The following is a 452,500-nucleotide window of genomic DNA, read 5'->3' on the forward strand; positions in this document are numbered from 1 at the left end:
CCTTTCCTTTCCTTTCCTTTCCTTTCCTTTCCTTTCCTTTCCTTTCCTTTCCTTTCCTTTCCTTTCCTTTCCTTTCCTTTCCTTTCCTTTCCTTTCCTTTCCTTTCCTTTTCCTTTCCTTATCCTTTCCTTTCCTTTCTTTCCTTTCCTTTCCTTTCCTTTCCTTTCCTTTCCTTTTTCCTTTCCTTTCTTTCCTTTCCTTTTCCTTTCCTTTCCTTTCCTTTTCCTTTCCTTTCCTTTCCTTTCCTTTCCTTCCTTTCCTTTCCTTTCCTTTCCTTTCCTTTCCTTTCCTTTCCTTTCCTTTCTTTCCTTTCCTTTCCTTTCCTTTCCTTTCCTTTCCTTTCCTTTCCTTTCCTTTCCTTTCCTTTCCTTTCCTTTCCTTTCCTTTCATGGTGCACCCTCACCGTGAGCACTGTGTGCAGTTCTGGGGCTCACAGTTTGAGGATGTGAAGGTCCTTTTGTGCATCCAGGAGAAGGCATGAAGAGCAGCTATTAAAAGGGCTGAAATGAACGTCAGTGAGGAGGAGCTGAAGACTTTGGCTTTGTTTAGTTTGAAGAACAGGAGGAATGACCTCATGGCTCTCTCCAGCTTCCCAAAGAGGGAAAGTGCAGAACAAGGTGTTGGTCTCTTCTTCCCGGTATGCAGTTGATAGGATTCCTGGGAATGCACTGTATTGTAATTTGGTTTGGGCTTCATGGTCTAGAAAAACAACTTGCCATTTGACTGCTTATTGCAATGACACTGCATCTGATGCTGAGTTTTGGGTTTTTTTTTTCTGTCCACTTATCCTGAACTAAAAATACTAGCTCACAGACTCTATTATTTTTTCAGAAATTCAACCTTAGCAGGCAACAAGAATAAGAAATTTCTTTATGACTAGTTAAGTATAGAAAAGTAAAAAGAAACTCAGAATCAGATCTAAAAAAAGAAAGTTTTGAATAACTCACTTAAAAGCTTTCCATCAGCTTTACACAAAATACAAAACAAGAATCAGCAATTTGGTTCTAGAGCAACTCAGCCAGAATGCATCAGCCAACAAGTAAATTGAATAATGTATTTTGCTGCTATAGGTACATGCTTTCTAATTATAAGGATGATAAATTCAAGTAGCAGTTGCTTTAAAGAAAATGAATAAAGGTGCATCTAGAGTTCCATTCACATTCCCAGAAAGGCTACTTTTGGTTTGAGCCGGTGGTAAATCCACACATTTTAAAGGAACTCCCTTCTTGTTTAGTCTGTTTCATAAATGCTTCCATTGCAGACAATATGTCCATAACATATTTACCTTTACATGTTACAGGCAACACTTCAGAAATCAGATCCAATCCTTACCTATGCAAATTTTTAGTTTTTCAAGCCATCATGCAGCTAATCAAAACTTCTCCAAGAATTTGTTCTACAATTATGCTTGAAAATGAACACAGGAATGACTAACAGCTTATTTTATTTTTCATATTATGAATTCTCTCTTAGTCAAATATACAAGGTAAACCTTCATCAAAGCAAAAGGTAAACCTCCATCAAAGCAAACTTATTCTTAAGAAATTCTTAAATACAGTCCCACAGATCTCACATTTTTGTCTTGTATTTCTCTAGACAAATAGATTCCTTATTGCTTTATATCAGACAGCACTCATGAATATGTAGTATTGTCAACTCACCTCCTTTGTTTCTTCCCAAGACTGGAATGCTTTTCCAATCAATTGTTACTTATTATTTTTTTTTTCTTAGTGAATGGTAAGTCCCACCAGAGCTTCAGAATAGGGATCAGGACTGAAACAAACTTCCCTTAGCTGCCTGCAGTTCATAGCTATTAATATTATCATACTTAGATTTTTTTCAAAATTTCTGGTAATTGCAGTTCTATATCCTCACATGTTAATAGCAGGAAACCCAATTTCACATTAACTTTTGGACCCTTATTAACTTGGATGTGAAACAGTAGTTGCAGAGACACATGGTATTTCCAACAGTTAGCAGCCATGTAGAAGACAAGAGTTTCTTATTCTGCCATACATTCCTGGACATGACTAACTGTGATGTCATTACTTCTGTTAATGACTATGGAAAAAAAAATGACACAACTGGATGTTTTAAGGCACTCAAAGTTGTATTTCATGATGCCATAGATTTAGATGTTTGCTTACAATGTTTTACAATAAAGCTTTTCCTTATCCCTTTAATTGTGAATCAGAAATTCTTAACCCAGGTCTCTTACAAACTTCATAAACAGAGATGGTATGAGTGAAAATTTGTTCTGAGAGATTACCTTTTTAGCAAAAGATAGCATCTCACAAGTTGCAATTCAAAATTTCAGCACATAATAAAATATTTTAATTTCCTTCACAAGGCTCTTATATGGATTTTTAATTCTCAGTGACTCACGACAGAAGCACTTATAATTTAAAGACTTCAGCCTTGCAGAGCTAATATTTATTGAATCTTATCAGAGGCAGCAGGTCATACATTTCTTATCAAATGACAGTCTTCATTGCATAATGTGAGACTGGTAGATTCAACTGTTGAAAAACATCCTAATTTTCTAGGCTTGGAAAACTGATAACATGGTAATCCTTCAGCTCTGTTAGGTGTAGCCTTTGGATGAGAATAAATGCACAAGAGCAAGAATCTGTGAGTACATATCACTTAGAATATCCAATTCAGACATTGTTATCTGGCTTGATTTTCAGTGGCTTGTTGCACAGCAAGTCTTGCAACTCCAACTGCTCAAAGAACTCTCACGAAGGCGAACTAAAGTAAATAACAATCTTTCAAAATCCTGTACATGATCCTTTAATGTCAGAAAAAGATTAAATATTTTCCATGTGGGACACATGAGCAGCACTTTGTGTATAGTCACTTGGTTTCTGTCAGTCTTGAATCTTTGTATTTGGATGGACAGATTGTGGTGTCATAGTGATCCAAGAAACCTCAACACTGAGAATTTACTTCATGCTTTTACCAATATTTAGGGAAATTTAGTTTCAATAATAACTCTTTTATGTAAATTCTTGCAGTTTAAGTAATCTTACAGCATTTGGGTATTTCTTTCACATCTGTAATATTTTGTCATTTATATAATTTAAACTTAAGTAAGCAAAGAAGGCTTTATGTGTTATATTAGGAAGAAATACATTATGAATTTTAAAAGGCCTTCAAAGAACATTATTATTAAGGTATTTAAAAATCTGTGTTAAATGCCTTTGCCATAAAATTTTGTTTGGCTTCTAAGAGAAAATAATAAAATTTACTGTAATTCAGATGTTCAAATTCACCCCTGATTTGGATATATTAAACATTGGAAAACACAGAGCCAAAAAGAGGGAAGTACTACAACCAGCAGATATTATGCAGACCTTGATGCATTCAAATATGTACTTTTTATAGATATGTACAGATGTATGTTCTCTTCCAGATTTTTCAGTTTATCAAGATTCAAACACAGTACACAGTTATTTTTCTGCACACTTTTTAGTTAATGAAAAATAGTTGCACTACTATTCTTAATGAATGATTATAAATAGTATTGTATAGTATTCATAATGAATTATATGATTCATAATTAATCATAATGAAGCCTTTTTTGTCAGCTTACATTGATCGTTTTTGTATCTGATGAACATACTTTTTTTTTTTCTGCTGTAATTCTCATATAATAGTAGGATTACACATGATTTTAATTTCATATCACAATTCAAGAAGATGTCCATGTAGTTAGATCAGTTATGTGTATGAATCTGGAATACATCTTATGTAATTATACATCTTTATTTGCAAACAGTAATTACAAAAGGGCTAATAGCTTAATATCTTTTAATCTTATCTTTTATCAAAGATCCTTGCTTTTGAGAATAAGAAGGATACTCATGTTTTTCAGCAGGCAGTATTTCACTGCTGCATCAACACACAACTAGGACTGTTGACTGAAGTCAGTTGTACAAACTGACTGAACCAGTTGTATAAACATGCAATACAGCACGACTGCACCTGATACCAGCTCGTACCTTTTTGCTCAATGCAATAGAGAAGGGATGTGTATCCCACCAGGTCTGCAACCAGGGTGGCTATAACTTCTGCAAGGAAGTTGAATCACTAAATAGTGATTCCAGGATCAAAAACTGTCCAAAAGGCTCAAAGCTGCCTTTAAATATTATGAATTCAAATGGTGTTAATAAGCTACAGTGCCACACACTTCTAAAAAAAAGGTATTTGAACTGAAGTTTCACACACATTAAAATCTTGTGATGAATTCCCAGATTATGATATTTATGAGACTGGAAAAGACAAGCCCAAATTTAGAGATGGAAAAATGGCAAATTTTATTCTTGTGTAAGGAAAATTAACTCCCATCGATTTTATAGGAGTATCAGTTCCCAAGTCTATCTCAATTGTTAAGAAATAACAATTAGTAGGAGTAGTGAGTCTTTTTCTTCAAGATTCAAACTTAGATTTTATTTCTAAAAGCATAGTTACGTCCATCCATCTATCCAATCATCCCCCGAAGGATCAGGAAATCAGAAATAATAATTAGTAAGAAAATTAATAGAAACAGCTTGCTAGGAAGAGACTTGTACATTGAAATATTCAATACTAAGGTTTGTAAATATACAGAGATTTCATTTTGTGGGACTGAGCCTGGTCTTATAACTTCAGTCCTATAACTGAAGAAAATTAGCTGCTGAAATAGTGCACACCTGGAACACATCTTCCAGTGTGATGTCATCAAAAGAAAACCCAGTTCATGTCCTCTGGTTTCTTTGGAGAATGTGTGAGAACAATAGACAGATTTCACACCTAAAACACAGTCCTCAACTACTGTATATCGTAAAATTAGATAATCCTTAGGTAGCATGATGAGGTTTAACAATGATAGAGTGGAAAAAAATGAGTCCATGATAAGTCAATAATAACTATAAGAATTTCCATCCTTGAGAAAAAAAAGCATAATTCTAATATTTAGGGAGAGCATGGCTACTTTTTGTTGCATCCTGGGTTTGGGTTTAGATTAGGGGTTCTAATCTATATTAGCTAGCTGAGTCCTGTGTACCCCCGTGCACCCCCTGTGTTTCCCCCCGCCGTGGTGGTTCGCTCCAGGCTGCCTGCTATTGGAGCTTCCCCCCGTCACTCCTGTAACCACTCCCTGCCCACTCCTGAGAATTCTGTGTCCATCACCCTGTTCCCATGATCCCACTTGCCTCAAAGCCCCATGTCTGCCCCTGCTGCGTTCTCGTTGGTTGCTGTGGTCCACGTCATTGCCACAGCGCCTGCCCTCCCTGTCCCATCCCCTATATCATCCTGCGCCTCCCGGGTCCCGTTGCCATTTCCCCCACGCGGGTGCTGGAAGCACGGGTCGCGGCCCCCCCCACTGCAGCTCTCTGCGGCCATTAGAACCTTCCTGCTTCCCTCATGGGTGATTTGGACAATTCCTTTGCCCTTTACCAACGTTCCTTGCGTGGGCGACAGAACCTTGCAAGTCCCGGCTGGCACGCCATGGCAGCAGCATGCAGGAGCAAGCGGCAAACCCGAGCTCCAGAGGGAGGCGGTGCCGAAAGGCACCGGAGCTGCCCAGAGACAGGAGAAACAATGGAGAGCCGCAACTTTTGGTTTGAGTTTTGTTATCACTAAAGGCTAATAGCCTGATTCATATGAAATAAAACGTTCTTTATTGCAAAGCACTGCTTTCATAACCTGGAATTTTGAGGACATCAGAAAAAAATTAGATTTATATCTTAAAACATGAGCAACAAAGACATCTTTGTGGAGAGAGCAATGTGTCCAGAAAGTTGTCAGATAGAAATGACGGGCAGCAGCAGGAAGATCTGAGTATCTTATTATCTGAGGTCAGCAGAATGGATAAATTGATTGCTGCAACCCTTATGGTCAGTGTCACAGTTAAGCAAGAAATTAATACAGTGTCAGCTGTCCTTTAATGAAAAACATGCAGTATCAGAGGAAACTCTGCTTGCTACCTAACTGAGGTCACGTCTAGTACCAACATGAAAAACCACCAGAGTGCTGAATTCGTTACATAGCATGAAATTGCTGCATATGGTTACTTTGGAAATGCTGAAGGAACCTGAAGAGGCTCCATGTAAATTAACACCTGCTCTAATGACTTCACTATGAAACCTGATTAATTATTCCATGATGAGACTATACCTGGGAATTGCATTCCAAGGTGTAGAGGGGGAATAAAATAAAGGTAAGAAGGCTCATTTGTACATTAGTTAGCTCAGACACTTGTAAATTTTTGGAGATCAATCTCATGATTCAATAATAAAATCAAGGTTGATTTTTTAAGCAAGGATAGTTTTTATATTGAAATTAAATCACTACAGAGAATCTATTAAAAATTTCCCGATGTAAATTATGTGAATCTTCATTAATTCTATTCCTAGTGCCAAATATATGATATACTGGGGATAGTCCTTCAGCACTCTGCACAGAGTATAAGCATTTTTATGGCAAAAAACAAAGGATGAAATCCCAAAAAATCTGTATAAATCAAAGTTTAGTGTGTGCTGCAATAAGTGCTGCAAGTATTCTACACTCTGTTAGGGGAAATTAAATGAAGTGATAGGGTATGTAAAGCTGCTTGATATATTGTAGATTATTGCAGCAAAATTGATATCAAAATCTGGCCAAATTCACAAAACATGCAATCTCAGATGGGAAAGCTATCCACAACCTCACACCTCTTTTTTGTCTCTTTTTCCATGAAAGATTTCCTTCTGAATCAGAAAGTGCACATTCCTCTTAAGATTTTTAAAAATAATTTTTAGCATTTTCTGGGTTTTTTTTACAATCTATTCAGCACAATCTTTTGAAAGCATTGAGATTACCTAAAGGAGTCACTCAATCAGTCACTGTAGATGAGTTATAAAAACTGTCTATGAATTACTGATTCATACATTACTGTCACATCAGCTATTCAAAACTACACAGCCTACTTAAAACCTAGGGATCTATGGTATCTCCCACCAGGTGGCAAAGATTACCCATCCATCTCCATTGATATGTAGCCACAAGTGGATTTTCTCACTAATCTCCAGGTTTTCAGAGTTAGGTAACAAGCAGAAAAGCTTTGATTTAACTACAGAGTGTCAGGATGTGGTCTGTCCCTTGCTACTGTTTTTAAAACACAGTTTGTTAATTAAAAAAAAAAAAAATTGGAACTCGGACTTTTCATTATCAAATTATTAATTAATTATTAATGTTAAAAATCAATCTATTTTCTAGCAGAATTATTTGAAAAATTACAATTTTTTTTTTGCTGTTTATTCAAAGAAAGTATCTTTTGATATATCCATATAAGATGTAATTTCAAAGACATTATGATACCAATGTGCATTAAATATGCTTTAGTTATAGAATAGCTTAACAATTTTCTATCACTCTCATCTGTATACAAACTTGTTAGGGTAATCTTCTAATCTTAAGGGAATTTCAGAAGGCACTGCAAGAATTTCCATATTACAAACTAGCTAGGCAAATCTAGCTCCAATTCTTAGCACAGAATTTTTTAGAATAAAATATTTAGAGTTACTTACAATGAAGAGTGAGAAACCTTCTTACAGCATGTAATATTTTACTTGTGTGTTTAAAATACTAATTCCAAAATTGCGAAAATAACTCTTCGCAGATCTGAATTCATAAAAAAAAAAAGAAAAGGTTTTCTTCAGGCCTATGCTGTACTTAACCATCACAGGAGCTGTGTGCACTGCCTTCTAAATCAAAACTTGTATGCTTGCCTCTGATGGATATTTATTCCAATTCCTCAAAAACTTCTCAGCTTCCAGATTTACAATCCTGAGAAATAACGAAAGCTGCAAACATTTAGGGAAGGAATAAAACATAGATCAAGTTCCAACACACTAGTCAACTCAATATAAAGCAGCCCTATCAGCTTAAAATAAAGTTGATATGGCCCTATCAGTCACAGGAACTTTAAGCATAAATTTGATCACAGGTCACAATGATTCAGATGTTTAAATCAGATTATTTTCCCCTGGTTTATAATACCTCAGCTGTGCTATGGATGTCTTCTTCATTTCAAAAGTCATGATCTGTTCCATCAGCATAGGGAGACTGCTGTCATTGCATATTATTTTGACTGTGATATATCTTACTGACAACATCACCTCCTTTTGAATTACATTGAGAGGACCTAAAATACGTAAGTGGAATATTCTCCAAGGCATATAATCAATTGCATCTGCTGCATTTCTGGTATTTCCTTTGCCCTGTTTACACCATTACCATCTCTACTGAAACTGTATTATTATTATAAATGTTTCCAGGAACATATGTTGCCATCGCCTCACAGCACTGTTTCTATAGCACTAACAATTTAAAACCTCAAAGGAATCTCAGAAGTGTTACTACTTTATTGTTCTAATACTCAAGTTATTTTGGTAAATAAGGTGATAAAACATAAACACCAAAATCCTCTGTAGTATATTGTTGGTTAGTGCGATACAAGGTAATAATGACATGCCATTTTCAAAAATATTTTAGAAACTCTTATTATCTTGGAAATATGGTAATTAGACATTTTTTACGGGAGCAAAATAAATAGTGCACAAATACTAAAATTAGCTAACTTCAGGGAAAATCCTCGTGTAAAAATCAATATCTTCAAAAACTATTTGGGATAATATGACTAACAACAAATGAAAAAAAATATTTTATTTTTGAGGAAATGTGTGCATGTGCATTAAGTTAATTGTCTATTTTCTGACATAAGTATTTACATGCTGTTAAATAGCACAGTTGAAAATGAAAGGATTATGTTAAAGATGGACGGTAGAAAATGAGCTAAAAAAATCTGATAAACTACAGGGAGCTGAACAGTGGAAACGAAAATCTATGCATAATTTAAATTAAACAGCATGGTCTGACATAGTTTTGGTAAATGTATCGGTCTGAGTATTCTAAAATACAATATTTTTTGTTAATGTGCTTATCTTAGACGCATAATGATTTATGAAGAATATCTGATATAAATACTATCAAACTGTTTAACTATGATATAGACTTGTAATTTTTCCAAATGGTTATAAACAAATAAAAACCCCTTAACATCTAATGTGTTCAGGTGAAGAAAGAGAACAGTCAGTGCAAGTATTTTCTTTTAGGCAGCTGAAGAAATACTTTGCCGAATCAAGCTAAAATATTCTTTCAAGGTGAAATTCTAAAAGAAAATTATCACATTTTATAAAGACACCTAATGAGGAGCTTGTTGAAGTTTATCATTGGAAGTGATATCATGAAGTGGTATCAGGAGCAGCGAAAACTAATGAAGAACAAAAAGAATTATTGCAGATCATTTGTGAGCTGCATACAACTCAGTCATGATAGTACCAAACATGCCATAAACTCAGCTCTAAACTCCATTTGTGTGTGGACTGCAAAGTTCGACACATTAAACCTGTTTTGCTGAACAGTGTACATAATTTGTATTTCTCACAAATCGCCTCATCTACCAAGATGACTGAGGATTACTTTAGATTAAAAATAAGTTTGTATTAAACTTAATTCAAATTAAATTCAGGAAATTATATAAATTTCCCTTAATTGACAATTTAGCTTATCTTTAAGAAAGAAAACAATAAAAAATCCTATATGTGCTGTCATTGTATTAAAAAAGCAGAAATGTCAGTATTTTCAAGTTAGAAGTACATATTTTTTTGAGTAATAAAGGACATTAAGAAAATTTTGGATTATATGTCTAAATCTGGTCCCTTTTCTTGAACTATTTTTGACATTATGTCAAATATGTAAAAATTGTAATTTTGGGCTATTTTAAAGCTCATTTCCATGTAAGAATGAAGGAATAGGGTGAACTGTCATACAGCAGTAATCATTCTGAAATATGAAATTACATCATTTCAAGGCCTGATCTACCATATGAAGGAAAATTAGCATCAAAATGCAATGGATCCATGGACAGAGGAATTTGAGTTATCTTAATCCAGTAAGGGTTTTTGTGTCATTTAATTCCCTAATGACAAAACATAACTCCCTGACCAAATCATTTAGCACTTCACAATTCTGAAGTTTAAAATGCCATTGTAGAGGATGCCATTGTATTTAATAATGCTCATAAATAACAAAGGATTGCTTTATATATTCATTTTTGGGAAAGTGATAAAATAGTCTCATTTATTAAATCACTTAAACTATACTTTTGAGTTATTAATATAAAAAATATGTTGTATTTATATACAAGTGCTTGGGTTTTTTTCCATTGCAGATTTTAATGGTGCAAAATTCCAGCTGTTAAAAATTCATATTAGTATACTCAAGGTACGTATATCAAGTAAATATTCTCTTACATGCATTTTTTTTAACTACTAGAAGAATACAATTGCTTCTAAGAGGTGTCCAAAGAGATGGTGTCTGTCACTCACTTTCTGGGGCTGTCTGAAAGCTAAGCCTTCCAGATTTCAGACAAATATTACTGACATTCAAAAACCTCCTCTAAGGAAATAAATGGAGTCAAAGATTAATCAATTATAAATATATTATAGGATCCACTAAAAAAATCCCTGTGAGTAAATCATAGATTCACAGAATCAAAGAATATCCTGAGTTGGAAGGGACCCACAAGAGTCATCAAAGTTCAACTCCTGAAAAAAACCCAACCATCCTTTGTAGAAATATGTAGTGCTAAGCCAACAACTCACCCATACTGGCAGCCAAAAAAGGATGCATGGCAGGTGAAGTATCTACTGAATCAAGCTTCTTGTATTTTTCCTGTGTTTCCTTTCCTCATTGCTCTGAGGCCATGAAAATAGATATTGACTTTAAATCATATTTCAAATAGGAAACTTTAAATTATTTATCTATAATTTTCTCTTTCACAGTATCAGTGCAGATTTCCTTTCAAATTGAGCAAACATCAAGTTAAAATTCTTACAGTGGATTTGCTAGCAGCCATGCATATTTTTGTATCTTGATTGGCAGGCCTATACTTACAGCTTCTAAAGATTATGTTTTAAAGTGGTTATTAAACCTTCCATAAAACTTGTCTGGTGTTCTGCAGGGTTTTTTAACATTATTATTATTCAGAAAATTATTTCTTGCAGTTTCTGCAAAAAGTAGAATAGAATATAAATTATATACCTCAGTTAGTAACAAAGAGAGTATTAAGACTGTTAGTCAGACATCAATTATATATTATGGCTATAGTATTTGTGATACTTGGTTGGTGCACAATTGCTCCAGGAGAATTAACTTCCAATCTAGAGCAGAGAAATGGCCAGCAGCACCTTGTTTTGATGACAAAAATGCAAAAAATGCACAGTTTCTCTGAAAGAGCAAGTGAGAGACCAGTTTCACACAGCTTTATTAGTCTCTTGAAGACAGTTATAGAGAGTCTTAAAAGAGAAATTGCAGCATTTCTTCTACGTATCAAGTCTTAAGTGGTGTCAGCTGTAAGCCTAAAAGAAATGTCCAGTGCTCTGAATTCTTCTGTGTGTGTGTGTATATATATATATATATATATATATATATATAAAATATATATATACTAGCAGATAAGCTGATAGGTAGGACTCAGCATCTTATTATAGGAGCTTTTAGGAACAAACAGCCATCACAGCATGTCTTGGATTTCTCTACCTAAGGCTGCTGTTAAGCATTGAAGTAGGTTTTTGGCCTTGCCTTATCTTCACATAGACATAAGATGTCTAGGACATCTTAGTATACGGAAAATATTTTAAACACTTGAAAAAGGATTTATACCACTCAATGTCTGATGAACATACAAACTGCTGCAATTTGTTGTGTAAAAGAGATCTCTGGAGCAATGCTAGTTCAGATGTAGATGCATTGTAATGACAAATCTGATTATAGAACTGAATTTTGTTTTCAAAATACAGTTTAACTTCACAGGTTTTCTGCCAACTTATTTCTTCTTAAATATTTAAATGTCCAAAACCAGTTCTTCCAGAAACATAGGACTTCCAGATAGACCATTAAAGTATAAGTAAATATATTTCAAATTGAAAACAAAGATGTTTAATTGAACTTGTTACAGGCTGCTGAGCCTAGAGAGAGATGTAAAAGATGAGACAGAGAGTCAGCTCACCAGGCAGGTTCTTCTAATCTTGCAGGATATTAATCATGTCCCTTGCAATGAGAAAATTCTATTAGCTATTGCATTTAAAATGATGTGTAAAAACATTGAAAAGAGGTCATTTTAACAACTATATTATGTTCAAAGTTTTTAATGGAACTATTGGATTCAATACAACATGACAAAAAACACATTTGGTATACATACACAGGTATATAGAAGCTCCATATTTGGGTCACTGGATACCCATTTGAACATGTATTTGGGCAGTCAGGTTGTGTGTTTCTTTTCATTCATAAAGTGACTGTGTCTCTCCACTACAGCTCTAATAATTGAGCAATAGTTTCACAGTAAAAAGATTTTTATACACTGGAAGCATCATATGCTGCAAAAGAACCAAGATAAATAGCCAGTCAAGATCATTTATGTCTCAGCTCGCCAAACTTATTGCAACTGAAACATTCTGAATGGTATCTAAACTGCTACATTTACCTTGAAGCCAAAAACACAATCTAAATTAGAGTCCAGACACACCATATTTTAAGTGCTTCATTAAATGTTTGGATTCTATATCCATATCAAAGCCAAACATCATCAATATTAGTCAATTTAAGGAAATTGGTCTATATTATAATCTGTGTTAACCACCTTAATGGTGTGAAGTTTCAATTTCATACAGGGGACTGCAGGAGCCTTCTGCTTATCACTTTGCACAGGATTCAGAATGATCCTGATTTTGGATATCACACAGGAAACCAGTTTTACTAGTAATTACCAACTAATAATTTTTCCCACTGAAAGGTACTGAAAACAAACGTGCAAGTATGGCAAGACAACACTAACTCTTGCAACAATTGCAGACATATACATTTGAGTTTCATGTCACTGACAGCCCATTAGATAACGCTTTATGTGGAAATTTTATGTCTCCTTTCCCTTTCCAATACTGTACACTATTCAAATATCATAAAGTTTTTGACAAAGTAATCTCATAGGAAGGGATACTGTACTCCTGATGTTTTGTTTGAGTACATTACCCAGTCATTCTCTGCAATGCTATTTCTCTCTTTTCCATAGACAGAGAAACAAATTCAATTAAGTGTCAGGCTCTGAATTGTGGCTCCTGCTCAAATGTTAAGAAATATTTTGTGCTTGTCTCACTGAGAATAATCACTAAAATAAAATGAAACTATCTCATTCAATATATGTGTTTCAGTGACTTTGGTATTTTTTACAATATACCTCTTCTATATGTTGTACTTTTATTTCTTTTTTTTTGTTCTTGCTAGGCTGTTGAGTAAGAGACTCTTTGAATGAGAAACTTACAATGACAGCTCAAATTAAGTTTTCCAGTTATGAATTTAACCAGACAGCTATTGGACACTACAACTGGTAAATACTAACTGATTATTAAAAACCAATTCAGACATGATTAGCTGTGTAATATATACATACATATTGTATTACTGTAAAAGCTCTGTTTTATTGGGTTTTACTAACCAAGTGCTATTTCAAGTGCTTATAAAATTTAACTATGCTATTAAATCTGGTTCTTTAGCCTGAATGTGATGTATTATGTATTATTCACTTACTATTTGTGACTGCTGTATGTTGACTTGGATGTTGAGATCGTTAGCATATGGCTGTGTTTTGCTGCTGGCAGAGTTGGTCAGTGTCTTCCTGACAGTGCATCAGTGTACTCACACTGCACTAAAAACCAAAAAGTGAAATATACAATGCACAACAGTCCTGTAAGTCCTCATCATACAGCAAAGGCAGTATTTGATCTTCTCTAAAGAAGAAATCAATGCCTGAAGCTGACTGGGAGCCCCACCTTCAAGGTGACAAATTTAAGTTTTGACTCTTGGATTCAGAGGTTGGAAAGGACCTCTGAAGACTGTTCAGTTCAACCACTCTGCTCAAAGAAGAGACAGCATATAATGTCTTTTAATACCATCTACAATGAGAAACTTTAACATGGAGGGCTGCTTCTTTGAATGAGACTGATTTATTAAAGAAATATGGATATTGATCTAGTACCGATATCCAACTGTGACGGACAAAAACTCTCCAACAGTTTAAAGTTAGAAAGTGTATGTTTATTGTGACACTGGGCAGCGTGTGGGATAGCTCCCAAATACACACCACACCTTTCAAATGATTACAGAGTTCTTTTATCCACACAAGAATTGAATACCCAAAACACAAATACATATTCATTATTTAGTACATCCCATTCCTCACTTCGTATGCTAATCATTTCAAAAGCTATTAAGTATGCATAGTTTGTTCCTTGAAATGGGTCAGTGGTCCCTTTCATGGGGAGGGGTCCCAAAATGAGGAAGTAAATGAAGTCTTCCTCATTCTGACCTTTCTACCTTTTCAATGCAAATATGACAAATGAACCGTGGTAGAACTCCCACTTTTTGTCTTCAATTGGTTTCAGAACAGAGGAGGCACACAATTGTCTTATGTTCCTAAAAGCTATTTGTCAGTTTCTATATTCTTCATTATAAACTCAGCTAACTAAACATTGTGTTGACAAGCAATCAATTATTAGTTAACTACTAACTCTTAACTTCAAGGCCTACTCATTTATTTTCATTAACTCTAGTAAAGCTTATCTCTAACTAAAATCTTAACTCCTCTAAAATCTCTAAATCTCTTAAAGTTTATGTTTCAAGACAACCAAAAAACTGAAAGGATACCCTGCCATTAAAAAGTCTTGCCAAAAGAGACCATTAAAAGATGCTTTTCAGATAAGATGTTTTGTGCCTGACCCAATCTGTTACATTCTGATAAAAAAAATAAAGCACTGTTGTCTTTGCATATCCTGTTCGAACTTCAAAACCTATCGATTTCTTTAAGAAGAGTACCGAATTTCTATTTAAAAGGGCTCTTGCACATGATTGTATTATTACAGCTTTGAGGTTTACTCTGCCTCAACTGAACACAACAGGCTCAGGGAAAGAGGTTTCAGCTAACACATTATAGTTCAAGCTGGAGTAACGTGCACAGTTAGCAAGAAATGCTCAGCTGATCAGTCGTGTGTTCATATGCAGTTTTGGCTTATGTCTGAACCATAACAGAGAGACAAAGGAAATCCACCACCCACTGCCATTGGAAGCAGTGTCTAATGTGAATCTGTGCTAAGTTACTACCCCATGCAAAGTATTCCCCATTGCTAAAATGAGTCCAGAGCTTCCAGATGCATTTTTTTTTTTCAGTAGAAAGTGTTCACTCTTGGTTTATAGAACTAAGTCATCACTAAAATCATGATGATTTGGGACCATCCATACCAATGCTTTTACACAGTTAAAAGTGTGCCTAGGGAAAATGCCTGCATAACTACCTGCTAGATTTAAGCTTTGAGTGTGAGGAAAATGCATGAACAATAACTGAATCTCACACATTTCCATTTTTAGTCTGGAGCTCCCCATCTCAGTCTATTCAGAGGGGTTTCAAATTTTATTGCCATGGTAGAAAAAACAATGACCCAATAGTAAGTCCCCATCCAGCCAGTGAAAATTCCGAAACCTAAAAGGCTGATCCAGTAAGATATTTAAACCCATGTGATTCCTTAGTAGAGAAGTAGCCCCATTGAAGTAAACTAGAACTATTTCTTTCCTTGAAATAATGCCTTCTCTTAGGTCCCAGTATTCTGCCAAACTGAGACCTAAGAGAAAGTGTCTCATAGAAAAGAAAACAGCTATAATTCCTATTTTCTGTTGGGGACTATCAATTTCTTTCCCTAAGTTTTTACATCTGGGCTCAGACTTGCTTGCTTAAGTAATTCAACTGGCATTAGGAACACATAGACATATTTTTTTTAAAAAAGGCTAAGTTGGAGAACAAAAAACTTACAACGAAAATAAAACAGCACAGCTGAAGACCAAAAGGAAATTTTTCCAAACAATTCTGAGGCAACTCTCCAAGTTATTTGTTGTTCCACTAATCCCCTACATGCAACAGATCATTTCAGCATAGTTAAGACTATTCAAAGAGCCAGTGTGTTGCATCCCGGGTTGGGTTCAGTTAGGAATTTTAATAATGTTAGTTAGTCAGTTTTATGTACCCCCAGTTCCCCCCCGCGATGGTTCGCTCTGGGTCATTTACCATTGGAGCTTTCCCATGCCAGTCCTGTAGCCACCCCCTGTTCATTCCTGAAACTTCTGTGCCAGTTACCCCATCCCCATATCCCGATTCGTCCCAGAGCCCTGTATCCCCCCCTGTCATGTTCCCGTTGGTTGCCGTGGTCCACGTCAGCCCCACGTTGCCTGTCCCCATTGGGCAAGGGGGTTTCCTCCCCTGTCTGCCCAGCCCCTATAAAACCCCATGCGTCCTTTGTTTCATCGCCATCTCGTCCACATGGGCGCCAGGAGCAGACACTGCTCTCCACCGCAGCGACCATGAAGCAATAAACCTTCTCCAGCAAACTGCAAGGCAGGGTGTGCCATTCCTTCGCCTCTTTACCTCCTCCCAGCGTTGGTTACAGAATGCGGCAGCCCATGTGGAGGCTTGTCGCTAGAGCCTCCGAACCAGAGGCAACCCCGGTCCGGCTGAGAAGCAGCACCTTTAGCCGGGCTTCCGAGCTGCGCTGGACCGGGGCAAGAAAAAAACAATGCCACACCAGTGAGCTCCAATTGTTCATAATAAATTAAAACCAAATTATTTACTGAATTTTCCTGGGGAGGCTTTCCCTGATGATACTGTGCATTCCCTGACTACACCTTCAGTATACATTTTCATTCCGAGAAGATGAGCTATTTTGTGTGATCAGATGGCATCCTCATTCAAACCTTGCTCTGTAATGCTAGATATCTTAGGCAAATTTAAACACTAACAACATAATATATTTCTAGTTGTTTCTGAGCTCTTTCATCAGTAAAAACAAGCCAACATATAGAGATGAAAACTTAATGTTTGCAACTTAATATACATTGGAAATTTATTTTTTCATTCTTGCCAATGTGTTATGCTGTTAGGTGACACTGGACTTGACTTTGCCTTTTTTCCTGTTTATAGCCTTCTCACAATACAATAATGAATTATTGCTGGGTGTCTAATTAATGCCACCTTTTTCAGAGGGAGTTTTATGACTCATCGAAACCATAAAATAATTGTTATTAGAAGACTCACCCTATATTGTTTTGTCAGAAAATTCTGATTTACATGTCACCTACAGAAATTTAGTGAATTCAATCTGCTTCTTGTTTTAGCACAAACAGAGAAATGCATCTTGTTTTCACATCCCGCCCCTCTAATCACACTCTTCCAAGACAATAAATATCCATTGCACCTTGTACACAACCTAACATAAATACAATAAAACCAAATAAGTGTGTTTACGATACCACAACATGTTTTTAACAAATGGATTTTTGAAGAATCCTCAGTCCTGGGAAGGTAACTATATAATTTGATGGGGTCCACAGTAGCTGTAATCTGATTAGAGAACTCCTAACGTTAGTGTTGACCATGAATTTGTAATACATTCTTTTTTACTCAAAGTGTTTGTTTTAGTACAGTTAGATTATAATTTTAAAATATTTGCTACTGTAATGTAAATTATTGCAATTTCTAAACTAAATATTACTGCAACTAATATCTTAATTTTAAAAAAGAAATTTGTTTTATTTGATCGCTTCAATTTGTTGATAACGAGAACCTGAAGGAGCCATCCATTATATTAAATATATATTCTTCTTCTTGAAGTAAATTACACAACACAGTCCTCTTAAGCTTCCCCGTAAAATAATTTAGGCATTTTTGGCTCCCAGTGTTGCAAAGTAGTAGATTGGTCCAAACCTCACTCATCTAATAGTTAAAAACCTTTATAGCAATTTCCACCCTAGACCTATACATGATCACTTTGTTTACCTATATTCACATGTACTAGTTTTCAGCTAAAATAGTAGTTTTACTCCCTAGTGTTAAACTTTATGAGCTTTTTAGAGTGAAAAAATATTTTCCAACCTTTCATTTCACTGCCATAATTAAGATAATCCATTCTAGCCTCCTCTCATAAGATTAGCTCTCCAAACTGTAATAAGCCAATAGCTTTTTCCTATACTCACAAGAATCTGATCTTCTAGACCATGGGGGAGCAGAACTGAATCCATTCCCCTCTGAGCTGGATCCAGTATCTTGCACTACTTTATTTAGTGGAAATGCCTCTCCTTGTGTTATTTGCTATCTCTATTTTCAGAGCTAAATCATGGTGATAGCTCACAGCAAAACCTCCATAAATTAAAAAACACATATATTCTTCTCATGCATGATCATGCATGGTATTTTATGGAATGTTATATTGTTTAAATTACCATTAATTAGTTTATCCAGTTCTTCTTTCTGGAATTGCATCTGATTATACATTTTATTTTTACTTTATTGTAATTTTTCTACTTTTTGTGAAACTAGTTGCTTCCTGAGACCCACCTTTGCAAAGGTTTCTGTAGCAGTATATGCATACAGGTTGCTTATTTTTCAATGCCTTCCTGCCATTGCCTTGTTCATCCTCTTCTATACATTTCTTCTGAAGTCCAGTTTAACTAAAAGGTCTTCAAGTAAAATCATTACTGGAAAATACATGACAATTCCTTTGCTTACAAATATGAATTACCAAAAAAGTACTAGTTTTATCAAATATAATCAGCTTTTGGTAAACCATCTTTTCATCTCCTCAAGTGTCTTGATTTGTCATCTTAATATTATCTGAGAATAATTTATTCAAACTAAGCAACATTTATCTAGTCTTCTGAATTACTTCTTCCTTTCAACAAAAAAAAAAAAAAAAAAAAAAAATCAATGCTAACAAAGATATGAATACTGCTGTTGAGATGAAAGAAAAAGACAGCCTGTTAATCTAATGGAACCCGTTACATACATGTTCAATTCCAACACTTCCCAAATATGTCATACCGCCCACTCTGATCTCTAGATCTGGATTTACTCCCAAAAAATAATGCAGGAAAGAGTGCAAGTTTTATCCACTGCTACAATGTCTATGCCCTCAGCTTTATCCAAAAGGAAAAAAGTAACAAAAACAAAATAGTATTATTTAATTTGAGGGTTTTTTTTTTTATCCTGAACACTAAATTCCTTAAGAGTTGATTAACAAAAATGTTTCTTGGTGCTGATTATGACCATTTGTATGCTGGTACAGAGCGAGCATTTATTAATACTGGCTCAGTATTAGTAAACAAGAATCAACTGCTAGTGATTTCTCACTGTGCTAAAGCATTATAATGGGAAAGGTTTCCTATGCAAGTGCAAATATATCAGGTAATTTTCAGATCAAATTAACTGAAAAATTAAAAAAAAAGTAAGGTGTTTTTGAAGCCAGTCAAACTCAGTTTTTGTCAAACAGTACTTTGAAGCAACTGAAAGCTGAGCCCATTTAAGCCATATTCTCAGCCTTACAGTGAATTGAAAATGTCACATTGATTTTAGTATACATTTTGTCATAAAAAAAAAAAAAGAAAAAGAAAAAAGAGAGAAAGTTAGCCAGAAACTTTGTGTATTCTTTGCCTAATACAAAAGAAGAGGGAGAAATAACAGATGAGGAAAGAAATGTTCCCTGAAAATTTTTAACTCACATAATGTTAGACATTTTGGTGAATATGGCCAAATGACTAATATATATATTTTAAATTGTTGAAAAAATATTTCAGATGAATATTTGGCAACTGTTATTTAACAGTTTACTTAAACTTCCTTCTTTCATAATGATTAATTTAACCTCTAAGCTTTTTTACAATACTGTTTATGAATGATGTGGAAAACAGACTGGTTTATAGTTTGAAAAGTATGGATGGACCAGTAGCTAGTGAGCTATAGGAAATTGAATTTTTTTTCAGTAAATGTAAATACATTAAAACTAGGAAATAGAGAGCATTTAACTTCTACTTTGTCATTAATCTTTAGAATTATTTTATTATTTTTATTTGTTTAAAGAAAATAAAATATGAATGCAATTTAATTTTTTTTTCATAACATATACCAACAATATTTTTTTAAAGTATCTGGTAAAAAAGAATATAAAAGATATACCTTATGTCAACATTTCTGTTTTGCTTAGGGTAAAAAAAATACATCTAAAACTTCCCCTCTGGTAATATCACCTGCTAATTAACCACAAAAATTCCAGCGGTATATCTGATGACGTAACATGGTTTAAATCCATGTGACTTTCAGAGGCCTGTTAAAATTTGAACATTTTAAAATAAACATCTTAAAGCCACATCCTAAGTTTAGGGATTGAATTTGCATTCCAGGGACTTTGTTTCCTTCCGTTTTATACATTTTGGGAGAGAAGGCCCATCCCTGGTCCCATAAAGTTCTCTGGACCTGGAACCCAGCTGGTTCTGGTCCCTGAAAATGATTTCTGTCTCTGTCTCACTCAACCTTTCTGCCCACCTATCCCCCACTTCGCTCCCTTTCTCCCTCTCCAGCTTTTCTGTCTCCTAATATGTATTAATTCAATCTTTGTGTTCCATATTAATGTGCAAATTGGATACATATTAATGACCAGTCCTGACTCTGAACACCCTACGAAAACAAGAAATCTAATCAAATCATACTTAAATGGGTTTTTTAAAGAGTGGTATTTTATAGTAAGGCATCAGGTAGGCAAAAAGATTCACTACCTTCTTGAGACCACAAAGCCATACTCTTAAACCAGATTGAAAGTCCAAAGTTCTTTATTCAAGGGTACCTCATATAAAATCCTGTTTAAATTCAAAATGTAACAAAACAGCTCAATCATCAAAACTTGAGTGAAAAAATATGCAGTATATAATTTACTGCTCTTGAAAATTAACACTTCTTGGGCAGAGGGGTCAGATTTTTTCTAATACTGCTTCCCAAGTCTCTTTTCCAGTGCAACATTTCCTTTAAAGCCTTACGTAGCTTTCAATCAACAAACTACATGCTTTTGAAAGATGTCAGTGGCCTGGTTGGAAAAGACAGAGTGGGAGAGGCTGACAAAGTCAATGCATTTTGTTCACAGAAATTTTGCCTCAGTGATCAATAATTATGTGGAACAGAAAGATGATTTTACTCTCCCTTTGATATGGTGCCAGCTCCATTGCCTAAGGACTTTTTTCACTGTCAAACATGTTTTGGTCTAGTATCTATAGCCAGTTTAACAGCAACATAATGTTTTATACTCAGAGGTGCCAGCTATGCTTTCACATTTGATTTGCATTTATTCCATAAAACGTCAGTATTCTAATATGCTGCAGCACCTGGCTTTAAATCACTGGCAGCAACATAAACCTGCTGAATAACAAGTTCAGACTCAAAGAGGAGATATCAGAATGTGGTTTTAATGCTGAGTTTCATCTTCTAGAACTCAATCTTCACAACAGAATCTCAGATATTGTGGCAAAAGTAATTATTATTCTCAAACTAGTAAGTAAATACAGGTACTTGTGGAAGCTTGAGGTGAAAAAGGCAATACTGCTGAAAAGCACACATACCTTCCCTTCTCCACTGAGATTCAAAGAAAAAGGTGCAAATATGGATAGGGTATGGCATACAAAAAAGCCCACAAGTATCTGGTTGTCACACTGACATTCACTAACCTTTATGTCAGGAAAATCTGGTTTGGATTTAAGATTTTTAAATTATTAAAAATTATCATTATCTGTGGTTATTTTCCTTTTGTAAAAGCAGTTTTCCTTTCAGATTTTCATAAGTTTCAGGACTCATGACTAAATGTCATCATCTTACCCTGATCAACAATTTCCATACTGACAGCTGAGCTGACACAGCTGACCTGCCCTGGCTGGGAGATAAAAGGCATTAGCTCAGTGATGAGGAGTGCTAAAAGTATAATAGTGGTCAGGGAGACCTTCCACTGAAGGAATGAATGGAACTGAATTAGAGCCATTCAGTAGCTCTAATTCAGCTCCATTTAGCTACCTTTAAAATATGTCTCTGCTGCAGACTACCAGACATAGACGTGTGGGTTTGGTGGTGTTAAGTTCATGAAGAAAAAGCTAAGTAGGTGTGACTGTTTATGAAAAGGAATAATTCTAGAGAAACAGAAGGTTGTTTCACTGAAATAGAAATATAGATAAAATGTGAATTTCATGACTTAGATTTAACAGGAAGCTCTGGGTTGTTTTTCAATTCTGGTTCATTAGGAAAAAAGTCTTCGAACCTTATCTACTGATGTTTTTGCTAAGAAAACAGAGCTTTAAAAACTCTGTCAGAAGTGGTAATGATGTCTGTACAGACATGTCTTTAACTTAATGAGTTCAAATTTTTCCTTCACGTGAGATCAGGTAACAAACAGCCCATTTATCACTGTCCAGATCCTAAAACTAAGTCCTTATTTCTTTTTATATTTTCTTCCCCATTGCAAACTAATAGCATGTTTTTCTTAAATACAGACTATGTAATATATATAAAAACTTAAAATAATAAATCATTAAAAAGCAAACATTTTGCAACATAGTTGTTTCCACTTGGAAGCCAGTAGTGTGAAACTGTGTCATTTCCAATTACTGTAACTTACTACCTGGACAAAATGGTCTTTGGAAGATAGGAACCAGGATTTATAAGAGTTTTTACCAACTTCATGGGCCAGCACTGGGTCAAGGGGCCAGAGAGGATTATTATTTATACAAATTTTAATTTAGTCCCCTGTGTTAAAACAATGTTCTAGGGATGAACTCTAGTCAAACTGTAGCTCACGAGTTAGAAGAAATAGATTAATTCCTAGTCCAGAACCAGCAAAAGACTGAACTGCTGTGAAAATGGCCTGATCCTGTGACTTTTTTGGTCGTTTTTTCAATTTCTTTATTCAGGCTCTTCCACTTTTTTGGTCAAAAAGCCCAGAAGACACACACCCCAAATTTAAATTTTAGTTACTTAAAAACATCAAGTGCCGCCGTGCCTACCCTGAAGCTTCCTGGCTTTGCCTGCCCGGCCGAGGCACGGTCAGCAGCGGGAGACACTCCCCTTTTTCTTGAGGAGATTCCAGGAGTGGCTAAGACAAAGCGCTTCGCTGTTTGCCTTGTAAGGAGGAGGTAAGGAGGGAGTCGACTCAAAGCCAGGGAAAAAGTCTCAGGTTTAATGCAAGCTCCAGGGAGCTCTGAATGCCATTGTCCCAGCAAAGCAGCCTCGAGGCTCTCACAATCATCTTAAGTACCAGGGTGGTGACAAGGGGGAAGGGACGCCCACCACCCAATGGGGGAATTCGGGGGAGTGGAAGGCAAAAGGACAGACAGACACACAAACCAATGGGGAAAGTTTAAGGGAGGGACCCCTGGCCCTCGTCCACTCACTCGATGCCCAAGGTGGAAGATTTTGGGAGAGTGGGATTAGGACCTGAATGATGGACAAGGTACCAGGGAGGGGACAGGAGAATGACTGAGCATTTTCAGGGAGACTGGTGCTGGGGGAAGGGCGGGAAAGCCCAGGGTACAACCATTAGGACACAATGGGGGGTGAAGGGGCAAACCATTACAGGACTGTTACAAAGAGATAAAAACACAATACAACAATCAAGCTTTTTTAAAAGAGAAAGGTTATCAAATCACTTAAAATTTTGATAAGATTTTAAAGTATTAATGTATGTGAAGATTTGGAGAAGGGAGAAACTATGGATGTTGCAATCTCGCCGGCTGGGAGAGATTTCTTTTAGAGAAGTACAAATCTCTTGCTAATATTTTTGCAACATCGACGCTCATAGAAGGATTTCCGCTTTGGATATGACTGAAGAAATGTTAGAAAACTTAAAGTAGAATTCCTTTTGTTTGCCAGAGCTTCACAAAAATAAGGCAGTGGGATGCATGGAAAGAAGCTGGTTTATGGCTTTGTTTTTCCCTCATGGAACACAACAGAAGGAAATGTCAGGGCTTTCAGAAGGAAACAGCTGATAGGCAGGTGCTAAAAAGATTCAATGAAATTGAATTTGACCTGGGCAATTATAGTGTTAATAGTGTGTGTATGTGTGTGCATGTATGGGTTTTCATAAAGTGTTTGGCACGCTTAATTATTAGAAAAAGGCACCCAAAGTCAATACAAGATTTAGTACAAAAGAACACAAAAACTGATAGAACTATTTATCAACAAAGCATACTTTTCTCTAAGAACTATATTGGTTCACTGGTTGAATAAAATTATATTGCAGGGTGTTACACCTGGTCTATTTTCATTTTTATTCTGTTGATCAGGCAATGTTAATTTTGTGTTTATTTCCAGGAAATAAAGTTTTTTTTGGTTTTGTTTTGTTTTTTTTTTTTGTTTTTTTTTTGTTTTTTTGTTTTTTTTTTTTTTTTTTTTTTTTTTTTTTTGTTGTTGTTGTTTTGTTTTTTTGGGTTTTTTTTTGGTTTGTTTTTTTTTTTTTTTTTGTTTGATTTTTTTTTTAATTAATTGTTACAGAAAATAATCCTTGGAAGCCATGGCAACCTAATTTCTGCTTATAATTATTTAGGGCCTAAAAATGTTCTAGATATCTTTAGGGACTTAAGAGAGTCTACTCACATTTTCTCAATACCAGTACAATCTTCAGTTTGGTTTCTCAATTATTGGAAAATCATCTTCATGCACTGAGAATTGACAAAAGAAAGTGGATTTTTTTTTTCCAAAAGTGCATACAGCCAGATATTGACATTTCTGCAGTTTTACATTGGTATTTTCTCTAGGGTCCACAGAGAAATGTGGAAGAGTCTGTGCTGAATATCCTGAATAATGGAACTTTTTGCAAAGGTGTGCTGGCAGTAGCTTTAAACCATTTTGCTATTATTTTTGAAGGAAATTATTTCATAGAAACATTCTAGCTGGTATAGGCTATCTGTTCCAAGTTTCTCATTATGCAACAGAGTTACAGAGGGATTATCAAGGTCATTGAACCTATCCATCTAATATTTTGTTCTTACTGATATAACAGTTTTAGTCATCATGATTGCTTTTTTGCTTACCTTGGAAAATTGTTGGGGTTTTTACTACAATTATAGATATGTAATATTAAATTTTACATTAAAGTAATATTAAAATTGCATAATGAAGTAGGAAAAATATGCTTTAAATATGAAGGAAGTAAGAGCTAAAGGTCCCAATCTATACATGAAGAAAGGAATTACTAGAAAATCTTGTCCAACACACCTAGATTGAAAAATGTGACCACTTGGATGAAAATAGGCCATATGATGAGAAAATGTGTACCACTTCTATTGGTGTGTGTGTGCATTTCTGAGCACTGGAAAAAGGAAACAACCTTCCCAGTATCCAATAGCCTTAACCTTGATGGAAACCTTCTTACCTTCCTGCCTTTTGATGCATTACTTCTCACTCTTCACAGCAAATGTATAAAAGAACTAAAAGCAGTTGCTTAGAGGAAAGAATGAAGTTTACAGGCATAATTTTGCTTTGGATATTTGCGGCTTTTGTTTTCGCTACAGCCTTGGGCAGCTGGGAAGCCCGGCAAGGCACTGCCTTTTGGTGAGACTGTAGCTGCCGCGTGCGCTGGTGCTTTAGGGCTGAGCACTCCGGCGTGGGTACACAGCCTCGGTAGCCTTATGCTGAGAGAAAACAAAGGGATGAGAGAAGGCACACTTTGCCTGCTTGGCTGAGAATGTTTTATTTCTCGCGTGGCCACAGCGATGGCTGGAGCGGCTGTTCCCAGGTCGGCGCGAGGCAAAATGGAGAATGCACAATGAAAGCATTGGGTTAAATAGGGGGCGGGCAGACAGGGACAGAAATCCCCCTCGCCCAATAGGGACAGACAACAGGGGAGTGACATGGACTACAGCAACCTATGGGAACATAACAGAGGTGGGTACAGTGTTCTGGAACAAATAGGACTGCAAAGGTGGGGTGATTACTACAGAACTTTCAAGAAGAATCAGGGAGTGGCTATAAGACTGACATGTAAAAGCTCCTGTGATAAGGAACTTGGTAAGAACCATTTGTGGGGGAAAATAGGGGTACAGAGGACCGACCTAACTAACATTTATTAAAATCTCTAACTGAACCAACCCAGCATACAACAGATATTGATTAACTTTTATACTTTACAATTTTTAGAACTGGTTGTGAACTTTTTTCCTTAAACTAATTCTGTCGGTTGAGAATGGATTTTGTTTTCTTTCTTCTGCTGCTGCATGTTACCTTGCATGACTGCTTGGATTTAATTTGTGCATCACAGGAATAACTCTCTCTCTCAGTAACTGTAGAAATATTCTCTTTCTCAGTAACTGTAGAAATACTCTCACAGGCGTGAAGGTGGGTGCCATTTCCTGAACAACAAAATGAGATGGACTGGGCCCAAACACATTCTTCAGCATTTAGACATCAATTTGGCAAGATATGAAAATATGGAAGATGGAACGTATCAGTTGCTAACAGCCAATCTACACATTCATTAGAATCTACAGCTGGCATAATTTAGATAAGCATAATGCAATTAGCAGAGCTGGAATTTAGATAGAACAATAGAGCTATCCCTCTTCCTCTCGAAAATATCATCAGGAAATGACAAGTAATGACAAGTAATTAATATCTTGATTAAACTCTTCCGTGAAACAATTCAACGTTGTGGATAATTATGCAGGAACATTAATTTAATTAATATTGGCAAATAGGGAAGAATATAATCTATTAAAATACTACCGTCACTTGTTTAAGACTCTCAAAATATCCTATTTTATCGAGGTATATTTTGTACAACTGATGTTCAAGGAATAGATTCTGAAGTATCCTCTTTTTTTTAATATGCCTACAGATAATAGAAGGCTTTTGTTGAAGGATAATTTATGGTTTATATCCTAACACTTATCTTTAAAGGGGAAAAAAAAAACATTTTACAAGTCCACATAAAATAAAAAGTATCTGATATACAACTCAATTCCAAATAGGAACACTATCCTGTTACTTCTTTAAGCAATAAATGACATTTTGGTTGATTCACATCATTCAAAGCAGAATAGTTTCTAAAACAATTTATAACTTTCAAAGAAAAAAAGGTCACTTTAGACCTGCCTAATCACAGGAACACATGCTGTCAACTGCTCTGCAGATAAATTGTGTGTAAAGAATACTAATCAGGTTTCTGTATAAACAAAGTGCCTCCTATGCTTCAGTTTCTAGAAGCTTATTGTCCAAATGTTTCACTAAAAAAATAACTTTTTTAAAAGTCCTTCTGCCTGGGGTAAAAGATTAACTTGCAAGTTAACTTTCATTATGTGTTTTTGCAAGTACCAACTCTGTTGCTGCTATCAAGCAATTGCTCAATTTGTGCAACTTCAGTGATATCACAATCAGGTAATTTGAGTTTCTGCCCTTCTAACATTTCAGTAGGGGAGGTAGTGTGTGCATGTGGGTGGTTGTGGGGAAGGAGAATCACTTCTGTGGCCAATGTGTTGGTATTTCAAATGTTAAGGTAGAGTGCAATAAAAATGTTAGAAGCTAGGGCTTTACATTTTCCTCTTGCTCATCTCATTTCTCTAAAGCATAGGACAAAGGATGCTGAACACATTGATAGCACAGTGCGCTCACTGAATTGGTGAACACCTAATATCAAACCAGCACCAGCAAATGCAGTAAATTCCTCTGAAGAAGCACTTCAGAGCACAGATTTAGCAGCAGGAGGTCCAATGTGTCCATTCTAAATTCTGAGCTCTCCAAGTCCAAGAAACATGAAGACTAAGGCATATAAATTACAGGTCAAAGTAGAACTGTGAATTTTCAAGGCTTCTTATTTAAATATTGACCTAGAGAAACAGACAGATCTTAAAGGGTGTTTGGTTTGTATTTCAGTTGATTATTTTTTAAGCTATAAATTACAGACTGCAAGAGGAAAAAGATTTCTGCAGAACAGATTTCTGCAGCTGTGTTTCAGGAAGCAGAGAGAGGAATGTGAAAGGACAAACAGTCCCAAATTCTCTGTCCACACAAACTAAATTCTGTATGGATTCCTGGTCAGGGAAGGATAAACCAGAAAACCTTCAAATCCCACAACCCTCCTGCAAGAGCTGTTAAACCTGAACTTTCTCCATCTCCTTAAACTTAAAATTTAATTCCAGGTTTTGATCTTCTTGCTAATTCTTTCTAGTAGTAGTCTAAAAAGATGGCTAGTAGGGAAGGAGAGAGGGTCTTCAGACAAGCTACTGTAAAAACATGGGGATATCCTCTATCTTCTGTCCCAAATATTTTTCCTATGAGCTCACTTCCAATTCTTACAAATGATCCAAGGCCCTGCCTCTTTTGTCCCTGTGGATGACTCCTTACCCCCGAGTGGTTTGGAATGACATTAGAAATCTTCTCTGACATTACCGCGTCTTCAAAGCACTACAACACTGGATTCCTGCCATAGAAAAGATCATCATATCCTCATTCCTCCAAACACCTATCCTACCACCACTAATTCCTGAGCTGAAAATGCCTCACCTTGTCACAACGTTCCTATTTTCTCTATCAGAAGTTCACCAAATAATCTTTGTCTCCTTTCCCATTTCTTCTTGAAGATTCTTACATAAGTCACCCAAAAATAAGTGACATCTTGAGCCTTCTCTTTAAAAACCATGCTCAAGCAGCCTGATGTTATTTCTTACCTGTTTCCTTCAAATTTTGTCTGTCACACTCCTGAATCTTCTACTTACAGCTGCTGAGAATGCCAAACTCATCTGTGAACACCTGAATCTCCCATTTGGTTCAAAATCGTCTAAAGCCTTCTGAATTATCCTAAGAGAGGTAACTGTTCACCAAATCTCTATTCTGACCCAGCCATTCACGTAAGATTAAATTTGCCAGCCTTATTTCTCCCAGGGAATTAAAAAATCCAGATATAAAAATCCTACAGGGTAGGACCCTATAAAAGGGAAGGGACTCTAAAGAACATACCTGGGGGGAAAAACAGAACAAAACAAAACAAAACAAAACAAACCCCAAATCAATGGTCCTACATTGTTTGCTTAGTCTCTAAGGAAGAAATTGCATACTAGAATGCAAAGCGTATATGCTCAAGATGTAGTTTTCCTTCTTTCCCAGGTTTCCCTTCTCTTTCAGTAACATAAGAAACAGGCTACAGGCAATGGCAGCTGTGAGAAGTCGTTCCCTTTGTGTCTCACCTATTTATGTGGTCTCCATCTCAAGCTGCCTGCTATACTCGCCACAGCTCACCAACTGGGCAGCTTTTCTCTCGCCAATTACTTGCACACAGCCTATGGACTCCAGCAGGGAGAGAGCCCAGGACACTGCCAGCCATGGGAAGCTTTGCCCCTGGGTATTGCCATGCACACTTAGCATGCAATCCACCTCACACACCTGCAGCCTTCTTACCTGTGACCATGGAGAGGCCTTACTCAGGGTAGATTGTCTCATGTGCTGGAAAAGAGGGAAGCTGGTAGGTATTCACAAAACTTAGAGGTTTCACACCAGAAATAATATCAGCTCTCAAATAGCCCTGGACATTTACAAGATCTATTTGCCACAGGGAAAAACATAAGTACCCACCATTTTTCCACGAATTCTCTAATTGCCGTGGCAGGGGACCCCACTATGGGACTTGAAGTCTGACACAGCACACTCCAGCCCTGTTTTCCAGCAGCCCAGCCCAGGGACCACAACCCCAGGTGCATGGCACAGAGCACTGTCTCAACACCAGGAGGTACCAGGACCATTTCTTGCTCAATTTCTCACTGTCTGCCAAGTAGCATTGGGTAGGTATTTCCTGTTGAACTGTGTAGAACAATGTTTTGTGCCAGTGAGGAGAAATAGAGAATTCAGGAGTTGAACTGATAGTGATTGCCTTGCAGGAAAGCCACCACTATCAGAAGATTGTTGGTCTTTCATCCAACACTTCTCCCTCAGGTTCCTGCATACAATTATTATGGGTTAAAGCTCCATTTTCATATATATCTCAGTAAGATTAACTGGATAAAATCTTTAATTTCAAGTCTTCATGAATAATTTCTTCAGAATAGTCCTTGTGCTCTAAATCCATGCCAGTCAATTCCACACCAGACAATTTCACAGTAACTTTCACATGGAGAAGCCCCCCACACCCCACTAAGGACTGTTTAAATCTTTTTCTTGCAGCAACAATGGAAATCTGGAAAAAAATCTGTTGAAGGATCCAGATAGCTTGCACATGTGGTGATTTGATAGTCAATATCACTGGGTCAGACTTACTTTAAATGGAAAGTAGATGCTATTGAAAATATTTTTATTTATCTACAAACTTAGCTCCAATTGATTTGATAAATAGTTTTCTGCAACGTGTTATTGGCCCAAAGGTTATGCAACCTTTTCTTGCAAGCTATGCATGGCAATACACATGCCAAGGTGGTAACATCTTGAATAAACAGAAATTTCAATGGCCCCTTTGGAAAGAGCTTTGGTTTTTTAGGTTTTATCAGAATTGTGATGCAAATAAAGCCCTATAATATAATTTACTTCATTATAGTATAACAGCTGGCAACATTTGCATTTTTCTCAAGTTTATCTCCACAGAATTGACAAGAAGTGGTTTTCCCACATCATAATGCTACTAGAAAATTGGTTTAAAATGGCTAAGATAATGTTACAGGAATATTCATTAATATGGCAAAATTTATTTTAAAGTTGCCATAAAGCCTCTTTCTTAGAAATTGAATTATAATACCTGCCAAATATGTCTTGTAGGCATTGATGAAAACTATGGAGATGGCCGCTCCCAAGCAACGATGTGTGAAGATAATACAGGGAGCCGAGGAGTTGTTCTTGCCGTTTGTTGAAAGGCTTACAGCTGCTTTGGAAAAGCAGATCGAGGATGACAAATTTAAGGCAGGTTTTGTGCAAGACTTTGGCAAAGGACAATGCAAATGAGGACTGCAGGAAAATTATAAATGCGCTGCCAGGTGACCCATCGTTGACAGACATGGTCGAGGCTTGTTCCAGGGTTGGTACGGTGGACCATAAAATGTCTGTTCTGGCAGCGACCTTGCAGGCAGGCATGCCATTCTCAGGGACTGGTCGACGCAAGAAGGGCAAAAAGAAGGGCAAGCAGGTACAGGGGGCAAAAGTGAGGAAAGGGCCAGACCCTAACTTTTTGTCTTCCAGGTGTGGGAAGCCAGGTCATTTTGCAAACAAATGCAAGTCTACTTACTATGCTAACGGTAAGCATTTGATGGGCTCAGGAAACAGGGGAAAGAGTGCACAGGGGTACTGTGCACTGACACAAGTGGTCCCCCAGGGCACGGCACCAGCACAGGGTGTCTCAGCCAACTCAGTGCAAGCACCTGTGGCTCTGCCGGGGTGGATGTACACACCGCAGCAGCAGTCATCTTAGATTCTAGTAAGGTGCATAATATTCCTCTGAACGCATTTGGGCCTTTAGGCCATGGATTGAGTGCATTGTTGGTAGGACGATCTAGTGCTACCCTTTTTGGAATCTTTGTGCACCCGGGTGTCATTGATTCTGATTTTACGGGCCAAATTTGTGCTGTGGTTTCCACACCCTCCCCCCCTGTCGTTATTCTGGCAGGGACCCGCATTGCTCAACTTGTGCCTTTCCAGTCATGTGTTCCCAGGGCAGATCAGCGGATGCGTGGGGGTGGTGGTTTCGGATCCATAGGACCACTGCAAATCTTCTGGTCTGCAGTCATTTCTGCCGATCGTCTGCAGATGACGTGCTCCGTGATTTTACCAGGTGCCAGTCTGCCTCGGATTCAGCTGCAAGGTTTGATCGACACCAGAGCTGATGTGACAGTCATCTCCTCTTTTGCGTGGCCTCCTAAGTGGCCTTTGGACTCTGTGGGAGCGGCCATTGAAGGGTTGGGGGGTGCGGCACAGACATTTCTGACCCGGCAGGCTGTGTTGATCAAAAATTCAGAAGGGCAGACTGCTAAGGTTTGGCCCTATGTTACTGCAGCTCCAATCACTCTTTGGGGGCGGGATGTGCTGGCGGCCTGGGGGGTACGGATTGGAACGGGTTTTTGGTAGGGGTCACCACGCAGAAGGGCGCAGAATATCCTATGCTGCCTTTACGGTGGCTGGTGACCAGACCTGTCTGGGAGAACCAGTGGCCCCTACCACATGAAAAGTTAGTCTCCCTTCATGATTTAGTTCAGGATCAGCTTGGCCAGGGACACATTGAACCTTCTACCAGTCCCTGGAACACTCCTGTTTTGTAATTAAGAAAAAGTCGGGGAAGTGGAGGCTGTTACAAGACCTCTGGAAAGTTAATGCAGTCATGGAGAGTATGGGGGCATTGTAGCCTGGTATGCCCTCACCTACCATGCTCCCCGCGGGATGGAAAATCTTAATCATTGATCTAAAGGATTGTTTCTTTACAATCCCCTTGCATCCTGATGACAGGCCACAGTTTGCCTTTACCGTGCCTGCCATCAACAATGCTGAGTCTGTGTGGAGATATCAATGGAAAGTCTTGCCACAGGGCTGCAAGAACAGTTCCGACTATTTGTCAATGGTATGTGGCTCAGGCCTTGTCCGGAGTCCACAAGCAATTCCCTGATGTGTATTGTTATCATTACATGGATGACATCCTAGTGGCGGCACCCACTCAGGAGGAATTGCTGAAGGTACAGCCTCAGTTGTTTGCCGTCTTGCATTCTTATGGACTGCAAGTGGCTCTGGAAAAGGTTCAAAGCCATCCTCCTTGGAAATACTTAGGAGTCAAAATTCTTGAATGAACTATTCAGCATCAAGAGGTGCAATTCCTAAAGTCTGTCACAACCCTGAATGATGCTCAAAAGTTGCTTGGGGTCATCAATTGGTTACGTCCCTATCTGGGACTGACCACAGAGCAGATGTCCCCACTGTTCAACCTTTTAAAGGGGGACCCAGATCTGAATTCACCTCAGAAATTGACTCCTGAAGCGCGACAAGTGTTGGAGGAGGTCCAACAGGCTTTGTCTGCTCGTCAAGTTTATAGAGTAGACCCTTCCATTGATATTATCACTGTTTTCATTACCTGTCCAGATGGTCATCCCACAGGTGTCATTGACCAATGGAATGACAAATGGCCAGATCCTTTGCACATCTTGGAGTGGCTCTTTTTGCCCCATCAACTGAAAAAGATGGCGTCTTTTCTACTTGATTTATTTGCCCAGTTGATAATCAAATGCCTTTATCAGTGTTTGCAATTGATGGCAGCTGATCCCGCAAGGATCGTTCTTCCAGTGGAGCGGAGCACTTTTGAATGGTGTTTCATTAACAGTGCTCCCTTGCAATGTACGCTGCAAAATTTTCCAGGGCAAATTGTTTACCATCTGCCCAGTCATAAATTACTGCAACTGGCAAAAACGACCAGTCTGTCCTTACGACCGAAAAACAGTCAACTGCTAGTGCAGGGACCCACCATCTTTACCAACGGTTCGGGAAAAATGGGAAAGGCCATTGTGACCTGGAAGGATGAGTCTGGATGGCAAGTGTTGGAAGGCCACGTGTCCGGTTCAGCTCAATTGGTTGAACTGAAAGCTGTTGCAATGGAATTTCAGAGATTTTCTCAGATGCCTTTGAATTTGGTCACTGACTCTGCTTATGTTGTAGACATAACCCAGCGGTTGGACTGCTCACTGCTGAAAGAGGTCAGCAATGCAGTTTTGTTCAATTGTTGAGAGCCTTGTGGTGTGCAATTCAAGCCCAGGTTCATCCGTACTACATCCTGCACATTCGGAGTCATACCACTTTACCAGGTTTTATAACAGAAGGTAACGCCAGGGCTGACAGGTTGGGCAACCCTGCATGGGTGGCGCCTCAACCTGATAGAACTGCGCAAGCCAAGGCGTCACGATTTCTTTCATCAAAGTGCACATACTTTGCAGAAGCAATTCGATCTGACGTCAACCGAAGCTCGTGACATTGTCAGTTCTTGTGCTGTCATGGGTTTGCTGCACCTTTACTGGCAGGGGTGAACCCCAGAGGCCTAAAGGCCTTGCAGCTTTGGCAAACAGATGTTACTCACATTGCTGAGTTCAGTTGACTCAAGTATGTACATGTGTCCATTGACACCTTCTCCTCTGCCATGTGGGCATTTGCTCACACAGGGGAGAAGGGTCGCAATGTGATTGCCCATTGGAGGATGGCTTTTGCAGTTTTGGGAATACCTTCAAGTGTGAAAACTGACAATGGCCCTGCCTATGTCTCACAGAAGACGCATCAGTTTTTACGTTTGTGGGGAATCTCTCACAAATTTGGCATTCCGCATTCGCCAACAGGTCAAGCCATTGTTGAACGCGCTCATGGCACTCTAAAGCACTTTCTGGAAAAACAAAAAGGGGGAATGCCAGGGGAGACCCCACACAATAGGTTGGAGAAAGCTCTATATACAATCAACCATTTGACAGTGCTGAAAAATTCAGAGATTCCTGTTATCTTGAATCATTTTCTCTCATTGCATCCAGCGGGTGAGACGCACCTGCCCCGAGCAAAGGTCTGGGTGCGGGACCTTGCCACAAACAAGTGGGAAGGCCCGTGCGATGTCATCACTTGGGGCCGCGGGTATGCATGTGTCTCCACAGGTACCGGGGTACGATGGATATCTGTGAGGTGTGTTCACCCTGACCTGCGACAGCAGAAACAGAAGGTGGTTGGCAGACGGCCATCAGATGGTGACCATGGTGCCGACTATCCATCCCGGTCTTCAGACGATGATCAAGACACCAACCATCAGCCAGCTGGTCCCTCCACAAATGGAGAGTGAACATTTGTTTTGTTTCTGGAAACAGACTGTTGACGAGTTAGGCTGCCTGTGTAGCACGCAGACTAACAATGTTTTGGAGTTGGTGATGGGTTTCTTTAAATTGATAGTTAAGTTGATAGAGAGTTTATAATATAAGAATAAGTTAAAATTTCTTTGAATGAACTGAGCTAATGTCCAATGGGGGTTTCGATTGTCAACTGATAAACCTCGGAGTTGTGTTTGTCCTCTTTCCTGCAAGGGGCCCCGCAGGAGGATGACAAGCACTGCCTCCTTCTTTAAACAAAAAGGGGGAAATGTGGATATTCTCAGCTCAGTCAGAGAGAAAGAGAAAAGGGTTTTCTAACCAGGCGAGAGCATGGGAAGCAGTTGGGAAAGAATGTAAATAATTCTCTAATCTATCTTGTTGTTCACATTGTTTATAGATATGTTCTGCCACTGTGCGTCATTCACTGCACACCAATGGTGTGAGATGTTTTTTTACTCTAAGACCAATGAAATTAGTCTTCTCGATGTTCTCTATATAGAGAGTGGTACATTTGAAATAAATCTGTTCATTTTCTTTGCCTTCTAATCTGGAGTTTTCTGTTCCCGTCCTGCTCAACGGCATCACCCCGGGTCTGGTACACCAGTTCAATCTGTGGCGTGACCAAGCCAGGGAAATTGTGGCCTCATGCCCCAACTGTCAGGAGAGTGCTTTGCCAACACTGGGAGCAGGTGTGAATCCCAGAGGTCTCCACAGTTGTGAGGTATGGCAAATGGATGTCACAAAAGTCCCTGAATTTGGGAAACTCAGAAATGTCCATGTATCCGTGGACACCTACTTGGGGGTGGTTTTTGCCTCAGCCCACATAGGTGAGAGGGCCACAGATGTGAGAAAGCACCTCATACACACATTTGCAACCTTGGGAGTTCCAGCCACAATTTAAACTGACAATGGTACAGCTTATACTTCCAGAGTGTTCAGCAACTTCCTGCAGGAACGGGGGGTCCAGCATAATACCGGGATTCCTCACTCCCCCACCGGCCAAGCAATAATAGAAAGGACTCATCAGACGTTAAAACAGGTCCTCCCGAAGCAGCGGGGAGATGTGCTATCACCACACAAAAGGCTCTGCAAGGCATTATTTACCATCAATTTCCTAAACTGTTCTTTTGACAGGCCAGAACCACCAGCACTGAGGCATTTCAAACAGCATCAGGAGCTTCAGCCAGAAGAACAGCCACCAGTGCTAATGAGGGATCCGGATTCTAAAGAAATCCAGGGTCCATTCCCACTTTTGACTTGGGGACGGGGATATGCCTGCGTATCCATGCCTTCAGGAGTCAAGTAGGTCCCCAGGAGACATGTTAAACCATACATCCCAGGACAGTTAGTGAGTCAAGACGACGAAGTGCCTGTGGATACAACAAATGATCCCACTAACCAGGGAGTTGCATCTACCCGGAGGCGCCGCGAGGAGGTAAAGGATTCTACATCTCTTTAAAAAACTTTTCTTTCCAGCTACCTCAGTCTGTTTATGTACAAAGTCCATTTGTTTGTAATAAAGTTGTCTTCCCAGTCCCCTATGCCCAAACACTCAGGAAGGAATCAGCTCCGGCACCATCTCCAGGCCCTCTCCATCTACAAAGGCAGTCATTGCAGTCACAGCAGCAGAAGAGGCTGGGAGAAGAGGCAACCACATGAGCAGCAAAGAAGTCTAAACAGCTATCCTTTTTATATATTAAAAAACAGGGACATGTTGCATCCCAGGCTGATTCAGTTAGGTTTTTCAATAATGTTAGATTAGTCGGTTCTATGTACCTCCAGTTCCCCCCCACGATGGTTCGCTCCGAGTCACTCACCATTGCTGCCTTCCCATGTCAGTCTTGTAGTCACCCCCTGTTCGTTCCTGAAACTTCTGTGCCAGTCACCCCATCCCTGCAATCCCATTTGTCCCGGGACCCTATACCCACCCCTGTTATGTTCTCATTGGCTGCCATGGTCCACATCACTCCCCTGTTGCCTGTCCCCATTGGGCGAGAAGGCTTCCGCCCCTGTCTGCCCTCCCCCTATATAACTCCATGCTTCCTTTGTTTCGTCGCCATCTTGGCCACGTGCACACTAGGAGATAGGCGCTACTCCAGCTACCACGGCGGCCACGCGGGAATAAACTTTCTCCAGCCATGCAGAACAAGGTGTGCCTTCCTTTGTCTCTTTACCTCCTCTCAGCGCTGGCTACAGAACACAGCTACAGCCCACACAGAGGCTCAACCCCAGAGCTTCGCACACACGTGGCAACCCCGGTCCAGCCAAGAAGCAGCGCCATTAGCCGGGCTCCCAAGCCGTCCAGACCGGGGCGAGAAGAACGCAACTCTGCAAAGCTTCATATCTCCTATAATACGCACAAAGTAGTATCACCTTTGTGCAGACAACAAATTCGAAGCAAATATCAAGGAGAAATAAAGTTGCTGACATGACTTGAATTAAGACCTCTAGACACTCTTGTATACACACACTTAGCATTAACTAAGCCACTTCTCTCCCTTATAGGTTTATAACCTATCACAGGTGTTGAAACAAGTAATAAAATTGTGTGATTAAACTTAAAATATTTTCTATCTGTAGAAAATTATCGTATGGCTAAATCAAAATAAATTTTACCAAATTTATTTATTGGTGATTCATAACTAAAATGGTTTTCTATTTTAAATAGTCATTTCTTTTAAGAAGAAAATTTGACAAAGCATTAAGATGCTCTGGTCAAAAAAAAGATGATCTGGTCAGGCAAACCCAGACATACATTTCTGAGACAGCAAACCAATAATGTCTGCTAATATATGTATTTACATATTCTTATTGCTTTAAAAAGTTATTCTGTCAATCATATTGCAGGGTTTGAAAAACTCTTCACATGTGCTTGTTCCCCTGAAACAATAGTTCATGTCTCCTTTTGGACAACTTATTGACCTACAATGTTGAGTATTCATAAATGCTTAAAAAACATTTTGCTAATACTTTCCACATAACAGGCTGCAGTAGTATTTAAATAAATAAAACCACAGTTACATGTTAGAGTTTAACTTAAGTCAATGACTATAGGAATAAACTACTTACTTTAAACAAATCATGTTATTAGAATAAAACATTATTGCATAGTAATTTCTCATTAGGATTAACAATTTAATATCCATTTTCTTCTCATAATGGAAAAAATCCTTAATCAAATCCAGTAGGTTACCACAAGTTGCTTAAGCCCCACTGCATTAAAATTGTTCTTCTGCTTTTAAGTACCATTAAATGTAGTTCTATGTGTCCTCTTTCTCCAGATGACAATTATTCAGTGTACTTGAGCAAGATCAATAATCCCATCATAATGAACATTCTAGCAGTCTGATTGGCACCATGCAGAACTCCAGCTGCTAAACCTTGAATTCTTTAAAGCAGTGAATAAGAAAGTCAATTTGCAAAATAAATTCTTTTGTGTTCATTGAGATTGCTCATATCATTATGGAATTTGATGGGTGAATAAGGAGTCAAAAATCTGGCCATGAGAAAAGAAGCCTCATTAAGGCTTATTTCTCCTTTCTGAAAAGAGAATGGATGTGAAAGTATAATGAAGTATCTCTGTAAATTGTGGAGCAGCAGCACATACACACAGAGTAAATTCCCTATCTGTACAAACTGCAAGATACTTGTACATAGTTGAGAAGGAATTCCTTGCAGTTCATTTTGCAAAGAAGATAGAAATGGTGATTATTCTTTTCTTGAAATTGTATTATTACATGAATGGTAAATATTGCTTAAAATGTGACTGGAGTCACTGATTCTTATATCTTGTTTCCTTTGGCAACTGAAGGGTTGAAGGTACTCTTTTACACCAGCTATTAGTGGTCTGACCTTTCCACTCTGGAGATATGAATTCAAGTCATGCTAAGAGGAGGTTTTGTCTCTGTGCCCAAGGACACAGTTTGGCATGCATATTTATAAAACTTGTTTAGAGCTGGACAAGGTATGCAAGCCTTGCTCTCAGGAAATCCATGACAGCCCTCCTTTTGGCTTCCACCAGTCAGGCTTTCCCCTAAGGCCAAGAATATAAAAGTGTCACAAGAGATCTGCCTAAACTTCAGCTTCCTCTTTGGCTCTTTCACTTCTTGGCAACACTTCAATTATTCTTGGCCAGCTTTCCAAAATTCTGGCAAAGAGAATACAAAAAAAAAAAAAAAAAGAAACAAAGAAAAAACCCAAAACTTTGTCTTGCCTCTTGACTATTTCAGGATCCTGTTTTTCTTTTAAGTTGCATCTGATTTGATCTATTCTTTCTTGCACCAGCCAGAGCAGTCCCTTTGGGAAATTCTCCTGACTCAAGAGCTCAGAAAATTTTGGACTTCTTTTCTTTCTGATCTGGCAAATCCTCTATACCAAAGGGCCAGCAGTAAGTGGCTTACATCCAGTAATACAATAGTTGTCATATAAACAGTCATTATTTTATTTTTAAAAAATTTCTCAAACTTCTGAAGATTTCACTTGATTTACTTATACCCATGGGGTTTGTTGCTTTTTACGACACCCCTCTTTTTAACTGAGATCTGCTTTTATAGCATGTTTTCTGCTTGTGTCACCTGCTGTCCTATAGGTGTGTTGAACTTTATCAGGGTGTTTAGTTACAGCTGTGATTTGAATGAGCTTTCTGATGAATTACTTCAGACTAAGCAAGGATAGCTTCTGGTGCCATTCTCTGCAATTATCCATTTTAAGAAGCAACCACTTAAAGTGTCAAGAAATAGATTTCACAAGCACTATACATTTATAAGTGCTACAAGTGGGCAGCAGAAGTCTTCTGTTATAAGTCTTGTTAGATTTTTGTATCCTCTCTGATCACACTTACTGCTGAGCACCAGAATTCTTCCCCCAGACTCCTTTTTTTTTACCTGGAGGCTGGTAGTAATGCCTCGCCAACACAGAGATTATTACATCTTGGTATTCTATTCACTCAATTAAACTTTTATAAGATAAGGGAAAAAAATGGAGGAAAAAGAAATCACTGAGAAAAGATTTTCCCATGACTTGGATAAATTTAGCAATGTAACTAGATCTGTACTATCAGGAACAGTAGCAGAGCATCAGGTACCAAAGAGAGAGCAGTTACAACTGACAGACATTCACTCGTGCTCACCCAGGGCTTACATGCTCTTTGGAGTGGGATGCAGCTGGAGAGAAGGAGACCAGAGCAGAGATTTGGCAACACAGGCTTGGACAGAAACATTTACTCTTATTCTTAGCCTTATTCTTATGACATTTGTATCCTAAAATAGGTCCCACAGAAAGAAAGCAAGAACTTATGCGATTTTTTTTTAAGAAGATGGTACATTGTTCTAAGTGAAGAGGCAGAAAACATTTTCAAAGAGACAGGACAAAAGAAGTGACAGACTGCCATCAACCTATGCAAATTTAAGGGCTAATTTCAAATTAGTTATGCATAAAAGCTAATTTTGTGTCAGACCATGCATGAAAAATCATGTAGGTCAATATTTTGCTTAGATTTGATCTAAAAAAAAAGAGATTAAAATAATGCAAATCGTTACTAACTGAAGACTCTAGCACACAAGGTGTGGAAAAAATATACAAAGAAGCTGTAGTTTTGTGGGAGAAATTCTTATTTATACATGGTTGGTGCAGTTTAACCAGGAAGAATTGTATTTAAGGCTTTGTGAAATAAACAGGGTTGTAAGTGGATATGTATGAGACTACTGAAGTCACTGATCTACAGATGGCAGTGAATTTTCTCTTCTTGAAGTATTTAGCATGCCAAATCAACCATCCTGAAAAATGGAGTCTGTTATTTGCTTACTTCCACAAGCATCAGTTCTATTTAATCTGTTATTAAATAGTGTCAGTGTTGTTGTTTTCTTCTTTTTTTCATAGGAAACTCAAAGTATTCCTCTTCTCTTCCTCTTAAAACCAAATTTGTATTGACAGGTACATATCACCCTCTGAACTTGTTTTCATCCCCCGAAGGATTTGGTTCTATAGTCTACAAGAAGTGCTAATGAGTGACAGAAAGCGAATTCTCTGCTGCCGTAGATTCTCTGATCTCCACACAAAGCTGATTCTGTTTCCAGTGTCAATAAAAGATGCAGTGCTGTGTGATCTCAATTCGTCTCCATCACAGTACACAGCCAGTGACAAGATAAAGATAAATGTTGCATCCCGGGTCCTGAAACGGTGCAGAATTTCAGAGGGAAGCTCCACTCTTGCAGAGCATGCGGTCAGTGTGATTTGTAATAAAGATGAGAACAGAATTCTTTGCATAAATAATTTAAATGCAGCAACTACTGTAGCAACCACACAGAATATAAATTGCTAATTTGAGAGAGTAAATTCCCCTGATTTCAATATCAAACCATTAAGAGGTTATTTTTTCAGACCACAGCCCGCACTTGCATGGCACAGCTCAGAGAAACTAATAGCACTTCTGTATTCAAATGGTAATTGCAAGAAGTAGAAAACCATCCCCACCGTAAACCTTCAGTTACAAAAGTTCACTTTTCTCATAAACTAATAAAACAGCACGCTTTTCTAAAGAGCACTTTTGAAGTTCCTGTACAGTTAAACAAACCATTTTGCATGCATGCTTCAAAATGCCCCTCCACGCTCTGCCAAATCTATTCCTTTGAGCAGATAGGTCACGGAAACTTACAAGAGTTCACTTCCCTCGGAGAGGGTATTCCTGCCGGCTCACAGGCACTGCAGACTGTGCACCATCACATGGCATCTGATGAAGTAAGGAAAGCCTTGAGATAAAAAAAAACAACCCCACAGCAAAACCATTGGATACTAGAGGCGTAATGAAAATAAACTACACATATCTGGAAGTCCAAAGTTGTGCATTATTATGATAAGTAATCCTGAAAATTGCAGGTGCCAATGAAACTACCACTCTCTTTCTTTTCTTATGTAAAATTGCTTCTGGGGTGTTTTTGAGTTTTTCAAAGCAAAACTTAAAACAAACTGGGTCTCTCAGATTTTATTCTAAAATGCCATGTGATTTTCAGCCAAATTCAACAGAATAGGCTCAATTAGCTGCATTGCTCATCATCTCATTCATTGTGGTTTGTTTGGGGGTATTTTAATGACAGTTAGGAAAACTCACAATGTCCCACTAAGACATCCTTTCAATACCAACCCTTTACATACCCAGATGATTCTCTTTGGAAAAGATTTTTCATAAGAAAGATTATTGGACTTACCTATGCTGGACATGGCCTGTATAGAGCAATAAATAAAGAAAAATTCCAGCTTTATGCAATATTACTTCCACTTGAAAACTACTCCCTATTAAGACTCTGGAAGAAATGTTTTTATCATTCATTCAGACACATGAGAATGCTAAGAAAGAGGAGATCTGGCGTGATTGCATTAACTATGATTTCCTGAGAAAACACCATAGATTGTGAAGATCACATCTGACTGTTTTCTAAACAGAAAAGAAATATGCATTCACAAGAAATGTAGACTGAGGCACAAACAAGTTACTTTGTCACACTTTTGATAACCCTAGTAAATCTAAACAAAAAGATAAAAGGCAAATTATATTTTCTATTTCACATAAAACACCCAAAACACCTCTTCTTAGAAAATAATTAAAATAGAGTTGTGTAAATTTGTGAAATAAGAGATCATCAGAGTTTCAAACAAGTTTAACAAGTAAACAACACAAAAATAATCAAAAGAATTCTGGTTACCCAACAAAATTCAGGGAAGCATAAATAAACAAAGTTCTCAGCATAATCTGGTCTCCAGTGTGGTTCATGTTACCTGAGGATGGCAGCAACCAGACCCAGCAGCTGGCACAGCAAAAATATGATTCTGTTGCCTATTTAAAGCATCCCTTTATATTTCTCTGGACCAGGAATCATCCCTTTCCAGCATGGAAACAGAAGGAAAGGAGTGATTAAAAAAATGAACATTATCTTGTACTCTGTACAAGGGCTACAACAGTGAAATTCTGATAACTGATATAAGAACTGAAAAAACAGAGTACTTCCCTGAAAAGCAGACTAGTTCCTTAATGGTCTTGGATTTGCTCACAAAGGAATTTCCTTCACTTGCCTGTTCTCCAAAATAAATTTATCTCACTTTAAGCACATACCATATACCAAAGCAAGTAAACTGAGATCCCTATATGGTAAATAGAAGGCAATAATCCCACTACTTTGAGTAATGGAGAAACCTATAGTAGACTTTTACTCTTCCAAAAATCCTGTGGAGGATGACTTCTTTGTCTTACCACCAACATTAATAGCATCAAAATTCCCCATTTTATCAATAGGAAAAGTTTTTAGATGTTGATATCTTCAGTGCAATTTGCCTTCCTGATGAGAAGAAAGGCCTAAAGCTCCTTATATTGCTTACCTTCAAAAAACTGTTAAAGGTCCTTTAACACCTAAAGATACTTACAGAAAGCAGTTTCTATATGACAAATTGTGGCAAACCAATATAATCTGCTGCATTTCACATAAGTAATAATAAAAATCCAGATGGTAATGTAAGAACTTTCTAATTGTCAGGTTCGGTAGATGAAAGTGACAGCAGATGTTTATCCCATCAATTCTTTGAATGACAGAAATGTAGGTATTTTGCAAATGAGGATATAGTGCGCCTCTTGCACCTGGTTTGGTTTCAAAACCATAGGAAATAACTGATAAATATCAGAACAGCAGAATTTGACTTGTCATGAGAATTTCTAGAAATATTCACACTTATCAAGCTTCAAATACTTTTTTTGGCACACAAACACACAAACACATTTTGCTCACTCAGATTCCTTCTATAATGTGGCCTCTGAATGTGAACAACAGAATTAAGATTTCCTCTTTTCAAATAAAATCCATACATTATTTCCCAAAGTACATTAGTTCAATTCAGTTAAGGAATAAGAAAACTGTTAAGAGAAAAACAGAGGGAGACAAGGTATGAGTGACCAGAGTATAATGGTCTCTATGTGTTTTTCTAGAGTTGCATGATAGAAGCAAAAAATTAAGGTGGTTAAGTTAAAAGTATATAGATGTGATGTGATCTGATCTGATGTAGAAGCCTTACATTAAAGGAAAATTAAGGGAACTAATGTAACTTCTGGTGTCATGGTATTGGTTATGTTAGCACTAGTTCTTGCAATACAAATACAGCAGGGCATATTAAACAAATTAAAGCAATCGGGGTTCTGAATAGAATTCATCAGGCCAATGCACAGTGATAAAATAACCAGCCAACAAGAAATTATCAACATACAGTGTACCTTGTAGGCACAGTGTAAAAAGAGCCTTTATAAGTAAAGACAAAATGTTGTCTCTGTGTCTCAAATTTTCTCCTTGGCCAAGACTACCAAGTCAAAGCAGGACAGTTTATGGCTATGTTGCCTGCACAGGCTGTTTCATGCTAGGTTGCTTTCCATTGAATCAAAATTTTCTTCTTAACTGGTAAATTCTCACGAACAATGATGTGTTTCAGTAATTTGACTTGACTCATAGCTCATTTATCACAGCAGAGAAGACTGACTGAAGAATTCCAATCAAACACCTGCCTATTTTCTATGCTGAGCAAAAACCTAAAATTGGAGTTATTTACCCAGCATTTTTGTGGTAAGCTTGTAAGATCAGCCAGGAAAGTGATCAGTGTGCAGCTGAGCATGTCCACTGTCACCTCAGTGGCACGGAAGAATGTACTTCCTTCGCTTCTCCTGGACTGTAATACACACAGGGGTTGTTTTGACCACTCCTGCTCTTTTTGCCTAACAAGGTTTGTAGTGCCACCTTTTCTATGAACATTTAATTCTCATTTAATTATTGTTTTTCAAGTTATTTCTTACAAAAATAAACCAAAAATTATTTTTCTATTATCATTTTAAACTTCATCACTACTATCCAGGGCCATAAAAGAAGGTCTTATTTGAAGGAGTTTTATAGCAACAGTTACTGTATCCAAAATTTTCTCTCCCATGATATTCCTGGGTAATTTAGCTTCTCTCCTTCTGCTATTGTTATGTCTTCAGAGATTAATCCAAAATTGTGGTGATTTCTGATATTTTTAATATGCCTTTCAGTATTTTCCCACATATTTCAATATATTAAGCTCTTGTTTCACTCTCCTTCTATCTCCCTGCCTCTCTTCACCATCAACACCACTCCCCTCCCCATGTCCCCCTTAGTATTTCTTAAGGTAGAAGAAGGTATAATAAATGCAATATATAAATTATATCTTTAGAATTCCCAAATGGGCATTCAAAGCACAAACAAATATTTTTTCTTCTCTGCTCAAATAAACCTTTCATAGTAGAAGTTGATAATTTATTTTCCCAGAGAAGTACTGATTTTTTAAAAAGTTACAAAAGTATTGGCAAAAAAAGAAGTACAATCTGGCTGCTCTAATAGAGGTACACTTTCAACAGCTGAAAGCTTGTAGAAGTGTATCTAACTCTTTGTCATCCACAATGTTTTGTGACATATGAAGCAAAGCAATTTTGAAATAAAAGACTAATGATCCTCTCTTTTCTTAAAATGTTCTTCTTTCTGCCCCACTATATCCTATTTTTTGGACACTTAAAATATTTCATTCTAGTAATACTCTGAAAGCTCTGATTTAGATGTTTAGTCCAGCATAGTTCCACTTAGACCTGGACTTCAGACAGATGAAAACTAGAGTTGGATTTGCTTCTTATAAGAGCAAGATTTCAGAAATTCCTGATCTGCACTTAATCCCTATTTTTCCCCTCCTGTAAATAGTAAAGTGCCTTGTATGACATCCAGGCTCTGGTGATTGGTCATAATTCAGTCATTCAAATTAATTTGTTTGAGCTGTCGCATTTTCCATAAATAATTAAATCTTCTTTGGACTGCAAAGAATAAGACCAAAGGAAGATTTTAATCTAGGCCTCCTACATCCTGCCTAACCACTGAGCTTTTCAGGAATTTTTCCTTAAAAAGAAACTACAGACAGATTTTTTTTCTTTCTTCAAACATACAAATACAATAAAAATATTCATTTTGACAACTTATCAATTTTTTGAGCGAAAGCAGTTGCTCCAAGATTCCTGCCTAGTTTTTCTCAGAAAGGTAGTATCATTCAACATCCAACTTTCTCAGTCCTAGGTGCTATCTCAAGCTGTACTGTGGGACCAATGGTCACTGGTGGGGTCAGAACCCTCCACTAGCAGCAGCCCCAGTCTGAGAACCCCTCAGGTTTTCCTGTGGGGAAACCTCAGGGATTTACAAACACAATGGTTTGGATTTAGCAAGAGTCTTTGTTTAACCCAAGAAGTAACTCATTTGAGTCTGGAAGTTTGCTTGCTTTTCCTTTTTGCTATTAGTTTTTAAACAAATATAGGGTCATTAACTCTCTACACACTTTTGAACTCTTGCCATTATTTTGAAGCAGCAATTGATTCTGAAGCAAACGCCAAAACAATTAATTTTTAAACTGACAAAATGAAACATTTTTCTTTATGATTTTTTCAGGGTTTTTTCTTTTTGTTTTATGAATATTGTTCATCAGATTAAGAATAAATTCTCAAGGTTTTTCCTTTGACTGGTATCTACTTAGTCACAAATCTAGCACAGTACCTGCATATGGGTAAATAAAATAGCTGTTGTATTTTATTGTTAAAGGTATTATGCAAGACTGCTGATGATATGAAAAGAGTTAAACTATTTGAAAGAAAATATGTAGCTACTTCTTTTTCCTGTTGAAAGAAAAACATCCCAAATGTGGCAAGGCTGTAGCTTTTAAATTTCCTTAAACTTAGCCCATTTTCCACTGTTCTGTGCAGGACCTGACATTGATAGTCTAGCATTATTCCACTAAACCACCTCCCAGGAACCCTGAAGTGTCTTCTGTGATGACCTTTGAGACATGCTAGGAGGTTTTTATTTTATTTCAAATAAGCAATCTTTTGCTGAACTCTCTGTTTTTGAAGAACTCTAGTTTTTTGGACACAATCCTGCACTTGCAATAATTTTAAGTACCAGTTAAATTTACTCATTTTCAATGCTCAGTTACACATACAAATGCTGATATTTGCTCTAACAATGAAGTTGTGGAGACAAAACCATAATCACAGAGCAGCACACTGGCTCACACTCCCTTCAGCAATTGACACCACAGCATCTTTAAAATGCCTTATTCCCAGCTAGAACCTCTCATTCCAACAAGCACAGGGAGGCAATTTGCCCTCCTTTTTGACTGCAAGAATTAATACTTCCTAAGTGTCTGAATTGTTTCATCACATTGTACACCTCAAACAATAACTGAACTTAGCCAACAATTTTTTTTTTCAGCCTGCATTTAAGTTACAGATGTGGAACTAAGTAAATAGGGCCCATTTGGGATTAATCTCAACTGGCCTTGCTCCTTAAAATGCTTGTTCACTGAATGATTGCTTGTTCAGTGAATATCCCTTCAAAAGCTGTAACTCCAGTTCTGCGTACCTCCATTCTCTGAACACCTCAGCCATCCAATCTGACAGTGACATTTTCAACATTCACTAATCAGTAATAAGCAACATATCTGGTAAAAGCAGAGCTGAAACTGCAAGCTTATCATATATTTATAGAGAAACTCTTTAGTCACACCTGATACAAAGTGTATTAATTCCTAAAGGTGAATCATAACTATATTAGGCACCCAATAGAATTGAATGTAGTGTAATTTAATAATTTTAAAGTTTCAGGCCAAAGATTGTCTGGAAAGGGTTGTCTAAGCCACCAATTAGATTAGCTATTTCGCTCATTTTACTTTCATTTATTATCTAAGATATCAGAGTAGAATATTTTAAAAAAAGAACAACTTTTATCTGTGTTTTTATTAATTTGTGGTTTAATTGCATTTATGACAGATAATTGCATATTTTCTAAATATTTGGCAGTTATGCTACAAGAAAAAGTAAAATGGCACCACCATTGTGTTCTCATCTTCCTTTGCCCAAAAAGTATAAATGCTACCCAATTTCTCGAAAGAATGAGCCCAAGACCAAAATTCAGTCTGTGGCTGAGGAATGAGAACAGGAGAGAATTTCGCCATAGCACCATGGAATGGACACTTATTCACAAAGCACCAGGTGCAGGTTATTCTGTGCATTCCCTCATGCCACATTTCAAGTTTCTGGCAGCCTTCCAGTGGACATGGTGAGTGCCTTGAATGACTACATGCTGAAGATTACATGTTGACTCTATCTATTGCTTTGATCAGTCATTTTTTTCTTCTAGACAGTTTGGCCTGTGCTAGACCTCTGCACACCTGCAACTATGCAAGATCGTACATAGATATAAAGAACAGAGGAAAAAGGAAAACAAAAAAAAAAAAAAAAAAAACAAAAAAAAAACCAAAAAAAAACCAAAAAAACAAACAAAAAAAGCAGGTTTATCCAGAGCAAAAAAAAATGACAAGGAAAAGCCACATCAGTGAAAAATTGCCCTGGCTTTATAATGTGATCAAATAATGCTGATGTATAAACAAATAAGTTACTGCATTACATGCTTCAGACCTCCAAACTGGTAATATTCTGGGTAACATTAATTAATTTCACTGGAAATTGAATAAAAAGAAAAAAGTAGTCTAAGGAAGAAATGGTAACTCGTGCAAAACCAAAATTCTATAAAACCAAATGTCCTAAAATAAGCAGAAAAGACATGCAAATACAAACCAATTCTGGATTGTTCAATAATTAGAATATCTTCTCGGCTCCTAAGACAAAAGAGAATCTTTAAAACGAGCAGACTAGAATGCAATTAAGAAGCATCAATATGAATTATGTGCCTCCAGTTTGTTTCACTGCCCGTTAAATCAAGCTTAGTATTGTAAGCTGATGGAAGAAACAAGAGCAGCCTGAAAAGGAGTAACTGGGAATGCATGACTCATGAATGAGAAGTAGATTCCACCACAATGTTGTCAAATACAGCATTCTGTTGATAAATGGAGATGAATTCCTGGTTTCCTTTTTGTGCCTTTTCTTCAACCTTCTATTCTGTCTGTGGGGAATGGTTTGTTTTTCCTGACAGTTTGAGATTTCTGAGCTACTGCGTTATAGTGCCAACACGCACTGTGCACAGTAAGTGAACAAGAAACAATCTGGCTGTTGTTTTGTGCTTTGCAAATAGCAATTTTCTTCCCATGACTGTATTTTAGATCCTAGTACCAGATGCCTGCTTTTAGAAAGCTAAATGTTTCTGTCCCAATTTTATGTGTCTAAGATTACAATTCCGATGAAAAATCAAAATTCTCATCCAGTTAAATTAACAAAATATGCAAATTATCAGAATGTGTACTACTTCCACAAATTAGAGTGAAAACAATTGCTGTTTCTATTTATTACTGACCTTGGCTTTCTGAGGAATGGGCTTCCAATATTGAATGGGTTCATCAAGGTGAAGTTCATTCAACTAAATTTAAATCAAGAAGAAATTCAAAAGCAATTTTCATAAATTGTACTTCATTATTATCTAGCATTAAAATAATAACAATTAAACAAATCTTTTATATTCAACACAGATTAGGTAACAAAACTAATAGATTTGCTACTTCCACTTACTCTGTTTAGACATCCACCAGCTATGGTTAACTTGAAGCCAAATTTCCAACAGCAGATTTCAGATCTTTTACCAGATAGTAATGATATCATGTAAAGAAATGCTTAGACCGAACAGTGCTATAAATGATATGCCGTGTGCAATTAATGATACATTTAATTTAGTTTTAATAGACTATTTACTGCATGATCTTTTGTTATAAATTATCACAGCTCTATTGAAGTCAATGGAGCCTGTTTATATCAGTTAAATCTCTTCTCCTTATGGTTGGATAATTAATATTGCTTTTTAATATTTAGTAGAAAAATAGGTTGTGATATTGAGGGGCATAGGAAAGAACAGAAGAAAAGAACAGGCAAATGAACATTAGAACTGCTTTGGGACTTCTGCAAGAGATGTTGAATGCCAATATTTATGCAGAAAAATAAAAGCAGAAATCTCATCATAATTGGTTTACAAGATATTCTGGCTACTTCATTTCAAGATCTTTAAATTAACTCCCAAGAAAAAAGGAGAGAAGGTAAAGAAGTAGTAATGAAAATGAGCCCTGCATAAAAGTAGCCCTTGATCACACACGTGAGGTAAAATTACTAATTACCTAGTCTAGAGATTATTGAAGATCAGCCTGATTCTGCAATAATGACCATTCTTAAACACTGGATTACATAAAATAATCTGGAATAATCCAATTTAATTACCTGTACTTTTGTCTCTTCAAGAATGTGACAACTTCATTCAAAAATACACTAATGAAGAAACATCAGCTGCTCACATACACCAGGATTCATTGCTCAGTGTTGTTACTGAAGTAATATGTTCTTTCTCTCCTATCCTAACAGACCACTCTGTTTAAATTGCTGAAAAAAACACAAGCCATAATGAACTTTACACATTAATTAAACGTGATAATTCTGGATTATCTCTTAATTAAAACAGAGCTTTGAAACACCGTTTGTGAATCTATCAACAACTGATTCCAGATAATCTGGGGATAAAGCAATTAATCTTTCCTTTTGATTGCTTTCCTTGATCCGTTTTCTGAAAGCAGGTATTAACATTGCTTTCACAATCATCTGTCTGAGCATTAGTTCTATTCTATGGGAGTATTCTCATATTTCCCATGGATTGGGCACCTTTTCAAGCTGTTTCTGTCATTCATCAAGAGTTTTCACACAAGCAGTAGCTCCACACCAGGCATGTGGGATTTTTCTTGTGTTAAACTCTCTGGTTAGTTAGTTCCTGAGAACAGTCATATTTTGATCTCGCAGTTTCAAAGATCTGCTATATAGGCTCATTAGTCTCTGTATTCAGTGTCATAATATCTGAATAGCTACTGTCAATCAGTCAAAAAGTAGTGGTAGATTTTGGAAAGGACAGAACATGTTAAGGAAATTTGAGCTGAAGTGAAATTTTACTTCACATGATTATTTTAATTGACCTTCTTAATTAATGAAAAACCACACAGAATGACTTTAAACCCCTGGAGATCAATATCTGTGGGATGTGCCCATGGGGAGGACAGTGTGGGAATGCCATGGGAAACTACAGTTGTTTAGCATAAGGCATTTCTCCAGAGTCCTCTGCCCCACAAGGTAAATGAGCACATGCCCATCACCTGTCAGTTTATGGTTGTCATCTCCCCAAGTCCTGGAAAGTTCCCCATTCTCGTTGTTTCTAATGGTTCCCTCTGTAAACCACTCCTTCCCTTTTCCCTCATTGGCCCAGTTTTTGTTACCCCATCCCTGTTCCTCCCTTACACCCTCTTCCCATTGGATCATTTGTTGCTCCTTCCCTCCCCAGTTATATACTCTGGCCCCTCCTGCCCCGGGGCTTTTTGGAGTCTGCTTCCCCTGAGTGTGGTTGTCTCCCTGCTCCTATTTCTGCTTCCCTACTCCTTCCATCAATCTTCAATAAACCTGCTCAGATTCCAGCAGCTCAAGAGTCCTTCCATCTTCCTGGTGGGGATTTTAATTATGCTATCCAGGCACCCGTTGACCAGCCAACTGAGAGTTACCCTGCGGGACTCGGTCCGGGGTAGCCTATAAATATCGTCCCTTTTACATTCTGTATTACCTCATTTTGGTAAACTGAAAGTCTGCCATAGAATTTGCCTTACTGGATGTAAAGGTTTTGCAATATTTTGGAAAACAGGATTTATTTAAAACCATTTCTGAAAAGGCTTACACATGTATTAGTGCTTTATTTCTCTTTCATCCCTATTAATCTCTATGAGGGTTGCTCATAACGGCCAACATCATCCTAACAAGGCCAATTTCTCCCTGTATATTCAATTCAAAAAGGTGGAAGGCCCTTTAGAAAAGCTATGTCAGGTCTATCTTTCCCAATTAAATTGTAGCAAGAGTGTAGGGAGTTTTATATCACCCTCTGTGAATATCCTTGTCCAAAATTTTCCCATGTAAAAATAGCTATAACAATTTCAGACTGTTTCCTGTAAACTATAAAATAATTACAACTGCCATTTTTCTTTCTTTTCATATATTTCATGTTATCCAGAAACATATTAACACTGAAACTGCAGTTGATTATTAACAGATACATTGCAGGGACAGATAAAGTTTCATAATGAGCTGGAATATACTGAGTTATAACAAACCAAGGTCAAGACTATTAAAGAGGATACATAGAAATTACTGCTCTATCAGCAGTGATAGGTAGAAAGCATTTGTATTACAACTTTTCATTAAAACAAACTTGTCAAAATGGTGCATGAATTTTCTTGATGGTAAAAGGAAATGGAAATTTTGTTTACATTAATGAAGAATTTATAAAACTTACATCTTGAAAGCTCCCATCTTTAAGGGATTCCTTGACTTTAACATAAATGTCCTCATCAAATCTTTTGTTAAGATGAGGGCAATATGTGGCCCAGTAAAAAGCTGCTAAATAAGTCTGCATTTAGGTACATTTCTGATGATTATCACCAGGGAATAAAATTGAGCAATTTGAAAAAATTGATCATATTGAGTTTCTGCACATGAAACGCTTGATGAGTTTGTGGACTGCTGAGAATAACTGAAACACATGACAGTATTGTAGATTTTTGTGCATTGGAAGTGTTACGTCACCACTGAAATCAACCTGTGATTTTAATGGTATACTTACCACATTCCTGAACTCCTGTATCTTGGACATAAAAGAAGAGAAGACATTATGTTTGTCTCTCAACAGTTACATGTTTATGTGTGGCAAGAAATAATTTAAGTTCAGTGATTACATGGTCCTTCAATGAAACACTTATTACAGAACTGCAAACACTGCCTATGTTTGTTTAATAGTGATTTTGGTATGTGTATAACTAAAACCAATTAACTCTACCTATGAAAGTGAGGTTTTCCTTTTTTCTTTACCAGAACTAGAATTTGCCACTGGTTCCACTTTTCCTTTGCAAGTTTTCTCAAACCATTGACTGGGATTTCTTCAGAATGACAAGAAGGCATTTGAACACTTCTGTCTCTTCTAATTAGTCTACAAACTCCTGAGACAAGAGGTTGTATCTTGTGTGTGTGTGAAGAATAACAAACTCTTGCTAAAATGTGAAATTATGGCATTTCCCCTTCTGTCATTTTGCACAGCAATGGCCTTTTATTGTCCCTTCCTTGGGCAGATTATCCCAAACTGGTGGCTGATGACTCTCTTTTGTCCCAAGAGGCCAGTTCATAGGTTTGTAAGAGCACAGTCCACCATTACCAAAGTCAATGAGAACACCATAATTTACTCCAAAAGGATGGAAATTGAACTCAAAGAGAGAAAAGAGTTATCATGCTGCTTAACTGTTATTTTTCCTGCTCCCAAAGAAATGTTTCTCCTTCAAGGATTAAGAATGTGGGAGGATAGTGTAAGTCTAGAGTGACTAGAAATTGTGAAGCCTTGAAAGAAAAGGAGACACAATGAGCCACAGGAGATCCACAACTCAAAGCAGATATCTGGAGATGTAATACTCTCAAAGCATTCATTCAGTGAGGCTCAGAAACTCTGCTGCAATTTTAGCTCAAAGTGTATGTATATGTATATGCACGATTAATGCTCTACTTGACATATCTCATATTGTAATCATACTGTGAAGTTCCTCTCAACAGCCACAACAAAGGAAGTTGATGTGCAGTACCCAGACTACCATTTGAAAAGAATTTGAAAAGAATGAGAGAGTGAATGCAAAAAATGGCACTTGCTTTATTTTCTGACTTCAGATGTTAAGTAAAGTATTCTGTGCCATCTGCTGAACAATTTGCCTCCACACTGTCTTGTCTGCCACTTGTTTAACATGTAATGTTATATGTCACTCTGACAGGAGTGCAATATTAACAGGCCCTAACAGGGTATATCTCTCAATGGGATGACAGCTGACACCGACTCTGCCTCTGAAATACCACCAGTTTCAGTTCTATCCACCAGACTAATTTCTCAAGATTATTAATGATCGTTTGAGACTGAATTTGCAGCACACTGAATTTAGCTCCCGACAATTACTCCCTGTCCTTTCCAGAAGGGAGGCCTGTGGGTGTTATGACAATATAATTTTATTATTTTAGCTCACATCTTTTTCCTTGCTGTTTTTTATCACACTCACTCTGTCATCCTCTCTGCCTTTTTATAGGATTTTTTTTTTAAACTTAACATTGCCTCCATGTAAAGAAACCTCAAGAGTCTATGTTCAATGTCTTCCCCCTGCCATGCCGACTTTTGACACATGGTCATGCTGAGGAATCACTGTGGCAGGGTACAGAATTTTGAACAATGGGTGGCTGCTCCAAGTTATGCCTGCTATTTTTCCAGAGCACTAAATTTGAGGCTGAAGCTATGTCATACATACGTCAAACTGGAAGTATCCCCAGATACTTCAAATAGAAAACTATGTATGATCACTAGCTGTTTACTAGAACAACTGTCACGGTTTCTAGGTTTATCTCACTTTTGTATGGTCCTGTCAGACCTGGGTCTTGTATTAAATTTTATGGATTTTTTCACAAGTAGAGCCAGAAACAAATGAAAGTTTTCAAAAAATAACTACTGATAAGTTTGCAGGTCCAGCAGCATTTAAAACATCTCATGCTTTCTCTCTTTGAAAATGTGATTTGAAGTCCTGTTAAAATAGAATATTTTATATAGTTGGTGTTATGAACAGTTTCCAGGTGTTCCCCAGAGACGCGGGCAGGGCTTTCCTAGTTCCCATGGCAACACTAAAAGAAAACTACTAACTCTAGCTAAGTACCGATATTGAAATGCTAATTAGCTAATTGCTCTGTTTGTTTTTTCTAAACTACCTGGCCTCCCACCCCTCCACGCTGCCATTCTGGGACTAACATGCAAATAACAACCCCTTAGGATCATGGGAGTATTTTTAGGAGATAAAAATGAATATAAATCAAAAACTGAACACAATAGAGGAGTCTAGATAAATGCCCTAGCTGAGGAAGAGGGAAACACATCCCCTGACTGGCTTTTAACCATTGCCATCACCTAAGAAAGAACAGACTATATTAGGCTCTGAGAAGCAGGGAGATAGAGACAGAGAGCCCTGGTGCTGCCACCATGGAAGGAGCGGGGACAGCTGCTGCTCGGAACTCCAGTGACCGGCTCTGCACGCCGCCTTCCTTCCGGCTGCCTGGGAAAGCTACAACCGCGGGGGCGAGCTCTGCGTCGAGCCCCCTGCCCAGCTGATCTTTTTAATAAAGAGCGAACATTAATAAAGGCATTAGCCCTGTTCATTTCAATTTGGGGGCTCGTCCGGGATAGCCACGCTCGAAGAGGACCCCCGGACAGCTGGACAGCTCGACCACCTGCTTCGAGGGACCCTCGGGAGTTGCTGGCTACCTTCGGACCCTAGGATCCGCGTGAGACGAGCAACACAGAGGACCATCGGATGGGTAAGAAAAAACAGGAGATGAGCGAATGAGTGAGTGAGTGAGACGGGGGCCGGCAGCTCGGACCCCCAAAGCGAGAGGGACCCGCTAGTACCCGCGTTTCTGGACTCCTGCGAAGGGGCCGGCCGGGAACAGGGGGAAGCGAATGGAATAGAGGAGCGACTGAGGCGTCTCCTTAGAAGTAAAGCAGGCCCTCCTCCAAGCGTGTGGAGGTGCCCTATGGGCAAAGTAAGTCCCTGGCAATCAGGGCAAGGGGAATATCCCCAGCAGGGCAGGTGGGATGTGGAGGTCCCAGAGGACATGTCCCCGGCGCCGGCAGGATGGGATAGGACGGCAGGTGGGATGTCCCTGGCAGGTAGGGCAGGGTGTCCTAGCAGGCAGGAGTGGCATGTACCTGGCAGGTAGAGGGCATGTACCTGGCAGACAGAGAGCATGTCCCCGACAGGCAAAAGGCATGTCCCCGCCAGGCAGGACAGGACAACAGGGCAGGTGGGATGTCCAAGCAGGCAGGAGCGTCATGTCCCCACCGGGCAGAGGGCATGTCCCTGCCAGGCAGGACAGGATAACAGGGCATGTAGGGCGGGATGTCCTAGCAAGCAGGACCAGCAAGTCCCGCCAGGCAGAGGGCATGTCCCCAGCAGGCAGGACAGGATAACAGGGCAGGTAGGATGTCCATGGCAGGCATGGATGGAGGTCCCCGTCAGAGCAGATACGGGAATGTCACTGGAAGGCAGGGCAGGATGTCCCCGTCAGAGCAGGCACTAACCCGAGTAAGCAGAAAGGCAGGAAGGCAAGCAAGCTAAGCCTAGTAGGGTCAGGCAAGGGGGCTTGGCCGGAGTTCGAGTGTAAGGCTCGGCAGGACGTTCGACCTTACCTCGGCAGGGAGACCAAGCTTCCCAAGCCTAGAAGTAGGGTCAGGCAAGGGGGCTTGGCCGGAGTTCGAGTGTAAGGCTCGGCAGGACGTTCGACCTTACCTCGGCAGGGAGACCAAGCTTCCCAAGCCTAGTAGGAGAGTCAGGCAAGGGGGCTTGGCCGGAGTTCGAGTGTAAGGCTCGGCAGGACATTTGACCTTACCTCGTCAGGGAGACCAAGCTTCCCAAGCCTAGAAGTAGGGTCAGGCAAGGGGGCTTGGCCGGAGTTCGAGTGTAAGGCTCGGCAGGACATTCGACCTTACCTCGGCAGGGAGACCAAGCTTCCCAAGCCTAGTAGGGTCAGGCAAGGGGGCTTGGCCGGAGTTCGAGTGTAAGGCTCGGCAGGACATTTGACCTTACCTTGGCAGGGAGACCAAGCTTCCCAAGCCTAGAAGTAGGGTCAGGCAAGGGGGCTTGGCCGGAGTTCGAGTGTAAGGCTCGGCAGGACATTTGACCTTACCTCGGCAGGGAGACCAAGCTTCCCAAGCCTAGTAGGAGAATCAGGCAAGGGGGCTTGGCTGGAGTTCGAGTGTAAGGCTCGGCAGGACATTCGACCTTACCTCGGCAGGGAGACCAAGCTTCCCAAGCCTAGTAGGGTCAGGCAAGGGGGCTTGGCCGGAGTTCAAGTGTAAGGCTCGGCAGGACGTTCGACCTTACCTTGGCAGGGAGACCAAGCTTCCCAAGCCTAGTAGGGTCAGGCAAGGGGGCTTGGCCGGAGTTCGAGTGTAAGGCTCGGCAGGACGTTCGACCTTACCTCGGCAGGGAGACCAAGCTTCCCAAGCCTAGAAGTAGGGTCAGGCAAGGGGGCTTGGCCGGAGTTCGAGTGTAAGGCTCGGCAGGACGTTCGACCTTACCTCGGCAGGGAGACCAAGCTTCCCAAGCCTAGTAGGAGAGTCAGGCAAGGGGGCTTGGCTGGAGTTCGAGTGTAAGGCTCGGCAGGACATTCGACCTTACCTCGGCAGGGAGACCAAGCTTCCCAAGCCTAGTAAGAAGGTTAGGCAAAAGGCCAAGTAAGAGTTTGGGCAGGACTTAGCAGGGGTACAAGCCTAGAAAGTCCATCAAGAATTTCAAAACTTAGGCCAAAGAGAAAAAGAACAGAAGACAATAGACGAGATTGTGACTAGTGATTGTCCTGGCCAAGAGACAATGTAAAATGCCAAGAGGGTAGGACCAAGAGTGGGAATTTAGTTAAAAGAGATTAAGTCTAGTCAAGTGATTCAAAATACGAAGTTGGGAGGGGCCAGATGAGCTTTAGCTGCCTGTCAGTATATTCCATTTTAGATAGAAGCATCATTTAAGGTATATATTATTTAAGGTTTTTGTTTTTGAGGCCTGAAAATGGGAAGAGGTTATAGTAAAGGAGCAAATCCTTCCAAAGCAAAGAGAATTCCCCCTAACAGCCCCTTGGGGCAACTGTTAGACTAATGGGATTCTTGGGAGATCATGAAGGATCTAGACAAGAGTAAGATGATACATTACAGTATAGGAAGTATGGCCGAAGTTAGAATTACGGGGAGAGTGGTCGTGGTATGGAACCCAAGATCAGTGGATGTGTAATCAGAAGAGAGGGCCTTGATATAGAACAACTATCTCATGCAGCTTGCTGGCTGGAGAATTCTATAAATAATGAGACTGTGAGAATATGCAAGTTACAAAGAAATAGAGAGGAAGACAAAGGGAATAGAGAGGGGGAGACTAGAAAAATAAAGGAATGGGACCCCCTCGATTGCCTGTCCCCTTCTGCTCCTGTTACTTCCCCAACAGTTTCCCCAGTTGGTCCTTCAGCCCCTCCTATTAAGTCCCTGATTCCTTTCCCCTGTTTTCCCACCTCTGTTTCATCGTCCCTTCCCTTAGTTTCCTCAACCATCTCCCCAACTCCCTCTTCCCCTTCTCCAGCTGGAGTTTCCTTGCCTCCTCCCACTTGGGAGCTGAGGCCACCTTTGCCCAGGGTTGGTTCATCACCTGGCATGCCCCCTGGCCTCCAGTGTCTCTCTCCACTACTATTTCCCTGCTTGGTGCCTTAGAAAAAGGGCCGTATTGTAGCACCCGATCCAAAGCACCAAGGGTGGAGGGGCTCTTTCCCCTTAGAGGGGTTCCTATGGGTAGAGCAGCTGGGGGAGTTAGGTTTGTGGATGCACCTTTGGCAGCTTCTGAAGTCTGGGGATTTGGGAAAGAGCTAAGAAATTTAGTGGAAGACCCCGTTGGAATATCTAGCCAGTTGGACCAGTTTCTAGGGCTGAGTATTTGTACCTGGGGAGACCTGAGCTATTCTAAGCATTCTGTTCTTTCTGAGAAAGGTCCAAATGATCTGAGCAGCAGGGGTGAAGATATGGGAAAGAGAGGGTGGATTGGGGCCCCCAGGGAACCAGGGGATGCCCTTGGTGGACCCCAACTGGAGTCCCAGCCAACAAGAAGGTAGGCAAAACATGAGAGACTATAGGTCCCTCATGATAAGAGGGATCAAAGAGTATCCCTAGGGGAAGCAACACGAAATTGGCCTTTGATGGTACTCAGGAGAAGGATGAGACCCCGGCAATTTGGCTTAACCAACTAAAACGAAATTTCCAGTTATATTCAAATATAGACCCAGATAGCCCAGAGGGTCAAGTCCTCTTAAAGGTCTAGTTTGCCACCAAATCCTGACCTGATATTAGACAAAAACCAGAAAAGATAGAGGACTGGCAAGCAAAGAACATCAATGAGTTGCTCAAAGAAGCCCTAAGAATGTATTTAAGTGGGAAAGTAATCACAGCAGCAGCAGCTATCCTGATAAAAGAAGCCCAAAAATTGATCCTGCAAGGGAAAATTAAAGTACAAACATATACTAGTGATCGTAGATCACCTCACTCACTGGGTGGAGGCTTTCCCAACCAAAAAGGAAACTGCAGGAAGTTGCAAGAATAATCTTAGAAAACATCATACCACGATATGGGCTAGTCAATAACATTGACTTGGACCAAGGTCCACATTTTGTCGCTCAAACTTTACATCAAGTAACAAAAGCCCTGGGGATAAGGTGGAGGTTGCACACCCCATGGCATCCTCAAAACTCTAGAAGGGTGGAAAGGATGAATAGAACTCTTAAAAATGTGTTAACTAAATTAATTGAAGAAACAAAGATGAATTGGCTCAGGTGTTTACCTCTCACTCTCTTGCGCATCAGAACCAGACCTTGGTCTGACATAGGGGTCTCTCCCTATGAAATAATGTTTGGACTCCCTTTTTTTTTGATCACCCCTTTCAGTACAGCAGATTATCTGGAAGGGGAGGCAGCAACTCAGAAATATTTAGAGGTCATAGGAAAATCCCTAGAAGGCCTCCGAAAGAAGGGGTATCTCTCCCAAACTTCCCCTCTGGACGCCAATGCCCACATCAGTCCTGGGAATTGGGTGTTGATAAAGTCCTGGTACACTACCACTCCATTAACCCCCAAATTCGAAGGACCTTTACAGGTACTACTCACCACACACACTGCGGTACGGACCCAAGAAAAAGGCTGGACCCACGTCACCAGAGTTAAAGGACCAGTGCCACCCCCAGACGCCAGACCAGACCCAACAGTGTCACCCGCCTCCTCTTGTGCATGGACAGTAATTAAGAAACCAGAGGACTTAAAATTAACTTTAAAGAAGACTTGCTAGAGGCTGATATACAGTAAGGTGCTAATAACTGTTTCTGAGTTAAAGTACCATAGAAAAGGTTTAAGTACTTGGTAATTGTTTAATAAGACTAAGTGTCCTTTAGCCAAAGGAGTTACCTAAAAAAAACTTGGTTTCTAAAGAACACTGGAATTACCCTCAGGCCTGAGTAAAAGCATACAAATGCCAAAAGAAGTTAGCCCTCAAAAGCCAAAGACTGTAAGTTGATGCGGGCTTAACCCCGATCAAAGAAGTAGAGGAGGGATTTGTTTTGAACAGTTTCCAGGTGTTCCCCAGAGACGCGGGCAGGGCTTTCCTAGTTCCCATGGCAACACTAAAAGAAAACTACTAACTCTAGCTAAGTACCGATATTGAAATGCTAATTAGCTAATTGCTCTGTTTGTTTTTTCTAAACTACCTGGCCTCCCACCCCTCCACGCTGCCATTCTGGGACTAACATGCAAATAACAACCCCTTAGGATCATGGGAGTATTTTTAGGAGATAAAAATGAATATAAATCAAAAACTGAACACAATAGAGGAGTCTAGATAAATGCCCTAGCTGAGGAAGAGGGAAACACATCCCCTGACTGGCTTTTAACCATTGCCATCACCTAAGAAAGAACAGACTATATTAGGCTCTGAGAAGCAGGGAGATAGAGACAGAGAGCCCTGGTGCTGCCACCATGGAAGGAGCGGGGACAGCTGCTGCTCGGAACTCCAGTGACCGGCTCTGCACGCCGCCTTCCTTCCGGCTGCCTGGGAAAGCTACAACCGCGGGGGCGAGCTCTGCGTCGAGCCCCCTGCCCAGCTGATCTTTTTAATAAAGAGCGAACATTAATAAAGGCATTAGCCCTGTTCATTTCCGTTGGAACAAACATGGGAGCAACTTCATTAAAAAAACAGTTATAGAGAGGTTATTGAAGCAAAAGTAGCCCTAGCCCTGGTAAGGCTTATGAGCTCCAGCATGGCAATGCATTAACAAGTCTTTATGGCTTCCAGGCCAGAGCTGGCTTCCATTCAGACAGCTCAGTGTTGACTGTCTGCACCCGTCTGTGCAGACAAAGCCTCGGCTGCTTTCTCTGGCTCGTCCTGCTTAGGCTGGTTTTGATGCTCCCCAAAGAAAACACACTAAAGCCATTAGAAGTATTTATGTGTGCTCTCCTAAGGCCCAAAAAGCTAAGTGCTGGTGGTCAGCAGGACTTCCATTTCTTTTCTTGTGGAAAAGACTTTGCTAAGTAATCAGATCATAAGCTGAGTGCTCATTCAATTACATAGCACACAGAAGCAAGAAATTACCAGTGACTGATAAAGGCTCAATATTAGCTTTACTAAAGAATGTGCCATCTAGCTGAATTTCACTTACAAATTGAATTGACTACACTTTTTAACTCACTGTATGCATAGCTCAGGGTTGGTCTGGAAGCAGTAGTCAGAACTGAGTGTGACACAAATCAGCCCCATGATGAGACATGCTTCCTAATAAAAGCAGCACATTTTTTCCAGTTCTAAAATTTAAGGAAAAATCAATGATATTTATTTTATCAAGAAGACTCATCACCATGTGCTGCTATCACACCATGTCTGAACAGCAACAGAATATTCCTTGGTCTTGCGTAATCACCATCCCTTATGGAAGTGTTCACTAATGCTAAACCTGCTTCTTCATCTAAGAACCATAGAGACTAGCAAAAGTTATCCTTGGCTTTCTTCAGTGGAAAGACTAGCCAATATTCATAAGTTTTCAGATATCTATGTCTAGCATGTAAAATGTTTACATAAACCCCTTGACAAAAATCACAGTATACAGTTTTGCTTTTCTGGCACAACAGAGCACTTCAAAGCAAGGATAAATCTTGCCCAACCATTAGATAACATTTTTACACAGCCTGGTCTGAAATGCTTTTATAGATTTTCATATAGTAAACGTCCAAAGCCCCCACTGGCTTTCACTCTAAGATGCTATTTTACATTTTTGTGCCAAATATGCCCAGCATAAGCACAGAAGAGGACAGCTTAAGTATTATTTTAAGAAAAGCCCCAACTATTGGAACAATAACTACAAAGCAGATTTTAATTATAAATTTAAGTCATTCACATACATTTGTACTCTCTTGTCCCCTGAGAAGAAAATAAAAATGAGCAACAGGTCTTTTTTTTCAGGTCAGTTTATGAAATTCCAGAAAATATTCAGATACTATTGTAAAAAAAGTCATAACCCCCCCCCCCCCCCCCCAGATAACACAATAGGATTGCCAATGCTTAAAGCTATATGTAATAAACATAATATTAAATTCCAGTGGTCCATGCTCCCATTGAGTCTATAATTTCACACCTCCCAAACAGCTGCATAAAATAAGGAGATCTCCTGTTACAGTGTGCTTGGGCTATACTTTCCTCCCTTTCGGGGACCCCTGTGACTGGAATCAGATAAACAGTGTCCCTTCCTTCCTGCTCCCCTGGGGTTGGCGGAGAGCCAGAAAGCCCTCCCTGTCCAGAGACTAGATAAGGCCATGACCCTTCCTGTTTGGTCTCTCTTTTCCCCTCCATCTCATGGATTAAACAAGCTTGGAGAACCACATCGGGAATTGGAGCCTCTTTTATACCTGTGCCCATCTCCTCCTGTGCCTTCCCGTATATCTGGGCTGGCCTGGTGATTCAGGGGGTTGAGAGGGTAGACTCGTAAATCTCCATTTGTTATGATGCTAAATAATTTTGGATACAGTCAGATGAAAGATACAATGTCAAGATACTCTATTTCTGTGTGGCCAGTTTCTAGTTCACTGCTTTTGATGTCAGTTTCAAATATGGTTTTGTTTATTGGAAGATTTTTGTTATAGTATTTTACACTGATCTCATGACCTCCCTTGATCTCCCGGAATCCCATATAGCAGCAGGAAGTGGGTAACTGAGCAAGCAACTACTGCACAGAACCTTGAACATAACACTTTAAAGCAGTAAACTTCACAGGGATTCTGTCTTTCCAAGAAGAATTAAGACAGAGTGTCTTCTCAGCTGTGGTTTCTAAAAACTTTGTGATCTTTGATACAAGAATAGGGGGCTAACCTCATTATCTTTCAAAATTCCTAGACACATAATTGCATCTTTCTGGCCTACATTTCTCTGGCAGATGAAATTGGATTTAGTAATGTTTCTCATTGACAAAGGCAAATGCCTTTGAGCTTCAGTTGCTCTGAAGTGTAAAATATTGCTTTGTTTTGCTTCAAAGGCATTTCTATCATGGGAAAACTATCACTTTATGACCCTTCTGTATGTTGCAGGAGTGATGGGATATTAAAAGATTCTGATAGCCAAAGGAAAAGGTATTAAGGAATATACCAGCATTAATAAAATAGTGAGTGGTGTTTTAAACCTTCCCTTATATCAAAGCTCCTAATGTGAGATTGAAATCTATAGAACACACAGTGCATGAGGAGACTGCCAATATTTCTCAGCTTACCATACAAGGAATGGAAGTTCTAAAAATTCAAATATACGACAATTACACTACATGAAATTTTCCTTCACTGCTGGAAATTGGGTCCAAAATACCTTACGGCATATACCCCAAAACTACGCATCCAGATTTCAAGTCTCAGAAGAAAAACCTGCTAGCACAATTGAACTTCAGTAGATTAGAAAAACAGGTCTATGAAGTGCAGAACTAATGAGACCTGATTTCCTTTGGGTTGTGCCTAATGGACAGATCCCCTAATGTCCAAAAAGGTGCAGACTCTTGTTTTCCAACACTGAAGTTCTCACTCTCCAGTCTGGATTTGCTTTCAACATTTCTCTCCCCAAACAGACTGAGGGAGGAGGAGAATGGGGGAAAGCACGATAACAGAATCTTTTTTTCCCATATCCAGCTGCCTATTTTCTGGCTACTAACAGTACATGTATGTCACTCTTGATAGAATTTTACCAAGAAAGATTATCAGGTGGTAGGAGCAGGATAGACAGACATCATGTAAGCCTCATTTAACTAAAAGAGAAGTCAAACTTCATCCATGTCCTTGTATTTCCAGCCAAATCTTTCCAAAGTCTTCTACTTGATGCTGGCCTACCTTAACCACTGCTTCTGTTTAGAAAGCCATTCTTTATCATACTGATCACAGCATCATGATCCAAGAGTGTGCAAGGAAACAGCCACTTCAAGACGTAAACGTGTTTGCTTATGCAAAACTACTAATGAGACAAGACAGCTAAACTGCATTCATGCCAGTTGATAAAGGGGTTTTTCTACCTGACTTTGGGTAAAAACATCTTGTTAACTTCAATTTACAGAGGGTTTTTCTGCTTTCTTTCAAATGCCTGTGCATCAGGTATTTTTCCTCCTCTCTCTTTCCCTTGCTTTATATTCCTGTCAGCATTTGATAGTCTTTGTTTAGGTAAGTTCTCTTGTTCTGGGGAAATGCAATTCCTTCATCACTTTAAAAACAAGGCAGCAACAATGGAAGATCTCATCAGACTTTTAAATGTGGAAGCTCAAAAGCAGGTTAATCACAAAGAAAGAATAAAATATATTCTGCGAAAATAATGCTTGAAATTAACTATAATGAAACGGAACAGCTTTTTGTTTCAATTACATTTTGCTAGAGCAGAAGCAAGTTTCAGTCTGGGAATCCTCCTCTTCCCTGTGATTACTTGGCTTCATCCTATCAATCATGATTATATTCCTGGTACAATAATTATAGTTTTTAATAAATTTTCAAACATTGCTCAGTGGACTGTGAAGTGCATTTGAAGCCCATCATAAGAGAAGTTTTACTGAAAGCAACTAAAAACTAATGTTTTTTGCAGAATGGGAGGAGAAGGGATTATATACAGGAATGGCAGATCAGCTTCTTATCAGGCTTTACCATTAATTCAGTACAGCATTGAAATAATTATAAATGTGCACTTGACAAACTGAAATGTAAATTAGTTCTTAGTTGATTACTTCAGTTGCCTTAACAACAGAAGCTCTCCCAGCATTTAGAGGGAATAAATTTTATTTTCCCAAACACACAAGAAAAAAAATTTCTTTTGCAAAGCATCCTTGTTATAATTTGATAATGTGACCTTGCACAGTAAAACAACAACTCAATGATTGTGTCCAGCCTTTCTCTGCTCCAGCACTGATGCTTTAAAGCAGCTTCTGTCTTGATGCTCTTAAATAACATAGCTTCACATTGCCTGAGTGAGGCAGTAAGCTCCAGCACACAAACAGTGTACCTGAGTGTTTTTTTGTGTAAAGACCACTTCATGTCTCTGTTTCTGAATAAAGTATGTGTAAGAATAATTTTTACCATGCTAGGAGATCAGAAAAATAATCAGCAGAACCAGCACAAAAATGTTAGTAAGTCCTTATCACAAACAAAGTTTTCTACAGTGAAATTTTAGCCACTTAAGTCAGTGACAAAACCATTATCATTTTCTATTGGAACAGAATTTCTTCCTTACAAGTCAAGTAAGTAGAAACAGCAGCACATTGTCTAAAAAGCAGCAGAAACTGTACAGCAACAATTTCTGTTATTTGGGAGCAGGCCCTCAGAGAAGTTTCCTGTTTGAAATAGTATGTTTATTTTTTTTTCAGGTTTGTCACATATACTGGTTATGTCTTGTTCTCTTAGGATTTTGTTAGTAATCAAAACTTCTCTCTTTAAGAGATTTATTGCCCTCTCCCAGTTTCAAAGTACCACCAAGACAGAAATGTCTGGCAGGAGAAATTACTGCCAGAACAGTGCCAACATATTAAAGCATTTATTTAAAAGATGTAGCTACCGGGACCTTTTCCATCATTTCAGTGTTTCAGACATAGGATATACTGTAACTAATATAGAAGGATTGGAGCAAATCGTTGTCATTGAACTTTGCAGTGACTGACACTCCAGTAAAAAAAAAAAACACCTTCAGCACTTCTAATTGGGTATCCAACCTTATGAATCAAGTAGGCTCCAAGGGCCTAGGCATATCCACAGAGTTATCATCCCCCTTGTACTGGGTCTGCTCCACATGTTCTTAGTAATCATCAATGTTTAATTTAACAGATGGTTGGAATCTGTCCAATTCATCTTACGACATAGAAAGTATGGCTATATAATTTCCAACGTTGAATTAAAAGTAGGAATCCAACACCAAGTGATGTTGCTTATTCAGAATAAGTTAATCTATCATTTCTACAGCTTTCTGAGTCTCTCTGATCTGAAATGTTTGAGGTAATTTTATGTTTTAGGTATTACTGTTTTTTCTTGTAATTTAAGAGGTAAAACCAGAGGTGCATATTAAAAAGTTATTAACCCTGCAATGAAGTATTTTATATAAAAGTTAGATTTGTGTACCCTGTTATTTGTACTAATAGTCCCTTGAATGAAGCAGAAAAACTAATTAGCTTTATTTATACAGTCCCACTATAGCACTTTACAGCCAGCTGGAAGGAACAAATCACTGCTCTCTACAGACGGTACTCTTTGCAATGAATATAGCAGGGCAAGTAGGGACAAGAACCAATGGTAGGAGTGGGGTTATGGGAAGATTAAGGTTAAGGAAGTTTGAAAGATGATCTCTTCATCTTGTCACTTCCTGAGATTCTAAGCAGGGAACAGTCAAGATGAGTATGTCAGTTTGGGATTTGTCAAAAAATGCAGTCATGAAGTCCCTTTCAACACAAATTTCTAGGAGCCCAAATATCAGTTGGTATTTCTACAATAAGAACTAAAATGGGGATTTCCTCTGTGCTTTTTCTTTAGATGTTAGTGAGTTGTTACAGCTACTTTATAATTTTGAAGGTAGAAAAAAACCCAAACCAACAGAAAACATGTTTTTGAACCCTCTAGCAAATGAGGACAGTAAGTTCAGCAAGGGTCTGAGCTACTGCATAGTTTTGCAAGGTAATGCTTGATTTAAAAAAAAAACCCTTTTGTATTGGTACACTTTGATTATAAATGCTTTCAGGATGGTTTGGTCCAGTTTTGCTATAGTTTTGTATTTTGTATACCTTAGGCCTAATGAGGTTGCTGGGATTCCACCTCTACAAAGAAAAAAATTCATATCATCAGTATAGGTGGTCCTTTTCATATTATACTTTTTAATAAGATGAGTGAAATCCATGCAGGATTGTCAGCTTATCTCTCCTGTCTCACTCCCTGGCCATTCTCTGGGGAACTATCAAGGTCCAGACTGCTTCTCCCAGCTCAGCTTCTCCCTATGGTCAATGAACACTTGTTGACTCTCTAGAGGTATTTACAGTAGAAATTATGAAAGTCATTTGCAGTGTGTGTATAATCTTTCTATGCATACCCTGCTTAGAGATCAACTCTTCACAAACATGCAACAAGCTATCAGCTAATGCAATCAGAGAACCCAAGCACACCCACACACACCACATCTTCCTACTTTGTGTGCCAGAGTGCTGCGACAGTTCAAAAGATGCAGGAAAAAGAAAATTTTCTGATGTAATTCTGGTACATTCCATAATGATGGCCAGTAGCCATTTTTAAGACTTAGTGTATTATATTCTAGGTGTTCCAGGGATGACCACCGTTTGGTTTATGTGTTTTTATTTCAGAAACAGACTCGATATTGAGACTCAGATGGGCTCACCTGGTTTCAGAATTAGAAAAATTATGGTAAATGTAATGTAATTTATAGCTACAAGCTGTAGCTGGCATGATCACAGAGTGAAGATCCTGCTTCATAATTTTGTGCCTCTTCCAGGGAGAAGTGAGATATGTTTCCTTACCTTCACTTGGGGTTACCTGGGCCCAGGTGCATGCATCAGTTTTATGTGGAACTCTGAGGGTTTTGTATAGCTAATTACTTATTTATATGGAACAAAGCTAGAAAAGTAACTAAATATAACCCCAAAATTTCTCTTTCCTTATTCTTATTCCTAATCTCCCCTCAGAAGAAGACAAATATTGAAAAGACGATCTGTTTGATCGTCTTACCTTTAATAAGTAATTTTTCAGTAAATTTGAAAATCCTATACCTTACATTATAAATTGGAGGTTAAAGCTGAAATTATGATGAAAACAACAAGGTAAGCAAATAGCAAAGCACAACAGAACTCCAGTAAATATTATCACAATGATCAGTATAAAAAGTATTTGAGCAACAAATCTGTTCACAAATCTTAGTAATCCTATTTGCAGGGGATTCCTTATCTTTCCAAAATCATGATCTTCGCTGAGTTAAACAAAAATCTACTTTTATATGGTCACCTCTAATTGACATTTATGTATCACTCACTACTGAGAGTCCACAAAAATCCTAAACAGTACCCATCTCATTTCATATGGCTTTTTTTTCTTCTTTCTATGTCAGAGAGGAAGTTTTCATATCAACCAGAATAAACATTACAGTAAATAACTGATTTAGAATAAATTGGATAAATATCTGCAGAACTGACAGAAGAATATCAGGCTGTGATGGTGCCAGTGGGACACACATATGTTCACATGTATACAAAGTGCATCTTTAGCATGATGAAGTGCAAAACCCATCAACCGGATATCAATTTATTCTTAGAATGCTGAGGTCAATTGTAAGTAACCAAACCAAACCAAATTTTATTTCTTTTTGGTTTTAGCTAAAAAGCATAAAACTGATGTAGAAGCTCAAGGAAAGCTCTCACTTTTGGTTCAGGGAAAGTTGTTCCTTTTCTGGTCTCTAAATAATTCATAAAACTAACATAGGGGATGAGGGAAATGATTTTCAATGCAAGAATATCTAAAGACTCTTTCAATTAATGAGAACTATCAGGAGACATATTCCATTAAAAAAAAAATCAAGAAACAGAAGTTTACAGTTATATAGCTAAAAGATTAATTGTCACTAAACTTCATAAAAAATGGCATTTTGGAGGAAGGAATAGTAATTAAAATAATAGATTTTAATGACAGAGCCACTACACTATATCTATTAATTTTAAGGCATAAGTGCCATACATTGAGCTCTATTGCTATTAATTGTATGTTTAGTTTTTTTAAAAAACATTGTTAAAGTCTTTCATTAAGGAAAAGGACATTAAGGCTATGAAATGATGATGATTAAAAAAAAAAAAAAGGAGTTCTATTCTACCATCTTACATCGTCACGTTGTCATATCAAAACGTTCTCTATCACGACAGGAAAAGCAATGCTATATTCCAGAAACTGTGGGTGTGCAGAAATGAATCGCTCTGGCAATAATTTGCTTTGCATATCAGTATAAACCAGAAGAGGGAACTGATTTAATATAAGGAGCAATATACTGAATTATACACTCAGTTACTGTGAGAAACTTATGGTTGCGATTGCAACAAACATGACCAAATAATAAAGAAATCAATTCTATGAAAAGCTAATTTCTTATTGTCATAAAAAAAACTACTGGGCATGTAGGATCATCTGTTTTTAAGAAAATTGGAGAAAAAATATTTCTCCAGAAGAGGATAAAAAATGCTTTGCTGACAGGAGAAAAAAAATCTAGAGAAGAACCAATAAAGACTCTCAAACAATCACTGCTTCCCAGGATTATCTGTTGCAGCAATCTGCACTGTTACAATACTGTTATACTGTAAACAATAACACTGCTGCACTGTATTATTGGGTTGAAAAATCTGTTCACCTGGGTTAAATACTTACTGAAATCAAAACTGAGCTCAAGTTTAGCCATCAAAGCTTAATTTCTACCTAGATCTAAACAGAACCTGTAACTTAAACTATTGAAACTCTGCATGAGAGAAAAACCAAAAATATTCATGTAGGAATAGAATGTCATCAACTAAAAGACCAGTGATGCAAGGAAAGACAGGCTCACACACAGCTCTATGAAATGAAGAAAACTCCACATCATCTCACAACATGGCTTTCACACCCGTTTCTTCAAAAGGAAATCTCAGATGTTTTTAAAACATAAATCTGTGGTTAAATGCACATAAACGGATAGAAATTTGTATGTATGAACAATTTAATTTCCAGCCTTACACATAAATACCTTTAATCTCAATAAATTTAGTAAGTAGAACTAGGCTTTGTTACCGAAACTATATACAAAATAATGAGTGTACAACAAGAGTAGATGATTTAATCTATTTCATCTTTCTAGAAGGTTTAAGGAATAGTAATTACACCACCTTTTATGTGGTGTTTTTGCCCTTCTGAAATGCTTCCTCATATGTAACCTTCAAAGCTGTCCAGCTCTAGAACTGTGATACCAAAAAGAAAGTGTGGTAAAAAACTGTGGTAAAGAGAGTGCACAACAACAGGGTAAATAAGATAAAGAATTTATTTAAGAGAAGGGAGAAACATTGACTTGAAATGTGAATAAAAGTTCAACTTTAAATGTCTTCCAATCAAGTGGCATAACTTGAGTCATGCATTCAGTCTTTCTTGGGTATCATGGTTTAACCCCTGCCAGCAAATAAGCTATCAGTGCTCAGAGCTCACTCACTCTTTCCTGGTGGGATGGAGGAGAGAATTGGAATGATACAAGTAATAAAGATCATAGGCTGATTTAGGAAAGACTTAGTAATTAAAATTTAAATAAATGTAATACCGGAAAGAAAATTAATAATAATAATAATAATAATAATAATAATAATAATAATAATAATAATAATAATAATAATAATGGAATATTACAAAACCATGAGAAAAATAAAGCCCAAGAAACAGAAGTGATACAAGTGAAAAACAATTGCTCAACACCAAACAACCGATACCCAGATGGTTCCCAAGCAACAGCTGCCCCCTGCCAAACTCCACCCCAGTTTTTTTGCTGAATATGAAACCATATGGTCTGGAATATCCCCATGGTCAGCTGTCCTGGCTGTGTCCCCTCCCAGCTCCTTGTGCACCCCCAGCCCCCTCACTGGTTTGGTGGTGTGAGAAGCACAAAAGGCCTTGACACGGCATAAGCACTGCTCAGCAATAGCTAAAACATCCCTGTGACATTTTCCAGCTCAAATCTGAAACAAAGCACCATTCTAGCTACTGTGAAGAAAATTAACGCTATCCCAGGCAAAACCAGAACAATGGGGAATATTTTTTTATGTCCTGAACTTTATAATACTATGTTCCAAGGCCAGCTTTTCCTGTTGGCAATGTTTGGTTTCAATTTATTATTATAACAGAAGAACTTACAACTTTTTACAAGTCTGTATAGATTTGGGGTTTTGTTTTGCAGCATTAAAAAAAAAATTACTGATGGATATGCTTTTCCACAATTTATCCTAGAATAACTCGATTTCAGGGCTCCTTCTTTGCTCTGTCCCTCTGATGGTTTACTAATTTCCCCCAAAATGTCTGCCTCTGGTCCCAGCCTCTCTCATAACCACCCTGCACACATCAGATGTATTCTTTTCCTCTAACCACATTCTTTCAATCACACTGCTGAATCTCAGGGAGATTAAATGGTCAGTATCTGTGTGAAACGAGGCAGGGACTTTTCAAATTGCAGGATCAGTTTACCTAAGGGAGCCTATCTGATTGTAATTCAGCTACTGGTGCCTGTTATCAGATGTGAACTGGAAGCAGTTCTCCCATGCTACCTGCATTCACCTCTGTCAGGCAGAACTGCTATGGGAATGCAGAGTGCCAAGCCAGATCCAAACGAGCTGGTATACTTACACAGAATAATTCAGTGCCTTACCTTTATCCTAGCTGAAATCCCAGAAGTGATACAGCCATCCATACCAGCTGGAGAGACCAAGTTCAGATGGGTCTGTGAAAGCAGGACTAAAAAAATCACCAGAGAGTTGTCACATGCCTTCATCAGAAATGGAGATGTAGCATGTATCTGTTGCCTGAAAGTGTGATTCTTGGAAGAACAAAAACATTGGAAGCACAGCACAAGGCAGACAGAACGGGATCTCACACAGAAGAACGCAGGGCTAAGGTGCCAGAGCAGGAGCTCAAGCCCATGCTTAGACTCTATTTCTGGAAGAAACAAGTGACACAGCTCAGATGATTCTTTGCATACTCTGCCTTCATCATCTGCTATTTATCAACACCTCCTCATGCAAGGAATGCCTGAAGGTATGACCTTCAATAAAACTAAGGCATGACAGGTGAACTTGCAAGTCAGTGACCAAAAGACTGCTCTGCTCATGCCCATGCACGTTTTTCAATCATAGAGCAAGCTCAGGACCTGAATGCAACAGAACTAGGAAGATAAAAGAATATTAGAGCTACACTGAGCCAAGAAGGCTCTCTCCATAGAAGATTAAAAGACAGCCAAAAGGCAAAAGGACCATGTTTATTCATAACATCTCTGCTCAGGAAGGCAGAAGATTTGAAACTCATCATATGACATCGCAGCATGACAAAAAGGTGACCTCATACATGCAAAAGACCTTGTACGTAGGCAGAATATTCTCTTCAGCTTTTGTAACTGATTACATTTTAGCAACATTTTTACTGACATCATGTTTGTATGGTAATATAAAAGTATTTTGTAAATATATTAATCAGCTTTTATTCCTACAGAGTTTAGGTACAATAATCAAATATGATAATTATCACATCCCTTTGGTTAGATTTAGCAAGTATAAATATTAAAAAATGCTTTCAGGGAACCTTTTGGAAATATCCACTGAAGTCTAATTGCAATAGAGTATAGAAGAAAGTCAAATGTGACAGGTTGTATTTTGCTTATATTATACAGTACTCCCATACATTAAAAAATCAAGATTACTCATTAAATTAGAACAATTTAAAAACCCAAAGTGCTGTTACAGTAACACAAAGGAATACACAGGATATTAGTTATCAATGCTTTATTATTGAAAACAAAATTGAAATTCTTTTATCTGGCACATAAACAATTATTTCTACAAAAAGGAAAGCCTACAAATCTGATAATTTATACAAATAACAGTTTTTCAAAAATAAAATTTTAATTTAGTAAACTTGTCTTGTGCTCTTTTTTTTTTTTTTTTTAGCACTGTCTGCAATAATCCACCACAAATCCCTGAGCAGAGAGACGTATTTTAAACATGTTTTAAATTTATCCCAAAAGAAGAGAGTTATCAAGCCCAGACTTATATTTAAAAAATGTATTCAGGGACATTCTTGGTAAATTTACAGAAGTCCTTCCTTTTTTTTTTTTTTTTTTTTAAAGAAACAAACAAAACCAGTCATCAATTTAAGCATGACATCGTATCACAGGAGTGCTCCCCTCTTCCCCCTTTTGTGCAATGAATAACAATTACCAAACAAGAATAAGTACGCATTGAAGGAGACAAATAATGGTTAAGGTGAATGGTTAAGACCAAGAAGCCATCGAAGTTTGATGGCTGTTGAGCAAATAAAGCTGCAGGATACCACAGTTCTATACCAAGCTCAGGTACAGTTACTATCTATTTCTATATCTTTTCCAAGAAAGTCAGCAAAGCAGGAGAATAAGTTCAAGCTACCATTGTATTCTAACACTGGTTTCAATGATCAAGTAGAAATTCAACTTTTGATCCTTCAATTTTGCTTTTCCAGCAAGAACATTATTTGAGAAAAACTTGACACACTCCATAAAACCAAACAAACTTGCCCCTCTGGCCCTTCTGGTGGGCCAGTTGTAAACTTAGCAACTGATAGTATTTTAGTGAGCAAGAGGAAAGAAAAGGAAATACACATAACTACAGTTTTTCTACTATACTGACTTTGAATCTATTTTAATACAGAATTAAAATCCAAGTGTAAGGGTAGAATGACCAAGAAGGTAGAGTATAACTCAAGTGTTCCCTTTTCCATTTGGTACATACACTAACCACAAAACAAATGCAAGTAAAACCAAATAAAGGAAATAGCAACACTTAGAGACTGTTGTGTTAATGGCAGGTAACATTGCTGCAGTCAAGTAATAAATAAATAAATACAGCAAGGTGTTCTTCTCTACATTTTTGTTGGAATGGTGCTCAATAGTTAAAAAGGAATACATAAACTAAAAACCCCAAACCCCTTTTCAGTAATAAAGAGTTTTTAACAGAAGATCCTGAAGCAGCTTCAGTTCAAGGTGCTCTACCACTTTAACATTTTATCTGTCATTATGAAAGGAATACAGAAGCAGATACCAAAGGGCCATTAAATGAAATAGTAAATTTTCTTACAAGCAATAATACTTATTCCAAAGAAAGAAAGCAGTTAACAAATGGCCTGGAAAAAACAATTACTAAAGCTTCATATACTTTGATTTAAAATAAATTATTTTTACATTTAAAATCTGAAGATTAAAACAGTAATGAGGCTAAATCATTCTGAAACAGAAATAAATTGAACCTCACCAAAAGCATATTTAGATATTTGACAGCTCTGCTGCTAGCATGTGTCAGAATACAAATAGAATGTTAATATTTGGTTAGAATCTGAATACGTTTGTTTAAAACACCAACAATATGAAAAGTAACTGGCAACCACCATTACTGATTCCTCTTAATCTACACTATTTTAAGCATGATCAAATCGAGTCCCTTCAGTTATTTGCTAGCCTCATCAATGCATAACATTCCCTTTTCTCTGAGTTGCTCATGAAGTCTCATTTTAGCCTACCCACTAATATTTTCAAATCCCATTTTAATTAGTAATTGTGAAAATATAATATGCAGAGTCCAATTTAAAGTTGGACTTATCTGATAGCAAAGTAAAGAAAGTCAAACACATTATTCTATAATACCAATTATTTTTTTCTAAGATGACAGTCTGATTACACTGATTTGCTATCAGGACCAACATCCCTCTTGCTTGTATTACTCAATCACACCTCTGGTCTTTTTTTACCAGCCTATGTACTACATCTGATGTAGAATACAGACAGCTCCTTGGTCATTCTGTCTATTTCACAGAAATTTGATTGTGCATCTCAAGAAAACTGCACTATTAGTTAACAAGCTGAAGTAACAGGCATATTCTCAGTTAACAACTTGCATTGCTGTCATCATGTGACAGGTTTGAAAAAAACTGGGCCATATAAGCTGTGAAATTGGCTAGCAAGTGGCTCAAAAGTGAGATACAGCAGCATTAAGACAAACTGCAAACACATTGGATTTAGTACACATTTTAATAAGTTAAAGTATCAGCAAAATACTTTGACCTGCTATTACCACTTTAACTCCCATATAGCTTAGTGTATACTGTGTGATTTTCCCTTAATATTTCTATGACAGTATACATTTCAAGTACCCACCCAAAAGTAAGCAATATGGGATTTACAATTATTTATCAAATACACCAAAACAACTTCTCTCACATGCCATTGTTCCAAACATATTTGTTGCGTAACAAGTATTTCATGAATCCCTCAAAGTCTCCCTTTTTCTACTTCTCTAGCAGAATAGCTTCTCCTAGCAGCAATTAGGACCTCTGATCCTTGCAGTCAAATCCAGCAAGTTCTCTGACCTGACAACTGTGTGGAAGTTCAAGTTCTTGGGTTTAATCATTTTAAGGAAAAGAAGTTCAGAGTTTTCATTATAATGTTTTGGATGTTTTCAAACCTTGTTTCTCCATGATATTCCACAATTTGCGAAGATTGGACTGGGTGATAACATCATCAGGTTTAAGTTGAAGAGCAAGGAGGTAGTTTTCTTCAGCCTCTTTCAGTTTGCCATTGAGATGGAGAATAGCTCCAAGATTCATTAGGGCAGCTGGATACTGGTACCAATAAAAAAAAAGGAGGAATATTATAAATATTTTCAATTTTTCATTTTAGACAATCTTCTTCCACTTAAATTACTCCCGTATGTTTGCTGATTTTTCATGGAAGCAATTTAGTAATTGAAGCAAATACATATAACAAGAAAAAGTTTCTGAACAGCTGCTGCATAGTTCGTGCTTTAAACAGGTCAAGCTCTAGTGCCTACAGATGTAAAACTTCTCTCTTTAATGAGAAAACACAGAATTCAAAAAGCTTTAAATGTGGTAATGTTAGCATAACACAGGTTCCAAGAGAAAATTAAAGTAATCCAACAGTGAATTACCAACAAGAATTTAATTTTAATCAAACCCCTTGTCAATAAAGAGTTTATAATCATTGGGAACAGTTAACACAATAATAATTGGAACTTATCCCTTTCTTCTCTTTGTCTTAATTGTAACTGGTAGAAAATACAGTCTGCTCTCAGATTCTAAGGATGTCCAGGAGTTCTAGGATATCCATTTAGATTCAGGTTGTGGCAATTATTTCTTAATGGATGATTGAATAAAATTAACAGTGGTGGGAAAATGCTATTTTAATTTAAAAAATGTTAAAATTTTCTAAAAAATCAATTTAAAAGCTTATGTTACTAGAATTTTTTTCATGTTTAGCTACAAAAAAATGCTTAGCTTGTTTTTATATTTTTCATCTCTGGGTTATTCCATTATGAAATAATAGGTTCTTCATGATAATAGCATGCCTGGTCACTGCACTGGAATTAACAAATATTACAAGGGCAGAAAAGCACATTTATGAAGCTGAAGAGTCTAACCTACCTTTTGGCAAGCACACTATTCACATCCTAATGAGAGCACAGTAAAGGCATTTGTCAAACCAGTACTTTGCATTCTAAAGAAAAATGGGAAAAGATACCATACAAAGTTCACTATGGTTCACACCCTCAGGTCATCCCAAGTTTCAATGAGCTTTAGGAAAACTCACTTTCAAAGTCACATAGTTTTGCCTCAGAAAGTAAGTGTTTCAAGCCACCATTCATCAGGGTTCTGCTCAAAATAATATTCAAAATGTGAATGGCATATCAAGACTACTGTGAGGGTATGTTGGTATGCTTTAGGAGCTCTCCAGTGACAATAACTTCAGGAAAGTGGTTAGACACTGGAACAGGTTGCCCAGAGAAGCTGCGGAAGTGCTCAAGGCCAGGTTTGATGGGGTTCTGAGCAGCCTGGTCTAGGTGTCCTTGCTCATGACAGGAAGGTTGGAATTGATGATCTTCAAGGTTCCTTCCAACCCAAAGCATTTGATGATTGTATAAAAATCTGTTAGGTAGTAGGCCAATAAAATATGTACTACAGTTGGTCTCCCAGACTGATGTGGCAATAGGAAATCATTATGACAAGAAAGACTTACCTTTGTTCCAAGCCTCTCCACTATGAAGTAAAGCTCATTACTCTTATCCTTTTTAATCAAGTTCCAACAAAATCCCTATAATTCTTATGTCCAAAACCTAAATTTTGTGGTGGAAATGTTGTTCAGATAATTTCAGTACTTTATATTCTCATACTATATATTCATATTTTTTCAGCTTTCTTCTTGCTTCTTTTAACCTATTAATACACACATCACAAAAACTTATAAAGAACTGTGATGCATCAAATTTTCAGAAAAAATGGCTTACAGTTTCAAAATTAAGCAAAACAAAATTAGTTCAGCTCTCCTTATTGCACACATCACAATGCTAATGAAGAAGAATCTGAAGATGTAATTTTTAGATTTACTTTTTCTTGCCTTACCCTGACAGATTTTTCCCACCTTCTCTAAGTCACTTATGTCATTCTACTGTGAATCAAACAAACAAAAATGCCAGCTGTGTTTTATATAGTTTTATCAGTTAAATACTCTTCAAAAGAAGATAAAGTAGGCCCCTATGCTATGAGTAACTCATATTGGCAGCCATACTTTCTGTATGCTCCACCTTTGAAGTGCAAGTCTTGCATAATGTTTTGTAATGAAATAATATACTCCTTAATTGCAGATGTTCTTGGTGCTAACTGATGTTATTCAAGTGAAGAACATTTGGAAATCAGCTCCCATGTACATGACTGTCTAAATACCCCCATATCTAATTCATTATTAGACTTCAGATTGTTTAAGAGAATTTTCTCAAATCATGAGTAGAAATGTCCACTCCCTCTAGTCATCCTACTTTGTTTAGTGAGAGTTCATGAATGAAAAAGCTTTCTTAAAGTTATTGACACAGAGCTGTCCTCTCACTTGAATTATAACTATGTGCGTGTTTGCACCAAGACAAAGCTTACAGTGGATAAGGACTAAAAATATCTTAAACCTAGAAAAACTCATAGAAATAAGACACATGTTTAAATGTGCTCAGGGCTAATTCTACAGCATTCACAAAACTTACTGTGCAGGAAATAACTCAGTTGTCTCATATGGCTTCCAGAATTCCTCCCCATTTCCTCCATACCCCTCTGAAAATATGGTGTGTGCATGGGACTAATAAAAAACATCATATATATAAGACTATATGCCTAGCTAAGAAACTCTTCTACCATCGTGTGTTTAATTTGATACATAATTTCAGAAGAGCAAGCAACAAAAACAAAATGAACAAACTGCATGCCTTTTAATGAAAATTTTCTAACTTCTACACACCATTTTTGATTTCCTGCAGTCCTAACAAATTCTAGGCCATTAATGTTCTACACAAAGGTATCCATGGAAAATGTGAACTGATAAATCATTTCAGGTAGTACTGAAAGTTCATTCCATCTCCTTTACATTTCAAATATGGAAGTGTACAGGATTTTGGAAAGACTGCTCCCTAACTTTCTAGGATATCAGTCACCCCAATGTCTATGGTTTATTGTAACAGTCACAAGAATTTTGCACGTCTGCAAGATTCTTCATCAGTGGCATTGCTCTCAGGCATTCAAAAAGGATGGTCAGAGGGTAAGAGAGAAAGAGACATTTGCTGTAGTTTTGCTTCACATAGATTGTCTTTTATTAAAGACAGCTGATAAAACTTTTCAGTACGTTAACAAAGGCAGTCAGCAGCTACCATTGCAATAACATGGGACTTGTAGCACTGTATAACAAATGACACCACCTACTACTTCAGAGACTTGAAAGGAGAAACAGGCCTGCCTTCATTTCCTTCTTGAGACAGATGCTTTACATCAAAAATATCTGACTGGCATTTCTATTGAGGTATTTCTATTCAAATGCTGTCTTTTATGGTCTATTTGGAATTATTCCCATTATTAGCATTTTATTATGGTGTGCTTCTTTCCTTAGTGGTTTTTTGGGGGCGGTGAGGGAAGATGCTCAAGGGGAGTAGGGAAAAGGAATAACAGATTAGTTAATGAATAACGAAATAACGCAAAGCAAGCATTTAGTTGCCTGAGGTGGTTTTGGTTTACATTGATGACAATTTTTTCAGTTTTTCCCTTAAATACCAAAATAAAAGGAGAGCACTGGGCCATGCAAAAATCTTATCAAAAAGTCCCCCCTAGAATTAGAGAATTACAGAATCTTCAAATAATTAAAAATAATTCTGAGTAGTATTTCAGGATTACTCTATTGTAACCATATACAGTAGTATTGGACCCACAAACAGAATCAATCTTAATGATACAGAAGATTAACTGCCTTCTTGTTTGTCATCTCTGGCTCCACATACAGCACATGCCATAGCAGAAGTACAGTCCCAAACATGAAAAGACAATTTTACTCCTCCATGGTCAAAGAAGTTGTCGCCCTGATTATCAAGAGTTTTCTAAAGCCTTCTGAGTTTACATTCTTGTAGAGAACTTTCCCACACAACTTTCTGTAAACAACCTATTGTTTTGCATTCTTTCATAGAGGCGGAGAAATTTGATGTACAGGTAGTTTGTCCAGTGTTGTTGGAGAGGTGGCACGTTCACCCTCCAATCCACTGGCACCTTTTGAGAACTATAAAAGATTGGAGTCAGAGAAAATAAATTAGTCTCTTCATCGTGACCAAAGCTGTGGTGCGTTGTTTTTCCCTTGTGTCATCTGGTGACAAAGTTACGGAGAGAGAAACAAATACACAAACACTTAATCTAGCACAAATATACCTTTTGCATGGCATAGAAGTATGAACAAAGAACAGTCCAAACACAAGCAAGGAAATCCACAATTGTTTTCCTCAAAGCTCTGCTTACAGATGACCTTCTTTGCTCAACACCACAGAGATCAGGGCAGTAGATTCTGAGATGAAAGAGTATTTTGTTGATGCTGGGGTACTTCTAAGGAAATTATGGCAATTTTTACCCCAGTAGAATCAGAAGTGGAAGATACTTCTCAATTAACCATTTTAAAAAGTCACTGAAAAGATGTTGCCAAAATTCATCTTGCTCTTAAGGAATTACTGCTGTGTCTGATACTATAGATATTTCAAAACAACCCCAGGACTGTTGACTGAATACTGTAATAAGTGTGGCCAACCTACCAGAAACACAGAGGCTGTGCATTGTTTTTAAAAAGTGCAATTAAGGACACATATTCTTTTAATGATTTCTTTTGATTTAAAGAAGGACACAAAACATCAATCACAAATGAATATTTCATGCCAGCACTTTGAGTTTAAAAGGGGTGAAGAATTCAGATATTTCTCTTTGATAACTGAAGACACATAGGTGGTACAATGACTGAGTAGTCAAACAGCAGATTATTAGTTCTAGAATGGCTCACTAGGCATGAGAGAAATCATGGTGGACTGCTGCATCTGATCAGTGGCCACTAAGTAATATGCTGTTGTGCCCTTTTTTATCCTTCTACAGTGATAGCAAAAATTTTCTCTTGAACTTTTATTACTGGTGGAAGGAAAAGCAGGGGAGGACCATGCTGTGAGACAATTGCTGCCAGCTGCATCTTACTCTCCAATGCAATACACCGACAACACTGTAAATTCGTCAGTGGCACATGGAAACAGACCATTTTATCAGAGTGATGTGGTGTTCTCAGATAAACCAAGCAGCAGTTATGGAGAGAGACTCATGTTTCTACTTGTTTCTCTACACTATAGGGCTTCTAAAGAACTGCAGTTTGCATATGCTGTGTCTGGTATTTTGTCCCAAACAGTACATGAACCACAGCTAAGACACTGATCTCCCGTAAGCTGGCTAAGACAACAAAAGTCAATTGTCTAGGTACTCATAATTTGGTGCAAAAAACATGCTGGATCAAGATGACAGGATGTATTGCAAAGAAGTATGGATCAGACAGAATAAAAAAGCTAAAATTCAAAGTTGAAAGGGATTTTCTGTGTCATCAAACCAGACAGCAAAACATTCAGTCCTGCTGGAAAACAAATAAACAAAAAAATCAGCATCTTTGCAAGCTCTTAAAATGGAAAAATGCTCTGCAACTTTTCCTCTACAAAAGTTAAATATATCACTTAAATTTCAAATCTGCTTATGAACAATTTTAGTAAGTATGCTTTTGTGTCAACAACAGTTTCCAGTTTAAACAGGTAAGAGGGGAAATGGAGAGGAAAACATTTACTCTGCCAGTATTAATTTGAAGCAGAGCACAGTTTAACAGAGCACAGTTTCCACTGTTGTATTAGTCCATATAAATGGACCCAAACATCTCTGCTGCAAAGGGAACCTCTGTCCCTATCTAATTACCTTAAGAATGAGTAACATAAATAGCTATATAAATTTAAAGAACAATAAACCAATGCTCTGGAGGGGAGTGGATCCTTGGATTTAGTCATCATCTTTAAGGGTAGTATGTTCTTAACACTGAATAGAGAATAACCATACCTATTATTTACTAAAATATTATTAAACAGAAAGAGATCTCATTCACTGTTTACCAAATTAACACATTATTGATTCCAGGGAAGATGAACACCCTGCAGAAAAAAAGGACCTCCAGAGAAATAATAAATAAACTAATTAAAATATTTTAAAAAGTAAATAGTAATTAAATAGTTTCTGTTGAACACTATTCATATATAGTCCCGGGTGAGGATAATATATTATGCTAATAAAGCAGAAAACCAAAATGAGTTAATACCTGGTCACCTTAACAGCTGATGATACTACAAAAACATTATGGGTTTTTTTAGTTTTTTGGTGCTTTTTTTTTTTTTTTGTTTTAGTTTTTTTTTTGTTTTGTTTTAGTTTTTTTTTTTAGTTTATTTATTCTTTTACACTTGGATACTCTCATCTGGACACCTAAAGCAGATGACACTTCAACCCACCTGGTGAAAGAAGGATATATATGAAAATTGTATGCATCTAATCTTGTGTATTTTGAAACACTGGAGACTCTTCTATTTCAAATTGCAAACTACATGATACATATATTTAAAGCCAGAAATTAAAAAGTGAAGGAAGGGTTTCTAACCATTTTTTTCCTATTTATGGGTGACAGATGTGGGAGTCTTCATCCACAAGAATACCGTGAAATTATTCCGTTTGCTTCTGGATTAAGATAGCAACATCATTAAGGAAACCCACGGCTGTGAGTCAAAGAAGAGTTCTAGACTTGGCATAGGAAGGAAGCATCAAGCAGTCTGCTTTGTTTCTCAAATTACCACATCAGTAGGGGGCATTTTACTGTCAATGTTCTCCAGCCAGTGGAGATTTTTTTCTCCCTCAACACCTTGTTCACCTCAACCCTCCAAGACTGCTCAGCATATTATAAACATAGTTATCCAAAACCAAACTACCATATACATGTTACATCTTGATACTGAAAAACTAGCTACCATTGGCCTTCATCTAAGCTCAGGGCAGGGCAGTTTAGAGATCAGCAAAAGCACATGTTACAACTGTTATAGGCTGTGGATCCTAACAACAGCTGAAAACATCCCACAAAAATGTACTTAGACTTGTAATTTATGTGTATCTAGACATTTTTTACCAATGGTCATGCATCAACTGCTTTGGTTTATGCTTAAGAAGTCTCCTGGTAATCACTCAGTTTATATGGAAACTGTGATGGACATTTTTAGATAACATACTTGTGTTACCACAATAAAAGCTAGAAAGGAACATACGTTATGAGCATTTCATATTATGGTTGTATTAAAAAAATAAAAAAAATAACATTTTCCAGACCACAAAGTGTTTCTAATTAAACTTCTTTGCTTTACAGCTTAAATATTGTCATCAGTATAGGACAGGATAATCTTATTCAGTTTTCCTCACACTTTAAGATTCCTCTTAAAACAAAGAAATCCCAAATTACTTAACTTTTGTTTATAGAAACCCAACTGCCTGCAATTTGATGATTTTAATATATAGTTATGATTATGTTATAAACACTTAACAACTTATTTACCTTATCCAATACAAATATGCTGCAGACTAAGTAGGAATTCTGTACTTCAAGCAAATGAAAAACCTGGTGAACAGAAATGTCATCTGTACTATGATAATGACAAATAGAAATTGCTCAAAATCTTTCACTAACAGAATTTTGTCCTATAAATACAAAGTAAGCTTATTAAAATGAAAATCAATTTGTGAGTAAATATATTTTACCTGCATTTTCTTTCTAAACCTTGGAAAACAGAAAAGCAAAGGGCTTTGTGTTGTTGCCTAAAGACGTTCATTTAAAAGAAATGTAAAATCTTAAAAAAAATTAACATGCTTCACCCCAGCAGCTCACATGCAGGGCTGATTAGAATAGCTGTCCATATTAACACAATCGAAACTGGCTAATCTTCAGAGAAAAGTCTAATGCAGAGATCATCAGAGTTTTTAATCACAATTATACTCACACTATTAGCATTAAAACATGTTCATTTTTCCAATCAAATAAAATGTCATTAGAAAATAAAAATGTCTGCTGAGACTGAATGCATTATCCATTTACTTCTGCCCAGATACTCATCAAATACATCAGTACACAGAGAAGTTTGTAAGCTTTTCCAAGATGCTTGTAACAGGCATATTGCATTAGAGTTTCTGGTTTTGAGTAGACTAGACAACAACTGCAGTTTCAAAAAGAAGTAATGTTGATTTCTAACCTTGAAAATTTAACTAAGTTCTTGTTAGGGGAATCTCAATATAATGAGATTTTCAATATTTCAACCCAAATGTTCAGTTAAACATTAAATTTCTAACAAGCCTTTGCACCTTTGACTGACAACTGAATTAAATGCTTGAGAACCAGATTAATATTGGTATAACTGTATGTTTTCTCAAACTATTTAGGTATTTATAGTCAAAAGGCATTGTTTTCAGGCTCGTTGTATAAACCATTATGTAACTTGACATACCTGCTCTGAGCACAAAGAATAATAATCTTGTTAATTTTTTTAAGGCTTCCATCATGCACAATCATTATTAAGACAGCCCACAGACAGAGAGTGGTCTTAGAGCATTACAGAAAAGAAAATGCTAGGAGTCTCTGAGGCATTGCATATTTTTCTTTTCTTTGTTCCTTTTCATCTGGCTCCTATCACTTCCATGCTTTTTACCTAATGCGATAAACTTATGCCCAAACTTGTCTTGATTTTGATTTTTATGCACAGAATTATGAAAGCAGCTGAGAAGAGAGGCATGTACTGGAGGTCCTTTGCAAAATGCTGAGTTACAGTGTTCTGTGTAATTGATAAAAATTCATGCCTTACTTTTTGGCAGCCAGTAACTTGCATGTGTCCCCTGTACAGTATTTAGCAATTAAATGAACAGTACATATTAAAATTATTAACTTCCACAATAAGTGCACAGATTTAATTTTTATTCTTACAGTTTAAAGATTTCAGGGGTGCAGTTTCTAAAATTTAGTCTTTTGATCATTAATAGTAAGACCATTAATTGCTCAGTAGTCTTTTATAAGGTTGCAACTTCTAAAAAAATAAAATCACTTGCAGCTAGGGTAGCTTTATTTACCACATCTGAATGGTGACACATATGTTTACAGCAATTAATATCAGTAACAGCAAGATATGTTCAGTGGTAGATAACACATTCTACTCTGAAAGATTGCACTTGATGCAGCATATGCTGACAAATGCTGTTTATCAAACAGAAGTTTTCTGTATTTGTCAAATTAAAGATTTAAGAAATGGACACATGAAGCAACAATTTGAATAATATTTTCCTTTTGTAAAAGTGTTAAATTAGTTACTTGTAAAGGTACAAGAGGACAATTAATATTTGCAAGACTAGCACCAAGAAATCAAAGTTCAATTCCTGCCTCTGAAATTCAGTGTTAGAAATTATTCAGTGAAACCAGATGCTTGCTCCAAACTGGACCAGAAAAAAGCCCTCTATGGCTGGGGCAAAGTATAGTCTGAAGCCAGTAGAATTGCTAAGCAATTTTGTAGTTGATGACTCAGATTATTTTGCCTTGATTTTTACTACACCTATCACTCATTCTATATGAACACCACAGGAACCCACAGAAATTAACTTAGGGTTCTACTAGTGAACTTTCTGTTCAAGCTCATTTTCCCACCCAAACCAAAAAGTTTGTCTCCTGTGCAATTTCCATAATCTCTGTTCAGAGAGCATTTTCTTCCTCTATTATGGGTTAAACATTCAACTTGTGAACTAGTCAGCAAAAAAACTCTAGCAATGCAGCTATCTGAATAGAATTTTCCAAACAGAATTAATGAAGGATCATGGATCTTTCAAAAAGGACAGAAAATGTCTGATCATTTTAAGTGCATTTAAATGCAGTCAGAATGTGAAAAAATGAAGCAGAACTACTGAGTTGCAATAAAACTCCACCAAATAACTCCCCCATAAATATATTAATCGTTCACATCCATAGAATCTAAGAGACATACAGTAAATCTTCCTATGGAATTTATTCTAGGGGTTTTATTGTGGATTTTATTTACTGTTGCTGTTTTATTGGAAGAAGTTTATATTTTCTTTCATGCTGTAATTGTTTGCAATGAGCTTGAGGGAACCAGATGTTGAGGCAACTGGCACTGTTACAAACCTTAATGTCAGATTAAAGTTATTTATTGTTAAGGAAGACAATCCTTACTGGAACACCTGAAGAATTAGTAAAACTTCCTTAGCCTAATAATAAAGCTGTTCATTGTATGGGAGACATTTCAGTAGAGTAGGTACAACAGATTACACATTTGCTCTCCAGTAACACTAACTGTGGTAAATAGAATCATGTGAATGCAAAATGAAGAGGTAACCAATAAACAGTGGGGTTCAGACAGTCTCAAAAAGGGACTGTTCTTGGGGGAAACAAGCAATGCTCCATCCCCTCCCCACTGCACCTTCTCATTTGCAGTCATCTGATCTCTGGACTAACTTTTTGAGGCAAAAATATGTTGAAACCAATACTAAAGTTACTTTTAAAAAAAAATTCAAAGCAAATTACTTCATACAGACACCCCCCTCAATGTGTAATAAAAAATATTTTGGAGGGCTGTGAACAAATATAATTGCAAATACAGAAAGAAACAGTTCTGTTCAAAAGAATAAACAATGTTTTTACCAAATAGCTGGATGTAAATAATGTATCTTCCTAGCGGTCTGCAAATGTACAGTTCTTTTCAGGCAGATCTCAGACCAAAACTGGCCTCAATACAGGGCATTTCTCCTCTCTACACAAAATTACAAATTACATTCAACCCAAAGGTGTGGGAGGGTGGGGGAGAAGACCACTTGCAGCAAAACCATCTTGTGAGAAAGCAACTTACTCCAGAACTTGTGGTGGGAAAAAAAATCTAGTAGGATATGTCAATACACAACTAAAAATCATTCCTCAATTGAGAAATACATCAGAACTACAGATTAGGAAGAAAATTAGAAGTTATTTATTCTGGAACATCCTATTGAGAATGTATAGTTGCTGGGTTTATTTAATGGGCATTAAACTCACATTCTTATGAGTTCTAATTGCGTGATAAATTCCTTGCATTGTTTCTAGAATCAGCACTAGAACACTCTATTAGGAAAAGCCTTGCTGGATTCTCTTTTAATTGAGTTCAAAGATATGGTTTAATTTCTGAAATACTAATCTATGGGTGCGAGTTTTCTATTTCATGACACTTTATTTCTGATTTACACCAAGGGCAAATTTACCAGGCAAAGGCAATCTTGCTCTCTCCAGGAACTGATGTAGGAAGCACAGTATCCCCTTCTAGATTACTATCAGACTGTAAATCACAATCAAGTGCATAAATCTATCCATGATACACCATTTTCAATTCCACAATTTCAGGAGACTGCATCTTCACAAACTACTACCTCTCATCATCTCAAAGCATAATGATTTGTTTTATTTAACTCAATAGTACAAATCTAGACTATTTAGTTAGGAAACAAACTAAATATTAGTTAGGAAAATATTAATTAGGAAACGAAATTAATTAATTTCAAAAACCTAGTTTTCAAATCATTCAGTAAATGAACATCACAGTTGAGTACAAACACAAACATTGTATAGTTTTTTTATTCTTTAAGAGTAAGGACAGGAAATAAAGAATATCAGCCTACTAAGATGTAGAAGAAAAACACTAAAATGCTAGATGAAACAAATCTGCACTCCAAGGGACAGGCATAGCTGACTTTACATAATTTTCTTTCTTCAAGCACTTTTGATGGTGGACAGAACATGAGATAAAGACTTCATGAGATTAAGATTGGCATAATGAAATTACATATTAAAAATAATGTGAGATTTCCATTCAAGTTAACTGAGGTGCAATTGTATGAAATTTCTGAATCAAAGTCTTGACAATGAAATAGCTCAAGCATTACTTGTTATGAGAATGCCTTCACGTTGGAGAATTTATGATCTATTTAAGGACTACATCACCTAATAATACTGGAAGAACGTGGGTAGGTGTTCAGAGAGATAACAGAATCTATAAATTAATACTTCTCTGATTAACTTCTTGAGAAACACACTAAACAAAAAATAAACATGTATGATTTTTGTGAAAATATGGTCTTTTTCTTTTTTGGAGATTTAGTCACATAACATTTTGAACCTGTGAGCAACAGAGCCTAGAATGGAAAATGGTTGCATTAACCAAAGTACCCTGGGGTACCTTTTTTTTTTTTTTCTACTGTGAAGAAAAGACTTTATTAGCAAGCTCAAAAGGTATTGCCATCAGACACACTGAAAACCTGGTATGACCTATGTGCTAAGTAAATAGCATATGAATTATCAGACAGTTTCTTTCTCCCAGACTACATGCTTAGCACAAAATTACTGTTTCAACAGTTCTTGGTAAGAGTAACTGATTATTTATGGATTCTAAAGATTAAATAAATTAGAAAAGGGGAGTTAGTATACAGATGCTTATTTGCAACATTTATTTTTCCCTTTTAATAAAAGCATGTCTATACATTTCACTGTTCATGAAGTTGAATGACTTGGAAAATACATTACATCAATAATTAGACTGTAGAAGGACTAATATTTATGGGAAATTTGTAAACATTTTTATAGCTAAAAATGAAATTAAAAACACTCTGAATTACCATAACAATTAATTTCTGGCTTACTTTGCCGACTGTTTCTGGGTATGCACCTTACTGCTGGGAAAATTTTAAGCTAAGGACAGCTCATAGGTTCTTGCATGCTTCCACATGAGATCAGAACATACAGAGTCCAATTTATCTCACATATGCAGGAGAAAGAGAAGCAACTTTAAACAAATCAGTGGTGGTATTCCAATCTGTATAAGCAGAAGAAACTTGAATGAATGTATTTTCATTTCAGTCATTTAGAACTTGCACAGACAAAATAGCTCTGTATTGATTAGAATATCAATGTACAACAAATTATTCTAGATGGGAAATAAACAGCATCTTAAACACATTTTAATTCAATTTCAAAGCTCACAAATTACACTGACCAAACCAATTGATCTTAGACATTTGTGTGTTTAACTGCTTGTATAATCAAGAGAGTACAAATCAACTCCCCATAACCTAACTCTCACAAAAGTGAAGATGAGAACTGTAATGACAGGATTTCCAGCTTGTTCCTCTGCAACTTACACAAAGATGGATCGCAATATTGAGAACTAGATTTAAGTATTCTATAATTGCCCAAAAGCACATTCAATCTTTGCTTTTACAGAGCTGCTACAATGCAGGAGAAAACACATGTATGATTTTCTGGGGTAAAACAATAAATATTCTCATGTATTTCCCAAAGGAAATTCAGTGTTTTCCACAGCTGAGTAAACTGGTTTTCAAATTATATAACTCATTCTGATATTGTATTTCAGGTACAGGTAAATATCCCCATTCTAATAGCCTGTATTCTTTCTTTCTCCCTTGATGGAGATCACAGGGATGGAAAACAGTACGTGAGGCTTCTTGTTTCTTCTGTTGTATTTTTTTTAAGGTGGGAGACACTAATCTCTGCTGAAGTAGGAATACTTTAAGATTCAGACCAACACAGAAGCCTGTCTTGAAGCTGACAATTGTGCACAACAACCCCCCTCAATGTGTAATAAAAATATTTTGGAGGGCTGTGAACAAATATAATTGCAAATACAGAAAGAAACAGTTCTGTTCAAAAGAATAAACAATGTTTTTACCAAATAGCTGGATGTAAATAATGTATCTGCCTTGGACTTAGCCCCAGACAAGAAGGAGTGAAGCAAAACCACAACAAAAGAAAATTGAGCTGGGGACTAATAAGATTTTACAAAGCTCAGGAGGAGCAGAGACTTTGTGCATGGATAAACTCTTCACACAGGGAAATACTGCTATTTCTGTGCAAATAGTGAAGAGTCTTTATACCTGAAATGAAGGGAATCTTGCATTCACTTAATTTTCTTGAATTTTTCCATTCTGTACAGCCTTTAAGCTAGGTCACCCTTGAACTTTGCAGACTGAAAAATGTCACAGGTATTCTGATATCAAATCTCAGAGTCATTTTTTCATGGTGTTTCAACAGAGACAGTCTAATCAATTTACAGTAACCAAGAAAGGGCTCTCTTAAACTTTTAAGATCAGAGAATGATGCCCTCTTTTCAATAAGGATGTTCCACTATGTCTCCCAGTGGAGCTGATCCTTACCTAAGCATCTCACCCCTGTATCTGTTTGAATTCAAACTACTAAAAACATGTTATCTGGAAATACAGTTCTCATCAGTCACGCCTATTCTTCTTATTAGGAAGCCTGTTTTAGTACCTGTTTTAGTGCCTGAAAGTCCTACATGCCCTGTAACAATTGGTTCAGTCTTTAGCAGGAAGAGAGGAAGGACTGGGTCCTGGGAAGTTTTCTTTTTCCTCACACCTTCAACAGGGACAAAGAAAGGAGGCATTTTCAGGAGGCCAAGAGCCCTGCTGGGCTGGAAGGAATCCACAGCCATTCATATTACTGAGGCAGAAAGTTTGGCACACTTGAGAGGAAGCCTTAAACAATGCGAGGCTTAGCAGCAACTGGTGCTGGGAGTAGGAAGATGTGCAGCCCTGACACAGGGCAGGAGAAGCTGGGAGCATCTCCGAGGGCACATGGGCAGTCAACAGAAGCTCCTTCTGCTCCACTTTCAGTACAGGCAGACAACTGAACAGATGGATCTGCTGGATGTTAAGTACTTAAAAATACAGCTCTATGGTCATGCCATAGCACCAGTAGATAAAGCTAAAATATTACCAGGTGTTCATTATTTTGAATAAAGAAGTAAACAGGCAGAACAACATTTTAAAACAAGGATTTGCAGCTATAAATTGTCGTGTTTTACTGACAATAATACATAGTGTTAAAACCATACATATACTGTTTCTCTAGGGAGTTATGTCAGCTTTATTTGTACTATGCTCCAGAAACCAGGAGTATGGATGGCAAGGCACTCCAGCTGCATTTGAATAACAAGGACTAGGTAGACCTGCTCAAAAGAGCTGCAGGAGCAGCAGGAGATACATTGCTGATAAGGGATCTGCTGTATCCCTGGAGCAGTGTGGCTGTGACATTGGATCCAGTGTAGCCAGTTTTTCTGTCAACTGAGGATCAGCGGCAGACAATGCAAGAATTGCTGTTAAACCATCCACTATTGCCATAATCAGTAGATTTAACATAGCATAAGCTCTTAAAAAAGTTTATGAAAATTCTCCCTGGCAATAACAGGACATCTCCTTAACAAAGCTGGCAATATACATTTAGGCTTTTCCCCTCAAAATTACTCCAAATCCGATAAAGCTACGTGAAGCAATTACTGAATGTTCATGAGAAAATCATAGGAAAATTTGGCACAGAAACATTGAAGGAAAAAATATATAATAAAGTAGATCTTGATTACAGATGTTTCAAGACAAAAATGCTACATTTACTTTATTTTTTAAAGATGTATTTACTAGTGGAAGTATTTTCTTTTAGAACTCCTGCCATGAATAAACCCCATGAATTATGAACACTTTCTTAAGAAGGCAGTGAAAGCATGTTATCTCTAAGGTGCCTATGAAATTACAGTCAATTATGTAGAAATCACTAGCATTATTTTTTCACCAGTTAGACAGCTTGAGGTAGAGCTTATTGCAAGCCTGAAGCCCTTGGCATGAAATCTGTACTCCAGCATCGGGAAAAAAGATTAAAGAAGCACTTGTAGAAACTGCTTTTTAATATGATATTGTGTTAACTGATTACATAAGCCCTTCAATTCAAAAAATAGTTTCGTCCCCCACATCATGATTAAATCATCTAGTGGAAATTGTATTTATTTTGCTTATAGGTACATTTCTCCTTTCCCCCTCACTCTGTGTGTGTGTCTTTATGTATGTTGTTACAGTAAGACATTTAATCAAGCCCTTTTGAAGTGGTAGAGTGGAAACAGCTGAATCTGACAATGTGTTGATGACATGGGGCTTAAAGCTGTCATGAGCTCCAGATTGCAGGCAGCACTAATATGTGGTTGGGATGGTAGTGACTTACAGGTCATGACACCTCCTTGAGGAATGCTCCTAAGCCAATCAGCTCAAGGTGGTGGCTCAAAGTCTTAAGGCTCTGGTGAGCTCTCTTTCATTTAATACTCTTGAGGTCACACTTCAAAGTGCCCTTTCTTCTCAAAAGCCATTGGCCATATGTGGGGGTTCTAGAGCAGCTTTTTAAAGTCTGAGCTTCAGGCTCAGACTTAAAAAATTAGAAACACAGCTCTATTACACAAATGATATCTTAAAAGTTGAACAAAGGCTGAAGCTTAAGTTGGTATCTCACACTCTTGTAAAGAATGGCAATTTAAAGTTTCCGGATGAGTGACTTTTTCCACAACAAAGCAAGCTTAAAGCTCATATTTTAAAGTGCCTAACAACTTGTTAAAACAATTTCCTGGTTTGTGAAGATTACAATATGTAGAGCACACAGAAATCATCTCTGAATACAGCTTTTCTTCAGCAATACTCACACTAATTACTGTATAAATGCCCAAGAAATTTTTGGTTTCATTTCTTCATGCAACTGAATTTATTAATATTGGACTAATGTCATTAATGTACACTCAAGCCAACACTGCTAGAACAAACACATGTGTTTCTCACTGAGAAGGCTCTAAAATGATTTTGTTTTGATCATGGTACAACACACAATGCAGTAACATATGTTTTGGAAAGCATTCATAATAATCAAGGGGCTAGGGAGGCTAATCTCTGTAGGTTACCTACAGAGTTGAAGGAAGAAAAGAGTCCTGTAAGAAATAACTGATTGCAAATAAAAGTAGGTTTGTTTTATGAACTGCTTCCTCGATTGCTTTCTACCCCTTGGCTGTCCAGCGGAAGTTGACTCTCTGAAAGCTAAAATAGACACAGCTTGAGAAGGCTTGCTTCTTCAGTAAAGACAAATTGCTCCCATCTTCAAAGCAGCAGTGTGTTCTACAGAAAATACTGTTCTTCTGAAATTTCTCTGGAAATTACTTTCATGGAGGATAAATCCCCATCTACTGTAAATAAGGCCAATTGTGAACATTATTAAGAAAACAGCTAGGTCTATGTCTCAAACACTAATACAGCCAGACTTGTTTTTAATTTGCACCCAAGCTCCTTTTCAGCTGGCGCAGCTATTGTATCAGTGTTTTAATTCTTTCACCATCTGCAGACAGAATGTGTATCCAAAAGCAAGGATGGCATTCAAGATGTGGCTATACATTTTAACACACCTTTGCTGTATTCAGTCGTTCCTTTACTATGTTTTTTTTGCAAATACTTAATTCATTGTAATAAGACTTGTAATGAAAAAAAAAATGTATTCTCAGACCTCTCACAATTAGTTCAGTGATTAATGAATCATCCCCAATATTGCAAAAATAAAATCCTTTTATGCTTGCTTTCTTAAAAACAATAGCCTGCAAGTTTCAGAGAAGTTACATTTTCTGTAACTGAATACTGTGTTTCTGGCAATGTTTTTAGCTGCCTTAGTCACAACTTTTCTAAAAATGGATTAGTTGAATGAGAATGTGACTCAGACATGCAGGCATATTGGTGCTCACTGTTGTTCTCCCATTCTGAGACACTGAAATAAAAGGGCTTGTCTAGGAGACAAATGCAAGAATGGAGACTGCTGTCTGGAAAAAGCACTAAAATAGCCAGTTAAGTATCTCTGAAAGTAGTAAATCAGGTGGCCATTTAAACTGGACATGGGTGCAGAAAAGCTCAGCAGAGCAGTTTCTGGACCCAAAGGGCTTATACATTAGGGAGAAGATGAGGAATTATTGTGCATAGAGTATTGCTTCATTCCAAAAGCAACAAGAATAGTTGAGAAACCAAAGAAAGGGATGCAAAAGGAAGATAGAATGCTGAGAAGAAAACTGTGTCATGATAGCTAAATGAGCATAAAAAATTCACTAACTATCAGTAAAAGACTATGTTTACAGTATTACTAAAATCTCTTACTGCTATTAAGGACTGTATTTTATAGTAGCGTTATTAGAGATATTATACAATATATTATATTTGTAAAGAAATAGATACAAGAGAGTGGAAATCTGTGTTCTGTTTCAGGCTGTGCTAGATGAAAATCTCTCAGGAGCCAGGCATTGGTCTAAAGTTATTCTAAATAATAAGTGATAATTTAATTGTCTTGGCACAGTGAAAGAAAGAAGTTGATTGTTGCATCCCGGGTTTGGGTTTAGATTAGGGGTTCTAATCTATGTTAGCTAGCCGAGTTCTGTGTACCCCCTTGCACCCCCCATGTTTCCCTCTGCCCGCGGTGTTTTGCTCCAGGCTGCCTGCCGTTGGACCTTCCCCCCACCACTCCTGTAACCACTCCCTGTCCTGTCCTGAGAATTCTGTGTCTGTCACCCTGACCCCGTGACCCCGTTCGCCCTGTGTCCGCCCCTGCCGCATCCCTGTTGGTTGCCGTGGTCCACGTCATCGCCACGGTGCCTGTCCCCATTGCGCAGGGGGGCCTCCTGCTCCCCTTGCCACGCCCCTGATAAAACCCTGCACCTCCCAGGTCCTGGGCGCCATTTCCTCCATGTGGGCGCTGGAAGTCCGGGTCGCGGCCCCTCCGCCACAGCTCTCCACGGCCATTAAAACCTTCCCGCTTCCCTCATGGGTGATTTGGACAATTCCTTCCCTCTTTGCTTCGTGCCCTTATGTGGGCGACAGAACCTGGCGAGCCCCGACTGGTGCGCCCGGAAGCGGCACCCGGGAGCAAACGGCAAACCAGGTCTCCAGAGGGAGGCGGTGCCAATAGGCGCTGGAGCTGCCCAGAGCCAGGGAAAACAACAGAGTGCTGCAGTTGATAACAAAGAAATGGATCTTCAACTTGGGATCTGGCCAAGTGGCTGGGGAACCAAAGAAAAAAAGTCATACTGAAAAGAAGCAGAGTGCCAGTTTACTTGGGATGCTGCTCCAAAATTCACTCATATCAAACAGTATTGTTTAAAGCACCAGAAGAAGAAAGACACTTGTTAAACAGACCCTTTGAGCACTTAATTATATTAGTAACAAGGTTGATCCATTGCACAGAATGAGACTTCAACGGTGTCACAATATTCTCACTGAGAGGCAATTTGGGGACAGACCTGTTAGCAGCTAAGCAGATGCACACAAGCATACAGATAGGTATATGTTTACATACATGGAATGGCAGGAATCTGTATATTATATTACATGAATACATCTAGTAGTTTGAATTTTCTGTCAAGAAATGTTTCTAGACCATTAGTGATGGATACAAAAAAAACCAACCAACCAAAGATCCTTCAAGCACTTATTCTGTTTAAGGATATTTCATTATCATCTTGACTCACATAATTTTGCTGATATTTGTAAGACAGTGAGAGGATACACAGGCCACATACAAAATACCAAAATCAATTGCGGGCATTTTCAGGCTGTTAGTATGGTTTCTACAAAACTCTGGCCTGGGCCACTGCAGTCTCTAGGACAATATCTGGACACACTCTTAAGCAGCTGGTTCAGTACTAGAGAATAGTTCTAGGCACATTTAATTTATTGGCACAGATGCAGCCATGAAGTACACAGTTCTTCAATCACTTTCATTCCATTTTCCTTAGAAAAGACTGGGAGCTTCTGTCTTACTATGTATGCATTAAACTGCTTACTGCCAAGTAAGCCTCCTCAAGTGGCTTTTTTACCTCCCAGTCTGAAACTAGTATGGTAAAAATGAGAGTTAATAAGAAAAATATGTATGACTACTTGTGGTTTTGTTTACATTTTGAGACATACCCCTGTGAAGTCATCAGAAAGTTGATAATGGCTGTGAAAATGGATATAAGTTTCCCACTCTGCACCAATAAAATAGTCTTAAAAAGTTGTGAACCATATGCACACCATGCTAGCTAGAAAATTAAACTATCACCTAGAACATTAAAGTATAATTATCTTTTGAAGAAAGCTGAACACCAGTACCTATTAGATTTTTACTTACACTAATCAAAGTTAGAAGAAAGTTTCTACAATAATTGTTTTGATAATCTTATTCTTCAAAAAGGATGCTTTGGTCATAACATGTAAAGCTTGTTATCAACAATCAGAAATACCTAACTTTAGAGTACTATTGCCATGAGTTTGCTGTGAGTCACTCCAAAGCTCTCTGAGAAACCTCACACATATAACCATATTTATATAGGGTTATACACAATAAACTTATTTCTTAGTTTCTGAGAAGCATTTTGAGCATACAATGAAGCACAGAAAGAAAAATTATACCAATTTGCAGACAGCTGAGGGAATACTTTCAACATTAAGGTATCCTCTTAGAAAAAAAAAGGCAAAAGTGTCTTGTGTTATGCAAGCATTATGAATCACAAAGTCTTTATTGTTATTTCACAAAGTATGAAGTAATGAAATAAGTAGTTTTTTGAGAATCCTTAAGAGACAGTATGAAAATCTGAATTTCATATGAATAAGGGTTTTATTGGTTATTATGGGTTTTTTTATTATACTTTGTTGTTGCTTTTGATTCTTAGGTCTGAAAACTCTTTTTTTCAGTCTCTTTTTTTTTTTCAAATTTGGGTTTTTCCTTTTCTTTTAAACTGCATTTGCTGACTTGTATCCTCAAATTTGGCACTACAGACTTCTGATTTTCCTAGATTTGATTTATTGTATAGAAATAGTGTTATGTATCTAAAATAAATTCTGCCCCATTTATATTCATGATTTTTTTCCTCAAAATGTGCAGGTAATTGAAAAAATTGTAATATTAAAGTAAAAAAATGGTAAGTAAAAAGTCTTTTATTTCTTTCATTCCTGATGCAATGAAAATTGGAAATGAGCTTCCCTTCTTAAAAGGCATGTCACTTACTCCTACATATATCTGCTCAAACAGTATTTCTTTGCCAATATACAACTATATCAGAGATAAACATCTTTATGTTTGCTGAACAATGTTTGCCAGAAGTTCATGACAGATGAAAATGCATAAAGGTATTATTAAAAATTCCTTAAACTGTGGCTCACAAGATATCCTTTCATTCTCTTTTACTAGTGAAGAGATGGAATTGGAAAAGCTTTCCAAACTTAACACATTTAAACATAGATAAATAAACGTAAATCTAGAAGTCTTTTCCAAGTATGTTAGCCAAGACTTATGGCTAGACCACTTCACTGAGGCATTTTGAAAGTGCAGTGATTGGTTTGACAAATGAACAGCTTTATCTGACTACCCAATAATTAACTACTAAAAGAACATATATAACACATGCTGAGAGATCAAATGCTCCAGCAAGAAGTTCTCCTCAACACAAAGGGTTCAGTTCTGTAGCACATTCATCAACTTACGTAATGGATATCATTAAGAAGGTACTTACATTAGGTCTTAATCCTGCTGCCATTTCATAATACTTCTCAGCCTCTTCATTAAGACTGGCTTGTCTATCAGGATGGAAAAGAACAATATAGTTACACCTCATTTTTCTTTTGTTAAAATGAAACCATACCTAAAGAAGCATAGCTAAAAACGAAACACTACAACTACTCCCTGGTTTTTAAAGATATTACCCTAACAAATGCACAAAATATGTAAATCTAGGAGTTTTCTTATAGTTCAAAATGTCCATTAGCACAAATCCTCTTTGCTTACTTCATTTTCTTTTTAGTTCTGCAATGATATTAGTACATAACAAAAAAAAATACAGAAGGCTGAACACTCATCTCAGGCAAAAACAGAGACATACCAGTCTTCACCAAAAGAAAATGTGGCTCATTTTTTGTTATTAGACATACTTAAATTCCAAAACTGTATATTATAACATAATGTAGTTTCTTACTTTGCTCCCTCCCAAAACCACTATAATTCCAGTAAAAAAAGGAAAAACAGTCAGGGAACATAAGTTTTCTAAAAACTAGGTTTCCATGATTGAGGGAATTAATTCAGAAAAGAGTTCTGATTTCAACATTTACTCACATAATTCTGAGCAGGCATTTAAATGTAAATCTCATATTCCAAGAGAATAAGATGAGTTTCTGGGTACCTGAAGCAGTATTAGCTCAACACTTTTTCTTCTCTTTACTACTACTGTCAGCGTCTACATGCTCCTCATAGTTTAGTTTTTATTTCTTCTCCTGAGTTTTTAGTTTAATGTCTTCAAACAAAAATGCAGTATGTTGCCAAAGAAATCCAAACATGTTTTTGTCCCAACAGGCCCTTTTTATCACTTCTCTCAAAATCCTCTCTTTTCCTTTTGTCTCCATCTTCTTAATTTCTCCTTGACTATTCATTCTGGCCACTAATCCAATGAATATCAGTTGATCACATACATGTCAAGGGAAAGATGGCAAATCTGTAAGAACAGGAATCTCTGCAGGACTCTCAGGTTGTCTTCTGCTACTTATCTTCTGCTAAAGTTATTTGCTATTTTCCTATGAATCATAGTGTTAAGTCGTTTCATAGGAGACTTAGGACAGGAGATCTTCAGCATATTTGTGTTTGTTATATGATTACAGCTGCATTTCTGTGACACAAAATGGAAATACTAGAAAACAAGGATAAGACTGTAGGGTTGGCTGTTTGATTTCTTTTTTCCTCCTTTTCCTGCTTTTGTAAACAGTTACTAGTTCAAAAAGTATCAATCAACTGAGCACTTGCTTTACCTTGTTCATTACATGAGCCTTCACACGATTTGTTATCAGACTGTGTTCTAATTTTTTTTCTATCCACCCAGATATTAAATGTTAGCCACATAATAAATGGATAGGCAATTAATCCCAAACAACATATTTTTACAGCTATTGGTCTTGGGAGGAGAAAGGGAGAAAGGATAATCCCTTTGAAGTTTCTCACGCAATTCCTTTGCAAGCTGAAACTACTTCATGACTAACAATTTGCTAAATAGAACCTGGTTTATACCTGTTAACTGTTTTAAATTACTTTGCACATGTATCATTGACTCAGTGGTTGCAGTGGTTAGAAATGATTGAATGTCTAAAAATATTTATTCAACCTGCTTCTGAATCACTCCTGCTGGGCATCAGTAGCACTTGAAACGATTGCCAAAAAAAAAAAAAGAATCTCATACTTAGGAATTTCAGGATTTACAGCAAGGCACTGTAAAATGAAACATGTTACAGAGCTTTTTTTTTTTTTTTTTCTTTTTTTCCCTGTTTGCATGGAACTGTCAGGACACAAATAACTTCTGAAGTGGTGAAATAACATACAACAAACAAGGTGCCTTTCCCAGGAGGCAAATACAAATGCTACACTTCACCTCCAAAAAGAGTTGCTGGCATGTGAGTGTGGAACACATTAAAATCCTGTCGCTCCTTTAGGCCTGTGGCAGGCTTGCTTTCCTGCCACATGTACATCTTGGAACAAGGATCATTAATTGCCAAGTTGAAATCAGTTTGAATATATAGTTCTCTGTTAAAAACAGTTTACAGAAATGAATGCACAACAGAGTAACCTGGTCAGAAAAATGCTAGTTCTATTTTTTTTGGGCATTCAGCAACAGTTCCTTTAGCTAAGATGCTACAGAATTCTGGTTCCTATTTTCACTGCAAATCTAAGCTAGAAATTAATTATGTTAAGCCCTGAAACAGCTTTCCTTTGAGAAAAATTAAAGGCACAGAAGTAGGAAATTGCAGTAACCCTGTGCCACTGAGCAGTAAGGAGCTGTGGATCAATGTCAAATAATGGAAGGACACTATTAAAAGTAACATAACTCACATTAGAGTAAAATGTTAGATAAAATGTTGATAAAAAAACAGAGAGGAAGGAAAGGGAGCAAAGAGAGGTTCAGAAGAGAGTATTTTTCATAGTTATGAATATTTCACATATATGTGAAATATATATTTCAAATATATATGAAATACATATTTCATATATATTTTAACCTCTATCCTAAACTTTTTCATGAGAACTGTTCTTGAAAACATCTGATTTTCCCCACTAACAACTAACATCCAGTCTTAAGGGAAAAAATGTTTCCACTTTTTTATTCTCTCATATCTCTTAACCTGAGCTTCCAGACTGAACATTTCCCCATATCTAGCTGACTAACAGTGACACCTAAAAATGTGCTTGACGACACATCACTCTTAGGTTCTCACCTAAGCTACACCCAGCTATAATCAGTTTACATTCATTTTGATTTTTACACTGTTCACTGTTCACTGGAAAATATACTGTTGTAAGAGAAAAACACACCAACGCTGAGTGATTTAGATACATGTGAGTGAGAAAGAGTTAGTTTCAACATGCCTGCTGCTTGGTACAAGGCTTCAGACTGTTGATTTTTACAGTAAAATCATAGATGTCAGCACACCTACAAAGAAATTTTCTTCATCAGAATGGCTTTCTTAATGCACCTCTTTGTGTAACAACAAAATTATCAGGTTTTATAATCAACTGCTCTGTTGCAATGAACAATTCATCTACCGTTGCTCTTTTTTGTTTTAAAAATCTATATAGACTATATGCTTTGCCATACATACTTATATATTTAAGTACATAGATAGTAAGTAAAGGATTATTATAATCTGTTCAGACAATAACATAGGGTTAAGTTGTGCCTATGATACTGTATCAGCAATTACACTTCATGTTTGGTCAGTGTATTCTGGACAGCCAAAATACTCTTGCAGAAAATCACTGAAAAATAAAGACCATGTGGTACTGCTCTAATCTAGACTTCTGTTTTCAACAGCCTAAAACCATCCCATAACTTCATGTCACATGAGATTTTCCCAGAACAACCCTCTCATGAAAGCCTGGAAAAATGAATTTTTCCTACAAAATGTGTTTTTAAGCAAAGAGGTCTTTTTCCTAAATCTGTTTTCATGGGAAGGCAAGGTGAAATTCTTCTCCTGTTTCTTATTACTATGGCAGTGCCACCACACTGCCACCCTTCATTCTAGAAATGATCATTCCCTTGCCCACAGGCAGCTCATCTGGTCTAGGACAGCAAAGTGAATCATAGCCCTTGTTAACACAGGGCTCAGGCACTGAAGCTACAGCCACCAAACAGCGTCGGGCACACGCCTCACTGCTCGGCTGAGAGACTTCAAAGTCCTCTAAGCAAGAGCACTGCAAATACTACAAACAAAACACATGACCAGATACTGCTTTAAGAACCACCCAAATGGCTACATGACCCTTGAAGAAAGCTGTCTGGAAAACAAATTTGTTGAGAAAATGAATTTTACAGACAAGTGTTATGCAAGTTAAAAGTTACCAGACTGTTGCAAAGAAATTAATTGCATTCATCGCACATCTCACCCCTCTTACAGATGACTTGAATCATCTTGCCTTGCATTAATGGGTTGCTACGGAAGCCATTTAGGAAAAAAAAATTAATAACTATAAAGTAGTTCTGCAAACAGAACTAAGTAATTTTTTTTTTACTTCAGATTTAGTCACAAAGAGAGGAAATCAGCAATGTTGGAATATCTGATTGGAAGAGCAGACATTCTTCTTCTGACTGCTAAACTGAGAACAGGCTATCTATAAATACAGCTACTGCATTTGGATCCAGTTAACAATTCTGTTGCAAATTTAAGAAAAAGAAATTTAATTTGCAGCATTCCAGTTCTAAATTTTCAGAAGTTGGTAATTTTTATTTAGGTCGCATTTTAATTTTTTTTTCCTCAGCAAGTAGGGGGATTTAAAAAAAAGGAAAATATTTTAGCACTAGACTAGAAAAATAAATTGCATTTTGAGAGAATAGTATGTTTATTTTCTATCCAAAACAGCTGTAAACCAAGAAATGTCTTCATATTCCTGAGTCTTGTGACACTCCTTAGGCTAATAGTGGAAACAGTAGTAGGAGAGGAGGGAAAGATGATTCCTTCCTAATTAAAAAATATATCACTGTGTAAAATATTTGGTCAAAAAAAGAAAATATCAGAATCTAAACAAAAATCTAATTTTCTGGTATTATCTGGCAGTCATTTTGGAAATCTTGCATCATCCACATTAATATCAATTTCTGTCTCCTATTCCACAACATGGCTTTAAAATTTATCCCATGTCTCTTACAAGAGTAATTTCATTTTCATGCTCTGTGAACTTCTATAATGTATTTTCTATCTCACAGCTGTGCAGTTCATTCAAAATTCTTACTCACTTACCAGTCAGTTTTTATAGCACTCTAGAGTACCTAAAGAGCAGTTGGTCACCAACTTGAAATTATGTCAGCCTTTCATTTATGACTGTCTTTAGCATTCTGCTTCTAGCAGTGTCACTCTGTGCCAGCTGGAGTACTCCCTTCTTTCCATCCTCCTTTGTGTCTTGGTATCTGTTTTCCTCTTGGAATCACCTCAGCCCTCAATTGTTCTAAAGATCATCTAAAAATCATCTGCTTCTGAAGAGCCAGACTCCTGGTGGATTTGTAGGTACTCTGTTACAATGAATGAATATGCATTACCCTTGTCCAACAAGTATCACAGAAGCCATATATTTGAATTAATTGCTAAGTAAAGCAGTAAACAAGGACAGACAACAAAATCATAACCTATAGCAAAAAATCAGTCAGATGCTAACACATTGGGTTTTGAGCAAATACTTGTCAGCACTGAATTCAGCTTTGCCACCCTGACTCTTTCTAAATCCTATAGACCACTTTAGACTCTCAGAGAGTATTAGGAAAATATTATGATCTTCCTCAAAGAGAACTGAGTATTAAGTGAAAAACTAGATCATCTGGGTATCCCAAAGGAGCACAAGGGATTCTAGCTAAACTAAAGCAGGCCTATTTTTTTTTTTTAAGTGTTTCAGTTTAGTGCATTTTCTTTGTTTTTGAAGGTTTTGGCTTTGTACTTCCAGTAAAAATTGAGAATGCAGCTTAGAATCACTGAGCTCATTGCTTGTCAAGGCCTCCCAAGAACAGTACACTCCCAAACAGATCAAGTAGGGTAACCATGGCTGATGTATAGCACAGCAGTATAGCTATTACTTTGAAAGTGAAAAAATACTCATATCCAGATGTAAATATATGTGCTTCAAAGACCTTGAACACTACACTCAGTGTTCACAGAGAAAGCAGGAGATTTATTAAACCTACTTCCAAAATAGTATTGATTTACACCACCACATTTTATAATACACACAATCATACCACTAAACCATCTTCTACAACACACTCAGTAAAATCAGGAATCTGACCCCTCTGTACCTTTCTAAATTCAGCTGTCATGCCTAACATGCTAATCTTCTGTCTGTGAATTTGTAACATTAATCTAAATGCTTCAAATTACTGAATTCTGTCTTGAGAGATATCATTCACAAAATAATCCTGGGGAAGCCACCTTAAAATAGCTCATACACCTCTGTCAGGTCAAACTGTTGTTTACCAATGAGCCATTTGTCTTGGTTTCCTTTCTAATCAACAAGCAGTAAGTTATTTTTTAAAGTTATTTTTAAAATAATTTTTGATTTGAAAATTTTTGATTCTACCTTCTCTTTTATAGTATTTTCTTTTCCTTTAATTTCTTATTTAAAATGCTAAAATATAAAGGAGCCTAGTAACATATCTTCAGCAGAGAAATTATCTCAAGAACTGCTTTGTGCTAATGAAGTGTATTTTTTTTATTTTCTTTTTCATGCATTTTCTATGCTTAGATACCATCTAAATGAAATAGAGTATCCTTATAGCTGTTAAGTGGACAATAGACAATAATTAGATAGTTATCCTAGAAATAAGCATGGAGGATACCCATTACAGTAATGTGAGTTTAATGATAATGTTAAACTCACAGACAGGAGCTTAATGTTACTGAATAACCAGGTCTGACAGCTTTAAAAGCTAAAATAGAAGTTCAAAGTTTTGTTCTATTCATACAGAAGAGAATTAAATATAAGACTACATTTTAAGTCATAGATTCTGAGAATTTCACTAAGAGCTCCTATGCATCTCAATGTAATTATCAGCCTGAGACTATTTAGATTTCTAATTATCATAATGTTCCCTACTGATATTAACAGAAATTTTCAATATGCTCTATTTACATCCAGATGAGAAATATGGTCTCCTCTTTTCAGTTGCTATGCACACTAAAATTTTAAAATCAGGTGAAAGGAAATTTTACAGAAGGTTCTTCACAAAAGAAACACTTATTCTCATATGCAAGCAAAATGCATTACCTGCTTGTGAACAACAGAAGTTTTGAAGGTAGGAAATTATGATATAATAAAGAGAATTTAAGAAATGCGAAGTGCTAAATGTTGCAACAATTTAATTCCACTTCTTTGTATCTTATTAGCAATAACATTGAATTATTCAAAAGAGTTGCTGGGCTTTAAAAAGAATCCTGCATCTCAAGCAAAGGCTATGAAGATTTTTTTCCTCCAAAATGAGAGAAAAATCAAGTGAGGCAGATGTACAAGCACTAACCTGAGCATATGGGCTGCATTGAAAACAACATCAAATTCCGTATTATCAAGTTCAGCTGCTTTTTTTGCCATTTCAGCTGCTTCTATCAGGCGGGATTCTTCTAGGAGGAACTGACCTGCAATGGAGTGCGTGAACATGAGCCCACAGAAAATAACTTACGTAATACACTTCAGACAGTATAGTCAGGAAAAGGAAGCACAAAAAAACCAACAAAAATACTCCAAACCTACACCCCAAACTAATAAACCAAGCAATAAACCAATGTCTCAGATTCAATGTCATTTGCTGATCTGCTCTGTATTTCAATATCTTTAAAATACAGTCCATGTAGAAAAATTGCAATAAATATGACAAGTAATAACAATATCTTTGGAATGCATTTAGGAAAAGTGAGAATGATAGAGTAAAACTCAGACATCAAGAAACCATACTCCCAAACCCCAGGAAGCCTGACATTTGAGAACGTACCTTTCTGCCTATACAATTACCATGATCTTTGCTTCCTCAAAACACATTGAAATAAAATAGTATCCACAAATTAAACACATTCCCAAAGAATATCCCAACATTTGTTTTAGAAGCATACCCCAAATTCACATAAATTGATAAATTTTAGTATACATACATTTTTTTACCTTTCGAATTCTATTTTGTATTTCCTTTAAAACCATTACATATATACATACATCTTAATGGACTGGTATTTTATCTTATATTTCACTAACACTAAAAGACTCACAACAGGTAGTTTTTTACAGGTTTCCTATATGATACTTACCTCTCACATTAAACAAAAATAGAAGATGGCTAAAATCAAGTGACTCACTTTTTACAAATTAAATCATCACTATCATTAAACCAAGTATAAGCAGAAAAGAATGAATAATTTAGCACAAACCAAGCTTTAATTGAAATACAGAATACAGAATTGTTTTCAAAACAAAACATGTAACATACAGGAGAACTCTAAAAATGAGTTTTCCTTTGAAGAAGGCGAAAAAAATAATTTGGAAGGTACTCAACCTTATTTTTGCTTGTTTAATGCTTTTTCACACCTAACCTGTAAAATGTGTTATTTATTGCAACAACATTTTTAAGGAATTCAACCATCTAGTGTCTGTGCATACATAACTTTATATTTGGAAAAACTATCTTAAAGCCTTAAAGTGATTATACATTCCAGCACGACGTCCTTCCCTTTTTGTCTTACTTTGTCAAGTAAGGTCTCTCAGGCAAAACTCCACCATGCCACCACTAACCACAAGCCTCATCAGGAACAATATACCATGAGCAAATGACAGTCTGTCATGGTAAGGGATTTTGTCGTTTTTCTCTTCCCCTTTCCTCATTAATTCCCAGTTGCTCACATACTTGCTGTGTGCTAAGGTGAAACATTCCCTTAACCAGAGCTAGCAAGGTCTGTACAAACATCGTGAACTCATTGATGCTTTGGTACAAGAAAGACATTTGCAGAAGGAATCATTTCAATACAAAAAATTATGAAAGGCAGCTTTCTTAGCTTTTTGTTTTCTCTGTGGATACATTTCAGCTTGGGAGAGTTGGAGATTATTTACTCAGTCTCTTATATCTTAATTATTCAGATCTGCAAAACTTGTAAAAACATTTTGGTGCCTTCCTGCATTCACAGCATAAGGTTTGCTTGCTTTAGTTACATCCACACTCATTGTACTTTGATTCAGTACAATGCTTTGTACCTATTGTGCCCAGAAACAGATAATTTACAAAAAAACCCTTCCCACACATGAAAATAATTAAACAAATAAATAAAAAGAGAAAAGAAAACATAGTTTGAGAACAATTTGGACCACAAGAAATTAATTTGTCTTCAGAATTATAAATCAGTGGTTGAACTGTTAATGGAAGTCTCTTAATGGAAGTTGCTTCTAAATAAAAAAAAATTCTGACAAAAGCTAAAAGTTTAACTTTTTTTTTTTTTTAATATTTTTATTTTTCTTTTGGGTACCGCATCAGAGTATGCCTCATATGCTGCAGGACAAATTCATATTTGAATCTGAAAATTCTACAAGTAAATCTACCAAATAAAATAGTTCATATCTATTTGGGCTGAATTCGTATTTTCTTTAAAGAGTAATCTTTGAAATAAGCTTGACCAACTAGTATTCCAATTCTCTTCTAATGAATGAAGCAAAACAGTATTCCTAATCTTTAAGCCCATATTAAAGCAAACCAGTCATACAATGTTAACAGTAAGGTACTTTTGCTAATGAAAGCCCTGGATTAGCAGAGCAAAACACTGGTAAGTGGATGTGCTACTGATACATTCAGCCAGAGGGGAGAACAAATGTTGTATCCCAGGTTTGGGTACAGACTAGGGGTTCTGATATGTGTTAGTTAGCCGGTGCTGTGTACCCCCGTGCACCTCCCAGGTTTCTCCCCCGTCCCTGCAGTAGTCGGCTCCAGGTTACTTACCATTGGAGCTCACCATGCCAGTCCTGCAACCACCCCCCTGTCCACTCCAGAGAGTTCCGCGTCTGTTTCCCCATTCCCGCAACCCCATTCGCCCTGGAGCCTGGTCTGCCCCTGTCACGTCCTCGTTGGTTACCCTGATCCATGTCACTCCCCCGTAGCCTGCCCCCATTGGGCGAGGGGGGCTTCTGCCTCTCTTGGCCCGGCCCCTATAATACCCTATGCCTTCCTTTGTTCGTGGCCATTTTTGTCCACGCGGGCGCTGGGGAGCGAGCTGCGGCTTCTCCAACGTGGCTCCCTGCGGCAAATAAAATCTCCCCAGCCTCCCACACGGGTGGAGTGGACAATTCCTTCGCCTCTTTGCCTCGACCCTTGTGTGGGTGACAGAACCCAGCAAGCCCCGACCAGCGCACCACGGAAGTGGCGCCTGGGAGCAAGCGGTGCCCCAGTCCCGAGGAGAAACCACACCTTTTAGGCGCCCCGGAGTGGTGCGGGACTGGGGAAAACAACATGACGCCGCATTTGGTGCTGGCCGTGCAGGCGGAGATTCACCACGAAGCACCTGGAAACCGCGCAGAGAGCCGCCGCCGCCGCCGACCAGCAAGTGCCGCTGCTGAGCTGAGTGAGCGTGGTCCGCATGGAGAGCCGCCGCCGTCGCAGAGCCACACCAGAATAGTGCTTCATGTTGGACTGAAAACGGGAGCGGAGACTCCCCAAAGTAGGCCAGTGAAGTCTCCGCCACCCCCGAGGAAAGCACACGGTGCTTTCCCCACACGGGAAGAGAAGCGTAACCTTTCACAGCAGTGGAAAGCCGAAGAGAGGTTGTTTCCGGGAACCAAGGACCCTGGTTGCAGTTTTTATTTGTGGAATATTCTGGTTTAGTGAGTATTTAGTGGTAGGGATGGACCCAGATAATACTCCCCTTCACGTGGGTGGGCTTTGCCACGTTCCCGAGGATGAGGGGACGCGTGGTGCACAACGCGAGCAGCAGCCACTGGGGTCTTTCGCCTTTTTTGGGTTTTTTTTCCGATTTTCCTGCACCAGGGGTGAGGTCGGGTGGGTGGAAATAGCATGGGGACCGTGCTAACCACCCCACAGAAGGAATTCTATACCCAAGGTAAGGATATCCTATCAGTGAAGGGCCCCTGCCCCAAAAGTTCTGTTAAAAATTTTGTTCCGTGGCTGTGCTTTTCCTTCCCCCGCATGTCAGCGGGGGATGCTAGCAAAAGGGAGTTTTGGGAGCGGGTGGGAGCAAAATTGGCAGAGGGAATTGAACGTAGGGATCCCTCTGTTAAAGGTTGCTTTACCACCCTCCATTTGCTAATATCGGAAGTTGTAAAAGCGGAGTCCACGCAGGAAGCGAGCTGGGAAGGAAGAGAGCCATGGGACAGAACTGTTGTTCTCCCTGAACCCGTTTCCCCGCCTTCTAATCCTTCTTTCCCTAACCCAGGTGGGCAGGGGGGAGTACTCCACCACTCAATGGTGCAGGGCAGCTCCACAAACGTGGACTGTGCTCCTGGCTCCCCCAAGCCCCCCCAGCGTCCCCGCCTTAGCGAAACTGGCCACTTCGCTGAGGAACTGACCCCAAACCCTTTTTCCAATCCCTTTTACCCAGTTAGAAATCCCAGTTCTGGCACTACCCCATGCAGTTCTGTTTCTTTGAATCCTTTCCTTTGTTTCCCTGAGGAAACTGTGGCCACGTGGTCAGTGCCTTTGTCTTCCCAAGATGGAAGACAGCCATGTGGAGGGGCTTCTTCTTCCCATAATCCCTTTCTCTCCTTTGTTCCCTGTGTCCCCGCCTTTGACCCAACCCCCTCTGGCCTCCCTGTGGGCATGGTCACCGCCCCCTCAGGAGATCAGGTTACTCCCCTGTTGCCCACACCGCACTCCCCCACCCACTGTTCCTCCTTGTGTGGGCGTTCCCCCCAGTCCTTTACATGTTCTCCCAGTTGCATCATTTACCCCGCCCTCTCCCTCCGGGGAGAGCTCTGCCGCCTCTGCCCCGCTGCCTCAGGGAATAGGAGGCAGCCCCCGTCCAGTTCCCCGCACCCTGTCCCCATCTTCCCATGGGTCCTGGAGGTCTGGGTGGGAGGGAAGAGGGGGGACGGAGGAGCGGGGTCCCCTACCTTCATCTTCCCATGGGCCTTGGAGATCTGGGGGGGGCGAGGGGAAGAGGAAGGAGAGGGGAGTGGGAATCCCCGCCCCTGCATTCCCATGGTTCCCGGAGACCCGGGAGGGAGGGAAGCAGAGGGAGGGGTGAGCAGGAGTCCCTGCCTCTGCATTCCCATGGTTCCCAGAGACCCAGGAGGGAGGGAAACAAGGGGAGGGGGGAGCAGGGGAAGGTTTCTGAGCATTTTGCAGATTCCACGGATCGGGTCAAGGTGGCAGTTGAGAGGCATGTAGAGGGATCAGAGGTCCAAGACAAGCTTGTCCCAGAAACATCATCCATGAACGCTGAAACACAGCTCGAGAGAAAAGAAATCCCAGAAAATCCCAGAAGCCATGTGGTCGCCTTGGCTGCTGTGCCTCCAAAGAACACCGTTCCAAGGCAGCCTCCATTGAAACGCCAATGCTTCCACTGTGATCGGAAGGGACATTTTGTTATCCAATGTCCATTTGTGGGGAGGGCACCTCCAGGAACAGTGGGAGGGGGAGGGGGGAAGGAGACCCCACTTTCCCAAAAAACTGAAAAAGGAACGCAAATCTGGTTCACGTGAAGATAAAAATAAGGCAGGCCACAGCACCTCAAGGGGAGGTGTGATTTATCAAGTAGTGCAGGTGGTGAGTCGCAACATCAGAGTGCCTGTGGGTGCAGCAGATGACCCCACCAATCGGGGCGTGGCATCAAACTGCAGGCGCTGCAAAGAGAAAAGATACTACATCATTTAAAAAAAAATTTCCCCAAAGCCACAGAAAAATCTCCTCAGCTACCCCAGTCCGTGTGTGTCCCCAGTCCACGTGTTTGTAATAAAGTTGTTGTCCCAGTTCTCCTATCTCAAGCACCCGGAGAAGAACCGGTCCCAGCATCATTGCAGCAAGCCCTCTCCATCTGCAAAGGGCAGCCATTGCAGCAGCAGAAGAAAACACCAGGAGCAGAAGCTGAGTGAAGAAGCAAACAGACGAGCAGTGAAAAAGACCATACAGCCGTCCTTTTTTATATTTTGAAAAACAGGGAGATGTTGTATCCCAGGTTTGGGTTCAGAATAGGGGTTCTGATATGTGTTAGTTAGCTGGTGCTGTGTACCCCTGTGCACCCCCCGGGTTTCTCCCCCGCCCCCGCAGTAGTCGGCTCCAGGTTACTTACCATTGGAGCTCACCATGCCAGTCCTGCAACCACCCCCCTGTCCACTCCAGAGAGTTCCGTGTCTGTTTCCCCATTCCCGCAACCCCATTCGCCCTGGAGCCCGGTCTGCCCCTGTCACGTCCTCGTTGGTTACCCTGATCCATGTCACTCCCCCGTAGCCTGCCCCCATTGGGCGAGGGGGGCTTCTGCCTCTCTTGGCCCGGCCCCTATAATACCCTATGCCTTCCTTTGTTCGTGGCCATTTTCGTCCACGTGGGCGCTGGGGAGCAAGCTGCGGCTTTTCCGTCATGGCTCCCCGCGGCAAATAAAATCTCCCCAGCCTCCCACACGGGCAGAGTGGACAATTCCTTCGCCTCTTTGCCTCGACCCTCATGCGGGTGACATAAGTGGCGCCCGGGAGCAAGCGGCGCCCCAGTCCCGAGGAGAAACTGCACCTTTTAGGCACCCCGGAGTGGCACGGGACCGGGGAAAACAACGCAATGTCGCAAACAAAGATATAAGTAAAACTTTCAGTTCGTCAAAAAGAAAGTTCTAGGACTGTACATCACCATACACCAGTCTCTGCCCTGTCTCTGCCCTGTACTGGGGGTGGCAATAACTCATGCTGAGTGGGTAAGGAGCAGATGATGCATATATGAAACCAAATGTATTATCCACTATATGCAAGCTCCTACAGAACTCCAGTTTACGGCCAGTTCTCTTCATAAATGACTTGGATGCAGGTCTTAAAGGCATACAAAGTAAGTTTGCCAATAATACGAAACTGAGACGAGCTATCAACTCCTCTGAGGGCAAGTGCCAGATTTGGTACCTGGGATGGGGCAACCCTGGATGTACAAACAGACTGGGGAATGAGATGCTGGAAAACAGCACCATGGAAAGGGACCTGAGGGTTCTGGTAGATGGCAAGTTCAATGTGAGTCACAGTAAAAACACTGCAACTTTTTCAATCTAGTGAAAAAGTCATTACCTGAGTGTATTGTCCCCATGGTGGATTGTCCCCTGCCAGTATCCAAGCACTCATACAGGGTGAGGGGAGAAAACAGAAGAGCAAAACCAAGAAAATCTCTGCATCAAGATATAGGCAGTTTAACATGGGGAAGAAAAAAAAACCCAAACTGAAACAGCAAACAGCAAAGTGAAGGAAATTTCTCACCACTTCTCATAGGTAGAGATGCTCAGCCAGTTTCCAAACAAAACCATCTCAGAAGCCAAAACCCTTCTTGTTTCTCTACTCCAGTTTTTATTGCTGAACACAATGTTATACGAACTGTTTTATCTATCCCTTTGGCCAGCTCAGATCAGCTGTCCAAGCTATGCTCCCTCCCAAAAAGAGAAAGCCTTGACACTGCTTAAACACTATTCAGCAGCAGCCAAAACTTTGGTGTGTGTTATCAAGGCTGCTTTAGTCACAAATTCAAAACAAGGCATCATCCAAGCTGCTATGAAGTTAACACTATCACAGCCAGACCCAGTACAAGGTGGAAACTTTCAGTTAAAAATTGATTTGCCAAGTTCTTCTGAAAGGCAGACTAATTTTATTCACACATCTCAATTTAATTTAAAGTACCTAAGTAGAAAAATACCATTTTGAAAACATTAGCTGCCATTCATTTTAATCTGATATACTAAAATCATACAAGAATGAGCCGGATTGGCAGTTTACTGCTGTGCTTTCTTCATTATAAAACAGACTTCTGAACCTTTCTTGTCAAAGCCATAAAAAGGTTTTCCCAAGAGAAGAGCACTAGCAGGGTGTAATATTGGCAAGGTGTTGAAGGTGGATCAGAAGGTATGATCCACAAGCCCCTGCATCCAGGAACCACTTGTGTGGGTCTAAATTTATATGTAGGATTTTATTCTCTGACAAGCAGCTGGCAAACCTTATGAGATACTGCCCAGCATCACATAGAGAGCTTACTTATTGCAGGTGTCACGATTCCAGCTCTTGCCAACAACATAAATTACGGTAGCCTGACTTTTTTTGGAATCACAACAGCTTTTGAGAAAACAGCTCCAAATACCACATTTTCCTATCTAGAGGAAAGAATATTTTTCATTACTCTTCTAAACTGGAAGTGGGAAATCCACAGTCCAGGAAAAGATGTGACTTTCAGAAACACTGTGGTTTGCCTGGAATGTTACTTTTTTTTTGATAATTTTTTCCACCTTTCTTGCTAGACAGCACAGGGGTGAGAGTAAATATGTAGTCAAGAGTTGTTAAAGACCTTTGATAGCAGAGAACTGATTCAATATTTCACAATCCTCTTAGTAATTTTTCCCTAAACTATCTAAGAATCAGAAATAGCATTAAAGCTGCTGAAATCTGTACTTGCAGCCTTGTTCAAACGTACTTTTCATTGCAAACCATCAACAGTGGTTTTGAGTTTATATTTGACCAAAAACTTTTGGGGCAATACATACAATTTAGTGAAAAGTGAGATATAAGTATGTATGTAACTTAAACAAGAACAAAAAAATTCCAGTTCCCAGCAATTGAAAAGAACAGTTTATTTTCATGTTTTATCGATTTTTAAAAAGTATTTATCCACATAAATGAAAGCCTACAGCTCTCTATCCTGTATAATTGTCTCCCTAAAACAATAATGAACATTTGTAAAGCATTTGTTAAGATATGCACCACCAACAATTTAAAAGCCATACATCTGAACTGTTAGTTCTGCTGCTTTATTGTAACAAGAAAGCTATTAATTGGAAAGATATTAATTGGTTGGGATATGTCTCTGTGTAAAAATCTTTTATGTTCAGAGCACAAAGGCATTAATTACTGTGTTCCTCTAGAATGGGCTTAACTATTCCTTGCAGACACTGTGAGCCTTTATTTTACTAGATAAAAGTGCAATTTGCTTAATTTACTACATAAAAGTGCAATTTGCACCAATCTTTTTGAAATGTTCCCTCTTTTACTCACTGGCAAACACACAAACGTACTCCCAGAACAGAGTAGATTTCTGAAATAGCACATCTTGCTGGTGTTGATTTTGAAAAGAGCTATCTTGAATGTTCTCAGAATGCTGCTGGTTCTGCATTTACTCAGGTTGCTATGACAGACTTGTGGTGTGGTATCTTTAGTAATGTGAGCAAAACTGAGTAAACTACCTTCTGAATAATAATGAAAAAAACTTCCAAAACCATCCTAAACAGGAATTTATTTTTTTTAATATACATTTCTCACCAAGTCTTCTGCTTCTTATCCTCTTCAAAAGAGTTTTTTAGTTCCACAACATGAAAAGTGGCTCTACCAAGATTCGACTGTAAAATCTGTTTGCAATAAACTTCACTAGAAGCTCTTTCAGCACATTCAGCATTGAGGATTGGAAGCTGAATATCTGCTGGTGCTTTCAAAGCATTTCAAATTTCAAGAGAAAGAAGAAGAGGGAGCAGATTCTGGCTGACTCAATGCATTGTATTTTGTCCGATGCAGATGATATCTTGAGAGCAGAATTATATTCTCAGTGGCAGAACCATCATTGAAGTTACTATCAACTTCAGCTCTGCTGTGGCAATGCAGAACTAAAGAGCTGATGCAACCAGAGATTTCAAAATGGAAAATTTAAATTGCACTCAGTGGAAGAAATGAGGCGAGACCTTGCCTGCAAGTTGATTTCCAAAGTATTTCAGATGATGAATCAATGTTTCAAGATGCAAAATCAACAGACATGACCTAATGTAACTGTTTTGTTTAGGAGTTTCAAAACAGATTCACTGGCTGTGAAGGAGCAGTTCTCAGAGCAAGGGAATGTTTTATTAAACATCCTGCTTTTCCAGACCTGTTAAGACAATTTCTTGCTGAACTTGGAAGATGTGATAGGAGAAACAAAGGCAACTTATATCACAATCACCCAAATGGTAGCGGCATTTCAGTTTTTACTGCTCCTTGTATCCCATTCCATCTTAATTGAAATGTGTACTCTTGGTTTCTTGATGGAAGGACTTCTGGAGACCTTCTCCCTTTAATGAGTTCCCAAAGAGAAAATTCTTCCATGCAAATAAAACATAATGAAACACTAAGCAAGTCAGTGGGTACTGCAATATCATTATATGCACTGGCTTGGAAAAGAATTTTTTTTATTAGTCCTTTTCTTTGTCTGAAAAACTTATCTGTTGCAATTTTGCTAAATGTACCACTGGTACATGCATTTCAGAGCATGATCATAGACAAGAGAGAAAAAATTAACTAGCAAACCTTTGGGACTTGATGACTAAACCTGTAACCACATCTGGATCACTGGAAGCTCTCACCAAACCAAAAGATTAATGATGAAAATATATACTACAGAGGATCTCATGATTTACAAATACTGAGGAAGATCCTGAACTCTATATCATTTTCCAGACACCTGATGATGTATAAGGTTTGGAAATGTAAAATTTGGCTGAAAAAGAACTATCCAGTTGCACTTTCGTAGCAGCTTCATGCTTTCTCTACAAAAATCCCCATGAAATAGTACTCATAGGTCAAAACATATGACCATTAGCAAAGAAGTCCTCAGCATTGTTTGTGCCACAAAACCTCCAGCACTGTTCATGTTCATTTTTCAGTCCCTACAGAAATGCCCCATTTTGGCAATATGGAAGAAGCACATAGACACATTTCTAACCCTGTCTCTGATCTGCACTATCTATATCACATCCCTTCAGCAGTCTAGTATATTGTGCTGAGGAAGCAGAGTCAACCATGTATTAGAGATGTCAGAATGATTAGATTTAAGGCTAAACCCAAGGGAAGAGCCAGAAGCATGGAAATTCCACAGCATTTCAGATTAGTGACCTAGCTTGTTTGGAAATACTCCACTGCATTCCACTTGAGTGATTGGTTCTAAAGAGAGTTTGGAAAAATAGTTATTATAGTGGTCTGTAATAATCTTCTTTTAATGTTGTGTGATAAAAGTAGCCTAGAGTGACAAAAAGGACTTAAAATTGGTTGATTGTCCTGAACAGCTCAGTTTTTGTCCTCAGTTTGGAACTAAGAAATACTGTTGGTTAGTAGTAGCTAAAGATTTTCCTAAAGTTTGTAGAGGGAGTTCTGAGAGCAAAAAGGTCAGCAGCTTAATGAAGTATTTCTGCAAGACAGTTACATCTTCCTGCTTCAAGTCTAGGAATCCTCTCTTCTTGGAATTACATTCATTGATATTGCAGGAGCAGGTATATGCCATAGTCCAAAGGCAGGATCCTGATTTGATGGCACATAGTATGTTCAAGACAGAGAGACCCTTTCTCCAAAGAGCACATATGTTCTATGAACATGTATTATTTGAATATCATAAACTAGTTTATAGTTTTCCTACAAAATCACTGTATACCAATGTTGGGATTTCCCAAAGATTTAAAATGACAAAGCCTCTGTCATCAGCAGAAAGGTTCACGAGTGCACATTGAGAAGTGACTTAGTGATGGACGTACTATATCTGGTTCACTTTGACCCTCATAAAGGGATTTAATTTCTCAATACAAAATCATCATGTAGCATCTGGGGTTCCCAATGCAGCAGACCTATGGACTTTTATTTATCATTTGGTATATACTGCATTTAGCTAACCTGTCAATCAGAAACAGGATAATCCATTCACTGGATTTATGTCTTATTAAGTTTTATCCATTTCATTGACAAAAGTGAACACTGACCTACCTGTGGATTAGCATGACATTTTTACCTTCCACATAAAGCTCTCCTAAAGAAATTAGTAAGATTTCATGAGTCAAGTCATCATTTCATGATGTTCCTCTTTTTTATAAATACAACATTGATACTCTATTTTTCATTAGTTCACTGCTTTCTTCATAGGAGCTTTTCCTTAAATATGTGGGGAAAATATATAATTTTTTTCTTAGGCTGCTCTTCAGTCAATGAAGACAAAAAGCACAAAACTCAAGCAATGAGAACAATGTGACTACACTGAAATATTATAGATGCAGCACAAAGAATCAGTTAGGTTGAAAAGACCTTAATGATCATCGAGTCCAACCTTTGACTGAACACCACCATGCTCATTACATATAGTGCTAAGTGTCATGACCAGTCCTTTCTTGAACTTCTCCAATGATGGTGACTCCACCACCTCCCTGGACATCCTGTCCATCCTGCATAACTATCCTTTCTGTGAAGAAATTCTTCCTATGTCCAACCTGAGCCTCCTCTGGCTCAGCTTGAGGCCTCTTCCTTTAATCCTGTCACTGATTGCCGGGGAGAAGAGACCAACCCCCACCTGTCTCCTTTCAGATAGGTGGAGAGAGTGACTGGGTCTCCCCTGAGCCTCCTTTTCTCCAGGCTAAACAACCCCAGCTCCCTCAGCCACTCCTTACAGGACTTGTGCTCCAGACCCTTCCCCAGCCTTGTTGCCCTTCTCTGGGCATTCTCCAGCTCCTCAATGTCTTTCTTGCAGGCCCAGAACCAGACCCAGACACAGGACTCAAGGTGTGGCCTCACCAGTGCCAAGTACAGGGACACAATCCCTGCCCAGGTCCTGCTGGCCACACTATTGCTGATCCAGGCCAGGATGCCATTAGCCTTCTTGGCCACCTGGGCACATGCTGGCCTATGTTCAGCTGCTGACAACCAACACCCCCAGCTACTTTTCCTCTGCGCAGTTTTCCAGCTGCTCTGCCCCCAGCCTGCGGTGCTGCAAGGGGTCATTGTGACTGAAATCCAGGACCTGGCACTTCACCTTACTGAACCTCAATCTAAGCAGAAATATCTAAGAAAAAAAATGAAGTCACATCTGTAAATATATAAAAATTCTCACACTCACTAATACATGTAAGCCTAAGACAAAGACTGAAAAAAATGGTGCTTGAAAACTCACTGCTATTATATTTCAATGAAATATACTTTGATCCTTAAACCATAGCAATTACAACCCATTTTCAGGCTGTGACATAGGAGTAGTAAAGCAGCCATCTTTGGAAGTAAGACAGATACAAAGTGCTAATAAGTTTAGGTGAAAATTTAGGCATCAAAAAAGGGCTAAGAGCCCTTTGCAGAAACAGTGATTAGAAAGATTATGATGAAATTGAAAAACAATTAAAAAGGCAGTTAAGAAGTTAAACTTGCTTAAAAAGAAACAGATAATGTAAGAAAATCTATAAAAATAACTCCTAAATTATCACAAATTCAAAAGTGAAAGACAATGTAAAAACAAAAGTGTATTTGGGAATATGTTAATCTGTTCTTAGTTCAATTAGGATATAGCTAATACACTTCAGTTTTATGTAATCTGAAAGTCTCTTTTTGTTTTACATCTCTAACAGGGAATGCATTTAAAAAGGCAGATGATCAGTGTGAAATGCTAAATTAAGTGAATGCATAATTAATATAATTAGAATAATCCAATTTTATAATGAAAAAAGGAATCTTTAAACAATTTAGGCTTATTAGAAACAATGTATTATTCAAAGGAAACTATTTTAAAAGGAGGTGTCAACAGCTATTAATAAAATAGAGTTAATTTGAAAATCCTCTTGGGTTCTAGACTTTTCTATTCCAATTAAGCCATTACAAATATAAGGGAGAAGGGACCTTTGCACATATTTATCTTGAAATCTTACTACTCCTTTGTCTCTTTGTTTTATTCCCCACTCCATTTTCATCACTTTGGAGAAAGGCCACTATATGCACATTAAGAGGCACAGTGTCAAAACCTATTTTTAGCAGACAAGTAAAATGAACTCTAGTGCTTTTTGAGTTTTTTTTTTTGGTTTGGGTTTTTTTTTATTTTTGGGTTGTTTTTTTGTATGGGTTTTTTGTTTGTTTGTTTTGTTGTTGTTTGCTTGGTGGGTTTTTTTATGATTATTATTTTATTTTTGTTTTTAAACAGCAAATTATAAATAAAATAAGACATTTCTGGAGATAAATGCTACACTACAAATATCACTGTAGATTTATGGTGTTTTTCATTTAAGGAAAAGCTAGTACAGAAAGCTTCAACAATTTCAAACTCCTCAATTACACTGCATCCTATTTACTGAAGAATTTGTTTTTGTTTTTTTTTTTTTTTTTTAAGATGATCACATAAATATGTCACTGTTTGAAATGCACCTCATAGTTGTGCACTGACAGAATTTATACATAATCTTTCTTCAGCTTCTCCTGAGATAGGCTCAGTTCAGACAGAAACAGAGACCTTTGCCTCCTCTGTCATATATCCAAATACTATATCCAAAACTACATAGTCTGTGAACCTTAAGGGCACTTGTCTGACCTGACTAAACATCTCCATGCTGACAAATTTGATGTACTGATCCTTTAGCTGCCATTATATTCTTAAAATATTTAGAAGACAGAAAACTTTCCCAGAGAAAAAATATAGAAATTAAAAAATAAATAAATGTTAAGTTCAACCTCTTTTAGTCAAAAGGGTTCATGTTAGGCAGTCTTTAGAAAATGTGCATTAAAAAATGTGTATAAAAAATATCCAATTAAATGCCACAAACCTTACAGAAGCATACAAATTCAGTATCAAAAAAAATTCCTCCAGTTTTCTAGTTCAAAACCGTCTATATGGTGGGAGGAAAAAAAAAAGTATCGTTGCTTCTTTACTCTTTCCTCTCTCACTTTTTCTTCTTCCTTATTCATTAGAATTTTCTCTCTTCCATCTGTGAGGTGTAGCCTACTGTGTACCTGAGCAGCTTGTAGCAGATCACTCATCAACCCTCATGTATTTGTAAGATGTAACGGTTTTGCACCAGGTTCAGATGTTCAGACAACTGGCATATGAGAGGTAGAAAGGAAAGAAGGGCAAAAGAAAGGTGGTCAGGTGAGCAGCAGCCTGCATTTCCACCTGAGAGGGGACTGCCATCCTCTCTGGTCACTAGAGTAAAAGCCACTTCCCCTTATGTCCAATGGAGTGGCATCATGTCAACAGTCTACAAGGATTTATATATCTTCATCTTTTTCACTATTTCTCCCTTCAGACATCTTCAAGCATAATGAGTCTGGGAAACACTGCTTAAAACTTAAATCCCCTTAAAACCAAAGTCAGCCAAGTACCTACAGAAAACTAATTATAATGCCAGCTTGAGCAGAGAAACATGTTGTGGTGGTATCTTTCAAGGAGCAACCATCAAACTGTTCCAATCTCTCCAAATTTTCATGAGATTAAATAAGCTGCCTCCTTGCACCAAGTAATACCTAAAAATAGCTTTGGCTTATGGCTTGAATTAAAGCACATTATAATACAAAGGTAAGCCTCTTAAAAGATACAGCATATTGACAGTTTTTCTCATAGCTCCAAGAAAAGTCCAGAAGGTTAGAAGTCAAAAAGAACATCTGCACAACCTGGAAGCACAAATGATAAGTGTATGCAATCCATGTGAACTTGGAAGAAAATCTTCTGTCCATTTATTCCTGCTACTCCATCAACACCCTGTCATGTCCCAACTGACCACTCTTTTCATTTGGCTGCTTTGTGAGGTATGTGTTTTTTTAGGACTGATACCATCTACTTTATTCTCTCATCCAACATCTTCATGCTGAGAAAAAAAAGTAACCTCTAAGATTTACATGCAAAATATGGATGTATTCCCCAGGATGTAGACTGTACCTGTGACAAGGTGCTGGAACAAATTAATGAGATGGAGAGGTAAAGCTTGAAGTGTTCTCTAGAGATTCCAATGGATTATTTGGAATGCCCCTGGTAACACACAGTACATAGCTCTGATTAATTCCAGAACGAGGTGGAAAAGAGAAGATAAATAAAACTAGGAAGAAAAGAAAGAAAGAAAGAAAATACAAGGATAATTCAGTTCAAATTTTATAAAGTTCTGTACTCAAAGTGGCAAGGATTTGAGATCAGCAGTATTACACAGACACAAGAGCCAAGCAGAAGTATACCATATCTTTCTCATAGCTGCTTTGATATAACTGTAGAATAACATCACTGAATCAGTGAGGTGATCAGAAGTTATATTATGAAAAGATTTCACACACATTCAGAAGAGCTCTCTGGGTATAATGCTGCAAGACCTAGTGACTGTTAAAGAGAACCTTCTTGTGCCTATTGCCCTTCAGCATCCCATTTTACTATGCTGTTGTTCCAAACATTGACTGAATTTTGCCCTTCACTCTTAACCTGCTGAGTAGAACCTCGCTTATGTTGATTATCACCTCTGCACAATGACAGAACCCACGTTTTGAACCTGGTACACAATAAAGGAAAAGTTTTCCAATGTTTTTAGGGAATAATCTTAATTAGGAAATAACACACCATGTTAATATTATAATCTGGTAATGAAGAAGTCAATATATCAGACATGAATGATGATTTGAATAACCATGCTTTTAGTTTATAGGATACTTGAAAATGAGACAGAGGGAATATTGCAAGAAAGGATAAGCAAGTTGATGAGTAATGAGCGAAAAAGAAAAAAAGTTCTAGACCTATAATAAAATACACTAAATCCTAACATCATTTGCTGAGATGTACTGTTGAGACCAACCATTGAATTTATATGCAAAGATTTCTTAATAACTGAGGACATATTTCTTAGTAACAAAGGCTGGGAGGGGCTTGAGTAGGATTTCAAGAAACCATCAGCTTGATGGTTTGAAATATGCACGATACTTACATCCAACTGAAATAATGGGGTTTATATGCACAAATATCCCTATCATCTTTACTTGTACATGCATAAAGAGAAGATAAGGCTATGAACTGCAATGTTTCATAACGCAAAATAATGCAACACTGGGCTACATTAAATACAATGACATGTTCTAAGTCAAAAGGCTGACTCTGGGAATCTAACATACAGAATTTCATATTTCATAGGACCAAACAGATACAACATATGAGCAATTCAGACAAAGATATCACAGAGTAAAAACATGGTTATTATGTGAGATTGATTTTCCCTCTTACCTGCTCATTTTTATTTATTTCACCAGTAAGAACCAGAAGAGAAAATGAAAATAATATATAAAGATATATATATATAGCGTGCTTTGTAGTTTCCTACCTTCTTCCTAAGCTAAGATGAAACTTATTGCTTTCTATGTTCCAATTGGCACAACATAGCTTGCATTTTAAGATTTGTCCATTATCAGCTTTAAAATACAGCAAGAATTAGTCCATAAAGATTAATAACTTTGGTTCCCTGAGACTAAACACATCTGGAAGTATTTTTTGCACATCTAGCAAAAACAATCCAAAATTACAAAGATACCTTCAAATTAACTGTGTGCTTTATGCAACATGCATGGCTTAAAAGGAAAGATACAGACAACTTGTCAAAACCTTTTGTAATACTTAGCCATTTCAAGCCAAGAAGGTGGTGGGAAGGAGGTAGATGTAAGGCCTATAAGACATTTCAATATATGGAATTCACACGCACTGAAGTAAAATTTCTGGTTGCCCACCTATCAACAATCACTGAAGTCAGGCCAAAACTGTTAACAATAATATTCCAGGCCATGAAACTCTGACATATGGCAATAGTCACCTTTGTTCTCTCCCAGAGAGGCAGCAATATCGAAATTCCTCTCATAGGAGGAAAGCTATGCAAAATATGAAAATCTTCACCTTTCCCTCTCCAGTGATGGAAAAATGGTAACAAAGTAATATATGGTAGATTAGTTTCTCCCCTTTTAAAGAAGGTATTTTGCCAGTAGAACTTCTCAAATCTTTAATCACTTGAAGAGATTAACAGCAAGCCTGGAATACATGTTGAAATCCTATCTATCTGAAACATACCATAATGCATGTAGCAGTTTCCTTTGGTAGGATCCAGCTGAATAGCCTTGATGAAGTACTTCTCTGCCTCACTCTTGCGTCCCTAAAAAAAAAAAAAAAAAAAAAAAAAAAGGGGGGGTGAAGGGTGAAATTATTTTAACCATGTGTCACCCTGGAGCAATCTGTCACTGCAGAAAAATAACCTAAATAAATAGAAATGTTTAAGTGCTACAGTAAGTTTTGTGGTCAGCTACTTTATGGTGCAGATCTCCAGACTGAGGAAGAAGTGTATCCAACACCATCAATGTCCAAGAGGAAAGAGCTTCTCACAGGACTATCTGTAGTCCTGCTACTCACAGGACTACCTAAAACCAAGTGCTTTCCAGATACTTCTTGAGCTCTGACAGGCTGGATGCTGTAACCACTTCCCAGTGACCTTTGCAGCAAAAAACCTTTGCCTAATATCCATTCTGAATGTCCCCTGATGCAGCTCCATTTATTTTCCTTGTACCTTAAATAACACTATATACACAGCCAAAGGTAAAGTTACCACAAATGAAAGTACATAAGTAGAAAATATTTTAGGGTTTAATGTGGAAAATAAAAAAAAAATGTATTTCTGATTTTAATGTGGGAAGTCAGATTTTATCAGAAATCAATTCTGAAAACCATAAAACAGCTGTAACAGAAATGGTAATTTTTAAAGACAATGGTAAAAGGTATGACAATTGATCAGGAAAAAAAAAAAACCCAAAACCAGCCAAATTAAGCCTAACAGAACTGATGGTAAAAAGAATAGACATTTTCTGAGACAGAGATTTCCTTATCACCAGAATCACCAAATCACTACAATTCCGTTATTGTATAGGAGTGCCAGAGCACATCCATTAGTGGTCATTATTCTTGAAAAAACAGTGATATTGGATTAGTCTAGTCTGATACTCAAACACAAATCACTATCACATATTCAGTAAGACACCTGTGACCTGTTTATCCCCATCACCACTAAATTGGCTGCTGTGGTTTTTGCTATAAAATAGGCAGCCTGAAGAATAAAGAACAGTTAAGCTTAACCCCTGTGGAAGAAAGGCATTGTGGTCTGTACCTCTCAAGTTGCCTTTTTTCCCCTTGGAGCATTTTTTATTTGGTTGTTCTGTTGTGATGGTTTTTTTTGTTTGGTGGTATTTTTAAATAGTGTATAGATTTTTAGTGTTTCTTTTGGGGTAACTTGAAGTCTAGAAGGAATTTACCTGATTACATCACTATTGGAACCAAGAAATATTGTGTTAAGTCTTAAGTAAACTTTTAAAGAACAGATTTCATTCTATACCTTCTGATTTATTTACTGTCTAGACCCCTATTGAAATATTCACTTCAGTCATTAAGGTTTGACCATTTTGTATTAAAAATATGTAATGAAATGTGAAGTAAATTTCCAGGTTAGTCCCTTTCTTTTCTGTTCAGTCTTAAGACACATTTTATATTTTCTGATAAAGAAATGTATTAATATCTACTCATATTTCACTGGCCAGTCAGTAGAATAAAAATTCAGTATTTTCACATGCTGTTTTCACTGAGTCCTATGAATTTCTCCTGAGCTACATTTGGCCTATTTTTCCACAATTACTGACAAAATTACTACACACTGAGTAACTATAGCAGCTTTATTCAACCATGTAATAAAAAAGATCTATCTTTTGTTGGGTTAGAACTAGATGATTTTTAAGGTTATTTCCAAACCCAAAACAGTCTGTGATTCTTTCATGAAAGCAGTTCATTCTGTGTCAGTGATGTTGTCTATAACAAGCTTTAAATTTATGTTGAGTAAAGTGAGAAGTTTAGGGCTCCCTCTTCCCTGTCTACAGGAAGTTAGAAACACAATACCGAAGATGAGATCCCTAAAGGAGATTAGTGAGGGGTTATGTGCCTAAATACGTGTTCCAGAGTAATTTATGAACTAGACAGATATGGTGTATTTAAATGAAAATATTCTGTTTTACAATTAATTCTATTAGAGCTGGCATGCAGCCAAACACATGTCCTAAGGGGACCGGAAAGTATATATATGGGTGCAATACTTCTGGCACACAGCCAGCCTCTGAAGAAATACAAGCTTAATAGATGTCAGCTATTGAAATTTCTGTAGTTCAGAAATCCTGTCATTCAGATTGGACATGTTAAAGCTCCAGATACACCAGATAACCAAAACTTTTTAAAAAGGGCTTACACTTCTGAAGTCAGTAAACCTGATTTTCTCTACTGAAGAGGGAAACCCATTCCTTTTAGCCCCTACTAGTGAATTGCTTGTAAGCTGGAAACAAAAATGAAAACAACTCACATTTTGCAAACTCAGAACTAAATACAAACTGCGCATGTATCAATTTTAACCCTCTAGAGATTTCAAGTGTCAAGAAAGCTCATAATGTCTATGCTAGGCTCCAAAGACAAATTTACTACAAGACAGAAAAGCAGTAGTGGCTGTTGCTTGGCTTAACTTGATTTCTTAGGCAAGGCATTTTCATGGACTCAATGTAATTTTTATATTGTCATTATGTGACTTTAACTGAAATATCCAATTTTCATTAAAAAAAATTCTTCCTAGAAGCAGTACTAACAGCCAAGGGACACAGTTTCCCAAAATGAAATACCTAAGAGCTTTGCTGATCTAATTAAATTGACCTGTTCAGAAAATGCCTTTTTACTAATTAAAGATTTCTCTATGTGTAGGCATTTATTGGCCCCCTAAGTATTACTGAAAATATTTTTGTTTGCTTTAAAGGATTTGATTATTGAAAGAAGAAACTGTTCAAAGATCATGACTAGATTTAACAGAGCATTTCAATTCCTATGACTTAGAGACAGTCACAATTCTTTTGACATCATGACTGTTCTCCCTCATTCCTGCTTCCTTCCCATTTGTGTAAATCTAGACAGACAGGAGAAAAAGTAGCAATGAACCAGTGACATTAAAGATGACAATATGACAGATTTTTCCAACAGAAATGCAAATATTCTTTCTGTGCTGAAACACCAGCAGCAAGTAATTACAGAAATTGTAAATGTTGAATTAGTCTATTCATCAACACCATTCTCCTTTTCCCCTGCTGTCCCATTCTTTTCTGTTTTCCTATCTTCCATTTATTTCTATGTTTTCATTTATTTATATTTATTTTGAGATGACAGTCAAGCACTACACCAATTATTGAATACAATAGGGTATTTGATAGCAACACTCTGAGTAATTTCATAACCAAAAATGGCAGGATACTTCACTGGCCTTCTGTTTGTCAGAAGCATAAGCAACAATCAGCTGCAGGAAAAATATGGTCACTCACTGAGGAGCAATTATTGCAAAACTTAAGAAAAGTACTAAACTTCAACGTTGATACTTAAATGTCACAATCCTGTTACTTTTACATTAATCCAAAACACTGACTCTATCATGTCTGTGACTGCCTTTTCCCAATCCCCATTTGAAGAAAACATTTTAAAATAAAATATTTTATATTATAGGGTATCTTCTAGGATGATTATTGCTGAATTTAATAGTTATAGCTCCAGCACCAAAATTTTACATGGAAAAGTAAATTTTTCTTACAGCACTTTGGGTGATTTTCCAAGCAGGTAAAAAATAGGAGATTAACAGCACTGTGTAGAGCCATGTAAAATTCAAGAAAACACTGTGCAATTTCTTCCAGAGAAATATAGCAAAGCCTGTAATTCCTAGATGTGACACACTAAATGTGACAATATGAGGCTAATGCTAAGAATTTTAGCAATTAGAGCCACTACTGCAAACTATGCGGGGTCATTTGTGGGCTCAACTTCATTCAAAACAGACAAAACAAAACTTAAAAACATTTTTTGTAATTGAAATAAAGCTTCTCAGACTTGCATGCTACTGTAACAACCAACCACTGACTGATGGCAGAGGCCAGACATTAGGAGGGAGGGTTTCTTAGTCTTCTCTTTAGGACTACTGAAGTGAGACAAAGAAAAAAAAATTAAAAGCCTTACTTGCAAATTATTTTTTTAGCAAGACAGCCAATGCCTTCTCTTCTAGAAGGTTTGCTCATATAATGGGAAACTAATTACAATACATGCTCAAGGCATCACCTGGCACTGTCATTTTTGACAGAGTAATTTTTATTCTAAATCTGAGAGCCTTGCAATTTTAAAGTCTTTCAAAAAATTATGCTTTTCTTTGTAATGCAGAAATAAACTACCAAAGCAAGGGATGAAGCTCAGATGCTGTGGTAGGAAGCTACCAGAAGACTGGCTATGTTAACTAACATGTCACATAGAAAAATAAATTACTCACTATTTAAGCAGCTTAACAGGTTACAGGTCTGAAAAGCACATAATGCTAAAGCACTACAGCTCTAAACACCTACATGTCATTTCAAAAATATAAAAAAGGACAAACCTAAGCCCCAGACAACTGGCTATTTTCCAATTATTCTAGTAACTGAGCTACTAATCATGATTTTCAACCACTAAATTATGCTCTCCTAACATATTTTCAAGAAAATTGTAGCTTAGTGGGCTGTAATTCTTATATATAAACATATAACATGAACTAATATAGGAGCTAGGAAATTCTTAAAACTCATGATATTACGTAACAAGACTGTAAATTCATTAGCTATTCCTCTGGAGCTCTTAAGCTGGTCTGTTTTTCCTGCATATACAGCATCATGCCCAAGTTCATTTGGGCATTATTTGTATCTTGTCCAGCCTAAATGATTCTCTGATTCTATGTGATGCTGCTTTCAGTAAGCATTAATACTGGCAACAGACTTAAGAAGGTAGAAAAGCTGAGGTTAAAATTAAGTCACTTCATTGGAATTAAAGGAAGGAAGTAAAACATAGCTGAATTTGTGAACTTTACAGGTCTGACTTTACTGCTAGGGGTTTTATATTAGAATTGCCTTTGGCTGGAATTTAGGAACTTGTCTGGAAATTACCTCCTCTCCTCCTTTACACCCCCAATTTCACTGACAGAAAAATTTCCTATCTATATTAGCACCTACATCCACCCTTCAGTTCATCAGTGATCTCACATTTCTCTCCTAGAAAAGAGACAGTGTTATTAACAGTTTTGTCTCAGTACCTATATTCAGAAACAGGTTTGTATAAAGTTCAAAGCTTTGATTCCAACAGCAAAGAAGCCTTTAACACATCTCTAACATCCAAAAACTAACTGAAGTAGGCTTTTCTCTTTCCTAAATTTACAGGCTGTGAGAAAATTATCATTAACCCAGGTAGCATAAATAACAAATAAAATATAGTAAAAAATAACAGAAGAATAAATCACAGTGGTAGCTCAAGTTGGGATTGGGCTGAAATAACTATGCCAAAGGGAGCAGCTCTAATCTGAATCTCCAGGATGTTTATGAAGACTTCCAGGAAGCATGTCAGTTCCAGCAATTATATACTTGTGATGGGAACTAATAATAGGACAGTTCAGTATGCCAGAAACTAGACAAAATTCATTTTGTGAATCACTGAGCAGACAGTAACCTGCAAAACTAATTAAATTACGAAAATGGAGACAAAACCCACATATTTTACTGCCAAATCTCTTCATCCATTTTTGTGTTGAATATTTTTTTCAGACCTGTAGCTCAAAGAACTAACTGGAATTAATGCCAATTTTCAATAGATCAAAGATAAGTGAACTTTATTTTTCATTAATGAAGTAACCATCAGAAAAATATTGTGCCATCTGTAAATACTTTGTCATCATAATGTTCCTTGCTATATGTTTATGAAATCCTGAAAGTAAACAGGACATCAGCACCATCTTTTCAGCTTATACTGCTGTCAACAGAATGGACATCAACCCTATCTGTACATATTGCTATGAATATGAGAAGTGACAATAATAAAGACAAAAGCATCAAGAAATAATAACAAACAAATATGCAGAGAATAGACTAAAATTATGGCATAGAGCAAGTACAGGAAAGCAAGCGTGTGTTGAGAAAGGAAAGGTATTTTATTTCCTATCATAGTGCAGTATTCAGTGTTCAAAGCTGTATGTAGTTCTACTCCTTGCTGAGACATGCTCTTCCACAAACACAGCTCAGATGCTCAAGGTACAATCCGCACCACATATATCTTCCATTTATATCCCCAGAGAAATGCAAACAGTTCAATTCTACTATAAGGACTCACACAGATTTTTCATTGCTTCCTTCTAAAACTTGGGATAATAACACCAAATTTTAATCCTATACCTGCACTTTTGTAATGAGGGGACAAAATAAAAAAAAATAAAGTAGTGGCTCACAATGTTTGTACCCTTTTGGGATTTGGGGATTTTGTTATTTTGAAGAAAGTGTGAGACCTTGTTTCCCAGAATCACTGTAAGACTTTCCCTAACAGACCTCGTATTTCACACACTCAGCAGTCAAAAAAATTAACCCTAGAACTACTGGGGCAGGGGAGTGTGTGTGCATAACAAACAAACGAGTGAACAAAAAGAAATTTAGATTTTATTAAGAAAACTCTTCACTTCCTCTCCTGGCCAGGACGGGGTTAATTTTTGCAGCAGCCAGGAGGGGGCATGGCCAGGACCCCGAGATTATTCTATACCACCTCCCCATCCAGAAAAGGGGAAAGGGGGTCGCTTCTGGATCAAGGAGCATGATGGCACAGTCGGGTATTGCCGGGGTTTCTAAGCATTCCCATGTGAATTGCTCGCCTCTCTCGTACACTTTGTTATTGATACTGTTGCTCTTACTATTTGTTTTCTTATTTTATTACTGTTTGCAGTAAATTGTTCTTGTTTCAGCCCATGATCTTTACCTTTTGTACCTCCAATTCTCCTCTGCAGCCTGCTGCAGTGGGATGGAAAGGGAGTAGTGAGAGAGCAGTGTGTGATTTGGAGTGTTACAGTGAGAACACTAAATTGGGAAATACTATTCCTAAACCACAACACTTCCCAACAGCAATTCCAATAAATTAGCACTTTTGCATGAAAGATCTCCTAAGAAGAAGCCTAAGAAGGATCTCCTAAGAAGAATAACACTGACTTTCTGCTATTATTCTTTGGTCCAATATACAAAGATATCTGCTAGAAAAGCAAGATAAATAAATAAATCTTCCTGTACAACCTATTTGTAGTTCTGCTCTAGAAGGTAAACAGTGGGTGCATATATTTGTCAGTATCCCAGAAATTTTAACAGTAACTGGAAATTGTTAAAAAAAAAAAAAACGCCTTTCCAGGATGTGGAGCTGACAGGCAGCGGGGATATGACAGTACCACCCTGACTTCCATTACAAGTTAAAACCTTCAATTTCAGGTAGCTTTTAATAAAACTCTACATTTAATATTACATAGTAACACATACCAATTTTTAAGTCTTTCAAACTGTGTTGTCATCTGTTACTCATACAGAAAACTTTTGTTATTCCTTCCCCTTTTCCAAATTCAGATACTTTTAACAGTAATGGATCTCCTGAAATTAATCATGTTGTTTTCCTCAATAAAAGACATTTTTTTTGCTTGAAGACTGGATAGCACAATCAAGACCATAGAAAAAGCTTATCACCAGGTGAATAGTTGAGGAACTTTCAGTGGAGGAATATTCAGACTGAGTCACAAGGACTCAAGAACCATACAGAGGTGTATCATTAGAGTACAGAAAGCAAATATGAACCTACCAAGGTAAAGAATGAAATCAAATGTAGAATAGATAAAAATGAAAGAAAAATGGGAATGATAAATGAAAAACAAAGGCAGTTTTAAAACAGAATTATTTGAATTAATAAAATAGAAATCCATTTCATCTTCAAAATGTGTGAACATCAAGGAGGAACTGGCACTTTGCTATAACTATCATAAGGGGTTAGTTTAGCTAGAGCTACAAGCACACCTGCAGTCAAAAGTTAAGTAAATTTTACAGAAATAAAGAAGTCCAACTCTTCTGATTTTATAGAACTAGCTCTTAATAGTCGAGTCGTTCCTTTCATATGCTCAAAGAGATACTCCTAATGAAGTGTAAATTCAAAGCATGAGATGTTATTCACAAAGTAGAGGTGACACTCAGCCATAGGCTGCTCCAACAGCCCTGAGTCAAACACTGAATATCTAACAGAATTAATTCCATTACTTGTCATGCAAAGAACTTATAATAAATGCTTTATCAAGAGAACTCCTTACTGTGCATTACAAAGTTTCTGTGCCATTACAACTGTTTTTTTCCAGCACAGAGTTGGTGCTACCTCAAGAATAGATGCATTGTCTCACACACATAAAAAAAAACCACAATGCTGTCGAAGTCCTTAATTAAATGGAATAACTGAAACAGTGTGACAAACAAGGCAATTAGCAATTTTCAGGACAAAGCCTTCCCATCCCTTTACCTAGCCTACTGAAAGAACCTTAGACTACTCCCCAGGAGGTTCTGATAAACTCACTGTCAGAGCCAGCAGTTTTCCATAGGTGAGGTGGGCTGGGATGTGGTCGCTCTTGGATCGCAGTGACTCCACATACCAGTGCTCCGCTTCGGACAGCCGGCTCATTCTCATATAGGCTTCTCCTGCAGGGTCAAACAAATGCTAATGAGAATGCCACAAATTTCTCAAGGTTTCCATAATTTGTTTATCTCACAATTTTCTATGTTTTAAATGTGAAGAGACCTAGAAAAAGGCCAAGTGATTTGAACACCTGCAACCACACCCACGCGCAAAAAGCCTTGGAGAAACATGAGTGAGAAGATTAAGTTAAGGCCTTATTAGAGCTGAAATAGCATAGCTGAGATGAAAACTATTGCTGGAAAAGAATTGCCAGAGAGAGCACCACCTGCTAAGCTTTAGTCAAAAGCAAAGAGCAAAGTAACAGAAATCTTACCTCATCTACTTTAGAAAAGCTACTTCTTTTCCATCGCTCTACATTGCAAATCATGGAAAAGCAGGGAGAACATGGAAAATGTTTGCATTTAATCATAATAACTCAAGAATCAACAACTAGGGAAGTTTAAGAAAACAGTCCTGAAAGTATATTGATGGGAGGGGCAAGACATTAAAAAATATAATCTCTGAATGTAGCTATATTAGGTCATCTGCCACAACTTGTTTAAATTAAAATATAGCATCCATTAATTTAAAATTGCTAATCTTATGAAATCACATTCAAAATTACTGAAACTGGACATTTTTCAAGGTGAAATCCTTTACAATGAGAGGCTGAGGCAGGGAATGTTGAAGAACGATATAAGAACGGGATGTTATATGTTTTTTTATACCTTATATATTAGTGTTAGATAATTGTAGTCATGAAGTTTTTCTCAGAAAGAGTTTAGCACACACAGCAAGAAAGTCTCTTTCTTCAAGAAGCAAACAGATTTCTCAAAGTTTGGAAACAATCAATAAGAAACAAGTATGTAGTGTTGAAGAATAACAGCTTTCAGATTAACACTCTGCACTTACACAGCTCTTTCACGAGGACTCTGGATATAAATGTGCCCTTGCCTAGATCAATGACAGCCGGAAAATGCCAGTTGAAGTTTCAGGATTTCATCATCCCAGCAGCTGGTCCATTTCTAAAAAATGACTAAGTATCTTCCAAAAATTATGAAGTCACAGGTTATCAAATGCTACTATTGGAGGATCAAGAGACTACACCTGACCAAGTAAAGATTAGCTAAGGCTGTCTCCAGGTGAGTCACAGCCTCCAGTTCTGCATTATATGGAAATTAATAACTGTGAAGGTACCAGGGAGAACCAAAGTTATTTAATCAAGATTGAAGCCTACTACCACACCCCTAAAACTTGGAGAAAAAGATTCTCCAAAGAGGAAAAATAACTAACTCATAGCATGGAAGCTACTTTTATCTCTTGATCTTGAATATTTACAGAGGCTACGGAAGATTTTCTTCATAAAAGAAAACTGGACAAGGCCAAGTCAGATTGCTTTTATTCTGTCTTTGTCACCAGAGGAGAAGAATCCCAGGCAAAATATAGCACATCAGTTTGGAGTTTCAGGAGTTAGGGCATGGTGCATGCAAAATGACCAAACTTCAGACCACAGATAAAATGAGCATGATGTAGAGACAGAAGTCCCTAAGCCAAGGCTAAGGGAAACCAATATGATTGTTAAGAACAAACAGACTTTTTTCAAACAAGCCTGCTGAATTTAGAGGCTTGCATCCCTGTTTGGAAAAAAAGTCTACTTGTTCTAAATCAAAGATCTACATATCTTCCTAAATCAAAGATCTACATAGCATTTCGTACTCGTGCACTGTTCTGGATATCTGATAACAAATACAGAAACACTTAAGTAATTCTGCTGCTGTTTAAGGCCAAAAAGACAGAACAATTCCCTTCAAAAAAGCCCAGGCTACATTAAAAAAAAATCCAAACAGGCAAGAAACCCCAAAAGAACATGAACATCAAATTCAGTGATAGTAACATCACATGTGATCTCTTCACTATGTCAGCACTCATAAATAAGTGACACAACAATATACTTTATCTGCACAAAACAAAGTCATTAAGTGTTGAAAGGATGGAAGAAGCCAGAAGTCAAGCTATATGCTCCTCTCAACTCCTCTCCCTAGCTGCATGGTTTAATTGCATGCTTTTACTTGATTGCATACTATTTTTCCCACAGGTCCTTGCTTCATTAGCATAAAGTAAATGAGGAATCCATATTATCCTTTTCTTTTCTTCAAGTGGAAAATTCCACCCCAACCTGTTACAGCTTGGCAGAGTTTCAAGCAATTAACAAGCTGCTTTAAGAGTAAAGTAAGCAGCCATAAGTGATGGAGCTATTATCTGTGGGTTGTAAAGGCTGAATGCACTGCCAAATATCAAATAGATGCAAGGTTCTCATCTATTTTTCATGATGGATTCTGATATAAGACGAGACTAAAAACTTTGAAGTACTTGGAAATTCAATTTTTAATAGATTTTAAGAGCTCAACTACTTCACAAACTAAACTAAAACTTTGAGGACATTTCTGAGTGGGGGACCTAGAAACAAAGCTACAATATGTCAATCTAAATATCAAACTGTAAAGAAAGAAACTGCATTCCTCTGAACATCGCACATGAAAACTGGGAGGAGCTATTGACTTCCCTGAAGGCAGGGAGGCTCTGCAGAGAGACCTCAACAAACCAGAGAGATGGGCAATCACCAACCATATGAAGCTGACAAAAGGCAAATGCCAGATTCTTCACCTGGGATGAGGCAACCCTGGATGTGCAGACAGATCAGGGAATGAAAGGCTGGAAAGCAGTGCTGCATAAAGGGTCCTGGGCAATGACAAGCTGAACATGAGTCAGCAATGCCCTGGCCAGGAGGGCCAGCCCTGTCCTGGGGACAGCAGGCACAACATCACCAGCCAGGCAAGGGAGAGGATTGTCCTGCTCTGCTCTGCACTGGGTGGCCTCACCTCGAGTGATGGGGACAGTTTTGGAGGCTGTGATATAGGAATGATTTTAAATTATTAGAGAGTGCCCAACAGAGGACAATGAGGATGGTGAAAGGCCTTGAAGGGAAGCCATATAAGGAGTAGCTGAGGTCACCTGGGCTGTTCAGCCAGAAGAGACTGAGAGGAGACTTCATGGCAGCAGTTATGACTTCATTTGGAGGGCAAAAGGATGGGCAGGCACTGATCTCTTCTCTGTGGTGACCAGCGACAGGACCTGAGGGAATGGCCTAAAGTTGTGTTTAGGTTGGATATCAGGAAAAGGTTCTTCACCCAGAGGGTGGTTGGGCACTGGAACAGGCTCTCCAGGGAAGCAGTCACAGCACCAACCCTGACAGAGTTCCAGAAGAGTCTAAACAATACTCTCAGGCACATGGTGTGACTTTTGGGGATAGTGCTGTGCAGGGCCAGGACTTAGACTCAATGATCCTTATGGGTGTCTTCCAACTCAGCTGATTGTGTGATTTTGTGACTCTTTGCAGGTAATTCTTTATTGTTGTAGGTTGGGTTGGTTTAGTTAGGGATTTTAATAAATGTTAGTTAGTTGGTTCTCTGCACCCCTATTTCCCCCCACAATGGTTCGCTCCAAGTTACTTACTACAGGAGCTTTCCCCTGTCAATCTTGCAGCCACTCCTGGATTCTTCTTGAAAGTTCTGTTTCAATCAGCCCACCTTTGCATTCCTATTTGTCCCAGAACACTGTACCAACCTCTATTATGTTCCCATAGGTTGCTGTGATCCACGTCACTCCCCTGTTGTCTGCTCCTATTGGGTGAAGGGGATTTCCACCCCTGTCTGCCCACCCCCTATTTAACCCCATGCCTTCATTGTCCATTCGCCATTTTGTCCTCACGCCGTGCCTGGGAACAGCCATTCCAGCCACCGCAGCGGCCACACGGGAAATAAACGTTCTCAGCCACACAGGCAAGGTGTGCTTTCTATCGTCCTTTGCTTCCTCTCAGCGTAAGGCTACGAAAGCCGTGTACCCATGCCGGAGCACTTAGCCCTAGAGCTTCCGTGCACGCGGCAGCTTCGGTTTCACCAAAAGGCAGCGCCTAGCCGGGCGCCCCAGCTGCCCGAGACCGGAGAGAAGAACAAAGGCCGCACTCTACAGCTGAACATTTTTTTCTGAGGAACCTGTATCAAGAATTCCTATACTGTAAGTAATTAGAACATAGCTTGCTACAGAAGGAAGCACTGTTAGGGGGTCTGTTATAAATGCCATCTTCTAAATGAAGAAAACAAGGAGTTGAAAATTGACAACATCTACCACCACTAGAATAGAATGGAATTCTATGGTCTACCAGAATTATGGATCATTCTTTTCTCTACCAGAATAGAGTCAAGCAACAGGTAACTGAACCATTAGTTCAATCAAGTAAATTTATGCATTAGGCTGATGCAATTTAATAATAGATATGCCACCTTGAGATAATTTTCCATCAGAATGTCAGAGAAAACATGTATGGATTGATTGCTGTAATTCAGGATGCATTTGTGTGTCTGAGATTAAAATAAGAAAAATAATGCTATTTACAATCATGCATTCTTATAAACTTGGAATACAAATTATTTAGGCATTAGAAAGATAACAAGAGTTTCCATTGGCAGAAAATATGCAAATAAACATGTAAGCAGATTTCTATATTTACTTTAACAATTACTTTAGCAAAATCTTTCAAATCTCATGCTAAAAGTCTGAAAGATCACACACAGACACTTTATTAATAAAACTTGTCAGATCTGTAAGTTCAACAGAGGTAACAATGACAGAGAAAGAAATTCATGGCATTGAAAACCTTCAGCTTTAAATGGTCAGTTATTTCCAGTCCCTAATCTGTATAAACACACAGATATGTGCAGCACTGCCCCGCACAATGAGTGGTGGTAATGAATTCAATAGATGACTGGAGTAAAATGGGACCAATCAGTATTTCAAAACTGTTTCCAGCTTCACAGGGGTTAGTTCAGTTAGTTTTATGAACCCATTTCTTGTCTTATTCTATTAGAAAGATAATATATAATTAAACTGTAATTCTCATTTACTAATGTAATGCAAGAAAAACATTAATATGCAACTAAAACACCATTTAAAGTAGTGCATACTAAGTTCATTAACATTTCTATTAATACTTCCAAAGAAATCAGAAATAGGATACCTTTTAGCTAGATTTATACCACCAAAATTAAAATCCCTATACTCAAGTGGATTTTATTTGCCACAGACTAGTTGCAAAACTACCATTCATCAACAGTATTTTCCCATATTTCCTCAGAATCTTTGGAATTTAAAAATAATCTTTCAAAATAAAATTAAACAAAATCCAACAAAAATAATAAAAACTTACCCACTAAAATCATGCCAGGATATTAATTACAATTAAATATAGTTGATTAACAAAGCCTTAACAATCATTAACATATAACTAATAACTAGAACCCCATAACAATCTTAATAAACATTAAATATTTCTATTAAATAATAATGCTAATAAAATATTAGGTTGCTAGCAGCCATTTTCCCTAAAGGCTAATATTTTACTGGATAATAAAGTGTAATGTGTTTGTAAGAAAAATAAATTTACAAAAAGGACACAAGATTTTCTAATACATACCACATATTGTTAAAAAGCAAAATTAATTAGCATTTACATGAATGTATGTTACATGGTTCTAGCTTAATATCTCATCTGTTGATTTCATGATTTTTCTGTTTCAGATGCAATTAGTCATACCAAGCAAAGGCCATATCCTGGCAGGGAGCATGCCAGACTTTCTAATCAGAAAGTACCATAGAACTGTGGATGTAAAAGCACTGTATCTCCACAGGTGTAAGGTACCCATACTTTCAGATTAAGCAGATATATCCCTCCACTGGTCGTCCTTTTAGGACCCGAAAAGAGATTGCTGAAAAGACAACTGAAAAATTATCTCCATAAAGGAAACAATGTAGGGTAAATCTGCCTTGCATCATCCTTGTATATGCTAATTATCTGCCCTTCCAATTTCAGGGTAGTAAAACTGTAATATAGAAAACATAAAGTTTGACATGGAGAAGACAACTCATGTCAAAACACAAAGGAAGATGGAGATGCCCTTTGAAAATAAAAATCTCTAATATATACATTCCATAAGGATTTAAATTTAACTTTTCCATCATTTCTTTTAATTGGGAGTATAAACAATTAGAAAATGATGGAGATGTCCCTGTGTGTCACAATACCACAAAGAGTTTGCGTCTTTGATAATACAACCGTGCAGCTTTCTTGTGCAACTCAAGGCTGTAGATGTGCTTACCATAAAAATGCACCTCTCTAGTTATACGACTTCCCTCTTTCTTCCCTTTGGTACCAGTGCATAAAATAACAAAATAAATCTGGAAGCACACTTTGATGCCATACTATACTGATGTATAAGACATACTGCAATAAATTAACAGTTTTGGTTATAAGTATGCAGTGCATGCACATCTTCCCTGAAACAGCTGAAGCATGTGAACATAGTGAGCATCAAGTTCTGCATAGACCAAGCATATTGTGGGTTAGTTTTTTTTTTTTCCTTTTACAGAATAATCTCCTTGAAAATTTCAAGGAATGTATTTTATCAGGGTTTTTGATAGATGGGAGTCAATCCACATTTACTTTGTCTGAACAAATTCTTATAGGCCTCAATTAGCTGAAGCAAAGCCTTATCTGATTTAATTAGACCATTAAGCTACTTTGAAGGAAAATACCTAACATAGAAAACAGATATAAATTAAGGACAAAATAAGATCAGTTGCAGCATGGAACAGCCTGGACATTGCACAGCTGTTTCCTGCTGTACAAAGGCTTCCAGTGAAAGAAGTATACTGACAAAAATAGAGGCATGGAGCTCACACAAGATAGGTAATTTCATTTTCATGCCAGTGTAGGTTTCTTTAAAACTCTATTAATAGAAGCACTTTCCATTAGAATCATGCCTAACTGGGATCCCTGTAGTCCATTTTCAGTATTGGACTATATTTTTGGTCTGCAAACATTATGATTATACTTACTTTCATATAAAACCCTGCCTGTTTAAAATAAAATTGCATTTCATCCTTAGAATCAGCTTTTTCAGACTATTACCTAAGAAAATTCAAGCATTTCACATTAAAATACATATCAATAGTCCAAAGAGCTAAAACTAAGAAAATCTAGGAATGGGGGGGGGGGGGGGGGGGAACAAACATGCTCTCAAACATTGAATCAATTATCATCTCCAGCAATCCATTGCTGTAACCTTCATACCCAGCTTGACTCCCTCAAAGCAAAGTCAAAAAAAACAGGAAACACTGTAATCAGATTTAAGATTCATACTTAGAATCATAGAATCACATCAACTAGATCATTGCACCAATGTGTAATGTCACAAAAGTGTCATGTCCAGTCACTTCTTGAACTCTTCCAAGGATGGTGATTCCACCACTTCCCTGGGTAGCCCATTCCAGTTCTTGACAACCTTTTCAGCGAATAAATTCTTCCTGATATCCAGGCTCCCCTGGTACAGCTTGTTCTTGTTTCCTCTTGTTGTATTGCTGGTTTCCCGGCAGTAGAGACAGACTCCCCAGCTGGCTATTTGCAGGTAGCTGAAGAAAGAAATAAGGTCTCTCCTGACTCTTCTCCAGGCTAAATATGCCCAGCTCCCTCAGCTGTTTCTTGTAGGACTTGTGCTCCAGGTCCTTCATCAGCTCCATTGCCCTTCCCTGGGTATTCTCCTCAGTGTCTTCCTTCTAGTGATGGGCCCAGAACTGGACAGAGGATTCAAGGTGTGGACTCATCAGTCCACAGTCCACAGCAGAGAACAGAGAGTCAATAATCTCCCTGGTCTGGCTGGCCACACTATTTCTGATACAAGCCAGTATGCCTGGGCACACAGTGGCTCATGTTCAGCTGTTGGTGACCAACACCCCCAGGTCCCTTTTCTCGGGGCTGCTTTCCTTTCCACTCTACCCCCGCCTGTGGTTGTTGTGACCCAAGTACAGGACCCAGCAATTCACCTTAGTGAATCTCATACAATTGGCCTTGAGCTATCATCAATCCAGTCAGTTCAGGTCCCTCTGCAGAGCCTTACTGCTCTGCAGCAGATCAATACTCCTAACCCAACTTCATGTCATCTGTGAACTTACTGAGGGTACACTCAATCCCCTCATCTGGATCATCAGTAAAGATATTAAACAGGGCTGGCCCTAATACTGAGCCCTGTGGAACATCACCAGGGACTGGCTGCCAGCTGGATGCAGCACGTAGCTACTTAGCTTTGGACACCAGATATAAACTACCACAGTCTGCAAAGTCTCAAAGGGGGAAGGGCTAAAGTATCAGAATGAGGGTGGGAAGGGGGAGAGAAGGAAGCCCAGAATTTTATTCCCATTATTATTGGAGAGGACACCATTCTTATTTCAATGGAACATGTAATAAAATGTACATATGGAAGAAAAAAAATCTAGTTTTAAAAGAAAAAAAAAAGACTTGTAATGTACACTTAGTAAGAAATTACTAGTAAAACTTCATGAGATGCATAGGAAGCACACTGACTAAAGCTTAGGTAAGTGCAGGTACCATACTCTGCATAAGTTATGATGTGAGGTATGCATTTCACAGCTTTATCATATCTGGATCTTATAAATTAAGTGTTGCACAGTAAAACTACACCAAAGGGTTTCCTGGAGTTCTAAACACTATTTCAAAATAATTCAATAAGAAAGTAACTAATGGGAGCAAGGGGTAAATGGGACAGGAGCCTTAACAATATTAACAGGTTTGTAGAAACAGCCACGTCCACCCAAAAGCATAATCAAGTAAAGTGGTAGCTATGTTATAATCATCAACACAGAAAGTCTCTCTGCATGCTAAGCCTTTGTACTTATGATACAAACCTCTGCACCAGATGTAAAATCTGGCTCCTCTTTTCTGGACTGCACATTTGTGTATAATTTGTTTTCTGTCCATGTGCAATCCAGCAAATTCACAAGGAGAAATTTAAACTTTATTTAAATTTCAATTCATGAACTGCATTTACTCCTGCAACGTTAGCTTTTTTGTGACGTGCATTTCTCATAAAAAATATTTGTAAGGCTTTGCCTGAAGTGCATTTGAAAATAGACATTCAGATGCTAGTTAGCAAGGGCAGATGAAGTGCCATCAAGATATTTGTCTTTATGACAGTATCTTGCCCATCTAAACCTAAACAATGCCACCCCACCATCTTTCTTGTTACTGTTTGGTATTAAAATAAAGCCTCCGTGGTCCACTTCACACCACTTAACTGTCAGGAGTATGAATTTCTGTAGCAGGTGGGCTAGTGTGGTTTTAAAAGCAATGTAATACAATCAACTGTACAATATCAGATTTCGAGAAATGCAAAAGACATCTAGAGCAGAGGCTGATCCTTAAGCAATCCTAATATTGGCATTAAAGTGCTCAAGATCCCACAGGGACTTTGACCTCAGGCTTTAATTGAAAGTTTAAACAAAATATATTACCTATTTAATACAGCTGAGCTGGACTCTGGCCTTTGTAGTGCAAGTTGCCATGCCAAGCAAATTAATCTGTGTAACCTTAGCATGTACTTTTTAATTTACATCAAAGCAGTATGGTATACAGAAAATAAATACCAAGCCAACCTTATATACAGCTTGTTGAAGAATTATTTTGATTCTAGTTTTAACGTTTCAATTTTTAGTTGTTTTGGGTTCTCCTAAGGAAAAAAAAATGAAAAGGTTTTGTTTCTTGATACAAAGCCAGAGAAACATATGGTTTCCTTAGCTGAGTTGTTGCACACCTGGCCAAATAAATCACAACAACAGGAGACCAAAATCTTCCCTGCAACTTTTTCATATGCACAAACTTAGAACATCTGATGCTGGTATTACAGCCCTGTCTTTTGTACCATGAAAAAAATGCAAAGTCAAATGGATGCCTGCTTCTTGAGCCCCAATACTTCTTTTTCCCATTAAGAGGCAAGTTACAGAGTGTTTTAAAAGAATGAGAGTCTGTCAGGCAGACTGACACACCAGAGGAATGAGTCACTGGGCCTGTCAGAGCAAAAGGCCAATAGAAGCAAGCACAGGAAAAGAAGAGTAACACAAACAGGGAAAGCAGGTGGTGTAAAGGCTTAGCACTGCTGGAGTGTTAATGCTACTGCACTCAGAGTGCTGGAGTTCAAACCTGATTCAGTTTAAACAGTTCATCTCCTGTTTATTCTTTTTCAAGTAGGTCATGTACATCATACAGGAGAAAAAAAACCTTCCGAAAAATCTTCAATTACATGAATGAGTACTTATTAAAAATTAGAGGAAGTACTGTTTTCTTATATGACATGCCAATATGTAGCAATATGTGTGCCACTCAACCAAGCAAAGAGATTGCCAGAGACTGGGAATAGTCATCACAGTAACAACCACAGCAGATAATCATCAAACTGTGACTATTCTTGGATTTCATGATAAACTGTGAAGACTTTTTCTACATGTAAGGAGATGGGGAAGAAAACTTCCTTCTGCTACTTCCCCAGTTTCTCCCCCTTCCTCCCCAGCAATGAGCATACAAGAAGTGGGAACAGCTCAGTCAGGTTTATGCAGTTTCAAGTGCACAAGACAGGACTGGCCTATTTCAGTTCTTCTAGTCTCCCTTTTAAAGGCAAAAAGTGGGCAGACAAGTTTATGTAATGCTGTTTATCAAAGAAAGTGTTCTAGCGAACGTGTTTATAATTTTGTCTTAAACATCGAAACAGAAATAAACACTCCAGGCAGTGCTCTGATACTCAGTGACACCATATGAGCTGCAAAGCAGATGCACTCCTGATAATGGATGTGGTTGCCTTGTTCTGTCACACACAAAGCAAAGAGATGACTGAAAAGGTATTTAGGATTTATCTCACCCAAATCAAGCTAATAAGTCTAAGTCAGTCATCTCAGCTCTTTCTAGAGGAGAATTATGCTTGCAAGGATTATGTGTATATTCTTAAATAGATGTCTAAGTCAGAAGGACTTCATTGCTCCCCAGAGGTACAGTTTTCTTTCCACACTATAAAGAAGCATAGCTACCTAGCTCTGTCTGGTCATCTCAGGTAGGAGAGACTAAATGCATCCATGTAGGCTTATGCAGACACATCCAGGACAGCTTTAAACAAATCAGTCTGAGTCCTGTTAATATAGCTATTCAAGACACTACCCAACTTTTGGATTGCCTTTGCAGCATAACCTACAAGCAACACTTCAGCAATCACTGTGAAGCAAGTTGTGTCTTCCCTGCAAAAGCTGCCATCGCAAAAGCAATCAAAATACAAATATAAGCTATGTTAATGGTAAGTTGAAATTCTCAGAGCTCCACAAGGAGCTAAGATACACTCAGTTGACCACGTCTTGTTGTGCCATCAGAACATCCATGAAGTGCTGGCAGCAGCTTAAAGAAAGCAGAAGCCAGAGTATGGGCTAGGGAGATATGGGAGGAAGTACAACAGGAGCCAAGCCTGGGCAAAGGACTGAACTAGTATTTGTGTTTTTGTGAGTTAAAAAATGCAAACCCCAGGAACAGAGTGAACGTGGACATCACTGTGCTTACAAAGGAAATTGAGAAAGGCCTCTTGAACCTAAAAAAGCAACCAAAAAAAAAAAAAGGAAAATTCTGGAGAAACTTAGAGGTCATAGTAGTTTTAAAGGTAGAATCTATTCATTGGAAAAGAAAAAGGGTAGCACAAACCTGTTTTGCAATGGGACAAGCATTCCATGCTAGAAACAGCACTGGTTTATGTTTTCCAATTTTGTATTCTGAGGAATATTTTTAGCAGAATTATGAAAAACGTATCTACACAAATTTCAGAGAATTTGCTGAAGCACTGTAGTATTTCAGCAGTCACTATAGGACCAAAAGTAATCAGAAGTTTAATTCACACAAAGGTGACTGTTGATACCAACACCAAATTGATCAGCAAACACTGATAAATAAAACTGATAAAACAATAATTTCATTAAGACTGACAATGAACAAAAGTATAAGTAATAATCAATTTGTGCCATTTATGGATTTTAGCCATTGGCACCAATTTGCCAAAGTTTAGTGCTCAGGGAGAAGTAACTCTCCACTGCACTGCACTTAGTATGAACTGCTAAGAAAGTGTTTAGGCTGACATTAGATACTTTGTCACTGTGTCAAGAGAACTAATAAATCTAACATTTACATTTTTCAAACATACAACATCAGTTACAGCTACAATTTTACTTTTTTCTGTGCCCTAGTAATTGTAAGATACTAATCAAAGATGCCTTTCCTGAATAAGTAGTCAACAACTGTGTAAAAGCATTTGGTACCAACTAATACATTCCCTTGTATGCGAGGCATTGATGGGGAGAACCACACAAAACCCCACACAACCCTTCCTGTTGATCCTAATTGTTTACACAGATACTTTTAATTGCTCCACTTTGAACTACTTTAAAGTAAAGGTTCTTACATTGTTTCCTATCCCAAACAAGAGAGTACTGGGCCAAACACTGAGGGTGCTCAGCAGAAACACATGAGCTTTGAGTAAGGATTCCACTTACAAGCATCTCTAGAACAATAAGAACCAGCCCTCCTGTTTTCAGATCTGAGTACTATAAGTAATAATGCATTTTATCGTCTTTCTTTTATCTGTTTAATGTATCCCATATAAAATGTGATGAAGAATATGAAGAACTGAAATTAAACAAGAAACACCTCACAGATAAATTGTTAGGTTTTTGCAGTACTCAAAAGACTCCTAAAATTTTGAAGGACAGATGTTGTAGTGTACAGCTATGCAAATGGAGCAAAAAGGCTTTGTGAATTTGAAATGGGAGTTTCTGTTTCCTAAACCTAAAGCTGGAGTTTCTATTCTGTATTTTTATGTGTATTCATCCTTCCCCCTGAAGCTATTCCCATTGGATTTTACCTATAATGTATTCATACTGGGCACTGTTCTATTGGTTTCACCTTATCTCTTATTTTCCCCTATAAAACCTGTGACTCGACCCCAGACCATTGTCACTTGTATGTGCGGCGTTCGAGCAAATACAACCTACTTTGAACTGCACAACAAGTGTCCAATCTCTTGAGTCTCTTTATCCTGGTCATGATCGCGCTCTCTAAATAGCTCTGCCTGTATCAAACGAACCCACAAAGGTGTTTGTTGCTTCTCTCCTGCTGCTCCTGGAAGCGCCTGGCCAGCGCCCCGGGGAAGAGGAGCCGGGCGAAAACAAGGAAGTCGGAGAGAAAAGAAGCAACAGACAGATAGCTGGTCCTGGAAGAAAAATAAGAATTCTCTCATTGTAGGTGTCTAAACTAAAGTATATATCAGCTGGTAATAAGTTTTTGGCACAACCTAAAAAAAAAGTACAACTATTGCTCTCGGTCTGTTTGAACACCTTGTTGGTTTACAAGACATTTCAAAATCTAACACCCATAAACACATGGGCACATAGGGCCCCCAAAGTAGTGTGTGAGAGATTCTGGAGACCAAGAAAAACACTAATACATGCATTCTAAATGTAGAACTGCTACACTGACACTCCTAAAGGCATCCAGTGTCTAATAGTCTCATCATTTACTGTACCTTATCCAGCATTGCAGTTGCTGGCAATTTAAGTACTGAACCTAGTTTGGCTTGTACTGAAAGTAACTATTTTTGGGTTTTATTAGGTCATTAATTTTAGCATCAGTTGCCTGGATAAGATCTTTTGTTTCACCCTAACTCCTCAAATATCATTCTGAAGCACTAACAATGCACTTACCCATCATGTTATATAGGCTCTGTGGTGCAAACTGCCTCGGCATTTTCTGTATTGCTTCTTTGTAAACCGTAAGGGCCTCCTGCAAAGAAACACACAGATGGGAAAACACCAACTTAAAAAGCATCCTTTCACATATAAAGTAAAACCAAATTATCTTCCTTCCCCAAATGAAAGGTGCAGGGATAGAGAAAACACATTGACATCAAAAATGCCACAGAAAGTACAAAATTTTTCCTTTTTTTACCTGAATTTTACCAAATTTAGTGAAGCTTATAGACAAGAAATCAAATTAGTTCAAATATTGCAACTTTTTTCCAGGCAAAAGTAACAAAGACATTTTTTTATACTTCTTAATGACTGATGAGTTTATAAACATAAAATTCAGTAGGCTGTGAAAGAATACAGAGTATTTTTGATCTGCAGAAAAAGGACATTCTGATGATTAACTATGCTAAGTGACCTAAAAATAAAGAAATAATTGTCTACTGTCAAATAATAATAAAGCATAATCCTTACAACTGAACCCTGCTCTATAGAAAGGATGAGATGCACTATGAAGTTAAGAAACCCAAAACTGGAATCCCTTTGCAAATATGCTGTGCCTTGAATTACCATTCATTCCCCACTTTGGATGCTTGCTGGTCAGTCTGTTAGCTCTGCATCAAGCAGTCACATCTTACAAAGGCTGCAGTGACAGCCAGGATGAAATCTGAAGTTTTATATTCCTAAAAGCTCTTGTATCTTGCAGGTATTGAGCTCCAAATCTACACTCTATTGGCTGTGCAGACAACATGCTGTTGTTCTCTTCTCTGTATATATGCATTAGATGTCTGTATTTTAACCAATTAGTAACTCCATCTGACAGAGCTGGATGCAGCAGACAGATGACAGGGAATCTGTCTAGCTTCTGCATGCCTGATCTTAAACAGCTGACATAACTGTCACAGTCAGGAACACTTTACATGGATCAAAACCACTCACAACTCCTGTTCTGAAGTATGCCTGACAATGCAAAGAGAGAATTAATTTCTTTCAAATACTGCTAAAAGTCAAACCTCATGTGAATGTCCAGTTTCAGTTAAGTTCATCAGGGAAAATGGAGAGGAATCACAACAGTCACAGTTGCATGTGTAAATGAGATGGGATGGCTTAAGGTGCAGTTTATTGTTACATTAAAAATATCCAACCCACTTTAGCACTGAGGTCAAGTTATCTGAAAATAACACAGAGTGGGATGTTTTTAATCACTGAAGTTTTAAATTATTTCAACAGGGTCTTATTTTTAGAGACTTAAATGCAAGCATAATTGCACTTTTCCAGCTAAAGATGGACTTACTGTGTTTTGAATTATAATGCCTCTACACTTTATGTCGACTGGCCTTTAATCAGGTTTAATCAGGCTTTATCCTTGCATACCAGCTATAGGTACAAAGCCAAAACCAATGAATTAACACATATCAGATGTGACCACTGCTAATGTTGACACGATGCTAATTAATAGCATTACACCAGTGGCTGTAGAGAACAAATACTCTCTGTAGAGAATGCTAATCTAGATCTGGCGAAATTCAATCAGTTTATGTATGTGATATATTTTGAAAGTCTGGGTGGAAGCAGTATGTATTATTTGTATTTGAAAGTTTTATAAATATATTATATACAAATCTGGAGTCTTACCTCATAGTGTCCTTGTTCATGAAAAAGTTTTCCTAAGTTATAAAGACAGCTGGTAACAGAGCTTTTGTGAGCATGAGGATCCTTCAGATTTTCATCAGGGATCTCTGAACACTTCACAAAAGTCCTCCTGGCTTCCTCTGTCTTCCCTTGGTTCATCAGGATGATACCAGTATTTAAATAGGCAGCTGTGAAGAGGGAAAAAATGCTCTATTTGAATGGAGCATTATCTACTGCTTCAATTCTAAGTAGTATCTATCGGGTAGAGAGCCTGTGGTTATCTAATTTGGTTTTTGATTAACACAAATCACTCATTGGTGTGAGTGTGAACATGTAACATAAGTGAATATATAAAAGGTAGAAGCTCAGAGACAAGGAAATAAGAAGGTGACTATAAAGTAAGGAGGGAAGGAATCACTGGTTAGACAGAGTGTTCCATTTTGTTCCTCTTTTTAGGACTGTATAAAGCATATAGCACCACTGTTTGAAGTGTTACCAGAATTACACATATACATAAGAATATATATACATACAGAGAAGATTAATACTGAAGGTACAAAAGTCTCAGCTATCTCAAATACCACCACTTAATTTTGGAACCTGTTTTGGAACCTGGCAACACCCAAATGATTATTCTCCATATTCCCCAGGCAAGAAAGAAAAAAATATTTGCATTATTCACTTACATAAATATCAGGGACTGGCTGTAAGAGACAGAAAACAGGAGCCTGAAAATTTGGGCAGTAGTATCTCTGACTCAACACCCCAGTTCAGAAGCATTTTAAGTTCTAGTTGTGCGGCTGAGTGTTAATATATCATCTGCTTCTTACTTGTACCACATTAAATATAGTCATTTACTAATAAACACTTGCTGTCTAGGGCACAATTTCACATTTTGCTTTCTGACTTAAAAGTTTCTGGAAAAAAAAGGAAGTATTATTAAAGAGTAGGAAAATTTTCTATGAAAACTATAGTCAATATTATACAAGCTTGTGGAGTCAAAATACTTACAAGCTAGTGTGGGTCTGCTACCAATTGCCAGTTTATAGTAATGCAATGCCTCTGAAAACCTGCTGTTTTCCTGAAGTAGTAATCCTCTGCATAAGGGGAAAAAAAAAGGAAAAAAAAAAAAAGAAAAGAGAGAGTGAGGTGTGAGGTTACTACAAAGAGTAACTTGAAAACAAATACTGAAAACAATACTTGGGTAACAAAGTAAAATATACTTACTGGTATTTCAGAGACACAAGCACTCACTAACAGTTCAGTGTGAGAATTATTCCATGTATAAAGGTGAATTCATAGACATCAGGTGCATCCATATGGCTTTAACAAAGCAGACGTTAAACAGAATAGTTTTGGCTTTCTTGAAAACCAGGAGATTCATTTACTCACTTGAGAAAATGTTAGTCTGCAAGACTTTTTAAAGTGGATAGAATATGATGGAGATATTTGTAAGTCATTAATTATTAGCCAGGCATTTTGTCTTGACCTGAAATAAACAGGTCTTTTTCAAATGCATGATAAAGTTAAGCACCCAGCCCATCATGTGCTATGTTAAGGATTCCCCTTGTTGAGCAATTTCACTGGATTATTCACTGTACAGCTAAGCACCTGCAACAGTTCTGGTTTTTCCTGTATTTATTATACTCTGAATAAATTTACTGAAGAAGTATTAAAAATTATACTGATTATTTCCAGTTTCATAATAGATAGGCTTTAATTTAGCTTTCAAGACAAACATCCTTGTGAATTACAATTTATATCAGCTACCCACAAATTTCTGAGAAGTGGTCTAGACACCATTGACATGAATGTATACTGTATGCTAAAATGAAGGCCCAAAGCATTACAATTTTCCAAAGTTTCAGAAGACTGAAAAAGAGCATATACAAATATATTAAAACCGGAATGATTTAAAAATCCTTAAAAATTAGTCATTTTGGAATGGAGACTCAGACCTCAGTATCCAGGGGTAAACATCTCTTATTATTTAACTCAAAATATCCAGGAAAACACAGCTCTTCCTCTAAGATGGAAGTGGTACTTTATTTATTTGTAGTTTCCCTAACCTACAGCAATTTTCTTTTCTTCTTCTATGCTTTTATCTGCTGAAAGCTTTTTGAAATGCAAAGAGCTTGGAATTCTTTTATCTCCAGTCTCAAATCAGAGATTTTATTTCCCTCTAACATCTCAGGAAAACTTTTTAAATTAAACCAGTAAACTTCACAGGATGAAAGGAGAAGGGCAATTAGCTTAAATAGTCACCATCTATATTGTTTGCTTCTTCTCACTTTACGATTTGTTAGGATTTAACAGAATTGAGAAATATATCCTCTTTTTCTTCTATACTATCCTATCAGTATCACATGACTTCACTTTGAACCTGTTTCACAATTAACTTCAGATTAGGTAGTAAATTGTCGCTTTCTCTCTCCGACTTCCTTGTTTCTGCCTGGCTCCTCTTTCCCGGGGCGCTGGCCAGGCACTTCCGGGAACAGCCGGAGAGAAGTGACAAACACCTTGGTGGTTCGTTTGATACAGGCAGAGCTATTTAGAGAGCACGATCATGACCAGGATAAAGAGACTCAAGAGATTGGACACTTGTGCAGTTCAAAGTAGGTTGTATTTGCTCGAACGCCGCACATACAAGTGACAATGGTCTGGGGTCGAGTCACAGGTTTTATAGGGGAAAATAAGAGATAAGGTGAAACCAATAGAACAATGCCCAGTATGAATACATTATAGGTACAATCAAATGGGAATAGCTTCAGGGGGAAGCTATTTAGCTATTTTAGGTTTAGGAAACAGAAACTCCCATTTCAAATTCACAAAGCTTTTTGCTCCGTCTGCGTAGCTGTGCACTACAACATCTCCCTCTTTTTTGTTTAATAAATTGAATGGAGCTTTGGGGAAGGAGAAACTGTGGCTATTAAACTGCAGTGTCGTCCTGTTTTCCATCCTCCCACCATTCTCCTCCCGTGGTGGCAGCAGCAACTACGACAGGTGCGGAGGCTGCAGACTTGGAGGAAGCAATGCTAGAAATGATTCGCTTAAGAATCCCAAATGATAGCAAAACTAAAAAGATTGCAACTACAAAATAACAAATGTCCTTTAGAAGGGACAACACCCACCCAGAAAGATCCCAGCCTTTAAACATGCCCTTGAACCAGTCCTCATTCTCCTGCTTTTCTGGAGCCAAATGAGGAGCAGGAACATTGGAATTGACATCCTGCTAGTCTGAAAGAAAAATGAAATCACACAACAGGGTAAACTAACTATAAAATTCTGCCAGTATAAAGGAAAAACAGGAATTAGGGTTTTCTTCCTCCCTTGCGGCGTTTCCTGTTTGATGCAACTGCGTCATCTGTGGGGTCTCCAACAACCCCCTGACCCAACCCATTTGTATCATCACGCAGGGTGGAGCTGCACTGCCCCATTAGTTTTTTTGCTGGTTGGAGAATTCTCCCCCCGCCTCCCTCCCCCCCTGAGGAGGTGCTGTCCCCCGAAAGGGGCACTGGCTGATGAAATGGCCTTCCTCACTGCAGTAAAAACACCTGCATTTGGGAGGAGGAGAACTCGATGTTGGAGTTTCTGGAGTTGCTGATGTTGGAGCAACCACTTTTTCCTGAGGACTTTTCACCAAGTCCTCTGCCATCAGTGTGGCTTTTCTTGTGCACTCCTCGATGAGCCGATCCAGCATAGGTGGAGGTGACGCTGGAAGAGCCATGATGACTCGCCGACAGGCATCATTTGCATTTGTGGTAACAATTTCTAACGTGATTTCGTCTCGTGCTTCTTGCCCTTCCACCTTTTTCTCGACTGTGTCACTCGATCAACAAAATCCATGAATGGCTCTGAAACAGATTGCTTGAGAGCAATATAAGGTATTATAGGTTCCTTTGAGGGCATACTAAGAAATGCCCACTCTGCTGCGTCTTTTGTGAGGTCTAACACTGGTTTTGGAATCCCTGCTGCTTGTTTTTGGGCTTGTCTCAAATCCCCCTCACCCACAAGATGTTTGAGGGTGATCTCATCATCTTCTATATCTTTGGCATAATCGGCACTCTGCAAAATTCCTGGAAGAAGGTCTCCTGCAAACCTTTTCCAAGTTCTTTCCCACATTCTATATTCTGATGGAAGGAGCAAGCAACTGAACAAGCGCTTTAATTCAGAAGGAACTAAGGTGTTAGAATTGAAAGTTGCTTTTAACATGCTCCTAAAAAATTCGCTTTTTTATCCAAATTCACATTTTGTTTTGCACAGTTCCTTTATGCATTCGTATGAAAATGGTTCCCATCTGGGGTTTTGCCCTCTTGCATTGTACAATACCAGGGCTATGAACAGAGAATTTGAATCTCTGCCTGCTTTCTGTTTCCCTGCTTTGGCTTCCCCGCCTTTCACGTCGCCATGGGAACTAGAGGCCGGAGCTTGGGAAACAGGAAAGGGGGGGCAGGGTCTGGAGGCTTGGGGGTGGAGGTTTGTGTGGGAGTGGCTGAGGTTGGTGATGCTGTGTGGAGCGGGGCGGGATCGGGTGATGGAACCTCAAGGAGTGGAGCTGAAGGAACCACCTGGAGGGGCGGTGCTGTGGGTGGAGGCCTGCAACAGCACACTTGGGAGGGGTTTCGTCTGCCGCAAGAGAGAAGGAGGAGGGATCAGGACAAAGGGAAGGAGGATCAGGGACTGGCGTGGGGGGGGGGGGGTACCTGGGAAGGAGGAGTTTCCACCGCACTTCTTTGTCCATCTTGTGATGAGACAAAGACCCCCGCCACGCGGCCGCCGCCATCTTGTGGCGATTCGTCCTGTGGGGGGTGTGGGAAGGGGTTAGAAGGGGTACAGCATTTTTGGGAACAGCCACAACTGTGAAAGGGGTCAGGAAAGGCGTTACAAACGGAGGTTTCAACAGAGCGATTAGCATTTTCAGACTGTGGGGGTCAGGGAGATGGGGGAAATAAAGCAGATGGGCTCTTTTCAGTTTCCCGCGTTTCCTGACTATCTGTGTATGACATTTAACAATGTCATAAACTAACAAAAAGATCCTCATGAAGCCTTCCTTCACTGAAGGATCCCCCTTCTTGGTGCTTTCTGTTAAAGTGGTGCCAACCCCCTTCCAAAAAACTTTCTGCCTCACATCCTGAACTGAAACATTTGGAAACTTCAAAATCAGCCATTTTATAAACTTTTTCACAAAACTTTTAGAAAAACTTTCTCCTGACTCTGTCAGGGTTACTTTTACTTGGTTATAAATCTCTCTATGCTGTGTGGACAATTTCCCAAGCATTCTGCCCGCCAGCAAGCCTCACCTGCCTGCTGTCGAAAAATACAAAGAAAAAAAAACTGAAAAGGTCTAAAAACCGACGGCGGCACCCTGCATGCTGTGCGCTCATGTGCCCTTTCCCTCCGCGGGAATGGGGGTGCTTCCACCGGGATCCACTAGCCGGGGCCATCCCGTGCTAGTATTGAATCTTACCGATCCGTCGACCCTTAGAAAACAAAAAAACAACAGCGGTTCCCAGTCTGAAGTCGTCTTCTGGGGTGTGCAGAAGCTGTGTCTTCACTCCGCTGGAAACCTGGAACCGGGTAGGAGTTGGAACAGTTTCTCAGTGGCAATAGAGCTGCCGGCCGGGCGTGAGAGGCATGAACCCCCAGGACCGGCATGGTCCAGGAACTTCTCCCCTCCGGTTTGACTGTGGCGCTGACGGCTCAGCGGTGGCGGCGTCAGCGGCTGTCTTCGGCAGTGACGGCAGTGGAAAACAGCGTCTGGAGGAGTTCCGAGCAGGGCACTACCTGTTGTGCTTTAAAAACAGCTGCCATATCAGGGCCACATGTTGCGGCGCCACTTGTCGCTTTCTCTCTCCGACTTCCTTGTTTCTGCCTGGCTCCTCTTTCCCGGGGCGCTGGCCAGGCGCTTCCGGGAGCAGCAGGAGAGAAGTGACAAACACCTTGGTGGTTTGTTTGATACAGACAGAGCTATTTAGAGAGCACGATCATGACCAGGATAAAGAGACTCAAGAGATTGGACACTTGTTGTGCAGTCTGAAGTAGGTTGTATTTGCTTGAACGTCGCACGTACAAGTGACCCCGCTCTGGGGTTGAGTTACAGTTTTTACAGGGGAAAATAAGAGATAAGGTGAAACCAATAGAACAGTGCCCAGTATGAATACATTATAGGTACAATCAAATGGGAATAGCTTCAGGGGAAGGGTGAATACACGTAAAAATACAGAATAGAAACTCCAGCTTTAGGTTTAGGAAACAGAAACTCCCATTTCAAATTCACAAAGCTTTTTGCTCCATCTGTGTAGCTATGCACTACAACAGTAAATAATTTTTAATATTAACAGAACTTACATTTAGTAGGTACTTGCAGTAAAGTAAGAAATGAGAGAATACATTCAGGATATTTTTTGGCTTGGCACCAAGGTTTGTAACTACTGTCAAGTATCTTGCAAGTGGCAAGAGGTATAATCATCAAGATAGAAATAACATTTTCTGAATTTTCTAGAAGCTGAATTTTGTTTACTGTAAAAATTTTTATACATTTACTTCAAGGAAGATTAAGTATGGTATTTTGATCCTGTTTGCTATTGATAGCGGGAGAATTAACAGAAAAAAATTAGGTGTATGGTCTGACATTTAAGCTGCTTCTTAATTTTTTAAAAAGCAAAAACATTCTCAAACATGATTTTGAAACAATTTATCTAAGAAATTCCATTCTTATTTTAATTCTGGAATAAATAATGTAACATATTGGGAGAAGTAATACAGTAATTGGTCAACTTCACCGAAACAAATTACTTTGGTAAGTGTACAACATTTGTGGTTTTGTGATTAAAAGAACTTTTATTTGCAATTATTACAAATTAATCGTTTATATTCACTACATGCTCTAATATTGACACTTTTGATTTATTACTTGAGATTTTGAGGTGGGGTTTTTTTAAACTTCTCCTCCAAAAGACGTTTTTCTTTTAAAAGCTGTTCCATTAACTGTGAGTCTGTCAGCGTATGTCTCTCTCTCTCTCTTCCTCATATATATAACCCAAGCAGCTCAGATGAAGGACTGAGTGCTGAATTCCACCTAACAATTAGTGTTTTATTTGTATTTGTTATGAGTTTGGAGAAGAAAAAGAAGAATATAATCTTACCAAGGCATGAAACTGCCTCCTCTCCTTGTGAAATTGGTCCTGATTGATCACTAGTTTTCACTGTAGCTTCTGGCAGTACAAACATTACTAGATTTATGAGTGTCCAGTTCTAGTTTGAGGTTAAACTAAGTCAGGAAAAAGCTGACTTCTCTAGATGCAGTAGAAGAACATCCCTGAGCTGGAGTTCACACCTTGCAGGCACTGCAGATGCCAGTATCTCACCTTCCCCATGGCCAGGGCACTTGGCTGTATAAGCAAGCGTCCACTATAGCCAAGAGCAGATCTGTTCTTGACATGCCTTTTGCTTCTTTGCTTGAATGCAAAATGATAGCTCCTCCTTGGAGATTTTTGGCAAAAGGGAGAAGGACCAGAAAGACCACAAAGGCATCAATACAGTGAGAAGCATTGGACATAAGCCAGAGGTGGAGCAGAGCAACTGACACATGTTGAGTATGTACCTAACTCTTGCGGTTACAAAGACATAAAGCCTTCCTTTTTCCTTACTCAAGGATGAACGAAGGAAAGGACATCCTTGAAGTAAAGGATGTTTGATAAAAAAGAGTAAGTTCCAGTGATAAACTTGGATGGAAACTTTAAAGCCTTTCTGGCCCTTTTAACTTTCTACAGTTATTAAAAATGCCAAACTAACTAAAAAAGCCTAACTACCAAAATGCCCCCACAAAAATCCACAAGGCAGGAACAATTGCTTCTTTGTTGATACTTCCAAAACTTTTTATTCTCTCCAGCTCACCTTCCCAGTTGTAAGGCAGACAAGTGAAGATGTTAAATGAAATATGCAATTTCTGTGCAAAGCCAGTTTACTGACAGAACTGGAAAAATGTGGCTTCTATTGTTTGTTGTTAGTAAGACAAGTACCATGAAAGAATAAATGAATATGGGGAAGATGACCTTCACTGTGCAGGTGACCACACACTGGAACAGATTGTCCAGAGAGGTTGTGGAGTCTCCCTCACTGGAGATATTTAGAAATCGTAAGGATACAATCCTGTGCCATGTGCTCTGGGATGAGCCTGCTTGAGCAGGGAGGTTGGGTGGTCCCTTCCAATATTACACATTCTTTGACTCTGTGAAATACAGATAGATAAATACATAAAGATAAAAGTATTTGGAAAAGAAAAAGCTACTTAAACCATAAGACACACAGTGGACAGTTATAAACTGTCCACTAATTAATTTAGGATTAATTAGGAGACAAGTTCTAACTACAGTAAGTAGGAAGATTCTGGAACTTTATAATAGGGTTTTTTTGTCTGCATTACTTCCAGTGACTTTTAAATGGGGTGTTAATCATTTATGAAATGGAAGATCTGTGCTGACTGCTTGCAGGAGTAGCAGACTTCTCCCAATGACTTAGGAAGTGGCTCAGAATCTTGTTTTTTAAATAGAAAGAAAATTTTTTAAAAAACGAGAAGCAAGTTCTGGCTATCTGGAAATGATGTGCATTATTCCTGTAGATGGAATTACCATTTAGTTCATGCAGGAAAACACCTCCCCCACAAATGAGATGTTTGCAACCTTCCTGAGTTCTTTAGCTGCCAACTTTTACCTATTTTGCTTCACCAACAATGAAAAATCTTCCTGTCTTCCTCTTCAGCTTTGGTTTTGACCAAAAGTCACTAAATATTAATGGCATAAAAATGTTTTCAGAGAACAGAAGGCAGTCACAGTATATAAATAAGCAGTAGATGGCTGCCTATGGTCCTTCTCAAGTTTCATAATAAATTCTTCCTGTTGGTAGTCCCATTCTAGTCAGCTGGTCTGCTTACAAAGCAGACTCCTCAGTGACTAAAACTGGCATAAACTGGCCAAGTACAATACACAGGAACTGCAACTGTTAAATTAAATGTGTGTTAGTGAAATATTTATAACATTTTCAACCCAGGTACAACATTGAAACAGTTTAATCAGTTTTGTTTACTGGTATATAACAACTAATACAGGGGCTGATAGCTATTACTTTGCCATGATGGCGGCTCTTCCGGGCCTCAAGCTACATTCATTGCATTGATTTCAGGTGGGACTATCTACAAAAGACTGTATCTATCTAAATGCTGCACTGGCAAACAAAGAAAGGAATGGAAGAAAATCCTGTGTTAGTCCCTGTTGCATCCTGGGATTGGGTTTTAGGGGTTCTTATTTGTGTTAGCTAGCCGAGTCCTGTGTACCCCCGCGCTTCCCCTGCGTCGTTCCCCCCCCCCACGGTTTCTGGCCCCAAGCTGCCTGCTGTTGGATTTTCCCCCTCTGCTGCTCCTGTAACTACTCCCCTGTCTGGCCCCAGGAAACCCCGTGCCTGCCACCCCAATCCACATGATCCCACTCAGCCCGAGGCTCAGCGCCCACCGCTGTGGGGTTCTCTGGTTGGTCGCTGTTGCTGGCGTCACTGCCACGGCAGCCGCCCCCTGTTGGACGGCAGGCCGTGGATCCTCTTGCCCTGCCCCTCCATAAAATCCTACCCCGCCGGAACCCAGGCGCCATTTTCTCCCAGGCGAGTGCCAGGAGCGGTTGCGTCTTTCCATCTAACCATGCCACGTGACCAATAAACCGTTCCTGCCAAGCACGGAGTAAATGGACAAATTCCTTACTTCTTTGCTGGATCCCTAGCGCACGGTAACAGTGGCTGGGCAGCCCACGCGCCCAAGACACGGAGCCATGTCCAGGAACCCATGGCAGAAAACCCCGGCAGCACGTGGAAGCTACGCCACAGCCAGGCTCCCAAGAGCTGCGTGCAGCCGGGGAGAACGAAAGCTAACGCCGCAATTGGCGCCTGAACGCGGGGCCGAGGCCAGCGCTTAGCTGATCGCATGGACAGAGGCTCACCGCGGAGCTCCAGAAACAGCGCTGGGAGCCGCCGCCGTTGGCCTGGGGCCGCACGCTGCCGCCAAGGGGGGAGCACCGCCGCCAAGCCAGAGCGGGCAGTGGTCCGTGCCGGATCACCGCTCCGTGCCAGATGGAAACTGAGAGCAGGGGCTCTCCAAAGTATGTCACTGAAGTCTTCGTCGGTCACGGGGGACCAAACAGTGTGCCCTGCGTGGGACAGGAAGTGCAAACTTTCGCAGCCAAGAGGGCAGCAGAAAGGACACTTCTCGGGACTCCCGGACCCTCGTGGCAGCTTTTCTTTGCAGAGACTTCAGTCTGGTAAGTATTAGTCATGGAAACGTGTCCAGCTAATACGTGGAGGGCCGGCCGCGTTCCCGAGATTGGGACGTGCAGCACGCAGCACGAACGGCAGCCGCTGGAGTCGCCTGCAGTTTTTTTGCCTTTTTTTTTCTTTTTTACTGCCCCAGGGTTGAGGTGGAAGAAGCACGGGGACTGTGCTATCTGCCCAAGAAAAGGAGTTTTATACCCAAGGTAAGGAAATCTTTGCGGTGAAGGGCCCCTACCCAAAAAATTTAGTTAAGAAATTTGTTCAGTGGCTGTTCTTTGCTTCCCCCCGTCTGTCTGCCGAGGACGTGCGCAAACCAGAATTTTGGGAGCAAGTGGGAAAAAGGCTAGCAGAGGGGATTGGTAGGGATCCCTCCATAGATGACTGCTTCCCTAAATTCTTATTTGTTGATCTCGGATGTGGTGAAATCAGACCCCACGCGAAATTCGACTGGGGAAAGAAAAGAACCATCCGGAAAATATGTTACTCCCCCTGAATCCGTTTGTCCATCCCCTTCTCCCACCCCTTCTTCCCCTAACCTGGGTGGGCGGGGGGGGGGGGAGGGTACTTGTCAATCTGAGATGCAGGGCAGCTCCACAAACGTGGACCCTGCTCTTGGCTCCCCCAAGCCATCCTAGCACCCCTGCCTTAGTGAGATCGGCCAATTCGCTGAGGCAACGACCCTAAACCCCTTTCCCAACCCCTTTGTCCCTGCTGAAAATCCCGTTTCTAGAGCTGCCCCATGCTGCTCTGTTTCTTTAAACCCCTTTCTTTGTTCTTCTGAGGAGGCTGAGGCCACGTGGTCGATCCCTTTGTCTTCCCAAGATGGAGGGCAGCCACATGGCAGGGTCTCTTCTTCCCACAACCCCTTTCTGTCCTTTGTTCCCGGTGTCCCCACCTTTAACCCAACCCCCACCTGCTTCCCTGTGGGTGTGGGCGCCACCCCCTTGGGAGGTCAGGTTACTCCCTCACCCATTGTTCCCCCTCGAGTGGGCGTTCCCTCGAGTCCTTTGCATGTCCTCCCTGCTGAGTCATTGACCCTGCCCTCCCACACCAGGGAAAGCTCTGCTGTCTCCGCCCCGCTGCCTGAGGGATGCAGCCCCCGTCCTGTTCCCCGCACCCTGTCCCCACCTTCCCATGGGTCCCGGAGATCCGTGCGGGAGGGAAGAGGGGGGAGGGAGGAGCGGGGACCCCTACCCCCATCTTCCCATGGGCCCCAGAGAACTGGGTGGGAGGGAAGAGGGTGGGGGGGGACGGGAACCCCTACCTCCAAGTTCCCATGGGCCCTGGACGTCTGGGCGGGAGGGAAAAGGAGCGGGGGTGGGGAATCGGAGCCCCTGCCTCCACATTCCCATGGTTCCCGGAGACCCGAGAAGAAGGGAAGAGGAGGGAGGGGGGAACAAGAGCCCCTGACTCTGCAGTCCCATGGTTCCTGGAGACCCGGGAGGGAGGGAAGCAGGAGGAGGGGGAAGCCGATGTGGGTCTCTGAGCATTTTCCAGATTCTGTGGAACGGGTCGAGCTGCCAGCTGAGAGGCATGTGGAGGGATCGGAGGTTCAGGACAAGTCTGTCCTGGAAGCGGCATCCATGAACGCTGACACACAGCTTGAGATCCCTAAAAGGCCCAGAAGCCACGTGGTTGCCTTGGATGCTGTGCCTCCAAAGAATGCTAGTCCGAAGCAGCCTCCAGCAAGATGCCAGTGCTTCCACTGCGATCAGAGAAGACATTTTGTTGTTCAATGTCCATTTTTGGGCAGGGCACCCCCAGGGACAGTGGGAGGGGGGAGAGGGGGGGAGGGAGACCCCATTCCCCCAAAAAACTGAAAAAACAACGCGCATCTGCCTCGTGTGAAGATAAAAGTAAGGCAGGCCACAGCACCTTAAGGGGAGCTGTGATTTATCAAGTAATTGTGCAGGTGGTAGTTCAAAACATCAGGGTGCCTGTGAGTGCAGCAGATGACCCCACCAATCGGGGGGTTGCATCAAACCGCAGGTGATGCAAAAAGAAAAAGGACCCTACAATCTCCTTAAAAAACGCTTTTCCCCAAAGCCCCAGAAAAACTTTCCAGCCACCCCAGTCTGCGTGTGTCCCAAATCCCCATGTTTGTAATAAAGTTGTCCCAGTTCCCCTATCCCCAAGCACCCAGGGAAGAACCACCCCAGCATCATCGCAGCAGGCCCTCTCCATCTGCAAAGGGCAGCCGTTGCAGCAGCTGGAACACCAAGAGCTGAAGCTGTGTGAAGAAGCAGTCAGATGAGCAGCGAAGAAGATCAAGCAGCCATTCTTCTTTTTTATATTTTGAAAAAGAGGGAATTGTTGCATCCTGGGATTGGGTTTTAGGGGTTCTTATTTGTGTTAGCTAGCCGAGTCCTGTGTACCCCCACGCTTCCCCTGCATCGTTATCCCCCCCCCCCCCGGTTTCTGGCCCCAAGCTGCCTGCTGTTGGATTTTCCCCCTCTGCTGCTCCTGTAACTACTCCCCCGTCCGGCCCCAGGAAACCCCATGCCTGCCACCCCAATCCACACGATCCCACTCAGCCCGAGGCTCAGAGCCCACCGCTGTGGGGTTCTCTGGTTGGTCGCTGTTGCTGGCGTCACTGCCACGGCAGCCGCCCCCTGTTGGACGGCAGGCTGTGGATTCTCTTGCCCCACCCCTCCATAAAATCCTACCCCGCCGGGACCCAGGCGCCATTTTCTCCCATGCGAGTGCCGGGAGCGGTTGTGTCTTTCCATCTACCCGCGCCACATGACCAATAAACCGTTCCTGCCAAGCATGGAGTAAATGGACAAATTCCTTACTTCTTTGCCGGATCCCTAGCGCACGGTAACAGCGGCTAGCCAGCCCACGCGCCTGAGACATGGAACTGTATCCGGGAACCCACGGCAGAAAACCCCGGCAGCACGTGGAAGCTATGCCACAGCCGGGCTCCCAAGAGCTGCGTGCAGCTGGGGAGAACGAAAGCTAATGGCGCAATTCCCTACGCAGATGTATCTCCAGTCACACAGCAAGAACAGAGCTGCTCTGCCTAAGGCAACTCTTTAATTGTCAGTTGCAAGACTAGTGGGTAGAAAGGTAGGTATGGATGCTACCACAAAACATACTTTTTTAATCGATAAGAACTCAAACATACAGAGAATAACAATTTCCTTTGCAGAACTCACTAAGTTATCTATCACTCCAGTACTAAAAAAAAAAAAAACAAAAAACAAAACTATATAATCACCCCCAAAACAACCTCTAATCTTTCAGAGAGTGTAGTAAAACTGTTATGTTCTCCCAGACCTGGGGAACAGCTTTCCCAAATTGATTAGAAAATATAGTCCCATTTTTTTTTTTCTGTTACTCGTATAGTTTGGTTGGGAATACTACCCTTTCAGGACCACATCACCTTGCACAATCCCTTTTACTGACAGAGGGAGGGCAGCTATGAGGATGAGGAATTGCACTGCTCCTGTCTTTCTCACTCCTCTGGACAATGGGCCGTGCTGTGCTGTGTTTGCAGTCCTAGAACCAGATGCCTATTCCCTCTCATGTGTCCCAGCAGTCAATATAGACAGAGAGCTGGACAGAACTTCCTACGAGAGCAGTCTTTTTCGAAACTGAATGGCAGACACAAACCATTTTTTTCCTAATTTTATAAAATGGTGGAATTCTATGTAAGGACTGTAAGTGCCCACAATTTCAAATATTGAGACATGTAATTGAATAGTTAGGTCACTGAATACCCTTCACCTCTCAATATAACTTTGTAAACTATCTGTACTTCATATAGGCCCTACAAAGTGTCCCAGAGCAGAGTTTTGCACAGCAGGAAACAACCAGTTACTTAAGCAACCATTGGGTACTACCTTAACAGCCACACTGACAACACAGAAAGATTTTATCAACACATCTTTGGTTACAGCAAGACACACATTTTAGCTGCTGTCTGTGACAGAGGAAGAACTATCTGGCAAAGCAGAGATTAATTCCGAACTGGTTTGCAACAAGTTTGCATTCATAGCTGAGAAAAACAACAATCAAGTACTTAGACACCAGATGACACATCCTCTTTGCTTTTTAATTCAACATCCTGAATGATAAAAACTTCTGGGCTATCAAGGAAGAGGAACAATAACCTTGACCTGTTTCCTACTAGGTGGTTGCTGCAGGAACTTTGTCTAGGAAAGGTTCAACTACAGCTCAGCACAGATTTGTATGTCAGCCTGCTTTTAGAGTTTTTTGTCTCTGATAAGGAGTTTTTTATGCTAGCACCCTTAAAAGGCAGAGAACACATTTTCCAATATATAAAGCCTAACAACAACAGACAAGGAATAATTTTGCTCATATTGATTTTTACTTAAGGATGCAGAATTAAACTTTGCTTGTAAAACACTGCAATCCTAGACTTTCTAGGGTAGGTAGTCTGCAATAGTGGCTGAAATTTCTAACAAAAACATTAAAAAATTCCACATTTATTGATATAATACCCTAAGTTTTCCAATGTAAAGTTTATGGAAATTATTCAAAGAAATTAAATTATTTAAATAACAAACTTATATACACAGTCCTATATCAGTACAGACAAAATGAGACACTTCAGGAGAGAAGCAAGGGGATAGCTGATTGCTAGAAATTCACCTTTTATAGGACGCTGTATACTCCAAAATTACAACATTTAAAGTAATCAGCATAATTTTAAAGGAACATTCAATATTTATGTCAGATTGAGAACATTCTTATAATCACATGAGAAACTCAAGGTAACAGATTACTAATAGGGATGACAAAAGAATACTTGAAGCACAGCCAGGCCTAAACACAAGTGAAATAACATATGTAAAGCTGTCTTTTAACTGATAAATAATTTTACTTTAGACACTAGTTATAAGAAACTTGAAACAATACAAAAAACCCCACAAGCTTTAGGTAACTACCATAAGGTAACAAAGACTGAAAAGCCAAAGCAAGCTAAAATAGTTTGTACTTAATCTACTGAACATTGCCTTGTTTGCAAGAATAACTATCATTTCTCTACAGCTCTGTCCTTGGTACTTCACAGTATTAAAATATATTATTTTCTCAGTTAAAAAAAAGCAGAGAAATATAGGTCATTTTATGCTGATTTACTACCCTATGAAATTTAGTTGAAATCAGTAGAGCTACATAGCTTTGAGAACACAGATATAAGATGTTCATAATCAGGCAAACCTTCAAATGTAGATTATGTAGTTATGCATTAATGTATTTTAATTTTTTTAATGGCAAAAGCAGCTGTAACTTAAAGCTATAAGGTATAAATCAAAAACCAAAAATACAGCACTGAATTCAGCCATTCATCTAGTCTGCTAAATGCTTTGGGTGTTAATGTGTCAGTAGTCAACTTCTAAGCTAACCTCACATTTCAATTTATTGAAAAAAGATGTAAAGAGATCAAGAGCTTCTGCTTATGTAGTTTCTCTCTTTGATTGTTATCCATTAAAACTGTGAGTTAAACCTTAATAATTTGTTCCTCAGCAGAGAGCACTTGGATTTGTTACTGCTATGAGTGAACACTGAGCAGCACATGCCAATTAATTTGCATCAAATACTGAGGCATAGGTGCTTAGAAACAATAATGAACATGTGAAATACATACAGGGCTTCTAAATAACTGTAAAGACACTTTTTTCCTGGAGTTCCGTGGAGTGATTTTTGCTGTTTCAAAGGCACATACTGAAAACCAGAAACAGCAAAACTGACTGGCCTCTTGTAAGCACATGTAAGATACATTTTCCATTACAGAGGATTTTTGTAAAAGGCTCCCACAGAACTACATGCCAAGGATGGGTTTAACTTGCAAAGGAGCTCTTGAGGGTTTGTGCTTAAAAGAATTGATTCATTTGTGTACTATCAAAGGACACTTCATTTACCATCTATTTTTCATGCTGGATATTGAAGCATCCAACACTGACAAAGCCTACAAGAAGAAAAAAATGATGTAAGCTTTTTCAACTACTGTTGAATAACTGAAGGTTTTGTAAAACTTGTGTTTAAAATAAGGGATTGTATTGTATTCAATGTAGTAGTAGAAAGGCTAAGAATTAAACTTCACTTCTTATGCCCTAGATATTCCAACCAGCATTTTAGTTAAAATACTTCCACAAAACAGTAGAATTTCAAAAACTTCTCTGTTCAAAAACAGAGATGAAGGTTTATAGACATATATTTTGTGTATCAATGGAAAACTGGAAGACTAGCAATTTATTCTGACAACAGTGAAAAGACTGATTTCTTTTATGTCCCTGTCTTTATCATCCAGCCCCCTTTCCTCTTCTTACCCTGGGATTAACTTCAGCTTCTCTCTACAACACAGTAAGAGACAAAAGTACTGTACAGGCATACAAAAACTTTAATAGTTATAATTTTCACCTTCAAAATGAATAGCATATAGGAAATATACCTCTCAATCTTGTCACTTTATTTCCTACAATCTTCTGAAGTTGTTTTTTAAATGTGAGCAGAAGATTCCTCTTAAAAATATATTTTTCATACTCCTCATTGCCTAAGAGAGAGGGAAATTCTGTGCATACATGTATTTGTGTAACTAACTGATTAGTAAAAATACACATATTATGAAATATGGATGTCATTCTGGAAAATAAATTCTATCATTAAATTATATTGAGTTTCATAAATTCATTTGCTTAACTGCAAGGCAAATTCATGAAATGGTCAACTTCTTCCTTTTTAAACAAGGAAAAAAGTAAAGAAATACTATTAAGATAAATTTCATTTTCACATATAAGTATTCATTTTAAACTGGACTTACAGGCAGAACGTTATTTTTTGAATGATTGATTTATTTGAAGAGGCTTACTATTTGAATGTCATTTTTGCACATTTTGTCTACCTTACAGACATGCTTTTCTGCTGCATGCAGGATATTATTTTCCAATGGCTACCTATGGAATGACAGTCACCTGGGTTCTGTCCTGCACACACATCACAAAACAAGAGCATATGGTTGGTGGAGGTGACCAGCCTGTTGTGCAGCAGAGCCCCGCTCCGAGGGCTTGTGCTGGCTGGGTCACAGCAGGAGGGGGAGGAGGGGCAGCAGGAGAAGCAGCACTGAGCGGGGACAGCCAGGGAATCAGTCCCTCCCCATGGGACACAAGGCACCAGCCCACCTCAGTGCGAAGCTTGGCACAGCACGGTGCTCACTTCCATCTAAATTATTTGGTACATTAATGAGATGGGAAATCTTTTCCCCGGATGAATAATTATTTTGATGCTCATGTAATTTATCCTCTTACTCACCTACAACAGGGTTCAAGTAATTAAACTTTATGTAACCTATGCTGCTCTGCAGTCAGTCAAAGGAGGAAAGGAATTTGCTGTTTTAACATTTCAGACCTCTGGAGCTAACAGAAGGGCATTGGTCTATGCTTAGAAGTGCTTACACCCACTCTGCTCATCAAGTGTTATTCAGACTTAAAAAAGAAGTCTAAATAACACCTCACAATTTAATTGAGTCTCAAACAGATGGAGGGCTACAGCTCACAAGTCATCTATTGGTACTTTGTTTAGTGTAGGAGGTTTTTTCTTCTTTTGAAGCAAACAGATTTGTAGGTTTACCTTGCCCACACCCATCACATGAATATACGATAATGTTGACCAAGAAAAAATCCTGTCCACCCCATGGTTTAAGGAGCATAATTAATGAAACGACTATTACAAAGCAACAAAAAACATCATCTCTGTTTACAGCAAGTAAATCAGCAGATGTCTTCACAACAGGTTTCAAAGACAATTCAACCCCAGGAAAGCTACACATACTTACAAATTATAAAGCATATCAGCCATGTTGCTGCGGTAGTACAAGGCATTTCTATAGGCGCTTTCAGCTTCAGAAATCTTGCTCTGGCTCTTGAGAACATTTCCAAGGTTACCCCATGCTGTCAAGAGGAGAAAACAGTATTCATAAAGAGCTACAATCCAATTACACATGACAGAGTATACAAGTATCGGGAAGTTTCTTAGGGAGACAAACCCCACAAAGGAACTATTTTTATTGGAGGTGAGGTTGGTTATTTTTTTCCCCTAGCTCTCTGGTTCTCTGCATCTTACTGTGAGACTCACATTTCATAACGGCGATTTACATGCACTCTGAATGCATATAGCTTTCAGTTGGGAAAAGGAAGTTTTTTACAAAAATATGTCTCTAGAAATTACTATAACCAAGGGAAAGGACCATTTTATTTCATACAACCTATAAATAAAAATATTCAGGGTCAAATGTGGAACTGAGGCATCTTTCTAGTTTTAACTTTTTTTGTTTTAAAGCCTATTGACTCTAAACAGCAAGAAATTTTTTCAGAGTAGACATGTGTCATGGTTTGACACTGGCGCAATGCCAGCGCCCCCATGAAAATACACCTTCCCAAATAAATGCTGTGAGATGTTATCAGGAACAGAACAGAGCAGGCTCAAGCTTAATAACAAAGGAAAAAAACTTTATTAAACTACTACTACACAAGACACACACACTAAATCCAAGATGAAGACCCTTCTAAAACACCCCTCCTCCTCCCAATTTCCAAAACACCCACTATGAAACATCAGACGAGATTCCTGATCAAATTACCACCCTTCAGATAATCAATATTTAATCTATCAAGGGAGAGAGAAGTCTCTCTTGCACCACAGACCCCCCAGTTGCCACCTCCTGTGTTTCCATGTCACACATGGCAACCGCCCGGAGAAAATCTGCCAGTGTGACACTCTCCTTTCCATGTCACAGTGCTCTCACCACCGTGCATGGACAGACTGCCCATAGGGCTCCTTTAAGGATGCTTTGCCATGGACCCAAAGATACAACAGTTCAGCTTCTCATCTTGGGACTACAGTCCCCCCCATTTTCCCCTGGGGCCAAGGATCCAGGAACAGAGATCATCTTCTTCCTGAAGACAGAGGGCATCACCATTCCCTCCTCAGCTTTTCTCTGTTCTTGCCATTCCTGTGCTGGTGGTTGCTGAAGCAGGTCTCCTTGGGTTACCACTGCATCCCCCTAAAATGCAGTCTCTATTGCAGGAGAATTTGGTTCAGTCTATGGCTAACAAGAAAAGTCCAGCCAAAAGCTACTTCATCATCTCCTCCCACCTAAATATTCCTTCTTCTAACATCTCAGGTCCCGGACTGTCTCTCTTCCACTACAAATTGAGGAGGAGTAATATTTTACAAAGCCCTCATTTCCTGGAAAGGGTTAAAAGTTCAGACTCCCTGGACGGCTGAAATCTCTGCCCAGCATTCTCGACTCCTACGCTGAGCATCATCCCCCCCCTTTCTGCTTCTCCTCTGCCAGCAAATCTCCAGGTGCCGTCAGGCTCTCTTTCTCTCTGGGGGGGGGAACAAAGGTATCTCCGCTTCTCTCCACCCTTCCGTCCACAGGAGCTGGCTTGGTTCCAGACCTTCAGCCCCCTCGGCCTACCTGGACAAGGCCGCATGGCTTCCCCTCCCCCACCCAGCTCATGGCTGGGCAGGGGAGGTCTGCACTCTCTGAAGACCAGAACCAAAGAGACAGTTTCCCTGGGAGTTCTTGCTTTTAACCCCCTGTGTTTTCAGAGGTGTGTCCATACTTTCAGTGGTCACTCCAGGTGCCAATATCCAAACCTGACCACTGATTGGTTTGACTCAACTTCCTGAAGAAAAATTCACTTCCATGTCAAACCATGACAACATGGTCCTCACTTTAGTATTAAAATTTGACATATGACACAGGAATTGAAAGAACAGTTAGGTAAGTTAACTAGGATTAAAAAAATGCCATATGGATATAAACATGCTACAAAGATCACTAAAATGCATTTTTTTCTACTAAAAAAACATTTGGTCCCTTTCCATACAATTCATTATGTTACACAATATGCTTTTATAGCCCATCTATAAAGGACTTTAGGTAAAAAAAAAATATTTAAAGCTCCACATGTGTTCCATTTGCAGTTTTGTTGAGTGGCACAAAAGCTACTTAAAAAGGAATTGGAACTAACCTTTTATGAAAACACAACCTATGCTACTCAGAATTTAGGAAGCCAATCTAACTGGCATTACAATTACTGTGTGAACATGAAAAAGAAACCACATTATGGTTACAGATGCAAAGTTGGTTCATTAAAAAGTTCTATTTCCACTTTTTTTAAATGAAAGAAACCAATGGAAAGATGATGTGCCTCCTTTCCACCAAACACAATATATCAGAATATTCTCCCCCCCAGATGCACTTAAACATCAGCTTAAGTAGCAACTAACTCCGATACTTCGGTTGAGCTCTTTTATTTTTTTAAGCATTTGCATCAGTTCTGACTAATGCAAAATTTCAAGGTAGTTTTAATGTAACATTGCTATGTAGGTTGATAATTGACTTAAGCATTTTTTTCCTCAGAAATTGCATCACTTTCAAGCTGCTGTTTGTTGCAGAATCATCCTACCACAGGGATGGAAATGGCAGCAAACACAGATTTTTCTCTGAGGAGAATAAACTAGCTATTGCTGGGAAATAAAATTAATAAATTGATTTAGAATTCATAAAAACCATGTTATTCAACTGAGCACAACATATCCTGTAAATCAAAGAAAGAAAATATATGCAATATTTCCATAAAAAAATAAACTATCACTTCTGTAAGTCAATTCATTTTAGCCTAGTATTTAATGAGAAATAATTTATCAATATTTATTTATCAAAAAATCAAGAAAAGTCACAAAATTTTCCATCATTTTGAAATACAGTTGCAAAAACTATTCTCAGGTTCACTCAATTTTACACTTGGCTAGCAAATGTGCAGAATTCTGAAATTTCCCCATTACTTCTACTCTTCCCTTTTTACACAGAGAAAACAGTTTGGAAGTACCAATGAAAGTGACTAGCCAGTCTGTAGGCATTAACCCTTGGAAGAAAAACATAGAGTTATACATTATTTTTTAAATTAATTTGTGAAGATATAACCTTATTTTGCTTCTGCAGTAAATGAGCATCCAGTTTCCCATAACTGCATGTTCCATATTATCTATAGGGACTTTTGTTTTCACTCTAATCTCCCATAACAGAGCATTACATCAAATGACCATGTGATCTATTGATAACGATTTCCTGCCACACAGTTTTTCACTCCCCACCATTCTGAAGCTCAGTAAATACAAGAATGCATACAAGGATGATTCAGTCCATCTTCTCATCTATTAGACTGGAAAGACTGTTAACACTGGTCAGAGTAATAGCTTCTCCTCCACACTTCATTTAATGCCGTAGGCTCTAATCGTTATCTGAGTTAACATACTTTTTAAGACAATATTTTAATTTACATTTTGCAATACAATCTGCATCAAGTTTTTAATATCAATAATTAATCTACATTATTTAATTTTAAATTGATTTCATTTAGACTTCTGTTTAAACTTGTAAAACTGTGAATGATTAACCTTATGTGATACACTAGAAAAAGTGACAATAGCAGAAAACAGCAAACATAAAATATGATAATCTGACAATTTATCATTAATGGAAACATGGAAACCAAGGTCTTTTCACTTACCCAAACTATATAAATTTGATAAAAATATTTGCATCTATTTAAATACAGAACTAGTTAGAAGAATGATCTAGATCTGGTTGGTGATGAAGCTGCATAGAACAGGTCTTTAAGAAATAATATTCAATCATAGCATGGGAACAAATGTAACATTCACATCTCACCTACGAAACAGTCAATCCATTCAAATTTTATTTAATTGCTTAATTTTCCATAGATCATACTCAATATTAATGGGCATATTAAAAATTAAATCCATTTCATCACCCTTATCATTAGTCAATTATAAACTGAAGAATCTCCTAATGCTTGAGAAGTCCTATGTTAGTTACATGTCCATGCAGGAAAATGAAACTTTTATAAGGGATTTGTTCTTCTGTTTGTTGTCTGGGATTTTTAAAAAAATAAACAGTAGAAGAAATTATGCAGAACTAAACAGGAAAGGAAATAGTTGTTTGAGTGTTATAATTTTGGCCATATCAAACTAGACCTCTATTGAACTTTAAAGATTGCATTTACAACACCTTACAGTGAGAGTAGGTCAAGTTCTCAGGCATTCAATTGCTTTCAAAATGAAAATGAATATAACAAATGTTAGTTTCACATTTAACATGCTTAACTTCTCAACTATCTCAGTGAAACTGACAATTAAGATTTAAGAAGACTGAAAAATACCAGGCTGGTATATTAAACCTTCTCTAAGCACTTTCATTCTGGAAGAGTGCAAGACAAACAACAAAACAAGAACAACATTGTTTAATCTAATCTGCCTGAATTTAAGAAGCACATTTTCTAAAGAAAACTAGTAAATTTTCAGCTTGCAACTGAACTAAGAAAACAAGTGAGAAATGGAAATGAATGTCTACAGACATCTTAATTTAAATAATACATTACCTTTCTACTGAATCAAAGATCATGCTATGTTATTCAGTGAAATGAAGATAATAAAGCAACAGTGTCATAGAAGAGCAGTCAGATGGGTTAAAAGCATGTATGCATGTATATTGATTTCTTAATTAAGAAGTTTACTTTAAATTTTAAAAAAATTAACATCGCAAATCATTAACAAAGATAACTCAAAGTATTAAATTCTGATTCCTACCTGACACCCTATATAAACCATGAAAAATTAGGTAATAATGAAATCTATTTGAAAACTGCAATTCTATTAATATATCTGTTGTCCAAACACTTATGCTGAAACATGAAAAGGAAATAATCCAACTAGAATTGCCTATTAAATCACTCAAGTACATCCTAGTAAACATTTAAAAATAACATAGCAAAGAAAAGGAAAATGCTGCCTTTCCTTGTATGCTATGAAAACATACTTGTATGTTATGAAAACTAATGAAAAAATGCAAGACTTAAAAAAAATTAATATGTGACATTTACTATTCACATGAAAGTGATGAGGTTTGGTAATACTATTCTCACCTTATACCATCAGATTTACTCACACAAGTTAATCCACAAATTCATGAATGCTTTAAGGAGCGTGAACTAGATTATTATTTGAGTAAAACAAACTACTTGAACACAGACTGAAGTATTTAGGGAACAGCTCAGTAATTTCTAATCAACTTGTCAGCAGTTCTAAACTAGAACCTTTAGCTCACAGAAAAATGCACATCAAGCCAAGAAAACCTCTATGCAGCTTTACAGATATTTATGTATTATTTATTATTCTTTAGCTTGTGAAATTAGAAACAGCAGTTCAAGTTTGTATTCCCTCTGTTTAAAATCCTTCCACATTTCTTCTGACTTATTTATGAAAAAGAAGCGAATGCATGACACTTAGAATCTCAATTTTTTTCTTCAATAGTGTTTAAGGATGAAGCGATGCTGATCCCAAAAGAAAAGCCTTCACTTTTTTCATCAAGGGGTAAACAGTTTCAACAACAGAGAAATGACAGGCTTCCCCAAGAAAACCTCTGAAAGTTCAAATGCACACTCATAATGAAAAGAGTTCAACATCTAAAACAGTTTTACTACAATACAGAGCCACTACCACTCACAAAGACAGCAAGAAGATCAAATAGATCATGTTTATTAAGTAGTTTGAGAATTGAAAAAATAATCTAAATGCTACAGGTTGCTACTTGCAAAGTGGGATAGTTTTTGCTTAACTGCTGTTCTGCAGTTTGTATAAGGTGTTAATATTTTTTCCTATTATTCCAAAGGAATAATGATTTTTTTTCAAAATATATAATAAATTCATGCATATAATTTGCAATAAATTTCCTCTAAAAACTTCACTTGTTAATAGAACATTTTGATCAAGTTACTTCCGTTTGCTAACTTAACCACAAAATTGCCCGATTTCTTGTTTCCTAAAGGGCTAATGGTTTCTACATAACCATAATTTATGTGTTTAATCTACTTTGCACATTGATTTTTTTTATATCAATGGGTATGTGGCAATGCTGAGACAGATTGTATTAGAGATCTATCACCTCTTAACTTTTACATATTCTTCTTCTATTTATTAAGGTTGTTATTTATAGCATTTGTTCAACAGTTCATTTGTTGATCAATTGCAGGGCTTTTGTAATGACAGCAGGTGAAAGAAAAACAGAATTGAAAACTATGCACTGCTTTGAAAGCTATCCAGCAACATGTCACCGTGGGTACTAACCAACCCACATTTGGCAGGCAGAGCTTCGGTTTTGTTTCTCATCTCTGAAACCCGGATATAAATTAATGTGAACGCATGGCCTGTTCTACTGCTGATACACCCCATTCACCCTCTATATTACAGAAAATCAACTCTTCCTCCTCAAAGGATAGCAGAGTGACTCTGGCAGCTCAATGAACCTGAGAGATGAGACTGAGCAGCTGCCAGTGTTCTTTGGCTTCACCATTACCTACCACCCTACAGCAAATCAAGTTTGTCACGGCTTCCCTCATGCTAAAATGATTCTTGTGAACAGTATGGTATCAATCAGACAACTAAACTGATCCAAGTTAGGGAAAGCAATGAGAAAAGGATGACTGCAGTACCTTTAACATCTGATCTACTCACTGTTCTCTTCACAGCAGAGCCCAGTCACACCTTTGCACAGCTTTGTTAGCTAAGTGTGCATGACAACTGTGTGAACACCATAAGACATTACTGCCATGAAGTTCCCATTCCATTTAACTTCACAATGGTCAGGAACAGAGCTGTGAACAGTGCTGATCTGAAACTCTCATTATATGAGGAACTGTATTTTATAAAGGTAATGGATATAAATCATGCAGGAACATGAAAGGAGCAGAAAAATACAAGTGGAACAAGAGGACATGTGTGTGTACCCCAGTCATCTCAGGATGAACCTTGAGGAACTCCAAAGCCTCATAGTGACTCATGCAAAGAGGTGACCGTGTACTAAATTTCTCAAACTATGTAACCTTCTTAACAGTAAGCTTTTAAAAAATTATCTAGGATACATTCAAAATTACATTCAAAATTATCACTTATGTCCCAAGTGATGAACTGCAAGCTAGCCTCTTGCAGCAATGGCAGGGTGCTCTGAAATGTCAGCCCTGGTCCTCCAAGCTAAGAGTAGATGGATCACTGTTGGCTTCTTTCCAGAAAAGAGGAACAGTGAGCACAGCACCCTGGAATCATCCCAGAGGAGCCATAGGGAAAAGAAAATCAGCATTTGGGTTTGTCAAATCAAGAGAGTCATCACATGTGCTCAAACGAACTACGTCAGACTTGGAAAATGCAAATTACTTTATACCAGGTAGGAGGCTTTTCATAACACTTCAAGTTGTCTGATTTTGCTTGTTTTGCTTTAAATCACTTAGAAAGGCAAGACAAGAACCTGTGAAGCTTTGCCAGCCAATACATGTCCCCACTGGAATGGAAATATAGGTGGCAGGAAGGAAGGTAGGTCATAAAATTATTTCCTTCATTTAGCAGTGAAACCAATTAAAGACACTACAACTATTAACTAGCATTTTTAATGGTCCATATTCAAAATACCTTCTGTATTTTAAGGCCTTGAAGAAAAGTTCAGTGTGCTAAGAGAATCTATGGAGAGAGAAGGAAATGGCAATGAGAATTCAGTCATTCTATTTAATGATCTTTTCTGCAATTTAAGACAAAACTATATGCAAGCCTCTTGAACATACTGTAATGGCATCAAAACTGAGGATTTGTTCCTTTTCGATGCAACAAATTTACTTTTTGGTTGCATGAGGATTGGCAATGATAACAGTTCAGGCTTAAGTAATAAGACCCCCTGTAACAAAGGAGGGTATTTGAAATCTTAAAATACTTGTATTTATCTATCTACATTGGGACTTTACCCTACCACAAGTAGTATAAAAAGGTATATATGTAGATTACTGCACTGTCCATTTTAAAGATTAGTTTCTCTACCAGATTTATGTAAGTGGACCTGAATATGTATCAATAAAAAATCCATTACAGATAGGAAAATGATGGCATGTAATTAATTGTAAAAGTTTTAAATAAAGAGGAATATTCCCAGGTTGTCATATTTTGAAAAAAAGACAAAATAACGGAACAACTGGATTATTATCTAATGCACTTAAACAAACATGCTCTGCTTGGGCACCAATCCAGATAATCTCATTTTCATCTAATTAGAAGTAACTCTTTCTCTCTGAAAAAAACCTCAGGCTAATTCCACATAACACACAAATATGGACCAAAGGTCTCTCTTTTTTCAAACTAAAAAACAAAATGTATTATTTTCTGGCAAAAAAACTCCAAAACTTATGCCATTTTGATTGATATGCTGCAAAAATTCATCTTACCAAAGCTGATTCCCCCTTGACTGAGCCTGTTTGGGCTTTTTTTCCCTCTACACTGTAGTTTTTAGCCCAGATGAGCTTGTTGAATGATTTTGCAGAGCGCCTCAGGGAAGACAGGGGAAGAAGTAACAGTCTGACTTGCCCATGTCTCAAGGTCTCATGTTTGTTTCTTTTAAAAAGCCTGTTAGTTAATAATAGTTTCTTTCCTATCCCCCTGCACTTTAAAATTCACAGATTAGAGATGCTGCTGTACTACACTCAAAGTGGGAAACAATAAATCCTTGTTTCCAGACCTCTACAAATATATAAAGGAAGAATATCAGGCTTTCTCGTATCCTGCTGAAGAAGAAGCACATCCCACACTGACTTGAGTTTCAGAGGAAATTACAGCACTTCTAAAGAACTAGAAGAGAGAACACTGTCACTGCAGAATAAATTCAGTTTGAATTGAACTGTAAAACACTTTCCTTCAGCTCTGCGCCATATTTGGCATAACCAGACTGTTTTCCTGAGGATGGGCTGCTTGTGGCATGCTCAAATGCCCTAAATAACTATGACTGTTTCCCAAACAACTTACAAATGGCCATTCCTTCTACATTGTTTAATTATCCAGAGCAGCACTAACATCCATTTAGAGAGCCCCTCATTGTTTTCAGGGAGTAGGCTTTTTATTTAACTTTCAAACAATTTTATGTGGTTCATTTGAGCTAACTCTTTCAATACTGTGTCCTAGTTCCAACCAGAAGAGAGTTAATTTTTTTTACAGGAGCCAGGCAAGGTGGTGCCTGTAGTCCCAGTTACCCTGGCAGGCATGGCCAGACCCAAAGGTTATTCTCCCATCCCCTGCAAGATGGAGAAAGCATTTGAGAGTCTGGGCAGGGACACTGATTTGGGGAGCAGTATTCCTAAACTAAAACAAGCTTTTAAGAGTTGCAGATATAAAAAAGTATTTCCAATTTATTTTAAGAACTTTGAAAAATCCTGTAGGACATTTATCCTTCAAATTCTAATGTTTCTGTTATGAACAGAGCTCCCAGATTTATCATGGTATATCCTGAATAAATCCTATATAACAGACTTATATAGCCATAGAACATTATTATATATTATAAATGGTACTTTTAATGTGTAATTCTAACCTATGATTTTGTTACCTAAATAAGATAATTTCATCTGTCATATAGTAGCTCTTACAAAGGTTCTTTCTGGTGGCTGGAAAAATTGTACACCACTGAAAGTTGATATAACTTAAAGTAATTTCTTCTTTAAAAAGTAGCTAAAGGTGAAAATTATTATAGAAATCAAGGAAAATATCCATTCAACATTTAGTGAAAAAAGACTTAAGTATCAGAAAGTTTTGGCAAAGGTATTGGGAAAATGGATGATTACTTGTTACTATGCTTCTCTGACAATTACAAAAAACATTAACTAAAAAGAACATGAAGAAACACCATAATGACTATATATTCTGGTATATATTGGCTTAGGAGGGATATTATACTGCTAGAAATACAGAGTGGTTTTAAAACAACCATGAATCATAAAAAAAAAAAAAATTCTAATCTTATGGTAATATGAGCTCCATTCCAGAGAGAAAACTTGAGATTAAAGTGGTTTATTCAAAGACTGAAGAAGAGTTAATTAGCAAAACTACAACTAATTCACGAATATCTAACTCCAGATGGTATGCTCATATGACTGGCATTTCTTAACAGTGATAATACACACAACTTTTAAGTGTACTTATCAGCAGGTTTTGTATGTTTAAAATCTGATGTTTTATATGGCAATCTGTGCACTGAGAAATCACTTTCCCTCTCAAGCCATTTTTCCCCAAACCCACATTTTCTATTCAGTGCAATGTTATATTAACCACACTGTTAATTTTATTATTGTTGACATAAAATGAGCCAAAGGAAAAAGAAGTAACTACTGTACAGAGCACTATTTTGGGCTTTTGAGCCAAAGATGAGTTGGAGTTTTACTGACGAGCTACACATAAAAAACCTGAATATACACACCAAAACACTAAAAGGCAAATTCCAAAGGCTCAAACTATTTTTAAATGCCCAATGTGATATTTATTAGGACACACACTGCTATACTTAGAAGGTACAAAAAAATGTGTAGTGAACAACAAGCTGTATGTCAGAGCAATAGCTACTGAAGCTCTAAAGGTATTGGAGGAGATCTTGTCAGCATAATGTTAGCTCTTAATAATAAGCATATTTGAAGAATGCTGTACCTTAAAATATTTCATTTCCTTTGGTTTGCAGTCACCAGTAGTGATCCAAAAATCATAATAATGGAAAATAATGTTTTATTGCACCTTTTTTGTTTGTGGGAAATACAGTTTCTCTACCTAACTTAGTACAAAATATAGTAACTGTTTTTCCTCACTGAACTGAGGGGAATTTTTAGTTAAGCATCCACTTTGTGTCAACTATTTCCTGGAAGGATCCTCAAAGCCTATTTGCAAATGTAGTGGCACCAGGAGACTAACATTTCATTAGTAAATATGACCAAGCAACTAATACCTCTGTGGCAGTCTAGCAGTTTAAGCCTCTCTATTTTCTACTTCTTTAATCAATGTCTGTACCAGGTATTGGAAATATATGATAATGATCTTCCATATTCAGATGTGGACTGCAAGGCCCAGAGGAAGATTATGCTTTTTGAAGCTTATTTTTGGTACCACAGGGAAAACTAGAGTTAATGAGGCATAATAAGCACAATTATTTTGTGTATCATTACAATTTTATATTAAACACAAGGTAATCATCAGCACAGAATAACCCTCAGTCTAACTGAAAAAGACATGATAGCTACCACCCACTTACAACTTTCTTTGTTCTTACATTTTGGGAGGCTTCCTTTGCTATAAAAGAACATTCAGATAATGAGAATTGTTTTATATCAGTTGGGTTGCTCATTAAGTTGAAGGCAGAAAAGAGAAACACTTGTGGCTTTCCCTCCCTATGGTCAAAACATGCATACACCCACTTCAGAATCCATAAATGAAATTAGTCAGTCTTGCATATTTCTCCCTCAAGTGCTGACAAACTGTAACGAGGTACTGCTTGGATCACTTTAAAGTTATTTGAAATACTAGTCATAACCAGAACAGCAGAATAAGACCAATAAAGATGCAGCTAAGGCATCCCAAGTCCTCACAAGGACTCCTTCAGCCAAGGGATGGCAGCTGCCTGCCACAGAGTGAGGCAGCCAAGAAAGCTGGCACACACAGGGTAGTTTGGAGGCAGCTTCACCCCCTTCTTCTCACTTGACTCTCCCATGGTGCACTTTCAGGTTTTTTTTAAGAGATAATCCATGCTCATGCTTTTTAGTATTTTTCCCACATTGTCAGTGATTGACAAAAACAGCCTGGAGAAATGTAAACTGCAGAAAGGCTGTGGCTCTCTGGAGGAGTAGAGGCTTTCTCACCCGCAGCAGAACACGACTGTCTGCATTGCCTGCAAGGTACCCCTGAAGGGGCCAGAAGAAACTACCAGTGAGGTGATTATCATCCATTTCTTCCCTGAGGATTGAAGATGGAGAAGCTGCTGAACATGTTTGCCTGAAAGTCCAACATCAGAGGATAAGATTATCATCTTACACATATCACAACACAGAGGACTTGGTAATAAATCATCACCAAATGAGACAAATCCATTTCCAAAGTGGTTCAGTCACAGTACACGAACGCACCCATGCTAAAAGCTTGCCTCAGCAAATGCCCTTATGACTACAGCACATCAGCTCAGTGTTGCACAGCATTCAGCCATCAGTGGCATTCAGCCTGCTAGACCAGAATATAGATGGATCTGAACAAAACACTCATCTTTTTGCTTTAGCTGGTCTTCACAGATTCCTATTTCTTTATCAGTTTTCACACCGTGAGTATTTCAAGGGATGACTCATTGCTTTTTAGATTATGACAGAAGCAGCTTTTGTTCAGAAGAAGCTCTTTGCAGGAGATGAGAGAAAAAAACAGAACTATCAGGGAAAATTATCTTGCTACTCCACAATCTTCAGAAGTAAGAAAATACTATTGAGGTGAAACTTACTACGAATTGAGGAAAGCAGAGAAATGAGGAGTGACAGCCTCTTCTTAGTAGCCTAAAAATAAGGAAAACACTTCTCCACTCTACTGTTTGGCTAAGCAGCCCATTGTCCCACTCTCTAAATAGCCTATTTATCACTAGAATTCATGAAACTAGAAAAAAGAGGCAAACAAAAATAAATTCATTTAATTACTGAAGAGTAGTTTGAATTGTTGATCTCCTAATGCTTTGGCAGGATTGGTAGCCAGTCTAGTCCAGTCAGGCTTGCCTGACTATATGAGAAACAGAAAATAAAATTAGCATAGTCAAAGCCAGGGATAATCTTAGAAATATTCACAATAATGAATAGAGTTGGGTGACAGGTCGCATTAGCTAGGGGTTTCTTATACCCAGCCTTGGTACAATGTACATGGGCTAGTAAATATTCAGCAGAAGTTTAACAGGATATTTTAAGCAGATTTATTTAAGTCAACTCAGTCATGTCTATATCATCGCATTGACATACTGTCTTTGCTTTTACATATCTTACAAGACACTGCATGTCAGCTTATATGGCAAGAATCCAGACGATCATGTACACACAAGTCTGTGCATACTGAGATGTGTAGATGAAAACAGCTCATCTTGTCACCTGGGAGCATAATACCCAGTAGTTTAATTTCCAGACAATGCTGCAGCCAATCCTACTATTGGGCAAAAACTAGCATGTTGTTTTTTTTTTTTTGATCACGAAATTTGGCTCATTGCAAGTAGACAACTAATAATGTCTGAGCATCTCCACCAAGGACAAAAATGGAACATGCATTAACTAACCAAGGGCATATACACTTTTCTTTCCAAGGAATTCCAGTGTTTTAATACAAGTTTTATACTGTCACTAAACTTCTAAGTCTCAGAGCTTCATATAATCATTCTAGTGTGCTGGCTCGCTGTTCAGTTACTTCATTTCTTCCTCTCCTGCGCTAGTTTTGAAAAAAAAAAGTAAAAACAAATGGGATGTGCTTGTTCACAATTAAAAAACTCACTTACTGCAGCAACAAATTCAGTCATTTTCCTAGGGTGAGAAAGTATATGAAGAAGAGTTACAAAATCAGACTGACAAACTACTAAAATGCTACTTTGCTGGGCATTTTATCTGCCAAATCTACTTTTTCACTCTCTATCAGCTCACAGTAACCACCTGCATTTGCCTCTTACTATCACAGCTTTTAGACTATAGCATGATACAACTGTCTAACCAAAATACACAACTCTATCAGCAGATGACTTCGCATCATATAAGGGGTTTCTGAGCAGAGGACTGAAAATACTCAAGTATTCAAGTGCTGTCAAATTTTTCTTTTACAGACAGGCAAAGCAATCAACTAATCCCTTCTCACTTCTGATGAACTGTGAATAAGGAAGGCTTAGTCAATGTCTACATTGCACTCATAGGTGATATTTTAACCATTCTCATATAAACCTGCATTTGTGCCAGGAGCAGTACAGCCAGGCAGCATGGAGTTCAGGATCCAAGCTGGATCTGCCATACATTGAAATCACAGAGCTACAGCTAAACATTGACACTGATACCTAAACTGGCAGGTTTACTGCCTGTTTGGATATGTTTACACTAGCTGTGGTCACATCTCATTACAGCATAGATACAACCTTTGAGACGTGGCTGGGCAATGTTACAAATAGCTGATATTTACACATGAACAGCAAGGCATAAGTATTTGAAATAACTCTTTACAGTACTTGTAGGCAGGGGGAACTACAGTCATTTCCTAGGCTGAATTATACCTGACCTCATTTCTTCATTTTTATTATGTAGTATTGACATTATTTGCATCAGATGAAATAAAGAAACAGCACTTCCCTGATGCTGTCCTTTACTATTTCTTACATTTTCTAATCAGAGAAAACAGAACATTTGGTAAACTCACAAAAAAATGTTCATTAGCATGCTATATACCAGATTCAAAATGGAAAAACACCAGGGTGGGCTCTATAATACTAATAATGCATCTTTGATTTCAAAACACATAACTAATACCACTGAAAAAGAAAGTATCCCCTTACCTTAGGGTCTCCTTTTATCCATGTTAATGCCAAACCTGTAACACCTAATCAAAACATATTCCTGCTTTTCCCCGTGTTTTACTAATGCACATACCACTGCAACTTGAAATGACATTTCTTAAAGTATTCTCTTTAGATGTTGCTAGTAAAATCAGAGAATTCAAAGGCAAAGACAGACAGGAATATGTGAAGCATTCACCATAAAGAGCAAAAATTACCTTTAGCAGGGTTTACTTTTATCCCTGACCTATACAGCATCTCCTCATTCTGCCAGTCCCCATTCCTGACAACAGTCTTGAGTCCATAGAAAACAATTAATGCAGCAGTGGAACAAAAAACCAAGTTCTTCAGAAAGCGCTTTTGGGCTTTGACATAAAGGGCCCTGACACCTACTGTAACCAGCAGGCAGAAGCCCATACTAGGAACATACAGCACACGCTCTGCTATTACAAAGCCAACATAGAAAAAAAGGTTTGTGGCAGGAACAAAGGGCACTATTAACAAAGAGAGAGACAGAATGACAATGTTCTCGGTTGAAGGAAGCTGCAGTTTCTGAATTTCATGCTTTTTTAGGCCATTCTCTTCTTTTGATGCAAAGCTTGACTTCACCTCCAGTGTCTTGTACTGCATCTCTGGGTGACAGATATGCCCATTAGCATTTTGCTTGCCATTCATTACAGTTTTCCCATTGAATTCTCTCTCATTGCTGGAGCCCTTCAAGCTAAAGTAGGCAAGGAGGAGGAGTCCTGCATAGAAGGCCACAGTGTGTAGATTCCTCCAGTCGCTGACTGCTTTTAGAAGAGGCACAGCATCCATAGACCAGTCAAAGCTGAGGGTATCTGGGCACAGCAACAGCCAGAGGTTCTTGGCTGGCAAGTAAAAGAAGGTCAGGGTACGTGTGAGAAAACTGTCTGAGTCAGCTGCTGGATTGTCAGAATTAGAAAAACTTGGGGGCTTGTTTCCCATCCAGTATAAGCGAACGCCCAGCAGTGCAGTTCCCCAGGAGGTCAATAAACCAATGCTGAAGAATAGGGTCAAATTATTTCTCTGAAAGAAAAAAAAAAATAGCATAAATCAACACCAGGTATTTAGTTGTGTAAATTATACACAAAAAAGAACCAAGAAAATATCTGATAGAACTCTTTTTCAATAATGGAAACAAGCACAATAGATCTCCAACTCTGACACTTGGATCGCACCACGTTGGGGTACATTGTTGACTACAGACTAAAGGAACTGTCTCTTTCATTTAAGCTCTACCAAGAATGTATCACAGTCAAGTCTTCAGATATTTTAGGGCTGTCAGCCCTTGCTTAAGATTTAGCTGTATAATGCTTTGGAAACTCTTATTTTAGAGGAATTCATGGAATCTTACATTAGTTCCTACATAATCTCCCAAATCCCTTTCTGTTTCTAGCTGTGACCAAAACACGAGTTTGCCTTAGCTAAATTCAAAGTCTAAAGGATGTTCCAGATCCATTTTCCTTAATCAAAGTCTCTCCCAAGGCATTTCACTAAAGTACCAAATAAAATTTCCAAGATAGCAAGAGAGGAAAACAAATGGAGATTCCATATTTAGGTCTCCTAGCTCCTACCTATTAACTTGGAGCCTTCAGTTCTATCTACTACTGAAAGTCCCACTTCTTTTTCTATAAAACACAAGAAGTTTCACCCGAGTATGAGGAAGGGCTTCTTTACACTGAGAATGGCAGAGCACTGGAACGGGCTGCGCATGGATGTTGTGGAATCTCATTCTCTGGAGACATTCAAAACCCACCTGGATTTGTTCCTGGACAGCCTGCTCTAGGTGACCCTGCCTTGGCAGGGGGATTTGATCTGGACGATCTCCAGAGGTCCCTTCCAGCCCTAATGATTCTGTGATTCTGTGATCTCAGAGCCAAACAGTACATTGGGGGTTTCTCCTCAAGTACACCATAATAAGCACTCTAAAACGTTTCTTCATATGCATCTAAATAAAATTATAGGAAGCACGCAGCTCACTGTGCCTACCAATGTCATCATGCTAGCAACCTGAACTATCTGCACTTATTTATGGAGTAACTGAACATTTTCCAGCAGGAGCTGCTTCTTGGGTAAGTTCTGCTATTGATTACACGGGCACCTTAAATGAAAGCTGGTTTACACTACTCTCTCTATATGCAGAAGTAAAAATATATGTTTTTTTTATATTTCAATTCCTCAGACACCTTTTGTAAGGAAAGAAAGAAAACCTATTTGCCAAATAGTTACAGATACAGATTAAAGTGCTTTGATTACCTTTTCCCCATTATTAAAAATAATTATTTGTCAATAATTTTTAATTTTATTAGGTTTGTTTTTTCCATCTCACACTACACATTTGTGAGATGATTATTCAATGTTTACTTAGTTATTCAGAAGCCGTACCTCACAGTAGAATGTTTTATCTTATTTCTACAAAACAACTCATTTTTCTCCTTTGTGGGTGGGATCAACCCTTGATATCATGAATTACAGATGATTGTGTTGCTCCATTTTAGGGCAATTACTAATAGTTTTCTACAGTTTACTGATGTTCTACTAAAAAGACACAGTCTAGTAATGATAATTTAGAGTTTATCTTATAATGTATCAGGAAGAAATTTATACCTTTTCGCATTTCTACACAGTTCCTCCTTGTGAAGTTTAAAATATTAAACATCAGTCAGATTCATTCATTCAGTTATGCTATATTATGGAATTTAATGGAGGCATTAGTAGGGAACAAACAAATTTATAATGGAAACATTCATGCACTTGGATTGCAAACATGTAAAACATACTTTTTATACATAAAGTAAAGCCTGGGTCCAGATGTAATTTGCCATATTAATATCAGTTTTATTTAGTAGCTTTTTTACATTCTGAATAATCCACAATGTTTTGGTAATGTATCAATCAAAACCCTCATCCACACATCATGATAACTACATTCCCTGGAAAGCCTATTAGAACAACTTTTATTTGTAAGCTGGGTAATACCTTACAACTCACTTCACATACAGTTTCATCTATGCCTGCCAAAACTATTTAAATGCTGTTAATATTATAAAGCTGTGTAAACTGGTTATCACTGAAACTCCCAACTACGTTTACATTTAGAATAAAAAGATTATTCAGATTTCATGGATTTGCGTATATGTCCTCACAGTAAAACCTCATGTCCCTGGCTTAACTTGTCCTTTCATTCTCATCACAGTTTTCCTACATGAAATTTTTTCTGCCCTTCTGGCTCAATAATTTTCAAACTCATTTCCTACAAACATACACATAAACAACTCTCAAATGTTAAGTGTGACCTATTTGCTTATATTATCCTTCTTATGAATCTCTTATGAGGAGGCTGCTAAGACAGAAAGAAGCTGGGAAATGAAAGATGGTCTTTTTTTGTTTGAGTTAGAAATAGTCTTTTCTGGAAGGCTAGATACCATTTGAAGGATTAAGATAACCCAAATATTAAAGAAGTGAAACTTCATTAACAGATGAAAAGTGAGCTTCCATGGACTGATTAGGCTGCTTTTTTATTTTGTTAATACTTAACAACTGGAAGAAAATCTCACTTTTCTGAAGTCCTAACCATTGAACTTTTCAATTAAATGCCAAGAAAGTTCACATTACAAAGTTCTGTGACAAAACCATGTAAGTGCAGATATGCTATTCCTTATGGATAATAGTGAAACCTACTAAAAATTTTCAGGTCTTCTTCATATGTTAACCAAATATTAACAAGAAGTTTGCCTCTTGCTCCTCTCCCAAAAATGTTAACAATCTGTAGCTCAGAGTTAATCAATCTTCACTGCTGGAGTAACTATTTGTAGGCCCTCTTTTAAGCTTTACATTTAAGGTCTGTAATATCTGGATCCTCATGCTTGTAGGTTTTACAAAGAACACAGATTATCCATATATAGGTTTGTGTGTCATGCTGTAACTATTTTTAAGCATTTTACATGTTTTTCAAATGAAATATCTAGGCACTCACTCATAGACTTCAGAGATAGCGGAGTAAGTTTACCATCCCAACATATCAATTTATTATGCTGTAAGGCACTCGTCAAATGGAGACTGAGCTCTGGTAGGTTCTTAAACTCAGTTAACTGACCACAGGAGTGAAGTGCAAATTTCCTGTTGCTTCCTTGGACACAAATAGTTTACATTCTTCCCCAGATTTCACACATGTATCTTTTCAATAGCCAGTAGCTTTACAACCTTTTAAAATTAACTACAAGTTAAGTACAGTTACCAATAACCTGTATAACACTGACAGGCCATTGTGAATTTTCAGATTTCAGAGGAGGCTCAGTCTAGAGGCAAGAAAAATCTGTGCCTAACACTTAAACGTCTGTCACAACAATTAAAAGTAGGATGCTTTTTTCCTTTCTCTTTTTTTTCCCTGGTTTTCAGTTTTCAAATCTCACAGACAGCATTGGCCTAGAAGGGAAAGACAAATTCATTCCCCTTTTTTTCCTCTCTCAACATTCATGATTTTAGCATAGCTTTTATCCCTCTGTGCTAATATAGTCACAGATAATGAGAAAGGTTTAGCATATATTTTGGCTTTACTTTCTTTAAGGCTTAGGAAGAAAATCATTCCAGCAATTTATTAAAATTAAATAATAAAGCCAGTCCCCCAGTAGATTCTGCCTGTAAAGGAAGTGCTTTCAAAATGAACTCTGCTCAGACAAGTACTTTCACTAGTAACTCTTCTGAGCCTCCTGACAGCCTGTGCTACACTGATCTGATTGTGTACATTCAGTGAAGTCCACGAGCAGAAGAGATCCACTGTAATGCTTGGCAGTAAGGATTTGGATTATTATACTCATGAGTCCTAATCCAGCCCATCTGCCATACGTTTTGACATCCCCATAAATCCTCTAACCTTTCAAAAGTAGCCATTTTCATCTGAGGAAAAAAATGAGCAATGATTTAGATCAGATTTAACATATCTCCTGCCTGCTAACAGGCAAGTACCACCACTGCAATTTTAGCCTTACTGACTGTAGAAACCTTTTTCATCACCCTACCAAAATCCATCTGCATGACCCACCTACACTGCACATTTCCCTTGCATTAAATCCTAATTCCTCACTTCATTATATTGCCCTTAAATAAGGCACTGCAGCAGATTTCTTAACTGGGCAGCCACTGCCAAAACTCAGTCATCACCTAAGCGGTATCCAAAGCATTTTCAAAAGACACTGTTCTTTTTACCTCACATTGTCCATTTCACAAGCAGAATTAAATATGACACATGACTGAGACAGTCCAGAAATCAAAATCATCACACACAAAATGTTATTCTTAGAACTCAGGAAATGCAGAGATGAAAGAAGATGTGTCATGAGGCATTACTCACAGGAATTTATTTCACAAATTAGAATTCCTTAAATATATGTGGGCTTGAAAACCAGGACTTCCAAAAGTAGTAAAATGCTGCCAGATCACTAGACTGACATTTTCCACAGTAGGTAGAGGTTCCTGGATAACAGATCTGCCAAGTTGGAGCCCAACTAAAATTCAAAAACATATCCCCACCAGGAATGAAGCTATTTGCTACAACCCCTGCTGGGTCACAGTACTGAGATGGAAGTGGCCTTTAACGCTGGTCACCTGCCCAGTTAGTTCCTGCTTGCATGACCACTAAATGAGGTTTACTCATTTTCACTGGTGATACAACAACTGACCTGAAGGTGTGTTTTTCCTCAGAGTTGGAACACTGTCAACAACTTGTCCAATATTAGGAACAACTGTGCATATTCAATGACATTTATTTCTAGTGTTAAGGCCCCACACAATTTTTCTCCAACAAGGAAGTCAGTGCATTCACAAAACAGCTAAAGATTATCTGTACATACTTTTATTGTAATTAGCCTGTAGCACAAGTTAAACAGTCCTTATTACTACTGACTTGCCTTACATTGATTTGAGTTATAAATACTGGCATTTAAAATTGACAAAGTCTTACTCTAAAATCCTTCATTCTTCAATATGAATTTTTAAGTACTGAAACAAAAAAAAACAAAAAAAAACAAAAAAAAAACAAAAACAAAAAAAAGAAATCCAAAACCACAAAAACTCTAACCTCTCCACTGAAAACTAGTTATAAGGAGTACAGGGAAAAAAATAGACTGCATTAAGATCAGAAACTGCACTAATGACTGGAGATAGTACAAGAACAGAAGAACTTGATACAGACAAGAGAACAAAGCCTTGGAGAAGTAGATAAAAGATGGAACTTAGGCAAACAAAAGTTATGCAAAACACAAGCAGGATGCCAGCTCAGCTCTGCAAAGCTGACAAAGCAAAACAAGGATATCACACTTACTCAAAAGTGGGGGTCAAGGAAACGCCACCTGAAAAGGACACCGGGCACTGAAGACCACTAAAGAAGACCCCAAAGAACCATAAAAGGACTTCTGATATGGGCTGTGACTATGTAAATAAAATAATACATATAGATCAAGTAAGTGGGGATAGCTAATGATTAGTGTGTATGACAATAATTCTGTTTACCTAACATTCAGGAAGTGTTGATTAGTGGAAGGATCCTCCAAATGCCCAGCACTTCAATAAAGAATGCCTGCTTTGTAATACTCAAATCTGTATTAGAAAGTTTATATTTGGCCAATTTCAGCATGCATATACAGCACCTTGATAAATCTGTTTTCATAATCAGTGCAAGGAAAGGCTTTCTCCAAGTCCACATAACTAAATGATGTATGACAATAGTGATGTTATGGATATCTACCCAGAGTTACTCCATCTATCTGTAGCAGCAAGAACTTTACACAGATTAGAAAGCCGTTGGGATCTGTGAATATTCTCAGTTCAGTCAGAAAGAAAAGGAGAAATTTCTACCAGGCTGGGCCTGGGAAAGAGTTCGAAAGGAATGTAAATAATTCATTATCTCTCTTGTTGTTCACATTGTTTATAGATATGTTCTGCCACTGTGTGTCATTCACAGCGCACCAATTAAATTGGTCTGCATGATGTTCTCTATAAAAAGAGTGGTGTATTTGAAATAAATCAGTTCTCTTCTCGGCTTCTGACTTAAGAGTCTCTTTCGTTCCCATCCCGCCTCAACAGTGACAGGGACCAAAAGACATTCCTGGACTGCCAGACTGCTCAGGGATGCTGTCCAGCACCACTGTTACCACTGCACAGGTAGGCAGCTGATTGTCGTACCTGCATTTCATTTAACAAGTACTGTCTCATCCAGAGGTTTTACAATGAAGGAAGAGTGCTGCACTTTCCATGCTAGAAAAAACACTGACAGCTCACTGAACACGCAAGGATGTTCAAAATGTTTTTGAAATAACAGAGAAATGTTCAGAAAAATAAACTTGTATAAAAGGCAGCAGCAACACTGTTTGCTTAAAGGTCCACAAGAAAGAGAAGTGGAGCAAGTAATTGGCTCATCTTCAGAGAAGCATAAAGGATTATCACAGATCACAAGTAATTCTAATAAACCACTGCTAGAAAGGTAAACACAGTACTGAGGTTACAAATGAAAGCACATCCTCCAAGATACATGAAGTAATCCATCAATTCTTCTCAATACTAATAAATCCTAAAAGGATCTGGTTCCAGCACAGATCTTTCAGAAATAAAATAAGGAACTGGACAGAGCAACGTGACAGAGTAATTTGTTTAAGTTCAAAGGAAACCAAAGGAAGATTCCAGCTGTGTAAAATGGAATCATTTTCCTTCCACCACTGTCACATGGACTACAAGGAAGCAGGTCAGTCTCATAGATGAGTGGCACAGCTGAGCTGGGGAGCACAATTCAGCACTAAACCTGAGCAACTGGATCAGGAGGCCTGAAGAGCCCCAGTCCCACTGGGAACACAAAAGCTGTACCTGCTGTATAGCTGGCCCATCCTCTTGAGTAATAAATGTACATGAAAATGAGTACCAACAGCTAAGGCTCAGGATATAATTTATATCTCCTTCATCACATTAAGTAAATCTGACCTGACAATGCAATTTACTAAAGCTCTGCTGATTGGAATAGATAGACATACAGTTTTTCTTAACAGTTTCTTTTCCTCTTCTATACAATGCACTGCCGTGCTTAAGAAAAAAGAAACAAAGTATAAAATGGCTCCAAAGAGCACAGAAAGCAATCTTACCAACCTAACACAAAAAATTCTAATGGCACATTTCATGTTTCCTACATTAATAAGAGGGCAATAAAGGAAAATTAAAACCTATGAGATGGTTTAATATGCAGTGGGAGAAAAACACACAATGTTAGAATGTAAATAGACACATACTGACCAATGGATTTTATGAGTAAAAATGTCATTAAATTCCAGATTAAGCCTCTACCAATGACTAAGCAACTTTACCAACCCAGTAGAAAAATATCATCAGTAACCAATTTCTGCACATGGGATAAATAGCAAGTTTATGTTTGACAGAACAAGCTCTCTAGGTGCAACAGCTATCAGCTGGAAGGTCATCAAGTTTACAGCAGTCAGTTTCTAGGATTCTAGAGTGGATCATGGATAACAACCAGCATCTTATGTGTGGGTTTTTTCATTTTTCACTTTGCCTACTGAAAAAAAAAATCAGGGTCTTTTGTTTTACTTGTACTTTTAAAATATGTCAAAAGAACAACCAGCAAAGTAGTCTTGAAACTATATTCCTAACAAAGAAAATACATTATAATTTTGAATGTTTAATTGTAATTCTTCTAGTAAAGCTTAAAAACCTACAGCATTTCAAAGAGAAACACAAGTAGTATTGGAAGTCCATGCAAAACACAGAACCTGCTTATTAACTCAGAAGGCTTACTATTAAGGCTCATTTAAGATCAAGTAGACACTTATTTCCTTAAAAAAAAATTTAAAGCTGATTTCAGTGCAGTTATTTTCAGATCTAGCAGTTTAACAAGATAAGGAAAAGATTGTTAAGTGACTCAGAACCTATCTGTGGGACAAATGGAATACAGGCAAGGTTGTAACTAAGAAGTTGTTTTAAAAAAACTCACCTTCCTTCTACACCCACAAAATTCATTTATTTACAAGAAGGCACCATAGGATGGCCAAAAGACACTTCCAAGTAATTAAGTATTATGTTTGAAGACAGTACCCTTTAGGAGTTGGAATAAACTTCACAGTATCAGCCACTTACTGGCCATTTCTTTCAGATGAAGCGCTTATTATAAGTAGCAGCCTGAAGAACATCTCCCGCAGTCTGTATGCAATCTCTCTTTAATTATTCATTTTTCTATGCTCCACTAGGATCACAGTTCAAAAAATGGGAAGCACAAAGAACTGAAGAAGCTAAAGGCAACACAGCAATGACTAAGTCTTGGAAAGCCTTAACAGAAGTGACTTACAGTGAAAATGACACACCTTTCAAGATTCAAAGTCCCACCAACAGCAGATGAAAGGTAATTCACAAAGAATGCTGACAAATAGTAGGTCACCACCATTGATGAAAAGCTTTGCTCCCAAGTGTACTGACAAGAACTTCTCCCAAACTCCTAGTCAAAACAAGCAGTCTGAAGCACACTTACATGCCTCTTTTCTCATCTAACCTAATCTTGCCTCCCACATAGGTAACCAAGTAGTTATGAAGCACTAGCAGTTGAATTCTGGATATATGTGCTTGAAAGTTCGAGGAGTAATACACTGGAGTAAAAAAAAACAAAGAAAAGCCTCAACCAACCAAAAAAACCCCAAAACCAAAGAAGGAAACAAACAGCACCTCAAAAAAGAAATTCAATGAATAACCTTTGTAAGACCTGACCAGTAAGTACTGCAATCTTGAGAGGTAAGACTGAGAAAACTACCATTTTAATAAGAACTTAATTTGTTCCCCTTTTTCATTAGATTGCAAGCTTTTTAATAGAATTGGTTATGGTCAAAGACTAATTTAAAGAAGAGAGAGATTCGTGTTTTCTATGTTAATTACTGGGGAAGGTTTTTGTATTCATTCCCTATGGAATACACTAAACAGAAATGAGAATGAAAATCTTTCAGAAAATGAATAGAGAAAACAAATTAAGCTTTTTGCAGCAAACAGTCTTGGCTAACTACACAAGTAATTACTGCTTAATGATAGCAAAGAGTGTCACAAAGATATCACAGGAGTAAAAATGCTCAAATATAAGAACATTTAGCCAATAATTAAAACTGCAGACACTTCAACGGAAGATTTCCTCAGAAGTAAGTTTGATAAAAGTAACAAAATACCTTTAATAGGATGTCCTCTACTTTGTTTCCTTATATGTGAAATATGAAGAAAACAATATAAAAAACATTGGTGTTAATTTCTTTCTCCCTTTATTCTGGGATCTTTTTAAGATGTATTTAAAAGGATATTTAAGCATAGCCTTTTAAAAATACAAAGTGCATTACTAGAGTCTGAATCAGAGACAGAGCAAAAAGTTAAGCATTTACTGACCTCCATATTACAAAACCTAATCTTCAATAATTCCAATAAAGAGAGATTAAAGATGGTGAAGCAGAATATGGATAACAAAACTTACTTCGTGACATGGAATGTCATTACTCTCCATTAAGGTAATGTGAAGAAATGAGGCAGTTAGTAGTAATCTCCTGTGAACCAATACAAAGATACTTCTCAACTGTTAGGGGGTGAAGTACTTAAAAGAGGTCAGTTACTGGTACTGTAAGAGGTGTGCTGAAACCTCTTAACGGATCACACTGAACTTTGTTGAAAGCCTGCACAGTTATCTTGTTTAGCTTAAAAAAAAAAATCTTTAATATTTCCTGTGAGGTAATGATCTGTGATCAAATAAATCTACCTGTAAGACAATTCAGCTTCTCTGAAGGAAATGAAAAATTATATACTCTTTTAGAAGAAAGGAAGAAAATTATTTTTTCTTAAATATATTCAGTACCATTATCAAAACCTTTGTTTTAAATATTTTTCTCATTTTTATAGACAAAATAGAAGAAGAGAAAGAAGTGCAAACAGAAATCACGTTGCCTGCACGTACTCATCCACATTTACATACACAAACACACAGAGCTAGCCTTGGTAATTCCTGGTTTGTCCAGGTCCAGTCCATTACAAACATGTTTTGGGCATCAAGAACATAAATGCAACAGTCTTTCCTTAGCACAGCTCTGGTGCAAACAGCCAGTTATTATTAAATTCATTCCAGTCTCACTAATGAGTGGAGCTTGGAAGTGCAGTATTTTTGAGCCGTAAAGAGATGATTTATAATGAGAAGTCACTCAGTAGGAAGGCTAAAGTACAGCAGTTCTCTCTGCAAGTTATCATAACAGAAAGCTATTTAATGAGTGTGGGTTTCTTCAAGAATTCAAAAAAGGCAAGATTTGGAATAGGATGTGTTACATTATGCAGACACTCACATCACTGAACATTGCTGCTAAGTAAAACCACCAAAAGAAAAATCCTCAAAGTTGTTCCTATCTTGACTTTTTGGCTCGTTTTTTAATAAGTTCTTTCAAAGGTAAAACACCAATCTGTAGAGATTAGCAGACAGATATAATTCAGTATAAAAAGATTTAGTAAAGTTTAATTAACTAAACTAGGTTGCCTAAGGTCAGCCACTCCATAGAGCAAACAAGAAAAAAATGTGGCCTGAAGCAAGACATTGTTTGGCAAAGACTCCATGAAAGAGCAGAGAGGTACCCTTCCTCAGCAAGCTCAGGAAAGGCCTGAGCTACCCGCAGTTCCCTGCTCTGTACAGCACTCTCTCCTTCAGGGGAGCACTAAGGGTGCTGACAACTCAAATTCAGTTATACACAAATCTGAAGCCTCCCCTTAATCTACCTCCAGATCAAAGCTACATCCAGCCTCCAATAATGATTTAAAAATAAATACATTTTCAGTAAACTATATGCCATAATCTTTATACATATGATGGGGACATAAGGGCTTTGCATGCTAGAAAACATCCACCTTGGCTTTCAGATTAAATTATTGAGTTTTCTAAGGAATGATGACAGTGAGAAGGTGGGAAGACAGTGGAGCACAGTATGCCAGAATTCTTAAGATCAAAATGTAAGCATAACTGACTCAGGTTGCATTTTTCTAATGAGTAAATTTAGACTGTAGTTTCTTGACAATAGAAGAATTTAAACAGTAAAAGTTTGGGAACTTTTTTGTTTCTTTTTGCCAATTGTTTCCAGAGTAATCCATTCCTTGTGCAGAGTGACATTGTGTCAGCCCAGTGGAGGGAGCAGTGTATAAAAGAGGGAAGCTGAAGAAAGTGGTTAACTCTGTTAAGCCATGACTGCTACCAAAGATGCTGCCTATCAAAATGTGACTTCTAAGAATATCACTACAACAACTGCAATCTTCCATGCATGGTAAAAAAATATACACCCATCCCTGCTTCTTCAGCAAACTGAGACTTATAACAGAAATACTTATCTGAGAACAGTTATAACTGTAATACCTCAAGAAGTAACATTTTATTTTTCTAAGTCTTGAAAAACAAAGAAGCCCCACTGAACAGAAGATACACAGTCTACATTAAAACACGAAGTCCTTGAGCTATCATGCACAAAGAAGGATTACATGGCCACAAAATTCCCTCCAATTTGACAGTCTTAAATATTCATTCTATACCAGCTGCTTGTTTTCAGGGTCACTACACAGGTTACCTAGATGTCATGACAGTAAAAACTCAAATTTCTGAATCTTTCAGAAAGCTGTGACATATTTCCTTGCCCCTTGGAAGTATGCACATCTTCAGCTTCATGATAATCCTCAGATAGTAGGATGCACTTCACTGCTGTGTTTGTCCGCACTTCAAACCATCTGCCCAACCCACAGATCCTTCATCAGCTCATCATTCTCCTGTCAAAAGCACCTTAAGTCTTCCTATGAAACCTTTGAAACTCTACCTCATAGATGGTAGTTACGCTCAAATCACTCCAGAAAGTGAAAATTCTTCAAAGTTTTGATGAAAGTACCATGACAAGATGCACCTTAACAGATCAAGATGATGCTTCTGTCACCTGCTCTGACACAGATATACTGAATGATACTAAGCAGATTGCTTAACCACCTTCTGTCTCCTTTTGCTCTAATCCTTCCATACTGCCTCTAAATTCAGATGCTGTATTCCTAACAGTAATAGGAATTTGTAATTATGCTTTCTATGGAATTTAAGAAGATTCTGCCCCTACATAAGTATTTATTATACAATAATTAAGCATTACAGACAGCAGTGAACTCTTTTACTGTGTGATCTGGAAATTGTCATCCAGCATGCCTCTGTTGCATATTTATACAGCCTAAGTAGCAGCTGCCAATGACTTTATTTTCATCTTTCATTGCCCCTCACTCCTTTCTCTGTTTGCTTCTGCCAAATATTACCCTGAAATGCAATGGTGCTTTTCAAAAGCATGCCTACCATTTTTTATACCTAGTGTGCTGTAAAATCTAACATGATTGAACACTGCATCCTAGGAAGCCCATGTAAATATTCACAGACTCATGGAATAGCTTGGGTTGGAAGGAACCTTTAAAGGCAATCTAATTCAACACTCCTGCAATGAGTAGGGCCATCTTCAACTAGATCAGGTTGCTCAGAGCAGCAAAAAATTCAGAAGTTATTAGCCATTCATGTTCTTCTCAACTTTGCCAATCAATGAACAAAATACATTTCTTGACATTGCTTAGAGAAAAAAAATTAGAATAACCTTAAAATACTAGGAATAATCACACATTATGAATTTACCTGGCTAGCAGTATTCATTTTAGTGATGAAAAATCTGACTGAAAAGACTAACATTTTAAATTATGTACCTACAATTTTCATTAAAATTCCTTCTTGCCTACAGAAGAACATAAAAATCATTAACCAAAATATATTACAGGACAGAAATAACAATTGCTATATTTTTCAGGAGTCTCTATGAAGGGACCTTGACGTTTTTCCAGTTATTAAAAACTTCATCTTCCACACTTCATATAGCTAAACAGAAACTAACCTCTAAAGATAACCCTGTAGTAGAATTTGTAGTTCTTTGAAACAAATTCTGTATTGTTGTCTGAGGTGATTTCTGAGATTCATGTTTTTAATACTAAAATTATGAAAAATATTAAAATTATAAAAATATAATAATGATGAAAATCCATTTTTAATCATCTACCAGCTTAAAAGTATCAACATTTCAAGCCTTTGGAAGTGAAATGCCTTAAAGTAGAGGCTCCACAGAAACCATCACTTTGTCAAGGCTAGTCTCCAAGTTCCTCAGAAACCTTACTTGTCTTAATTTCACAAACAGAAGAATTAGGCAGTTGGACTTTTTTAGAAGACAATGTATTTTCCTTCCTTTTGCTCAGTAACTTTCCAGAATTATGGAAAACCCTCATTTTTAAGAAGAAAACCAGAATATCCACATTTCAGTCTCTATGCATTATCTGTGACAGACTCCAGACTATACAGACATTCTCTTCCAGAGACTGCCACAAGTGCACATCATTTGAGTCCTTTGTTTTGGAGGAGACCTGCACTATGCCGTCTCACTGACTAAGTATTTTAGTATCTATTTGAGCATATTCTCATCATGCATGGTTGGACAGGCTTTACAAACACTCTGCTCATAAACTGGTTAGCGTGTGCCTAAAAGGAGGTAAGGATGGTATCCAGGGATCCAGTTCAGCTGCAAGCAACAGATGAACATGATCTTAAGACACAACTTTTGGACTTTGGTAATGCAACAGTATAGAATCAATGCTGTCCCTACCTCCTCCTTTGCATCTTGGCCAAGGTTTACATACTTTCCACATACTACAAGTACAAACAAAGAGGAGTTTGAATCAAGAGTTAAATTATGAAGAACACCTCCTACTGCCTGCAACAGGCCTCCCTTGGACTAGAGCATTAACATCTGGGACTGACCTCACTTCAGTTACAACCACAGTCAGTCTTTGAATCTTATCACAGAAATAAGTGGAAGGCTAGAAAACCCACTTCATTTCAATTTTTGTTACTTGCTTTCTGAAATCCCAGATTAAAGAGATTTACAAGTCTTAAGCACTGGCCAAAACCATGATGACTACATGTATCAGTTTGGGTTGGGGTTTTTTCCTCTGAAAGCTGAGATTCTCACTGGGACAGATGTTACAAGTGTGTAGCTCACTGCTCACTGTCCACCATATGTGTATGTTTTGTTAAAGGGCTGTGGCTTGTCAAAAGAGCTCTGGGCTCCTTGTCTTACCAGGCAATTATGCACTGGTTCAACTGGATGTTGGGAAGGAGGAGGGAGCTTGCTCTCAGAGAGCACCAAACTGGGAATGCTGCTGCAGTGCAGGGCTCAACAGGGAAAGCTGTGGGAAGCAATGATCCACAAGGATGGAAACAGGAGGCTTGAGAAAAGGAGGGAACTACATCTCAGAGACAACTGAAGACTTTTCTAGAGACCTAAAGGAGACCACAAAAATCCAACAAGGGAAAAATAAGAGGCTTTTCCCTTTCAAGGATGACAGTAGACAAGGATTAAACCTGCTTTCAAACACAATTATTTGAACATACACCACCTAGCAAATCTGCTGTCTCTTTCATGAGTTTCTGGTTTATTTAAATATTTATATTAAAAACAACAACAACAAAAAAAAAACCACTAAACCCTAAAAAAGTTTTTAAGATTCTCAGTGCATTCTCTTTAATGGAAATATCTAGACAGGACATTGCTCACAGCTCTGACATGGCATTACTGGCCTAAGATCTAAAGCAGAAAATGCTAAGAAAAGTGACACACAATTAGTAACTGCATGTAGCTCTTTCTCAAGATGCAAAGAGGTGCTTTCTTTTCTACTGTCAATAAACTATTCTTTCTACAGGGAGGTTCCTTTTTGTTCTAAAAATGCCAATGACCCTGACAGAAAGAAACCTCATTAAATAAAAGGCCAACTTATCTTTATGAGAGATTAGATTATTCAAATAGAAAAGATCAACCTGCATACAGCATTTTGAAACTAACAGCAAAAACCTTCCATTTCAAGCAAAATCAATGTAGGAGGAAATTTAACTCCACAGAGAGCAGAGATTAAAAAGCATGCCCAGAAAGCTGGACTGCCTTGCCTGGGATCTAAGGTAGGATAGTCTTGGAAAGGTTTCCACATGCCCAGGACTGCAATGTCAGTGTGCAGATGCTGAGTACGCTTTTTCATGACCTGCCACTTTCCCACCAGATTCAATTATTGCTTTTTAATCAGTTTCTTAAAGGATAGGAACTTAACAACCAATTTTGACTATTATTTTGTCCAACTTTACAAAACAAACAAACAAACAAACAAACAAAAAAACAAACTGAAATAAGTGTAACCAGAAAAATCTTTCATCAAATGCCTATTTGTTTACAAGTGGTTCAGGACATCAGCAGATTAGTTCTACAAACACAAGAGTGACAAGAGGGGCAGCTTCATGAGGGGGAAGGTGGTGAGACAGCAGAAATGTGCATTAAGACTCTTTAAGTTAATGTGGATGAGTAGAGAATAATGTGGGATGTCTAAGGATTTTGCAGGAATAAAGTTCTTTACTGGAAAGGAGCACTTAAGTAGAAAGTGATGAGGAGGAAGTGCTTGAGCTTTGTTTTTTGAATGCCTGTATTTTAGGCCAGTCTGTCTCTTGAATATTTCCCAATTATTTACAAAGCTAGACAGTAGTGGATTCACAAAAGGGTAGTATTTAACCTTTTCTGATGATGCAGCTACAATTGCTAGAACATTTGCTAACTTCTTAGAAGACACATTTTCTTTTATCCCACAATTGCAATTCATGTAGAATTTATATTTTAAAATGTTATTAACGCTAAGCATGCTGTCCCTCCTATAGCTATAGCCTAGAAAAGTGATAAAGAAAAGGTTTTCCTTCGTATGTTAAGATGCAGACTTCCGAATTCTGGAAAGAAATAAAAATCAAAAAATGCAGTATGGATAGCAAAAATTTCAGCATTGTTTATCATATGTTGTCTTTCTGTGACAACATACCTAGCAAATAGGAAAAGACTTGTGAAATTGAGAGCACGCTTTAAAGAAAAATACATTCAGATGAAGACTTATAAAAGTATGGTTAGGAAAGGAAAAGAGGCAGCTAAGAGACACGTTATTCTTGAAATTTCATTTAACGAAGACTGTGTTCCAGACAAACCACTTTGACATCCTTGCACAAGCATGTTTCAGTGCCATCTAGCTAATGCTTAAGTTAACTTGCATCACTGCACAAGGATCTTTGTTTTCCTGCAAATATCCCTCTTCCAAACAAAAAAAGAAAAAAAAAAAAAACCAGAGAACTGGCATATTGTTTTTTCTTCAGATCCATCAGTGTGTTGAAGCATAGAGAATTTGGGTTGTTCTTGAAATACTTGAGCTTTGATGTATTTATGTGAGGAATGTTAAAAATGTAACCCCTAAAACCCTTTATGCTGTGACTGAGTTCTTGATCTGGACAGATCCACATGACTGAATACTGCTCTTTCAAGTATAAACATATTAGGTGTCATTATGCAATCCCTCTGTTCAACTGTTTTGTGCCAGATATTAATGGAAGAGTTGAGACAAAGAAAAAAAAAAAAAAAAAACAAAAGAAAAACAAAGGAAGACCATTTCAGTTTGTTTTAATAAATGCATAGAGTATTGATTTCTGGAGAAAAGAAATTTTTAAAACCAAGTGAGGAACATATTTTGAAAAACGGTATGCTTTAAATCCTCTGAAACTTTAGTTGTCTCTGCCACAGAACAGGTTTCCATAAAAGAAAAGACATTTGCAGTCCTGGACATGTCATTGTGGCTGTGTTTATAGCAACTAAAAATGTGTGAGATCTTTCCAAATTTTAATCAAAATTCTTCAAATTAAATAATTTGACAGGCTGACAATTCTCCCTCCATCCCAAAACAGATAGGAGGAATAATTGTTTCCTTTGACTCAACAATGTGATTTGATACACTCTAAAAATCATAGTTAAATCATAATGACCCTGTTTTAAATCCTTCTGGCTTGAAGGTGTACCTTTCAAATATCTTTAGAACTACCAGACTAGCCAGGATATATCTGCTAAGTTATCTGCTAAGCCACTGAAAATCTCAGAAAAAAATAAATCTATAATCAAATATGCCTTTTTTCCTTTGCACAGTAACTGCATTTTGGATTGCAGACTGTGAGAGCATGCAAAATGAATATGCTCAGAAAAAAAAAAAAAAAAAACAACAACCCATCAGCAATTCCAAAACTCTGTTTATGAAATGAAAAACAAATGAACAGAAAACCCACCAAGAAGTTGCAAAAGCATCAAGTACACAGTTGGGGATCATTGTACATTGTATTAAATGTATGTACTAGATAATTCTGCAATAAAGTAATTCTTTTAACCCTATGTTCTTTTTTGATATTTAATTAATTTCCCTTCACATACCTAATAAAACTTTTTACCAGTAGTTTAACAGGTTTCTCAAAGGGCATTGCAAAACTTTTCAGGAAGGATATCCTGAAAAATAAGAAATGTCACTGAACAAAACATGGGTAGGATTAGGACAAAGTACTAAGACCTGTTGTCTTTCTTCTAGTTGAGCAAAAGCAGGATCTAAAAGCTTGCTCCAGCAAACTGCTCTTTCCCTCCTCACCCTCCCATGTCAGTCCCAGCTCTTCCGCTCGTGCCCACCTTGATTCTCAGTGCAATACAGATCCCTCTTCTCTCCTCACTCTTCCCACCAGCTGTCCCAGCTCAGATACTGAAGGCAGAGATAGCACACATACAGTGAATTGGCAGGAATTTGGCTGGATGAGCTACTAGAATAACTACTTAAGAGCTCTCCCATTCTTCTAGGCATACAATCTCCACAACACCTAAAGAGACTACAATTTTTTTTCATTGGTTTGGGGGTTTTTGGTGGTTTTATTTGGTTTTTTTACCATTGCAATTGTAAATTTATCTGGTTGAAGAAAACAATTGTTCTTTAGCTGACCACGATCATTTCCAACTGACAAAAACCATCAGCTTATACAAACTGATCCCCTTTTGTGAATTAACAACCTTCATTGTTTCATTAACATTAACTGCTTAGGGATAAGCCTGAAAGTTTCCAGCAAAGTCCAAAGAGGATTAAAACAGCTTTGAGAAATCCAAGCTTAGCTTTTGGGGTGGATAAACAAATGAAGAATGAAGGAAGCTACTTGGAGATATTTTTGGTTGGCTAACCATCTTTATGTTATCCGAAGTCAAAAGTTTCCCCTAAGCCTTCACTGGCCTGTACATCTGAATTGTAAAGAGACTGAAAAAAAAGTATTACTGGATATGTCTAATTGCTGTTTTCACAGCCATAACCACATCTTTTCAACAGTACTGCCCATAAAAAAGAAGATATTACGACCATGTGAGCAACTGAAAAATCAAAACTTTCCCAGTCATTCACCCAACATATAACTGATCTCAAAGTTACCCCACATTTCTCCACTGCATCTAGAAAATAAAACACATGGTGAAGAACATGAGGTGAGAACATTTTGTACAGTTAATATGAAAACACTGAAAGTTACTGAATGTCCACAAGAGTTGTCTACTTTGCAAAGCAGCATCTCTCTGCTGAGAGATGACCAGCCAGCTGGTTCTCACAAGCCAAGCCTTCTGGGACAGTGCTGAGTCCACCTTTTTACCTAGACAGTTGCACACATGGTACTTGGCCATGGAGCACTGTTCATAGACACTATGACAGACAATTCATACAATACTTTACCCTGGAAACAAAGCTAAAATAGGAATATGAGCCTGAAAAATGTAACATATATAGCTGGGAATGTAAAGCTTTTTTTAGGAATTAACTTAGCTTTTTTTACCTTCTCATGTCCATCTTGGATCCTGCTTTGTACAGCCATGGGCCAACTAGAAAGAGCTTGTACAAAACATGTCTGTCTTCCAAAAATTTATTGTAAGACCCTACTATCAAGGAAATACTTTCATTAATAACTTAAAGCAAAGGTAGACACGTTTTTTCCTACATCATATAACAAGCACTTTGTACACATTAAACACAGTCTTGCGTGAAAACCTAGAGAAGATTAACAACTTTCAGAAATTATTTAGAAAGTGATTGTCTGACCCCACACAACTTTTCCACAATGATTGAAAACCATGAGTATGTGTTAGTTCCATTGCCAACACTGACATTCTTCTCTGTTGACCTATGAAATTAGACTTGTCCAATGGATTAATTGTATTAATTCCTAGATAAAGATGTCTAATGGGAATTCTGCCTGGTTTGACCATCATGGCTGAGATGAGGCACTTCCATCAAGTTGTCAATCATTTCCTGATAGGCTTTCAGGATTCATGACCCTGCTGGGAAATGCTGGGTGGTACTTTATCAGGTGCAGCACTCATACAGAGAGCAGGAGGAGGGAAGCAGCAGGGGAGGCACTGGGCGAATTTGTGTAACCTGACCTTTTGCTTTGGGCACCTCCTTGGATTTTTGTCTTGTCCCAGGTGGCCAACAGCTATGTTATTTCACAGAAATCTTTTGTTAAGAATGTGCGAAATGTAGCACTGCAAATTCCTAATGGATTGCACATCTGGCATAACAGGCAGACATGGCCCATGTGAGGCCCCAGATCTGCAGAGCAGCAAGGACCTGTACAGGTGAAACAACCACCACTTTAAGAGAAAACCTCCACTGAGCCAAACTAACATAGCTGCAGCAAAGAGTGAACTGCTGATGAGTAACTGCAAGACTTGTTGACAGAATTATGGAGATAGAACAGATTCTCATAACGCTACAGTGGCCAGTGCAGCAGATAAAGCATGAATGAAGGAACTTACCCCTGAACAGCACAGATACAGATAATTTCCCAAAAAATATATATTTTATACATATATATATATATGCAAATCACATTTCTCCAAAGACTACGGTATTTCCAGTCTTTACACTGCTTTCTTCATGGTTATTGTAAATTATACAATTTGACAAAACTGACTGGAGTCTGATACAGTTAACCTACATAAAAGAAGGGGAAGATCTACTACTTAGTTTAACTGGCATTCCCCTTGAAGGAATGAAGGCTTAATGCAATCTGAAAGAGGGGGAGATGAGAAACATTACTAAACAACTCTTATAATAGAGTTTAATTTAGAGTGTAAAATTATAAATTGAAAAGTTTCAATTTTACCACTAGACAAAATTATCATATTCTGAAATTCTTGCAACACCAGGCCTTTCCTTGACACAAATTAATCTTCAAAATTTTAAGACCGAATATTCCCTGTATCTTTTTTTCTGATTAAGTCCTATTTGGAAAATTTCTCAGTAAAGAAAAAAGATATCTTCTAAAATTGCTGGTCTCTTATAAACTTTATAAAAGTTGAAACTTAAAACCCCAATAGAGTACATCCTTCAAGAAAGAGGGATCTACACCATAAATGTCATTTACTTCCAAAAACCTATAAATAACCTTATAGCAAACCAGCCTATAGAAATTAAGCTTTTTAGAGGATAGCTCTTGTGGAAATCATGGAAACACTCTACTATTATCATTCCTAATCCACAGAAAAAGAATCTAGACAGAATAATGAACTTGTCCAGGGTAATAATGGGTCAATGGTAGAAGCTGACAAAACCGGACATTCTTAAACATCCTTCTCATCTTGCCAAAGTAGTTTAATGCATGTTGGCACATGGGAAATATTTTGACAGAGATAGTAAAGCAGAGAGGGAGAAAAGGCACATATTATCAGATTCCTCAGGGGAAAATCTACACTTTGTAGCACTACCCTGTGAGATAAAAATTCATTTTTCTGGTAATTTCTGTTATAACCAGCTACAAGAACCGCAGTCACATTATTTTGCCCTTTCCTCATCACATTTTTAGAATTGACAAAAGCTTCTATAACTATTAAGAAAACCAAGCCAAATTAAATACATTATTCTAAAATATTAAAGCATTTAAAAAACTGCTAGCCATTTTCAAGAAGCATTACCTGCAACTACTGCCAATTATTTTATTTTGAAATCAAAAAGAAACACGTTTTTTTGAAAGCTCTGAAGTAGCTTTAGAAAACCTATAAGGGATTGAGAACTTTGATCAAGTAGCCACAGAGAATATTCTGTCTTAAACATTACAAAGAAAGGAAAAAAGAGGGGGAAAAACCATTGCTAATTATCATCTTGGTAACATTTTTAAACAGACTGACAAAATTAAAGGATTAAGTAACCCTGTGTCAAACAAAAGATTAAGTATCACTCCTTTATATATACTCCTTTTTGTTTGACCCTGTGTCAAACAAAAGATTAAGTATCACTCCTTTATATAGTGATTCATAAATACTAGAAAACCTAAAGAACATTTTTAATAGCTCCTGTAAGTATTTGAAACGTTGGTCACAAACTGGAGAATCTTTCAGCTAACTGATAAGCATGTCTCTTCATCCTGTATAAAATGAACTTTCATGTACATGCATAGGATTCAAACTTTACCCAAAACTGTACACTGACTGTTGGTTTGGAATTTCCATGCAAAAGCAAGAGAAAGGAAAATTATAAGACAATATAATGTGACTTGGGTCATAGTGAACCAATAGTCCATATGGAAAGGACTAGTCGGTTTTGAGCACTGCCTTTAAAATAAAAAATTTTTAAAAATTTAAAAAATTAACAACAGACTGAAAACACACCTTCTGACAAATCCTATTCAGTTATTTGTTTCTGGATATTTTGAATGAGGAAGGCTTTGAGTATCAGTGATGAGGACTGAAAGAAAATTTTGTTTTCAACTTAGATGTTTCAGCAGACTATCTCCCTACTTCAGCCCTTGGGGAGTAGGAGTATGTATCAGCATAACGTTTATGTATTTCTGGAGGAGTGCAAAACAAACAAACAAACAAACTTGTAAGCCATCTACACACATCTACACACAATTAGTTTGCAAACATCAGCATTAATGAAGCCTGCTTTGCCCTAAATGCACGTACCATGGCAAGAGACTTCATGCCTGATACAGAACTCAGAATGTGTTGCTGCTGCTTGGATTTCTGGTATCTAAATAGGTGCTCCTGAACTATTTTTCTCTCAGGGAAACGTGTCTTTATTACTATTACAATTTTAATGAAGCTTTTAAGTGCTTCACATTTGAGAACATTGTTCTTCTGTCAAATTGGCTTCTCCTTGACTGATGGACACTAAAGTAAGTAAGTAGAAAGGTGGGCAGAAATTCCAAGCATATTAATGCAATCTTTATGTCTTTTAAAATAACTTCTACTAAAACTAGTTTCTGAGACAATACCATCCAGAGATTGTTAACTTGCTAAAGATCTTCTGTGAGATAGAAAATTAGCAAAATTTATTTACAGTTCACGAATATCAAACCTATTTTCTGTCACTTTATGATTGGTGCTAAATTTTGGCCTAAACAACATTTATAGCTAGGCTATAAATTCTAGAAGTAAGCTTGGAACTAACATCTGTTTGTTGAGGCCACTTTAGGAGGATACTGGGAAGAAAGTATTAAAAATGTTATTTTGTTGAATAGGTAGGGAGAAGTTAACACTGAGATGTCTAAAATTTCCAAGTTTCAAGTTTTATCAGGAAGAGTTTTGAAATTAAATTCCTTCTAGAATACAAACTAGAACTTGAAGAATTAGAAGTGGAAGATATTCAGAGGAAACACAATTATGCTAAACACACATAATTGCCAGACATGGGGTTTAATAGATTTCTGTTTCTCTGACTCATAGCAAATTACCTGCTTCCAGTACTTGGCATCAGGTCTTTGGTTCTTAGAAGAAAGCTCCTAAATGTGTTGCCCCCTGCCCCTTCACACAAGGAATTATGCTGTTGAACTAGTTCATTCCCTTGATTCCTGGAGCCCTCAATGCTTGTGACAGACATCCTGGTACCCCTTACAGTGCTGGGCTGACAGGATGGTACTTTCCTGGTTCATGCCTGAAATGTGCTACCAGCAGTCACATGTGCACTTACAGATTACACATAGAACTGTCTGCTTGTCTTTTCCCACTGAGTTTTTCTTAAGCTATCTCAGTGATGTAGATCTCAACAAGCTTTATTCTTCCTTGCTAATTGAGAAGTGCCCTGGGGTCTGAAGACTGCATTACAAATATAGTGATTGATCAACTTTCATTACTGATGTTACCTTCAGACTGACAAGTTTGGTTTTGAAGTGGTGTCATACAAAACATAGTTCATAAAAAAGAAGGCAGGGGACTTCAGCTTTCTGTAAAAATATATCATAACATTCACTAATTTTCAGGGATGATATTTTCCCTTTTAGGATTCATGGGTGGAGGAAGTGAGACTCCCCCAGTGCTTAACACATGTTTTTATGATGATTTACTTGACAGGAGAGAGACACAACAGCATAACTTTCTGAGAAGTTGATTATATCCAGAGACAAACAATAAGATATTTATTTTATTGTATATCAGCATATTTACAATATGCTGAAAGTTCTTCAGCTTATCCCCTGACTCAAAAAAATCTGCTGTCATTCAATTGTCTAGGCATTCTAATCAGTTGGTAACATTTCCCTAAATAATAGTTCAGAGTATAAAGACTGGTCAAATACACATTTTTAATCTCTTCTTTCTAATAAGACACTCTACTAGACCTAGAGAGCAACATACATACTGTTCAGTCATACTGACAAAGTAGCTCTTCACATGGTTGAGAGATATGTGGGCAATTAGCAGATCTTTCAGGGTCAGCGATTTTTTTTCTACTTCATTTCCTTGCTGTGATTTTACAGATTATATATTTAGATAAGACCTTAAACGTTTTGGCTTTAATTTATCATTGCTCACACTAAAACAAGAATAAAGAGTTGGGTCCTTGGGACAGTACAGAGCTAACATGAGAGCAATTGAGTTTTGTCTTTCCTGAAAGAAAGCCTTCTATAGCAAATTAACAGTCTTGGCACATGTAATTTAATAATGTTTAAGTTTGGCCTGTATTGTTCTTCTAAAGCAAATGGCTATTTTGCAGAAACTAGTTAAATAAAAGTCTTGTTCATATCTTGGCCTGATCTGTTGTATGTTTATGACAGAATCTGGACTGACAAATCTTCTAATAAGATTCTACAGATAACTTGTATTTACACCTCTCTTTCCTCAAGATTTACATTTTCATAGGACATGTTTCTTCTAACAAAGCATGAAGGTAAAGACAAGATCTTAAGATATCAGTCTATGAATTAGGAACACATTGCACTTCCACAATTTCTCTATTTTTTCCCCCTCCTGATAATGAACCTTTCTGATCTGGCTCTGTTCACACCTTATAAAAGGCTTCCATCTGAATTTGAAGGACTATTCTAACAACCTGGTGTAAGAGGTTCATTCCTTGCTAGAGAATATGAAAGAAAGTCCCTTCAAGAATTATGTTTATATTATTCAATTATTTATAAATTAATGGTGAACCGTCATCATCATGCTAAAAAAATTTAAAAGCATCTAGCCCATAATTTTATGCTGTTTTTGTCTGGTTTCTAACTTTTTTTACCCATAATTATCTCATGTGGAGAAAATTCTGAAAAAAAAGTTTGGCTTTTAAATATTAAAATGTTATATACCAAGAAATAACTTCATTCTTGTATTATGGCAAAATGACACAGCCCACAGAATCTATTTCAGTGACAGCTTCTCTCCTAACACAGCAAACAGATATTCAGGTTGAATTCACTGATCCTTCTCTTCAGGAAGATATGGCAGGACATGCTTTCATAACTGGCATCTTCAAATTATTCCTCGTCTAACATCTGGTTTGTATTTTGCAACACCACCACCCAAAATTTCTTTACACAGTTGTCCTTTTTTCAAAAAAATCCTCACATTAACACCCTGCATTAGCACTTTCTCCAAACAAATTTTCATATCCATATTTCTAATCAATTTTTGTAGTAGTTCCTAAATGGTTGCATATATTCTCATAAAACACAGGACTATAAAACCTCTTTAATGCAATCCCAAGGGCAGTCTTTTGAAGTAACAGCTAATAGCGTAAGTTAGCAATACTTTGAAGCATTAAGTGGAAGAAGGAATGGCAAAGCTGTATCCTGACTTTAGGTATGGTAATTATTTCTTATACTTGAGTGTACAGGTGTGATCATTAGTTTTAGATTACAATTTCTCAGAAGCAAATCACTCTGATTTCTTAAAGCCACTTTGAAATTGCACATCATTAAAACTGGGTCCCCCTTCCAGTTCCAAATGTGTATTTAAGCTCAACAGAGCACCTGTTAAAAAGAAACATTTGGCATCAAAAAATTGCAGCAGTTGGACAAGGCACAAAGAGGCACAGGGGTTGAACACAGCATGTCAAAAGCAAAAAAAAACCCTACCCTTTTCAGATCCTCTGTTCTAGTAAAAGTAACATACAGAACCACAGAATATACTGTGGGGACCTACATATGGGAAGGGACCCACAAGCATCAATATCACCTCTTAGCCCTGCATAGAATCATCCTTCAGAGTCACACCATGTGCCTGTTGTCCAAATGCTTCTTGAACTTTGTCAGGCTTGGTATTGTCACCACTTCCCCAAGGAGCCTGCTGCAGGACCCAATCACCCTCTGGTTGAACAACCTTTCCCTAATATCCAACTTAAACCTCCCCTGACAGAACTTCAGGCCATTCCCTCACGTCCTGTCACTGGGCACCACAGAGAAGAGATCAGTGCGTGTCCCTCTGGTTCTCCTCATGAGGAAGTTCTAGACCGCAGTGAGATCTCCTCTCAGTCTCCTCTGGCTGAACAGACCAAGTGACCTCTGCTGCTCCTCATATGGCTTCACTCAAGGCTCTTCAGCATCCTTTGGATGCTCTCTAATAGTTTAAGATCTTTCTTATATCATGGCACCTAAAACTGGCCCCAGCCCTCGAGGTGAGGCTGCCCCAGTACAGAGCAGAGCAGGACAGTCCCCTCCCTTGCCCAGCTGGCAATGCTGTGCCTGATGCACCCCAGGACAGGGTTGGCCCTCCTGGTTGCCAGGGTACTTACACCTAAGTAGGCTTTCACCAGGAGTTTGTATTTCTGCAATTAACAATTGGATGTAGCAGCCAGCTACTGGCAGAATATATCAGCTGCCAAAAAAACCTACATATAGAAAACATGACAGACTTAAATTTTTGCAACTACTGACGGTATCAACAGTGGGGGGAAATAAGGAAACAAGTTACTTATTTCCTTTAATGAACAGAAAAATTAGCTTCCTTAACAAAGACTTCTAGTATTTCCAGTTAGAAAATTTTGGAGCCGTTTTGCTGCATCTCTTCATGTTGACAGGCTTGGAAGAAGTCTGCTGATGTGAAGCAGTATGGCTTTGGGACTCACAAAAAGGTTAAGCCTGTATTTTCAGACACATACATTTGGGGTTCTTTTAAATACTTTTTTTTTAAAAAAAATACTAGCATTTTAAATAATTTGTGCATCATAGTAATATAACATTTAATCAAAATACTGTAACATGCCCAGAAGATGAAACAGCAAAGTAGTGCACCTGACAGACAGATTTATAAAGCTCCCCCTGAGGGTTTGAAGCTATCTGCTACACTACAAGCAAAAGAAGTAACTGTATTAAAACATGAATTTATTACCCCACAGAGGCAGTACATTGGTTGCTAACCACCAATGTCATGGAATGGAAGGTCACATATCAAAAAATATTTTCTAAAATTTCCCTTTGCTTACTCTGCCAAAATTTACAAGAAAAAGTACAAACACTGCATGCAATAAGGACAAAGGAAAGGAGCTCTAGTATCTGGCTGATAAGAACAATTCTGCTGATTAATACAGAAATATTTGACCTGTATAGGTTCCCAAGTTTTCATACATGCAAATGTCCAGTTAATGCACTTTTTTTCCACCTTTACTTTCTCCCTTTTTTCCTTATAATCTCAGCAGATAGTCCAAAATTTGGACTTAAGTAGGCACTGAAATTCTTTCATTCTAAATATCACAGGGAGAAAACCAAACATTTTAATTAAGATTAGTATAGACCTGAAGCTAAAAACACTGAGCAATAAGGACTAAGTCAAAGAGCACTGTCTTCATTAATAAACCTACTAATAAATCTCTGCTGCTTTAGAGTAAAGTTTTAGTCTCAGACTGAATTTATTTCCATTAGAAAACCTGGCTATAACTGAAGATACATCTGGCTATATCTATGCCAGTTAGCTCTTACACAGACATACCACCTCCTTACCCGATATAGATCTGCAGTCACAAATAAGAGTCAGGCAGATTAACAGTGAAGAAGCTACACTGACACCTGTATCTTCAGTATTTCACCTGATGATGCCAGGGGTAACTATCAGAGCACTGAGGAGCCATCTGGGTATTTCAGAGCCTTGGAGACCAACCTGAGAGCACAAGGACATATCAATCCTTTTCATTTCAGTTCAATCACAGATTGTTGACAACGTAGCATACCATGAGCAGGGCAATGCCAAGGCAGAAATGGTTATTTAATAGGATATACAGCTAATATAGTACCATATATATGGTGGTCCATGCTGGAGTGCAAACAATTTTCTGGTCTGAAAATAAATAAAAACCCACCTTTTTAAATCCATTGAAACCACATCTTCAAAATACATCAACACAGACCTATCAAACCAATAATTAAAATATAAATAGATATTAATTGTGTTTAGTAGTCTTTTTTTTTGTTGTTTTTGTTTTGTTTTGTTTTGTTTTTTTTTTCCCCAAAAATTTTGGGTTACATATAGTACCTAAAGTGTAACTGCAGGTAAGAAGTAGGATTATAGATATCAAGTAATCTGCCACAACTTCAGCCAGGACATAGTTTTATCTGAAAGTGTCCTAACATCAATTAAGAAGCACAATTTTGAGCAAGTAAAGAATTTTTCTTCCCTTTTTTCAAACTTCAGTATTAGAGATGAAATACTGAAAAGATTTATTCTACAGATCTGCAAAACACAAAGCAAATTAAAACTTTTCAATGTTTACCTCTAAATTATTAACACTTCCTTCTTATTTTGAAAGGTCTAAGATGACAATAGTGCTAACTTATTTTGACTAAAAGGTGTCCTGACAAAGAGAGGGTTCATAAATACTTAAGTCAAATTATAAAATTAGCAGATATGTACCATCTCGCCAGCCTCAAACTTTGTGCAGTAGTATCAGTCTAGTATGATGCAGCCAAGGGTCATACCCACTAACCTTACCTTTAAATCCAGTTTTGCAGTCTGTATCAAGGTACCTGAAGTCAGCCAGCTTTTACAGAAGTTGACTGAAAAAAATTAATTGTACTCTTCCAAGCAAAAATGTCACTACTAGAACAAAGATATATAAAGGGGGTGTGGTTGGGGTTTTTTTATTTGTTTTGAGGCAATTTTTTAATTCTGTTTTTTTGGGGAGATTTTTTTTTCTTTTCTAGCTTGGTGTTGGGAGGGTTGGGTTGATATGGTATTGTATGTATGCGAATCAGTAAGAGATCGGAGGAGGTGCAAAGAAAGGAAGGTAAAGATATATATTATACAGGTTCCTCCTAGCTGAAAGGTGTTTCAAACTGGGATAAAGATACATAGTTGAGTAATTTTTGTTATGGAAGACAATATCCTTGGGATTTTCTTTAAAACTAAACAGGATTGCATAATTATGGAACCTGGTATCTTTCAATCCATATTCTCAACCAGAATTACCCACAAACTATCAAGTTCTTGGCTAACAGCTCAGATCAGAAGAGGTAAAAATGTAATTGCTCAAACAAAGAAACAAAGAAAAATCATTCCACAAGATCGCTAACTTTCCACACATTTCAAACTACAAACAGCCAAAAACACCATACATGAAATAGTCCAAAGAAGTAAGAATTAAAGTTTAAAAAATAGGCATTTCTTCTGTTTTAAAATTTGTGAGAGCTATTTTGTGGTGATGTTTTGCTACTTTTAATAAAGTTTTAAGGAAAAAAGTTTCCAAGTATAGAGATAGAAATATAATAAACATATATTTTAGGGACAAACCATAATCCCAAAATCCCTACTAAATGAACACCGCTATTGCTGCAACCTTCCTTGTACTCTACAGCAGTACAAACTGCCCGAGATACTTTTAAAACATGCAGACTAAAACATGCAAAAAATTTATCCATAAATCCCAAAGTCGTGTTTTCTGGGAGAGGAAGAATTTGCAGAGACTCAATACAGTTCTACCCCCTCTTTTCCCTTGCTCCTTCATTGCCTTTATTAACTCAGTATGTCCCTACACTCACTTTAAAGACTTTGTTGCTATAGGAATTTATTTCCAAATTTTATTGTCAAGGAAAAAACAAGATTTTGGTGATTAAATGTCACAGAAGCTCTGACTTTTGTACAACCTAATCAAATCTACAGCCTTAAAAAAAAAAAATCTGTGTATGTGTTTGAAAGTCTTACAGTTCTGCTCATAAAAAAGGTACATATGTTCTACCTGGTATTTAAATGCCAAGTACAAAAATTCTCTCTCCCTTCCCCCAAAGTCTTCTGGATAATTTTTAACATAATTTCCACATGCGCACTTTCAATTCGTTTCCTAGAAACTCAAGAATAAAACATATTTTGTTTTCCCTTTCTCCCAGTGAAGACTACCCACAGTATCAAGAGATCCTTCTCTTCTATAAGTGACATTCAAGTTTAGCGACACTGGAAATTCACCTTGTAGTAATTGACCCATAAAGATGGCTACAAAATTGCACATAATGGGTTCCTTCCCTCCCCATAGCTAATCTATATTGCCGTTGGGAAAAAAATACATGCAAAAGGCACAAAATATTGTTCAGCTCCTCCAGTAAATATGCCCAAAAGTGTTTGATGTCTTCTATCACAACTGGCTGTTTCCACTGTAAATTTCATACACTTCCTCCCTTTTTAATATTGTAACTGTGTACATAAGTCAATGTTTAGTACCATTCACTAAGAAAAAGCATGTATGTAATAATTAAATCATTACCATTAAAATAAAATTGAGCATAAGCCAGAAAATTCAAAATTAAACCTATCATCAGAAAAATTCTCCCCTGTGGCTTGGGGTTTGTCTATGGTTCTGTTCCTTCAAAAGAAGTTGTCTCAGGTTCCGAACCAGAGCTCGTGTTCATGTACCAGGAATGGCTCTCTCTCGGGCAGGACTCTAAGAACACAACTGAAAATGCAGCTCTATAGAATAGACGTGGGCAATGCTGTCAGAGGACTACAGTGCTGAAACTTAGATGACCACAGTTAAGATGCTCAAAAAATCAGGAGCCTGACCTTCACACTCCCAGCAACCTTATCTTTCCCCAGGGTGCTGAGACAAATTGCTGGAAGTCAGAACTCAGAGCATCCAGAAGCTGCACCTGCTCCCTAATCTATCTGATTCTGATTGAGAGCATACTTCCAGGTTTTTCCTCTTCTGACACTATTATTGTATGTCTTGACTTCTGGGAGCAAGAGGTTTACCTTGCTATTTATCTGTGATTGACCAAGTGCAATGGGTTCATTAGGTAAAGCTCATCAGGAGCTACAAGCAATCCACACTTCATCAAACCAGGACATTTAGGTGTCTAGACATTAAGAGGCCAATTTAAAGTACTTATGATTGAACACACAGACACAGGTATAAACTTTTTGTGTGGCATTTAACAAACACAGTCCACACTTGATGAATACAACCATGAATGCATGCATTTTAACCATGGCACTAAACCAAGGTTTAAGCAGAAAGGCATAATTCCTGAGGCAAATCTGCACAAAAGGATTTACACCAGGAAATGTTTAACTCATTAAAACATCACTAAGCTTTAGCACTGTATGGTATTTCTCCCATTCTGAGGCCAGTACCTGGTCAACTGACCCATGGGAGAAGCAGAGACAGAGGGGAAAGGAACACGGCTTTCTAGCTAGTGAATAAATGGAAAACTGAAGATTGGCCAAAGCTACATATATTTCTTATCCTTCAAAGTTTGCAGAAACCCAATTCCCTTATCACAGCATAAAATACATTTAAGTATTAAACATTGACTAACCCTACCAAAAAGCATGAAATTTAACTATTCTTTAATATTGATATCTTAAATAGGATTTTTTTCAGCTTCTGGGGAAACAGTTTTACAGATTTTCTTTAATTAGGGAGCTAACTAATCACTGAGATGAAGAAAACCCTACTTCTGTAATAATGCCTAATATTCTGAAACTCAGTTGTTAGACAATATGATAAGCTTGGTGCTTTCAATAGATTCCTTAAATATTATGAAAACATTAAAAAAATAGTAGAGTAACAATTTCTGATTGATATTATTTGCAAAGATTTTGTAGAGTCAAAAGTAGTGAGTGTCCCAATAGCCTGCAATTAAAAACCACGATGAAAAAGTCATGCTGTTGACGTCAGTAATTGGCATGTAACCTCAGAATGAAAGATAAGTGCTAACAAAAACTATGCAAAGCCTGTGGAAACTTTCTTACCTTGTCCCTCTTAAAGAGATCCCTTTTAAGCCAGGGAGAATGTGCTGATTTTGTCTGGGATAGAGTTAATTTTCTTCAAAGTAGTTAGAATAGGGCTATGTTTTGGATTTGTGCTGGAAACAGTGTTGATGTCACAGGGATGTTTTAGCTATTGCTGAGCAGTGCTCACACAGCATCAAAGCTGCCCCACCAGCGAGGAGCTATGAGGGGGCACAGCCAGGACAGCTGATCATTGGGACATTTCAGACATACAGCATCCTGCTCAGCATAAAGATCTAAGGGAAAAAGCAGGAAGGGGCAGATAGTCAGAGTGATGGTGTCTGTCTTCCCAAGTAAGGGCAGTGCATGATAGAGCCCCGCCCTCCTGGACATGGCTGAACACCTTCCTGCCCATGGGAACCAGTGAATGAATTCCTTGCTTTGTTTGCACACACAGCTTTTGCTTTACATATCAAAGTACCTTTACCTCAGTCTCTGAGTTTTCCCCTTCCCCACCCTAACGGGAGGGAGTGAGCAAGCGGCTCTGTGGGGCTGAGGTTAAACCACAACAGAGAAGAATGGAGCAACACAGCATACTTCGTATGCTACCATGCAGTATAATCTTATGTAGGACTGAAGACAGTAACAACCTTTCTCTGCCAAACTAACCTTTCTGGTAAATTGAAGGTTCTCCACAGTTCCGGTAAATATGAAAAGCTGTCTCTCTTTTTTTATTTACTTATTTATTAAAAAAGACTTTGCCTTTTTCATCCTTCTAGAGGAGCATTCTCAAATACAGGCTCCTAAATATTACTGTGGACTTCAAGTGGATAGATAAAAGTAATGGGGATTTTCATGGCAATTCCAACGGAGACATGACAGATTTAATGTTAAAATTAAATGCCAGTGTCAGCAACTTCAGCATCTCATGATTCTTCATTTTTCACAAGATACAACTCTGATAAATTTGCCTTAAGATGCTGTATTTCTGTCATATGTGATCTGTTCCAGTGGTTTAAATCACTCCATGAAAATATTTTCAGGAAACAACAGCTATTTATACATATTGATGTCCAATTCAGTACCACTCCACTGACATCACAGGGACCTACAGGAGATCAATATCTCTGGAAAGATAGTGAAGGCCAATCTTGCTTTTCTTATTTCAGGATTAAACAGAAAAACAGCAAGGAGCTGTGGGAACTACAGGAAACAGCAGTATTAGCTACTTGAAATTGTCAAGGGAGCAGTAAACTGGAAAAAGCCTATTTTATCTAGGAAATATCCGGTGGGGGGAGTGATGGTCAAGACCACACAAGCCTCATGCTGTTGCCATCCAGCAGAGTGAAGAGAAAAGCATCAGGCTGGCTCATCTCCAAATATGAGCAATGTATGCGCAGGCACATTTGTCTCACTGTTTTCAGCATTTTGTACAGCCTTAAAGCTGAAAGGAAAATTAACCCCCAGCTGACTACTGCAGAATGAGAGATGCTAGGGATAAACAGGGCCCCAGCTGGCAATGAAGCCCCCAGTCTCTTCCACGGCACTTGAAATGCTAAGGGTTACCCAGCCCACAAATGCAATATTTAACAGCTCAGTACACTTGAATATGCGACTCTTGTTATACAAAATAAACCCTGTGAAAGGTCAAGTCATGTTTTGAAGCTGTAAGTTATTTATTATTTTTAACTGGAATAAAAGCAGTCTCTATGAAAAGCATATTTATTAAATATCTGATTCCAAGGATGAAGTCTGTCTGCTTCCCTAGCCCGCTGCCCTAACAGTCTAAACACTGTAAATACTATACTTCAAAGACATGGAGACAAGACTGGACCATGCCCACCCAAAAGAGAAATAACTTACAAAATAATAGGCTTCCAATCAGTTGTGCCAAAATATCAAGACCTCTGGGTAAGTTCAGCATAATAAATTCCTTAGATGGTGGAAAATGAGCAGAAAATAAACCATCCAGTTGGATTCTAAATAATGATGAAACACTACTGCAAAATAGCATAGCTTGCAAATGGAGAAGAGATGAGCAATAAGCAACACTGACTACTACATTACTAAGGCTTTAGAGCTCCTCAGAAGAGAAGGATAAAACTGCAAATTTAAATCAAGAGCAGCATTTTGTTTTGACATTGCTTTTCAAAGCACAGTAGTTCTAAAAGTAGTAACTTCAAAGACAAAAAAATGCAGAAAGTGGACTACTTGAAGTTTAGAGGAGTGTTCTCAAAAATCAGTAGCTTTATCCATTGCCCAGCAGCATATCACCCACAACTAAGACTGTTCCAAGATCAAAAAGAAAGTAGAGTTTTATAAAACATGGTTTGGTGGTTGATGACGTCATCCATGGAGGCCCCACGTTTACATCATTACCTTAAATAAAATATAGGCCTCCAATAAAATTGCCTTTTACAAACCAATGCTGTTATAATAGCACAGGAGGCTAGATAATGCATCCTGCAATCCAGTTTGTGGTTCATGATAAGCTATACACCAATAACTAACTCCACATGTGGGACAGACTTCCTGGAGGGGGATTTAATCAAATATGTGATGGGAAAAGATACATTTTCTTATTTTGGTATAACAAACTCCTGGTAGGAACAATATGTTGATCTGGTAAAATGTTACTGTATTGTAGCAGTGCAATATTAGTAGAAGTTACATCTAGTTTAGTTATTTCTGTTTGTATACATAAGCCACAGAGAAGTAAATACTTTATCATTACTGTTATATTAAAAAATGAGCTTTAAATGCATTTGCCCATCTTTTTATTGCTAATGTTATTCAGATCCACTCACTTTAAAAAACCCAACAAAAAAACCAAGCAAACAAAAGAAAACCTAAAAAACCCACAAGATGAAAAAAGAGCAGCACAATAGGGTTTATATTAGCTTTATACTATTAATTGGACAGAAGACTGTTGATTAATGCTTCTGCAGAAGACTGTTGATTAAAGCTGAATATTGCAAACACAAAACAATTAAGCCTCTGTATTTGCATATTTTCTGTGATAGCAAACTTGATCACAGTTCTCTCCCATATTCAAGCTCCCCCTCCCAGTCCTACACCTCTGGTGGTTTTACTTGCACAACTCCAGCTGCTGACAGGTGCAATCTCTGATACCTATCACACCTGACAACTCAATCAATCTGCATACATGCTATGCAACTTACACTGGAAATTACTCAAGGTCTAGAATCCTGAAAAATAAAACAAAAGTCCAACTTACTTCCACAAGGCATGCTTTACCCCAGCAGAACATCACTTTTTCAATTACTCTCATTTCAGACAACTCATTTAAGACTGCAATAAATACAATTCCATCAAAATCTTTTGACTCAAAGACAGTGAATACCTTCATGTCAATCAATCAGAATAAAATACAGCTAACCAAATGAAATGGAGTCCAGACTGACAACTTTTCCAGACAGAGTGAGAGCATCACAGGCAGACAGGAATACAAGACCTGGCAGCAGAAAGAAAATCAGCAGCCAAGTTCTAGTGAATAACCAATACACAGATGACATAGAAAAGAGGTGGATCATTTAATAAGTGGTTACAATATAAATTTTTAAGATGCCTCAAGAATAGCTTCTAAATAAGGGGTAGCATTAATCTGCTCAGCTAGTGGTCCAGCTTTGCAACTACCTTGTTTAGAAGCCCTGCCAGTCTACTCAAATTGCACTGGGATGTTTTCATTCTCTTGATGTGACAAATCAAAATGCATATGATAACTGACCTGTGTAGTAGTCATCATATAATACCATTGGATACTTGGCCCAAGGATAAAAACACAATGGAAAAAAATAGGCTTGTCATCCAATACCATATCCTACCATCAGCTGGAGCATTCTTCAAGTTGCTTGTACCAGTTCATACTTTCCTGACCATCCTGAAGATGGTCAGTAGTTTCACTATTCTTTAAACATAAATAATTGTTTATTTATATATATATATTGTATATTCTGTAAAATGTCATAGTTTTTGAAGTTGAAAGCCATAGTCTGGCAGCATATAAGCCCAGGTCCTTAACCAGCCACTCCCTCAAATCCATCTCTCTCCATCCCTTGTTTCTGTGCCCACACTGCATCTTTCCTCTTACTGCTAGTCAGTACAGCTATTTGTAGGGCAATGACAAGGACTGAATATAACTGAACTGATTCAGCTTTAAAGTAACTCCTAAAAGAAGTATCTGAGATATTTGCGGTGAGGGGTGTGGGGCTTAAAGGTTATTTTTTTACCTGCATTTCCTCTCAGTTCAGTTTGCAGCACAGCCTAGGAAACAGCTGTATCAGCTCAGCTGGACAGGGCTGAGCTAAAGGTTAGGCAGACTGAAAGGGATAGGACCTTTCTACTGTTCCATTACAAAGCATTCAGATACTGCTTACTTAGGTAGTACAGCCTTGAGCTAAGCAACTTTTAAATTATCTTCCTTTCTTCCTTGGCTCCATTCTACACTTTTGCCTTCCAACACACTACAAAAGACTACAACTTTTTCCTCAACTGACATGTTTGATGTGGTTTTTTTTTTTCCTTTCTCCTGAAGCTGCCCTCCCCCAGTATTACACTAGGAAAACATGAAGAACAAATTCCAGAACAGGGACATGGACACAATTCTTTCTAATTTTTCAGGCTGAGCAGCACTCAGCCTGAACATGTATGCAAGAAACATGCAGCCTAGTAATTCAGTGAATTAAAAAATGCATTTCTGGCCAATTAATTGAAATATTCGTATTTTCATTCAATGTAGTCTCTCCCCATAAAACAGTTTCCAGCAAAAATCAAATCTCCACAAAGATCTGTAATCTACAAAATACAGAATTACTATTTCTAGCATTATAGATGAAAAAATAAATTTTCAAAACCATCGGTTTTCTGTCCAAGGCAACTTTGATGCTGGGTGCAAAAAAACCCCACAAGCCAGGCGTCCAAATTTAGAGCTCCACACCTAGGAAGAGAGACCTCGTGTTCAAAAAGTTAGAATGTGGAAGCTTGGATTTTACCTGTGTCATTTAGGTCTCTTCTGGACCAATTTTACTCTGGTCTGGTGTGGAAAAGGAGGAAAAAGGTGAGAACAAGCTTTTCTCAATTAAAATATCAGAAACATCTGCAAAGATTTTGGGTTTGAGCAATGTTTAATAATAAAAATTTTCCAGCTGTTCAGAATTTTCCATCATATGAATGTTTTTACAACTGTTTAATTCCATAGGATAGGGTAACACTTGAGTTATTAACTAAACTCCTTGAAGCACTTGAAAAAGTCTCATCTTTGTGCCTTTCAGTATAAAACCTGCTGCTGCTGATGTATTTTTAGAAAAAAATAAATGCAACAACTTCATCAGTTTCCTATTTGTTTCTGCTCAGTGTTAGATGCACAATGTATCATACACTATTTGGCTACTGACATTCAGAGATCTTACATATGTCATTATACATGAGTAAAAAAAACTGCATATATATATACAAAATTATTCTTTCCTTTTCCAGGAAAGAATTTTGTCAGAAAAGAGCATAATAACCAAGTTAACACCTTAGAGAAGTTTAAGAGGAAACTAAAAGTGACTAGGTGTTTTGGGTTTTTCTTACCCTACTACTTTCCTTTTATATTACAGCTATATAGTCTGTACAAACAGAAATTATCACTGCTTTATGATAAGCTACAATTTCTTTTCAATTCATTTGGAAGAGAAAACAAAATTTTCAAATCAAGTTTTGAGATAAGCAAAGCAATGAAACAAAATACATTTTTGCAATCTACATCTCACTGAAAACTGTGACAACACATGTCCAAATGAAACACTGCTGTCCTTTTGTCAAGACAGTATTTTTCTGAAAAACAGCCATTTCACTAAAAATAAAAGTACATATACTCACCTTACTCATTTGTACAGCAAATGCTGTAAAGGACTCTTGATTTTAACTGAGGTTTCTGGGTACCACTAAAATACACACAGTTTTGTGAGTGGGAAGCTAGGGGATTTGCCAAACTTGTTTGTCCGCTTATTTTACTTGTTTGTTCTTGGGGAAGAAGTTAAAAAATAGGAAATACTTATTTGATTAAGGCAATAATACTAGGGGAAGGAAAAAAATATGTGTCAAAGGCATGCACCAAGTCCTATGCATCTGTGTTAAACTAGAACAATAAGAGTTTTATCTTTGCCTCAGGGAGCAAAACCGATGGTATCAGCTGCTGCACTTGCACGCACTTGCACGCCTGACCAAACTAAGCTGAGTTTGCAAGATACAAGAGGATTAGAGCACTAACGAATTCCTTGCAAAAAGCAGTCAGATATCCAGTGCTCGACTCGGATATCCAGTGCTTCACAGTAAACAGAATGAGGGAGCTGCTGGAAGTAAGGAAAGTAATTGAAGAAAACCAACCCCAGCATCGAGTCATAGCAATGGCTAATAACACATTGCTTAAACAAAATGTAAAAAGACCATACTAAAGCTCTTGAAATGTTCTTTCAGCATTAAACATCTGAGCTTATTTTTGGGAGTTGACTAAACTACTAAGAATTATTGTGTACTCAAAAACACATTTAGCACCTGTTTAATAGTGAATGGTGCCTCACAAAAAGCTTACCACAAAGGAGACTCACCTTGTATAAAGCAGAAATGATCTGATGCATTTTCAGTCGATGAAATACAAATATATCATATACAGCTGAAATGGCCAGAACAGTCACTCCTTGCTCCTTCCACAGCATGCTGCATCCTGCACATAGCCCTGCTCCCAAGATCCAGCCCCAAGTACTTGGTGAGGAACCTCTGGTAGAGCAGTGCTTCACGTAACACATGAGGGAAAGCAGAAAGAAGAGGCAGGCTCCAATATCTGCCCTCCCTACAATCCCTGCTACGGCTTCCGTGTGGATGGGATGAGATGCAAACAGCAGGCCTGCTATCAAGGTCCAGTACCCATCGCCAAAGAGAATCCTGGAGAAGTTTGTGAAAAGGCCAGTGACTGCTGCATGTAAGAGGACATTTACAAGATGGTAGCCCCATGGATCCATTCCCCCAACAGCACGGTTAATGCGGAAGGAAAGCGTGCAGAGAGGTCTGTAGGACTTGTGGCTCCCACTGTGAGTAAGCAGGGTCCCCCAAAAGTCATTGTAGAAGATATGGATCCACGGCGTGTCAGGCAAAAGGTCCTGGTTTGTCTTGATAGCTCGACTACAAAAGACAAATAAAAACTTCATTTTAACAGAAGAAAATGGCTACAAATGAAAGGCTGTGAAAATGCAATCACACTGCTACAAATTCAAGTTTTGAATTTTAACAGGATGTGTTAAAAAACTACATATCTGTTGATTTCCTTCTAGAGTAGAATTTCCATATAAATTGTCTTTTAAAACATTAGAAACAGACATTACACTGTTTCTGTTAAATTAAAACACCCTTCAGTGCCATTTTTCTGAGTCTAACCCAGGACTAATCAGTTAAGATTTGATGAGTTATAATTAAAATGTAAAAGAAATATGAAAATCTTGAAAACGTTACTGTTGAAACAATGGATCCTCCGGTATATCAGAACTAAAACCACAACTGTCCTTTTATACTGGAATTTTAATTTAGATTTTAGAATGGATTTTGCTAACATAGGTAAACAATAAGTATAGAAGTCGGTAGGAGTGTGCAATGTTCTGCTTCTGGACAGGGCCTTGTATAATTGCCTTGTGCACATTTTGACTGACAACATTTTCTGCAACAACTTGCTGAAGATAGACAACAGAATATTTCACAGATGAAAATACACTTTCTTTTCCAATTTCTTGTATTTCCAATTGAGGAAAAAAAAAACATTTTTACATTGTACTAGCTTTTGAACTCAAGTCTGTCAGCCTGATTAGAAAAAAAATGCTCCAGTTTTCAGCATTTATGCTTGCAACCACACTGGCAAGAACTCATGCCAGCCATTAGCAGTCCCCAAGTCTAATTCGTTACTGTAAAAATCTGTCTCCTGTAGTGTTTGTACAAATACAAAGACTTGCATTTAAATTTATGCAGTGGGAGAAGGTGTGAGACCTGCTTAGTGCAAAGAGATGACTAGAATTTAATTAGTTACTTGTATTTAAGCAATTATTTAAACATGTGTTGTTGTTACTACTGAGCTTAAGTCATTTAGCATTTATTTTATTAAGGTAATTAAGAATCCAGCCAGCTGAAGACTCTTCTATTCAAAAAACCAAACAAGAGAGATGATTTTGATTTCATTCTCTCTTCAAAACCTCTATCTGTCTTACCAGAAAATACCCTCCTATAATTAATAGTTTTTCAATTCAGATGAGGAAGGAAAAAAAAAAAGGTGTGAAACTCAAGGCCACATTTAAAATGCATGACTAACTCATATTCCAAGACTCCCGTCACATTCTCCATTTCCTTAGAACCTGTAAGCAAATCCCTTTTTTTTTTTTTTTTTTTTTTTTTTGTGGTATTTGTTTCAGGAATGTTGCCTTGTTCTGGGAAGAAAAATGTTCAAAACAGATATATACTGCACCACAGAATCTCCATGCAAATACTCCAAATACCACACAGCTCAGCATTTCCATTGTCCAGAGCATCCTGCTGTAATGCTTTCAGACATGCTTTCTCTCAGCAAGTCCTTTTGTCTCTGAGAACATAGAGGTTATAGAGAGGTCAGCCTAAATCCTTTAAAGATCTGATGATGCTTTTTAGAATATTTGAAAATTTTCATTTTGACTTCTGCTTATGCAGTGGATCAGGTTGCCTGTATTTGTTTTCCCAACCCCACACACATTTTTCTCATTTTAGGCGAGTCACAAAAGATCACTGGAAGAAAACAAGATTGTGGTTTCCACATTATTTATCTTGTCCTTCTGTGTTGTCCTTTCTTGAAACCTAATTCCTCTGTTTGTGATTTCCTTTTGTAGTGTAACTCCCAGAAGTACTATCAGAAAACTAGGAATTTGGCAAAAATAAAGCAGGTGTCATGCAAGAAAGAGTCCTTTCTCTGAGAAAAACATAATATATTAGACGACAGGCAGCTAAGAATGGCTATCAAATGTCAGGATTTAGAGTTGAAACCCTGAACTGCAAAAGTGTTTTTTCTTGGGGAAACATAAGAATGTAAGTGGCAACAAAATTGCCAGCACAACCACCCTCCTCTGAGGCAAAGCATTCTTCTACAAAGAGCCCAGACAGTTCCCAGGTTGCTCCCAAGAAATGGTAGCTTTTAGTATTTAGTTTGCCTTTTCTCTAAGGTGATAGTTTTCATGCAGCAGACACTCATATTGAACTCACCCCCACCAAAATTAAACCTAGTGTACATTCCAAAGGCATTCATTCAGAGCTTTAGCAACAAATTTCATGCATCCTTGATCCTTTTCTGTTTAGACCTGTTCATATTAAAAATTAAAACAAAGAAACAGACAACGAAAAAAGCCCTACACACAACAAAAAATCAAAACGAAGCCCTGAAGATACAGTACTGATCAAACTGTATTTGGGTACAGATTTCAGCAGGCAGTTCTACAATACTCCTAGTTTCTTGTGCATGTAAATGCAACAGATTCTAGTACCTGCCCATCTGCATGAAGAACACAGAAGCTGACAGTTCCACCTTACTCAGTGTTTAGTCACATCAAATGCTGTATTTTCTACAGATCAAAATTTTAAATAAAGTTAAAATTTCTTTCTGTATGATTTCCATATGGTTCCAAGGCCATTAATGAGCCTTGACAGCCTGATCCCCCTCCCAAGGTTCCCACACCCTGCCCACAGTCCCAGGACCTCATGTCAGGTCTCCGAAGCTTTCCCCAATGCTGCCCAGGGCCCAGGAGCCCATGTGAGTCTCCCAAGGCCATCAGCCCCTGCCCCAGGGACACCTCAGCAGGGCCAGTCTCCAGCTCCCCAGGCTCTACCCTGACATGTCTTGTTGAGCTAAACCTGTATCCCAGCCTGTCCCTGCCCCCAAGGAAGTGCCCAACGCCCAGGGCTTGGACTGCCCTCGCTCCTGGCTGTGGCAAGGCTCTGTTTTTTCTCTAGTTACTGAATCACCAAGCCATTTACCCTGCTTGTTCTCCAGTTCTAGCAGAAATTCTGAAAGCAACACCTCCTCACACTCTGGTAGCAGTGCCAGCTTGTCTCCAGTAAAGCCTCCTGTGCTAGCAGCCACCCTCATTCTCTGCAGATAGAAAATTATATTAATTGCTGGCTCTGGAAAAGACTCTGGGATAAAGGAAATTACAAAATACTATATTAGCCTTGCTTCCAGCTTCATTTGCAGTTTATCTTGAGGTTATGTCCCGCAAATTAGTCCAATTTTGCTAATGGGCATAAGAGAAGCAAGTCATCATTCTTTGACAGAGCTGCAAACTCCGCTCTCACTAAAAGGCAGCAGGTCACCTGAGAACGTCTTTTCTCAAAATTCCAACACAACTGGCATTTTATTTCCAAGCAATCTCTGAACAGGGTTGCACACTCAGGCAGGGAACTTGCTTTGTTCAATTTGCAATGCCTGCCCATTTTACACATCCCAGGAGAATGGCATATCTTATTCAGTATACAACAAATGGACATGCTGGGGGCAGGGGGAAGGAAAGGAATTAGATTCAGTTATCAGTTCTTCAGAAACAGAAAGCTGAAGAAAGACAAAAAAATTGTAAAGACAAAATCATCATTTCTAATCCACTTGAAACAATGCTTCTGCCTCCTGCCATAAATCACATATTTGCCACAGGTCAGTACATACTTTGAGCACGACTCACTGAGTTTTTATTCATCAAACCCAAAAATGCCAGAGGTACAACCATTCACACGTGCACATATACATGCATATGCACACAAAAAAATTCCAGATGTTTTCAAAATTAACAACTATATCTATCCTAAACTTCTGTGCTGGTGTTAAGCTGATCCAGGTGTTAACACTAGGGTAAAAAAACATGCGACATTCTAAAGTGATTTAACGAGTTAAGCCTTATATCCAACTTCAATATTGCTAATGATCCCCATATGCTGAAAATTACCATCAGCATTTGAAACAGACAACATATTTTAAAGGAAAAGGAAAATTCCCAACTGTGCATGCAGGAAGCCATTGACCAGACGTCTCTCACATAAAATAGATAGTGAGCGATGGACTGGCAAGATTGAATATGGAGGTTCATTGTTGTTTTTCCTCAGTAATTTTTAAACAGTATTAATTTAGTGCTTTTTTCTTGAATAACAATGGGAAAACACCCTAAGGTATTTTTACAGTGGATGAATTAATAAGATACCCTAAGGATGCTTTCAAGACTACATGTTACTTATGTAGACAATAAGACTGAAAACATAGCCAAGAGCCTACTTGCTTAAGTACAAACAGCTTCACATCCCCAAAACACACAGCAGCTAAGTAAATCTGCCAGACTGCTTACAGGTTGTTAGGCAGGTGGTGGTCAGAAAGCAGGGAAGTAGAGCTTGTCATACTTGCCTGCAGACTAATATATATATATAAATATATCAGGATGAAGTAGAAGTCAGAAAATAGTACTTAATATGCAGAGATATCTTAAGAAAATAATAAGCTTAAGTGCATAAAAACACATTCATCTAAAAGTTTAATTATAGTCTAGGAAACTATCTGCTGTTCTGGTAGAATTCTGGTGACAGTTATGTCTGGCACGTTGTGTATTAAAGTTCATCTTTCTCAGTTGTTAAAGTGGAATTTACCTTGAAATCCAGCAGGTAGTAAAGTTTTACCCATGCCACTTCACAAAAAAAAAAAAAAAAAAAAAAAAAAAAAAAAAAAAAAAAAAAAGACCCATCACAAACAACAACAAAAGAACACCACCCCCTAAAAAAGCAACACCCAAAAATAAAATCCCAAACCATAAGCCTCTAATTGTATATCAACTCTCTGAGTTCCAAGTTGCACTTTTTGGTTTGTCTCAAGAAAAATTGTTCTTAGGTGAATCTCTAAAGAAAATCTAATAATTACGGTGTTTTCAGAAAGGAAATACTTGGCAACAATTAGGTAATATAGGACCCTGAGGTGCTAGATGGCTCAGAGAATGGGTCTATACATACAGATTGATGGAAACACCTAGGATCAAGTTGTATTTTAAACTAATTAAAGGAAAACAGAACATCACAAAAGGGAAATTAGCTTACTAGAACTTTATATCTAGTTAATTTCTGCCAATAATATGGTCCTTTCCTAATTGTATAGAAAGAGGTGAACTCAGAGTTTCAACACTGAAGACAACATATAGTTTTAAAATAATTTTCCTATCTTATGTAATTACTAGTGAAAGGTATTAATATAGAGAGTTAGTACAGGATATTTTCCAGGATCTCTGGAAAATATGTTAACAAATGATAATATTAATTCTGTATTTTGGACTATGAAAGTAATTCTACAGCTGACTTCAGTTTAGGACTAGAAGAAACAGGAGCTACAATTAACAAGTCTATAAATACAGTTTTATTTGTAAAACTTTATTGGATAAGATTTTCCTGAATTAGATAAAAACAGAGTGGAAAGATGTATGAGACAACTGTAACTATACCCTTAGATGATTGCAACCACTGCCAAAAACAAAGAAATAAAAATACTAAAGAAAACAAAACAGTAAAATCACAGGGAAAAACAGTAAGAACACAAAGGTTATAGTCTTATACCACAGTATAAAGACACACAAACTTTTTAAGATTTTTCTGTACTGCACTATGTCTTTTAAAGAAATTGATCTTTTAAAATAAGCAATTACTTGTCCCTTGTTTATTTCCTTCGATGACTTTATCTGCTGTGGTTTGACTTTGTCAGCCAGTGACTGGCTATGATCCAGCAACCCATCAGCTGCACACTTCCAGACTTCATAATTTTGCAACTAAAGATGCAGGATGTTATTCAAAAGAAGGAAGTGGTGGCAATGCTTACATATAATACGGAATGCTATTAGGAATTGCTTTAACTACACTGAAGCATGCTGCATCTATTATTTTCTTATTGACTAAGAGAGCTTTGAAATCTTTATGTGACTATAAGTTCAAAACATTTTGGTTACAAGAAGGATGAGATAGCCTTAAAACTTTTTTTCCACCCAGAATATTTCAAAAATTAATTATATTTTAACTAATAAATATTTCAAAAACTAACTATGAAGGTTTTGAACTCCTTCTCCATTGTGTAAGTCTTTCCATTTCTATGCATATCCTCCTATGGGGAAAGAATATGGCCTTAATATTAACCCTAAATGAACCTCACTCACCTCACTTTAAGATTTAGCCTTACATAACAAATACTAAAAGATGGACTATGTGAAATTTGAAACCCTAATTACTTCCAACTGGCTAGCACAGTATTATTTGATCATTCATGCACAGATTAAAAAAAAACCAAAACACAATGGAGAGAAATGAAAGAAGTAATTAATACTTCCATATGCTGAGCAATGGGACACCATTAGTGTCCTCTTAAGAGGAAGCTGATAAAAATGTAAGGAGAAGAACAGCTCTCTGCTCCCTTAGTTTCTTCACCATAGCATGTACCATAGGTCTGTGAAAAGATACTTTGATTCCTGATTCAGAAATGCTTTCTGCTATTCTCACAGCTGTTTTATAAGCTAGCTTCACTCCCAACTACACCCTGCAACACAAAATTGCTAATTGTGTTCTTCTGAAACTTCAAGATACTTTGCTTTTACCTGATAAATATTCTTTCAAACATACATCTGAAGTTGCTCTTTAAAACATTATTCTGTGCCAAATGACTGGCTGGCAATAACTCACAATTTGTTTATTTTATATATGTATGTAATGCCAGCTTCTGAAGCATGGTTAGAATTCACAGTTGGAACCTCTGCTGCCCTTTTCAAATCTATTTTAGATTTAAAAGTAGGCCCAGCAGGCCTTATTAGATTCACTGTTCTGCAGTACAATATGGAACACATTATTACTCTTCCCCACTTCCTGCTCAAAAAAATTAAACATAAATAATTTTTGCCACTCATGATTGCAAAAGGACAGATATTTAAAGGCTTGAGAATATAGCAATTACAGTAAAAATGTTGATTTTCTTACCCAAATTAAGAGAATGGATATCAAAGTACTTTTTTGACAGGTCACCTTCTGAATATACATAGAGGCTTTCTTTCCAAGACACACACATTTTAAGCCATTATCTGAAAATAGAGGTAACATACTGTAGCAGTACAAAAAAAGAGTTTATCAGTCATACAACAGTCCCACAACTATTCACTTCTCTATTTTTTGTTTTTTTTTTTTTTCAGTATGTGGCAGACTATGGAGAAAATTAAGTTAAGCAATTTAACTTCAGAAAAACTTTTTTTTTTTCATATTTAATCTATTTTTGATAGTGCATTTTCAGGAAGTTTGAGAAGACTGTACAGAATTATGCCTAAGCCCATGACTCTCACACACTCTAAATTTAAAGCCTGAAAGAATTTTTAGGTTCTGATTTTGATTTTTATTTTTAGGGAAGCACTGAAGAGAATAACCAGGAACACGTATCCATACAAATATAGAAATAATGAGTTGAGGAAAAACCACTGAACCACAACACAACAGAGAGACACTCTCCTTTTCTTATTTTTCGAAGGGGATGAAGGATAAAGAAATGCAACAGGGTTTTAGTGCATAAGTTTCCTTCTTCAAGTCTTTTATTTTAGCAGTAAAACAACCCTTCATTAACAAGAGCTGATCTAAACTTAGTTTTATTGGTTTAACTGAAAAGTATTATTCAAAATCTAATAGTGAAAACAATTTGGTGCATGCATATCCACAGAGGTCAATTTAACCTTCACACTGTCTTTAGAACTCATATTGAAGAAATATCCATATTGGTGGAGAGGAGAAAAAAAAACAATCACAAAAAACCCAAGCTATCCCTCATCATGTTCATGTTATTCACTGGAAGAATCAAGTGATTCAGAGAACAGACAGACCCACCTTGGCTTAAAATTTAGGAACAGGAAGTCCAGACTGTGCCACACTACAAACTATCAGACACGTACTCGCACAAAATTATCATATCGCCAAGAAGTCTCCTCTTCCCTCCCTACAGCCCCACTATAAGGTACATAAATGCGTAAAACTAAAGTTCTGCCACACATCAACTGTACATCCTGTATCACTTTTCCTATTCAAAGGGTATCATGTTAGCAAATTTGCAGGGTGGGTTGTTTGGGTTTGGTGGGTTTTTTTAATAATACTGCAGAGAATAAGCATTTTCCATTTAGGTTAATTCTGTGTTGGTATCTTGCAAATACTGATGCTGAAGCTTTAAAAGACTATTTTGAATGGCAACAAGGTAGAACTCTTGCATATTTTTACTTGCAGTATTGTCCATTTTTTAGTATAACTGCCCTCACAAGCTGCCCAATTATATACTTAAAAGGCTGCCCACAATATATTAGCGCACAATACAAGATACCGTTTTTAGACATCAACTTCTGCTCCAATTTGTTTTTTTCCTGAAATCAGTCTGGTCTAAGAAACCAAACAGACATCACTTGTCTTTTAAGTCACTACTATCTTCCTAGTCTAGTTTATCAACTTGCCTGATATGCAGGTAATGATGATTGTAGTCATAGTCCCATTTCAAAGGCAGATATTAAACAATAATGAGGGCAAGGGAATACTCCCAGAGGATTACCAAAATTTATTCTGTGTCAGCTACAAAGTCCAGCTACGCTATCATGAACCGCAAGATGTACTGCCATTTCAGTGCAATAGTCTCGAGGAAACAAAAAAGCAAAGCAAGTTTAACTTGATGGAAAAAGCAGCAAGAAGTGTTAACATATAGTTGAGGCTTACATTTCTCTGTGATGATAGCTTACTCACCAGTGAATCAACCAAAATACTTCAAGTGCCTTCTTAGTGGATTCCAATTTTTTTTTAAAGAATGCAGTACTTTTCCTTCTCAGATGCCTACTAATCAAAATTCCTGCATAATATATAGAGGGCCTAAAATCTGGCTAGAAAGCATTTGTGATGGAGTTAGACTTCACCTTCAGTCTTTGCCACAGACATGTCAGAAAAACTCCTGTAAGCATTTTCATAATTTTATATTTTTAACAAGGAAAAAAGGAACTTGCTACAGACTTATGTCAAAACCAATTTCTATGAAAACTAAATTCTCACAAAAAAGTAAAACAACCCATATAATTAAAACTAATATTTGTTCACAGGAAGACGTGTAACAACTTCTAGTGAATAGACAGACTGTTCAGCATAGTCCTGAAGCAGGCTCCCCGGGAAAAAGGTGAAGTCACCATCCTTGGAAGTACTAAATAAGTAGACGTGGCACTCTGTTTAGTGGGCATGGTGGTATTTCACCAAAGGTTGTATTTGATGATCTTGGAGATCTTTTTAAACCTTAATGATTCTATGAATGTACTACGTTTTTTCTACTCTTCAACATCTTTACAGAGGGCACCGTGGGATGCCCTTCAAAAAGGTACTTTAACAGAGCAGATGGTACCCACTCATTTGGAAAGTGTGAATCCTACTGAAAAAGGCTGAAATTACTTTTACTGATTTGTTTCACCTTTGTGCCTCAATAGTTTATACAGATGCAGGGATTCACAAGAGTAAAACAAGTTTTGTGGCATGCCATAGCAATTGAGGAACACTAGAAATTGAAACCATAGCAGAGTTTAAAATAAATTTTATTTTCTCTGAATTGCTTGGTTAGAGTGCCCAGCTAGCAGGCAACAGTTTGGGAGCAACATCAAGACAACTAATCACAGTTATTTTGGAAGAAAAATGTGCTTTACAGTTATCATTATATGCAAGTTTGTATCAAGCATACTCTTGAGGATTTTACTGGATGCAGTCAAAGACTGAGGTAAAAAGGCAGGAAATTACAAACTAGTTGAAATATGTTATCAGAACACATAGGACCAAGTCCCAGTTTCTGCTGTATTAGCTTTAGTTCACATTGGTATTGGAATAACCTATACTTTATGTCACTGAAACCAGTAGGTTTTCCAATCACCTCCAATTGACATAAGCTTTTATAGCCATTATGTACACTTTTTAGACTTACAAGCATAAAAACAAAACAACCAAACCCCATTCCTTTCTATGTTTTAGAACAGCTATCAGGAGGCAGCCAGCTAGCAAGAAGGATCTCAGACAGCAATTCAGCTAAACTGAAGCCATTATCTAAATCACAAAACTGATCAACCTTTCTTGACAATAAAACTAGAGCTAAGTCAAGCTGGACTACAAAAGCAGGGAGCTTTGAACCGAAACATGCCAGATTTCCAAGTCTCTCCAGTTCTCTGCTAGCCAAGCACTTGCACTCTTCTCTACTAGTGATTTCTGTGCTTTTGGGTTTTTTTTTTCCTCCAAGCAGCTTTAACTTTCCAAAGTAGTATCCTTCTACAAATGAAGGTCTGAAGATCTTCTGGAAGATCAAAACAATATTTAACTGCTAGGCTTAACTGCCCACTCTAACATTAAAGTACAACCACTCCTGAGAGCTGCACAACAGAGGACTGCATTTTTTCCTGGCAGATGAGAGAAACCCAAGTGCACCAAAAGGTTATGGTATTTCATAACACTGGCCTGTAGACAATGACAGCTCTAAGTTCTGCCTAGAGATACCCCACAGAGGAAAGCTGATCACACACAAAGGTTAATGAAAGCTTTAAAAAAGTAAGTAGTTTGTTTCTTTCAGTAGTCTTCATAAACAACAAAAAAAAAAAGGTCTGTGAGACCACAATTCATGTAACATTTTATCACAACAAAAATTTTATGTTATCTTTCAAAATCCCAGCACTGCCAAACAACAGTAATAATTTTCCTCCTCTTGCCAAAGCAGGAAGACTGCTTGAGATCACAATAAGAAGAAATGTCAATCATGAGGGAAAAAACACAGGTAGATTGAGAGAAAAGCAGGCAACTCAGTGCAATGAAGCTGACCCAAACAAATCAGAGAATAGGCTGCCTTGGAGACATCAGCTGGCACTTTCAGATTTCAAAAAGAAAAAAAAAAAAAGAAAAAAGAAAAAAAAAAGAAAAAAAAAAGAAAAAAAAAGAAAAAAAAAGAAAAAAAAACAGTGCAAGAACTGTGTTGCTTTTGTTGACAAGGCAAACATATTCTCTTCAAGTATCTTCTATCTTTATGCGAGAAGACAAGAAATGTAGAATTTCACCTTGGAGAGAAGTAGCTTCAAATCACATGTCTGAGCTTGAACTGAGATTCTTTTCTGCTAGGGCATGAATACACATGATATGATATGATATATAATGCTGTATGATATGATATATGATGATATATATATAATACATGTTTTATGAACCATTTAAGAAAGAGCAATAGTCCATTTGAATTTTTACATTACCTAAGCAAATACCTATTGCCTACAAAGCTAGGAGAAGATTACATCTTCAGAGTTCAGGAGCCCTATTTACTGTCTCCCTTGGCACTGTAACCCACTGAAATTTAATGAAGAAAATTATAGTTTGCTAGGCTATATAAAACACCAGGATGTATGATTTCTGCATAATAAAATCAACCTAGAATAGTATAAGGAATAAGCAGTTTCTGCTCTACCAGACGTCCTTCCCTTTCTGGGGCTCTACATTGATCTTGCTGCAAAATAATCAGGAATTCGAGATTTATTTCTTACCACAGGAAATTAGTTGTTTGGAATAATACAGTGCTGTGTATGCATCATAAATTTCCCAAGTTCCTCACATGCTGTGGTACACAGAAAGACACTGAGAAATTAATTATGACATAGCCAATAAATAATTACAGCTATGCAACCCATTTGTACCTCCACTAAGACAAAGTGGCAGCAAAGGCCTATGAAGATTTCAGTGTAGGCTGCTATGGTCTTTGAAGAAAACCTGAAGAAATACTGAGACAGTAAGATATTGCTATCCAATTATTTTAGAAAAAATTACCTGGATGATGAATGTAATAAGCATAAACACTTCATTCAAATCAACTTAATTTCCCCTTATAGTTCCTTTTTCATCTTAGTCTTTTAGGACAAAAGCATGCAGAAATTGTTGTGGAACAGAGGTAGCTTCTGGCGCATGACAGGCACTGGGAGTCAACAAGAAACCCAAAAGCTCACCATCATGTTTTCAAACTCACTGGAAGATGGAAGTCCCACCCCTGCAGCAGTCTAACTGGGAACTGCAGCACTGCTGAATATGAGCCTTATTTCACTTATTTCAATGAAGACATTCAACTTAAATCCCAACCTTACCGTGAACGCTAAACATCAACTTCTAAGAAAGATAAAACAGTTTTTCCAGAGACACAAGCGACTGTTATTTAATATTACAGGGCAACAAAACAGGTTGAAGATTTTAATTAAACAGCCCTTCTGTAGGCTGATATTCTGCAATTTTATGTATAAATCAAGCCAGGTGACTTATTTCCAGTAAGTCTGAAAATAATAAAATTGGTTTCGATGACCTCAGAGATACATATGCTTATTTGTGATTATGGCCCCAGGCAATCCTGAAATCAGTCATTCCATTAAGTCAGAAGCATGGCACAAAGCCAAGCTCCTGTAAGAGTTAAAGGTCTTGCACATACTTTCTTTGTATGTTTATTTGAATAGAATGGTGACTTTGGGTTTTGGGCCACCCATCACTTATAGACCTCCCATAACATTTAAAGGAGCTGAATCAACTGAATCTTAGCATACACCAGTTATCCTTGTGACACTAGCTCTTTAAACATGTAAAATCATTGAAAATTGAAGCAACAGGGAAAAACATCACAACAGAGTTTATCTGGAGATATTTTAATGTGTATATTCCTCTACAGATGAGTCAGGCAATATTTTGGGATGGTTTAATTAAAATAGTAGAATAAAGAACCTAAATGCCCTTACATAGTCAAAATAAATACACAAATACAATAAAACAAGAAATAATGGTGATAATTATCACCAAACAAAGGAAGCAATTCAGGCCACCACAGAGGCTTTTTTGGGGTTTTTTGGGTTTGGTTTTTCATTGTTCGGGTTTTGGGGTTTTTTAATAAATAAAATAAACTCTTTTTTTCCCCTTTCTTCTCCTGAGTCACAAAAAGAAGCTGCAAGAGCTATCTCATATTATCAGGAACACCACAGTGATGTGGGGAAATCAAAAACAAATTAATATTTGAACATTCACAAATAACAGTAGTCTTAGGGGCACCCTGCTAACTAAAGCAACATGCAATCATTTTCTTATTCTGGGCTCCAGAGCCCCAAAAGTAATCATTAATTACTTTTTCATTCAGAAGCTTCAAACTTTTTTGTAATTTTTAATTAAGGGAGTTTTCATAGTACAAGAAAACATCAGAATATCTTATTTCACTGAGGTCTCTCAAGTAAGAGAAACTCACAAGGAAAAAAAAGCTATGCCAAATGATGAGCAGGAAGAAAGATGTGTCAAACTTGTTATCACACATAACAAAAGCTATACTTACTGCTCTGTTTTCTTGCTGGTGATACTGCTATCGATCATAAAAGGTATCTCTCAAAGACAACAAGTGTCATATTGACCCAAATAAAGAGAATGAAGTTTTTAGTACTTCCTAACAGTAGTCATCCTTATCCATTTTAAAATAGATGCCCATGTCTGTATTTCAGACTGTAAAGTCATCAAACAAAAGAAAGCAGCAAGAAAAATGTACTAGAATAAGACAAAATTGAGATGATTTTTTTCTTTGAACAGGTACCATAATAAAGGTTGGCAGGTACCAATTCCAGCAGTACCAGTTCCCGCCAGGTCAACTACTACTTTGAACAGTGGGCAATAAATTATACAAGTGTGACATACACTGCAATTGAGGAACTGCTGTTTTGGATAGTTCAGTGCCTGCATCTAAAGTTTCAATTTAACTTCTGCATGACTTACTAAATGCAAGGAAGGGATTCAGTACAACTTTCAGTAATAATAAATATCAGTTAATAAAATTGAAGAATTATTATTATTATTAGAGCATCTTTTTTTTAAGTGCTCCTTTCTTTATGGCCTTAAAGAGAGGAAAGTATTGCCAAGGACAGCAGACACTCTGAGTTCCTGAAACTCCACCTTTCCTGGCATCCATGATATTGCTAAAAATTATAATGCTTGTTCCAAACAAAAAATATAATGGTTGTTCCACACAGTTCTTAACAGTTCTTAACATCAAATGGATTAACTCAGAAAGAAAAGTTGTTAATTAAACACAAGCTAAAGACATTGCATCTAAGTAATTAGCACTTGTGATCTGAAAGACTGCATCAGACTTAATGCTGAAAACTAAAACAGGATAGAAACACACACAAATGTTTAGGTTGCATAGGTAAGTAAATGTTTTAATGGCCAGCTCAGCTTAACTGTTCAAAAGGGAAGAAAATAAAAAGCCAAACCTGCAGTAGGGTATTCACCACATAAGGCAGAGTTGTTAAGTACTGATTCTTGTAGCACACCTGCAGTGCATTATGTTCTCTTTATCAAAATAGCACAAAAAGTAGTTTGCAGATACCTCACTCTGATACAACACCCCACTGGGCTTCCTTCCCACCAGGTATGTTTTGCCTTTGTGGAATTAACTTAAAGCCAGGAACAACAATCCATCTTTCCTTTCAATATTTATTACATGGCTTCTTACTCTGTGAAGGGCGTTGATGTCTCTTAGATATGTTTTTGTAATTTTTCAGAACATAAATAGATGCTGTGTAATTACTTTTAAACAGAAGTTCCATGGTGATATTTTTCAAGCTCAACTGATTAAAGCCTGTTTAATGGATCTTAAAGAAAATATATTATTCACCTTAATAAGAATTTATGCAAATCACTGCCACTAGCTTTTACAGAAAACTTTTTCAATTAATTATAATTAGGCTTTTTAGTTCTAGGTTTCTGGGATTTTTGCTACTACAAAATTCTAAGCATGGATTGTTGGAGGTTTTTTTCACTTGTGGGAAATAAAACTTCACTGTTGCAATGTAAAAATTCCTATACAAATGAACTTGTAAGTGCAGAGCCCTTTTCATCTCTGCCATTCCAATCAGGTCTAAATATATACCCCAGGTATCTGTAACTGGAAGGAAGACAAAGGAAATTCATCTCTGGTGTTGATGTACACAAATTATTCCTTGACTTCAGGAGAGTGATTTTATAAGAAAAATAAAATTATTCAAATAATTAAAGTATTCAAATATTGTCATGTCTCCCCAGCACTTCTGAAACGCTTACAAATACACAAAGATCTCTCTCTAAATATAACATTGTGAAAGTATTTTTAGGTACATATTTCAAGGCCATTTCAGTGCCTTAGCAGTAATATAAAAAAAAACCTTTGCTTAAGTGGATAACTGTTTTTTGAATATAGCCAGAAATACTCCGGTAGAGAAGCTGCAACAACTCAGAAACAACACACTAACCAGTTGTCGTGGTTTGACATAGAAGTGAATTTTTTCTAGGAAGTTGGGTTAAACCAATCAGTGGTCAGGTTTAGATATTGGCACCTGGAGTGACCACTGAAAGTATGGACACGCCTCTGAGAACACAGGGGGTTAAAAGCAAGAACTTCCAGGAGAACTCGCTCTCTTTGGGTTCCAGTCCTCAGAGAGTGCAGGCTCTCCCCCTGCCCAGCCTTAGGCTGGGTGGGGGAGGGGAAGCCACGCGGCCTTGTCCAGGTAAGCCGAGGGGGGCTGAAGGTCTGGAACCCAGCCAGCTCTTGTGGACGGAAGGGTGGAGAGAAGCAGAGATGCCTTTGCCCCCCCCCCCCCCCAAGAGGGAAAGAGACAGAGAGCCTGGCGGCACCTGGAAATCTGCCGGCAGAGGAGAAAGAGAAGGGGGGGGAATGCCCAGCGTGAGAAGTGGAACACTGGACTGAGATATCAGCCGTCCAGGGAGTCTGAACTTTTAACCCTTTCCAAGAAATGAGGGCTTTTTAAAAGTATTACTCCTCCTTGATTTGTAGTGGAAGAGAGATAGTCCGGGAACTGAGATGTTAGAAGAAGAAATATTTAGGTAAGAAGAGATGATGAAGTAGCTTTAGCTGGACTTTTCTTGTTAGCCATGGACTGAACCAAACTCTCCTGCAATAGAGACTGCATTTTAGGGGGATGCAGTGGTGACCCAAGGAGACCTGTTTCAGCTTCGAGCAGCACAAGAATGGCAAGAAACGAAGAAAGCTGAAGAGGGAATGGTGATACCCTCTGTCTTCGGGAAGAAGATGAGTCCTGTTTTTAGACCCCTCGGCCCCAGGGGAAAATGGGAGGGACTGTAGTCCCAGGATGAGAAACTGAACTGTTATATCTTTGGGTCCGTGGCAAAGCATCCTTAAAGGAGCCCTATGAGCAGTCTGTCCATGCACGGTGGTGAGAGCACTGTGACATAGAATGGAGAGTGTCACACTAGCAGATTTTTTCCGGGCGGTTGCCATGTGTGACAGGGAAACACAGGGGGGCAGCTGTGTTTCCTGGGGGTCTGTAGTACAAGAGAGACTTCTCTCTCCCTTGATAGTTTGAGTATAGATTACCTGAAGGGTGGTGATTTGATCAAGAATCCCGGGTGATGTTTCATGGCTGGGTGTTTTTAGAATTAGGAGGAGGAGGGGTGGTTTAAAAGGTCTTCATCCTGGATTTAGTTTATGTGTTTTCTGTATTAGTAGTAGTTTAATAAAGTTTTTTTCCTTTGTTATTAAGCTTAGGCCTGCTCTGCTCTGCTCCTGATAACATCTCACAGCATTTATTTAGAAAAAGTGCATTTTCATGGAGATGCTGGCATTGCGCCAGTGTCCAACCATGACACCAGTAATAACATTTGAACCTTCTTTACAGGTTCAGATTTCCAGTGAGGAAGACACAACACTTCATATTGTAATATTGTAGAGTTTATTATGATTAATTAACAAGCTCCTCATATAAAAGTGAAATCCTTATTGCAGTGCAACTGATTTCCTAAATCCAGGTGCTTTTAGCTCTTCTGAACAGAGAGCTACTGAGCACCACTTTGGTTCTCATTTTATCAGCAGAGGAAAGGGAGGAAAAGAGGGAGAAGATTTGTGTTATAGTCTTTCCAGTGGAGTGTGTTATTTTTAGAGAACAGCGCACATGCAATGAGTCTTGAGTGTTCCCGTGAGGCTGGAGTAGGGCAAAATCCTGCCACTGCTTCATTCCACCCTCTCTCTTGAGCAGTGAAATAGCATCCCTGACAACAGAAATAATCACTCAAACTTCATTCACTCTCTTTATCAAACTCATGATTAATCTGAGAGAAGGAAAGACAATATGGGAAGCAATTGCAAGGCTTTTAGCTAGAAGTAGAATTCACAGAAGCCAGTTCCTGTCTGCTCCTATTTCTCTCTTGAAGTCATTGGCTTTCAGTCCTAAAAACACCAGTGTTAAAAGCAGTCTAACTCTGTTCTCTGTTCTTTCCATTCTTCAGGTTTTCCCATGCTGGAGAACAGTAGGGACAGAAATTAGGCAAAAAACAAATTACTGCCTTAAGCAATCCATGTCCTACAAACTTACAGCTACTCATCGATGACAACTCCCTTCATGCCCCTTTTTCAAGTCTTCAGGCAAGGCATGTTTTCTGCCACAAAATGGAAGTTCTAATCCACACTGACAGCTGCACTCATAGCTCCCATTCATAAAACAGAGGAACTGCACATAGACATATTCCCTCATCTGTCACAATTCTTTAATTCTATGTCACTTAACCAGAAATGAAAGAGCACTTTCTCTTGGAAAAGCCATTGTGAAAATGACTGACTGGTTCTACGTTTATAGCCTTCCAATCCAGATCAATGTGCTCACAAAAAGAAGTTACCTATCTCCAGCTGTTAGCTCTACAAAATCAACCAGGATTCTGCAAATCAAACTGTTCCCCTTTGAAGCCTATATAGCCTTTGATTTAGGTGTAAAAGTTTTGTGTCCTAATTACAACTGCAGTGACATCTATATAATGCAGTGTTAAACATCACAGATCACAACAAGACATGCATAGGAGTACATCTACTGTGCTCAAAACAGACACACTGGAAAATGAATGTACAGGACAATCAGTTTTTGAGTTGAACATAAAAACAAGACTAAGACTTTGGAGGAGCAAACAGATTCATTAGAAATTAAAAGGTAAAGCAGAATATTCAGTAGCCACATAAACAAGGTGAAACTGTTCTATGCTTCTAATTTGCAGGCAGAATTTGGCTGCTGAAACTTCATTAGCAATTCTCTAGGTGATGTATGAACCAGCTCAGCCTCCCATGGCAGTACCTGTTCTGCAGGGCCAGTAGTAATAAAACTGTCGTAATAGGTAGAATCATAAAGACAGAGAACACCACTTTTCAACTCCCTCAATAAGGGTGATGTGGTTTATTTTTAAGGAGCCACTTGGCCCTTTTGGAAGTGTGGTTATGGTCAGATGACAGAAACCATCTTATGAATTTCAAAATTCACTGCCAAAGGGATATTATGATGCAAAATTACATCTCCTTGTTTTGCCATTAACACTGCCTAAGCTGCCAACTGCTTTCTAAGAACAAATCATATCTTTTTTTTTTTTTTTTACAGAAAAATAACTTGCTGAGGATTATTTCTATTTTAATCCAAACAACTAAAGTATTCACCAGTTTTCTAAATCCATGTAGATGCGGCACTCAGGGATATGATTTAGTGGTGGTCTTGGACATCATAATGTTAGAGATCTTTCTCAACCTAAAGGATTCTGTAATTCCATGACTTCTAGGAAAAGGTAAAACAACAGCCACTAGAAAATAGTGTCCAGGAGACAAGTCCAAATTATTAGGTATCTGTAAGTTCTTTAGCTCCTGGGGTAAAGTGGTTAGTATAAATAAAAACTCAGGCATTTAAAGACAAATATTCCTATAAAGAATTATTTCTACATGACTGTTGCATTATTGACTAATTTTCCTTTTGTAAAACTCATCTAGCCAAACAAAGATAATCTAAAGGAAGAAAATTACAGCAGCAGCAGCAGAAATCAAACATTCAGTAAATTTTCTTCTTGTAAGTGTGCTTTCATGCACAAAAACATTCAATACTATAATGGCAAACTGGCTTTACACACTGTAATTTCAAGAACTATGATTTCTGAGCATCAACTATTTTTCTGCCGTAAGACTTCTGACTTATTCTGCTCTAGCCAAATCTTTTAACATTTCTTCAATTCTACATAAGATTAGAAGACATTTCTCTCTCCTCCAGCTTTTTTTTTCCTTGTCTTCTTTATTCTCCCATTTCCTTTTAGGAATGTACTAAAACACATTGGGGGAGAAAAATGTTCCACAACAAATAATACAATTAATCCCCCATGCTAAGGAAATGAAATTTCAATACCAACTCATTAAATTGTCCAAATATATGATGGTCCTTGTCAGAAACAAAAACTCCATCCAATAAATGTTTGGGACTTTTTTTTTTTCCCCCCTAAATCACTTCCTTTTAAATGCTACAATATCTAAAAGTTAATCCGTTTACAGGCAATATGTTTTTTCTTTGTTCATAGTTGGACTGAGTGCTAGAGGTTCTTCCTTCTCTGACCAAGTGTTAATTTAAAATGCAGCAATCAGTCTTAGGAACTTAAATGCTCTATTAAGCAAGTGATCAAAATTTCAAACAATCTGCCTTTTTAAATTATGTCACTTCTTAACAGTCTGGCTAAAAATGTCTTCATAGCAAGTTCTAAAATCTTGCTCCTAAAAGCAGGTCAGAAAACATCTACATCTGACTCTGAGCTGTTGTGAATATGCACTGTCTCATTTTCCCCGATTACATCAACAGACTTATCATCAAGCACATTGTTGTTTTATGGTTTTTTAATGTATGTATAAACTTCACACCTTAGAATGTCCCTCTCTAGGCATCACAAACACAATAAATATATTTATGCAGAAACCCATCAGCATAATTTAGGGAGGACGAAGCACAGTCATCTACTGTTATTTATGAACAAAAGTTCGAATTAGCAAATTACATTAAAGTAAATAAAACAGGTTTTTAATTTATAACATCTTTGTTCAATCATTTTTTATAGCCTTGGGGGGACATTCTCAATTCTGCTGATGGGTATTTAGACACCAAGTTTCTCATCTATAGTACAGTACAGGAGTGTTTTGAAAATTAATTAGTGTTAGTATAGCACTTCAAAAGTGCAAAATGCTACATAAATACTACAGGCATCCAGTTAATAAGAACAGTTCCGTTAAATCCCATTCATCATACTGAATATAAGCACGTTATATTTTTTAAGTTCACATACTGTCTATAAAAAGCCTGACAAATACATTAATAGGCACTGACAAGCACAATAAAAGCATGGACAGCCTCAACTTGTTTCTGTAATCAATTCTGAATTAAGTCAACTCAGAGCAGACACCTCCCAGTAACAGGAAGCCTCCACAAAATCAGTTCCCAAATGAAAGGGCCTTTTTGGCTGCTGTAACCCAAAAAGTCATACGGGACAATGAGACTGCTTGCTCTAGCTACTGTGAACTTTGAATCATGTTGTAGAGGTCAACATTTATTAGCTGAGTAACAAGAAGCAGCTAAGTATCTTCATTACCTGAAAAATTCAATGCAGTAGAAAAATAATTTCCCTTAACAGCTTCATGATATCTTCTCCTTCCTCCCCACCAGAAGTTTCTGACAATAATATGATGTTGATTAGTTTTCACCTGTGCAGTAAAAATGACTGGGTTTTAAAGTATCAAGGGCTACCTGAAATAAACACACATGTTTATAGCATGTGTATATAACATGTTCCTGCTATATACAGCCTACATAAGCATTACCAATGTGAGAATTAGATTCCTTTCTCTGTCCAAGGAATCAAATCAAGAAGAATATTTATCAACTTTGCATTAAACTGTAGAGTTGGAGAAAAACATCACTTTTGGACAGCACTGCCAATTCCTCAACAGAAGAAATGATTCTGCAAGAAAAGACCAACGTTTTAATACACTGCATCCCATCTTCTTGTCAGTCATCCTCCACATGGCTATGCTTCCCAACAGAGAGGTTAAACATTACATTATGCCTTTTTTACAGAAAACATTTTAATCCTCTAACAGAAGAATTTATTCTATTCCAATACTAAACAGTCTCTCACTGTCATGGTTTAACCATAACTGGCAATTCAATTAAAATTTGCATGGGCTACTAAAACCAGGTGAATTTACATAAGGATAGATATACAAATGTATCTACTTCAAATCATAGAATATTCCGAGTTGGAAGAGACTCACAAGGATTACTGAGTCCAGCTCCTGGCCCTGCACAACACAACCCCAAAAATTACACCATGTTCCTGAGAGCATTGTCCAAGTGTTTCTTGAACTCTGTCAGGCTTGGTGCTGTGCCCACCTCACTGGAGAGTGCCTTTCAGTGCTTGACTAAACCCCTTGGAGAAATAAGCTTTTCACAACATCAGAATTAAAGCTCTCTTGACAAAGCTTCAAGTCATTCCCTCGGGTCCTGTCATGGTCACCACAGAGAAGGGAATCTGTAGACTACAATAAGGTCTCCTCCACAGTCTCTTCTTCTCCAGGCTGAATAAACCACATGACTTCAGCTACTCTTCACACAATTTCCCCTCCAGACCCTTCACCATTCCTGTGACCTATCTTTGGATGCTCGCTCTCTAATAACTTTATATCCTTCTTATGTTGTGGTGCACAAAACTGCACACAGAACCCAAGGTGAGCGCCTGCAACTGAAACAAGAAATGAAAGATTTCTATTAATATTTCTGGAACCAAAAAGGACTGAAAACATTAAAATTGTTCTCCATAGGCATATAGAGGCACTACTGATCTTTTCCATCTTTTCTCCAGCAGAGAGATCAGTAAATGTACTGGAAGTCTGTGCAGAACCATACCTAAATTTAAACTTCTCATAGCTGTGTAATAAAGAGCTTAATTTAACAAGCTGATCTGAAGCTACAGTAAACAGTGCACATTTTCAAATCAACATCAAAAATAAAAGTATCATACTCTGAATATGCACACACAAAATCAGTAGGAAATCAGCTCAATTCTCTGTGCTACTACTTCCAGGTAACACAAATAAGGCCTTCTATATTCTGCAGAAATAAATACACTTCCAAGTTCAAATGTCTGGTACTTCTACAACAGTGTTGAAGTTTGATGCAACATGAACAAGAAATGGGTTCCTGGCATTCACATTTCACTTAAATCTCTAGTTCCATATGCTTGGCTTCAACACTAACATTAAAGAGTCACGACTTCATTTCAGAACATCATTTCTGTTCTTAAGACTTTAGTAGCAACTTTCACCACCAGCAAGTTTTATATTCATAGAAGGCAATAGCAGTCAGTCAGACATTTGTTTAGGGGCCCATACCTGAAAAGACACCTAAGCACATGCTGGGTCCTGCCATCACCACTCAGACAAGCCATGCACACGGCTTCCTACTAGCACAGTGCTATTTATGCACCTGATTTCTACATCCTAAATTTGTCCACCACATCTGACAGCACCCATTTTACTGGCATCTCCAAGTCTCCAGGGTCTATTCACATTTATGTACACATAGTCTGTCAGAAAGAACACTATTAACTACAGCCAGGACAGCGGGCCAAAAATGGCAAATGTCCCTCTCTAGGTACCACAAACACAATAAATATATTTATGCAGAAACCTGTCAGCATAATTTAGGGGTGAATACAACCCATTTAGCACTGAATACAACCCATTTCATTTTCAGAGTAAGATTTCCCTTTCGAAAAATGTTAATCGGTTGCTAATCTAAGCAACTGGAGAATAAAGAGTGATTATCATAGTCTAAAGGCAATTAGACCACTCCTAGAATACTATAGCTAGAATACTCCCCCCAGTACTACATTACACTACTTTTCACTATCATTCCACATGAAAATAAAATACTTGAAAAACTGAATATATAAAACCCCCAAAAGCTAGTTGTTCTGTCATAAAGTTTTTCTGTTATGAAGTTAAAAATAAGTTCACTTTACAATGTTGATTTTTAAAAAAATATATTTTAAAAACTCTATGGAGTCCCTACCTCTTCATGCACTTTTGTTTTTTAATTAAAGTTGACTGAGTAATGCTACTATCCTGATAGTAGCAATGGTATAATGCACTTCTCCCAGGCTTTTTGCAAGACCTGCCCCAAAGAGCCAAATCAAAAATCTTCAGACCCATTTATTGAAGCAGTTTATCTATCCCTCCATCAATTTTTACTTCACTCTGTTTCCTTTTAAAAATATCAACAACATGCATAGAATAAACCAGCAAGTAACCAGAGGAGATAAATAAAACCCCTGAGCTCCAAACAGAAAACAATGTAAGCAACACTTTATCACATGACAGTATATTAATGCTTCCTTTCTCTAAGTTTTCAGATTTTCAGGATTCCTGAATGCAAGAATGAAAACTGAAGACCAAAAATATAATAATTACAATAACGACATATGAAAAAAAACCCCCATGTTTCTTTAAAACATCCAATTACAATTCTGCCTAGGGGCAGAATTGCTCACTTGGAGTCAGATTTTATTAATTAAGGTTCTGTCACAAACAGTACAACTATTTAATTTGTTGCCAGTTCACTCCTTAAATGATATGTGCTGTACATTTTGTTAGGGAGACCGGTAATAATGTTGTCCCTTAACATCAGCTGATTGCTGCAGCTTCAGGTCACAGTGAACCATCTGGAAGAGAAGGAAATTCTGTCTCCATGGCCCAAAGACCAAAACAAACCTCACAACCTGGAGGAGCTTTTGTAGCTGGCTTTGCCAAACACATTACCTCTGTGGTCTAATGAACACTCCTTAGAGGCCTGGTACCCATCATTACCATGCTCACATCAAGCAAAGGAGATGCAGCTCTAGGCTTGGTGGTGAACATAACTCAGATTACCAGAATTTTAATACCCAATGAAGTAATTGAAATACACAGAGAAATTCTTTAAGATGCAACTTTAAAAAACTTCTTGACCCATAATTTCTTCTCTGTAGAAGAGCAATTTAAAAAATATATTTACTGTGCTGCAATGATCAGTGCCAAAAAGACTGAGGAGCTCAAATGCTACAGTGATGTAGGATGGAGAACTCAGTTTCAAATGCACATAGTAAAGTGAAGACAGAACAAGCACTAACTTTCTTGACAAATGAAAATAATTACAAATAATTCTTCCTTTTTCCTTCATGTATTTTTGTTGGAAGACATTAGTTTGATGGAATGCAGAGGGATCACATCAATAACGGGAACAGTCCAAGTAATACTGCTGAGATATTACACATTTTTCTCCTGTTGAAAAGAAAAATAGCTGCTCAGTGCTTGGGCTTCCACTCAAGCTCTGCACAGAAGGCACTCATCCCTGTAGAGGATTCCATTTGGGAATTTTCTTTATTCTGTTGTGGATGGAGAGGAATAAAATGATTATGTAAGCAAACATAACAGCCCTGGAAGAAAAATATCAAGTGCTAATATTTCCATTGAACAACATTTCGGGGCAGACAAATTGAAGACATGTAAAAGACTTAGGATTACATAGAAGTACATATCTGGGTATTACTTCACTGATGACAATGGGATTTTGTCAATGAATTAGTTTCAGAAAGATCTGGATTTCTCTGAATAGCCTAGCATAATGAAAAATTGAAGTTCAGCAATGAATCAGTTGGATTTGCAAACAATCACATTTCATACCAAATACTCCTTTCAAAGACTTCTTGTGTCCTAGTAGCACATAAAGAAATTCATAGGCTTTAAAAATACCATATATAGTGCAAGAGTTGCTGCTCTGTGCTTATGACTATGACCAATACAATAACAAAATACCACTAATGTTAGCCATTAATTTCTTTAAAATCTGGTACATTTGATAGAAGTTTGGAAGTGGTTGCTACTGAGCATATATGCGGCTTCGGTTTTTCTTGCCCCGATCTCGGGCAGCTCGGAAGCCCGGCTAGGCTCTGCGTTTCGGCTGGGAGACCGGGGCTGCCGCATGTGTGGAGGCTCTAGCAGTGAGCCTCCGCGTGGGTCTGCCGCTCTTCGTAGCTGAACGCTGAGAGGAGACAAAGGGGCGAGGAAGGCACACCTTGTCCTGCATGGCTGGAGAATGTTTATTCCCGTGTGGCCGCTGCGAAGGCTAGGGTGAGTGTCTCCTAGCACACGCATGGTCAAGATGGCACTGAGACAAAGGAAGCATGGGGTTATATAGGGGGTGGGCAGATAGGGGCAGAAGCCCCCCTTGCCCAATGGGGACAGGCAACAGGGGAGTGACGTGGACCACGGCAGCCTACAGGAACGTAGCAGGGGTGGGCACAGGGTTCCAGGACAAATAGGAATACAGGGATGGGGTAACTGACACGGAACCTTCAGGAATGAACAGGGGGTGACTACAAGACTGACATGGGAAAGCTCCTATGGCAGACAACCTGGAGCAGACCACTGTGAGGGGAAAATGGGGGTACACAGAACTGACTAACTAACATTTATTAAAACCCCTAACTGAACCAACCCGGGATGCAACACATATATACCCAGGGTCTGCCCTGTATATACAGAATTCTTTATTCACATATATTTCATATATTCACACTTTATTTGTAAATCATGTGTTGTACATTACTTAGAATACCAAACCATGACTTTTATTTTTAGAAAAAAATATCTTGTTTGTCCCTTTCCATAACCACTATGTGAAATGTTCATGTTTCACCACGCACTTCAAATAACTCGAAGTCTGCAATTACCAAACCAGTAGTATTTTTATGGCATCCCAAGTGAGATGGTACATGAAAATCTTTTCAAGCACGAAAACAAGAGGCATGCTTTTCTCATGACATTCAAAGACTGTCTGGAAAAAGTAACAGATGGAGGAAGGCAAAGGCTGTCCAGTTAACAAAATTAAAAGTATGGAAAGCAACACAGAGTATTGCTCACTGCTTATGCAGATAACAGCATAATTTAACAATCTACAATTGTAAGCAAAAGCTATCAGTACTAGCACCCTTAATTTCACATAATTTTTTTGAATAATCAGCTTGAATTACGTCTGTTACACTCCTGAAAATTCCCGCTTTGTTTTCTGAAACTTTCTATGAAGTTTATTCCCTACCTCTCTATTCAGACTATGGAAGAAGTGGCAGCTCAGTAATTTCTAAATAAGCAGCAAAGACATCTTTGTTCAATGTCTCCCCAGATTAGCTCAAAAGGACTTTTTCCCAAATGATTTTATACAAAAGCAAATGTCCCCAGCTCTTAGAAATCTCATGCAAAAGTCTAACACATCATTCCATGGAAGCAGCATCTAAGCAAAAAGGCATCTATTCACACAAAAACCACACACTTACGCATGGGTTCCCAACACAGCCCATGCAGAGTTGTGAGGCTGTTCTGCCAAAGGCAAATTAGACCCTTTGAAAGGGAATGCCTACTTGATGAAGCTGGTACTGAAAGTCTGTTTCTTTTAACACATTTTCCAAAGAGTAGCAGAGCCCCTCTGTCCCTCCTGCATTTCTGGACTATATACCAGTAGATCAGTGAAAGGTCACAGATCTGTCAATCAGCTGTGTGTGATACAGGGCAGAAGCAAGGCTGCACAACCAGTGTCTGAACACCTGGACCACAGCAGGAGAGCATGCAGCAAGGGCCAAAAGAGTAAGCTTATGCTGAGCACATAAGACATAACAGGTCGGTAAAAGTAATGACTTCAAGCCTTCAAGAAATACTCTGTGGCATTCCAAATCAATATAGCAGCCAACTCTTTGCCCGCCCTGACCTCCAAGATGTCATCCTCTAACAAATGACCCAGATGAGATGACTAGTATGTTTTGTTTTTTTTTTTTATTATGAGAATACAGAATTACTTTTGGCCAGGAAGACAGGATGATTTAGGTGTGAATGAGCATATACTGTTGAGAACTTTCAGCAGAAACAAAATGAAGCAAATTTTACAGCAACAGCAAGTGAACAACAGCAGACAAGCACTATACAGAAAACATGCCCATCCTGGAAGCTTGTAAGAGCTGAACACATGAAAGAAGCACTGTGCCACCCCCAGCACAGACCTCTCCAATTCCAGATATGTCACCACTTGCTTGGAGACACATATACCTAATTATCTTCCTTCAACAAAGACTATCCAGACAATCATAAAGACCTGAATGGCCACCTTTCCCTGCTACCACCAAACTATAAAAGGTGAGGGAGGAAAAAAACCAACAGCCATGAATTAAGTCTTAAATAAAGGAAGAAGGTGAGAGAAGCTAGTTTGTTTGTAATTCGCTGACCAAAAAACAAGAGTTAAAATCACTTCCACATCTCGAGCAGTGAGGATGTGCATGTCCAGAATGACCTGGTAGCCCAGACTGATCATTCTCATGCCCAGCATCTGCATGCCCACAGAGTGCTGCTGGGCTCCAACCACAATGGGGAAGAAACAACTTACACAACCCTTCTCTAGCTTTACACCTTGGGTCTTCTGAAGGAGTATTTGAGAGCATCAACACTTAACATCTGCATCTTCCATGCACACACACCTACCTGAACAACCACCCCTCAAGCATCAGCTTGCCCCCGAGGTGACCCCCATTCTTCACTGCATTTACAGGATGAAGATGGCAGTCTATCCCCTCTGAGTGCTGAAGAGGAGCATAACATTCCAGAGAAAAGTAAGGCATTTGGTTTGCACTAATCTAGATCTATTTGAATAGAGATCTATTTGAATGAATCTCTTCAGCACAAGGTCTTTCTTTTGGGAGTGATCACATTAGATGCCACATAACAAAGTCTGTTCTTAACTGGAACCTCTCACAACTCCAGAGCAAGTACAAGTGACAACACACCTCTTTATTTTCCTCAAAGTTATTGAGAAGGTTGGGTGCTTTCAGCTGGAATGTGGTACCTCAGCTGGGAGAAGGCAAGGGAGGGTGACAAGGAACAGCTTCAAGCTTTAACATATTTAAGACAATTAATTCCCATGTAAAAGAACAGCTATCCATCTCTGGCCACCTCACTGCAAACAGCATATCAAGACAAAAAGAAGCAGCACGCATTATCAATCAAAGCAATCTGCTATTAATTACTCTGTTACCTTAAACACTCTAAATAAATGGTATTACCTAGGTATTTCCCAAAAGAACAGACTCTACAAAGAATGAAGCAAATGAAGCCAAAGGACAAGGTCTTCCCAGCAGCCTTTTGATATTAAAATTTATTACCACGTTATAAATAGAACTAAACCCCCTCTACCCCTGAAAACTATTTTTCCCCATACTCTTCAGGGAGGAATCCATCATAACATTTAGTATAAAATCATTACTCTCCTCCTTTTAAAGTACTTTCTTAAAAAAAAAAAAAAAAAAGCTTTAATTGATCCACACCTTTATCTCCCTATACATACACATGTAATTAGTGCCACAATGTATTTAAATAAAGAAACACAAGGATACACCCAAGTACAGCAGCACCTGACCTTGTTACAGACCATCTCCATTCATCCATGTGATGTTTTTTCTTAATTTGAAAAGTTTATAATCTCAGTAACATCAGATAAAAAATTCAAGTATGCAACACATCCACCACACTTTAAAATATCAGTGGTCTACCCCAAAATAATCAAAATCTCCAAATATTAAACTAGTTTGCATATGGCAACATTTAGTCCACGCATGTATACAAATCCCGTGATAGCAAAGCTCTTGTTGATGAATCATTGATGTGGACGTTTACATTACATTAGAATAGACTGAAGATAGAATTTTGATGGTTCTGAATTTCAACTGACAGTGGCAATGCTCCAAAATGTTTTAGAGAAAGATAAATGCAGCTTTACTTTCCTACACACCAGCTATAAAATTTACTACGTCTATCCTTGCTGCTAAACTGAAAAGTTTTTCTTTCCATAAACTGCAACTCAGCTAAAACAAGCAAACAGCTTACTTAGCTCTCACATTTGAGAGAATCAGGAGGAAGTGAGAAATGGGCCAATGAACTCAAAATAAAAAACAGCAATTATGTTAACAGTTGAAAGGAGTGAAAAACTGAGAAAATAAATTCAAAGTCAAATGGATGATACCACAGAAGAGAAATACTACATGAAAGAAACACTGTAATAACACCAAATTAATAAAATAAACTATTTTACAGTTTCTAATATGCTAGATTAAATATGGTGTATAGGAAGAAGGAGGCTTCTTTATTCAGAAAGTTTAAAATCCTGTAAGTTACTTTCAGGGTGCAATTTTCAGTAACAAAATGTTTATGCTTTATAAAATAAGATAACTGAAAAAAATCCTAAACCTATGTAGATGTAATTTCACTTTCTTTGCTAGTAGGCATCAGAATAAGAGAACACCAGTACTACAATTTCAGTGGAAAATATCTAGCTGCATCATTCATTACCACACACCATCAATCTGAATTAGTTTTCTGCTAAAACCCTCTTTTATTGAAGAGTAAGCTGTAGCATACTTTAAAGCGAAAAATATCTGGATGTTGAGGACTGTGTGGTTGAATCTACATGGAGAGATAAAGCATTTTGATGAGCATTACAGGGATGAAAAGAAGTACAGCCCTTACAAATGAAATATGGCCTCCCTGCACAGTTAGAACTCTTTGGGAGAGTTAAGAAAACAGCGGGCAAGGAAGCAGCCCTGAATGTAGGGTACATATCCTACATCAGAGGCTGTTAAAAAAAAAAACAAAACAAAACACAACCTTGGTAACCACAGAGTGAGTAGTAAAGTCCTGTCATAGCCTGAAAACCAGCCAACAGGTAGGAAGCAAAGGAGTATTAATAAATGGCAGACTCTCAGCACAGAAAGAAGTTAACAGCAGTGTGCCCTGGGGAGCTGTACTGAGACTTACACTGTTCCATGTATTTATAAACGACCTAGAGGAGACGGAAAAAATGCTGATGGCAGGAAATTATGTAGGTTAGTCAAGATGAAACAGCACTGCACAAAGTTCCAAAGCAGTCTAGCAAAACTAAGATGGAGGTAAATCTTCCTGCATATTTAAATAAAGCCTGTCTACCTTAATGAAAGACAAACTGCATATACACTTCTAGGTTTACAGTTTATGTCTCAAAAATCTGTTCACTAGATGGCTAGTGCAAGATAGTGAGTCTTATTTTAATTTGCATAAAGTAGTAGTAACCATTTATGTTGATCAAAATTCTGATACAAAACTTCAACAAAAGGAGAACCACATATAATATTTTCAAACAGAGCTAAATGCAATAGAAAAAATATTAAAATAGAAAAGCACATATAATACTTATAAGTAAACTAAAGATTTGGTATCATCCTAACAAATTCAATTTTGGTGATTTCTTCCAAAAAGTCAAAGAATTTCCAGAACCACATACTGCTTTTGATAAAAAGTTCATGAGCAAAATGCTGTCATGTAAGGATGCAATCAAAAAAAATGCTACTTTTAAAACAAGACAGCAAGAAAAGAGACATAAACCTTATGACAAGCTCAAAATATTTTTAACACCAATTGGAATGTCTTTAGAAAGATCCAAAAAGCACCTCTGCTGTTCTCATTTTATTAAATAATTGAAAAACATTTTTGCTCCTATACCATTTGCTCCACTGGTATAGGAGCAAAAAGAAGTAACAGTGAAAATAAAAAAGTTTGCTGGGTTAAATCCAATAGTAAGGATTATTGCCAACTGTGAAGCTTTGCAGAAAACCCTCAGAATATTTTGCAGGCAATTCATTACATGAAAATTATTAAATTAGTAAATCCTAACATATTCTACATATGTACACTTAGTCAAGCAGAACATATCCAGAGTATACCTACTTAGAAAGTAAAGGATTTGGACCTAGCTATTGCCCATGAAAAATAAAAAAAAAATCTCAGGAGTTATTAGATATTCATAAGCTTGAGTTTAAATGCTGATTTATTACAAACTTCAAGTAGAATATAAGGATATTTTAAAAAACTAAAATCTGATGCTATATACTTGTGCATGTACCCAATTATTTATTTCTTTTATTTAGAACGCCCATGCTCTCTTTGTTTTTTCTCTTAAAAAGGAAACAAGAAATCATAGAGATAGGAAAAAAAAGATAAAAGTATTTCATATAAGGAGCAGCTCAAAAGACTGAGAACTTTCAAATTGGAAAAAAAAAATGCAAAAATGTGATGGAAGAGCTACATGTAAACATTTGGTGGTATGCAGAAAGTGAACTACAAAGTGAGGTTTTTGCTTTATTCTTTCTAACACTCACTAATAATATAGGTATTCAGTGCAGATCCAAAATGCAGATTCTTGGTATAAAGGTTCCAAGAAAGTATCACTGTGTTTTCCTCTGCTCTCATTCACATCTTTACTCACCTGCTGTTCTCTCCTGTGAGCATAACAACAAGATGGATAAGCAATTTGATCTAGCATGACCACTCATACATTCTTATTAGGGAGAAAAAAAGCTTATGATCAAAGAATGCTGGGAAAATTATTAAAGAAATGACAACTTGGAGGTTAAAATTTGTACAAGGTAGCACTAAAAAAAACAATAACCTGCCTCATACAATAGCCTTTCTGTGTTTTAAGTACTACAATGTCAAAGTCAAATGCTGCTGATAATTAGCATGACAGAACTTACTCTCCTTAACTTAAAAGGTTTACTAATATTTTTAAACATAGTCATACAAAAGGCATCACACATGACAACTTGAAGGCACCAGCACTTCAGCAAAAGATTCAGATTTAGAAATTTGGTATTAAATAAAGGTTCTGTTAACACCTCAAATTTGACTCTGCTTTGAGCCTTGCATCATACAGTCATTTTTATCAATAGCAGAAGTGTTGGTAGAAAAGCCAACAGAGAAAGTCTAAAACACTGCCAAATTAGAGCATAGCAAGTTATACCTACTCTGCAATTTTCTGAATAGCTGCAGAGTAATTGAGCATTAAGACCTGATTTACTGTAAGAAAAAGGGGATAGAAAACATATTTGTCAATTATTTACTGACCTTTTTTAACTCCACTCCACTGGGAAAATATATAAATAAATAAAACATTCAGGATGCAACAGGAATAATGAAACAAAACTAGTAGGGGAAGAGAGCTCTCCAATTTAGATGAAAATGAAAAAGAACAGATTTCACTGTAGAAGCAAGAAAGTGAAGTAGGTGGAATTAACTCTTGGAAGATATTGACTCCAACAGTTTGGTATGAGTAGCAACAGAGATAAATAAGAACAACATCCATAACTGTAGCAGAATAAAATAGAATTACAAAGGGTATCAATACTCAAGTTGCAGGATTTTTTTTAAACAACCTCTAGGCAGTCTATATTTAGCTATAAAAATCAGAGATTTTCACACTGGTGTCTATAACTTCACTCACTTTTAAAGGAAAAATATTGCAGTATATTTCCCACATAAGTTTTAAACAAACTTTTAAAGTAGCCCTTACATCAAATGGCATCAGCATACCAGTTTTGAAATCAACATTAAGAAGTATTTTATGTTTTATCAAAATGTTCAGGTAATAGTTCAAAGAGTCAGAGATTCTAAGCAGAGAAGACTGTAACTGCTTTTTTCTTTAATAAAGTAAAAATGAAGCTGTTTGGAAGTGAAGTAACATTCAAGAAGATATCTGTAAACCAGAGAGTGTTGAAGGGGTGAAAATCTTGATGCTGCTTTAGTAAGAAAAAAGCAGCACTGTGATTAAAAACACCTGAAGAGGTCTTAAGTGTCATGACATTTTTCTTTATTACAATTCTTCCTCTTGTTCACTTAATAATAAGGTATCTTGTAACTACAGTCATAGACAAGGTGCATGCCAAATACATCAACCAAAGCATTCTTTTTAAAAAATGACTGGACAAGGTTTCCTGTTTAAGAGCAATTTGGGGCTGTGATAGAATCACAGAAAGCTCAGCAGTAATCACTCACAGCAAAGATACCAGAAATAAAATGCACACACATTTCCACATTCCTACATACAAACCACAGATACATACGTTAGGAAGCTTTTACTCCTGTAATTTTTCTTCTATGGAGCAATTTTTCAGTCTGATGAACAACCAAGATGACTCATGGCTATCCACTTATTATAGAACTTCTCTAAATATTCAAGCACACCAACAAACATTTAACACAATAACTGTGCTCACACACAAAACAGAGTAACAGTTCAGGTAAAATTATGGAGAAGATTATACGGGAAAGTATTGCAAAAAACCTGAAGGACAACACAGTCATCTGTCACAGCCAGCACAGCTTCATGAGGGCCAAGTCCTACTTGTTAAAATTACTTCCTTGTACAACAAGGTGACCTATCCAGTTGCGGGAGTTGATGTGATCTTTTTGGATTTCAGTAAAGCTTTTGATACTTTCCCTAACAGGATCCTTCTGAACAAAATGTCCAGCCCACAGCTGGATAAACACATCATATGATGAGTGAGCAACTGGCTCATGGATCAGGCATAAAGGGTTACAGTGAATGGAGGGACATCAGAGTAGTGACCTGTCAGTAGTGAGGTTCCACAGGGCTCCATCCTTGGCCCTGCACTCTTCAACATTTTCTTAAAGGACTTGGACACAGGACTGGAAGGGATACCAGGTTTGCAGAAGACACTAAATTGAGAAGAGCTGTTGACTCCCATGAAGGCAGGGAGGCCCTGCAGAAAGACCATGACAAATTAGAGAGATGGCCAATGACCAGCCATATGAAGTTCAACAAGAGCAAGTGTAGGATTCTGCACCTGGGATGGGGCAACCCTAGATGTAAGGACAAACTGGGGAATGAGAAGCTGGAAAGCAGAGCTGTGGAAAGGGACCTGGGGGTTATGGTTGAGGGCAAGTTGAAGACGAGTCAGGAGTCACCTGGCAGCCAGGAGGGCCAGCCCTGCCCTGGAGTGCATCAGGCACAGCATGGCAAGCTGGGCAAGGGAGGGGATTGTCCTGCTCTGTTCTGCACTGGGGCAGCCTCACCTTGAGTGCTGGGGGCAGTGCTGGATGTCACAAAAAAAAAAAAAAAAAAAGGATATAAAGCTATTATAAAGCATCCAGAAAAGGGCTGTCAATATGGGGATGGGTCTGATTCTGGAGAGGAAGCCTTATGAGGAGCAGCTGAGGTCACTTAGTCTGTTCAGCCTGAAGAAGAGGAAACTGAGGGGAGGATCTCATCGTGGTCTACAGATTCTTCACAAGGGGAAGTAGAGGGGCAGACACTGATCACTTCTCACTGGTGACCAGTGACAAGACCCAAGGGAATGGCCTAAAGATGTGTCATAAGGTGCTTAGGTTGGATATTAGGAAAAGGTTGTTCACCCAGAATGTAGTCATGCATTGGAACAGGCTGGTCAGGGAAGTCGTCACAGCACCAAGCCTGACAGATTTCAAGCATTCAGACAATGTTTTTGGGCACACAGTCTGATCCTTGAGATTCTCCCGTAGGGCCAGAAGTTAGACTTCAATGATCCTCGTAGATCCCTTCCAACTCTGGTTAATTTACAACTCTATGAATAATAATCACCCTTAGCATACTGCAGTCCATGTTTGTATTTGCAATTTTTAAAAATAGCAGGAAAGTAAGTTTTCCATCTTAGCTGACTGAGTCTTTTAGCATTGTCTAATCACTTCTAAATAATAAGGCCCACATCTCCTAATTAAAAAGGGACTGTGCAGAGTCTTTTTTGCTCAAAAACTTCACTCAAGAAAGCACTTAGGTCTCACTAACAAAATTTCTGAAACCAAAACTTATCACATTTTTCAAGTCTTTGCAGACTGACTATTTCCTTGACTGAGCAAGCTTTATACACCCGTAAATATGCATATGAAACTGTTTCAGCTTGTTTTCAGTATGGACATTCTGCAATTATTCATTTGATAAACACATAAAGAAATCTAACAGAATTTAATTTTTGTGCCTTTGTTAACTCAAAATAGCTTGGATTTTAAAAATGGTTCTCTATTTATAATGGACTCATAAGCAAAAGTATCACATCATTCATATCACTACTCAAAACAAAAGACAAAAAAAATCAAAAATATCAGCAGTTTCTGAATCCCACCATCATCAACCTTTCTGAAAATGTGAAATCATGATGCAAAGAAAAAGACAGAAAATTATAAACAGAAATTTTAGTTCATATGCTTCCCAAGCCATCCTAGCTATCCAATAATATACCTGTGAAGATGATACTAACCTTACTGAAATGGACTTAGGTAACTCTGTTTTCTATCAAAATATTTTATCATATATTTACAGGATATTCTAGTTGATTGGTGCAATATAACAACATTATACTAATTATTCAAAAAATAAAAATTCTTTAGGCAAGATTCATAGTTTTAACAAAGCCCTGCACAACAAAGGAAGACTAAAAACAGGTCATCTGAGGGTAATTTATACATTGTTTTTGGTTCTACTCAGGTCACTGACACCAAATGACTATTAATTCCTCTGTGCTACTTTTACAAGGAATGCAAAGGCAGCCCAGCCCACAAAAAGTCTTGCACTATTTGAATCCTCAACATAATAGTCTTTTATATGGCACTCTCCGTGTTCTGAATCAAGAGTGACATATTAAAATCTAAATAAAATCTAAATCAGAATGTGAGCACAGACAGGAAGGACACCAGCATGCTCCTTGCTCAATGTGTTACCTAGCCAGTCAGAGAGCAAACCAATGCTACAGTGTTTGAGCACTTGATACCTTAACCTCATTGCTTAATGCCAACATAATGCACATTGTATGGTAACTGCTCACAGTGCAGGCAGTGAGGGCAACTGGGAAAATGTGTTACATCACTCTGTTTGGGACCACCAATGTGGTCTATAGACAACATCCTGCTTTCAGGAGAACATGGCTGAAAACAGCTCTCTAATTAGCATCAGACAGACACAAGCTTGAGCAGAAAGACAAGGGTCAAACAGACTGAAGAGCAGGTCAAGCCACCAAAACTCTATGGGACAATACAGAAGCTACAGGGCAGCAAAGCTCCTCATCTGTGTAGACAATAAGCTATGCTAAAATCTCTAAACTCTCTGCCTCCCTCTCACTGCCTTACCCTTCCTAAAGGGGAAAACAAAATCAAATGGCTCTGGTGTTACTGTGACATGATCACTAATTTGCAATTACCATTTCCTGAAAAAAACATAAATAAACAGAGGACAAGTCCACATCACTTCAGCCAAAAATGTTTATGTTCTATTTAAGGGCCCAATTAGCTGAGCATTACGAAAGTATTCCCTAAAAAAATTTCACACTTCCCATTATACAGAGGATAGAAAATACAAAGATACATTTCTGTAAAGAATCAATCATACCTATTCAATGACTCTGATTTATTTAATTAGAAGGACTGATGCTTTAATGAATTTTTTTTTAGAAAGGTAGCAAGTTCAGAAGGTTGTTTCTCAAAAGCAAAATTACTACTGATTGTTGCTCCTAAGTAAATGCTCCTCATCCCTGAAGAGATTCTCCAGTGCAATAACATACTTCAAACTTTAGATGTTTACCTTAGAGAAATTAGCACTCACCTGACTATTTTCAACAATAGCTTTAAACAAGTCATGCCCAGATTGCCTATTTTTTCTGCTGGCTTTGAAGGGCATCCAAAACCCAATGGTAACATATACATTGAAGCTCTGTTGCTGGTGGACTTCTTTTTCCTTTTGAAATTTCCTGTAAAATTGAGGTAAACATACCATTGTCTAGTTTTGCTAAACTGTCACAATTAGGACATTTCAGAAACTTCACATCTTCCTTAAACTTTCATTAAATGCTTATCCTTTTTCAAAATTTCCCTTTGGAAAAAAAAATTAAAAAGGGGAGGGAAAAAAGTGTTGCTCTCATCAGAGAACTAAATTTACCTGCAGCTGCTTTGCTCAGGAACAAGCTGTCATCAGCCAGCAAGACCATCACTTCTCATTGCTTCCCTGGCATCAAGTCAAACTTCTCTAAGCCCAAAGGGCCAAACCTCAATATAATGCACAGCAAAGGCAGGAAATGGCAATGGGAAACGAGTGGATGCTGGGGAGATGTGGAAGGCAAAAAACAGGTTTACACACAGGCAAGGAGAAGGGAGCTAAGGCAGTAGGATAGCAAGAGCAGTGAAAGGCACAAGAATGCAGGGCATCAAAAAAACCCTGAGTGGGAAATGAAATGACATACCAAAGATGTTATGAGTCCTGTTGTATTTGGTTTTGTAGTGATTATTATAACGTGTAGAATAACAATTATCATCCATGTGTTAACTGGAGCGGGTAAAAAAAAGGACTTCTCCTAATCAGTTAAAGAACTCTGATGAAATGTGATGAATAAATAGCAAGACATCATGTAATTATTTTATTTAAGGAGGTATATACTGCACTGCTAATCCTGTAATCCATAAGGAAATAGGAAAACGTTATTTTAGGTTAAAAGGAAATAAAAGAATGTGTTTTTAAAAATACTTCCATGTTTTGGGATGCTTCAGGAATTATCACTCAGTATGTTTTCAAAAATAATTAAGTGATTAAATGAGGAGACCACTAAAAATATAATGAGAGTAAGAGTAAACTGGTGGTCATTGTTCCAAAGACAGGAGAAGGATACACATGAACAGAGCCAGAGATCAATGACCAAGAGAAATTGACCAAAACACTAAGACAATTCTAAAACTCTAAATTCACATAGGGAGGTGGGAAATGAAGCTTTGGGAAGAAGAAATAAAGGCTTGTTTTAAGAGTAAAATCTGAAGTCATCATTCAAATAAAATTAACATTGAAGAGGAAATTCAGAGAAAGTCAATACATGACCTGACTAAATATTGCAGGCCTCAGACTACTTCAAAACCTAAAAATTTAGGGCAACAGATGTTCCAGAATAATATAGGTCAGGAATAGCAGTTCAGCATGTTAAAATAAATCACTGCTTTCACATTTGAGTGTTGTTTACAGACAGATGAATTGGAAATGGAATAACCCTCCTAAATAGAACAATGCAATGGGGCTACTTCTAAAATAACACCTGTATATTAACTGTTTACTAACTGGCATATTTTCTACATTATGCATTTTAACTACAGTGAATGCTGTAGAGGTGGTAACATTTAAATGCATAGCTATATTCCTATTGGTTCAAGTTGAGAATTTAAGGAACACCTCATGCTAACTCTTAGGAGTAATAACTAACATGGTGCCTGACTTTCAGGAAATTTTCTTCCAAGGAGAAAAAAACCCAACTTATGTTTGTAGTACTATATGTGCCTAATGTATAATATGTACATGCCATATGTAAGGTGTTAAACATGCAGTTTAAACATTCCGTTCTCATTTCAGTCATAGATAGAAATTATTTTAAAAATCATTAACAGTTCAGATTTTGGAGTACATTTTTGTCTTGAAAAACAAAGTTGTTTTTTTTAATGCAATTTGTTTTTAATAGCTTTTCCTAAAAGAGCAGTTTTGAATGTAATGGAGCAAAAAATATTTTTTCTCCTTGCTTATGTGCAGTGTCACACTATGCTGCTTTAAAGAATGGAGGAGAATTTAAACCTCAGGGAAAGCCCATCTAACCTCCCTTTTCAAGGACTATCATTAAAGTGAAAAGACTAATTACTTTGAAGCTTCAGGAAACTTATTTTCATGAATCTTTAAAGCAACAAGTTAAGCAAAGTTAAGGTGGAAGAAAAGACAGAGAATGGAGGTGATAATTAACCATAGATTATCTAAGATTAGCAAGTTGCAAATTGTGTTAAATATTTCAATCAAAGAAATTAAACAAATGTAACAGCAGAATATCCTCTCTGGTTTAAGCAATTCATCAGCACCTTTCAAAACAGCAGTTTGGGTTATGACTGAAAAGTAAGACCACAGATTTTAAAATTAACTTCAGAAATTGTACTTTAATGATTGTAGCCTGGTAAGGAAGGATGGTATCCACTTGCCTCAAAAGGGCAGAATGGTGAGAAGGACTTTAAACTGAAGGATTTGGAGGTTGGAGCTGAACTACTAGAGAACACCTCTGTAAGAAAGGACCTGGGAGTCCTGGTGGATGACAAGCTGACCATGAGTCCACAGTGCCCTTGTGGCCATGAGGGCCCATGGTACCCTGGGGTGCATCAGAAGAGTGTAGCCAGCAGGTCAAGGGAGGTGATCTTCACCCTCTGCTCAACCCTAATCTGGAATATTGGAATATTGTGATCAAGAATTATGGTCTTCACAGTTCAAGGAGCTGCTAGAAAGGGTACAGCAGAGGCCACAAAGATGATGAGGAGCCTGGAGCATCTCTCCTGTCAGGAAAGACTGAAGGAGCTGGGTGTGTTTAGTCTGGAGAAGACTGAGACGGGATCTCATCAGAGCATTTCATTATTTCAACGGCTGCTGCCAAGAGGGTGGCGATGGACTCTTTTCAGTGGTATGCAGCAACAGGACAAGAAGCAATGGCCATTAACTAAAACACAGGAAGTCCCATCTCAACCTAAGGAAGACCTTTACACTGAGGGTGGCAGAGCACTGAACAGACTACCCAGGGAGGTTTTAGAGTCTCTCTCTCTGGAGACAAATCAAGCCATCTGGATGAGTTTCTGTTTAACCTGCTCTAGGTTAAACAGAGCAGGTTTAACCCTACCAAGGCAGGGTTAGACTAGATGATCTCCAGAGGTCCCTTCCAACCCTACCTATTCCGTGATTCTGTGAAATAGCCTATCAACAAAAAGGAAAACAATTTTTCTTCATTTTCTTTATAATTGCTTTTCCTTTTTTCTACTACTTGACACAAGAAGTGACCATGTCTATAGTGTAATTTGTTAAGTGTAATTTGGAAATCTACAAACTTGCACTAATTTTGTTGGCGAATTCACTCACACCCCCACTAAAAAACATTACACTACATTCACATTATGATCTGCAGCTCCATGCATCTAAGTTTTATGCTTTTGGAGAATTAAAGCAAATGCATTATTTTATGCTGAGCTGAAGTTTTACTACATAGGACTTGCATTTAACGTATCTAATAACCCCAAAATTCAATATTCTTTTTCTTAAAAAGCATTTATTGAAAAAAAACTTTAGAAACAACATGCTTAAAACCTTAATGTAATTCATTTATTTGACAGGTATTCATTTAGGACAGGCCTTTAACTAAAGGATTCCTCATCTAATCACACAAAATAAAATGCAATCTTTCTCCTTTTTAAGTTACGTACAAAATCTTATTTGCAATACTATTCCACATCTGGAAAAAGCACAGCTTGGACAAGAGTTCAGAATTTTGCTAAGCCAGACTTGAATATTTTGGGTTTCATACAGAAAAATCACAGGTAGCAAGATACCCCAACTTCTCTAACAACAGTTTGATCCCATAAGGCCATTCCTCGCTGACTTCAGTATAGAAAAGCTCTGAGGACTAAGGAATAAGTGGCCAAAATTATTCCACACCTGTAGAGCTACAGGAATCCTGACTTAAGGAATTGCAGAATATGTATTTATTCATCTCCTTTTCCTTCCCCCTTTCCAAACGAGAGAGTTCAATATTACCTGGCACATCACAGCTAGCTGGAATTTGATGCTATTCCAGAATAGCATCAAATTTGCCAGCACTGATCAATCAGGACCTTGTCATTAGATGGATGCATTGAGGTCCAGAACATTTTGAAGTGTAGGCTTCAGTTCATATGGAGCTGGCAAAGGTTTCACTTCTCCCCTATTGTTCACCAATCCATAGAGAATCGTTACAGATGCTGAAAGTTATATTGCAGCAAAACCAAAGTTTTAAAAGAGCAAAACCAGAATGTGAATGAATGAAGCTGCAAACCAGAGTGAAGACAGCCTTTAGCAAGATTCTCTAAAAAGGAAAAACAGGCTTAGTATTTTGCAATGACATAAAAAACCCTCCACAAGTTTGAGACTTTTCTTCCAAAAGTCTTCACAAATCTGCATAGAAGTCTGCTTTGCACAAGCAAGCTGAATAACAGAATACTGACTGTAGCACTTCTTCACTCCTCACCTGCCAGTTTGCTATCAGTGTAATTTCTTCTGAAACAGCTCTGCCTGCAAAATACCATTCAAATGACTGCAAGGGTATTCGGTCTTTCAGAGAAGCCGCCACATACTGTAATATGAATCTAGTCTGTCCTCTACAAAACCATTTTATCAGCACGCTCGCTTATTAAGGTAAGGGGGAAATTGATGCCATTCAGAAACTTAGTAAGAATATTTGTTGGACTGTGCTTTTTAAGGTCTCCTTACAGTGTCTTCATGAGGGCACTCAAATTGCATATTGGCTGCTTACAGATTTAACTCTTGAAGCCACTAGTGGAGTTTTGCAGCACCCTGAAAAAATGGCTCAATTCTTTCCTCCCTCATGTGAAGCAGAGTGTTAATTTGGTTCCTATACTGCTCTTGTGACTAAGGGCCTGGGACAGATCAAGACAGTAAAGGCAGGTGCTGTGCAAGCATGAGAAAGCTTGGCCAGTATGGCTCAGTCCCTATCTACACCCATCCATTGGTTCCAGCCCTGAGTCTCTACAGAAGACAGGTTGTAAATGCTCTCATAGTGTGTGATATTTCTCTGATGCAGACAAACGTCCCCAGAGCAAAGAGGATGAATCCCATAAACTCTGCTTCACTTATGAGTGATGCCAGAATGCACATGTAAGAATAAATAAAAAATAATTTAAAAAGCAGCTGCTCAATGTTAAAAACTATAATAACAAGAATTTTTCTTTCCTTTCTCTTCTGCACCACTCCAGGAACCAGAGAGAAGTACAATTGGAGAGAGCTGAAAGGACTTCCCTTTTCTGACACTTTTTAAACTACATAAACAGCTCTAGCTAGCAAACCTACATGAACCTAAAGCACACATAAACAAAAGTAAAAAAAAAAAAAAAAAAAAAAAAAAAAAAAAAAAAAAAAATCTACATTTCAAAGAGAAGACAAGCTATTATTACAAAACACCAATAATATAATAAAACCCCTGTACTTCAGAGACAAGATCAGAGTCCAGTCTCAGAGTCATATATGATTATGGATATTAAAAAACTGTTTCTCAGAGTGTCATTAGGGGATCAAGCAGGCACTCCATCACATGTCAGTATTTCATATTTATTCCCCTAATAAGAGATTTGTGTTCAACAGAAAATTCTGCATCTCACCATTTTCACTGAAAGCTAGGGGAGATACACATTATTCCCTTCCTTTTCATTCCTGATCCCACAAGGCTTTCTACTTTAAGCTACTGAGCAGTTCCAACATAAGCACTGTCTTTCAGTGCTTCAGTTGCTCAACAACATCAGTTGGGTTTAAAGAGAAAATAAATATATAAGGTAAAACTCTTTTTGAGACTCTGGAGAATAAGAAATTTTGTTTCATTTGGAGGAGGAATCATCAAAAATACAAGAATTTTACTTTAAATCTCAGATGCCAGGGAGACTGTTACTCATCATCCTCATGACCAGATGAAAGATTTCCCTTCCTTCCTGCTCTACTTCTTGTGTCTCCCTAGGTACGTCAGTTTGGGCTCCCAGTTAAACAAAATAAACAGAAACAATGTCATCCTTCTCCACCATCATGAATCTTCGAGGTTGTTATCCTAATGCCATCTGATCTGGTCTGGGTAAGAACAGCTTCCAAAAGTAAAAGCCACTGGGAATGACACTCATCCATGCTCAAACGCCAGCATTTCCTCAAACAACTCAAACAGGGTTGGTGCTGGCTATTGCAATGGCAGATCAGTGGGAAATGTTGACACTAGTGGACATTTTAGTGAGTATATTAAAAGAGAAGATAGTTTCTTAGCTTTCATGGAGATCCATGCCTCAAAACTGGAAACAGGGATCCAGAGCTTAAATACTCAAAACTGCAGGGACATTCCATAGGCTCTTCTCCTACTCCTGACAAGCTCTTTCCTTCCCAGTCTCTCTTAGTAGGCTCACATGCACAACCATTACTTGTAGTCCACTTACATGGGTAGTTCCAGGAAGAACACTCTCCTATTTCACTCAAACTCTATCTTAGTGCACAGACAGAACTGGTCATTTCCAGCTTTTCCTCCTCTACATGCAGGCATAGCTTCAGTAAACTTAAGCAAATATTGTTCTCCTCCTTGTTCTCATAAGCAAGTGGCACACAATACTAATGGCAGTGCAATATGTAGCTACATGCTGCTTTTTATGCTTAGAACCACCGTTTCTATGAATCCAATGAAGTGGAAAAAGCAGGAAGCATTCCAACATTAAAATAGTACCTACATAGTTTTGTAGCATGCTAGCATAAATTATCCTTAGCTCACACTCCCCAAAATGCCTTTTTTGACAGAAAAAAGACTAGAACATTGGTTGCTCATGACATCAAGCAACTATGATGTAGTAACTATCAAAACAGAATGATAAATGTCTTCAGGAGTACATCACAGGGCAGACACATAATAAAAGTACAGCTGCTTTATTCCTGGAATATGGATTTCTTGATAAACTTTGGAGTTTGGATCATATTTTCCAAGAAAATTATTACATTACTTATCACCTGAGCTACGGAAAGTAAGCAAGCAGGCAAAAGACAGCAAGGAACATGTCCTGTGATACTATGAAAGCTGGCAATATGGTAGGTAACTTAACACAGCTAAGAGACTATTGACCACACAGAACAAATATGCATGTGAAGTCCAGCCAAAACACTGTCAAAATTGCAAGTGCTGAAGTGCGAGACCTGGAAGAAAAAGCAAGAACAAGCTATCAGTTGATTAAAAGTTAAAGTCATCGCTGTATAAGTTACTCTGGAGAGAACAGAGAGGCTCAGCTCTTGAGAGCAGCTTGAAAAGCACTCCTATGCTAAAGGAAATAACAATTAGACTTTGGAAACAATCAATAACTCTATTGCTATCTGCAACTAGCAGATAGCAAGATGTCATGTCAACCAAGGAAAAAAAAAAAGTACTTATTTGTATTAACATTTTTCTCTTAGTAAACTTAAATTTTCCCTAGAGGTCTACATAGGAAAAATAGCACACAACATTCAGTCATTGAAGAGCACTCAAACTTATGAGAGGCAAACAACCTGGAGGTGAATCACATTTTGAGTGCTTTTCTTGAAAACGTTTCCTCTAATTTTAACTAAGTAGTTAGTTCTCACCTTTCTTCTGTTCAGCAAGCACAAGGAACAAGAATGTGCCTACAGCAACAGCAGTGCTGAACAAGTAAGCAACATTACTAACTTTGAAGCTGCAGAGCTGTCTGGATCTGTTCTTGATGTCTACACAGTAACAGCACTGGCACAAGGTGCCAGGATTCATCCTCTGGGGTAATTGGTTAGAATCAGGCTCTGGTTAAAGTTGAAGTGAATCTGTTGGCTGTTGCTCAGACTATAAAACAATACATTCCACACCACAAAGCACCAAACATTTCTGCAAAAGCCAGCAGCATAACAGACCCACCAGTATAAATAACATGGACAACAAATGTTAAGCCACAGGCAGTCTATTGGACATCAAGGTTATCTGCTGTTTCGGAAAGAGAAGGTACAGAAAAAGTGTATCAATAATGTAAGAAATGTGGGACATAGATGATCACGATGATCATAACATTACCCTGAATGTTTTCTACTTTGTATTATGAATTATCCTTACTCTTCAAGTACCCCTAGTAAATCAGACAGCTCTGCTGCTGGCACATGCACACAAACCTTACATGCAAGATTTCAGAGCACAACACACTGTGAACACATCTTGCAACACACTGGAGCCCTTTCAATAGTTTCTGAAATATTATACTGTTCATCTGCAGCTAAAAGGAACGAGGCATTCCTGAATTTAATATTTCTTTTTGTAGATGTCCGTACAATAAATATATACATCAGATCCATCGCACATGGGGAAAAGAACCAGCAAACTCACTTTAAATGAAAAAAGGATTTTTGCATATTTTACCAGAAATACAATTTTACATGGTTTGAGAAATTAAACATTTCACTGCTTCCTAGAACTCAAGTTAAGCTACAGCTAGACTTTCAGAGGGTAATTTTATTAACTGGTCAATTAACATGATATTGTAAAGTTCCTTTCTATGTTTGAAGTATTTTGTATATATTAACAAAGCAATTTATATACTGATAACTATAGAAAGCAACTATTAGACAATGCAATGTCCATCTCAGTCCTAAATTGCCATTCATTAGGCATGATTATACATTCACACTAATCTGACAAGATTACTGCTGGGGATCTCAGATCATCATACTGCAGGAGGTATTTCCAGAGCTTCAGTAAGGTCTTTCCTCTCCACAGTGCAATTACAAGTGTATTAATTCCACTCTGCTACTTAAGAGGAGAAGATATACAATTCAGACTTCCAGGACTAAGAGTTGTGATGGACAACTCAATGAATGGTGAGGGATTTTCCTCAGAGACAACACAACTCTGCTCTATCTCCACCTTACCTGCAAGCAAATCCTCCCCTCAACTTCTTTAAATGGCATGTGATTTCACTTGTGGTTGGTACAGCTTTCTCAATATATATTCCTTTCTTAAAGTGGTCCATAAACAGAATTTAATAAATATTTAACAAATTTGACCTTGTGACTGCTCACACCCTGCCCCCCTTTCCCTGAGCTTGTATTTTGCATACTATGGCCCAGAGACAGACTGAACAGAGTCCAGTGTTTCATTCATATTTTTCTTCTGGACAACAAAGAATCCAGTTTTGAAATCACAGCACTTCCTTAAATTCATAAGGCCTGATTTTGATTAAGCAAAATCAACCTCACTGTGTGAGAGGTCTCTAGGGAGGAAGTAAATAGTTCCAATTTTTTGTCCTAAATTCAATTCAAACTAGGTGAATGTGATCACAAAGAAGTCTGAAAGAAAGACTGCAACTCTAAGAAGAAAAATTAATTGGCAAGTTTCTTACACATGCAAGCAGACTAGGTCTATAATAAAGCTGTAAGATGAGAAATGTTTGCATGGCTGATTACAGATCATATCCAGAATTCCCAAGACATCATGAAAAACAGATTGCATGAATGTAAGGTAAGGTATAAGGAAGTTTAGGTCTGTTTGGGGTTTCTTTGCAGGGGGAGAAGAGGTAAGGTTTTTTTTTTTTTTCACTATTTTGCAAATAGGCAAGTAAAATTTTTATTCTATTCCCCTGACAACATTAATGTATTTGCAGCTGCTTGTATTTAATTACATGATCCTCAAAGGGGAAAAAACCTGTCTATTAACAGTATGTTCAGCATTATATATTTTGATTTGCAGCTCTTCAGCACACAAGAAGAAGTTTTGATTCTTATTGTTTCTGCAAGCCAGTTCCTCTGAATTCAGACTGGGAACATGAAGATGCTAATTACTTTCATGTTGATTCCTCCTTATTAATTTAGTTATAGCAAGGAGTGTCACTTGCACTCAAAGTTTCAGATACTCTGTATATAGATCAAAAGACATCACTGTAACATGCAATATGCTTTGAAATTTAAATCTAACATAAATTGGATTTATTTCTCTAAATGAGAGAAGCTGTGACAACTTGCAGGGAATTCTAAATCATCAACATAAGGCTTCAAAATTTTTATTTCCTCTACCATCAAAATCATTGCCATAACTCTCACCCTTATCTCCTTTTCAAGTTTTGACATTTCTTTTAATCTTGTGATCTCTAACAAGGTTGATCTGAGGAATTTATGGATCAGTGAAGTAACCTGGTGAATACATCCAGGTCACAATTCCCAATGGCATCTTTGTTTTCTTTTTTTTAACTAACAAAACAAAACAAAGAAAAAGATACCTCTCAGTCTAGAAACACTGAGAGGACACTGAAACTCCCTCTCTCTGCTTTGCTTAAGCCACGAGGAGGTAACAACGTGTGTATATGAGAGTCTTTCAGGCAGCAAGGCTCAGCCTGGCCTGGCAAACACCCACCTCTCACAAAGCCTGTTCAGCGCTCGCCCTTCTCTGCAAAGCGCACATGATGAAGACTTAAATCCTTGGGGCTTGAACCCAAGCTCTGATGAGATCCTCCAAAACAATATGATACTGCTCTTCATTGCATCCTACTATACTGACAAAATTGTTCAGATTTATAATGAATTGCAGTTGAGAAGCATTGCAGGTCATTACTGCAACAAGCCTAAACCTGGAGTAAGTGACCTTCACTGGTGCAATCTTTCCCTGGAATTAACTTGCTCCCACTGTTTACAATACTTGAACATCAGCTCTGAACCCAGCAAGACTGTTTCTCCTGAAGCAAGTTTAAGTTTAAGCCATTTTATCTGATATTTATCTGATATCTTACTCATTAAGTGAATAGGCATTTAACCTGTGTTTTGGACTTACGTGAGACTTTCTGTTGTAATAAAGTACAAAATTGATTAGTATTTCAGAAAAAACAAAGAAATGAAAACTTTCTTTGCTGAGATTACAGAACAGAAAAGTTAAAATACTTGAAGAAACTGTACCATTCTCAGAGGGAAAACTTTCTGCAGTCTTAAAAGACTGCACACTCACTACAAATATTATCTGTCCCCATCGCACCTTTTTCTATTACAGTTCATAATATATTCTTTTAAAACCTGCTGTACACAAGCACATCATTATAACATGTAAATTCTTTAGTTGCCAACTTCATTAATGTGGGTGAGCTGTATTAAATAATGCTGCTTTCCTCATTTGCTAAATGAAGAATATTGAAATAATCCATGGAGAGAGAAAGAAGCAGGACTCGGAAACTACACAGCTTAAGTCTCCTTTTGAATACATACATTTAGCATTAATAAGTGAGGAGGTAAGGCAGATATGTATATCTGGACATAGCAATGAAATTAAAATTGGTCCAAATACAACATAGGTTTTAATTGTCAACAGTCTCACAAAAGCACACAAGGGAACAGTGAATGCATCCGGCACTCATGCATGTGTCCACACATTTTAATGATTCTGTTCTAATTTGTTGTAATAAAGTACAAAATTGATTAGTATTTCAGAAAAAACAAAGAAATGAAAACTTTCTTTGCTGAGATTACAGAACAGAAAAGTTAAAATACTTGAAGAAACTGTACCATTCTCAGAGGGAAAACTTTCTGCAGTCTTAAAAGACTGCACACTCACTACAAATATTATCTGTCCCCATCGCACCTTTTTCTATTACAGTTCATAATATATTCTTTTAAAACCTGCTGTACACAAGCACATCATTATAACATGTAAATTCTTTAGTTGCCAACTTCATTAATGTGGGTGAGCTGTATTAAATAATGCTGCTTTCCTCATTTGCTAAATAAAGAATATTGAAATAATCCACGGAGAGAGAAAGAAGCAGGACTCGGAAACTACACAGCTTAAGTCTCCTTTTGAATACATACATTTAGCATTAATAAGTGAGGAGGTAAGGCAGATATGTATATCTGGACATAGCAATGAAATTAAAATTGGTCCAAATACAACATAGGTTTTAATTGTCAACAGTCTCACAAAAGCACACAAGGGAACAGTGAATGCATCCGGCACTCATGCATGTGTCCACACATTTTAATGATTCTGTTCTAATTTGCATACACATAGTCTGGAAGGGATAAAAAGGAGCATAAAAGCTTTTTAAGGTTTGGAAAAATTGTACTTGAACCACACGTCTAAGAACTCAGAGAATGCCTGCTCCAGTGGAATCTGCAGGAAGAATGAATTTTTTCCTAGCCTCTTGCTCCAGGATCCTAACATCCTCTTGGAGAGCCTGTTCACACAATGCACACCAGAAGCTGACAAGTTTAAGGCTCAAAAGTTCAAAATATGCTTCTTGGCTATTTGCATAATAAATGTTCATATTGTTTTGACGGAACTATTTTTTCCACATCCTAAATATAAAGCTAAAGCTGCTACGTGATTTAATGTAGACAGCTGATGGGAACAAGACTTGTATATTCAACATCAATTTTCAAGTTTAAATATATATTGAAATATATACAGAAGATCATATTTTCTTATTTTTCATTTGACATATCTTGCTTTCATTCTCAGATATGGCTAATACCAAGGGAGAGAGGTTTTGTAGGGGGGTTACAAGCATGGTTGAAAATCTTTCTTTAAAACAACAAGGAACAGTTTAATTTGTGGACTCTTGGCATTTGGAAGCCAACAATTGTAGAAAGCTCATTTCATTTGAAACCCTACAGGCAAATGTTCTTGCAGCCTCCAAAAGCTACATCAAATCATACAAACTGTTAGCAAGATGTTGTACTCAAAGAAAAATTGCTTATACTTAAAAAAGCTCAACACATGTAATTCAACTCTTGTGTCAAAGTGAAACAATCCAATACTCCACCCAATATTTTCAGAAATAATTAATATACACAAAATTTTCAAGTAATTACTTAGCAAAGATATTTGTGCAAATCCTGCAAAATGGAGAGGAACTGTAGCAAGCTCAGTCCTCTGCTTACTTGTGAACATTAGAATATATTGCATGATAGCAAACCAGAAACTTTCAAGATGTTAAATACTGTAATAATAAATTATTTGCTTCTGTTTTTTTTCTGCAAAACTAGTGCACCTATATCACTGCAGGAACTTGTTTTAAAACGTCACAGCAAAGCCTACTAGCTTCATCTGGAAGAAAAGTAGCATTCAGTCCATCACGAGACACATCACATTTACCTACATTTTAGAAGATTATTAAACAAATTCTGTGACCTCTATAAATCAGAGATCAGGCATGTCATTTTTTAAACTTTGAGATTAGCTATTGATCTGCTTACTTGAATATATGAAAATGAAAAGCTGAACTGAACTAGGAAGCAATTCTTGTGAAGTTTTTACAACATTAGTTAGTTATTCAGGTACTAAATTACCTCAATATGTAACCAAATCACCATCATATTGCTGAAAACATAATTGACATTTTATGGGAATGAGAATGGCAATTCTTTTAAATACTGTATGTCCCCTCTGGGGACATAACAACAATATCCTTTAGTATTCTGAGTTAAATAAAAAAAGGTATATTCCCAAGTTTCAGAAAACAAAGCCAATCAGAGGGCAGCATCTGTAGAACAGGAACAGATTGTCAGGGTAGTAATGACAGCCTTGCTGCTTTAACAGACTGCTGCTTTGTACTTATCTTATAAACTACAAGAGGTTTTAACTGGGAAGTGTCTAAATAAAATGCACCTCTTACCTAACTAAACAGCAAATGATATTTTACCAACAAGTCCAGCTGATTAGTAAAACTGCATGTATTGCTTCCCAAATGCTAGAAATCATATTTAAAAACAGTGACTGCTTCTAGCTACAAATTTAGTACTTGTGAGATGACAGCTATGGGTACCTGGTTACACATACTAGCTACAATACTCTCACATGCGCTTTCAGTTCTAGAAATGTTTAAACTAATGGATTTTAGCATCCATTAAATGAAATTTGGGGAGTCCAAGTATTATACTGTTTTAATGAACTTTAAGTTACTCTCTCAACCTTTCCTTTTCCTTTTAAGAACTATTTTCACATGTCAGTTTTTTTTAAAACCTCCAGCCCAAGGGAATACCACTGACTAGCATGTTCACAGGCTACTGCTTTTCGCTGTCAGCTTTTGTTCTTATGCTTATTTTACTGCTCATCTACAGAATATCATGAACCAGTAGCATTAGCTTGCTTCAAATATCGGATGGCAGCAATAAATACCTCTAATATATGCCTTCTGCACCCATTCCACTCAGAGTCATTTACAAATCTTGATGTAACAAGACCTTGACCATACTGTCACAGCCTGATAGTCACAATGGCATTACATTTTACACAGAAGTTGGAAGTCAGAAAGAATAGGTATTCCCATGCAAACATGAAGATTATTCAGTCTTGGATCTGGATAACTAATAGTGTATACTGTGAGTATTTAATAAAGGGGAAACAAAAAGAAAGAAGGTAAATATTCTGGGTTTATACAGCGACAGGAAAAGCCTGATGGCCTTCAAGAATTCTAACTATTTCAACTGGTTTTGTCCATTTCATTTTATCAAATTATGTATGCCAGTAAGCCTCCCCACTCTAATGTGAAAAACAACAAAAAAAGGCCTCTAATCACTCCTCCTTCTGTCCATGCTGAGATCTGCAAAATTATAGTATACCAGGAAAAGTCTGAGCTAGGAATAGTAAGGTACAACACTTGTATCATTCAGGAATAGCTAGATATTCTACTATAAGGCAGACTATGGTGCTATGAAGACAAACTTTTTACTTCTCTTGTCACCTGTCAATGCTTCAATTTCACCATTTGCTTTGTCTGACAGCTGACCATGAGGTACAATTCTGTCTGCAAATTCTTTTTTTTTAATCTCAAAATATGTAGCTACTCTGTCAGTTACCCAAGCACCTTTTTTCAGACTCTTGTGCACAATGCAGCATGTACCACGTACAGAAGTAAATTATGATAATAAAGAAATTGGTACCAATTTAAGAACAGAACAATATTGTATATCCAAACCTTACAGCACCTCTGAGCTAGATATCACATTCAAAAATATTTAAATGGGTAAAGTCACATTTATTTTTACTTCTTCTATACAGGCCAAGCTTCTCCACCGATCACCATGAAGACTATAGAACATAGTAGGAGAAATTCAGAGCATTTCCTCTAAAAGGCATCTCTTCCATACAGAGCCCTTTATACCTCTCCTAAGTCATACAGGAAAGAAAAGTTCAGCTTATCTGTCCTGAACTTATTAGTGGGTTTAGTAATGGAAACAGAGGAGGATTTTCAGGCATGCACTGCAGTATGAGGGGCAAACCAGAATTTCTACCCAAGACATTAAAGAAGGTGACAACATTTAATATTTCACTATTTCTCTTATTAACAAGCCAGGAAGATTAATTAATTTAGACTAATGAGGAGGGGGGTGATTTCACCTTCTTCCAAAGCATGAGCAATCTATCACAACTATAGAGAGGATGCTTTATTGTTTCTACTTACATTAAACTGATGTTCTCTGCTCATGTCCTTAATATCTTATCAAATCTCCACAGCTGAGTCATGACAAAACTCTTCCTCGAGTCAGATTGGCAGAGTGCCATTGAGATTTATAGGTACATATTTCTCCACATCCTTATGTAACATGGTATATATGCTTACTAAGCAAAAACCCCTGATGAAACAGACCATTGCAGATATATTTTCCCCATCTCAGACTCATTTTTTTGAGGCTAATGGCTCCTTCCCAACTCCTAAAAGCCATAAGAGATGTACTCAATAGCTAAGAACATATGGTTTGTGGTTACATACTGGCATATGAAGCAGATGAATCCCTCTAGACCAGCCATGTACCACACGCTTTCATAGTAGACATGATTCTAGCCAAATTTTTCCAACAAAAAAACACAGCCACAAATTGTGGAGGTCATTTCAGTTCAACGGCTAAGTGAACAGCTCAGCTTTTAAGACTCAGTTGGCTCTGGACTCTTTAGGTTTTACTGAGCTCTGCTTTTTCAACTTTTGGAGAGCTCATTGTCCAGTTTGTATTGAATCAGATTCATGCCACATTAGACCCTCACAGCATAAACTAGCTTTGGGCCAGAAGTCACTGTCAAAAAAGTAAAATCCGTAACTTAAGCATGGAAGTTGCTGTAGCCAGAGGACACACATTGACCCATCTAACCAAGTTAAGAAAAAAAGAAAAACTGACAGCAGCTATTTACTTATTGTCACGAGGGGGAAAAACTAAATCACAGGATGAATTTGAGCACATTTTCTTAATTACAAATTTAAAATGAGAAGTTATTTTAGAACTTCATTTTTTAGAGTGCTACTCAGAAACCTCACATTATTTTCATTATAGTTGTCCCATGTTCCTGGTGTCCAAAGACTGAGAAATAAATTATGTGCTAGACTGTTTAGAGCAGCAAAATGCTCAAAAAGTCTTCGCTACACTGCTGATATTAAAAATTGTGCTTAACATTTGAATGGCCTCTTACCCAGCTGTCAGCAAAATGCACAGTAAGAGTTAACCTATTCCATCACTATGACTTAGAACAGCCTTTTGATTATATTTGTATCACTTTGCACATCTCCCAAATGAAGTCAACTACAGAGAATTAAGAGTTTTACTAAGATGAAGTTTGTTAGAAGCATGAAATGTTTCCTATGCTTGTTTCAATTTCAGTCATTAAAGAACATTTCTGTACCCTGATAATAATATCATGTTTAAGAGCAATGAATCATGACCCCCAGGTTTTACACTGTCATTCTCTAAGAGCTACCCTCCAGAGGGCCACAGCTCCAAAGGCAAAAACATCTACACCACACTTTAAAGCAAAGCTCCTAAATTAGCTCTGAGCAGGCATTCTCCACAATGACAAACATCAACCACACCAGCTGAAGATCAGTGAAGGGTCAGCTGTAGTAAGATAAATGATCATGCAAGAAGGTAACCAGGAATTTCTGCCTAGCCTTGAATTGACCACATACTTAAATATAATCTCTGAATACTACAAATATCTACAGCTTACATCCCACTTCTTCAGTTTTATGAAAATAGATATTTGTAATTTGAAATACCCTGACTACTCTAAAACTGCTTGATTGATTCAGTCTCATCCACATCAAACATCTCCATACCACCCAGATTAGCAGCACAATACCAATCTTTTATGGTCCCTGCAGTCACAGAATCCATGTCAGGGTTACAAGGGTATGCAGAATAGAAACCTGAAACCAGTAAGTCCCAAGAACAAAACCCAGTAAGCACTATGACTGCTTCAGGCAGGGCTGTTCTACAATGAATGACTAAGGAACAGAAAAGCTCGCTGACAGCCAAACTTCCTCTAAACACACCGGCTGGAGTCATCTGCTGCAAAGAGCTGTATTTGCTGTTTCTTTTTGTTTCCCATCTGTTTAAACAGTAGAATCTTGGAAAGGATATGATCAAATTGTGATTCCATGCTCATTTGAAAGAGGAAAGGCCTTCAGTGCTAGAGAATGAACTGAAAAAAGGGAGTACATTGAAAAGCTCATTCACTCTATTTTTTTTCCTGTAAAATGACTACATACCAAAAGTTTTGTTCTGTTTGTATCATGTGAAATGTTGCAGAGGTACAAACTTGATGAACTAGGAGGCACCAAAGACATTTTTCATGACATTGGATGATCTCACAAATACTATTTCTCACAAGAAACACATTTTTAAGTCTGTGCTTTTTCTTTTCTGCTTACAGAAATTTTTTTAGAGATCGATTACTATTAGCTGCCTTAAATTCCTTTCTTGCTATATGTATTTTAATGAAGTATTTTTCGTTCCATTCTGTACTAAACTTCAGACACACTGAGCAGCTGTAGGCTCCTTGACAAGCCAAAAGAGATGAAGAACTGGCTTTAAACAACTAGCAGCGATTTGCAACCACTTCAACCATTTGCACCATTTCAATTAGTATCAGTGGAAATACACTTTAAATGTAGACAGTCTTAACTGTTTTTTCATGTCTTCTTCCCAGTGATCCAGCTTGGAGATCGAGAACACCATTTATATTCACAACCAACGTGATTAGTTTCTACTTCAACAAGTACACTGGATTCCAAAGGAACTTCATAACATCGTTTGAGATTAGTTCTATGAAAGGCTAAATTTTAAACAATTCTCACATCTTTACAATGTCAATGCCTGAAGGAAACAAAAAAAATTTCATTAAAAATTCTGATCTCACACTCCAGATATCTGGATTGCAGTTTGGCTACTGAGAGCTTCCACTTCAGCAATGAATCAGAAGCATTTTCCTCCACAGTCAATAGTGACGAAAAGGTATTGCTCTGAAGTAACTGGAGCTCTGATGCCAAGTAAAAAAAAAATCCTAAGTATTTTATTTATTTAAAATCTATTGTTACTGCAGGTGCTTCCATTCAATGTCAGACACAGATAATACTTCAGTGCATGTATGTGAGTTTTGCTATTTAGGTTTAAACTAAGAATAGATTTTCAAGATATGAAATGCCAAAGTTAAAGATTTGTACTTGCTAAAGTGCCAGAGCAAAAATAGCAGTCTGTCCTCACTTCTCCCATGAGAAGTTTTGCAAAAACACTTTCAAACTGGATTCCTAAACTGTTATCCTGTCTACCTCTGAAAACATTAGTTACAAAAATTCTAGGTTGAACAACTGAATTTTCCTGTGTCAGTTTTCCCCCTCCTCTATATCCTGAAGGATACTTCTCTCATATAAAAGCTATTCTGATCTCTTCCGAATCTAAGGGTCCAGCTATAGGAAACTTCCTTTTCTGACTATTTTTCTTCCTAATAGATGCAAAAACTCATCTCTGATAAGACATTTAGTAATGGTGGGTAGGTAGAGAGGACCAGAATCCCTTTGGTACACTCTGAGATTAAAGGAAAGAAAATGCTGATTCAGACCCGACCAGCTGTCAAATAACTTTATGCACAGAAGTTTAACATCTGTAACATCATCTCACTATAATCACTACACATTCTCTTACATGAGAAAGAATATATCTGTTACTAATAATGGGAAATAATCACACACCCTTAATAAGTACTTTATTACATTGGTATTTCCTCTGTACTTCATCAAGTGAATGAGACAACTGAGCAGCTCTGTGAATATCACTCACAACATGGTATAGTTGAAATACGTGCTTTTGCACAGATTTCTTAAAAGCCATCAATTAAACGTGAAGATCACCATAGATTTGTGGCACTCAATAATATTGGCCAATGTGTGACTGATGCAAACTTTCAAAAGGAGAAGCATTTCACTGCAGGGCACTTCAGCACACTGCACCAATTCTTGGGCTATCACTCAATGCAGGTGTCACTTCTCCCTGTGCCAGGAGTTGGAGGAAAGAGCTGCAAAAAAAGGACAGAAGATGCAGTCTGGCATCAAAGCCAGCCTCTACCTTTACTGGATCTACACACAGTACCTCCAACCAACTCCAAACCTGAAGCACCTTGGAATTTCTACATAAAATGAAACTGGCTTGTCTCCCCTGTACACAGTATTTTAAATAATTAATTGCATCCCAAATGTTTCTGCACAATGCCTACACATTTCTGTTCTGCAAGACTACAGCATGGTTTTTAACCTTTCAAGAGAAAAGTAATTTTATTTAAAGATTCCTTCTCACACTGGTTATTTTTCTTCCTGATAGAAGTGAATATCAATTTTATTAACAAGGAGGAGAGGAGCACTATGCATGGTTAAAAACTAATGTCATCTTTTAACTTATTTTGCCAGTTTTGCACTATCTCCAAACCATAAAAACATTACTCCCATTTTACAGATGGTGCTGGAACAAAGCCAGATTTGCCATCCATTTCTGCTACAAGATACAATGAAACCTATTTACCTGCAGGGCTACACAACAGCAATACACATTGAAAAGTAATATATTACCACTATTTCAGTTTCAGATGGAAGAAAAAAATACTTCACCACCTTCACCCAAGAATTTTGAACACCACACTATCAAAAACAAGTGATTTAAAAGCAGGTCCTCAATAATGTAGAATGGGATACAAGCCATATCAACCCTCAATAACTTCTCACTAGTATTTCCAGTGTCAGCACATAGGAAAGGAGAACACATGAGATCTTACACAATTAACACAATTTCACGTATGTTCAAGGCTTCCCTAAGCATTTTAAGATAAACCAGCACGGCAGTCTGTTTCAGTTTTATCCTTCTTTGCAAAAGGAAGTCACAATATCCTTGGCTACAAACCTTCACTCCTGTGACTACGCAGATTTTCTACAACAGATCTTATCTAACCTTCTTTTGATGTAGCCAGAAGAAATATGTCATTAGATGATGCACAGCATTTCTTGTTTCTACTAATCCAAGGTTATGCAGTACACAGCTTAAGGGATCAAAGAGATTAAAAGGTCACATGTTAAAACAAAGGGAAAAAATGCTAAGTTTCTAAGACTGCTATCTATAGCCCTTCGTAATGATTATATGTTATTGCCTCCATCTTATTGTCCAGACTTAAAAACCAAAATTAAAAATAAAGATTTTTTTTTTAATTTCCTCTCCCCTTGCACAAAAAGCCATGAAGAATAGGGTAATCATGATGTGTATGTTAATATGCAAATTCAAAATAATGATAATGAAGGTACTGACAATCCTTGTCCTATCAACAGCTTAGGACAAAAAAGCTCAGCAGTACTTACTAGGTACTAAAATAGGACACCAACAAAGATGATCAATACAAATCATCTCAAAACCACTACTGTGCATCTGGTGCCATCATTTTAATCATTATGGGATAAAAATGCTTTTCAAATAAGCTAATATTTCCAGCAGATTGCATCTTTCTTGGTTGACCTTCAGCTACAACATCATCCCCACCTCCCTCACCACTGCAGGAAGTTTACAGCAGAGCTAGAGACAAATCTCACAGCACCAAAGCTGTGCCTGCCACCACTGCTGAGCCCTAAAGCCAGGAGGAAGACCAATGAATCTAACATTATTCATAACCTAGAGACACCTGCAAAGGCCAATAATACACACCTCCTTTCAGTATAGTGTCTTTCTTGCTACAGGATAGCATCTGCTTGATTTCACTTGCAAAAGACATAAATTGGAGCATCTGAAATACATAATTGTGGTTGTGATGATTCCCCTTTTGCTGTGAAGCTATCTAACAGAACAATACAATAACTAACACATTACATCAGTTATATGTTTTATAACCTGACTGCATTGTTTCTAAGTTTGTGGTCTGATCTGTCCCTGGAAATGCAGTTTTATTTTTCTGCACAAGAAAAAAATGATACCATGAATATATTTCAAAAGCAGATAAAACAAAACAGAACTCCAATCCTAATTATATTAAGAGAAAATAGAAAGGACAGTTTGTCTGAGACAAAAGAACACTGTGTACCATTTTGCTAAAGCAATGCTGGGTGAGATCACTGGTCTGTTTTCTCCTTAACATGCTTCATCCACAGTTAAGCTTTACCTTTTAATAATAAGGAGCATCTACAACCAAGAGCATTGAACAAATCATTGAACATGACCAGAGGGCAAAATGTGCTGCGGAAGCAGACACACATGGCTGGCAGGCGTGACCACAGATCAATATATAGCCAAACCCTTCTTGCTAAACACTCTTCTCCCCAGACTGAGCCCTCAGGACACTCACAATATCACTAAGAAGAAGTTTGATGTCAGGCTTTCTGTCTGCAGTTTCTAGAGGGCTTGGTGGGGTTGCTTTGTTTGTTTCCTTGAGGTTTTGTTTTGCTGGGGTTTTTGTTTGGTTTTTTTCCCTCTGAATGAAGCAGGGTAGCAGAAGAGTGTATATATGGCAATAGCCTGACTATAAAAAAATGAGATGAGGTTTTATGATATTTCCCAGTGTTCTCAGCCCATGTTAAGATAAAAAGCAGGATTCTATCATTATTACATTTCTAGGTACACACCAGGGCTTTTAAAGACATCTCATAGTACATGAGCACAGGGAGTAGTGCTGTTTTGACCAGCACCTCCACATCCCTGACTATCCCTAAAACACACATGGTGCAAACTGAATAAGGAAGAAACAGAAATCAATGAATACTCATTTCTATGGAACTATTTCTCCACCATAGATCTCCTAATTTCACAGAAACTGCATGTAATGGGGAAAGGATATTTGAGCTATAATGTATAGTTAGAGCTACACATATAGTCACACAATGACAGTTATTCAGGCCCAGGAGAAGGAAGAACTTGGAAAATGAAAATGAAATAACACAACCCCTGGTTTAGGTTAAAAGAACACAACCCCTGGTTTAGGTCAGTCAGAGAGACCAACAGGATTGCCAGCTAAGACACAAAATAGAAAAAAAAAATGGGGAATGGAAAAGATACTAAAATAATTCATGAGCATTTTTTCCCAATCCTATCTCTTGCTCCACTCCATATACACTCAAGAAAGTCCTTAACATTCTACAGTCCTGCCAGGGAGTTGCTTTGAAAAGGTAAGATCTGAGACATGTGAAAACAATCCCAATCACAGACAGTTAATTTGAGCTTATGATCAGCCCTATTGGTTTTTTGAAGGGAATGTACTGATGAACAGTGCTGTCCAATGACATTTCTTTCCCTACATTTAGCTCACAGTCAACTGAAAAACAAAATTACTGTGTTGCTGAGGCACAACTTTACTCAGACAAATTTGCTCATAGCACCGATTTAAAACTTTCCCGCTGTCTCAGCAAATATTCAATTCAAAAGCAACGAGCTGCACAGAGGGAAAATGTAACAATAAAATCCAGTCAAACAGCCCAAGTTTAAAGGCTACACTATACTATCTGCTAGAAATTTTCAAAACAAAATTCCTGTCTTTTTTACCTCCCTTTTTGGAGGCCATTTCATCAACGCCATTGCACCAGACAGGGCTAATTTGGAAGAAAGATCAGTTTGATCCATTACCTTGATCAGTCTAGGCTGCTTAAGGGCTCCAAGAGCAAAGAAACCCGAGAAACCTCTTCCATTGCTTAGCTCCATACACTGTGGACACATATTTGCCTTTTAACTAATCAGAGTTTTCCTTCAACAACATGTGACTGCTGTCTGCCATTTCCACTAAATATGCCCAAGATCTATCTCCTCTAAATGCCCTCCTTTAGAGAGCTGAAGTCAGCAGTCAAATCCCCCTTAGTCCTCTCATCTTCAACTTGAGCTAATCCAATTTCCTCAGCCTCCCCCCTACACTTTCACCTTTTCCCCCAAACCACCTCAACATTCTTCTCCTGGACTTGTTCTTCTTCAGAAACTTTTCTGTTGCACTGGGAAGCCCCATACTGGATGCAATTCCCCAGATGCAAGCTCCCAGGCACTGGCTAAAGAGGAGCCACTGCTTATCTTTACCTTCTGGCTGCACTTTTCCTCATATGGAACACTACCTGGTTGGCCTTAACTGTCTCAAGAACACAATACAATAATATCCAAGATAATGTAACAATATTTAACTGAAAGTAGCATGATAAAAGCTAAAAAAAAAAAAAAAAAAAGGCTTGGAAAAAAATGTAATTCAAAGTGTCACTCACTGCTTTATAACAAAAGAAAAATTAACACTGAACATATACATTGGGAAAAAAATAAGTAATAAAATGTTACTTTTCATACTACATAAATACTTCATCACTATCTAATATGTCATGACAGAGGTCAAAAAGACTTAAATACTCTTTAAACTTAATATTTCTTGATTTAAAAAAAAAATAATTATTTGGGCAATTAAAATAGCATGTTAGAATAATTCTATTTGGATTTATATATTGTGTAGGAAAAACAAAAGAAAATGTCTTTTTTGGTCTATTTTTCTTCAGTTCATATTAGCTGCACTTGATACATGCAGATCCTCCAAACAGACAGAGGATTAAGCTTTTGAAGAGCCTGCCTGAGCAGCCTAAGCAACGGCACGCACAGAACAAGCGTCCTGTCAGCCAAACAGGCTTTGCTCTGAAAGGCATCTGGCAACAGAATTGTGGTCTCTATTTATGAGTCTGAGGATCAGCAATGAAACCCTACTGATGAACTGCACAAAAAAAAAGCTGAATATGCTCTTACAAACCCTTAAATCACAGCTAACTTAAATATCGTGAAACACAAAGTATTTCTGGCAAGGCATTTCCTTATAGACTCTTAGAGAAGACTAAGCCATCTGCTTACTCAAAAATCAATCCTGATGAAATTAAATGAAACAGGATAGTATTGCATGAGATCACAAGAATAGCACTTAGATGTTGTAGAGCAGTGTTTTGCAAACGATTGAGCTCAGGATGATGGGATTCAGTATGAAAATTACGAATTTATCACCATCAACAAGGACCTAAAATCATCATTTAGGGTACTGGCTCAGGAGAAAAATAAGATAAAAAGGAGAACTGGAAAAATCCTTTAAAAATGCTTTTTAGCAAGTGTCCGATAGCAATTCTGCCAGCTTTACAGAACACAACAATCTGGCAAGATAATAAAGCAGTCAGTTTACTTATCTGGAAATCACATGTGTACGTACCAGTGGACTAACTTGGGATTTAATAGAGACGGTGTACTGCATCAAGGATTTTCTAGAATCTCAACATATCACAACAAACATGATTATTCATACTAGAAGTTAGATTTTGCTCATAATGCTTAGAATATTAGCTTTGCAATGTTGAAGTGTTGTGCTGCAGCAAAATTTATTCAGTAAATCAGATAAAAAGGAATTTACCATGTCTTTCTGAAACAAATGTTTCTAGCCATTTTTTTGGCTCTGTTCACTGTACAAAAACATAACACTTGTATTCCTTAGATGTAAATGATTTTGGACATTTGGGAGGATAAGATGTCGGACTACATGACAGTTGTAATGCTATTTCCACATTTTGAAATATCTGTATTCTCTCATTCAACTTTTTTTTTCATGAAACACGAAGTATCAAGCACTGATTCTGCTCAGAGGTTGCTCAGGTCTGCTCTGGGCTGAAAGCCCTGCTAAAACAGATATTCTGATTCTCACCCAATATTGTAAGTGATTTTAACAGATTTGTTTCAGACTAGAGAGATGAGAGGCAATATCAGCTGAGCGCCTTTGATAACCTGCGTTATAAAGAACTAAAAACATGCATTGTAATAAAAACCTTAACACATTTTATTACACTGTAAAACATTATAGGAGGTTCACTCCTCTATACATATCATGTCTTCAACAGTAGTTCTTTAGCTTTTCCATTCCTAGTTTTTTTTTCATATTCCAGTTTTTGATGTGCCTTTATTTGTGTACAATTAAAAGTGAAAGCTAGTCAGCAACCAGAGAAATGTAGTTTACTCGAAAAAAACAAGCAAAAAACCCTTCATTGCAGTGCCCACGTATGCATCAATGCTGAATCTCATCACTAAGAGATTCTCTTTATTTTTTAAAGAAAGGCATACTGATCTTAAAAAACAACGAAAAAAAAAAAGAAAAGAAAAAAGATAGCAAATGGTTCAACTGATAACAAAGGCTTTGATTTGCTCAAATAGTTTGTGTGGTTCAACACACATACACTTTCCCAGATCTTCAAAGTCTCCTCTTATTCCCAAAAATCAGCCTAGTGAGGATACTGACCAGAGGTCTCCTGACCAGCCTCACCTATACAACCTACCCCAGCCAGGGCACATCCTGAAGCTTCTCAGAGCATCCAGGGTGGGTGTGGATGCCCCCACCATACAGTCACTGCTCTGCCTCCAGCAGCAAAAGCTGACGAGGGCCCATGTAGGACAATCATGTATGTGACTTGCTGGAGACCACCTGGAAGCAACCCTCAGAGCAGCACTGATATTGGCCACTAAGCTTCCCACTCTACTGCTGTACATTAACAAAAAAAAAAAGTGAATAAAATACATTTTTCCTTTTCAGGATTCAATAGGATTATTGCATTGTGCATCATAACAGAAATCTAGAAACAGTTTGAGCTAAAAATAAATTTAAAAAATCAAAATATGCAGAAGCAACAACACTACATACATTACATAGAAGTGTTGCTTTTACAGCCTTACACTTTTCTATGGAAAACAGATCTTATGGATTTATGTTTTGGCCATAAACAAACTGCAAATATCATCAGGTTTTTTAATAACGTGATGATGTGTGTGATTGGTTCGATATCTGATGTACTTATTCTCCTGTAGAGAGTCAGATTGTAAAATCTTGCCCTCTGATTGCATTGTTTGTTTGGCTTCATTATTGTTATTTATTTGTGCTACAGATAAAGCAATTCAAATGTCAACTAAATAGAAACTTGCTGTACTTACAATGCAGCCTGACTCCCCTGCTCCCTCTTCCCTCAGAAAGCTGATGAAGTGAACACTGAGGAGCACTTCAAGAGAAGTGGAGGAAAGACAATTTTGCTTTTCAACTTTTCCGATGTCACAAGATGGCCCTTTTCTCTAGACTAAAATTTCACCTTCCTCTGGATGAGAGAATGGCAGAAAGAGCCCTTATAAGCACAACTCACCTCTTAGACTCACTTCAAGCTCTTTTAAGACACCTCCTCCAAACTCCAGTGTTCTTTAGTGGGGATGCAGAACTTGTCCAAAACCCAGACTATAGATTTTAACAGACAAATGTTCAAGAAACCAACTCACCTCTTTTTTACACCATACAAAGAAAGATGAAAAATGAAGTGAATGGGAATGATCACAACTGCAGAAATTATGCATTAGGCACAGAAGCAAATATATGTGTCTTCAGCTTTCTAGAAGCCACAGATGCACAGACTCCAGATCTTCATTAAAAACAAATACTAAAAAAATAGCAAAGCACTTAAGCAGAAGTGTTGTATAAGCCTAGACTATTTTTTTAAATGTACTCAGCATCCCTACACAGTCAAATGCAGAAAGGTGACTTTTTCCATCTAAAAAATATAAATTTGTGGCCACTCCCACACACAGCCCATTTTCATGTGGCTCTGAACTTACAGCGCAGTGAAAGCATAACCAGCCTTATACTCTCCTTTATTTCACTTGCACTGCTACAGAAGCATCTGCCTCTTACTCTATGTAGGTTAGGAGGAGATTTTTGGTTTACTTTGAAGGAAATAATAGCATAGATATTTTTGCAGAGTGTGTGTATAGCTGCTAGTTCCAAGTCATGTAACTAAACATAGTTTCTCAGCATAGTTGTCTTAATTGAGTGTGGGTTCAAACCAATTTCAAATCAGTGTTTCAAGAAAGACTTTCATTACTAATATTATTTTCATGGAAGTGTCACTTGTCTGTAACAATGCATTTTAAGTGTCATGCCTACTGGAACTATTGTGTTACCTGTGCAGGATTCCCTGCACACATAAATCAATGAGACATTACTTATTGAGGGCTGGCACAGAAGAAACAGGAGACCCCACACATGCAAACACACAAGATTATATGAAATATGGGGTGGTAGTGGAATCACATCATGCACATCCCTAAACAGAGAAGAACACTTTCTCAGTAAGAGGTCTTTGTGAGTAATTTTATTACAAAATATTTACCTGAACTCTTTTCTGTTTTAATTTTGTGCAAGGGACTTCGAAAGAGCTCAAGGATGGGACAGCAGCCCTATCAAACATCAACGGCAGAGCCATACTGAAAATTAATAATAGATTATTCCTAGGTCAGTATAAACTATTCCTCCTTCACACTTTTAATAAATGTAAATTGGGGGCTAAATAAAATACTGTGTCTCACTCCTTTGGTTCATGCAAGAAGTACTCCTTTCCGAGAGCCAGCATCCTTCCAGTGGCTGCCTAGGATAAGGATGCTGAGAAACATGAGGAAGGACACTGCACTGCACAGCTACCAGTGCTCCCTTCCCAGATTGCCAGCCACACTCGGACTCAAACCCATCCCTTTTTTTTTTTTTTTTCCTTTTTTTAACTTTGAAATATGATCTCTTACCTTTCAGCAAAATGCTGTAGCTTCCAGCTTCGAAGGCTTTACAGGGGTCAGCAGGGAACAGACTCTTTCCTTTTGGAACTATTGTCCAAAAATACTAAACATGCAGTCAGAGGAAAGATAAAAAAGATGGGAAGAGAGCTGGAAGGGCAGACTGGGAGAAGTAAGATGATCACTAACAGAATAGTAATCTCAGCCTGATGCTTACTGAGCATATAAATAATAATAATAATAATTTTGCTAACCATTTTAGGCACTTTTATTTCCAAGTAGTACTGCAGGACTAAAATCTTCAGCCCAGAGTTGAAAATCCCATTACTAAAATCATGGCACATTACAACAAATATTAATTAGGCTAGCTCGATTTCTGAAAATCATTCACAGTAAAAATTTCCATTTAAAAAGTTTGAAGGGTTCAATAAGAAACATGTAAGGTGTCAGAGCCAAAGACATAATGAACAGCATACATACATATCTTACTACCAGCCTTCCCCACAGACCCAGAGAGTCACATCAGCACACAAAAGAAACAATATAAATGTCAACAGACCACTTCAGGAAAGAAATAAGCAGCAACACTGGATCCTAAATTCTTGCTACCTGAGTTACAAAGTACCATTATTTTTGCTCGGTTTCACAGTGGATCAGATGCCTGGGGATGCTGAAGCCTATCCGACAGGCTCAGCTTTCTTTGGTGTCTCCCAGGGCCAGTTATTCTCACATCCTTCACACTCCTTTGGCTAAAGCCTGGAGGCATTATTCCCTCTAAACAGTCATGCTGTTACCCTGCTTAGTAACCATTCCTAAGACAACAAAGTAATTCTGTCCTTCAAAATCCATTCTGGTTTCCTATCAGGTGTAAAGCCCTACAAGATAATGCTCAGAGCCCTATTTCTGCCTGTTACTATTAGAGTCCAGGGGAAAAAAAAAAAAAAATCAAAGCCTTGTTTCATATTTTTTGTTCTTCTGCATTTTGCTTTTTAAGCACATATCAAATTCTTTGACACTGTTCTGTGAACACTGAAAAGAAAAAAGAATGCTGCTTCTAATTCCTGTATTTATGAGGAACACAATCCTCAACAAAATGTTTTAGACTACTTTATCACTTCAGAGGACTTTACAAGAAACTACATTTCCAGAGAGTGACTTCCTTCTCAACACCATTGATTTCACACACAGCAGAAAGGTGGACATGAAGTAATTTCAGTAACAAAATAGCAGGATGATTTTCAAAAACCAATGATCTGCTAAAAGCTGCCCTCAAAAAGGAAAAACCAAACATGTCTGTAATGAACAGTTGGGAGGCTATTAAAATATTTTCTAATAAACACCACATTAGAAGTTCAGAGCCATAAATGTTGACTGAAAAATGCTTAGAAATTTGTTTTCAAAGACGCATTATTAAGTACATGAATTAACCTTTTCGTTGTTGATAACAGCAAGCTGAAAATGGTGAACTGTGTGAGATCATAAAAAATCAGGGAAAGGTTTGTTCTTCTTAGCTGAATAGGCTGCCAGGCCATCACCAAAGGCTTCTAGATGAGCAGAGCACCAGTGGACCAGGCACAATGTGATTATATAAAAAAAAATTATATTTCATTTATGTAGCCCTGTGTCACATTGATTGACCTTCATAACCTTTACATGGGCAATGCTTACTGACTCAAGCAAGGCCACCACTTCAAAACCCCCAAAATGTATTCAGAAATAGCCTTTGATCTTCAACATAGCAAAACCAGGCAGATGTGCAGGTTCACATCACCCACAGCAAATCCTATAATCCCTCCCTCCACCTTCAAGGCACAGGCTGTGCATGACATTTCACATAATCCCTCTGAACATTGCCTTCCCTTGTCAAAAATCTAAGTGTTCAAATAAATACCACATGACACAGCCATGTCTGCATCTTACACCAACCCGAGAAGGAGGAACCAAGCTAGTTACAATGACTTACAAACCGACGCTGACAGCCCAACTACTGATCACTGGGAACAAGGAGAAATTAGGGTGGAAGCACTGCATTTTAGGAGATTGCCCAGCTAACAGTTGCATATTAGCAGCTTTCCACTGGAGAAACACGTCTCCAAGTTCTATGGCCTCTATTTCCTTCATCCGGTAGTCACAGGTTCAAACAGGAAAAACATCCTCCCTAGGAGGAAAGTACCTTTTATTTTACAAGCATCCCTCCTCTCTGCCTCCTCCAGCCATAAAAAAAAAAAAATCACAGTTCCTGCTCAGCTATCATCTCCGGTGTAGATGTGCTCTCCATAGCCTTAAATGCCAGACGACTCCGGGAACAAAGGGCTCCTCTTCCAGAGCTCTTCTTCTCATCCTGCCTTCCTTAATCCACAGAAAGTCAACATCATTGGAGGTGGCCACAAGCTGCTATCTCTTACATATCAGAACAAAACCAGACTCACCTTTCAGTGATCACCAACCTCCCTCTTCTAGGACTGTCATAAGGCTGTGCTAGCTATTATTTGTGTTGGTTTTAAACAGTGACTATGACACTAATCCCTTCTTTAGGGCTGGGAAGGACCTGCTGTTTCTCAAGACATGGAAGTTGCTCCTCCCTTCCCTGAAGAAGTTTGAGGGCTGCTATAGAAATCTCAGCTTATACTGTACTAAAGACATCAAGTGCTGAATGCAAATAGCATTTCAAAGACAGTTTCCTGACAAGTATGGTGTGCCAGCCACCAAAAACAAATAATCATAAGAGAATGTCTGGTATAGCAAAGATTTAAATTTCTCTCTCATCTTTATTTGATCACATTTGAATGGAAGCCAAATGGGACTCCTGACAAAATCTGGAGCCAGCACTTCAAAGATGCAGATAGCAGTGAGGGGAGGGATAACAGAGTGACTGGCAAACATCTTCCTGGCTTGAGTTGCATCTGATCTGCATCTCCATCCATCCCCACCTGCAGCTGAGAAAGCTGCTCATTTAGGAGCAGACCTTGGCTACATTAGGATAACCTTTGTTATTAAAGAACATGAGCTGCATAACCAGGAGGGAAGAACATCATGACTTTTTTTTTTTCTGTTTCATTGTTATGAAAAGCAAAAATCTACTAATTCAAATGCTTTTAGCTGTGCATTACTGCTCTCTAGTCTCCTGACTCTCAGCACTTCTAATTCAACCATGATTGTAGGTAGACCCTTATCATTGCAAGCTTCAAAGGAAATCACTTTAACTCAGCCCAAAAAAACTGGAAGCATCACTGAATTAAAAAGTATTTGGGAAATCATAAAGGGTGGAAAACATAAAGTCTTTATAAATTTTTTTTAGATACATTTTTAGCAAACTTTTAGAGTCAGGTACATTCTAGTTCCTTCTTTATTTACTGTGCTAAGAAGATGCAAAGTAGAATTCTCAAATGTATGTACAGAAAACAATAACAATTGTCCTATGTTTAATTCAATGTTTTAAGTAAAAATTTTGAACAGAAAGCTCTTTAAACCAAAACAAGCATTTTATTTTACTAGCTACATGGTAGCTACATACATAGCTACTTTTTTTAACTTACTCCTTCATGGAGTAAGACATTCTCACGAAAAAAAAGAGGAGATGAGTAAAACTTACTATGCATATTTTCTCACAAGTTGTATTGTTGACTATACCTCTCAAACAAAATCAGCAAATATCAGCACTCATAGTTATATGTTTATCAAGAAATAAAATATTATAGCCTCCTATTCCAGGTCAGAAAACATTTTAGTAGCCCCAGACTTTTATTTCCAGCAGCAAAAAAGAAAAATGCAGCATATGTTAATCAGACTATAAGCACCTCCATATTATCAAAATATCAGCACAGTCAGAGATGTCTCTTAACTAAGTTTGCAATAGTTCAGAGGGAGTATTAGACTTGATCAGTTCTCATTTTGTTTGTTTAACTGAAACAGAATCAAATGAAGGTACAAAAGCCAACAGTTGTGTCTTTATACAACCCATATCCTCTAATGCTTAGATCTTAAAATGTGAGGCAGAAGGAAAGCACAGGAAGAATACCACTCCTTTTGATTAATTTTTAATATCAATTGAAGGTTTAAAGACCTACATTCTTTCTGCTTCACTGTAATTCTCCTTCTATTATCAACAAAACCAGATTCAGTAAGTAGAAAAATGTTGGTCCCCTAGTAATTTTCAGACATTCCCCCAGGTAGCATAATGTACAGGGATCTATATTTATACATAGCCAAAAGCTCTCTTTTTCAGCGTTTCCTGAAAAAGGTTACCAGCTAAATAAATTCTCTTCTATAAGGTGTGCTCCTTGCCAGAAACCCACAGAATACACTCACTATGGATGAGAACAGAGTTTAAGGAGAGTAAAGTCAACATAACCTTCTCTCCCTAAAGTCTGGGAAAACAGAATTACTTCACAGGCCACTTCAGAGCTAATCCTAGTTTGGACTTTTTCACACTAGTCAGAGGGACAAAGAAACTAAGTAAATTCCAAAGTGAAAAAAACTTCAGAACCAAACAGCCCAGTCCCCTTCCAAGCAGCCTGAGTTTTTGGTGCCTCTCCTGAACATACATTCAATATAACAGGCAGTAGAAGACACTTGCTTCTGAGAGCCTATTTGCAGATGCTCTTGCAGAATTTGCAGACAAATATAAGCTATGTTTTTGCACTCATGCACAGTGGTAGGGGCCACCTAGCAATGGTGAGGAATACCGTTAACAAATTGCACACTCTCTTCTTGCAGCAACTTCATTCTTTCAAGAAATTTAAGGAGTGGTTTGGAACAGTAGTACAATAATACAGAAATCAAGACCAACATCTGGATTAAACTTCATGACCAAAACTTTATGTGCAGGTAAAAGGTCACCAGTCAAAACTAAAGGTCATATCTCCCTAGTGTGAAGCAAAGGAGATGAAAATACATAACTAAACATAGCTACTTCTCTTCACTGTTTTCAGTGCGTCATGGAAAACCAGATAAACATCCATTGATACTGATAATGCGCTTTCTTTTATTCCCAAACTCTACCAGAGAAGTTTCCTTTGTTCCAAGTATACACCAAACAAGTTGGTAAGATCTCTCTTGTCCAGTACAAAATCAGAAGGCAAAAAAAAAAAAAAAATTTAAAAAGGGGGGAGAGCAGAGAACAGAAAACAAAAGACACAGTACTGTACTACATTCTTCCTAACTACTTGTATGCACTCATTATTAACAGAGAAAACTTTAAATTATTCTCATATAATAACTTCAAATTCAGACAAAATATAAAATGTTATAAATAAACAAATATGAAGTTTGAAGACTCATGATGGGACCTACACAAACTGAAGGGGTAGCTACATAACCATACAGGGAAAGTATGCTGTCATCCTTTGCAGATTAGCCACCAAAGAGTGCAGCATACTTCACTTCTGCTTTACATCCTGCTTATCCATATGATTTATACATACAATAGCTATTCATTCTTTTAATGCCTTTGATAAAAGCCTAACCTAAGAATGTTAAACCCTACATGAACCATGATGTAGTTATTCATTATGTACTTTAATGCAGGGCGTACCAGAGCAGTCAGAGAAATGAGTCTACAATCGTTTTTGTACATTTTAAGTACAGCCTTATCTCCACATTTGCTGGCTTCCTTGATAGGAACTTCTAACTATGACTAACATGTAGAGTACACAGTATCTTAAGTACCATATCCATGCGAGGTGAGAGCTTACATTCACCAGTTGAGAGTCAACAGCAACATCATTACTTTACAAAATGGGACAAAACATTTAACAATTTTTGAAAAGCCAGTGTTTCTCTTCCTTCTTCGAAGAAAAGAAAAATAAATATTTGGACCTTTACAGTCTTAAATGGAAGCATTCCTAATTTCTTGCCAAGAATTTGCTTCCCCCTACAATTAGTATAAGGTATACTATACTGTTTTCTTTAGTTATTTCCTGATAGCATGTTATTTCTCCTTACCAAGAACATTATAGTACATAATTTCCAGCGGAGGGCAGAGACACTATACTGTACCAAACAATTCCTAGCAAGGCAGTTTCCAATCCTTGCACACTGAACAATGGCAATGTGATACACCACCAAGGATTTGGCTTGGCTATCAAAGCAAAATGCTGCAAGGACTTATCCCCAAACATCAGAATTCAGCAATGTCAAGATTAAGCACATAAATCTTTGATGTACCTTCCTTAACTAAAACTTACCACTTCATTTACAAGCTACCTTTGAAGCAAAAGTGAAACTGTCCATTTACAAAGCTGATTCTTATGCTTGCAGCTCAGAACAATCCATAGCTTGATGAAGACTGATATAAATTTCTGCTCAAGAACTATGCAAGGTTCTGGGTATCAAGGAGGTTAACACATTTGTTTCTAAATAAGTCTCATAATTATGTGGTGTTCATACAGCTCAGTAGGATATTTTAAATGTAATTAACATTTTAGGATATCAGGCCTTCTTTTGGAAAAGGTTGTATTTTCCCTGAGCTCAGAACACAAATGGAATAGTTCATGTGTAAATTGGATGCGCTACTCACTGACATAGTAGAGATACAATTTCAAATCAATCTTACATAACTGGTGGTGACAACACTGTCAAAATAACAGAACTCTAAAAAAATATAACATGTAACAGATATATGGCTAACATTTCACAAATCATGAATACATAATTTAACAATCTTGCAAAACAAAACAAAACTGGAAGAAAATGCTACTATCATGTATGAGGGACACCAAGTCCTAAGTGATACAGAAGAAATTATCTTCAGGTAACTAAACTGGGAATATAGTCCCTCCAAAAGTGTTCCCTCTGTCTTTGCTCTTTAAGCACTCTTCTATACTGACAAGAAGATTAGAACCATACCTGGAGGTCATCTGAAAGTAAGAATTAGTATTTACAGACAGGATTTTCAATTAAGCAATACTTTTACTGACAAAGGAATGATGCTTTAATATTAGAAATTGCTTTCACTGAGAAATCATATCTAATGTCAGGTAAAATAAAGGTTTTACTGCTAAAGTGCTAAGAGTACCCAAGGGAACATAGAAAACTGGGGATTTATGTGGAACAAGAAATTGCTTTTAACTTGTTTAGCCATGAATCCAACTCAATTACACGCTCTAAAAAAATTCTTTCACTATCAAATATTAAACAAAATTTCATAGAATATTTAAAACCAGCCTCTCTGATGCAAGAAACACATTTGATTTACAAATGTTAATGTAATTATGCAAATGTCAAAACCTTCATCATGTCCTGCAAATAGTTCCATCCTTTTGGGAGTTTCATCGACTCAGTTTATTTTAAAATGTGCTTTTTCATCTCTTAATTGATTTTCTTCTGTCCCACCTCACCTCCAGGAGGCAGCAAGTAGCAATTGAGCTGATATCTTCCCTGCTAACCAAGCTCACTTCTGACAGCAGAGTGCAGCTGCAATTAAGGATGCCCTCAGAGAAAAGTGAAAGCAAAAAATAATTCAAACAAACAAACAAAAACAACAACAATAAACCCAAACAAAACAAATAAACCAAAACAAAACAAAAAACAGGAAAAGGCAAGGCAGGAGGAGAAGCCAGAAAGCCAGGCTGGCCTCCTAATCACTTGTTCAGATTCCTGATGCTCTGATGAAGATGCAGGGAGCAGTCACCAACATTTCTGACAACCTGTGCATCCACACAACACACGTAACACAGACGCTAAAGACAAGCTGAAGCCAGCCACAAAGTTTGAGACAGACTGTTATTTCTAAGAGCACTCTTCATGTTGTCACTCATTATCATTGTTCCACAATAAATCAAGAATACAAGTCATAATTACATTCCCTGCTACTTAATGAAGCAGCCACATGCAGCTTCCTTCCCTTCCCACCAACTGTGAAACTTAAACATTCAAGAAAAAGATGCTTACAAGGCTAAAAAGGTCATTTTTTGTGTTATTCTGTAACATGAGCACCATTAAGTTCAAGTGCACTCTTCATGCTACATGCTTCCTTCACTAGAGAACACGAGCACTTAAGCAATTTTGCCCATCTCCATTTCTTCTGCACTACATATCCTCACACTGTCTTTCCAAAAAGACAAAGCAGAGGCCCCACCACAAAACCCACTCCCTCATTACATCCTTGCTCTGCAGGAGACAATGATGCTTTTGCCTAGTAAGAGATATAACGCCACTGTCTTCCCAAGAAACTGTTTCCATAAAAAACACAAAGAACATATGGCCATAGGGCACCCTGTAAGAATTCTCTTATAGGGAACCATTTCATAGCACACTCAGAGAATGCTGGAGCAATTGTACATTCACCTAAGCCACTAAAACCACCCTCTTTCCATTTCACTGTCAACAATGACTTATGGTAAGACTTTTTATCTGAACAAATAATCAAATTGCTTTAGGATATCCTCAGTTTCACATTATCATATACCATTATATAAGCACAATGGCAAAACAGATGTTATCTAACTGGTAGAAGGATTCCCAAATCCTTTGAAGAGAGATTGTCTGTTAACCATAAAATTAAGTAGGCCATGTGATTGCACAGCAATGAAGTGAAAACAAAAAGATCACATTTATAGAGGAGATTGGTTAAATTACTAACCAAGAATATTAGACATGGAGGCATGGTTTTAAAAACATTACTGGAGGCAACAGTATCACAATGCAGAAATGCATGCACATGGCATGGCAACACTTGAGAAGATCCCTGTGCTGCCAGCAGGATTCAGGTCATGGAAGGATCAGACCAAAGGCTATTGAAATTCAGGAAACCAATATACTTCAGGTAAAGTGTTATGACAGCTGAAAATGAAACAGTGCTCAGATGCATATTTTCAAAGCATTCATGTTTCCTTTTTCTTTTAGTTTAGCCAACACATATTTTATATAGTAATGATGATATCTTTAAAAATTATTACATTATCTCTGAATTGTTAAAAAAAATGCCACGTGTGTGTGTTAGTTAACATTACAAGCACACTGACAAAGTTAATCTCAGCTTTGATACCAAGTATCAAGTAATCAAGTGATTACAAAAGCAACTGTGGACTAAGAACAACATTAAACTTCTGAAGTCAATTTTCTGTATGCACAAACACATGTCCAACAGCATAGTGGAACTGCATCTGCACAGAACAGACTATCCAGTTCAATAACTTCATCATTGAAAATGGTCTGTGCATTTTTAATTGTTTTTTTCCTCAGGCCATCTATCTACACTGCAGAATAAATAAAAACGAAGCACACCCAAAAGGCACTAAGTGCAAGCCACACTGTATTTCAGATGGGTGTTCATTTGGATTTTATTTCTCTTTTGAATAGTAATTCAGTGACAATTCTTTCTTTCCCATGCAGCAGTACTGAGACTTGTAGCTGCTGTGATAACATATGCTCAAGAAACAGCTGTATCTCAGGCAAAGAGACTTCCTAACAACCCACTTCACAATGTCTGATTGTTCTAATGCAATTTGATTTCTGCTGTTGTGGTGGAAGAGATATGCCAAGCTTCTTAAACTGTTTAGAGAACACCAAGACAGAGGAGATATAAGCATACAACTGAAAACTCTCAAGATGGGAACCTTGTCAATTAAGAACAAACTGTTATAGGCAATAAACAGCTGCTAACCACTTCCATAGGCTGGGAACAAAAATTACATTGTCCCACAGAGCTCCACACACACTTTCCACCCTATCCCATCACCTTCAAAAATATCTGTGCTGCTGTTTCAGATTTAGTGTATTTTTTTTCCTGTCAGTCTTGAACTCTATTATTTACAAATACTTAACTTTCAAAATTATACTGTGAGGCACAAACTCCTTTTCCACTATAACTCAAGACTCAGCTTCCTACTCCACTACTTGAAATAAAGAGCAACTTTAGAGCTTATTTGGCACTATTTACTCTCTAATTTCCCTACCCCTCTTTTTTTTCTCATCTGGCAGGCATTTCAAAATTTAGCATGCAAGTTACACAGGCTCAATTCAATTCCTAGATGTGTAGAGAACTTTCAATCCAGGCTCCAGTATGAGGGATGTGAGCAACTCACAAAGTTTTTCTCCCTAAACCTTGCAAATTTCAAGAAATGCAGGGTCAAATGTGAAAACCCAGAATCTTATCCTTCTGTCAAAAGGTCAACATTCCTCCTCCATCCAACCCACTATCCTTCATATCTATCTTCTCTGGGTCAGTGCCAGGTTGTCTCAGAATGCCCCCAGGGAGGCCGAGAAAGGGACTGAAAAGGCCAGAAACTGGGGAAACAAAGCTTTGTAAGGAGCATATCCACTACCTCCAGCTGATTATATAGTGGTATCACTGAATAATTGCAGCAAAAAGTTTTCTGGGCCTGCTACAATCATGCAAATTCGGTTCAAAATTATTCACAAAGAAGTTATTAAATGAGCACTGACAGCCTTGTTTGCTAAATTTCATCCAAGCATCTTTCTCCCAATCTTAGAAGTATGATAATTGCCGAAGCCTCTGGTACGTCCCCATGAAAAACAAATTAGGCTTTAATGAAATATGTAATCTCATTTCAACATACTGAGGCAGATTCAACCCTGCTTAATATTCCACAGCTAGTACCAACCAGCTACTGGAATCCAGGGTACCTCTGGCAGATGAAGCATCCCCAGCAGGACATAGGCATTTGCTGCCTCCCGCTCCATGCCAGGGATGCCAGGATCGTGCGGAATGCGCGTGCTCCATCGCAACAAAGCCGCCTGTGCAACACCAGCAGTGCACTGTCAGCAACCAACGGAATTGCGCTTCCTAATGTATCCAGAGAATCCTGAGTCTCATTGCTGAGACGTTTTTAATCACTGCAATTTCATTTTGAATTTTTGATTCCCAAGTTCATCAACAAACATAGCAAAGTATTAATTAGGATACAGTACCATCATTTGAGAATAATTAAATAAGACTAAAATTACAACAGGTGTACGCAGGCAGGCTGCAGTAATCCTATACACTTACCTTGCAAATCTACATTTCAGTTGATTTCTGATGAAAGCTTATTCCATTTCACTTTTATGTCACCCAGACTGTGAAGGCAGAAATCAAGGACACTTTAAAGAGGCATAGATTACAAAAGGAGGGACTTTCACATTCTAGCCTTCAGCTACTAAAACTGGACTGAATTTCTGAGCTGCATTAGATGCGATAAGTTGACTTCCACAGAGTGAGGGCTTGCATTAGAAGTCATTACGATTTTTTTCAAGATCGGTGGTGATATTAGTTGGTCATCTTCAATATCTTTGTCCTCTAAAGCAAGAAACCAGTACCTACTCCTTATCAACCAAGGCAATTATTTCTAAAGGTTATTAGTAAACAACCATACTCAAGGGACAGAATCCTCTCATGCATGTAGGAGAAGTACATGTTTGAAAACATTTGACTTGAAATACTAAACCATTATGAATAGAGACAGAGAAGGGGAGAAGTCTCTCTGTTAATGAAATTCATTGAGCCTCCACAAGCTGCACATTTTTGTTCCCTCTGAGCAATATTCTTACCTCCATAACAACTTTAAAACAGACATAAGTATTTTAAGAAGATGAATTGAGGCAAAATAAATCTTGCTCATACTGCTACTATGACATCAGGCTCAAGTTTATAAATCAGAAATTCAGGGTTATACAGCAAGAGCTATCCTATCAGTATCAGACAGTACTGCGGACCACCTACCCACACACACACAAGAACATGCATAGCAGGAAAAAGTAGAATTCAAACTGTCTCCATGTGTTTCCTCTTTATTCCATAAAAAAGGCATCACCACATTTGCCAACATCAAAAGTAAGGAAAAATATTCCTTCCTGTCTCTTTCTCAGAAACAGCTAAGGGAAGAGGATGAGGATGCAGCATCATGGTCTCAACTGCAGATTCGTCACTCCTGAGTCTTTCACTTAACCTTGGATGTCATTGGATGTCATTTAACCTTGACATCCTGAATTTGAAGAAGGAAAAGTCATCAGTACCTGAGTTAACATCACTTCACCATGAGCACAGATACCCAAGTGCATGTAGTAAAACTCTTAAGTCCAATGCCCTTAAACACGCGAAGGTGACTGCAACAGAGAGAGCAACCACAGTCTCTGTATCTTATTTCCTAAGTGCATGGACAGAGGAAAAAAAGAAAGGGATGAAAATAATACTTCTCACTTTGAAGTGATGAAGTAGGAACAAGGCATGAATGGGACATGGGTAACAGCTCCTCCCCAGCAATGACTTACAACACCAAAGGAGCTGTAAAAAGCAGCAGTAGGAAACGCAGCAGGGAGAACTCCAACACACTTAATCCTTGGTAAAGGGAGCCCAGCTTAGAGAGTCTGTGAAGTTTTTTATACCACCAGAGGGGCAGAGTACCTAATTACTTGCTATAATTATCAAAATCCATTAAATAGGGAGTCCCTTCCTCTGTCACCTTGAGAAAAGAGTTTTAGAGGGCTTTTTTAGGGAGGGAGGAGGTATCAAAATACATTTTAGTCCCATCAAAAGATTAGCAAGAGTCCTTGAATTTTACATCATCCTCAACAACTGAACAGCCTTGTTCTGAAAATATGAAACATTAGCAAAACTGTCAGCCCCATAATATAATCATTGCTTTATTTCCCTGGCAACAAAGGAAACTTTAATTGGAAAGAGATTTAAAGTACAGCGTGCACATTCCTGTCCAGACTGCAACCTTTTCCAATAGCCTCTAGATACAATACATCTGCTATCTCTTCTAGAAGGGATTTGTAAGGCCAAACAGGTCATATGCAATTTAAGAGCTTACAACTCCACTTGATTAAAAATACATTACTCTGAAAACAGGAGTTCACCTCCTGGTTCTTCTTCATACATGTTCAGGAAAGAAACTCTAAAGAGGTCAAGAAAAAGAACAGAAGCAGAAGTTGATGAAAAGCATGAACTAAGCAAATGTATTTATGACTTCTGCTTACACACATCTGTGCTGGGGAAAATCCTACCCTGAAGCACAGGCACAAAAATTGGTGTTCTCCACCTGTGCATTGGACTGACGCTGCTTTAAAGCTGACAGTGTGCTTAGCCTGTTGTCTTCAATAAATAAATAAATGGAAGTGTTCTGCAAAAGGCTGGTCTTGCAAATATATCATCAACTATTAACTGAAGTACTGCAATAACTAAGCAGATAACTTCTGGCCTTGCACTGTCAGTAATACTGCTCACCGATCCAAAATTAAAACCAGTACAAAGAAAAACTGAGTAAATATCAAAACCATAAAATACCCGGAAAAGAGGAAAAAAATATATATAAATTGGCCTTAAAGCACCTGCCAGTAGGTCTGGCATTACAGCCAACAGCACCCAGCTACGTCAACGCAAAGACAAATGCAGGTGAAGCTGCCTCACCCAAAAGCACTTTTGTGCCATTTGTTCCAGGGTCATTTTCAAAACTGTCATAAAAAAATCAGGGAATTAACAGCTAGTTTTTCCATAGTAAAGAAGAAAACTCTAAGGTAAGTTGAAATGCAACACAATTGAAAAACCTGGACAAACTCAATACACACATGAGAACAAAAAATACAAAACAAAAAACAAAAACCAACAAGGACCCAAACAAAACAAAACAAACAAACAAAAAAGTAACCTCAAAATCTATGAAATAGACTGGAACCAGAAAGTAAAGCTTTTGAGAAACTGCATCTTACAGAGGCTAAAAATACTCTTCCCCATTGTACATTATCTCCTCAAATAAAAGGAACATCTGTGAATTTAGAAGTTTCAATATTTGGGCAATTTTTCTGGTAGCAAGAATGCCACAAACTGGAATTCCTGAAAATTGCCCTGAATAAGAGACTGTAAATCTGCAAGACCCAGAGATATACACTGGACCACAAAGTAAAGCTTGACTAGGCTCAGTAAAGAATGGCTGAAGGAAGATGTGACTTAAGTTCCCACTCAGCATTCACCAAGCTACTGTGTGGCACACTAGGAGTTACATCACTTTTCAAAGCACAAACTACAGTCAATATGTGAGAAAAGCCCTCTTCAAAATCAGGGGAAAATTAATTCCAATACTGCATTTGCATTTCTTTCTTTCTTGCCACTTTTTTCAGATGAAAAAGGAAAGAGACAGGCTCCCCTTTCCAATACATAAATGTGTATTTCTTGCTTTGAAAGAAAGAACAGAACAGACACATTAGGTGCTTGTTTTAATTAGAAAGCCATGAGGCACGAAAAGGAACAAACAATCACAAAGGGCTCTGTTTCACTCTGGGTTTTTAAATGGTGATAGGATGGTATTCATCCTAGGTAATGCAAAAAGTACTTAGGTACTAATTCTTCCAAGATGCACCAGCAGTTCAGGCACTGCTAAGCAGGTTCCTATGCTCATGCCTGTGTTTTAGCCCTCAGCAGCCAGAAGCAAGTGTGGCTCCTGAGGTCCCCAGACACACTGTGAGTGGGGATCTCAGGCTGCTGCTTTCACCTGCAGCTTTTCAGATCAATACTGCCAGCAGCAGGAGAAAGAGAAATGCTTCAAGACTAGCTGACTTTGGAGCTTAAAACATCTTCAGACAGGAATTTCTGATACCTCACAGAAGAGTCAAAGCCAAGCATACACCAACCACCCAATATCAAAGCCAGAACCTAGGAAAAAAAAAAAATAAAGGGAAGAAGAGACATGTTTAATCTCATGACATCACAAGACTTTGCAAAAATACATTTCAATCTTGTACATGTACATGTACTATTCAACAGCTGGGATTAATACTGCATAGAGGGGCTAAAAGTACAATGGTTATTGCAAAGTCCAGTTCCTCAAAGAAGAGAGTTTGTAGATTGAAATAATAAGGCATAATTTTTGTATCATCCCTGTGTATTTCTAGATATTGAAAAAGTTGCTATTAAACAAAGAGACATGGAAACTGTAGAAAAGGCAGTCTGCAATACCTACAACACTTGAAAAGGTCTCATGTACCAGGTTCTAATACTAAAACTATTGAATTTGCCTGGAAGAATGGAACATTATATCAAAATGAAAAGAGAAAGTAGATTGCACTAATAGAAGTTAAACCCAGATTAATTTAAAATTAGAAGATTAACTTTTTACCTGTAGGAAAACAAATCATTTTAACAGAAAATGATGTACATAAAGTGGAGGCAGTTAATCCGAGCAGTACATGTTCAAACTGTCTACAGGATTTATGGAATGATTTAATCACCTACCCTACTCACTGCCAGCCTCCTCACACTGCAGATTATACCTTAAACCATTTCCAAAACAGTTCAGTGGGGATGCTTTGCAGGACAAGAACTGAATCAATGGCAGAGCACCCTTCCCAGGTACAGTTAGTTCACAAATGCATGCTGAAGCTGAAAATATTAAGAGCAAAACTTCTAAGAGACATGTTTTCAGGGACAGTGAGACATCATCTAAAATAAGGAATGTGCATTCCACTGAGCCTCACAAACAATACCAAATACAACAGGACCAACTTGGCAGCTCAGTATTTTTGATCCCTTGCTGCCTAGCACCCGCTCCTCACCAGATACCCACTGACAACACTTTCTGCATTGGATCACAACAATAGACAGCAAGTCTCAATCAAATTTGAGTATAACCTCATCTACAAACACCCACTTTTTCCCTCTAGCTGTCACAAGCAGGGATGTTATCACAGGGAACTGCTGACACCACATCACTACTCTACACCCCATCCACAGGGGCACCGGGGACAGGGCACATGCAGCTGGCATCACTGGGGGACCAGTGATGAGGGGAGGACTGCCTGTCACTCATCCTTGGAAATCAAATGTGGGATTTGATTTTGACCGTTCACTTAGCTGAAATAGGGCAAAGGTACACAGGCTCAATGAGGATGATGCTGCTCTTATCTCCACCAGCTCAGCAGGAGTCAGGGCCAGGTTTCCAGTGACCCTGCAGCTTTGCTGAAGCTAGAGGAATCAGAGGGGAACTGCGACAGCTGCTACAGGATTATCCGAGCAAAGCAGGCAGGGGAAGACAAGCCAAAGACTTTCAGTGAGGCTGACACACCAGTTCTGCAGCAAACGCTCTTGAAAACCAGCACATCCTCAGGACTGCAGATGCTCCAGATCTAAAGGGGCTCCTGATCCCAACAAGGGGAAGACTCTCACAGATCTGCCCTGCTGGCAAAGATGTCCTAGAGAGTATACGGCAGCTCATGAGCAAAACTGAGGAGTAGAACACATTTTACATAAACACAATGGTTTCCTATTATTTTTCTATTTTATGATCTCATAGTGTTCAATAATATCATGCAATATAGAAGATATATTGTTACCTGTACTCACCAGCATCAACCCTGACACTCATTCTGACCAAATACTTAAAAAAGTGAGGGCAGTAGATTCTATAAATTATAAGAATCAATAAAAACATCAGGTTTCGAGATGAGAGTAGTGACACTTAAAGAATCCAACCCATCACAAAGATGCTTTCATGCAAGACAAGTACAAGCTCCAAGCAGGTTTGTCCTTGGCCCATAGTAGGTATGATGTAAGAGCTAGGTAGGAAAGAATAAGTGAACACAGACAAAGCAAATTACAATAATAAAAAAGATGTATTAAAAAACAGACACAACATCACAAAAACCAGGAGACAAAAAAAATTAATATTGACTTGTGAGAAGATTAGTTGAGTTTGTATCATTTTCACAGTTCATGGTCTATGATGATATGAAATTGCTTTTATTCCCAACATTTTTTTCTGATAGTGTTTGGGTTTTGTTTGATATTGAAAACAAGCTATCCCTACAGATGAAAAAAAAAAATCCAACACATAGAAGAAAGTAATGTTAAAACAATTAAAAGAGAAAAAATTTCCAAAATATTTCTGAAAAGTCAGCACAGAACTATTTACCTAGAGAAAGCTGTAGGCTGGTCTTTGTTGAAGATGCAAATTTTATTCAGTTAATCAACGGATGAGTGCAACTTCAAATATAACACTCTGAAGGCTCACATTACCACCTCGGGCAAATTCAGAGATTAGCTGGTGGCACTCATGATGATTCCAAGCTTAAAACCAAAGTAAATATTTATTAACATTAACCACTGCATTTTGATTAAGAAATATAACTACCTTCAGGAAATACTGAATCCCTTTTCTCCTAGACATAGTTACACTGAAAGAGGAAAACAGAATTTTCCAAAACCTTTCTGAAACATGAAGGGAAAGTTATGAGCATGTGATTTATATACATTACCAAAAAACAGTACAGCAATCCTTTATTAAACACAAATAATTTTAATTGTAATAGTCAATCCTTTAATGATGGTTGATGAGAAACATTGCACACAATTTCCTTTCCCCACAACAATACTCTAGATACAGATTTTCATTATCTCATCGATACCCATAGCATGAAGTAATCAGAAATAAAACATGAGCAAAATCTCTGAGATTTTTTATATCCTTGAAAAAATAAGACAGTCAACAATGTTTAGGTTTATACAAGCAATCCTAGTAAGTAAAATAAAAAATGGGCAGGGGTAGATATGAAGTATGTTGGTTTTGGGTGGGGGCTTTTGTTCCAGAATGACAAGGTTAAATGACAAGGTTAAAGCCTCACACTCCATTAGCCACACAGCAGCCTTGGCAAGGGCCAGCTCAAAGCAGCAGTGCTCTGCATCATCACTGTCTGTCACAAACTAGAAATTAGTGCGAGGAACAGCCAAACAAGGCAGTCACAAAACTGCAGCTTCTGTAGCAATCAAGGTTTTGCACAGCATCAGCTAGGTCTCTGTCTTCAGTCACAGTTTTATCCATTTTCCTTTCCCAAACAATTTATCTATTTTTTAGGCCATATTGTATCTTTCTTCTTGAATGGGCCTAAATCTATTAAGTCATTGCTCATTTCTCCTCCTTTGCTTCCAGCATCTGTTTTCTGTATATGTATTAATGGCTTTCTATTCTAGGAAACAAGAGGAGAAAACCACCAAGGGAGACAGAGAGAACAGGTTAGAAGAGCAAGATGAAAACACATGAAAGGCAGGAGAGAAATCCCCAGAGACCTCTCTGGTCTCTGGCTTCCCTGGTACCCTCTGACCAGATTATCAGCACTGATTGGTTATCCTCACTTACTCTACTAACAGTCATCCCTTCAGACCTGCTGACCATGCTCATGGCATGATCGATCTTAGGTTTGTTTCCATCAAGCAAACAGGCTTACGCAGCTTGACCCAGCCTGGCTTCCAACAACAGGAACAGCTGAGATTGACAAAGCCTAGGGATAATGTCTCTCAGCAAAGGCAGCAGCATTCATACTCTGAGAGCAATAATTCTCACAGCTTGTGTGCTGGGTTTGGATCTTTTGCATCTCACACACCTAAGAGCCAACAAGGTCTGTATCTCATTTCACTTTTCTCTTGTCTTCTGTCTTGCCCTTTCCTTTCGCCAGACCTCCCCTATTTGACACCATAATGTTTAGATGACTCTTGTACATTACTCAGTCTCTAAGATACAGGACCACTGCCCCTTTTCCATGCATTGCTCTTCTTATACTTTTCAGTCCAAAACTCCTTGGGGCAGAAAATCTCAAGAGCTCCTGAAAGCACCCTAAGGTATTGCTCCCTACACAGCTGGATAAAGTAACTGAACTGAATGAAATTGCATCAGTTTCTTATCAGACTGAAACAAAAACACTTTAGACCTTAAAAAAAGAAAATCAACAAAGACTGAGTAAGAAGTACAGAAGTATTTGCCCCAGTCATCTTCTGTGCACACAACAGCCAAAGAGTTTGGTACCAGTGCCAAACTTTCTACTGCCTTGCTGCTTTACTTCTTTGCCTTGTAGGATAATGCAGCTGGGATAGTCCTTCTCCATTCTCCAAACACAGACACTATTAGTCTCCAACTTGGGGAAGACACAGGGTTCTACACCTACCTATGAGGAGAGAGAGAGCAAAGACAGAAGGAAACTTTACAGCCTGAGTCTGACCTCACCTAGGAGGTCATGTTCCTCCCATCACTGGCAATCAATGCCATGCACATAGAGAAAAACAGCCTGACATGCCAAAATGAGGTCACTCAAAACAATGAACGGTAACTATTAAGACCTCAACATTTCTCTCTTTTATGCAAGTTGATTGTACAATAGAGCAGCTTGAGCTTAAATGAGAATTAAGCTGCAGCTTTTTAGTATGCCCCAGGTAAAACAAGTGAGCACGCACAAAGGGCACCTGATAACATTATCTGCACATGCACTATTGTGTAACCGTTTCCATAGGCACAAAGGACTGTCAAGCTGCCATAAGACTTCATGCTAACTTCTTTTGTGTGTGTTATGAAATCTAAATTAGGACTCCCTCAAAAACCTGGAAAATTGCACTTATCTAAATCTCACAGGATTATAAGAGGGCAGTCATTCAATAATATTTCTCACCAAGAAATATAAAACTAGGCTCTGCAAAGATGTTCTGCACAGAGATGGATCTGGTAGTGTATGTAGCAGTTGTTTTGCTGTACATGAAGCTCCAAATCAAATTTGCAAACTGGTGAAACATCTGGAGGGGAGAGCCTCAGATGGTGAGAATGATCACAATTATGGCAATACCCACAGCATTTCTTCACCAAGTGTGATGTAAAATTAAGTAGTTAATATACATGATGATTAAAACATTTGACACAATTATGCAACTCAAATGTTGCATGACTCCTACGACTGAAAGGACAAGGTGGGGGGGCTGCCCTGTAATTTCTATTTTACCTTCCTTCTTCCAAAAGAAGTCTTCTGCTAAGTTTTTCTGAATAATGAAATATAATAATGATACTTACATGTATTTGTGCCAAAACCTATAAAATAAAAACATACTACAAGCACATCCCAAAAACATTTTCACTGCTTCATTATTTAGGACCAACAAAGCATTTTATGAATTGTAGTTATTTATGATGTTTTATATACTGCATTTGTTTATGCACAAAATAGTTCCCTACTTCCTCACTGTGACTCTTCATCGTTCAGCAGCAAGACAGGTCAGACTTCAAACTGTGTTGCAAGGGTCTTATTCTCATATTCTTGTAGGCCCTCTATCCTGCAAACACTCACCCATGTGTTTAACTTTATGTATGCAAGTAGTCTCACTGAACTCATGCATGAAATTCTAGCCTTACTTAAATTGCCACAGGTTTTACCATTGATTCCATTTAGACCCAGATTTCATCTAATGGGACTATTTACATCTGAAAAGCTGAACACATGGCCAAGTGTTTGTAAAACTGAAGTCCCAACAGCAAAGACAAGGCATACTCACCCATTTTATCTCTTACTAGCATGTCAGATCTACATAATTATTTGCTTTATTTTCGATTTTAACTAAGTTAGGACAAAATAAACACATCTTCACTAAACCAGATTAAGTTATATTTATCCTTCTTTTTGCATATTACTAAGCAAGTTACCCTATCCAATCTGCAGGAAATAGTTAATGCATAATTGTCTATGCACTAATACTGACTTTGCTTAGCAGAAGAGTTCACTTGTTCATTTGTACTTCAAAAAAGAACAAATTTTGGCAGCTACATGAATAGCAGATTAATAAGTTGTAGTCTTTCTTTAATTAGAACAGCAGCAATATTCAACCAATCTAAACTGAATTCAATTACATCAAAGTTTAGTCAGTTTCTGTAGCAACATCTGAAACATAATCTCCACATTTGCTTCCTCATTTAGATTTATTGTAAAACATGGATAGTGTTAGCTGACCCAAGGAGCTAATTTCAAACTTTGAAAAGAAATAAAAAAGGAAACTCAAATATTGCAAAGTCAGAAGAGATCCTTCATTGCAGAAAATAAAAATTTAGCAGTTCCTGATGCAATTCAGAACAATGACTAAAGAAATAAGAACTCTCTAAACACAAAACAAACAAGTTACTTTTTCTGATTACCATACTGCTTACTATATTTATAAGCTCAGAAACTCCCAAGGGCATAATTGGATAATAATTTAATCATTCTTTTGGAAAAATCACTGATTGCAGGGCCCATCCCTTTACTTTATCCATGACCTGTGCTGCTGGTGCACACATAAGATAGCACGTGAGTACAGATGGGATGAAAAATTATGTGTTTTATTTTGTGTGTGTGTGTGTGTGTGTGTATAGTTACATGTACAATTGAGTATGCATATTAAATGCAACCATCCTGTCATGGAAAGGGTTCTTTTGCATTTTACAATACAAAATACACCACAACAAGAAGTCTTCCTTGAGCACTTATTCTACAAGTATGCTCACTTATTAGTCTTGGCAAAGCACTAACTGGTACAATTTCAGATTCATTCTTAGAATTATCACAGTATGTGCTCCTCAACAGGATCAGTCTATGTTACTTCACAGACTTTATATAGGATTTCAGTCCAAGAAAAATGAGGATGGAAAACAACCACTCTCCACTAATACAGCATACAGAAGTATATAAGGTACAACACTGTACATTTTCATACTCTACACACAGATGTTTCCCCTCGATTTCTTATCTTGAAAGAAGTATGCAAAATAAAGTGCTCTCAGTGCCCTTGCTCAAGCAAAAACCTTCAGCCATCACTCCCATTATGCCACACAAAGAACAGCTGTCCTTAAATCCTTGACCACACTAAAATATAGTGCAATTTGTATTTTGAAGCAGAATTGTTTCAGTTCCACTAGACAAGCAGGAAAAAAAAATTGATAAATTATTTCAATCACACTCATCAGTGAAAATTCTCACCCACATCACTTAGATTTTTCCTTACAGAAATACTTACAGATACACTGAGGCACAGGCATTAATAAAATAACTCTTTATTCTGGAATCCTGTACTCTTTCCCATACTTACATTTACCTGTGTCTTAGTTCTTTATGCTTTAGAGTCATTTTACTTATTCAGAAAAGAGCACCCTAACATTAGGATTCAGTAGTAAGAAACTGAGGTATGAATCTTTTTGCTGTAAAATAAACTCCTTGCTTTTTCACATCATTAACAATTGGCGAGCATAGTGTGAACACAAACTGAAACCCCCTGCCTGTAGTAAGCTACAACACAGAGAACCTCAACAAAATCTACGAATTTCAGTCTGCAAGAAGCTCAGAACAAGCCAAGCACAGAGCCAAATTGATAGACTGAAATACCACACAAAGCATGTGTTTCTGGAAACTGTGCCTAACGCTGGTACCTTGCTCCAAGCTACTGTATCCAAGCCTTTCAAGACACATATGGTACTTATCACCATGGTACCTGCAGATCTGTCCTGTCCAAACTTCCTGCTTTGAGAAGCCTTCTTCTCCAACACTATTGTCAAGCAGCACCAAGATCCAGAGCTACAAAGAGAAGCAAACTTTTTTCCTGCAAAACTAGTTTATTTTCATACACATCAAGCTAACAGCTCAGAATTACAATAGGGTTAACACTTAGTGATATATAGACAAAATGCTACAGGTATTCCTATACAATCAGTATTTTCATCATTTTTCAAGAGCAAAATACCAAATATTAATAATCATTAGTATGGCCAGCTAGCAGACTGAGTATATAACACACAAATAGGTGAAAGTCAGTATTCCTCAAGGTCTTTCCTCTTTGTGGGATTCTTTTCTCACCTCACCACACACTTGCCCAGCCCCTAAATGAGGTGGCCCTCAATTGTTCTTGGACAGGATTGCTTGTATTGATTGAAAACAGAACATTTAAGAAAAAAATGGAAGAAAGAGCTGACTGTCCCCTAGAGGAAAAGAGTTTCCTGAAAATTCTTACATGTTTACTGATGTTAACATATAAACATCACCTTTTTCATTAATATCCTATTTTCTTTTGTCATGTACTACAAGCAGGCTCTAAATTCCAGAAGACCAACTAGCTTCCTTGCTCTCTGGACATCCAATCCTTCCTCTTGCTTTAACCCTGTATCAGTCAAGCATTAAACTCCAGCTACTCAACTCCATCAGGGTAGTCCCAGGTTCCAGTCAGAACACATACAAACCTACCCATTCAACATTAAACAAACTGATTTAGTGAGACTTGCACAAAATTGTAACTTTTGGAAGGGACCTCTGGAGGTCATCTAGTCCAAGACCCACCCCACTCCATTCAAATAACACAGGTTCACCTGGAGCAGGTGGGTTTTAATTACCTCCAGAGAAGGAGACTCTCCACAACTCCTGTCTTTTAATTAAAGCAAGTACAGTGCTACAGCAAAGCACACTCCAGAGAAACCAAAATTGCTCTGGCTAAGCAGCATCTAGACACCTCACGGTTCTTGGGGAAAGGGAAAGTTTATTCAACAAGTTCCTTTCTTAAAGCCCAAGCCATCATTTCAAAATAGCCAGACACCCTTATGAAGGCTTGAGCCACATGGAAACATCCAGCACAACAGACCATCAAAGATGTGGCTTCAGCTGCCACAAGCTTGCCATCACAACGAGCAGGAACAGGGAGGGAAATGAAACAGAGTGAAAATTTAACAGAGTAGAAATCCATTTAGATTTAACTAAAATGTGCCACTTTGAGCTTGCTAGCATAAGTAAAATATGCTATTTAGTCTAGTAACTGCAGCACTAGTAAAACTGCCCCAGCTGAAGAAAAAGAATGCAAATTTCCAAGCTTAAAGAGAAACTCCTCAAACCTTGAAACAAACAGGGCAGAGTGACTCAAGAGTTCTTTCTGTACTTTCTGATAAAAAACTAGCTACAAGTGTAACTAGCTGTAAGTGTAACTGAAATCAGCAGAATGAATATGCATGAACCTACTGTGAAATTCTATGCATATGTAAACTAGTGAAGAAGAATAAAAAGGGATCAGGAGTTCTCAGGGGCTCGCATGTCCTTTGAAAGGGACCGATCCCCATATCCATCCAGTGCTGTAACAAACATACTGTCCCTACAAATCTTTATAAGAAATTGTGAAGTTTTGATTTTTCGTCCATATTCCAGGAGAAGCCAAGCAGTAAGAGACACAGTGACTTGCAGCATCACTCAGGGCCCATCCTGACACACAGACCCAGGCTCATTTGGGTGCAGCAGGCGCTTGTCTGAGGCTTCACCTGCCAGCTATACTCCATAAGCCACATCATCACAACCATCTCCATAGCAGGAGCTGCTTTCAACAGCCAGGCAGAGCAGGAATGTGCCTGGCAGGAAACAGCAGCACAGACAGAACTCCAGGTGATCCAGCGTGGCCTTGGCTTTTTTACCATGAGCACAACAACATGAGGAACCATTTTCTTTGTGGCCTTTCCCCATCATTAAGTCTTTTATCTTCTGGATAAAAGTATATTTTGAGAACTCTCCAGAAGCGTGATGTTTATTAAAAAGAAATACTAACATTTTTAACAACCCAAGTGATTTACATGCAAGAGATGAGTAATGTACTGTGAAATGGAATAGAACATATAACTACATATTTTCAAAAAAATAGAACATTTATTCAAGTACACTGGTGTTACAAAGAAGCTACAAAGAACTGTGCTACAAAATAAGAGCTGCTAAACACAAAAATGCCATTTGATTAAATTTTTGCATTATGCGTAGTACTTTTTCTTTCAGCAGGCTTTATTTATACAGCCATGCAGCATTTAAATTATTTTTTTGGCACTGGAACCTTAATTCAGATCAAAGTGATTTAAAAAACCTAAGTTTTCTTCTCCTTTAAGTATAAAAATGTAAGATATCAGAAGTTTAATTACAAATAATTGGTTAAAAAAAGTGCTACAATATCACAAAGACTAAAAATACCAACAGGATCAGTCTGCAGAGGAGAAACTACAAAACACCCTATAAAAGCACAGGCATTGTGTGCTTCAAAAGGAAGACTTTTAAGTGTATTATTTAATGTGCTGCTTTGCACATTGGGCAGCAAGAGCCCCCCATGTCTTTTCAAAGGTCCACCACTGAAAACACACTCTGAAAACAATATCAAAGTATATACACACACAAAAGACTTGGAGAAACCAAAGTTAAAGTCACAGAAGTGGCAGACTTTTGAAATTAACTCCCACTTCAAGATTTCATGTGAGACTGAAACAAATCAGTCATTAAAAAAAAAATAATAAAATAAAAAATCAAATTATCCTGGATCCTGGATTAAGAATTCCAGTTCTCCCCAGTTTGCCTCCAAGATGCTGGTTATCACTTTATAATCCAATTAATAGCATGTTTCAATGCAAAGTGTCTACTAAAACCCTGTCACATGTATAGGTACTAATATAGTAAAGAACTTTAACTCAACAACTCATAACTTTACTCATTATCTTAGGGCAGGCTGAGCCCTAAGCATGCTACAAAACACCTCTGGGAAACACCCTGGGGTAAAATGCAGGCACAGGAATTACCACAACATACATGGTTCCAAAACCAGCCACACATTGAATATTTATAATTTTAATGACAATGGGACAGACCTCCTCTGCCTACCTTCTAGAGGTAACTTCAGCACACAGCAATCTTTTCTACACACAAGCTGGTTTCCCCCTGAAGTCTTTCATCTCCTATTGGAATCTGGATGAAGATATATCAAGGGGCTCTTTGATAAATGCATACAGTTTTGTGCTGGTTGGCTGGATTTCAGGGCTTGGTTTTAACTGTGATATTCCATAATAAAGGGCTTAGCTGACCCCTATCTACAGACAGGTTTTTATTTTCCTTAATTCTTAAAGATCTTTACAATGGACAACAACCAGTGACTCAGCAGTTTTTCCTCTTCCCCCCCTCTAAGTAATTGTGTCACCTTAAAACTGCTCTAAACATCAATTTTAGGAAACTATTTTTAGTGGAAAAGTATTTATTAGTGCTTTATTCATACACTGGAACTCCATGCTGGCTTTTTTAGTACCAAAGTAAATAGCCATCACCAGCTTCAATAGTTGCTGAGAAAATATAAAAGCTATTTTAAAAAGCATGAGCTGAGAAATATTCTTGCATAGAAATTGGAGGCTGGATGCTGCAAAGGCATTCCTGATACATCATAACACTGGAAGCCCACACACTTAGGCAAGCACCACCTCCTAAATAAAAGTACCTAATTCACAGAGAGCCATACAACTTTGAGCTACATTCCCTTGTATCAGAGAGAGAGAAAAATCTTAGACAAGCAGTTAACTCAAGTTACACTTAGAGCAGGCAGCCAAGCAATTGAAAACGCTGTACAGAGATGAAGTGCTATCTCTAAGCTGGGGCTGCAGATAAACACTTGTGGTGTATCTTTTAGTTAGGTATTAGAGTGCTCAGAGACTGGTTTTCCACCTAAGCACTGGGTGCAGGTCATTCTACAGCAATGATGTGAAAGTGGCACACTGGAGTCTGGTTCCTGGGCCCATCTTCCAATTAATTAACTGCTATATGTAAAAAGCCATAGAGGTGAGAAGAGAAGACTGGACAGAGATCTAGGAAGGGCATTGGCTGCTGTTGAGTGGGTTTGTTTTCATGGCAATTTTGGTCACTGAATAGCGTCCCTGTTTCAAGAGTTCAAGTCCTTTTTTAGGATTTAAGTACACAAAGTACCAAGCTGCATGAAAATAGCATCCAGGCACTGGCAGGGACTTCACAGCAATAGTTCTGCTACCAATTACTGCACTCTTCCCCTGAACGAGAATTGGACTAGACTACTAAAGCATGTAGGAGCTAAAAATCATACTATCCTCTCATTAGCAAAATAGCCTAGAGTAACACTAAATTCAGAAACACCCATCCTGGACACAGGATGCTAAATTCAAAAAAACACGTCCTCCCTTGAAACCCAGGTCAGAGGTCTGGGCAGGGCTTCTGGGGTCTACTGACAAGTTGGTGAATAATAAAAGATTCCACAGACCAGTCCAGTCATCTAGAAACAATGGTTTGTACCATCATATGGAAAATCCTTGTTCAATCATCTGTCAGTCTCTGGCTTGCCGGGCCAGCTCGGACTGGGAATGCTGCTGAGGCCAATGTGCTTAAATCCTGGAGAAAAGGAAATTATCTGAGGCAGTCAACAGTGACCCCCATGAATATATTAAGGAGTCTTTGTGGCTGACTAATAGCAAACCTGTCTAGCTCTGTTGGAAGAAAGATGCCATAAAAGGGAGGGTCTCAAATTTTAGCATACAATAGAATTCCAGTTTTTAATATAATGATAGTACATATACCCACAGTGTATTTACAGATTACAGTGATTCTTAACAGTTTTTGAAGCATTAATATGGGCCACTTGAATAAACCACTGGACAAAAAAAATCAAAATAATTAAGATATAAAAGACAAAAAATCTTATGCTGAAAGCACAATATTTCCAGTAAAGTAAAAAGTAATTAAAAAGATAGAGGCAAAGGAAATAAGGGACATGAAGACATTAAATGAGTACTATTTACCTCCAACTGAAATGTGCCACTATTTTTGAAAAATTTCCTCAGGAAGAGACTAGGACAATGAAGGCTAATAGAGTAATTCACAGTGTCCTAGGGAATATAAGGATTAGTATTCAAGGAAACCACTTTTACTTTTTCTCCCTCTTGAAGCTTAACGAGGCCAGGAATGGTCGGTGAAGCATCATCAAGGAACCTTCCCCAGTTACAAAGGCTGGGTCACAAAATTTTATTGGCTTCAAACAGTTTGATTTACCAATTTCATTTTTCCTTGAAGTAAAACAGTGATTTGAGAGATTACTTGATCCTTAGCTGCTGTCCCAGAGATCATTATGTTTCATAATCAGCTGTCATACACAAGCAGCAGCAACCCTGTGCTAGCCTGAAGCATCTTCTGAAGACGGAGCCAAGTGCATGTTGCTGCCTTTGGAGATGTCAGTCATAAGCCATTCACAGGTTCACGAAATATTTCAACTGTCCTGAAGTAACAAACTGAGCAGTAGTGTTGACATGTTAAGTAATATTTAGGATGCCATTCCAAAGAAACACTTTGACTCTTCAAATTTCATCCACCAACAGGCTAGCCTCTGGGGAAAATGGTTTACTATGGAGTTCTGCAGAGGGTGAAACTGGGAAAGAAATTGCAAAATTTACACCCTCTTACTAGGGAGGGACTGCCTGCACAAAAAATAACACCTCTTAAGTCTGGATGGCCATCCAGATAAGCACCTGATCTAGTAGATGTGAAATGAAATCCTACTGCCATCCTGACTTAAACAACCTGCCCACAGAACAAGCTCCCACTCAAAAGGATCATAAGGCAAGTTTGTCGCCCCAGATGAAAAAGCAGGAGTCAAAGGTTGCCAAACCCTAAAGCAAACAATAGGTTCCACAATCAAGAGAAATTTCAAAATTTTAGCATAAGGTTCAGGTCTCCAAATAAAATGCTTCCAACTTTCAAACAACCATTTCAGACAAAAATTAGGGTTAAAAGAACAGAAAAGGAAATGGGCATTTTCAAAAGGCTTATTTTCCAAAAAAACAGACAGTTATCCCAAAATCTGAGTAAAGACTGTAAAATATTCAGAAATAAAATGTTTTAAAAATCTAATGTAAAACACTGGCCCAAAGAACAGATTTACCGCTACATAAGTAACAATAACACTAAGCATCTCCGCCTTCAGATTTAGTCTGTTTCTCCAGTTTTTTGGAGCAACTCTCACCACAGGTTGCCAGCAGTCTTGCATCAGTTTCAGCACCAAATATTTCAGCTGAAGAAAGAAACTACATAAACAAACAGCAAAGTCTGATTCAGTCAACTTCACAGCAAAAAAAGAATAAAAGAAAGAAGCAAACCTAGCAGCAAACAACAAGGGAAGGGCAAACTTCCAGATGAGGGAAGGAAAGGAGCTCTAATTCATCACTCTTGCAGCTATCGGATGGTTAACAAATTGGGATGAGATATTTCTGAGCCTGTCAGTGACTTTCGCTCTGGCAAACTTAAAGGATTCAGAAGTGCAGCTGGAATACATATGGGACATGTTGGAGAAAGTTGATCATTTGAATTTGTAACTCCATTGTGCGCTGGAAGAACTTCCTGCAGATGAGGCACGTCCCATCAGCGACTCAGGGAGACTCTCCGTCTGCTAACAGGCATGAATTTATTCTCCGAACCAGCTACCAGAAATTACATGCTTTATGTTAGTGTTACATATGAAACAAGAATCTTAAAATAAAGCCAGTGGGGGCATAATTTCTTTTTTTGCTTTCTAAAATCTCTATACTACAGCATGTCAAATGGAAAAAAAACCCCAGAAACTAAAACAAACCACCCACCGATATTTTGATGAAATTAAGATTTCACATTTGGATCAAAGTGTTTTATTCGACACAATTTTTTATGCAGAAACCATTTTTAAATCAAAAGCCAAATACATATTTAGAATATGTTCAGCATTTAAAAAAGAACTAGTATTAATAGACTATGATTGTGCCAGGTTCATCCCATCAGTTACCAGTTCACTTGGTTAATATTCAGCTACAACATAAACTCAACTACAAACCTTTACTACATAGCCTAAGTTACTCAAGCATCTTCTCTGAGTTACCTTTACTCCTTTATGAATGTGTTAAAACTCCTGTTTCATATAAAAATTATCTTTGTGGTGGTTTGAAATTAGCATGCAGAAGATGGAACAGATGGGACAAAGGGAAAATACTACAGAGAAAGCACACAAGTCCCTGTCACCAACCTCATTCCTGGAATTCAGCAGATTGCGGCTACCTGTAAAATGGAGCTACTAAAAGCTACTGGAGAGGTGTACTTGGAGCTGAAAATTTGAGAAGATGACAAAAAAGGGCCATAAAAATCACAAATGTAAATTAATAATCAAATATACACACACGAGGAGACAGATGGCAAGTAATTTTTCCCAGTGCACTTACACTTGTTCTTCTAGTGCATATATTTGGGTCACTTGCTAGATTAAATCTCATGTGGCAGACCCAACAGAGGTACTGTCAAATGTGTATGGGCTCAGCCTGTTTTAAAATGATGCAAGTCTGACACTACAGGGTGAAAACATTGAACAGGATTTTTTCAACACAGTCTGGAATATTGCCTAGTGACTCTGAAACAGGGCTGATGGATATTTTCTACCATCAGCAAGGCTGCCCCATTCAGGCCTGCTACATAAAATGCAGTGTAAGCTAGAGAAAGCTGGTCTGTGCTACCAAATTTCATGGAAGACCCCTACACAGAGAGAGACAAATCTGTACACATTTTCCAGAACACTGATTTTGACAATGTGTCACTGAGACAATACATCACTCAAGGTTAAAGCTTTCTACCATACTCTTCCTAAAATATGCCTTTCTTCTGAGATTTAGAAAAAGGACCACCTCAATAGATGAGCTCCTTTTGCCATGTTCACTGTAACAATGCATGACCTCGGATACACAGAACACTAAATCTTCCCCTCCCCAGCTATAAACTGACAGTGACCTGTCTTAGTCACCACAGGACACATGAAGGACAATAGCTTCAGTGTAAGGCACCTGCAGGTCAAATTGCCAGGTGGGCTGGTGAGGCTTAAATGGCAGGCAAAAATGGTCATGTATATGTGCAAACCTAATTGTAGCAATGGGTCTCCCTCCTGTAATATTGGTCGATACTAGCATGAAACACTGTGTGTGCAGAGATTAGCCCCCCCCTTAATCTGGCAAGAAGCTGGATTTAATAAGGTGCAACAAGCAATATCTTCAACACATCTCCAGGAATGGAAATTGCATTTCTCTCTACCATGTTACCAGTTTCAAGATGACTTTGCTTAACAATAAGTAATCTTTATTAACAAGCAATGTGAGCTACTTTGGCATCAAATATTCCCTCAAATATTCATCTCTCAAATATTCATCAAATATCAAATATTCATCTCTTGTTTTGGGTTATTACATACCACATTCAGCTTCAAATAAATAAGTAAAAAGAGGGGGACAATATATCTGTTTGGTCCTAGCTGAACAAAGAGGTTTGAGCTGGGGAGGTGAAACTCTCAGTAATAATCTACACACATAACTAGGAAATATCAGAGCTGTCTGTAAGAATTACAGTGGCAGGGACAAGGGCGGCAAAAGCTTTTGTTTTCAGGTCTACATCTACAGAACAAAAAAAAAAATCCAACAACACTGGCTCTTGTGTTTTGAAACTGACTAGAAACTGACAAGTGACACTTTAATTCATACTAACATTCATACTAATCAGTAAGTTAGCTGCTCAAAAATATTGGGACTGCACTGATTACGTGCAATATATTTGCTTAGCCTGAAAGAAACGAGTTAAGCAGACTAATGACAAAAAGTAAGAACACATATATTTGCTCACTCAGCTTCCTTAGGCTTAAAATTCATGCTATTTCAGTTTAAGTGGGTAAAAGGTGGGAAACAAAATATTGAATCCTTTGGTACAGAGTCAAACCCCAGACTACAATCAAGTTTGTTATATCACTGTCCATAGAGTCTTTAGTTTGGTGCCATGCTGCTGCTAAAATATTATATCTTACTTATTGGAAAATTGATTTTGCTATAAAAAGTTTTATGATGCCACTTAATCTTGCCCAACATACATAAAAAAATATAGAAAGCAATTACAGATACCCTTCATGTAGTAAGTTTGATCACTATATTAAAAAGAGAACAGTTGACGTAATTTCAATATAATAACAAAGAAAGTAGAATAAAAACCATGGCAATATGCTGCCCTCCTGAAACAAGACATTGCTGGTTCCCAGCTTAAATGCACAATCTTGGTTCAGTTCAAGTTAGTAGCATGATACATCTCCTACATGGAGGGCTGTGTCCTGCAGCTCCAGCATCGACCTCCTTTTCTACTGTTAAATTTCAAGCCAGCTCCTGCAGGGCAGCAAGATTCTGTGATTACAGTTAAAAGAATACTTTGCATCTGAACCTGCCTCTTTGAATAGGTAACCCTTTCTAGTTCAACAATTACTAGCTCGAAACAGCCCTTTCTGCCTTGTCACTTCCAGTGCTGCAATTGAAAAATATCCTAATTAGATGACCCCACATACAGATATGCCATTAACTGGCTTTCAGAGCACTCTAGTCAATGCCTAAATCTTAGCTACAATGATGAGAAGTACTTTATTTAGTTAGGAGGTAAACACATGAACAAAGCAGTCTTTCAGAATACCTTTTAAACAGTATGAGATTATCACTAGCAAAATCTGTGTGATTATCTTTTCCACACTTTCAGAGGTGATACTCAAATACTTTTATCTAACTGCATTAAAGCACACTCAGGCAAGATCAAGTGTAACCTTGACCTCCACATCAACAGCACCAGAAAGTACTTCATACTGCTTTCCATGCCTAGTCCATTTGAACTGGCCTGCAGGACAGGCTTTTAAACTTGTGCTTAAACAGCCCAGTTTTTGCCCAAATATTGCAATATATGCTATGTAGGGTTATGTAAATATTCCACAACTCCTGCAGTTCTTAACTATAATAAGCAGGTTTTAAATAGCGTCACTGTATCAAAATATTCACTACTTCCTATTGATCCAACTCAGACCTCACATTTCAGGGCAACAACAGACTTTTTTATTGTTTATGAATGAAGCTTCAAAACTTTTAAATAGGTTTAAGAAAAATCACTTAGAAAATTGGAAGACTCACAGAAACCTAAAATCACTTAACTGCTCTCAAGGCTTCAAGTACATGTAAATGACCTGGAGGGCTGAAGCCTGAATTGTCACATTCTGCAGCCAACTCTCTTCCCAGCCAGAGACCTATACCAGGACTAACACTTGGCATTTGCTTCCACTATAATAGGTTTAATAGTAGCAAGCCTTGAAAACAGGGGGAAGTATTCTGGAAGCGGTGACAGGTCTTAAAACACAGCAGGTGCACTGTAACACAGCGTAAAGGAGGAAAATTCCAAGTTTAGTAACTAATTACTGCAGGACAGGCAGGTTATTTTCCAAGGCAAATGCCTAATCAAAAACGCATCATTCGAATCCCATCAGCATGCCGGGAAGTTCAATTCAGCAGCAAACATCATCCTGATCAGGTACATCCCTCACCCCACCTCGCCGTGCTTCCTCCTCTCACACCAAAGGCTCCAAGGCACCAACCCTGCCTGACAGCTGCTCAGGGAGTTCGCTGGCATCGTGAACCTGAGCCATGCCGTAAGACCCTCTGCTCACACACCCACCCAGGGGCACTCCTCGCTCTCTCTCTCCCGCACAGGCAGCCCCGCACGCGTGGCCAGCTGCCGGCTCCCGCAGGATTCCAGCCGCGCTGCCGGGATGGGACGAGGCCGGGAGAGCCGCGCCGGGCCCAGCGGAGCCCTCCACCCACCCGCCCCCGGGGCAGACAGTCTCTGACCACAGAGGAGAGAGGCTGATGAAACGCTGTCAAAGTCAATCCCGGCTCACTTTTTGGATGGTTTAATTCCAATGGAGCATGAATCACCCCAGGACGGTTAATAAGTTTAGCCAGGCGTGCTGTTCTCCCTAATAATACATTATAATTATGCATCTGTTTTAAATGCGATCAGATTAAGTCACCGGAAAAGGCACAAATCCGAATTTCCCCCGACTAAGAACAGCGCCTTTCCGCAGCTGCGGTGGGCAGGTACGGCCAGGAGAGGATCAGGTGGGCAGCCCAAGCCAGCCCAGCGGCGCTCCCGGCCGGCGGGGCTCCGGTCCCCGCGGCCGCCCACCGCAGCCCGGCAGCGCACGACAACTTCCCGTGGGCGCTCGGTCCCGGCGGAGCTGGGGAACGGGACGGGAGGCGGCCGGGCACCCCGCTGACACCGCGCATAAGGGAGCAGCCCAGGACATGCCAACGTGGATCGGCGAGTCCCTTCCCGCTACGTGGGGCTGGAGAGGACCGAGTCCGAGCCTCCAAAGCCCCGGGACCCTCCGGCGCCGCCCAGGGCACCAGAAGGGGGGCGGCCGAATCTCCGCTCCCGACAGGTGAGCAACCCCTGCCCGCCCAGCCCCGCCGCTCCCCGCCCTACCTGTCATCGTAGCAGAAGTCGGCGCTCAGGGTATTGAGGTACAGGGCGAGCCCCAGGGCGCTGCTCAACAACTCCGCGATCATCTCTCCGCCTTCCACCGCCGCCGCCTCTCGCACCGGGGCAGCCTCCTGCCCTGCCCAGCCTCCCGCGCCAGCCCCGCCGCGCCTGCCCCTCTCGTTCCCCGCGCCCCCCGGCACCGCGGGGCTCCGCTACGTGCTCCGCCGGCGGCCACAGCCTGACGGCATCCCCCGCTCCGCCGCCCCTACCCCATGGCAGCGGGGCGATCGGCGGCGACAGCAGAGCGGGGCTGAGCGGAGCGGAGCGAGGCAGGGCGGGGCTCGGGCTCCGGCTCCCGCCTTCCTTCCGCGGCGCCCCGGCGCCGCCGCAGCTCCGTTCCCCGCCCGCGCCCCCCTCGCTGCCGAGTCGGGCGCCGCCGCCGAGGCTCTGGGAGCGCCCGCGTGGGGTGCCCCGGGCTCCCACCGCGCCTGCGTACGGGCCCGCCCCGCGCCGCCCTCTGCGCCCGCCCCGCGCCCGCCCCGCGCCCGCCCCGCGCCCGCCCCGCGCCCGCCCCGCGCCCGCCCCGCGCCCGCCCCGCGTGCCGGCGGCGGAGCCGGCCGCACGCCCGCTCCGGCCCCGCCGACACGGGCTGGGCCGTGGGCTGGGCCGTGGCTGGGCCGTGGGCTGGGCCGGGTCTCACTGCCAGCTGGGCACAATCAGGGCTTATTGTCCTTCCCCTTTTCTCCTTTTTCCGTTTTCCTGTTCCATTCTGTTTTCTCTTTGACTTTTTTCCCTTTATTTTCCCTTTTTCTCTGTTCCCCTTTTCTCTTCTTCCATTTCCCGTCTTTATTTTTCTTGTTTTCCTGTTTCCCTTTTTCCCCCTTTTTTTCTTTCTTTTTACTCAGCCGTGCTGAATAGGTCAGATGAGGAGCAAAGAGAAGGGCTATACCTATATTGGGGATGGGATGCCAGAGCAGGGGGCTCCACACTTGCCCACAGCCTGCTATTTATCAGAGTGAACATCCATAGGGAGCACTTAGCTTAGCTTACAGTTAAACTTGTCAGAGAGGGTCGGAAACAAACACACCCCAAGGCAAGGAGCGCTGCAAGCTGGTGCTCCCTCAGGACAGCCCCACAACTACTGCCCACGAGAGGAGGGGTGGGTATAGCCAGAGATGGTGCACTTTGAGTAGAACAGATAAATAGACCAGAAAGCCAGCTGTGGAAAATAATGCACTGAAACCATCTTCCAGAATTCATGAGATACAGAGGCATGAAGTTACAGAAAGGATTTGGGTCCATCCAGCTGATTATTTCTCTTTTTATAGAAAAAATTTAAAACATTGCCTCCTTTCGCTGCTAGCCAGCCCTTTTATGTAACTGTTTCCTCATGATTTCCATCAAGAGGCACATCATGCTGTCCCAGAAGAATGGGAGTCTGTTCATCAAGCTGTGTCTAATAAATTGGGGAACTTTTAACAAGTTTTCTTTCTCCCCTATGTGATTATTTAATGCTGTTCTTTGCAACCTCAAAATATAAGAAGTACATTAAGACCTCTTTTCAAGCAATGCTCAATGTGCTCCTGGGAAGTCTGCCCCAAGTGTCACAAACATCTCAGCTGCTTCTACTTAGATTCAGGGAATGTGTTATCACCATCAGTGGCAGTAATTGCAGACATAGGGGGAGGTGCATTTTTTTCAGAACATTAAAGCTTTGAGGGGCCTTACTGAACCCATTAGCAGATCACATTGATCTGGCATTAAACTTTTCAGCCTGAAGCACTGAACATAGTAACTTAGATTTTAAAGAATTGGTACTCTTCATCAGAAGACCTGTGATCCTTCCTTTCAGACACCAATTCTCAATATGCCTCTGGACCTACTGCCAAGATCCCAGTTATCATGACTTAGTCCTCCTTGCTGCAGTGGAATTGTTGAATTCACACACCAGGTTTGTACAGCTCCTTCTGTAGAACATCCTAATAAACTCTGCATAAAAAGCAGTATAATTGCTGCTAAGTCATAGTGGCAGAAGCCTCTTGTTATCCATCAAAAGCATATGTATTTTTTCTTCAAAGAGTAGGACTACAGACTGGGGTAGATGAGATCTGGCAGAAAAGCTTTAGAAACAAAATAGATCCTCCAGGAAAAAAAAAAAGCTTAACAAAGCCAGGCACTGTCTAATAAAAGCAAGTGTCAAGAAAGGGTGGGATGAAGTGTGTAGACCGTATAGAGAGTGCTTGCTCCCAAGGACATCACAAGTGCTCCAGGGTGACTGGAACCAGCCTCTCCCAGTCGATTTATCTACACTACAAGAATCCACAAAGATCTGTGTATCTTGCTGACACATTTCTTGTTTCTTGTAGAAACAAAGGGCAAGTTTCCTCCCAATGGCAAGAGCTGTCTCCAGTGGAGATAGCCTGCTTTGTAGAAAGATACAGATGGCAACATGTGCATGCAGCACCTCACTTGTCAGCTCTGGAACTCCACAAACTGGGCCATGCCAGGGGCAGAAGCCAGAAAGAGCCAGTGCAGAAACCTGGAGACAAATTGAATATAAAAACTATCGACCCTGTTAAACAATGCCACAAAAGAAAACAAGAGGGTAGAAATCAAATAATAATAAAATAATTCTTTCTCTTCTTAGAGTTGGTTAAAAGTATTAAATACATGTAGTCATGAATAACATTATATTTTACTGTATCATTGAGAGATATCAGACAACATTCTGATAGCAGATTTACAATGTGATGTACAGGAACCACAAGGTGTCAGAAGAGCTAATTTAGAAGTTCAGATCTGTCACTAAGCACATATTTTGAAAACAGTCTTTACCTCCAGAAAGTCACAGGCTGTAGTGCCAGGGAAGAGGGAAGAGATGTAGGGTTGTAATAACACATAATAATAACAACAGTAATTGTAAAGATAACTAGAGTTACATAGTCTAACAGCTGATCTACTGTGTAGAGCCTAGTAGACAAATTCACTTTGTTTTGCTTTATTGCAAATATGACAATCAAAGTTATCTGTTTTAATACCAGTTGGGAAATTTCTTCATTAAAGACATTATGGACTCTGAGTCACCATGCTACAAGATATTTCACCTAAACGGTGCCTGAAAGATTATGTTGTGGCACAAAATGTAGAAATACATGTCTGTCATAGTGACAGATTTGGTTAACTGGTCACTGACTATGAGACCTTAAATGTCAGGGTAATGCATGTGGTACAGATCCCTCAACAGATTAGATTAGACACCTCAATTTCTGTACACTGGGTTAATTTGCTGCAGCTTGTAAAAAATAGTTGTGCCAACTTCCTTAAAGCATCTGAGAAGAGAAAGGCTAACCCCTTGAAAGCTGCTAGGGGTTTTGATTAGAATGAGGTAACTGGATATTAAATGTAACTATAGGAATAATTAAGTGGAATTTTTCATTTTTTTGCCAGTTCTTATGCTCAGATACCATCAAAGAAATGTCATAACATACTGTGCCTAATTTTGAACAATCCAAATGACACCCAAAAATGTAGCTTAATGAACCTCAGAAATGTAAACATTGGTCCATTTTGAAATACTCATGCAGTCAAGAATAAACTGGTACTATCTAAGGAAGGACAAAATTATTTTATTTGATCAAAAGTGGAGAAAGAGGAGTAGAGGAGAATGCTTTAGCCAAGTGCTGCTTTCACAATTAGTCACTGATCCACAGAGGTAATGTTGTTGGATTCTGTGGACTAGGATCCAAGCTGTTGTTTTCCTTTCGTGTTAACAAGATCATGTTAATCTTCAAAGACAACAGTATTTCTGCATTCTCTAAGAATTTTTTTTTTTTTGCTAGGGTTATGATAATAATAATATCAGTAATGTCAGCCAAAGTAAAAATAAGTTGCAACTCCAAAGCTGTAAAATTTCATGGAAATATGTATGAAATATTGTAGATATGACAAAAAAATTAAACAGATGCAGGAAAAACAAGCACATACAGGACTTGTATCAGTACTTGGAAGAGATTTTAACATTTCTTAACAATGTACATTTCTGGGAGGCACCAATTCCTACTTTATATCAGTCAGTGGAGCTAGAGTATTGCTGCAGAGCTGGAGAAAGAGAGGTAGAGAGAAAGGGAGAGAGAAAACCAATGCATTTTTAACTTGACCTAATCTAATTATGCAGACTCTCTCTACAGAGGAAAAAAAAAAAAAAGATAGTTCAAGGGAAGTTTCTTGTATGCACACAACATGCAGGGGCATTTGTATGACTCATAGGTGAGCATATCTCAGAGGCAGAGAAAAAGGTAATTTTTAGTCTCTTTTTGAATTTTCAAGGATTATTTTCTTAATATTACTCCATTCTAGACTAATCCTAATCTGCTTTGCATATCGATCTCCCATGTCCTTTGAGATAGCTCAAAGAGAGATCAAAAAGAGTTTTTAATCCTTCTTGTTCAGAGTAAGTTGACAGTATAAACTTACTAAATGCAGATATGTCTATTTGTCATCTCCCAGAACATGATCCTCTTACTGTTTTTCTCATGCTTTATAAAAATATCAATTTGCCTATTTTGGTTTTTGGTTTTTAGAAATTTTTTTGTTTGGTTTGATTTTGTTAGGTTGGGCTTTTTTTTATTTCTTTTTATAAAAACAGCTCAAAGAAATACAGATTCTTAAAAGTTGGCTCTGGAAGTAAATTAGAAATAACCTCATTTTATGCAGGTGGAAATCAAGGCAACTGGCATTTGTATCAGTTTATCCAAATCATATGAGAACTCTACAGCAGAAAAGGAATCCATCCAAGGTCCCAGCCATGATTCTAAGTCATTCATTTGCTTTCATCATGAGATCATCCTTCCATTCACAGTAATTGATATTTCCTTAGACAAAACACAATGGAATTATCTCAGGGATTAATTTGGCCTAGGACACTAATTCTGAGAAAAGTTCTACTTGACAGATGGATGCCTGCAACATAACCAAGAGGTCTGTAGTGTGCAGCCTGGGTTTTGTGCAGGTGGAGGATAGGGAGTATGAGTTGTGTATCATATCCTGCCTCTCATCATTTCTTGGCAGCTGTATTGCCCAGTAGATGGAAAAGTTTCATCAGCAGCTGAAAATCTGTTCCTTGTCATCTTCCTTCCCATAGAAAGAAGCGAATCATTGTGCTGTCCATAAGTCCTCTACTTTTCAGGCTATTGACACTGTGATGCAGATGTTGAAAGACAGTTTTTACTCTAGATCTGTCTACTTCTACTTTATTTGTCCTTCAAATGTACAACCTGGGATATTAGCTGTGAAAACTGGACAAAAAATGATACATCTCTGTGGCAGCAAGATCAGATCTTCATCCCACAGCAGAGAAAAAGCAGCCAAAGATGCAAGTGTAATTTCCACCTCAATCCCTGCAGATTTTCTATGGAATAACCTAATTTACTTCTTTACCTCAGGACAATCCTGGCTTCCTGCTGTATAAACATGAAGTAAAGCCAGGAAAACCATGATTACTCTTATTTCAGAGGGAATATGTCAACATTACCAAGACATATCTAACACCAGCACAAGTACAATTCTCAAGAGTTAAATAAACAAGGGGAAATTATTATAGGGTGTAAACCTTTGAACCCCTCTCAACAGAGTCAGTTTGATTTTTTATAATAATATTGGAACTAAATGACATTTTTTACTGCAATATAGATAAACCCAGAGAGGATAATTCAAGTAGTTCTAGGTTCTTAATTAACAATATAGCAGAAACAGCAACTAAATTAGCAGGAATTAATGTTTCTTCTCATCTGCTTGCTCATTTTGAGGAATCCATCTTTGTATACATGAAATCCTGAATTAAAATCTCAGATGGCCTCTATCTCCATACTTCAAAATATAATTAACACATGCTAGCAATAAAGTCACATTAAATTTAATTTTTGATGAAATAAACACATTACTGCATTTTTAGTAGTTTAAGGACATTTCTACGTTGATTTAGAGATAAGGCAATTTCTTCTTTTATTTTCAAATATGGTAAAATGCAAAATATGAAACATGTGAGGGCTTTTTTATACCCAAGATTTGTAGAAGAAGTTTAATCAGTCCAGTGGAGCATTTGTAGCTTTTAAGTGATGCAGTGACTCAGGAAATGCAGGTGACCCAGTTTCTCCCCTGCTGTGTCATACAAAGAGATAAATACAGAATTGTATACTTTCTGTGAACAATGAGTTGATTGCTTGGCTACTGGCTATTGCATATACATTCTGGATTGCAGCTACATTGATGTGTGCCATAGGATGCAGTGAAATGAAGGTTATAATCTCCAGTGTGCACACCAAAAATAAAATTATTTGGAGACTCTATTCCAGTACTTTTCCCTCCCATGTACATCATCAGAGAGGAGAGAATTCCCTGTGTTTTGCAAAGTAGCAGCTTTCTAATATTATTTAATCTCTTCTTATTTTTATTCTAGTAATGTTTGCTTACTTTGTTTACTTGGGAAAGTATACCTTGGAAAATATACCTAGCTCTATCTCCCATGAAATTTACCATCACTAAACTGGCCTGTCTATACCAAGGTGTTCACACACTGGTGATAGCAAACTTGGACTTTGATCAATCTCCAGCGACCTTGAGGAAAATTTACTATTGTAAGATTGTTTTCTTATAATTTTTAGATAAAGTTGGTAAAAATAATGTTTTTCCTTTCTAATCCCATTAGGAATTTTTGGAAAACAACAATGTCCTACTGAATACATCTCATGGTAAATTTGACTTCCTGTGTTAAGGCCTTAATTTAGTTTCCTCAATCTGCTAATGAGTAAGACATGCAGCCTCCATGATCAACAAAAGGATTTTCCCATATGCTGGCTACCATGTGATTAAATCCTTATTTTGTAGGGCAGGTACATTGTCAGAGATTTTGGATCATGTTTGCAGCTGGTGTAACTTGTCATATCTTCAGCAGAACTGTTGCAGTTTCAATCATCTAATGTCTATTCCTTAATACAGAGCGAGGCATGAAAAGAGATAAATAGGTCTAGAGATTGTTGATATTTTAAATTCCTTCCTATCATATTTTGCACAAGAAAGAGCATTAAATTTGGCTATGTAAATAGAACCCAGATTTTAAAATAGCCAGGTTCTCTTATGCATCAAGGAGAAAGAAGGATATAAACCAGAATTATTGGCTTTCTGTGATATTTTATATTCAATTTTCTCTTATTACATTCATGCCATGTAATTGCATGCACATGTGTACATGCATGGTCCTTATTGTGCAGGGTTACAGCCAGATTCTTGTTCACATGACAGAGCTCTATTGGGGGTTTGGGGCACTGCTGCAGTCTCCTTTATTCTGTGTGCAGCAATGAATGCTCCTTCCTATATCTGCCAAATGTATGGTTTGATCCCATTGATATCCATTTGGCATCAGGCTGTTACTCACTAACCCTTCACCACAGCTATTAATCACACAAACATGCAAGGTAGTCTGCTCGGTTGTCTTGTGCTATTAAAGTCCATTGCTGAAATACATTTTCCCGGGTGATTCCTGCCTCACGAGCCTATTCCCAGCACCCACAACATATAGACCCATCCAAATTGCCGGGCATATTCCAGCTGTTTCTAAGAAACTGTCTTTACCTCATAGTTATCCCCTCTTTCCCTGGACTCACCCTCGGCACTGCACTGTTATACATTGCAGCATATTTTAGCGAGGGACTTGGAAGAAACCCGCACATTTTAGAATGCCATTTTGAAAATTTAACTAACTGCAAATTCTTCATTCTTCTTATGGCTTGATCTCAGAGACTTGCCTAATTTGTGCCGGTTTAGACGGTTTCCATTAGCAGCAGCAGATGGTAGTTGGCTGAAAGGTTCCTATGACACAATCCTCTGTGTGTACAAATAACCCACAAACAACCTACAAAGTGCTTTTTAACCCTGGCCATGGCTGAAATCAGATAAGAAAAAAGGTTCTTTATTTGTAATTCCTACCCTTCTACAATAAGAATTCAACTTTGAAAGGGGTCTGACAAGTTAGTCATGAATATTGCCAGATAAGGCGTTGTCCCAGGGCCACCAAGCAGCACCAGCCAGGCAAAAGGACTACCAAACAAGACTCCAAAAGTACTGCTGGTAACCCAAGAGCTTTACCAGCAAAAAGGAACTGAGCCATGAGCCAGTTTTGTGAACGAGGAGCAAATCCTTAACTAACTTACATCATCATTGCTTTGGTACAAAGACACCAAAGCTGGTGTGGCTTACATAGGTTATCTGTAAATGTATCTCCACCTTTGCCATACGCTCTATGGGAAGAGTGCTATAATGTTATTTATACACACACCAAAAAAAGAAATGTCTAATTTTTGCACATATTTGAACTGAGCTTCAGAGAAAATTTCTGATCGTCTCTATAACATGCTTCCTAAAAGCAAACCTTCAGTGGCAAAACATGGAATAACAAATTATTTTTCAGTAGAAAAAACAAACTCCTGTCACAGGGACACATTTGTCTGATTCATATTCTCCAATGTTCACTTTTATTGCAGCTTTTAAAGCCAAATGGTTTAGTTTGAGTTTATAAGTTTTTCTGATGTTTAAAGTTTGGCAGTTGATAGACAAAAACACTCATATAGCAGAGGACATGGTGGAAAAAAAGGGAGAACAGGGTTGCAGTGCTGAGCTCAGGGTCCTGCTGCAGGCAATTCTGAAGGCCAGTACCCATTATGAAATAGAGATTTTTGGAATTCACTTAAGTTAACAAAATTAATTAAGCATTTATATTTTAGCTTGTAGAGTTATGTGTTGAATTTTAACCTTTTACTTAAGAAACCTCTGCCATGGTTCAAAGAGTATAAGAAAATGCAAATTTCTGAAGCTTCTTGCATAAAGACCAATACTAGAGGAGGCAAAGAACCCAGATAAAGGGGCTCCTCTGTCTCCAAGCCTATCAAGACTGACAGACGTACTCAGATAAGCACCAAAGGACCGAAAGCACACGCACAGAGGGGAAAAGTTCAAAAGTTCAATCATGAGGAAGACCACAATCTTCAGCCTCAGGACCACCGAGAGACCCCCATACGACCACCACAGCAAACCACGCGTGCCCAGAAGGGCGTGGACCTATTTAGCATAAGAGGCGAGGACAGGCGGGGCCAGGGGTTGAATATGCATGAAAAAGTTGTGTAATGTATTGCATATGGAACACCTTTGGGAATAAAGGTGTGGGTCAGACTGAGGCTCGGGGCACAAGTTTTGGAGAGCTATCTCACTTGTGCCGGGCGCTGACATACATACCCACTTCATAACTACCCCAGGTTGTGGAGTCTATTTATTTATTCCGTGTATCGCTTCAATTATATGCAGCGCCCATTTTCCCAGTTATATTCCTCGAGGTATTTATTCTGGTGTTCCTATCACAGAATCTGGTGCCTTTGGATGCTTTTTAGAGCATTTAGGGAGTGCAGAATTACAGAAACAGATGTCAAATATCCCTAATTCTCAGTGTAGCCATTAGAAATCATGTCTTCTTAATCCTGTTGTCAAAATGCAGACAGGACAATCTTTGCCACAATTAATGTGTAGCATTTTTCCCAGCCTACTTTCCTTATCAGGTGGAATGGTGAAATGTTTGGGAAGGCCTCCAAAACTGAACAGCAAGCTCAGCTCTACATCCTCTGACAGATATGCACTCATCACCACCAAGTATCTACTTGGTGCTGTACTTTTATCAGGTCTTAAATGCCCAGAGCACTGCAGCAACAACTTTTCTCATTTACATGAGGAATAAATATGTGTGGCTGCATAACTTTAGAAAGGAAGAAAACTTACCTAGGTTTGTCAAAAGAGTTTGAGGAACTTAGAAAAACAATAATTTTAAAAAATAGTGTTGCTGTCAAAATTGGCCTTTATTCTAAATGAAGAGAAGTGATTACACAGCAGTGAAGGCATGGCTATCCACCCTTTCCATTAATCACTTCTGCTGGAAAGTATAGAGGGGAGCATACAGTGATTAATCCAAAAGCAGTGGGAGAATACATTCTAGAAAGTGCATAGAATTTCCAGGTCTAGAAGTTCCTGGTGTACAGTAGAGGATGATATCACTTCAGCAGGCAGTTACAGTTCAATGCCACATTGTCAAATTTTACTCTGTAAATATATAATATAACAGATCAAGAAAGAAGCATGTTATTCTTTCTAAATCACAGGGGTTGAAAGGTAATCATTTCCTCTGTCTCTCTTTCTTCCTTTCTGATTGCAGTATTCTCTCTCCTAACATCCTAAACAAAGCTATAACAAAGCCAGGGGTTTAAAGTGTCTTCTAAAATGCCTTAGAAGAATTCATCATGAATTGATGAAGGAGTTTATTTTCAGGCAGTATTTTAAGTTAGAGACATTTCATAACAAAAAAAAAAAAAAAAAAAAAAAAGAACTGTGTTTGTTAGCAGGTAGAGAGGATAACTGTCTCTTTTCACTTAGAGACATGCCATCTATTTTCAATCTGCTTTCAAATTTGTTTGAGATTATTTTACCAGTGCAGAGATTTAGGAGGCTTTAGAAAGCATGTGTTTCTGCAGTTTAGAATATATACTCTTGGTTTTGGGTTTGAGTCCAGTGAAATTTGCAGTTGTATTTCTTCCCTTTCTCTGTTTCTCTTGTTTTTAATCTGCATTGATTGTCCCCCTATAACACAGAAAAAAATCAATTTTCCATTATGTTTTTTAATCAGTCATGGTAAGATTTAAATGGTTCAGGACATTGCAGGTAAAAGAGCTGATAATCAGCTGGGGAGTTCTCTCATTTATTACTCTCAGTTGACAGGAGGTTAAATTCTTCCCTTAGTATCATGATGAGGCAAGTGGAGCAGTGATGCCTTGCATCCAAGTACAGTGCTTGCCAGAGCCCTGCCAGGTGCTGTTAGAGACAGTCTGCCATCCTAGGGTAGCTCGCACTGATGACTGAGACATCTAGAAAGAAAGAAGGACCCAGAAAGAGTCAGCAGCCTGCTGTCAGAAGGCTTTAGGATTGGGAAGTGATTCTCCAATCTCAGCATTTGTTAGTCACTGGCTGGGAGGCCTTGATCTGCTGCTGTATTACAGAGACAACACAAGAAGTGCTGAGACCAGGCCTGCCCATGCAGTGACTCAGGGCCTGAAGCTGCTTTCCCCAGAATCAATGGGAGTCTTTCAACTGGTTTTACAGCAGGAGTTTGTTCAACAGTCACCCCTGTGTGCTGGGAATTATTTGTCCAGTGGAAAGTGTGATGAAAAAAACAAACATTCCCATATTCATCATCCTTGATTGACAAAGAAGTAAAATAATGCAGTTTCAACCAGAAAAGAAGACACTTCAGGAATCTGAAGACTGAGATAAGCAGATCTTTTTTCTTTCTTGATTATTATAGTACAGGGTTAGGAGACTGCTCTATGCAGTAACTCTCTGTGGTCACAGCTTCAGTTTCACTACTATGACTCATCCTTGATTGCTCTTAGGTAAGTGTCAGATGCCTTCTTATTGCTCTCAAGCTTCAGTTCAGCAAAACATACAAGCATATGCCTAAACACCTTTCTGAATAACAATGATCGTCACACATAATTAAAATTCAAAGCACACTTAAATGCATTGCTGAATCAGGGACTTCATGCTCAATATGAGTGATTAAAGGATCATAATCTAATTGTTTTTGCTCACAGTGTGACGTAATTTTTCACTGTATCTCTGTAAAATTTGTATAGGAGCTCAAAAAGAAGTTAAAGAACACCTTTAAACTAGCTAAACATTATGGTACTGAAAAAAACCCCACCAAAATAAAGATTCAGGTCTCTGCTGGAAGCAAGGGTATTTAATTGTTCCATTAATCACACTTTTGCACTGCATAACATTAAAGTGTAAAATATCAATCAATGGTACCTTCCACATAAGTCAGGGCATTTGTAAAATGTAAAAATCCTCTCCAGATTCTGTGGCCTCTCTACTCTGTACCTCCAAAAAGAGGCCAGTGCTGGGCGCTCTCCTGTTGACTGTCATTTAGAGGCTCTCAAGGCCATTTTCACAAACACTACTTTATTTATTTATTTATTTCAGATATTTGAGTGGTGTCATAGGGATAGTAGGGCAGAGGATCTTAGAACCAACATGACAAAACTATTAAGAAAATGTTGGCCCTTGATGGTCACTACTTCCTTATCACTGCTGGATGGCAAAGGACTGGATACTAGTCCCTGCTTCCACCCTGTTTTTTCATGCAAATCCAGCCAACTTCCATCACTTCTGGGTGTCAGTCTCCTTTCTGACTCACATACAGATTTTGCTTTGCCTCCATGGTGCTCTGGGTACATTGTAGAGGCATGCGTGAAACACAAAGAGAGTTGAATCCTTCCAAGCATTTCGGGTAAAACACCCATTCCCTTTTTGCTTTGGCAAAATACCAAATGCTTCTGCTGTGCGTGGCTTCAGACAACACTAAGCTGCTAGCAGCAATGAAAATAGCAATGCTTTTCTGTAGGGATGTTCTGGCAGATCCCACACTGTAGCTTTCTGGCCACTCAGCCCTATCAGAGAAGTCAACTAGAAGTAATATCATTAGGTTAACTGCATGTACTGAGAACAGCACAGTTACCTAAGTCTTGTAAATCAAGGTTACATATTTAGTGTTTTACTCTATTTTGCAGTATGTTAGTTTTTATCAAAAAAGCATGTGACACTCACATGTGCTGCAAGTTAATCTTGTGCTAGTCCACATAGTGATTCTTTCTGTTCAGTCCCGTTGACACCTCTGTAAGTGTTATACTTTCCCCAGATGCTGGGTCGTCAGGCTCACCTGCAGTCTTGTGCAGTTGGACCACTGCAGCTCACAGCCAGTGTGACCCTTAGATTTTCTTCTTTATCATTGGGTGATGATGATCCAGGGGTGAGCACCTACAGACACCAATCACTTTCTGACATAATCCCAAAGACTTCTGTTTTCCTTAACTGACAGAGAGCCCTTAGCCAGCTGCTCTCCTTCATAAGGTCATTTGCAGGACAAACTGCTTTCAGACCCCAATTGATCTTACAGACCACTTTGTGTGATGGGTATCTGTGGAATGGGTATTTCTGTCTAGCTTCAACTTTCCCTCCTGCTGCTCTGCTTTTCCCCTCTTGTATACACTCTCCCAGGGATGCTGCTTTCATTGCTGGCATCTGTCCTGATCCATTCTTGAGAACATGGAGCCAGGGTCGCCTACATAATTCCTGGTACTCTGTGAGGAAGTGTCTGGGTCCCTCCTGGATATTTCTTGGCCATAAGAGTGATTTTCCACTCTCAGGCACTTCTTCCTCTCTGCCAGCAAGCACACTTTGTGGTTTTCTGTATTTGGCCATTGGTCTAGACTACATGAACTCCTACTATTGTTTTGTTGCCTGCTTTAAGACCTCCTGCTACTATGCACTTTTACCACACCCAGATTTTTTGACACTCTTTCAAGACTTCTCATATGATCCTAAACCATAACAAATCATCCCTGCAGGCTTTGTTTGTGGTTCTTACCTCATACTACCTGCTCTTGTATTGCTCTCCCTCTATCAGGAAGATAAAATGACCAGCCACTCTTTAACTCTATTACTTGAATCTAGCTTTGTGACCCCTAAGCTCAGCACCTGCTGCTTGGTAAGCTGAGGGTACCACAGGCACAGACCAGCCTGTCTCTGTGAGATAGCTGTCCAAACTGACAAAACTTCATTTTTCAGGCCAAAATTAATCCCACTTCTCATGGGTAGTTTTCCCAAGCAGAGCCATATGATTTGTGGTTGCTTGCCAGCATAGTTCAGAGAATACCCATAATCTCCACCAGTCCAGTGAAACTAGGTCATTCTTAATTGACATGTCCTGTCTATCTTGCAGGCTAAATGGCTTCTTCAGCTACATTATACAGAGGGTCCTTATTTTCTTGAAGCCACTCTAAAAACTGATAGACAGAGGTATTCCACCTTCTAGTCCTTAGTTGTGGGATGGTTAAATCATGCAGGCTCCTTAATCCTGGGTCCTGTACAGTAGATTTTTCTGCAACACTCAGAGTGTCACCAAAAATACAGGTATTAAAAATACATTAAAAAATAATAAAAATATGCATGATAAAATGGTTAGGGGAAGTGGGGAAGAAGATGACTGTGATAAAAGCAGAGAAAAATGACATACCCCAGTGCCAGGAGTAAACTGTCACAGGTCAGTGCTTCCCCTAGGATATGCCTGGGCATCCGTTGATGCTCACCACAGTGCAGCATTGTTCGTTTTTATCTCTTTCCAGGCCTTTTAGCTTATTCATACAAATATCATTATCTCTTAAAGCAAGCTGGTCATGTTATAATACTGGCCCCATACCCACTCTAATATTAATCTAGCCACAGCCACAAAAAAAGCCTTTGCCATCTTTCCTGGATTGCATTCCCTAAACACTCTTCATTCCCTTATAAACAGTAATGCTGGAGGGGAAAAACGTGTGTTTTTTTAAAATGCATTTTACTTGAGCTCAGCATAAGGTGATTTTTTTTACAGCCAAAAAGGCAAACACAAGCTCCTAGGTCTACTGTTCAACAGGGAAGTCTGACAGACAGCAGCCTTTTTGAGTTTTAGCCACTGTGTTCTTTAGCCGCCTGTTACAGGCAAGAAGTTTAACATGGATCTGCTTCTCTCCATCTTCAGATTTCAACTGGATAAGTGTAAATATGGAACAATGACTAAAGAAAAGTGGCTCTTGCAAGATACGGACATTGTGGAGGCTGAGTTATTTTCATTTTGGGAAGGGACATTAATTCTTTTTTGATTTGTATGACATTTGTATTTGCCCCCTTACACCTAAAACACCATAAACCTAACATCTATGCATTTAATATGTGAGGATTGACAAAAAGCAACACAGACCAACTGTCTTGGCTTGCATTTTCCATGATGATTATCAAGGCAAGAACCAAGAAAGAAGAAGTTAAATATTGAAGCATGGTTGTAGATGCTTTATGGTCTTCTGGAGCATGGCAGAAGTATGTGCCCAGTTCTGCATTTCTTGGAGTTAGTCTGTATCTAAAAAAGCCTCACTGATAAGTGTCCAGGCCTGGCAACACACTTGTTCCATTAAAAAGCAAGTAGCTAGAGTATCTTCTCTTTTACACCCAGATCTATTGGCACTAATGAAAGACACCAGGTTTTTAAAGGATTGTTGTGTATTGCATAATTGTGTATTGCATTATTGGTTATTATTAACTATGAGGTAGTGTCTACTACATATTATATTTAGTACATATTTGACATCTTAATTTATTCTCACTTATCAATTTTTATCTAATATCATCAAGGTTTTTACAATTCAAATTCTATTTTACTTTATTGGTTCAAAGGCAGTTATCAGTAATACACTGATAACACAGTAACAAGCAGAGGAACAGATAAGTTAAATGACTGGTGCAAAAATTCTTGGAATTCCTGCGTCTTTACTCTGATATTGACTTAATTTAACAGAACAAACCACACAGTAAGCAGTTTTAAAATCTTTTAAAGTTTTTGCACTGTGAGATGGGAAGAAAACATTTTCTAAAATTCTGCATACTGTCTACTGTAATGAACAGTTTCCACGTGTTCCCCAGAGAGGCAGGCAGGGCCTTCTTAGTTCCCATGGCAACACCAAAAAAGCTACTAACTCTAGCTAAGTACTGATATTGAAATGTTAATTAGCTGATTGCTCTGTTTGTTTTCTCTACCTGGAGATAACTGGCCTCCCACCCCCCCAGGCTGCCATTCTGGGACTAACATGCAAATAAAAAACCCTTAGGATCATGGGAGTATTTTTAGGAGCTAAAGACACCCTTAAATCAAAAACTAAACACAGTAGAGGGGTCTAGACAAGTGCCCTAACTGAGGAAGAGGGAAATACATCTCCTGATTGACTTTTACCCATCACCATCACCATCACCTAAAAAAGAATAGACTAGGTTAGGCTATGAGAAGCAGGGAGACAGAAAGGAGAGCCCTGGTGCTGCTACCAGGGAAGGAGTGGGGACAGCTGTTGTTCTGTACTTCAGCAGCAGACTCTGCACGCCACACCTCCTCATCCTTTGGCCACCGGTGTGCCACAAGGAGAGAAGAAGGGACAGCTGCTGCTCTGGACTTCAGTGACAGACTCTGCATGCCTCCTTCCTTTCGGCCACCTGGGAAAGCTACAACAGGGGGGGCGAGCTCCATGTCGAGCCCCCTGCCCAGCTGATCTTTTTAATAAAGAGCTGAACATTAATAAAGGCATTAGCCCTGTTCATTTAATCTACTTTTCAGTGCTTATTTCAATCAGAAATGCCCACATTTCCAAAGATAATAAAATGCACATCAAAGCCTTATCATCAATGTTTATAAGAAAACCCACAGCTTTGCAATTTATACAAAAATAAAACACATAGTTTATTAAGCTATAATATCTGTATTATTCTGTATCTGTATATACACTTATATTCTTGTATGATATGTTTCACCTCAATTGTTTTCTCTTGGGATGCTTACATGGATAGTGGAAATATAGCCTATTCTAAAAGAAGATTGAATATAACTCTTGGAATGTCATTCTGAAAGTCGTGAGGAAATGTAAGAATATGGTGACTTACCAAATTTATGTAACATAAATACCAGATGCTTGTCAAATGAATAATCATTTATGTCAAACACACACATATGACATTTTCCCTCATTCAAACAGAGATTCCACTCTAGCTTGCATTTTTGGTTTTAAAACTAAACAATTTGATGCAACCACAATTATTTTGTATATTGGATCAAATTAATGATTATTACCATACCTGCTAAATAAGCAAATGTGTTAATAATAAATCTGCTGTATACAAGCATACATAATTTTCTCTGGTACTGTAAGAGTTATTTATGCTAAAAGATTTGACAATTTGTAAGAGGCCGTCTGAAGCCCCCACATTTGCTTACCGATTGCCACGAGGAGAAACCCCTTCCCCCCACTACATTTCCGGCTTGGAGGGAGCGGCAGTGCAGGTGCAACTGCTGTACCATTACGTTAGCTGTTCCGAACAAGGCCTGGCAAGAACTTGGCAAGGAGTTGGCAAGGACCTGGCATGGACCCAGCAAGGAATGGCCTACTGCATATTCACCCACTCTCCACCATTTAAGCCGAATGAACTTTTGGGGTGACTCTAGTGGTCTGTCACTGAAGACCCCTCATCTGCCTCATTACCACTGTGACTGATGGACAGAGATCGAAAACCCTCCTCCTAAGGACTGAGATTGAGACCCCTACCACAGGGAGTGGGGAAACAACTAATGACATGACCTGTTTCTTCAGTGATTCCAATGGACTTATTCTTCATTATGTTCGTCCTGCCTTGGTGGTTTCAGTGGACTCACCTGTTCCCCCGCAGCAATCACAATAGACTCTCATTGTCCTGCATATTCCCCCCTCTTTCCTCTGTGGACTATAACTGGACTCCTGAGTTGACCAGAACTTCAGAGACTCCCCCGATATGACAGAGGGATCCCCATCGTCCAGACCACTGAGGATCTCGCCTGTGTTGGTAGCTATTCCCATCCCCCTGCTCTCTCTTTATCCTTTTATCTCCTTTCTGATCCCCCACTATTGCATTTACTGTTTTGGCCCCTAATAAAGGCGCATTTGTTGTGATTAACTAGTCACAAGATAGTCTCTTGTTTGCCTTTTTGCACTTTTGGGATCGGTGAAAAGAACCATCATGACACCCCACAACAAGTGGATCGTGACACAAGTTAACTGATTAAGTTCACAAAAAAGAAAACTACAGAAGCTCTCTAATGTACATTTCTCAACAGAAACTTTACCTTTCCTCTAAACTTATCTGGTAGTTGTACTTTCCCACTAATTTGGTTCTGTGATAGGAAACCTCATCTCCATCCATTGTGGAAGGAACAACTCCATCCTTATGCTACAGAATCTTATTTTTTTTTTATCTTGTGTTAATGGAAGTTTTGTCCAAGACCTCAGTGAGGCCAGGGCTTTGGATATGGCCCAGTTTCTTTTAGTAATTAATAGAGTATTATAGCTACAGTCCATATTTACAAAAGAGTTAGCAGGCGTCAGGAGGCAGCTGTGTGGAAAAGACAATGGGGGAGAATCAGTACTGGCAGTGCTCATTTTCCATCTCTCTGGCCCTGATTCAGCAGAGCACTTAACCACATGTTTAATTTTAGGTGCATGAGTCATCCCATCTCTGCAGAGCAAAGTGTGTGTTTCATTCTCATTGACTTTAATGGGGTTACATGAAAGCCCATCAAACCTTGTGTGCTGAGCATGACACTTTCACCACTGCTTCCACCTTGCCCGCCCCTGCAGCAGGGCCTCTGCTCTGAGCCTTTTCAAAATGCCACAGCCCCTTTTGCTATGCAACCCCATGAGCCTTATGGCCTTGTTCCACCCAACTGTGTCCTCACAGCTGTATCTGGCTTCTGGGAAAATGGACTGGGAGCAAGTGGGAACTTTATTCAGAGCATTCCTAGACCAACACCAACCAACATCATCTTATTATCCAGCTCGTCATGTCAAGTATTTTGCTGAGTCAGGCTCTACCATCTTAATCACCTGAGATTTCTAGTAAGGATACTCAAAAAATTAGCTGAGTTGGAAGGCACCCACAAGGATCATCGAGTCCAACTCCTAGCCCTGCATAGGACATCCCCAAAAGTCACACCATGTACCTGAGAGTATTGTCCAAACAGTTCTTGCATTCTGTCAGGCTTGGTGCTGTAGCAACTGCCCTAGAGAGCCTGTTCCAGTGCCCAACAAGTGAAGAACATTTTTCTAACATCCAACCTAAAGCCCCCAGCACAACTTCAGGCTGTCAACGATCACTAGAGAGAAGAGATCCTTTAGCTATCCCAAGATTGGATAAATACACACCTCTGATGGACCGTATATCCTCTCCACGGGACACATGCTTAGAGTAAAATAGGTGAATGACTAAAGCCCGGATCCACAGTTCTGCAAGTTCTATTTAGGAGTCTAATTTTGCAGTTATGGAAGTCAGTTTCCAATAAAAATGGGATCAAGATAGGTCCTCATTCAGTTTAAATATTTAAGCAGATGCTTACTTTAAGGACAAGATTAAGTCTCTTTGATCTCTCTGGGAATGAAACACATGCTTAAGTACTTCAGTGAACTAGGGATCTATTCCAGCTTTGGATCCACAGTACCGGAAGGTACTACAGAGGCAGTCCAGCAATTTCCTGTTGCTACCTACATCTCTGGCTGCAGCTATGATATTATTATCAGCATATTTTGATAAATAAAGTACTCTTCCCATTTAAGTTTTTTTTTTTTTTCTTTAATATGCAGGATACTATAACTATGTAATTGTTGCTGGATTAATCATTTTCTGAAGTGACTGTATGAATGGAACCTGATGCTCTTTTATTCTACTTCAGCCTTTCTTTAGATTTTTGCTCTGGCCCATTGATTGAATCATAATAAATGATTTCTTGAGCATGCTGACTGCATTCAGCCCTGGTGGCATATTCAAAAGCCTGCACAATTGTGATGGCTGATTTCATTTTCAAAACTTGCAGGGGTTATTTATGGGAAAACAAAGGCCCTTTAACAGATACCTAACAATGAATTTGGCTAGTTAGTTCATTTACTGTGCAAAAGGGGAAAACAGTCAGCAGCTCTTTCTGCCTATGTTCTCTTATGAGATACTGCATTTAGTTTTGAGTCATCAGCTTATCAATCTTTCACACCAAACTGGCTTTAGAGGTAAAGACTAAAATCTTTACTACAGCTATTATTGAAGTGCCAGTCAGGAAATGCCAGCATGGGATGCATAATTTGGCAGTCTGCAGCCATAGAAGGAAGCACTTTTCTCCCATTAGAATCAAAAATAGACTTTTTGACTAGAGATCCTGGAGGGCTCTGGAAATGTCCAGGATCAACAGACACAAAAGCTGCTCTCGGCTGGATCAAGCCCAGTGCACATTATTCTTATGTCGGATGTATAGGAATACAAAACTGTACCACAGTACATTGAAAAACTTTTTCCTTCACTTGTGCAGAGCTGGAGAATTCTTTGACTTTGAAATTAGATCTCTTGATCAACATAAAAAATACTTAATATTTGGTTTGGAAACTCATTGTGTATGGCCATATACAAGAGGCAATAGCTTATAGTAAATACAAGTGACAAAGTCAATAAATAGTATTTTCAGGGCTGACAAGGACTCAAGTTTTATAAAAGTAAAGTTGTCTACTGGGCATAGAAAAGGCACTAAAAATTAGGGATTGATGAGATCATACTATTTCATTTCAAGTGCTGCATTTTTGGTTTGAAAGCTCCAGCCTTCATAGGATATCTCTTTCAGTTTATTAAAGTTTGTGGGAATAAAAGAAGCAGAGACTGGGAGAGATGAAGAAAATTACTAAAAAAAGTACACTGTGCACTGTACGTGCAGCCATACACCAGTTAAGCAGCCTAGCCAAGGCACATGGCCTCCTTCAAACAATACACAAGTACATTTTCTATAAAGAAAGGGAGTGTTTCAGTAGAAACTTCTCACTCAAAAATGTTTCAGCCATGAGAGAAAATATTTATATATGTAAACAAATGCTACAAGCCTAATAATCCATCTGTGAGATTAGTTACACAGAGGACAAACAAAACTATTCAAAGTGCTTGAACATTAAAAAAAAAAGCCAGCAACCAGTGGACAAACTTTTGGTAAAGACAGGCAGCCTGTAAATAAAAGTTGACAATGACAAAACCACAAACCAGTGTTCTGTTTTCAGTGCTAATATGCATTTGAGACCTTTGTAAATTATTGCAAAGATATTCATATGCCTTATAGGCTCTGATGTTGAAGAGAATTAGGCATGTGAATGCTTTTGAAACATTGTACAAGATTCAAACCATTAGTGATATTTACAAGGCATTTAAATTATATGGACACTTCCAAATGAGAATTTCATGTTACTCTGTTACTCATTTAGGCACTTTAAAAAACAGTGTCTGATTTGTCATGTTTTCCAAATGTATTCTAATGTACATTTCATACATTCACTGACTCATATCAACAATAAATAGAGATTTTAGCCATGCTAAAGATATAAGAATACCACATTTCTCCTTATCAGGTTCAGGGCCAGCTTTGTGTATAAAAACAACAGCAGCTTTCTCCTTCATCAGAACCCTTACTGTACCTTTGTTAGAGGACATGCATTGGCTGTTCCAGAGGAAGATGCATCTCAAACCACTACTTCATGGAGAATAAATCTTTGCTTTTGCCTTCTCATCCCATTTCTCTGTGGCAGCTGCAGAAATAGGAAAGCCTGCTGCCCAGACATTCTGTTTCAGTGCTTTATTTGGGGTCTGTGAAGGCTGATGGTCTGAGGGTGAAAGTGCATTATTGAAATGAATGAAAATGAAAATCCCTGAAGGAAGACCACTGAGAGGTCCACAGTTCTCCCCAGAGTCTCCTAGGATATCCCAAATTACCCTAACTGGTCCCCTTCCATTGGTGTGTCTATGCCAATACATGTCATGCATATATTGAGCTCCTTCTCGACTCGCAGGCTTTGTTTAGAGAAAGCTGGCAGGACTGGGAATATCTTATTTTAAATTGTCTTGTGGTAGAGGGTCATATAGTGTGAATACCAGAGGAGATGGCTTTCCAAAAGTGCACTGAGTCAAGAGACACAGACATTGACAAATGCAAAGTTTTTTACTGTCTCCTTAAAAAAAAAAAAAAAAAAAAAAAATAAAAAAGCAATACATAGACCCTCTGGCCACAGAGGGAGTACTATGTGAAATATGGAGGATATAACTGCTTGGACTAGGCAAATTGCAGAAAGATATACAGGCAACATAAAGACAGCCCCTTTCATCTTACTATTTAAAATAATATGACAAATAAAAAGTGTGCTTAAAGGTCTAGGATTTGTTTGGAAAGAAAACAAGGCTTTTCGTCCTGCTTCAGGGCAGGAAGAAAAATTTAGGAATGAAGGATGCACAGCCTCTAAAATTTAACTGTTAAATCCTAATAAAATCTAGGGCTTCAGCTTGAGATTTTCAAGCAATGGATGCTTTCACACCCCATCAGTGCGGCGTGGCCCCCCCTGGTTTGGACAAGCTTGCAGCAATGTGCTATGGTGAGAATCTAGGGAGACAAGCAGACAGCTGAGGTGTACTCCATCAGCACATGGAGGAGATATTGCAGGCATTGTAGGAAGGACAGGAAAGGGTGCTTGTAAAGTACAAATATTTTCCGTTTTAGTTGATCATTAACCTCTTGTGCTGGGAACACCTGATCATTCTCAGTGAAATGTACAGTACACCAACCTGGCCCTTTCATCACAAAGAGAGATCACGTGCCGCTGTGAAAGTTCTCAGATTTCTCCCTTATTGCAGAACCCAGTATTTTCTGTCTTTATTCATTGTCCTCTGTCTGAGTCATGGAGATAGGTCCAGGGCAGGCCTAACAGGCAATCTCATGTGGTCCTGATTATAAATAACACAAGCCTACATTTGTAGACTCTTTGAACATCCTAATCAATACAGAATTTAGTCTGCTTATCCACTTCCCTTGAAGTCCATCCTCTGGACAAGACCTGTGAAATTATTTCCCTATTCTGAACATTTTCATCCAGGAAGTAGCATCTGAAAGAACTCTGATTTCCATGCTGCTTTCTGCACGTGTTGACTAGACAACAAAAGGAGAGTCATCGGTTCAGATAAGGGGCATGGACTCAGATCACAGTGAATGATTTGCAGACTTTAGTGGTCATCTGCTTAAGGTGATGGCAGTGATTTGATGGAAGAGGGAGACCAGGCTTTGTGCATAAGAAGGAGACAGACAGCCAGGCTGTCTCATTGACATATTAGTGCCTACTTATGGCCTCCATCACACTTCTCTTTCTTCAGATTGTGCAGCCAATCAGGGCTTCAGAAGACTTCTTAAATGTTGTAGTGCCAGAACTGATTTTCCCAGTTTTCCAGACCAGCTTGGTGTATCCTCTCACTTGCAGTAACACTAATCTGGTATTTTATGCCCTTACTTCAGCTCCCATGGTGTGACAGCTGGGTGTGTTTTAATGAGCCTCAGCCTCATTAAAATCTTTCAGGAATGTGCAGGAACTGCTAAACTTCCTGCTACATGAAGCATTTTCCTATGTCACTGCCCAGGAGTGGGCGAACATCTGGAGAGTGAGAGACAGTCTGTTCAATTAGGGTATTTGGCTCCTGGGTCCTGTAACAGAGGGTGGAGAAAAAGGATCCTTCTGTCTTTGGCATGGAGCAACTATGTGAACTGACACTTCAGGGTATTTGTACAGTCAATAAGGGCTCTCCATGTCTGTTTCAGAGAACCCCTTGTCAGGACTTTGTCCTCAGTTGGGCTGCAAGCTTCTCACAGGAGGTGCTAGTCTGTGCACAATTCTCCCATATGAGCAACCTTACTGTGCACTAAGAGACACAGAAGATGCCAGTTAGGATAAGTCTGTGAAGGAAATAAGCAGGCAGACAGGTACAAGTGTCTGTTCTGGGGCTTGAGGATGGACAGCTGCAGGCCCAAGTAGTGTTAGAGTTGAGGACAGAGCACAGGACTACTAAGGATTGCATTATGGACCAAGAAAAGCTTGTGAGCTGCTGCTTCAACACATCCCTTCTGTCATCCACTGCAGCCACTCTGACTTGGCACTACCATAGACCGTGAGAGGCAAACCTGAGCCTTGAAGACAAGGAGCACTATGGTGATTCAATCAGAGATAGTTCTAAGAATATACTTTGAAAAAATTACAATAAAACAAAAACTTTACTAAGTATTTCTATACTGACAAATCTGAATGTTGAGAGAAGAGTGTCACTGGTTCTCCCAGTGGCATTCTCAGAGAGCTGGAAAAGGGAATGAATCTAGCAGTCCTGACAGAGGGAATGGCTGTAAGTGATGTTAGAGGATAATCTAAGGTGTCAGGGACATTCCAGGTTCATCTGCAGGTGATTACTAGGCAGATATTTTGCAACCAATACATGAAAATTATTGCTTAGAATATAAATCCACCTCAGGTGCCCACAGAAAGAGGGGAGGAGAGTATGTGACTGAGCAAAAATGAGAATAAGGCCTCATCACTGCAAGACACCTCAATTTGTACACTTGCCCAAAGAAGTTCTCAATGAAAATTCTACAGTAGAAGTCCCTGTAAAATTAAAGGTGACAATCAGGGGTAGGGACAATTAATTAATCAGAAGTAGTTTATCACCAGATTAAGCCTTTATATGATGCCAACCAAAACAATTGTCAATTAAACAAGAATGTTATTAATTTTTTATATTTTATTATATAATGAATTGGTTGTCATTGGTGGGCCTTCAGAAGGCTGCAAGTAAGAAATGGAGGCTAAAGACAATAATGTGCAAAGCAAGGTGTATAAAGAATACATTCAAAATGCTAATCATAGGTCTTTGGGAGGCAGGGACAAAGAAGAAAAGACAAATGAAAAAGAGATAGAATAATTCTCTGCAAATTTATGGTGTGCTCTAGAGACTAGTTATAAGAAATACAAAAGCATCCAAGAGAGATCTATCAAGCATAAGGTGTACTGGCACTGTTTCACTGTACAGAAATAGTGAAATGCTGCAAGTCATCTAGAAGAGCTATACAAAGTTATCTACCTTCCTAGAATGAAACTGGCTGAAACAGCTCCCCACTAAGCTGCACAGGGTCTGCAGCAGTCACAGATGATCACATAAAGATTTTTTGCTGAAGCTGATTTTGAGCTAATTTTGATGGCAGCACCTTAGCTGTCAGACTGAAGGCATGGTGTGTTGAGGAATACATCTGGTGCAGGCAGCTCTGGGAGGAAGCACAAGACAAGAGGCCATGAAGTGCCAACCCTTTGGTTACCAAATGACACGAAGGTGATGCCAGCCAGGTGGATGGATGCTGGGAGACACAGCAGGAGCCAAGAACTCAGGGAAAAGAGCAAGACTTTTGCCTGGGTAGACTGTGAAGGTATAAAAGCCCAGGGGTTCCTTTAATGGGGGTTTCTCCTTGGAGACATCAGCCTGAGCTGTTTTTGTGTTACTGTGCTGTGAATAAATGGCTTTATGGAATGAGACATCTCAGACTTTGCTATGGGAAACCTGCAGTTAAACTGCTCAGGAAACCTGGTCTGACAGTGCGTGGGGTGTGCAGGGCATCCGTGGGCTCGCTGGAGCTGTGGAGGGGCTTTGGTCCCAGATTGCCAGAGTCTTGTGAATGCTCAGACCAGGTAGTTTCCTTAACAGGTCTACAAATTCCTGTTAGGCTTTCAGCACACATTTGATTTCCTAATCGGGCCAAGGCAGTAGAGTCACAAAACCACTGCTTAATAGCAGTACAGTGGGACACTTAGCCTCTCCTTTTTGCCCTAGCTAAAGATGTTCAAGTCACTGAAAAAGGAAGGAGGGCGAAGTGTCCCAAGAGCAAAGAGACTTTAAGTTAGTGCATAAGCAGGACAGCTACAAATATGGCTAGAAAACATGCAGGTTATGGATCTTGACATGCTTAAATCCATTCTCAAGGTTTCAGTAGATATAATTCTGAGCCTGTGTCCTTCCTGAACAACCTGGATAGGTATTCAGTGAGTAATAGGTAGGTTTCCTCACAGAGGTATTACTGTGACTTTGTAATACCTGGCTGAAGGGGAGTTTTGCAACACCACTGTCAAACACTGACTTTCTGGTGTTCTCTGAGGTTACAGAGCTCTCCAATACCTCTCACTGTAATTCATTTCTCAATAGAATAGTATTCTGTACTGTGTGAATTGCCTGAGGCTATGCAGACTCATAAAATACAAGACTGCCCTTTGTGCAAGAAAAAGCAGAAATGAAAGAAGAAATTTTTAAGACAGTTCTTTCCCTGTGAATTCTCCTCTAACAGTTTCTTGACAAACCATTACTGACCAGAATGTTGGAGATCTGAGGTATATACATCTACACTGGCATCATGCATAGGACTGCAATACAATGTTGAGATAGGCAAGCTAACTTTAATTTAAATAGCTCAGATACTGAAGTAGCATTGAGAGCAAAGTATCACCAGCTTATAAACAAATCCTTAGTCAGGAACCACGAATCTCAGAGGAGGTTAGAATAGCACTAGGTAATGGACCAATTTTGCACCTCCATTGATTTTATTTTTTGTTTCATGCTACAGCTTTATATATACAAAACAAAAAAACCCAAAACAAACAAACAAACAAACCAAAAACAAAAATAAAAACAAAAAACCATGCTCACTCTTCTTCAAAAACTCCAAATAAATAAGAATACCAATTTGTATTCCTTAGAGATGCAACTTAATTTTCTAACCTTTACTTTTCAGCAGTCAGTGGAGCTACTTCAGTATAGCTAAAGAATTGATTTTCAGGGGGTCCAATGAGTCCATCCTTGCTGCCTCCAAAGTCCCATTTTCTGATTCTTTGCTATGTCATTTTCACTGGACTCATGAAATTGTTTGCTGTAGTCCTATAGAGTTACCATGTCAGGCCTGTGCCTCGTGAAATCTTGTGGTCTGCAGCTGGCATAATCCAACCATGGCTGGTACTGGCATGCCAGAGTCACTCAATATCAAGTTGTGCCACTCACATCTGACAGTCTGCACTGTCCAGAGTAGAGTCCTAGAATCATAGAACAGCTTGGGTTGGAAGTGATCTTAAAGATCACTTCATTCCAATCCTCCTACCATGGACTCCACGCCACATGGCTTTGAACACTTCCAGGGATGGGACATCCACAACTTCTCTGGGCAACCTGTTCCAGTGGCTCACCACCCTCACAGTCAAGAATTTCTTACCAATATCTAGTCTAAACCTACTCTCTTTCAGTTTGAAGCCATTTCCCCTTGTTCTGTCACTACAGATACATGTTAAAATTCTCTCTCCATATTTCCTGTAGGCTCCCTTCTGGTACTAGGAGGCTGCAATTAGGTCACCTCAAAGCCATCTCTTTTCCAGCCTGAACAATCCCAGTTGTGTCAGCCTTCCCTCATAGGAGAGGTGCTCCATCCCTCTAACCATCTTGGCAGACTCCTTTGAATCCACTCCAACAGGTCCATGTCCTTCCTGTGCTGGTACCCCGAGCACTGCAGGTGGTGTCTCACAAGAGCAGAGCAGAAGGGCAGAATCCCGTCCCTGGCCCTGCTGCCCATACCATTTTGGATGCAACCTGGGATATGTTTGGTTTCTGGGCTGCCAGTGCACATTGCTGGGTCATGTCCAACCTCTCATCCACCATCACTCCCAAGTTCTTCTGGGCAGGGTTGTTCTCTATCTGCTCATCCCCCAGCCTGTACTGACCTCAGGTCAGCCCTTGTCACTTCATGGTTACTTCCATAACTAAGGATTTTTAACTGAAAACACAGAATAAGCTTGAACACTGAGAAAAAGCACATTGGTTTCATTATATATAAATACTGTCATCTATAATAATCAGATAATGGGTATAACAATAACATGAATATCATTTGAGAAACTAATTTTTCACCCCAGGTGTGCAATTTATACTAGCTCATTTGCTTTAATTAATTTGGTTAGGATTATCATTAATTTGAAATGTCTTAAGATGTCTGCAATGACACTGGAGTGGATATCTAGGTCAGGCCCAGTTCAGAGGGAACTCATTCTCTAGGGACTATGAGAAAGTCACTGCAGAGTCACACATCCAGCCCATAGCTTTCACAGCTTGTACTATAATTTCACTGGGGAAGATGTGAATTAATGCCTCAGTCTACTCTCCACATGTTCAGAAAAGGATGATTCATGCATTTTATTTAAGTTCAGCTTCTTGCTCTCAGGATCACTATTGCATATGAAAAGTGACATAAAAAGCAGTTCCACATATACTTTCCTGCTGTTGTTCAAAATATCTGTGCTCCTCAGCTGGAAAAGGCTTACCTCAGGAAATGTCTGAATACAGCCAGATAGAAACCAAAATGTGGGTGGGAATAAGGTCTGTGTGTCAAGGAACTTTTCAACTATCTTTCCTGTAGCACATCATCCACAACCAAAAATTTAGAAAAAGGACTAGGATAATCACAGAAACTTTTTAAGGTCTATTAACAGAGAAAATCAGTCAGATCTGTTGACATGAAACACCTGGAGATGCTGAAGCCCTTAATAAATGGCTTCTCCTGATGAGATTTACAAGAACTCTTGATCTGCCATTATGCTGGTTGCATCTGTCACTTGGACCTGGTATGAATATCTTAGTTAAACAACATATATGACTTTTATGTGGTCCAGCAGGACAGCTGGAATTACTTCACCTTTGTGTCAAGACCTTTAATAGTTAAATGTGTTTTATAAGATTAATCTGTGCCATTGCTATCATCATTTCGTGTTGGATTCTCCTAAAACAACAGTAGGTCTGAAGCAGTCTCCTCCGCTGGCAACGCTCAGCTCTCACATCTAGTATTGTAAAATTATCTGTGTTTCTTTCCTCCCTTTTACAGACTGTTTTGTACAGAGTTGGTTCAAGGAAAGAAGATCCTCTGGGGACCTATTCCAGCCATTATCTGAAGTTTGTATTTTGATTTAGGCATTTTATATGCCTCTCTTTGTGGACCACCTGCATTTCAGAGAAGATGTTACGGATGTTAGGATAGATGAGCATATGACCTGAGGTTTCCATTATACATTATTTCTTTCTTTGTTCTGATGCTACTGTCACTACAAATAGTGCTTTTATCATGTGTCTGTACCCCAAAGCAACAAAACCTCTTTGTTTCAAAACCACAGCTCAGCCTGTGTCAGCTTGGTCCCCTTCCTCAGCAACAGCTCTATCTCCTAATGGCTCTCCAGGTCCACATGGAAGTCAGTAGACTGATTAAGTGCTTCCAGTCAGATATGATCCAAAAGAGAGCCATACAGACTGGAGCAGTTGCATAACTTAACCAAGGTGAGTAGTTATCACTACCAGGACAACTTTCTGCAAATGAAACTGAACACAATTATCAACATGGCACAAGATTTGGACCTCTCTATTACAGACGTTGTCCACAAAAAGTCAGACTGTCCAACTTGTTACATGAAACTGCCCACTTTAATTTAAGCAGATTTAAAATGGAAGAGCTTTAATTCCCATGTGTGATAATAAAGGTATTTCTAATTCCTCACTGAAGTTATTTGCTGCAAGGTGAGATACAACTGTTTTTTAGTATTCAATGCAGGTACACAAAAAAGCAACTTTTACAAGTATTTAGCAAGTCTCCCAGGCTATGATTTTGGGAGTGTGTCATTAACATGATTCACTCCCTAGATTTATGAAGCACTTACTGTTTAACATAACAAAATAATCAGGCATGTCACTTGCAATTGAGTAATCAATACAATTATCTATAAAGCAAAAACAGTGGATCTAAATCATCTGCCCATTTCTCCACTTTTCTTTTAAAGTTATATTTTAGCTATAATATTTACATCCCTGCAAAAAATGCTATTGAATTTCTTTATCTAGAATTATTATAAGATGAATAATTTTTTTTTCTGTAATGTGTTACATATTAGGTCAGAGTCTAATAGCAAAATATTAAAGACATTATTCTTCCAGGTGAATAATCATGTTCCCTTTTCCCATATTCATAGGCCCTTAATAATACTCCTTTAAATTTATATTCCTTCAACGTAAATTCCTGATACTGTCCTCCATGTAGTACTATAAACCAGTCTGTGACAATGAAATGCTGAATTTTTCCTCTCATATTAAGGTTCTTCTCCTATTGTTTCCCAGTTTGAATTATTTCCATGTCTTCTTTTTCCTTGCACACTAGCTTAGTGAAGTCTGAAAAGGATTTAGTGGGTGCCTTTGTTTTTATCAGGCCTTTTTGTAGCTGTCCTTGTTCTTTACTTTTTATCCTCTCACTGTATCTCATGGACACGCATTCAAGTATAATTTTTATTCACTCAGTGAATCCTTTATTTTGCCAGGGGAAACGTAAAGAAGAGTTTGTGTCAATGAGAATGCGATGCCGGGTGAAAATTCAGCGCAAAGCAAACAGAACGGAAGGAAGGGGAGATTGAAGAAAGCCAGCTGGAAGCACAGGTGAGCTGTGGAGGGGTCAGTGCTCCATGGAGGTGATGGTGCATGATGGTGGGCCAAGGCAGAGCAAGCATGACCAGAAGGGGCAAATACGGCTAAGGCTTGCTGGCTCCTGCTGCTCCAGAAAAAAAAGTGGTGGAAAAAAAAGTGGCAGTGGTTGAAAAGAGCTCAAGGAAAAAAAGCCCAAGGATAGCTGGTGGGAGTGGGGAGAGTGATGACAGTCAGTGTGAAAATCTCTTAAAGCTCTTGGCTCTGGATGGGCCTGACTAACCCCTTCCATCTTCCCACTCACATGGGCTGAACCTGGCTTTCTCTTCCAGCTGGCCTTTTCCATTGGCTAGAACTTTTACTGAGATGAGCAGTTTGTTCATTACTCATTTTCAGGAGTAATTTAAATTTAATTTTCAAGATGTCTCTCCCTCATTTCTCTCCAAAGAACATTCATGAACGAATGAACAAACTGTTTGATGTACATTTCATTAGGAAATCTACTCATCTCACAGTCAACATCAAAGGAAAACTTCCATAAAATACAAATGTCAGTGTAATGAGCTCCAACAAAAATGTATTGAATAAGATATCTTGGGCCACAGGTGAACAAGAGGAAGAAGAGAAGGAGACGTGATAAAGCACTCAAGCATCCATAAAAAATATGTGCAGCTTTAGAACCCACATGCAATAAGTCCTCAAAAAAGGGATATTGTTCAGCTTTACTGAGCACTTCCAGAGCTGTTGGAAATGATACATGTTTAAACAGCAAGGAGGGAGAGGTATCCATGTGCAATACAGTTATAAACCTGACAGATCACTGTGGTGTTGAGAAAAGGAAAAGAAGTCCAAAAAGAACAATTTTTTTCAAAGATACTCTCTTAAACTACCCATGCCAGGTTAGCAAATTTGGAAAAAAGTAATGCACTAAGGCTAGTTTCATGTCCAGGATATTGTGGTAACCTGCAAGTTTATCTGGTGACTGACACAATCTGTAGAAAAAGAGAAAATGCATGACCCCGGAAAACCTATTGAAGAAACATTAACAGTGAGAATTAAACATTAGCAATGAAAATTAAAAGCAATTAGCATGAGAATATGTTTCATTTGAATAAAATAAGAGATATTAATATACTGGAAAAGCTAATAAAAGTGGGCCAGCTGTGAAACTATTCTTTCCAGTCACCTGGCTTTCCAGCATGTCACGCTGAACATCTTCAGAATGTATATATAGCAATTTTTACATCCTTCTATGAAAAGATGAAAAATTATTAACAGGGTCACTTCTGAAATGCAGCTATATGACATCAGTTTGTGGGGATCAAACAAAGGAGACAGAAGCATAGTTACTGACAAATTGAAAATATTTTGAATAAGACTGTATTTGAAAAAATACAGAACCTGTTACATGAGCAAATTACCCCTTAAATTTTATCAGGTGAATAAAGCAGAGTGTATCAGTCTCGTTTCCTTGACCACACCTCTTCTAGCTCTTCATCACTCAAAGTATCTCAACTGTCATAAGTTTTGCACACTACAAATCTCAACAGTGTAAAAGTTCTCTATGTAGCCACTGTAAATAATAGCCAAAACAAGCAAGAGTAATATTAATAATAACTATAAATAAATTAACCTTTTAAACTTGGATAGGATTTTGCATTTGACAGAGAAAAGATAAATGGGGAAATAATGACTCTTTACTGAGCTGAGTAGAAGTGGTCACTTATTAAAGCAACACTTTCAAGAGGTCTTGCTGAACTAGTAAGGTCTGGCAAACTTTAAGAAAAAGCATATTTTCCCAAACCCTCAGAAATTTGTTAAAAATGTTAAAAATGCTTTCTTCAAAACATCTATAGTTCCTTATCAAAATTGTTTCAAAGTGATGCATTCTCTGAAGCTTTTCTCAATTTTAAGTAGAAAAATACTTATAGTCTAAGATATTCCAACTTAAGCCCCTTTATCTATGATTTCAGCTAGAGGATAAGAGCTCTTCTGTATGCAGGTTTCCTGCCACAAAAACTCAATGATGAAAAGTGATGGCAGGGAAGGTAGCTCTGTTGTGTCAGAAAAGATTAAAACGTGAAAATCATAACTATCCTGAAGTCTTTTGAAATCTGGGTCTCTCTTACATTTCTCCTTACCACTGCCAGGAGATAATTCCTCACTGAGTAGCTGGTTTTGACATGAGAATCAAATTGTACTTTGGTTCATGCTTTTTAGAGCTCACACTAAATGCAGTGTGCCTTCTCTTACAGTGATACTGATGGGAAATTTGTGTAAAAAATCTGACTTCTAGAAAGGACTATATTTCAGCATTAAAACATTTCTAGCAGGTTCATTCACTGCCTACAAGGAAAATGTTTTTACTAAATGCTGGCTCTTTGGAGAGTCAGGCTTCCTGGTGGTGGAGTCACCTTTTTTATAGGCATACCATAGGGACTGCTAAGAGGGAAAGAGTTCCTTCCATGCCCAGTGAAAAAGGTTTTTCTTTTTAATGACCTATCTCCAAAGTGCCATGAAGGGACTTAGATTCATAGGATTTCAGTACCAAAAAGAAAACTTCAGAATTATACAGACAAGTTTCCTTTGGATCTTAGATTTCATGTGTTTATTCCTGGGTCAAAGCAAGTAAATGCAGCTTAACAAAAGCATAGGACACCATTTTCTCTTGTGTTTACTACTTCCATTTTCCTGTGGCTTACTTCAGACCAAAAGAACCACAGAATAGCAGTAGATTTCCATATGAATCTTGCCTCCCTTTTCTAATTGGAAGAAAATTGATAAAGTGACGGCTGCATTGAAAATGACAGAGGAAGACATGATAATCTTTTAAGCATGGCTTAAGGAAGTATCTCTAATTCTGCTCACACACTTGACTAGCACTAAACCTACCTATGTGAATCTGAATTAAAGCAAACTAAGTCCAGGGACTTCATGGAGTTCTTCCATAACACAAGGTATTTGTTTTCTATTTTTTTTTTGCAGAAGTGCTTTATAGTACCAATCAAAAAGTATGTTCCATAGAAATGGACATGGAAGAAACCTCAGACAAAATCAAGATCAGTTGACAACAAAGGTGCAATTTAAAAGCACAATCAAGAAGTACTTGAAAAAATAACCTACTATTTAAAATCAGTGAACACATAGATTACTAAGCCCCTTTTTTGTCTAATGCATTTATTTTCAAGATTGTCAAGATTACATTTTTTTTCCAATAACTAATGAACTATAAGGGTAACAGCACTAGGTTATTTTGCTTGCCTTGGGTATCTAGATCTTATAGAGACTTCTCTGGGATATTTGCACCAGGAAAACAAATTCATTCTGGATCCAGATATTTCTTTATAAGCTATAGCCACTAGCAAGGAACACACTATCACTCAGTATTGCTCAGAAGGTGATTTTCTCTCTTGTCTTCCAGAATTCCCTCTGAGCTCTGCATTTGTGACTATTTCATCTTGAGATTTGACCTTTGACTGATTTTTTGGTATTTCTTATGCCTCTGTATTCCCTTTTTTTCTCTCTCACCACAAAGACACAGGCAGACACAATATGATAAACAGATATACATAGTTGTCCTGTGTCTTTCCCTTCTTTCCCTTGCCATGCCACACTTCTTAAATTCAGGCTTCCCTGGACCTGCCCAAAATAGTTTTCCATTGCTGTTAGAGGAAAAAAGAGGCAATTGTTGGGCCTCTCATTTACTCAGAAGATGTGGTTTTCCTTTTTGAAGGTCTCAGCACCAATCAGTGCTGAATGTATTGCTTTACTTCTGCAAGTTAGCTGTAACTTCAGGAACCTTAACTGCATCATGAATTTTGTTTGATGCTAATTTTTTAAAGTTATTAAGAAAATGGATTATTAAAATAAGCCTTGTTATGGATTTCAAAAAAATACATTTAATCTTATGGTAAAAGCTGGTTTAAGATAGAAATAATGTGGTAATAGTAAGATGAAGGTATTTCAGTTAAAAAGAACTAGAAACCACTATGTCCTTATCTTATGTAAATGTTACATTGTGAAAATCCTCTCAGGCTTAGTATGACTTAGCCTGTGTAACATTTCAGCTGTTATATTTCAACTGCAATAACAAGAAAAGTGTAATCTTAACAGATCTTATCAAATAACCACAATCCTTCCACACTCAAGGACAAAGAACTCCTCATGAATGCTATGTACTCTGTATGTAAGGGTTCTTCTGGGGTTTGGGACTTCTGTCTTCCCTTTTCTTCCATTTCTGAAGGAACAACAAAAGTATTTACGAAAAAATGGCCCAGTCTAAGTTCCTGGGAGCTTAAGAACACTGTCTCCTCGTGGATTACAGCTGGCAGCTGTAAGGTGTAAAGTTTTACAATTTACAGTGCTGGAATTTCTTCTTCATTTTAATCTCCACCACTCAAACCCCTTTAATTTTCTTGGCAAGCTGTGAAACTTTAGATTACTAGTTAAATAGAATGTTCTGCCTGCAAATATTATAATGTATATATGGACCAGAGGGAATGTACAGTAAATGAATGCAAAATACATTAGTAGTGTCTAGTTTGGGGAGAAAGGGTGAAACTACAGGAAATTTTAAGCAGTTACAAGAACTGTCATAAGGATGAAAGATCATTTTAAATGTGAATTAATCTTTTTCTCTCTTTATAGAGAAATCTTGCTACAGTCAGTTTAGAACTAGCATACACCTTTAACAGAATTGACATATTTCTCCATTAAGTTATTTAGACTTAATTTAGATATCTTTGGAAATTAGTTCTATAATATTTTACAATACTAATTTTATCAGATTGAGTAATTTAATTTCTGTGGCATTCTACTGCATTTGTCCCATTTGATTAATTATCATTATGTTTTTTAATTCTTGTTTACAACAGCTGGACCACATCATCCCCATCAGTGCTACAATCCTCAAACGAGTTTTAGAAGACAACTTGGTAAGGACTTCTTTGGAAAGAGATGCAGGCTCCAATTTTCTTCAGTCAAAAGAGAGCCCCAGTTTTCTTCAGTCAGAAAATGCACTGAAGTATTAATTTTTTCAAATTGTTAAGCAGATGTCTATGTCTATTCCTGCTTGCTTTGGCCTCAGGCAAGACTTCTGGCTTATTGGCAGTGTTGCTGTATTGTACCTGTGCTGTATGGGGTTTTCTCTGGCTCTGCCTGACCCTAATAAAACCCCAAAGAGGCAGAGAAAAAAATAATAATACCAGGACCCTAAAGCACTTGTGGCTAGAATGGATGTTTGCCATATCCCTAAGCCCCATCCCATTCACTTCTCCTTTAGCCTGTTCAGTCTTCCTTTAATTCCCATGTAGGAATTATGTCTCCTCCTGTCTATCATCCTGTGTAGTATGTACTACACAACTGAATATGTAGTACAACCCACTACATAAAGAACATCCGAGTGGAGATGCCATGTGCATACAGCAGGTATCCAGTCAGGGTATTTCAATGGAAAAACAGACACACGTGTCCCCCTTCCTATTTTAGGAGACATACCACCTGCTATTTCTACAAGTCTAAACTGATGGTTAGGAGACTGTGCTGATCCAGCTTTACCTTCATTTAAAGGAATGTTCCAGTGAGGTACAATTTGGGGTTACTGAAATGGCCAAAAAAAGGCCACTGAAAACAGAAGTTCAGAGACAGTGGAACAAAACTGTTATCCGTCATTAGGTTTTGCACCCCTCTGTTCTCAGACATAAAATAGATACAAAACAGCCACTGTCTTTGGTAAAACACTTGACTCACAAACCATTTTAAAAAATATCTCTCATAAAGTAGCTGTGGCTTTACATCTCAGATTTAATCTGTGTCTCTGCAACTGCTCCCTCAAGGATCCTCACTGACACATGCTTGGTCTCTCCCTCTTCTTCAGCCTGACTGCTGTGCTTCTGCACCAGTCTCAGAACACAGTGGACCATAACCTATGGATAAAATTTCAGCTGAATTTGCAATTTTGTCATCTTTATGAGATGAAGCAACACCTTGACTTTGGTTTAAAACTCAGTCTTCTTTCATCTTATGCTGGTTTAAAAAAACAAATGGAGAAGCCTCTTCAATCAAAGAATTACAATAGACTACATACAAAATGCTTCACTCCAGTATTTTCAGAAAACTTATTACTTAATCAACTTTGTGTTAGCAACATTTTCATGGCTATTGCATCTGAATTATTAAGTTTCTCCTTTTAAACAAAATCAGTTTACCCTATATTTTGTAGATATATTAAAGTCCTATGGATATTGTTGTCCTTAGTCTGAGATCATTCCTTCTACAGACTATCCATAAAAATACCCAATTGTGTCTGAGTATACTGTGGTATCAGCAAGAAGTTCTGCGCTACTAGGAAGGCAAAATGCATTAAGATAAGTCATACATTTTAATCTTTGTAAGCATATGTGCTTGCAAAGATAGCTTACCCCCTTTTTCACCAGCTGGACATCTGTAGTTCATACATTATTTGTAATTGTCCTCAGCATGGAGCTTGAGCTTTACTTCAGAGCTAAAATGAACACATTTGGATTTCACTTTATTAATGTCTTTTAAAGGGCATGGATGAGACATTTTGCAATTTCTCTCAGAGGCACTGGAAAACTTACAGGGACTAGTATAGGATGATTAGTTAAGCAGGACAGTTTGCAAAAAGGTTTCCAATTCATGGCAAGCATCTTGAAATGGTTATTAATTACAAACACTTTAATGTTTGTATTCTTTTCCCAGAAGAAATTATTGCTGCAGCATTTACAGTGTTCCTCCCACCATATGCAGCCATTTGCTGACTAGTACTCCTTCAGAGCTGCAGATGAATTTGAGCCAATGTTATGTGAATTGGTGCCCAGCCCACTTCCCAGCTGAAGTTTGGAGGCAGGTGGAACTTGAAGTGTGGTGACCTCTGCTTCCTGTGCACTGCTATAGTCATATAAAGTTTAACAAAAGCACAGCACTGCAACACATATAAGTATTTCATGGAGAAAACATAGAATACTTTTTCTGCAATGTTAGCTTGGACTAATTTGGGAAGGTTTCAGATAACCAGCTGCACAATAAACCACTTGAGTCTAGAAAAAACAGTGTCTATCAAAGAGGGTGTGCCTCTTTCACAGATTTATAATACTGTTGGAACATTTCAGCTGAAATGCTGTCCAGTGTAACTCCAGGTGTTTGGCCACATCTGTTGTCTATCCAGATGAAAACTATGCATATTGAATAAAATATACTATCTGTAATTTCATTTTGTGAAAGAACTTCATTATTAATTTCTAAATTATAAATTCCAAGATTTAGCATGTGATAAGGTATAGAAACATGCTGGAAAGTATTTTCTCTGCGCAAAATGCACGCGAAGTATCCTTGTGAATCTGTGAGTTTGGCTTGGTTTTGTTTTCTTAAAAAAGAAAATGGTCATAGCAGGGAAGAGGTAAGGAACATTTCCTTTAAAGAGCCTCTAAGGAGGCTTTCATGGAAAAAGGAGTGTTTTTGCAGCAAACTTTTCTTCCCACAGACTGGGCACACACAGGGCATGTGAGAGGTACAGGGGTAAAGGAGGTAATTGCTTGTGATGGCCGCCATCCTGGGGTAGAAACCTAATGCCATTTTCCTTTTGCCTTTCAAGCCATGCAGTCGCCCATGGGGGCCACCATTTTGTGGGTAGGGCTGGTCGTCATTTTACTTTTGTCTCCCTGCGTGCTGCCGGCAGCAGGAGCCGCCACCTCAGGAGTGGGCAGTACCCCAACAATTTGGGTGTCACTTTGTTCTCAGGGATTTCCTGAGATTTAGAAAATTTGTACCTAGAGATTATTTACTGTCATTTTTCGCCTGTTGCAGTTTTTGTTATTAGTAAACTATTTGGTTGTGGGTTTTTTTTTTTTTCACTTTTATCTGCTGGTACCTGTTCCTTATAGGTGGAAGAGGATTGGTTGGAACTAACGGGAAGTAACTTGTTTTAGACTGTCCACCTCTTTAAGTTGTCTTAAACCACAACAGATTGTTATTGTCTCTTTCAGGATATCAGTCAAGGCCCTTCAGGGCTTTCAATGAAACATTGCAGAAGTTAGTGCAAAAACACTGCTCTAAGACACTGTGGTTACTTTAGATTTATAGTCTGCACTTAGATCAGGAAAAAATCCCAGTAATATCCAATAATAAAATACCCCATAATACAAGTGTTCTAAGTCATCAAAGATTTTTTAAAGAGAATTTTAAGTCACTTTTAAAATTAAATCACTTTAAAAATAATAAATAATAATAAGAAAAAGCAAGACTGTTCCTATTAAGTTTCCCATTCAGACTTTCTCATGCCTGCTACTGTTTAGGCAATGAATATTCATGAATATAAACATGATTTGTAACATCTGTATACCAGTGGTGAAATGTTAACAAGCATTTACTCTCCTTTGTTTGGGACATATACACTTATACAAAAAGAGAAAATTTCCCTTGTGATCTTCTCCGGGGATGATTTCACACTACAAAGTCTGGCCTTAAAAATATTCTAATGTCTATCATATGACTCTGCAGGAGCAGAAATGGAAGAAGAGAGTTTCTCAGCCCACAGCCAAACTTTTCTACCTTGCCAGAAAACAAAAAATAAGTTTAGTTTGTGAAATCATTTTACAGCCTATCTTCTGAAAAGAAACCAAAACAAAAGTAGACTGCATCTGGGTTTGTCGGTACATAAAAATTCCACCTTCTGAGTTAAAATTCCCCTACTCCATGGCATTTCTTTACTATCCCACTTAAGTTAAACAAGGTGACATGGCTTAATACATGAGAAAGTCACACTAATTTACTCAACCACCCATCCTTTAACAAACACTTGCAACCATGTGAAGACTGTTATTTCAGATTCCCACTCTTTGTTTTTGTTCTTTTTAAATTAACTCAAACTCATGAACTTAAATGACCATTTTAAATTAATTTCTACCATTTTGTGCCTGGTCCCACATGTTTTAATGTGCATTTTCAGTTAAATTAAGAACTTACCTAAGTGAAAAGTTCCTCAAGGTAGAAATCTAATCTAATCTAAACCAATTAGTTAACAATAGATAGGAAGGTGATATCACACTTCCTGGTGTGAGGTGTGCTCAGTGATGAACACTAATAACGACTAAGAAAACAACCATCTGTGACCTGATCACACTATCTTTCCGGGCATCTAGTCATAGCTAAACCTCTTTAAAAGTTTTATCAGCTAGATAATAGCATTACAAAACTTGGGTGTGCATTTACATATCTGAACATCTCATCTGCTGATGACTTATCTAGAGCTACCATTCTTGAACAGCAGAACAGCATCTGGCTCAGTGGCTTCAACACACTTTCTTACCTTCTGGTCACTTTGTTTCTCTGCACTGTTTGCACATAAGAGCATAAATAACTTTGATAATTATTTTCCTCCAACTTACTACTTCCAAATTTTTCTCTTCCTGAGTCTCTGGCTCCTACCCTGTGTAGAATTCTTTACATGTAGGTCACTGTGCACTTAGAAAGAAGCTTTAATATGTCTATTGACTTTTAGCAGTTCAGTCACTAACGTGGAGTTGCTAACTACATGTCAATCACAGCTGGCAGTCCTTCCTGACTCAGAAGTGAGAGAGACTCACAAATTCAGGATTCATGGAAACTGAAATGAACAAAGTTATAAAATACTCTAGAATTTATCACTCAACAGTTTAGAATGAAATGTTGTCTGTGATACACCAAAAGGTTTCTATGAAGGACTTTAAACTTTTACTGCAAATGCATGTCCAAATGAAAAGCAGTCTTCCTGTGATTGTTTGATTTTTTTAAACTAAACTGCTATGTATTATTGTGGTCCACTCTGTGGTTTTGCAGTCAGCATATCCAATAGTCTATCCAGTTCCTTTGGAAAGAGAATTCTTTATTAAGCACTAATCTTTAATTGGATCTGAAGCATTTCTCTTCTGGGATGAGAGCTGTTGCCAGTGTGCTGAAAAATGCCATTAAAAATTTCCTCTGTCATATTCCTAAATCTTAATCTGAGTAATTGTCACATTCAGACTTCTCAATCAGCATAAGAACAGTCCATCTGAGCCTCTGTATAGATAAGATAGGTAGCTTGAGTGGAATATTATATAATTTCCCGCTCCTTAAGTGTTGCTACATACAAAATACAGATTCTTTGCTAAAACTACCTGGTATGAACAGTTAAATGGCTTCAGTTATCCTATTATGACCACATTTCAAATTGACTCAAATGTTCTCTTCTGGAAAGCTTGTAAGAGAAAGATTAATGGCAAATGGGAAGTTTTAGAAAACACAGACATCTGGAAGTAAAGATATCATAGTGGTGTAAGCCACAGTGGAATAAAACATTTGTTTAATTCAACCTTCAGTCTCTAAAGCCAGTCAATATGGAAGGAGAGCCAACAATTTAACAGCCCACAGTTGTTTGCGTAAGGTCTGCTGTGCAAAAGGGTCATCCAACTTTTTGCAAAACCAGCAGGTGCTGGGTGTGCTGAACTGTCAGAGCACCCAGTTCCCGGGCGTAAATACCTGTCATGACTCACTTAATCTCTGAACCCCTTCTGGCTGGCTGATGACCTTTGTCACCTCCATGAGCCCCTTCTTGCTCAGCCTCTTGCAGTAATGCAGAGTGAGTGAGGTGCAGGGAAGAAACCAGCAGCAGTGACTTTATAGGGATGGTCCACATCTACTCCCTACTGCCATCCAGCACAGATCCTAGGGCATGTCTCATCTGGATGTGCAGCTGCTGTACTATAGGAATAGCTGGCACAAAAATTCAAGTGTAGATATGCAAGAGTGTTATTATAACAAGTTATTAGCTTTGAATATGATGAACTATTTTGCTGGTGATTTTTACTTTGTGCTGATTTTAATTTCCTACTCAGCAGGTTGAAATATTTTCTTCCAGACCGTCTTTCTCCTTAATCATATAAGTCTGTTTCTAATTGAAGCTGATATTAAAATTAAGTAATTCTTTTTCCTAATGTCATTTCCTGTAGTGCATTAGAATGCCCATATTTTCTTGTACAGTAGCATTGTCAGTAACATAACAACTACAAGTACAGTATTTTTTAGCATCCTGATTTGCAAGCAGTATTGCACCATGAGTAAAATATCCAAACTAATTTGCACTGTGTGATCCTTCAGTGAAGAACAGAGGTTCAGTTTAGTATTTTGTAGACTTTCTAAAAATAGTAGATGGCTTGGTAATAGAAAGTACCTTAGAACATCAATAAATTACACTGACCAACAGAATCTTGTCAGCTACTGAATTTAACACTCAATATAAACTTATACAATATAACTGTGTTTACAGGCAAGATTTGAGAGACCAACAGTGATTTACCAAATACTGGTCACAATTCTGTAGTGCAGTGAATCCCCTTCTTTCTATTCAAGTCAATATAAGTCAAGAGTATTTTGTTCTTTTTTTCAGAACTGAATGATAAGATCAAGGATAATTCTATGAGGAAAGATCCAGCTGCGCGTCGCTTTTCCCACCCCGACTGGCTCCCGAGAGCATGGCTCGGCGCCTCGGCTCCTTGTCAGGGTTGGCACGCTGCTACTTCCAGGCGCTTCTGCAGCTGCGCTCCAGGTGGGCTGGCTGCGCTTCGTCGTCGGCGCGAGGGAAGGAAACGAAGAAGCAGGGAATTGTCCAAATCCATCTGCGTGGCGGCTGGGCGCTTTATTGGTCGCAGGAGCCACAATGGAGAAGCTGCAGCCGCTCCCAGCCTTGCTTGGACGAATCTGGCCCCAAGGCTGGGGTGCAATGGAGGGATATAGGGGTGGGACAGGGGAGGACTGGAGCTCTCCGCCCAATGAACACAGACGCCGTGGCTGTGACATTGCCACAACGGCCAATGGCCAGAAGCCTGGGGCTAACTTCCGTGGGTGGGGGAAGATGGGGGACACATGAGGATACATGGAACCGGTAAGCTAACAAAGACCAGAACCCCAAATCCGAACCCAAAACCCAGGATGCAACAGAAAGAAAATAAGAAAATTAACTGTTCTATAAAAACCATATAGGAGTTTCCAAGAGGACTTGCATCTTCACTATAACCTCTTTGATTAGGACATGTTCCTCAAAAAAAAAAAACAAAACCCAAAAAAAACCAACAAAAACAAACAAACAAACAAACAACAAAACCCTCAAAACCCTCTTTATTTACTTTTAGAGAAATCAAAATACCGCATTCCTAAACCCAAAGGGTGAGTAACATAAACTCTTTTAGCCATTGCTACTGAGCACTGTAAAATTACAGATCAAATGATGATGGCCATTCTAACATCTTCCTAAGAAAAACAGAAAGGAAGCTGTGAAGCAACTATGGACATAGTTGATAAGTGAGACAAAAGATCTCTTTGCAAGGTACCTTTATGTTATGAAATAACTAGAACACAGTCTATTTCATTTTTAGATGAAGACTGAACAACTAGAATTGTCCAAGCTTTCCTCTTGCAAAAGATGTCTGTCACACAATGAATCATTTGTACTTGTATGAAATTGTACATCAGTTGAGGAGTGTCAGGTCCAGTCTCATAAAGCCAATTGTGAGCTTATGATTAATTAAGCTAAACAGCAATGTGTATATTCAGGTGGAAAGAAGAAAAAGAGGGAGGAAAAAAAAGAGGAAGGATGCAACAAAATTACATGGGGTGGTGGGGGGGAACACTGGATAGGCAGCAATTTTCAAGTCTGAATTTTTGCAACAGAAGTTAGCAAATATTCAATGCAAGTGTCAGAATGCAATGTAGGCATAAAAGCTCATTTCCTATGTTCAAAATCCTACCAGATGATTTAATACTTTTTCTCTTATTAATTTAAAGACCATAAAAATTAACTACCAGTAGCAATTAAGTAGTTTAGCATCCTAATCAACTTCTACTTTATCTGACAGAATCAGATTTTTCTTTGTTTGAGAATCATGTTTCATTCCAGATATAAAACAAGAAGCAACTGGCAAAACAGTAACAAGGTTCAAACTATTTTAGGAAACACTGCAAAAGATTTGCTACTTTACATTGAGCAAAAACATATTTATTAAAAGCATTGAAAATTCCCAGCAAATGAAATTCAGGTATCATGCACACTGAAGAGAATCTATCATAACTTACATCTCTTGGTCGTTGCATGTTCCAAATCATACATGGACCCAATTTGGTGGAATTTCTGAAAGACCAATGCAACTTATTTTGTGAGACTTCATGTATAGACTGTATTTCTAGGGTGGTTAAATTATAAAATGTCTCACTGTTACCCATTACTTAGAGAAACAGTGCTAAAAGGAATGGGATACATTTCCATTTTAAAGGCTCAGAAGTCTTTTTGGTTGTTACTTTGAAGAAAGGACAGTCCTTACCCTCACAGCCAGACTCTGAGACTCTCTTCTGTTGTTAAGCAGAAAAGTCTTCTTTTGGAAGGAAGTCAAAAGTGCAGTTGATAAATCAGATAATTTCATGATATAAGCAAGATCTCAGCAGAAATGTTATTGCCCATCATCTCTGCTGAGTAAAAAGTCCGTTTTTATCTCCTTACACAGACATAGTAAGTAGATTCTCAGGCCCACAAATGTATTTCACAGAGAAGACCACCTGAGACTGCTGTAAACTGGATAAAGTAGTGAATACATTTAGAATTTATTTTTAAATTTCCTCTTGCTTCATTCCTTTTCTCTTCTGTAGCATTTATATCTGCATGAAAGCCTTCCACCTTTTTTTGAGAGCTATTCTTGGGCTTTGTCTTCTCAGAAGTGCTTATATCACATGCTAATTGGCTTAATTAACTACAAGTCATAGCTCCAATAAAAGCATTTCCTATCTAGTCAATGTGACCATTAAAAAGTGATTTGCATTACATTTGGAGCAGCAGATGCTTAGTTTGTGAAAGGGGTAAATGAAGCATGCGCTAGTAGTATAGAAAGCAGTACACAATTCCTTTGCAGAAGCAATTTAAAAGACTTTAGTGGTTTTCCAATAAAAACTTTTTTTTTTTTTTTTTTTTGCAATGTTCAAATAATTAAGGGAAACGAAGAACATAATCTCAAGCAGTTTAACAATTATAAAAAAAAGCAGGCTTTTTTTGTCGTCATTCACAGAAGTGATTCCACATATATTAGCTCAGGAATTTATTCTGTAAATTATAATTTGACAATAGAATTTGGAAGGGAAAGTGCAGTGATCAAATATTGCTAATGACCTGCAGAGACAAACCTGCATAAACACAGGGATGTGCTCTTACAACCAGCAACAATGTGGCACTGCAGACACCAGAAAAGGACACCGTTCCAGGTGAAATTTAGGTCACGTGTAAGTGCCAATGTACAAAAATATAATCCTGTGAATCTCTGCGCAGCTGCTAACAGAGCTTGGATTTGCTTGAACTCTGTAGGCACTCTTGTTTTCATCACAGACTTTCCATTGATATCTGTAGCTCCTATTCTTGGTATGTGCACATGTATTTCTTGTTGGCAGGGCTAAGCAGTGCTGTCTGCACCTGGTGCTACATCTAATTTAGGAGTAGAGGAATCGAACTGGGAGTCCCTGCCCAAGGCTGTTGCACTCGTCTGGAAGATGTTGTCAGTCCACACAACACACATGTGAAGCAAGCAATCCCTTCAGAATATGACCAGGAGAAACAGGTGTTTAATTGTCTCCCTTTTTCCTTCTCTTTTTGCTACAGTTGTGATCTCAGCAGCCCAAGAGATGTGAGGAAGGCTAGACTGTATCCCCACCACCTGCTGTGTTCCGGCCAATCACATGACAAATGGAGACTGCTACATCTTCTTCATCTTAGCTTTTGGCTGACTTTGGAGCTAGCCCTGCTTTGGGGGTGACCCTCAGAGGTCCCTTCCAGCCTAAGTTATTATGTGATTATAACACAATAACACCTGCTACTCATATTTCAAATGCCAGCAGTAGTCCTTGCTAATTTTCTGCAAGAAAAATTGTAGACCATTTTTTTTTTGGGAATTCTACAATGAATAGGGGGGTAGGTATAAATAATAAGAAAGACTAAGGAAAGTAAATCCTGTCTGTGGAGTTTTTCACACTGGTGAGATGCAGATGATTTACTATGCATATGGATGCTTGATTCTGCCATCCCTTAACAGTACTACTTAGTAGTACCCAGATCTCCTGGGTGCCTAAAATTTCAGTCCCTGAAATTCAGATATAATACCAACAGGATTGCCTCTGGGGAAAAGGAACTTCAACTCCAGCCACTCAGATACCAGCTAAAATGAATTTAGTTTTCTCAACGAGATCTTTTATTCAGCAATTCCTTTTCTGGTTTTGCACTAAAGAAGCCTGGCAGAGAACTCTTTTCACTCCTGCACCATTTCGAGCTGAGCAGCATATGGTGTTGCTTTGTTTTCCCTGGTCCTGGGCAGCTCTGGAGAGCCTGAAAAGGGCGCTGCTTCTCGGCGGGACCGGGGCACCACTTCCCTCCGGGCACTGCTGTGTTCCGCACACTGGGGTGGGGCTGGCCGCGGCTTCTGCTGCCATGTGCGAGGGGCGAGACAAAGAGGGAAGGAATGTCCACTCAGTCTGTGTGGTCAGCTGGAGAGCTTTTATTGTTGCGTGGAGCTGCAACAGAGAAGTGCGACTCGCTCCCTAGCGCCGCGTGGACAAAATGGCGCTGGGACCGGGGGATGCGTGGGATTTTATAGGGGGCAGGCCAAGGAGGGCAGAAGCCCTCCTGCCCAATGGGGACAGGCACTGTGGTGGTGACGTGGACCATGGCAACCAATGGGGACACGACAGGGGCGGACACAGGGCTCTGGGACGAATGGGGATGTGGGGATGGGGCAACTGACAAGGAAGTTTCAGGAAGGAACAGGGGATGGTTACTGGAGTGACGTGGGGAAGCTCCAATGGCAGGCAGCCTGGAGCAAACCATTGTGGGGGGAACAGGGGGGTACAAAGGGGTACACAGAACTGGCTAACTTAACATTATAAAACCCCTAATCTGAATGCAACCCAGGATGCAACACAGCAAGCCAGAACCAAGTCCTCATGCCTACAGATTATGGCTCTGGTTATAAAAATACCTCTTGAAGTTTTAATTCCTTATGACTATTTTTACCCTGTTGAAAGTAAACTGAAAATCATGTTCATGCAGCAAAAAAAATCAAAATATTATCCCACCTATCTGTAAGGTACCAGCAGAGCACAACAAGAGATTATGTCTCTTTTCATAGGCAGAAATTAGAGGACACAGGTTCAAGATAAACTCCTACTCAGCAGCCCTAAAGAGGTGCTGGGCTGTGTCATTTATCCTGGTTTTGGAAGCTGTTTGGTGTGCTGGGTTGCAGTGGGGGGCAGGCTCCTGGGTGCAGCAGAGCAGGGCAGGGCCTGGCTGCAGGCCCCACCCTACCATCCCAGCCAGGGACAGCCTATCCCAGGGTGCTGGGCCCGAGCCATGGGCCTGCTGGGAGGAGTGTGTGAGCACCTGGGCAGCGATGCTGCTGCAGAGCTGCTGGGGCACATGCTGGGGGCTCACATGACATCACAGGCCATGGGCAGGGTGGGGGCAGTGCTGGGAAGGGGATCAGGATCCTGAGGACCATGGTGCCATGGAACATTCCAAATGTTCCTATTCCAAATAGGAAAGGATGGATGAGGCCATCTTTTTTGAAGAGCTGTAAGTAGACATGGCTACAAGCTCTGCAGACCTTCTTCTCCCCAGGCCTGAACTCTCTCTTTTCACTAGTATGGCCAATAAACAGACATAGTTTGAGATATCCTGGAAATGCCCACAGCTGTTTTAAGTTTCTGCTCGCATACATATGAATCATCTTCTCTTCAGTATCTGCGAGCAATCCAAAAGACTTTGCCCTCAGGCTCCTGACACCTTAGGCTTGGGTATTTATGTATTTCTAACTAATTTCTCAGATGCACCTCTTGCAGAGCCACCTCAAACACCTCATTTTTAAGTTCAGGCTCTTGGGTGGTGAGGCAAAGGGGCACCCTCCAGCTGTGGCTGAGTGGGCATAGGCTCTTTGTCTGATCCCCATGGTCTCCTCCTCCGATCTACATATGCTTCGGGGAATTACAGGAGACTGACATTCCCCTGTGAGGTGCTGGCTACCTGTGTGCTTTACTATGTTTATCCCTTGCTTCTGTTCCTTATGCTCAAATAAAATTGTGAGGTTTTAGATCTATATCTTTGGTAATGTCTGGTGGAACACAAAGCTTCTGGTCTTGCTCACAGGCTTATTTCTGCCAGCTAAGAGATCCTGCATGGATCCCTCACAGTAAGCAGAACTTTGCTGGAAGTGTGAACTGTCAGTTCTGTCAGACCTAGCAGGTACTCCTTTGAAAAATATGTTATCTACTGGAAAGCATCCTTAAACTCTTCCTCAGTATTTTGTTTCTTTCAAGCAGGATTTTTCTCAAGAAGATAATTTACAAAAATAAACACTTTTTGGTTCAGAAATTGTGACATTTCCAAATAATTTTTATCCACATACTTCTTTCTTTTCTTAATAGGTGAAAGATCACACCTATTTAATCCTGACTCTGTTACCTTCTACTAACTCTGGCCTTTTTTTCAGTGATAATATTGTGGTTTCTGGCTGCACACAGGCTTGTGCACCTGTGCCCAACTTAAAATGGATAAATGTTAAATTTGTTTTGGACTGGTGGTTAATTCATCTTCTGATGCAATGATGTCTTAAAATTCCTGTTTCTTCATTCCCTCCTGGCACCAGTAAACTCTTACAATGTGATGTCTGCATTCTCTTGAAGGCCAGGAATTGTGTTGTTTATTGCAATGCATAGAACCATTCCATGTATGCTGATTTTAATTTCCACATGCTTTATTTCTTCCTTACTGCAGTAGTTAATATTCTTTTGCATCTTCTGGGTCAAAATTGCCTTCACTTCTTCAAAGTAAAAATCCAAGTAAATTTTTAAAGATTTGAACCTGGATCCCCTATTAATTAGTATCTTCTGTTTCAGATTTCCAATGTGATTTGCTATACAGAAACTTAGCCTCCAAAATGTGAGGTGTTCCAACCCTCTGTAAGTCAGAACGTCTTGCATCCTCTCTTTTCATGCTGTGATTAAGAACACCTCTCTACCATTTCATGGAACATGAAACAGAGCATTCCTCCACTTCTGCGAGTTTCAGAGCATGCTTCTTCTGTCTGTCCTAGTGTTTGTGTTTTTTAGTTTCCTTTCTGGCATCCTGCATCCATTAGGAAGCATAAGTATCAAAGTTCTTGACAAATGTCTGCTTTAGGTTGTAATCTCCCCATCATCAACACCAGATCGATGCATTTCCAGATCACCGGTAATACATTCTTGATAGAGATCAAATGTAATCATACAAATACTGTTTTGTAAAATTAAGAGCATTCAACAGGGTGTTAATGCAGCCTATACACTGCGTGATTTTTGATCTTGCACTACGGACTCTAAACCTGACTCCAGTGTGCAGTCAGACCATGACCTCAGTGCCTGAGCTGTAAGGTGGCAGCACACACAGAAAGTGAGCCTCAGCAGAGCAAAATGCATTCCCACAGCTTTTGAAGTGTTTGCAACATCTGTAGCTCCCCAGTAGTTTAGCAACTTACACAAAGGAACCTCAGTCGAAGTTGAAGATGGGTAACAGTGTATTTTTCTTGATACACAATGATATAGGACTTCTTGATATTTAATATCAACTTATTTTTTTTCATTTTCTAATAAGTTTGCCATTAGTCTGTAATTTTTTTCCCTGCCTACATATTTCAGGGTCCAGAATCACATAATCACAATAGCTTTGAGTATGAATGCAAATTTAAATATACATTTCATGAATGTCAGTATATATTTAAATGGATTTTCAAAGTCAAGTATTAAAGTGATCTTTAAATACTACTGATTTTTTTTTTAACATGACATATGCCTTTAGTGACTTCATAGAACAAAACTACAATGTAAATTAAAGTAGACAAGAAGAAAGATGCAGGTTAGACAATCGTATTTTAGAAGCCCTGTCATGAAAAGGTGAATATAATTGTCCTAAAAGTGAGTAAGCTGACATGTAGAAGGAGAGCATCTATTTCCACTTCCCATGTTTTGCAGAACAGAGTTTATTGTATTTGTCTTCATTCTCTCATTTCCAAAATAGGCATAGAAAATTATTTCAATATTCTTGGGGTCAAAGCTAGTAAGAAGCACCTATGAACATATTTTTTATGTTGCTATGAGTGCCAGTACTAACATTATTTCATAATTCACAAAAGGCTTCAGTAGTTGACTAGAGGACTGGGAAGATTTGAAACCTGACATTGTGTAAATTGCTATTTCTAGATTTGATAAGGAAAGTAAAACATGTGGAAGATTATACACTGGGATAAAACATGGCTCTGGAACAGCTCTCTAGGGATCATGTAGCTCTTTTGATTCTAGTCAGTGGAGGTCACCTATGAATTAGATTGGGTATCAAGCTTTGCCAGAGCTGAGTTGGCTTTGTGCCAACTGAACATCTTCTGTGTCATCATTTTTACATAAAAACATCCTAAAGCAGTGAAGCCTGAGTGCCCTTGGATGCATAAGCAATGGACATAGTGCGAGATGAGGATGCAGATGAGTGGCTGTGAAGTGGCAAGCAGGATAGACACAATGCTGAACTGGAAAGGCTGAAGTGTACATTCATCCCATATTAATGCTCATTGTCCTGCCAGCTTTGTGCTCATCCCTGTCACATTGAAAGGCTGTATGCTGTAAGTTACAGTGCACAGGGCTGAAAGATAACCTTACAAAAGATGGGATGGGAGATGTGGAACCCTGTGCCTTTGGAGCCAGTCACATATAGAGACACAGGAGGCCTGGGGTGGTAGCAGAGAAAAACTGATTATCTGTGACAGTCAGTGATTTACAGCACACATCAGTATAAAAATTATTTTTTCCATCCCTTGTTACATGGCCCTGTAGCATCTCTCTCCCTTACTCTCAGAAGAGAAATCTGCAGATTTTCTCTGACCCTTCATAGGTATTGTGCCTGTGTCTGGAAGAAAAATAACTTTGAACAGGAAACATTCAGTTGTGAACTAAATCCATGTGCAAATACTAAAATTTATATTCCGTGGGGAACTAAATGGATTTCCAAGGTCTGCAAGCTTAGAAGACTGAAAAAATTGCCAGAAGCCTGGCAAGGTGACATTGTCATCCTTCTGCAATTACTGTGGTATAATATAACCTAAGTTTTCTCGAGGAGAAAACAATCCATACTGAGTTTGTACAATAAGCCTCTGTCAAGCACTTCCATTTTGAGGAATCTACAGTGTAGACAATGCTTTGAACTGGAATAAGTCAAAGGTTAACAGAGGGGCTTACGGAACCCAAAACCATACATAAACCAATTCCAGTTGACCAAGAGTAACCTATAGTTCAACACTTTGAATTCACAGTTTTCTTTTCCAGTAAGACTTTTAAATTCCAAGTAGGACTTTAAAAATATAGAAGCACATGACATGAAACACATGTTTAGGTGTACATAGACCCAAAAGAAAAATCCAAAAGAAGGGAAACCTAGCAGACAAAAATTAAGCTTATTTTCTTGGCAAATGTAAGGATTTTACTTTTAAGATAACGATAACGTTCCTTAATTAATGTGGGGTGGTGGCTTTAAAAGTTCATGCCTTGAAGGCTTAATACTGACATTTCAAAAATTTGGTTTATATGGTGAAAAAGATATTGTGCAAATTGGTTGAATTTCTCCTTTTCTGTCCCCTGTTCCCCCCCGCCCCCACTTACTGCTACATTTTTATTAATTAAAAAGTCCTTAATTTAATTTTGGGGGAAAAAAAGTATGAGAACTAGTCTGGATTGTTGATACTTGTTTGTAATAGAAAATGTACTGATGTCCTTGATACATGCCATAAAAATGGTAAAAAGATCAGGAAAATTCCATATATTTTTCACTGAGTAGAGGAAGTTTTGATTATATAGGTCACACAGAGAACTGTCCCCATCCATTAACTTTTTCCTTTTTCATAAGCTATACAAGAAATCCTGGACTAGTAGGAATACAGGTAGGAATGCAGATTATTTGTCTGGTGATTAACAAATTTACTAATAAAGGAAAATCTAAAAATATTTCAAGAAAACAACATTCTTGAAGAGTATGCACAGAACTACTACTAATATAGAAGAACAACATATAATGAATCTTTTTCATAAGGTCCAAAAAATCTTCTTTCAGTAGCCACATAACTGCAGGAAGGATATGATCTGACAAATTCAACCACTTATCTCTGTTTCCCAAAAAATAATAGAAATCTTTGCAACTGCTCAAATCTTGTATCCTTATGCATTCTTGGTAAAAGTAGTTACAAAATATTGCCACAAATGCCTTTGTTTTCAACTTGCTAACATGCAACACTTCATATATAATCTTCAGAAGGTAAAGCTGACTTTCCTGGTACATGAAGTTGCTTGTGAACGCCAACCCTTCCTTCCTCTTGCCAGTGTTTTTTGCATTAAGGTACAGCCCTAAGAAATCACATTTGGCAGCTTTCCTTGAAATGCTTGGAGTCAAGTGGCTACAAAGGATCTCTTCAATTTAACAAGTATTATCCCACTCAAACAGTGTTGGAGGTGAACCATGCAGTTAAAAAAGTAGGAAATGCATTAAACAAAAAATAACACTTCTTGCTCTTACCACTAATAACACTGGCTTCTGAATGCCTGATAGGATACCATAAAGCAGTCTTTAATCAGATCTGAGCAGAAACTGCTACTCCTCAAGTATTTCACACTGTTAGTGCAGGAGAACAATGCAAAAAGACTCACTTATGCCAAATAAACACAAAAAAGCATGCTCAGACACTGGATTTGTCACAGGAGTGGTTAGGAAAAAAAGCAGGCAGGAAATACATTCCAAGAAAAGCCAACAAGGATTCTCAACACTACTTCTTCCCTGAGCACTGCAGCACTAAAACAGACTTGCATAAGGGAATGGGAAATGGGAATTTAAAAGATCCTGGGGTTACTATGTAATGTTTAAATTTGTTTTAATGATTTACATAACAGACCAAAATTGGGAAGATGTTCCTTTCATGACAGCATTACCTCATTTCATATTCAACAGACAGCAGTGAGAATATTTACTAAAGCAATACAAAAAGGTAAGGTGATTTTCTTGTCCAGAACTGAAAAAAATAAAAGTGAAAATGAAAATAGAGAAACAAGATAAAACTTAATGGAAGCATGATTGTGGCTTTGTCTAATTTGCAACTTTCCTCAAATCCTGAAATATTTGTAAAAACTGTGAAAGACAGATCTAGACACAGTAAAAACAATTACAGAAATTCATCACTCTGTGCCATTCAAGCACAATGCTACAAGGGGTGTATTTATAGACCATGACAGTACACACATGACAATTTTTCTAAATCAAATAGTTACATTCAAGCATACTTGAGACAAACATGTAGCCTCACATCTTTAATGCTCACCAAGTTAGCTTTGAGTATTCCCATTAGAGATAATTATTTATAGAAGTTTCTGTTGAGCATACAATGTATAAAAATAGATACACTAACTGGAAACAATTCTAATTTATATTCTGTTCAATTCTTTTGGTTTACATTTGCTACGTTCCAAGTGGTCAACATATTCTTTTTCATTAATTAATTCAATCAGTCTTGCTTTTTTTTTCTGTTTTAGCTAAACAAAGTCTAAAAAGATTCCATTGTTGCTGTGTTTACAAAACATCCTGTGGTATGTCCAATTCACTACATATTTGGCTATTTTTCATGCACTTTCTGTCAGTGTTCAGTCTGCTATCATGCAGTGTTCTTTCTGGCATCAAATGTAGATTCTCTGGTATTGGTTCATGGCATACTTAATTTGATTATGATACAAACAAATATTAAATGTGTATATTACACATACCATATTAAGCTTGCAGAAAAGTCTGGGGTAAATATGTTTCAGAAATGTTTACTTTCTTTAACTATCTAATTTATTTTAAAAATGTATTTCTTTGGCTTTGTTTGTGCCTATTTGGTGTACGTGTTCCATAAATACTTTTGTAAATACTCTTCACTGAGTAGTTACAACTGTTAGTTTTGATCAGATGCTTTTTTAGTAGCAGGAAATATAGTTCATAATTCATAAGCCATCATTAATCCACATTTAATTTGCCATTGTTGCTAGGTTACAATCTTGGAGGATATCTCCCACTTATTTGTACCACTGTACCACAGTGCAGTGCCTCATATCTAGACTGGACTAAAGTCGTGAGAGTAAGCAGATGAACCAACATCTGCACAAACAGATCTTGCTTTACTGCAAAAGTTATCCAGTCAGAAAGCAAAGCAGTGGAAAATAATTGTTATATACCATTTGTAAGCCACCTACAGGTCAAGTTATTAATGTATCCTTCAAAACAACAAGTATGAGCGATACATAGGATCTGTTAGTACAATTCACAAAGGGAGGAATCACACCAAACAATGAGACAGAATTAGGTAGGAATCTTGCAGGCTGCTTTTTAGCTCTTCAAATAGGGTTTAAATTAGATATAAGTAGATAAAGTATTTTATACCTAGGATCAGAATTCACATAAACCAAGTGAAAAATTAAATTAATCAGTCTGTTGAAACGTTTTCCTGTTCTTCTGTGCAGGAAATAGACACTTCATGAAAAATATTCTTTTTACAAGGAAAGGTGACATTCAGTTAAAAAATGAGAATGCTTTGTAGTATTCTTCTGATAGGGTTTACTGAAGCATCCTTGTTCTGTATGGGAAGTAATTTATTACCTGACTGCTTTTTAGGGCAACTTAGCAACAAATTGCAGAGGTAAAAAAACCTGGCATTTTAAGCCAACGAACAAATACACAACTTTTCAGAAATTAATTAAATGCACACACTTCTAAGGTCACTTTGAACAGAAGATACATTGGTTAGACATAAAAAAAAAAAAAAAACCAACTTTAAAATATTAATGTGTCTGTAGCTGGCTTTCATAAAAAACATTAGGAAATTTTTGTTAGATAAAACTGTCTTTCTAGAATAATTTGCTTAGTGTTTTGGGAAAGCAGAGCACTGGAATTCATGTTGCTCAGAACATCACTGTTTCTGAAAGCCATACAAACTGCATATGTTGACTGTGTATATTGACATTAGAACTTTCTAAGTTTAAAACTTTGCAATGGGAACAGACCTTTTCAACATCTACAAAAGAAAACTCAAATTTCTTATCTGTACGAAATCTTACTTAAATTATTTCAAAGTATATGTTACAAACTTTTACTTCAACTGGAAAATGGTACTTCTCTCTAACACTCCATTATCCCTCAATTGAAGAAAAAGCCAAAAATAAACCCAGGAAAAAAGTCCATGGAAATTAGAGATAAAAATACATTTATAATCAAAAGATAGTTACCCCTAAGGAGATATTTAAAGAGTGAGGGTCAGCTTTTGAAAAGCACTTTGAAGAGCATTTTGTTGTTAAAACGGTTGTCAGAATGCAAATGTAGTGATAATGCACGCAGTGTACATGCTCTTCTGCCAACAAAGGGAGATATTTATGATTTATCACACATAAAAATATTCACCTGTCTGAACACAAAACTGTTTTTGTTTTGTTTCTTTTTAATAATGTCCTCTAGGCAACCTGGGAATGAAAAGATGTATTGCAATGCTCAATGGCAAGCCTGTGATTTCACTGCTCAAGGGAAGAACTCCAGTTCAATAAAAAATGCTCAGAACAACCTGGAACAGCACACCTCACCATACCACAAAGCACAGTGTCACTTCTAAAAGGGAAAGTAAATCCTGCACCCATTTCCTGTAGAAAGCAGTCCCCTAACTGTCCACACCACTGCATTAATAAGGCCACTCTCTGCAAGGACTGGACATAACAGGGTCAAATCAGGCTGACTTCCACAAAGGGAATTATCCAGCCTTTGGTGGCTGCATGTCCCAGGTACCAATTACACAGAAGGGATGTGCAGGAGCAATGCTTGGCCCTCAAGAACTGTGTGAGCTGTTCACTGCTATCCTTAGACAGTAAAGGAAAACTGGCCCAAAGTGCTTGAAGTTATAACACAAGAAGTAGGTGGGAGGAGTAATAAAACTTTTTCCTTCTTCCTTGTTTATCCTGTCAAAAAAAAACCCCAGATAATGCTCAGAGCATACACTTCTCACCTGGGCTATACAGGAGTAGAATTATATCAGGGCAGCACTGCACCACAGACTGGTGATGCTGCAGAGCACAGAATTAATTTGGGAGAATCTCAGACTAACAGGCTTATGTGGCCTCTGGGACACAAGGTAATAATACAGCAGTTTTACCTAGTGTCAAGTGAATCTGTCTTCCCGTTCTGAGATGGGGAATCAAAATGTGAAGCTGGTCTCAAACTTTAACTAGTTAAAAAGCACAGAATTAAGCTGATATTAACTTCTGATAAAGTAACTAAATGCTTACTGTGAACTGTAATAGTCTCTTGCATGTATTCAGATTTGTTTTGGCAGCTTTTTCAATGGAGAAACAGCATTGCTTACAATATCATACACTTCTATTTCATTCAATGAATTGTAAAACACTAGTGTGTAAAAACATACATGTTCCCAGATTTACTCTTCCAAAATCTTATGTGCAGTTTGCCAAACACCAGTAAGTTAGCAACATATGAGGCTGTAATATTTCAATAAACCAGAAGTGAATGAATAATTGTGATACCTTTTACACTTTATTGATTTCTGTTGTTGCTAAATCATAACAAACAGGATTTTTATTAAATTATCCCCACAGACAACCTGAAATATTATTTGAATTCTCCACTGAGATTCTACCTCCAGTTACATAATTTTCAAGTCCTGCTGTAAAATATTTTCATTAAATCGCCTTTAAAATGTTTTCTATAGAAATCCATTTTTAAAATACATCCTAAATGGAATTATAAAAATAAATCAAAATTTTTGTCTGACAATCAACATTTACAAGTTCTATTGAATTCATGGGCCATACAGAGAGTTATTAATTAATATTCCTTTCTTTAACATATAGTTCACGAATAAGGGATGTGCTGCCTACATAGGGTTGGTAGAGGTGCTAACTGGTCAAACATACCACTCAGATAAATTCAATTTTTTTGTTTTATAATATTTTATAAAATTTCTGCATAGAAGAAAGACAGAAGGCAAATACAGGGGAAAATGAAAAGTGAACACAAAGGAAAATCTTGCTATGAAAATATTTTGTTAAGGTACTGTGACAAGTGTTGCTTTTTTTAAGAATTAAGGCCAAACCTTGCTATTCTTATTCATAGAATCAGTTAAATGGTGTTCATGAACATTATACCATTGGATTCAAAGTACAGGCTGTGACACTTCAGTTGTTTTTAGGAACAAAAAGTGCCATTTAACTCTGTTACTGTAGTCAGTACACTCATTGTTGAAGACTAGTGAGAGGAGAAGAGAAAATTCTGAGAGTTTTGATGTATTCAAACATATTATCTGAAATTAAAAAAATAACAAAAAGTCATTTAAACCTCCTCTTAGTATATGTCAAGAAGATTTCAATGATGAACCAGTATTCACAATAATTTCTATATTGTTCAACTTCAATATGCCTGAATAAAGGAAGCATACACAATCTCTTCACCTTCAGAAACGTAAATTTGGAACTGTCCTTGTACAAAAGGTATTTGATCATCCATAGTTTGTCTTCAGCAGATGCTTTTGTATCCAAGCCTGCTCCCATGGTAATCAACAGAAATTAGCCAGTGACTCAAAAGACAATGCAGGTCTTCACTACAGTGTCGGACAGACATCTTTTACCTAAATCAAGAATTTGTCTAGGCCTTAACCTTAATGATATGCACTTCTACTATGAGATTCTCTAACATTATTTATATTCTCAAATTAAAACTAAAATTTCTGTGAAATGAAGGGATTTTTGTATTAGCTAATAATAGTCTGTCAATAAACACCAGAGAACTTAAGATTGATAAAACTTGTTTTATATGTTGCTCATTGAGTATTTTGTGTTCTTTGAATTGATGCCCATGCCTCAGAGTATAAAAAGCTCAGCAAATGGCACATTTATTCAAGCAATGTACAGCTCTTTTTGCAGTTTTTAACATCTGTGTGTCCTCCTGATGACTTTAGACTTTCTAATACTAACAAGTGAATTTAGGATTTATAGTTAAGAAACAGCATGGTTGCTTCTGCTTCTTTATTCATTACTCTAATAATAGGAGGTGTAATAAACAGCATAGATTTACAACTGTACATTTTAATTATTGTTTCATTGAGAGAGGCGATCACTGCTTCTTTCTGCTTTGGAATTTTTTCCTTCAGTGCCAGACACTACCTCGTTATTTCGTAAGCAGACAGCTTTGCTCTTTTCATCAGTGAGTCATGAAAGAGTTGACAGTGTGTTAAGGCCATCTCAGCTTCAGTCTAACAATCTGATTTGTTGGCTTGATTTTCCTGATAAATTCCATGTGAAACCCAATACCAGCTACCCTGACAACACCTTTATCTACATCAGTAAGTTCATACTGGTCAAGATGGAAAAAGAAAGACTTGTATAAATCTGAGAATTTTGTAATGAAAACTTAAAGAGTTTCACATGCAAAATTTTTTAATCCACAGATAAACTGCAGCTAAATTCAGAAGTGATATTTTGCTTTTGGACAGTCTTTGTTAATCTTAAAGACATTAAATAATTGTATCTTGTTAGCATGTGCTAGCTACAAGAAGAAATAAAGAGTCCTTGCTTATTACACATAACCACTGTGATTGTAATTGCAAAACACTGAAAAGAGATTATTTAATAATCAACTACACAAAAAAAAAAATCCAAAACAAGCATAGACTTGGATTATAGAACAGGTATAAAATAAATATTGTGTAGAAAACAGCTTGATTTCCTGGGGCAAACAGTATATCAGATGGTTGCCCCCCCCAAAAATAGTCAGTTTTGCAGTAAGTTCCTAACTTGTAAGGCAATTTAAAATGTCACTCTCGTATTTACTTACTGAAAGTTCCAGTTGTCCTGTATTCCAGTTAAATAACATAATTACATTTCTTCCTAAGGCTTATAAAGCCCAGCAATATACTTTATGGTAACTGCAAATCTGACATTTTCTCCATGTAATCTTGTGTATGTGTTTTGTATTTGTGAAATATCAAATTCTGGCCAAAAGTGCACCTCATGATGTAACCTGTTACATATTTTTCATGTGTGCTTTCCTACCCAAGAAGACACACAGTACAATTTCAATTCCTTTTACATTTAATTGGTTATCTAGAAACTATTTTCTGGTATACTTCAAATGTACATTTCTGAGAAAATTATGGTATATAGCAGGATTCCATTTGGATAAGACAACCTAAATGTACTATAAAATCCATAAATACACCTAGGAGCAGCTACTACTTCTAGCAATTAGTTGAAGTAATTTATTGTTTGGACAAGTGTATTCTGAGAAAAGTCCAGCTGTGGAACATAAACCACAGCACATTGTAGACCTGCTGATGACAGTCAGTAGTGACTAAGTAACAGACTGAACTGACTGAAAAAAATCTGTTCAAAGGATTTCAATAATGGTATCAGAAGAAATCTTTGGGTGTTTGGCATATCCATTCTAATGGCTCTGTTGCCTTTTAGCGTAAAGCAGAGACCAAAATGTCATTCTCTTGCTGATTTCATGAACAGCATCACTCTGAATGTGAGACAAGTGTCTATCTGTTTTCAGTTTGATACAGACATTGCAGACAGCCTTGAAAAGAATTCAGGTTTATATTGGGGAGATTGGTATACAACAGCATGTTTTAACAGCTTGAGGCCAATCTTCATTATGTTGGTGGGTTTCCTTAGATGTCTGAGTTTAATGATAATGTGCTCTGGAATTCCTGTGAAGCAAATGCTTTAGAGCTCTTGAATTGAGAACATCTTGTGAAGACAAGATATTGTACACAGTAATTTTTAATACTCTATACCTCTCAGGATGTCTGGTGCTTACTAATCTTTCTGATCATCAGAAATTAATTTAAGGCAGAAAGCAACAAAAAGCATAACTGTGGTGTAGCTTCTCTGAGGCATCCTAAACCTCAGAAGGATTTTACTCTATCTCAAAGTACACCGAAATGCAACGTTGAGAGAAATAACAAGCAAGGATAAGCAAGTCAAAGAAACCATCTTATTCAGCAGTTGCCTGGAGATACAGAATATAGACCCATCAATCTGAGTTGGTCATTTCAGATAGGGAAAGAACTGCAGCTGGATTCCCAGAGAATTAGGCCATGCTCCCATCTGGCAGGATTTTGGAATTCAAAATTTGAGTGGATTTCAGAAACTTAGGGAGCTAAAGTCACAGTTCTAAGGGTTAGGTGGCTGGTTTAAGTGTCTGGACTATACCTCAGTTCTGATTTGCTTATGAATACTGAAAATTCTTCATGGTCCACAGCCTAGCACAAATTCCCCTCCTTTCAGAGCACTAGGCTATACATCAGGAAGGAGAACAGATATCAGTGAGAACACTAAGATGCATGGGATAAAGAGATTTAAAGATGCTAACAATAATGAGTATTCAGTTACTTCCCTGGGAAAGAAAGTCTGAAGCACCACACTAAGCTGGCTAGCTCACACATAAGCAGGGAGGACTTTCTTGGTGCTGGTCCTGTTTTACCACTTGCCCTAAGTACCAGTGATACTTGGCAATATAATGACACACTTAGGATAGTTTTTAAGAAATAAGTAAATATAAGCCAATAAGTACTCCAGTCATTTAAAAGACATATTGCTGCCACAAAGCCAAATATATTTAGCATGCTTCCCCTGTGCAGATTTTATGCCATCACAGGACACAGAGTCTCAAAATTTTAAGTCTATCAAGACAGAGCAAAAGCATGTTAACTCTGAGCAGATATTAAGCACTTTAACAGTAATGAATAATGTCAATGAAGATAATTTACCATAAAAACATACTAAATATTTAATCAGAAAAAAACCCCAGAAACTAAAACAGCACAAAATTTTTTTGTGATGTGATGTTACAAGTGAGGAATCAGACCTAGAATCATAGAATCACATAGAATGGTGTGAGTTGGAAGGGACCATGAAGATCATCTAGTTCCAACCCCCCTGCCATGGGCAGGGATACCCTCTACTAGACCAGGCCTTGGGAGCTCCATCCAGCTTGAACAGTCCCTGGGATGAGGAGTCCATTAGCTCTCTGGCAACCTGTTCCAGTGCCTCACCATTTTTTCCTAACATCTAATCTAAACCTACCCTCCTTCAGTTTGAGACCGTTCCCCCTTGTCCTTCTCCCCAGGGCTCATCTCAATCCATTCTCTGCCCAGCCTGTGTCTGTGCTTGGGATTGCCCCAAACCAGGTATAGGACCTTCCACTTGGCCTTCTTGAACTTCACGAGGTTCTTACAAGCCCATCTCTGAAGCCTGCCAAGATCCATCTGGATGGTATCCTTTCACTCCACCACACTGGCCACACCACACAGCCTAGCGTCATCTGCAAACTTGCTGAGATGCACTCAATCCCACTGTCCATGTCCCCAACAAGGATGTTAAACAGCACCAGCCCCAATACCAGGCCCTGAGGAACCCCACTTGACCTGCAGAATTAAAGTTTGTCACAAAAGCAGGCTTGGAGATTTTAGGGCTACACTGATCTCTTGAATATTAATGCTGCACACATACCCTGCATATACTCTTATTCCTCCATCAAAGAATACGTTTCAACCCTAAGAGAGAATACGTTTCAACCCTAAGAGAAATAAATAATACACTCCATTAGAGAATACATAGCTGTGCTGCAAACAGAATCAGGCAAACACCTGATGGAAAGCAGGTATAGCCTCTGTTCCTTAGGGAGCACAGCAAGATAGATAATGGTCTGTCACACTGAAAGAAAATAACCATGACGAAAAGCAGTTTTATTCACCTTGATTAATGTCAGGGATTTTTTTCATTGTGTAAACAATAACTCACAGGTATTCAGGCACCCAAAGCTTTGTGAGCAGACAGCAACTGACTTTGCTTGAATCCAAACTCATCATATAAACCTCTTGATAGTTATTATTCTAAGAAGCACATTACCTCTGTTTTTGCCTGCACAGACTACAAAGTGCATGAGGAGTACTGAAAGAGCCAGAGAAGTTGCTGGGGGAGGGAACGCAAATTTATTCAGACACTTTTAAAACAGTAGACAAGCACTTGTGCTAATCCTAGAGATGTGCTTGTTTTTCTAAACTGTTGCAGCAAGTGTTCTTTTAAGATAGTAATAAAAATTTAACTTTATCTAGCATTACACAGATCTCACATAAAATTAACACTAGTGTGTATACCCTTTGCAATTTCAGCTGTGTTCAGATTAACCAGATGGGGCTTGCCCAAATTAGTATCTTTAAACTATAAAAAGGTACTTTTTTAAGCCCTTTTTTAATGGGAAACTGTGTTTCCTTTGTTTAAATATCATATATGCCTGGTTTTTAAAATTGGTTCTGAAAAAGTGGAAGAACAGAGTCATAACAGAAAAAAAGGCAATTTCTTACCCAAGAACATTTTTTCAAGAGCACGCAAGATAGGGATGACAACACTGTAACACTTCTGTAACAATTAGTCATCATGTCTTAGCAGAACATAATATAATACAACTTATTTTTCTAGGATTTTTGTTCACCTTTTTTCTTTTTAACATCATGTACTTTAGAACGCCTTTTTGTATCAGATATGATTGTTTTTTTCCTTCCAGATGCTTAGAGAGGATGTTCTTTCTTTTGATTCCTCTCCTGGGAGAAAAATTCAGCAGCTTGTTAGTTTCCTCAGTACTCTTTGCATAACAAAAGGTAGCATATATGGAAGCCCTCATTTTTCTCTTAGCTCTACTACTCCAGACCTGCAACTTCAACTTAATTCCTTGGGCACTAAAGATGTTCAGCAGCTCTAAGGATTAAATATACTCAGACCAAACAAACATCAGAATCTCATACTGGATCCATGGAATTAATAGGGACTGGAGTTCTAAAACAGAGTTTAGACAGACATAAAAACAAAATATTTATTCCAAGTGAATGAATACATCAAGAAAGATGTGACTTATTAGAAAGATACCTTACTTCTCTTTTCTTGAGTGGCCATGTTTACAAGCTCTCATTATATTTTGCAAAGTGCAACAGAGTAAGATACATTCCTACTCACATCTCAGTCTAATTATTGTCACTATACAATTAAGATAAAAATATTTTTTGTTATTCTTATCTTCCACATGTATCCTCTTTTCCTCTTTAATGCTGTATTTTATTATTTATTTGTTGTCCTTTTTTCTGCGTGCTAGTAGTGAATTATATCTTACATATGCTCAAAAATTCTATTAAAAGCACTAGGACTTCGAAAATAAGCTTTTCTCTTTTTTAATTGATGGAAAATCTGCAAGTTTAATTAGGCAACCCATTGATACAAATGCATCAACAAATAATTTTCCCACTCATGAACACAGCACAGCTAACAAGAAACTGCCTAGGAAGTTTTAATTCATTTGGGTACCAAAGTATTTATACCAAACAGATTTGGGCCAGATAATAGCTCTCCAACACAACCCAAGGATTACAGACTGAACCCCAGCAGGGCAGCTGATTCTTAAGCACCAGAAAATCTTCCACTGGGTTAGACCACACATCCTTTACTTTCAGGGTAACAGGCAAGCAAGTGCATGCCAGGAAAATGCCTGAATGAAGAAGGGGTTGATAGAAAACTGTCCTCTGCAGGTAGTCACTACTTACGCTCTTCTACACTGCTCTATAAATAAGCTGGTCCTGATGACCTGAAGACAACAGAGCACAAAGATCCTACGAAGTCTGTTAAGTCTCTGTCACAGCACATGCACAGTCAAGATGGCCACGATACACAGAGTACCCTCACAAAATTTCAGAAAACTTTAAGCATTCACCCATACAGAGTAATACCATACCTCACCAGAAGGCTTTAGGCATCTGTCCATACAAAGTTACACAATACCACACCACTTTAGAAAGCTGCGAGCATCTGCCCTGCTTGTTCTTTAGCCCAACCTTTTATACCCCTCATGTTCATGCATTACACCTGTGCGCCCTCTGTTCCCTTTGGGATTGGTCAGTGCACCTGGGCACTCCAGGTCTCATTACCCTCAATGCTGCTCACCTGCTTTTCACAGCTGTAGCCCACTGGGGATGAGGCTTGGCCCCAGCCCCACTCCCAGTTACTACAAACTGTGTGCCTACAAGCCTCTTGTTTACAATGCAGGTTATTTTTCTGTTTATACTCTGCACCATGTGAATCCAGAAAAGAAAAAAGTGAGCCTAGTCTAAGACTGCTGATACCAGCCACTAGTAAAAATTAAGGTTATCTTGAGATTAGAAGTATCAAGAGAAAGGAAACACAAACATAATACCTTAAAAAGAAGAAATAGAAATGTTTTTTTAAATAAAATTCACATTTATAATGTAATATTTATAGCTAAGTCAGATGTTTAGCATTAATAACTGACATAAGGAAGCAATCATATTTATAAAGGATATATTTATTTCTGAAGATTCAAAGAGGCTTTGAACTTTTTTCTTTTGCATCTGAAAAGCAAACATTGTACTTGAGGAATCAATTAAAAATATCAGAATAAAAGGGAGAAAACAGCATTATCAGTTCAGAATTTCCAACCTCTTTGCAATTTGCTTCCACTTAAGAACATGACTGGTTCTTCAGAGCAATAACTGCATAGCATCTCGGGGACTTCACAGGATCAAATAACTTCACAAGTCCAGACCAGGCAATGTTTTCCTGAAAATGATATATGATTGAAGTGCATAAAAATTTCTTTGACTTATAAGCTAAAATATTGTACTAGGTCCACATTTTGAAATACAAAATTGAAAATAAATAGAATTATCCTAATGCAAAGCAGGAAAACCACTTATCTAATAAGAAAATAGGGGAAAGTTTGTTGTGAAAAAAGGATGCCTATAATAGGATCAATTTTAGAGTAATTTAATTATTTCTGGTGCTATCGAGTGAAAGCTTCCCACCTGCTTAATCAATAAACCTTTGCTTTTCGGTTGAACTACAGCAAAGAAATTGGTTGAACTAGAGCAAAGAAATTAATACTCATTTTATGTTGCACATTCTACTACTGAAACTAATTAACTGACTTTTCATATGAATCAGGCTGGCTGGATCTGGTCATCATGCTGCATTTGGCTTTTATAACTTTTACTTTTCTTCCTAAACACATTTTGTGAATCATTCAGTGCAAGATTAAATCCATGCATATGTTACATTTAGAAAAGGTGAATTAGTGCTATAGGCAGAAAGTTTGATCTCCCATCTTGGAAATCATACAGATTTCTATGCAATTTTTAACTGGTTGGTGTTTGGGAAAATACATCATTATTTAACTATTTCAAATTGCCTCTCTGTAAAAATACCAGTTAGAACAAAGACATACATTTACTACAATTCAGTTGTTCCAAGTGCATCGTGACAGCGAATAAACTGATTTTTCACTTATGATAAAAGGGAGCTGTTAAAATGAAAGGTTTAGAGTGGAAAAACACAGCTATTCATAGGATGAGTTTAAACTTTATTTTAAAATTTTATTTTGACCATGGCCCAGAACAGAAGCTGGAAGATGCTACCATTTCCTCCTAGGAAATTATGAGTTGTGTGAAAAATGTTTATAGGTGCAGAAAAAGTATTACCAGGACTCCAAATCAGTGTTAGTAGAAACTGTGTAATAATGGAAGTCATCATGGAGTAAATGTAGTAGCATTTGCTTATTATATCCCAGATCTATAGTTGTAAAATATATCCAGGCTGTATGTTAAGTCAAATGTACCTCAGCTGACCCATACAGTTAGAAAAAGTGGACCCTCTCTCATTATCCATCTTAATTAAGAAATAGTAAAAGAAAGTAATAAACATTTTGGATCTAATTCAATATTTTTTGAATTATATGTTCCAAAGCACATTAATTGAAAGTTTGAGTATTAACAGCACAATATTTGTTTAGCATTTCCAAAATTTTTTAAATTATTAAATATCTCATTATGGTGTATAAAATGAGATTTGATGCATCTTTGATTAATTTATTTTTTACTATCTATTGACTAGTAATTACCATACAATTAAAAGAGCATAAACTTTACTGTTGCTGCTTTGTTGAAAATAAAAACATCTGCTGGGCATATGTTTATACTAAATGGAATGAATGCTTATACTTTTACAAATATGATGAGAGTAATAATTCTGCAACAGAGACTTTTGGTGTGCACAGTAATAAATTGACTGAAATAGCCTCATTTCAGTGATGTAGCCTTTAGGTATCATAAAAGAGAATGCAAAAATACCTGCTCCTTGAGGTAGCAAAGACGATCCAGAAGTATCAAAACTTCTATGCAAGGAGACAGAACAACCTTCAACTGAAAGAAAGATTAGATACTATATAATCCTTTTGGGAAAGACAGGCAATACACTTCCAAATGGCTACATATCCTCACAACAATTCCAGGAAGGTCAATAAGTTTTTAGGGGTTCTGTTGTACAAATGTTGCCTTGCTAGTTTTCCCTATGGGGCAGACATCTTCAAAACAGATTATATTAAAGATCAAAAATACATGGAACACCATAAAGTCAGGGAACGATGTTATTTAGTTGTTTTTCAGACATTGTCCAACAAGAAAATAATATTAAATGTAGCAGAACAATTTTAAAGAGGGAAATAATGAATTTTAATAACAAGTTTTTTATGAAATCACTGCATGGAGACCAGTCTAGATTTAAAGGGAGACTAACATTCCATTTTCCAGTGCAATAGTCTCTCTTGAAAAAGAATCTTCCATGTGCTCACTTTATTACTTTATTTACACCTAATATAGTTCTGGAATAGGATACACTCCGAAGTATGGAAGGGGGAACTGCTTTGTTTTTTGAGATTGCATACCACAGTGTAAGACACATAAAACTTTACAGAGCTTTGTTGTAGACTAGCACATATATATGCAAGGTAGTAGTATTAATCCTATAACTTTTACCATATTAAATGCTTCAAGCTCATTCATTCTGTGCTTGTACTTTTCATAGTAATCCATTATACAGCTGTCTGGGAGCTGCAAGGGATTAAAAAAAAGAGATATCAGAGTTATTCTAGTTACTTTTTAAAGGGAACTTTAGAATTAAATATTGTCACACTACAAAATGAAATCTGTGTTTTGTTTTTGAAATTAGCACTTTGCTAATATTTGTAATAATTTTCCAATAGCAGTTTCTCAGTTCTTATTTATAGTAACTGTTCTTCACACAGTATTTTCCACTGACATGAAATACTGAGATATATCCATTATTCAGAAAAGTCCAGTCATTCTTAAATGAGAATTACACAGCGAAGTGGAGAGTGGCCAGCACTGCCTCTATGACTGTAAATGCCACAATTTGGGGCTGACTTTGATACACAGGCAGTTCAGGAACTTGACCAAGCCTTTTCAGCCCTTGTTGGCCAGTGCAGCAGAGCAGGTGCTGCAGCTGTGACCATGACTGCTCTTCACAAAGCATGCTCTCTATAGGGCAGCCAGACCACCACATCTCCTGGCTTTTGAAGGTCATTATTTGTCTGCTCTGCTGACCACAGTCTTGGACACTAAAAAACACACTTGAGCTGGCCAAAGTAGTGAGAAGTAGGATTGCAGCATTATTGCTGATGGAGGCTGCTGGGAAGAGCCGGGCTGGAAGAGTCTGATGCACTTCTGCAGTACTGGGAGTTTTGCAGTATGGCTGTTCTGTCGTGGCTATGGAATGAGAGTCCAAACTTAGCAGAAAACTAACAGCTCTGACAGACCTGTAGATGTGGCACAGAGGGACATGGCTTAGTGGTGGACTTGCAGTGCTGAGTTAACAGTTGGAATTGCTGCTCTGAAAAGTATTTTTCAGCCTAAATGATTCAATGACTCTCTGACAAAAGACAAGGAAGTGCTGAAAGTGCTTAATAAAGCTGAAGTGCTTAACAAATTTTTGCACATTAGAAGAATCATCTGAGAGCATGTGGCTAATACAGTTGCAAAGAAGTAAAATCTTTGTCTAAAATAGGGAAACAAATCAGGAAACATTTAAAAAATACATTAGTTTTCAAATCAGGTGAGTATTATGAACTTTATCCTGGGACAGCCAAGAAAGGACTGAAGTGACCTCAGAACTATTACTCATTGTCACTGAGAAGTTCTCAAAGAGAATACGTCAGACAGATAGCAGATATGTATCTTTTATTAGAGAACAGACAGTTCAGATCCAATGTACTGAAAAAATGGAAAAAATAAAGAATTTAAAACAACTTAAAGATAAGCAAATGAGCAATAATCAACACAAATTCATCAAGAATAAATCATAACTCAGTCTACTTCACTTGTGAGGAGGGTAAAAGGATTCATGACAGAGAAAAACAACTGGTTCTCATATATTTTGATTTCAATAAGATTTTTGGTAACATTTCCCATAATAATTTTATAAGCACATTTAGGAAACAAGTTTCAGATTAAAGTACCAAAAAGTCGGCGAAAACTGTTTGAATGACCATAACCAGAGAGTGGTTCGTAATGGGTCTGAGCAACTGGAATGACCTGCTGACTGGAGGTCCATTACGGAATGCAGTATTTTCATTAAGAATTCAGACAATAGAACAGAAACCACATTTGCTAAGTCTGTAAATGTGCAATAGGAAGGCACTGCCAGAACTTAAAGTAACTTTCAGAAACTGGAGCATTACTTAGAGAAGAAGTTTGAAATGTTGTGCTGAAGAGCAGAAGGGACTAGGCTCAGGGAGAAATAATCCGTTGTTCGGGATGGGGAGCACCAAATGACAGTCTGGAAGATAGGGCAGATCATAAGCGGACTGAGAGTCCCAGTTGTGCTACTGAAAAAAAAAAAAAAAAAAAAAAAAAAAAAAAAAAAAACCCACAAAAAAACCCAATCACCATTCTGTGACATGTATGGGAGAGCAGCCTGCAAAGTGCAGGAAGTAATCCTTCCACTCTGGCAGTGGAAAAGCTCTAGCTGGAATACTGCATCCATTTTTGGGCATCAGATTTCAAAGAAAGAAATGAACTGTCTGAAAAAGCCCTGAGAGGGAAAATAGATCAGAGATCTAGAAAACATGACCTATGAAAAAAGACTCAGAGAACTGGAACTGATCAGGCTAAATGAGACAAAATTAAGAGTGGGGATAATAACAGTTTTTACAAGGCTATCACCAAGAAGTAGGGAACAGTTTGTTCACTGTGTCTGTAGTGGATAGGGCAAGAACTAATGGGCTTGAATTGCAGCCAAAAAAAACCACCAGTCAGCCAAAAACTTGAAGAAACATTTTCTCTTAGAGGTTAATTAAGGACTGGCAAGGTTGTCAGTCTCCATCACAGGAAGCTTTCAGAAGATCTGACAAATACTATTTTCAGGAATGATGCATAATTCTAACTCTGCTTTAAAATAAGATATCAGAAAAAACTTTTGTAGTATTTCAGTCATAATGTTTTAATTTAGAAAGTACATTTTCCCAACTGCAAAGGCAAGGCTGAGTAGCTTATCCAGCAGTACTAATGTGGACTAACAAGAATTTTTTTGGTCTTATTGTTATTTTATTTCCTGTGAAGCTGTGCAAATATTTTAGAGTTGTTTTTGTTTTTCTCTTCCCCTCTAAACAGTCAAACCAACAAAAATATACCAGTCATGAAATAAACAAAATAGTTTATTTAACCTCTGCCCTATAAGCTTTTCATTTCAACTGAGTATTAATAGGGTTTTAGTGTAATGGATTTTTGAAATTACAGGCTATTTGGCATTAAAATGCAAAGATCTATATTTGGAAAAATGTGATCTTGAAACCTTTCTGCTTTTGCTTCCTTTAAGTTCTCCATTTTTCAAGATGAAGCATTCAAATTGAAAGGAAACAAGCTGTGACATGTTTGGCAAATAAAAAGTGGGTCAAAAAATGTCTCTTGCACATTGCCATACTCAAGTATGTGCTTTTCCACTCCTTCTCTGCCTATTACACATTCTGACAGAACACATCCTGCTGTCATGGATAGATTAGGTACTATTCCAAACTGTGCCTCAGATAACAGTTTGGTGAGCAAACCAATTCAATGCAGCAGCTCAGCTGGAAAAGAAAGTGTCCATTGAAAAACACTGGTAGAGAAGGGCACGAAAAGAGTAACTGGTAGCCATCCATGGGGCTTTTTATTGAAAGACAACTAAAATCCAGATAACACTGGCTTTGTCTGAAACTGCAACAGCTTTCCACCTGCCTTTGGTACCTAACACAAACTTCAGCTCTCCCTCCAAGGTGAAGTAGGAGTAGTTTACTCCTGGTATTTTTGAAGAAGAATTGTACTTCCACATGCAAAGCAAGCCCATTCAGCCACTGAAGTTGTCCAAGCAACTGTTCTCTGTGTTGTCACTCACTTTTTGTGTATCAAAAAAAATTCTTCATATATATGCAGTGAACTTTTTTCTTACATTTTGATGTTGATACTATGAATATGAAAAAACTCAAATATACACATTTATCTTAATAATGACTCTGCACTCCAAGATCTAGCTTATGTTACTGACACTGAAGTGACCTTCATTTCATTTTGGCCAGTATTTCTTCCCTGATACAGCTACAATGTCTTCCGGTTGTCAACAAAAAGGACCTTAACTCTTTGCATTGTGATGGTGATGGAAGCTTTATTTTGAACTGATTTCTTTGTGGATTGATGTGGTCACAAACAGCAGGAACAAACAAGAGGACCTGGCAAGGTCTCCAGTGACCTAGTTGTAACAATACTATATAGGTATACCATAAATACCGTATGGTGGAGATGGCACTAAACATGAGCCATAGGGCTGACTGATCTGTTGTGAACATGGTGAGACTGTCACAGAGCTCTGAGAGCACGTGAGATACCACACACCTGAGCACACTCACCTTGGGCTGCAGTCCCACAGGCATGCTGACAGAACACAGGCTGAAAAGAAAATATTCAGGCACAAGGTGTGGGGCAATTACTGATACCACACTTCACGTTGCTTTAGAGAGGATTTTTTCAGCGCTGTATCCTTTCCTAGGCTAAGAGTACTTTCATTGAATGAAAGTCTCTTTTACTGTCCAATGCTGTACATGTCCTCCAAAGAAGAGACAGCCTAAGGATGCTATTCCACAGTCTATTAGATGCAATTCCTCTTTGCTACCTCAAAGGGACTGCTTCTTCCTGCACTGACTGCACAATTCCATGCCTCCTCTCTCTACTTTTACCAGCACTATCAGGAACACTAATGAGAGTACAAGAAAACTGTAAGGCAATCCTTCTAGCAGAGCAATGTCTTAGATCAGTTCAAAGCATTTGGGAGAACATACCTAACAGGAATTTTTACAACTTTTCCAAGACTAAGGTAGTTAAAAATAACTTAATTTTATATACTGTAAAAGAATGTAAAACAGAAAATGAAATTACCGAGAGATTAATTTAGAACTTTGTTTAAAATACATTTCAAATTCATGGAATCTATATTATTTATAATTATACCTAACTGAGATACAAGTCACATCTCTTAGGACTCCTTGTCAGAGTAAAATGCTACAGTACCATAACTGGGATAGTATTTTGTCTATGTGAAAAACAGTTATGCTTAAAAACAGCATTATGTGCTTACACTTTATAGAGTGCTATGCAAGTGTTACCTGAGCTGTCATTTAGTACTTTCCTAACTAACAAAGGAAACAGGAAGTCTGTGAGATGAAATTCCTTCTGTCCAAGAAAACAGCAAAGAAAGTCAACTCTTCAACAATTGTAAAATGCATTAAGTGTATAAATCCATGTAGTACCTTCATTTTTTGGCTGTTTTGACTGTCTCAGTTAATTGCTTTTCAGGATTTAGGGGAAAGTGGAGAGCATTGTTCCGTGTTTGTCCAATGGCTGAACACAATAAAACCTACCAAATTACAAATATTCTTAGCAATACCAACCAGTTTCAGATATTCACTGTCATTTCAAGACACCCACAGACAATGGCTGTGGGGTAGACATTAAGATTGTAAGAAATCTCAGGCTAAAAGTCCCTCTCTTTCCCATTTCTTGCAAAAATTCTTGTTAGTTCCCAGAATAGCTGCATATATTCAGGTTAGTTCATGTCTTAATGTATTACACAATTCCACTACTGACAGTTTCCCAGTCTTAAGTGAGTGTTTTTCCAACTCTTTTTAAAGCAAGAGAAAATTAAGGCACACAGTAAGCTTCATGTTATCTCCCTTCATTCCCAAGAGAGTTCCCCATTCATGTTAATTAGGTAAAATGGTGAACAAAAGGAAAAAGAAACCTTGTGATAGAAAGAATTTCTCCAAAATCTATGTGACCCTTAATGTTTTGTCTGTACAACACCGAGTCTACAGGAACAGAGTGAACTATGACAAAGAAAACAACCAGGAACAAAATACTGCTTCAGTATGTATCCAGACCAATTATTGCAGCCCTGTGCAGGGATCTCTAGATATGGCCCTCTACAAACACAAAGGAGCAGCTTCACTTTCACAAGCCCTTGTCCTCATGGGGTACTTCAGCCACACCAGTATCTCTTGGAGGGACAACAAAGCAGGGCATAAGCAACCCAGGAGGTTCCTGGAATGCTTTGGTGAGAACTTCCTTCCCATGAGATAGGGGAGCCAATGCTCTCAATTCTCACCAACAAGGAATGCCTGGTGGGGAATGTGAAGCTCAAGGGGAAGCCCTGGCTGCAGTGACCATGAAATGGTAGAATTCAAGGTCCTTGGGGCAGTGAGGAGAGCACACAGTAAACTCATTATCCTGGACTTCAGGAGACCAGCTTGACAGAGGCCCATGAAGGCCTATGGTTAATACTCCAAGCTTAAAGAGGAAGTCAGGCAAAAATACCATGAGGTCAGCAGGGAGAAACAATGATCTTCTGGCCAAACTAAACAACAAAAAGGAAAGCTATCATGAGTTGAAGCAAGAACAGGTAGCCAGGGAGGAATACAGAGATATTGTCCAAGCATCCAGGGATCAGGTTAGGAAAGATAAAACTCTCATAGAATTAAACTTGACTGACATCAAGAGCAACAAGAAAAGCTTCTAAAGGTACATGTGTGCACTCTCTGCAACAGAAGGCTGGTTACGCTGCTTACGGAGAATGCTGAGATACTCAACAATTTTTTTGACTGAGTCTTCACCAGCAAGTGTTTCAGCCACACCACCTGAGCTGCAGAAGACAAAGGCAGGAACTGACTAAATGAAGAATGGCTCACTGTAGAAGATCAGGCTCAAGAACATCTTAGGAGCCTGAAGATGCACAAGTCCATAGGACGTGATGAGATATGTCTGTAGGTCCTGAAGGAACTGGCAGATGAAGTTGCTAAGACACTATCCAGCTTATTTGAGAAGTCATATCAGCCTAGTAAAGTTCCCATGGAAAAAGGGGAACATAATCCATAACTCATTTTCAAAAAGGAAAGAAAACTGAAGGCCTGGGGAACTACAGGTCAGTCAGTCTCACCTCAATGCCTAAGATCATGCATCAGATCCTCCTGAAAACGATGCTAAGACACATAGAAAATAAAGAGGTGATTGGTGACAGCCAACATGCTCATAAATGGCAAATTGTGCCTTCAAATCTGGTGGCCTTCTATGAAGGGGTTACTACATTGGTCGATAAGGACAGAGCAACTGACATCATTACCTGGACTTGTGCAAAACATTTCACATTATCCCACATGACATCCTTGTCTCTAAACTGGAGAGTACTCAGTGGATAAGGAATTTACTGAATGGCCACACTATAAGAGTTGTGGCCAGCAGGCTAAGAGCGCGGCTGTGCAGCCTGGAGAAATGAAGGCTCCGAGAAGACCCTAAAGCACCTTCCAGTACCTAAAGGGGACCTATAAGAGAGCTGGAGAGGGACTTTTCACAAAGGCATGTAGTGACAGGACAAGGGAAAATGCCTTTAAAATGAATGAGGATAAGTTTAGATTACATAAGAAAGAAATTCTTCACTATGGGGGTGGTGAGACAAGGCACAGGTTGTGCAGAGAAGCTGTGAGTGCCCCATCTCTGGCAATGTTCAAAGTCAGGCTGGTTGGGGCTCTCAGCAACCTGGCCTAGTGAAAGGTGTCCCTGACCACAGCAAGGGGGTTGGAACTAGATGACCATTAACATCCCTTCTATGATTTTATGATAGATGGCCCAGAAAGCAATTCCATTAATTCTGAAGCTATAATCAATATAACCATACCTGTGAAGCAGCATGCTCACACTAAAAGATCTTTCCCTGCCCTTACAGAATGAGAATATTTTGTCAGAAATTCAGTAGTCATGGTTTATACCTCATTTTTACTACTGAGGTGAAGAGATGTGTGAAGGGAATGGTCCTGTACCAAGGCAGAAAAAAGGATTTCACTTGCAGCTAGGTGTTTAACTGACAGGCTCTCCCACACTAAAAAGAAACACCATGAATGGAGGAAATTATGTTTGCTCACTTAATAGGAAACTTCAGTCCTTGAACAGTAATTCTTAACAATGAGTGGTGCTAGGTTATTGATAAATGCCTTTTTTTTTTTTTTGGTAGAAAAACTGTTTTACTTTGTTGTCTCTCTCTAACTCATTTCTGACTGAGACTCTTTTCAAAAAGAGTCTAATTCTTGCTTCACATAAGCAAAAGCTTCACATCTATTTCACAAAGGGAAGACAGAGAGCAGTTTCTTCATATGAATTATTGGCAGGATCCAAGAACTTATCTTTACTTAAAATCAACAGCCAAAAAAACTTTAGTATTTGGATAATTTACCTGATAAGTCTTCATCAGTGTAATATTTAGCAAAAGGCACACACTTACAAAAATGAGTATCAAGGCAGGTTAGGTGTTTTATATATTTGCACCCTTCATCCTGCCTCCACAATTGCCCTGACTGGAAAATGACTGGATTGCCCAGGGCTACCTTTTGATCAGAAACAGAAGTATTGGTGTGTATAAAGGAAGCAGCTGTGAGGCTTATCACGAACCATTAAGTTTGGAAGAGTGTTTACATCCCACAGTACAGACTCAGCTTCAGTGATAAAAACCATGCAAGATTTTACCATACATGACAAGCTACCAAACCCTGGCAGGAATTCCTAGAAACAGTGCCTCTACTCCTCTATTTTCCTTTCCAGTACTTTTATTATCATACAGAGATGAAATTCTTTTTAATATTCTGATAAGCTTACTAAAAGACTGGAGACTCACAGTTTCTTGACTTCTGTGTTTTAGAAAATATCTTTGCACATGTGAAACAGAGACCCATATGGAAACAATTTTTTCTCACAGTTCTCTGGTTGTATTCCACAATGTCACTAAGTTTTAGCTGCTTTTTAAATATAACCTAAATATATTTATGCATTAAGACAATGATTGCCTCCCTTTTTTTTTTTTTGTGAATAACAAGGACATTTTGGATTATTCTGGAAGTATGCTTCATATATGCTTGCTCCCACCTTATATTCTTCTCAATACATCAATTTTGTCCACTGCCAGAGACAAAGTAGACATTTGGTCTATGCAGTACAGCTGCTCTTTTGTTCATTTCTAAATAGAGCTAAAAAACCAAACTCCACATAAATTTATCTTTGATTTTGTTGTCTTTCATAGCAAATGTTTAGACTTCATCACATTTCTAGCTATGTATTTTTTTTTTCTGAAGAGAGGCATTTAACATATTCTCCAATATTGTGTAGATACAGCGCTGACTCCACCATGAAAACTGCAGGGTCAGAACCACTGTTAAGGGAGCAGTAACAACTTTCCTCTCAGTAGTATCAAAATAGCACTGGTCTTGCTGCAGATTTCAATATAGCTGGGAAATAAAAAATAATATTGTTTACATCAGCATAAAATCCAGTCTTCAGTATGCAGCCAGCTGCACATAAAATGAGGAGAGACATGAGCAAAAGTAAGAATTTATTTGAATCAGGTCTTTAGCAACCACATAAATGTGCTGCATGAAGCAGTGTTGACAGACATCTTTGTCTCAGGGCAATTTGCATTTGTCCAGACCCTTCTTAGCAAAAGGCAACATATCTAAAATCAGACCTCTTGACACAAACTTTCTATGCTTACTGGTTTTAAAAAAACACAGTGAACAAATCTATACTAGCCGAGTTCAATCAATGATCTTGTGAACTGATTATTACACAAACAGTCCACTATTGCTTTTGGGTGACTGTATACGCATGAAGAAAGACATATTTTTATTTCTAGCTGGGGTGAATGCAAATTGTTATTGCCTATTCATACAGGAGAGCAAACAGGTAACTACATTCTCTAGATGTGATCTGCTAACTACAGAATTAAATATAATCCTTTTAAAATATAGCACACTTCAGGCATAAGTCCTTTTCTTAGTGGTGTCAGGATGATTCCAATGTCATTTGAATTTACTCACTTATTTGGCTTTGCCTGTTTCTCCTAACTCATGCTTTGATGTGCCTGGCAAATTTTAAGTGATTTGCCATTTTGACTACAGGTTTTAAACACTACCAAAGACTGCAAAAACATTTACCTTAAATATTTCACATGCTTGCCATTCCCACTTTTCCTTTGATTGTACTTAATTTTAACAACCTGTCTAGTATTCTCTAGTGTCTCCTTTGCACAACTTGCTGTCACAACATGGTTGTGAGCTTCACACAGACATTTTCCATGCCTAATGCTATGTTGCCATCTGTTGACCAATTGAGCAGTTGTAGGACTAAGACTAAGACAAGATACTCAAGAACACAAATAAAATCTCAAAATTATTTTTGAATCTTTGTTTTTAAATAGAGATTTTTAAATCTCTATTTAATCTCTCTATTTTTAAATCTCTACTTTATATTTGCTTCTTTTTCTGTATCTAACAAAATGATTTAAAATCTTCATCTGTTTCCTTAACATTTACTAATTTAAAGGTATTAAGTCTTCAAACATAATATTCATATAGCAATATATGACATAAATCAACTAAGTGGCTCAAACATTGCACTGTGATGCTGACTTGAGAACTTACATGGATATAACAATTTCATAATCACTAATTAGTGACTCACCTTTGAATCATCCAGTTCCAGCTTTTTCAGAGACTGTCTGACATAATCTATGAAGGAGGATGATTTGGAGAAGGTTTTTCCAACATGTCGATCACTGCAAATACAGTACCGAGGTGTAGGCTTTTATACATTCAACAACAAAATTCAGATATTTTTATCAGGAGAAATAAATCAGTTGGATGGCTACTACTGCCAAGTTAGTAACAACTTTCCTTTTTCCCCCTTCCACTTAAAACAATCTAGCTAATACTTGAAATAACTTCTAGACATAGCAACGGTCTAATTGTATTATGGTTATAATACAGTTATTATTTTACCTAAAATTTTGAGAGGTAGTTAAAGTTTCTTTTTAATTTCTTCATTAACATTTTTATTTCCTTATATGAATGATAATATTATCATTTCCAATGACAGACATTTCCTTCTATACTTCTATAATCTACCATGATGCTGCTGTAATTTATTTAACAGCAACCACTGGACTGAGCAAATGTCACTTTTGCTTGTTACCTGGTGTTCTTATCAATTTTTATTTCACTAAATGGTGCCAGAATTCCAACCTGTTCACAACTCAATAGCTTGCATTTCAAGCCAGACAAAAATGTATGTTGTTTCAAAAAATGTGCTAAAATAATGCACAAAAACTTAAAAAAACATATAGGAAGAATGAATCCTAGCAGACCACTCATATTTGTTCTCTTCTCTGTGCTTAAAATATCTTGGAGAAACAACACAAAGTTTTTTTTTAGTCTGAATTCACTTTCTTGACTGAGTCTAACATTATTTCTCTTCTAAATGTGCAAAGTAGGAGTTAAATATTCAGGTACAGAATTTTCATCTACTGAACTACTTAACAAGAAATATACTCTCCCCACACCCTCCCAGTGAAAAACTGAATAGAAGTATCTTAGTTTAAAACTTTTCTCCCTCTTAATTCTTAGTAAAACCTATCTCCTGATCTAAAACCCAGAATGAATATCTGAAGTCAACAGAAAGATTTGAAAAGATTTCACTCAGTGGCAGTTCTAATGCTGTTTAGCTGTCAAGGACCCTCACTCATTGAGAATAATTTCTGCTGTTATATTTAATATTCAAATGCACCTAAACATTTAGGTGCATTGCCTGAGAATCAGTTAATGATTATGTTGCTACGTCATTCCTACGAAGATGGGCATTTAACATCTTGCTCAGAAAGAAAAAAAAAATGGGGGTGAGACAGGTCTTTTCAAGGTAGCTATTGTGTTCATTACAGACATATAATCTTAATTACTTCCTCCAAATTCTACTTCGTTCAAACACTGAAAAATCTACCTCACAGTTTTTCTTTTATTTGCAATTTAGCAGCCATGACTTTTCGTGTGATATTTTATGCAATTTTAAAATAAAGAAACATTTCTTTTTTCTGGATTTTGACCTTCTGAAGGGTAAGCCATCTGACTCTACATCCAGCAAAAGTTTTAAGGGTATTTGCATTAGCACTTGTTTTAGATCAGGATTATACTTCTGAAGTGAATTTTCTGGTTTTCCCCACCTCTCATGCATTGGCTCACACCATGAAATAGTATCAGAGCTCAAAAAGAGTTTCTTTTCAAACTAAATTAAACTGAAAGGTTTGCTTCTGGATGTGCTCCTAGTGCTAACAGGCATACATCCCACAGAATAAGAGAAAATTGAATCCAACTGCAACCACAGAAGAGTATAATGTAGATGTCAGGTCCTCAGTAGTAGCTCTCCAAATCCCATTCCTACAAGAAAGCAGCATTTGCTAGTGTAGGCACAGGCAGTGAGTAGCTCTTTAGAGCAATGATGGCCATTGAGTTGTCAGCAGTTTTTCTCAGGACAAACAGAAATGCCTTTTTCCATCTGCAGTGTCAAAGCTGCCAGGACCTCTGCATGACAGGGTAGCCCAGGACTGCATTGACTGTTCAGTGCATTTTCTGCGTATTCTCAGGTGAAGATGTGCTTTACCCACGTAGCCAGTACCAAAGAGGGCCTATTTCAGCTACAGGTAAAGGAAGGACAATACATTTGTGATGTGGATTGAGGATGAGCAAATCTACCTTGCATTTTAATACTGATTTGTATATACAACCTGGTAAGACTGATTCCAACATCCTTCTGCTTTCCAAAACATATTTTCTCTACAGCACAGAGATGAAAGAGAATCAGATCAGTCTTTGGTTGGTATTCTGTGAATTCAGAGCTTCCTACCTTTTGGTGACGCCATAAATTTCTTCTACAATAACCTGAAGAACAGCTCGATAAAACAACGATTCTGTAGGCAGCTGCAAAAAATTTTACAATGGCAAGGATTTAAAATTGGCACTGAAATTAAGATCAGAGTAACAAAACCAGTATTGGCTTCCCTAACTATTTATTGAGTTATATACTTTACAATCAGTCATACCAGACTTAAGAGGACAATTTACTAATGTTCTTGCATCCAGTTAAAATTATGTTTTTAAGTCAGCTTCTAATATAACTATAAATGCAAGAAAGAAAATAAATAAACCCAGACTGTCTTGATGGAAAGAAAGACAACAGACAAAACCACACTGTTCATGATCTAAATTCTAATATGCAAAATAAACAACAATTATCTAAGTTGTTTCGAAGACAAAACGAGTAATTTACCTAGCTGAATCATCTGCGGTCAGACTGTAGTCTGAACCATGCAGAAAGTACTATGCTAAAAAACAACAAACTAAGAATTTAATGTATTTGTCTATGGAAAATATGTTTGTATAAAACCAGTTAATGACTGCCAATTAAAAATACACAGAAAAAGACTGCTGGGGTCAGTGGGCTTATTGAACATGGAAAGAAATCTCTCAGCCTGGCCTTTTAAATACCTGCACAGTTGGTGCCCACCATCCCTTCAGGATAACTGCACAACAGTAAATCAAAATATTCACAGGGAAAAAATATACATTTTTTAATGTGTAATATTTTAATCCTCTACATGGATTAAAAATGAGAATGATGATGTTTCTAACAGGTTCAAGCTTTTGTCATAACAACATCTATTTTTACATTAGTTGATAAAACATTGGGATAGAGTGATCCAAACCAGGGATATCAGAAGGACACTTGCACTGAATTTATGCATTAGGTGAAAGATAGCAAAGGAAGTTAGGAAGGGTAGTTTAATGCCTTAAATTTTAAGCTGTGGTTTTTTTTTTTTTCAGACTCTTAATTGTCAAAAGAAAACAGATTCACTAAGTACAAGCACAGTAATAAAAATGCGATTTCATGATGATGCATGCTATCTATCAGGATTTGACATAGCATAGGCCAATATTTCAGATTCCAGATATGGAGAAGTTCAATAAAAGGCCATGGATTAAGAACATTCAAGGGGGAAACCCACATTTAATCTTAGAATGGCTAAAATAAATAGTATTACTTACCATCTGGCCAACTGCAACTCTCTCCAAAGCCTTTAAAAGTCAAGGAATTAAATTGCTGATATGTTTATTCTTTATCATAACATTTTATACACACATTGTATAAAAGTCAGAGGAGATGACATTTTAAAAGATTAATGGTGCAACATAACATGAGCTTGCACACTTTAAAGTGTTAATACCTTTAGCCACTCATAAGTAGCTACTCCTGTTGTTTTGGTTTATTTATAGGAGAAGCAATGACATCCAACTGTTTGGAAATATATACATGGAAAATTTGCTTGTTTTTCTTTCTATTGCACAAGAATTTCTGAGGATTACTTTCTGTGAAAGTGCTAAAAGCAAATGCATTTTTATTGAATCTATTTCTACTGAAATACAAATAATTCACTTTGCATATGTAATTATTTAAAAGTAAATACTAGTCCAAAGGACAATATTAGTTTTAATCACTAGTACTCAGATAAATTGAACTGCTGATATACAGGCAAATGAAGTAACTTCAGATAGACTGCAGTTAAAAATACTATGCATTATTTTTCACTAGAGTCTTCATACTATAAATGCTGATGTAGATGTGAGACTACTTGATTTTTATGATGCATAGTGACAAAGAACAATAATTAGAAGCATGTAATATTCTTTCACAATTGAAAAGATAAGTGTGTCTAAAAAGCTTTCAACAGAGTTTTAAAGATCATAGTAGAAATGAAGACAAAACCTCAGTATCTGATTATCTGATACTACATCCAATTAGGTAGCAAACCGAAAATGCCTCATCATTTACAGATTATTATCACCTTTAGTCCCAAACTTCACTACAGTAAATAAGACTGCCTGTTACACAATCACCCACTCCTCCTTCTCCTTGTTATAGAACTGATCTTGTATTTCACACTTTCACACTCATCTTGTATTTCAAACACAGTCCACATAGTTGCGGTTCCTCCATTCATGGCTTTGGCCAACTATCAGGTTTGCCTTTTGCTGCGTATGCTCTCATAGCAGCATCTATCTGCTGCGGCTGAGGAGATGGATATGGGTTCCAAGACATATTGTAAGGCTCTGAAGCTGGAACTCTTGGCAACACCTCTGGCCCTTGCCAATTCAACGAATTTAAACTCTGAGAGTCATGCTCAGCAGACTTTCTGCTAACCAGCCATTAACCCAAGAAATGTGGGTGCTTAGTGGCTCTGTGCTGGCTCCCTTGTACATCCTACATGGCAAGGAAAATCCTAGTAATGAAAAATGCATATAGACAATTACAAACATAACAGGAGAAGTATCTAGTTACACAGGAGAACTCTTTGCCTTTTGTGAATATTCAAACAGAAGTTTTTAATTGCTAGATTTCTGTGATTTGTGAGAAAATCTAAAATAGATATATTTAGCATGATCACTACTCTCATGAGGGTCATTTGCTTATAAAATTTATCTTCCTACCACTGCTGAAAAACAGCCTAACCTTTTTCTTTCCAAAGAAAATGGAATAGGAAACAGCTAATGTGTCAACTGAGGAAGGACTGGTATTGTATGACACTGACAAGAAAAAGAGAAAAGGCAAATCCCTTTAGAAAGCACTTTTCTTCCGCTGAGTTTTACAGCTACATCTCTAAAATGAACAATTCTTTTCTTTTACTTTGCCAAGGATGCCTCATGGATCCTAAACAACTGTCCTCCTATATTTTCTCCTGACAGCATTTAATTATCATGGTAGTTCAAGTTCACATAACCTCAATACATTAGTCCACACTGAGTCTTTAGTCTATACACTTCTCTGTAATGGAGGTATAGAGCTAGCAGCAGAGCCTAGCCAGAACCTGATCTGATTTATCTGGATACCATAAATTCAAAATTAATAGAGGGAAGGAATAGTGGTCTTTTAACTGAAACAGTGGTCAACATTTTCAGTACCCATCTCTTTTTTCAAATCAGACAACAGCTCATCATCCTACCTTGATGAGGCTAAGTCTTTGAAAGTACTTCATCTCTTGGTGGAATGTTAAAAAGATGTTTCCAGACTCTTAAGCTAAATGGATTTTTAGAGCTCCTCTAATTTTTGGAATAGGCAGGGTTGTTCAGGTTTTAAACAGCTAGAACATTCAATATTATGAATCATGAGGGCATTGAGGGAGTTACTGATTGCAATCCTTCCACAATTACCTTGTTTCTCGCTAAGTCCTTGGCTAAGAACTACTAACTTGAGGGGTTACCTTATTTAAGTTTCAGCAAAGTTTTGGCCTTTCTGTCCACTCTTAAAATACATTTCTATCAATACTCATTTTTTCATGCCTTCAGCAAGTATAAAATACATAAAGCTGGAAGGTCAATACTTTTTTTTTTTATATATAATTCATCATGCTTACAACATTAATGATGTTATCCTGTAGATTCTTGGATTGAAGTCATGGCTTCAGGATCAGACGCCAAAAACAATGAATCCTGTAACATCTGGACAAAGCTCTCATAGAAAAAGAAAAGAAGGGGAATCATACCAAGCATGCTGACATCCTAACATTGCGACCACAGCACCACCCTTTGTCCTTCAAGTACTGGCACATGGGAAATCCCCAGACTTGGTCATGGCATTCTGCAATATGGAGGAAACAAAAGGCACAGCTTTTCCTCTTACAGAATACACAATGGATTGAGCAAGATGAACAGTAGGTAATGTAGTAGAAACACTTAACTGTTTTCATACAGTACCAAAACTTGTGATGGTGCTACAAAAAACATGTTTTCCTATAACAGATGTTTTTGGTTTATGCTGAATTTCTGGTAATTTCACATTTTCCAAAACAATTTTAAGTGAGTGTCCTTTACAAAAATCCACTGAAAAAACAGTCAAAGGGACAAGAGAAAAGTTTGCAAATACTCATGGCAACCTACACCATGCCATGTATCAAAAGATGTAGGCCAAGCAGTCATTCCATTCAGCAGGACTTCAGTACCACTTCTCACTGTCTTCTTATCCTATCCCAAACATATTCACACAGAACAATATGTATTTGTTTATTCCAATTCTGAAACAACATTCTGCTCTAAGGCAGAATGTTTGTTTTCCAGAAAAGAGCAGCTGCAAAGGCTCTTGCTGTTTCTTCAAAACACCAAGAAACATTTGCATCACAATCTGTGCTCAGTTTCAGTATCATTTGTATTTTGAATAACAAGGCAATTATTCATGTTTAACACTAATGCAAGTGTGGGAAAACTGGTACAGAGATTACTTTATAGATGTTCTTAATAGTCACATCTAAATGTACACTAACTCTAAATGCTTAGAGTTTTCTTTAACACATTGTCAGCTGATTTTTAGAACAGTGAATAAGATTTAGTGCTTTCTTAAAAAAAAAACCCACACAAATTGGCTGAGATCCTGGCTTTTTAGCACAGGAAGGTGACTGGGGCATATTTCAGAATAAATCATATAATAGAGTTAAAAAGAGGGGACAGCAGAAAATTTACCAACAGTTGAAGATACATACATAAAAGCAGAATTCACTCCATAAAAGTTAAGCAAAGAAAAAAAAAAGGCAACTATAAAGAACCCTCCCTACAACTCATGGAAGGGAGGGAAAGCCTTTGGCTTTCTGGCAGAAGTGCCCAGTCTCAGCTGACCACTAGAGACTAACAGCAAGCAGGCAAGAAACCTCTGCAGGCAACATCACACTTTGCTCTCCTCTTAACCCTGAAGAATGTCAGAGGCTCTTAGGGGCCAAATACTGCTTTGAGAACTGTGAATTTAAAAATAGGATTTTAATTATTAGCAGAAGGAGAAAGAAGATTTTTTAGAAATAAAGATGCAATTTGACCAAACAGATTGCAAGTGGTTTCAGCACTAGGAATGTAATAAGAATTTGTAAATGCCTTATGACAAGCTCTAAAATATTAATTAACTTCAAGTCTAATTATGGAGTACATGGAATATATGGTTATTTCTGCTGCAGGAATGGCAACTTATTGAATGCAAGAAAACAATGATGGATATGGTTCCTATTGTATGCTTCCTATTGTATGCATTAATATGTCTTTCTAATATCACTGTTAAAATATTACAAAATAAAAATTTGCAAACTGAGTTAGAAAGATTAAATCCTTGATCTTTTCAAGCAAATCCCTTCCAATTTATACCCTGTCCTCTAGGCAAACTAATCATTCATTCAAGTTAAAGTTACTACCCTGTCAGCTACAATCTCAATATCAGTGCATTGTATTCATGCATAATTCAGATAATCTTTGGAAAAGATTATCAGTCAAAGCACCATCTTAATTTAAATTATTGAAACTGTAAAGTAGGAGAAAAAGAGAGAGAAACTAATGATTAAGTTAGAAAGAAAGTTTTCATATGTATCAAAAGTTGACCACACATCTACAGCATTGCTTTAAGTTCTATTCATCTTTTCACATCCATTCTGCTTTAAGCACACTTTAAAATTTTTTAGGACTAATATATTGCTATAAAGGTCATATATTTACAAGCTACATTTAAAAAAACTAGAAATTCTTTTAATGCCTGCAACTGTTTCAGATATACTTAATATTATATAGCTCACTAAATACCTTACTGTGCGTCTATCTAACACAACAGCTGTTCTAAACTGTATAAATCTCAAAAAATATTCAAGAAACATTTAAAGTATGATTTAAGTATTCCATGGAACATTTCACAGGAAACAGCTCAAGTGTCCAACAGCGCATGAAGCACTCACATTATAATTCACTACAGAGTAGCCAATCAGACAAAGTTACCTCTATGAACAGTTAATAAAATGGGAAAATTTACATAATCATTCAATGAGCTGAACTGAAGCTATACTGGTGTTTAATATCAGAAGATATTAGCTAAAGAGCAAGGACTTTACCTCTAACCCAACTTATAAAAAAGACTGAATCACACAGTTAATAATATGCTGCAAATATCGCAACAAAACATCAGTGTTTTTTCATTGATATGGTATTTATTAAAAAATATAAGGCAATACAAGTAATATAAAGGTAAAATCCTTTTCACAGTTGCTAACTCTGTATGTGCACCAATGATGACAAGGAACTTCAAGAGAATGAATTTCACATTGCACATCTTATATAACTCAATGTGTATGTGCATAAATGATGACAAGGAAGTTCAAGATAATGGGACAAGCTTCTCCAATACCTTTAATATTAGGCCATACACAGATTTTCATCTCTAAGAATAATACTACAATTTTTAGTGTGCTAATATTAAAATTTTACTTCACAAAGCTTTACAGTAAAATATGGTCTTTATAAAACAACAGGACCAACAATCTTTAACATTACTGGGAAAAATAAGCCTGACTTAAGTTCCATGGGATGAGCCAGATCAGAAAGGTGTGGAGGCAGAAATGGTGCAGCGTCATGTTCCTCTTGGCATGCTTTTTCCAGCCCTGGTGTCTCAGGAGCTGTAGGCTTTGTGGGAATCTCTGAATCCCAGCCCTAAACCTAATGGCTGCTTTTGGCTGATTATGTAATACAATGGATTGAAATGGCATTTCTTCTTCTGAGATTTTACAGTGGAAATTAATCTTTATTACCCTCCTCATTTTTCTTCACATACACCCTTACTTTGCTTCTTTGTATATATTGTGAACTACATCAAAGTAGTACTAAAACACAAATAACCTTTTTCAGATCCTCCACAGCCTCTGTCTTCCACAACACTGTAGATTTTCAGTCTACTTCTGTTATTCCAAACAAAATAGATAACTACTGAACTGCCTTTTTCCTTCATGGGAAAGACTAAATATTCCTTGGCCATGTAATTCACTGTTCCTTAAATTTGTATTTTTCAAAAAAAGTCTCCTGAACAAGCAGGATTTTTCTGGGGGAAGCAGAGGGTACTGGGGAAGAAAAATGCTCTTTAATTCCAGGAAACAGAAACAGCTGTCACCAAAATAATTTCCAAAACCCAAACCGAGAGTGTGTTTTAATTATGTGCATTAAAACTTTGGCATTCTCAATTCTAACCTCATACTTTGTACACACTGAGAAAAATACAAACGTAAGATGGTTTCAGGTTTTAATATATTCTTGCTACATTAATTAATGAAAAATACCATAATAGCTACAATAGGCAATACTTTCATTATAATCTGTAAAGCTTAGCTTGTTAGTGTTTTTTCAAGTTTCATATTTTTTTCAGAATCAATTTTTATAGAAAACATCTGGGGTTTAGTGACTAGTTAGCTGTGTCACAAATACATGGAAGGGTTCACTATGCAGCAATATCTAAAGATGCCTTGGGAAGGAAATTAAGCTTTTTGATCTGTTGCTTGGAAGTGTTTTCCTGTGTTGCCATGGTATCAGTGGTAGCTATTTTAAGACACTGGCTGTGGAATATCTTTGAAAATATACCTAGGCTACACATAAATCATCTGTACTCTAATACCCTGAAACAGTGAGTAATCTTTTATATTTGAGTGGAACAGATACAAAGCCATAATGTTTGTGTAAGTAATCTTTAGAAAATTTGGTTTCGTAGTATTTGTCCTTTGAATCCACCTTACTCAAGGCTTTCCCATGTTTCACAAGTCTGATAAAATTCTGTATGTGAATTTTGACTACCCTTTGCAACCCTTTTGGTTCCCTTAATTATGTTCAATAGCTTTTAATAGTCAAAGTTTATTCTGCAAAACTTTGCTGACTTCTTCCAGAGTGCCTTATTAAGAAGCTACTTTCCACAGCTTCCTGGAGGGCTTCAGAACTTCTCTACCCAGCAGCGACCTGATTTTGGAAATCCTTACACAATCTGGAACTAATGTTTTGTCGTACTTAAGGTAACCACAAAAAGAGATTCTATCAGATAGCTATCACTGAAAGTATCTATACAACTACACCTATCTCTTATTTCAAATTGCAGAATCAAAAAATATGCTGAGTTGGAAGGGACCCAAAGGAACATCAAGATCACCTTTTAGCCCTGCACAGCACCATACCCAAGAATCACACCAGGTGCTTGAGAGCGTTGCCCAAACACTTCTCGAACTCTGTCAGGCTGAGTGCTGTGACCACATGTGTTGAGGACTGCACATGATCCAAAGTGTTAAAACTTCCCCCAGCAGGGGAGGTACCTGGGCATTTCCACCTGAACCAGAGCCTATATTAACCCTTGAAGTGTTTGTTTGATGGCTTCCCCCACCCCTGATGGATCACGACAGTGACCGTTACTTCAACCAATGGACATCTGAAGTGCAAAGTGCTCCTGAAGTGCAAAAATAATGGGTGGTGATATCTTTCCTATCTGCTAGCTACTCTTATAATTTCTTTCTCTTCCTTGTATATTTTCTTCAGTGATATTTTCATGCTTTTATAATGTCATATTACTATAGATAATAACCACAATGGCTACATTTCTATTGCAACCAAATTGTTCTAAATTATATATACCTCCACACACACACACATATATATACCTGTCATTCATTTCACTCTATTCCGCCCCAAGGGATATATTAAAAAGAATCTCGGTTATCCCATCTCTGTGGTGGGTATTAACAGTAGCTCCAGAGCAAGAGCAACATTCATGTGTTTTTTCCTCAAAACAGAGGATATAATACTGGAGAATTTCACTGGTTTCTAGACTGGTACTGATGTATTTGGTGGTATGGAGGATGGAAATAAGAGAATCAGAACACAGAAACCCAAATTCCTTTTCAAGGAAAGTAAAATCTTTTTTTAAATATCTTAAATTTTCAGTTCTTTGTTTAGGGATAATCATAGACCAGCTGGTACATTGCCCCAAAAATATGTTAGCTGAATGTAAGACAAAACAGCTCCCCAAAATCCTAAGAATATCTCCTGAACAGAGACACAGAGTTTGTTTTAACCTAAAAATCATTAGTAAAGTGATTTTTTTCCCAGAAAAACTGACATAATGGCTCACTATGTAAATACGTTTATGTAAAATGTCTCTGATAAATAATAAAATCCTTTCTACTCTCATGTGATTGACTACCCAATGCAGTAACGGAGAAGAAGACCCCCAAAGGAATCAATTATACTAACGGCTATGTATATTTTATCCATACAAGAATCTCTACATAAACAGACAATTCTCCTTACAGAGAGCCAAAGTAAAACTACTTAGAATTTTCCAAGAGCTGTCATATTATTTCTTATTAACTGAAACTTAGAATTTTGTACTGCTTATAAGAGCAGTGAAATTTAAAGTCAGGTGTTAAAAGACATTGGCTTCAACTTTTTAAAATTGAGTTGAAAATTGATGTTACACAGCAATTCTTGGTTTTTTTAGCTACTAATAAATCAAAGCAAAGGCTTTCATGATCTTAACAATTCAAAATTATTCCCAGCATAATTGGAAATGTGGTCCCATTACAAAAATTTCCAGATGAATTCAGCTTATTTAGAGACACAGCTTATTTAGAAGGACACTGTATACTGATTGCATTATTATTCAAGATTGTGACTGCTGGCACCTACTTTATTCAGAAATGCCCACAAAGTATTCACAGCAGGTCCAACAGCAAACTGAATCAGCCAATCTTGCAATATCCGTACTATTTTTACAGTATGTGAGAAATGTAATGCATTATTCCCTGAAGTCATGTCAGAAACAAAAAGAAAAAATCCCAAACTTGTGATAACCAAGGTAATTCAGTAGTCCAACAAAAACAACATAGTAACATTTTGTTGATATTTTGTCAACTCGACAAAATATCCCAGACTTATAAACACTATGTTAGGCATCATAACAGGTAAATTTTATTCCTATGAATACCAGTTAATTCCAGTTAATATGAAGTGAAAAAGTAATTTTTCACTGGCCTCAAACAAGACGGATCTTGGTATTAAATCTTACATGCCAAAGAACATACTGTCCAGCCATACCAAGTTATGGCAACCAGAAGTCCATTGCAGCTCCTCTGTGAGCTGGCTCCTCTGCTTCAGCTGTGCTTATGAGAACAACCCTCTGAGTTTACACTAAAGAAACAGCAAAGATGGAAAATGTGCTACTTCGGGGGCAAGAGCTTTGAGGTGGACTTGACACAACCTTGACTTTAAGGGTGCACACCTCAAGAGAACAAAAAAACTTTTGAAGAGGACAAATGACATTTTAAAAACAGATTTTGAAAAACTTTGAGGCTACTCAGTCAATCCTTTATAACAGACCTTCCCACTGTGTCCTTGCAGGCAAGCCCTTGCTTACTGGACTGATTTCAAATGCATAAGTGATTTCCTGTGTTGCAGCAAATTCTGCCCAATTCTCTTTGCTTCTTAAGAAGATCTGTCATTGCAGAGATGTAGCTCTAAACCTGCCTCCTAATATTCAAACTAGTCTCTCCACACAAAGCATCTACATGTCTCTGCCATCTCTGATTGATGCCTAGAGCAGCCAGTAGCTTTCCTAAGTTCAGTGTTAGAGCCTGGGCCAGCGAAGGACTATCTACAGCAGAGATTATATTGGCTGAAGTACCCCACAGGCCAACCAGAAATACACAACTGCATGTGGCCAGATGGGATGCATTTCAGGACCACATAACTCACCGGTGCCACATGAAGACCATACTCTATCATCTTTGACAGGTCATGTCCATCCTGATTACAGGAAACAGGTGAAAACCACACTCATCTTCACCTGAATAAGCTCAGATAGTCTCAACAAGTTTATGGAGCACATTTTCCTGAAAACCATACCCAGGCCCATGAAGAGTAAGAAGAAGGTTGACAACAGCTGGCAGGAATTCATCAGGCACTGACAAACTACTGCCTTCTGTAAGGCAGTGTCTGGCTTCATGAACTAGGGGACAGCAGAGTCATAGTTTATCTTGATTTTATTAAGTCTTTCAACAAGGTTTCCTTAGTATCTTTATAGACAAAATGGAAAGATATGACTCAAACAGGTACATTCTAAAATAGGTAGAAAATTGACAGTAATCTGAAGCTTGACAGTGAAGCCTGCAGATTAAGGGATGTGATTATTCTCCATTTTTAGCACTTGTGAGAGTATCTGGAGTGTTTCTTTGGGCTCTTCAGCCCACCAGAATGACTGAAATGAATTTTTTAGTGGCAAGAGCACTAAAGGGCTTCAGAGAAGGTCAAGAAGGGATCTAACTGCTGTTTTTCTAAAGGAAAGACAACAAAAAGGATTAAGCTGGACTATTCCTGGCAGTGCAAAATAAAAAAGACAATAGATAATACACAATAGCTGCAAACCGTGAATGGATATGAAGGAAAGAAATTCATGCTGAGGGCAAATATTGAAATGGGCTACTGAATCATGTCCTTGGAGATATTTAAAACATGAATGGACAAGACCCAGAAATTATCTAAGCTGGCCCTGCTTTGTGCCATGATCTGGTCATGACCTTCAGAAGTTACTTACTACTTAAGTGCTATGATTTGGTCCATTCTGGAAGCAGTACTAAAATCCACTAGCTTCCGACAGCTGCAAGAAGAGTTCATTTACTGCTTGAATTGTTGGACCAATACCATCTGATAAGCGACAGAGTCCCCTAGCATCCTCCAGAATGCTTTGTCAGTTTGAAGTCCATGCATAGGCAATGCAAACACAAGATACAGTCTGAATTCTTTCCCATTTTCCATTTGAAGAAATCTTAACTCTTAGATATTGTCAGTCCTTGTTCTCTTAGCCCTTCACTGTACATTTAAGAACAAGCCATATGGTAGATGACTTAGTAGAGGAATGCAACAGCATTATACATTTTAGAATATGCACTCTCATAGTAATAGTAAAAGAAAATAATTATTTTGAGTATTACTAGGACAATATATATATTATTTCCCAAAAAAAGTATACTGTAATTTCTTTTTGTTCTGTCCAAATGTTCTCCTCTGAGAATAATTTTGTCCTTCAAGCAGAGTAAAATCAATCCAACACACAATTTGATTTCATTTCCATACTGCTATGAAACTATAGTATCTCTTCTAACCATGCACATATATCTGTTTGTTTGAACTTTGAAAAGGTTACCACGCCTGATCCTTTGGGGGTGTCTGAGTTTATGCACTGGTCTGCAAGAATTAATCCTATACAGCTAGCACAGGAAGCCATGTCCTCTTTGCAATAATAAGGAACAACCAAATGTTTCAGACACTCAGACTTAATGAGAAGTACCTGAAAAGCTGTTAATTTCTTAAAACTCTGATGTAAAAGTAATTGTATATTTTTTCTCTAATTGCATTTCTGTAGCACAGAAATTTCAATTGTATTTTCTTTTCCTTTCCTTTTGGAGTAAGCTGAAGAATTTTGAAATTACTAAGACTAATACACTGAAAAAAAACTCTTAAAACAGTTGTAGAGTTAATTAAAAACAACATGAAAAGATTATTAAAGTAAGAAGAGCTAGCATGTGTCATGGTCAGTGTGGAGCTGTGCCGTGACTACTTAAGCAGCTAACTCTTAAAGAGCAATACCTGGGTCCCACACACATGCCTTCATGTCTGTGAAGTTCCCTGGAAGAACTGAAGCGAACCTTGCCAAGCCACCCCTTTCTCAGATTTACTGATATGATAATCAGGTCATAGCATTTCAGCAGATGGTCATTTAGACACCTCAGCTATGTACCACTTGTCTCAGGAAAGCCAGTTCCTTAAATATTTTTCATTATTCACAATTTCAAAAAAAATTGTTCATTATTCAAAATTTCAAAAAAAATACCAACTTTCTCCCTCCCTCCCATTTGTAGGAAAATTTGCCTATATTCTGAATCCTCAAATAATTTTCATGTTATCTTCCCATGAAAAACTCATGTATGTACTGTTTCATGATGGGCAAAGACTGGCACAGTACCAGATGATTAGTTTTTTGAGTATTACCTCACATTACAAAATCTTAATTCTGCTCATTGTTGTGTATTTATAACTTAACATAATTGGATGTTGCATGCAGACAGCCAAGGACAAAATCTAGTACAAAATATTCCAAAAGGATGGAAACATACTGGACTAGAAGAGTCCAGTATAAATTTTTACAAATTTATAAGTGAGTTAATGAAATAAAATCAGCTGTAGTTATAACGACATAAAACCCCTATGCACTTATGTCCCTAATCTCAGTAAAAATATTAGGAGCATGAGCATAACGGAAAAGCAACAATGCATCTGGGAGTGAATGATCCTCATAAAGTAAATAAAACCAGTACTAAATAAGCCACTGGAAAGCAACAAACATAAGGAGCTTATTAATTAAAAGGTATAATACTCTTAACATGCAAACTGGCAGCCACAAGTTAAGCTCAGAAGAATTACCTTCTTGGTTTTCAAACTGTTCTGACAACAGATGGTAGCAGCAGCCCACACTGCAAACGGCTTTGATTTCAGGCTTGGCAGTAAAAATTCGTAGTGTATTTGCAGCAAGATCTCCACATGTGTGTAGACCCACCATCATACAGTCCTAAGGAAAAAAAAAAAAAAAAAAAAAAAAGAGAAGCAACAATAAATCATCTCCTTCATCAACTGAAAGAGCACAAATAAAAACAAACTCCAAAACCCAAACGTGGTGCAAATAGTGAGAAATAAGGTAGAAATACCTAACTCCATGAGGACTCCTGATGTTCTGTTCTAGAATTTTTCAATGCTAATCAAAGCTCTTCAGTGCTAAGAAAATATGGTGAAAACTAGCCATGATGCAGAAGTTCAAGACTATGAGTAACACAGCTGCATGGAATATCTACATGCTTACTGGGCACAGACCATTTTCTCTGTTCCTAGGTTTCCTGTTCTTGTTATTAGTACTACTGCTATTTTTCTTAGTAACGATTCCTTCTGTAAATCTGGCTGGACCTAGCTAAGGCATTTCTGCTAGTTTAAGTTGTTGAAATCAAACCAATTTCCTAAATACAGTTATAAGGTGAAGAGCAGCTTTGTTATTTCCCAAACAGCAGTACTGACAGTTTTAGAGTATGCCTGCTACTATTCAACAACAAATGGGCATTCTCCTTCACAGCACAAAGTAAGAACTTCAGCTTCAGATACTCTGCTCTTCTGTCCATTCTATTTCCTACTCTCCTTTTTTTCTGCAACTTTGCTTTTGCCTCCATTTCTCCATGAAAATTCTCTCTCTTCTCACCATTCATAACAAGGTATTTCCCTTCTGACATTATTATTTGGGATCCACATGGCAAACTTTGAATTCCAGACATATTTATTACTCATAGAATCATAAAGTCATTAGGGTTGAAAAGGACCTTAGAGATCACCTAGTTCCAACCCCCCTGCCCCACTAGACCAGGTTCCTCAAAGCCTCATCCAACCTGGCCTTCAACACTTCTAGTGGCATCCACAACTTCTTTAGGCAATTTTTTCCAGTGTCTCATCACCCTTACAGTAAAAAATTTCCTTTTAATATCTACCTAATCTAGATCTACCCTCCTTCATCTTAAGGCCATTCCCCCTTGTTATATCATTACATGCCCTCTTAAAAATTCTCTCTCCAGCCATCTTGTAAGGTCCCATTTAGGTTCTGGAAGGTGCTATAAAGCCTCCCCAGAGCCTTCACTTTTCCAGGTTATCAACAAGAAATTAGGCCAGGGTCACTCAACTGAGATACCTTTCTATAATCATTCTGATTTTATCTAATTCTCTCACCCACCTGTATTACATAGTGCATTCATGTCTGAAACAGTAAAACTTCTGCTTTCCTCTTTCATGTTCCCTGACAGTATTTTTTTATATCAAGAAAGGCAGTGATATAGGATTTCTTCCACCTTTAACATTTTACAAATTCCACACTAAGAGAATACAAGATCCAGCTGTGCAAATGTATAGGCATATGCTTCATCAAGAAACCCTGCTGCTCAGGGTGTCTTTTGCAGACAGACATGACTTTGATCCACATGTTCTCAGATACTCAGCTGCACTTATAGCTCAAGTTATAGGGCCATCATGCTCTTGAATCAGAGATTATTACACCCTGGAATAAAATAGTTTGGTTACTACTGAACACAGAGAAGTTTTTATCATTCCATAAAAGACTGAATGAACGTATGTTAGTTCAGGCATAAAAACTAAACATAAAACCTCAGAGTTTCTAGACTTGCGCCACTGGCAGCTGAACTTGGGCTTGTTCATGTAAACACAAATCCTGCCAGCTAGCATATTACTAAATGAACTTTACAAAGTAATTCTGTAAAGTAAAAATAAAATAATTCTTTACAAAATCTTCATCTTGAGTACTACACACAATAAATTCTCCTGCTTTCCCAGTATGATGGAAAGTGTAAAAATATGCAACTTGAAAAAGTAAGAACTTCTAGGAAAAATGAAACTCCAATGCTTAATATATGCATCTACCTGGTAAATAATAATAAACTCATAATAATTAGATTTTATCTATAATGACAGTTACAAAATAACTGAATATGTTGTTAACTTTGACAGCCAATTATTATCTACCTCATGAACTCTAAAGACTGATTCAAAAAAATCCCAACATATATATCAAAATAGAAATACAATCTTTATCTGGTAGACATACTTCTGCTACCTGTTTAAAAACCATTATTGGGTCAGAATATTCATTTACACCAGAAATAGTACTCTATGTACATTCAGCAAACATGTACATATTAAAATGGCAATATAAAGACAACAGACAATCTAAATACAGTAAATATTTAGAGGAAAATAACCTCCAGATCTGTTATGATGTCATTGAGTTCTGTTTCTGCAGTGATGCAAGAGGTCAATGGAAAATACAGGTTCGATTCACTTGACTTTCTTGCTTTAGTCTTGAGAGATGTCATTTTTCTTTGTACTTTTTCCTCTTCACAGAGCTCCCCACAGTTACAATGAGACGACGAAAAATCTTCTACAGCATCAACAGGAAGAACATTTAGAATAGAAAGAACATCCTCAGAAAGTTTGGTCTCATGAGATTGTGTCCCAGTCACTAAATCAGATTCAGTTTCTGTGTTGGTTTCAAGTGTAGCCATTTCTGTGAAGCCACAAGAAGGAACTAAATCTTGGATAATCACTTGGCCCTCATTTTGAAGACTGTTGGCATTATTTAAGAGCTCTTCATTGATTGTTTTACAATTAATTTCATTTTCCACTGGCCTGTCATTTGCCATTTCCAAACTCTGGCTTTTGAAGCTTTCTTTTCCTCGACTCTGATATGCTCTCCAGTGTTTCTTCAATTTTCTATTTCTTTCATGAGCACCATTTGTGTTGGAGCTTGAGGAGTCAATGCCATAAACTTCTAAGTTATATTGCATGGACAAAAAGGAACTCAGGTAGCCCTTCCCAGAACCTATATCAATCACCTAGATAATGGGGAAAATATAAAGGAAAATTGCTATATTAATGAGCAACAAGGCACAATTTAAGTGCAAAATTATTCCCTAAAAATTTAAGCATGGATTGAATAGTTACAGTATTAGCATCATACTTCTCAATGCACATAGTTCTTTTGCTTTGTTGGTCCACCTTCTGACTTTAAAACACAGAATTAAGTTCTTAACTAATGTGCTCCAGAAAATAGACACTGCAATGTTTTTACAATTCACATGCCCTGCTTCTTGTAAAGACTTTCAGTACATTTTTTGACACAAACCTTTCTTCTGCCAAAAAGAATAACCATAAACCACCAGCAATTCCACCTGCCCTTGCTAAACTGGGTCAGAGTTAGCAAATAAACAGTTCACAGTATTCAGCTTTAGGCACCTAATTCTCACACTGAGGAGCCTACAACTGGTACAGCAAAAAGCACCTTTAGTTTCAGTGCTTAATTTAATCCCTTCAGATATGACCTAAAGATGGGTGATATTGATACTCTTTTATGTCAGAATGCTTGTTTATTCTGCTTTCCCATTCTGTGAAAACAATCCATACAGATTTGTTTAACATGAGGATGCTTTTCTAATAAACAAAGGGGCTCATAAGCCACATGTACTTTCCACTGCCCATTCTGGAGGTAGGAGTAATAGGTACCAGTTCAATTTGTGTCATAGCTGATACCATGTGCTAGTTCAGTGACTGATGTAACTCAGGAAGGAAATACTCTTACAAAGTGTTAGCAGAAACAAGTGTAACCTGAGAGCTTTCAGTACATAATCACAGCTTTATATATTGCATGTTTTAATATGTAATAAATACATAAAACTATATTTTATAAGAATTGGCAGAGCGACACTTCTTTAAGGAAAGAAAATTATAAGGGTCACTTCTGTCCAGTTATCTACCAAAAATAATATTGACTAGATATAATGACTTCTTTGTAGATGTTCCCAGAAGTGTTTGATTCAAGAACATCTGTTTTGTTCTTGGTCTGTCACATGTTCATAATAAAGCTTACACTGATACTGCTAAACCTAAATTGCAGTATACACTACATCGATGCATCTTAAACTCAACTGCATAGTTTTTTGCCAGGTAAAACTATTCAATACAACAATATTCTTATTCAATGAGAAAGAAAGATTTATTCATTATCTTAATAAAAAAGATTTGGACAGTCATGGAATTAGAAAGAAAAATTTGAGCCAATGTCACTAATGACTATAGAAAACAGTGGAGAATACTATTAGGTACAAATTGTTTACTCAGGTAGCACATGGCATTCTCATGGGTAGTCATCATGTGATATTGAGGAATATTTGCAATCTAGGCAAGCTACAACCATAGCATTTTTTTAAATTAATCTGTACAGGAATGAATTTAGTGAAATGGAATTTTTATAACAAGCATACTTTTTGAAATGTCTTTTATTTGTCACATTTATCACCAATATTCTGCTCTACTGAGCTGTAGTGAGGCCACACCTAGAGTGCTGTGCCTGGTACTGGGCAAGTCAGCACAGGAGAGACATGGAGCTCCTGGAGCACGTCAAGCAGTGGGCAACAAAGATCATGAGGGGCCTGGAGCATCTCTCTTATGAGGAAAGGCTGAGGGAGCTGGGCCTGTTCAACCTTGAAAGGAGATTATTGCAAGTATAAGTATGTGAAGGGAAGGTGTTAAGAGGATGTTTCCAGGCTCTTCTCGGTGGTGCCAAGCAATAGGACAAGAGGAAACGGATGGAAACAGATGCACAGGAAGTTCCACCTGAATATGAGGAAGAACTTCTTTACTGTGCAGGTGACTGAGCACTGGAATAGATTGTCCAGAGAGCTTGTGGAGTCTCCCTCACTGGAGATATTAAGGAATAATCGGACACCATCCTATGCCATGTGCTCTAGGATGACCCTGCTTGAGCAGGAAGGTTGGACCAGGTGACCTACTGTGGTCCCTTGCAACCTGATCCATTCTGTGTTTCTGTCGTTTGAAATGAAAGAGAAACGTTGAAGAAATAACTTCACCCACCCTTTTATTTAACAGACATCACAATTATGTAGGATATGCGCACCTCCGCTTCAAGTTCTGAATTTTTTCAGTAAAAAGCAGCTTTTGGATCCAAGAGAGGGGTAGTGAATAATTCCTAAGTGTGACCCCTAGTGGCTGTAGAGACCAGCTGCAGCTTGCATAAAGTTTCTCAAGTAAATTGAAAATAGTAATGCATTGTTAAATTAGCACTGGGATTTAGAAACAAAAGGAAAAGTTGACTAAAAATAGCAAGCAATGATCTTGTGCTAAACAAATAACCTGAATCAAATTATTCCCTACTTTACGTTCAATTGATTACACAGGGAAAGGTAATAAGCAATCCATAGCATATCTGTCAAGCATGAACCTTTAAAATGAAATTTCCATGATATAATAAACTCCAAAGGTTTTGTCCACAGTGAGTTGGGTCCTATGTTTAAACACAGTTTCTGGCACAATCACGCATTCCAACATTTCCCAGCACCAAATCACAAATGTAATGGATGCTGAATGCAGAATTATATCATCCTTACATTATACACTCCAAGTCTTGCTGCACATACTGCAATTTCCAAGGAAAACTTTGACCAATACATTAAATAAAACAAATGTGCGCTTAAGCAAAGAGGAGTCAACACTGGCTTCTTTTCAGAGTTTAATCCAGTACTTATTTAAAAAAAAACCTTTCACTTATATGATAGGAACAGTGCTTAAAAGGGTCAGCAAACTACTGGAAAAAAAAGCCCTTTCGTTATTTTGCTTTAATGTTTAAATTAAAATCATAAACCTAGAAGTGATTATAGTGGTAATAAAATTTTTGCTTTTATTCTTATTTTACTATTTACTATTGTACATCATAAACTACCAACAGAGAGCAATATCCTCTACCACCCATTATACAACATGGGTATGGAGGTGAAATGGAGGGCATTTTTCAGGCTGTCAGTGATCTGTAATATCTGAAAATATCTCAGGACATGTGCTGTTGTAAAACATGTGTTGTGTTTTCATGGCTCTAGATTTTTAATTAAATGCTACATATATTTTGTTTTGCAAGAAGGATGGAAAAATTCAGTAAGAAAAAACTCCTAAAAATTTATAATTGCTACCTTTTTTTTAAGTGGAAAGAAAACAAAAACAAAAGGAGTTGCTTTTTAAAGATTGAGAAGGAGACTTTTATTTTTTTTTATTTTCCAAAGTAACAGGAAAGCTCTTTTCATATATTAGGTATTTGTAACTTTGCACAAATAAAAGTGCAAAGTTTCATAGTGCAAAAGTGTTATAGTGTATGACTAAAAAGGGAAAAAGTTATTATAGAGCAGTCAGCATTTCATATTTAGTGATACACTGCAATAATATTTTTCATTTAATGTTATAATTTTTTCAAAAAATTAAACAGAAAATAATCCCATGTATAGTGATGCTCCAAGCTACCTGATAAAATTATTAATCCCTGGATGAAATTGCAGCATATTAACAGATACTTAGTAAGGATTGGTTTGTGATTTTATTAGTAACCGGTTACATCGAAAGTTAAGTTATTAAGATGGCTTTACTTTTTTTACTTTCTGAACAGGGCTTTTGCTTTCCTTTCATTCCTGAATCTCACAGGAACTATTTAAATCTCAATGGAAATGCTATATGAAACACCAATTTCCAGCAAATGCAGAAACCACTTACTACTGCACTGTAAGCAAACTATACCCTCCTACAGCTTTTGTAGTATATGAGTCTTCAACACTTAAACAACTAATATTTGCCTGAAACAAAAGGTAACAAGGCAAAAAACCATGCTCATGACAGAATACAAAACATTCACAATTGTGCTGCTGGTGTATTTCTATTCTCTACAGAGCACACCCTTTGGAGCTGTGGAGGGCACCCACACTCATCACTGTGGCTGGCTCTTAAACGGCTGCTGGAGAGCCCACCTTCCATCGCTGTATGTGACCACATATGCTCACAAACTCATTGTGTCTCACCCAGTAATGTTTGGCCTTAATTAAAGCTCTCTATTTACTTGACAATCCCAGTTGTAAGAACACTGCCTAAAACATTGTCCTCATCAGCTGCTCCTCACAAAACAGATGGTCAGGACTGAGAATTCTGATCTCTGTTTCCAAGGATGCCACAAAGGCCTGACCCAAATCTATCAAGAGTACGGCATCATTTACTTATCTAAATTAAACTCAGTCTGAGCCAAATAACCTCCTAAGCAAAGCTCAGCTTCAGCAATTCAGAGCTGAATCCAAGTTTTGGGTGGGAGCAACAGCAACTTGGGATGCTGCAGGTACATTAATTTTAAACTATACTCATACATATTTACTTACAAAAAAGAATACTCAGAGAAAACACCCTCACCATAAAATCTGGGCAGGTACCTTATTAACCTTTGATTTTAAACAAATATAGTTTGTTCTCCACAAATCTTTGTGGGAATGAATATTAGCCTGGAGGATATAAGTCTCCATTTACAGTTACAGCCCCTTGCATGGAAAGCAAGGGCAGCTCAGATGTAGAAAGGAATCAAATGTCTGTTGAGAGCCCCATGTCACCTCCAGTTTAAAGCAAGGATGAAGTTACATTGGCCACTTACCAGCATAAGAGAGATTAAAATGAATAAACAAACTCAGCTCACCTGAAAAATTTAGCCTTACCACAACACAGGCCTAAGGTATGGAATCTAACATAAGGTTTAACACTGAAAAAGCTTACAAAAAAGCATATGTATGTAAAGTAAGGAAATTGTATTGGTGCATTTTGTCTAACAAAATGTGAAACATACTACTCAAAAATGTCAAGTATTGCTGGGGTGCTTGTGTTTTGTCAACAGATCCAAAAATAAACCTCCACAAGGTTTTACTGAAACAGTGATCTAGTGCACCGTGCAATCATAATTACATGTATATAAAAAAAAGGTTTAAGTTACAATCAAATTTGAGAAAGGAATCCTGCAATTCTTCACCACCCAAAGATAAACCTAGCATCTGATGTATAAAACAGCCAACTAATGCAGTAATTTAATAAATAAAGCTTGGTGATAATGGTGTTGTGTGTCCAGACCTCATACATGTTCTACCAAATGTATTTCATACACACTCTTACCAAAATCTCTGCTTAATTTGGTCTCTCTTCAAACTAAAACATCATAACTAGTTTTCCAATTTATAGAACTCAATCCATGTAAAATAAAGGTGAACAGTATTAAACAACAGAAAATAATTTAAATCTTGCATCAGAATAAGAGGAGCTTTCAAAATTTCTCAAGATATTCTGCCTTAGTCTCTTGCGTGACACCCTTGTGTGCATGACACAAGGCAACTCTCCTACTGACACATGTGCAAAACTACCAGCAATATAATACTGACAAACAAGGCAGGACTGGTCCAAAAAGCGGAACAGTTTTTAGTTTTTCAGCACATAGAGGATGATCATAACTTTTTAAAATTACTCATGAGTGATTATAAGTAACTGAAAGGCACTTCCTTTAGAACAATACATTTTTAAACAAAATTGTCCTTCAGTTTGGTCCCAACAGCTCTTCTTTAGTTCCAGTTATGTACAAGAAAAATAAGAACAGCAGTGAGAGAATATCAAAGTGATGTATTTGTACACAACAAGGAGAGTAACTTGGAAGGTATCTGGTAACACAAACTAAGAAATGCTTTCTCACCTGCTTTATCCCACAATAATTTGCTATGCCGTCTACCAGCTCTGACATCACCTTCACTTCATGTGATTTCTTATTATTCATAAACTCATCTGGTTTGATACCTGTATCAGATTAGGAAAATACACACGTTAACACAGCCTGTAATAATAAGGATTTGTGATCAATCAGGAAAAAAAAAAGGCTAACATGTACTTCATTGTTAATATATTTTCAGGATAGTAATTTTTAATTAAAAACTCACTAAATTATTACAAGAGTAAACTTCTGAACTATGGATGAATTAGCAACATTCAACACCCTGTAAAACTCTGGTTTTTTTAACATGTAGCATATTTAATACCTGACCAGATATTAGACAATGGTTACAACTATAAAACTGTACTGCGGCGTTCTGCTGTCTCTCCTGACTCTGGAGCAGCCGCTGTGCGCGGCGGGGCACCGCGGCTCCTCCGATCCTGGTCTCGCCACTGTTCCCAGGTGCCACGTGCTCTGGGAAGGTGGGTCAGCCGTTTCTACTGCCACGCGTGAGGAACCTCGATAAAGGGGGTGAAGGAAGGACCAAATTTCCCGCAGCAGGAGCTGAGAGCATTTTATTGGTGTGCTCCCAATTCCTGTATTGGGGAATATGGCCGCCCAGCCCCAGCCACATGGGGCTTTTACTGGGGGTGGAGTGGGGGGGGGGGGTGTTGCATGTTCTGGGGAAGCCAATAGGGACGCAGTAGGGGACATCACCGGGGCCTGGGGCGGTCCCATGGCGGTCCTGGGGCATGGCATGGCCCAGGGGAGCCAATAGGGGCACGGCAGGGGTGGCCCCGGGGTGGTCCTGGGGCTGCAGGGGTGTGGTGTGGAAGGCAGGAGCCAATGGGGAGGCGGCAGGGGCGGTGCCGGGGCCTGGGGCGGCCCTGGCTGCGGGGGAGGGGTAATGGCAGGAAAGGACCCACAGGAAGGGACAGGGGCGATGGGAGCCAGACCCGCATGGTAAGGCAACCTGGGAACCAGCTACCACAGGGGGGAATACCCGGGGAATACACGGGGATACACAGAATCTGCTAACACACATCAGAACCCTGATCTAAACCCAAAGTCTGGGATGCAACACTGTACTATTTCTTCCTTTTCATTGAAAAATATTTTGTCTCATTTATCATATTTACCTTTCGATAAATTAAATATAAGGGCAGAGACAATAAATAATCACATTGTATCGCTTGTTAATGCTGCAGATTTGCCGACAATATCAAGAGGGAGATATCTCTACTAAAAGTTATGAACGATCCTGGGAAAATTCAGAGCAAGATGAACTTTCCTTTTCTTTATTTATCCTATGGATTGGTTATAAAACAGTTACACCTTTATGGCAGAAAATCACTCATTTCAGTGTTGCTGGAGAATGTGTTAGTGAGATGGAGTCAACCTCCATCATGGGCTAACTGCCTGTGGAGAACACCAAGCACTCACTTGCTAACCTCTGTGCCACCCAGCCAAAGCAGGAGCTCAGAAGGCACTCCCCTGGGAAAGACCCACAGGTTTCTCTTAGGGGTCCAGTGCCGCAGTACACTTGGATCTAGTTAAATTGAGCATAAGTCTGAGTGATGGTAGAAGAAACTGGATCATTACTGATGAGATGCTTCTACATTTTTACATTTTCTACATGACTAGGCAGATTAATATAATTGCCCATTTTCTGCTTTATGCACAGTATGTATTCATCTATCCAGAAACTGATCATTAGGCAAAAACCATCTTGATCAGATCATGCTGGGAACGGAGCCAAGTGTGTTATTTCTTTAATAGAGAGTGGGGAATTGAAGTGAGCTATAAGAAACCCCCCAAGGGATCTGTCTATTTCTTAAACATCTGGGGTTTTTATAATAAACTGTTATGACAATACTTAAAATCAAATATAGACTCTATGAACTGACAAAAGGAAAAATAGACTAAAAGACTTAAACAGCTCTTTTAAGAGCTAAAAAGCTCTTAATTTGTAAGCATATCTGGTTAAAGAAAAACAGACAGGAAAAAAAATTAAAAAGAAAAAAGGTCTCTCTTTTTGTTTATGTTTGAACATTTTTGTGTCTGGATAGGCTCATCAGAAAATGAAGCAGAATTGGAATGAGAAGAGACATTTAACTTCTTGACAGAAATAAAAGTTGTTTTTTCTCCAAAGCAGCACTGTCACTTTGGACAATGACCACATACTGCACCTTTACTCTTTTCTCTATTATGAACTCAAAAGACTGAATGGGGTAATGCTGGGTAAAGTACTATGTCAAAGAGTACTTAATCCAAATTAAGTATTTCAAACATGGTAGAAATCCAGAACAATTACCTAACTTTAAAAAGCTGAGTTTCCAGATAGAAAAGGCATAATTTGTTTATATCTACATATATAGTTTATTTATCACCTTAGCTACTGCGGGGACTGCTGGGCTCCAGGACGGTTTGGATGGGTGGTGATGAGGGATCTCTGAAGCCAGGTCTTTAGAACATATGGGTTTTTGTAAAGGGTGAAGGGCCTTGCTTGGAGTTGCCAGCCGCAACTCGTGGCAGGCCCAGGGAGACTGGGGGGAGAGAGAGAGAGAGAGAGGGTGCCAGGTGGGCGTCCTAAAAGGAAGGTCCAAGAGAGCATCCGGTCCCTCAGCCACACCTTATCAGGGGGCTTCAAGGTGGGCTGGGACAGGACTTGGGCCAATGGGGTTACAGATACCTGATACTTCAGGGGAGGGTTACAGGTATGGGATGAACCATACATTGGGGGGTGATACAGAACATTCCATTTGACCTTTTAGATCATCAGAAAGGGGGATTGCTTTCAGCTTGGCTATATTATTGTTTTCGAGATGCTCAGTGATTAAGGTTTGGTATTTCAAACCTTGTTTTCATCTCAATATCTGTATTCTCTGATTCTTTTGCCAGGCCATCATATTTATAGGGCTTTACTATTTCATCTTCCCCAACAGCTACGAAAGCTTCTTAAGCACTTTTTGACTTCTTTCCCTGCTTTCTGCAGGATAGCATACTGTTCATATTTCAGCTACGGGAAAACTATACTTTTTGGAGAAAATTACAGTTTTTAAAATAAATTTTATTTTCTCCGCTTTTTATGCAAAATTCTGATAGGTTTTAACATTATTCTGAAAAACAACCAGATATTACAAACTAATGCACACAAATGTATGTGGGGACGGTCCCGGACAACTGAAAATTTCAATTAAAAAAAATACTAGTTTGACTCAAACTGTCTAAATTCTTTCTGCTATCAAAAAATTACTTTCTTGAAACAAATAATTATACATTTACATTTCCTTATTATGTGTGCAACTGATGCAGGCAGAACAAATACTAATTTCAAAAAACATCAGAAATTTAGAGAACCATCTCCCTTTGTGATGAAAAAAAGTTAGTGTGGTTTCAAATACTTTACAGAAGTAGCTTGGATATGATGGAGTAACAGAAAGCTTCATATTACCAGTTTTAGTTGGTAATGAAATGCTGTTCATTTCCATTGGGAATCCCTACCCTGAGTACCTGTATTCTATTTGAAGAACTGCTTTAACTCTGTAGTGCTGTTTACAGCTACATCTTTAGTTGTGAAGCTGAGCAAATTGAGGAGAGACTGTTTTTATATATGCTAACACAGATGTTTTTAAGATCTCCTATGGCAGGGTGCAGGGGTTTTATACCCCAGAGACATGTGGAAATTCACATACATCAGATAAAGAAGTATAAATCCATAGTCCACACCACACAACACCATCTGTACAGAAGTTTACCACGGTGATTTAACACCATGATCCAGAGTGAGGAACTGGACTAACCGTACACTCAAAAAAACCTTTCTGAGGACAGTGATATTCCAGCACATGGAATTTAAAGATGGATTCATTAGTAGTCACTGCATGCCGTGATTATTACCATGGCCATAAACACACTGCAAAGGTGGAGTACTCTCAGTGCAACCCTCACTTCTGGGTGGTTACAAAGCAAAGGCAACACCCTTCAGGCTCAGAAGTCCATACTGAGTAGCTGTGTCCACAACACGCTTAAAATGTTTGTGCTTCCCAGTTATACTCAGGAAGGATAGCAGTGTATCTACATTAAGATTGCAAAGATGCCAGAGAATTATGTAAGTATGCAAACTGTGGGAATAGGCTCAAAAGTCTGTTTGTCTTAGAAGAAGAAAATGTATTAAAAACATCTCAAACATAAATGGAATTATCCTGATGCATATTTTTCAGAATATAAGCAACACCATCATAAAGTTGCCAGTTTTCTCAGACTTGAATTTCTTTCAACTTGCAGGCTTTAGCATGTCATGGAACAAACTTATCTTCTGAAATATAGAAATTAGTTCAAAATATTTAAAATAGCTCTAAGATCACAACTTTCATTTGGCAACTTGCACACAATGAATCCCTAAGTTGGTATTTTGCCTCTGCCAAATGATTACCAGGAACTTCAATTAAGTTAAGTGATATTTACTGCCAATTCAGCACAAAGGTTCTGAATTATAATTCTATTGTACAAATTTGGAACACATTATATTTTTCCCAAGAAGTACAACTCAGAAGTACTGCAAAAATACATAATCAGGCCCCAGTTACCCAACCAAGCAACACTCCTGCCACACAGAAAACAAAATATTCAGCAATTGTCTTATTCCTGATGCTCCATCCTGCATGACAAGAAGATGAAAGAATCCTCAAAGTTTTGGCTAAGAAAGTTAATCCACGTATGAACTCAAGTACAAGAAGGTAGAACTAGAGAATTACAGAAAATTAAGAGAAACATGGGGAATGAGATATAGTAAAAATAAAAATAGCTAAAAAGCTAGTGGGAAAGAAAAGCAGCATACAGTTGTCAAGGAAGAAAAAAGGGTTTTTGATGAACTAAGGGCATAAGGAAAGAAGCCAGAAAGTAAGAGGAATGCACTACAAATCATTAGGAGTATCTCAGCAATGGCATTCTAGTACTTCTAAAAAAATCCTGAGGAGCCAACCATGAAAAATGGCAAAATTGGAAAGAGATCACTGTATAAAATGGGAGAGATGTTGTATAATGGGGCTATCACTTAGGATAAGAAATGTCAGGATTTTTAATGCATTCCAGAGATAAAAGGCACTAGGAGGCAAAGGTAGAGAGCTGTTCAGTCTTAAAAACTAATGAGAAATTTCAAAATATAGCGAGGCTGAGGACTCCATGAATAGCACATTTGCAGTGAAAATGACAGCACTCCAAGCAAGGATAAATGTTTATCATCTGATTTAAAAATTATAATCAGGGTAAGTGTCAAACTTGATGCCAGTTTAAGAGTGTTATAATTCAATTTCTTTAACTACAGAAAATGTAAAGGAAATTACTCTTGTTTTATCACATATAACTGGGATTAGTCCGAAAAATACAGAATTAATAAAATCTTTTTTTTTCTAAGACATCATATATTTGCCATATTTTAGGGTTATAATTCTAAGAAAAACATGAGTAGCAAGTATGATTCTTGCCACTTGGAGACAAGACAAAGAAAGTATTAACAGGGTATCTCACATAGTGATGTGCCAGCTTCTCTGTCCCATCCCCTTTAAAACTGAATCCCATGATGGGTCTATAGATACCAAATCCTCAAACTGTAGCAAGAGTTTTTTGTTTACCATTTCATAAACAAAGACAGTAAAGAAACTACTCAAGAACAAATTAAAATGGAAGTGAGGATCATGTAGGAAAAAACCCGCAAACAACAAACTACCCTCCAAAACCAAAACTCTCTTATAGTACTATAGTGACTAAGTAAACATTAAAATACAAATGTAAATATACCTGTGGCTCCTTCACTGTCTCCTTTCAGTGCTTCAAGCACATCTTCCAGTGGGGTACACACTCCAAGGTTGGACAAAGAATAATACTTAGCAGCCAGGGCAAACAAATGTACATCGATAAGTTTCTCAGAGTTTTCACAAAACACACTGGAAAAGATGTCATCATCTGCACATAAAAGAAAAGGAAAAGATTTTTGTAAGCAGTGCTTAACAGCTCTCTAATAGTGCTGACAGAGAACTATAGACAATAAATACTTAGTATCACACACAACTGGCCATTCATCTTGCTTCCCCTAAGTGGGAAAACTCATTATATTTTCTTCAGCTGTATTACCCCTCCAGAACAGAGGTCAAATTCTGCCCTTAGTTGAATCAGTGTAAATGTGACAAAATCTGTTGTTTCAGCAGACCTACTTCAGTATAATTGACAAGCTAATTCAGTCAACATTATCACTTCTCTTCTGTTTACAAACTTGCTCATTATACATGTCCTAGTCAGCCCAACCTGCCAATATATGCTGCTAGATTTTTTTTAAGGAATGCAGCTGTTTAGTATATGAAATGTTTGGATTCACAATCACTCAATTCAAGTAATTTCCAAGTTCCTTTGTAACTGATGAACACTGGGAGAATGAAATTAAATTTTATTTCCAATCAGGTGTGGGCCAAAGTTAGATTCCAATGTGTATTTGGTTAGATTCATGATGAAATACTTCACTTAGGTATTGCTTAGTACTGAGTTTCAAAAATGTACATTTATTTTTAAGTGAAACATATTAGTATGAATAATTTATTAATTCTGAGATTGTTTTGAGTTGTCTAATTCCTCTCTATTTTACCTAAAACTATTTGTGAATTCTACATAGTTTTGAAAATAATTTTTATATATTTGTAATTATTTTCAATATATAAATGCACCCAGTCCAGCAACCAAAATTTGCAAAAATTTGGAAAGAGTCTCCTGGTTTGTCTTTTGTGTTATAGGTAGATTTTGAGGAAGTACTTACCTAGTACAGTAGCTTTCCTGACTCTGGCATGACAATGGATACCGCTGTTTTGACTGACCTCAGCTTTAATGCTCTTGATTTCCTTGCATGACCACAATTAAAGGTAATGCATACATCACAATCCACTAAAAATAGTCCCAAACCATGTTAATTTTCATGATACGACTCTACAAGGGCACAAGCACAGCAAGCAAATTTTGTATCTAAGAAAGCATAAATATTCTCTAAGCTATGACCAGAATTAACATGGTTTTGTTGTCTGCACAGCACTTCTTACTCCTCTCTACTACAGAATATAAAGCCACATTTCTCCATAAATAACTTCCTTGTCTGAAAAAATTGTAGTTAGTTTAGTCTTCATGAAGGCTAAGATGGTAACAGGATATTAGAGAAGAGAAATAAAGACCACAGCTTTTAGGGAGAAGGGACAACTTTGCTTTCCAATGTCTCTTCTGTAAGATTTATCACAGGAATGTAAGAAAACAGATGTGTTTTCACTTTTTCAGCAGCTGACATAAAATAATATTACTGTTCTTAAAAATATCACTTAACTGAAATCCAATGCAGCAACGCCCATGTTCTATAACACTCCTTAACTTGGTTATCTGGTGGAAGAACGTGATAGAACTAGCAGAATCTCATAAAAGATCACCCGTAGCAACACTCCCACCTAACTTAAATTGTTGTCCCAGCTTGACAACTAAAAAAAAAAGGAACCAACTGCATTAAGGCATCTGAAGCCTAACTTCAAACTACAGAATGGCAGTTGGTGAAATTTTCATTATTTATGAATATTAAAAACGTTGGATTTTTGGACACATTTCTATTCTGGATGCTCACAAGAGGAAATCTAGCTTGTCTTTAAACCAGTCAGTCTATACATTTGCAAACAAATCTTCAGAGGAAAGAAACACATGCCCCAAAGTTGGAATCACAGTACAAACAGTAAAATATGAAAATACTTAAACACAGATTTGTCTGTGCCTGTGTCCAATTTACAGCAATGACATGACAAACAAAATGAAATGTGGCAAGTGTCAGCTTTTTGATGTATTCGAATCAGTTTCTGACTCTAAAAAGGGGATCTTACATTTTTCTGCAGGGTACAAGTCAAAACAAGGGTTCCATCCTTCACATGGTTATTATAATTACATGACTTTGAACATGGAAGAGTCATTTCTGTTTATGTTGGGTTTCAAGATCTCTAATGGTCCATTTCTGATCCCTAACGTTATTGAGTTGCACTAATGCACTCAAATAAGCTATGACACTACATTTCTCTCTCAATTTTATTTTTACAGGCTAGCAGTGCATTAATTTGCAAATGTAAGTAGATGCTTGCAGGTATCTTCACTGAAAAACTCATATTCTACTACGAAGTATTTTCATCATATGACTGGATGGACAGACACCATGCAGTCAAATGAGTAAGGCATGAACCAACAAATCAGCAAGGACATGCCCACTCCACTACAGTGCATTCTGTTAAATAGCATACTATAATTTTAAAGTCAGAAAAAAAGGGGGAATTCTTCCTTTTTTATTTTACTTAGCAGAAACCAAAGAAGAAATATCATATTTTAGCCACAGCATGAAAACTTCATACTCTTCAAAAAAGACGTGCTTAATTTTAGACATAAATTGTTTTTTTGTTCCAGTAATTTCTGTATGAGATTCTGCAACATGCATTTTGAATGCAGATTATTAAATTATTATCCTGTTTTGAAATCTACAAAACAATACTCTGCCTTCCTGATTCGCATGCTACTCTACAGGCCACCACTTCAGTGTTTGAATCATTCCATGGACTTTCCCATAGAAACAGGCTACATCAGAGTAATTTTCCTTTACTGTTTTCTTTATGATGATTGCATCTGATAATTAGTTTTGTTCCAGCCTCTATTTACATTCAATTTTATGTCCTGTTGCTCTGAATCAGTTCTGACTCTGACATTATTTATCAAGAACATTAAGCCTGTCCTTGCTGCTTCCCAACACTTTTGCTTGCTGACCACACCACTGTCTTGTTTCCATCTGGCTCTTGAAGGTAATTCATAATCCAGTGTCTTTTCCATGCACCAATAAACTTGGTGGGATTTTTCCCAAATAACTCAAACCTTTAAAAATGAGTCTTGCAGTTAATATTTTGAGAGGTCTTCAGATCCAACAAAGAAATGTTGATAGTGAAGTAGCAATTCACAGTTCTTCAATCTCTTTCTGAGTCCAAATCATTATCTTAGCTTGTCTTCTATGCCAGAAAGCACATGCTACTCTCTGTGGAGCCTTCTCTTACACTCTACACACTTTCCTGCCTCGAGTGCCATTTAAAGTAGGATTTCAGAGCTAAAGCAATGTGACAGTTATCTACTCTCCATATGCTTTGGCACGACACCACCTTTTCTCAGCTAAGTGCTTTGTCAGAGATTTCACCTTGGATTTGAAAATGATCTCTCTGCTTGGGCTCAGTCCCCCCAGATACCACTGCTTTCAGATGCTTTATCTTCATTTCTGTGCCCTGCCTGAAGGAGCATTATCGGTGTATTTCCCTCCTACTCGGACTACAGCACATTGAGCAGCACAGCAGCCTAGCTGGCTTCCTCTTCAGTCACGTGAAAATTACTGAAAATATGAAGTGCTTCTTAAATAGGTCTCGTCAGAAATAAAGCAGCTGCTTTCCTGTGCCAGACACACTGACTATTACAGATACACAGGAAAACAGTGTTTAAGCCTTTTCCAGCTGTCCTCCGCATCTCCAGTTTCAACACCCGGAGGACTTTTAACTGTTACATCTTTCCACTCGTGGAGGTTTTTAGTATGTTTTGTTTGATTTGGGTTTTTATTCATTTTAATTGCGTTCTTCAGGGGCAATCAGAGTGAATGAATCTGACAGTTTGGAGTTTCGTTTCGTTTCCAAACGAACAGGATGAAATTGACGACATGAGACGACCGTCACAAGCGCCACTACCGCGAGCCCCGGCAGTAGAATTCCCAGACCGGCTGCGCTCCCTCTGAAGCGGGGCGGGTCCGAACGCGTCCCATTCTCCCGGCACGGCCGAGTGGCTCCCGCGGCCCCCGCGCCCCCGGCCCCACTCACCACACGGAGCCGCCGCGGTGCCCGAGCCCGCCGCCCGGGGGCGCGCCAGAGGCCCGGCCGCGCGCAGCGCCTCGAGCACGGTGTCGGGGCTCGGCGCCACGAGGCGCTGCCAGAGCCCGCACGTGAAGAACTCCACAGTGTGCGCGCGGCACAGCGGCAGCGCGCGCCGCACGAATCGCGCCGCACTACGCAGCGCCCGCGCCGCTGCCGCCGGGGGCAGCTGGGCCGGCAGCGCGCGCGACGGCCGCGACATGGCCCCGCGCGCGGCCCGTCGGCGCCGCGGTGCTGCTCGGTGACGTCGTCTCGGTGCGCGGCGCCGGAAGCGCGATGGCGGCGGCGAAGCGCGATGGGCAGGGGCCGGCGGCGGCCAAGGCGGGCGCGGCGGCCCGCGGGCCCGGCCGGAAGCGACGGTGGAGGCCCGTCCTGCTGCGCAGCGTTGTCGGCAGCGTCCAGGAGGGTGAGTGGGGGCCGCCGGTGGGCCTGAGGGGACGCCGAAGGAAGCCCGACTCCTTGGCCCAGCTGCGAGCTGGCTCGACGCGAGCGTCCCGGCTGGGGCTATCCCTGCCAGACCTAGCGGGGGATTTGGGCTGGCCGAACCCGCAGCCCCGCGTCGCCCCCGGTGTTGGTGGTCCTGGACTCGGGGATGGGGGTTGCAGGGCTGGCTGGGGCGGCCTGTGTGAGCTGGAGCTCCCGGGGCTCGGATTGCAGCCCCTGAGGCGTGTGGCGATGGTTTTCGGGTTTAGGACTCGCTTTGAATTTTTTGGATAGACAAACGTAGATTTAAAAAGAAAGCATGTTTGAAAAAAGGTTCAGGTTATTGGTAGGTAGCTATGCAGATGTAAAAATGAATAGGAAAAAGAGCGTGGGCTTCAGCAGCACTTTACTGAAGTGGCAGCTTTGGAGAAAAAATAAAAGGAAAAGTTGGAATTAGTTTGACTTCCCTTTAGAAACTGTTTTGTTAGTGAAAGTCAGTAGATCTTAAGACTAATACAATAAAAAATAAGGCATTAGGAAAAAAGCATGTTTAACTTCAGCTTTGGTAAGTTTTCTTTAATGGTCAAGACTGAAACAACCAGTGTATGAGCTTTCCTTTAAGCAGAAATAATTCTATGATGCCGCTGTAAAAAAACACTTCTGGACATGTGTAGAAGAAAAGTTGTAGCAATAAATGCTATTTAAGTGAAAAGACATAGTGGATTATTAATATAGAGTGGTAGGAGGATTTAGTGACTTTTTTTCTATGTGACACAGCTGCTGCATGCTGCTGCTGCTGCTGCCAGCATTATTACCAGTGTTTTCTTGAAACTGCCTTTAGGAGCTTATTTAGAATCTATTTTCATATTGCTTTAGAAGCTGTCAAAAGTAGGAGTGAAGTGAAATGTTAATACATCTTTTCACTGGATTCAAATAACATTGGCAAAAGTGCATAGTGGTGAGTAGGCATTAAGTAGCAGTGTTTGCAATGCTCTCCTGGGGGTTTAGGCAGTAATTTTCAGTAAATCTGTGGGAGCTCCAATGTTGCAGTAGGGAACAACTTAATCATAGTGGTTCTTTCCTTGAGCTTATGACTGGTCCTTATGGAAATTGCCATATGTAGTGGCTTTTTTCAGTTTGGGAAAAAAACAGATGGAAAGGGTCCTGACAACAGTAGAACGGTTTGGTACTATTTTAGTGCAGGTGTATTTAACTCCCTTTTTCTTGTGCTTTCAGGACGAGGATTTGCATTTCAAAGGAAACAAAAGACTGAACGACAGTACAGGAAATTACTGAAAAAGAGAAGACAAGTGCATTCACAACAGGATGATCAGTTTACAGACACCTATCCAGAGCACTTGAAACATCTTTACCTTGCAGAGGAAGAAAAGCTTAAAAAGAGGCGCAGGACTCCAAATGATTCAGTGTCATCAGAAGAAAAGGTTAATAAAGCAGCAGAGTAAGTTTTCAAAGTGTGTTTTTAAAAATGTAGTTCTTTCCCTCGCTAAAGAAATATTTTAGACCTTAACAGTTCACATGGACTTTAGTGTGGTGATTTGCTTTACTAAAACTGCTGTTATGTCTTAAATATTCTTTCCTGCTTGTTAGAAAAATAAATGGCAGTGTAAGGGTTTTGTACTTGAGACAATGAGGCATCATTGCACAGTATGGCCACCAGATGGAGATGAGAATAAAGGAAAAATTTTTGTTGTTTTTTCATGAGAGTGATATTTCTAAATGATTGTTCTCATCTCTCTGCAGTTGCTTCCATGTGTTCAAACTAGAAAGAGAGAATGCAGCTCTAAGCTAGTATGATCAGGTTTTCTAGCTCTGAGTAGCATGAATGGTGGGGAAGACTCTTCTAGGCTGTCTTTAAGCTTCAGGAAACATCATCCATGTGAAGATACAGCAGATAAGGTGTGTGCATTACTAACAGTTGTGTGCACTCTGGTCTTCGGTACATTTGGCATTGGAGAAGTTTAGTTTGTTATGTTTTCATGCTGACTGCACCTGGCAGGGTGTTGGGTACCATTTAAGAGTGGTTCAAACAATCTATTCAGTGTAGAAGGATGAGTGTTCTGAAACCTCTATTTGTAGTTAACTTCACTGACAAAAGCAGTGGAAGACTGTGCTGTGATTCTGCAGTGGCTGTGGGATCTGTGGTTATGTCTGCTTGATGATACTCAGTGTCTCAAGAATGTGTACTTTTTCCTCCAGGTCAGTTGGGACTCAAGAGAAGTTGAAAAATAAAATGTCCAATCAGAAGGCAAAAGAAGAGTGTGAGAAAATAAAGGCTGAGCATGCTAGAAAGAAAGAGGTAAAGCTTACACAGAATACTTTCTTGATTTTAAACAAAATCTAGATTAATAGCATTTCTACCACTCAGTCTTCCATCTGAAGCCAGGGAAGACCATAGGAGGTATTGGAACTCTTTCAGTCTTTTTCAACTTGACAGTGTTATTTAGGCACACAGGCATTCAAAGGGTCATTCTCTTTGTTCTTACTATTTTTATCTTGCTGTTGCCCATAGCAGGATTTTATTATGTCAGTTGGTACATGAAAAAAAGCTTAGAGCTTGATCTGCATACCCCAGTGGATTATATTAGACTTCTTAAATTTTGTAGAAAGGGAAGTAATAACAATACCATCATCTTGATGAAAAATGAAACACCCATCCTGTTTCTTATGGCATTATCATAATGCAGTCTTCATTTTACCTTTTTATGTACTTTGACCAACAGTGAAACAATTAAATTCAATAGTATCCACAATCAAAATTTTTAGTCATTCCCTTCATTTGAATTTAATTGGAATTATTTTCACAGGACATATTGTAATATCATCACTGTCAATTAGCTCACTTGAATTATTAATTTGAGAGGTCCTTTTTTAACTAGTTTTTTTCTCTCCCAGGACATTGTTTGTTGCACTGTAAAATGGCACACAGTGTAACATTGTAGAAGTTTGTAACTTCCTGGTGACTTGCTAAATTTCAGTAGGTACTGAATAAATATTGAATATATAGCTGTAAAAAAGATATGATTTCTTCAGCTGTATTTAGTTTTATGCAAGCTGATCTGTGATTCTGGGTGAGTTACATGGTTATTCATCTGGTGGCTGCTTTTTGCATATTAGCTACAAATTGTGTCAAAAGAAATTAACGTTAAGACTGGCTTATTTAGAGAAGATGGGAACAAGCAAAACCCTAGCAAGACTGCAGAGAGTTCTCTTTGAGCAGAACATAGGAGTTGTCTGAGTGCAGATGTTGGCATTTTTAGTTTTGTTAAAGATAATTAGGCAAAACAGGAGCTAAGTGCCCCAAAAACAGTAATCATTTAGGTGGAGTACTTAGGTGGAGCATGATGAAAAAGTAAAGTAATTGTCATGTGTATTAGCAAACACTGGATTTACTGTTATTTATTTTGGGAAGAGAAATAAGCCTAAAGACACAATTTTTGCCTCCTCAAAGGCCTTTTTTGGCCCCAAAAAAGCTAGTATTTAGTAAAGATCAGAAAAAATATGAAGGTAAGTAGCAACTGTCTAAGATGAATGTTCTTGCTTTGAAGTAAGCATTTGGCTGCTAGCTAGCAGAAAAATTATTAGATACAAAATGAATTACAGGTAAGTTAGAGCTGATGCTGCTCTGTTTTTTTAAAAAGGGAATAAATTTTGTTAGTCATTATGGTAAAATAAGTCAACGATTCTGAATGGAGAGAGGTTATCTGTTTATCTGTGCATATTTTTGCATATGTGTGTTTATTTGATTGTTTGGGGTTTTTTTCCTGAGGCCTCTTAGATTTCTTTTTAGAAATCTTTTCTTGAGTTATGTCCTGTAAATTTTATATCAGAGAGCCATTCTTACTAGTTTTTGTACATCACTGAGGCCATCTATGCTGTGGAAAACAAAAATATGATCATAAATTATCATCTGCTCAGTCATTCTGTGGAAATACTTGCCTATGTGATCAGCATGGCACTGCATTTCAAAGAATAAACTTTTTGAGAAGAAATTATCCAAATGAACTGGAGCAGTCTTTCAGTCTGATTTGTGATGTCTTGCATATTTTGGTAGGACATGATATAAGTGAAGTAAGCTGGTTATCTGGCTTGTGGATGTTTGCCCAAATTACTGAGTAAAATTACAACATTGGAGAACGTGGTGTGAGATGTTGGATAAAATCTGAATGTAACATTGTGGTGATTATCTATATAGTGTTGATAGTGCATCCATATACAGTGAACACTCTATTAGTAGTTTGGTTGCATGTGTGCTTCATGGAAAGTTTTATGGGTAAAATTTTGATTAGGGTTCGTGGTTTTGTTCTGTCTCTCTTAAAAGTAAAGACAGGGTCTGTGCTGCTTTAAAGAGAACAGGTCACTAGTAGTTTGGTCTGGATTAATTTTCCCTAGATAATGCTGTCCTAGTATCACAAACCTACCCAACGCATGGTCTAGATAGGTCGCATATCCTATCAGCCTGTCCCGTGCAGAGGTGTCCAATATCCCAGCATATCTGGATTGGCAAGATACTCACATGGGAGCTGCTGAATCACCTTTTTCTTTCTTGCACTCAAGAGGAGAAAGTGGGTTTTTTTATTTAAGGAGAGTAGTGAAGGAGCACATTTCACAGAAAGGAAGTAGTATACATTGCAGCAGCAAACCTTATTGTAGGATGTTCTGCTGAAGAAAGCTTGGCTCTTTTCTTAAAGCTTGAGCCTGTATAATTTGTTCTGATTGCAGTATGTGCTGAAAGAACATCCTGATTCAGCTTTAGAGAAATGGTGTTTCTATTGGCAGTACAATACCTAAATACCAGTACCTATACAAAAATTAACTTTATTGCTTGTAAATAGCTTCACAGTCACAGAGGGTTTGTGTCGGGATCTGTGATATTTAAATGCTCCTGAGATTGTAGAAAGTTTCTGTCTTTCAGCCCCGCTGCCAAAGAAGGAGTTGTAATTCGTCTATGCTGGTTTTCAAGGTTGTTTATTTCTTCTTATCTAAAATATTTTCCCTCTGACCTGCAGCAGGTCTGTCTTGCAGGATAGCGTGCGGGGCTCTGCCCCTCAGTGGGATGTTACAAACATTATATACTAGAAACTATGTGTGCTATATTTACAATAATGTGCCAATATCTGTCACCCCTGTTGAACAGTGTGTCCCCAGCCTAAACCAATAGAAAAATGCCAACACCACAGTGAAACATGGAGGGCATGAAGAAGAAGAAAAAGGACAAGGCACGCCCAATTTCCTCCATCTTGCCTCCTTAGAACCCCTTATCTAGAATCCTAAAATTCTACTTTTGCACCCGTGCCACACTAATTACTACTTATATCAAACACTCAGAGCTCATAATTCATCCTGTAAGATTGAAAACTCTTTTCCATGGATAGAGATCAGAGACAGTGTCTCTCGGGGCTCTGTACAGGGGGGTTTCTAACCCCCTGCCAGGGTCCCAGACCTTCCAGGGCAGCCAGAGAGGGATGCCATGGATTCCCACAGGTTTGTAATTGTTTCATAATCTTACATATTTATTTAATTTCAGGAAGCAAAAAAAAGAAAACAACAAAGAGAAGAAGCTCAATGTTTGTACAAGAAAAAGAAAATGGAAGCTTATAAAATACTGAGTAAGAAGACAAAGAAAGGACAGCCAAATCTAAATTTACAAGTAGAATTTCTTCTTCAGAAAATACAGCAAAACACATAACCCCTGCATATATTTAAGTTAGCTGTGGACATTTTATTAAATTACTTTTAATAAATAATGTCTTTTTTCTCTGTATTACTTTTGTTATTGCCTTTATTTATCTCATTAGTCCAGTAATGATATATTCATCCTGAAAATATGTATTCTATGCTGACAGTGAAAGGGATTTGGTACCTTGAAAATAAATGGTCTGTATTTCTGAACTTAAATTCTATTAGGTGTGTGACATCTTGAATTCAAAATAATAGGCCATGAATCTAATACTTCCTGCAATTGTGACTGCTAAAATTGCATTCACTTGGGAGGATTAAAATTATGTATGTGATGTATTTGGTATTGCAGGAGCTGCCAGTTCTAGGAGCGCCTTTTGTGTGCTCTTGGATAGGTTTGGCACATGAAGACAAAGTACATATATTATACATGGATGGCTATTATTTCTCATTCTCTACAAAGAATAGAATTTGCCAAAGGTCCAAAAGTGGTTTGTATGTAAAGATCTTGGAAAAATAATTGTTGGCTCATTCATAAAGCTGCTTTGTAACTTATAACATTAATTGCTCTATCTTTTGTGTATAGCTTTGTCATGAAATTTTTTTTCTTCTATGTAGCTTTTAATTAATAGCAATTTGGATCAGTGTTTTCAAGTCTGGATTTATGTATTTTCCCCAAAAGAGATATTATCCCCACATTTGTGTCTTTTAATATCTTGCCATCAACCCAGTTGAGAAAACACATTTGTCAGTTGAGAAACTATAGCTGATGATCCCACTTTGTAGATTAAAGGAAAAAATTATAAACTAAGCTGACAATGCTTAGTTGTCAACACCCTTGCTCACTAGAAAATGTGTGTGCTGGTTTTGGCTGGGGTAGAGCTAATTGCCTTCACAGTGTCTGGTGCAGGGCTGCATTTAGTATTTGTGCTGAGCACTGGGTTGATAGTGGAAGTTCCTGTTACTGCTGAGCAGGGCTTACACAGAGCCAAGGCCTTCATGCTGACGCACTGGCATGGCAGTTGAGGGTGCCTGGGAGGTTGGGAGGGGACACAGCCAGGACAGCTGACCCAGCTGACCAAAGAGATTGCCATGTAGGGAAAGGTGTTATAAGACCCAAAATGCAGTGAAGTAAATATAACAGTGATTTCTCTCTTTCACCCTATCTTTTTTTAACAGTAGTGATTTTTTAGAAAGTAGGTTTTTTTCATTTTTTTCCTTTTTTTTCCCTCTTTTGCTCTCTTGCTTTTTTCTTTTTTCTCTTTTTTTTTTTCTTTCTCTGATAGAATGACTACAAGAACTTGAACTGCCAATAGCAGATAGAAAATACATGATCTACAGTTGCTGACATATCACTTGAATCTAAAAGTCAAATGCTGGAATAAAACTAGAAATAATTCTCATGTTCAGTGCTTAAAAAAATTAAAACATACATTGTACGTTTTCAGTCAGTCCTCAACACAAATCAGTTACACATTGCTTAGATTGCTTAAGAAGACTCAGGTGGTGAAACATAGGGGAGAATGATAATGCTAGATTATGGAAAAACTTAAATTTTTATCATTCAGTTGTTAATATTTACATTCAATTTGCTTTATTGTCCAGTTAAGTTAGAGCAAATACAATGCTGAATAAATAAATACACTTCTTTTAAAAACAGAATCCTAAATTACATACTTAACAATTTTAAAATTTGTTCTCAGTTTCAAGGACCACTTGTAGATTTGTTTATAAAACTATCCACCAGAATAGTCAGGCTGCTGCTGTTAAGTGCTTGTTTCCCCAAGAGTTCCATGTGCTAATTGAGTGTTTATATTAAACAGTCTTCAGGCTGATGTATTTCATGCTTCCTACCTATACCAGTTTTGGGTTGCTCACTGGTGACAGGACTGCTGTATTTCAGTTGAGAATTTTCCAGGGAGGAATGGAAGAAGCTGCCCTCCACAGACAGCCATCTCGGTGGCAGGAAATTCATCTGGTGTGTTGGCATGTAGGATTTGCTGTGCACATATGAACTCTGCTTTTGGTGTGCACACAGTATAGCTGATCTGGCCAAGACTCATCAGATTTATGGTAGGAAGCTTTGTTACTGATATGCACAGATACTGAGCTTTTGAAGCTTCTAGAAATTTTACAACATGTTTACATACGTGGCACAAAATCAGCTTTCTCAGCATCCCTGAGTGTTGGCAACACAACATCCAAGTCTGCATCCACACTACTGCATATTCAACAGTTATGTGAAAACATTTGGTCATCAAACTTCATCAGGCAATGTTCTTGGATACAAAAAAGTCCAAACACCAAATATTTAATAACCCAAATTTTTAATAAATTAAAGCCAGCCTTATTTTTTTATAAATATTGTTCCCTTTGCTTTGGTGTCCCTTTTCAGTTTGCATCTTATTTCCTGATGATAATTAAAAATCCTCTGGCGTTCTGGACTTAGAATCAAGGAGCATATATCTGCTGGAGGCAGTGTTTCCTCACCCTATAAAGATGTACTATGTTATATTTTGTATTCCACTGTTATCGTTAATGACATTTTGTCATCTCAGAGGAATATGTTAAAACATTTGCTTGTGAATACAGCACATACATGTAATTCTCTAAAGACAATGCAGTTAAAGCTTTTTAAAATGTTTTTTGATTTCTCAAAATGATTAAGTCTGCAGAAATTATAGGTATAAAAAGTATGAATCCATTCTGTGTCAACATTTTAACTGATATAACTGATATTCAAGGTTTTTTTTTCCTCCTACTTGTTTAATGATCCCACTTTGTAGATTAAAGGAACTTGTTTAATTTTGGTGGGTTTTTATATTTTATTCCCTATAGATAATATAAATAAATTTGTTATCTTCAGTGGAAAATGGTGTTCGAGTTTAATGAGGTAGAGAGGGCTCCTTTTAAAGTAATCTGGTATGCATTAAGCAGTTGATAAACCAACAAAATAGCAATGTTTTAAAATATCAATGTATTTGAGGTGTATTTTTTGCAATTATTGTATAGGTGTCAATATGTTGAATTGCACTGCAGGTCTGAAAACACAGAACTAGTTAATATGCAATGTGCTCAAGATCAAAACAAAGGGGATATAATTTACACATCCATATCTTCACAGACTTACCTGTAAAAACTTGTCTGATTTTCAGGCAATATCTTAAGATTATCACTTTTTATTTTAAAATGGTGCCTTGTCCAGGTGGTAGTAATTACTATTGTTAATGTTATTTTAAAACCAATCTTTTATATATATAGATATCATTTTGTGGTAATTTCAGTTGCTGAATGTTCAAGTATATGAGCTGCTGCTCCCCAATCCATACAGTAATCTGCTCTGAAGGCACTGGAGGTATGCTGATAAATTGCCTTTGCACTAGGAGCAATAAATCATGCCAAAACTTAAAAACATTTTGCATTTAACAAATATTTTCTTGGGGAGTGCAGAAAGGGTACAAAGCGCAGTTACAACATAACACAGGAACAGCTTCCATTTCTGCATCATACTTTGTATTAAAGCAAGTTGTCCAATTTTTAGCTGCATGAGTGGTGGCAGGGCAGCTCTTCCAGCCCACACCCTGACATCCTGTATCTGTTCAGAAGAAGCACACCTAGGAATGGACTGCACTGTCAATCAGTGGGGCTTAAGCACATTCTTGATGTTAATCATATATAAGGGGAAGCAAAAGGAAAAATAAAAAGCTACCTCATTGTTCCTCTGATGTCGTATCTTGCTTGTTTGGGTTTTTTTCCTTAAGTTGCAACCTAAGCCTTATTAATTTTATTAATTTCTGGCAGAGTAGTTTTCTCCTTTTTTTTTTTGTTTTTGGGGGTTTTTTGGGGTTTTTTTGGGGGTTTTTTGGGGTGTTTTTTTTTTTTTTTTTTTTTTTTGTTCTTTGGTTTGGTTTGGTTTGGTTTTTTGTTTGGTTTTGGTTGGTTTTTTGTGGGGTTTTTTTTGGGTTTTTTTTTAACAAGAAGAACCGGAACAAGAGCATAGGAGCTGGGGGAACTACAGGTCTCACAGTTCGACCTTGATACCAGGGAAGGCCATGTAGCAGATCATCCTGACTGCCATCACAGATCAGGTGCAGGACAACCAGGAGATAAGGCCCAGCCAGCATGGGAGTATGAGAAACAGGTGCTGCTTGACCAATCTAATCTCACTCTCTGTTAAGGTGATGTGCTTAATGGATAAGGGAAAAAGTGTGGGTGTTAACTTCCTCAACTTCAGCAAAGCCTTCAACACTCTTTCAGGAGAGACCTTATCCGTCTCTAAGACTGCCTGAAGGGAGGCTGTAGCCAGATGGGGGTCAACATCTTCTCCCAGGTAACAAGTGACAGGACAAAAGGGAATCGTGCCTCAATTTGTACCAGGCAGGTTTAGACTTCTTATTAGGAAACATTTCTTCACCAAAAGAAGTTTTTCACAAGATTCTTGGGTTGTATTGTAAACTCTTAAAATAGGTAATTACCTTCCTTGGATTTGGATTCACAGACCAAAAACATTGGTATGGTGAAGTTTGAATATTTAAGGAAAAGCTTGTAACTGAAAACCAAGGAAAGGCAAAAAAACCAGATCAAAGTGAGCTTAACCTGAAACTGTAATGTATAGGTAAGATTCTTTCCATTTCCCTAGAATGTCATTTGGCAAATGTGAAATTAAGCTATCTCAGACCTTTAGCAGCTGTAAAAAATCCACAACTTCATGAAACAAAGGAAAAAAAAAACAACACACCCCCCTCCAAAAAGCGGGAATAGCTAGAAGCATCTTTGTCTGTCAGTTTGTATTATGTATCTCTCAAAAAGTCTCCTATAAAATTATGCACTTGATACAGAAATGATTCTTTGACCTGTGGTATAAGAAATGTAAGAACAGAAGATTAGTGTATGACTTCTTTACAGTTTGAATTACTGTCTAATATGTTTGGGCTATTATTCCTACTCCACCAAAATCTAATTTGTACTGAAGACTGCAGATTTTCTTATCTGTTAACAGTTGCAGATTAATTACAGGCTGAAAAGCTTTTCATTATCCTTTAATTTCATTATCTTTTAGTTTCAGTTCTATGGTAGTATTAGTAAATTGTAAACAGATCTTTGCAGAGAGTAGCAGAGTTATTGTATGGGAAAGAGGGTGGTTTTGGTATTAGAAATAAGGAAGACATTGTCATTAAAGTGGTGGGGCATCAGAAAAGTGTATTTTTTATTTCTTAGTCTGGAATGGAGGAAGGGATCTTGTTCTTCTTCCTGGCTTGGCATTAAAGTGTTTACCTAAGCTGTGTTTTCTTCTTTGATACATTAAATGTGCACTTCCTCATTAGTTTATTTTCCTTAATGTATAGTGACACACCACAGTTCAGTTGGAGGCCTGACAGAAAAAAAAGGAATGGAAAGAAAAGACAATTGGAGAACTGGCAAGAACCATGTGTTTCTTAGTGTAAACAATATTCAGTTTATATGAACCACAGTTTTACAAAACCAGTGCATATATCTGAAATACCATAAGTAATTTAAGAGAGAAGTTGACATCTACAGAACTCATTTTGTTATAAGCTCTTTAGGATATATATCCAGGATCGTTATTCCAGTTTAAGGCAGGGGTGCCATTGCAAATCAATAAATAATTTCAATTGGAAAGAAAAAAATATAGAAAATACTTTTTCTAAGTTTAAGTTAAGTTTATGGAAAAGAAGTACTATGAAGTAAAGGGTTATTTATAATCACAAGCCAGTGTTGTAATGTGATTCTCATTTATTTTAAAAATTAAAACTAATTTCAGAATTTTAGATTTAAAAAGCCCCACTCTGAAATTTAAGTTTTTCTCTGGTGACAACTGGAATTGGATGCTTCCCAATTACCATTTCTATAGCAATGGCAAATATATTATGGAAGCAATATTAAAATATTTTTAAAGATCTCACATTTGTGGTCATCTAGCTGCAGAAGGTAATATCAAGTACCTGTCTACATTTCAGCTGAGCCACTCTACAGAAAAGATGGAAAGAAATCACACCACCAGTGTTGCTGCTGTTACTGTGTGTGTGCATGCACTTTTTAGGGTCTCTTTTTGTTCTTGGTTAAGAAAAGCCCACTGGGTGGAAGCATGGAGATAAATTTCATCAGGAGACAGCAATTTGTAGATTAATAAATATAAAAAAAAAGGAAGGGACATTGAGAACAAAATGCAGCAGCCCTGCTTAATGAAGTCTTTAAGACTTGATAGCAATTTGAAGTTGTGCACATCTTCCTTAAAATTTCCTGATTACAACTTAGAATTATGTTTGCATTAGAGAATCAGTGGAAAACTTTTTTGAATTGCTCACATGTATCCCTTAGTTTTAATTTTATGCTGTTCTCTTAAAATTTTGGCTATATCCTGCCAGATACACAAACAATATTTTAACAGTTGCATAAGTATTTATCCTTCTTGAACTACTTAGAAGGAACCCTGAAGCCTTGCAATATAGAATCTGCTTCAGATTTTTTTATTCTTCTGAAAGCTAATTGCCAGTTTAACAACGTTTTTCTCTTAATAGGGGCATGAAAGCTGAGCAAGACTAACTGTTCTACAAGCCATTTTGCATTGCACAACACCTTGTTTACTGCTACATTATACTCTTATCTAATGCTAAGTAAGAGTCTTGGCCACAATCCCTCATTTCTCACTTGCTGCCCCAGTAATAATATCAGCAAACAACCCTTCTTGCAGCAGAAACTATTCACAATTCCACAGCTTCCCTGGGCTCAGCTTTCTCCTGCAGGTGCTGACAGCTGTGGCTGAGCTTTGTGGTGGCCTCAGTGTCACAGGTAGCTAAAATACTTTTAATCATGTGAGCCCCTGCTTTAGGGGGCCAATCCAAAATTCCACAAGGGATGTTCCTGCATCCCCCTGCACTGATTCTGCTGGAGGAGTTGCTTCAGCAGGGTCCCACCTTGCAGACGAAACTGGGAGTAAAGGGCCAAAAGTTGATTTTTGACATCCATTACATATGTACACAGGGATTGTTAATGGAGCACTGTGAGGCACTGGGATTTGATAATCTCTGCCTAATCTGCTTTTCTGGGCCTTGGACACAGTTTCAGCCCAGGACCTCTATCTATCAGCTGTAATGGTGGTGGCATCTGTCATTGACCGTTCTTCTGTTGACGTCTCTCAAAGCAACTTTGTACAAAGTCTTTTCTGCAGATCTGTGTGGGAAGAAAAAACAAAGTGAAATGAGAACTAGTTAGAGGTTTGACAAATATCCACATAGTCAGTTCTAGTTAGTGGAGGCACAAGTATCAGAAGGTCAGGCTTTATAATTTTTTCTATAAATGCCTATTCTGTGCTCCTTGTTCCTGGGAAATGCTTGTAGTAAGTCTCCAGAGGAATTGCAATTACTAAGTGGAGTCTTGGCAAATATTGACCCATCTGTGAGACAAATCAGTGCCCCAAGGTCAACCCATGTGATGCTGTGCTGCTGCAATGCTGTTATACTCCCTTTTGGGCAGGTTCACTTGGGCATCTTCAGCCAGGAATGAAGACAGCCTGAAGTCAGGATAGACGCACCTTTAAAGTAAAAAAGCAAAAATTTATAATTTAACATAAAAGAGATAGCTAGGAATGAGCTGTTAGTCTAAACAACAGCATGCCCACCACCTCTGGTGTGAAAAACCTTGGCAGACACTCTGGAATTAGTCAGAAGGAGGAAGGGTTGGACACCACCATGTATCCTCACTTCTTCAATGTGCTGCCTGCCACCAGCAGCATCAACACTGACAACACTGCCAGTTTGACCCAATGCTTCACAGCTCCTTCCAAACTAAACAGACCATCCCAACTAACCTTCCTGTTTTCCCATCAGATCTTTTCATATTTTCATGCTGGTATTTTCTCTCTTGTATCTTTGAGCTACTATTGATACTGTATCAATAATACTACCCATCAAAGAGACTTGTTTCTTCTGTCACTTTACAGACCTTCTCACAGCACTTTAATGGCAGTCTGAGCCCAGGTTACTCTCCCGTGTCACACGAGACCTGAGCCTTGGATGACCAGTCCGCAGGGGAGAGCAAGGGCAGCCTTCAGGTGGGGTTACAGAAGGAAGTTTTCAGCCTATGCACTGACCCAAGGATAGATGGGCAGGAGGTCCTTCCCCTGGAGAATTGAATTCCAGCGTTACTGATTCTGTTGCTTTTCACAACACAGTGTAAAGTACAAAAAAAACTTGGTCATGGAAGCAGTGTTTTCATCCAGGTCAGGATGCCCTCAAATTCAGGAGTGGATCATGTGACATGGTGCCAGGTCCTTCTAACCCAGGACTCCCATTTGTCCTTGCCCCTGTTTGCCTGTTCCTCTGGCCTGCCTAGGTCTGAATCCAAGTCCTGCCTCTGCATTTGAGCATGGCAATTGGTATCCCTAGTTTTGTGCCCAGGTTGATAATAAATATGTCAGACAAGACAGAACAGACCCTTGTGTTATTCCACTTTTCACTGGCTCCAACTAGCAAGCCATGAACCTCTGAGTGCAGTCATCCACTAAGTTCTTAGCAATCTTGTAACCTGTTAAATAATATTTTTTTTAAATTGTAAATAAATACACATTTTGTATCCCATTTTCCTTTTTCCCCAAGTAGCAAGTAGAAATATTTATTGAAAATTTAGGCCATTTATAATTTTTTAATCAGTTTCTGCCAAAATAGAATTGATAGGATTCCTTCTGTCCTAAATAGAGCTTAAATTAGTTTTATTTTCCTTACTGTCTGCTATAGAGTTCCCTTGTTATCCTTTAATTTCCTCTATTGATTTTCTACAATTTCTTATTGATATTCATTTTGCTATCCTTCTTTGTTTCTGCTCTCTTGAACATAAAAAGGATTTTTTAATTAAACTGTGCAACCCTGTGATGTATATATGTAATAAAAATGAAAATGTAGAAGTACTAATTTATGTACATAAATTCAGCTAATTTAGTATTACTCAAAAAATGAGCATCATAAAGAGGCAGAGATACTCCATATAAAAATAGCAATAGCTGTTATATTTGCAATGCCTAGCAATCCTGAAGTACGAGAATATTTTCACAAGTATTTTATCCTGTTTTCTAAAATCTATATCATCTTGTATGTATAGCTTCTAAGGGGAAAAAAAAGAAGTCTTTCCACTGAAGATTTTAAACCCAATGTTATCAGCTGTACCAAGATTATTCTAAAAGTCTTACATAATTATTTTGAAATTAACATCATTCGGATGAGTAATATTTGGTCTTATCCTCCACTCTGACAGATGATGAGTTATCTCACAGAATTATAAATTTTTGTAGCTCAGTTCCAGTGACCATGTCTGGAATATATTTCAATTATACTTGTTATTTACAAATTACATACTGGGGAATAATACTTGAAAAAACTACTGACCCTGGCATACACTTCAATGCAGGCATCTCTTTATTCTAGCAAATAATATTATAGCAAATAATACAATGTTATTACAATATAAGGTTATAAAATAGCTAGACAGTTTCTTTATGACTTTGGATACTTTTGTCTTGTAGATTTGTGATGAACTAAGCCAATGCAAAAATATACAAGAGAAAGCTCCCTTGTACATTTATGCAGATTTTATCCTGACTGTTATTCTCCTGAGTCTAAATGTGTAGTATATGTAAGTTGTGGCAACTTACAAATTTGATTTTTCTTGTGAGTTTTATGGGTAAATGGATGTTTTTCAAGTGAAATAATCACCGACAGCTTGTTTACATAATATGATTGACAAACACCTCAGTACAATTACTCACACACTGTGAAAAAATTCCTGGGGAAAAGCATAACTGAAGGGATTACTTTATTTGCTGGAGCTATAGCAGTATTCTAACAACAATAGTGTGTGTACAACAGGGAATGTTTTATGTAACAATAAGTGTTTGTTAAATTTTAGGTTTTGTTCCACATGGCTTTTGGAAACACAGTCCTGATGGACCATTGAATTTGAATTCTACTGATTGAGATTTCTTTGATGCCTACTCAGGATAATTGCGCTGGGTAATAATTGTGATTGGAATCTGTAGTCTAGAGCCATACCTGAGGCAGTAAAGCAGCAATTCATGCAGAGCTGGAGTGAAGCAGGGTGAGAAGGGCACACCCAGCCAGCCAGTGCAGTGTCTGTCACGTGAAGCTTAAAGGGTCATGTCAGTCAGAACAGGAGACAGGTAGTTGACATCTCAGCTCCTTTCTGTTAAATGATTCCCTGCTAAACATATGCTAATATTAAAGTGTGAATATAACAGGAATGAAACTGGCCTGGCACCACTCTCCCCTGTGTGGCGTAGAGATTCTTTTTCTCTTTCAACAGTATCCAGCAGAACCAGTGCACGAGTGGGCATCAGGAGTGAGGGGGCAGATAAGTGACTCTGCTGTTTTATATCATTTATTCATCACTGTTTATCCAGTGCTTTGTGGAAACACAATTCAGCCTGCACATTATGCACATTTTCTTCCTCTTATGGTGCAATAGGATCTCATACAATGTATTTACATTCTGATTCTTCTATCAAAACCTTTTAAATAGGACGATGATTGATAAGTAGTAGGTAAAAATGATATTTTTATTCTTCATTATGTACCTTCATAAAGAATGTGAATATTTTAGTATTTTCTGTAACATTATCTCCTCCACAGTTTTCAACACCTCTGCAGTTTTGACCTGCAGGATGAGACTAATAAAAACACTGGTTTTGTGTGTCCATGCCCACACTCATATATGTGTATGTACACACACATGTGTGTACATGCTTAAATTGTCAAGATTTTACATACTCAGCATTGCTGCATACTTTCCACTGTCTGTTTTTTACCCTGGATCCATAAAACTGTTTTAAGAGTGATCAGTTCCAGGGAAGTAATCACATTCTTTACACAAAGGCATAAAAAAGAGTTTTTAAACAGATATTAAGAAACCATGGTACAGTTGGAGCCATACTTCTGAAGAACATGATATCCTCCTTTACCCATCTATTTTGAAGGCTGTTGTTATTTTTCTTTCATACTTGATGCTAGTAATATCTAGATACTTTTCCTCTACACCGGTTATATTATTTCAGTATCTGAAAATTGGAGTGAGATTTCTTTATTTGGATTTATCAGAGCCTGCAATTGTTCTGCTGGAAGTCAGGAAAACTGATCTTCAAGTATGAAGATGCTACTTTTTTACACTCACCATCATATGAGGAGCATTCCTTAGCCTGTCTCAGTGCAAAAGTAACTGTCAAATGAAGTCCAGCCCCTGGGGAACAGGAAATGAATAATTTTATGGGACGTTTCTGATAGCTCTCTGGAGTGAATAGAGTATACATTCCAAGCCAATACCTTGATTATGCCTCTTGTTTTGGGGTTTTATTTTCTTCCAAAGTAAAAAAGAATGAACATGAACATTTTCTCAGCAGTTATCTTATTAACAGCCCTTTGCCATAGAGCTTTACAACAGTATTTTCTCCAGAGAGCCTTAAAACAAAGCATCTCTTCTGGATTGGACAGCTTTCTTTTTGGTTCCTCTTCAAGTCAGCAAAGCTTGCTTTCCTGCCCTCTGTCTTTTTTCAATGTGGAAAAAATGAATGAAGCAGACACATTTGAAGCTGATCTCTATTACAGTTTTAGCTTTGCAATTTACTGGTATGTAGCCTGAGCCCTGAAAAACCCCAAAACCAACAAACCAACCAAAAACAAATCATAAAAACCAAAACTCAGAAAACTCCCAGCTCCCTGGATTCAATCTCCACTGCTGGATCTTCTGCCAGAGTTCCTCCTTGCGGTTACATGAATCAAAAGAAGAGTCTGTAAGGCAAATCTCAATGTAGGATGAAGCCATTACTCAAAACAGGTAGATCTCAAACAAAGTAAAAGTCATACTGGGTAGCAATGTCCTGTGGAGTTAGCATCTTATCACATTGTATGTTAACATACCATAACAACTATATCTCCCAGGAAATAAAGTAACAACAAATAATTCCACTGTTTTTAAAATCAAAAGAGCTATTCTAATAAGAAAACATCGGATATTTAAAAAAATTTGTTTCATTAAAATAATTAAATTTCTGTCATAAAACCATAGTAATAATAGCTGTAACAGTACTAGTAAAATTATCCAGAGACTTTAATATTTAAAAAGGAGGCATGTATTCAAGTGTGATGATTAGTCATAAATGAAGCAGCTTGTATTATCTTTATTTAATTGATTCTTGAAGTACAATTTTGATCTTTTGAAGATAATTAGATTTTCACCTTGTGTTTTCAACCTCTGTTTCTTTTGTTAACCTTTTTTGCTCCCATTCTAGTTTTTCATTTCTTGAAATGATGGAGTTCAAAGATCTGATTGCAACACTTGATAGATCTTGTGGACCATAGCCCTTTATTTGATGTGTCAGTAATTTTTAAGCTGTAAAAGCAAGCTTGCTAGACCTCCAGATGAACATATTTTATTTATTTTTGCTGGTGTATGAAGATGGTAACACAAACGCAGTACCTCAAGACCTGGCTGTCTCTCTAATAGGGAACACACAGTTTTTTATAAACTCAAAGAAAAGTGCAGTTAATTCGTGGTGAACTGGTGATTTCTCATTACACCTCTGCTTTTAAATTAGCTACAACTAGAGACTTCTGTTTGAAAATACCATGTAACAATGCAGAGTGAGTATTTCATCCTGTAACAAGCATAAGTCACCTTCCCTCTGGTGTCGAGAAACAAATGCATCACCTCAGATGTGCACCCAGGGTCATGTCTTTGAAAGGCAAAATTGTTTGGTGATTTGACAATGGCTCAGGAGAACATTCTGTAGAAGCTGCAGCTTGCATGAAGCACAGAGAGGGAATTTCAGGGCATTTCAGAAACTCCTAATTTTGATGCCCTCAGTTCACTTTAAAGGCAGATGAATGAAACTTTCTGTATCCTTTACAAAAGAAAATGAACAATCTTAACAGAAATCATATCTTTCAAGATTTCCTTTGTGTATCTCAAGCAATATTTTCTTGAGAGAAAGCCAAACTGTCATTTCAAAGCAGTGTTAACAAATGTGTATTCTGAATAAATATGTGTTTTTCCATTCAACCACTAGGTCAATTAAACATTTACAAAACTCAGTTCTAAAAACAAACTGCACACTTCTACAAAGGAAGCTCAGTCCTTCTGTAGTTACTAATTTTACTACTTCATGGATTTAAATTCACCAGTGGATTTCAAGCTAGTGTAAAATGAAGTGTAAGTTCAGTCAAAAATAATGATATGTCTAGGTTACTTATACCCTGTAATGTAATCTATTTTTACTGCCCACAATTCTGCTACAGCATATGGTTGCATTATACTGGAGTGTGAGGTGCGTGTCACTGTGTCCATTTGTGGACCACAAGAAATTTTCCTGTGATGGCATTGAACACTTTGGGAAAAAAACTCAAAACAGGCAAACAGATTGCTGCATGAAAATATATGGCCTTTGGGTTTCTTGAGAAATATTTTGTTAGCTTGCTACATGTAGTTCACGCAACTTTATGAGCATGTGGATCACAAGCTATAAAGCCTTCTTAACTGTTGGAAAATCCTATTTCTGACTGGGGTCTGGATGCTGAAGTCAAGACAGAAACAGTTGAGCATTGAAAAGAGCAGCTACAAATCACATTCAGAAACAAGGGAAAATAAAGTTAGAGTAGTATATAAAATCTTTAGTTACATATTTTGAACAGAAGTCTTTCTTCTGATTGATCCCTTTTAAATCAGCCTTTTCTTAATGTAGTGATTCCATGGAAGCAGAACTGGAGTCCTTTACCACATCAGAAAATAAGCTGGGAAGTTAGAGATTGCTTGCAAGTAAACTTTATAGTTTTGGGACTTTTTTTGGGGTGAAGGGTAAGAGTCAGATCCCTCATTCATTCCTTTGCTGCTGCCTTACTTATGACCCTTCTGCCATTTGAATGCACCATTTCACTTTACTAAATTTTTGGAGGTTTTTTGTTTGTTTTGCTGGTTTGGTTTGGTTTGGTTCTGGTGGTTTGGTTGTTGTTGAAAGACTTTGCTGTACTTGATATGATACTTGAGATACTTTTTCTGTAGTAAAGCTTTTGATTTCTTTTTTTCTGTTGTCTAGGTAAAACTTTTGGATTCCGAGAACCTCATATAGTATCAGGAAACAAAAGTGCTGGATAAATACAGATTTAACAGACCTGAAATTCTATGCTGCTAATCTGGTTTGATACTAAGGTAGAAAATGCAGGGAATATTGCAAGCAACATGTTTACTGCTTAACAACAGTGTCTGGCTTTCAGCATTTCTAAAGTTGTCATAATAAACCTAACTTCAAGCCTTAAAACACTGCTCAGTAATGATATGCTAAGACTGTGAAGAAAATTACAATTTCCTACAAGATCTGATTCCATCAGGACTACTGCTAGTGTGACCATTTAAAACCCATGGAAGAATTTGGAAGCAAATCCTGAAACTGGACATTCATATACTATGGTATTGTACTTTAAATGGGGATAATAGCAATAAATGCTTCTTCTTAAAGGATTTTCTGCTTACACTTCATTATTCAAATGTTCATGTTGTTTTATATTTCCTCTTGCCTTGCCTGCTTGTGGGACATTTAGAGAACTAGTAAAAAATATGCATACCATTTTCTTCCCTACAGCAGTACCCTTTCTAAAAGGATATTTTTGTAGTGCTAGAGCTGGGTCATTGATAAAGAAACCTTTTTATATTGCCCGTACATTTATAAGAAGCCTGATTTGTGCCTTCTTCATCAAATTGCTTTTCTATATGTGGATTTCTCAAACATACCATATAAAAATAAACAAGTCTTAAAAAAATATTAGCAGAACTTGAGATCTTGCTTAGTTGTATTTTCAAGAGGTATTTCCTAAAATAATGAGAGTTCATACATGGTTAAGATCAACAGTACTTTCATTCACTTACTGGGGAACTGCAGAGTTCTGGATGCTGTGTTTTAGGGTGAAAAACAAGGAAAACAATATCTTCCTCACCTTACAAATATTTTTTTCTTAGTGAGAGTTCAAATTATGTCAGATTTTGTCTCAGAAAACCAAGAGAGGAAATACTGGCAACATAAGTCAGTGAGTTGGGAGTGTAGGAAGAACCAATATAAGTCTCAGTAAGTGTTCTTCACAAGATATACCAGCTACCCAAAGAGAAGCTTCACTTCAATTACTTTTTCCTTCAGATTTCATCCACCAAATTATGAATTTCGCACAAGAGACTTTAAAAAAAAAAAAAAAGTGTCTCTCCTCTCCAGAGAAAACAGCAAACTGTCTCAAATAATGAGCTGCTGGATTTGTGGAATTGCCTTCTTTGTTGTCATGGAAACCAAAGTTATGAAAAATTGAATGAAAGAAGCTGATGATGCCTCCTGTAATTTTTCTGTAACTTCTGGAGTTGTTAATGTTCCTTAACACAGGTAATTATTTGTAAATACTTTGAAACAAATGATGGAACAATATGGAGTTTTAATGAAGAATATCTGAATATTTATGGGCATAGCTGCAGCATGCTAATGCTTGTTAATAGCCTGCAGATAAATATTAAAAAGTCAGCATCCCAGTAAAGTTAGGCCAACTTTACCAGTAAAAGCAGTAAGAACAGAATTTGATCCAAGTGGCCAGGAATTACTGTTCTACATTCTTGGGAATTTCCACCTTTGGGAATTACGGCGTTGCTTTGTTTTCCCCAGCCACACACAGCTCTTGGGAGCCCAGCTGTGGCGTAGCTTCCACGTGCTGCCAAGGTTTCTGCCACAGGTTCCCGGACACGGCTTTCGTGTCCTGGGCATGTGGGCTGGCCAGCCGCTGTAACCGTATGCTAGGGATCCGGCAAAGAAGTAAGGAATTGTCCATTTACTCCGTGCTTGGCAGGAACGGTTTATTGGTCACGTGGCGCAGTTCGGTGGAAAGACGTGACCGCTGCCAGCACTTGCATGGGAGAAAATGGCACCCGGGTTCTTGTGGGGTAGGATTTTTTGGGGGGCGGGACGAGAGGACCCACAGCCTCCCATCCAATAGAGGCGGCTGCCATGGCGGTCATGTTGACCACAGTGACCAACCGAGATGGGGTTGGGGCAGTTCCCGGGTCCCTGGGCTAATGGGGATGTGGGATTGGGGTGACCGGCAGGGAACTCTCTGGACAGGACGAGGAGTGTCTGCAGGAGTGACTGGGGTAAGCTCCAATAGCACGCAGCGAGGAGCGAACCACCACAGGGAGGGGAAAACACAGGGGGTGCACAGGATTACAGAACTTGGCTATCTAGCATAAATTAAAAACCCCTAATCTAAACCCGAACCCCAGGATGCAACAGGGAATTAATGCATTTATAAAGGTTAATGACAGGTATTCTAGACTATAATGTTCTTCAACTGTTATTTCTACCAGGTTAGTACACAAGAATCTTAAAAAAAAAACCACAACAAAAACCAACCAACCAACCAAAAAAAAAAACCCAAAAAAAACCAAAACAGAAAATGTACTGTCTCCTACAACAATAATTACCTGAACAAAATCAAGCAAGTATTTTGTTTAAAAGAACTGTCTTGTGGGATCAGTCCTCTAAAAGGGTCAATAGAAAGCCAGTTTATATTTATGATCTTCATTATATTTGTTTTGGCTTTTGAGAATAATCGTGAGCCCTCAAGGTCCATTAACATGGGCATGTGACTTCGGTAATCAGCTAGATCAACCTCTATTAAGAAGTTAATATTTTATATAATCAGGGAAACAGCCAAATCAGAGCTGCTTTGCACCTGAAATGCTGAGCATCAACTCAAATCCTAACTCTGGTTTATCTTCTCTTACTGATTCTGCAAGTAATTATTGTGTTTTATTGGTGTCAGGAAACTTTGTAAACAAATACAGAACATCCCCAATCTGCTTCCCCTAATTCATGCCTTTTAAAGTCTCCTCATTTAATCACATTGCTTTTCCAGAACCATCTCCTAGATTTTTGTGGGTAAGTCGGAGCTTCAGATGCAAGTTTTCTGTTTGTCTTCTCTATTAAGCATTCTGTCTTTATAGAAATGGATAAAAACCAGAAAATAGGACTTCAAAAGCCTGTAAGGGCACACATTCCAGAAAACAAATAAAAATAACCTCACAGGGTTCTTTCTATAGCTGGTTTTGTAACCTAGTGTCTTTGAGGTTATATCTTCAGTGATACAGGATCATTTCTACACTTGTAGCAAACAATGACATTTTTCAAGACATATGATTTTGTTTCAGTGAAAGGAAGCAAAAATATCCTCTAGTCTTGCATATGAATGTGTTTTTTTCATTATAAAAGCAAGGAAACGAGGTTTTGTTTTACCTTATGAAGACCAAAGACTGAGAAGTGCTATCTTAGTTTACATCCTTTATATTATTTGCATTTTTCAGATTATTTATGAAGGTAGCAAATTTTAAAAGTTATTCTTTTACCTTAGGGAATCTGTCTATCCACAAACCAAAAGGTGTTTGATATATGACCAGTTATAAATCTTTCTTACAGGATAGTAATACCACCAATATTGATAATTTAAAAACCAAAATTTGGATGGCATGGAAATCTTAGCCCCTTATGTAAATCTATCTTATATATGTCTAATATATTTTTCAATACCTGTGATTCTGATTAATTGCTAATTAACATTTTGAATGCAAGGTTGGGTTTTTTTCTAAAATGTATGCTGTCACCTCAGTACTAGTATGAGATATGAAGGAATAAATAATTCAATCCTGTGGACTGTTGGTGCCGTTCTGAAAATTGGAGGAGATTAATCTCATCCAACTATGAACTTCTTAAGTTTAGGCACCTTGTTTAAGTTAATTGTTTAGGACTCACCTATATCCTATAAAGAAAATTGGTAGTGCTAGAGATGGAGTCATCCTGCTTTAAGACAGATGTCTAAGGCAAGAGAGACAGTGTGGTCATATCTCGATGAGAAGCATTAAGCATGTGATGCCTTAGTTTCTATTAGTAAAATGAAGGGCAGTAAAACTAATTTTGTGATGAAGTGCTCATCACCACAGTTTTTCAACACCAGGAAATTCAGATTTTTGACAGTCTCTTGTGTGCTGTACCCAAGCACTAGCATCAGTACTTTACTGATCTCCACAGCTCCTGGAGCCGGTGCTGCTCCCAGCTCTACCTTTGTGACAGCTTGTGGGGCCACACCTGCCTCTGCCTGGTGACAAGACAGAAACTCACTACCTCAAAGGAGCAACTTGCTGCATAGAGGGGTGAGATAAAACATTTAATCTTCTAAGCAGATAATTGTAGCCCCAAAGAGGGAAGGAGAAATTATGGAAAGGCCAAGAGAATACTTGAAGCACAAAAAGTCTGAAGGGAAGTAAAGAAACAGGAAAAGGATAGATGTAGCAGAAAAAACAAAATGTGAGACTTATTTGTATATGCATAAAAACAAGGTGATATATAAAGAACCACAAAGGAAGGGGCTGTTGAACAAATGAAAAAGCATAATTCAGATTTTATGATGGACTTGAGTAATTTTTGAACAGCCTGGCTCATGAATAGTTAAACTGAATTTCTTGAATAACCTAGATTGTGACATTTGTTTCCATAAATTATTCACTGAATGCCTACAAATAATAAACTCATTTGTTGTAACTGGCTTTCATGCAATAAAAGGGTGAATTTCTCAATACATTATTCAAACAGCTGAAGTTCACATATGTTTTTATGTATGCCAGCCACAAATACACTTGAGGTGTTATTAGATGGCAAGTGTGATAAACTGGGCATTTCCTTTGCATCAAATGCTATTGATTGTGAGCTCAGAGAGCCATTGTCTGCTGGAAACGTGGAGTATTTGAGCTTCTGCCAGCTTCTTGTTGCTGAGCAACGGCATTTGTCCCTTCCAGTTTCTTGCATGTCTATAGCTTGTACATATGGATTAAATGGGATGTGGAACAAAAGCTACCTTAACTATTTAGTGACCTTATAAAATATCTCCTCCATTTAAAAAGACCTGCCAAGCAGTAATTTTTTCTGGTTTTCCTATGCAGTTTGGGTTAGAGGGAGGACACAGCTGCCAGGGAGCAGCCAGAGCTCCCTCCCAGTGCAGGGAGTGGGGATCCCAGGGGACCTGGTGCCGGATGGACAGGGCTCTGAGCCAGGGCTCAGCCCCCCAGGATCTGACAGTAGTGTTGGCTAACATCTATAGTAAGAGTCACATGTTCCCATAGCTGTGTCTGGATTATTTTATAATACATAATTTCTGGAAAAAAAGTAAAGACTTTTTACTACATTTTATGCATTGTCTGCATTTTTTTTCATTCCATTATAACTATGCAAATAAAAAAGAAAATAGTTTTCATTTGCAAAGAGTGCGTTCTCCAAAGCTTGGACTGTCAGCAGTATCTCACTATTATGGAAAATGAGAGCATCTTAGTGAGATCCAAAGATAGGTAAAAGTGGGATTCACATAACAGTGCTAAAGATTACTTTGACCTTTTCATCAGTCACTTTGAAATGTCAGATATTTTCAACTGACTCCACAGCTCCATTAAGCACCTGTTTTCTATCTGATATTTTAAATTTTAATTATGAGTTCAAATAACTGCATGTTAATTAACTCAAATAAAAGTGATTTCCATTGCATCTCCAAATAGAAGATGTATAGGTAACTTCATCTATTTTCAAATATGAAGTCACCACTGAACTCAGTTTCCAAATCTTTTAGCTCCTATGAGGTCAACAGTACTTAATTAGAGCCTTTTTGGACCCACTGATAAAGACCAACAGTAAATGTTGTGTGGTAAGCAACAGTAACACAGGATTGAGTTACTCATATCTGAAGGTGCTTTGGTCCTACTCTAACTCTTACCTTTTTTCTAGCACTTCTAACTGGAGTTTTTACTCCTGTCAGCAATGTAAATTTTGCCTGCCATCTGAAAAAGTAGCCAGTAGTAGTAGAGCAGGTGGAGACTTTTCTAGAGGATATCTGATTTGATAACTAGAGGAAAACATTGGCTTAAACTGAAGTTCTGAAGATCTATTACAGATTTCCACTAAGACATAAGGTCATCCCAGGAAGTGCTGGCCATCGTTTTCTCTCTGCATTCAGGGCTGTGTACATCAGTGCCAAACTGGTGTTTGCTGTGTCCTTCAAGAGCAGTATAATGTGTACAGGAGATGGAGTGTTACAGGACAACTGTCACAATAAGTTAAGTTAGAGAAGTTTAGTGAGCTGCAAGGTTTTCTATGAAAATGCCTTTTCAGGATCAGAGCAAGAAATTGCAAAAGGATACGTTAAAATTCATGTTTAAACAAATGAAGAACACTTATGTTTTAATTTCAGGAAGCCTGCAAGTCTTCTGTTCTTCCATACTGCCTCACTGAGTAAATAAAAAAATATGAGTTTTCCATATGCAGTTCATGCATGAAAATTATTTCTATATGAAAGGTCACAGAAACTTATAACAAATAATTATTAATTATGTTCATCTGAATTGCTCAGCCTATCTTGACACAAACATACTTTATTTTGATCAGAGCACCCCAAATATTTGAACTATTTCAGACTTTCATGCTTATTATTATGCTTTTCTAGCCCAGAGCCAAGATCAGACAAGATTTAAGTCTGCATCTTTTATAATTTTCTCTGAGATGAGGAAAGCACAACCAGAGTATCTTCTCAATGAGGCTGATAATTGAAGGTAGAGATTCCAAGCATGTTATAAAACAGATTAAGAAAATAAGCTCTGTCTTTTTATCTTATTTGCAGATCCATGCAATCATGAATTTACCTGTTGTGCTGGATCAAGGTTTTATGTAATTGAATTTGGATTTACC

The 452,500-nt window shown here is 38.1% G+C and overlaps 3 protein-coding genes across 8 annotated transcripts; 1 reads left to right on the forward strand and 2 right to left on the reverse strand.

Annotated features, from left to right (window-relative positions):
• Positions 1-71,949: 71,949 nt before the first annotated feature.
• On the reverse strand, positions 71,950-315,448 carry TMTC2 (transmembrane O-mannosyltransferase targeting cadherins 2). Of its 5 annotated transcripts, XM_053977222.1 has the most exons (12): positions 315,102-315,448; positions 216,633-217,203; positions 177,853-178,681; positions 162,992-163,106; positions 145,894-145,979; positions 144,886-145,070; positions 143,209-143,287; positions 129,424-129,545; positions 121,018-121,099; positions 103,558-103,672; positions 96,541-96,604; positions 71,950-75,328 (listed from the first exon to the last, which is right to left on the reverse strand). In XM_053977222.1, exons 1-12 carry the CDS (start codon positions 315,182-315,184, stop codon positions 75,146-75,148), a joined length of 2,514 nt encoding a protein of 837 aa, XP_053833197.1. In that variant the 5' UTR covers positions 315,185-315,448; the 3' UTR covers positions 71,950-75,145. The 5 variants fall into 5 exon arrangements, with proteins under 5 accessions (XP_053833197.1, XP_053833200.1, XP_053833202.1 ...); XM_053977225.1 differs by lacking the exons at positions 216,633-217,203; positions 315,102-315,448 and adding an exon at positions 216,296-216,331; XM_053977227.1 differs by lacking the exons at positions 216,633-217,203; positions 315,102-315,448 and adding an exon at positions 179,412-179,462.
• Positions 315,449-378,636: 63,188 nt separating this feature from the next.
• METTL25 (methyltransferase like 25) lies at positions 378,637-425,764 on the reverse strand. Of its 2 annotated transcripts, XM_053977311.1 has the most exons (12): positions 425,512-425,764; positions 421,412-421,576; positions 415,598-415,698; positions 409,257-409,889; positions 406,876-407,020; positions 397,122-397,216; positions 394,630-394,659; positions 393,431-393,504; positions 391,220-391,313; positions 381,158-381,232; positions 380,474-380,545; positions 378,637-378,908 (listed from the first exon to the last, which is right to left on the reverse strand). In XM_053977311.1, exons 1-12 carry the CDS (start codon positions 425,762-425,764, stop codon positions 378,810-378,812), a joined length of 1,836 nt encoding a protein of 611 aa, XP_053833286.1. In that variant the 3' UTR covers positions 378,637-378,809. The 2 variants fall into 2 exon arrangements, with proteins under 2 accessions (XP_053833286.1, XP_053833287.1); XM_053977312.1 differs by lacking the exon at positions 381,158-381,232.
• A 39-nt stretch (positions 425,765-425,803) lies between these two features.
• Positions 425,804-431,767, forward strand: CCDC59 (coiled-coil domain containing 59). Its single transcript, XM_053977313.1, has 4 exons — positions 425,804-425,968; positions 427,222-427,444; positions 428,203-428,302; positions 431,531-431,767. Exons 1-4 carry the CDS (start codon positions 425,839-425,841, stop codon positions 431,690-431,692), a joined length of 615 nt encoding a protein of 204 aa, XP_053833288.1. The 5' UTR covers positions 425,804-425,838; the 3' UTR covers positions 431,693-431,767.
• Positions 431,768-452,500: the final 20,733 nt, after the last annotated feature.

Source organism: Vidua macroura, chromosome 5, assembly GCF_024509145.1.
Source record: "Vidua macroura isolate BioBank_ID:100142 chromosome 5, ASM2450914v1, whole genome shotgun sequence".
Classification (NCBI taxonomy): Eukaryota; Metazoa; Chordata; class Aves; order Passeriformes; family Viduidae; genus Vidua; species Vidua macroura.

Coding starts and splice junctions, on each gene's coding strand:
- TMTC2 (XM_053977222.1), bottom strand. CDS start 315,184: ATGATCGCGGAGTTGTTGAGCAGCGCCCTGGGGCTCGCCCTGTACCTC. Junction 178,682..216,632: donor TCATTTCTGCTTTATACAAG/GTGAGTCTCCTT, acceptor TTTTTCTTTCAG/AGAAATAATTTGACCCTATT. Junction 103,673..121,017: donor AAACTGCTACATGCATTATG/GTATGTTTCAGA, acceptor ACTCCATTGCAG/GTCAGTTCCTCCTAGAAGAA.
- METTL25 (XM_053977311.1), bottom strand. CDS start 425,764: ATGTCGCGGCCGTCGCGCGCGCTGCCGGCCCAGCTGCCCCCGGCGGCA. Junction 407,021..409,256: donor ACATCATAACAGATCTGGAG/GTTATTTTCCTC, acceptor TTTTTTCCTTAG/GACTGTATGATGGTGGGTCT. Junction 394,660..397,121: donor TTAGGATGTCAGCATGCTTG/GTATGATTCCCC, acceptor TGACTTTTAAAG/GCTTTGGAGAGAGTTGCAGT.
- CCDC59 (XM_053977313.1), top strand. CDS start 425,839: ATGGCGGCGGCGAAGCGCGATGGGCAGGGGCCGGCGGCGGCCAAGGCG. Junction 425,969..427,221: donor TGTCGGCAGCGTCCAGGAGG/GTGAGTGGGGGC, acceptor TTGTGCTTTCAG/GACGAGGATTTGCATTTCAA. Junction 427,445..428,202: donor AAGGTTAATAAAGCAGCAGA/GTAAGTTTTCAA, acceptor TTTTTCCTCCAG/GTCAGTTGGGACTCAAGAGA.